We start from the raw sequence: 519097 nt of genomic DNA, 5'->3' as shown, positions 1-519097 counted from the left end.
ATTTGGCATTTTGTCTACCTATCGAGTCCTTACCCAGGACCTGGGATAGGCAGATGTGGTTGTTTGATGGTATTACAGACATTGTCGCAGGATGGAAGCAGTTCCTAGTAAGGCCGCCTTTTGCAATTGACTAATAGCGAATTTGTCAATGCCAATGGTGTTCAAGGGGTGCTCCAGTTGTTTTGGGATTGCACCCAAGGCGCCTATGACTATTGGTACTACCCTTGCTTGCTTTTGCCACAGTCTTTCTATTTCTATTTGTAGGTCTTTGTATTTTGTTATCTTCTCCAGCTCTTTCTCGTCTATTCTGCTCTCTTCAGGCACTGCTACGTCCACTATCCAGACTTTTTTGTTGTTAAGTCTGGGGTGTTTTGTTGCAGGCGCTTGTCTGTTTGAATTCTGAAGTCCCAGAGCAGTTTAATTTTATCATTTTCTATGACTTTCTCTATTTTATGATCCCACCAGTTTTTGCTTACAGGCAAATGATATTTTTTGCAGATCTTCCAATGCACCATTGTTGCTACTTTGTCATGCCGCTGCTTGTAGTCATTCTGTGCAATCTTCTTGCAACAGCTTACCAGGTGGTCCACTGTTTCTTCAGCTTCTTTGCATAGGCGGCACTTACTGTCTGTTGCTGTCTTCTCAATTTTGACTTTATATGCATTTGTCCTTAAGGCTTGGTCTTGTGCAGCCAGAATTAGTCCCTCGGTCTCTTTCTTCAATTTTCCTGCTCTTAGCCATTGCCAGGTCTTGTTATTATCTGCTTTCCCAGCTATTTTTTTAATGTATTGGCCATGCAATGCTTTGTCTTCCCATGCCTCTATTCTGTTCTTCATTTGGTCTTTCTTGTAGGCCAGTTTGGTCTCTCCAGTAGTCAGTAAGCCTTCCTGATATACAAATTTCAGTGCATCTTCATCATTGTTCTTCAGATATTCTTCCAAAGCCATTTTTTTCTTCTTCAACCATCTGATGTACTTGTAGCATTCCACGCCCACCTATTTGCCTTGGTAAATAAAGTCTGTCAATTATTATTATTATTATTATTATTATTATTATTATTATTATTATTATTATGTGTAGTGATGATTTTCTATGTCATGGTGCAAAATTTACTCTTATATATTTGCATCTTGCTATGTGATCCTTAAATGTAAATTGTACGGCTGCATCCTTTTGTTGGTTGCCCTTCCCTTGTTCCCCCGGGAATCAGATGGGACAACTCACCATTCTATTTCTTTCCTTCTATAAAAATATTACACATGTGCAATGCATTGACATATATGTCATTCAGATTTCTGCAGAATAATTTAATAAGAATTATGGGCAATTCTGAATTAGAACAAAATGAGGATTTTAAGTGAATGAGTCAAAAGAAAGACATTTCTATATTGTACTGTGAAGTTCCTTCACATAGTTGACTAACTACTGTCTAGTTCATAATATTTTTAGAAGTCTGTCAGAATTCAGGCCATGCTTTTTCTTCATCTTATATATATGACTATTTGTGTGTAATTTCATTCTTAAATATTAAGAAATGCACATTCCCAAAATAAAGATTTTGTTATTTATTCTTGAATGTAAGTGCTACACAAATATTATGTTAGCACTGACTTTATTCTTCATCAGAAATCTGTGTGATATTTTAATATGCATTTCCCCCTTATATCTTAGCCAGCATTCCACATCTGTGGGTTGTATAATATGTAATTATGTTAGATAAAATTATCTGAAAGATTCAGATCTAATAACTGGTTGACATTACGTTTTATGTATTAATTCATTTACATGACTGCCCAGCTCAAACTATGTAACTCTGGATGGCATCAAAAAAGAGAAAAATCCCAAAATACTTAGTTACAAAATAGTACAGCCCATTATAACCAAGAAGCAATAAAATGGCAAACAAAACTGAAAACTTCTACAATTCACATATTGGAGACTCCATTCAATACAATTCCAAAGTTCCAGGGGAGCTTTAACAGAATTAAAACATAATATAGTATACCTACTGATATACAGTTACCAGACCATGGCTTGTTTATTGGTGATCTTATCTTTTTTTAGAGTATTTCAGAGACATGCCTCCCAGGCAAGACTGATGTATTTCAAAGTTTTAGCATTGTTTGAAATTGATTGTCTTTATCCATGGCTCTCAGGCAAAAGATACTATTTCCACATTCCTAAAAAAGTTTATTCACATTTATTCCTTCCTGCAGGGAAGGAACTCTAAATGTCTGAAAATTATTGCACATAGCTCTCAGTAAATTGTTACTGCTTGAACATGCTGTGTGGCTTGTATTCTTAACACATTACTCAAGCTTCACAACAAGTAATATTGATGTCTGATGTCTAGTGAGAAATCAAGAACAATCCAATGTGGAGTACTATTTAATGTTAAGGGGCGACATTGTGCATAGGTGGATGTAGGTATCCAAATCAATATATAATGGTGTGCATAATTTGCATAATTTTATATGATTTGTTGCATGATATAATTGCAAGAATTAAGTTTCTCTGCCTGTGGAATTGTTCTATATTTAGCAGTATATGATGCCACTGGATACTTGCAAACTTTTGTGGATTCAGAGATTTCCATTTATGTTGAATCTCTCCTTCCATCCACATCCTCTTTTGGTATGTAAAACATCAAGATCCTTGAGTGAAGCTCAACTCTTAGTGAGTGAATTGGTGCACGTTTTGGGGTCTGCTTCCATGACTGGTTTGCCGCTACCTTCTTTCAGTATTTTCATTTTCCTAATGTAGCCAGGAACCTTGGAATTCCCAGGTAGCCCACCATTCCAGAACTTATTTAGCTTCTGAATTCAATCAAGACAGCTAGGCCACCTGTGGAGGTTTAGCCTGTAACTGTCCAATGGGCAGAGCCATCTTTACATTTTTAACCAATTATTGTACAGCATTATTTTACTCCATTTTGCATATGTCACTTCACTTTGAGACTTAAGATTTATTATGTTGTTGAGTCCTAAAGGGCTGTCATCATGTGAACTCTTACCTCAGATTCAACTTCCACCAAAGAAAGTATGGCTTCCCATACTTACGTTGCAAAAAACTGGATGACTATTAGATAGCAACGGAGCTTTGTATCTCTTTGTTGCAACCCAGGTAAGACAGTCTTAGGAACAGCATCTGAATTAAGACAAGCCAAGATGGCAGGCATTTAGGGTTTGAATTACACCACAAGCCGGAATCTTTAGTTAAATAAATACATATGGTAGGAAAGTTAGTGTTGTGCACATGCTCCCTAGGTAAACCTTATTCTATAGCAGGCATACTAGACATAGTCTAAGATTCTTTCATCCACTGGCTATGTAGTACCATTCCATGACCTTGCACAAAAGAATTAATATGATCCTCTGATTTTAGGTTTTCATGACTTGTGGACTGACCCCATTTGTTTTTTGTACTATAGAATCAATACTGCCAGCTTTATTAATCAGCTGATTTGTAGCAACAACAACTTGTTTCCTACATTTTTTAACCAACATGTTTATAATCCTAGACAAACTTCAAACCTGAAAGCAAAGATTTGTTTTTCACCTTTGAAAAGCATTGATGAATGAACACCTAGATAGTTTGACATTTGTGACTCAAACCAAATTGGTCAATTTCTTAAAAATAAAAGATATGACTAGCTACATCATATGCTTGGGCTATGGAAAGGCTCTTTTCTGACTACCAAAATGTAGCTAATATTTTTTAAAAGAAATTTTAAAAAATCCAAATGTTTTCATATGTATAATATTATGATAGTAAGTGTATTTAAAACTATAAAAATATTATAGTACAACATTATATTATGATAAGATTCTTATACTTTCAGTGACAGATATGGCTGTTAGTTTTGTTATAGATTGGTGAATATTAAAAATAGCTTTCATTTTCCATTCTGGGTACATTTTTAAAAGAAAATAATGGCACAGCATATTAGGAAAGAGTTTAAGATTATTTTATTGTTGTTTTCAGCCTGAAGAATCAAACAGAATTTATTAAAATGTAAGAAAACCTTTCTTACACTAATTATTCTGGGCTGCCTGATAAAAAATAGAAATAAGAAACTGGCATATATTTATCTATTTCCAAATATAGTTTTGTATATTTTACATAACTTCTAATACATGCAACTGTGCACATCAAGATCATTTTCATTTTTGGAAATAAATATCCCTAGTTCTTTACCAGTCCAGAACCTGACGGAGAATAAATTACTACTATAGTTTTGCAAGTCAGTGCCTCAACAGGATAAGGTATAAAAATATGATCCATGCTTTGCTTGTTCACTATTGTTACACTTGACAAGCGGAGGGGGGGGTAATGAAAAGCTTCTGGAATGATTTATTGATTTTAGATATAAATTTTTAAAATATTAAACTTCTGAAAGCAGTAAACATTTTTACATACTGAATAATTGTTTCAAATGCTAAGCAAATCCTACATTGGCCTTTACTGTATTTTTTCAAAGATGCAAAATTGGAATTGGGTACAGGAGACTCTCTCTCATTATCTATAGTCAGGTTATCCATATTTTTGTGTATTTGTGGTTGGTGAATAAGGACCAGACTTCCATTTATATATAAAGATCTTAAAGAGATCATCTGTATAACATCCCTGTATTTGTATCTCCTTCTCCTCATGTGACTATGGATCTCACTGGGCTAGCATGATGGCATAGATCCTAATGGTTTTCTCACAGAAACTAATCTTTGCTGTAATTTTAATAATTTATGCTGGCTTTTCTTCTTTCCCTGGCTCTATCACAATCTCATTTGGAGGCCTTTTAATCCGACTTCAGGATGCCAATTCTGCCCACAAATCATTTGTGACTAGCAGTTGCATGATGGCTATAAACACTCTTTGAGGAAAAACTAGCATCCAGTCACCCCTCTGGATTTTAACTGCTCAGATTACCCTAATTTCTGGGAACAGTCTATGGCAATGTTAGCATCCAGAGGAAAAATAGAAAGGACCTTCCAGAGATACTACAAAAGAGCCATGAGAGCAAAGTATCTAGCAAGAGCCATGTCTCACTGGCAGATCACTTTTAAAAAGGCCAGCCATAGAGACTTACAACTGGGCTGACCCAGTGGCATCTGTGACCCATGACCAAGTGAGCAAAAGGAGGAGCAAATACAATGCTCCTATCCAAGGAAGAGAAAAGAGATGTTCATAGGAAGAATACATGATAACGGGTTCTTGAACCAACCCTCCAATTCCCCTGATTTAGTTCCTATAGTTTTACACTGGAATGGAACCTCAATCAGAGCTATCTGTACATACTTCTTGAAGCAATGAAGCAATATATTATATAAATTCTGCTGCGTATCTATAACATAGATATATAAGTATTGTATCACATATGAAAGATATGCATATGCTAATATATTTTAGGAATTCCCCTGAAACTTGTTTCAGTCAGGGTTCTGGGAGGCTACAAATGTGGTTACAAGCAAATGTGGCTACCCACCCATCCTATTAAAATGGACCTTCAGTGAATTGTGTGGAGATTTAAACTCTATTCCCCTAATCTTAATCTATATACAAAAGACTTTTAAGTTTAGATGAATGCCCTGTGGAACACATCTGCATACATCCAAACTTAATAGGCTTTGGTATTTGCATCTGTGAAAATAAGGGTCAGTAGGCCTGACTCTAATCAGCAGAAGTGTCTGCAGTTAGTTGCAATGATGTCAAAATGGCAAAATGTACGTTGTGATGACGTGATGTAAGCTCTTCCATTTTATACGTGTGCCATTTTCTGTTGAGGACCACCAAGATGATCTTGGAGAAAGCAGGTGATGATCATTAGTAAAATATGAGTTCATTTCATAAAAATAAGAAAGCATGAGAAATTCAAATTATCCCACTTTCACTCTCTTTAATATAAGATGGGAAAAAGAATAAGTACTGTCAGGCATTTATGATTCAGTTATTATACCCTAAAAAGCTGAATTTTAGTATTTCTTGTGGTGTTTTTTCCTGATATGGCCTACCTCAAAGGGCTGACACTTTGTCACATGGATGTATATATGGTAAAAGAAAGTGTTAGCATGATCACAATGCACGTTATCATATGTCCTCCATCCCATAAATAACTATGTCAGTTAGTGCTCTACATTAATGACGAAGAAAATCTATTTCTTTTAAAGGTATTTGCATGGAAAATAAATCTTATAGGTGAGAGTAGGAAAAGTTTTGCCTTTTACTTTTTTGTAAAACTTGCCAAGATTATTGAAGTTTAAGGCATGATTTTTTATTTATGTCACTGTGTAAGTCACGGAAAATTGCCCATTTTTCTACAAACAGTAAATTATGGCTAGGAAGGGGAAGAATTTAAACTGAAATGGTGCTAAATCTGTCACTTGTATTTTATTATGCATGTAGATCTCCTTTAGTGTTTATGGTCCAATACATAAATATTATTAATGACAGTTCCACAATTAGTTAGAAATGAATAGTTTTTAAAATTTTGTGGACTTTCTAAAGCCCCCTCAAAGATTCAAGACTTATCTCTCATCCTTGGTTAAAAAAATAAAATGACCCAGCTTTCAACAGTAACTTCTATCTTTCTTCCTGTTATAGGCAACACTTTGCTGTAATTGAACTATTATGTCAAAATAAATATCTTTAGTTTGTGGCATAATAGCTCATTATCATTTTATTCAATCTGCCATTAGGTTCTTAGTGGCTGCATAACAACCGCTATGTGATTCAATTAATTGGAGGAACATTTTTTCAATCATTTTATGCAGTCATGAACATTACCCTTAATAAGTATACCTACATCTGAAGAACATTCTGAAGGATGTATTGCAATTGAGAATGTATATGTTTTATTTTATGTTTTCTATGTGGTTAAAAGTAATAATAGCAGCATATAGAATCATAGAGAAGAAATTAACAGCGAGATTCTGCCTTTAGATTGATCATTAATGGAGAATATCTAGTTGCTCATTCATAAAACAGTTTTGACAGCTAGTACTTTTTGTGGGAGGAGTAATGCCGGTGAGTACACCATCATAAAAGACTTGCATTTAAAAGATAAGAAGTGTAGTAGTAGGTATAAAAGATGTAAATGTAAGTGAACTATGTGTTTATTTTATTTTTTTTTGTACTTATTGTGCTTTTATGGGGTAGTGGTTAAGGTGTCAGGCACAGAAGACTGTGGGTTTTAGTCCTGCCTTAGGCACAAAGCCGGCTGCGTAACCTTGGGCCAGTCACTTTCTCTCAGGAGGCAATGGCAAACCACCTTGTTGAGAAAACTACAGGGACTAGAGAAAACTAAAAAAACAGAAATTTTGAAAGCCAATAGAATAGACCTTCTTGAATAGAGTCTAATTCTATTGGCTTTCAAAAGCCAAATAGGAATTGTTCCAGGCTGTCTCTGCCCCGCTGAGCCCACCAAAAGTCCCATTCTGCAAACGATGCTGCAAGTTGTCTGCAGCGAAGGTGAGCTGTCTGGAAGTTTCCACCCCTCCCTGCTGAGCAACTACTAAAAATGTAAATAAAAGAGGGCCAGGGGTGGGAGGTGGGAGGCCGGCCGGCGCAGGGAGGATTGCTGGCGTGCGTGGGGCCCGGTGGGTACCTTACCTCCCTTGGGCTGGGCCAGCTGGTGGCCCAGCCGGTGGTTGCCCTGCACCGTCACTGCCCCTTGCCAGCTATGCCTCAGCCGGCGCAGGGGGCGGCACCACGCATGTGCGGCGCTCCCGGGCAGGGAAAGTCCTTGACTTACAACTGGTTGGGTAGTCCTCGACTTATGACCGGTTGGGTAGTCCTCGACGTACGACCGGTTGGGTAGTCCTTGACTTACGACCGGTTGGGGGTCAGGGCATTAAAAAGGTTGAGAATCACTGTTCTATAACCTACTCTTTCTGATCATCTAAACCACAATTCACAAAATCATTTTCTATTTTATGAAAAAATCCATAAAGGTTTCCCGTCACTGATGAATGTCAACACTGTAATGACTTTTCTCTAATCAAAAAAGTCAGTTCGACACTCTCAACAAGATCTGTCAATTTCACCAACCATTCCTCCATGGGGGATCATGCTGAATCTTTCCACATGACCCACCATGGAGATCATTTCTTCTGGCTGCAGTAATCATATATTGAAATAATCTCCCATGACTTTTCTAACTGTGTATCTATTAGTTCTAAAAGGAGAAGTTCTGGGTTCTGGATTCAATTGAATATTAATCTTTAAAATTCTCTGTATCAATGTATGTATTTTAATTGTTTTTAGCTCTTGTACATGTCTACCAAGCTTGATAAAATGTCCTTTCATATTGCTTACATTTCCAACATATATTTGAAATGCCTTTATATATAATTTCTCTGTTTCATGTTCCAATGACACATCATTTTATAAAGATTTTCTTTAATATCATAACACAGTATAAATTTCAATCCTTTTAACTACGTTTCCTATTGTTCCATTTGCATATTTTAACTAAAAATCTTATCCAACTTTATCATACATCCTTTAACCCGTTCCTTGACTTTTCCAAATTTAAATGAAAGTCTATACATTTTAGCAATTACATGTTCATCATCTGTATACAATTTCACTTCAAATTTTGATTTTCTTTTCTCCATATCGTAAGCATTTTGATTTATTTTAAATCTTTCTGATAGATGCAAATAAAAAAGCTATTGACAACAGTATTGCTCTGTCTTCAGTTGCTCTTTAGGATTTATTTCACCACATTTGATAAAATGGTTTTTGAAATTTACATTAACTCTATCATATCATAAATCTCCATGCCATCCAAATCTTGTCATGCTCTTTTAATTCAAAACGTATTTTGCTTTTCATCAACACCCATTCATCCATCCAAAAAAAAACAATCAACAGCAAAATAAAATTTCAAATCTTCTCCTCTTTATTTATTAATTAAATTTATACAGCTGCCCATATAATAATAATAATAATAATAATAATAATAATAATAATAATAATAATAATAATAATAATAAGAAGAAGAAGAAGAAGAAGAAGAAGAAGAAGAAGAAGAAGAAGAAATTGGAAGGGACCTTGGAGGTCATCTAGTCCAACCCCCTGCTCAGGCAGGAACCCTACACCATTTCAGACAAATGGCTGTCCAGTCTCTTCTTAAAAACCTCCAGTGTTGGAGCATTCACTGCTTCTGGAGGCAGGTTGTTCCACTGGTTAATTGTTCTAAGTTTCTCCTTAGTTCTAAGTTGCTTCTCTCAGTTTCCATCAGTTCCTTCTCGTCCTGCCTTTAGGTGCCTTGGAGAATAGCTTGACTCCCTCTTCTTTGTGGCAGCCCCTGAGATATTGGAACACAGCTATCAGGTCCCCCCTCATCCTTCTCTTCATTAAACTAGACATACCCAATTCCAGCAACCGTTCCTTATATGTTTTAGCCTCCAGTCCCCTAATCATCTTTGTTGCTCTTCTCTGTATTCTTTCTAGAGTCTCAGCATCTTTTTTACATCATGGTGACCAAAACTGGATGCAGTATTCCAAGTGTGACCTTACCAAGTCATGGTAAAGTGATATTAATACTTCATGTGATCTTGATTCTATTCCTCTAATAATGCAGCCCATCACTGTGTTGGCTTTTTTGGCAGCTGCAGCACACTGCTGGCTCATAATTAAGTGATTGTCTACTAGGACTCTGAGATGCCTCTCACAGTTACTAATATTGAGCAAGGTACCCTCTATACTATACCTGTATATTTGGTTTTTCTTGCCTGAATGTAGAACCTTACTTTTTTCACCATTGAATTTCATTTTGTTAGATAGCGCCCAGTGTTCAAGTCTGTCCAGGTCCTCCTGTATCTTAAGCCTGTCTTCTGGAGTGTTGGCTATTTCTGCCAGCTTGGTGTCATCCACAAATTTGATGAGTTCCCATCTATCCCCTCATCCAAATCATTGATGAAGATGTTGAAGAGCACTGGGCCTAGAACAGAGACCTGGGGCACCCCACTACACACTTCCCTCCATGTAGATGCAGTTCCATTGAGGACCACACGCTGAGTATGGCCAGTCAGCCAGCTACGAATCCATCTGGTAGTGATGCTGTCTAACCCACATTTTTCTATCTTATTGAGTAGTAGGTTTTGATCTACGTTATTAAATGCTTTACTGAAGTCCAAGTAAATTATATCCACAGCATTCCTCTGATCCACTAATTTTGTCACTTGGTCAAAGAATGCAATAGGGTGGTGCACATCAAATAGACTCTGGGTGGTGCATATCAAATAGAAAAAAGCACATATAAAAACCATAGATATATAAAAGAAACATCACGTTAACATATTTTAAAATATTATGAAACCAGATGTACAAACCCTAGGCAAAGAAGGAATAAAAATAGCCAGTTCAGCAATGAACTGAGCATATCTCCAGTTCCCTGAGAGCCCCAGGTTTGATATCTAACCAGTTCTTGAGAGCATTCTGAAAAATCAAAAATCAAGCTAATACTTCATAAGATGAGTACCATGTCAGAGAAGGCACATCTTCTGGAACCCACCAAATGTAGGTCCCTAGGTAGTGGTATCCACAGCATGTCTTCTCTGGCAGATCTAATGGAGCAGGCTAATGTAATTGGGAGAGCCAGACCCTCAGATAGCCTAGTCCCATTTCATGATAGGCTTTATAGGCCCAAATCAGCACCTTGAATTGTACCCAGAAGCAAATTGGCAACCAGTTCAGTCCACAGAGCAGAGGTGTAATGTGCTTTTCTAGGAGAACATGGAACTGCCCAAGCTGCTGCATTCTGTACCAAGTGAAGCTTCTGTGTACTATTCAAGACAAACCTATGTAGAGTATATTGCAATAGTCCAATCTATAGGTGACTAGAGAATGGGTGAATGTGAACAGGAGGACCCCCCTGAGTTGTGCAATGGGTATGTCTGGGGTAGCGTAACCCCACCCAGCATCAAAGATGGCATGGTCCTGCAATAAAGGTGCCATGGTTCACAGTTTTGCCAAGGTTCAGCTGAAGTCTGTTATTCCACATCTAGAGCCTCATGGCTCCAGACTTTGGGATAAGACATTCACAGCATTGTTTAATTCACGAGGGGTGGAAATATATAATTGGGCATCAGCCACATCTTTCCCATGTGCCTTGTAAAAGTTTACATTTAATTTCTGATTTTTTTTCCTTTGCCATACACATTTAGATATATCTTTTTGCTTTTGTTTGAATAGAATACCAATTGTCAAAAGAGTTTTTGTCTGAAACAAAAACCTCATTCTAGATAAAATATTCATTTTTATCCCAGAAATTCTCCTTAACAATGACAGTTTTATTTTTTCTTGTCTTAACATGTCCATCTTAATTATGTTCCATGTCTTAATATAATTAGTTTGAAATAATATGCAGTTCATATTTATCATGGTAATATCCAAGTATTTTCCTTTTATCTCAGTCATAAAACTATTTTTCTCCATCAGTACTATTTGATCTTCTATTTTCATATTTTTGTTATCATCTTTGTCTTCTGATTATTAATCTTAAAACCTGCTAGAATATTAAAATCCTTTGATTTTCCCACTAAAAGGAAGTAGAAAACTATCACCAGGTCAACACCAAATGTCCTTAACCTATAGATTTCTTTTTAAACCTCCCACAATTCTCTCATCTTGACTTATGCCTCTATTCAGCTCCTCAAGAACTATAATGAACAAGAGTGGTGATTGAGGGCTTCCTTGTGTTGTCCCTTTTTCAACCTCACAAGAAATTCTTCATGAGTTGTGAGATCTGTACTTTCTGTGAAGCCTAACTCAATCTTTCCCATTTAATAATATCAAAGTTTGTATTTTCCAGAACTCTAAACAAGAAAGTCCAGTTCAAATTATCAAAGACCTTCTCTAAGATCAATGCAGCTTGCTTTTCAGCTTGTTTGCTACTCCAAATACTTCAGAATATCCAACACATTTCTAATATTATCCTGTAATGGTCTTTTAGATGAAAACCCACATTGATTTTCATGACTGAAGTCCTATTAAGTCCTCTCAACCTTTCAGCCAAAATCATTGTAAACAATTTATAGTTATTTCTCAATAAAGATATTGGTCAATAATTTCTTGTTAAAGTCAAGTCCTGATCTTTTTAGATATTAATGCTATATTGGTCTTTTTCCAGCTGTCAAGAATCTTTCCATTCTGTAAAATAATATTCATTGTTTGTTTAAAAGGTGTAAAACTTCATCCTCAAAACATTTATAATAAGAGGTTGACAGAACATCTGGACCAGGTGCCTTTCCTGTTTTAGTCTTTGTAATAGCTTCACAAACTTCTCTTATTGTTATAGGTCTGTAGAAGCTTAATTTGATGGTTAATTGTCCTCTCTGGTGACTTTTTTAACATCTCACCCTTTTTTAAAAAAAAATCTCATCCAAAATAACTTGTATTTTCTCTTGCTTCTTTTTTCTCCACTTGTAACATTATATGAAATTTCTTCAATAAAAGAGCATCTCAGTCAATCTTAATCTGAAAGAGCTTTTTTCCTCTTAAAAGTTAAACCCACTGTGTTATGGTATGAGAAAGTCTTTGGTAATATCTTCACATGACCATTAGTAGCCAAAGACAGTATTTATTTTATTATCTTAATTCCAAAGAGATGATGATTCAACAGTTTGTATTTATTCTTTCCTGCGAGTTGGAAAATCTAGTATAAATAAATTAGATTAAGCTTATTTTGTCATGCTACCTATCTGATCTTCCTCTTAAGATTGACAGATATATACCATCTGGTGAATATTGATATATCAGTATGGAGATTGCAAAAGTATTGTTCCATATGTTTATGTTGATTTCCCAGATCATCCCCTCGCATGATTAGTATTAAATTGGATTAAAGAACAGATTGTTCTTATAGACTTGACTGGGGATTATGGGAGGTGCAGACAGAAACAACTGGAAGTCGAGGAAGGTCCTTTAACATTGTACCACCCTTACAATAAAATCAACTAGTAGTGTCTATAGGCTTTTGGTACTTTCATCAGAATTATGAAAGCAGTGTCAAGTTCCAAAGTCCATCCCTTTTGAATATGTGCATATTGTCATGATCATGCAGAAAAGAATCAAGATTTGTATTTACTTTTCCAATCACTGTGATTTCCCTGCAGATGCTCATGGAGTTGAGATAAATACTTGAACACTAAGAACTGTATATTATGGGATCCCAGCAAAATGAAGGGAAGCTGAAAGGCAGAACTGAAATCATATTGTGATTTGTGGTTTAAAAAGAACAAAAGAAAAGGTCAACTTATTGTTCACTCCTGGATTAAATGATTGATTATTATTGATTGATTATGTGGCATCAATTTGATGTTGACACATAGCAAACATATAGATTATCTCCATGACTACCTGTCCCTAACCTGGTTTTTCAGGCCTTCAACAGTGCACCAACTGCCACTCTGAATCCATCCATCCATGCTGTTTCAGGCCATTCTTTCCCCCCTTCCCTTCCCTTCCCTCCCCCCAGCACTATAATCTTATCCAGAGAACTAGGTTTTCACATAATGCAGACATGTCAAACTCGCAATGTCATGTGACATCACTGCAACGTATTGGGACAGTTTTGCCATTGCTGGTAATGGAGTGCGCGTGGCTTCCGGATGACACATCCAGTCTGCGGGCCAGCAGTTTGACACCCCTGACATAATGCATCCAAAATAGGGTAATTTGAGCTTGGTCATTTAGCTCCAATTGAGAACTCTGGATTGATCATCCATTGTGCTAAGCCCTAGTTTGGTTTAGTGAAGGAAACGATTGGTCCATTAGTGAGTGAAAGTGGCAAGAAGGTGACAAACAACAAGGAGAAAGCAGAACTATTTAACTCCTTTTTTGCATCTGTCTTTACACAAAGGGAAAAAAACAGATCAACCTATCAAAAATAGTGCCATAAAAAACAAAATAGAAATACAAGTTAAGATAGGCAAGAAAATGGTAAGTGAACACCTGTCCAGCCTAGACGAGTTCAAATCACCAGGACCAGATGGATTACATCTCAAGATTCTCAAGGAACTGGCAGATATGATCTCAGAACCACTGAACTATATTTTTCAAAGATCCTGGAGCACTGGGGAACTACCAGAGGACTGGAAAAGAGCTGATGTAGTTCCCATCTTCAAAAAAGGAAAAAAAAAGGACCCAGGAAATTACAGACCTATCAGCCTGACCTCAATACCTGGGAAGATTCTGGAAAAGATAATCAAACAACGAATCACCGAACACCTACAGGCAAACAAAGTCATTATAAAAGCCAACACGGGTTTGTCAAAAACAGATCATGCCAGACAAATCTTATTGCATTCTTTGACCAAGTGACAAAATTAGTGGACCAGAGGAATGCTGTGGATATAATTTACTTAGATTTCAGTAGGGCATTTGACAAAGTAGACCACAACCTACTACTTATAAGATAGAAAAATGTGGGTTAGACAGCATCACCACCAGTTGGATTCGTAGCTGGCTGACCCGCTGTACTCAGCATGTGGTCCTCAGTGGAACTGCATCTACATGGAGGGAAGTGTGTAGTGGGGTGCCCCAGGGCTCTTCAACAACCTACCTCCAGAAGTGGAGAATGCTCCAACACTGGAAGTTTTTAAGAAGAAACTGGACAGCCATTTGTCCAAAATGGTATAGGGTTTCCTGCCTGAGAAGGGGGTTGGACTAGATGACCTCCAAGGTCCCTTCCAATTTTATCATTATTATTATATCAGTTTTGGTTTATAATGCTAAAAAAAATCAGATCCTATGAACTATAAGTCATGTTTATAGCTTAGATGATGTTTGAATGCAGTCAGCATGAGATACTAACTGAGTTTCAATCTTGTTGGCTCCTTCGATGAATGCACTCTTGTGATTTTTCAAGTTATTTTCTCTCTCTTCATGAAAAATTGCTTCCTTACATGGGAGGAAGAAAAGGGGCAAATGATGATCAGTGACATCAACATGCAAATACTACAGCTGACATACATATATCCAACATTGTGACATAAGTATTTGGTTATGGTGGTTGCACAATGATATCCTGCATCATTGTTATTTTGTTATCACAGCTTATTATAATTGCTTATTTCTTTTAAAGGGAATGGGATAACTGTCACCATTCTCTAAAAGTAAGTCCAAATATATTTTGAGTGGTAAATGCTGCTATAATGTTATATCACACATATAATTCACATGGGGTTGGGAGGCCATATAAATTTATTTATTTATTTATTTATTAAATAAATAAATAATCATAAAATCACACAACATTAAAAAAGAGCAAAAGATAATTCAGGATTTAAAACAGTGGAAATAAAGCCATTCTAGATGCTACCGGAGAAAATGGGAATGTCTCACAATTAAATGGCTTGCTAGATGTGGATGGATATATGCTTAAGGAACGAATCTTTAATGGGAATTAACAGCATAAATCTAAACCAGGGGTAGGCAACCCAAAACTCTCAAAGAGCCACTTGGACCCGTTTCCCACCAAAAACAAAACACTGGGAGCCGCAAAACCCTTTTGATATCTAAAATGAAGATAACACTGCATATATCCTTTTTTACCTTTATTATAGGTGTGTGTATGTGTGTGTATGTGTATATGTGTGTGTGTGTATATATATATATACACACACACACACACACACACACACACACACACACACACATTAAAAATAAAAGTAAAAATATGACTCTTGGGAATATCCATACTATTAAAACAATGATCACCAAGAGAATGCTTTAAGAGAATAAAATTACATACACACAAAGGTAAAAAAAAGGATATATGCAGTGTTATCTTCATTTTAGATGTCAAAAGGGTCTCTCTCTCCCTCCCTCTCTATCTGCCCTTGGTCTGCCACTCCTCTTCCCCCACTCTCTCTCTCTCCCTCTCTCTCTCTTTCTCTCTCTCTCTTTCTCCCCCCCCTCCTATCTGCTGCTCACCTGGCAAGCTTCAAGCTGTTGTCCAACAACCTCGGGGGTAGGCAACCTCGTCTCTTTTATGACTCATGGACTTCAACTCCCAGAATTCCTGAGTCAGCCTAGCTGGGCTAGCTAGCTCTCTCCTGCCCTTCCTGCTTCCTGCTTCCTTCAGAGACGCAGCAAAGGGAGGAGCTCTGCTCAGAAAGCTTTTCAGCTCCTCGGAGAACACTGTGAGTGCACTCTCTTTTACACATACACACACACACACACACACACACACACACACACACAAAACACACACACACACCCAGACACACACAGAGAGAGAGAAAGAGAGAAGCAGGGAAGTGCAATTGCCTCTCTCTGTCTCTGTCTCTCTCTGCAAAGGCAGAGGAGGCTGGGAGCCACAGGGGAAGGCTCAAAGAGCCGCATGCGGCTCCGGAGCCGCAGGTTGCCGACCTGTGGTCTAGACCATGTCTACTGAGTGGTAAAATAAGGGGCAATTATCACAAAAGAACTAAAATTATTTACTGAGTAGTAAAAAATTAAATTAATGGCAAAAATAAGATTTTAGGATTCACTGTCTTAATAACTTTTCATTTAGTAAATATTTATATCACTCATATTATTTATGAACTCTATAAGCCGAGAAAAAAATGTTAATTGTCCATAAACTAATCCAAAAACCAGACTAGTGCAAGCAGGACTATTACTATGAAAGTGATAGTTGGACTTTGAAAAAGCAGTATAGAAAAAATATTAATGCTTTTGAACTTCATGTTGGAGAAGATTCCAGAGAATACCATGGACAGCCAAGAAAATAAACAAAAGGATCATTTCACCAAAGAATCCAGAGTTCTCAGTCAAGGCACAAACGCCTTTTAAACAAATAATGCAGACAGCCAATCTGAAAAGGTGGCATTTTTATTGTAGATACTTAACAAGGAAAATAAGCTAAGTTTGTCAAATTATTCATTGTCAAGTTATTTTTTTCTGGGATAGTTTCAAAGTTAATGTAGCAATAATTTAAGCTATATAGAAATAGATTCCAGATAAAACAATTGTAATTAGACATTCACTCTCATAATCCCATCATGTTCTTTGCCAATTATTGGCTTCTTAATTTATGCTACTGATTTATTGCCAGAAAGGTAGACACTATTCAATGTTGTTTCTTTGGTTTTCATTTCCACTCCAATCAGGGGTTAAAATAACAAGGTGTGTTTTTATTTCTGCTAAAAATGAATCTGTGCAAGGCTTTGCTGACTGCCTGACTGAATTACAGTCCACTGAAATTCCAGGTGGCTCAGCACAGATTGTTGTGGATTTTACTTGCTTTAGGTAAGAGTTTAAGCTTCAAAGCACTAATACTTAAGTGGTAAGAAGATTTTATAATAGTGAACAGAGACCTCTTCTCTGTTCTGAAGAGAGAGCTCTTGAGGCATGTGAGCATCCCTGAGAATGGGAATCTGATTTGAGTAGTGATTGGCAGGTTTTATAATTGTAACAGAAAGGAAGCATCCAAAGGAAATAAATGACAGAGATAGAACAAGTTTACCAAATAGCTAGGTACATTCTAACAGTCAGAAAGTCAAAAGAGTATTCATGCCAGTGAATAAAGATGGGTGGTGCCTAGATTAATGAGTGAGATGGGTGGTGCCTAGATTAATTAATTAAACAAGCAAGCAAGCAATCTCATAGGTAAGATCAGGTGAAATGATGGGCAAAAAAATAACCCCATGAAGTCAACTGGCTCAATTTGCAAATACTTCTAATAGCCTTTCCACTAGAAGGTCTATGTCTGTTTAAATTGTATCCATTATCATGATTTGGCTTTTAATTTGACTTGTACTGGTTTTTAAACCCAAATTACATATTGAGGGGTTATACTCTGCTCTGAGTTACCTGTCTGAAGTGGCCTTTAAGCCCTACAAATACTGTCATTATTTAAACTGCAAATATTTGTATTTAAAGCTATAAATGATCATATGCCGAATTATTTCCAACGTGCAGTCGGGTTTTGTGAAGTCCTTGGTGCTCTCTAAGTTTGTTTCTTTGCTTGCAGATGTTTTATTATCCAAATAGGCAACATCACCAGTCATAGTGAGTGTGTGGGGTTTGCTTCCTGTTGTATACAGTAGTGTCCCCAACCCTCGGTTCGTGGACCAGCACAGGGCCATAGCTTGTCAGCAACTGGGCCGCACAAACAAGAAAAGCCCCATCCGCGGGATGCAGACAGCACACAAAACCACGCCCTCTCTGATCCGTGGAAAAATCTTTCTCCACAGAACTGGTCCCTGATGCCTAAAAGGTTGGGGGCCTCTGGTACAGTATCTTGTCTTGCCAGTGATAATGGTGGCGATGATGGTTTTCTCTGTGGTAGTTCCTTCTGCAAGGAAAAAGTTCCATTTACAAGCAAACAACAAAGCCCAGAAAACACCAAACATGCACAGTTCAGCCCTAAGCTACCTATAGTATCTTCTATTCAAGTAATATGGCTTAGGTTGATTTGAAAGCTGCAATTAAATCTGAGAAAGTTCAGAAGTAATTTTGTTTTCCCTGGTTGGATTGGTTTTACTAGTAAACAGAAAATAGGCGATAGATGATATATGACAGGGATGTTAAACTGCCGGCCCAAAGGCCGGATGTGTCAACTGGAAGCCGCACCCACCCCATTGCCGGTAATGGCAAAAACGTCCTGATATATTGCGCGATGTCACATGACATTGCAAATTTGACATTTCTGATATATGAAATGCCCATTGCAAATGAAATCCTTACATTTCCTAGATGGTGAAAGCAGCAATTTGATTTTGACTACATCTGAATGGAAGGCTGGATGCTAGATGGTTTCAATTAGTGCTTGTTCAAATAAAGCTAATTTTTGGAAGCTAGTTTTTCAACTAATTATTACTCTTTCTCCAAGTATTATTATTATTGAAGCAAAGATTAAAGAAGAGTAATTATGTCCTTTTCTCCCTCTCTAGCCAAATGTTCTAAAAGAGCCGAGGTGGCACAGCAGTTAGAGTGCAGTACTGCAGGCCACTTTAGCTGACTGTGTTCAGCAGGTCAGCGGTTCAAATCTCACCGGCTCAAGGTTGACTCAGCCTTCCATCCTTCCGGGGTAGGTAAAATGAGGACCCAGATTGTTGGGGGCAATGTAAATATATATATACATTGCTTACTGGTGTACACCGCTTAGAGAGTGCTTGCACTTAAAGCGGTATATAAGTCTCATAAATAAATAAATAAATAAAAACTTTTTTAAAATGTTCTTTTGGGATCCTAAGTGACAAAATTTTGACCTTTCTCTCTCTCTCTCTCTCTCTCTCTCTCTCTCTCTCTCTCTCTCTCTCTCTCTCTCTCTCTCTCTCTCCCTCTCTCCCTCCCTCCCTCCCTCCCTCCCTCTCTCCCTCTCTCCCTCTCTCTATCCCTCTCTCTCTCTCTGTGTGTGTGTGTCTGTGTGTGTGCATGTGTGTGTGTGCGTGCTTCTCTCTCCCACTACAGCCTCTTGCACCCTCTGTTACTCACAGTGTTTGGGGATTTTCTTTTCCAAACTGGATGTGACCGGATTAGAAAGGCCGCAGCTGGGAATGAATAAATAAAATGTGTATGTATGTATGTATGTATGTATATGTATAGACACACATAGCGATATACATACAGATATACACACAAACACAGGTAGCTTTTTGGAAAATGTACAGTATATATTGGCCATTTGTTTGGCAAAACACATGAATCATAATAATTGAGTATCTAATTTTTATGGGCATGACTGAGATAAAATCAGAACATAAGATTTTCTAGTTATAGGTGCTTTTGAAGATTGCGACTGTGTGAGTGGGATTCTGGTGGCTGATCTCAGCATTAAGAGATTATTTGTCAGCTATCTAGCAAACTGAGCTGGCAGCGTTGAACTCAAATTGCTGGGAGGCAGAATTACGTTTGGACTATAAATGACCCTGAAGGTGCTATTTATAAGCCTAATTTGGTTCCAGACCGATCCTATCATTCTGTCCCTCTCCTTTTAACAAGAATGGTGGAAAGCAATAATTGGTGACAGCTTTCATTGTTGGCAAGGGGGATGAATCCCAATGTGTTCAAGAGATTAGCATTTAATTATGTGTATTGATACTATTGTTGCAGAATAATCCAACTCACCCTTATGACAAAAAATATTTTCCTATGATACAGAATCAGTGAATTTTGACAAATAGCTCTTGATTGAAATAGCTCAGATCTTTTCATTTATTATACAATGCATGTGATTCTTCCTTCCTTAATAGGCTGGTATGCATGTCAAAAAATAAAGATAACTGTGGAGTCCTTGGTGTTCTCTGAGCTTGGTTATTTGCCTTGCAGACATTTCATTATCTGACTAGGTAACTGTTGAGTCCGTCGCGAAATGGTAAGACATGAGAAGCAGTTGTAGTTCTCAGGAAACCTTTATTCTTCAGTTCAGCTTACATTGGAATATGGCGGCAAAAGCCCACACCTCGCAACCTCCTTTTATAGGACTTTACCGGGTCGATGTGTTACTTTTCGCGCGCCAGCACTTGCGCATGCGCACAAGCACTGGCGACAGCCTGTCTGGTCCCGGGCAGCTTGCACCTGCCCGGGACCGCCTGCAACGCCCCGAGCCCTCTTCTGTGAAGAGGCTCAGCTACACTAGCCTTGTGTGGAAGAAAGGAATTGTAGGAATTCAGAAGGCCCAGAAAAGCCTGTAGTTCGGCCTTAGACTTTGGCCTAGGGGCTTGCATAATGGCTTTTAGTTTGGATTCAGCAGGATGAATCCCAGCAGCATCAATTTTGAACCCCAGAAACTCAGTAGAAGGCACCCCAATTTTACATTTGTCCTTCTTGAGTTTGAGTCCCGTTTCCCTGAACCTTAATAGGACAGCCCTTAGCTTTTCAGCTAGAATGTGTGTGGAGTCTCCTACAATTAAGACATCATCAAAATAGGGGCAAACCCCTGGTATACCCCGTAGTGTGTTTTCCATTACGCTTTGGAAAATCCCAGGAGCGACATTTACTCCAAATTGAAGTCTCTTTACCTTGAAAGCCCCTCTGTGGGTCACAATAGTCTGAGCTATAGCAGCGTCACCGTCAACAGGCAGCTGTTGATATGCTTGAGCTAGGTCAAGCTTTGCAAAAACGCGCCCCCCCTTGAGGGAGGCCAGGATGTGACTGACCACAGGAACAGGATAGGCATGTTGCTGCAATGCCTTATTTAGAGTGCATTTGTAATCAGCACAGATGCGAATGTCCCCATTTGCCTTAAGAGGCGTGACAATGGGGGTCTCCCATGGACTGGAGTCAACTGGTTCTAGAATTCCCTGTAGGATCAGTTTATCCAATTCAGTGTCAATTTTACTCTTTAAAGCAAAAGGGACCCTTCTTGCTTTAATTCTAATGGGAGTGACGTTGGGGTCTAGCTTTAAGGACACAGGAGGTCCTTTGAACGTGCCCAGCTGGGGGCTGAAAACATCTGCAAATTCTTTGCAGACTTCCTGTAGGTCGAGTGTTTGTAGGCTGTTGAGCCCTGTGACATGTATTCCCAAGGCCTCAAACCAATCGAGTCCTATGAGACTCGTTCGTTCACCCCCTACTACTAATATATCTAGTGGACCTTCAAAATCCTTATGCTGTACGTTAAGGGTGGCCTCCCCCTTAACACACACTCTGGAGTTTTGAAAGTCTGTTAACACAATATCAGAAGGCCTCAGCTTGGCCTGAGTTCCACTACCGAAACAGATCTTCCTAAAAGTGTGCATAGAAATGATCGAAAGTGCAGACCCTGTGTCCAGTTCCATAGTTAATGGAACCCCTTGTAGCTTCACTTTAAGTGATAGCTTTTTCTTAATGGGCTTGTGTGTGCCTGTTCTGTAGATGCTTCTTCGCGAAGCGCAAAACCCCACCCTATTCTGGCTGGGGACCCTGGTACCTTTCAGGCGCAATTATTCCTGAGGTTGTACCTTCTGACGGCCCAGGCACACAGCTGCAATGTGTCCTTGTTTTCCGCACGCCTGGCAGATAGCGGAGCGGAACTTGCAGTCGGCTCTCTTGTGGCGACCTCCACAACCAATGCACTTGGGGAGCGCTGAAGAGCTTCCTCTTGGTTTTCCTTCCTTTGTAGGGTGGAGACGGTCCACTTCCTTGTCCGGATCCTCCTCGAAGTTTCTTTGGACTTCTTCTTGGTGCACAGATGCAGCATCTGGACTGTTTCTGATCGGCCGCATGTTCTTGATGGCGCCGCCCGCTGCTTCTTCTGCGGTGACCTCTCTCAAGGCATCTTGGGAAGACAAGTCCTCCTTGGCGAAAAGTCTCTGTTGCAACTCTCGATGCCTTAGCCCGCATACAAACCGGTCTTTCAATCGTTCTTTGAGGTCCTTGAACTCGCAATGTTTGGCGGCTTTCCTCAGTGCGGCGATGTACTCTTTGGCCGATTCTCCGGGTCGTTGATCCCTCTGCTCGAAGGTGTGGCGCCACGCGATGACGGACATCTTAGGTTGGAACTGCTCCTTCAGTAACTTTTTTAGATCTGCGTAGCTGACAGACTCTAAAGGAACAGGTGCTGCGAGGTTCTCCGCGATTTCGAATGCGTCTTGACCACAAACGCACAGCAGGGTGGCAGCCTTCAAGCTCTCTTCCCTCACCTGGTTCACCTTGAGGTAGTTTTCCACCCTGGCTGCGTAGGACTCCCACCTCTCTGGATGTGAGACGTCGAATTCTGAAAGCCTTCCAATCTTCGCCATTTCGTATCAGGAAGGGTCTATCAGCCAGCCTACCCTCGAATGCACACTGGATTGGCGGGTAGCTGCCGAGTCAACGCCGTTCCTGCCGCTCCAGACTCACTCGGGTAAGCTTACACCTTCTCTTTTCCGATGTAAGGCATCCCACCTTTGTCGCCAGTGTTGAGTCTGTCGCGAAATGGTAAGACACGAGAAGCAGTTGTAGTTCTCAGGAAACCTTTATTCTTCAGTTCAGCTTACATTGGAATATGGCGGCAAAAGCCCACACCTCGCAGCCTCCTTTTATAGGACTTTCCCGGGTCAATGTGTTACTTTTCGCGCGCCAGCCCTTGTGCATGCGCACAAGCACTGGTGACAGCCTGTCTGGTCCCGGGCAGCTTGCACCTGCCCGGGACCGCCTGCAACGCCCCGAGCCCGCTTGCAAGGCTCAGGACATAACAGTAACATCATCCATGCAACTGAATGCTCTTTTTTCCTGTTTCTGATGTTCTGGATTGCTGCAGTGTATTTTGTCTTAATATTCAGATGAGTACCAACAGATCACTGTACAACATCTTCCAACAAAATGGATACCCACAAACTTTATCAAAAGGTGCCTGATCCTTCAACCTGATATAGCGCAACCAACACAAGCTATGGAAAGGATAACACTGCCATATATCAGAAACATCTCAGATACGACTAAGAGATTATTATAATAGTCAACATGCATCACTGTAGCACACAAACCAAGTAAGCCCTTCAGAACATTGTAAGTAAACCAAAATATCCATTATCTCAAGGAGAAAAAACAGGAGTCACCTACAATACATGGTGAAAGGACTGTAACAGTGAAGGACTCTGCAGTTCATTCCTGAGCTATATATATTATCTTCTATTGGATAGATATAACTGTATTATGTTTTCAAATCCCCAAACTGAATGTTGTAAATCCTAATGTGAAGAGTGATTTATTTTAAATTAAAAAAAAAACATAAATAGGCCGTACTTTAATCAAGGCAGGAGCACTGCATTTATTTCTCTTTCCAAATGCTTTCAATTCAAACCTGCTTTAGGAAATACCATCCAAGCAACAATATTATATCCGTGTCTTTTCTCTAGTGGATCTAATAACAGCTTTGGAGAATGACTTGAGGGTTAAAGGTCCCATTACCACCATTGCTCATTTAAATTGCTCTTTAAGGTTTTAAGCAAAGGATCTGATTATAAATCCCATCGCATCTCTTTTTTCCCACAGTAGATGCAACAAGTTTTTCACTCCTACGGTGCTGCCAGGTGGCAGCATAACACAAACTATGGGCATTCATCTTTTAAAAGCTAGGAAATGAGAGCTGGAGAAGCCACTTTGGAGAACTGTTTAATTCTGCATGCTATCTCTAGTATTATTTGCAAAGTTTCAATCTATATCATTACAAAAATGCTCTTCTTGTTGATGGAGGCCAGAAATATTCACAAGGAAGAAATAGAATTTTTATCTGTTCCTCCCGTCTATCTCCAGCTAGGAGGGGCAAAAAGCAAACTCCTTTGAACACCAAAGCCCTGTTTTACTGCTTGTGCAGTTGCCAATAAAATATCCATTATGTAAGTTTGGAGTTAGGGACCTATAGGATTCACATTCCGGCCTGCCCCCATGCTGTCTCTGAGGGAGGATAGCCTAATAGGTCAGAGGTTGTCATTGTCCCTGTCCACAGTCTGGAACATCTTCTGAGTCTCCTAAGATAAAGAATACTTTATCATTTCTGAACATAGTGAAAATCCAACTCTTCCATAGGATTAATCGGCTGAATTATTACGTTGCATTTTTATTGTTTTTCTTATCTAATTTCAAACTGCCTTGACTCTCCAGGAGTAGGCCATCTATAAAATCACATTTATTGGATCATGCCAATAAATAACTGTGTAGGGAGAGTTTTATAAACTACTGAACCCAGCTGAGAATTCCATTCCTACTAACATGATGGGCAAGATGTAGAGCTCTTGATCAAACGGTTCATATGAAAATAATAATGAATGCTTGATGATAATTTCATGCAAAGTCTGTGCTTGTGTACTTGCATCTCAAACATCTGACACAAATATATGTTAGTCCTTCAACCAGGTGCATCAGTACTGTCTTCATCATAAGGTTACATTAAACAGAGTCTTGCAAGACTGAAAGTATTTCTCTGCTTCTTTCTTTTCAGTCTCTAGAAAAGAAGGGAGGATTCCTTTTGAATCACTTTCTATGTTCCCCCCCACACACAATACATACCCCTGTGAAATGGGTTGTCTCTTAACAGATTATTGCCTAGACCAGGGGTGTCAAACTGCAGGCCGGTTTCATCATACTGAAGCCGCGCCCACCCCATTGCCGGCAATGGCAAAACCGGCCCGATACATTGCGTGATATCTCGTGATGGCGTGAGTTTGGCATGTGTGGCCTAAGCTGTGGGTCTTTCTCCTGTCTCCCAAACTCATTCCCAGAGACTCTTACAGTAAGTCATGGCTTTTAAGTAATGACATCATGTTTCACATTTCTTCACTTACTTCCCTGGGATCCCTCCTGCAAATACCAATGGGGCAAAGATCAAACAAGCAGGTGGTTAGCCAAACTCACTTATGGACCTTGTCTGCATCATCAGGCCTTAAAAATCTGAAATTCATCCAAAGAAAGCTGACAATATTTCTATTGTAAATGCGTTACTGAAACTATTGAATTGAAGTCATGACATGTTTGACTTATTTTGCTCTCTAAGCCTCTATCCAACATATCATACTTGTACATTTATAGTTGGGCTAGATCCCCAAAGGATCTCAGCTAGATGGAAAAGGGCTGCTAGGTGATACTGAGAGTATCCAATGGTAGAGAGGGAAAATTGCTTTTCTGCCTCCATGGCCAACATAAATTAGGCACAAAAGAGGTTTCTAGTATTGGATCAATCTGAGATGTGTTTTCTTCTACTTAATTTTCATTGTCTTTCAGTTTGCATTGTAGCCATAAACTGAGATATGTACCAAGAACATTAACTGCTGTGACCCACAGAAGAGGTTGTCAACTACTTTGATCATCTTCTCTATTCCCACAGCATAGGCAAGTGATCGACAGGAATGACCCTCAAAATAGTTGGAAAATCCATTGGAATCCATCAGAATTCACTCTCACAAAGAGGAATAGTTGCAAACCCAATACTTCATAGAAATGGACTGACCACAATAGGAGTACAAATGACATTTAATAGGGAATTAATTCCACTGGTTGTTACAGATTCTAATCAGTGTTTCTCAATCTTGACAATTTTAAGGCGTGTGGACTGGCTGTGGAATTCTGGGAGTTGAAGTCCACATGCCTTAAAATTGTCAAGGTTGAGAAACTCTGTTCTAGTTGGTGGTGCTCATCTCTGTTTCAAGACCTTTCCATGGTCATGTGACCAGCATAAAGTCATGGTTTGCTGTTCCCTTCCCACCAAAGTAGTACCTATTAATCTAGCCACCTTTGTATGCTTTCGAACTGCTAGGTTAGCAGGAGCTAGGCGAAGACAGGAGATTACCCCATTGCGAGATACTCGGATCTCAAACCTGGACTGTTGGCTAACCACTGAGCCATTGCACCACCCTAAACATTTATAGCAACACTATAAAATCTCCTTTTTTATACTACCATCCTTCTTCCTGGTAATAACCAAAACATAAAGAAATCCAAGGATGTGGGATGCAATAGTCAGTAACAAGTTAACACAGACTATCAGTTGCCATGGTGACTAAAGTCCTAAACAGCCCATGCAAGCAATCCCAGTTAAAATACTAGGAGTCCCCAACCCCAGTGCAACAGAATTCCCAGGCTGTTCCCAAGCACCCAATAAAAAGTATAATCATTCTAATTTGGCACTAGAGTAGACAAAAAGCATAGAGAAAGAAAAAAAAATCTTTTTTTTTTTGCTTTATAAGGAATCACACTCCAATATATCAGAGGAAGGTTGACAGCAAAAAGAAAAGGATGATGAATTGATGCGGGATCAACTCTGAGCGAGTGTAATAAGCTGGAACATTGCAAACTGTACAGATATGTATATGTCTTTTGAGCAAATCCTCTGCCTCAATAAAGATAAATGCAATAGAATAAATAATGAAGTATTACATAATAATGAATAATTACGTAATTTCAGCTAATTAATACTCTAATAACTTATTAATAATTAAATATATAATTAAACAATGCATTAAATAATAAAAATGGACACAATAACAGTGTAAAAATAGTGGAATAAATAAAAAATAGAACCTTGTAGCAAATATAATAATTAAAGCAGCCTTAGAAATTAATGTGGAAATAACCAAACGTTTGGAGAAGATAAAAACAATTTAAGCTGCCTGTGTCCTTGAAGAGTGCAAGATCCGTAGCATACGAGGTGCTCTCTCGCCTAAGAAATGATCAGAACAAAAACAAAGGTCAGCCGAGGCCTTAGCAGTATCTTTATATTGCTGGCAGCTGAGCAGGAGGGAAAGCCCAAAGGCCATAATATTGGTAGAAAAGGAAAAGATTTCAAATTAGGCTGCCCATGTGTTCTACATCATAAAATATTGCCTATTGGAAGGGATGTCAAAAGTCTGGTTCAAAGATGAAAGAACAATGAGAAGACAGGATGAACTGGAGATTCAGCACTGCATATTAACAAATAGTCTTTCATTATGCAAAGGATGTATTGTGTCTACATAAATGAAGACAATCATCTCTAAATGTGTGCATATACCACACACATACACAAATCGCAAATGTATGCAAATCTATATGTATATCTTCGTCTAAGCACTTCTTAGCATTACCTCTTGTGGGCATTGAATGAGCAGAAACTCTGGCATCCTCTCACAGTTCTGAGATGTTTCTGCAGGGATGTTTATTCTATGGAATAAATTCTGGTGTGAGATGCATTGATGTTGATAGTAATGCTATTGTGCTGCAAGCAATAAGGTTAAAGAAGGATCTGCACATTTAGGATTTACACCATTCATTTTTGGACATGTCAGCTGCTTCAGGTGGAATGTAGTACTCACTGGTCCATTAAGATGTGACACAATGCAATAAAGGTGCCCCTAATAATCAAAATGGATACTAACAGTTTATCAGAGACATTTTCATGTGTTTAAAACAAGGAATAGATTATTAGACAAAAAGGTTACTTCCGGTGCAGTTGTATAAAAATAAATTACTATTGGATATCCATGATTTGGTCTAACCATATATTTTAAATGTCTTGATGTAAGTTTTTCTGCCCCTTTACTTAAAAAAAACACAGGGTTAATATGTGAGTGACAGATAGGAATATTTTTTTCAATAGCATGTTATATTAACTTCCAGTAACAACTTTCAGGAAATTCTACCAGTGATCATAAGATGTGCTGTTATACAAAATAAGATTTCCATTTAGAATTTCAGCTCCCTAATCTACGGGATTAATGATATTATTCCACAAAAGTATCTTTGGATATGAATATGACATTCTCTTATAAGGATGAAAATCAAACCATTAAAACCCACTCAAGCATGTGACTTAATTCTTTCTCAGTAACTATGGTGTAAGTTTGATTTCCTGTTGACAGATCCATCATGCTTCTGCTGCTACTTCCTGCCATATTCTTACAACAGCAAAACTCTTACAGCCTGGCAAGAATTATTGTAAAGCTGCCAAAGGAAAGCTTAAAACAGGATCTCAGGCGAAGCACCATCCAAATTCCTGAACTGGAGAGTAGAGCATCTGTGCAATTGGACTCTAAAGAAAGAAATGTTTGCCCATGATAAAAGCAAAAGAAAAGCTTTTTCTATGTGAATGTGTATGTATGTGTGTAATCTGTGCAGTGGTGGGATTCAAATATGCAAACAACTGGTTCTCTGTGTGGATGCCGCTTCCAGAAGTCCATTCTGGGCCTGGGCAACAAAAAAATCAGGTTCTGCTGAAGTGGTGCGAACTGGCTGAATCCCACCACTGAATGTGTGTATTGATGCCAATCAGGATGATCAAATGTTCTCTGGATCCTTCTTTTTCCATTTTGTGAAAAGAAGTCTGGCACTTCATCCATTCATCAGTATATTCCTTTAAACATCCTAGGATGCAGCTCATTTGGCCCTGGAGATTTAAACCCATTCAAAGTAAATGGAGTATTCCTTGGCTATGTTTCTATCAGTCTCAAGCTTCAAGATTTCCATTTGATCTTTCTCTTTATAATTGCCTTATGGGGAAAAAAAGTCTGTTGGAGTAGACTAAGCCAAACTGGAGATGAATGGTTCTGCTTGTTCTTCCTGATCCATTGCATTTGCTGTTTCACTCAACAGTTGATATAAAGATTCTTCTTTTGTTTTGAATGTATCTAAAGAAATGTTTTTCTTTTTAGTATTCTTTGCCAGCCTTAACTTGTTCTGTTTTTCTGACACTTTGACAATATTTCCATGTTGTCTTTGTGTGCTCTTACTTGGTAACCTGAAAATGTTGCTGTTTTTGTTTTTAAATTTCTACCAAAACACTGACACAGGTGTTGACAGCAAATTTTGTCAAAATGACAAATCACGTTTTAAGACCTCCAGATGCAAACTCTCCTGTTTCCTGTGTTATTGTGAGACATCACAACACAAGTACAGAAGAAGTGGAGCTGATGTCACAACATCTTGAGGAATTTTCTCATTACTTACCTCTTGCTCCCATCTCAGATCTGCCTTTCATTTTTTTATCATTGATACTGTTTTTCAATTCTGTTTTTCCTAACAACTTTATTAAAATACACTTATGACTATAATCAGATTTACTTCTTAAAAGTAAAGGAAAATATGGACTTGTACTATAGCACTATAATGTAAATGGAATATAATAGAATTTAGTACATTGGTCTACAGCAGTGATGGTAAACTTTTTAGAGACTGAGTGCCCAAAACCTATCCCTGCCCCGGCCTCCGCTCCACCTCCCGCCCTGCCTGCTCCGCCCCTGCCCGCCCACAGGGCCACACACCGCTTCCATGGCCTGACGCAGATTGCCCAGGCAGCCCTGCAGCGCCATGGCAGCCACGCCCTCCACCCACACCTCACAGCATCATCTGCACGCTACGGTGCGTGAGGGCAGAGTCCTGTCCTGCTTCCCGGCTATGTGCTTGGCTGTGCTGCTCCTCCACTCTCCTCCATGGGGGCTGCTGGTGAGGAGGGGGCCGCAGGAGGAGGCAGGACTGGGGTGACTGTGCGCATGTCCACAGAGAGGGTTCCGAGTGCCGCCTCTGGCATGCATGCCATAGATTCATCACCACTGGTCTACACAGTCTTTAATATTACTTCTAGATTTCAGTATGGAGAGATATACTGTAGCCTAACAATTTTACTTGTATTTATTTTTTTATTTTACATACTTTTCCTTTTTTGTTATTATTACCTGATGACTAGAATACATCTCATAGAAAAACCTGAGCTGGTGATTGAAAAATTCCCACTGAATGTGCCAAGTTTCCTAATTAGTGTAAAACTACAGATGGATGCATGAAATAACAGCCACCCCACCTGCTGCTATTTTTTCCTGAGGAGAATGTATGATGTTGTATTCCAGTCTTTCCTTTGGGAAATTTCTCATTTTTTCCCCAGGCTTTCATCCACTTCTCTTTAATCTAGTAGGATTCTGGATTACTGAGCTACCTTACTAACATGTTATACAGTATTTGTCTTTACAATAAAAGCAGTTTGAGCAGTGGCTAAGAAAAGAAAAAGAGAGAGGAAAAATTAAAATGTGTTTCATTTCTGAATATGTTATCAGTTGACATTGAGAAACAATGTGAAAATTTTGATCAAATGGCTGTTTTTTCATCCTGATTTATGATTGGTCAACAATATCAAAAAATGAATTTTTCTAAACAGTTTTGTTTTACATTGTGAAGTAGCTGCATAGGCTTTAGATTTTGTACCAAAACACAACACTGAGAAAAACTGAGGTATTTGTACGAAAGATGATAAAACATCTCACCCATTTCCCACAAAGCTCAAATTGGAGGTGGCCTTCAGTAGCATGGACTCTTTAGCACCAAATAACTTACTGACCACAAGGAAGCAATAAGGTTTAGAGAATTAAGGAGTTAGTTGTGTCTTCTTTGTCTAAAATTCTGCCTGCTTGTTATCTGTAAAATTGCTAATCTGAAGTCATTTTATTTTGCTCTTCTGCCCAAACACATTTGTATGGATCACTTGTTCTTTTGACTCTTTGGTAGGATGCAGTGAGTGATAAGATAGATTTGCCTGTTGCTATAATGCAATGGGGCCAAAATCATTTCTCTTAATGATATCTACCCATCCTGTGAGATTCCAACAGGAAAGACATGTTCCAGATTCCATCTACAGTATGTATTAGGAAGTATCATCTGGTGCATCTCCAGAGGAAAGCCTTTTTTGTCATAGTAGTGACTGTCTGTAACATTATTCCCTGAGAGATTAGACTTGACCCACCACTTCTGGCTTTCCATAAGGTCTTAAAAACCTGGTTCTGTTGCTGAATCAGGAGCCCAAGATGGTTAACCCAGTGTTGTGGTTATGTTGATTGTATGGTTTGGCTTACGGTTGCTGGAATTGAGTATGTCTTGTTTAACAAAGAGAAAGGTGAGGGGGGACATGATAGCAGTGTTCCAATATCTCAGGGGCTGCCACAAAGAAGAGGAAGTGAAGCTATTCTCCAAAGCGCCTGAAGGCAGGACAAGAAGCAACAGATAGAAACTAATCAAGGAAATATACTAATCAAGGAGAGAAGCAACCTAGAACTAAGGAGAAATTTCCTGACAGTTAGAACAATTAACCAGTGGAGCAACCTGCCTCCAGAAGTGGTGAATGCTTCAACATTGGAAGTTTTTAAGAAGAGACTGGACAGCCATTTGTCCGAAATGGTATAGGGTTTCCTGCCTGAGCAGGGGGTTGGACTAGATGACCTCCAAGATCCCTTCCAACTTTACTATTATTATTATTATGATAATGATGATGATGATGATGCTTTTATTCCTAGTTAGCAACCCAGAGTTCTATCTTTGAAATAGGCAACCATATAAATTGAATGAATAGAAAGATAGATAGATAGATAGATAGATAGATAGATAGATAGATAGATAGATGTCCTGTAAATAAACTTTCTGCATTTATTCATTAAACCTGCTTCACAAATTCTTATGATCAGGAATGCTTACATGCATAACCTTTAACAGCCAAAAATATTATATTTTCCAATATGAGTTTACCGGTAGTTTTAAATTATTGAGAGGGGGCTTTCTTGTGTAATATAATTTGGAAGGAATATAGAATTGATTAATTATGTGCCATCAAATCAGTGTGGACTTTAGCAACCACAAAGATAGATTTTCTTCATGACAAGGGGAGTAGGAGGGAGGTATTTTGGTGTAACATCCCAATTGGCCACTTTATTTGGTAGCTACCTTCAAACATACAATTACAATCATTTGCAGAAAATATCTCTACAGGAAAAGAGCTGGCAGCTGTGCTTGGTAAGCAGCAATTCATGACATGGAAGGAATTAACTGAGAGCACAGACTTGACTAACAACATCAAGAAATCTTGGGGCACAATTAGAAAGCTTAAGAAAGACCCAGAGAAACCGAATAGCAGCACAAGGTAGCAGCCAACCCAAAAGCACACCAACTGCTCCTAATGGGAAACCTCTGAACAAATTACAGAAAAAGAAAATGAAATGGCAGGAACATTAAGAGAATTAGTGTCACAGGGGGGGGGGAAGGGGTGCCGAGGAGCTCAAGACTGAATAGATAAAACCTCAGCATGCAGGAGCCTTCAAGTAAAACAGCTCACAGTAGCTCTTTATTTGAAAAATTGCAAGATATAACAACTTAAATTTCTAGAGAGGTTGACCTTTACAGCTAAATAGCATGCATCTAAAACAGATTAAATAAACCCATTTTCCATTTCCTCCCCTCTTTTTGGGGTACTGGTAACCCAAAATGTTAGAACGGGGTAAAACCAGTTATCACTTTATGACCCTAATGGATTGCCATTTGGTGATTCAAATAAAGCTTTAATGCAAATATACCTTATCTCAATATATCTCAACTGTTGTTATATATGTAGCTATATTAAATATTCCTTAGAGTTAATCAAGGTTTCAGCTAAAACATATTTTAGCTGTAAAGATCTCACAGCTAGCAGCATCTACATCTTTCAATATTTTTTTCTCCCTCTATATCATGTACATATGACCTCTTGAAGCATCTTCTTCCTCCTCCATCCTTGGTGAATTTCCCTTTACTCTGGAACCTGCAGCCCAAGCTTCCAACATCTAATTTGATCTACCAGCCATCATCCTCTTTTCTGTTGTTCAACTCCACCCAGAGCTCCTTTCCTGATATCTCCTTATCTTATTTCAGTCCCCCGTTCCTTTCATGTGGAAGAATCTAAATGTATTTTTGTGAAAACCTCAATAGTTTCACTCTTACCTATTTTCCCAGATGGAACTTATCAGCTCCATGCTCAGTCTGTCTGTTCATAAGATCAGATTGGATGGCAGCCACTATTTATTTGCTCAGTTCTGACATAATTACTATTTTAAAGAGTCTTTTACAATGGAAGAAGTATAAAAATGCATATGAATGCTGATATTCAAACTGAACAAATATAATACTTTGGACTAGATGTCATGGAATTACTTAAGAACTGTTCAACTGATGTTTAAAGACAGACGATATATTCATTTAGTCATGTTTGACTCTGGGCGATTCTGTGGGCCAGGTCTCTCTACATCTTCTGATCTTGCACTGCTTCTTTGAGTTTTTCTATGCTCTGGCTGATGTCATTTTTGAATGTGCTAAAGACAGAAAAATGGAGATAGTATTGTATTGTAGCATTGTTGAATCAAAGAAAAAATCCTTTGGATCCAAGCAATTGCTACCCAATTTATATTTTGTGCTACCCATATAAGCTACTGTATCTGAACATGTAATTCTGAAAGTTCATCTATAGTGGTTGAAAAATTCATTCTGCAGCAACCTGGATTTCAACTAAGAAAATAAAATATGAGGCTGAAGATGATAGAGGAGATTGACTGATCTGGAGGAGATTCTGTACAGGAATGATATGGAAGCAGCAGGTCCCACCTGGGATCAAAAAGATCAAGTAAAAATTGTGACAGTGAAATAAAAGTTCCTTCCTTGTACCTCTGTATTTTCATTACACAATGGTAAAAGGGGTGGGGCTGCAATTAAACAGCTGAAAATGTTTTTTTTTAAAATCGCACAATGAACCCTGCTGGATGGGGAAATGGACTGTGATTATAGGAAGTAATCTAGTCTCCTTATGCAGGTCTTTCCATTCTTAATTTGTTTTATTCCAGGGGTGGGGGAACTATGGCCCTTTTATGGCTGGTGGACTTCGACTCCCAGAATTCCTGAGCCCCACCTCTGTTCTATTCCCTCATCTCTTCCATCCCCTAAAGTTTTTCTGTCATCTGGATCAATATTATGCAGCAAGTCAAGTATACTTCAACACCACTCAATTAATGGCTTTATTGCAGTCATTCTAATTCACTTCACAACACATGAAAAGATAGAAAATAAACCCCTGCAACAGCTGCATGGCAGAAGGAACTTAAGAACCCAAAACAGGGGAATATATCTGTGGCTGGCTTAGCAACAGCCAACTACTTTTTAATATGAGCGCATAAAGACTCCAGCACTTAACCATTTGGCTAGGATTGTGTGCATTCAACACCCAGTACAGGTAGTCCTCAGCTTATGTCTGTAATTGAGCCCTCGATTTTGGTTGTAACGCCTGATGATCATAAAGTGATTACCATGTGATTGTGCCCGATTTTACAATCTTTTTTCAAGCTGTCATTAAATAGATGCGGTGATCATAAAGCACACATGGTGGTCATAAAGTAATGCCAGGATTATAAAGCAAACCTTGTGGTTATTAAGTTAACCCATTGTTTGATATTGGGGCAGGGTTTGCCAAAAACTGGAAGTCAATGCCAGTATCTGGCAAAGACATCACAAGTTGCAGTCACTTGACCATAGGACTCTGCAAATGGCTGTAAATGTGGACTGGTTGTCAAGTGTCCAAAATGCATTTATGTGGTTAATGGTCTCTTAAAGCAGGGGTCCACAACCTCTGGTCTGTGGACCAGTACCAGACCACCGCATGCCAGCAACTGGGCCGCGTAAACAAGCAAAGCCCCATCCACAGGATGCAGGCAGCACACAAAACCACACCCCCTCCGGTCTGCGGAAAAACCTCTCTCCACGGAACCAGTCCCTGGTGCCCAAATGGTTGGGGACCTCTGTCTTAAAGTAGCATAGAATACAATGTCTTTCAGTTCATAACTGCTTGCAGCAGCAGCAAGGGGCATGGATTGGGACAAGACATTTGCCAATATTTTTTAATACAGCAGAGGAATCCCATTATCTGAACCCATTGCTGAGCTTCAGGAAAAGAAAAATGAAAGAAAGTTCTTAAGTAGAGTGCCTCTTTCTGGACAGCTGTGTGATTAGAACATATTCCTTCTTATATAGGGAGAGACATATGCATTGTGATGGGGAGTGGCTCATGACTGATATTCAGAGTGCTGCATCACCAGAGCACCTGGGAGAATGGCTGCCCTTGACTCATGAAGCCTTTCCATTGATCAGCTCCATGGCCATGCTGTCAATACAAGAATGAAGGTTGGGCAGAAGACGGAGAGATCACATATAGTGGTCAGGTAGAACAGCACACAGAGCACCACAGGAAGCACCCCTACAATGAGGCCATATCTCTTATATGCATTTATGCATGTTGCATTGCCGTCAGTAGGGCATCTTGTGTGGGCTTAAGGGGAAAAACTCTATTTCCAGAGCACGGGTGTCAAACTTGATCACGTCACATGATGTATTGTGACATATTGTGACTTTTTTGCCTTTGCGGAGCTTGATGCATCTGGCGTGTGGGCTGCCAGTTTGACACCCCTGTTTGAGAGCAACAAAACTACTTGATGTGGTCTGGCTCTGGCCTGATTGTGGTACACCGCTGAATGGACAAGCAGGTGGACACAAGCCTTCTGATGGGGCAAGGAGGATATGCAAGAGAATTTAAGCACATACAAGCTTTTGGGAATGCTTAAACTAACCTGTGAAACTCCTCAAGGATGAGTATGTGGCAAGGTGTTCATTGATGCTGAAAAGGATAAACTATAACCTGTTTTTAAGTATTGTTCATTTCCCTTTTCAAGGTAACATTTTGGATTTCTGTTTTGATAACTTTGGGGAATGGCTATCTTGTAGGTTTTAAGAATATCTTTGGTTTACTCCTGCTAGAAAACTTCAGAAGCTGAAGACTGGAGGTGCAGGGGAAAAAATAATCACACTCCAAATTAATCAGTTGCACTGAGACATAAATTCCACTGACTTCAGCAGAACTTGCATCATCCTACACATCCATAGGATGGGGACTCAAGTACCCATGTTGTTAATTATAGAGTAGCATAGATCCCAAATAGATCAGGCTTCATAGCAAATTGCTTTGTGGAAACTGTAGCTTATTTAACAATTACACACAGTTCCTTTTAGACGGTGAAATTGTATCATCAGACAGAATTGCTGTTGCTTCGGTTTTAGATAAATAGATAATGTTGCACATGCCTGAAACCTGCTGCTAAAATAATCACTCTCCCAGGCTGATGACAGTCCGCGTTTCAGTCCACTGAAATATTCATCAATAAGGGAAGAGTTGCTGATTGCGATACTTTTTTTTTTTCCCTTTCCTTTTCTCTTTTCTAACACCGGGAGGAGGGCAGACATTTGAAGCCACTAAGCAAAGCGAGAGGGAGAGAGCTCGGCTTTTCACTGCCGTTTCCCCCCCCCCCCCCTTGATTGCGCTATTGAGTAGACCTTTCAAAGGGGAGGGCGACCCTTGGAAATGCAGGGAGGGCTTCCTGTAATGCCTTCCCGATCGGTTTCTTCCCTAGAGAAGGGGGCAAGGCGGAAGCGGGGGTTGGCTTGCTGTGAAATTGGGGAAGCATCTCCGTTGGTTCTGGCGCTGAGGGGGTTGACTGACAGTCTGCAGTGCAGTGGAGTTGGCGGGGCTCCCTATATGGCTAAGGATTAGCTAGATGCTAATGCCAATCGGGAAAAGGAGCTGAGGTGAGTCTGCGAGCTGCCGCTGAAGAGGCGATCCGAGGCTGAGCAGAGCGCCCCCCGCCCCCCCCACTTCCAGAGCCATGGCTGAAGGGGGCGAAGGAGGGGAAGACGAGATACAGTTCCTACGAACTGTAAGTATCCGTGTGTGCATCGATGTCGGGGTTTCTAGACCAGCAACCCGGTTCGTTTCCCTCCAGGTCTTCCGAGCGGGTTGCATTACTAAACAAGGTTTCTTCCCCAGTCCCTTAAGCTTTTGCTTAGAGTGAGTCTTTGGGGAAGTGGAAAATCTTATTACAAGCCTTTCGGAATCAGATCAGCCCCCGGGCATTCTCCCGTGCCGGTCTGTCTCGCCTGAGATCCTCGGATGGAGTTGGCTACCTCCCCCCCCCCCAAGCGAGAGTTCGCTTGGCCATTCCAAGGCTCTTTCCCAAGCATCCTTGTCAACTTTGTACTTGGGCTTTGGAAATGTGGCACGCCAGATAACCTGCCCTCTGAAACTTCTCTCCAGGCTCTGCTTTTTTCTTCTCTGCGAAATCCGAGAAGGTTGGCAGGGGCAAAGGGGAAGCTGATTTGCAAAAGAAACACGGGCAAACCTTCTGCAACTTCCCACCCATTTTAGGGCAAGTAGAAAGGATGAGCTTGCATGAACACTTGGGCTTCTGAAAGTAAATCAGGAATACAGCACTTATTTTGAGAGGAGGAATGCTGGGCACTGAAATAACCGAATGTGCTTCTCGAAATGCTCCCCCCCCCCCAAAAAAAAAGCTTTAGTGTCCTACTATAAGCTCTGAAAACAAGCGGGAACGAAGATCTGATCCACACGTTAACTTTTCTGGGCTGTAGTGGAAAAGACTCCCGTCCTGCTCTCCAGGTGAAATCCTCTGTGTTAACATATTTTGGTATTGATTGGGGGGGGGGGGAGAAGAGTCTTGGTACTTCTCCATTTTTCACCTTCAGAAAGAACAACTCCAATCGGGGTCAAGTAGCCCTGTTGAACTGGTAGCCCAACTTTTTAAAGGGAGATTTCCAGAATAGAACTTTTCAATAACCAAAATCAGCATCACATCATTGTTGGCTGATTATTAAAGGAAGGAATAAGAAAGATGTGACAAAGGTCCCAGGGCTCTTCAAAAAAAAAAGAAAAAAGAAAAAGAAAGAAAGAAAGAAAAGAAAGAAAGAAAGAAAGAAAGAAAGAAAGAAAGAAAGAAAGAAAGAAAGAAAGAAAAAGATGCCAGCTGTGATAAAATATCAGGCTGGCTTGCTTCCTGAAATCTCCTGATGGAAGAGCTAATTTCGGTGAAGAACACTTTTGTTCTATAACATTTTCAGTTGCTTTATGAGATGGAACAGCCACCTGTTTATACAGGGAAGAAGCTAAATATATATTCTGGGCATCAGCTGGTTTATTGTATTTTATATTGTATTTTATATATATTGCTATCCCTCTAGCTTTGCACTTTCCAAAGTATACCTTTGATGTAAAATTCTTCCAAACAGCTAAGATGCTTCATTTAATATCCCCACTGAATAATAAAGCCAAAAGCTTTCCCCTCTTCCAGACAAATGATGTATATCTTCTGCTTCCTGAAGTGACTTCTGAGGAAATGGTTATCTGTATTCTTTACCCAGCATGTAGAAACTCTTTCCATCTTTCAGTAAATTTGGAATATTTTTTTCCTGTTCACCATATGATGTAAAGATATACTTGCTTTTAGGAAGCTTCTTCTTGGCACTAGTATATAGTGCAGAGACTGGGCTGCTGTTTCTCCATTAACAGTATTCTCTTCCCCTGTCCCTGCTCCTTCAAATCTTAATTTCCATCATAAAATGTAAATTGAAGCATCCTTTCCCTCCCCCCCCATATCAGAAAACTTATTCAGTGATTCGCAAGACTTTTTTTGAAAAAAGATTCTTTATACCATACCAAAGGGGCTGGTATGATTGATTAACCTCTGGCAAATTACTTTGATTGCTGCAATCATATCAATATTAATTATTCCCTGGGCACAGCAACCATGTATTAAGGCATGTCCATAACATTAAAACACGTTTGCATCTGTGTTTCTAGCTTCTTTATTGGAATAGCTAATAGAAATCCTTAAATTTTGATGTTCTAATTTATAGGGGTTGATTTTGGATTAAATGTTAAGGAATAGCTTCTTATGTGCAACATGCAACATACTCCTATTCTTCTTAGACTGGCAATGTAACTGTGGACGTGACAAGTCTGATTAGAGACAGGATTCATAGTAATAACCTTGAGAAGTGCTCTTTTCAACAGATAATTGTTAAATATAGACAACAGGATTTCCACAATTTTTTTTCACTCGTTGACAGCATCAGCTTTTTGTTTGCAGTCTTTATTCTGATTTATTATCCAAATTGAGTAAAAATAACCCATATGATTTCATTACTTAGACACCTAATTTTTCAGATCTCATTTGGAAGCAGTTGTCTTCTGCCTTAGAAGTAGTTAAATGTTAAGAATCAATTCAATAGTACTAAACATTTCTGTTTAGCTTTATATTGGTTGTGTGTTCAGAAACTATTTTATTGTCAAAAACAGTTTCTGCAGTTAAGGATTTTAAATGGAGCTCCTAAGGAATAATACAGCACCAACTAAACCTATTGGAACATGTCTGCATCTACATTGGAAGGGAATTTTACTACTTTTGACCATTTGATTTCATCACTTTATTTTAAATATTTTTAAAAGGACTTATTTCCCACTTTGTTGAACTGTTGCACATAATTTGCTGTGTGCCTGATATGTTTTTTTTTTTAAAAAAATCATATTCAGTGTGAAAAAAGAGCATATCAAGCACACAGCAATTTATATACTACAGTTCAACAAAGTGGGAAATAAATCCTATGAACTGGGGAATAGTGAACAATTAACCATTTGAATTGATATTACAGATTTTGTGAACAGACACCCACAAAGTCACATTTTTGAAAAGCAAAAAGGAAATTGGTTAGCATATTTATTGCCTCATATAAGGATAGCACAGTAAACAGGCTGATGGAAGATTAGAAAAGTTAGTATCTAAAAATTAGGCATAAATACAGGCACCACAGACATGGTAGAATAGGATTGTTGTGTGCCAGTGCTGGTAACAATGGCAATAGCAATAGCACTTAGATTTATATACTGCCCCATAGTGCTTTATACTACAGCACTCTCTGGGCAGTTGACGATGTCAGCATATTGCCCCTAACAATTTGGGTGCTCATTTTAAGGACTTCATAAGGATGGAAGGCTGAGTCAATCTTGAGCCTGTCAGGATCAAATTCCAGGCTGTGGGCAGAGTTAGCCTGCAATACTTGTAAATGTACAATGTAAAAAAGATGCTGAGACTCTAGAAAGAGTACAGAGAAGAGCAACAAAGATGATTAGGGGACTGGAGGCTAAAACATATGAGGAACGGTTGCTGGAATTGGGTATGTCTAGTTTAATGAAGAGAAGGACAAGGGGGGACATGATAGCAGTGTTCCAATATCTCAGGGGCTGCCACAAAGAAGAGGGAGTCAAGCTATTCTCCAAAGCGCCTGAGGGCAGGACAAGAAGCAACTGATGGAAACTAATCAAGGAGAGAAGCAACTTAGAATTAAGGAGAAACTTCCTGACATTTAGAACAATTAACCAATGGAACAACCTGCCTCCAGAAGCAGTGAATGTCCAACACTGGAAGTTTTTAAGAAGAGACTGGAAAGCCATCTGTCCGAAATGGTGTAGGGTTTCCTGCCTGAGCAGGGGGTTGGACTAGATGACCTCCAAGGTCCCGTCCAACTTTATTATTATTATCATTCATTGCACAGTCAGCCAGATGTTCAGACTGGATTTGGCATTTTGTCTACATATCGAGTCCTTACCCAGGACCTGGGATAGGCAGATGTGGATGTTTGATGGTATTACAGGTATCGTCGCAGGATGGAAGCAGTTCCTAATAAGGCCGCCTTTTGCAATTGACTAATAGCAAATTTGTCAATGCCAATGGTGTTCAAGTGGTGCTCCAGTTGTTTTGGGATTGCGCCCAAGGAGCCTATGACTATTGGTACTACCCTTGCTTGCTTTTGCCACAGTCTTTCTATTTCTATTTGTAGGTCTTTGTATTTTGTTATCTTCTCCAGTTCTTTCTCTTCTATTCTGCTCTCTCCAGGCACTGCCACGTCCACTATCCAGACTTTTTTGTCTTTCTTATCAACAATTGTTAAGTCTGGGGTGTTATGTTGCAGGTGCTTGTCTGTTTGAATTCTGAAGTCCCATAGCAGTTAAATTTTATCATTTTCTATGACTTTCTCTATTTTATGACCCCACCAGTTTTTGCTTACAGGCAAATGATATTTTTTGCAGATCTTCCAATGCACCATTGTTGCTACTTTGTCATGCCGCTGCTTGTAGTCAGTCTGTGCAATCTTCTTGCAACAGCTTACTAGGTGGTCCACCGTTTCTTCAGCTTCTTTGCATAGGCGGCACTTACAGTCTATTGCTGTCTTCTCAATTTTGACTTTATATGCGTTTGTCCTTAAGGTTTGGTCTTGTGCAGCCAGAATTAGTCCCTCGGTCTCTTTCTTCAATTTTCCTGCTCTTAGCCATTGCCAGGTCTTGTTATTATCTGCTTTCCCAGCTATTTTTTTAATGTATTGGCCATGTAGTGCTTTGTCTTCCCATGCCTCTATTCTGTTCTTCATTTGGTCTTTCTTGTAGGCCAGTTTGGTCTCTCCAGTAGTTAGTAAGCCTTCCTGATATACTAATTTCAGTGCATCTTCATCATTGTTCTTCAGATATTCTTCCAAAGCCATTTTTTCTTCTTCAACCATCTGATGTACTTGTAGCATTCCACGCCCACCTATTTGCCTTGGTAGATAAAGTCTGTCAATGTCACTGCGTGGATGAAGGGCATGATTCATTGTCATTATTTTTCTATTATTATTATTATTATTATTATTATTATTATTATTATTATTATTAATAATAATAATAATATCTACTGCATTTTAAGCACTGCACCATCAGGCCTCAATGGTGATCAGTGTTGCCCATGTGGGAATCAAATTGGTAAATCTTTTTTGGTGGTACATATGCTTCAGAATTGGATCATTTCTTCCATTGAATCTCTTATTGGATAATTTATAGGTTTAGATGGCTGGGTAGTTATTTCATAGATATTTATCCATAGAGCCCATCAAGGGGCAAGGAAGACAAGTAAGGAAATCTACATCAGAACATAAAACTCACAACTTACATACTTGCATCAGAAATTGGGCACAAATATGTTGTGTTCTTGTGTCACTGCATATATGTTATTTTGATGTTACTTTGGTTCACTGTGAATGTTTCTGTGTATAAGAGCAGTTTAACCATTGGAAGAAGCAAATAATTCTTTTTAGTTTAATTGAGGGGAAAAACACAAACAATTAGGCTTTGACTATTTTGTTCTGGCTGAATTCCTAATAACTTTTTAGGCTTCTGTTTCTGCAGTTTTTGAGAATTGTAAACATTGGGGGGGGGGACAGAATGTAAGGATGCCAATGGCAGATGCAAAGTACAATTATGTGTGAACTAAAACTCAGCATATTTCAACACCTTTATAATGCTGTGTCCTGGAAACTTTATTTCATATATATATACACATGAAGTCATGACTGAGATTATAGTCTCTTCATTCTTACTTTAAAAAATTGGGGAGTAAAATAATATTACTGCAAAGAAAACATGATTCTCAGATAATGGCTTGCAAAGGCCACATAATGGACTTTGGAAAAAACAAATTATAGAGACATTTTGGTATACATTACATAAGTTAACGCATGTCTAGTTCTGAGTAAGTCTTATAGGCTTGGTTTATGCAATATTTTAAGGCATGTTATGACTTTGGTTTTATGTGTTATGTGTACCCAGCATTGTGATTTACTGATTATGCTTATGGTTTAGCACAATGTGTGAACCCTGCTTAGTCACAAATCATGAAGAAAACCATGGCTTAGAATATTGGATAAACCCAGAGTGTCCGGTGGAATTTATCTCTAATTAAGTATGTATAAAATAAGAATCTTGCTGTCTAGCTGCTATAATACAGATGTCTTCAGAACAACTTTTGGAGCTATGTCATGAACTGACTTGAATTAGACTATGTAAATGTTCAACTATTGCTTACATGTCCCTTCTTAAATAGATGTTTGATGGCAGCAAAATAGATTTTGATGTAGGGTCTCTGATGCTTCCATTGTTTCAGATGAAACAATCTGAACATACTCCGTGCATTGTTAATGTAACTTATATGCTTGGCTGACTTTCTGGATTATCATTAGCACATTTAAGGTCAAGCTGGCAATCAGTCTTGTATTTTTTTCTATACTGAGACTTTGGGAAATTATTGGGAAACTAGAAACTGCAAGAAAGGCTGAGGAAATAAGGAATAAACTTAAACTTAATTCTATATTGTAATTAAGATATTGCATCATGCTGAAAATGAATTATACATATCCCATATAGACAATTAGAATAGTGGGGAAAAGATATACACATGCAGGGTTTTCATTTTTCCTTGCTTACCTTCTATTCTTTGAACAACAAGCAAAAATGCAAAAAGTGAAGCTTTTTGTCTTCTCTTTTTAAACTTCCTTTTTGTTAATAGGCAAAGCTTTGGGAAAAGAAAAACAGAACTTTTCTGCTCATTCCCTGCCTGCAATCCTAAACTTTAAAGTCATATTCATGATCTATACAGATATTTGAATATTGTTGTGTCTACTGTGGACAAATAAATATGCATGCCCCAGAATGCAACTTAGAATTATGGGTTGGGGAACTGTTTTCAGACAAACATTTAAAAAGATGGTCATGAAATTAAATTGCCATCATTTGCCAATGAACTAGTGATGTTAATACTTTCTGAATGATTACATGGAAGTGAATTTGTCATAATTGCTGGAAGCTCAACATCCAAAGAGAGAGACTGGGAAAGAGAAAGAGAGAGAGAAAGAATTTTGATTTTGCTGGGGATAAATCAGATATGACGGATATTGTCATTTTGTTCTATTTGTGAGTTTTCCTGGGGCATCTTATTGGCCACAGCTGGAAAAAGAATGTACCTTCAGAATCTTCACAACAGTTTTAGAAAACAAGACATCATTTCTGATTTGCAAATCATGAATTCACATAGCACTTAAAGTCAAAGCAAATCATGGTTGCTACGCAAATATTTTCAGGATAAAACCCACACTTGGCCTTCAAGTGGCATCTTGGGGCAACACTTCAACAAGCAAGTGAGCCATAACAAAGATATAGGTACTATCAAGCTCCCAATGAGACAAGAATGAAAATGGCTATAAATTATATCTGCATTTGTGTTCCAAAAATGATAACGCTATCAGATCTTTGACAGTTTATGAATGAGTAACAGTGATAGAACCAAATTTCTACCCTATCAGATTTAAATGTTTCATGCTGTTTTACAGTATAAACATTTCAGAAGAGGAGACAGATTGACTCTTATCATTAACTCTATAACATCCATTAACAACATTGGATTGTTTCTATTCTCTGTGTTCCTTCTGCCCATTGAAAGATGGCACAGATTTAAGTAAAAATCTTCCATCCATTGACAGCCCTGACAGGCACATCCAGGACAAAAAAAAAAAAAAAAGAAAACCAAATGTATTTTAAAAGTAAAATAGAATAAAATATATACAGTTAATGTGATTACTTCCTATATATATCATACTTTCCCCCTTCTGGTTGATAAATTTTGCAAGAGCTCTGGGAGTGAAGCCCAACACATTGGCGGCATTGCGTGTGACACTGGGAGGGTCAGATTGTGAACCCCTTTTGATTTATGACCCTATCCCCAGTACTTTACTCTTTCAGTGTAAGCAGTGATTATCTTCCTGATTCATGCTTATTTCTCTCTTGTAGCAGAGAAGCACAATAAACATGTTTTCTGTGAATAAAAGTTCAAAATCTTGAACAGCTTAAATGGAAAAGATGAGGTAGAAGAAAACATGAAATATTTTTAAAAATATTGGGAAGAACATTTCAATAAAAATGGTTAACACTGTTATAGCTGGTAAGCGTTTGACTAGGTGTGTGAATTTAATGTTTGGAATGCTATGTTCAACTTGAAGATATTATACATCATTTGAAAATGGCCATTTGACTATTGTATTAATAAAGCATTTAGAGCAGTGTTTCTCAACTGTGGCAACTTGAAGATGTGTGGAGTTTTCCAGCCAGCCTTGTTGTTCCTGTCAAGTTTGAGAAGCACTAATTTAGAGTTTAATGTATGTGTAATTTCTTAAAATTGAAAGAAAGGAAAAGTAAGTAGTTCATTTTCATGAAGTTCAACAGATTCATCACGTATTCGGGTAATATTGGATCAGAATAACAATAGAGCCAATAAAAGTTAGTAGCAGTGAAAAGAATATGACATTATACTATATATCCTTTCAAGTCAGAGTTGTTATGTACCATGTAGAAGAAGAAAAATGAGGCTTGATAAAAGCATAATCCAATTAGTAGGGTAGTAAAGCCATGCCACCAAGAAATGTCAGATCACAAAGTTTGCAGAGTAAGAAAGGAGAAAACTAAGAAGGCAGGGGTTTGGGTTGCAGAAAACCTTAGAATCATGAGAAAGAAAAGTTCCAGAAGCAAACTTATAGCATCTTTTAAAAAATAGAAAAATAGAATTTTAGCTGCCAGAGAATCTGAGTAGCTAATTCCAATAAAATATTTATGCAGCTAAGAGTCAGACCCAAAGAACAATAAGTATCAGTAAAATTCAGAAGGCAAGGCTTGAAGAACCAGCCAGATTTTTTTAAAAAAGATCTTTGATATCAGAAGTGAATAAACACAAAGGTAGAAGATTCTTGACTGAAAGGCTGTATTGTGCCATTTAACTAATGAATATCACAGGTACTGCTCAGCAAAACCCCAAAAGCATTTTGTGATGAAATCTGATCTAATAACTTCTAAGAGGAAATACATACAATATATATTTAAGAAATATTTTCATGTCCTCTTTTTTTGATTTTTAGAGGTCAGAGACTTGGAGAAAGTTCACTTGCGCTGAGAGTAGTGTTGCTAAAACCTCCCCCCAAATCAGATGTCTCAGAGTACATCAGTATAGAAACAAATCTGACATTCTAGCTTTGACACTGGCAGAACTTCACAGTCATGGGACTTTAGGGAATGGAGGTGGAATAATAATGGTAAATAGGTGCAATGGTGTGAAAAAGATCTTTAATTTTCTTTCTTTAGTGATTTTAGCTGCAGCAAAATTGCTGAGACATTTTTTGTATCCGTTGAATATCTATCAGTAAACATACACATAAGTCTGCAGTCTTAGTCCCACAGTCAGATATGGCTAGTTGCACTGATCACTGAAATGGTGGGTATAGATGACATACTAAATAGTACTTTATTTAAAATATATGTGACAGTTTCTTCTCTGGGTAACCAAACCATAGGAAATAGGGGAGGAGAAAAGCATGAACAGAGGAGTTGGCTGAATTCATTTTTACAAAATCTGCTAAACTACAGATTAGTATTGCCTCTGAACACAGCCACTCTGTTACAATAACAGCAAAGGGCAAACAGCTAGCCAGCCAGAGTTTTTAGGCTATCTCAAATTAATTGCCATGTGTTTGATGAGCAACTGTTTAGCTGCAAGGCCGGTGCTGAAACATTAAGAAATCCATCAGGATCAGGACTGTTTTGGCATTTATCTTGCCCTAGGAAATATGGACTGAGACAGCTTGTTTTATAACCATGAACTGACAAAGTAATTACAACATAACATCTCAGAAAAGTCTGTTGTGTGGCAGCTATTGGACTGATTGTGTTTAATTTTAAGTATCTTCCTATGTTATGTTTCCAATTTTCAGTTTCCAAGATATGTAGCTTAAAATTCTCCTGAGAAAGCCCTCAAGCCCTGATTCTCCCTTGAGGATGATGCGGACATCTTGATGTCTGAAAATAGTGTAGGATCATGACATGGATGGTCACAGACTTTTCTTTCTCATAGATCACACAGCTTTCCTTCACAGGCTGTGTGTTTATCCTCACAGTTTCCTATTTTGCTCTTCATGTCCTCATTTTCTTTCAACAGAAACACGCAAAACTGGTACTGAGACAAAGCTTCTTCTATCTTTCATTAGAACCCATCATAACCTGGGTTGCAAAATTGAAAAGTTTGGGCATACATTTAACCAATGCCTTTCACATGCTGGGCTGAATTTTGATATTTTTATGGAAAAGAAACATTAAGGCTGTTATAAATTAGAGAGTGCGTAATCATGAGCTTTTGGTAACATTTTCACTATTATTCTTCAGAAATTCTGTCTCCTATCATCATATGACCTACTGCACAAAGTTGAAGGATGCAGAGTCTGGATGTTTTGTGCCTTTCTGCTTTAAGCTTGTTGGCAAAATAATGATCTGCAAAGAACCATCAGATGATATGCTCTTATATTTTAGGGTGTCATGCCAATTGTTATTGTCAGGCACTTTGTTTGCTATGTAGTCATGCTCTATATCAGTGTTTTTCAACCTTGACAGGTTTAAGATGTGTGGACCACTTCCCAGAATTCCTCATCTAGGAGGAAGCAAGATGGAAACCAGTTGAAATCCATACATCTTAAACTGCTCTATATGAAAATAAGAATTGTTTTCCTTAACTTTCCTTAACTCAAATCTTAACTTTGATTCAGGTTCACTGAATAACTAAAAAGCTAATTTGCCATTTATGATGTATATCTCTAAAATTGCATTCTATCCCTGCAAGCTTTGTTTAACTGAACTTCATTGTAAACCTCACATTTGGAATATCCCTATTTTGCAGCTATTGGTCAGAAGTCCATACCTTTTATTAATGAACAGATACTGTTTGCTAGTTGCTTCTTAAATCTGCAAATGGCCTTGGTTCTCTTTCTGTAATCTCTTTCTCAATTACAATATGACCCAAGAATGCTTAAGAGTCTTGTATCACCTCCATTTTAAAATTGAGTTGGGGGTGGGGTAGCGAAAAATCTTGACAATTGCTATCTTTTCAAATACAAGATAGTCTCTGGTAGTCTCTGAGCTTGGTTGTTTGCTTGCAGACTTTTCATTACCTGACTACGTAATGTAGGTCACCCTAGTAGGTGATAGGTCTGTAACTGATGGTGAACAATCAACTGAAATTGAAACAATGTACTACTTTTGCAACAGTTTTACCTAGTTGGTTAATGAAATGTAAGCAAATCATCAAGCTCAGAGAAGACCGAGGACTTCACAGTTCAACTCTAAGTGACATATAATCTCTTCTGCAAGGATTTCTTTTTATTTTGTGGAGAGTTGGGAGGCTATAGTATCAGATGTGTCTTGCAAGACAACATGATCAGTTTGGAAACAATTTATGAGTTGAATGTCTCATAGGTATCAATCTCATAGGTATTAAAATAATGACCTGCAAAGAACTGTCAGATGATATGCCCTTATATTTTAAGGTGTCGTGCCTATTGTTATTGGTAGGCACTTTGTTTGCTATGCTGTCATGCTCTATATCAGTGTTTTTCAACCTTGGCAAATTTAAGATGTTAAATTTGTCAAGTTAGTATTAGTTTTCTTATGCAAAAGAAACATCCAGTGAATTTGCATAAGAACAGGTTTTCAGTACTTAAGGTAACAAGTTATTTGAATCGAGCTCCTGGTGATCACATAGAGACATTTACCTCTGCTATAGCTTCCACTTGCTGTTGACAGCCTTCTTTGTTGTAGATATCCTACCCTTAAGTAGCAATGGGTTTTTTTCAGTTTCCTCCTTGTTATTCATGTCATTCAGTTTCAGCTTTTGAGTACTATTACAAGGACTATGCAACACACTCTCTATATTGATATTTAGAGTAATCTTAATCTAATTTCTTGGGATATTATAAGTAGCCACTTGTCCAATCATGATGTATTATTCCTTTGGGGTCAGTAAACAATATAGATCTTCCTGGATATGGCTCAATTGAGCAATGCTTAAATTAACCAGAATGAGTTATTTAAGAATCTCAGCACTTAGGTTCCCCACTTTCCCCAATTGGCTGAGCACTTTTGAATGGTAGAGTATTAGAATGTGTATTATGCTGAGAAATAGCTCCAACTAGCTAGACAATAAGAGCAGTAACTTACCTTGAATACATAGCATTAATTGTAAAAGATGCCCACAGCCAAATAACTTCAACTATCTAAAAAGGAGCAACAATTTCAAAATTTATTATCTGCAGTGCAATGAAATTTAAACAAAAGAAAAAAAGAGGAAATAAGTGAATGCATTCTTCATACATCATAACAGTCTAATTTCAGCACAGGGCATTAAAATTTTTAATAAGACTTGATACCTGTTTCCTTATTTGGAAAATAAATTTACCAGCCAACTTTACTGTTTGGGAATCTAGGAATCTACTTTATAAGGGATCAGATTGGTGGATCCTTCAACCTTATTATAACAATAAATCCCAAGGGTTTCAGACAAGTTTGTTTTCTTTCTTTTTTCAGCCACAAGAGGTGATAGCAATGGTTGAATCTTAAAGGTTTAGTCTGAAAAATGTTTATTCTGCCTACAAGGAGCTTGTTAATTCTGCAGCTCTCCGTCCCAAATTATTAATCAGAGTTGTACAATGCTTTGAATTGGATTTCAAAAAAGTGCTTCAAGGTACATGGGGGTGCCCCACATAGGAATAATACCTCATGATTGGATATGTGACTACTTGTAATATCCAAAGAAACTAGAGTAAGATTACCTAGGTTGATTTTTCCCTTTTCTTTCCATTTTTCCTGCAGATTTTATTCTTTCTTTCTATGCTCTATCTCTATGCTTAGTTTGTATAATTTTTACTATTGTAATAAAAATTCTTATTCAAATGTTATTCAAATGTAAGATTTGGCTCTTTTTCAGTATAAAAATCACCTTGGAACTTCTAGTGTCCCAAGAACCACCTTAGTAATAGCTGGGAAAGGTGACAGAGCTATGCTAAAAATTGGGTTTGATACAATTTTTCGAATAATGAAGATAGATCTCTTAAGTCTAAAAGGATATTCCTATAAGACTGTTGGATGTTTTCTGCTTAACCAATCAATCAATCTTTATTCAATTATAGAAGAGCAGATAAAACACAAAAGTCACAATTAATTTGGATTAAAAAGAAAAAATATACTTTTTCTAGAATATCTAAAAAGTATTAGAGTAAATACTACGGCACACTGTACAAACTGTAAAACGGTACCTGATTATGGTCAAGAAGATAAAATCAGATTGATTTGATAGCAACAACTTAAGGTAAAAGGAATCAGAATGACCAGGATATTTAGTGAAGAATGAAAATAATAATTTGGAGGGGAGGGAAAAGCCTGTGTAGAGAGGGCAATACAAAATAAGTTGTTACATTTTTTCTATTATTCCTCCATCAGATGGACACAGTCTTTGTTCAGAGGAGATCTATTGCTATATTCCTTCAGTAATGAATGTTGGGAGGTTTCTTTTCAATTAATGGCATCCATAATAGGGATTTGGGGAGAGCCGAAAACAAATTGTTCAACATTATTTAGTAATCCTTATTGAATGCTTCTAATTATTTGCCTTCTTATTTTTGCAGTGTCTTATTAGTCTTACAGCAGCATCTGGCATCTTTTATACCATTCATTGTGTGTAATTCATATGCATCTGATGCCAGGAGTCATTAATTCTTGTTTCACATCTAACATAACATTCACTGTATTCTGTTAGCTTGCTTTGTTTGTTTGTTTGTGGTGTTCAGTTTCGAAAGGTGTTTTGAGTCATCCCATTTCTGTTAGGACTTCAGACCTGGGGTTGGCAAGGTTGAAATAGCAATCTGGAAACAGATAAGTTTTATCTAAAGATGGTACCTAAATACTGTTTTACTCTCAACAGTCCAGGCAAATCAGCAAGAAGCAGTCTCTTACGACAAAAGGACAGAAAAAATAACACAGAATTAAAAACCCAAGACACAAATATATATATATTTTCTAGATTCTTAAGTCTAGAGTAGCTGATTTTCATTTTTACTAGGTAACAGTATCGACTGTTATCTATCCTAAATGCATCCTTACCTAGTCTTTGTTATTGCTTTGAGGCTTCTGAATGCAATTTAAAGATAAAGAATTATAGTTGAGGCCTATATGTAACATGTTCCTGTTCATCTGCCTCAGCTAAGGTGCTGATCAATGAGCTTAAAAATCTGTATAGTATAAATTTCCTTTTAAATCTATGTCAGTAAGAATTTAGTATAAAATTAACTGTATTATATTAACCATATTATTCTAAATTATGTTGGAGATCTAGAACCAGGTTGTTACAAGCTGCCAGCTGTTGTGACAAAGACCATTTAGTTACTCAAAGACTTTAAAAAAGCATTCTTAATAGTTATTGCTTGTAGAGCTTTATTATCTCATTTCTCCAGGATATACAAAATCAGCAACAATAAAAAGGTTAGTGAAATATTAGAAATGTAAAGTGTATCTTTCTTAAAAATAAAAGAATCTTGAACAATCCTTCATATAAAGATTATTTCATTTATATTTGCTTTCCATTTTGTTTGTTCCAGCAACAGACTGTCTCCCTTAAAGTACATGTCTTTTGGGATATAAATAATGAAGATAGATAATTTAAATGTTTGCTATAAATGTTTGTGTCTGATTTCTTCCAAAAGACATCAGTGTGCAGTTAAGCAAAATGTAAATATAATGTTGTGTTCATACTAGTGGGTCTCAACAAATGGGAGCCCATTTTTTAACAGGTACTTGCTGTTATGAGGAAGTTAAGCTAGATTAGATACATCTAGTTTAGATACAATGGTGATTTTCCAAATCATATATGACTTGCAGGTAACTAGAGGACAAATTCAGACTGACATTTCCTTATATAACATGACATTTGGAAATCAGTCTTCAGCTATTTTTTTAAAATGTAGGGTCAAACAAATAATCATGCATTGGCTTATATGTTCTTTCTTATATTTGATCTTGCAGAAACAAAACTCTGAAAATCATAACAAATCACACATAGATGTCTTCTGGAATAAATCAGTCACCTTGATCATTGTGATGCTTGAAGTTTGTCCACTCTCTCTATTTTAACCTATTGTAAAGGAAGTTTAGAATAGCATTTAAAATGTAAACAAAATGAAAGGAAGTTGGCATGCTGTCAAGTAAAGCACTAGTCTCCCGAATACTTTTTATTTCCCAAGGTGCCCTTAGTTCCACCTAAGCCACATCTGCATTCTTAGAAAACAAAGATAAAGGATGGTTGCACCTCACTGCTTTGTTTGTGAATGCCAATAAATAGACACAATCAAGTTCGGGGTCAATTATGAGGGTTATGGTTAGGGCTTGTTTTTCTTGCTAAGGCCTGCTCCCAAAATATCAGATGTTCTAGTTGGCCCCAAAAGAATGGCTTTCATTAATCTTGGTTATTTGTATTTTTGTATTTTTTGTTCTAATGAGAAATATATTTAAAGAATTCGACTGTAACTTAGCTGAAAGTATCAACGATGATGTACTTGAATTTTACTTGTGTATAAAAGTTTAGAATAGCATTGTTCATTTACAACGCCATAATGAATTACCCTTTATCTATGTAAGAAATCCTTGATGGCTTTTAAGATGGAATAATGTTCCAAATAGTTTATATGGACCTCTTATATTATTTCCCCTTAAAAGCTTTAAAAGACCCACATGATTTAGTTTTTTGTCCAATTTTATATAGGACAGTTTTGGAGTACCCTGATTTTATCCAATTTTAAGAAAATCTTAGGGCTGTAAAACAGTATTAAGTGATATTCTACTCTCTAAAAGGAAGAACTGGACATATTTCCTTTCCTTTCAAACTAACTGTGATTTATGAATCCAAACAAATTATTAATTTTAATGATGATACAGGGAAAGAAGCCAAAATCCAGTTGTGGTTTATAAACTTGTTTGTTTTCACCACCAGTTAATAGATTTAAATTTGTTTGGAGGTCCTAGCAGGAAGCAAAGCCATACTCTTGACCAAAGAGTGGAACACTCCAGCCATACTGCTTTCATCAGCCTTGCTATCAACCCTGGTCATAACCACAATAGTTTAGTGTAGTGTTGAGATGCTGGCCTAGTAATCAGGAGATTGTGAGTGCTATTCCTGCCTTACGCAGGAAAGCTGACTGTGTGACTTTGGGCCAGTCATATTCTCTCACCCCGTTACAGTTGTTATTGTGGGAAAAATAAGAGAAAGAAATAAGTACGATTTTAAACATTAATACTGGAAAAATTAAATTTGTGATAGGTTTTCAGTAGTTTATATGATAAGATTCCAAAGAATACATATACTGTCACATTCAGATAAAGATGACCAGAGAAATGTCAGTATCATCTTTGTAAAATTACACACACTACACACATAGAGAGACAGAGAGAGAAAGAGAGAGAGAATCTCTCTCTCTCTCTCTCTCTCTCTCTCTCTCTCTCTCTCTCTCTCTCTCTCTCTCTCTCACACACACACACACACACACACACACACACACAAAACCAGTTATATATACACACAGAGAGACAAAATAAATCTTCATGGTGATTCCCTAAGAAGATCAATAATTGAACTAATTGAATGTTCAGTCTTACACTGGAAGAATAAATTGGCTTTTGCATGAATTACATGCTCAGTTCCCTTTCTTATCATCAATCACCATCCCAAATGAAGCAAGTAAATTGAAGCTTGCCTCAGTGTACAATTACTAATACTGTAGTTTTGAGTCAATGAGTTTAGGAATACTTGAAAATGTGTATAGCTACAACATAATGAAAAACTTTATTATTCATTTACAAGAATATATTCTCAATGTGTGTGTATATGTGTGTGTGTGTGTGTGTGTGTGTGTGTGTGTGTGTGTGTGAGAGAGAGAGAGAGAGAGAGAGAGAGAGAGAGAGGGAGGGAGGGGGGTTGGTTTATGTTTGTATGTGTTTAAAAAATAAAAAATTAACCCATAGAACTACAGGTAGTCCTTGACTTATGACCACAACTGAGCCCAAAATTTCTCTTGCTAAGTGATACAGTTGTTAAATGAATTTTGCCCCATTTTATGACCTTTCTTGCCACAGTTGCTAAGTGAATCACTGCAGTTGTTAAGTTAGTAATACAATTGTTGAGGGAATTTGGTTTCCCCATTGACTTTGCTGGTCAGAAGGTTGCAAAAGGTGATCACATAACCCTGAGACACTGCAACGGTCATAAATATGAGTCAGTTGCCAAGTGTCAAAATTTTGATCATGGCTATGAAGAGTTATATTTTGGGCAGCAATAGGCCAGAAATATAATTGTCTGTTCATTGTTGTTTTTTTTATGAGGTAGGCCCATAAAGGAGGCAATGCAGAATTTCACCAAAGTATGAACCGAAGGGAACAAGCAGGAACTTGTATAAAGGAAGAATGCTAAAAGAAATTTGTCCTATAATTATAAGAAAGTCTATTACTCCAAGTTTATTGCTCATAGAATCCTTATGGTTACTTGTACATATGCCATTTTTAAACTGTAGGGTTCTGTAACTGGAACCAGAAAAAGAGACAAATTGTGTAGCCTTGCCTAACTATTGCTATCTCGCTTTTGTAATCAGCATTTGCCTCAGAGACAAATTTCCTGCAAGGGTGGGAAACATGTACAAGGATGCGATGTACTGAAGGAGGGAATAAGGGCGTGTATAGGAATGATTGATGTCTTCCTTATATTGTAATAACTCTGTTGTCTGATTTTCATTGGCTAACAAAGTTTATAAAGCAATGCTACTAAATTTCTAAGGTGTGGCACTTCTGAACGTACCTGCTGTGTGTTCAGATTGTGTTCCCACCCAGGATTTATTTTGATCAAAAATAAAGTGCTGTACCTTTAAGAAGCCTCTCCTTGAGTTTTCATGATTGGATTTTTATGATTTCTCAAGTTTTGCCAAGGGCCAGTAACCTTACAAAACTATAATCACTAACCAAACTGGGAAAAAATATGTTGGTGTAAATTCTGTATCATTCCTTCTTACTTCTTCCTGAATAATAATAATAATAATAATAATAATAATAATAATAATAATAATAATAACAACAACAACAACAACAACAACAACAACAAACAACAAACAACAACAACAAAAAATAATTGGAAGGGACCTGGGAGGTCATCTAGTCCAACCCCCTATTCAGGCAGGAAACCCTATACCACTGGTTAATTGTTCTAACTGTCAGGAAGTTTCTCCTTAGTTCTAGGTTGCTTCTCTCCTTGATTAGTTTCCATCCATTCTTTCTTGTCCTGCCTTCAGGCACTTTGGAAAATAGCTTGACTCCCTCTTCTTTGTGGCAGCCCCTGAGATATTGGAACACTGCTATCATGTCCCCCCTCGTCCTTCTTTTCATTAAACTAGACATACCCAATTCCATCAATTCCTTATATGTTTTAACCTCCAGTCCCCTAATCATCTTTGTTGTTCTTCTTTCACTTATATTGATAATATCGTCATTACTCATCTTCCAAGGCTGTCCGTAGCTGTTCTGCATCCCTTATCTTGTATTTGGACTTTGACAGATGTTGAATACATCCTTGGCAGCAGCATAACCCCACAGTGGTGCTAGTCAAAACCACATACAATAGCTGGACAGAATCAAGATATTTTATTTGTGTTACTTTAAGGTTTTGTAAAATGTGAAAAAATCTCAGAGAGGTGATAAATAATCTCAATTCTCTAAGCCTGTATACATTTTTTATGAGCAAAAGGAAGTAGTTCCATAATATTAGTTTTTAGTAAAGAAGATCATTCTGGAATGAGTCTTAGTGCAATTCAGAAAAATAAAAAGGTGCCGAGACTTATGGAAATTACATATTAAGCAAAATTAGAAAGCTTTTCCCCAAGTTTGATGACCTCATTTTGTCTATTTATGTCTGTTAAAAGCAGACATTATCTTAGAAACGCTAGCAGAATTTATGCATAAATACACAAGTAAAGGTTACCTTATATTACCTTACAAAAGAAAGGTAGCGTGCTAAATGATTCAAAAGCAATAATTAAATTACTGTATCAGCTTTTAATGCTAATACCCACACCAAAATTCTCTTTTCATCCCTTTGTTTAGTTGACATTTTATTTTTAAAAATGTTGGTTGTAATAATTTCAGCCAGATAACTTATTTTGATGAAAACTGTCAGAAAGATACAGTTCTTCTAAACCTTCCTTTTCATGCCCATATAATTTATTACAAAAACTGATACTTCTGAATACTTTGCAGAGCTAGAATTTAGAGATAGTCCTTGAATTATGACCATAACTGAGCCCTCAATTGATGTGATGAGGGTTAAGTAGGTCATCACGTGACCATACTGGATTTTACAATCTTTTTTGTGGCAGTTGTTAAGTGAGTTGGCAGTCATAAAGAGAACCAGTGTTCGCTATGGGACAAATTTTGCTGAAAACCAGAAGTAAAAGTTGGTTGCTGGCAAGAACATTGTAAATCACAGTCACATGACTGCTGTAAATGTGGATTGGTTGCTGAGCATCCAAAATGTATTCATCTGACTGGGGTACTCCAGTTTTCATCACTTTGAACTCAGATTGTAAGTACCCTTTGGGGGATCTGTCATAACTTTGAATAGTCACTGAGTGACTGGTCATAAGTCGAGGACTACATGTATTGTATTATAATCTCACACATACTTATTTTCATACCAGTGAGGAGTTTCCTCAACAAATTTAATTTAAATCAGAACTTCAACAATTGTTACATACATGGATAGAAATGCCACTGATAAGAGGCCTGTAAACCAGTTTGGTTAATTATCCTCTCAGAGTGTAATGTGCGGTTACTTGGCAATAAAGATCTCTGACAGAAACATATGAAATCCTAGGACCTTACCAAGGTAACTCATATGGAACAGTCTGAATCAATTACACAAAAGTCAACCTTCATTACCTTGTGTCTTGGCTTGTTAGTCAGTTCTTCAGTTCTTAGTTGCAGCTGCAAAAGTAACAAATCCCTGCTATAGGGAATCAACAACTAGCATTATAGAAGCCATATTCCTCCTGAGCCACGGCTGTATTTCACCTTCAAACACATTAGTTACTTCCTTTGAGAAGGGTCTAACTTTGGATACTTGAATGGATAAATCCTACCATCTTGATCTGTTCTAGTGACAGTCAGTAGCTCTTCTCAGGTCATGCCAATGATCCTCCCAATCCTGACTATCTACTTCATTTCATGTTTGCTTCTTTGTTTAATTGATTTATATAGCTAGCTATCTTCTGAATGCAACTCTGGGCAGCTTGAACACATTAAAACAATAACAAAAATAGTGGTAAAATAAAAATCCAACAATGGGATGAACCCAGCATGACAGAAACTTTTCATTTGGACATCTAACCTCCAGGCCCTGGAGTCATCCAGGGTTGGGGCCAATCTGATCTTGGGTTATATAATATTCAAAAGGACAGGTGCTATGACTGAAAAGGCACACTGCCAATGTCCCATAATATTACATTCTTTAATTGAAGAGAGCCAGAACATTGCCCTACTGTTGGAGTTGGTGGGATGAGGTGATACAGTTGGGCAGAGACAATCTCAGAATTAACCCAGCCTCATGCCATGGAAAGCTTTATAGATGACACCAGCATCTTAAAGTTAGGCTAGGAATAGCAGAAGTAAAACATAAGCATACTGAAGTGTGGTTTTGTAGCTGCATTCTTGACCACAGGTGCATCTTCTGGATGGTCTTCAATGGTAGCGCCGTGTACAGCATATTGAATAATCAGTGCAAAGTTTCCTCAACTTTGTCAAACATAGTAGCACTTATCCAGGAGCTGTATCACATGCTAAAAATATGTGAGGTTTTGACTTGCTGATCATTGCTCCAAGGAAGCAGTCTCTTTTTGCTTAAGGGCTGATTCATTGGTTTTTTTCTGCAGTCTGTAGTACTCTTAGTAACTGTCTCCACATCCATAATTTGAAAAGTTCTATCTTCTCTCTCATTCCTTCTCAATGTCTAGCTTTCATGGTCATACATTACTATTGGAAAGAAACACTGTTTTAACTATTCTGATCCTTGTTGTCATAGAACTTGCCTCATCTTGCATGATCTTCTTAAAGCTTGTCATCATCCTTCTCCCTAGAATTAATATATTTTCTAGCACATTCCACGTTAAGACACTTTTGAGCCATAGAAAATAAAACTATGTCTCTCTTTGGCATCTTTGCCATGAAACACTAGATTATTGTCTGTTGGAACTGGATTTTTGTATTTTTCATTTTCATTTTTATAACGAGTCATTCTAAGTGTTTATTATTTCTGTTCCAATATTTCTGAAAGTGGATAGTGTTTTGTCCTTCTGTTTTGATTTCAGATATAATCACTTCCAATTCTTCTAATACATCAATATAATTGACATACAGATGGAATAGATTTGAGTATAACATGCACTCTTCTTTGTCTTTCTATTCTGAATCACTCTATTCTGAAAAGAATTGATTACATAATCAGGCCCTGGGTTCCATGAACCAGAGATCTGTTCAGATGGCTCTACGTGTTGTTGAAAGGGTAATTTTTATTTCTTTCATCTCTGGGTTCTATTTCCAGTTTTTAAGATATTATTATTATGGTCTTGTTTGTTTTTGATGTTTTCATATTCTTGCTTTTTATTTTTGTATGCTGCCAGTGTCACCTTGGGTAAGATGGGCAGCTATATAAACTTGATTAATGAATAAACTGATTAATAAATTCCTCCAAACGTACTGTAGCTTCTTGTTCATTATAAGGTTTTGCAGAAAAATAATCAGATGTTCTGTCACCCAGTGCCTTTAGCCTTAATACAGTCTGTACTCTGGCATGATTTACATAAATTAAAGCCTTGCATTATCAAGAAAGCAAAAATATTACTATTTACATTCTCTTGTTCTTTCTTATTTGTTATATGTACGTTATTGACTTTCTGTTGCTCTCTTTATTTTTATATCTGCCTATTTATTTGGCACTTCGCTCATTATCTATAACTATAAAGAAATCTGAAGCAAAACTCCATTTGTTTTTGTAATTAATGCATAGATTTTTGTAATTTTCACATTTGCTTGCATCATCTTTTTTTGGCATAGGGACACTTTTCCAATTACTAGGCCACACAGTCTTGTTACATATTTGCTAGCACATAGCAGTGAGTACTTCCTTCTGCAGCTTTGACTAGTAATGTGTGTTGTACATGTAATCCTCAACTTACAATAGTTCATTTAGTGACCAGTTAAAGTTATAACAGCACTAAAAAAAGTGACCGATGACCATTTTTCACACTTAACAACTATTACAGCTTCTCCATGGTCACGATCAAAATTCAAATGCTTGACAACTGGTTCATATTTATGACAGTTCCAGTGTCCTGGGGTCATGTGATCAGCTTTTGCGACCTTCTGACAAGCAAAGTCAATGGGGAAGTTAGATTCACTTAACAACCATATTACTAATTTAATAACTGTAGTAGTTCACTTAACAGCTGTGGCAAGAAAGGTCATAAAATGGGGCAAAATTCATTTAACAAATGTTTTACTTAGCAACATAACTTTGGGGCTTAATTGTCATCATAAGTCGAAGACCACCTGTATTCATGTCTAGTGCATTCCTTTTTAGAGCTACTCTGTTGTCTAAATTTTTAACTTTCTCATTCAGCCTATTCCTGATTATATTCTTTCTCAATAATTGCTTCGGTCATTCTATAGCTCCATTTCTAAAGGGTTTCTCTACAATCTTTCTCTTTTTGATCTTCTCCGTATGAGATCTCTTTCGGTATTATTCTTGATTAGGCCTACTTACCTGTAAACATTTTGGTGATTTGTCTCGTTTTTTAAAGAAACTCTTATTTTCCTTTCCTTGTGTTATTCTATTTGTCAGTGTTCTTCAACTTTTCTCGCTTTCAGTTATGTCAATGTTTAGTTATTTTTCTTCACCAAGACTTTAATCTCTCTTTCTCTCTCTCTCTCTGACATCAGGTATATGTTTTGATACCATGATAGCTTGTTCTGAAAACCATTTTGATCTTTTCCTCTGAAATTTGGGGACTTTGTTTTTCATCTTTGTTTTCACAGCCTATTTTATTTTGTTTCAGAGAGGTTACACGTACTTAAATTTTTTATATTTTGTTCTTGTATTCTGACTGCATAATTTCCAGGTGATATGTTGGTTGTTCATCAACTCTGTTTAATTTTTAAGATTAACACATACATATCAGATACAAATAATCATAGGAATGGAAGTATCATGCCGGACATTTTGGTAACATTTCTCCAATTTATGTTTTATAGCTGATTTGATTCTGAAATTGCCCATCCAATTACTTCCTGCTCTGGAAGTTGCATTTATAGTGCTTAAAGTGTTGGAAGATAATAAACAATTCTCTCTGCAAAATTAGCCTGTTTCCTGCATTATTGTTTTAACCAGTTCAAGTTTTCCTATAATTCTAGGCTCATACATATCTTCAACTTTTCCATTTCAGTCACCTATTAATAATCAAAATTCTTTTTAGCTGCTATTATGTAGTAATTTCTTCTCAAGTAGGAGCATATGTTTATAAAAGATTTATATTCACTGACTAGTCGAATACATATTTAATTATGCCCACATTTAAAATAAACTAAGTGATATGCAGGCAAAAAAACATAAAATCTCTCATAAACATGTTGTCCCATAAAGGTAAAAATAAAGGTTTCCCTTTTCCAGTCGTATCCAACTCTAGGGGGGGGGGGGCGATGCTCATTTCTGTTTCTTTGGCAAGGGAGCCAGCATTGTCTGAAGATATTTCAATGGTCACGTGGCCAGCATGACTATATGCTGAGGCACACTGAACACTATTACCTTCCCACCAAAGTGGTACCTATTTAGCTATTTGCATTTGCATGTCTTTGAACTGCTAGGTTAGCAGGCAGGAGCTGGGGTAAGTAATGGGAGCTTATCCCATCATGCAACGTTCAGGTCTCAAACACAGGCTGTCAACGCTGACAAGCTCAGCGTTTTTAACTGCTGAGCCATCGTGTCCATTGCACAGGGATAAAATCACAGACACATCCAGAGAAGTGACAAGAGAGGCAGAGATAGTGTTGGCATTGGAGTTTCTAATGGGAAAAAGAACCTGGGGGATGTAAACCTGGATCATGTCTGGCTGAGGAATTCTGGGAGTTGAAGTCCACAGGTCATAAAAGGGCCAAGTTTGAAGACCCCTGACCTATACAGTACACCATTTTCTTGAATTTATGGCTTAGTTAAATTAAAGGCAGGAATGATCTTCGTTTCAATGAACATTCACTAGCTAGTACGTGAAGCAGAAATTTCTTCTAAGCAAATGACTTTATTCTTAAAAACTCATGAGCTTCAGCATCATTTTGAGCACCTGGCCAATTGGAGCATTTCAGTAGAAGAAGGATCTAACTTTTATTGGGTGAATCCTGCCTCTTCAACAATCATTGCTAAATGATGTGTGATACACATGAGATAAATTGTCCAGTGGTGAGATTATTTATCCTGTATCTGTTGCAAGAGGCTGGTATAATGGAGACCTGAATTCTCTCTATATATATTTGAAAAGCATTATATATATTTTGGTGAACTTATTTTTCCAGTCAAATAAGTTGAGTAGCAATAAATAAATAAACTATCAAAAGAAGAGGAGCTAGGAAGGAGAGAAAAAAGAGAAGCTTTTACTGGAAAGACAACATTGCAGGTAAAATTTAAGTGACCTAACTGCCTGCAACTGTTCCCATATCATTTATTAGGCTGCCAAAACTCTCCAATAAGTGCTTTAAAATGCTATAATTTTTCCTGTGGGAGTTCTTGCCTCCATGGAAACATAATCCAGCTTGACTTCAGTAGCACTTTTCCAGTCAAAGAACATACCCACTTGCTTACTTTATAATATGTGGCAGCAATTGCCTTGAAACAAAGAGTGCTGTATTTGATGCAGAGATTTGGCCTGTTTTGACTTTGCATCTCTGTCTTGGAGAGGAATTGTCATCATTTTTGATTGAGCTGGGGGAAATTTAATGAGAGTCAATGTTATCATTAGCTGTTGGACTGCATCTATCATTCTTTGATTAGTGTGTTATGGAGAGAATGAATTATAATAGCAGCATATAATATATCAAAGATGAAGAAAAATAATATTTCAGAAGATCGGCATATACAATACAAAGTGAGAGTTCAAACTCTGAATAGGAAAGACTTCAAGTTGTGGGAGTCTTTCCAATTATGGGTGTAGAATTGTATTTTTTTATAAAACAGAAATTTAAAACAATAAACCATAATGAGGCCCTAATAAAACTTGCATCTATTAACCCCAGTATGTCAGCTCTATCAACATATCTTTACCACTTTCCTGAAGGATTTAATTATCAATGGGATCTAAAACATGCCCACCCCATCAAATCCTTAGGATATGTAGAAACTATCTGGGTTAGGCAAGTAGGGCTTTAAATATGACAATTATCACCTTGAATTGCTCCCAGAAGCCTCCTGAGAACCTGTGCAGCTCACAAAATAGTAGTATTACATGGGTTAGTGAATTGTAAACCTCTACTTCCCAAGTTGTTGCATTCTTGATCAACTGCAGCTTCCTCATTGATTATTATTCAAGGGCAATCTTGAATAATAGCAATAATCTAATTAGGAACTATCAGTAGGCGTGAGCTTAAATGGACTCCAGAAGATGGTAGAAGACAGGAAGCCTTGGAGGAATGTTGTCCATGTGGTCGCAATGGGTCGACACGATTTCACAACTAACAACAACAAAGGCAGAAATGCTTTTGAGCAATGCTCCTCCCCCTCCCCACCTCAATCTATGAAAGGATGCAACTGGCAAACAAGATGTATTTGTGCAAAGGCCTTTCTGGCCATGACTTTCATTTACTCTTCAAGCAGAAATTGAGTCTACTCAACTCAGATTGTGCACCAGCTTTGGCTGGTGAAGGGTTATCTCAGCCAGAGTAAAGATGACAAATCACTAGATATGGGGGACTCTAGCCCACAGTCGTTTAGTCTTGTCAGGATTGAGCCAAAGCCAATTCTTCTCTATCCAGGCCTGTGTAGCCTGTGAGACAGGGATGTACAGCTGACATCATCAACATTAGGATGGTTCTTAATCCAGTGGTGATGGATGATCTCACCCAGCACTTTCACATATTGTAGATGTTAAATAGGAGTGAAAAGATGGTCAAACCCTTCCATGTACATCCCCAACTGGAACCAAACTTGGAGGAAGGAGTAGAACCATTGGTGAATGATGCCTCCCACTCCCAATGGCCTCAGCTAGCTTAAATATATATATTGAAAGCTGCTAAGAGACATGTATGTAATGCTGTGTGGGGATGACCTTGGGTGATAGGAAGAAGAGCTGCAGAATTGACAATAGATAAGAGACAGCTGAGCCCAAATAAAAAATGGGGAGAATGACAAATATCTCAGAAGGGACCCTCCCTAATTTCTTAGACTGTAGTTCTGAAATCACACATTGTAGACATTTTTAAATGTATAAAACATTGGAAATGTACAATACTGAAAGTGATCTAGAACAGACCATTTGGCAGTTACTTATAAGAGAATCATCTGCACCGTTTAGCCCTTTAATCTTGTATCCTATTTATTCTGAGCAGGATTCTTACAATATAAAATATTCATCATAATAAAGTCATACAGCCTTTACTTATGACTGAATAGCAGATGTCTGTGTGGTAGTTGACATCTCATTACTTAGTTGAATAAGGAAACTATCAATTTTGTAAAGTATTATTTATTTGAAATTGTACGAACATTTTCTGAATCTGTCCTTGTGAAGTGATGGATTCAATCTTACATGCACTTCCATTGGAAAAAGAGATAGCAGTAATAGTTAATTGTATAATAATTTGGATTCAATCTCCCAAAAATGCTTTGGAGCATACATGAAGCTGATGATAAGCAGTTATCTGCAAAATTATAGAACCCACACATCTTGGTCACAGACATATGCTATATTCATGAACTGAAACATCTTTTGAAGATCAAATCTGAAACATAGTACCACCCAGTGTATATACATCTATCATCATCATCATCATCATCATCATCATCATCATCATCATCATCATCATCATCATCACCATCCTCATTTTAGCCATTGTCTATCCACTGAAGGATGAAGGCCTCTTCTGCATGTTTCCAACCAATACAATCCTGAGTTTTCTTTTGCCAACTGGGCCCACAATACTTACTGATGTCATCAATCCATCTTGTTTTAGGTCTCTTTCGTGGACAATTTTTATCAAGTAAGATCCATTCTATCACTGCCTTGGTCCACCTACCATCAGTGCTTCTTGCTATGTGACCAAACCATTTTCATTTCAGTTCTTTTACTCTCTTGATACATCTATATAAATAATAAATCCCCACCTAAATACTAAGATTATAGCTTAACGCCAATTAAAATTAAAAAACCTAAAAGAATAGAAAGAATATTATTTTTAACTTGGTTGGAGAAGATTCCTGAGAATACTATGGATAGCCATGAAAACAAGCAAATAATCAATTCAGAATTCTCATTTGAATACCAGGCTCAGATGATCACATTATAGAAAGACCTAGATCTCTGAAGAAGTCTATAACCCTGGGAAAGGTAGAAAAAAAGAGAAGAGTTTTATTTTAGCAAGATAGATTGACTCAATTATTGATGTAATGGGTACACTGCAGGAAGACCTGATTGTCCTGGGGAGAATATATGTTGGTCATTAAGAATTGACACTGACTTGATGGCATATAATCAAACCAACACCCCAAAATATTCCTCATAAGTAAGCATTGAAAGAGAAATCAATTGCCATGTAAATTAACAGATTTAGGATTGAGTTGCTAGTTGTTTATGTATTGAGGATAATCACTCATCTAAAGCAAAAAGTGTTAGGTGGTTTGTAGCATTCAGTTGGTGGAATGACATCCACTAACAGCACAGATTTTTCCAATTCTTCTATTTTCACCCTCTATGTATTTTACCCAAATTTTCTGTGGATGTTTGGGTACCCTCTAGACCAGGTGAACAAGAGAAAGAAAGTGGAAGCAACTGTCTTATATCAGAAGATGTCTGACGTATGAGACATAATATGGAGTGTAGTCCCTTTGGCAGTGGTATCTGCAGGTGGGAGGTAAGAAAATCAAGATTTTAGCTATGACCGCATGATTGAACTCTTGCTTCTTAGGGATGGAACTTTAATTGGATAGCCATAGCTACCTTCTTAATAGATTTGATCTCATCTGCAGATGTATATCTCGATTAAAATCTCAATATCTACCTTATACTTACAAATTGTGAAATATAAATTACTTTTACCTTTTATTTCCCCATTTTTTTCTTCAGCCTTTGGCAGCTAATAAATTATAATTTCTTGTCATTTTTCCAGTTTGAATGACCTGAAATTGAATTGCTCTTGAAATCTTCACTATATCTATGCTTTATTATGTATAATCATAATGAAACTATTTTAATAATTTCTCACTCTCATATTAAGCTTTTTATATTGAAATGAACTTATATTCACAGCAAAGAGACCTATTGCATCAATCTAATTATATCTGTCTAGGGGCAAATTCTGTTGGGTTTTAAAAAGGAAAAGGCTTTGCAGTAAGGTCATTTTGGATAGTTTGTTAAAATTAATAAGTGAGTTTTATAAGTTTTTGTAAATTTACTTTTTTTTTTTAGATGCAGGACTTCACATTTCTGCCTGTTAAATTCCATCTTGTGCAGCACATTGCTTAAGTCTGTCTAGATCTTTTGAAAATTCCCTTCCTCTTGTAAAATTTTAGCCATTCTTAGTTTCTCGTCACTGGAAAATATAATACTCAACCTCTTTTTACAGGTAATTAATACAAATGCTGGCCTGAGACAGAGGTTTTTTTCTCTCCAAATATTTTTTATTAAGGATTATGAATGGAAAGAATAAAAGCCAATACAAAATACACATAATACAAACAGAAAAATTCAAAATACAGAAAAATGCAAGAGAAAAATATTTAAATGTAGAAAGCTTAAAGCATAAAACTAGATACAGGTATTCCTGGACTGACGATTGATCAATTAACAGCCATTCAAAGGTATGGTGAATCCCCCAAAAGGTACTTATAACCTAATCCTGAAGTTATAGCTTTTGCAGCACCGCCATATTCATTCACTCTTACAACTAACCACACATAGGGGTGTCAAACTGCCAGCCCATGGGCCGGTTGCATCATGCAGAGGCATCATTCACCCCAGCTCCGACACATCACGTGACACGGCGAGTTTGACACCCATGAATCACAGGGATGCTGCAGCAGCTCGCCTCCTATCTTCTCCTCCCACCAGCTCCCTGCAAGCATTAATTCAAATTGAGCTAAGGTCTCAAAATGGAGCAGTTTGTCTCTTGCCTGCATGGTGTGATTCCAGAATTGTTCCATGCTGCCAAGCAACAAAGCATCCTGTTCCAGTACTATGGAAGGCTTTGGAGCTCTTCAAAAGGAAAGTGAGGAGGGGGGTATTTGGCTGTTAGGGCGGAAATCAGGCTTAAGTCTTGGGAGAAACTCATTGGGAATGGGGAAAAGCATGTGATGGCCTAAGGGGCAGGAAGCAAAGCAGAGGGTGTCATAGGGGATGGGGAGGCCTTGGGAGGGCCAAGGCAAGTGGCTTGCTAGGCTGCCAAGGATCTCCCCCACTCTTGAAGCCCTACTTAATGACCTGCATGTTTGTTTAACGATTCATTGGGGAAAGCAGGGATGGGGAGATAATTGAGATATATCACTTAATGGCCATCAAGACATACAACTACAATGGGCAGGCTTCTTTACAGTTGTAACTCAAGAACTACCAGCACCAAGTCCAGACATATATGAATAATTAAATGATGTGCTCTGTGGAGTTCTTGATGCTCTCTGAGCTTGGTTGCATGCTTGCAGACTTTTTATTACCTGATTAGGTAATACCTTAAATGATAGATGGGGATGGGTTTTTCTCTCTGTCTATAATCAGTAGATTGCCCACTTCAGCATTGGTGGGGGAGTGGTTGTCCCCTTTGTAGTTGCTTGATTAGGCTGCTTATTGCTTGATTGTTTCTTTGGTGTTAATCCTTGCTTATCTGGCTATTGATTGCTGATGAGAAGATAGTTCTTTTTGTTTCTTTTTTAGCTTTTTATTGTCTCTTTTGAATGCTGTGTAAATGTTGTTTATCTCTATGTGCCTGTTAATTGCTGATTTGTCTGACTGCCAACCTTCCAGGAGTTTCCTACATTCTTGGATTTGGTTTGATCTAAGATGCTCATAGTTTGCCAGTTAAAACTATGGTTAAGTCTCTCCATATGTTGTGAAATTAAGGAATTTACAAAATGTCTTCTGAGCGTTAGCTGGTATTTATGGATATGATCTTCTAGTCTTCTGCCTGTCTGTTATACACTGTGGCTGTTACTGTCTTTACACTCTGTTACTGTCTTTACACTTCTGTTTTTTTCTTCTTGGGTTACTTGGTCTTTTGTTTTACTTAAGACATTTTGGAGGACTTTACTGATTTGTATGCTATGGTGATGCCATATAGTTGTAATAGTTGTTTCTGAATTTTTTTTTTGATGTATGGCAGTGTTATCTTTTTCATAGATTGTGCTTGTTGTGCTATAATGGGTCAGACACTTTTTGGTAAAGTTACGTGGGCATCCATTTTGTTAGAAAATTTATAGTGGTCTGTTTCCTTTATCTAGTGTTCTGGGTTGCTGCAGTGTTTTTGTGTTTGTCTGAATAATGTTCTTACACAGCTCCTTTTGTGGAAGGTTGGGTTGTTATATTGATAATGGAGCACTTGGCTAGTATGGGTGGTTTTTTGATAGATTTCTAAGGTTTTTAAATTAAAGACGTGTGAAACAATCAGTTATGGTCACCCTGACAAATCTCTTGTAAAAAGAGATAGAGGGAAAGAAATTCTGCTGATCTTACTTTATCAGAATGCTCCTGGTTCCTCCTTTTGAGTTGCAGGTTGTGGAAGGGAACTATACTACCAAGATTTTGCTCTTATTGGTAGAAAGGAATTCTCAGGGAGTTGTATTTTGATTTACTGTTGCCTTTTATATTTTAATTTTTGAGCTGAATGTACTAATTTGTGGGAAATACTTTCAGGATCATGATGAGAATTAACTTATAAATGTAATAAAATGCAAGAAAACAATAAAGTCCAGTTATTATTTCAAATAATATATGTAAAGATATAAAGAAATTTGGAGTAGATTTGGAAACAAATTTTAACGTGCTTTGTATTTCTTAACACTGTGCTATTTAGTGAATAAAATGGCCTTTATTATAGATATTTTTTCAATATCTTATTATCTTTTAATTTTCCACTTAATGGCAGTTGTTGAGTGTATTATTCCTTGATGGAGTTTGAGAGGGGAGCAAGAGGACACTGAACCCTCTGCTTAACCTTCATAGTTGTCTAGTTGCAAAGGTAAATTCTGTTTTTCAAAATGAGAGGCAATATCCTCTCCAGACAGTTTCTCTGTCACCACCATTTATCCATTACCATTTATATCCTCTGTTCCTCTATTCCCTGTTCTTCTTTTCTTTCTTTCTTTTTAATTGATGATTTTGAAGGAGATAGAAGGAGAAAACGTCTGAAAAGAGAAAATGAAGGGGAATCTATGAATCTAGGACCACTTATAAGATAGGAAATAATTTAGTAGATTACTGAAGCCACCGAGAAGCAATGTTACTTTAATAATGCGAAGTTCTGTTCATGAGGAAAAATGCTCTCTAAAACAGTGTTTCTCAACATCAACTGGGGAATTCTGGAAGATGGAGTCCCTACTTCTTAAAAATATTCAAGTGTTAAGCTTGTGATATACATCATGTACAGATCATCTGCCATGCCCTCTGCTAATTATCTATGAAAGATTTTAATGGTATGAGCAATAAATTGCCAAATGAAATAGCTAAATGTCAGCAGGCCTTTTAGTAACAAATTGCTTATTGGTAATTGGTGACTGGAAGATTTCTGTTCAAGATATATTATGGTTGTTTCTGTGAAAATATTTGCTTAGATCAGTGATGGCAAACCTTTTAGAGACCAAAAACTGGCCCTACCCCCGCTCCACCCCCTGCCCGCAGGGCCACTCACCGCCTCCAGGGCCTGCCACAGATTGCCCAGGCAGCCGAGCAGCGCCATGGCAGCCACACCCTCTGCCTGCACCTCGCAGCCTCAACTGTGCACGATGGAGCGTGAGGGCAGACTTGTCTACACTGCCTGGCTGCTATGTCCTTGGCTGCACTGCTCCACGTGGGCCACGCTCAGGGATGACTCCTCCAGGGGGACTGCTGGTGAAAGGGTCATGGAGGAGGTGAGGCTGGGGCAATGGCACGTGTGCCCACAGAAAGAGCTCCGAGTGCCACCTCTAGCATGCGTGCCATAGGTTCACCACCACTGGCTTAGATAATTCAAATAATCACTAAAATTTAATCAATGTGTTTGACTGATTCTTAATGTTTTTGCTTCATTGCTCATAGTCCTTTGGTACATTTCCATTCAAAAATGCCCAGGCTTGTTCATTGCTTTCCTGCAAGAATAGAAATTCCACAAACATGTATTTTGTGTGAAGGTTTACCCAAAACTATTTTTTTCCCTTGCCTCCTTCCTATATCTGTTCTCTAGTGTTGGACTTTCTAATCCAGGTCTATGCTTGTTAGTACATTATTTGTTCTGTTCCCCTTTTTGTTTCTCGTTCTGCTTAGGTATGAAATCACCTGTTTTTTCCTCTGTTTTTTGATATGCCCTTACCATCAGCTGCTCCCTGAGCTAGAAATGGCAATACAAAAGTGTCACTGAATTGAGGTGACAGTGTTGTAAGGCTTGTGTTTTTTACTTCCGCTTGGCTGTGGTGGCAGACATTATCCTAACTCTAGTGAGAAAATGATATTTATCTCCCTGGCTTCAGTATGAGGAATGAAAAGAGAATTATCTTATTTTGATAAGGTCATGACACAAGTACCACCCTTTTGAATTTTCATAAGGCATAAGATGTCCTATGCTTCCTTTAATCATGAGGTGGAGCTCTTATTTCTAGTTACAATAATAATCTATAACAAAATGTTAAAATCTCTCAAAATATTTATTAATTCTAAAGCACACATGGTAAAGAATTATCTATGCTAAATAGAAGAATACCACTACTTCACAATTTTAATTCTACCTGAAATGAATTATGAGAAAATCTGCAAGTTTTATCTCCGGAAGTTAAATTATAGTAAGGAGACTGATTTGCTTTTTTTTTTTCCAGAGAAAAACCTAGATGCTGAGATTTCTGAAGCCATTTTATTTTATATTAAAGAAAAGGTTCCCTTAAATCTTGATAAATATAAGTAAATCCCTGATTTTAAAATCAATTGAATTTCCAGTGGTTGAAATCAAATCAAATAAATTTATAATATCTACATAAAAGTATTTCAATTAACACTACAATTTTCCATAAATAGTCACTCAATAGTGAGATGGGCAGCATATAAATTTAATAAATAAAATAACATTAGTATATATCATATATATATATATATATATATATATATATATATATATATATATATATATATATATATATGATATATTGTTCAATGATGCAATCTTCGATCTCCGGGAAGAGTATACTCCAATTATTTATTGTTAAAACAACATTTAAAACAATAAAAACAGTTATATACAAAAATTAAAACAACTTAGCTTTCGCTGGTCCTCTGCCAACATCCTCAGAGTGGGGCTTAGGGGGTGGGAAGTTCTTTTTATCCCCTTGCTGATCCAATTGCCTACTCATTGCCCTCGTGACAGGGCCACTCTTCCTGATTGCCTGTGACTGCCTTGACTGTTCCGCCCTCTCTTTTTTGCACTCTAACATTGTATTTGTTATGTCCTGAGCCTGTGCAAGCAGGCTCGGGGCATTGCAAATGGTCCTGGGCAGGTGCAAGCTGCCCGGGACCAGACAGGCTTTCGCCAGTACTTGTGCGCATGCGCAAGTGCTGGCACGCCAAAAGTTGCAGATTGACCCGGGAAAGGCCTATAAAAGAGGCCGAGAGTTTTGGGCGTTGCTGGCGTCTTCCAACTGTAACCTGAATTAAAGAATAAAGAGTTACTGAGAACTACAACTGCTTCTCGTGTCTTGCCATTTCGCGAAGGACTCAACACTGGCAACGAGGATGGGATCGCCTTACATCAACGAAAAGGTGTAAGCTTACCCGAGTGAGTCCTGAGCAGAAGGAATGGCGTTGACTCGGCAGCTACCCGCCAATCCAGCGTGCATTCGGGGGTAGGCTGGCTGATAGACCCTTCCTTCTACAAAAATGGCAAAAATTGGAAGGCTTTCGGAATTCGACGTCTCACATCCAGAGAGGTGGGAGTCCTACGTAGCCAGGGTGGAAAACTACCTCAAGGTGAACCAAGTAAGGGAAGATAGTTTAAAGGCTGCCACCCTGCTGTGCGTTTGCGGTCAAAACGCATTCGAAATCGCTGAGAACCTTGCAGCACCTGTTCCTCTAGAGTCTGTCAGCTACGCAGATCTAAAAAAGCTATTGAAGGAGCACTTCCAACCTAAGATGTCCGTCATCGCGTGGCGCCACACCTTCGAGCAGAGGGATCAACGACCCGGAGAATCGGCCAAGGAGTACATCGCCGCATTGAGGAAAGCCGCCAAACATTGCGAGTTCAAGGACCTCGAAGAACGACTGAGGGACAGATTCGTATGCGGACTAAGGCATAGAGAGTTACAACAGAGACTTTTTGCCAAGGAGGACGTGTCTTTCCAAGATGCCTTGAGAGAGGTCTCCACAGAAGAAGCAGCGGGCAGCGCCATCAAGAACATGCGGCCGATCAGAAGCAGTCCAGATGCTGCGTCCGTGCACCAGGAAGAAGTCCAAAGGAACTCTGAGGAGGATCCTGACGAGGAAGTGGACCGTCTCCACCCCACAAAGGAAGGGAAACAAAAAGGAAGCTTTTCAGTGCTCCCCAAGTGCATCGGTTGTGGAGGTCGCCACAAGAGAACCGACTGCAAGTTCCGCTCCGCTATCTGCAGGGCGTGCGGAAAACAAGGACACATTGCAGCTGTGTGCCTGGGCTGTCAAAAGGTACAACCTCAGAAAGAATTGCGCCTGAAAGGTACCAGGGTTCCCAGCCAGAACAGGGTAGGTTTTTGCGTTTCGTGAAGAAGCATCTATAGGACAGGCACACACAAGCCCATTAAGAAAAAGCTGTCACTTAAGGTGAAGCTACAAGGGGTTCCATTGACTATGGAACTGGACACGGGGTCTGCACTTTCGATCATTTCTATGCATACATTTAGGAAGATTTGTTCCGGCAGTGGAATTCAGGCCAAGCTGAGGCCTTCCTGACATTGTGTTAACAGACTTTCAAAACTCCAGAGTGTGTGTTAAGGGGGAGGCCACCCTTAACGTACAGTATAAGGATTTTGAGGGTCCACTAGACCTATTAGTAGTAGAGGGTGAACGAACGAGTCTCATAGGACTCGATTGGTTTGAGGCCTTGGGATACACGTCACAGGGCTCAACAGCCTACAAACACTCGACCTACAGGAAGTCTGCAAAGAATTTGCAGATGTTTTCAGCCCCCAGCTGGGCACATTCAAAGGACCCCCTGTGTTCTTAAAGCTAGACCCCACTGTCACTCCCATTAGAATTAAAGCAAGAAGGGTCCCTTTTGCTTTAAAGAGTAAAATTGACACTGAGTTGGACAAACTGATCCAACAAGGAATTCTAGAACCTGTTGACTCCAGTCCCTGGGAGACCCCCATTGTCACGCCTCTTAAGGCAAATGGGACATTCGCATCTGTGCTGATTATAAATGCACCCTGAATAAGGCATTGCAGCAACATGCCTATCCTGTTCCTGTGGTCAGTCATATCCTGGCCTCCCTCAAGGGGGGGGCGTGTTTTTGCAAAGCTTGACCTAGCTCAGGCATATCAACAGCTGCCTGTTGATGATGCTGCTGCTATAGCTCAGACCATTGTGACCCACAGAGGGGCTTTCAAGGTAAAGAGGCTACAATTTGGAGTAAATGTCGCTCCTGGGATCTTCCAAAGCGTAATGGAAAACACACTACGGGGTATACCAGGGATTTGCCCCTATTTTGATGATGTCTTAATTGCAGGAGACTCTACACACAATTTAGCTGAAAGGCTAAGGGCTGTCCTGTTAAGGTTCAGGAAAACGGGCCTCAAACTTAAGAAGAACAAATGTAAAATTGGGGTGCCTTCTACTGATTTCCTGGGGTTCAATATTGATGCTGCTGGGATTCACCCTGCTGAATCCAAACTGAAAGCTATTATGCATGCCCCTAGGCCAAAGTCTAAGGCCGAACTACAGGCCTTTCTGGGCCTTCTGAACTTCTACAATTCCTTTCTCCCACATAAGGCTAGTGTAGCTGAGCCTCTTCACAGGCTATTAGACAAACAGGCAGTGTGGCAGTGGTCACAAAAACATGAGGCAAGTTTCAATGAGGTCAAGGCCTTGCTCACTTCTAACAGTGTACTTGCACATTTCAATGAATTCCTTCCTGTGTGCATCGCTTGTGATGCTTCCCCTTATGGGGTAGGAGCTGTACTGAGCCACCTCAGGTCTGATGGAACTCAGGTTCCTATTGCATATTACTCCAGAACATTGTCTTCTGCTGAGCGTAATTATGCTCAAATAGACAGGGAGGCCTTAGCTGTTGTTGCTAGAATTAAAAAATTCCATGATTTTTTATATGGTAGGCATTTCACGGTCTTCACTGACCATAAGCCTTTGCTGGGACTGTTTACCACATATAAGCAAACCCCCCAAATCATTTCCCCCAGGATGCTCAGGTGGTCTATCTTTTTATCTGCATATGATTTTTCCTTACTTCACAAGCCTGGGAAGGAAATGGGCCATGCTGATGGCCTCAGTAGATTACCCCTGCCGGTAATAGAAGCTGGCGCCGCGCCAGCTATCAATCTTCTTTCTATTCAAGCCTTGCCCGAGTCCCCTCTGAATGCCAGGGATGTAGCCGCTGAATCAGGCACAGATCACACACTTTCACGTGTCCTTTCTTGGGTTTTGTCTGGATGGCCTGAGCACTGTCCTGGTCCTGAGTTTCAGAGTTTCTGGTCTAAAAGGAACGAGTTGTCCACCTCTCAGGGTTGTCTGCTTTGGGGAAGCAGAGTTGTCATTCCCACTCAATGAGGACTAGGGTCTTAGGTTCCCTCCACGAGGGTCATCCTGGCATTGTACGTATGAAGGTGCTTGTGCGCAGCCATTTGTGGTGGCCTGGCCTAGACAAGGACATTGAAGCTAAGGTGCATGCATGCCACCTTTGCCAACGCCCGCGCCCTGAAATGCCCCAAGCTCCTGTACATAGATGGGAGGAAACACAGTCTCCATGATCTAGGGTGCACAGGGTCAATTCTTCTTGGTCCTCGTTGACAGCCATTCAAAATGGCTTGAGGTTGTACCTGTCTCATCAACCACCACTGCAAAGACTATTCAGGTACTGAGGGGGATTTTTGCTGCACACGGGCTACCAGACGTCATTGTGTCTGACAACGGCCCGCAATTCATTTCCTCCGAATTCCAAGCTTTCTTACAGGCTAACATGATTCGTCATGCCACCTCTGCACCATTCCACCTGTCCACCAACGGTATGGCTGAACGCATGGTTCGCATCACCAAGGACGCCTTGAGGAAACTGACCTTCGGAGACTGGCATCACAGGTTGGCTGACTTCCTCCTTTCTTATCGCACCACACCGTCCACTTCTACAGGGAGAAGCCCAGCTGAACTTCGTTGGGGGCGCAAACTGATTACCAAGCTTGACCGGTTGCATCCGGACAGACTGCCTCCTTCTGTTTCACACCCCAGGGCACCTAGGCAACTACTTGTGGGTGCTCCGGTTTGGACTCGTAATTACGGGCCTGGTCATACATGGGTCCCCGCTTCTATATCCAGAGTCACAGGTCCTCTGTCTTACGAGGTATCCCTGGACAACGGTCGTGTCCTGCATCGACACATCGACCAACTTCGCCCTAGACAGGACCTTCCCGCTGAGAAAACTTGGTCTTTTCCAGGGGGGGAGGGGGACCCCTTTGGGCAAGGGGAAAGGCATGGGCTGATGCCCATTATCAATGAGGAAGCTACAAACAGCTCATCTCAAGATTCCGCAAGTGCTCCCAACAGGAAGTCATGGAGCCCAAATAGATACCAGGCATCAACGCCTACGCCAGCCAGGGAGTCACCCCGGGGGCATAATCATTACTCACCCACATCACACAGTACTCCAGTCAGGGAGGATACCCAGGAGCATCCCAATAAACCATTCCCCGCAAGAGAGCTGGCACACACTCCTTCTAGTTGGCCTGACACTACCCCTGTCCCTAGAAGGAGGCAAACATACAGGGAGGTGGTCGAGGAACCAAATCCCGACTACAACACCTCTGACCTCACTCAGGGGACAACTGAGTTTTGGGACAGTACTGAAAACCCCATAAGCCTGGGGACAGAACGGGAACCAGGGGACAGACAACCTCCTGACAGGTCTTGGACGGACCTTGGAGGTTCTACAGAATCGCCCAACAGTGACAGTCACTTAGAGGTGCCAGAGAGCCTGCAGCAAGGCAGGACAACCAGGTTAAACAAAGAAAGAAGTCCTGGCCTGACGAGCCCAGTGGGCAAGCAAGCAGGCCAGGCATTGGAGCACAGTCCTTGGGAACCACCAAGGCAAAACAAGGGGGACAGGCACGCATCACCCCTCAGTCAAGGGGTACTTGGCAGGTACCCAGAAGTTAGGAGGTCACAGAGAGCAAGGAAATCTCCTAAGTATTTAGAGGATTTTGTAACTCTATTGGCAAAACAGAGTTAGTAGAAGAAGTAGGGCACTGAGGCTGATGGTAAACGAGGAATACCTGGTATTGGGGAGCATGGCACTACACTCACGATGGGTTATGTGTTATTATGGCATGGTGAATAAGTTTTAGCCCGGGGGGAAGGGGTGTTATGTCCTGAGCCTGTGCAAGCAGGCTCGGGGCATTGCAAATGGTCCCGGGCAGGTGCAAGCTGCCCGGGACCAGACAGGCTGTCGCCAGTATTTGTGCGCATGCGCAAGTGCTGGCGCGCCAAAAGTTGCAGATTGACCCGGGAAAGGCCTATAAAAGAGGCTGAGAGTTTTGGGCGTTGCTGGCGTCTTCCAACTGTAACCTGAACTAAAGAATAAAGAGTTACTGAGAACTACAACTGCTTCTCGTGTCTTGCCATTTCGCGAAGGACTCAACAGTATTTTTTTTCTGCTTTGTCATCCTTGTGCTGTCTCCCCCTCCCTGCGCTGTTATCATTAACACACTCCCCAATCCCTCCTCCTTACCCAATGCAAGGTGTCTCCTCCGATTCGGCACTAAATAAATCCTGTTGGGCTGCTGATCTGCCTGCCGTGTTTGCATACCATTGCCAATTCCTATTTCAACTCCCCCCTCCAACCCCCCTCCTCTCCCAGCCTGCCGATTCATACACCCTTTGTTATCCATTCCTGTCATCCTTCCCCCCCTTCCTTCAACCCTCCCACCTGTTGATTAACATATTGCTCCTGCCTTTCATCAACCATTCTTATTGATGTTCTCTTCCTCAATATCTTTTCCTTCCTGATCCGCTGCTCTACCTGCTGTTCCTGTTGATGATGATGGACATTTAAAGTCAATCAGCGCAAAACAGAGACACTTCAAAGAAAAACTGAAAGCTTAATCAACCTTAAGGATGCCAACCTTAAGGATGCCAAACACCCTGATTTCGCAGTTTGATTTGAACCTGTCATTCACCACATCGAAAGCAGTGAAGACATTAAAAACACCATCAGACAACGAATATCAGGATTACTTATCAACCACAGAACATACCACATGTTACCAAAATCTGAAAGCAGAGCTTTAGAGGATCTAAGAAAAGACAAATCCATCATCATCCTCCCAACTGATAAAGGTAGATCTACAGTAATTTTAAATAAACATGATTATGACCATAAAATCCTTGATCTACTTAATGACAAAACTGCATACTGCATCACCAACAAAGATCCTATGACATCACTCACCAACCGATTTAACAACACTTTAAACAGACTCAAGAGGGAAAACAGAATAAAAGACGAAGACCACAGATCCATCTGACCCAGAGACATAGCCATGGCACGTATATATGGACTCCCCAAAATCCACAAGGTAGGAGTTCCTTTAAGACCTATCGTATCTTTCAGAGGTACACCCACCTATGGCCTAGCAAAGTGGTTAAGCTTAAAACTCAAACATCTGATCAGCGACTCCCTAACCATGGTAAAATCCTTTGAGGATTTGTTGATGAAATTACGTACATTAAAGGTTAGAGACGATTAAATCATGATCTCATTCGATGTAGTATCCCTCTTCACATCCATTCCCCAAAATCTAGCCATCTCTATTTTTAGAAACCTTCTGCAAAAAGGAGAAATACAACACCCCAATTCTTCTAGCACAGAGGACTACATACCTTTACTGGGTTTCTGCCTTCAAACTTATTTTATTTACAAAGACACAACTTATGAGCAAGTGAAAGGCACACCCATGGGGTCACCCATTTCAAGCATAATTGCTGAAGCAGTACTACAGGATCTAGAACGTGTTGTCATGGCTGATTATCAACCTAGTTTTTGGGTTAGGTACGTGGACAATACCTTTGCAGTCATTAAGCGATGTGATACCACCAAATTCTTACAGAAACTGAATTCATTCCATCCAGACATCCAATTTACAGCAGAAGAGGAGGACAACAACACCTTACCCTTCCTGGATGTTTTGGTCCATCACCTTCCAGATGGCAATCTATCAACCACCGTCTATCGCAAAACCACTCACGCTGATAGAATTCTCCACTACCAAAGCAATCACCCTATATCGCATAAAATCAGCTGTTTAAGAACTTTATTCAAAAGAATCAAGACCCACTGCAGCACAGAAACAGCAAAATCTAAAGAGAAAGCATATCTTCTCAGAATATGCAAACAAAATAATTAGCCACCAAGCTTCATCAAACGTTGCTGCAAAGATAAAACACCACACTCAAACTACAATGCTCCAACTAATACAACTTGGGCAACACTCCCATACATCAATGGAGTCTCAGAAGCAACCACCAGGATCCTTGCCCCATACAATACCAACATAGCACATAAACCCAACCAAACGTTACGTTCCCAGTTGATGCGACCCAAAGAACCATTACCAATCAGTGATTTGTCCTCCATCGTATACAAGATTAACTGCAACACATGCCGATGTAACTACATTGGAGAAACATCAAAAAGACTTAAAACCAGAATACATGAGCATGTTTTGGCAGTAAGAAGACAAGAACAACGCTCCCACGTCTGGACCCATATAGCTGAGCATGGCCACACTTTCAACTTTAAAGGAGCAGAAGTCATTGCTCATGATTCCACCAAAGGAGGCCGTCTTTTAAAAGAAGCTTGGTTTTCAGACTGTCATTCTATTAATAGACACATAGACCTACTACCTCCTTACCAAACCCTAAAAAGACATTTACAAAAACATAAAATACCTAAACACTTCAACCCAACCAATAATAACACAAAAACACCACCCCACCCACTTATCAAACCCCAAACCAACATAATAGATATCCTTTCTACAACACAATCCTTTTCATCAAACCTAATTAAAGAATATAATTCTAACACAACCATGACAACTCACACAACCAACACACCATGTTTTGATATTCTCACACACAGAAACAACAACCCCCTGACCACAACATCCAGGACACAAACACCCAAAACATAAATCCTGCAACCTCACAAGACACTCACACACAACAAAACATACACACACAACACCTAAGTAACAACAGAATATTAAGACCAAGACCAAAACTCCCCCCTGCAATGAAATATGACTTATCACATTCAACGGAACAAAATATTACAGCCCAATTCCCAAACACCACAAAACCACCCACAACTAATAAGCATAAAAAACGAACACACACAAACATTCCAAATAACCGTACCCAACAAAACACACACACAACAACAACCCTACACCAAACAAACTATACAATCCAAGAGGCTGGCTAAAAGGCATGCTGGATCTACGCGCCAAACAGCTGACAAGCGCGACTTTTAAAATAGTCTTGAGACTGACTGCTCTATGCCTTTAAGAGCTTCTTAAGCACATTATGTGCACATGCCTCACTGCAACCGTTTTTTTAACTGTCATATAAATTTATGCACATACTCCCCCTTCTCATTTAGCCCTTTGCTCTGATGATGTTAACAGGTTGTTAACGAAAGCTCAGCAATTAATAAAAAAAGCCTTTTATCTTACATCCCAGAGCTCTTTATTTTTATCTGATTGACTTTAAATGTCCATACCTGGGATTCTAATATTCCAAATTATATATATAATAATAATATCCTATAGCAGTAATGTTGTTCATGAATGCTCCTTCCTGCTGTTATTTGGAACTATGTTTCATATGGGAAAACATGTAAGGTATGTTATTTGTGTCATAATGTAAGTCCTGCCATATATATTATGTCAAGATACTTATGCCTGCATTGGTTATACCTTTTTTCTTTAGTGGATGTCTATGAACACCTCTACTCAAGATCCTGGTAAGCTGCTAAACAATATCGATTGGTTAGAAAATAGTCAGTTGTGGCAAAGACAAATGGATCAGTAGATGAATTAATATGCTGAATCCACAAAAGAGATTATCTACACTGCAACGAAGAGCTAACAGAGCTGAAGGGACTGCATAAAATACCTCATTGTAGTCAAAAAAAAAAAAAGTCTGTTATGAAACCAGGTCAACTATATAAAGCCCCTCTCTCATAGCATTCAAGCACTTTATAAGAATTAAAAGGTGCCAAAGTTATTTGTGCATATTTTAAGAGGTGAAGAACTGAGATAAATATCAAAAACCATTTTATTCTCTCGCTTTTCTTTAAACAATTGGTACTGTCATTATTGTCACCCAAGTGACACCATCACTGAAATATTATTACTTATTACACTTTGGGAAAATTATAAAAATCTCACTTTTTCATTAGAGAATGTTGTCCTCTGAGGATAGGATAAACTGATCAAATCCTGTTTTTCTAATATATATATATATATATATGTTTTCTGAGGTCTTCGCAGGTGTTTGTATGTAGGTCTTTGGTTGTTTGGACAAACCAACAGAAGAATAAGTGCACGCATTGAAGAACATAAGAACTCAGTCAAAAAAGAGGAACCAACATCTTCCCTGGTCCAACACCTTAAAGCCACAGGACATGAAATTGACTTTAAAAATACCAGAACCATTGCCAAAAGTGAACATTTTAATAACAGAATAATCAGAGAAGCCATCGAGATAGAAAAACGCCCACACAGCATGAACAAGCGAGATGATACCTCCCGCCTACCAGCCATTTGGAAACCCGCCCTTATTGACAAACGACTCCCTAACACAAAAAATGATACCAGACCCACACTCACAAAAACCACACAGGAGGTCACCACCACACATCCACGCAAAGCCCACCGATGATGAGGCACGACCACAAACCAGAAGCCAGACCACAGCTGCATCATTAGCCACTTTAAACCCCTCCAATCCATACATGAAGCAAACTGACACCCTCCATGAAGATGAGGCACGACCACGAACGCGAAGCCAAAAAATAGCAAGGCAGCCCAAAATCTTAACCCCCCCTGCAACTCAGACTAACCTGAGCACAACCAAACAGAACACTCCCCCAGCCAATCAGCCAAGCACAGAGCACAGCCACGCCCCTAACCAATCAGAACACACCTCCACCCAATCAGAACACAGCCAAGCTCCCACCCAATCAGTTCATACCCCCACTGGCAGTTAAAAGGAAGAAACAGCTAAGACCACACATTGCTGCTCGAAGCACGAAGCTGAAAACACCAGCCTGAAGATGACGAATGGGACTTCGTCGAAACGTCGCCAAGACACTTCCAATTTTACGCGGGAGAAAACCCAAACAACCAAAGACCTACATATATATATATATATATATATATATATATATATATATATATATATATATATATATATATATATATATATATATATAAAACCAAGCAAATAAACGTGAGCACCAGGGAATGTTTAAAAATTTTAGTAAAATTTAGTAAAATTTAATACAATACCAATAAAATCACCATAAAAATTAATAGCTATAAAACGCCTAGCTTTCGTCTGCAACTGCTGACATCATCAGGGCTCAAAATGCAGGTCAGTGGGAGAGTCCTCTTTATAGATTGGTCAGAGTCTGCACTCGGCTCCTAGATCTTGTCATTGGGCCTGATGCAATAGGCTGTTTCTCAGTTGCCGGTTTCTTATTGGCAATGATTGCTTTCTTGCATTTTTTACTTGTGTAGCTGTCATTGGGTGTTTTCTCTCTGTCAAATTCGGGGTTTGATGGAGCATCCCCCCTCTCCTTTTTTGCTTTATTGCCACCCCTACTTCGTTTAGCTGCACTCCTCCCTCCTCCCCTTTCCCCACTCCATTCTGATTGCCCAGTCGCAACACGCTGTCTCTTATTTTCTTTGTATTTCCCCCAATCATGATCTCCACAGATGTTGTTCGAGTTAATTACTGCCACACCCCTTGTTTCCTCCTTGCTCCTTGCCTGCACGGTGTCGCTTTGAGAGTTCTTCTGTGCTGTCTGTTGATACGGGCAGATCGGCATTGCAAGGTGGGGTGGGCGGGTCTTACCCTCCAAACATGCTAAGGAGGTTGTTTCTCCCCTTTTAGAGTACGATCTGGTAGTTGTTGCCCCCAGGCATCTCCTTTCTTTATCTCCGACCTTGGTGTGTTCCATCCTAGTTTTAATCAACTCGTCCTGGGTGTTCTCTATACGGTAATCAGGAGTATCAGCCTTCATTGCTCTCTCCCCTCCACTCCCGGAGTTCCTCCCATGCGCATCTTCATCGGGTTCACTCCACACACCCCGTTGGCACATTTGAGTTGGTGTTACTGAACGGAGCGATCGAGTTATTACAGGTGGTAGAGCTGGAGAAGCTACCCTTTCCTCTCCCAAATGTGGCAGATAATTCAATGCTCCCGCCAAGGGTGTTTTAGATGCGGATCTCTTATCGGACGACACTCTCCCCTCCGGGTATCCTGGGGGGTGCATGCAGTCTCCCAATCCACACGTTAGTGCTCCTGTGTCTCCCGGCGCTCCTTCAGATGCTCGGAGATGTCTAACCATTCTGGGGGTGGGGGGAAGTCCCGATCGTTGTCTACATTCCGTTTGAGTACTCCCAGGCTGTGGATGGTGAAAGGGGGAATTCTTCTCCACAATCCTCTCCATCGGTATATTCCGTGTTTCTTTAGGATGTCTCCAATGGGGTGGGGAATCGCCCATGCTCCAAGCTCTCAGCGTTAAGTGGGCTGGGCAAAGATTGATATGCCGATTAATTGAGTCCTTATTGGATAGCCATGCCTCCTTAAGCAAGCGGCCCCCTTTCGTATTGTCACTAGCCAAGACACGTACGTTTTCAAAATCAAATCGGTGGCCTGATTCAGTCATATGTGCCGCAATCTGTGAGTATTGTTTGCCCCTCTTTACCGCTAGTTTGTGTTCATGGACCCTATTTCTTACTCTCTTGGCGGTCTCCCCAACATAGTTCTTAGAGCAGTCCTCACAGTCAATTCTGTAAATGACTGCTGACTTATCCATGGTGGGGAGTGGGTCCTTGGGGCGCATGATTGCGGCACATAGCGTCTGATTGGGTCTATGGGCTACCTTAACATTGTATGGTGCTAGTAATCTAGCAGTAGCTTCAGAGACGTTGCAGATATAGGGGAGGGTAACCAATGTCGTCTGTGGCGCAGGTTCATTTGTACACAGATCTCTTCGAGGTTCAGGTGGCACACTAAAGCGCCTAATGAACCTTGTTGGATATCCATTACGTTTGCATATATGAAAAAGATGATTTCTTTCCTCTGTTTTTGCCCTGGCAGTACTACAGTGGGATTCCACCCATTTAAACAGGGCTCTAATGCAACTAACTTTATGGGCCACTGGGTGATTACTCTTGTGATGGAGGATTCTGTCCGTACACGTTGGTTTTCAGTATACCCTAGTGTCAAGAGTTCCATCTGGCTGCCGATGAACTAGTACATCTAAGAATGCCAGTGAACTTTGACTTTCTTCCTCCATCGTGAATTGGATGTCCAGGTATACTGAATTCAGTATGCCCATAAAGTTAGTTTTTTGATGCCTCTTGATGACAGTAAAGGTATCATCCACATAGCAGGCCCAGAATTTAGGCCGATATTGGGCCATCGCTATGCACTCCAACTGTTGGAGTACTACCTCAGCAATTACACTGGAGATCGGAGACCCCATAGGTGTACCTTTAGTTTGCTCATATATGGTACCCTGAAAAGTAAAATACGTCTTCAGGCATACCTTCACTAGCTTTATGAGGTCTTCGGTTTGGAAAGAGTCCTGCTGCTGATCCGAACCCCTTTGGTTCAGGCGGTTCCTTAATACCGTAACCGCAAGGTCCTGTGGGATGGAGGTGAAGAGTGAAATGATGTCAAAAGATACCATTACCTCATCTTCCTCCACCCTCAGGGATTTTATCCTATCCAGGAACTCCTCCGCCGATCTCACAGTGTTGGTATTATCATCGGTCAGGTGGCCGATGCGATTGCTCAGCCACTTGGCCAGTTCTGAAGGAGCGCCGGGAGACACAGGAGCACTAACGTGTGGATTGGGAGACTGCATGCACCCCCCAGGATACCCGGAGGGGAGAGTGTCGTCCGATAAGAGATCCACATCTAAAACACCCTTGGCGGGAGCATTGAATTATCTGCCACATTTGGGAGAGGAAAGGGTAGCTTCTCCAGCTCTACCACCTGTAATAACTCGATCGCTCCGTTCAGTAACACCAACTCACATGTGCCAACGGGGTGTGTGGAGTGAACCCGATGAAGATGCGCATGGGAGGAACTCCGGGAGTGGAGGGGAGAGAGCAATGAAGGCTGATACTCCTGATTACCGTATAGAGAACACCCAGGACGAGTTGATTAAAACTAGGATGGAACACATCAAGGTCGGAGATAAAGAAAGGAGACGCCTGGGGGCAACAACTACCAGATCGTACTCTAAAAGAGGAGAAACAACCTCCTTAGTATGTTTGGAGGGTAAGACCCGCCCACCCCACCTTGCAATGCCGATCTGCCCGTATCAACAGACAGCACGGAAGAACTCTCAAAGCGACACTGTGCAGGCAAGGAGCAAGGAGGAAACAAGGGGTGTGGCAGTAATTAACTCGAACAACATCTGTGGAGATCATGATTGGGGGAAATACAAAGAAAATAAGAGACAGTGTGTTGCGACTGGGCAATCAGAATGGAGTGGGGAAAGGGGAGGAGGGAGGAGTGCAGCTAAACGAAGTAGGGGTGGCAATAAAGCAAAAAAGGAGAGGGGGGATGCTCCATCAAACCCCGAATTTGACAGAGAGAAAACACCCAATGACAGCTACACAAGTAAAAAATGCAAGAAAGCAATCATTGCCAATAAGAAACCGGCAACTGAGAAACAGCCTATTGCATCAGGCCCAATGACAAGATCTAGGAGCCGAGTGCAGACTCTGACCAATCTATAAAGAGGACTCTCCCACTGACCTGCATTTTGAGCCCTGATGATGTCAGCAGTTGCAGACGAAAGCTAGGCGTTTTATAGCTATTAATTTTTATGGTGATTTTATTGGTATTGTATTAAATTTTACTAAATTTTACTAAAATTTTTAAACATTCCCTGGTGCTCACGTTTATTTGCTTGGTTTTAAATATGGATATACCCAGGGATCATATTTTTAGTGTAATTGTTTATATTTATATATATATATATATATGTTTTTGGTTATTAGGGTTTTCTCCTGCGTAAAATTGGAAGTGTCTTGGCGATGTTTCGATGAAGTCCCATTCGTCATCTTCAGGCTGGTGTTTTCAGCTTTGTGCTTCGAGGAGCAATGTGTGGTCTTAGCTGTTTCTTCCTTTTAACTGCCAGTGGGGGTGCCTCATCTTCATGGTGGGTGTCAGTGATGAGGCATGACCACAAACGCGAAGCCAAACAATAGCAAGGCAGCCCACCATTTGAAATCCCCCGGCAACTCAGACTAACCTGAGCACAACAAAGCCCCAACCCAAACAGAACACTCCCCCATCCAATCAGAGCACAGCCAACCCCCCCATCCAATCAGAGCACAGCCAAGCCCCTAAACAATCAGAACACACCTCCACCCATTCAGAACACAGCCAATCAGTTCATACCTCACTGGCAGTTAAAAGGAAGAAACAGCTAAGACCACACATTGCTCCTCGAAGCACGAAGCTGAAAACACCAGCCTGAAGATGACGAATGGGACTTCGTCGAAATGTGGCCAAGACACTTCCAATTTGACGCGGGAGAAAACCCAAATAGCCAAAGACCTACATACAAACACCCGTGAAAACCTCAGAAAACATATACATATATACATATACATACACAAACACACACATACATATATACATATATAACTCACTGTCAAGAAATTTCTCCTTAATTATAGGTTGGTTCTCTCCTTGATTAGTTTCCATCTTATCCTGTCTTATTTATTTATTTATTTATTTATGAGCCTTATATACCGCTTTTAAGTGCAAGCACTCTCTAAGCAGTGTACACCAGTAAGCAATGTATGTATGTATGTGTATATATATATATATATATATATATATATATATATATATATATATATATATATATATATATATTTACATTGCCCCCAACAATCTGGGTCCTCATTTTACCTACCCCGGAAGGATGGAAGGCTGAGTCAACCTTGAGCCGGTGAGATTTGATCTGCTGACCTGCTGAACACAGTCAGCTAAAGTGGCCTGCAGTACTGCACTCTAACTGCTGCGCCACCTCGGCTCAGTCTTCAGCTGCTTTGGAGAATAGGTTGACCCCCTCTTTTGGCAGCCCCTTAGATATTGGAATACTGCTATCATATCACCCCTAATCCTTCTTTTCATTAAACTAGACATATTCAATTCTTCGTATGTTTATCCTCCATGTTTTATTATTTAATAGAGTTCAGATTGCTTCCCCCCAAAGTTGTGCCTTAAAATAACTCTCTCTCCCTCTTTCTAATATTTGGATGATTAGACACAAAACATGGACAGAGTATATTTAAAAGACCATAATTGGAAGTTAGAGGAATTTTAGTCAACATTTGTCAAAATTAGTGAAGGGCACCAGTTTTAAAAAGTTTGCTACAATATATCACTTCTGGTGGTTGTTTGTTTTTTACATTATTCATGTGACTGTTAATATATAAGTACACCGATGACTTATAATGACAATCACCATTTTTCATCAACTGATTATTTCAGTTACTGCAGTGCAGTGTTAGTTATATAAAGATGAATGATTTTGCTTCCAGTGTGGATGAGCTAGTGGATTTGTAATCCAATTAAATAGCATCATGCTTATATTTTCATTAATTCTTATGTTTCCCAATATTTTTTTAAATTGATCCACAGAAACTGTCTAATTAAATGAGAAGCGAGAGACAACTTATCTATAAATCTGTACACACTTACTAAGGCATGTATGAACACATACCAAGGTATTTACAAATCAGGTCCACATTATCAAGATGATTTTACATAGTTGGGTAATGAAATGCCTGAAAGGAAACAACCAAACTCAGCACCAAAGACTCCACTATGTACACATCTTTCTTAACTATTTACAAACATTAGCCAGATTCTAAATAGTAATTCTTCACTTGTAATATTTAATTCACATTTTGACAATGAAATTTAACAGTGTATATCTTCTGAGGGAATGGTACAAACATGGCATTCTTTTATTAATTAATGTTGGTGTAAAAGTATATGAAACAAAAGACTTTTCAGGTGTTTCATTGTTAAGGCTATGGGTTTTGATTTTTGTCTTGATAGTTGTCTTTTGATATTGTTAGATTACAACATTACTTCTCCTTTATTGAATAGGTTGAAATAAGTTATACCTCCAGAAGAAAATAGGACTTCCTCAATCAACATTATTCTCTATATAGAAAACATCTGTTGTTTAATTTTGAGCTCAGTAATATTTGAAGATGGCAAATATTTTTTAAAGGAAAAATATTCATATGGTCACTTTATTAATCTCGTATATCATTCAGCAACTGAAATAAGATTACTACATATATGGTAAAGGATAGACAGCCACTATGATCTATTGGTTAAAGTAATGAACTAGGAGCTGGAAGACCCAAATTCTAGTTCTTCTTTAGGCATAGAAGACAATAACTTTGAACCACTGTCTCTCAATCTGAGCTCAGGAAGTTGCAGAAAATTTTAGAAGAAAATAAACGCAAACTATATTCACAATATTGCCAAGAAATTGTTTAGGCTAGTTATAAGGAGTCAAATTTGATTTGATGGGGGGGGAGAGATATGCCCTGTAGAAAAAGTTAGTTAGTTTCCCAGATAATTTTAAACCAAGAAATGTTATAACAAAATAAACAGTGGCTATAAAGCTGCTGTTCTTGTGACATAAAAGGATAGCTCTAAAAGTAATTAGAACAGTTTTAATAAAAAATGCATTTGATTTCTTGACTCTTGAAAATATTCCTCGATACTCAGGGTTAGAAATACTTGTAGGGATTGAACAATCCAAAAATAGTAGTAAAATTATTCATTTTGTGATTTTAAGGAACCCAAAAGAGGTATTATCCCAATACTTATTATATTGTTTCTGATTATTAGTATAGAAATGAAATTGATACGTAATCTTACCTATCCTAATTTAGCTAATGCTATTCAGTATATCTACATGAATCTGTAGTCATCTTCATAATTGATCATATCACATTTTTATCAGGCATATGCAGAAATTTATAATACACTAAAAATAAATAATTTATTCTGTTTCTGCTATATTTCCTTCTAGTCACATTTAGTAAATATCTGATATTATAACCATCACAGGATATGCAAAGAGCCGAGGTGGCGCAGCAGTTAGAGTGCAGTACTGCAGGCCACTTTAGCTGACTGTGTTCAGCAGGTCAGCGGTTCAAATCTCACCGGCTCAAGGTTGACTCAGCCTTCCATCCTTCCGGGGTAGGTAAAATGAGGACCCAGATTGTTGGGGGCAATGTATATATATATATATACATTGCTTACTGGTGTACACCGCTTAGAGAGTGCTTGCACTTAAAGCGGTATATAAGTCTCATAAATAAATAAATAAATAATTAAATAAAGTGTATAAATCTACATGTAAAAAAATCTGTTTTAGTATCAAATGCATTTAGATTTGTTTATTTTGAAAGAAAATAACTTTAAATAATATTATTTCACCAAACAAGCATTTAATTAAATTTAATATTTAATTACAATTTTTTATGGGGAGTCTTTTAATGCAGTTTAATGTAGATTAACAATATACTTATAAATAAATTCATAAGGAACTAATATGGATCATAAATTCAAATCACATTTCCAATTCTGCTAATATAAGGAAAATTCCACCCTGTGCCAAGCATTCTTCCTAAAGAGCTCTCTATATACACTTTTTGTAAGCTTAATACAATTAAGGAACCCCTTCCAGAAAAGAAACCACAATGTGCACAAAGAATTCAACCATATATTAGGGATTCTGTCTTTTTCATCAATAGGAGGAGCAAACTTGCTTGTGTAGACCTCATTCATAAAGTCTCCTTAAGTTGTGAACAAACAAAATGATTAGTGAAGTTAGCATGACCTTGATTATTACAAAGTTTATTGTAGGCAACTTAACTTTTCTTAGTAGTTGATGACAGGAATATAATATCAGCGGTTTTAATCACATAAATAGCACAGTATGTGCCTTACCATTCCAATATAAAATAACAAATCCAATAAAGTATGTTTATCAGATTAAATACATATATACCTGCATAATAAATGGATATCAACTGGCTTCCAGATGGTAGATGCTGAATTTCTAAAGATGTTATATAATTTACAGGACATATTTTAAAGTAGCTAAAATTTATTTTCTGGGAAAAAAGAGGAATTCTGAAAAATGTAATATTATTTCTAATATATTCACTTCTTTTATTCATTTATACTTTCCATCATCAATCAAACACATATACTTATGTTACTGCAGGGTTTTCAAGGAGTGTAACATTTCAGAAAGTGTAAGGCTATTAATCATGTCAAAGAAAACATCAGATATGCTATCTGTCTTCCTATCATACAATACTTGCATTTGTAAGTACTGTATGCTCTGAACAAAGATGCATTGCACAACCTAGATAATGGCATAGCTGTATTATTTGGAAAAGATGCTTAAGGAGTTTTTAGTCCTGATATCCACTGAGGTTATTGTCAAGCCTGCAAGCAATATTTTATAGCTGTAAAATCTATTTGTGTGACTTATATAAAAATAACACTTGAATAACAGATGCAGTAGAATGAATTTTAGCATTTGAAACACAGGAAAAATTGGATTGTAAGTGATGGTTTTTATCTTCCCCATATAAATGTTAATAGCAAATAAAAATATGGTAAGACTAACCAAGTCAAATAGGAAAACCAGGTCTGTTGTTATTTCTTAAACTAGAAGTATAAAAAACATAAGGTTTAGAAACATAAGGTTTTTTGAGGCCTGAGCAAAAGAAATTAATTGTCCTTGGGCTGTATTAGGGCATAAGCATTCTGCCTATGACATCTTTAATATCCATCATTTTGAATTGCTCACTCATCTGGCATGCCTTACCCATTTTTTTTTTTGCCTTCAAGTTAGCCACAGAAGTAGATATAGAAAGAAATTCAAGAATTGTCAAGCAACCATCAGCTCCCTTTTATTCTGCCTCCAGTTTTACTGAATCTGAGAAATATCCTGAGATAATTTGGGGAAGGGAGAGTTATTTTGTTCACTCAATCCACTGGCTGTTTGGTTTCACCAACAATTATTGTCTGATTCGATAGGAATTACTTCTGCTCAGCTGCAAAGAATTAGAATTATATTCAAACTATTTTTTTGTTGTTAGAGAAGGCATGAAGTGATGAAATAGGGAACTTCAGTGCATGGTGTAGACTGAATTCAGATTTAAATTGGGGTGAGGTCAGGAAAAAGAAGGGAATGCCTGATTTTTTTTTTGAAGACATAGACTAATACAACTTTTCTCATATCAATGTGATGACAGGACTATGTAACTGAAATTTCATATAGTTTTATGTCAAAAATGTATATGTAGTACATTGCCAGTTTTAAACAAATGTTTTTTGTTGGTTTGGAGATTTGTCAAAATGAACCAATTCATCACTGATCTAAATCTTGCTTCTCATATCCCATGACAGGATGATGAAGTTGTACTTCAGTGTGTAGCCAACATTCATAAAGAACAACGCAAGTTCTGCCTGGCTGCTGAGGGGCTTGGAAATCGGCTCTGCTTTTTGGAACCAACCTCAGAAGCTAAAGTAAGACTCCTTTCTTACTATAATTTAATATTAATGTAGTTTAATTCCTTTTAGCTGCCCAGAATCACGCTGGGGAGGTGGACAACTGTATAAAAATAAATAAATAAATAAATAAATAAATAAATAAATAAATAAATAAATAAATATTCATTAGTCTATAAACTGTTATTAAAAGTTTTACTGCACTTCCTCTAGGAGGTATATATTGTGCAAAATCCTGAGTTGTTTTGCTGTGTTGTCTTCTCACAAAAATGGCTTTGTTTGACAGCTGACTTTGCAATTCAAGAATGGAAGTTCCATTAATTTTCTGTAAGGAAAACTATTCTTTGAGCTACATGGAAAGTGTCCTTGGAAATCTACAAGGAAAACTATTTTTAGAATTGAGGTGGGGGTAGGAATCAAATCACAACCTGTGATGTCCATAGAAATATTATACAACAATCATTACTGTAAATGCATGTCTTCTTGCTGAATTAGTACCATGTTCTTTAGCCTGAAATGGATGTAAATAAATAATTGTAGCATTCATAATATTATATTTCTTTACTATTCCATATTAAAAAAAAGATACCAATGAGAAGAGTTGTTTTTTCTAGGTTAGCTTCATGGCATATATATAAAAAAACAAACAGATTTCTAGTACCAAAGTCAATGATTTATATCAAATATCCTTTCATTTCTGAAATAATAAAGTTTAATCACACATTAATAATTAATGTGATATCAAATAAATTTTGTAAAAAATGTTCTATTCTTTTGGCATTTGCCATTTTAGCCCACTGAATTGTTTCTGCCAAAGATAAAATCTTTTTAAAAATCACTGACTTAAAGCCTAGTTTCAATAACAGCTGACTCAGTATACAAGAAGTGCTGCAATCTAATTGAAGTCTATGATACAGCATAAGAAACAGAGGCAATAAGAAAGGATTTAGAATGATGGAAAAGCTCTGGTGTTGAATTAATCTATTAATTGCTCATTTTCCGAGTGATATGAAAGTTCTGGGTTGATCTTCTCCAATCTGATCCCCTCCAGATATATTGGATATCAATCTTCGTCTATTGCTAGCCAAAATGGCCAAATGCCATATCTGGAAGGCACCAGTAGGAAAGGCTGTTTAAGAAAGTTATCTCTGAAAACTGTAATAAGCTGGCTTTGGCTTTCAGAAGCATTGGCAGTGCAGAAATAGCAGCTTGCAGAGTCTGAGAACAATTCCTAGGGACAGAAGCTATCAATGCAACAAGAACAAAAGGGGGTTTGGTCATATTATAAAGAATGACTGGGGAGCAAATTGCACAAACACTATGTAAGGGAAGAATGAATAGGTCGAAAAGAAGGGGAAGAGAGAACACTGATGGTTAGATTGAATTAATGGCATTCTCAAAAAGAATAAAGTGAGTCAAACAAAAAGCAATATATTGAGTAGTGTACAGAGGAGGTAGAAACAAGCATGGTTTGCAAGGACAGAGAGGTATAGTGAACAATATTAATATAAATCAAATTTAGCTATATATTTTTCTTTTTTCAACCTTATGCTTTAATTTATTTGACCTACCTTTTTGTATTCCCTTTCTCTGTTTTACATGATGTTATTTACCAGCAAAAGTTAATAGTCTGATTGCTTTGTCTATGTACATGTATTTCTTATTTTCAGTTATAAATACTGAAGTAGAGGTTCCTTGGACCTCAGTTAGGAATCCAACTTTCCTCCAGTTATTTCATGAACAAATTCAGGGAACCTGGAAATTAGAGTCTTCTCAAAACCACTGATGAAAGGTTGTTTGCATTAGCAAGAAAATTTATCCTGCCTTCATGTGAAATCTCTCTAGCAGCTCAGCTTGTTTTCCGTATAATGAAAATAAAACTAATACTTATAATTGGTAACTGTGACATTGTTATTAAAAATGGAAGACAATCTTCACATGAATAAAAGGTAAAGTTTTATATTTCATAGAAACCTGCAATTCATAAAATAATGGTCTATGTCTTAATGACAGTGTTATTCTTGAATTTGGCTTGTTTGAAATGAAATTCAGCAGTGAATTTATATTAGTCTATCAAAATTACAGAAATATGAAGTCTCTGGCTGCTTATGGTTGCGGATGTATGAGTGATGTATTTATTATTGTTTAAGGGCAGATAATATCTATGTTATTTCTTCACTTCTAAATTGCTTTGTTGTTGGTTCCATACTGTATATCCCATGATTCAAATTGCACAAAAAGTGGAACTTATATCTGAAAAGTTTCTTTTCTACATATAATCTGCTTTTTATTACAACTATCTCCTTTTTCCTATAAATGAAAATGAAGCCATTTAATTTAAATTTACCCAGTTCATTCAAAAATACTGTTTAAATAATCAAGATAAATTCCTTCTAAAAGAGAACCATATTCACTGTTTATCACTAAATGGCTTCTGTTTATTAATTTATAAATCTATTTAAATAAATTAAGTTAAAGTACTTGAGGCAAAATAAGTTAGGATTATTCTGTTGCTGCTTTGTATCAGTGTTATGATACCACTGTTTGTAATGTGAAAAGATGGTTTGGGCATGGCTAACAAATACATGGCTAACAACTATGCATGAATTCTACTTGTCAAAAAGTTAGACATCTGTTTTCTGCAATCACTTGGACAGCATTAAAAATATATTCCAGGTATACTAATTAATTGCTGGAGCCTTGCCAAATTGCGTAATATTGCATGAAATACAATATTTTTTGCAGTGCAGTCAAATAGGGCTATCTAGTTCCATGATACTATGCCCTACCTCTAATATTTATTTTCACCATATCTGTTAAGAGGCAATAAAACATGATGCCCTTGTTTAGTTTTGTACAACATTCAGGTACCAACAGCTGAACTGGAAATTGGTTTAAATATGTCTTTAAAGCCCTCATTTTTAAAATCACGTTACTTAATAGCATAAAATTAGGTAAAATCACTGGAATCTAAATGGGGATTGCTCCTGGCCAAATTGTATGCCTTTGTGTGTCTGTCTCTGTGTGAGTGTTTTTATGTCTGCCTTATGTTCAGCATATGACTTGGATATCTATCTTCCTCCTATCTATATTATTCCACAGATAACAGATTAATTAATCTGTCAAATGTATTTTATCAAATATTTGTTCACAACTTGAAGAAATTTCCCTGGTGATTTTGAGAATAATCACTATGCATTGATGGTACCTAATATGTTCAACATTCCATTTTATGGACTGACAAGGTTCTAGTTTTAGAGATCATTACACCGGAAGGAGATGTAAATACATTTTTATTGTGTTTATATTACATGCCAGTGCATATTTGATTTCGTGAAACAGTTCTTATACAATTTTTTTCTATCTGTAGTATTCCGTTTCTTAAGAACTATGAAAGAAATGGAGTTAGAATATGTTCTTTATTTCACAAATTGATGAATGTGGAACAGCAGTTTAGTAGTATCTATCGAATTACAGTTTTGGCTAATCAGTTATATATCCCCCCCAAAATGCACACACATACAAAAGACAAAAAATACATTATTGTTGTTAAGTGCAAGTACAATATTAAAAACTACATTTTTTAAAAAACTATATCCCACCATAGTGATTGCCTAGTTAATGAGCTGTCCAGGGTTTGTCTTTGTGTAAGGAATTTCAAAGCCTTCATTCTTCCTGCTTATGTTTTCTGTAATTTTAAATGTTATTAACCTTGCAAACTATTTCTGAAGATTTATTTTTCATGACAACTGAAAGATGCATTACTATTCAAGTTTTGGTGAAAACAACAGGAGCTGAATGATCAAAACAATGAAATGCAAATTAGAAAGCAAATATGACACAGTTTTAATAGACAGTGTAAACGTGACATATATCTAAAATATCCCTAAAATTAGTCAGTATGAACAATTTTGTGAAACTCTCTAGAACAGTGTTTCTCAACCTTGGTAACTCTGGATTTTAACTCCCAGAATTCTCATGGCTGACTGGGGAATTCTGGGAGTTGAAGTCCACACATCTTAAAATTGCCAAGGATAAGAAACACTGTTCTAGAAGAATGATTTCACATTTTCTGTTGAAAGATTGTTCTATTATCACATTTTTCTTTGAAGAAAGAATATTCCTTTCATCTAAATGTACACTACTAAAACTGAAATAGAATCCCAATGTATATCTCACCTTCAGTAAATGTGGTGGCTTTTTGAGATTGGTCAGTGAAGACTGGAAAGTGGATAGAAACTTAGGGTGAACCCCACATACCATCTGTTCTCCTTGTCTTTTGTTTCCCTGTTACCTCCATTCACATCTATTCCAGAAAATATTTCAGATAACCAACATAGATTTTTTTTTTAAAGGTGGGGATGGCAAGGAGAGAAAAAGAGAGTCTTATCTCACAGAAAACAATTTTCATTTTTTCTTAATTTAATTTTAAGAATTTAAAGCTTAATTTCAATGTTAAATTGCCTGCTTATCTATGTATTATTTGGTAGTCTTGAAACAGCTTTTTTAAATAAATAAATAAAAGTACTGCTGCTTTTTGAAGTGATAATAATTGAGCTATAGTTTAATTGCTCTCTAATCATCTTTCAAGTACACTTTGCATCTAAGATCAAGTTTACCTGATCAGATATCCTTTGTCATGTACCTTTAGTCTGTCCTTAAGAAAACTTCTTGGTATAAAAAAAAATGCTCAACTTCTTCGAATATTGAGTGTTTCATTAAAAGTAATAGGGATATTTTGATTAATTTACCAAAAATCTTGAAAAAATATCCTAAGCATATATAAATAGGAAAATGCTTGCTGTTTTAATCATTTTCCTCTGGTCTCTTTTGCAATTGAGGAAATGATGAAAATTCTGGACAGCATCAGTCAATGTTTTTTTCCCCCCCAGCAGGCCAGCTGTTTGATAGTTCTAATTAAAGTAGTTATAATTAAAATACAGGTAATCTTGAACTTACAACCATTCATTTAGTGACTGTTCAGTTACCACAGCACTGAAAAAAGTGACTTATGACTATATTTCAAACTTATGATTGTTGCAGCATCCTTATCATCATTGGATCAGAATTCAGACGCTTGGCAACCAGCATGTATTTATGACGATTGCTGTATCACGGCATCATGTGGTCATTTTTTGTGATCTTCTGACAAACAAAATCAATGGAGAATCCAGATTTACTTAACAACCATGTTGTTAACTGAACAACTGCAGCGATTCCCTTAACAACTGTGGCAAGATAGGTTATAAAATTGGGCAAAACTCACTTAACAATTGTCTGTCTTAGCAGTGGAAATTTTGGGATTGATTGTGGTAATTAGTTGAGGACTATCTGTGTTCCCTAGTATTTTTTTTTTTCAAATGGGCATCAATACTGGTTTAAAAGATTCAATCTGTGTTTTAATTTTTATATGTTTGATCTCTGAACACTTCTTTTAGAGTTCATCTAAACTCTACCATCCCTGGTAAGTTTTTGGTGGGGTGATTTAGTTTCAACAGAGTTAGAAGGATATAAAAGCATATCTTTGCTGCTTTACAAAACTGAAAGGTCTGCAGACTATGTTCCCTTAATCTATCATTACCATTCCTCGGTATTGGAAATGTTTTTTGAGAGTATTTGAGCCATTTGGGGAGGATGATATGTAACCTGATCTCACCTTGTTATTGTTGCTGTTTTAATAACTAACTAGTGTGTAGGGAGGGTAGGGGTAAACCACACTAAATCTGTATGAGTTGTGATCAGGGCTTTTTTTCTCATAGAACGTCCAGAACAAAGTTCCGGCACCTTTTTTGGATGAAACCTTGTAGGGTAGGCAAGGCAGGTTGTATGACACGTGTGAGTTCCGGCACCTTGTTTTTTAGAAAAAAAGCACTGGTTGTTATAGGTTCCCAGGTCTGCTGTTCAGAATGTGAAGAAAATAGTGAAGTGAGAGCTTTTCTTTTCATTGCAGTTGTGAAAATGTTCTGCTATAGATTGATGTCTATGGAGATTCTCAATAATCCAGGTCATGGTTGTCCTGAAGGTGTTTTTTCAAAAGGCAACTTGACTTTGTTTTCCTTGAAGATGTTTTGCTCCTCATCCAAGAAGCAGAACTGAAGAAGCTTCTTGGATGAGAAGTGAAATGTCTTTGGGACATAGATCTGTCAAGTATAAATGTTTAAACCATCATAAATGTTTCTCAGACCACTATACAAGGCTTCACAGTGCAAATGATATTATGGTCTAATTTGTTCTTTAGTGTAAGCATGCAATCAGTCTATCATGAACTGGATTCCGCCATTGTAGCTGTTGTCATGATTGAAATTTAGAGGGTTTTTTTTTTGAAGGACGGATGATGGAATGGGCATAGTCCCAAGTTCTGAAGACAAATTGGAAGCTGATGTTTGTTATCTCATCTTCTTTATAGCTTACTTGCAGAGCAAGCTATCAGTAGATATCTCGGTTCTGTTTGGGAATGCTGCCAAAAGTTGCAAGGAGATGCAAGTATAAGCCCAAGTAAAAAGGACACACAAACATAATGGAACCAGCATCACTTTCTAAATAGTAGAAAGAGTAGGAAGGAAGAAAACAGAATATTTCTGTGGGTGTTTGTATGTGACAGTGACAGAAACAGGAGAAGCTTGAGAGCCATGAGTGTAAAAAAAAAAAAACCGAGAAACAAAATCGGTTAAGTAAAAATGCCCACTTTTAAAAAAAGTACAGTGATTGCCTGGCATTAAGATGTAATGTGGTTGGTGTAGTTGAGTGTTATGATATGTAGATTCAGTTGAACTGTTGGATAAAATGGATTTTGGAGATTTTATTAAATGAGTAAAATCAATATATATTCACATACAGCACAAATTAAAGTTAATGGTATATTCACTGTACCTTGTAAGATACATAAGGGGACAAGATAAGGTTTTCTCCTTTCTCCATTGCTGTTTATTTTGGTTATGAAAGTTCTTAATGGATATATAAGACAAGATGAGAGAATAACTGTGATGAAGGTGAAAAGTAGATAAACTAAGGACATTTGCAGATGGCTTGTTTTTAATAGTGAAAAAAATTGAAGGAATTTGGTATAGTACTAGCTGGGTTTAAAATTAATAGAGAGAAAATTAAAATGTTAAAAATATGAACATGGCAGCTTAAAAAGACCTGATTGGAAAACTGGTTTTCAGATTGAGAAAAAAGTAAAATATCTGGGTAGTACTGTGTCTAACATGAATTGTATGTTATTTCAGAATAATTATATTAAAGTATGGAGTGAAATTAAGAAGTATTAAGATGGGAAAAGTCGCACTTATTGTTGAAAGAATTTCTATGGTAAAAATGAATGTATTACTTAGAATGGTGCTTCTGTTTCGAACAATATCAGTTTTGAAAAATCATGCACTTTTTAAACAGTGGCAAAAAGATTTATCTAAATTTGTATAATTGGGTAAGAAACTAAGGATTAAATATAAACTCCTGTATGGTGCAAAAAACGGGTGGGCAAGGAGGTAAGACTACCAGACTTATAATTTTATGTGCATTTAAAAATTTATTATGTGAAAGTGCCATATTGAGAATATGGAATAAATACAAGAATGGGTTATGCCTGAACATATCTTTATTGACCTCAGCACAGGAAACATTTTACAGAAGAGAAACAGCATATAGAGGTCATATCAATAAGTCATACCAATTAATAAGTCATATCAAGACTTATTAATACAAGAGAAAAATAAGATAAAGTCAAGAGAACAATTAACTGCAGAAGTACATAAAAAATGGCTGGAAGAAATATTAATGATAGAGGTAGAGCTAAAACCAGAACTCTTCCTACTAGACATAACTACGCAGAAATACGACAAAGGAATACTTTACTTGATGCTACATATTCTCACGGCTGCTAGATTGGCATATGCACAAAACTGGAGGAATAAAGAAATTCCAAAAGAAGAAGGGATTTTATATAAAAGTCTATCGTGTGCTGATTTGGATAGGCTCACAATGGAAATGAAGGACAAGACAGAGTCAGATTACTTTGAAATCTGGGACAAATTCTATTGTTGGTGTGAATCAAGGAGAACTGTTTGGGTTTTAAGTTAGTGTTAAGATAGAGATATATAAAACTGTATGTTAGTATATAGAGAAACAAATTAGGGTCTGTATTATATAGAAAAATATGTATATAGAGAGATTAAGAATTATATGTATGATGAGGAACAAATTGTTAGGAATATATACACTGGAATGTTACGTTATGTCCATCTTTGTTTTAACTGTTTTATAAATAAAAAACTTTAAAAATTTTAAAAAAATAATTTCAATAGTTTATAAGAAACAGTTAAAATAAAGTTATAATATGGATAAAAATAATGGAATTGAAACCCTATGAAACTTAAAATTGAATTGTATACAAATAATGAATGTGTAAATATAAAGTATAAACTTTTGTGAAGATTTGAAACAGAAGAGCAGGTTAAAGACTACAGGACAAAATGGGCTATTAACATACAGATAGACTTAGGAGAGAATGTAGGTAATTGCTATTAAATTTATCTTGTGTCATAATTTAGAGAATATTTTTCAAAATCATGCATCAACGGTATCATGACATCAGAGAAAATATCAAAAATTTACAAAGATATTTCAAACCAGAGTTGAAATTGTGAAAAGTATTTACAATGCATCATGGACTTGTGAGAAAATTAAGAAATCTTTGGCTACGAATTCACACAGTGATGTAAAGCACCTTAAAGGTTAATACTGCAAAGAAACCAGAATTCTTTTTATTGGGACTTATTGACAATGAATTAGAAAAAACTCACAGTAGATTTATTTTCTTACTAGTTGAAGAATAATGAAATTCCCACAGTAGAAAAATGGATTGTGAAAATGTCAAAATTTGCAGAAATAGCAAAACAATGTGGAAGCTGGCAGTAAAATCTCAGGTTGTACTTACATATTTTCTTGCTTAACAACTATGTTGCTTAGTGACAGAATTGCTAGTCCCATTTGTGATCATTAAGCGAAGACTAATGGCTCCCACAAAGAGGATTATAGCCTTGAAATTGATTAGGCCAGATTACTTGTTCTAAGTTTCTGTTTCACTTTCATCTTGTGAGAGGTCAGCCCCCTCCCGAGAAGGAAATATTAAAGAGGCAGAAAAGCATGCCCAGTTTTCTTAATAGGCCCAAGTCTCCCTCCCCCAAGCAGAAACCAGCTCTGTAGAAATGCGGATATAAATAATCCAGGAAGGTTGGAGGCCCCCAGCTAGAAGCTTAGGAAGACAAAGACACCTAAAATCTACATACCCCACCCAAACTCTAAAACAGAACATAATAGGATTAACCCACAGATGCCAAAGGGCACACTCAGACTCAGGTCAAAGTTCACACCACAGGAACAACTCCAAACAAAAGGCTCCAGAGGGTATAAAAACCCACTCCCTACATGTGCGCTCTCTCTTTCCTTCCAGAGCCATATTTCTGTCTGGCTCTCCTCTTCAATAAACTACAACCTTCTTTCTAAAGCAGTCACCATGTTGTTTATTCCCAGCTTGGACTGAACCATGTTGAAGACTTTCCCTTCAACAATCTGAAAAATTAAACTGAAGCATTGTGACTGCTTAAACCTGTTTATTCATTGTACAGTCACTTATATTATTTACAATAGTGCATTTTAGTAGTGACAGATATTTCCAGGATATTCTTAAAAATTAAATATGTGTTCGATGACTAATTGAAGTAGAAAATGATATTAACAGTAGACCATATAACAAGATCAACATAAATCTTATGCTTGCCTGTTGTTTTCTGGGTTTTCCCACTAATTATTTTGTACCCCCCAAAAAATCACAATTAAATTAAAACAAAGAACATGATCATATAAATATAGCTGGGAAATGAAAGACCATAGCGGCCCAAATTACTTAGAAGTTATTTCACAATAACATGTAATCATGACTAATTAATAGTATCCACTCCCTTCTCATTACCCAGGCTTATTAAAATACTTTTAATTAATCTGGTTGTCATATGATTCATACATTGTACAGAACAGCATTACAAAACAGGAAATAGATAAATAGCATAATATTAATGCCTGTTAAAAAAATTAATCTTGCACAAGAAAATTTGTTCCTATTATTCCCCAGAGTTATGGTGCCTGATACCTGATAAAGGAAGGCAGATTTGCATTGGCTGGATAACTGAGACCCGGATGGATAGATTAACCTGTTTTGTAACTTCCAGTATTATTTTATTATCAAATTATTTTGTGTGTGGAAAACTAATTTTCCTGATTGGTTACTTCTTTATTATTTGTCTTTGCAAATATTGATGTGTTTCCTAAAATATGAACTTTAAGGTTCCTTCTGCAATATTTTCCATAAGTTTAATGTTGAACATTAATTTTTAGGATTTTTGTTGCTACCAAACATAACAGAAATAAATAAAAATTAAGAAATAATCCCATTTTTATTGTTTTAGAAATATTTATCTTTTAGGATTTCAATATTTTAACGCTTCAGTATAAGATGGGTGGCAAAAAAATTAATAAACAAACAAAAAATAAATAGACTACATCTGTCACATTCTGAATTTTAACTAGCACCCCTTGGTTTCCTTTGTGGCTTTTTTCTAGTTCATGAACAAATTAGGAGAATAGTAGTGCTGTTTTATTTTGTATTGACTAGACTCTAGCTTGAATATTGTATTCACTTCTGGGCACTGCATTTCATGAACAAACAGAATACATTTAGGGAAGATAATGAGGATGATCAATGAACTGGAATCTTAGTTCTAAACAAGTCTAAAGGTAATATGTAGCCTTCTTTTCCTGGTTTCATAGTATAGGATTTAAGTTAGAGACTTAAACTTCAACAGAATATTAAAATACATTTCCTGCCACTAAAAACAGTTTGCTAGTGGAGCCAATTATGCAGAGTAGTGGCAGGTTTTTCTCTGGATGCGGGCTCAAGTGGAAACTGTCCAGCTGGGTTAAAACAATATATACTCTTCATGAATGAATAAACAATCAATGCATGATACAGTATGTTCTTTCATTCAAGATCACATTATGATATCTGGATCTTATTTCTCTTCCCTATGCCATAATAACATGTAAAAATATTAAATCAAAATGAGAGAATCCTAGGTTAACCTCAAGACATATATGTCAGTGCCACCTGAATATTAATCTGAAATCATATCAACAATGTGAAATAGTTTGAAACAATTGCCTCCATAGACAAACAGACAAAGTAAAGAAAAATGCCTTGGGATGAGTCTTTAGAAGAATTCAAACAACAGAGAAAAACCGCCAATCTTTCAGATTTCTTCAAAAATCTTAGAGCATATAGGAACTCTATTAATTTTGATACTATATCAGAAGAATAATTTGGGGTTCCAACTCAAACCAGGGTTTCACAAGAATAAATGAAAAAGAGATCCATACAGCTGTCAGGAAAGAAGAAATATTTATCCCTAAAAGCAAACAGTTTGCCTTTAGTGGCAGCTGCAGAGAAATGAGTTACAACAGCAGATGTTTATAGGGGAGCTTGTCCTGCTGTAGAAGCGTCTACGTGCTGATTCTAGGGTGACACTTGAGGTGTTTGTGTGTGTGTGTGTATGTGTGTATGTGGTGTGTGTGTGTGTCTCTGTGTGTATAGGTATGCTTATTCTTGTGAATAGGCAGTTCTGCTGGGAGACCTAATTTAATTAACGCTGTGTTTACAAACCTTATCCTTGATATGTGGATTAGGTCTAGGTAACCTATTTGGGGATTTGAGGAAGTTTGAATAAAAGATCCCTCCCCCTCCTCCATTTGCTATTTGTACTTGGTTAATTTAATTTCAGCTTGACTGTCAGTTATCTAGTGGAGATGCAGATTCACAGACCATTGTGGATTCTGTTAATTTTTAAAGGAAGATGAAAACAGTATAAAGAATAAAATATATTTTGATATAAAACTTCTCACAACTATATCTAAAAATTTGGCAAACAACATTGATAGTTGTCAATAGCACATAAAATTTCAGCTTAGATTGTCTATTTTATGTTCCGTTGCAGCCATTTTGAAATGTCCTTCAATTGCTTAATAAAACAGATCAGTGACTCCAAAATTGAATTAATAAGATAATAGAGTTCTTGATGAGTTCCACAAGGCATCTGGATGTGTGAAGAAATAATTCCATTTATAGTAACCCTGGGAGATAGATTAAAATACACATTTTAATCCAATTAAAGAAAAGAAGAATCATATCTTATGCAAGACATGCTCTAGAAATTCAGCCTGCACCACATCAATGTATCTTCATCCCCATTGAGATAAACACTGTTAAATCTAATTTATCTGATAAAGTGGTTAAAATCCAGTTAACATTCTAATAACTTATTTGTGACACATTTTTATAAATTAAAATTGCATAAGATGAATTGTCAAAGATATCATAGTTTCAGGTCTTTATGCCACAGTTGCTGTCTACATTTTAGCATCTGTATTTAACAAAGAAATTGGGTGATGATTTGCATAGGGAAATCTTTCCAGAAAAATCACAATTATAAAATGTTCATTAAAAGGAGAAAAAATGTTATTCAAAAAGGCATCGTTATATAATTCCAAGAGTCTGGGAGTGAAAAAAAAATAGATATCTAAATCTATGGAAAACCCTTCAGTGTGCAATGCTTTACTCTGGAGGTTCTTCTGGATTCATGACTTCAGTCATGCTTAGGAGGGCCTTTGCACAATTTTGCATTGGGTGGAAGCTGTAGCCATTCCTACATCAGGAAGCCCTTTGTTCAGGTCACTCCTGCCTTGGTCAGCTCCATATGGATTTCTGTAATGAGCTCTACATGGGATTGCATTTGAAGAACACCCACAAGCTTCAGCTGTGCAAAATATGATGGCAGTTATGTAGTTATGTCCAGTGGTGGGATTCAGTCAGTTCGCACCACTTTGACAGTAGCTAATTTTTTGTTGCCCAAACCCAGAATGGACTTCCAGAAGCGGCATCTACACAGAGAACCGGTTGTTCCCATATTTGAATCCCACCACTAGTTATGTCTCTATTTAGATCAAAACCAGTTACACCTCTGCTCCATGAGCTGCATTTGTCTCCCAGTTTGCTTCCAGGTTCAGTTCGAGTTGTGGTAATCACCTCAAAACTCCTACATGGCATGGGGCTTAGGATATTTGAGGGACCACTCTTCCCAATCACATCTACGTTTATTACTGTCTTTTGCATAATCTAATTACATTTGAAATGTTTCTTATTGCTATTTTTACATTGCTTGGAATGGGACTTAACCTTAAAATGAAAAAAAAAAGTATAATGGATTTTTTTTCTTTTGCAATTGATTTATACACCCATTGTCTACCTTTATTTTATATGCAGTGGTTTTGGCAGGTCTTTGAAACATAGAATATAGTGCTCTTAGTATGGATTGGGAATAAAAACATACATAGCCCAGTATATATGCACTGTGTATGCCATATTGAGAAAGGCAGCTTGGATATGTAAGGTTGATTCATTATTTATTTTATGGTGCACAAAAAGAATGTGGATCACTGATGTATAATGGATTAATCTATATACTGATTTAAATGATCTAATTTAACAGCCTCACACACTGACCTTGTCAGTGAGTAAACCTTCTGCAGCAAAAATGAAGAAAGCTGTGATCTTTGTTGCTATTTTATTTTTTTCAGTATGTCCCTCCTGATCTTTGCATCTGTAATTTTGTACTGGAACAGTCTTTATCTGTCAGAGCCCTCCAGGAAATGCTTGCCCATACAAGAGACAATTCCAGGGAAGGGGTAAGTACAATTGTTTTCCTTTGGTAATGTGAGATTTCATTCTTACAAAACCCAATTTTTTACTTTCCTCCATGGACCCAGAAGCCTTTCAGAAAAAAGACTATTAACAACAAGTTTTATAATCTTTTCAATATTTCCCTTTGTTTAGAAATCTTCCAATCTCTCAAGTTTTCTAAATTTCAACTTGGCTTAAATTTCAGTACAAGTGCATTTAATTTGCTATGCAGTTATAAAACATACAGTACAATAAAAGCTCTGTTCATTTCTTCAGATCTCAATCATTACCAGAATGCAAATGGCTATTGCAAGGTAAAGCATATTCTTGGAGTTATAGCTATCCTTTGACAACCCAAGATGTTTTGAGGTCTAGTAACTTTGAATGTAGGTCATTTGCAGAGTAGCATTACTTTTCTGTCAAAGTCATTGGAGCAGAATAAGGTGATAAATTTATTTTTGTAATACTTTGCACTCAAATAAGAAGTTTTGAATTATATTTTGTGTCATTCCCCACCTGCTTTAAAATATAATTGCATAAACTGCAACTAAGTATTTGAAGAGATACTCAATCTCAAGCCAATACATTTATTTATTTGTATCCCACCTTTTTATTTTTACAAATAACTCAAGGTGGCAAACACATTCAACACACTTTCCTCTTCCTATTTTCCCCACAACAACAATAGCAACAGGTGATCTGGGTTGGGCTGAGAGAGTGACTGGCCCAAAGTCACCCAGATGGTTTGCATGTTTAAGGTGGGACTTGAACTCATGGTCTCCTGCCTGTCTCCTGTCTCCTCTCTTTCTAGTTTAGTGCCTTAATCACTAGATCAAACTGGTTCTCTAAAATACATGAACTTAATGGGAGCTAAAGGCTTATTTCATATATGAAGGTAATGATATGGATGATAAACATTGCAACAGAGATTTCATGTAATTGCTTAAATGATTGGTACCTTTCAATGACTGTGAGTTTCAGATAGAAAAATCCTCCAATCTCAAATCTGATTATCCATGCAGGAACTCCTTGAGTGTGAAATTAGCCAGTGTAAAAGCAGAATAAGACGTCTATGTGAAGAAAGACTAGTAATTATGATCTTAGGGAAATGAACGGTATGTGCTTCCATCCAGGGCAAATGGTTTGAAAGAAAAGCCAATTTTTAATTTTTTTTCTGAGAAATTCAGCACCAGTTCAAAACAACTCAACAGAAACAGAACTATGACTAAGCTGCTCTGGTTACTTTTAGAGTAATTATAGAATCAAAATAAAGAAAAGCCAATGCATTTCCCACTGAGATTGTCAACCCCTGAATCATGGTAACATTGTTCAGTCTTGTTGAGACTTCAGAATTTTGAGGTAGAAGGGGTGATGTGGAAAAAAAGAAATTATGTTTGATCACTAGTTGATCCTGTTGCTGGTCTTCGTTTAGCTTACCTTAGGAATAAACCTTTCATAGCTTTTTACTTCCAATCCATCATTTGAACCCTGAATAGGTTAAAATCTCTTCCAAGTCTTGTTTCTCCTGCTGTAGTTCCATATATTTACAAACATTTTCCACGCTGCACAACTTTTGCTAGCCAGCCAGCCAACTACTTTCATTACTCATCCTCCAGCCTCCTCTCTTGTTTCTCTACCTTCCCTCAGTGCCTACTTTCATTTTACTCCCTCTATTTCTCTTTCTTCTGGTTTTCTTTCCCTAATTTTATTTTCCCTCCAAGTCTCCTAAATCTCATTTCAATCTGCCTCCCATGCTTACTGTCTAATTCTGTTTTTCTGAAGCAGGCCTTGCCTCTAAAACAAGCACTCACCTCAAGCCCTTTCATCATGTTAAAATAAAGCTTTACTGAAAGCTCAATGGGACAACTCTTGCGGTTGATATATTGCTCCACAGTCACACTTAACTTTCTATAATCTGATGTCTGTTTTATTCATTTTTTAAAAATCAATTTATTACCTGTGAAAAAATATTTTGTGTATTTACACAGCAAACAAATCTTGATCAAAACTGGAATCTGAGGGTCAGAATACATTGAAACTTAAATAACTCTCCTCATTTCTGTGTAAATAGCCAAATTCTCTAATCTCTGTGTTTGAACAGTTAGTCTATGGGATCTTTGGTGCTCTCTGGCTCTCTCTGCAGTTTTCTTGCATACTTTTCTTTACCAAACTTGGTAATGGCTTCTAGCTCAGAGAGCATCAAGAACCCCTTAGTTCAGGACTTCCAGTTTGCCATTGTGGCTGCTGCAGCCATTGAAAGGCAAGGTCCGTCTTCCGCGTTCAGTTTCATTCCACTGGGGGACCCTGGGAGGGTCGAAAGTCACCCTGTAGGGGCGATGAGCAAGGAGGGGACCCCCAATTGATTGCGAGAGGGTGGCAGCCCTTCCTCTTAATCCAGGGCATTTAAGTGGCATCGGCGACATCTTGTGGCGAAGCTTGTATTACAACTTGCTATTGCCTAAAGGAGACTTGGCTTGAAGCCCAGACTACAGATAAGACTCTTTTAACTTTGATAAACGCTGCCTGTGAGAAATTCAGCTGTAAAGAGAACTTCTACATGGCATGGCTGGCCTCCTTGAACTATGAATGTAAACCTTTATTGATTTTTAGAGATGTATATGGGGAATTGCCTTCCTACTTTTTTATCTGAGGAATATTGGTCATTATTTGAGATGATGAAATACCTTGGATTATAAAATCTTACTTGATAAATGACTTTTATTATAAAGACTACCTACAAACACATGAAATAGAGGTCCCATACCCAGCTATAAAATTATTTTCATCATCTGATTTCAAAGTCCTCAACTTAACACACAATTAAGAGAAGATGGATAAAGACCAGGAAAAGATTCCATGTTGAAAGCAATACATGAAACCATCCTTTCAGCTTGTGACGAAATAAGATGATACATAAAAGAACAAGATGTCAGCTCAGATATACAAACCCAAATTCTGACAACTAAAGAACCAACAACGCAGAAGGTAACAGAAGAAGTAGAACAATCAAATACTAAGACAGAGCACTCAACTGACCAACAAATACAGTCAATGGAATATCCTGACACTGAACATGGAAAAGACTTTCTGTATAAATCAGAAGAAATTTGAGGAGCAAGAAGAAGAACAGACTGAATGGAAGATAAACATACCAGGATAATTATGGGGATTTGGAATAATAGGGAGATGATTTAAGGAATACAAATGGGCTAGCCCTTCCAAAAAAATGGCAACTAAATGATCTCACTTATTCCAAACAATATATATATAATAATAAAGGGAGATCTATTTGATGATTTAAAAGCATTTACATGAAAGGCTAGTTGGCAAAGAAAGAAAGGCAGAATAAGGCTGAAGAAAATTGGGATTTTGATTTATCAGAGAGGATTTCATATTACTAATTAGAGGGTCAAAGGGAGAAGTTGAAATAAGGGAAATTTTGGTCATTAAATTTAAAACATTTAGAAATTAGTTGAAAATAAGGATGCTATTTGTTTAATACTTAAACACTGGACCCAAAAGGAAAAAAATATTATGAATATGATTGATTTATTAATTAACTCAGACAATATATATAAAATGGGCTTTGATTTATTAAAGGGGAAACTGTATTATTAATTAGATAATATAAGATGGGGGGAAATAGATAACTTTTAGGAAATAGAACAAGATTATACCCAAATAGATAAGATGTGTATTTTGAATATTAGATTTTGTTATGAATTGAGATAAAGAAAACCTTGGTTACCTAAAACCTGGAAATTATAAATATCAAATGTTAAATTTGAATATTGATGGGAAACTAAAAATTAGGAAAAACCAATAACAGGACATTGATTGAATGTAAAGATTGAATGTAAAAGTAATTAAGATATGAATAAGCTAAAATTTATTGATAAATGTAATAATGATGTTTTTATTTAGTTGATATAATAAGAACTGTATTAGCTTAAATATGAGATAGTAGATATTAAAGGAAAAAGAGAGAAAATATTTGAGGTTTTAGTTTGAGATTTGCACTAAAGATTTTTGTATGTTACTGAACCATTGATTAACCCAGCCACCATGTTGCTTTTTAAATACTTAAATGTAAAATTAGAAAATTAATAAAAATATTATTAAAAAAGAACTCCATAGTTCAACACTGAGCTATAAATATTCTCTTTTATAAGATAATTATTATTATCAATGGAAGCTGTTCTTTTTTTTCTCTCTGCAAAATTAGTTTGGTATTTCCATATTTGTATTTCCATACTTAATTGCAAAATAAATGTCAATGCATGTTCCTATAAACACAGCCTTAGGAAGTTAATTATTGCAGAAACACGGAAAGAAGGTATAATTGTACACATGATCTTTCCTGCAATGACATATCACAAAAGTTTTGTTGTTATAAGGCACCTAAAAGGCACCTGTCAAAATCAGTGTTAGAGAAAAGGGGAATTGTGATGGACAAAGCATGCATTGGAACATGAGAGTTCTGAAAAGCAAAAAAAAAAAAAATAGAGCACACAAATATAAATGCTGGCAGAATTATTCTTTATGAATAAATGATAAATTATTGCACACTTACTACATGATTACCCAAAAAAAGCAAAACAACAAAACAATAAAATACTCGAATGGGAATGTTCATGCTTTCCTGAGCTTTTTATTTTTTTTTAAAAAAAATCTGGTTTTTATCCATATCCCTAACCCTTTTTCTTTAAACATAATCTTAAGGTAGCTCTATTTTCAGTAAAGCCAACTTCTAATTTCCTTTTCTGAAAATTAATCCCAGGTTAAAAAGTTTATATACATTATATACATTACAGCATATAGAAATAAGATTGCTTACATGTATCCCATCATCTTGTGAAATGAATCATGTTTAAATAAATACAACTTTCCTTTCTCACTCTTCAATAGAACATGTCACAGAGGGCTGGCAGTTGTGGGCAATTTCCCTGGGTCAGTGATTTCGTACTTCTGAATGGGGCTTTGCTGTTTTTAGCTAGTAAATTCTGTTTCTGAAACAGCAGATGCATACTCACATATTTAGGAAAAGGAGGTCAAATGCAGAAGTTCTCATGCCAACACTAGGAGTTGAGAAAGAGGTTTTATGGCAAGCAGAAAAATTCTGAAAATTTATAATGCATGGGAGGTTATTTGGTTTTAACAACCTGCCTTCTCACACTGTCACTGGAATCTTGTGAAACAGGAATAAACACTGAATGGACACATGCACACAAACACATGGTTAAAAGAGAAATGCTAGTAATTTGTTTTCTAATTTGTAAGGGGAACTTTTTTTAGGAGTGGAATGAATGAAAAAGGAGGGAGAGGACAACACAGTTGTTCACCTTGAAAGGATAAGAAGCAAACACTGATTGACTGGCAGTGCTCTGGGTTTAGTTATTGATCAGAAGGAGCAAGCAATGATTGCCTGATAGTTCTCTTCAAGCTCAAGCTCCAAAAAGAGATAAAGAATGAATTAAAAGTGTTTTGACATCAGAATATATCTGGAAATAGTAAAACACCTCAGATTAATCTCTCATAAAATCTCATATAAAATTGAATTTAGAATGGATGAAACATTAGTTGTCTTCAAGAGTCTAGGGAAAAACCCCTGTGATTTTTAATAGGCAAGTGTTAGACAAAGGATTAATGGATGGGCCCTTTCCAATTGTAATTATGTAGTGAGAGGAGGAACTGCAATATCTATTATAGTTTATTTAATACCCATGCAGCTGTTGAGAGAATAACAGCTGCAGTTATTCAAATAATCAGGGGTGCAAAAAGGATTATAAATTAAATTTCATTTCTAATTGTAGGCAAGATCTGTGAAAAGTAGTAACTAAAGTTGCGGAAAGACTTTACAGTTTTATCCCATGTGAATCTACTTTGATATAAGCTCTGCTGAATTTAATAGAACTTATTCTGAGGATAGAACATAGAGGACTGCCCCTGAATATAATTTCTAGCAGTTAGTGAGATTATTTTTCTAACTCTTGTAGAAACAGAGAGAGCTTCTTATTTATTTTAGTTTTCAGATATCTTTTCAATAGTGAAAGGATAAATGCATTGTACTATTTTTTACCTTCAATAAGTAGAATAATGGGAAGTGTGATCTGAGCATTGTATCTCTTGCTGTTAGAACCTATGTTGCAATCAGCACTTTGAAATTGTTTTTACAGGTGTTATGTTATTACATATTGATTGATTCTATGATGTGTAGAAAGAAGGAATAAATACTCTTAAAATCAATAAAATGGTTTTTATGTTGAGAAGATTGGGACAATCCACCTCCAACAGAAACTGCCAGCTCCTGAACTGGGATGATAAACCATGAGATGAAAGCTGGCAACTAATCATCTCTTTGGCGTGAAAGTGAAAAGCTGTTGTATGTAGCAAACCATGCAATTGTTGCTTTGCCTAAAGAGCTTTGAACTTGATCCAATGCTCGAAGGAGGAATAAGCATGCATATGAATATCTCACTTACTGCAGTAAATATTAAGTCCTCATTAGCAAGCTGGACTTGTAACATCAGTTGTCAAATAAGAGTTTTGAGATTAACCAAAAGTATTTGATTAATGCTTTTCTTTTGTATTATATGGAGGGGGGGAACACCAAAGAACTCTCTGTGTATTGGAATGAAACAAGAAGCATGCCAGCTAAATTAATTATCTCAGTGGATGTTCTTGATGAAAGCACAACCAGCTAACTAATATGCTGACCATTTTCTTTGGTCTCCAAATATGATTATATAAAGTTACTGCAGTACTTTGGCAAGAATTTCTCTGCAGCTCAATTTTATGTTTAGCTTGCTATATGCTAGTTTATTTCTTAGAAACATGACCACACAAAGAGAATTCACATTTACTATCTTAGACAAAATCTCATTTTGCACATTTGTTTACACTTTACACAGCACTTTTTCATGATTTACCTATTTTAAGGTGACCAACCGTCCTCCTTTAGGGTGGACAGTCCTCCTTTTGTGAGTTCTGTCCTTCTTCGAAAAGTGTCCTCCTACATGTCCTCCTTTTCGATATTTGAAGACTAATCTGCAGGGCTTTTTTTTTCTCATAGAATGCTCAGAATGGCATTCCGGCACCTTTTTTTGATGGTTTTTTTTTTCAACTTTTGCATGAGCTGTGCTACTCCCCCTATTGGCTTTCGAAAGCCAATAGGAATTGTTGCTGAGCGCGCCAAAACACCCAGTCGGCAAACTTTGCACATGTAAGTTGTCTGCAGCAAAGGCGAATTGGTAGGAACTTTGCACCCCTCCCTGCTACCCAACTACACCATCTCCTAGTTAGTCCTGAGATACCTGGAGGAGGCTGGAGTGGCGATGCCACAGTGACTTTCTCTTGATCTTTGGCCCTGCTAGGGCAATAATGGCTGTGGGTGCAAGAGACAGGGGTGGCGGGGCTGTTGCAGGCGGGGGTGTGAGGGGCAGCGGTGGCCAGCTGCCCCCCGGGCTGTGGGAGCCGTGGGGCTTACTCTACATGGGGCTGCGCAGGGTGGGCAGTGGTGTTGGCATGGCAGCTGCAGGCGGGGTGTGTCGACAGCGGGCTGCCCCCCGGGGCCAGAGCCGGCACAGCTGGTGCTTTGGGAGCCGCGGGGCCCACTCTACACGGTGAGAGAGCAGTGCTGGCGGGGCGGCTGCAGGTGGGAGTGCGGCATGTAAGCAGAATTACAATATAAAATGTCATTACAAATGTTTTTTATTATGCATTTATCATATTATAGTGTATTCTGTATTATTGTTGCAATGAATAAAATGTTTCTTTTATTTACGATATTTTTTTCTTCAATTTATTTCTGTCCTCCTTTTCATTGTAAAAAAGTTGGTCACCTTATCTATTTTGCTAAAGCTCATTTTGCACATTTATTTACACTTTACACAGCTCTTTTTCATGATTTATCTATTTTGCTAAAGCAATGGGTTCTGATGGAGAATTATTTTATGGATGGTGCTTATTTCAGTTCAAAATTAACAAAATGTTCAGTTCAGCTGACTTTCTTCCAGAAAACTGAGTAGACGTTTGTATTTCACTATTGCTTATGGTAATACTTTCCTAAATACTTTCAAAAATGTTTTTATTTATTTATATTGATTTAAAGAATGCCCAACTGGGCACTTTACATAATTAAAAAGGCAGAAAAATAAAATAGAAATAGATGATATGCATCCCGAAAAATCAAATAACAATAAAACAAATCTTACCTACCATCCTGTCCCAAGGCTTAGAAAATGGCCAGATTGTTAATTTTTTTTTAATTTATTAAATTTATATGCTATCCCTCTCACCATCCAACCAAGTCTTTGGATTTTCCATGCCTTGTTATGAAACGTCATCAAGGTAGGCATGGATCTCTGAAGAAGGAGGGGAAATTATTCTAGAGGGCAGGAGTTGCAGCAACAGAGAAGGGATATCTCAATTGTTTAACCAATTTGAAGCACATCCACTTTACTGAATCTTACTAATATAACGATATGTGTTAGACTAAATTTTCATTTGTCATTTTGTTTTCACTTTTGCTAGCCTAGAGATGTCTTTGAATGGGTATGTTAATTATTTGTTTCCATATAATCTTCAACCACTGCATGAAATTCGTTCCATTTATTTTCATCCTAAATACCTCCAGTCTGTCAATGTTCTTAATACTGATTGTTTCTCATGTTTTTCTTGCTGTAGCCTTATAATTTTTCACATTATAAAACTTTTACAACTAATAGAATGTTCACCATGGAATGCTGAACTTTTCGTTTTAAGTTAACTGTTCTTTAAAGCTACACTTTTTAGACCTATAAGATCACTGTCATAGTTTTTAGCTAATCCTCTACTCCTAAGCATGTTTATGAAAAAGTAAAGCCTACTTAGGTCCATGGGATTTATTCCTCTTTAAATATGCATTAAACAAAAAATTAAAGTTGATCTAGAACATTGGAAAAATGTACACCTCTCATTACTTGGGAGAATCACTGCTGTAAAAATGAATATCCTACCCAAATTGATATTTTTGTTTCAGAATATTCCAATTTACTTGGATAAGAAATTCTTTAAGGAGTTAAATAAAATAACTTTAGAATTTGTATGGTCTGGTAAGAAGGCTAGAATTAAATTAAAGGCTTTACAAGATGTCAAGGAAAGGGGTGGTTTAGGCTTCCCTGATTGGGAATTATATTACTTGGCCGCGGCCCTGTCTTGGATTAGTGATTGGATAACCTTAGAGAATCAAAGATGTATTCAGTTAGAGGGTTATGATCTTCAGCAGGGATGGCATGCTCATATGTGGAAGGGGCAAAGTAGAAATTACCAATATTTTTTAAAACACAAGGTCTGGCAAGGGTTAATTAAAAGTTGGAATACTGTCAAATCTCAATATTATACAAAGATACCAACTTGGTTATCGCCATTGGAGGCAGTTATATACCCCAATTTGTTCAGGAAAGATAAGGTTATCAGGTATAAAGATATTTTGACAGAAGAGGGTCTTTTAAAATCTAAACAAGAGTTAAGACAACAAGGAATAGAGATAGAGTGGTGATCTTACCTCCAGATCCAGGCAAGATATTTGAAAGATAAACATGAATGGGGTATTTATAGACAAGATACGGGGCTAGATAAAATTCTGCTTGGCCCCCAAAAAAATAAATAAAGAATATTTATAAACACCTATTGGAGTACAGGCTATTTGAAGAACAGGTTAAAGAAACAATGGTGACGTGGGCGATAGATCTAGGACACAACATTAATTTGGATCAATGGCAGCAGGTATGGATGCGAAATAATAAAATTACATTGGCATCATCATATAAAGAAAATTCGTATAAGATGATCTACAGATGGCATCTTCCTCCAGCAAGATTAGCCAAAATGTACAAAGGACACTCATCTTTATGTTGGAAATGTAAAAAAGAAAGGGGCACTTTTTTTCACGTTTGGTGGTCATGTAAGGAAGCACAGGGATATTGGCGTATGGTTTGGGAATGGGTAACTGAAATGAGTATGCAAAACATTCAGTATAAGCCTGAGACATTGTTGTTAGGAATTCTTAAAGAAAATGTTAGTAAAGAAGATATGTATTTATTCACTCATGTGGTTAAGCAGCAAGAATTGTATTCGCTCAAAGCTGGAAAGCTACAGCTATACCTAGTGAGGAAATCTTAATTCATAAAATTATGCACTGCGCAGAATTAGATAGGTTAACTAAAAGACTTAAAAATCAGGATGAAACGGATTTTTACCAAATTTGGAACAAATTCTATAGATGGTGGGGGATAAAATATGGAAGTCATTGTAATGAGATAAGTTAGGATTGAGATTAGAGTGATGTTATTGTATAGAGTTTTTATTACTAATTAATTGTGAATATGAACTGAGATGTTTGTCAAATCTGATTTACCATGTTCAATGTTTTTAATTTTTTTTCTTTTTCCGTTATTCAATAAAAATTTAAAAAAATAAAAAAATAAATATGCATTAAAAAGGGTAGCTAAAATTTCAAAAGAATGGCTTGAAAATCTGCCGTTAGTTTTCTGGAAAAATGCATTTTCTTTTATGGTGGTACAAATGAAGCTTGTAGTTAAATATTGCAGTAGGTTCTGTCATTAAGAATGCTTTTGTTTAGAATTCTTACCAGCTAGCCATGCCTGTCTCTAAAGAATTCAGACAGGGCTCCCAATTTTCCATTTTTATTTTTCTACTGATTCAGCATTTCATAGTTATCAAGAATAAACATGTTCTTTTCCTTATGTTTCCATTATAAGGACCATCATGCTCATCACCACCACAGCCTTGTCAATCATGCAATTCTTCCAAGCTTGGCAATATTTTTCCCCCTACTAGTATCAATTACTTGTATCCATTATTAGAGGAAGTGACATTAATTCTCATTAACTGAATTCTCTTAATAATAATATAATAATAATAAAGTTGGAAGGGACCTTGGAAGTCATCTAGTCCAACCCCCTGCTCAGGCAGGAAACCCTATACCATTTCGGACAAATGGCTGTGCAGTCTCTTCTTAAAAGCTTCCAGTGTTGGTATTGGAAGAAGGAATCTTTGCCTACTTTGCAAGAGTGGTTTTCTAAAGTATCCTATCTTGCGGAAATGGCAAAGATTTCGGCTTTTTTAAAGGATTAATCGCAAGAGAAGTTCTTTGTGGTATGGGAAAAATGGATAGGTTTTATACAACATAAGTTGGATATAAAAATATTATTTAGCTTTTCAATAACTTATATATAAATTTTAATATTGTATAGATTGTAATATTTTTTCTTTCTTTTTATATTTTTTATTATTATTTTACTTTCTTATATTTCCTTTCTTCTTTCCTTCTCTTTATTTTTTTTCTTTTTAAGTATTTTTTTTCCTTTCTTTAATATTTATGTTTATATATATATATATATATATATATATATATATATATATATAATTCTTAATTATTTTATTAGTTGTTTAAGTAATGTATTTAGATTTATCTATGGTTTATACTTTTTTTTTAAGAATTCAAGAAACTTTAATTAAGCCTATATTCAGCTCTGGGAAGGCTGAGGGAGGGAATGGGAGGGTTGGGGAGGGTTGTTTTTCTTCTTGTAAAAATTTTAAAAATTTTCAATAAAAAAAAAAACTTCCAGTGTTGGAGCATTCACTGCTTCTGGAGGCAGGTTGTTCCACTGGTTAATTGTTCTAACTGTCAGGAAGTTTCTCCTTAGTTCTAAGTTGCTTCTCTCTTTGATTAGTTTCCATCTGTTGCTTCTTGTCCTGCCTTCAGGCGCTTTGGAAAATAGCTTGACTCCCTTTTCTCAGCCCCTGAGATATTGGAACACTGCTATCATGTTCCCCCTCGTCCTTCTCTTCATTAAACTAGACATACCCAATTCCAGCAACCGTTCCTTATATGTTTTAGCCTCCGGTCCCCTAATCATCTTTGTTGCTCTTCTCTGTACTCTTTCTAGAGTCTCAACATGTTTTTTACATCGTGGTGACCAAAACTGGATGCAGTATTCCAAGTGTGGCCTTACCAAGGCATTGTAAAGTGGTATTAATACTTCACGTGATCTTGATTCTATCCCTCTGTTAATACAGCCTAGCACTGTGTTGACCTTATCTGCATACTTCTGCTTTCCTCTTTTGCATCTTATTCTGTCCAGAGATGAAGATAAATTGTTTCAGCACTATCAGTACTAGGTATCATGTTGTGCTCCTCTTCAAAATTTACAGAAGAAAAATTGAGAATCATAAGGTTGAAGGGGGCTTCTAGTCTTAGGACATTCATATCAACCTAGACAGAAATGGCTATCCAACCTTTGCTTGACCCCACAAAGCAGGCTATTCTACTAGATTATACTGTTTGTGGCAAGCTATTTTCTTTTGTAACAAAGGACTAGAGATTAAAGAGAATTGAAAGACTATGATAGCAAAATGTGAACTTTTATAAACAGTTAAAGTTCTTTTGAAGAATATGGTTCTGTCATTAAATTGGAACTTGTAGCTTGAGAGTTAAATATGTGATTTTCTATATGACATGCTTCAGAATTTGTTCTGCATGAGGAAAGATGAACTGCTGCTGGAAGGGACAAAGTAAAATGATAATCAGGTGCTCTGATTACAGAGATAATGGGAAAAAGTCTTTCTCTGAACCAAGCAATGTATTAGAGCAGGGGTCTTCAAACTTGGCCCTTTTATGATTTGTGGACTTCAATTCCCAAAATTCCTCAGCCAGCATGCCTGGCTGAGGAATTCTGGGAGTTGAAGTCCACAAGTCATAAAAGGGCCAAGTTTGAAGACCCCTGTATTAGAGTAAAAAATTGCTAAATTTTGTAAGAGTATTTTCCAAAGAAGATTTTGTGTACAGGTTCTTTATCATTTGCCCCTAACTACAGTATGTTTACTTCTTTTCTGCCATGTTTTCATGATGATGCTCCCATCAAATCTCTAGTACATAGTTGAAGCAGTTTATAGTCACTCTTAGATATTCTAGTTTGGATGTATGATTTCCCACTCTCATCCTTTTTGTTGATTATGGACATTGGTTGGCATATTTCACTGACCAGTTGCTTCTATATACTGTCAGGAATTAGGATTTGCCCATCTTCTAGTAGCCATTCTGGTCTGCTATGGTCCTTATCCCTCTATTTCATCTTTAATCACTCCCTGGCAAAATCATTTTGGTTTGGACTGTAAGAGAAATTGCACATCTGCTTTTTACAAAAGTGCCTGCCTCCATAATGCATGACCTTCTATAGAGCTAACTAATCCTTTTGTGTTATTCTTATAGATGTGATTTTAGCCATTTTTGAGAGATTGTTACTAAGCTCAGGTTTAGTGTTCTTTTTCTTTAAAAAAAAGCCTTGTTCTTACGTGGCACAGAAAATTAATTTAAAGCAAGAATTTGAGTTAGTTTCTTCAAGAAGGAGCTATCAATAGAAAAGGGATTCACATCCCTCTATAATTTGCTTTCACGTATGTGTCCAATTCACCATTTTACCTTAATGGTCATCTGTGCCTTCATTGTAACTTACTATCATTAGCAAATGCAGACATACTGACACATCACTTGGTTAGCAACTTCTGGCGACAATGGTATCCGTGCATTTGCAGAAGTCATTAGGACCTCAGTGGGTTGGTTGACCCAATTTGCAGAAAAAAAATAGTCTTCAAGAATGAATCGTTACAGTTAAAACTGTTTCATTACACCCTAAAAGATTTGGGATCAGCAATCTTATCACTATATAAAGTAATCCAGTGTTATGCAAAGTATTAAAATAGTTTAGCACCTTGGAGGGAAGTTAAATTAACATTTTTAATTACTTATGATAGAAATGTTTTTTAAAAACTCGACATAGAGATAGCTTTTGCATCTACTGAGAGTCAGAACTTGTAATGAAATGTGTGGAACAAGGGGAAAGAGATACTGCCTAGGAACCAATCAGACAAGAGAGCCAGGAACCCCCAGTGGCTTAACAATCAGAGAAAGAAACTTAGGAAGGAAACACCTTAATGGATCGCACAGTTAAAAATGTGGTGGGGAATTTGTACGGTCAGACTTGCAAGCTTCTAGTTAATGTAGCTTTACAATAAGGAAGAATTAGCTCATCTTGTTTCCTATCTGTTTTACTGCAAGGGGTGACAGAACTAGGTGCTATAAAATATAGATCCAACTTCTTTACTCTGTTTCATAAGACATTACTGCATTTATTGTCTTTCCTATTTGTTATTTCTTTTAAAGCAAATCTCTTTCTCATTATCCATCAGCTCCACATAACATACAGTGATAGTCAAGCCATAATGGGTTATCACTGCCTTGTTAAAAAAAAAAAAATCAGTGCCTTTGCTCCAGTTAATTGCCAGTGCCACTTAAAAGAATGCTGTCAGCCCAATAATATTCTATCACCTCTTTAATATTTTCAGCAGCTCCGTGCTTGCTGAAATACATAATTCCATCTTGGCCTAACCTGAGTTTGCTCAAGTGCCATGGAAGGAACATGCATCTCCATTTAGGATTGCTGAAAATGTTAGGTAAAAATAATTTATAGAGCTACTCTTCTCTATTTCCTGTTAAGGCAAAATTGCCCTGACTATAACTTTGTTTTTGAATGCTAAGTACCTCTTCTGCCTTGTCCATTTCAGGCCTGATCAGATAATCATTTGTAATTTCTGGAGTGGACAATGGGGGAAAGCTGTGTTAGTTGCCTAGCAATTGCAAGCTTTGTCTCTCAACCATTTTGGGTAATTCAGTCTGAGTCACAGGCAGAATACAAAGGAACAGTTAATGTAATCAGTGTAAGATGTAGTTTGGAGAGATACATACTTAGTGCATACAAGGTGGATCCCATATGATGGCTCTTCCTTCTTCAAGGCCTGTATATTTTAAAATGAATACATGCAACATCCCAATGGTGCTTTTCCAAAATGCAGCAAACCCATTCCCCACTGTTCAGTCAGAACTAAAGAAGCTTCTTAGATGAAAAGTGAAATGTTTTCAAGAAAAAAAAAAACAGGACAGTCCAGTTGCCTTTTGGAAAGGCACGTTTGGGACAACCATGACTTGGATGATTGAGAATCTTCATACACCATACATGCAACAATTGTCAGTCCTCTCATTCATGCAATATCATGATTGCATTCCAAAATTATGAGAAGAAACAAAATAAGATTGAAAACATTTCAATGATAACAACTCTCATGTTCTTAAAATAATTAGGCAATAATTCATGTTATGGAATTTGGGCTTTTACCTTTTCATGCAAGTAATTCTAAACTTGCATTTAGTACTTTCAGCACAGGTAATGATTGAGAGACATTTCATTTAATATTGGAAATGTGATGTTATAATTCATTTATATTACTTTCTCCATTTCCTGGTCAAAGAAATGTTCATTGTAAAAGAATAAAAATATAACATTCCACAGGATAAAAAATATTTCTTTCAGATCTAAATCCAGTGGTAAGTTTTGCCTCTGAACTAAAACATAGGAAACCTATTGTTCCACAAAAGGACTGAAAGTATTAAGTTTTTCTGTTCACACTGCCAACCTTTCCTGCAATTTTTCAAGCACACAATAACAACCTAAACTCATAGATCTAAATCTGTTTCTGGCTGGCTCTAAACTTTGCAAACTAGGTTATCTATTCCTGCTTTTTTTATCATCGGGAGTGAGAAGATAGAGGTTGCCACAAAGAAGAGAGAGTCAAGCTATTCTCCAAAGCACCTATGGGCAGGACAAGAAGCAATGGGTGGAAACTAATCAAGGAGAGAAGCAACCTAGAATAAAGAAAAATTTCTTGACAGTTACAACAATTAATCAGTAGAACAACTTACCTCCAGAAGTTGTGGGTCTCCAACACTGGACGTTTTTAAGAAGAGATTAGACAACCATTTGTCTGAAATGGTATAGGGCAGGGGTGTTAAACTTGCAACATCACGTGACGTGTCGCGACTTTTTTTTCCATTGCTGGCAGTGGGATGGGCGCGGTTTCAGCATCTGGCCTGCGGGCCAGCAGTTTGACACCCCTGGTATAGGGTTTCCTGGCTAAGCAAGGGGTTGGATTAGAAGACCTCCAAGGTCCCTTCCAACTCTGTTGTTCTGTTATATATTGGAATAATGGAATAATGGAAAAATATTCTCTCCCCAAATCACACATTTTTTGTTGCAGCTCCTGAGAACTGTGAAAAGAAACTGTTAGTTCGATCCTAAGTTGCTACAGCAATAACTTCACTTCACTTGGCTGGTAAAGACGTAAAGAAAAATCACAAGACATTCTTATTATAGCATCTATATTTTTCTAGTTATGTAACATGAGTGTTTTCATTGAAGTCAGTTGAATACTGAGGAAAGCTATGGACTATTGTTTCAACCCTACATCTTGCCATTCAGCTGACAACCTGGATCAGTTTGACTTCCAATGCTGCCTGCTGAGTAAATGTACTCTGAGTGACAAATCATAACACTTTCCCATGACTTAATTCAAAATGTAGCTGTGTGGCTTGACACAGATTACAGAACACTGTAGTTCACACCTCCACACTGAAGGTGAATTGGGAAGAATAAATTGGCATTGTGTGGTTTTTTTATATACAATAAGTCCTTATGGGGGAAAAATCATGCCAGTGAACTACAGCAATTAGTTTACTCTTAAATACCCCAAGGGATTTGTAATCTTTTTAGGGAAATATAATAATATATTTTTTAAATGTTAATATTTGTGAATTTGCCTAAGTTTGTTTGTTTGGGCCAAGATTTCTCATTAGTCCTTTGTACAAAAAAGACCAACTATTTTTCAATCATATGGAAAGTGTTCTGTAACGTAGGCTCTATCTTTTTATAACTAGTTCTCATGACCACTGATCAGATGCTTTTTGTGTCATGAAATGTTACTATTAGAAAGCTGGCTGAAGGACTTGCCCTAATGCTGACAAAACAGGACCTCAGATTAATGCCTCCTAGCCAGTGGTGGGATTCAGATATGTGAACAACTGGTTCTGTGTGTGGATGCCGCTTCCGGAAGTCCATTCTGGGCCTGGGCAGAATGGACTTCCAATTCTGCCAAAGTGGTGCGAACCGGCTGAATCCCACCACTGCTCCTAGCCATTTCTTAAGATTCTCCCGAGCCATGTATTTCTTGCAGAGGATTGAAATGTGTGGAACTGCTGCTCTTAGGCTAGAAAAGAAACTTGTAATTAAATCACCATGGATAAAAAAGAGTGGTTTTGTCTCAGGCAGCGAAGAGTCTGACCCCCGCATCTAAGTGTGATTACAACAGTCATTTGCATCACTGGATCTTTTTTTTGGGGGGGGGGCTAATAAACTCCATGCTACTTTTGGGGTAAACTTAATTTGGAAACCATGTGGGAAGAATTAAGAATGTCTGGTTTTTTTCTGAGAATGATACATACAAAGGATATAATACTGTTGTCATTTTCATTGAACTCTTGAATGCTGGAGGAACATGAGTGATCAGCCACTAGTGATGACAATATTGAAAGGAAGAGGTTGGCTTTTGGTCATTTTGAATTGAACATGCAAGCTATTGGAAGTTATTATTCAGTATTATTCTATTTGGTATATGTTCGTGTTTAAGGACATTACAAATTACAAAAAAAATATTATCATACTCTTCTTGGTATTTTAGAAACCATATAGAAACTATATTAGCTGAGGCTTGTTCTTCTGAAGCCATCATTATATTCTAATTGTAATTCTTCTTCTTCTTCTTCTTCTTCTTCTTCTTCTTCTTCTTCTTCTTCTTCTTCTTCTTCTTCTTCTTCTTCTTCTTCTTCTTCTTCTTCCTCTTTTTCTTCTTCTCCTCCTCCTCCTCCTTCTCCTTCTCCTCCTCCTCTTCCATGTTGATTCCTGGCAACTGCCTGAACTACTAGTGTCCTGCAGTTTTCTTAGCAAGATTTTCAGATATGGCTTGCCATTGCCTATTTCCTAGGGCTGAGAGAGAATGATTCATCCAAGATCACTCATTGGGTGTCATTCCTAAAGTCTCTAAAAATCAGTATTCCAATCTTTAGCCTAATTCCTTAATCACTTAATCTTTTAAGGTTATAGATCACAATCAATGATGTTTCAGTTTCTTTTTGATGAAGGGTTCTCCCTTTCAATCCTTTTATATTCCTATCTGTTTAATTCAAATGAACTGACCACATGCATTGTGTTATAGTGATGGAGGTGATTTCAGACCCAGATTTGGACTTGAAACAGTTGTAGCTACATCTAGATAAGAAAAGAACTAAAGTATACAACTAGAAAAGCTAGGAGCAGAATCTGATATTGAGAGGCCAAGCAGAATGTCATGCTTTTATTTGATCTTTTTTTTTTTATTGGCTTCGGTTTTATACTACCTGACAATTGCAAAGGCTGACAAGGCACTTTCCTATTCTTTCTGTGCCTGAGGGTGATATTATTCTGAAGTCTTTTGTCATATTGTTTTTGTATCCCTTTGGATGTTTTGCCAAGAACATGGTTCAGAGCATGCACAAAGGAAAAAGCCATGTAGGAAGTGTATGACTTTGATACTTGTGTTCTCTTGCGGACATGAAGCTAAGTCACAATTTAATGCTACATCTTGATCCATCATACACCTTGATATTTCATATTTTAAGCAGTATGTGCAGATATTTTTTGTTATTTTCTTGCATACTACAGTCTTAGTGGGCTAAGTAAAAAATCCTTGCCACCTCTATAGCATAAGGGAATAGTTATTCATACAGAGGCCAACTCATTTCTAAAACACTGTCAGCTTGGCATTCTGTTGTGAATTGGATATGTATAGATTCTAATGCTTTGAGATTCTGGGTACTACACTGTAACTCTCTTCGTTGGTCAGCTTGTTCTGTCCTTAAATGCTCTGCAGCTGAATGCATATAAAATAACAGAGATGATCCTATAAGGGATTAATTTATCACATGTTTCAAATATTTGTGTCCTGCTATTATACATCAAAGGACAAAATAGTCAATTGCTTTCTAAGTACAAAGTGAAAGTGACAGTGTAAGATCTCATTCATTTTGGCCTGAAAGTGTTTAAAGCAATACCCTTGAAAGTGATATCACTAACTGAATTTTATTGGCCCTGTAATTCCATCAGGTTTTCACAATAATATTGCTCAATAACTGGTTAAAGGAATCTATAAAATATTGCAACATCTCAATCGTTGTTTATTTCCCAGTTCTTTCTGGGTAAGCTTCTGGTTTCACAAAAACAGCATTCATTGACCATAACATTATTATGATTGGTTGCATGGTCAGTCAGATAATAATAATAATATTTATTATTACTATTATGTAGTAGCAAATTGTTATTAAATATTTTAAAATAAGAAAATAGTAATGAAAAGATTCCACAATGATTTCAGCAGCATGTCAGGCCATGATTGTTTATAAACCCATTCTTATGAAGTTTTTCTTTTTTTTTTTAATGCTTCTGGAAAGTTTATAAGAAAGGTAAGAGATTTCTTTAGACATTTTATATTCTGAAGATATAGTAGCAGAAAACATTCTAAACTCACAGGTAAATATAAATAATATATACTACAACTGATACAGATCGGGCAAAGGCAGGGAATTCAGGAAAAGCAGCAAACAATTTCATATTGTATTTATTGTCTGTGAGTTTGGAACTGGATTTTTTTATCAGTATGCAAAATAATTTTAATGAAAATAAACTGCTGATTTACTGTCTGCTGCATTATGTACTGCAGTCACTAGTTCTGCAGTAATTAAGAAAACACTAGTGATCTTATTCATTTGTTTAGTTCATATTCTGATTTTATTTCCCTCTCATAGAAATCAGGATGGAACACATTGTATTTCGTATATATTGTATATGTGTGTGTGTGTGTGTGTGTGTATGTATATGTATATGTATATAGGTATATGTGTATATGTGTATATATATAATAGAAATAAAATAGTCCGAGCACCAAGATAATGTTAAAACAAAAACTGTTTAATGGAAGTTTTTAAGAAGAGACTGGACAGCCATTTGTCTGAAATGGTGTAGGGTTTCCTGCCCGAGCAGGGGGTTGGACTAGATGACCTCCAAGGTCCCTTCCAACTTTACTACTATTATTATTATTATAATATAAAAGCTAAAGCTAAGCTTTTGTCAGCCAACACTGCCGACATCATCAGAGCATAATACAAGATTATTGGGAATCCTTTTTAGATTGCCGGACGGCTCTGCGCCCGGCTTCTCGATCTAGTCAATGGTCCATCCGTTTTCTCTACTTGGTTTGTTCTTAAAGGGCACGTGTCTCTTGCTGTGGTGATATCTTCCGAGGTTACTATTTTCTTTTTCCTGGGCTCAATCACTTTCTTTCTGTTAGCAAATGCTGGTTGCTTTCTCTCGCTTACACTTATCCCCTTTTTTGGTTCTATTCCGAGATCCATCTGATCTTCCTTGATGGGGTTGTGTGCATGTGTGCTCGGGGGAGGGGGTATATTGAGTGGATCCGGGTGTCTATCAGGGTAGTCTCTGATGGATATGCTCCTGGGTGTCTTCTCCCACTCAGGAGCGCTGCCTTCTTCCGTGGACCTATGTGGGTATATTGATCCACTTCTGGTTGTCCCCCCCATCTTAAGGTCCTTTACTGTTCGATTGTTCATTGAGTTTTTCAGTCCCCCTTCATCGTTTGCTAGTTCTTTTGCCCTTTTTGCGCGCGTGCAGGGTCCCATGGCATGACTTTCCATCGTTTGCTCATGGATCTCTTTTTTGAGGTCATCGGTGGAGTGTCTTGTCCCCCCTTCTTGTTAGCAGGGTCATGGTGCGGGTGCTCCATGGGTTGTCATCCAGCCATCCGTGTCATTCGCACCCGTCATTATTTCTCCTTGTGGGGTGGATAGAGGTGTGCATATTTGGGGTGTCTATGGGGATGCTTTTTGTCTCTTCTCTGTTCCCCTTGTAGGATATGTTGTGAGTTTGTTATTGCACAAATGGGCTACCTCCTCCATCCCCCCTTTCCTCTGATCTTGTGGGATGTGTGCAAATTGCCTTCGTTGTGAGCTATGTTTTTCCCATATCTTAAGTGTTTGGTATACCGGGCAAAGTTCTATATGGCAATTGATAGAATCGCCATCAGAAAGCCAGGCTTCCTTGAATAGGCGGCCTCCCTTAGTGGTATCCCTGGATATAGGTTGCGAACTGGTAAGATCAAATGCATGCCCATAGTTGGTTATATGGCTCCAAATCTGTGAATCTGCACGTGCGCAAGAAGGGCAAAAAAACCCTAGCAAACGATGAAGGGGGACTGAAAAACCCAATGAACGATTTGAGCAGTAAAGGACCTTAATATTGGGGGGGGACAACCAGAAGTGGATCAATATACCCACATAGGTCCACGGAAGAAGGCAGCACTCCTGAGTGGGAGAACACACACAGGAGCATATCCATTAGAGACTACCCTGATAGACACCCGGATCCACTCAATATACCCCCTCCCCTGAGCACACATGCACACAACCCCATCAAGGAAGATCAGATGGATTCCGAAATAGAACCAAAAAAGGGGATAAGTGTAAGCAAGCGAAAGCAACCGGTGTATGCTAGCAGAAGGAAAGTGATTGAACCCAGGAAAAAGAAAATAGTAACCTCGGAAGATACCAACACAGCAAGAGACACGTGCCCTTTAAGAACAATGTAGAGACAACGGACGGACTGATGACTAGATCGAGAAGCTGGGCATAGAGCCGTCCGGCAATATAAAAAGGACTCCCAGTAATCTGGTATTATACTCTGATGATGTCAGCAATGTTGGCCGACAAAAGCTTAGCTTTAGCTTTTATATTAAACAGTTTTTGTTTTAATATTATCTTGGTGCTCGGACTATTTTATTTCTATTATATGGATTTACCCAGGATTCGCATTTTTGGTATAATTAGGGATATGTATATATGTATATGTCTTGAGTGTTTTTTTTTTTTTAATGCACCCTGTCGGCCCAAATATGGGAGAAAGAAATTAGCTCAAAATAGCTATCCCAATCTCCCTTTAACTCTTTGTTAGCAACCCAAATTTTTTTTAGCACATATGTGTGTGTGTGTGTGTGTGTGTATACAGTGCTTTTTTTCTAAAAAAAAAAAAAAAGGTGCCAGAATTCACACACGTCATACAACCCATCTTGCCTACCCTACAAGGTTCCATCCCAAAAAGGTGCTGGAACTCCTTTCTGGGCGTTCTATGAGAAAAAAAGCCGTGTGTGTGTGTGTGTGTGTGTGTGTGTGTGTGTGTGTGTAATACTTTGGAATAGCTGTACACATTTGTCTCTTTGGATTGCTGCCTCAATCTGAATACTAGAGATACTGTCCTTTTTTGCCATAGTGTAAACAGGAATGGGGAGAGATGATCCATGGATCATGACATTATCATGCATATGATATTGCAGTTTGAGATATTGGCTTGCTATCGATGCTTTATTTTTTACCTGTTTCCCATATGAAGATTGATTTATATATATATTATATATATATATATATATAAAAGTCAGAAAGTAATAAAATATCATTCCCATCTAGGAGTCAGTCAATATATTATGAAGCATGCTTTTGTTTTCTTGCAATATTTCATTTAGAATGAATTCTATTACTTCATTCTTGTGTGTCTCTGTGTATGGGTATGTCATTGAGGGGGAAAAAAACCTCACATAATAAAACTGGAAAGGTCAGTCATTTGGGATCAATACTTTTCCAAAACTTTGATGTCTATGTTCCACCTAGTACTGGGATAAATAATGTGCAGAATCTTGTTCAATTTAAATGATAATTAATGGATCTATAACCAATTTTCACTGTGTGTTCTTTCATTTGTACTAATACAATTTTGCGAAGCGGAATGAGATACACACCTCCAATTTCTCTGCTGATTAGCTAAGAAAATTTTGATAGCTACTTTCCAATGTCTGTTCAAATCTTCTGGCTTATTTTGTAATATAATTACTATAGCTCCATGCATATTTGACACTTGGCCTTGAGCCATATATACAGTTTCAAAATTGGTAATTGATCTAATTGGACATCCTTTTCCCCACAAAATGATATGTCTGTTGCTATTACCATTTAACTCTAAGCCTAAACTAAGTTCTCATCAGACTTCCAGGTGACCTGTTTTTTTTCCTTCTTAAATAAATCCTTATATTAAGCCTCCCGTACTCAACCTTTCAAACCTACAGTCTTTAAAAGAATTTGATGCAAAGGGCAATATATTTGGGGGAACTGTTAGAGTTAGAACATGATGTTCTCTCTATCTTAAAATACTTCTCGGATAGAATGAGATAGGATTTCTGGATGCAGGTACTTTCTAATTTTGTATGGATAGAATTTTATTTTATACGATATCATGTTTAGTTTCCCAACATACCTGCCTTTTAAATTTATATTCTGTAGATATGCATTTTATAAAATGCAACTGTGTTTTTCTAAATTCACACTTTATTGAATCAGAATTAATATGCTGCAGATTAATTGGTTTATAGTGCAAAGACAATTACCCAATTTTGAGAGCAGTTTCTAAGCGTTTTTTTTTTACAATAGAATTATGCACATATGAGTCAAGAAATGTCACTGTGAATATACACATGTTCTATTTCAAGAATTGGAAGTACTGTTAAAAAAGAGTGTACTGTTTTTTTTTAACCCGTGAAGAAAACAGGTAATACTGTTTTGGTTTCAATCAACTTCTGCATCAATTATTCGACAGGCAACTCAAGGAGGTGGTCACAGAACTCTGCTGTACGGCCATGCGGTTCTGCTTCGGCATTCTTTCAGTGGAATGGTAAGAGAGATGGAGCGACGGAGAAAAGAAAGCGCAACAGAATAAAACTAATAAAATATTTGGTGGAGCTCATTGCCCTTTCAATGCCATCTTGGGTGCTCCCCAAACTGGGATGAAAGTTCCAACTCTGCATCACAGCACATCCTTCTCCCGAGACAGAATAAATAAATCATTCATCTCAACCAGGCACTCTAGAGGACATGGGGACTAGCTTTGGAAGACAGTGGGAGAGTCCATTACTAAGGGAACAATCAGACAAGCATGAGTTGACCCAATCCAAGAGATAAATTTAAGAAGCCACCTCAGTCAGGACCCTCACTCATACAGTACATATGAAGATAACATGAGGGAGGAGAGATGCACAATCAGATTTTCAAGACTGTTGTTGTACTATGGCTATTCTAATAAGGGGTAGTTTGAGACTTTTATTGGTACAACTTGCAGACTTTTCAATTGATATGGCCAATTTTGAGAAGTCCAGAACAGTTTTAAAGACCTCAAATTCAAAAAGGCTAGTGCAACCTCATTGTAATAGTGCTCGGTGTATGATTAATTAATTAATTAATTAAACTTGTATGCCACCCATCTCACCACTGAGTGACATTGCATAGCTAATTTTATATGGCACAAACTATTGTAAATTTGTAGCTTTGATACCATTTCTCTATTGAATTCCACTGTATTTTTTTTTAAATTAAACAGTTTTTAAAATAAAAATGTTTTATATCTTAAATTCTTTTTAAAGTCAGTCATGGCAATTAAATTGAAGCACATAAGCATTCAAATTGATATCTATTCATTTCAATGCAAAAGAATTTGAAATATTGTCACTTATTCATGAGAACAGTGGGCTCATATATCTCAATTCAGATCCAAGGCTTCATTGAGATACATCTACACAAAATTATTTGAAGGATCTTACTAACTTTAAAATGTTTTTCAGTATTTGACATGTTTAACAACATCAAGATCTCAGACAGATAAACTTGCATTTGATGTGGGCCTACAGGAAAATGCAATAGGTACGTATGCAATCTTATATCAAAATATCACCTTAGGTTAGAGGGCCTAAAACATCTGTAATTTGTTTGTAAAATCTAGTTTATCAGTCATGTAAGGTTGACATAATTTTAACGGTTGATGTAGCTTTTAGTTTTGGCTGCCTGCCTAGAACTAACAAAAGCAGAATAATTATTCAGTCCTTGGCAAATTACAATATATGATTAGTATGCATTCATGCGGTATTCACATACCTATGCAGAGACACTATGCTTTCTTATTGTATTATACAAAATTATTCTGAAACAAATATATGAATTGCAGTTAGGGAAACAAACTACAGTTAGGTGAGCATTAGTACTGATAATTCTTGTTCTTATCTACAGAGAAGATGAAAAAAAAAATCATTACTCTTTGCTACATGCAGGGAAAGCCTTAAATGAAAACAAAAGCCTACTGAGCTTAAAAGTGTAATTATCTATGTTTAAATATGTGCCACATTCAGTCATATATACTGGGTTCGGACCCAAAGGCAATTGTGGCAAGCTATATATTGACTTTGGCAGTATGCATACATGTATTTTAGTAGGCTCTTTGAGGAACCCTAAGCAGAACATCCATACAACAGGAATCCTGTAGAGAATTTACTTCAAACCATCTGTGGAGAACTTTCACCTTCTGAGTACAGTTACTCAGTCACTGTCTCACTGTCTGATTTACTCATTGCAGTTTTCAAGTGGAAGAGTCTAAGAATTTAATGGATATGTTTTTATATTTTTAAATATCCTAAACTTGCTTGAAATGGTCTGAGACCTTTTTCACTCACATGCAACGTGGGTCCTTCTGCTAACTATAGGTGAAACATGTTGGTGGACCATACACCCTGCTTCTAAACAAAGGTCGGAAGGAGAAAAGGTACGGATTGGAGATGATCTTATTCTAGTTAGCGTGTCCTCAGAAAGATACCTGGTAAGCATCTAAAACCATTCATAATAACTTTAATGTGACTGATTGATGCCTTTGTTGAGTTTTAGCCTTATTTTTTTCCAGTTAGAAACATACCTACAGGTAGTCCTTATAGCAGTTCGTTTAGTGACTGTTCAAAGTTACAACAGCACTGAAAAATGTGACTTATGACCATTTTTCACAATTACAGTCTCTGCAGCATCCCCATGATTATGTGATCAACATTCAGATGGTTGGCAACTGGTTCATATTTATGACCGTTGCTCTGTCCCAAGGTCACGTGATCATCTTTTGCGACCTTCTGACAAGCAAAGTCAATAGGGAAGTCAGAGTCACTTAACAACTGAGTTACTAACTTATCAGCTGCAGGGATTCACTTAACAACTGTGGCAAGAAAAGTCATAAAATGGGGCAAAATTCACTTAAAAATGTCTCACTTAACAATAGAGTTTTTGGGCTTAATTGTCATAAGTAGAGGACTACCTGTATTTCCTCTGCATGCCTTTTCATAGAATTATGATCAGTACATCTTTCAATAAATCTGAGTTTGAAAAAAAAAACCCTTCCTTTTTGATGCTGTACTATGGTTCAAGAAGTGTCAGGGAGGAAAAGATAGGTCTGAGAGGCTCAAAGTGGGATTGTGGAATAGAAACTTTTGTTTCTGTTGAAATAAATTGATGAAATACATTATTAATTTGCTTCTAATGAAATACTCCCATAATGAAACAGGACGGATAAAAAATAATGATGAAGAAAATCAAATAAAAGATTTCTGAGAATGGTAAACTGTAATCGTTTTAAATATAGCGTAAGCTTTAACTTTTAAAAAAAGAAGGAAATAGAATGCTAATTTACCAAATATTGGGATTATTTTTTTTTCCTAAATCTTATAAACCCCAAGACATAAAAGTTAAGGGCTGTGTTTTTATACTTCCTTTTCAATAACAATAATAGTTTTTGGGATTTTCACTTTTTCTCTTTGCAGCATCTTTCTGTGGCATATGGAAACATACAGGTAGATGCTTCCTTTATGCAAACACTCTGGAATGTGCACCCTACTTGTTCAGGAAGCAACATTGAAGAAGGTTTGTTCAGTATTATGGTTATGCTACTAGTTGAAATTACTAATTATTTGCAAGTGTGCATTGTAATTTCTACAGCTAAAAATATACTATAGTTGCTCTTCAAATTTTAATGCCTTTGGGGATTGTACAGTTTCCAATAGCAAACCTCTTCTAGCATAATCCTTGCAGCCTAAGATTATATTTAGAATCTTGAATCCTGAATTAAAGCAAAGAAGTCTGTGCATAGGTTATTCTGCTTTTACTTACAGTGTGAAGATATAACGTAGAACTTCCTGACTGGCTTGAATAGGAAAACAGTAGAATCATGAGTTGAAAAAGAATTTATAGTTTGCTGCAAATGAGCTGAAGGAAAGTATCACATTCCTCCCGGCTTTATTTTGATATGGAGATTACTACATACAGTGTGTGCTATTGAAGTATTTATTTTTCACTGAAAACAGGTGTCATTTACCCTTACTGACTTCAGCAAACAATCTATGTGATTATCTGTGTAGATTCCTGATGAATCTAATGAATTTAGAGATCCTTTGATTATATCTTAATTTTCAGTTTTTATTCCTTCTAACGAGAACTATTTTATAAGAGAAAGACAGATATAGCAATAGCACTTAGACTTATATATCGCTTCACAGTGCTTTAGAGCTCTCTCTAAGCAGTTTACAGATATAGAAAACAGATTTTTTTTTTATTTCCTACCACAGGACAATATGTGCAATAACTTCTGGTAATGCTATTACATTTTGGATCAAACTGGTATATAAAATTTCCTTCCTTCCTTCCTTCCTTCCTTCCTTCCTTCCTTCCTTCCTTCCTTCCTTCCTTCCTTCCTTCCTTCCTTCCTTCCTTCCTTCCTAACTTCCTTCCTTCCTTCCTTCCTTCCTTGCTTATCTTGGAAGATAAAATTCTAGGGTATTCCTTTGAAAAGTCAATAGACCAACATACATACCTGAGATGTGTATTTTACACCATTTAGTAAGTGATTGGTAGAAAGGTGAATGGATGAGATATAATATTTTGCATTTTGCATGTCAACATTCAACATTTAAATAACATATTTGAAATCAATGAATGGAAACTTGGGGCTGACTAAAAAGGGGAAGGAGATGCTGGCAAGTCTTATAGATCATTGCCAGCAATAGAACTTTAATAATATCATAATTATGAACAATGGAAAAAATTAACAAGTTGCTATATACCCAGTTAGACTGGCTGTATATAGAATAATGCACCAATATGTTTTTAGCATACAGTTTTGCCAGAAGTAATGCCCGACATATTTATAAAAATGCTTAAAGACAGTTTGTATTTGGAATACTTATATGATGGCTTGGAGAAAAAAAAATGAGCATTTTATCAAGCCTTGGAACACTTCACTGCAATTGGGGATTTCCAGAAAGAGCCAGAAAGAAAAAGGGAAATCAGGAGACGTTGTGAAAACTACTGTAGACTGGAAAAAGTGTTCTCTTTAAGACCTGTTAAATCTTCCATTCATTTAAAAGATAACAAGCTTATTAGTGCCAAAAACCTTATTGTTTGGCCATCAATTGCATTTTGTATTGCAATTGTATTTTTTCATGATGTAATTTTTCTGTATATAGAAAGCTAAAAACTTTTAGCAAAAAAAGATGAGGGATGGAGGGAGAGAGGAAAGAAGAAAAAAAGAAAAGAAAAAAAAGGAGATAGGGAGATGTGACAACCACTGTATGCATTCTTTTTGTAAATGGCTAAAAATAGTGCCAAAGAAATTAGATCCTTTAAAAATTGTTTTCAAATGGAAAGCACCTGCTCCCTTTTTTTTTTTTTTTTGGGTCTCAGTATGAATGAAATGTGAAAGCTTTTGCTTCAGAAAGGTTTGCAAAATGTCACCTTTCAACTTGATTCTGATGCTTTCATCATACCCAGCAACCCATTTCTTCTGCTGCTGCTTCTTCTTTTGACTTCTTTTGTGTTGATGTCAAACCCTATTCTGATAAATTCATACGTGCTTTGAGATTTATTTTTTATTTTTTGCTAATCCTTATATGGCTTTTGTTCTGCACAGGCTTTCCCAATGTAGAATTCTGTTGGATCCAACATGATTCCATGAACATTTTATCTGTTCAGGGGAACTTGCCTGAAACAGTCTTAAAATCTCTGGGAAGCCACACAGTCTAAAAGTTCTTAATCCATTGGTGTATAATTTTAATGTTGGGCTTGGATTTCTAATTATTTTAGCATTTTGTGTTGACAGCATTATATTCAGATCTGTATCTTATGTAACATTTGTTTCCAATACATATTAATGGGATTGTTGTTCAGCAAGTGAGTTTAGGACAATTCACACTAAGATATTGATGAATCATTTTCCTCTTGTTTGCAATAAGACAATGCCTTCATTTATCCTGGCCTCTCAGTGTTTAATGGGTTGGAAATTTATGTTCCATTAAAATGTAAATTTATAGAAAAGCCAAGCTTTTTACCTTTGCCTGTTCACCTGTTACCATATGCAATATTGATTTTATATAAAGGATTAATTTGATGGAATAGAAACAGTGTCACTTATCAGTCAACAACAATTTGTGCTTCTTTTTTAGAGGTTTATCATGGCCTGTTGCCATACACTTAATTTTTCTACTGCATTTATATTACAAAGTAACATTTCCAGATTGCTTTAGTTCTTACCAGCCAATTCTCTACCAGAAGAACACAAAACTATAGCGTTCCCTGAAAATTTCTTGAATCCAACGTCTTATTGCCCAGGATTTTAGAAATCTCTTATCACCATTAATATAGCTATCTTCTCTGCATTTATCTAGTCTTCTTTTTAAAGCATCTAGGAAATTGGCTGTTATAATAGTACCATATTCTGTAAATGATACCTGTTATCAAGCAATCTTTACTTTTTATGCATTTTAGAACTGTTGCTCAAAGTTAACACACATACAGTATGTACGAACATATATCATGCAGAGACCATAAACTGGGTGATTAACCACTTATATGGTCATCTTTCCTCCTTAGCAAAAAGCCATATTCATCTTACTCTGTAACAAAAAGATTTTTTAAAGTCTCCTTCCCCTTCCTCCTTCCAAGATGACCTTGTTTGTCTGATGAGACTTGGAATATGCCCACTCTGCCAGATCTTATTGAGCAGCATGGACCATGGGGAATAAGCAAGTCCCTTAGATAGCCAGGCCCTATGTCACGCAGGTCTTTGTAGATAACAACTTTGAATCATACCCAGGAGCTTATGGGTAACCAGTGCAGTTTGCATAGCAGAAATGTTATATGAGCATACCAAAGTATACTTATAATCGTCTGCAACATGCATTCTGAATCAGCTGCAGTTTTTGAGTGGTCTTCTAGGGCAGTCGCAGGCAGACTATATTACAGAGATGACTAAGGCATAAGTGAATGTGAAGAAAAAAACCCCTCTCCACCCAGGAAGGAGCACAATGGGAATATTAAATGAATTTGAGTAAAAGCCCTCCTGGCTATAGCTAGGACTGCATTTTGAGCAGGAGTTATGTGTCCAGGAGGATTTCCAGATTGCACACCAGTTCTGTCTGGAGAATATGTACCCATTCAGAACTATAGATGATGTAAGGTCCCAGTCCTTTACTTGAACTTGAGATACCATGTCAATCTAATCAGATAACCCAAGCGTAGACTTCTTGATCAAGCAGCACTTTATTTGATCAAAACAAGCAGCTGGGTGGCCAACAATCTGGAACGCTGGCAGAGTTACGTCCAGAAATATCCCTTAGAAAGTTGGTAGCATTGCTTTATAAACTTTATTAGCCAATGAAAATCAGAAAACAGAGCCATTACATCACAAGAAAGACATCAATCATTCCTGTACACTCCCTTATTCCCTCCTTCAGTATATCTCATCCATGGACATGATTCTCAAGCCTGGTGCAAAAGCTGATTACAAAAAGCAAGTTAGACCAAACAATTTTCCTTTGTTCCAGTACCTTTCAATGGAAAAATCCAAGATTCCAAAGGAACTATTTTGTCATTGTTGATTTCAAGCTTGTTCTCCCTCCCCTTCTCCATTCCATAACCCAACAGCCCTCAGGTACTGATAGAAGCTGCAACAATATCACTTAGTAGACCTGAGGTCAAGACATACAGCTGGGTATCCTCAACATACCTAATGGTAACTGATTCTGCAATCTCATGTACATGTTAAACAAGAGAGGCTGAGAGTCTTAGGCTCAACATCTTTGTCCTGTTGTATTAAATGGAAGTATCTCTTGAGGCAGGAGAATTACTGCAATAACACTGCCTCCTACTGGGAATAAGACAATCCAGCTGGATACCATGATCAATGGTATGAAAGATCTGTTCTATGAAAGTCATACATTCAAGTAATACTGTAGCATAGTGCTGTGTTCAAAATTTTTCATATACATTTGGGGCACTTCCACATGGGTTGTTAGCACTAAATCTATATTATTGTGATTCATCCTGTCTTGTTTAGCAGCTGAACAGATTTGCAAGGAAATCCAGATTTTTGAAGTGGGCAGGCTAATGAGTGGGCATTGACAGAAAGCCATAATAGGCCAACAGAGACATGGTGACTCCATCTTGAATATGTTGTAATTACATACTTGCATCTTGATCTCTGACACAATTATGTATGTTATCATTTACATGATAGTATCAATACACATAGTTCATCATTTGTGTTGAAGATGCCCATGGCAAGTAAAACATTATATGATTCTGGACCACCATAAACATTTGTGCTTTTAATTGGTCTATTTTCCATTTGGTGGGGACTCTTACTTCACTTTCTGCAGATTATCTTCAGTTGATACTGCATTTTGGTATATATTGCATCAAATAATCTGTTTTCATAACCAATACTTTGAAACCATCTTATTACAATTAAAGCACACAGTAGATCAGGGGTGTCAAATTGCCGGCCTGCGAGCTGGTTTCATCACACCAAAGCTGCGCCCACCCCATTGCCGGCAATACAAAAAGAGTCGCGATAAGTCGCAACATATCACGTGACATGGCGAGTTTGACACCCGTGCAGTAGATCAAGTAGATTTGTTGAGATCAGGTGAAAATAAGTGTGGTTAATCAAAAGGAGGAATGAAAACATCTGAGCTATTCCTGTGCCATGTGGGGAAATTATTACAGGAGTTAAACATCAATAAGTTTTATTCCTGTTATTTTATAGTTGGTGATTTGCTTAAGGCATGTTGATAGACCCACAACTGAGCGGGCATTGGAAAGAGGAAATAGCCTAGACCTTTAGATATTAATACAATATGTAGATATACTTCCATTTCCAGATACTTATTGTTAAAATGCTGTCCAAGTTAATTATTTTCTCTTCCTCTAGGATACCTACTTGGTGGTCATGTATTACGTTTATTTCATGGCCATGATGAATGCTTGACCATCGCATCTACAGAACAGAATGATTCACCACATAAGTGAGTTGCACTATAGGTTATGCATATTTTCCATCTTTAATTTCAGCTGTAAACCCAAATAGTCTTCATTCAAAAACAATGACCAAGCGTTTGTGGCACATGGCACATATCAGATTGACTTTTGTTGCCATTCTTCTGTTTTGTAAACAAGACTTTCCTACAATTGTATGTAGACAGTATAATTCAAGTTAGATGCATTAGAACAACTGGCATCTCTTTCTCTTATCTATCTATCTATCTATCTATCTATCTATCTATCTATCTATCTATCTATTTCCTACAAGAAACATGAATTAATATCACATGGTCCACTTAAATATATGAAAAATGACTCCCATTCTGAACTTATTTACTCAGCAGTACATTCAATAGGAGTGTTTTTCCTAAGTAAGAACCTTCAAGTATCCTTGAAATAACATCACTGTTTACTGTCAAAAGATGAGAATACTTGGCATTGGAGATTAGCCCTGTTGGTCCTGTATCAATAGTCACATCACATGCCAAGTGCCCTCTGGCTACACTGCATCTTGTCCTTGTTGCTTGTTCAACTGACTGTAAAGATATGAACATAATAGCAGTGAGGCAAAACAGCTGCATCTTGCCCTTTTTCCTGGGAGAAATAAAGCAAATACTATAAAGCACTGGATGGAAACAAAGGGAAAGTTAGTAAAGGGCATTGTCTGACAGACGTAAAAAATGTATTTCTCATTGCAAACTAAGATTGTCTAATCTGAGATAAGTGGTATTTGCCAGCTTGTAGTTATTGCATTTCAAAATGTACTTAGCAGAATTATATATAATATGGTGGTTCCACAAAGTTTGTAAAGGACATTCAGCCGAAAGTTCAGATTTTGAAGCTAAAAGACAATTTAGCCACTGCATGCTGATAAATAAATGAAGATGTATTTAATCTTGATAGAATGGATGAAATACGGTTAAGTAGGATCAAAGGTTCTCACGGACTCTTGCTAGCTTTGCCATGAAAACTCCTCAGAAGATGGTTTGTTTCCCTGTTGGGATACCCATCTGGTTCATTTGACCATGGCAAGGTTTCTGTTGTTAAGCATAACCCAAAAAAATAACTGGACCAGTTCTGTCTTTAGTGAAATACAGTGCTTTTTTTCTAAAAAAAAAAAAAAAGGTGCCGGAACTCACATATGTCATACAACCCGCCTTGCCTACTCTACAAGGTTCCATCCAAAAAAGGTGCCAGAACTCCATTCTGGGTGTTCTATGACAAAAAAAGCCCTGGTGATATAGCTCAACTTTGATCTCAAACAAAGCTTGTTGTGTTTGGTAAAGAGTTTTATACTATATGCTCTGTGTGGCTTCTGGACAGGATTGGCCTGGGGTTATTTCTCAGGATCCATGGGGATAAAATGGAAATATGATTATTGACTTCTGAGGTGCAAGAGGTGGTAGGATGAGTTCATTGTCATTAGGGATGATCGTTGTGCAGAATGTACAGGATTTTATTTACCAATTATGTTATTATTGTTGTCAGTGTTATTATTTGTTGTTTTAATCATAGTTACTACCATAGAAGAAAGAACTATAGGCTTCTCAGAGTCTGGTAACTAGAGTGGCATAGAGTCTAAATAAACAAATAAAACCCTTAATAAAATGGAAATCTTTTTGCAAATGTGCATTGTTTCAGTTTTTTCACCCATTTTTGCCAGTGTTGCATTAAAAACTCATTACGAAGGAAATTTCAGGGGGAAAAAGGGGCAACATAGTGGGATAATATGATTAGCCTTAATTCTGAAACCACCATGTTACTCCTAAATATCTGATCATTAAAATCTGGAAACTCCTAATGAAAATATCAGTAAATTCAAATGCTTTATTTATAGAAGAACTTGAGGTTTATGTGATTCAGGTCCTATTGCACTCCTAATTTCTTGAATAGGAATATACAAGATCCAGTTTATTATTTAATAGATTTATTAATGATTGGATTATTTTACAGTTTCCTCAGTTTACATTGTAAAATCTAATCCAACCTTTACTGAAAGAAATTGTCAGTTATTACAGAAAAGGCTGAAATCTCCAAATGCTGCATATATTTCAGTCACAGATTATAATTCTGCATACATTTTATAATCTCAGCGTGCCTAATCTATTTCTAGGCGGGTTTTTTATGAAACTGGGGGAGCTGGAGTCCGTGCAAGATCACTATGGAGAGTGGAACCTCTTCGAATAAGGTACTGTGATTTTATGTCATATTCATTGTTTTATATTATGATTTTTATATAGTAGAATTTACAGTATTTTAGTCTGGGAAATCCAGCACATTTTCTTGATAGGCAGAACTCAGAAAGAGGAATTTATTACATCCTGTTTTTGTTGTAAAGTATTTCTTTTTAGACTTAAATTTTCTCCTTTTCAGTCCCCTACCTTTTCTCACCAAGCTTCCTTGCTGATATTTCTTTCCAACACTGGGGTATCCAATGTTAGGAAAATCATCCTGAGTGGCCAGAATGGCAGACAGAAATGGGTTTATTTGTTTGTTGCAACTGTATCCTTCCTTAAAATTTGACCTGTGTTGGTTGTGTGCGTGTATTATATCTTATGAGATGCTATCTCAAGGTCTTAGGATTAAAGCCTTAGAGATAATTACTGAATTTAGTATGATAATGATGAGCCTGAAAGTGACTAGCAGTTTGCATCTCAATTTCTGAAGGAAGAGAAAATGGAGGGCACTAAACATGGTAAGAAAGAAGCTTAGAAAATCCCAAACACCTAAGAAAATAATGAATATGATTCTGAGTTAATTTGTAATACTGTTATGAGACTTTGTTGAATCTATTAAAAGGCAGCCTTAAGAAAGATTTTGGGTTGAAATAAATTGAGATCTAGCCAAATGAAACATAAAATAAACAAATGAACTTTTTTTTCACTTAATGGGAGAATTAAGCCTGTGCTTGGTGCATAATGATGAATACCTCCTAAAAATACTTAGAATGGCCCATGTAAATCATAAACTAAATATTCTTTAAACAATTTTTAAGCTGGAGTGGAAGTCATATCCGCTGGGGACAACCATTTCGCCTTCGACATATTACAACAGGACAGTTTTTAGCGTTAACAGAAGACCTAGGTCTTGTCTTATTAGACAGAGAAAAAGCTGACACAAAATCAACTTCCTTTTGTTTTAGAGCATCCAAGGTAAGTAATATTTTTACATTAAATGAATATGGAAAGAATATGAATGTTCTACCTAAACCAAGGGTCTTCAAACCTGGTCTTTTTATGACTTGTGGACTTCAATTCCCAGAATTCCTCAGGAATCAAGACATATTCTATGATTAAATGAAAATAAATGATATTGACTTACATTCAGAAGAATATACTATACTAAAGCTTACTTCTCTACATAATCTTTTTTCTGGAATAAAAGAATAATATCTATGAGAAATAATTGTCAGGGTATTTTTCTTGCTTACTATTCAACATAGACGCAGCAGCCAGTAGCATTAAAGATGTAACAGAATTTTTCATTTCTCTGTTTTTTAATTTAATATATTGATATCTTTCCTCAGCTTTCTAACCTCTTTTTAAATGAATTTTTTGTACTTTCAAATATGCTTAATAAAACTCATCAGTGAAGAACTGATTGTACTATATATTAAGTGACAGAAACATACACCATGTACCAAGAACATGAAAAAATATTAATTTTGTGTTTATAAGATTGAAAAAGTTGATTACAATGTGTACATTCAATTTGCAAAATATTATTTTTTTACAAAGGAACCTATTTTTCCTTATTGTTCATATTCTCCAAAGCTGAATACCTAGGATTCATTAGTTGAACAGTGTCTGCTTCTGGATAGAATGGATAGACTTGCACTCTTTATTTCATATAGCAATGAGAACTGAGAACTGAGAATTGACACAATTTCTCTCTGCTATTGACAGGATAACGGCTTTTCTAAAATTCCATTTTATCTTATGACAGAATTATCTGTATATATTTAAATTGACACTGAAACTTGACAGCAATAATTCACAAGTGTAAAATACGAAAATAGGACATACAATTGGGAGAAAGGAATTCTGTTTGTAGGCCTGGAACACACAAAAGAGGAGGCCTTTTATTTTCTTTTAAATGGGAGATGGAGGATGCTGAGCCTATATTTAAGATCTGGAGAAGGATGGGAAAGTGATAATTCCTTTCAGCTTTCCTTGCTGGCTCCAGGGATAGATTTGAATGCAACTGAGAAATTGATGTTCCAAAGGGACAGATACAGGTAGTTGTTGACTTACAATAATTCATTTAGTGACCGATCAAAGTTACAATGGTACTGAAATAAATGACTTACAATTATTTTTCACACTTATGACCATTGCAGCATCCCAAAGTCACATAATCAAAATTCAGATGTTTGGCAACTGAGTCATATTTATGACTGTTGCAATGTCCCAGGGTCATGTGATCACATTTTATGACCTTCAGACAAGGAAAGTCAATGGGGAAGCCAGATTCACTTAACAACCATGTTATAACTTAACAATTGCAGTGATTCACTTGTTAACTATGACAAGAAAAGTCATAAAATAGGGAAAGATTCACTTAACAACTGTCTCACTTAACAACATAAATTTTGTGCTTGATTGTGGTCGTAAGTCAAGGACTACCTGTACTCTCTTCCATGATCTCCATAGAGAGGAAGGGTTGTTGCTGTTGAATTCTAGAATGGTTTATCACAAAGTCCCAACCATCTAGGTACACACACAAAAAAATAATCAACCACTGATATAAAAGTTGTTCATGGAGAAAAAATTATATATCCTCCTTTCTTCACTTACGTGTATAACTCAGGACAACTAATGATTGAAGTTAATAAAAGCATAATCATATTCCAAATGTTAAGAAACACAACCTAGACAATATGATAGAAAATTTCTCTGACCAATAAAACACATGTCTTAATGTGCAAAAATTATATATCAACTTAAATGAGATCTTACCATATGATAAAACATTGATCTAGGTATTTGGGGGGGGGCTATACAGAACTATACAGTTTTGGTGCTGCCACAGAAAAGGTCCTTTTTCTGATATGCACCATTGTTATCAATTACAAATAATTTGCTATTTTTTTTCTTTTACATCCCTCTTGCCTAAAGGAAAAATTGGATTCTGCTCACAAACGTGATATAGAGGGCATGGGATTTCCTGAAATAAAATACGGAGATTCTGTTTGTTTTGTGCAGCATGTAGCTAGCACTTTGTGGCTGACTTACAAAGCACAGGATGCTAAAACATCACGTTTAGGACCACTGAAAAGAAAGGTAAACAGAAAATGTATATTTTATTCTGTAGCTTACAATTGTGAATAACTTGCACATGTAGATGTGCAGAAGCTCATACAGCCAGAAGACAGTGTTTAATTGTCTGAACTGTTGCCTAGAAAGATGCAGAGTGAATAGTTTTTGGGCATGAGACTTTTGAGAGCTGCTCATTTGGGCTCAATTTGTGTGTGTATGTACAAATAGGCAAGCAGCACCATCTGTTCTAGCTATTATGGATATTAATTAGTTTGCCCCATTGGTCCTTTTTATTGAGACATATAAGCTCAAGGAATTACATCAGTCTCCTTAAAACCTATTAACAGTAGGTGCTTCTGCTTTTTTCAGTACTGGAGTTTACTTTCCAAATTATGCATTCAGGTCTCCTGTATTCTTTTTAATAGTCTGAGGCATATTATATTTTGATATTAGATACAAGAAAGCATTCTGATTTCTATAAAGCAAGGGATTAATTCTATAATTTCATCTCTAACATATTTGGGCTGGACTGAGATACAATATCTCATTCTCTTTATCAAGAATAAAAATATAGGGAACAAGCTGCATGCCTTTACATGACGTGCCTGACTTAGCAGAACACTTCATGGTTAGTTAAACCAATATGCTTTCTTTCTTATTTATATATTTATTTATCATGTTTATACGTATGGCCATCCATCTCACAGAAGTGACTTCCCTCGATTTAAATCAGGGAAATATAATTTCAGTGATGTCTTCTAAGTAGAATAGGACACACCAGAGGCATCCTGGTTTGCAATCCTGATTTGTAAAGATTGCTCAAACCACAATTTGTTCATCTGGATATTTCAACAAACTGTGGCCTGACAAATTAGAATACATAAAGGGTGGAGGATGGCAGATTACATACATTCGCTTTATTCCTACATGGCTACCATGACCATATGCCTTTTATTTCAGAAAGCTGTTTTTTAAATTCAGTTTTTCAAAAACTCATTTTTGCCCTTCATTTTGGTTATTTCACTTAATCATACAAATAGTTCCACTTAATGGACAGTCCATATGCATGTAAAAAAAAATATGGAAATTTAAAACAAATTTACACACAGTGTTTGATTTTAACTATTTTTATTATTTCTGTAAAGTTTTTCTTGGTTTTGTTCATGAATTTTCTTTTGTAAAGTTATAAACATAAACCTTTTTTGTTCCTAATCACTTTCAGATTTGGTCCTTTTTTAGGCTTGTCCTTTGTTTTTTCCAAGATAACGTGTCAACCGTATACATACACTATTCTAAACTTAGCTCTTGCCATTTTTCTCAGCTACATCTTATGGCATATTATGTAAAATCCAACTGGGACATATTATCTGAAATTTAAAAAGAGCATCAAGAAATTAAAACTGCAATTTCCTCCTAACCTCACATACTATCGTTAGTAAGCTGCATAGCGACATTTGAGAACATAATTGAAAACATACAAATAGCCCTGGACTTATGGTCACAAATGAGCCTCAAATTTCTGTTGCTAAGCAAGACACTTATTAAGTGAATTGTGACCCATTTTATGATCCATTTTATGATCACATGAATCGGCAACCATCATAAATACATGTCAGTTGCCAAGTGCCTGAATTCTGAACACTTGATCATGCTGTGCTGTTCCTAAGTGGGAAAGCTAGTCATAATTCACATTTTTCAGTGCCATTTTAACTTCAAACAGTCACTAAACAAATGGTTGTATTTTAAAATATTATTCTGACCATTTATTTTAGGTTATATTACACCAAGAAGGGCACACAGATGATGGACTGTCTGTGCAAAGGTGTCAACATGAAGAATCCCAGGCTGCTAGAATTATTCTCAATACCACAAAGTTATTCAGTCAATTTATAAGGTATAATTTCTTAAAGTATCATTCTGACAATAATTAGCATTTGTAACATCTATAGTTGAATTGTACCAAAATCCAACTGTTAGTACCAGAATTTGGAAATACATTCTGCTTATATTGGATTATAATTGATTATTGTTGAAGATTTATTTTCTAATCAGTTAAAACAAAATTTGCCAAAATTTTGCAGCCCAGTTCTTTACCAATAAGCCATTTTGATACATGAATATGCCTCCATTGATAGAAGATAATGATACATTGACATCCAAAACCTAATCTTGATATTAACAGCTTTTTCAAATGTCTTTCAAATATTCACTACATTAGCGGTTCCCAACCATTTTGGCTCCATAGACCAGTGGCGGCGGGAGGATGGTTTCGTGCATGCAACGTAACCCTGCACATGCGCAAATAAAGCTTCGTGAGCTTGCCCACCACTTGTGTGGCCCAGGGGTTGGGGACTCCTGAACTACATCTTAGAAAATCACATTTACTAGTCATCAAGACTCTTCAGCAGTTCAGTCTACGGAAAACCTACAAAGATATTTTAGCAGGATGATTTCACTGACCATTGTTTGTTCCAACATTTACCATAGGTGTCCTCCAGCTGTATGGGGACCCATCATCCCCGAATTGCGATCAACATGGCTATATATTACCCCAAGGAAGCAGGTTGGGAAATGCTGCTCTAGCCTAGCCTCTCTAACCTCTTCCTTCTCCATTCTTACAATACTCTCAGACTTTAGAATGTAATTACTAGTGACAGAAAATTCTTTCTCCCCCTCCCTTCAAAATATGCACTGGTTGTGTTATACTGATTGTGCCACACAGACTGGAGCCTTTTGACATTTCTTCTTGCATAAGCTGTAATAATAAGTTTGTGTGAACGAAAGTTGCTTTTAAAAATCTGTTCAAGTGATATTCCTTCTCTCTATCATACTGAACAAATACTGGTATTTCACAACACTCTATATTGTGAAGTTAGCAATTCCTTCTCAATGACTTTTATCATACAGACATGCAGATGATACTTTCAGTTTGCCCTTCTATATGTAATTCGATTCACTTTTTAAATTCTGCATCTACGGATCACATGATACAAAATATTCTGTATTAAGACAAGCTATATAATAGTAATAATTGTATACCGATTATTCTTTTGATTCTAGTAATGTATTCTTTTTATAACTATTTGCTTTGTCTTTTGATTTACAGTGGAAACAACAGTGTTACAACTCCCATCACTCTTCCCATTGAAGAAGTAGTTCAGACTCTCCAAGATTTAATTACATATTTTCTACCTCCAGAAGAAGAGCTAGAACATGAGGATAAACAAAACAAACTTCGTTCCCTTAAAAACAGACAGAATCTATTCAAAGAGGAGGTAGAAAAGGCTATGTTTAGAGTGTTTTATTTTAATTAGGTGTTGGGATTGATAGTCATGTATATGTATGATTCACCTTTCAAAGATGCTTTAAATAACCATTATTATTATTATTTTTATTATTATTATTCTCTGAAAAACTCAAAGTCTTAGAATCTTCCTTATTTTAACCCTTTTAAAGGTGCGATCCAAACTGGACCTTGGGAAGATGTTACAATTGTGGAATTGGAAGGGGGTCACAAGAATCATCTAGGTTAAGAAACACTGGTCTAGTCCATAACAGAATACAATTATGCTTCAGGATTTCCTGAAAACATCATATTGTTTGCTCTACAGAATGCTAGTTTCTTTTTTTTCTGAGCTGTCATAGACATTTGACAGCTTAGATCAGAGGTCCCCAACCTTTGATCCATGGAGAGAGTTTTTTCTTAGGACCGGAGGATTCATGGTTTTATGTGTTGCCCGCATTCCATGGATGAGGCTTTGCTTGTTTGTGCGGCCTGGTTGCTGGCATGCCACAGCCTGGTACTGGTCCAGGACCAGGGGTTGGGACCCCTTGCTTAGATGAATATGTTTACTAAAGGCTGCCAGATGAAATAGAATTTGGGATTTTCTATTTAAAAGCCACTGTAAAGTTTCCTGACTGAGGATTAAATCTTCCCCTTTGTAATTCACAGAAATAACTAGCAATTTTAAAATTGATTTTAACAATTTAAAAAAAAAGATAATTCTCTGGGTGGATATATTTCTTAGTTCCCATCTGGTTTTGTCATTTTTGCTGGGAGTTGGGTGACATATTAAATTTAATAAATTATTATAATAATTATATCATTAACTATCTTTTCACACAACCCACATTTTATTGCTGTTGCTATTTTATTATTATTAATAGTAATAGTAATATACATCAGAGCATATTTCTACTTTCTACTGTTTGTAGTATTCAATAAGCAAAATTATTATATAAAATGTAATGTTTAAAAGACATTAATAATAAAGCATGATAATATGAGAAAGAAGAAAACAATAAACACATAAATTTAGAGCAACAAAAGTAGCAAGAGTAATAAGATCATTCCAAAGAATACAGGTAAAGATATTTTAAATGAAGTATTCCAAAGTCAACTAGAAGAAAACAGTCTATCATCTATGTAAGAATCAACAAGAAAATATTTCCGAAGGAGAAGATTTTGGAGGTGTGGAGCCATGAAAGAAAATACTTGTCCCTGGTGGAGTAATTTCTTATAAAACAAAGAGCAGAGCTTCAGATGTGATCATAATCCTTGAGCAGGAACATTTAATATGGATAAATGGATTGCAAAGCATTTGCAAAGGGTTTGGAAGTCAATACCAGCCCCCTAATTGGACTTGCAGTTGAAAAGGCAACCAGTGTAATCAGTGCAAAATAGAAGTAATGTGATTAGACAGTATAGTTGTTACAGATGTTCTCATTACTGCATACATTCTACCAATAGTTGCTTCCAAACTAAGTTTCAGAGTAGGTGTGTGCAGCAATCCAATTTGCTAATGGAGGCTGCAGGATGATTTTCTATTGGGGAAATGGCTCTGGGGAAGAATAAAGGCTTTCGTCTCTCTAATGTTATGACCCTAGTCCAGATAAGACCTTTATGACTGTTTTAAGCAAAATGATATTTACAATGGTTTCCTTTGTATCATTGAAATCCTTCTCCCACATTTACAGCTAATTATTTTCCTTCTGGGAAGAAAATGTATTATGCCCAGTATTTTATAGTTCAATATTGTATTTGAACTGCTTGTTTAAACATTTAAAATGTAAATGAATATATACTTGAAGATATAAACAGTGTTTATAATTATATTTTTACAGGGGATGCTGGCATTGGTTCTGAACTGCATTGATCGATTAAATGTATACTATAGTACTGCTCATTTTACAGGGGTTGGTAGAGAAGAAAATGGTGCAGCGTGGAAAGAAATTCTAAATCTTCTTTACAAATTATTAGGTGGGTTATACAGTATAAATATTTTGTATATGTTGAAGCAAGTCATGCAGAGTTCAATGAGATTTTGGAGGAAATTTTGAATTAAATCTAAATCAGAGGAACTGATAATTTTCCCCATTAATGAATAGCACATTAAAACCAACACTAAAACTAAATCAACATGTTATTGGATGACACATGGCAATTTACATCATGGTTACATGTATAAAGTAATTTTAATGATGTACTTTAAAATTTAAAAATGTGATTTTCAATAGAAGAGAATATTTGTAGTTCAGATTGAACTGGAATGTGGGATCCTTGGTGCTCTCTGAGCTTGGTTGCTTTCTTGCAGATATTTCATTACCAAATTAGGTAATGTCATCAGTGCTAAACGTGGTTTCCTTTTATGATTTAGAAATGTATGTGTGTAAAAAAAAAAACAAACCCAGAGGAGAAACAGAATTTGAAGGCAAATTAGAAAGATACAAGGCCCCATTCTTTTATGCCCTGCTTTCATATTCTTATTTTTCTTCACTGTTATTGTCATTCTCTTTCTGAAGTTTACAAATAATTAACAGATTATTGTTTTTATTTCTCCCTGTTGAAGATTGCTGATTTTTTCATTGTCATCTATTTTAGCAATGCAGAAGCTGCTGAATAATATTTTTTCTTCTACAGTGCCTTCCGGTTAGTAGGTGGACCTTAGAACTGTGACCCTTTTCTGCAGCTATATGAAATCTTCATCTGTGGAAATTTATGAATGTTAGAGACAGTTTTGAAAACAAACTCTTTTATTTGTAGATTTGATCGTGCTTGTTTTAAAAAAATCAATTGACTAATAAACTCTTACAGAAATAAGCAATGGCTCTGATGTACCTACAAATGTATAGAAAAATAAGTTCTTGATTAGATCAAAATATTTCAAATAATGTACAAGTATTGAAATTCCTTCTTTATTCGTTGATTACAGAATTAAACGTTTTAGTGTGTTTTACATTTATAGTTAGCAGTAATTGGAAGTCATTGAACTTTTAATGATTTTTACGAATAATTTTATATGATTAAATCCAGAACAATGTAACAATGAATTTAGAGCTGGAGATAGCTGGTTAATGGTATCAAATGTTTCTCCAATGTCAGAAATATTTAATGCCTGTTGGAAGGGTAATCAATTATGCCCTGTGAAGGTGACAATAAACTATATTCCTTTTATATCTAGAATATACAAAAAGGCATACAATGATATATCCTAAATATCAACATGTAGCTGATGGAGGCACATTTTACATTTTGGCTTTATTCTAAAATATCTGTATCTATACTTAACTAATCATCCCAACTTGTATCTTTCAGCTGCTCTCATTTGTGGTAACAGAAATAATTGTGCCCAGTTTTCCAATAATCTTGATTGGTTGATTAGTAAATTGGACAGACTAGAATCTTCTTCAGGTGAGATATACCAGTCTACTCTTCCATAACCTAAGAAAAAAAGCTATTAACTTTAATTATGGATTTTCATACAAGAATCCCCCATACTATCCATCCAATTTTCAAGCAACAGTTATCCAACACATTAGTTCCTATAATAATATATTGCATTGAGGTATTTACAGTGCAATGCTATTTAGATTTTATCACAACTTTTCAAATAAAAGCTGTTACTGCTTGGTATAAGAGATTTACACATTTCTTGAATTAATGAGAAATATGTTATTGATCAATTGAGAAAAATATTGCTGCAATTTAGATCCAGACACAAGCTGGACAGAAACTCTTAAGAATGAATGAAATTCTACTGCTAGAGTTAGCTTTAGGGCTAAGGGATTTATGTTTCTAAAGATAGCATCCCTTTCGGTTCAGTTGTTCCTTAATTTGTTATCTGTCCTCAGATAAAAATACCGTAAAAGAAAAATCCACATCTAAGCCATTTTGTTTTCTTGAAGCTGGCTGCCTAATTCAGGCATCTTCAATCTTTAAAATTTAAAGCATTTTTAAAGGCCTTAAAGAAGGATTTTTTTTCTTCTTTCTTTACATTTTTTCCAATGTTTAAATTATATGTTATAGATTCTACCCCTGAAACTCAAAATAATCTGTTTGTCCCTGGCATTCAAACAGGTATTTTAGAAGTATTGCACTGTATATTGATTGAAAGCCCAGAAGCTTTAAATTTGATAGATGAAGGTCATATAAAATCCATCATCTCCCTGCTGGATAAGCACGGGCGCAACCATAAGGTATGCTTTAGAAGTGTAAGATGCATCTTTAATATGCAACATATTCTATAAATAAAACAAAAATTGTTATAACACCTGTAAATTATATTAAAGTAGAAATAAACACATCGTTATAAAAACCTGCTCTTTTGCCATAAAACAAGTGTGAAAATTTAAATTCTCTCAGGAGAATTTCTTTCTGACTGTGGATATATAAGTAACAAATTGGTGTATACAGTCCAGACAAAGTTATATAGATGTTATATTATGTTGTGCTCTTATTTTATGAGGTTTTACATGACTTGCACCTCATTCCATACCATGAGGAGAATTTGTCTATTTTTACAGCCTGTGTGATGTTTTTATATGTTGACTGCTAGATATGTACCTGAGAAAACCCTTTTGGTCCTCTGGAATGTGTAAAGTTCCTATAGAAAAAAATCCACTTGCTAGGAAGTAGCCAAGTATATTAAAAACATTTCACATCTCTTTCAAATTTTAGATAACTACGGCATTGATTATCTTGGATACCATTAGCATCTATGCCAATAAGCTATTTAACAAGCTTAAAAAGCAGAAGGATTTGTGGATTTCAAACATCTCCTATATAAATAATTTTTAAAAAGGTTTTGTGTCTCTACTGGCCATATACTGTATACAGAATTTCATATTATTGGACATGGACAGCATAATCCTATGTATTCTACTCAGTCCCAATGAAGTCAATAGGACTTGGTCCCTAAGTAAGGGAATATGGAATATGGTAACTGCCTGAGAGATGGAACAGAATCTGTTGAAATGCAGTGGAGACATATGCTTATATTTTAAAATAAGAAAAATGTTGTACAGAGTTATTTGTTTAGGGAATAAATTGAAGCAACAGCTTTAAGGCTCAACTCTGCTACTTCTTTTGGCATTTAAAAGGATCTCTTCTATTGTGCTGTTTCAGATAAGCGGTACTCAAACATTTGGGTAAACAAGTGAGAGCCAAAACTTTCCTTAGTATTTCTTAAGCAGAAACTGCTCATCAAGCATTTAAGTGAATGCTTGTGAAAGGGCTTGTGGGCAGGGCATATTCTTATCCTTTCACCAGTTTAAGCCCTGCATATTCAAACCATATTCATTGGGCAAGTTGCCTATTGGATGCCTTTCCATCCTTCCTTTGTCCATTTTTCTTTCCATTCATTTTACATTTTTGACTGAACTGTTTATTTACTGATCACTTAAATATTTTGTGGGGGAGGGGGGGGGATCCTTCAACTTTCACCTCTATTCCAGCTCTCACTCTATGTCTCCTTACTTTAAAAATCCTGAAGTTGTTCTCTCTTAACTACAGACTTGTCTTAGTTGTCATAATCTGTGTGATTCCATTCAATCAGGATGTTGATCTGGTCCTGTCACTGAGACAGTTTTTTGTGAATTGTTGAATAATTTACAGTATCCATTGACTGTGCCGCTACTCTTAGGTTATCAGTTATGTTCAATATTCTTAACCATAACTGAAAATAAACAGAGAAAGACTAAAGTGATAATCAAAAACCTTAGATAAACAAAAAAACCGACTGTCAGAAAAAAACAGACCTCCAGGTAGTCAAGAAAGTTAAATACATGAGGATATATTTAACAGCAAGAGTGCAACAATGAAAGAAGATAATTATGTAAAACTATTAAAACAAATAAAACTAACCTGGAAAAATGGAAAAATCTACAACTATCAATATTAGGAAAAATAGTGACGGTGAAAATGAACATTTTACCAAAACTACTTTTTTTATTCCAAACAATACCTATAAACATAGAGATTTTTTTTTTTTTGATGAGTTAAATGCATCAATTTTGAAATTTATCTGGCAAGGGAAAAAAGCTGGAATCAGACTGAAAATATTACACCTATGCAACTCGGATGGCACGCCTTTCTATGGTATAGGAAGAACAAAATCCAGAAATACTTTCAAAATCATTATGTAAAAAATGCTTTGCTTCTAATATGGGAAAAGATAAAAATGAAAATTTATATGAAAATACCAGGATGGATCTTGACAATGGAAACGTTTGTGCACCCAAATTTAATTAACTATGAAAAACTTGTGACTTATAGAGACATTTTGAATACTGAAAGGAAACTACAAACTAAACAAGAATTGGAAGAACAAGGCATTGAGCTATCACAGTGGCAGCACCTGCAAATGCAGATGAGATATGAGAAAGATGCCAAAACATATGGTTTTTATAAAGACAAGACAGTGTTTGACCAGATACTATTGTCATCAGATGAAAAACTGATTAAGAAACTGTATAACTTTTTGTTAAAATTAAAGATGGAAGATAAACAAGTCAAAGAAACAATAATAATATGGGCAAAAAACTTTGGGCACAATGTACAGTTAGAAAAATGGCAAACTTTGTGGGAAAGAAACCTTAAAATAACAGGGGCAGCTACCTATAAAGAAAATGTATATAAAATGTTTTATAGATGGCATTTACCACCTGCAAGGTTAGCAAAAATGTTTAAAAACATGTCTAGCAATTGTTGGAAATGTAGGCAAAAGCCAGGCACGTACTACCACCTTTGGTGGACATACCCTAAAGTAGTGGTGGCAAACCTATGGCACGGGTGCCAGAGGCGGCACTCAGAGCCCTCTCTGTGGGCACTCACGCCGTCGCCCCAGTCCTAGGCCTTCAGCTGGGTTTTATAAAAACTTTTTGCCTTAGGCCTCCGCCACCGTGTGAAAAAAAAAGGTTCAATCAATCAATTTCAACTTCTCGTGGGAAAAAAGATCTTGCAAAGTTGGGATTGATTGAACTTTTTAGTCCCACCCAGTCTGCCGTTACCACCACGGCCACGCCCACCCAATGGGCCATGCCCACCAAATGGGCTACACCCAGCCAATGGGCCACACCCACCTGGCACCCGAAGATGCATAAGTGGGTTTGGGGTTGCAGTTTGGGCACTTGGTCTCTAAAAAGTTTGCCATCACTGCCCTAAAACAAAAAAAAAATTGATCAAAAATACATATGTGATTAGAGAAAATGTTAAGAAAACATGTAGATTTTAAGCCGGAACTATTTCTTTTAGGTATAACTACAGAAAATTATGATAAAGTATATTTAATACTACATTACTAACAGCAGTGAGAATTACATTTGCACAACACTGGAAAAATGAAGAAACACCAGCTGAAGAAGATATAATTAAGAAAATTCTGGACTGTGTGGAAATGGACAGGCTTACATTGAAAATGAAAGAGAAAGACAATACAGAATACTTTCAAACATGGGACACCTTTTACAAATGGCTAGAAAAATGGAGTAGGAATGGAAGATGTATTATTATTAAGTTAAATATGTGGACCCAGACAACACGTTTATTAAGCACTAAAGATTTGTAATTATAAAAAAATAATAAAATATTCTTTTTAAATATTCTTAACCATCAAATACTTTTGTCATGATTATGGTATTTTGGGGGTTTACTGATGCATTTTCTCCTAGTTTTTGTCTTTTTTATCCCCTTCTTTTCCTATTTCCTTTAATAACTCTTGTTATTGTAAGTTTCCCTTTACAATTGGTATTGCCCAAGGTTCACTCCTGGGTCATATTCCCCTTACTCTTTATGCCAGGGGTGTCAAACTTGATCATGTCACGTGATGCATCATGACTTTTCACAATGTTTTTGCCTTTGTGGAGCTGGGGTGGGCATGGCCTGCATGTGATGCATCTGGCCCACGGGCTGCCAGTTTGACACTCCTGCTTTATACCTTATTACTGATTTATTACTATAGTTGGTTTTCAGTATCACATCTACACTTATCATATCCAAATGTACTGATATTCTTCCAAGTTTGATTCAGTGACATAGAATTCCAACAGAGTTTTTTTTAATAGCAAATTTCATCTTGGATAATTGCCCATTATCTTGAGCTCAGACAAAACAGAGCTTTTAGTGTTTTGCAAAAAAACAAATTCCATCTGTCTCCAGGGCTATGAAATTTGCCTCCATTTCAGTTGCCAGGAATTTGTGCATGTAGTGGATAATAAATTGTCCTGCAGTCATTCATTGCGGCTATTGCAAAAATCTGTCATTTTCATCTGTATAACATTTGATGTATTTTCCAATTCTTGACACCTGATGCAGCAAAGCTTCTCATTCATGCTCTGATTGTGTCATGTCTAGATTACTGCAACATCTTGGTGGAAAGCTTCCCCACCTTCTCTTGCTTCATTGACCTGGGTTCAAAATATTGTAGTCTGGATTTTTGTAATCTCTTTTTCCTCTCATGTGTATATGCACCACAGAATGTGTATAGGGCCTACTTAACTTTGGCCTTTGGGGCACTGATCCCTACTTCATTGTTGAGAAGGTACATCCCCACAAAATGTATTATTTAGCAGGCTTGGAGTTTTGGCTATGTCCATTACTCTGACAATAAATTTAAGGTTGAGAGCCTTTCAAGATCTCGGCCTCACAGCTTTAGAATTACCTCCTTACTCTGTGATTTATGGATGATTTTCTAGTTTTAATGTTGCCTTAAAACCTTTTTGTTTGGTGTGGAGGAAAAGACATGTTTCTCTGATAACAAGCTTCTCTGAATTTCATGATCAGGTAAATTAGGTTAAGTTTATACTTAATAAATTATACTTGTTTGGAATTCTGTTCTTTAGAGATGAACTACTAAAGTCTGTAGTATGTAAGTTTTCAATTTTTTTATTTTCATTAATTAATATTTATTTTTATTCCATTCTAGAATAAGAATGAGATTAAGAATAAAAGTATAGATATGCCTATCCCAGGTCCTTGGAAAGCACTCGATAGGTAGACAAAAATGCCAATCCCAGTCTGAATATCTGGCTGATTATGCAATCAACCATAATAATGGTATTAAATTTCTAGCTAGATATCTTCAGAAGTGAAATTAAGACTCCTGGATGAAGACCAGGAAAAGATCCTTTTCATGTTGAAAGCAATACATGAAACTATTCTTTCAGCTTGTAACAAAATAAGACTCAACATAAAAGAACAAGTTGCCAGCTTAGATATACAAACCCAAATTTTGACTACAACCAAAGAACTAACAACACAGAAGATAACAGAGGAAGTGGAACAATCAAATACTAAGACAGAGGATTCAATTGACCAACAAAAACAGTTAATGGAAAATCCAGAAAAGGGAGTGACAACACTGAAAATGGAAAAGATTTTCTATATAAATCAGAAGAAATTTGAGGAGAAAAAAAAAGAATGGATTGAGTAGAAGATAAACTTATCAGGACAATCATGGGGAACTGGTATAATAGGGAGATGATCTAATGAATATAAATGGGCTAGCCCTTCCAAAAAAATGGCAACTAAATAATGTCTCGTACTTGAAATAATATATATAATAATAGAGGAGATCTGTTTGATGATTTGAAAGCATTGACATGGAAGGCTAGTTGGCAAACGAAGAAAGCCAGAATAAGGCTGAAGCAAATTGAGGTTTTGGTTTATTAGAGGGGATTTCCTATTACTAATTAGAGGGTTAAAGGGAGAAGTTGAGAAAAGGGGAATTTTGGTCATTAAATTTAAAATATTTCGAAATTAGTTGAAAATAAGGATTCTATTTGTTTAATATTTAAAAATTAGACCCAAAAGGAAAAAAAAATATGAATATGTTTGATTTATTGATTAACCCAGACAATATATATAATGGTTTTGATTTATTAAAGGGGATACTGTATTATTAATTAGATGATTTAATATGGTGGGAAATAGATAACTTTTAGGAAATAGAACAAGACTATACTCAAATAGATGTGTATTTTGAATATTAGATTCTTTTATGAATTGAGATAAGGGAAACTTTGGTTACCTAAAGCCTGGAAATTATAAATATCAAATGTTAAATTTGAATATTGATAGGAAACTAAAAATTAGGAAAAAATCAATAACAGGACATTGATTATCTATAAAGATTAAATGTAAAAATAATTAATATATGTATAAGCTAAAAATTTATTGATAAATGTAATAATGATGTTTTTACTTAGTTGATACAATAAGAACTGTATTAACTTAAATACGAGATAGTAGATATTAAGGGAAAAAGAGAGGAAATATTTGATGTTGTAACTTGAGATTTGTACTAAAGATTTTTGTATGTTATTGAACTATTGATTAACCCAGCCACCACATTGCTTTTTAAATACCTAAATGTAAAATTGGAAAATTAATAAAATATTATTTAAAAAAAGACTCCTTGAAACTAGCATTTTATTATGCTCTATATAGTTCTAAGACCCACTTCTATGAATATTTTCTAGGTTCTTGATGTCCTGTGCTCTCTTTGTCTCTGTAATGGAGTAGCAGTGCGTGCTAACCAGAATTTAATATGTGACAATATTCTTCCTCGAAGAGATCTGCTCTTGCAAACACGGCTGGTGAACGATGTGACAAGGTATCATTATATATCAATCATGCTTATTAAAATATTTGATCTCTGTAACAGGGAATGAGAAGAAAAATCAGTCAAAACTGATATTCTGTGAGGATACACAGTAGTTCTCTGTCTGTTATAGGTTTTGTTGGATCTATGATTTTGTCAATGATTTTACATGCCTTTATTTTTATGAATTGCATCACATTCCCTCTTTGACTTCTCAGTAAATTTGAGTTATAGGAGAAAATCTTGAACACAGAACAGTTGAATATCCTAGAAGGAAAGTGTTTTACTCACTTTAGAAGGATAACTTGACTTTACCCTTATATATTAGATGGTTTGAAAACAGTTTTGATGACTAGTTTACTATTGACACATTAACTATGGTTAGCATGCTATCGAGATATACAGGCATATTTATTTATCAAATTTAGGTACTGCCTATCTCACTTTCAGAATTACTCTGGGCAGTTTATAACTAAAGCATACAGTGAAAACAATATAGCAATACAATATATAAATAAATGGCAGCTAACTAAAAAAAAGAACAACCAAAGATAGAATAAGTTAAAAGGCAGAGGAAACACCTTCCAGACACTAATCATTTCCAGGGTGGAATGTCACTCTTCAAGCTCCAAGTGAGTTGACAGAACCAAATTTTGAAAGGCAAGGAAAGTGGGGCTTCACTCTGGGGGAGAATATTCCATAGGGTGGGGGCAAGGGTAGAGAAAGCTCTCTTCCTGAACCCTGAAATTATAGTGTAGTATATATTTTACTGCAGTGTGTTTTAAATGCTCTTCGTTCTCTTCTTTTTTAGCATAAGGCCAAACATATTTCTTGGAATTGCTGAGGGCTCAGCACAGTATAAGAAATGGTACTTTGAACTAATCATTGATCAAGTGGAACCATTTTTGACAGCAAAACCGACACATTTGCGGGTTGGATGGGCCTCAACATCAGGCTACGCTCCTTATCCTGGAGGTGGGGAAGGATGGGGAGGAAATGGTGTTGGTGATGACCTGTACTCCTATGGTTTTGATGGACTTCATCTCTGGTCTGGTAAGAACTGATTTAAAATGTGAATGGCCGCAAATATTATGAAGGTTTGCAAAATAGAATTGTTTTCATTTTCTTTTTAAGGATTTTTTTTTTGCCTCCTTGAAAGAATATTTTTTTCTCTCTTAATAACACTTGACAAGAAAGAAAGAGGGTGCAAAAATAATACTTCATCTAAATTTTTTTTGTGTTCCTTACTCTTTTGTTTGGCTTTATGTGGAAGCCAAAATGTCTATTTTGCTTGATTTTGTTTAGGAGCTATGCTTAGAATCCAATGAATAACAATCCTGCACAATCCCAGTTTCAATTCTTGAGGATTGTACACTGAAAATTCTTGTTTTGTTAAATCAAAGAAAAAAATAAAAATTCATACTATTGACAATTAAATAATGTAAAGATGAAAAAGGGTTTTTTTTTGCAGGTTGCATTCAATGCTGCCTGCCTAATTCAAAAATAATTCTATCTATGACTAAAAAGAATGGCATGCAAATTTGCATTTAACTATAACAGACGTCATCCTCCCACAACCATATGATTTCTATGTTTTTTTAAAAAATATTCATTTATGTGTGCCAAGAATGGCACTATAAAATTTAAAAGATAATAGCATCATGATCTGTTAAAAAAATTACTTTGTTGTCTGTAAATTGGAATAATATTCTCAAGCATTTCTAAATATTTTTTACTTTTTACTCTTTGAAAAACGATTTATTTAGTGTGCAAAACAATGGTTTTAAATGTGATGGAAATTTCCCAGTTCTTCCCCAGCATTTCTTAAATCATTTTTTCCCTACGATTCTCTGCTTATTAGGTCGAATACCCAGGGCTGTTGCATCTGTGAATCAGCATTTATTAGCATCTGATGATGTGGTCAGCTGTTGCTTGGATTTAGGGGTCCCCAGCATTTCTTTCCGTATTAATGGACAACCTGTGCAAGGAATGTTTGAAAACTTTAATACTGATGGCCTTTTTTTTCCTGTGGTGAGCTTCTCAGCTGGTGTCAAGTAAGGAAGATTCTACTTTCATATCAACAGTCACAAACAGTTGCAATGAATGTTGTTTAGTACGGTTAATGTACCCTATTCAGAGGTAGTTTGCAGTTGTCAATCATTCTCAGAAAATCCAGATTTAAAAAAAAACCCAGAATCATGGAGAATGAAAGCTAACGAGAATTTTGACACCTCCTATTTTTGGTTTGGATTCTCCCAAATCTTATACTAAATGAATTCATTATGAAATGTTGGGCTTTTTCATGATCTATGTGAAATCAATCACTCTCTTTTATATATATCCCTGGAGAACAGTTTGAACATAATGCTATTTTTCTTTGGCAGTGGTGTCAAGAGGTCAAGTTCTCTTCTGACATACAAAGATTAAACAAACAATGATACATTGGTATGGTGTATGATTTATTGGTCTTACCTTTCTATATTTCTCCCTTAAACAACATTCCCTTTAAGAGGTTATTCAGCAATACTGTATGGCTATAATATCAATAATTGAAAACTATATAGATTATTTGTTCCTATTTTATTTTCTATTTCATGATATATACCGTTTGTAGCCATTCTTTATGATGGTACAAGACAACCTATAGTTTTCCAGATATTGCTGAACTGCAGCTCCACTAATTTATCTAACAGTGAGGGAAGCTGAGAGTTGTACTTTGATAAGAGGTGGAGAGCTAAAGTTCCCCAGCCCAATTTCTTCCTGAAAGTTGCCAGTCTGGAGTTTAGAGCATCAAATGGTGAGGTTCCATTTTAAAATATTTAAAAATATTTTTCATATTTTACACTTCCTAATGTAGCTTCCTCTGATCTTTACACTAGGACACATTGCCAATTTTACAGAATGGATTTTCAAGGAGTTTTGGTAGTTTTAGGGACAGTTTGCTCTAACAAAAGTAAACTTTGGTAACCTGTTCAGCTCAGAAAATGCATCTGAGACATCATTCTTTTTGAACTTATGTTGCTTCTTAAAGAGTTGCATGTAGCCTAAGAAAACAAATTTTCTTCATTTCATGGTTTTCTCTCCAGACATGTTTATTATATCTTGGATAGAAAATGTAAATAGCAGACTTTTTGCTCCTTAGAAAAACTGAGGGAAATGCTTGGAAAGGGAATAAGGCAGGGGTCTTCAAACCTGGCCCTTTATGACTTGTGGACTTCAACTCCCAGAATTCTTCAGCCAGGCATGCTGAGTTGAGGTCTACAAGTCATAAAAGGGCCAAGTTTGAAGACCCCTGGAATAAGGTTTAAGATAAACTGAATTCAAAGGAGAAAAGTTGATTTGGTGAGTGCATGGGTGTGCATGTCAAGGAAAAACAAAGTCCAGTTGCCTTTGAAAAAGCAACTTTGGGATGATGTGCATGTCACACATGTTTCCGGGGGTTGGATGGAAGCAGTCACATAATCCCCCAAAAATGACTTCTTCAGTTTGGTAACAGGTGTAATGTGTGTATCCTGAAAGCAAATCACCTTTTTCTCTTTAAATCTAGATCATTGCCCAGTCCTAAAACCTAAAATATTTAGATAGCATATATCCCATTTGCTTGAAGGGTAGTTAAATGTTTATATAGACTGTCAGTGACTTTCTGTGATAAAAGTATTCTTCAGGAAAATTTAAACATTTATTTCTGTTTTAGTACAGTTAGTGAATCACTACCTTATTTTTCAACAAAATGTCATTTGTATGAAATAACCTCCATGCAGTAATTTCTAGTATTGTTTTTGAAATCAGATTTACTCTGGTAAGAATATTCACTAAGGAGTTATTTTAAGCAATTGACTTCCAACATGAAGAATGCATTCGTAAAACCTTTACTGGAAGAATATTATTATGATCTCCAGAGAAATAGTTGTGGCTTTTTCCAAGTTGCAGCAAAATGAAACTTTAAAAATTAATATCTTTATTAGAGTATAAGCTTCTGTAGCTTATATGTTCATGCATCTGATATTATATTATAATATATACCTTAATAAATGCTTTTTTTCTCATCTACGTGCCATATAATCTTTTATTATTGTTTTCATTAATAATAAACTTAGTAAAATAAACCCAATCATTGCTTAAACTAAGAAGCAGGACTTTGATGTATGATTTCACGCTTTCAGCAGAAATTGCAAATAGGTTTACAATTATAGGAAATTATATGTTAATTAAATTAGAACATAAACCTATAAATATCTGCTTAACTATGGCAGATAAAATGTGACTCCATATTTGGAGAGTACTAAAAGAAATTTGGAAAATCTCTCCAGGGAATTTCAAGGTTGCCCGTTTGCTATTCAGCCATTAGTTGGGTTTTTCAGTGGTATTTTGCTTTCTATTGATCTATACATTTTGTTTACCATACATAAAAATTACAGTAATTGTTGGGCAGGTATAGGTTTTGTGTTTCTGGAAAAGCATTTAAGTTTAGGTAGATAAATGCACTGTGTGCTGAAAAATAACGTGAAAGAAACTAGCAGATACATCAATCTTACTTGCTCAAAGAAAATATAACAGTCTAGATGTGTTGACATGAAAAGTCAACATCTTGAGATAAATGCCTTCTGTCTTTCATAATTGAACAGGTGGTGTGTTAAATAGTGATGCTGGAGGGCTCCTCTATCTAAGACTCAATGTAGTGTTGCAGGGGGAAAAAAGCATATATTTGACATGAAATATCCTCTAGAAATGTCATCACATCTGCTCAGACAGTTAGTAAACAAGCCTAATAAGATATGTTGAAGTGATTGTTCTGATCATTTGTGTTGTTTCTAGTAGTAAACAGATACTTTTCATTAAATATTATTCTAAATATTTGCATAATTGTGCTTTGTAGTCTTATGCTTCTCTAATGAACTCACAGTTTTCAAGAGAATATCACTTTCAATATATATTTATTTTAATAATAATAAAGTTGGAAGGGACTTTGGAGGTCACCAAGTCTAGCCCCCTGCTCAGGCAGGTAACCCTATACCATTTTGAACAAATGGCTGTCCAGTTTCTTCTTAAAAACTTCTAGTGTTGGAGCATTCACTGCTTCTGGAGGCAGGTTGTTCCACTGGTTAATTGTTCTAACTGTCAGGAAGTTTCTCCTTAGTTCTAGGTTGCTTCACTCCTTGATTAGTTTCCATCCATTGCTTCTTGACCTGCCTTCAGGCACTTTGGAAAATAGCTTGACTCCCTCTTTTCTGTGGCAGCCCCTGAGATATTGGAACACTGATATCATGTCCCCCCTCATCCTTCTCTTCATTAAACTAGACATACCCAATTCCATCAACCTTTCCTTATATGTTTTAACCTCCAGTCCCCTAATCATCTTTGTTGTTCTTCTCTTACTCTTTCTAGAGTCTCAACATCTTTTTTACATCGTGGTGACCAAAACAGGATGCAGTATTCCAAGTGTGGCCTTACCAAGGCATTGTAGAGTGGTATTAATACTTCGCATGATCTTGATTCTATCCCTCTGTTAATGCAGCCTAGCACTGTGTTACCTTTTTTGGCAGCTGCAGCACATTGCTGGCTCATATTTAAATGATTGTCCACTAGGATTCCGAGATCCCTCTCACAGTTACTACTGTTGAGCAAGGTACCCCCTATACCTATACATTTGGTTTTTCTTGCTTAAATGTAGAACCTTACTTTTTTCACCATTGAATTTCATTTTGTTAGATAGCGCCCAGTGTTCAAGTCTGTCCAGAACCTCCTGTATCCGAAGCCTGTCTTCTGGAATGTTGGCTATTCCTGCCAGCTTGGTGTTGTCCGCAAATTTGATGAGTTTTCCATCTATCCCCTCATCCAAATCATTGATGAAGATATTGAAGAGCACTGGGCCCAGAACAGAGCCCTGGGGCACCCCACTACATACTTCCCTCCATGTAGATGTGGTTCCATTGAGGACCACACACTGAGTACGGCCAGTCAGCCAGCTATGGATCCACCTGGTGGTGATACACATTTTTCTATCTTATCAAGTAGTAGGTTGTGATCTACTTTGTCAAATGCCTTACTGAAGTCCAAGTAAATTATATCCATAGCATTCCTCTGGTCCACTAATTTTGTCACTTGGTCAAAGAATGCAATAAGGTTTGTCTGGCATGATCTTGTTTTTGACAAATCCATGTTGGCTTTTAGTAATGACTTTGTTTGCCTGTAGGTATTCGCTGATTCGTTGTTTGATTATCTTTTCCAAAATCTTCCCAGGTATTGAAGTCAGGTCTGTAATTTCCTGGATCCATTTTTTCCCCTTTTTTGAAGATCTACATCAGCTCTTTTCCAGTCCTCTGGTAGTTCCCCAGTGCTCCAGGATCTTTGAAAAATATAGTTCAGTGGTTCTGAGATCACATCTGCCAGTTCCTATAGAATCTTGGTATGTAATCCATCTGATCCTGGTGATTTGAACTCATCTAGGCTGGACAGGTGCTCACTTACCATTTTCTTGCCTATCTTAACTTGTGTTTCTATTCTGTTTTTTATGGCACTATTTTTGATAGGTTGGTCTGCTTTTTCTTTTTGTGTAAAGACAGATGCGAAAAATGAGTTAAATAGTCCTGCTTTCTCCCTATTGTTTGTCACCTTCCTGCCACTTTCACCCACTAATGGACCAATCGTTTCCTTCACTTTTTTCTTGTTTTTTACATGTTGAAAGAAGCTTTTTTTTGGTTATTTTTGACTTTGATCACAAGCCTTAGTTAATTTTGAGCCTTAGCTTTCCTCACTTCATTTTTGCAGGCTCGGGCTATTTGCTGATATTCTGATTTAATTATATGTCCCTCTTTCCACTTTCTATACTTGTCCTTTTTATCTTTCAATTTTATGTCTTTTACTTTGTGTATGAATAATAGAATTAAGACATGTATTATGGAAATCATAGTATATTTTAATTTTCTGGAAATCACATTATAAATAATATTCTTTTAAAAGATTACATATTAGAAACAATAACAGAATAACTACGTATCTAATTCTCATGTATATTTTAGTATTACTAAAGTCTTTCCTTTCTTTACTCAAAGAGAGTACCCCACATATTTTAACTATTGTTCAACATACACTATTACTTTTACAAAGAATGTGAGGCACATTAGATAGTAATTAATTCCATTTTATTATATACGCTTTTTCTGGAGCTGAGTATACTTTAGCAGACCTATGAAATGAAATTCTGAGAAGGAGGTTCTTCTGTTAATAAAATTCTTCGTGGGCTTGGATACAAAGGATGATTCTTGAGATCATATTTTAGGTTAAATTCATGATGGGTGAAACATATTAAATATTTAAATACAAAGAGAAAAATCATAATCCTGAATACACATCTACCTTATCTCTCTATTCTGGTTATCAGCCTTGACAGACAATGATAATGTCTGAAAATGTAGTGAAGGTTAGTCAAGAAAACTACCGTATTGGCCAGTCAAAATCGCATTCTTGATGGGATGAAGGCTTCATGATGAATCTCCATTTGACAACAATATCTATAAGCCAGAGAGGAAGATTTTTTAAGTTTCTGATATCTGATAATGTCAGCAGCTTTGCTTTGGTAGGACACACATTTCTATTCTTCCAGGAATCTATGCAAATAAATAGGAGTCTTCTGAATACTTTCTTTTGACTCCTATCTGAGCATTCCTAAAACTTCTGGTCCTCTTCTTCAAACCTGCCTGGTCTGGTAGGCTCTAAATGCTGCCGTGACCTATGTCAACTCTCACTTATCATAAACTGATGAGATTCCATGGAAATATCCATGCCTTTAACATTGCAGTCTCCAGCTTTTATTTTTCCTAATTGTCTGCTTGTCTTAGCAACATCTTCTTATTTTACCTTCACACTTCATATTGGTTGTGGCTGCAATAGTTATGCTATGAAGGCAAACACAAAAAGTAATGTACACAAATTATTTTAGCCACATGCTGAGTTTTGGGTTACAGTAAGGCAAATTATTCTCCCAAGTGTTGGATAGGATGAGGTCAGAGTAGTATGATACGATTGAGAGTTTCATCAGGCAAGTGTGGCTGTAGTGCCAGAAGAGAAACAACTGGAGAAAATCATGAAACATAAGGAACTGCAAATAGAAGTAGAATAACTGTGGCAAAAGAAGCAAAGATAGTATCAACACTAATAAGTGCATTGGGTGCACTCCCAAAACATCTGGAGCATCATTTGAACACCATTATGACTGACAAAATTATCATCAATCAATTGCAAAAGGCAGCTTTACTTCAAACAGCTTACATTCTGCAACAATACCTTTAACAAAGACATATCAAACACAAGGCCCAGGGGCCAGATGCGCCCCACGAAGTGGTTTCATGTGGCCCGCAAAGCCATCCTGGAAACGTGAGGGAATGGCCCCCACTGCTTTGGCCCTGGCCCAGGCCTGTCGGCCGGGAGCCAATGTATAATTTTGTGGTGGCCATCTATGCTGAAACACATTCAATCTCCCTCTGGCTTTGCCCTGGTACCCATCATGAACAACCTGGCTAAGGAGAGCAAGCACAGCAGCAGCAGCCTTGAGGAGGAGGTAAGTGCAGTTGGGCATCTCTTTGGGGAAGTGGGGCTGGGCTTGGTGCCATGGGTGCTCGATGGCCAGGCTGGGCATTTGACCTCTGCTGCCCAGGGCTCTGGGCAGCCTGCACCACCATCCAGCCCTCCCACATGGCCTGAGAGGAACAGTGAAGCTCCTCCAATGGACCATGCCTTGGCACTTGCCCTGGTCCCACCCCCTTCTGCCAGAGACCCCCAGATCTGTCCCACTCCTGCCCAGGCCCCCATAGGCACCATTGATGTGAACAATGTAGAGCTGGCCAAGCCCATCCAGTAGGCTACACCCACTCCCTCCACACCCACCCAGTAGGCTGCACCCACCCTGGCCACACCCACCCTGCCCCCCAAGGGCAACTGCAGTACTGATGTGGCCCTCAATGAAATTGAGTTTGACCCCCCTGCTTTAACACCATCAAACAACAACATCTGTCTATCCCAGGTCATTGGGAAAGACTCAAAGATGGATAAAAATGCCAAATCCAGTGTAAATATCTGGTTGACTATGCAGCCAACTGCAATAATAACAACTTAGAAAATTATTTAGAATAACTTAGAAAAAAAACTTAGAAAATCTATCCATTGACAACATTTCCAGATGTAAGCTGTTCCAAATAAAGGAAATTAAAAAGAAATTTAAAATAATAAAGTGTACCTTTTCACTTATTTTCTATAATTAATTGGCTTGAAAATGAGTTTTTGAGATAAAAAGGAAATTTTTATATTGAATTACTTGAGTGTGGTGACCTACGATGACCTTTTTTTTAAAAAAAACTTCCTTAAATATTATTACCATTTTTTTTTTGTATTTCCATTTCTTTAGAGTGCGTTTCTTAATGGGTGGCCGTCACGGAGAATTCAAGTTTTTACCTCCTACTAGCTATGCACCTTGCTATGAAGCTTTGCTTCCAAAAGAAAAGATGAAATTGGAACCAGTAAAAGAATATAAGAGGGATTCTGAAGGAATTAGAGATTTGCTTGGTACTACTCAGTTTCTTTCCAAGGCTAATTTTATTCCTTGTCCAATTGATACCAATCAGGTAAGTTTAATTAAAATATCATAACACATATAATGACTGAACATTTAATTTATCAGGATATCTTTATTACTAGTAAACCATTTTTAGATTTTATTATGTTTTGTGATCATTAGTTGGAAAACATGGAGGATATGGCTGCAAAATTTTATCTTGATAAAAGTTTACATATTTTCTTCATAGATTGTTTTGCCTTTCCATCTTGAAAAGATTAGAGACAAGCTTGCTGAAAATATTCATGAACTCTGGGGAATGAATAAAATAGAACTTGGTTGGACCTATGGCAAGGTATACTTATGAAGAATTCTTTGTGAGAAAATCACTCATTGCATGACTTTATTTAATTACAGGAAACAGATATATTCTTGACACGATAATAGTGAAGGTTGCTTTCTCATTACAAAGTTGAAATCAGAAGAATTGTGTCATGGGAGAGAAAATGTTATCATTCTTCCTTTCCCAAATACAAAACTAAGGTGTTATATAAAAAGGAATTCAGCTTAGAGAAAATTAAAATAGTAATAGATTTTTTCTGAAAGAAGACAATTCTGATTTCTGATTTCATGCCCACAATGACAGGGTAATAAATAAGTCCACTTTATGGCTTATGGATTGTTCCAGCCATAAATAGAGGTTACATGGCAACCTAAATGCCTGATAACAAACTTCAAATCCAAAACTTTTGCCAAAGTCACTCTTACAAGTTCTTCTCCTTCCATGAATTGGCCCATAGTTTGGTCTTCTTCTTGTTGTTATGGCCTTCTTTTCCTGATTTGATTAAGTACCATCAAGTCATTTTCAACTCCTAGTGACCACATAGAAAAATGTTTTCCATGATGTATTTTTTAATATTAGTAATAGTAATAATAGTAAAATTGGAAGGGACCTTGGAGGTCATCTAGTCCAACCCCCTGCTCAGGCAGGAAACCCTACACCATTTCGGACAAATATTAGTTTTCAACTTTCAACCCTCCCTCATTTTCTTCATTCCAAATAGGGTTCACCATATCCATCTCTAATAAATCACCATTTCTCACAGCCAGTTCTGTCTTAGTTATTGCTGAGCCCATGTCATCTGCCCAAAGTCGCTTTGAATCATGAGATGGGCAGCATATAAATTTAATAAATAAATGAAAGAATGAATAAATAAATAATCTTCTCCTTTGAAGCATGCCATTTTATTGATGTTCCTTCCTATGATTTCAAAAGGTTCACACTTAGCCAATTGCCTTAAAGTTGCTTTATATGACTAAGTATAAGTCAAAAGAAATGCCAAATATTATGAGTCATCAAAGTTTAGTTCTACAAAGCATCAATTATATCTAGACTATACAGTAAGTTATAAAATTTCTGTGTTAAGAACATTGTAGTATAATTTCCTGCTGCAATTAGAATTGCTCCTGGTATATCAAGCTACACACCACTTTTTGAACAGCAGCTGAGCAATGCAGGTCACATTTGCTGTAACACATAGGACATTTATACATAGCTTATAGCATAAATATCTAGATGAGTTTTCCAGTGGCCATGCTGACATAATGGAATAATAACCTTGTCTTGGAGAACATCTGATTGAGGAAAGCTATTCTGCTTTAAAACTCTGATGGATGACTGATTTATTTGCAGAAAAAAGGGTTTATTTTTGTTGAGCAGAAGTTGCTCTAAAGTTACTTACAGTCTCTTTCATACATTGTAGATACGAGACGATAATAAAAGGCAGCATCCTTGTCTGGTGGAATTTTCAAAATTGCCTGAAACAGAGAAGAACTATAATCTGCAAATGTCAACCGAAACTCTAAAGTGAGTCACAAAACAGAAGGAAAACTATTCTGTAAAGATTAATTCCCTAAGAAAGCATTCTGTTTAGTTACTTTCTATGGGCTATCTCCAGACTTAATCATGTTCAGGACTAAGCCATTGATACGAATGGTACTAGTTAATCCTGACAAATTCATCATTCTGATTTCAACTGATCTGGATTTATGAGAAAGGATCTGGAAATTGCATCTAAGAAATAGACCAGAGGGGTACCTGCATACAAGATAATAGTGGAGGGAGATTAATTTCTAATGGCAGGCTCTCAACTCTTTATTTTTTATACAAGAGACTACCAGGAAGTACCAGGGCTGTAGGCTAGGCAAGAAACTTGAAAGTTTCCTGGAAAAGGACTATGGCAAACTACTGTCGCCAGAACACAGCACAGACTTGCCCATGAAATCACTATGAAACATCCATTAATTTGACCACAACCTGAAGGAACCTTAACAAATAACCAATATGTTTACTCCCCATTAGCATTATTCAGGAGAATAATTGATTTTGAAGTTTTTTTCCTCTTTGAAATGGTAAATTGCATTTCTGATCTTAAGTTTTCTTCTACGTGAGGTAACATATATCTGATAAATATTTCCATTTCATTCACAATTAAATCTGCACATTCACTTTCCTACAAGTATTCATCAACTCCAAAATCATATCATCTTCATTCAGATATATTGCATTCTTCTCCTTTCTGCTAGTTTGCCAGAGAGACAGCATATTTATCTCTTCTTTTATTCCCATTATAATTTCATGATGTTGAACATGTACTTCTTATATTCAAAATTACAATCTTCCATATTCTGTGGTCATCACCGAGATCCATTAATATTGACCTCTACTATCCATTATAACTTGGTCAAAAAGAGTTTGACATAATACTTTTTAATAAGATAAAGAAGGCACAGGGTAAATGACTAGCCTTAGCTGTATTCATACCACGTGCAGCATACTTTGCTAATAGTATGAAAATGTTTTTGGCACATTTTAGATCAATTCAAGTTTATCCCAAACACTCTAATACTATTGCATGCAAACTAAAATGTCTAATCTAAAGGCTCATTTGCAACTATCCCAATAGCTAGGATGCAATATCCTGATGCACATTTAGAACACATGCTATTCTTACATTTTACAATTGATTCTATTTTTATAGAACTCTTTTGGCCCTTGGATGCCATGTTGTTCATGTGAATCCAGGGGCAGAAGAAGATCTTAAGAAAATCAAGCTTCCTAAAAAGTAAGATCATTTATAACAATGATTGCAACAACTTGTTTTACGTGAAGTTTTTCAGGTGAAGTGTTAAACACAGAGCAATCAGTAATTAACTTCATGTTTCTGGGCACAAGCAAACATTTTGTGGTATTGCCTCTTGTGGATAAGGATAGACCAGGGGTAGGCAACCCAAAACACTCAAAGAGCCACTTGAACCCGTTTCTCCCCAAAAACAAAACACCGGGAGCCGCAAAACCCTTTTGATACCTAAAATGAAGATAACACTGCATAGATCCTTTTTTATCTTTATTATAGGTGTGTGTGTGTGTGTGAGAGAGAGAGAGAGAGAGAGAGTGTTTGTGTATGTGTGTGTGTGTATACACACACACACACACACACATTAAAAATAAAAGTAAAAATATGACTCTTGGGAATATCCATACTATTAAAACAATGATCACCGAGAGAATGCTTTAAGAGAATAAAATTACAAACACACATAGGTAAAAAAAGGGTATATGCAGTGTTATCTTCATTTTAGATGTCAAAAGGGTCTCTCTCTCTCTGTCTCTCTCCCTCCCTCCCTCTCTGCCCTTGGTCTGCCACTCTTGGTCTGCCACTCTTCCCCCACTCTCTTTCTTTCTCTCTCTTTCCTCTCTCTCTCCCCCTCCCTCTCTCTCTCTCTTTCTCTCTCTCTCTTTCTCCCCCCCATCTGCTGCTCACCTGGCAAGCTTCAAGTTGTTCTCCAACAATCTCAGGGGTAGGCAACCTCATCTCTTTTATGACTCATGGACTTCAACTCCCAGAATTCCTGAGTCAGCCTAGCTGGGCTAGCTAGCTCTCTCCTGCCCTTCCTGCTTCCTGCAGAGACGCAGCAAAGGGAGGAGCTCCCCCCAGAAAGCTTTTCAGCTCCTCGGAGAACAATGTGAGTGCACTCTCTTTTACACATACACACACACACACACACACACACACACACACACACACAACACACACATACAAAACACACACAGAGAGAGAGAGAAGCAGGGAAGCGCAATTGCCTCTCTCTGTCTCTGTCTCTCTCTGCAAAGGCAGAGGAGGCTGGGAGCCACAGGGGAAGGCTCAAAGAGCCGCATGCGGCTCCGGAGCCGCAGGTTGCCGACCTGTGGGATAGACAGTAGAACATATTTTTAATACCAAGTCATTCTGTTTAATAGTTATTCTGTTTAATAGTTCAAGTCTGCCTCTGATGCATGGCAGTTCGAATGGCCAAGCTATAGGGTTTATTTAACCATAAAAGGAATTCAGAATGTAAATATTAGTAATTGGACTCACAACCCCACCATATAAATTGGACATGTTTATTTACTTGCAATAGGGACTCATAATCTCATTTCTGAAGTGTTGTTTGTCCTTATTTGGAAGAATATGAGGGATGCATCATTATTGATCTATGGTAGCTATACACCAATAATCTCTCCTTCTCTTGGGAATTATTTGGTTTGTATGAATTTAAAATGAAAGAAGATAGAATAGATTGATTTGGATTTAAAATTCTTATTAATAATGCAAGTAGACTAAATGTTTACTAAATTATAGATGTACACAGAATATTCTCAACAGCTCTTTGGTTAATTAAATTGTAGGTCCATCTTTTTTCTGGTTTACAGTTACATGATGACAAATGGGTACAAGCCAGCTCCTCTTGATCTTTCTGAAGTTAAATTGTTACCTTCACAAGAAATATTAGTTGATAAACTTGCAGAGAATGCACATAATGTCTGGGCAAAAGAAAGAATAAAACAAGGCTGGACCTATGGTATTCAGCAGGTAAAAATAACTTTAAGAAAGATTTCAAAAAATGTTTGGGTGATTATATTTAGCTGACTCAATATTATTAGGTAATATGCTTATTTCTTAATTAATACTTGATTCTTGATAACTATTGTACTTATCTGAAAAACCTAGAGTTGGGTAAGCAATTGTGTATAGTAGGATGGCCTGTATTAAATAAAAACATTTAGTTTCTGTGTGTTTTGGAGCATAAATTATATTTATTTATATAGCGCAGTTTGAAAACAACCCAATTCCTAAATGACTCTGGATGGCTTACTATTGAAATAAAAACAACAGATACAGTATAGAGAGGAAAAACTCCACACTGATGCATAGAATGGATTCCAATGTAGTGGAGCAATCTGTTGTGGAGATTAAGAGATTTTTTGGTGCATGTCTGAGCAATCATTTGGGGGAGAAAAGCGAAAGAAAGTCCTGTTCAAAAACTGAATATATCTAACTATACTCCTAGAAAATAGAAATTTAAGTATTACAACGTACTGTTCTAAATATCTCTGTATAACTTGAACGCTATATTTGTTGCAACTGTTCTTTTTAGGATCTTAAAAACAAACGGAATCCTCGGCTGGTTCCTTATGTGTTATTGGATGAACGCACTAAAAAGTCAAATAGAGATAGTCTTCGTGAGGCTGTTCGGACCTTTGCTGGATATGGATATAATATTGAGGCCCCAGATCTGGAACTAGGTATGTTAATAAATATTTTGTTATTAGCATTTTTGGAAGCACAAAAGTATTTGTAACATGTTTTTCTGTTCTTTTAACCTTCAAGAATACTCTGTAGGATTTTGATATTTGAGTATGTTGATATTTGAGTCTAAGAGGAGAAGAATTTATTTACCCAATGTGACCAATTCAGTGACTGAGGGGCACCCAAAATCTCTTTGGTTGCTATTGTCTTCTTTCCTCAAGCCAAAATATGAAAAGAGTTTTCACATGAAATGGATGCAGCATCTTTCCCTACTTAATGAAGTTTGCAATTTCTCAGCCTTCTTTACTTATTCACTGTGTGTTATCCTACCATCCTTTCCAAATGTAGGTTGCTTTGTTTGTTTGTTTTACTTTGAGAAGGAAAGACAATGAGAGGAAAAAAGAAAGTGCAGAGGCTATGTGTCATGATTCAAGAAAGGATAGCTAAAGGGAAAAAGCTTTACTTTTCTGAAAAATGTTGCTTCTTTAAGAGGAGCAGGTGTACTTGAATATTAAAACAGCCTCACTCTGAATTTTAATTTCTACAAGTGACACATTCTTGCTTCTGTATAATATATGTTTATATAATTACCTTACCAAATATAATTACTTACAATATAAGTAAGTAATTATTCTATGGCTGCTTCAACATTTTTTTTCCTGATTACAAATACCTGGTGTGTTAAAGCATCTGGACTGGGGTTCAGACATGTCAAGATGGGAGTTTAACCACAATGTTGCAGTCCCCATCTTTTTTTTTGACACTCCCCCACATGTGCCCTTGCTGATTTGTTCAATTACAATAACTTCTTGTATTGTATTTTTCACAGCTGACCAAACAGTGGAAAAAGTGAGCATTGATAAGATACGTTTCTTCAGAGTGGAGAAATCTTATGCAGTTAAGACTGGAAAGTGGTATTTTGAATTTGAAGCTGTAACTGGAGGGGATATGCGTGTTGGATGGGCAAGACCAGGCTGCCAACCTGACATAGAACTAGGAGCTGACGACCAAGCATTTGTATTCGAAGGCTCCAAAGTTAGTGCGTTTAATTATAATGGGTTTATATAGCATAGGACAGTTCATAGAATTTTAGGTTCTGAGCACAATTACGCATTCGTAGTAAATTCAGTCAATTGTGGGATGAAGCATATAAAGCTTTAACTTCTGGTAGGCAAAATTTATTTTGAGTTAAGTGCCCTCTCATAGCTAGACATAATTTACTTGGACTTCAGTAAGGCATTTGATAAAGTACATCACAACCTACTACTTGATAAGATAGAAAAATGTGGGGTAGACAGAATCGCCACCAGATGGATCTGTAGCTGGCTGACCTGCCATACTCAGCGAGTGGTCCTCAATGGAACTGCATCTATATGGAGGGAAGTATGTAGTGGGGTGTCCCAGGGCTCTGTTCTGGGCCCAGTACTCTTCAACATCTTCATCAACGATTTGGATGAAGGGATAGATGGGGAACTCATCAAATTTGCAGATGACACCAAGCTGGCAGGAATAGCCAACACTCCAGAAGACAGGCTTAAGATACAGAAGGATCTGGACAGACTTGAACATTGGGCACTAACTAACAAAATGAAATTCAATGGTGAAAAAAAGCAAGGTTCTACATTTAGGCAAGAAAAACCAAATGCACAAGAACAGCATAGGTGGCACCATGCTCAATAGTAGTAACTGTGAGAGGGACCTCGGAGTTCTAGTAGACAATCACCTAAATATGAGCCAGCAGTGTGCTGCAGCTGCCAAAAAGGCCAACACAGTGCTAGGCTGCATTAACAGAGGGATAGAATCAAGATCACGTGAAGTATTAATACCACTCTTCAATGCCTTGGTAAGGCCACACTTGGAATACTGCATCCAGTTTTGGTCACCACGATGTAAAAAAGATGTTGAGACTCTAGGAAAAGTACAGAGAAGAGCAACAAAGATGATTAGGGGACTGGAAGCTGAAACATATAAGGAACGGTTGCTAGAATTGGGTATGTCTAGTTTAATGAAGAGAAAGACAAGGGGGGACATGATAGCAGTATTCCAATATCTCAGGGGCTGCCATAAGGAAGAGGGAATTAAGCTATTTTCCAAAGCACCTGAAGGCAGGACAAGAAGCAACGGGTGGAAACTAATCAAGGAGAGAAGCAACCTAGAACTAAGGAGAAACTTCCTGACAGTGAGAACAATTACTCAGTGGAACAGCTTGCCTCCAGAAGCAGTAAAGGCTCCAACACTGGAAGTTTTTAAGAAGAGACTGGACAGCCATTTGTCCGAAATGGTGTAGGGTTTCCTGCCTGAGCAGGGGGTTGGACTAGATGACCTCCAAGGTCCCTTCCAACTTTACTACTATTACTAAGTCATGCAAATATCATAATTCAGTACAAAATAAGATTTACCTCCCCTCCCCTCTCAACTCAGTGTTGCAAGAAAAAGAATTTAGGTTGCCTTTCCATTATGAATATAATTGCCAAAATCTTTACAGTTGCTCTCCTTTTCTTGTTTGATTTCCATTATTCTCGCGTCATTGGTGGGGTATGAGTTGATGTTGTCATGAAGTCTTGCCAATATTCTTTATGCACAAATATTTATTGGATTACAGGTTTGTCCTGGCAAAAGTATGTTTGGGTCAGAATTTCTAAATATAATATAGTTACTTTTAATCTGGTAACTGTACCTAAATTTTGCCAGAATCAACCAATAAGAAAGCATGATGGGTTAATTTCTGTAGTAGACATAGAAAATGGCTTGAAGGAGAAAGAGCCACTATCAAGGAAACAATCAGGCAACCATAGGTTGAGCTTATTCCAAGAAACTATTTCGAGAAAATGCCTCAGAGAGGCCTCTTCTGAGTTTACACTAATATAAAGTTAGGGAGGACGAAGGCACATTCAGACATGCAAGATTCTGTTATAGTAAAAGAAGATGTAGATCTGTATAACATTGTTTTTTTAGCTTGGTCTACCTTATAGGCCGACAATTGCTAATGTAAATCAAGTACTTAACCATAATTTAATTTATGATATAATTTATTACAATGAAAAAGTAGTTAAATACAAATAGGTTTGTATTCTGTTTGATATATGGAGGTGTAATTAAGCATTTTTTTTAAAAAAAAAAAAACAACCTTACTGACATAATACAAATAGTCATCAGATAATGACAGCAATTGGGACTGGAATTTTCATCACTATATTGCAAATACTGACTTATTTTCCAAAATGTTTCATTAGAGATTGATTTGAAAAAGGTTTAGGGTAATTGCAGCTAGACTGATTTCCAGGAAAAATGTTTGATTATGATAAATATGTAAATATTTTGCTGATTAATAGGGCTGAAGACTTATAAGGGTCATATCAGTGCAGCAGAAAATAGATCCAATATTTCTTCCTGTAAAAAGTTAGTTGAAGTTAATTCTACTAAAATCTTGGAACCTTGTTCACTTTTTATATATTTATTCATCATGCTGTGATGAACAAATTTAAATCATAAATATATAGCCCAGCTACTCAGTAATCTGCAAAGTTGATGCATTAGCAATTTATGCATGATCTGACTATGGAATATGTTTCTCATTCACTGAAACCTTTCTACAGAATATGAATGCATATATGTGAATATATGTCCCATATATTTTTGTTGATTTTTAGTTTTTTCCCTTCCTTCCTTCCTTCCTTCCTTCCTTCCTTCCTTCCTTCCTTCCTTCCTTCCTTCCTTCCTTCCTTCGATGTTGAATATTGTTCATTTTTCTTTAAGGTTTTGTTTTCAGTAAATAAAAGCAGAAAGGCCACAATAATTTTGATGGGAAAGTACGGTAATACTATTTTGTTGCACAAAAACCAATGAAGAATCTTATATGATACCTGAAAACATAACTTATTTGGTATAGCACAAGTTTTTATGGAATAATATTCATTATCTAAACCATTTTACTTTTCAGGGGCAACGTTGGCATCAGGGGAGTGGATTCTTTGGACGAAACTGGCAAGTAGGAGATGTAGTGGGCTGTATGATCAATCTGGAGGACAAGTCTATTATATTTACACTCAATGGAGAATTACTTATAACCAATAAAGGTTCAGAACTTGCTTTTGCTGACTTTGAAATAGATAATGGTAAGCTGATTGCTGATCTTTAGAATATATCATGGCCTTATCTTTCAGTTGTTTAATAGGAGTTAATATAGGAATGTATAGTATACTATAGCCCAATGTAGTAAAGCATATCTACAATTAGTAATTAAGAATAATAAATGCTCCAACAATGAAAGCTTTTTACTTAGCTGTTGTAGAGTTTTCTTCTGTCGTTGAACTGTGACTTTCTAATATATTGGTTACTATTTGGCAATTTTTTAATTTTTGTGGTAGGTCTGATACTTTTATTGGCTTATTCTGACAGTTGTATATAATCATGGAAATACAGCACTAATTAAAATGTGAAAAACACATTTATTCTGAAGAAAAGTGTCTTAATCTACTGAAGACTCCTATTCAAGAAGAGAAGCTACTGAATACAATTAATACCTTCTGCAATAGGACATGGTTCTAAGTAGCATAGACTTCAATATATTCAGTATCTTTAATCTTGCAACCTCAAACAGAGTTTCTTGGATATAAAGCCTCCTGGCCTCAGTAGAATTCATGTTTGAATAGATACATTTAGTCAAGTATGTTAACGAATTGTAACAAATTCCATTTAAATTATGTTATCTAATTTACTGTATGTCCTAATGAGCTGTTCGTTAGGTTTTGTCATCAGAATGTAAAAAAAATTGAGTCATTTTTATTGTAAAAAAATCAGACTTGATCTATTTGCTGTTAATGATATATATATATGTATTAATTCTAAGAGGATTAATCAGTATGCGTGTTATGTGTATAATTAAACACATGCAAATACATATGCAGACATAAAATCCTATTAGGAGAAAGTGATATCTCCTAATAGCTTGTTTCTCCTAATAGCTTGTTTATCTCTTATGGTGCGTCACATGATCCATTCAGAGCATGCTAGGGACGATTGTAATTTTCTTATTTCTTTTCTTCCAAGATTAGACAGAGAAGCTGTAAGACATTAGTTCATAAGTTCTGATATATATATCCATTTCAGTCACCTTCACTTAACTGCAATCCAAGCTATAATGTCCCATATTATATACCTTGTTCGCTACCAGATGTACCCATAGATATTGTCCTACTCTATCCATGTAACTTTGATCAACTGAGAATTTTATATGACTTTTTAGAGATTCTGTGAAAGGTGCACGCATTGCTGTGGCTCAGTGTGGTGAAATGGAAAAGAAAGAAAAGAGAAAGCACACATTTGTAATATGTTTAATTTCACAGTGCTTGTGGGTATACAATATTTTTTGTTGTTCCATTGTGTGTGCAGATATAGAGATTACGTCCAACAGACGTAAAAGAAGCATGTTTTTACCTGTCACAGGTGTGACATCTCTATAATCTATATAATTATATTATATAAATTATATAATCTATATAATTTCAAAGCAATCGGTGAAGAACTTTCAGAGATTTAAGATTTTGAACAAACGAACATTTACATTTTTATTGATATAGATAGGTGATGTTATTTGCCTGGATATAAATATTAGATTTAATATTAGATATTAGATGTTTCAAGACTTTCCCTTAAGAGGATTTTATAACATTGGATTATACTATCATGTTTATTAGTCACCATTAGAAGCTATTATGTGACTAGTTTTAGTTTCATTAGAATTTATCTGGGATGAATAAACTAGGTATCCCAAATCTAGAAAATATCTTTCAAGCCAACATACTGTTGCCCACATCTGAACAATACAATGTAAATGAAATGCAGTGATTTGTTGTTCTAACCATTTAGTTTTGTCTGATTCTTGGCAACTTTGTAGGCAAGTACCTTTCCATGCTTTCCTGTAAAACACAGCTTTTTCATCTTTGTTTCAATTTTGATGTTATGAAGCCAGCATGTTCTATGTTTGCCTCTTCTTGTTTCACTAACCATCATTGACTTCTCCAATGCATGCATGACATGGCCAAAGTAAATGAGATATAGTCTTGTGATTTTGGCTTCTAATGATGTGTCTGGTTTTATATAATTCAGCAACTCTCTGTTGGTTGCTCTGTCTGTCCACGTATACGCAATAATTTACACCAACACCACAGTTGAAAGGCATCAATTCTTCTTCAGTCAGCCTTTCTTAGTGTACAACTCTCACACCATACACCATTCAATGTAGTGATATTTAGAATTCTCCATTCATAGAAAAAGTACATAAATATATCCACATAAGGGTAGGTTTTATATCAGCCTTTCCTTTCTAACTGAAGGTATGTTCATCAGTAGGGCTTTCAGAGTAGTCATACAATCCTATAAAGTGGTACAATTAATTTAATGAGTTTTGACAGATTCATGTCTCTGCACAATCTAATGGACCATTCATTTTTGAATCTATTGCACTGCCCAGCTGTGTAAATCAAGCCATTGAACTGTTTAACTGCTCTTTCTTATATACCATCTATTTTTAGTAGTCATTATATTTTAACTATTTCAAAAAAAATATGAAAGAATAACAGAAGTCAAATAATATAATTCTTGAATGTTCTCTTCTACTGTATCACTGTTTGCCTAAAATCCCCACTGGACATGTTTAGATTCTTATTATTTTATATTAATTGCTGCAGATCTAACACAATCAGGTTCCCATTAGCTCTCTGCTTTACAGATAACCAATTTATGCCTATCTAATATTCTTGTTAGTGATTTTAACATCATCCTATTGCTTGTTATGGAAGCCTTCAGGCAGAGCTTTGTTATTAGACTTAAAATGTTTTTATAAGACAATTTATATGTAGTTCAGGAACAGCCACTTATTTATGTTTTAAATTTGGGATACATGGCTGCTGATTGTTAGGAAGGAAGGAAGGAAGGAAGGAAGGAAGGAAGGAAGGAAGGAAGGAAGGAAGGAAGGAAGGAAGGAAAGATCTGTTTATATGACACTTAATTATAATATTTCAATATAGTAAAGTTCTCACTGTTTGGACAAAATACTTTTAGTGGGTATACTTTAGTCATTTTTTAATTATTTTTTATAACTTTAAAAAACCCTTAAAATATAAATAGTTTAATCAAACCTAAATGTGATCTAAATCTAGATCTAACTCCACTATCATCTCTTCTTGATACAGGTTTTGTTCCTATATGCTCACTGGGTTTGTCTCAGATTGGTCGAATGAATTTTGGAAGGGATGCCAGCACTTTCAAATACTACACAATGTGTGGGCTTCAAGAAGGTTTTGAGCCTTTTGCTGTCAACATGAACAGAGAAGTTGCTATGTGGTTTAGCAAACGCTTACCGACCTTTGTCAATGTGCCAAAAGGGCATCCTCATATTGAGGTAATACTAAATAGTAAGAAGAGCCATAACACCATTAAGTATAATCTATAATTAAGTACTCTAATAGGTCTGAGGCAATGGTGGATTCAGCCGGTTCACACCAGTTCGGCAGAACCGGTAGCTAACTTTTTGTTGTCCAGGACCAGAACAGACTTCCGGAAGCAGCATCCACACAGAGAACCAGTTGTTCACATATTTGAATCCCACCACTGTACATTTTGAATGTTGAGAACATCTCACGCAAATATTCAAAAAATGACAATCATGGGGGTTTGTAACCAGTCATAAAATGTAACAAGAAAGTAAGTCAGTGAAGCTGTTACTTGTACCCTTCTAATCATACCCTTTTATCTTTGTCTTTTTTCCTTGGGAAGAGGCCACTGTCACCACCATGCTTAATTTCCAAGATTCCTGATGTAATCAGAAGGGCCTAAAATGGAGATTATACTGAAATTTGTACTTTATTCACTACAATGGAAATTTTTAATTTCCTTATGTGAATATGAAAACATATTTTTAAATATTAAACAAATTAAAATTAAATGGAATAGAGAGCCTATGAGGCATAAAAAAGTTATTATCAGGCATGTTGATGAGCTCACCTCAATATTGCTTATCTCTCCTTTGTGTCATTAAGAATTTATATTGACCATGTAATATAGGAGATAATTTAATAAGTCTTATCATGGGTTGGTAGTGCTTTTTAAAAAAAAATGCTTGAAAAAACAAATTTCTGATAATTTCAGGTTACAAGAATTGATGGAAACATTGACAATCCACCACGTTTAAAAGTTACTCATAAGACATTTGGAACACAGAATAGTAATGCAGACATGATATATTGTCGCTTGAGCATGCCAATTGAATTTCATTCATCTTTTACCTACAGCCACGGTTTCGAATTTGAGGGTTTCTACAAAAGGTTAGATATATTTTCAGTCCTTTAACTGAAACCTATGTTTTAAATTCCATCTCCCTTTTTACTTATGGAATTATTAGTTATTTCCACTTAGCTTGTATCCTTCTATGCAAAGTTCAAATCTTTATGCCAAAACAGAAGACTTATTGATTCTGCAGCTAGTGATTTTCAGTGAACAGAAATACAAAGAGTCAGGAAACTGATCTATTCCAGGCATGGTTTGTCACCGAAGATCTTGTTTCAAGTGTTATATTCTTCTCCCTATGCTAGAGGCAGTGGTGGGATTCAGCCAGTTCGCACCACTTCAGCAGAATCGGTAGCTAATTTTTTGTTGCCCAGGCCCAGAATGGACTTCTGGAAGCGGCATCCACACAGAGAATCGGTTGTTCGCATATTTGAATCCCACCACTGGCTATAGGTAATCCTTGTCCTTAGCATATATGATTTTTAATTAAAATAGTTACAGAAGTATATTCTGAGACTACCTGAATTTGTTTTTGAAGTGACAGAATTCATGCATTACTTTTCTGTTTTAATTCCATCTAGAATATATTTTATTCCATTCAGTATTCAGGTTAAAAGAGCTTTTTAGATCTATTTTAGTGTTTTATATGTTTATTTAACACTCTGTTATGTTGATAATCTTATTACAGAAAACAGAACCAGGAAATACCTATTCATACCACAACAGTAAGTATTTAGACTTTTTTTAAAAAAACAGGGCTTACTGTATTGGCTTAGATGTTGCCCAAAATTAGAACATATTTTAACTTAATTGAAATCAGTTCTGAGCAGTTAATCCAGTTATGTTCAGCCATATATTGGACTTTGATCCCTCTCCTAGTTCCAAACCATTTACTCCCATCTATTAGCTTCAATGCATAGCACCCCATTTTTCTAAGCAGGTTGCTAGCATGCTAGTATGTATGTATGTATGTATGTATGTATGTATGTATGTATGTGTGTGGGTATGGGTGTTTGCATATGTATGTATATGTATAACATTTAGCAAAAATTCTTCATTTATATAGTTAGTGGGTTTTATAATGAATAATTAGCAATTTCCGTAAAATTGAAAATCATATGTTAGTAGAATTCTGCACTGCTTTGAGTAACTGTCCTTTGATAAGCAAAATATTTTTTCTATACAAGCAACTCATGCTGATTCTATCAATGAAGTCTTTGATTTTCTCTATTTGGTGTGAAATAAATTTTCTCTAAGAAAGTATTGTATTAATATTTATATTTGTCATTCCAGTATTACTACTTAGTGAAGATCTTTGCTGGTCAAGACCCGTCTTCAGTCTGGATTGGTTGGGTAACTCCTGACTACCACTTTTACAGTGAACATTTTGACCTAAATAAGAATTGCACAGTAACAGTTACTTTGGGAGATGAAAGAGGGAGAGTCCATGAAAGGTTTGGGCTTAGAAATTACCTAATGAATAAATTCCTTCTTTCCTCCCTTCCTCCCTTCCTCCCTTCCTCCCTCCCTCCCTCCCTCCCTCCCTCCCTCCCTTCCTTCCTCAAGAAAATTATCATTAAATCAATATTTGAACCATAATGTATGCTCTGTATCAATAACAATACTTAGCAATTACTTTATCAAAGACAACAATTCACTCTTTTTCTTGAATATATTATCTAAACACTCATTACTTTGTGGTATAAACTATAGCAATCCATGATTTGGATAACCAACTCTTTAAAGTCACTCTGACTTTAAATTCAATTAAAATTTAATTATGGAATAGTATTTTCATAAATTAACCAACAGCTGGTATAAAAAAATGCTTTGTACTAGTTATTTGAAAAATAAGCATTTAAATGGAGCTTTTGGCTGATCCTTGAAATACAAAATAAATTGGATTTTAATTAATCCTTAATTATTATAGATGTCCAATGCCTTATGTTCATTGAATTTACTTTCTAAGCATTGGTAATAATTACCAGATGGTTTATGAAAACTATAAAACCTTCTTGTGGAATATCTTTAACTTCCGGCCCAGCAAATCCAAACACTTTTTATTTTATTTTATTTTATTTTATTTATCAAATTTCTATAACTTATTTCTGCTTTTTCTCTTTCCATGGAATACAATATGCTATTCCACATAAAATATATATTTAAATAAATTTTGGGACAATACTTAAGATTCACTTTCTGGTTGCTTTCTTTCAGTGTGAAACGTAGTAATTGCTATCTGGTTTGGGGAGGAGAATCATTTGTTAATTCTCAAAGATCAAATCGTGGTAATGTTGACCTAGAAATTGGATGTCTTGTCGAATTAGCTACTGGGATGTTGTCATTCACAGCCAATGGAAAAGAACTGGGAACTTTCTATCAGGTATCAGTATTTTTTTCCAGAAAATTCTACTTTTCATGTTTTGATAATGTGAATTAATGTTTTATGAAAATATAAACATCTATGTTTATATTGAGTAGGTTGTACATGCTCAATTATGTGATGAATTTTGACTGCACCATTTTAATTTTATGAATTTATGAATTCATAATTTTAATCATGAAATATCAGAAGAAAATAATCCAGACTCCCTCAAATCTGCTGGTTAATCATTTGAAATTATATTGGAGTTTCTGCATATATTCTATACAGCAAATTCTAGCTCACATTGCTGTATTCATGAACTGATACTGGTTGTGGAGAATGCAATTGTTTATAACCAGAGTTATGATGTAAGGGTATTATCTATTATGTGTGTTTAATGTGGGGACAAAATATTATAGATTGGATGTTGAAAATGCATTATCGCTGTATCCTGCTATGGAATCAGTCTGATAGTTACTATTTGAAGAATAGTATTTTTTAAATACTTTAAAAAATACTTTATTTTTTTTAAAAATTAAACTAAATCTATAGATAGGTCTACCTGAGGATTAAAATTTATCACTATGCTAGTCAAAACAGGCTGCTGTTTATATCAACCCTATACTTAAAGTCTAACCAATTTTTGTTGCAATTTCCTCTGAGAAAAAGGCTGTCATTTCTTGTGAAAAAATAATGATTCTGCCTGTGACATTCTCTTCTACTTCAGTAAGGTGGAAGATTAAAACTGAGGATGAAGTTAGTAATGCAATATATGGGGAGATATGTGTTGAACAGAAAATAAACCTGATAATGAAATATAAATTATAAAGCAAATATTATATGATTTCTATGAAGACATTATGACACAAATGTTATACAATTCCTATGAAGACAAAACAATTTGAATATTTTGAGTGGTGGAAGATATGGTGTTTAGATAAAACATTAAATATTACAATACGAGCACAGAACAAAACTATTAAAGGATAATTGTTAACAGTTTGAATTCTTACTCAGAGTCTTTTTCCTATATTGCTCTTAGGTGTATAGCAAATAATAATAATAATAATAATAATAATAATAATAATAATAATAATAATAATAATAAGGCAATCAACACCTGGGCAATTCCAGTCATTAGATACACAGCTGGAATAGTGGACTGGACTCAAGCAGAACTAAAAGCAATGGATAGGAAGACCAGAAAAATAATGACAATGAATCATGCCCTTCATCCATGCAGTGACATTGACAGACTTTATCTACCAAGGCAAATAGGTGGGCGTGGAATGCTACAAGTACATCAGATGGTTGAAGAAGAAGAAATGGCTTTGGAAGAATATCTGAAGAACAATGATGAAGATGCACTGAAATTAGTATATCAGGAAGGCTTACTGACTACTGGAGAGACCAAACTGGCCTACAAGAAAGACCAAATGAAGAACAGAATAGAGGCATGGGAAGACAAAGCACTACATGGCCAATACATGAAAAAAATAGCTGGGAAAGCAGATAATAATAAAACCTGGCAATGGCTAGAGCAGGAAAATTGAAGAAAGAGACCGAGGGACTAATTCTGGCTGCACAAGACCAAGCCTTAAGGACAAATGCATACAAAGTCAAAATTGAGAAGACAGCAACAGACAGTAAGTGCCGCCTATGCAAAGAAGCTGAAGAAACAGTGGACCACTTGGTAAGCTGTTGCAAGAAGATTGCACAGACTGATTACAAGCAGCGGCATGACAAAGTAGCAACAATGGTGCATTGGAAGATCTGCAAAAAATATCATTTGCCTGTAAGCAAAAACTGGTGGGATCATAAAATAGAGAAAGTCATAGAAAATGATAAAATTAAACTGCTCTGGGACTTCAGAATTTAAACAGACAAGCACCTGCAACATAACACCCCAGACTTAACAATTGTCGATAAGAAAGACAAAAAAGTCTGGATAGTGGACGTGGCAGCGCCTGGAGACAGCAGAATAGACAAGAAAGAACTGGAGAAGATAACAATATACAAAGACCTACAAATAGAAATAGAAAGACTGTGGCAAAAGCAAGCAAGGGTAGTACCAATAGTAATAGGCTCCTTGGGTGCAATCCCAAAACAACTGGAGCACCACTTGAACACCATTGGCATTGACAAATTCGCTATTAGTCAATTGCAAAAGGCAGCCTTATTAGGAACTGCTTCCATCCTGCGACGATATCTGTAATACCATCAAACATCCACATTTACCTATCCCAGGTCCTGGGTAAGGACTCGATAGGTAGACAAAATGCCAAATCCAGTCTGAACATCTGGCTGACTGTGCGATGATCCATCATCATCATCATCATCATCATCATCACCATCATAATATATTTCAGACAAATGGCTGTCCAGTCTCTTCTTAAAAACTTCCAGTGTTGGAGCATTCACCATTTCTGGAAGCAGCTTGTTCCACTGATTAATTGTTCTAACTGTCAGGAAATTTCTCCTTAGTTCTGGTTGCTTCTAGAACAGAACAGAACAGAACAGAACAGAGCTGGAAGGGACCTTGGAGGTCTTCTAGTCCAGCCCCCTGCTGAAGCAGGAGAACCTATACCATTTCAGACAAGTGAATGTCTAGTCTCTTCTTAAAAACCTCCAGTGATAGAGTACCCACAATTTCTGAAGGCAAGCTGTTTCATTGGTTAATTGTCCTCACTGTTAGGAAGTTTCTCCTTAATTCTAGGTTGCTTCTCTCTTTGGTCAGTTTCCAACCATTGTTTCTTGTCTTGCCCTCTGGTGCTTTGAATAATAGCTTAACTCCCTCTTCTTTGTGGTAACCCCTGAGATATTGGAACATTGCTATCATGTCACCCCTAGTCCTTTTCTTCATTAAACTAGACATATCCAATTCCAGCAACATACCCAATTCGTAGTAGTAGTATTTGTGGTCTCTGCCATTATACATATGATTTTATTTCTGCTTATAGTACTGTTCTTTTATTCATTATATTTCTATACTGCCAGATGTCTGGAATATCCCAAAGGTTTTTGATTGGACTGTAATCCTCATTCAACTGCACTTGTCTAGAGGCAAACAACTATTGCTTTAGCAGCACAGAAGCAATATTTTGAGCATTTTGCATCTATATTTCCTCAGATAGTTTAGATGTAAAGATCTCAAACTCAGCTCTATCCTTAGACTTCAGACAAAACCGTCATATAAACATCTTCCTTTTCTCTCTCCCTCCCCACAGCGTTCTCCAAGGAATCAGTAATATCTTTTGTTTGTTTGTTTGGCACAAGCCTGCTGATGTGGTTCCTCTGACATAAATTGTGTCTTGTCTACTGTAGTTGCACCTTGTTGCAGTGCTTGGTTAATACTTTTTCTCAGATTCTTGCAATGTATCATCTGCGATTGAATCAATTATTTTAGTGTGTTCAGTGAGCAATAGCAAAGTAATGAGCATTTTGGAAAAAGAGTACTCATCATATAGAGTGGAGCCTGTGGCATAATATCCCACCCTTTGGCATTCTTGATATTTTACAGTTCTGTAAAATGTGGCAGAATCCATTTAATTCTCAGTTTCTGCCCTTTGAGAATACACTTGACCAATGAAGTTTTAGACAGTCACCGTAACAACATTCCTACCCTCTTCACTTCGATGATTATTTTGTAATCTTAAATTTCAGAAATGCTTATTTCTACATCACCATGCTGTTTGGCGTTTTTATTTGGAGGCTAGTATTAACTAATCCCAATACTAACTTTTCATTTTGATTCTTCCATAAGATAGAAGTAAATAGTGACTGTCTTTTTCTGGTTCCAGACAATAAAGCTTTAAATATTGATTCTAAGGTTCATTCCAGTATCTTCTATACCTATTCTTTTCTTTACAAATTAGGTTTGTATGTCAACCAGGTTAATCCTCCCAGAGCTCATTGCCATATATCAAATTTATAGGTGTGGTAATTGATTTTATCTAGGACAAGATTTTCTTCCATGTTCAAGTGGTTTATTATGTCACCTCTCTGTATTTGGCTCTTCAGAACATCAGGTACACTTAATTTTGGAGATTTTCAGCCTAAAGGCAGCAAATATTTGTCATCATTCGCCTTTCCCTTTGACCTTGTAATAATGGTTTATCAAAGTGGTATTTCAATAAGACATAAATTTAAGGGCATACTTTTTTCCTAAATGGATTATAGTATTCTTCCATTTTTGCCCAATTTTTTTTAACACTAAGACTTTAATCAAGATGTGTGATAGTAAAATCAGATTTATTACATTCATTATCTGTAAGCTTTGTATCTAATGACATGGAACATCATCAGTTTATTTATGGCTTTGCATGCATTTCTGCCTAGAATTGATGTGTATTTTCTAAAGCTTTGGTCTAGAGTGTGGAATTTGTATTCCTCAGTTCTTTCCATTTCAGGATTTATACTCAGATGATGCTGAGGTTTTTGATTCCATGACTGTTCATTTTGAAAATTGCCTTTCTGGCTGAGCCAGTCAACTACAATATTTGTTCTACTGACAATTTTATCTTGTTTGCCATATATAGGTAAAAGGGAAAATATAAGCCACCACCACCACCATTAGCAGCCTTGAGCAGTAGACAGGCAGAATGTAGATAAAATAAAATAGTTTCCATCTTATCCAGAAGATGGTGATACCCATTTTCTTCTATGATTGACATACTTTGAATGTTTTACTGTTTATTGTTTCATCTGTGCAGTTCTCCTACAATTTTCCCTTCAGCCCCATGCTCCTTTCCTTCCCTTTGCATAGAGAATTATTTTTTATAATTTAAAATTGCTATAACTCAAAATTAAAAATAAGTGTTTGCTTTTTTTAAGAAAAGGTGAATTGAACAAATTTGGCTTCATAAATATTCATGTTTGCTCATTTGGGAATGATGCTTCAGTCCCCCCAAAACCTGATCCTACTTCTTAATTTATTTTGTAATGTAATATCTATTTTCATTTTGCAATTAGATAAAGTACAGTAGATGGGACAGTTGTATTTATATACAGGATCTGCATTCAGAAATGTCTAAGAACCAAATTGTGAAAGAAAGGATTTGCTCAACCTATTTGTGTTATGTACACATATCAGACACCATGTGCACCCAGGTGATTTTTTTTTCTTATCTAGGGACATGGTTTTAATAGAAATATGTATAACTATTATATCATAAGCTTAAGCACACAGAAACAAATAGAATCTGTCCATGATTTATGAATATTAGTGTATACTCTAGAGAAGCAGAGCAAATTGGCCATCATCCCAAAGTAGGATTTGAAAAGTGATTATTATAATGCAGGCATTATTTTAAAATCATTAGCAGAATGAAGGCCATTTGCACTGATATATTTTCAATTCCTTTTAAAATGTGATTTTTCTCATTTTAGGGGCAATGTTTTTTCTTTATTTATTATATTCCCGTCATAAATAATTCACTGTTTTATTGCAGAGGGATTATACTTAAAGTGCAAAGTAAAAGGTGTGTATATGGATATATTTTTACAACAGATTTTATTCTAATCCATTCCTGCATTATACTCATTTTCTGGAGTCATTTAAATCCATCTTCCAGTAACAAAATCACTCTGGTCTCTGGATACAACTTGTAGCAAAACTTTTCTTGATCTCCTATACTCATTTAATTTTCTAACTACTGGAATCTGTATTTTTTAATATTCTGAACAGCTGGCACCATGCTTATTTTACTTATTTCCGTGATGGCATCACATGTCAGGATTTCATTGGCAGTGCAGTATGCTGGGAACACTGCTGCTATCAATATAATCCTAGGCCAAAATCTATCATATTTTGTACTATTTCAGGATTTCATCCTTTTATGTGAATATTTATTTATTGACTTAAGTATTCTGTTGTTGAAATGATTTTAGAAATATATCTTTATATAGTTTTTTTTACATGTGTTGCTAATAGGCTTATATTGCATTTTAACTCTATTTTTCAGGTTGAGCCAAACACAAAACTATTTCCAGCTGTTTTTTTACAGCCCACGAGCACACACCTGGTACAGTTTGAACTGGGTAAATTAAAGGTATTTTTAATCAAATTACCATCAATAGATGTTGTGACTTTTAAGTAAATTCAAACTTGCAAACTGCGTTAACTAGTCAACATATCTGCAGAGTCTTACCTAAAAATAATATTCAATTATTGTTAAGCAAAGTGATTCATGAATAATCACAGGCAAATATTTAGCCTTGGGGCTAATCTCTGCTTCTATTATATCCTTCCCCAAACAATATAGAGTTGCAGGATAGCATTTGGAAGATAATAATTTGGAAAACTGTAGTACCTTTAAATTACCTGTTTATTTAGAATACATTTCAGCTGTTATTACATGAATGCAGTAATGGCTCTCTCATATTTAGGGAATGTGAACCAAATTGTTTTATATTTAGTTAGGAAAATAAACATAGGACCCTATAGCAACAGCACTTACACTTATATACTAATTGACAGTGCTTTACAATCCTCTCTAAGTGGTTTACACAGTCAGCCTATTGCCCCCAACAATCTGGGTCCTCGTTTTACTGACCTTGGAAGAATGGAAAGCTGAGTCAACCTTAAGTCGGTGAGAATTGTACTGCTGGCAATCGGCAGAATTAGCCTGCAATACTGCTTTCTAACCACTGGGCCACCATGGCAGTATGGTGCTATTTGATAAGATATCCTTCCATAGACGGGGCAAACTCCATCTACATTATATGACATCTCATATTAAATTTGCTACATTACCCCAAGATGGCTTTGCTAACCTTTGTACCATTATGGTGCCTATTAAATGTGTGTAAACCATTGTTCCATTCCTTTCATATCTGCTTAAAAGTATTGGCAAATAAGGATCAAGAAAAAGGAACAAATACATTATGCATGCAGAGTATTATTATTATTATTATTAAGGTTCAATTCAGAAAGTTTAAATTTCCATGTATAATTTTCTAGAACACCATGCCTTTATCAGCTGCAATTTTTAAAAGTGAAGAGAGAAATCCCATTCCTCAGTGCCCTCCTAGGCTGGATGTTCAAACACTCACACCAGTTGTCTGGAGCAGAATGCCAAACAGTTTCCTGAAAGTAGAGATTGATCGTGTCAGTGACCGCCATGGATGGCTAGTACAATGCCAGGAACCATTGCAAATGATGGCCCTTCATATTCCAGAAGAAAACAGGTATATATATATTTAAAAAAATCATAGAATGTATGAGTTGGAAGTTATAAGTCAACTAGTCCTACTGTTTAGCTCAGGTATTCTCTAAAAATTTCCAGAGATTGGCATTTGCTCTTTACTTGAAAACTTCCACTGAGAAGGAATTCTAGGCAGATCTTATCATCAGGAATTTATTCTAATTTTCATCCTGAATCTCCTTTTAATTTCAATCTGCTAATCCTAATCCTTCTCTCAATTTTAACAGAGAAGAGGCCCATCTCATTATATGTAACCTTTTAAGTTTTTGTAATTCTCTTATTTTTCTTCGTCTTCTGCATTCTCAACACACCTATGTCTTCAGATATTACTCTCAGACTTGGTTTCTAGAGCCCTTTCCATTCATTTTGAATAGAATAGAGCTGGAAGGGACCTTGGAGGTCTTCTAGTCCAGCCCCCTGCTCAAGCAGGAGAACCTATGCCATCTCAGACAAGTGACTGTCTAGCCTCTTCTTAAAAATCTCCAGTGATGGAATGCCCATGATTTCTGGAGGCAAGCTGTTCCATTGGTTAATTGTCCTCACTGTCAGGAAGTTTCTCCTTAATTCTTGTAGTTCTCCAATGATCCTGCTCCTGGTTCTTTCAAAAAGGTAATATAATACTGTATATAATACTCCAAGTGTGATGTAACCATAACATGACAATGATTATTTCTCATGATTAGACACAGTTTTCTGGTGGTGCATCCAAAATAACATTGGCTGTCTTACTGTTATACTGTTGCATAATGACATTTGCACATATTGAGCTGATGGTCTACTATTGCTACTGCTACTACTATTTCTAAATCTTTCTCACACGTAGGTTTTAACAATCAATCCTCAAATTGATATCGTCTGTCAGATTTATTTATTTATTTAGCCGTTTACTTTTATTTATTTTTTTGTTATTTATCTAGAAAATTTATATGAACACCTAATTTATTATATTCATAGTTATATCAAATCACAATTCTTGCAGTATTTTGTGACTTTCTGTTTAGATTATAACAAATCCAACCCCCCCAAAAAATCTCTAAAAATACACACACACTTGTTTGAAAATTTCATTGAACCCTTGATCCAGAAATTAGTTTAGTTTTAGAAAATAACATTGGCCAATTAAAGCTGGAGTGAAAGACATAGAATTTCTAGTCCTGTAAAGCTCTATGGGGTGGTATACAAGCTTAAATGCTATTGCTATGATATTGCTATCATTATGAAGTAGATGTCTTAATTACTGTTTGAGATGCTAAGTCACTGTTGCTTTTAACTACATAAACAATCATGACATCATGTATACACTGAAAACAAAACAAAAAACATCTAAATGTCAGATATGCAGTACTTACCAACTTATTTTAAAATTTAGAGTTGAAAGCTCTGCTTGATTAGAAATACAAATGATATTATATGTTTTGAAAATATAAGTTTTTGTTACTTATAATTTAAAAGAATTATATTATTATCAGTTGCTACATTTTTTTTAATTTTCATTGATTACATCAAGGATGTATATTAATAATAGCAATAACACTTAAACTTATATACAGCTTCATAGTGCTTTATAGCACTCTCTAAGCAGTTTACAGAGTCAGCATATTGCCTGCAACAATCTGGGCCATCATTTTACTGACCTCAGAAGGATGGAAGGCTGAGTCAACAATGAGCCCCATCAGGATCGAACTCCAGGCTGTGGGCAGAGTTTGCCTGCATTACTACAGTTTAACTACTGCATAGGGCTTGTACAGTACAGGCTTACATTTTTCTCTCCAAGAATCTAACAATGTATACTTAATAAAAGGAAACAAGCTTTAGAATTTATTTTGTTTGTTTTGTTTTTGTATCATTACAGGTGTATTGACATATTGGAATTGTGTGAACAAGAAGATTTGATGAGGTTCCACTATCATACTTTAAAGCTATATAGTTCTGTTTGTGCTCTGGGTAATAATAGAGTAGCTCATGCTCTTTGCAGCCATGTGGATGTTTCCCAATTATTTTACACAATAGATAATCGGTATTTGCCTGGACTTTTAAGGTCTGGATTCTATGACTTATTGATTAGCATTCATTTAGAATATTCCAAGGAAGCAAAACTCATGATGAACAATGAATTTATCACTCCTGTTACAGATGAAACCAGGAAAATCCGATTATTTCCAGATGGATCAAAGAAACATGGCTTGCCTGGAGTTGGACTTAGCACATGCTTGAAACCAAAGTTTAAATTCTCTACTCCTTGTTTCATTTTGTCCAATGATGATCATCAAAAGCCTAGTCCAGAGATACCACTAGAGATCCTGAAGACAAAGACTATAAGCATGTTGACAGAAGCAGTCTACTGCAGTGGAGCACATATACGAGACCCTGTTGGAGGGAAAGTTGAATTCCAATTTGTTCCTGTCCTGAAACTTATAGGAACTTTGCTTAGGATGGGAGTTTTTGATGATCATGATGTTAAACAGATTTTGCTTCTGATTGAACCATGTGTATTTGGTGAGAGCAAAGAAGACATAATGGAGCAAGCAGAGAAAGAGGATCTTAGCCAAATAGAAGAAAAAGCAGTAGAGGCTGGTGAAAAGGCCATTAAGGAAACTAAGACCCCAATAAAGGGCTTACTGCAAACAAGATTGCCAGAGTCAGTTAAACTTCAGGTATATTATGTTACTGAAACACCACATACAGTATTCCATTGTGTTCTCAGTTTTTCATTAGTCCTAATATATAACTTGGAATAAATCAATTCTATCTATTTATCCTTGATAAATGAAACAAATACATATTTATAATATTTATTAGTACAAGAACTGGAAAACAAGGTGAAGTAGATATATTTACAATAATTCTCCTCCACTTGTATGTAATTCATACATGCATATTAATAGGCAAATGAGAGATTGGGTTGAATAGAAATAGCTATCACTAGACTTTGCAAATATGGTATGTGTGCAAAGACATACAAGCATTTGCGTAGTTACAATAAGTAGGCTGAAGTGGCAGTTAAACTATTATAATTGCTACAGATATTGGCATCTGGAGTGTTATCCAGATCTTAAAACCTTTACTCATGAATGTGCCATTTTATTGCAGAAAAAGGTATTTTTAAAACTAAAAAGAAAGAAAGCTAGGAAATTTGGATCAGAGTAGTATTGGTCTAGATGCGGCTATCAAGCTGTCATTCACTGTCCTCGTCACTTGTTTGTTCAGTGGATTATATATGGGAGGAGAGGACCACCCCCAGATTTTCAGATTACTACATCCTAGGAAATGTAGATTTATAGATTCAATAATGCTGTTGAATGACATGTAACAATGTTTATTTCAACTGGAAAATTCCTTACACTAGTGAAAGGACAGTTTGGATTCAACTAAGTCTCCTTTTTCATTGACCACAAAATTGAATTTTCACATATAATGATGTGTATTGCCCTCAGATTTAGAACTGTATGAGACCAATATATATAATTCACCTGTATATTCCATTTATTCTTTCATATTAGATGTGTGAGCTGCTCAATTACTTCTGCGACTGTGAGCTGAAACACAGAGTGGAAGCTATTGTGTCATTTGCAGATACCTTTGTCTTAAAGTTACAGTATAATCAGAAATACAGGTATAATGAACTGATGCAAGCCTTGAATATGTCTGCCGCGCTGACTGCCAGGAAGACAAAGGAATTTCGCTCTCCTCCTCAAGAGCAGGTAGATGAAGATCGTTCATCTGTTCTAGCAGGAAGTATAGAAACAGAGAAAAGAGCAAAACCTTCAATAACCTTAAAATGCAGCATCTATTACAAAGCTCTCTCCCCTATACAAAAACCTGAGCAATATTTCTTTACTATCCAGTAATAGTGTAGAATTAGAATAAAGAAAGCTGTCGCTTTAAACTTTCAAACTTTTTTTTTTTAGTTTTCAACAGAATTTCTGAGAGTTATAAAAAGGGATTTAATTTAGGAATTTAGAAAACTGTATTGCTATATCTTATTGGCAGCATTATAGATTGTTGGACAACATTATATCCAAAATTATTGGAATGCTATTTAAAATATCTAGCATTTCTAATTCTGGCCATACAAATAGAAGGAAAGAGAATAAAAACATAATCCTATGTTAAAAAAGAAATGGAAGGAAAAAGAAAATTATTAGTGGCCTATCTCTCACAGCTGTTGATGAGTTTTCAAAAAAAAAATATGTTCTAATGGATTGAAACAAAAGGTGAAAATCTGAATATAGTACAACCCTAGTTCTAATTTTAATGTTATAATTTCAGATTAATATGCTACTGAATTTTCAATTGGGGGAAGATTATCCTTGTCCAGTGGAGATTCGGGAAGAGCTATATGAGTTTCATGATAAGCTCCTAATTCATTGTGGTAGGTAGAAGGCATTTATTTTGGTGAGTGGTCATATTGTTCCTGTGAATTTTTTGGCTGTGAAACATTACTACTTACAGATCTTCCGTTGTTATTATATTTTTATGGGAAACCTAATATAGGCAAATAAAAAATATTTCCAATATAAAAAATAATTTGAATGATTACATATTTTTGTAGCAATAGATCACACTGAGTTGGTTCTCAACATTTCTCATTTTCCTCAGAAAAAATGAAGTATCTCTTAGATAGAGTTTAACTCCTATTATTATTATATGGATATGTCCATGTAGTTTTCTTGATAGCAGAATAAGACATGGTTTGTTATTGCTGTTCAATAGGAAACTTTTTTTCAGCAATTGATATTTCAATTGGTGATCTTCCATCAAAGTGTTGATCAGATCCAATCTATTTAATATTTTCAAGATTAATTAAGGTCAGTTGGGTGCTACCACCTGCTGCCACTCATTAACTTCCTTTACATAATTTAATGTCCACTGTCCTATTCTGGGCCTGGAACTTCCAGAATCCACACAGTACAGTATGGTTATCGTCAATTTCCAATTACATTTCCTATTCCTGATGCTTCTTCTGTCTTCAATAAGTCCATAACAAAACTGAGCTACATTTCAGTCTAGTTGGTTCATTGAGCAATCACTATATAGTCAAATGAAAATTATTAAAATCCTTATTCAACCATTTACCTCATCTGGCCCACTCATTAGGGTTTATTATGTTTTTTGCAATGAAGTTTCCTGATCCTTTTTTATTTTCACTGGCAGCCCTTCCTTGAAAGATTGTGCTTGTTTAATTACTGCATAAGATGCATAAAGATGGTTCTTTAATTATTAGAATATTGCTAGTATATTATTTTGGGTTCTTATTACCCTCTAGGTATTCCATTAGAAGAAGAAAAAGAAGAAGAAGAAAATATTTCATGGGCTGGAAAACTATGTTCTTTGATATATAAAATAAAAGGAATACCAAAAACAGAAAAGAGAGAGGCAACAGAAGAAGAAGAAAAATATCCTAGTAAGAATTTAAATGTATAGCAGTATTCCTTAAACTAAATCATAGCTTTGGATGAACTATAACTTTGCAACGTCTCATGCACAAGAAGTGCTATCTATTTCACAGGGAAGAAGAAATTCCAGTTCATCTGGAATTTAAATTAAGGAATGAATCAGCTATCTAGTCTAGAACTATGCCATATGTCAGGGGTGTCAAACTGCCAGCCCGTGGGCCGGACGCGTCATCCGGAAGCCATACCCACCCCATTGCCAGCAATGGCAAAACCGTCCCGATACGTTGCGCAACGTCACGTGAGTTTGACATGTCTGCCATATGTCATGGTTCCATTTTAGGTATGGACTTACAAACCCCAAACAGATGAGAATTCTAAATTAGTATTGGATTCAAATAATGGGCTGAAGGAATACAGACCTGTTCTATCAATTTATTTATGAAAGGAAGTTTTTTACTGGAGAAGGAATGTAATTGGTATGGTTTTACTGCTGTTATCTATGATGTTTTTGTTTAATTTTAGATTTTACCAGGGATGTTTGAATCACTTTGAGAGTTAGTTTGCAAAGGAGATAATAAAGTTTCTTGATCCCCATTTCTGATAATAGGAAGACAAAAGATAACCCTATGTATAACTTTTTTTGTAACAATGAAATGCTTTTTTTCTTTGTCTGGGGACAGTATTATAATCTCACATAGATTTCTTCTAAGAATATAACCACTTTTTTGTGAACAGACCATTCAACAGAGTTGTGGTGAAACACCTCTTATGTGTATGGTACATTTTCTTCTGTGATCACAGTCCAGAGATAGATACTCTTCAGCTTAATTAAAATTGTCCCATTTTAGACAGAGAAAATTTTGATAAAGAAAAGGAACAGCATATTCAAAAGATATTTTTCTTATCCTTTTGAACAATGTCTACACCAGCAACTTTAAGATGGGTAGACTTCAACTGCCAGAATTCCCTAGCCAGCATGGGAATTGAAGCCCACTCATCTTAAAGTTGCTGAGAAACGCTGTCCTAGCTTTCTCTCTCAGGACTAAAAGAATAAAATAGTCTAATAAAAATAGCTTACCCCCTGAAGATATAATAAATTAGTTCAAAGAATCTGCCTTTCCTCCTCACTGACTACCTCAGACTGTAATTGCCCATGTTTGTCTGCAAAGACTGGTGTTCTAACCAGATCTAATGAATCATTAAATTCGGGATAAGATGATAGGCATTGCATCTTTCCTTTGAGCTGCTACCCTAATGCTTTTACAATAAGCTTTCCAAACTTCCTGCTGAAAAAGCAATTAATGCTAGGTCTAAAATGCTATTTTTTTATAGGAGTTCTTTTGTGTATGTTTTTTTAAAGATATGATCTTCTATGACATGAAAGCTTTTTCCCTTAAATTTATCTCTCTTTTAATATTTTGTTTTGAAACCAAGCTGAGCGTTATTTGGTTGGAATGAAAAGGTGTATCTGAACATTTGAAGTATATGTCCCAAATGTTGGTCTTGTCTAGTAAACCAAGATAAAATATTGTCCTTTACCAATTTATTAATTTATCAATTTATAATTTATTTATGTACAAGGGCTTTATGCTGCTTAAGTAAAAATGAATTAAGTGGCTTGCAGCAGCATACTGTATGGACAGGAAAAATTATGGGAATTTTCTTTATGCAACAGTCTGAAAATAATCAATGTCACTTTCAGGCATTTAAAAAAACCTCCCACTTTTGCTGTACGTATGGAACTCCATCTTAAAATTCTTCCTAGTAATTTAGGAATTTGAATTCCAGTGTTTCATTTTTCCTCGTGCATAGAATTTAGAGAGATTTTTTGGGTTTTATCTATGAGGATTTTGCATGCTCCACCTTTCTTTTAATTCCTAGTAGAACTGTAGAGTTTTAATAAACCTTGGGACTATATCTTTGGCCTAAAGTAGGTGAAAGTGCCATTTTTTCTTTTTTTTAATGTTAGCTTTTCATTCTCCAATAAATCTGTTCTATAAATCTGTGTTCGAAAGTATAGCTCTGTATAAATCTACAGTTCTACAGTTCCTTGAATTCAGTAGCACATATTTGAGGAAAAAAAGAATAAAATGATCCTGAAGTGATGGACAGTGTAAATGATGGCAAGCTGGAGTTTTGTTTACTGCCATCAAAAGATATTAGGAAACACAGAAGAGTATGAGTATGTGGCTTGAATGTCTGTTCGAGTTGGGTGATGTGCATTTGTATTTCATGAATAGAAGTATCTCCTGTATCAGTAATACTGTCACTTGTTCTCCTTTTATTACAAAAGGGGTAATCATTGACTTCTTCCATCATTCAAGGGTATCCACAAGAGATTAAGAGAAGGCAGGTAACAAGCATACACATTGTTAGCCTGAAAGTGATGCAACTTAGCTACATAAGGTCATGCATAATTGGCAGGGCTGTGACTACCAGCTGTTCCCAGCCAAGATGAAATTCTAAATCCTAAACTCTTTAAGTAAACCTTGCTAATTAAAATTTCAGATTCCTTAATTACAGCAAGCTTTTAACAAGCTTTTTCTGTCAAGAATAGTTTGTATTTTTTGTTTTTAATCTTTCCCCTTTTATCGCAGCTTCTCTGAAAGAGCTGATATCTCAAACTATGGTTCGCTGGGCACAGGAAGATCAGATCCAAGATCCAGAATTAGTTCGCATTATGTTTAACTTACTTCGAAGGCAGTATGATAGCATTGGTGAGCTGCTGCAAGCTCTGAGAAAATCTTATACTATAAGCGCTGCCTCTGTGCAAGACACAATCAACTTATTAGCAGCACTGGGACAAATTCGTTCACTTCTCAGTGTCAGAATGGGAAAAGAAGAAGAATTACTGATGATTAATGGCCTAGGGTAAGAAATAAATATTTTAATGTCTTAAAATACAGTTAGAACATTAAGCTTTATTGATTCTTAGTTAAGATGTACTCTGTGCCCATTTTTCAACCTGACTGGTTTTGTTACAAGACTTTCAGATAGTCATTGGTGCGGGGTTTTCTGTGGCAAAGGTCCTTTAAGGCCTAAGGTGCAAGATTTTTTTCAAACCACCTTTATTGATCAAATAACATCCTATTAATGTTCTAACAGGCAAGTAACCTCCTTGTTTTCGTACTAAAGTTAGTGCATGCCGTCCCATGAAGACCTGAAGGATTAAAATGGGAACAGATTGTCCCTGCTATGTGGTTGTTAAAAATCAACACTGACTTGAGGCACTTTATCAGTACTATTTCACAATAGGTCAGAACTACTTACCTGTTTCATTTCTGAATTTTTTTTAAGTCAATGCACTTATATCCTTTTTTTATTGAAAATTTTTAGATTTTACAAAACAATACAAATCCCTTCCCCAACCCCCCCCACCCTCCCCTACCCTCCCCCAACCTTCCCAGAGCTGAATACAGGCTTAGTTAAAATTTTTTCAAAAAGTCTTAAAACAAATATAAACTATAAACAAATCTAAATGCATTAATTAAACAAGTTGTAAAATAGTTAACAATAATATATGTATAAAAAGACAAAAATCCTCTCCTCTTTTTCATCAGCCAATTCCATCCAAACTGGACTGTGATCCGTCATTGTCCTGGGAAAAATTTTAACATTCTTTACCCTGAAATATAAATCCGTCGTAATAAAAAAAAAGTCAATTCTTGAAAAAGATTGATGCCTATCCGAAAAAAGTGAAGTCTCTCTCCTCCAAATTATGTTCACGCCAATAGTCTCGCAGCTCCCAGTCCTCTTTCAAATCAAAAAAAGCTTTAGGTAATTTAGCCTGTTTAAAAGAAATAGAGGATCCTTTTTTATCTCTTTGTGTATCTAACACACCATTCCAGTCTCCCATTAATATAACAGATCTGTAATCCAACAAAATTAATTTTTGATGTAACAGTCTGTAAAATTGTTCCTGTTGTTGATTTGGTGCATACAGTCCCACTATAAGTACTTTCTTACCATACAAGCTCACTTCAATCAAAACATATCTCCCTTGAGGATCAGATTCTACCAAACAGGCTGATAAGTTTTGCTTAACATAAATAACTACTCCCCCTTTTTTCCCAGGAGCAAAAGATACAAAATGAGATCCCAAACGAGCATTAACTAAATATTTTTGATCTTTAGATATAATATGTGTTTCCTGCAAGCAAATAATATCATTATTATGTTGCTTTAAATAATGAAAGATTTTCTTTCTCTTTTGAGGGGAATTAAGTCCATTAGCATTCCATGTCAGGAGCTTTACCATCTCCCTTAACCAGAAGCCTGGAGAAGACTGCTTGGAGATCTGCCAATGAAGAATGTGCTGCAGAGCTCTTGGGTCTTGCTCCTCCCACAGGCACCGAAGCAACTTCTTGAAGAACTTCTTTGACTTCTTTCTTCTGTTGTTCCTTTTCTTTACGTCTATGTGCTGCGCGAGTCATTCTTTTCTCTTTAATCTGTGCTTGTTGCAGCCACTCCGCCTGTGACTTTCCAATATCCATCAATACTACTTCTTCAGACTGCTGTTCCATCTCTTTACCATCCAAGGCTTTCTGTATCATAGGTGGTGGTGAGCCTGCTCCCAGGACCGACTTGTAAAACTCCTTTGCTTTAGAAACTATATTAAGTCTATATCGCATCCCCGCATGGCTCACAACAATACCCATCGGAATCTCCCATCTAAATGGCATCAATCTTTTTTTAAGTTCATTAGCTAAGAAAGCAAACTCTTTTCTCCTTCTTAAAATTTTAGATGGGATCTCCTTTAAAATAATAACATCTTAAGCAGCAATCTGAAATCTCTTATTATAAAAAGCTTGTATAATTTCATTGCGCAGAGATCTCTTTCCAAAATAAATCACCACATCTCTTGGTAAATTTCTCTGTTTTGCAATCCAGGAATTAACTCTAAATATTTTTTCAACTTCTCTGCGTATTTCCTCTTTCTCTCTATTCAAAATAACAGCAAAGTCATTTACCACAATCTCTCTCAGATCTTGCTGCATATCTTCTTTCAGACCCCTGATTCTTAAAGCATATTCCATCTCTCTGTACTGAGACATAACAATGTCATCTTGTGAAATTTCCATCTTTTTTTCCATACCTTCAAATTTGTCTTCCAGAATGTCCACCTTGTCTGCCACCTCTTCCATTCTAGAATCCAACTTCTCAACCACAGAAGCAAGTCCTGTTAAGGCCATAACTATATCTTGCCTCAAGATAGTATTATTCTGCTCTAAAAGCTCCTTCATTTTCCCTCTAGTTTGAGTATTATTTTGCTCTAAAAGCTCCTTCATTTCCCCTCTGATTTGGGCTACAGTATTTCCCATTATATCTTTCATGTCTTGTACCATTATTGCTGGCAAAGGAGGAGAGGGTGGTGGTGTAGCTTTAGGTTGTTGTGCCGGTAGAATCGCAGGAGAAGAAGCCACCTTAGGTACTGTAGAAGTTGCTTGCCTCTTTGAAGCCATTATCAAAAAAAATCTTATTTCTTCTTTTCTCCTTCTTTAAAGAAGATAAAAAAATAAAAAGTCCCTTAAAAGGGAAAAGAAAATAACAAAGGAGAGTTTAACAAAAAAAAGTCTTCCCAAAGCACAAATCCACCATAAGAAAAAATTTAAAAAGAGAAGAAAAACCATCTAATCCATAACGTTCCGTTTCACTCACTTTTTTTTCAAAAAAAGCCCTTTCCAATCGCCATTTTACTTTCACTCTCCACACAAGAAAAAGCGAAAAAGAAAGAGAAAAAGAAAAGAAATAAAAGTCAATCTTTCAAACTAAAGTCCATACGAAATCCAATAAAAAAAATCCTTTATCCAACTCTGTCCGCTTTTTTTAAAAATAACTCACCCGGTCCCTTTAAGCGCGGAGGTGGTAGCAGCGTTTTGCTTTGTTCCCAAAGGAACAAAGACAGCTGGGAAGTGGAGGCAACCCGAACTCCGAGGGAGCTCTCTTTTCACCCCCCCAGGGAAAAATTCCTGGGGGGTTCAAGAGGCTCTACCTCTATTCAGGTGATACTCCCCTCCCCCCCTTCGCCCGGGAGGGAGGTTTTGAGCTGCGGAACAGCTGGTGCCTGCTGTTCTCAGCGGTTCTCACGCTTTCCCAGGAGGACGGCTACAAAGTAGCCGCCATCACCATCACTAAGCCCCCGGAAGTGGCACTTATATCCTTTTAAAACTCGCATACACATGTGCAATTTTAAGGAATGAAATTATAAGAGAGTAGCTTAATCCCTCCATTTCTAAGAGCCCTGATTCTGATTAAAAATGGGAACAAAACAAGCAATGTTTTTGAAGCTCCTCCACATAATGAATGTAATTGAAGATTTAATCCTGAATTCTTTTTCTTTTTTAATAATCTGAATTAGATTTAAAAGAACTTATCTTTGCAAACTTTGTCTCTTATTATTGAGCAAGGTTGTCTTTTTTATGACACTAAACTTGTAATCACTGTTACCGCTTTAGAATTAGAATGTATTCTAATATTCTTTTCTAATATGTTTTGAATTTTGGAACTAAAATGGTGCTGCTTTAAAATAAATAAAATTACTACCTTTCTTTTTTTTCTCATTTAGAGATATAATGAACAACAAAGTATTTTATCAGCATCCTAATCTCATGAGAGTCCTGGGTATGCATGAGACAGTTATGGAAGTAATGGTAAATGTGCTTGGAGGAGACAAATCTCAGGTAATTTCGTTAATATTTGTGGTGTTCCATGCTTACTATAAGTAAGAGGTATAGTATAAGTATGCTATGCACATGTAATAAAGTGCAACCTATTGACTGAATCCAAAGTGCCATGAATTGAATGGATATCAATCTATAGAGGTAAGCCAACAACCACACAAGGGATCACAGCACAATAGACCATTGTTGACTCATTTCTGACACAAAAAGGAGAAAACTACTTAAAATAGGGAGATGATAAAGAGATACAATATTCATTGTACAGTAGAGTGGCAATTCAGTCTTTTCAATTCAAATAAAAACTTATGAAACAAAGTTTTACTAAAAAAAGAAAATTTATTCCATTTTAGACCAAGAGCTGCTGCTGTTATTAATCTCTGTTTTAGTTTGCTCTGTCTTATGAATGGCTGTTTGCTTATCTGTATACACTGTAATCTGTATTTATTATAAATTCATTATAAAATGAAATTTAGTTCATCATTAGATTGTATCTATAACCTGTCAAAAATTAGTTTATATCATGTACTTGCCTCTTTATGCTTTTGTGATTATTAGAGGAAGTTTGATAGTAATGGATTACATATTTTGTTCTTCAAATATTTAGTGACTTTCTCATAACCAAATCTGAAAGTAGAAATAAAATCACAAGATTTCTGCTATATTTTTCTAAAATGTGACACTATGTTCCACTGTGAAGCTAATTACTTACTTTTAAGACCGTTGGCTGAATGTCACAAATCCTGCAATGTAGTTATACAAATGTGATATACATATTGTTAAAAAATAAAATGCTTTTAATTTAATGCAGATAACAAAAATGGGAGGAAATGATACTTTCTCACTGAGAAGAAAATAAGATATGTTCCCATTTTAATTCTTTTCTCAGACGCAATCAGACAATACAGTGTAAAGTTAGTAAGAAAAAAATCCTCATAAAATAATTGCCTGCTGTCAACAAGATTTGGTGCAATAGAGTACCATTTATTTTTATTCAAGCTGCTGAATTCTAAAGTAATTTTAATGCAGATACTTTAGGAGGTTTAATGATTACTGTGGTGCTCTGCAATTTGACACTTGAATGATTGTGGCATTTTTCTCAAAAATATAAATGACTAATGTTTTAAGATGTCAGGGAAAAAAATTGTTAATGGCTTTGAGTATTGACCCAGACATGTCCTCCATAATGGAAATGCTTTTAATATTAGATAGAAATTGCTGGGTTTTCACATCTGTTACTACATACATAATAATGTAGAAATATTTTGAATTTCTCATAAATATTTGGATGATTGAGAGATAACTTTTCCAAAGTCAGCTAATGATTTTGTTGACTTGAACCTGGCTTTTCACAGTCCAAATCCAGCACTTTAATCATGTCATTACGCTATTTATAGGGCAAAGAATGAAAAGCATGTTGTATCTCCAGAGTATATAATAAGGTCATAGGATAGATATTTCTTTGAGAGTTCCAGTAATTGTTTATACCAATGATACAAATATTTTAGCATATGAAAATAAAGGCATCTGGACCAAATTGGAATACATGTTCTTAAATTTTGACTTTTGACAATCACTTTAAGAATGATAAATTTAACGCATCTTTCTAATTTTCCTTTAGGGGGAAAAAACCAAGCCAGTAATTAGCACAGGTTCCAAAATTTCTCTTACATGCAAATATGTATACTGCCATGTTTTCCCGAAAATACAACCTACCCAGAAAATAAGACCTAGCTTGATTTTGGGGGTTAGGCCTAATATAAGCCCTATCCCCCAAAATAAGCCCTACGTAAGACCTGTCCCACTCCATCCTGCTGTAGGTTTTTTGGCAGGCCAGATTGCATGCCTCCCCCCTGCTTTGCCTGCTGCTGGTGCCACCGCTGTGAGGTGGCCTAAGCGTTAAGAGAGCCAGGGCCTGAGGCAAGCAGAGGCTGCCTCCTTTCTATCCCTGCCCTGGATTGGGAAATCCAGCAGGCAGGCGGGAGTGGGGACTGGCAACCTGTCCTTGGGTGAGCCTGATTGTTTCAGCTGTGAGGAGCCTGGCCAAAGGTTTCCATCGCCTAGGCTTCCTGAAGCTGATGGGAACTGCGGCCCTGGCAGTTGAAGAGTTTAGCTGATCCACAAAGTTGAACACTCACACAAAGCAGTGGTGTACCCCAAGCGAGGAAGCAGCGTGAGCTTTGAGGGTGCGAGTGTCTGTATTTCCATGACTTATGCACAGAATTCACACCGTGCCTTCCCATTGGTGATCAAGGAGGCTAATCATGGTAAATACAAATCATTTTTTTGAAAAAATAAAGAGACAGATTACAATATTGATGATGAATGTAAATGAAAAGGCAGTTTCCAAAGCCTTCCACCTCCACTTATGGAAACCTGAGTCACCTGGTGGGGCGGGACGCCGGCCAGGCTAGGCGTTGCAGTGGAAAAAATAAGATACCCTCCAAAAATAATCTCTAAGGGTCTTTTGGATCAAAAATAAATATAAGACCCAGGCTTATATAACATGGTATACATAACTTTCATCTGTTTTTGGTGAGCTAAATAGTATGATAAGATTACAACCAAAGAATAAGTAACCCAAAGAAATTAAAACATGAGATAAGAAAAATAAAATAAAGCATAGCCATAGCTAGTTAACACCAACACAACTCATTATACTTTCTGCATCTTCCTATAATTGCAAAGCATTCTTACTTCAGCCATATTCATATGTTGCCTCTTTCTTCTTTACATTTTTACTTCCTGTTTAATTTAGCTTTATGTTTGTTATATTATGTTGTGCTTTCCCTTCCAAAGTAGGTATAAACACAAATATTTTCATTACTTTTGACAAATGGGTAGAAGACAGACTACCCAATATCTTTCCATCATGTGTACATCTTAAAAATTCTCCACCCATTCTCTCATTGATAGTAAATACTCTTCCATTATACATACTATATATTCTGCAAATTCGTATACTTGCCATAGTTTTCTTTCTTTTATCTATACATTGAAATTGTCCATTCAATTTTCCCTGTAAAACACAACCTTGTTCTTTCATTAATTTTCAGATTCATACTGCTCATGACTTTGCATAAATATTCCCTGCAAATCATTCAGCCAGCAACATAACATCTGCAATAAACATACTTACATTCAAACTGTAATATTACCAAAAGTGTTCCACAAGCATTCTTGACGTTTATGGCCTCTATGGCTACCATGAGCTTGTTCCAAGTAATTTCCAACCTAATATGTATAGATAACCATGTAAAATAGTTTTGAAGACCTTGTTTCCCTTTTGAGCAGTTATGTGATTTGGATATGGAGAATAATACAGCCATAGCAATAGCAGTTAGACTTATATACCACTTCACAGTGCTTTATAGCCCTCTCTAAGCAGTTTACAGAGTCAGCATATTGCCCCTAACAATCTGGGTCCTCATTTTACTGACCTCAGAAGGATGGAAGGCTGAGTCAACCTTGAACCGTTCAGAATCAAACTCCAGGAGTGAGCAGTGAGTTAGCTTGCAGTACTGCATTCTAACCACTGCACCACCATGCCAATATCTTTGTCATAGATAATTTTCTAGTCAAGCTGTATTGTTGGCTGCCCACGATCTCTGCAAGGTTGGATCTGTTTGGATGGTCCATCCTGGCACCTTATGGATCCAGAGATTTTCCATAAGGCCCTTGCAGACTTTTTTGACCATTTGATGAACAATTCTATTGAGTGCCCCAGTTTGCCACTCAAAAGAGGAAGCAATTGTGGCTCTTGACAGAATCATTCCCGAGAATGTTCACTTTGTTGGAATGATCACTTTGTGGTCCCCTTATTTAATAATAATAGTATTATTGGTGCAAAACAGCAGAGAAGAACATTTTATATGTATATTTGAATAGAAAAATGTACAGATTATTTAACAGTGTTTCTGTTCCACAGATTGCTTTTCCTAAAATGGTAGCAAGTTGTTGTCGGTTTCTTTGCTATTTTTGCCGGATCAGTCGTCAAAACCAAAAAGCCATGTTTGAGCATTTAAGCTACTTACTTGAAAATAGCAGTGTTGGACTTGGTATGCTATTTAATTTTAATAGTCATTTGATTTATTTTGACATATCACCAGTTTAGTTTGTAACCTGCTACTTTAAATCCTAATTTAACTTATTTTGCATATTGATACACTTTTTTATTTATGTAATTGGTTTTTAAGTTGTGCTGAAGATTAAAAAACTGAATTATAAACCTCAAGAGCTTTTTACAAATCACATTGTGAAAGACATGGAGCATAACATTTGTAAGATGGTTGTTAAGTGACTTTTCAAAATTAAAACCTGACATATAAAAGATAAGGTATCTCAGGTGTATTGAGATCTGGTCAATGTTGGGGATACTATATTGGTACTCTAATTTTACTAAAATATTACTCCATCCAGCTCAGTAATTTCCTAATACATATATGTACATATCTGAAAAAAAGACTCATAGAATTCTTTGAAGTTTATATTTATTTATTTCATATTTTCAAACCACCCATCTTCCTCATTTTATGTTTGAACTGACCTGTTTGGACATTATTATAGTGATGATTTGTGAACTATAATAGCCCTGGCCTCTATAAATTATCAAATTTTTTGAAGTTCCGTGTTTAGTTTGTCCTGGAAAAAATTCATGTGTGTTTCAGAAAGTGAAGATTATTTCATAACATTGCATAACCAAGTGTTTGCTGTTTACTGTTAGTTTCCAGCAAACATCTTTATGCGACATGTACTGTTTAGTGACACAATCTATTTATACAATGCACATCAATTATTGTATGGGTTGGGAAAATACCAGGTGGTGCTTCTGCTTGATCAGAGAATTATCATGTTATTTTGATGAGCACACAACATTCACAGTGTTTTGCCACTGATATTTTATACTGAAGTATGCAAAGTACGTTTTAAATTTGCTTTAATATTTTATTATAATTTTATTACAATAAAATAAATAGGAATAAATCAGAAAAGTGAAAGTTGATTAATTATCTCCACTAATTAAGCAACAAAATGATAAACTGAAAGCAAACCAACAACAGTAACAACAACAATAATTAGCAATCAACAGATTCTCTCCATAAAACATGAAGAAAAAGCCATGAATGTTTGAACTTCAGCTAACTGCAAAGTAACTGCTGCCCTCTGCTGCATAAGGCATGTAGCTACATTCCTGATATTTTAATTCTATACAATAATCATGTATTTTTCCTCCAGCTTCTCCTTCTATGAGAGGGTCCACTCCATTAGATGTAGCAGCTGCTTCAGTAATGGACAATAATGAGCTTGCACTTGCATTGGAGGAGCCTGACCTAGAAAAAGTAATTATTCAATATCTTGTACAACTTTTAATTTTATCATAAATTACTACAGTCTTGATGTTCTATGAACTTTGTTGTCTTTCTTACAGAATAGGTAACTCATCAGTGTTGAGACATGAGGAAGTGAGTTTTGTTGGCTGTTTATTCATAGCAGCTTTTCCTCTTACATAATGGGGCTTAGTTTTTACTAGGTATATTATTTATTGCTATTGTCACACAAATACGATCTCATTGCAGATATGTTTAGTTTCCTAATTTATCTTGTATTATGAAGAATCAGCATGCACTCTGAAACAGTGGTGGGATTCAAATACCTAACAACTGGTTCTATTATGTGATGCAGGCCTGGGCCTCCGATGCCTAGAATGGACTTCCGGAAGTGGCATCATGCACTTCCAGTGGGCCGTTCTAGGTCTGGGAAGTTTCCTCCAGGCCTCCGATGCCTAGAACAGACTTCCAGAAGTGGTATCCATGCACTTCCGGTGGGCTGTTCTAGGCCTGGGAGGCCTCCGAGGCCTAGACTGGACTTCCAGAAGCCAGCCGGTTCTCCGAATTCAGGTAAATTTAGCTACCGGTTCTCCTGAACCAATGCGAACCGGCTGAATCCCACCACTGCCCTGAGAGGAACTGGTAGGCCGGCTCACAGGATTTGTTGAGCCCAGGCAACAAAGGAAGCTAAGTTTGTCCTGGAGATGCTCTCAAGCATTTGATCAGGGATTCCTGTGTTTGTGACTGTCCTTGACTGATCTCTTGGTTCATCTATAGAACTGTCGGTGCCGGTCACTTTTTGGGGAAGAAAAAAAACTTTATTTGAATTCAGTCCTTTCCTCTCTGCTCATATTTTTTTCGGTTCTTGTTATGAACTCCTTTTTCGTCTTCATGGCTGCAACTTTTTATGTCGGTTAGCAAATTTGTACAAATCAGTTTTTTCTAAGAGCAATCTCCTTTTTTATAAGTGAAAATGATTAGCTTCAGTGAAATTGGTTCCTTATGTTCTTTACATTTTTGCAAGCTTAAAATACATGTGTGTTCCTGCATCTCCCCGCACACACATGTATCACATATGTTGTTTCATCTTCACTCTGATTTTGATTGCTTAGAACAAAGACTAAGATGATATTCGTGTTTGTATTGAACAGGTTGTAACCTACTTGGCAGGATGTGGTCTTCAGAGCTGCCAAATGCTTTTAGCAGCTGGATACCCTGATATTGGTTGGAATCCCATAGAGGGTGAACGGTATCTCTCATTCTTAAGATTTGCTGTCTTTGTTAATGGTAATTTATTTATTTATTTGATTTATATTACAGCTTTCTGTTTAAATATAATTTAAACACCCAAGGCACTTAAAAATAAGTATTGAATTGACATCAGTTAGGATTACTCTGCTGAGACTTGATTTTCTTACTTGCTACACAGCAGAATAATAGCTGAAACTGTTTAATAGTGTATACCAAGCATGTCAAACTGCCGGCCTGTGGGCCAGTTGCATCACGTCAAAATCACACCCACCATATTTCCGGCAATGGGAGCAAAGTCCCAATATGTGATATCGCGAGTTTGACATGCCAGGTGTATACCATCAGGCTGCATAGAAATATTTGCAAATGTATACTAAAATTTTTGCTACTCTAGAGAATAATCTACTTTATATGGCATATACCTCATTGCGTCATGCATATAAATATATACATGGCACAGAAAAATAATGTTTGGCCAATTCGGTGAGAGAGGATTTAAATGCAGATAGTAATTACCTAAAGGTTAGATGAGTGTAAAATTATTACAGTGGCCTCTCGACTGTAATAGCGCAATCTGTTTGCAAACACACAGGGGCCTAGCGGTCGGGCAATCTAGGCCTCTGACTCCTGTGGGGAGATTCCTAGATCAGGGCTCACCCAGATCTTTTGTATTTGGATTTATATTTTGTTCAGATAACTGTGTTCTGTGTTTTGTGGGTTTCCAGGTGAAAGTGTTGAAGAAAATGCCTGTGTCCTTGTAAAGCTTCTTATTCGACGGCCGGAATGTTTTGGCCCTGCTCTCAGAGGAGAAGGAGGGAACGGTCTGTTAGCTGCTATGCAGGAAGCAATTAAAATTTCTGAGAACCCAGCTCTAGATCTGACTTCTCAGGGTTCTAAGAGAAAATTGTAAGTGAATGTTATCAGAAGGCTAACGAAGTAGGATAAAAATAATCTTAAATAGAAATGCCAAAAGTGCCTTATCAATGCCAGCTAGCTGCTCCATAGGATTTCAAACAGGAAAGTTTCCCAGCCATGGCAAGAGTTTGATTTGGCAGCTTTCATGCTCAACATTTCATGTTCAACATTCTTTCCACTAATTATTTTTTGTAATTCAGAATCTAAAAACCTAGCATAGCAGTAATTCTGGCAATACTGAAATGAAGTCAGAATACATTTCTTCCGTGTTTTCATCCACTCCTTTACCATATATAGCAGAATATATTGTTGAGATAAATTTTGACCCAATACAACTGCAGTAATAATTGTGCAAGATTACTTTAGTTATAGTTTGTTAATCTTTATTTATAGCATATCTCAAATTATCCATAAAATTTCAGGTTTCTTCAAAAGCCAGGAAGTAATGAAAACCATTATATAGTACTGTATAAAATAGTACTTATACATTTTCAGTTATGGTTGATCACATAGTCCACCAGATTAGACTGAATTTGGCATTTTTAATTCATCTATTGAGTCCTTCTCAAGGACCTGAGATAAGCAGACATTGTTTGATGATTTTGGAGATATTGTTGCAGGATGTAAACTGTTCCGAGTTAGGCTGCCTTTTGCAATTGACTGATGGTAATTTTGTCAATGCCAATAGTTTTCATGGGGTGCTCCAGGTGCTATCTTTGCTATTACTCGGTACCTGGTGCTATCTTTGCTCTCTTTTTGCCACAGTCATCTTTGCAATGGGTAAGCATCTTTCTCTTATCATTACAGTGCTTTAATTACTTGCCTGCTTTGTGAGAATTGGAAAATAGTACAGAAGTAATTCCTGCACTGATATCAATGCCAAACTACAGTTCAACAACATTCCAGACATTTTATGTAGAATTTTTTATTTCCTATATGAAACAAGTAATGCAATGAAATATCTATAAGACTTAATGGGACTGAAAGCACTCTGTTTCTGTTGCACTACAGTCTCTCTCTCATTTTGGTTAATCAGAGAAGGAGAAAGCTGACATTTTCCTTTTTTCTATTATTGAAAAAGATTTTCTTTGTAATTTAACTAAACTTGATTAAACTAGTTTGACACAAAACTAAAAGCAGGCAGCTTTTTTTAAAAAAGAAAAGTTGCTTAGAGAAAGGATATATTAGTATGAAAATCAATTAGAATACATTCTCTTCTTTTATACTTGCTACTTCCCCACACAAATTATCTTCCCCAGGTACTGTTATAATAACTGAAACATGTATTATGATTATGTAAATTAGATGGAAGAAGCAGCCGGGAGAGCAAAGGTGATTTGGAGTAAACATATAATGGAAAGAGAAAAATTAAAACAGCATGGACTGTATACCAATTCTTTCCAGAGTATTTTCCTTCTTTCTTTCCCTCTTCTTTTTAAAGGCTATTCAGAATTCAGTACACATATGTATGTAAGGTTTAATTACATTTAGAAGAATGTATTTATACCAGACTAAGAATTTGTCAGTATGTGAACTACTATAGGGAAGCATAGCAGGAATTCCAGTTGGAATGTGTTTTATTTATTTTATGAAAGCTTAAAGAAGAAAAGGAATACATTTAAAAGTAACATTTTGTATTTGTTACAATTTGCTGTAGAGTTAACATTACAAAAAAGTATGAAAAGTATATAATATAAGGTAGCAAATTGACTTGCTTACACTAAAGAAGACAAATTGCTTAAAAACATAATAGTAGTTTGAATTTTCTAAATAACCTCAATATTTATTTATGGCTACATGGTTTCTTTTCACTAGTTTAGAAGAAGATGAGGAAGAGGAAGAGATAGTCCACATGGGCAATGCAATAATGTCTTTCTATTCAGCTCTTATAGATTTGCTTGGCCGTTGTGCACCAGAACTCCATGTAAGTAGCTTTGTTATTTTTGTAGGAACAGGAATTTTAACACATGAATTTTCTAAATTATCAATACATAAATTATTTCAGTTCATGCCTATCTTCAGTGGTTGATCATTCATACTCCATAAATATTATAAATTTATAATTTCAGTAAAAGGAGAAGAAATTAATTCTATCAAATTAATATGCAATAATGGAAATAATTAGGGATCAGAAGGAATAAGGTATAAGGAAAATAACTCCAATGCATTCCCAGAAAATGCACTAGTCTCTCCGGACTGGTAAAGGAACGGATATACTGTAATACAGTACATGGAAAAAGTTCCAGTTTCTTAATCAGAACAGAAACATTTAAATCTTGTTGATGTGACCACTAAGCTATCTTCATTTACTGAATAAAAAAACAAGGTGGTTAGGTTTAGAGATGAATGGAAACTATTCTAGCAAAGATCCCTTACATTAGGGGACTTGATGCTCAAGGACCTTTTATATATTTATTTATTTGTTAGAAAGCTTTCCAACAGGAGTTAATATTACTCCATACTCTTTCCTTCTTCATTTATTTATTTATTTATTTATGAGACTTATATACCGCTTTAAGTGCAAGCACTCTCTAAGCGGTGTACACCAGTAAGCAATGTATATATATATTTACATTGCCCTCAACAATCTGGGTCCTCATTTTACCTACCTCGGAAGGATGGAAGGCTGAGTCAACCTTGAGCCGGTGGCATCTTCATTTAGTATATTAACTCAGTAAAAAATAGGGAACATGTGGCCTTGTTCATATGTTGATGAACTAAATTCTTACTAACCCCAAATAGCAAGGCTGATAGTGAGAAATACTCTGAATTATAATAAAGTACTCCTGAAGGGTCACCACTATTCTTTTTCCTCTCTCCTTTAATCCAGTCAACCACCGCCGCCCATGATCAAAACATTCCAGTTGTTTCTATTTTTCTTTGTTGTATATATCAGTATATAGCACTAATTTAAGCCATAGAAATATTATTTGAATATCAGTATTGAAATAAGTCCCTATATTTGGAAATATAGGAGGAAATGTGAGAAAGAAGACACATTCTACTTTATGTATACAAAAGAAAAATGAACTTAAATTTAAGTGGATCTTCCTAAAAGGATGTTAAGATAGAAAAATCTGCCTCCATTGCCATATTCTCAGTAAATCTAAAACATTTTAATATGAGGAAAATCACTGAAGGGGGAAAATTGCTTTTATGTAAATAAAATAAATACTTTTATCTCTTAGTATTCTTGAATATTTGTAAAAATTAAGAAAATATTTCTGTGAAGATAAGAAAAATAAAAAAAAATGATATAACATTCTTTTACAGCTTATCCAAACTGGGAAAGGTGAAGCCATTAGAATACGGTCGATTTTGCGTTCCCTTGTGCCAACAGAAGATTTAGTTGGAATTATAAGTATTCCATTAAAACTACCAACAATAAACAAAGGTAATTGAAAATGATTCTAACTTGAGTTGGGATGGAAAATCCAAGTGGCAGATTGCTTTGTTTCATCTTGTTCAAATATTCTCCTTTAAAAGCTTACAAGATAAGATAAGATAACCTTTATTGTCATTTTTTACTGTGGGCACACTGGCACATATTAAAAATGAAATTCTGTTGCCTGCTCTCAAAGGTGTACACATACCATATTTTCTGGCGTATACAGTAGGACAACTCGGCGTATAAGACGACCCCTGATTTCGGCCCAAGTTGTATGCCTAGAAAGTCGTCTTATATGCCGGAAACTACCGTAATTTCCGGCCTATAAGACAACCCCTGACTTCGGCACCGATTTGCATGCTTTAGAAAGTTGTCTTATACACCAGAAAATATGGTACATGACACACATATAAACATGCTATATACAACATATGTATATACTTACACACCCTTAAATATAAATACATATAAATATTAATCACTGTTCCTGTATGAATAGATTGTAAAGTATTTTAAGTTTCTCTTGCAATTGTATTAATTTTATCATATTATAATTATATGCCAATAATTATTTGAAATGAATATAAAACATTACAAAATGAATTTAAATTATATTTAACCAGCTTGTTATGTAAATTATATGATAATAAAGCAAACATTTATTTTACATAAACTCCTTAATTATGTAATTGTCCTATACCCCAAACCATGGTCTATGTAGAACTATATTTGGAACATTCTAGACTTTGCCTCTTAATCTCTTCATTTTCAGCTATCAGTTATGTAGAAATCTTTTTGAGAGGAGGGAGATTATTATTATTTTTTTAAAAAAACCAGCTCACTATAGATGGTGGTAGATGACAGAGTACATTTTATAGGTCTGTGGGTATCAGTCATAGGAGTGTTGCACTTTAACAATAATTCCAATGTCTTCTGAATATTGAGCTTCTAGAAGGGACTATGCCAAGTCTTCAAGACAGTGTGACATCTTGACACTTGGAACAGCAGGTTTGGAGAGGCATTGTGGTGTCCTGAGGAAGCAACTGACAGAATAATTGATATAGATCCCTATAAAATGCATTTCTCTTTGATTTTCTGGTAAAAATGATTCCCAGGGCCATTGTGTCCACGTAAAGATGTACAACAAATAAACTCCATTGAACTTGTAGAGGCTATAGTGCAATGAAGCAAAATCCTATTTTGGTGAATGTATTGGTGGCTCCCCCAACCAATATCTATAGGTAAACCACAGTTTTGTGTGTTGGAATCTGGCATTATGATATTTATTTATTTGTTTGTTTGTTTTTTTGTTTATATTTCACCTTTCTTAACTGCCCATCTCCCTCAGTATAATATTCCATAGGAACTAACAGGTCACTATCTGAAAATTCCTTGACTTGTCTTCCTGTTTTTCAAACAAGATCATAAACAACAACAAAGAGATTGCTGTTTTTTATATCATAAAATAATAATAGCTTTTCAAGGTGAAAGAGCTATTATTTATGTACTTGAAAATAACACTTCATACAGACAAAAAAAAATCAGAAGAATAGAGGAAATTGCAAGGCCTGCCAAATGTATATAAAAATAGGGCCTGTAAAGAAGGGAAAACAAGCAAAACAGCACACAACAAATAAATATGAAAAATGATGATAAAAGTGTAGAATACTAGATTTGAATTCTGAATTTGATAACACAATGGTGAAACATTTGTTACATTTATATCCCAAAGCAAATTCAAACTATTGTTTGGTCATCTGTTCAGTTTCCTCATTCTTGGTATAGGATTGTGTTTGTCTACTGGTGTACAAAAACTGCTTTTTATTAACCATTTATTAACACTTTAAAACTTCAGAAACCTTAGCTTATTTCTCTATATATCAAAGTTTGAGTTATTTTCATATAACTTAAATTTCAAAGATTTTACAATATGACCATGAAGTGGATCTGTGCATTTGAATTTAGACTGCTGTATTTTGGCCTTTCTGGTTTCTCTAAACTCAAAGTAAGTGAATGTTGAAATAATGACAGCCTTGAATAAGTGACTATCAGACCAGCCTTGCATTTTCATTTGTCTGCGGACAGAAACTGTATAAAGCTAAACTGAATAATGTGGAGCAATATTTGTACTGAAGTAAAGGGCTCTTTTTTTGTCAGATGGAACCGTCACTGAGCCAAATATGTCTGCAACTTTCTGTCCTGACCACAAAGCACCCATGGTGCTTTTTCTAGATCGTGTCTATGGTATAAAGGACCAAACCTTCCTCCTTCACCTTTTGGAAGTTGGATTTTTACCAGATTTAAGGGCATGTGCTTCATTGGATACAGCTGAGTATTGTTTGCTATTATTCTCTAACTGTATTCAGGAGATTTGCTTCATGATAATACTGGAATTTAGCTAAGTACTATAATTTTATTTTCTGCAATTAGAGTGTTGTAATATTTATTTTAAACTACTCAAGGCTTACCAAAAACATTAATGAAACAAAGCATTAGTAAACAATGATACAGAAGATAGTTAACATTGAAACTCCACTCATTAAAGATCTTACTCAGGCTAAGGTAAATATGTAAGTGATCATAGGACAACTGATAGGCTGGATATCTATCCATCTGCCTCTCTTTTGTCATACCATTAGTTGTAATAAATGATTAGTGGTTTAAGAATGAAATAAAATAAAAATCTCATAACAACCATAAAATCTGTAACTACAAAAACTGTGCCCTAGCTAAAAAAATGTACTGAAATTATCAGGCTTCAAAACTCATTGTACTTGATGTACACTTAAACCTACCCTGAGGCCTTTCTAATGTTCTTTCCCTGCATAATCATGCTGGAAAAGTCCATTGCTGAGATAGTGTAGTGTTTATGCATATTGATCTTTCCTGAAATGGTTGGTATCAGGGTTTATTTACTGATTTGATTTAATTCAATCAGACTACAGCTGGAAGGGACCTTGGAAGTATTCTAGTCCACCCCCTGCTCAAGCAGGAGACCCTACCATTTCAGACAAGTGACTGTCCAGTTTCTTCTTTAAAAAACTCCAGTGATGAAGTATACACAACTTTTGATGGCAAGTTGGTTAATTGTCCTCACTGTTTGGAAGTTTCTTCTTAATTCCAGGTTGCTTCTTTCCTTGATTAGTTTCCATCCATTGCTTCTTGTCCTGCCCTCTAGTGCGTTGGAAAATAAGTTGACCCCCTCCTCTTTGTGGCAGCTTCTCAAATATTGGAATACTGCTATCGTGTATCCCCCTAACCCTTCTTTTCTCTAGACTATCCAAACCCAAATTCTGCAACTGTTCATATATTTTAGTCTCCGGGCCTTTAATCATCTTAGTTGCTCTTCTCTGCACTTTTTCCAAAGTTTCAATTTTAATTTTAATTTCTCACATAGTGCCTCACATGAAAACAACTAAAAACTTGGTTCGTGCACTTGGCTTGGGCCTCCTGAGAGGGGTCTAGGGTATCTGAGGAGTTATCTTGCCCCAGTAGGACTAGCCCATCCCACTCGCTCCAGCAGAAGAGGCCTCCCGCGGACCCCATCAGTTAAGGAATTATGGCTGGCAGGATCAAGGAGAAGAGCCTTTTCTGCTGTGGCCCCCATCTTAGGGAACATTCAGCCACCAGAGGTGAGAACTGTTCCCACCCTTTTGGCCTTCTGAAAGGGCATTAAAATCTAGTATTGCCAGTTGGCTTGGGACCCTGAAGGGGATTCTCTCTGCTGGAGGTGATTAACAGGGTAAAAGGACGATCTCACCTCTATGCTGTCTGATCGCTTGTCTTTAGTGTTTTATATAACTCTTCTTAATTTCAATTGTTTTTATATTTATCTTTTACTCCTTGTAAGCTGCCCAGTCATCTGATCAATGAGATGGGCAGCATATAAATTTAATCATTCAATCAATCAACAAAAGTAAACAACAGTATATCAACCCTCAACCCATATAATATGCACATTTAAATGGATGCTGTAGGTAATACCCAAAGCAAAAATTATAAAAAAAAACAACCCAACTTCTTATGGGCCCAAACTAACCTCCCAGGCCCTAATTCAGGAACATAATGGGTGTTTATAACCTGCAGGACGTAACCTATTATGTTACAATTTTATTATGGTATTACATTTATACTGTTATACTTTCATCATGTCTATGTGCTGCTCAGAATCAGACATGATTGGAATGACGTATCGCACACATGATGACAGATAGATAGATAGATAGATAGATAGATAGATAGATAGATAGATAGATAGAGTTGATTCACTAGATACAATAAAGATTAAATGCAGGATGGAAATAAAAGAATGAAGGAAGAAATTGAGTGGTTTTTTTGTTTTGAGCTACAGTAGACTGCTCTCTGGGTAGAATATCTGCATGTTGTAATATATAAAAAAGTAAAAACCACAAGAGAAAATACAGATTGTAAAAAAAAAGTAAGTAATGAAAAAAAGAAAATAGAAAAAGAATGTTAAAAAAGAAATAAGAAAGATGTTAAAGAAGCAGTTTCCAATATTCTTGAAAGTGTTATGGATACCTAAAACATTTCAGGCTGTACGAACATCTTTTTCACGAGAAAATGAAAGACTGATAAAAAATACACATTTTAGCTTTGATGATGTAGGGCTGTCTCCTACATCAAGCCAACAACCCTTTAGCTCTGTAGTTTATTCTGGAAGTTCATTGACATCTGTATTTTTTCCAAACTATAAAAATAAGAAAGGCAAGAACTTTTGTCAACATGCATTCATGTACTATATCTGGCCTGAAGGTCTTAAGTTATTGTGTGGCCCTCTGAGAAGAATTATGTTTGAAGTATTCAATAATGAAACAGAACATATATTAATCAGGCAGTAACTGTATTAATGTGTATCTTTTATGCAGATTTCTCTAAGTACCACCGAGACAGCTCTTGCTCTAAATAGATATATTTGCACAGCTGTGTTCCCATTACTCACACGGTGTGCTTCTCTCTTTTTGGGATCTGAGCATTACATGTCTCTGATTGATTCTGCTCTTCATACAATATATCGTCTGTCCAAAGGGCGCTCTCTTACCAAAGCACAAAGAGACACAATTGAAGAATGCTTGCTTGCTATCTGCCAGTAAGTATTTACATACAATCTTCTTCTATTTCTTGCGGAAATAATGTCTCTAATATAATTTACAGTAGTGGCCAAAATTGTGGAAAGCTTTTGGGAAAAGTGTACAGTAGAAATGCCACCTTTGGGTAAGTTTCCACCCATTTTTCTTCTAATTTCTTTATAACTGTAGCCTTGTTCACTTAATGATACTATTTTATAACGCTTTCTGAGCAACCAGTCAACTCTTTGCACCATTACTTTAATTTTATTATGTTTTACAAGCTCACTAAATGAAAGAAAAAAAACCTGACCAACTTGATAGGGATCACATAACACACTGACAAATATCTTCCTCTCAGCTTCAATACATGACATTAATAATGGAATCCTACTGTGATCTGATTGGCTCATTGCCAAAACAAGATGACACCTGATTGGCTCTCTAAACACTCATGCTCATTGGCTACAATCAGATGAAAGAAAGCTACCTGATATCAACCTAAGCAAGTTGTGCTTCCTTTTTCTGGTTATTTGGCTATAACTTTTCATAGAATACAGTACAAATAATTGAACAAACTATGTTGCATTACATTCTTGATTCAATTATCTTTCCATTGATATATAATTTTATGGTACTACTCCCCCCAAAAAGGTGGTGTTATTAGCCATCACACCTCAAAAATACACTTTTCCCAAAAGGTTTCCACAGTTTTGGCCACTACTGTATGTGACATTCATTGGGCGAGGGAAGAATTAACCTACAAAGAAATTTAGAACAAAATTTGTGTCAGCAAAGAGAGTACAAGAGGAGGCTATGCATCTATAAGGGGAAAAGGCAGGTTTAATTCACTTTGTCTATCTGCACTATAGAGTATGAACCAAGTTAGCTTTAAATAACACATGTTCATCCTTAAATAAAGTAGCATATTCCATTAACTTAAAGAAATCTTTTAAGTGCAGAAGGTACACTTTGGGAGTGAAAAAAACAATAGTTTTTCTCCAATTTGCACATCTATTCTTTCTATGTGTTTGATTTAAAAGCAATATCAGCTAACTGAGCATCAATTAATTGAGCTTTTTTTAATAAAACAATGATTTTGAAAAATAGATGGGATTTCCAATCTAGATTCCTGATATTTCACACTTTGCTATAATATCATTATCCAATAATATTGCAGCCTATAAATGTTAAATTATCCTAGTCATCCTAGAATATAAAATATTGGTATTATTTTTCATAATTAGGAGCCATATTTTTCTTTCAAGAAAATTCTCAGCTTTAGGGCCACAGGAGGTGTGGGTAAGGATGTGGTGAAATCACTGATATAAAATCAGTCATCACTTTTTGCTTGCTTAATAATAAAGATCTAAAAAGAGACATTTTCATTATATATGGTCTAACAAAGTTCTCTATGAGTTCTGCCTTTTTGATGAAGTGATTTTTTTAAACAGCCTTTTTTTTACCAAGCACTTGTATTAGATGTCTTGCATTTCAGCTGACCCTGTAAATGCCTTGCATATTCATTAAAAAGATTGAAATTACTATGAACTTTTTTTAATTATAGCCACTTACGGCCTTCGATGCTACAACAACTTCTACGACGATTAGTTTTTGATGTACCCTTACTTAATGAGTACTGTAAAATGCCATTAAAGGTCAGTATTTTTATTTCTGCTGTGGCATCAAATATTTGTGTGTTGTGAGTGCCTTTTTCCTGTTCTTCCCCATTCCCCATCTCCTGAAGTAAAGTTGGCTCTGCCAATTCACTACAGTTCAATTCATTCGCTGTCAAGGAATGGCTATTAATCTCTTTTCTCCATAAATTAAATCTTATATTCAGAAAGTGGAGGACAACAGAGTCATCACACATTCAATACTACTAGAAAAGTTCTTTTTATTTAGACAAAGAAATCAAACATGCAGAAGCTCTATTTCAGAACATAACAATCCATTTTTTTTCTTTCTCTCTTTCCCTTACACAAACATTCCAAGGTTTTAATTCTAAGCATTTTCGTCCCACCTTCTTGAATCAGTGGGCTTTTGGTCATTCTTTTCTCAGCCTTGAGCACCAGAAATCTAGTTGGCAATAGCAATAGCACTTAGACTTATATACTGGTTTACAGCCTTCTCTAAGTGGTTTACAGTCAGCATATTGTCCTCAATAATCTGGGCCATTGGCCTCAGAAGGATGGAAGGCTGAGTCAACCTTGAGCTGCTGAGACTTGAACTGCCGAATTGCTGGCAGCTAGCAGTCAGCAGAAGTAGCCTGTAATACTGCATTTTAACCACTGCGCCACCACGGTTCTTATATAATCATTTGGTCCAGGCTAAGAATCATTACTTACTGCCTCATCAGCCCTTTTATTAGTTAGGAAAGTAACTATACGCTGTAAACAATGCAGCTCTCAGTAAAACCAAAGTAAGGATTAGAAATCATCTGTAACAAGATTTTCTCCTTCATTAACTCTGTAAGGGATCACACTCTGAAGAAGCAAGTCTGTAACTAGGAGGTGTCTTGGGCTCACAGCTATTGCTTGTCCAGCAGGTGAAGACTGTGGCCAAAACTTTTGCCCGGCTTTGGCTGGTGCTTTGCTTGCATCCATTTTTGAAGCAGGATGCCATGACAATAGTGACAGAAATCTTGATCACCTCAAACTACTGAACTGTACTTTATAGGGGTTAAATTTGAAAGCTACTTGGAAGCTGCAGTTGGTGCAAAAGCGTTGGGTCATTGTCTAACAGCTGAGAGTTAGCTCAGGCATGTGACACTAGTTTTGTTAGTCCTGCATTGCAGAGTTTCAGATAGCGTTCAAAGTGCTGGTTTTAAATCTCTACAACTTGGCTTCCAGTTACTTTCAAACTATCTCCTTCAGTTCGAATCTCCCCTTCTGTGTATTTAATCCAGGGTAAAATGCCTTAATCACGCCCCAAAATTATTTGAGTTGGAACCCAGAAAAGATCAGTGGTTTTCCTACTGTTATGAAATAACCTGGCCCTGGAGGTCTGGACTATTTCACATAACTTTCAATCAGAAGACTGTTAACAGTTCAGCAGTGCTTTGTAGGCTAATTGCTTGCTTGATTTTTTTTGTAATTGGAATTATGGGAATGGGTGTGCATATATGGTTATGAAAGGTTTATTTTAATGTAAATCACTTTGAATTTTTTTATGTAGCTGGTTTTGTTGAATATTATATCTGTGAAACATATAAGCCAATCTGGATCATATGGCTGTATATGACCAATGTTGACTGATTTCCATAGAGCAGGGGGGTCAAACTCTCAACATCACGTGATGTGTCGTGACTTTTTTTCCATTGCCAACAATTGGGTGGGCATGGCTTCACCATGATGTATCCAGCCCACGGGCCGGCAGTTTAACACCCCTGCCATAGAGGGAACCAAACATTAAAGAGTTATTCTGTCAGATATAGGAACAATTCAACTGACTTCCACACCATTACTATGTATTTTATTCGGGTTTTTCCCTTTCAAAATTCATATATTTTGCTATCTTCAACGAGGCTTTGCCTTATTGGACAGTTCTTCCATTCACTGAATGTCTTGACATATAGCATGTTCAGAGCCCTCAATGAAAAAGATTGGGAGGTTCTTCTGAACTGTAGAGCATAGACCATGAAATAGATTGCTGTAGTAGGGATGATGTTGATTAAAAATTGGTGTCTTGTCTCAGATGAGCATATGTATTATCTGCAAGAGCATTTTACTGAGACAAATTTTGAATGTACAAACTTCAATTGAAAAAGCTTAATTTATTTCTTCGCAACTAAACTTCCATTGCTTTCCTTCTCTATGTGGATCAAATGTTACCTGCATATAAAGAAAAAGGAGATATCTGATTTGACAACAAAATCTCTTTTCCTGACTGATAGCAACAGTTGGGTTATATTATTTTCCAGAAAGTGTTGATATCTATAGTGTAATATAAATCCAAGTATTACCCTCCTTTATGTTTTAGAAAATACATTGAAAGGCAATATTCCCAATGTTTTTCAATGTATATTCAGTAATAGGTACATTATTTGTATAAATGAATACTAGATTTGTTACATAAAGAATAAAAGATCATAATCTGCATCATATCATATGAATACATATTGATATTCAGTTTAATATGTTTTATATGTATTTTTCTGACATATACAGCTTCTAACAAATCACTATGAACAATGCTGGAAATATTATTGCTTGTCTTCAGGATGGGGCAATTATGGAACAGCAGCAGAAGAAGAATTACATTTGACTGAAAAACTATTCTGGGGAATATTTGATTCCCTCTCTCATAAGGTAAACATAAAACTTCAAATTAAAAGGCATTGCTTGAATACACATACACCAATATAAGCTGAAAACAAATATACCTAGCAAAAAATTGTCCTGTTTATATCACATACACAATCTATGAGAACATAGTGATTTAATAAGAAGTTAGATAATAGCACTTTTCCTTTATTATGTCAAATACACGCAGGGCATTGTTAGATCAGATGCTTCTCCTACACAAGCATACAATTTTCTACTGTCTTTATTTTGGCCTTTCATTAGAGGTTGAAAACAATATTGTGTAACTACACATGTAGTCAGCGTAGTACCTTAGATTGATAGGAAAAGCTAACACACCCATGTTTCACTCACCTGCAGAAGATTGTAACAGAAGAGGTTTTGTCTGATTCAACCTATTGTAACAGACAGAGAGACATGCACAGGCATTCTTATTTTTCTTTCTTTTCTAAAAAGTGCTTCTCCATTTACTGTCAGCATCTACCAATGCTGCTTCTTCAGGACTTTTTTGCCTTAACTAACACTTTGCATGTTTTTTTATTGGACTTTCCAACCAGTTCCTATCTCTCCTGCAGAAGTATGATCCAGAGCTCTTCCGAATGGCCTTGCCTTGTTTAAGTGCAATAGCTGGTGCTTTGCCACCAGATTATTTAGACACTCGAATTACCTCATTTTTAGAAAAGCAGATGTCAGTGGATGCTGAAGGAAATTTTGATCCCAAACCTATCAGCACGCTGAAGTGAGTCATAACATCTTTACTTTTAAAAGGAATTCTTATTTTGTTATTTAGTACTGCTAAGAAATACACTGATTTATTAAAAGAATGTAACATCCACTGAGTTGTGTTCATTCTGTTTTTCCTCTGATGTATGTGTACTAACTGATCAACTGATGGGTGATGATTATGGTAGAAATATAAATCTAGAGTAAGACAAGACTATTATTTGGAGTCCAACTCCTATCAGTCCCTACTAGAATGCCCAAAGGCAAGGGTTTGTAGACGGTAATTCAAAAAATTTGGAGGACTCTAGATCACCACCATTTGGTCAACCTTTAATCTGGAATAGAATAGTAATTGCAAAATGCAGATTAAAAACATTTATCTTCCAGCTTCTTAATGTAAGTCACACTAAATAACTAGGAATTAATATTAATACTTAGTCACATATTTATTAATCAAATTTATACTACTACAAAGTTTTTAATGCTGCAAGATGCCTGGAGTCACTTTATTTGTTAGATTTATTATTATTTGTTAAATTTATTTGGCCCCTGTCTCACCATGGGGCTACTCTAGACAGCCTATAATAATAAAAAGGAAGAAAATGAAAAGAGTGTAAACAGAAATAAAATAAAATAAACAATGAAAAAGAACACAATAAAAATACATCGATTTGATAAACAAAAATACGGCTGGGTGGATAGCAGAGTGCAAGGGAGGATGGAGGGGAAGTGTGCCATCAATCCACTAGTCACTCCAGTGTGAAACTGCCCCATTTGGTCCCCAGGCCAAACAGCAGAGCCAGGTCTTTAGGCTCTTGCGGAAGGAAAGGAGGGTGGGGGGAAGATATTACCTTAAACCAGGGGTGTCAAACTCGCAATGTCACGTGACATGTTGCAACGTATCGCAACTTTTTTCCATTGCTGGCAATGGGGTCGGTGTGGTTTCAGCATGATGCATCCGGCCCGTGGACCGGCAGTTTGACACCCCTGCCTTAGACTGCAAGGGTGGGGAACTATGGCCCTTTTATGACTTGGGGACTTCAACTCCCAGAATTTTTGAGCCACCCATGCTGGCTTAAGAATTCTGGGAGTTAAAGTCCACAAGTCATAAAGGGGCCATTGTTCCCCACCTCTGCTTTAGAGGGTAAGATGTTCCAAAAGGTGGGTATTGCACTTTGTCCACTTTGTTAGACAGCCATATAAATCTATTAGATAGATAGATAGATAGATAGATAGATAGATAGATAGATAGATAGATAGATAGATAGATAGATAGATAGATAGATAGATAGGTAGTTAGGTAGGTAGGTAGGTAGGTAGGTAGGTAGGTAGGTAGGTAGGTAGATAGATAGATAGATAGATAGATAGATAGATAGATAGATAGATAGATAGATAGATAGATAGATAGATAGATAGATAATAAATTGTAAACAGAATTGTAATGACAAAACATAGTTTCAAATATTTAGTGAAGGCAACATGATTTAAGCTTTCCTTCTCATATATTCATTTGTATAGTTTGTTATGTTTGTTTTGGAAAAGAATGGTATGAACTGAAATAAGTTAAATATAATTTATTCTTCTTTTTTGATTATTAGTTTTATACTCCCTGAAAAGTTGGAGTTTATTGTCAACAAATATGCTGAACATACTCATGAAAAATGGGCTTGTGACAAGGTATGAATTATTATAGTTCTAACAATTGCCAGAAAAGAACAGCCACCACTCAAAATGAATTTTAGAAATGTATTCAATTTGTATCCATGGCTCTGAGACTATAGCACAGCATATGTTTCTAGCAATGTCTTTCCACAGTCTTTTTTTTCCTTCCTCATACCTGTGGGTTTCCTGACAACTTTGAACCTTATTATAAATTGTCATTATCTTAGAATAGGGGTCTTCAAACTTGGCCCTTCTATGACGTGTGGACTTCAACTCCCAGAATTCCTCAGCCAGCGTGCCAAGTTTGAAGACCCCTGCATTAGAACATATGCATTTCAATTATAGCAGTTGGAAGCAATTTTGACTTACATGCAATTTTTAAATAATTAGATGACTTAAGAGCAGGGATGGGAAATAGAAGTCAAATTTGCACCACATTTGGAAGAAGGAAGGACTAAGGACTATAGCAGTGATGGCAAACCTTTTAGAGACCGAGTGCCCAAACTGCAATCCAAAACTCACTTATTTATCGCCGGATGCTGGGTGGGCATGGCCCATTGGGTGGGTGTGGCAGGGTGGGTGTGGCTTCAGTGGGCATGGCAAACGGGCATGGCTGGGGTGGGCGTAGCCACCTCGATGTTCCTCATGGGGAGGGATGCTTGATGGGCAGGGTTGGGGGAGATCCAGGGAGTTTCTGGAGATGGGGCAGTGGGCAGGAGGCTCATCCTGTGAGATAAGGTGAGGTGGGGGCAGGGCAGGGGTACTATTGCCTCGGGGCAAGGGAAAGTGAGGCAGGGGGGCCAATGGTGTTTTCAGCAGCCACAGCCTGCTGGCCCCTTGACCAGTGCACTCTGGGGCTCTGTAGCCCGCTGCAAATACCAGGCCAGCCCTCCAACAGCAGGCAGAATAGGGGAGGGGGGAGCTGAATGATGCAGAATAGGGGAGGGGGGAGCTGCATGAATAGGATACGCCTACTCCATCCCATCTGTTTTTGCTTGCGGTTGGAGAGCAGGTCGCTGCTGGTCCTCTCCTTGGCCCCCTCGGAGATCTTGCCCTTGACCTGCATGTTGAGCCTGTTCCCCTGGCACACCCAATGCCTCAGGCCGCCACCAGCAGCAGCTCATGCAGGTCCATTAGGTTGCCCCCACCTCTTGCCCAGCCCCGCACGTTGCCCAGGTGCCACTGCCCATGAGGCAGTGTACCCGGCCCATATATTGGGGAGGGAAATTGGTGTGCAGAAAGAGGCTGACCCTCAGACGACCGTGATGACACTGGCTTCGGCCTTGGTCGGGTGGTGCGCCAGCTGCACTTGGGATGCCCGGAGCGAAGAATGACTGTGGCGGCAACCTGCCTTCCCCCTTCACAGCTGCGGAAATTTGATCGGTCCAATGCACCCGAAGGGGAGAGGGGTGGGAGCTTCCAGACAAAGGCTGAGAAAGGAGAGGATCCCAGAGTGGGCAACATGGGGGCACATGGTGGCATGATCCACTGATTCCCTGCCCAGCAGGTGGGATCATGGACCAGCTGGGGCAGGGAAGCTGTCGTTGCAGCACTGGTGGTCACATGTCACTGCCAAGGAGGATGGAGGGCTGGCCAGGGGGGAATCTGCCCATGGGGGAATCTGAGCCTGGAGGGGGGGAGAGGCCGAGGGAGCCCAAAGGGAGGCTGGCAGGTGCTCAGGGTTAGCCACTCTCCTACTCATGCTCCCACAGAAGGGCTGGCTGGCTTCGGCATCACCTGGGCAAGTCTGGCCGCAGATCTGCCCAGCAGCATTGGTGGGCCTGGCCTTCCTTCCTTCCTTCCTTCCTTCCTTCCTTCCTTCCTTCCTTCCTTCCTTCCTTCCTTCCTTCCTTCCTTCCTTCTCCCTCCCCTCCTTCCTTCCTCTCTCTCTCTCCCTTTCTCCAAAATCGAAACTCACATGTCCTCCTTCTCCCGCTAGCCTTCTACAAAGCGTGTAAATGGACGCCACGTCCTACTTGTCTTCTCTAAACTCATGCCTACCATCGCTTTCAAAATCCATCTGCTCACTCACTCGCTCTCTAGCTGCACTCCCACTAAAACCTGTTTTTATACTGGTTCCCCTCTCCCCACCCAGCTCTTGCAGCTGTTCCTGCGAGAGCACTGCTGAATTCGGTTTCCCTGCCCTCTCCAGTTCCCACTAGTCAGGCACACGTGGAGAGGAGGAGGGAAGCATCCCTCTGGCATGTGGGCTGACAGAAAGGGCTCTGCGTGCCCAGTCTGGCACACATGCCGTAGGTTCGCCACCATGGGACTATAGGGAGGATGAGCCATTGTACATGTATGAGTAGGGTTGGGCATTTTGGCTTTCAAAAATATGCTGGTCTATTCAAAAACTTGCATTATTCATCTATTTAACACCTCAACATGACAGAGAACTGGATTTTAATTTTCAGCATTCCAATGGCCACAGAAAGGACCTTCAGGGACAATAGATTGGTTTTGACTTCTTTTTGACTTAAAAACTTGTTTGTTGTTTGGTGCATTGTTCTTTAAAATGAAAGACAAAAATAGATTAACACAGTGGTCTTGAAACTTGACAAATTTAAGACTTATGGACTTCAACTCACAGAATTCCACAAGTCCACAAGTCTTAAAGTTGCCAAGTTTGAAGACCCCTGGATTAACAGATTGAATATTTTAAACATGACCAGATAGATACAGAACCTTCTAAATTCTGAAACTTTTTTGTTTTTTAACCCGTGTTATTGGTTAACAGAGCATTGACATAACTCAAGATCCCTTTTGTCATTAATCCAACCACATTAATATGCATTTGCCCAAGGAGGAGGGGAAACAATTGTATTGTGGTTGCTATAGAATCAGTTTGGTCTAGTGCAGACATGTCAAACTTGCGACGTCACATGACATCACGCAACGTGTCAGGACAGTTTTGCCATTGCCAGCAATTGGGGTGGACACGGCTTCTGCATGACGCAGCCAGCCCGTGGGCCACCAATTTGACACCCCTGGTCTAGTGTTTAAGGCATCAGGCTAGAAACCAGGAAACATGAGTTCTATCCCACTTTAGGCATGACAGCCAGTCAGGTGACCTTGTGCCAGTCATTCTCTCTCTCAGCCTAACCCACCTCACAAGGTTGTTGTTGTGGAGGAAGTAGGAGGAAGAAGAAATATTAGGTATGTTTGGCACCCTGCTCCAACACTGGAAGTTTTAAAGAAGAAACTGGACAGCCATTTGTCTGAAATGGTATAGAGTTTCCTGCCTGAGCAGGGAGTTGGACTAGATGATCTCCAAGGTCCCTTCCAACTATTATTATTATTATTATTATTATTATTATTATTATTATTATTATTATTATTATTATTATTATTATTATTATTTATTATAAATTTTTACAATTTTACAATAAAAACCCCTCCCAGTCCCTCCCAACCCACCCCCATTCTTCCCAGAGCTGAATATTAGTATATAGTATTATTATTATTATTATTACCATCATCACCATTATTATTATTGGTAGTAGTAGTAGTAGTAGTAGTAGTAGTAGTAGTAGTAGTAAAGGTGGGAAATTAAATAAATAAATGAACAAATAAATAAATGTCCTGACTATATAAAGTTTTTGACCCACACTGACTGCTCTAATTGTCTACAGTTTGTAAAAATCTCTGTGTGCGTTCTAATGAATATGGGCTGAGGAAGAAGTCAACTTTCCATTACTATTCTCACCACATCAATATAGATATTCTTCAAATAAAAATCTAGTTTGTGGTTTTATTTTTCTCAATTTCGTATTGTTGCCTTAATTGCCCTTTCAGTAAAGTTATACAGTGCTTTGAAATATTCTTTTCGTCAAAGAGTGATCTCTGAATTTTCATGTACATAAAGGATTTATATTTTTCAAGTACAGCAGAGTTGAATTGTCCTTAAATGGCTGATTAATTCTTGTCCTTTCTGCCTGGCCCACCTGTGTTGCTATGTCATAAGTGCAATCATGTGCTGTTTCTCTTCTCTTGCCTCCAGTACAGAAATGACAAATTCCATGTTGCATACCTGTTTTTCAGCCTATCTCCTTAATTGTCACTCTTGCAAGTCCCTTTTCCATCCTATTTGCTTGCTTTGATTAGTCATTTTTCATTATTGTAAGCCATGTAGAAAACACAGAACAAACTCCAGAAAGTACAATTAAGCCAGTAAAAATAATGTTTGCTTATAACTGGACAGGTTCTTCTAATTCAGAAATTAGAAGGAATTAGAAGGAATTCATAGGAATCTCCCCACCTATTAATGTATAAATCAAAGGATAATGTTGGGATGGAATTTTCTAGCAATCCACCTGTGTGATGATTTTGCTTTCCAGTTTTATGTATAATGAGATTATCTACCTGCCCATCTGATCTGTATAATACCGATGAGAGCTTCTTTTTCTATGAAGCCATTATCGTCAGAAGTTTATGGGGTTTTTTTCCAGTCATGCACAGGCCAGCAAACACTTGTCTTTTCCTACTTATTAAAAAGGCATTGTATGTTAATGACCATTATGACTATTCCAGACAATTAATTCCTGGAATTAATTATGCAGTGTGAATATTTATTTCCAGAGTAATTGTGGATGGAAATATGCTCCTTTACTTGATGAAAATACAAAGATACATCCTTTAATAAGACCTTTCAAAACCTTGACTGAAAAGGTAATGAAGATAAATTTAAATGTGTTTCCCAGGCAAATGTTAGATACAGTTTGCATTAATGTCCATCAATGTTCCATTTATTTTTCAATGGAAATAAAAATCTGAAAATGTAAAATGACTAATTGACTAAACTATAACTATAAACTAAACTATATTTTTGTATTCTTTTTAAATTTAGTAAGTCTTGTTTTCTAAACAGTCATATATATATATATATATATATATATATATATATATATATATATATATATATATATATATATATATATCAGTAAAAAAGGAAAGCGATCACCAGGAAGTAAAACACCAAGGTTTTAATAAATAAAATCAAGCTTTCGATGGCTAACATCTGCCATCATCGTCAGGATACAAGCCAGTCAGTGAGGAAACCTGCTTATAAGCATAGCCTCACTGACTGGCTTGTATCCTGACGATGATGGCAGATGTTAGCCATCGAAAGCTTGATTTTATTTATTAAAACCTTGGTGTTTTACTTCCTGGTGATCGCTTTCCTTTTTCCTGAAATGTATGTACCCAGGAATCGCTATTCTTCAATTTTTAATGTAATTTTTAATATATATATATATATATATATATATATATATATATATATATATATATGTAGGTCTTTGGTTGTTCGGGTTTTCTCCCGCGTAAAATTGGAAGTGTCTTGGCGACATTTCGACAAAGTCCCATTCGTCATCTTCTGGCTGGTGTTTTCGGCTTCGTGCTTCGAGGAGCAATGTGTGGTCTTAGCTGTTTCTTCCTTTTAACTGGCAGTGGGGGTATGAACTGATTGGGTGGGAGCTTGGCTGTGTTTTTCCAATATAAAGTTAGGAAGTTTCGGTTTTGGAGCACCGGGCAGAAAGCGAGACAGAGAAGAAGCAGCAGAAAGCGAGAGAGAACAAGCAGCAGAAAGCAAGAGAGAGAACAAACAAAAGCGAGCACAGCCAACCCCCCAGCCAATCAGAGCACAGCCAACCCCCCCAGCCAATCACAGCACAGCCAAGCCCCTAACCAATCAGAACACACCTCCACCCAATCAGAACACAGCCAAGCTCCCACCCAATCAGTTCTTACCCCCACTGGCAGTTAAAAGAAAGAAACAGCTAAGACCACACATTGCTCCTCGAAGCACGAAGCTGAAAACACCAGCCTGAAGATGACGAATGGGACTTCGTCGAAACGTCACCAAGACACTTCCAATTTTACGCGGGAGAAAACCCGAACAACCAAAGACCTACATACAAACACCCGCGAAAACCTCAGAAAACAAATATATATATATATAGATATGCAGTTCTTGGTGTATTCGGGTCTTTTCCCGTGTAAGATTGAGAGTATCTTGGTGACGTTTTGACGAGGTCCCACTCGTCATCTTCAGGCTGGGACCTTGTCAAAACTCGCCAAGATACTCTCAATCTTACACAGGAAGAGACCCCAATACACCAAGACCTGCATACCTATACCCGTGAAAATCTACGAAAACAAATATATATAGTAGACATGACTATTGCCAATGATATTAATTTGGTTCATACTTTAACGTGAAGTGACATAATTCATATTCCTGGAATTAGAATACAATTATCTTCCAGTTTTCATTTTTCTTGATATTGCAGTCTATTTTTCAAATCCGTAATACATACAAAAATGCTTACATTATAGTACATAACATTTTTAAAAGTATCTTGTGAACATCCATATGCCAAAGGGAAATGCATAAAAAACATGTTTGTATTTCTGTGCTTATAAAAATATGCATAAAAGCTTTTGTGCAGAATTTTAAAGAAAAAGAATTTGAACTTGAGAGAATGTTATACATATTCATTTCCCAAGATTGTCAGTAGCCAGTATGGGAACTGATATCTCCAAATCAACTTTGAGATCATGTGGAATTGATCAAATGTTCCACTGGGTCTTTAGTAAACTCTGGCTCATGGAACACAAAATGTGTGTATGTGTGTCTGAGAGAGAAAGAGAGAAACAGACAGACAGACAGAGACTAAAAGACAGACAGAATCCGATGACTGCAAACTTGCATGTTTATTCCTGGGGAAAAATATTTTAGATTTGTTTTCTACATGAAATATAACATTCTTTTTAAAGGAAAAGGAAATCTATCGATGGCCTGCCAGAGAATCTCTAAAAACCATGTTAGCAATGGGATGGAGTCTTGAAAGAAACAAGGAAGGAGAAAATATGACTCAGCAACGTGAAAATGAAAAGCTCCGTAGCATATCACAATCTAGTCAGGTAAGGTAAAAGTGAAATGTAAACTTTTATGTTTCTTCAGAACTAATGCTACTTTTATTTTTTACTTTTTATTTTTTACTTTTTTGGGGGGGAAGGAGTTTTATTATCCAGTCTTTTAAACTGCCAAAATGTGTTAAATTCATAGTGCTTCATACTTAGAAAAAAAATATATAATTTCAATTGATCTAAAGTATATAATTCAGTGAAAGTTTATCACATTTTGCAGCATTTTAGAACAACAAGAATCCATTTGCGATAGTTTTATGAATTCATATGAATCAGTATTTGCTTGTTCAACTCAATAACAATGATTAAAAGAATATCAATGACTTAGAATTATATTATTTTCCCTCTGTATGCTGTATGCTGATGTTTTCTAATGTCATGTTATATTTTTTCCGAGAAGTGTATAAATAGAAGTTGTTTTACCTTCAGCTTTTTCCTTCATGGATTTGTCTTTGTATAGTCAGGGTAATATACCACAAGCAACTCTAGGAAGGAATCTCTGGTAAATAGAGATGGAGACTCTGTGTCCTACTAGATGTCTACCAGATGTTCCTAAATAATCACTGTCACCATCATTTTCTACTGAAAGAGAAATGCATTGGCTCAGCCAGGTTTATGCCTTTGATATATTTAGTGACTAGTTGGAACTCTGCAAAGTTGCAGAAGAAAATAACATCTACTACTGCAACTATATGCTAAACTTCTGTAAGACTCTTGTGATAAGTTCTCTGGGCATGTTAGGAGAGCACCAAAAACATTAAGGTGAAATCCCTGCAATTAACATTTCAACAGTTCTTTATCTCATTAGACCCGTGGTGGCGCAGCAGTTAGAATGCAGTATTGCAGGCTAATTCTGTCGACTGCCAGGAGTTCAGTCTTGACTGGCTCAAGGTTAACTCAGCCTTCCATCCTTCTGAGGTTGGTAAAATGAGGACAATATGCTGGGGGGGGGGAACAATATGCTGATTCTGTAAACCTTTTAGAGAGAACTGTAAAGCACTGTGAAGCAGTATATAAGTCTAAGGGCTATTGCTATTGCTAGTGTTCATTTCTAAAATAACTTCTTAAATCTAATCAACACTCCTTTACCTGTAGTTATGAAGTTAGACATTGAATTAGCATAAATCAAATAATAAAGCCTACCACTAGTAAATCTTGCTTTATTATATAAATATTTAGCATGGGAATATTATATAAATATTTATATAAATATTATATAAATATTTAGCCAAATATAGAAACAAACTTTTTCTCTTAGTGCCCCAGAAATCAACCTATTGACTTCTGGAGGGTTATTGGTTCTTATTGTTTTTATATTGAATTTTTACCTTTATAAATCACCCAGAGTCACTTAAAATCCATTTGTTCAATCAATATCCTGTTTTTCCTGCTTTTATTAAAATTTTAATTTCCCATTAATGTTCAAAGTATCTCTATCACATAATTTTCTCATAATAAATTATATTTGGGTAACCGAAAGCTTCCCTTATTCAAATCCTTTTAGGATTTTCATATTTCCCATCTCATAACAAAATGTAATATTCTAGTTACAAATCCTGTCCTTCTAATTGTAATAATACTTTTATTTCTAACTGTTAACTATTTTCTTAACCATATTCAAACATCTGTTTAAAAGTATAATATCCCATCTAATAGGTCAAAACTTCTATTTTCTTCAGTCTTACTCTAGCTTTTTTCCTTTGCAAAATAACTTTCGAAGTCAGTACATTTGAATCATCAAGTAACTCTTCCTCTGTTTTTGTATATATTGTTTGGAGTGAGGAAGAAAATTTGATTGAAGTATTTTTGGGAGAATGCTCAACCCATTTATATTCATTAAACAGACTCCATTTTTCTCCTTCAGATTTTTTTTTCATTTCTTGTTCGTCAATATTCAGCATTTCTCCTAATAGCTTTATCATTCATTTGATCAGCTCTTCTTCCTTATTCTCAAATGTGTTCTGAGATCTTGACAAGTAAGATATCTTTTCCATTCCCAGTGTTATCACTGGATCTTCTAATTTTTCATTTGTCTGTATCTGTCTGTTAATTCCTTCCTTTAGGTCCTCCATGTTTGGATCCGTTTCTTCTAATTTTCCTTCTGTTTTCCGGGTTACTAGTTCCTTCCTTGTAGTCATACTCTGGATTTGTAAGTTTAGATTAGAAAATTGTTCTTTTATCTCATTTGTGTTATTTTTAGTCTCATCATGAAATAAAAATTATTTTTTGCCTTATCATGAAATAAAACAATTCATAGAAAGAATTTATTTCTAAGATTCATTAACATTTTCTTGTTGGTATATTGAGCTGGGAGCTTCAAAGACAGGTGTTAAAGATGATTTATTACCATTTAAGGCTAAGTATAGAACACTCATTTTGTTTTTGTATGTAGTCTTTATAGTCCAATAGGGTCCCCAACACAGATAAGCAGTCCAAGAGTTTTTTCCCCCTTTTCCCAGCTGCAGTCTGCAAAAATGAAAGTTTCCAAGGACAACCAAAGTCTTATCTGTGCCTGGGCTTCAAGCCAAGTTCATTTAATAAATTGTGGTGCCATAGTTCTCCACTAGATGTCATTAGCACCGTCTTCCAGCTTTTTAAATCCAAACTTATATTACAAACTTTTCAAGTCTCTTTTCTAAAATAATCTCAAAAATACTTTTAGTCCTCAAATTTCAAAGCTATATATCTGTATTGGTTCCAAAATAATCACATAATTTTCTTGTTTTCCCCCAAGTAATTAGTTCACCGCTTTTCTTTTCCTGAGGGAATGGGGTGGAAATTCCCCTTTCCTCTCTCATTGGGGGGGGGATTCTTTGCTTTGGGCAGTTTTTCCAGGAAAAAGTCTTAAAATCATAAAGAGAGGATATAGCCTCACCCAGTTCCAACCACGTTGCTCAAGAGTTGCTCGTTAGTGCTTATTTTCTTCAGTTGTCAGCAGCTCCTGATTGGCTATAGAAGTGTAGCCAGTCTCTCCCCCACTGGCTTGGAGGGCTTCCTTGGATCACATGGAGGGGCTGCCACTCTTTTGTGATCAATGAGCATCCCCTTCTTCTTCGTCGCTTCTCCAGGGTGACTTTTGACCCTTTTTTGGGTCCCCAGTGGGGCAAAATCAAACCCGGAAGACCGAGCACGTCTTCCTGCACCCATTACACCTAACCAGACTCTCAGAGCTTTAGTTTCTTATATTCTGTTTGTTGCAACGTCTATATTCATACATTGACATGAAATTGCAAATGTCTACATATCCACATGCAGAATTTTCACAGCTAAATAGCACAAATGTAGTACAGCAAACTATTCTGTGTTTCAGCAAAAAGGAAATAGTTTGTTTAAATGGAGATAATTAATTCAGGAACATTTGTTCACAGTAAATATTGCATGATTTATTTATGAAAAATACTGAAACAGAGAGAAAACAGTTAATTTAATATACCAGGCCTTAACATATGGACTGGTGTATCATTGCTTCTAAAACTCCTACCACATGCAGAGAAAGACTGAAAATATTAACCTTGGGAGTAATTTTATAATAATTGCTATTAGGTGTACAGAACCATTTTAATAAATTTAATTGTTTAATATTTCTTTTAGCATTATATTCTGCTGGAATTTGGTGACCATCAGTATTTATTGCTCTTCTAATATGATTGTCAAAACAAGGACATTATATTTTTGCCAGACATTTAATATAGATTATCCAGTGAAGGTATGCATTACCTTCCATTGCTATTTTTCTTTAATTTTTCATTGTAATTGATCTTTTTTTGCATATCGTATGTCATAAATATTTCTTTTTTAAAAAATGGTATTCAGTTTCCATATCATTGTCCATTCAGAGAAAATTGTCTCATTTCATGCATATTCAACATACTTTCCATAAATCTACAATTTGGATTCTGTTCTCTTGATTATCATTTGAGTCATTGGCCGTGCTTCTACACAATATTAAAAAAAAAAAGATTTCCAGGGGAGACAACTGAAGATATCTCTGCAAAAGCAGAGCCAACAACTGAAGTGAAAACTGAAGAACCAATGAGTAGTCTGATTTTTGAAACCTCTCTGCATAAGAAGAGGATACGAAATTACCCACATGTCTTCTGAACAGCTGCTACATGCAAGGAGACTGTAGGACAATTGTCTTCTGAAGGTTTGCACATCAGGAGATGACAGGATTAGCCATCTTGCTAGCAACTATGGTAGAATGGTTTTTTTTAATTTTTTATTTTTTAAACCAACAAAACAAAACAAAGCAAATCATAATACACATACACACACAGTAATATACTCCTCCCCTTTTTTAACAGTGATTTTGTAACGGTAATCTTCTATTATTTACATTTCCCCCCCTTATTCTTCTTTAGAATATTTGTCCTTGTTGCCCCGTTGTTTCTTATTTGCATTTTTCTTCCTTCATACTATTCTTCATACTAAGAATAATACATATTATTATTACTATACATTATTATACACACATTTTCCACTTTTGACCTTTCCACATTTATTCTCCTCTATTATTTCTAGTCTCCAACCAGTCATACCACTTGTCCATATTAGATAGTACTCTGTGTCTTCCTTTTCTTTTATCTCTTTTGTTAATTTGTCCATCTAGCACAGTCCAGGATTTTTCTTATCACTTCTTCCTCTGATGGTATATTCTCATTTTTCCAGAACTGTGCATATGTTATTCTTGCTGCCGTTGTTATATGTAAAATTAAGTACTGTATTTCTTTACTATATTTTCTGTTTAAAATACCCAGCAAAAAGATCTCTGGTTTCCAGTCTACAGTTTGGTCTATTATTTCTTCGATCCATCTTCTTATTGTAGTCCAGTATTTTTTCGCAACTGGGCATGTCCACCATAAATGATAATATGTTCCATGTACTTTTTAACATTTCCAACATGTTGGCAAATTGTTCTGGAACATCTTGGCAAGCTTTGCTGATGGAAGATGCCATCTGTAAAACATCTTCAACTGGTTTTCCTTGAATGCCACTGACATAGTCAATTTTATGTTTATTTCCCATATTTTTTCCCATTTCTCCAATTCTATATTATATCCAAATTTTTTTGCCCATCTAATCATTGTGCTTTCAACAACCTCATCTTCCATTTTATATCTCAATAGATATTTGTATAAATTGCTAATTAATTTTATTTCTGTTCCATGTATAATTTTATCCAATTCTTGTGGCTCTTTTTGTATTTCATATAATTTTTTGTCCTCTGTATATTTAGATTGAATTTGTGTAAATGTCCACCAGTCAATCTCTCTGCCTATATCTTGTTTCAATTCTTGTTTTGTTTTCAGATTTCCCTGTTCATTTACTAATTCCTTGTATCTAATTATCTTATTTATATCCAGTAGGTTTAGGTATTTCAGAGCTTCTGTTGGGGATAACCACATTGGAATTGTTATATAATGTTTTTGTTTTATTTTTTCCCAAGTCTATAGCTATGCATTCCTAACTATGTGTCTTTGAAAGTATCTGTGTATTTTATAGTATGTTTCAAAGGGTACAAACCTCACTTCGTAATCACTTTATAATTACTTTTGGAAATTACCTGTATTAGAGACTTCAGAATGCAAGTTTGAAAAGTTGCTGGACAAGTGTAACTTCAACAGCTTTAAGTTTAAGAACTTAAATAACTTGAAATAAACAGCAAAAAGTTAAATAGGATTTTGATCTAGGAAAGTTATCCACAGGTGAAGAGTGTTATTAAATTTAGAATATTGAATTTTACTATAATATTTTGAAATTAACTATAAAGAGTAACTTCTCATGGGAATGAGAATTATTTTGTTTATTCTGGTTCATAACAATGTTGTGATTTTAGAAACTGGATATTACAGGGGACTAAGGATTCTAAATAGAAGTAAAAAATGCAAATCTGCTTTTGATATTCTTAACTGGGACATATAAAATGACAGAAAAGAAGATAGTTTTGGAAACATTAAAGGTGATTTTTTAGAATGGAGCCAGAAATCAGAAAGCTAAAGTATCGACAGTGTCAGTATTTATATCTGATTCTATGGATAGATTGTGTCCAGAAGATATTAATGAGGGAATGATAGATGTGGAACAAATTTTGTCTGATAAGACAGAGAAACCAAAACTGAAATACGAATGATAGTCCAAGAGAATCATTTAGAAAATGATACCTTATTGGATATAGAAAAGAAACTGGATAAAGTTTTTAAAAATAAAAATACAAATGACAAATCAAGACAATACTATGGAAAATATTTTCTTATTGGCTCTTCAAAGGAGACTTGTTAAAACCTTGAAGAAGTCCATGTGATAGTATAAATAAGAATTGAAGATAAATCAAATCTTATAACAATATTGAAATGAAATAAAGATTAAGGCTGAGAGGTAAAATGAAGGGATATAAAGCTGATTTATTTGATCAAAGTTAAAATAAGACTCTTTTTTTGCAATGTACTGGCAACACTTATGGACTTTTTGCTGACATCAGGATTGAAAAGTTGATATTTTCTGGATTTGATTATACATAAGGGATGGGATATGGGATGGAAAGATATCTGTTTAAACTTATAGAGGATTAAGAGTTACTACATTTGTTTATATTTGTTGTGATGATGGTTGGGAGTTATTTATTTATATATTTTTCATTTTCTTTATTATATTTCTTCCTTTTCTTTATTTCTTTTTGTCTTTTCTTGTGACTTTATACTTTCCTACTATTTTTTTATTTCTTTAAGAGTTTGTATTAATTATTACTACTGCAATCAAAATCCTTAATAAAATTATATGTAGAAAAACTGGAAAGACATTACAGTAAGTAATCTGCCAATGAAGTTCCACTCTTAAGTCCTGACAGCTGCCCAGTTTATTTATTTTTTTAAAAGCTAGTGGCAACTGCTCAGACCTGCTCCTTATTTCAATATGTATCTTTGTCATTCAAATCATTATCACGTTCTGCCAAAGAACCCAGAAGGATTGTGAACTATATAGTTTTTAATACATGGCAATTGCTAAAGCGATGAAGTCCAAAACTCTTCACATTATCTGAAACATAATAAAAAGTAAGAACATTCTGCTTATAACTTTGTTTAAAATTAAATACAAAATCGTGCATTTCTAAATTTCCTCTAGTTGCTATAATTCAACATGAAAGTCATCTCAAGAATGAACAATAATGGCCAATTTGTCTTTTTTTGACAACAGGGGAATAGCTACAGCCCAGCACCTCTTGATCTTTCAAATGTTGTACTTTCCAGAGAACTCCAGGTTTGTCTTGAATTGTTCAATACTTTGTAGAAATTGAAATGTAGAGAAAAATTTGAAACACTTATAGTCTGGTTGAATCTATGAGATGAGTTTTGAAATTGAGAAAGCTCTTGACAAAGTAGAAATAGAAGAATTGTGACTCTTCCAGCTGCCTTGAGTGAAGAAAGGAAATTTCTGAACTGCTGAGAGAAGAAGTGGAGATTTTTAAAATGTGAGGAGTTCCTAATCAAGTAGAAGATAAGATAGAACTATGTGCTATCCTAGTGTTCTATGTAGAGAAAAAAGAAAGACAGTGACTCAAAAGAATGAAATTCTCGTTTTGGTTGAAGATGTGATAGAAGGGTTCTTGATGCTCTCTGAGCTTACTTGTTTTCTTTTAGACATTTCATTACCCAAACTAGGTAACATCATCAGTGCTAGTAAGGAGTGCAGTTTGCTATCAGTTTATATTCTAGTGGCTTGTCTATCAATGTTTGTGGGGATGGTCTTAGAAATTCTTTGGTTGGGCTGTTTGCTGATGGCTTCTTTTGGCAGTTTCTTGATTGGTTTAGGATGGTCACATTTTCCCAATTGAAACTATGGTTAAATCTGTCAATAAGTTGTGAAATTAAAGAATTTTCATCATGTCTTCTGATTGCTAGTTGGTGTTCGTGGATACTTTCTTCCAGTCTTCCGCCTGTTTGTCCTACATAGTGGTTGTTGCAGTCCTTACATTGTATGTTGTAGATGGCTCCTGTTTTTTTCTTCAGGGGTTGTTGGGTCTTTTGGTCTGCTTGGGTTGTTTTGAAGGGCTTTAGTTGGCTTCTGTGCTTTGCTGATTCCATGTGGTTGTAGTAGTCTATCGGTGGTTTCTGAGATACTCTTGATATTTAACAGTGTAATTCTTTTTAGGGTTTGTGTTAGTTGTGCTGTATTGGGTTGAGTGGTCAGGGACTTTTTGATAAAGTTGCATGGATAGTGATAGAAGAAGGGAAATCCACCCTCCCAGGTGCAGGAACCAGAAGGAAAAAAGGGACAAGCTCCGAATATTTCCAGACTCACAAAAGGTAAATGGAGCATAGAAATAGGGATGGGCTGAGATAGATAGAAGTGGCTACCAGGCACTGATAGAGACAGATGGCTTCTTCTGTAGATGAGCTCTGCTTAGAGAATTTTTCTAAGTCTAGTCTTGGGGTAACAGTATAATGTCAGATTTTTTTAAATTTGTTACTTAGAGCTGACTGGAAAGCCTAACAGATAACTCCATTGACACATATCCACTATGAACCTAAATATTTTTGCTGGCAAAAATTTACAGACAACCCAGATTCCTTTCAGTGTACATGTGAAATTGGGGAAAATGCATCACGTATATTTATTTAAATTGAACTGCCACTTTGTTCCTTTTGGAGTTATTCACTGCTTGGCTCTAAACCAAGATAAAATATGAACACGTTTAAAAACATTAATCGTAGCATAGAACTTTGAGAGAGTACGCTTCTTATTTCCTTCCATTGGAAATATTGCTTATTTGCTTTGCTTTCTGTCTTTAACCAAATAATAATATTGCTAAACTGCGTAGGAGTTTGGAGACATCTGACCTACATTCTATATTGTGGGTGAAAAAAAGGAAATCCTCACTGTGATAATAGATAAAAGTTTGTTAGCTCTCTTCAAGCACATGGAAAAGCAATATGGAAAAGAATTCTCCCTAAGCAAATATTTTCATTGATGTACCTCCTTTCTCTACATAATACATATAGTCAGTTATGTTAATGACATATATCATTACAGCAAGTAATGCAATATATATTTCTATGCAATGATATTATCTATGGCTTAGCACACCCTTATTTAGATTTTAAATTATTGTTTCTCGATGTCTTGGTGATATAGGGAATGGTAGAAGTAATAGCAGAAAACTATCATAACATTTGGGCAAAAAAGAAGAAAATTGAATTGGAAAATAAAGGTAAGAATGAAATATTTTAATCAGCATTTGATATAGAAATATATGAAAATACCCAAAACATGACAGTAATTGTCTATGACTGTTTTCAAAATTTTGCTATTGCAGTAAGTATTACTAAGTTACGGTTTTCCTACAGGAGGAGGTGGTCATCCATTGTTGGTCCCTTATGACACATTGACAGCCAAAGAAAAAGCTCGAGATAGGGAGAAAGCCCAAGAACTATTCAAATTTCTTCTTGTAAATGGCATTGTCATATCTAGGTAAGTTACACATGACATACACATAAGATTCTCTGTTCAAGTGTTTTCTTCTGTGTAATTTTAGCAAAAGTGATGGAATCAGAGACCAGTCATTGTAGGGTGCAAAGATGTCTGACTGCCTTTCGCAGTGTTTATTGCTCTTATACAGCTATTCCAAGCAGCAAAAGATAACATAGCAACAGCATAGCAACAGCACTTTTATTGGTGGATACTCCTTGTCAATCCTTAAGAATTTACCAGCCAGGGGCACCAGCCAGGAACAGTTTTCTGCAACATCCTGTTGGTGTGAACTAGGTGAGATCATGTGAACTAGGTGAGATCATGTAGGTGAGATCATGTATTTGAGCCAAGGCAGTGTGCTGCACACGAACTCTACATGACCTCTATCTCTACACAAAACCTCAAGCAATAATTTAGGATCTTCAATGAAATAAGGGGCAGTTTTATATGCCCAACATAAACACATGGTACACTGTTAACAATCACATGCTCAGGGACCATTCAACGTTAAGAAGGTGCTGAGCACAATGGTAGTTGTGATCCTAGTTACATCAGTCATAATCTTCCCTGCATCCACACCATCACAATCCAGGTGCTTGGTGCCCGGATTGCAATTTTGACATTGCATTGTCCCGTGGTCACCTGATTGCCATTTGCGACCTTCTTTGCCAGCTTCCTGCAAGCAAAGTTAATGGAGAAACTGCCAGGCAGACACAAATGGTGACCCCGTGATGTCCTTGCTTCATAACTTGCAGTGTTTTGCCAGCCATGTTGGAATTTCCATCACTAAGTGGTGCAATCATGTGATGTCGCACTTTATGACTGTGTGTTGCTTAGCCAGGGAAATTCTGTGGTGATATAAGTCCCAGATTTGGAAGAAAGGCAGGGTCTTTTCACTTATGGATGCATCAGTTGGTTTGTACCACTACCTAGGAACTCTTACCTTCATAAGAAAATGATGTCTCACCCTGTCCTAAGGGACTCCACTGAAAATGGATAAAAGAGATTATGATTATTGGTAACATTTAAATAAGAATGAATGGAATGGCAAGATGATAGCCACACAAACATTAGTCTGGTATCATGTTTCCTATTATGGATTGAGAGAAGGTGGTCCCTTTATTTATTTATTTCTTTTTTCCCCTATCAATACTACTACTACTACTACTACTACTACTACTACTACTACTACTAATAATAATAATAATAATAATAATAATAATAATAAAAGTTGGAAGGGACCTTGGAGGTCATCTAGTCCCTATACCATTTCAGACAAATGGCTATCCAGTCTCTTCTTAAAAATTTCTCCTTAGTTCTAGGTTGCTTCTCTCCTTGATCAGTTTCCATCCATTGCTTCTTGTCCTGCTTTCAGGTGCTTTGGAAAATAGTTTGACTCCCTCTTCTTTGTGGCAGCCCCTGAGATATTGGAACACTGCTATCATGTCCCCCCTCGTCCTTCTCTTCATTAAACTAGACATACCCAATTCCAGCAACTGTTCCTTATGTTTTAGCCTCCAGTCCCCTAATCATCCTTGTTGCTCTTCTCTGTACTCTTTCTACAGTCTCAACATATTTTTTATATCGTGGTGACCTATTTTGGCATAAAAATCCAGTTTTTCCATTGAAACATGTCCCATTTGCTGTGTCAGTCAAAGATCAAAATATTCTTAATTGCTTTTTGCTTCTTGGAGGGAAACATCTTTTGACATTAGGCACCAATGCAGTAGAGGTCATTTTCAAAGGTTTTGAGAAACTCGTCCTGCCCTCTTTTCAACATTACTCCACAGCTGAACACAGTCTTGCTGTTCATGCCTGTCTTTCAATTCACATGGGCATTTCCTTTGTCTTAGAAAGGGACACAATCCCAGGACTGAAGAGTGTTTAAATGACAGATGGAAGGGGCATCAAAAACAGTCATTGTTTGACTAGGTTGGAGGTCACCAAGGACAATCAGTATGGTTGGTGAAATTAGGAAATAGTCTTCATTACTTCTAGCATCTGATGGAACTGCAGGGTAAAATCACTGGTTCAGCGCAGTATTTCAGAAATAATTTCGAAAAAAGGATTCAGAATTCAGGGGAGTATAAGCATAGCACTCTCGACAACTCTTTAGAGCAAATGCATGGTCTGTGTAACCATGCAAGATATGGGCAGACTTGATGTTATTTTGATCATGATATAAAGAGAATAGAAATAAAAAAATACAAATTGGAATATTATTTTCACATTACCCTCAGCCTGTTAATGACAGTATTGAAAACCTTAATTTATCATTATAAAGTTCATGTATTCACACATTGGCTACAAAAACAATAGTTCCATTACAGTTATTTTGCGTCTTTAAGAATTAGAACCAAATTATAAGAAAATAAATAGATATTAATACCAATCTTATCCTGATTGGCCAGTAAATACATGTTCCAAACAATCTTGTAACATCTGATTTAAGGAGGTAAATGCTAAATCAATGCGATGTTTGATCATCTGAATTTTTTTAACATTATTTTTAATAAACTAGTTTAAAGTGATAAAAGCTTAAGTTGCAATAAGCATAGTGTTTCAATTTTTTGGTGTTGCTTGCTAGATTTTTTTAAAACTATATGTTAAACTTTTGTTTCACTAGAGGCTTAAACGACCTGGAATTGGATGCTTCATCAATGGAAAAGAGGTTTGCTTATAAATTTCTCAAAAGGATCCTTAAATATATTGACTCAGCTCAAGAATTCATTGCACATTTAGGTAAGTTTTGTTAACGTTTCAGTAATTGAGAGTGTTTGTTTGTTTGTTATGTTTTCCTCCAGGAACTCAAGACAATGTCTTCTTTCTTCTTTTTTCCTCCCACAATAAATCCGTGTAGAGAAACTTGAGCTGAGGGATATTGACCAGCCCAAAGTCATCTAGTGAGCCTCCATAGCCTAGGACAGTGATGGTGAACCTTTTAGAGACCGAGTGCCCCAAAACTGGTCCCGCCCCTACTCCACCCCCCTGTCCCACCCCTGCTCTGCCCCCTCTCCCCAGCTCTGCCTGCCCACAGGACCACTCACCGCTCCAGCGCTATGGCAGCCACGCCCTCTGCCCACGCCCCAACTGTGCATGTTGGGGCATGAGGACAAAGTCTTGTCTACACTGCCTGGCTGCTATGTCCTTGGTTGCGCTACTCCGTGTGGGCCACACTTGAGGGTGACTTTTCTTCAGGGGGGCTGCTGGAGAGGAGGGGGTCGCAGGGGGATGCAAGGCTGGGGCAACGGCATGTGTGCCCACAGAGAGGGCTCCGAGTGCCGCCTCTGGCACCCGTGCCATAGGTTTGCCACCACAGGCCTAGGATGAGTTTGAATTAGGTCTCTGTGGTCTTTATCCAAAACATTGGATTCAACACAACCTGGATGTCTTAAATATTTTTATCTATAGATAAAAGAAAGTTTTAATGGGCAAAAGCAGCAGTTAAAAAAAACTTACTCCACATATTATTTTCTTAGCTTGATTTGTACTTGTTTTCAACTTTTGAAAAATCCAAAGCAGCTCTACAATTTTCAACTATTTTTTCTCCCTTTTCTCACTTAAGCTGAAAATAAATTTAACAGAATGCAGAAGAAAGGTATGTTGAAAAGATACAGTCATATTCTCTACAATGGCATTTTTTTTTCCAGAAAACTCTTTCAGAACTGAACAATATGAATGGAACTTTCTTATATTGATTCAAATTTGTAAGCTGCAAGTAGTTTTAGTATTGACTATACTAGATGGCGAGCACAGATAAATAAAACAATATGTTTAACCTTCCTGCAGAATAAATTGTTGCTGCTTCTGGAATTCCACAAGCTTGAATAGTGTGATAACAACCCTGCCCAACGTTATTTGTCTTTACATTGTTTCTTCACAGAAGCCATTGTTACTAGTGGAAAAACTGAGAAATCTCCACATGACCAAGAAATCAAATTCTTTGCCAAAGTGAGTAATGTGTTATTTTAAAAATCTTTAATTCCAATGTTCTGATAATTGTGAGAGCTGTGTGTAGAATAAAACATCTGACACCACTGTAGATCATTGAAGAAATCAAGAAAAATAAATAGGAAAAATATATAATGTTCCAAAATTATTGTACGGAGATACAAGTTCAAAAATTTTTCTTCTACACAGAAATTGTAGTGATTCAAATTCAAAGTATTTAATTTAATCCGTAAAGTCAATAGTAGTAATCCACTGAAACCATAATTTCATCAGTATTATTTGTTTGCACTATTTTGTTGTCAATATTTCTATATTGAGCTATAACTTACAATTGCAAGTGGTTCTATGTCAATGATTCCCTTGGTAACTAAGATGTTATAAGCACACATGAAAATGATGCTGCGATAGTTCTATAGACGGCTGTTGAGCACAAATGGTGTTGAGATACATTATTCTAATGATTGATGACAGTGAGATGTCATACACTTGAGTTTGGTATGCATAGATAATTGGCTTAATATACCAACATATAGGGAGTGTAGAGGGCTCTATAATGAGGAGCTCTCATTCTTTATAATTTTGTGATTTACACACATGAATTCTACATCAGCACAGTTACTTTTCAGAATGTTTCAGAGCTCTAGTCTTTCATTGGGTCTATGCTATATTAGAAGATGAAGCCCCTTCCAACTCCCTCAGTTCACTTCTAACTACTAATAAAGGTCAGAGCAGCAATAATGGATGGAGCTGTTCTTTGTCTATTGTGGCCCCATTTCTGCTCTTGTTTGTTGAAGCCAGGAAGTGCATCTGCTACGGATCGTAAGCTCCCATATTGTTGACTTTGTAATGCTGTGACAATGGATGTCGTCACTCTGACAACTGAGAACCAGCAGCCATTTTTACTTTTGCTTTTAATGTGTCTTTCTATTCTTTTAGAGTTCAGGTGTAGAAGGGGTGGATGGGGTAAATGCCCGAGGATTTAGCTAGCCATAACAATGTAGAAGTGTGGAAACTCAAGGATAAGGTTTTGGTGGGCTGAGGGGCCGGAGAGGAAAGCCGTTTTGTGCTAATTGGGGAATGTGATTTATCTCTTGTGGGGTGGGAATTGCAATTTGTTACTTTGTATCTGGGAGGAGGGAATCTCATTCTTGGGTTCAACTATGTAAGTGCCGATAGTATGTTTCTTAAATAAAATGTTCTTTAAGGGAGAATTCTTGCCTTGAAGTTCTTTTACTAGTTTCCTCTATTGGAACCATCACAGACTTCTCTGTTTCACATTGTGGATTCTGGTCTTTTCTGTACTAAGCCTGCTAAAGGCCTACCTTTACCAGGCTTACTACAATTACTGTTTTTTTTTCCGAACATTAAAGGATGCACCTGTAGTAGCCTCAATAACCATCAAGGCCTTATTTCATTTATTAGTCATCCCATTGTCTCCCTTCAGAACCCATTTATTATTTACTTATTCCAAGCTACTCATTTATTTATTTATGAGACTTATATATCGCTTTAAGTGCAAGCACTCTCTAAGCGGTGTACACCAGTAAGCAATGTATATATATATTTACATTGCCCCCAACAATCTGGGTCCTCATTTTACCTACCTCGGAAGGATGGAAGGCTGAGTCAACCTTGAGCCGGTGAGATTTGAACCGCTGACCTACTGAACACAGTCAGCTAAAGTGGCCTGCAGTACTGCACTCTAACTGCTGCGCCACCTTGGCTCATGCCAAAACAATTCTGATTACACCTCTTCATACAGTATTAGGATTAAAAATCTACTAAATATAACAAAATATAAGTCAAATCAACCTAAACATAAGCCATTCATCCAAACCCATCACTTGGCACTACAACCTTGGAAAGAAAGAATCAACAGTCCACTTTTTCTTCATGAGCCTTCTGGAAAAACTAGGATTTTACAAGTTCCCACAATGCTAGAAAGAGCACATTGTCCTGATTTCTGGGAACAGGCTGTTCCAAGAGGGGAAATTTCATTGATAAGGATTGCCCTTTCGGACAATGACAGTCCCTCTGGATATGAACCCAAGGTGAGCTATCTTAATTGTGACTGGATGAGGAGTTTGTACAGAATAGATAATCTAGAGAGCATTCACATCCAGGCTAAAAACAGTTACAGAAATAAGTTGCTGGGAGTTTCATTATAAGCATCCATAGGAGAACTATAGAAGAGCAAATAACAACTGTGCAATGACATACTCATGACAGAATCTCCCAACACGAATACATAACCATTGCATTGTAATAATTATATCACTACTATATGTGTGTTGCCATTTTGACATCATCATAGTTTACAGTGGACAGCATTGGGCTCTGCCTTTGTATAGTATGTTGTAGGACAGCTGGAGCACCTACAAAATATCATTTAAAAAGCCCAACCTGAGTTTTTGTGCATTTGTGTGCATTTATCACTTAAAAAGCCACAATTACAAGTAAATAAAACTGTTCTTTATTCTTTTATTAGCATCAACTCCTTGATATCTGACCTACCCTTGTGGCTTCTGGTGACTTTTTCAGATCCAACAATGATTCTAGAGTTCCAAAGGTGCTTTTTCAAGAGGCAACTGAACTTTCTTTGTTTTTCTTTGAAGACATTTCACTTTTCATCCAAGAAGCTTCTTCAGTTTGTCAGGAATCGAAGAAGCTTCTTGGATGAGAAATGAAACATCTTCAATGAAAAACAAAGAAAGTTCAGTTGTTTCTTGAAAAAGCACCTTTGGGACAACCATGACCTGGATGAGTGAAAATCTCCGTAGACAATGACTCTAGAGAAATAGCTACCACTCTCTGTAGGTATCTTATAGTAATAATAATCTACAGTACAATAATCTTTACTTCTTTAGGTTCTGCTACCATTAGTTGACCAGTATTTCACCAATCATTGCTTGTACTTCCTCTCTTCCCCAACAAAGCCGCTTGGTAGTAGTGGATATGCTTCCAATAAAGAAAAAGAAATGGTAGCAAGGTATGTAGAAAGAAAACATGTATGCAGCAATGTATATTAAATGAATCAGTAATGAAAATAGTTGCATTCTAGTCAATGTGCTTGTATAACAGAAATGTGTCCATAGAGGTATTTCTTGATGTATGACCACAATTGGAACACAGACTAAACTATGCAGGCTATAAATAGATTTAATGCAGTGATAGTATAACCAAGGGCATAAAGTCACCTTCTTTTAATTATTAATTACAGGTATGGCATTTACTAAATACCATTTACTAAAATTGGGGGGAGGGATTCTTTTGTTTCTCTTGTTTGTAACTCAGTTATGGTAGTCCTGCTTATAGGGCCCAAAATACCATTAAATGCCATATTGATTTTACTTCACTGTATAGTATTAAATAACGTGAATGGACTGACAATGTATTCATGTAATATCATTTTTGTTGATGCTGGTAAATCTAATAAAAGACAAAATCCTTAGTATAAAAATTTTAAATTCCTGGGAGCAAGTTTTTCACAGGGGATGCAATCTGAAACTTCAAAAATATGACCAAAACCAAACTCATCTGCCTTAATCTTCACTTTCCCAAGTTCAAACCCTCTATCCAGACATGTATGCTTTAAATGGTCTTTGAAAAATGTTGCTTCCTTACTTTTCTACAGCGTATATAGCATATATTTTTTTCTTATAGAACATCTAGTTCTTTTTCCAAAACCATTTTTCAGCCAATTTGTAAGATTTCATTCAAAAGCCTGGCACTAAAGATTAAATTCCTAATATTTGACAATAAAGGGTTTTAACTTTGAGGAAGGTAGATAGTATGAAATTTATTTATAGATTATATATCCTTACTCTGATTACTACTAACACTATGAGGAAAGCTAACAGAAGAATCTAATATATTCCTAAAGAAATTCTACATTCTGCCATGTTTAGGAATTGATTCTCCTATATTTTTTGCCATAATTCATTCAGCCTTTAAGCAGTCTGGGATAAGACTTCCTTCTAATGCATAGAGAGCACTCAGTACATTTTTAAAAAGATCAGTGGATATTCATTTCACTGAGCTTCAAATCTCTTAACATTTTAAAAATCTTTATTTTAAAACAGCATTTTTCAATAAATTAAATTATTAGTGAAAATATTGGCACACAAATGGGGAATAAAATACTTTAGGCATTCAAATTACTAATACATCACAAAGTCAGGTAAGACTTTACTGGGCAGATACCTTTATCTTCTTTGAAGCAAATAGAAGATAAAGTTCCATTGGCCTCTGGAAAGTTAAAATAGATGACAAGTGTCAGCTATCAAAGTGTGTTTTCTTCTTCATGCCAGCCTCCAAACCTTTTAATGAATAATCACCATGGGGTTTGGTGAACATATACCAGCATTTTCATAATTAACGTTGTCTGATTGTCGAAAAATAAAATTAATAAAATAGAATTTATCATTTTCCCCTAGTTTAAGTTGTAATTGTATCTAGCAATTCAGAAACTGTTTAACTTCAGAAAAAGTTAACAAAGTAAATGGTGCAGGAAACAGAGGGTTTTATAAAATAATATTTACTTTTTTCTAGGTGTTAAAATATGTATGTTTATTGTATTAAAAACAGTTACAGTAACTTTTTCAAATTAAAAGGACACATAGTTTTTGCTTAGTTTGTTATTCATGGAAATACTTAGTTTCTCTGTATACTTCATCCTCTTTTACATTTATGTTTGTTTTTTTGTTTTAGCCTTTTCTGCAAACTTGCGGCTCTTGTTAGACATAGGATTTCCCTGTTTGGTAAGTTAAAAAAGATTTTGCAGGAGTTTCAAACTGTATGAAATTTGGTTTGGTTGCTTCTCAATTTGTGACAAAATGCAATGTCATTTTTGTCTGTGTTGAAGCACTATGTAATTCAGTTCCCATTGGAGGAACAATGCTGTATTGTCTTCTAATGTTTATAGTTGCTGTTTTTAAAACATGGTTAATTTCCTGATTATTCGGTTATCACCAGTAATATGTTTCTTGCTGAATACAAGATGTTGCTTGGACAAAGTATATCATTGTACAGGGAAGCCATATGACTGAATTGTAAAATAGAAATTTGATTATTAATGCATTATTTCACTTGTGTTTCTATTGACATTTTTAATCACAGTTGAGTAGCCTGTAAATGATTTGTGGCCTCCGTAGCTTCAGTGTAGGTTCTCCACTAGACCCCTAAATTGCACTGCAAAAATGCTGAGTTTAACGCTGCGAATTTTAAAAATGATTTTAACTAACATAATAGGTAGAAAGGCTGCTACAAAGAAGTTGCTTATCCATACTTCAAACATAGAAACACTAATGGCAAAAGGCAAACATTAATGTCTGAGTAGTGTTTGCATGCTTAGATGAAATAGCAAGAAAAAAGAACAGTTTCAACTTTCATTATTAAAATAAGACAGCAGATTTCCCTAGTATAAATACATTTGGTACACATTTTATTTAAAAAATAATTTCTTGTTATAGAGAATTTTTAAAGAACAACAGCTGTTATTTCCTTCAATTTTGATTAGGTAGCGATGCTGCAACAATGGTTAGTTGCCTACATATCTTAGCTCAGACACTAGATACAAGGTAAGTTTGATTATTTAATCCTGTTTTCCATTCCTACCTGTCAGTAGTAACAGGAGGAGAAGCTGTGTTGGGCTGCTGCAACAAGATAAAAGTTTTCGTTCTACAATTTGTCAGAAATGGTATAGGGTTTCCTGCCTGAGCAGGGGGTTGGACTAGATGACCTCCAAGGTCCCTTCCAACTTTTTTATTATTATTATTATTGTTGTTGTTGTTATTATTATTATTATTTCTACCCACTGAAGTGGAGAAAATCTGGACTCTTTTTCCTTTCCACTATATAATTTTATGAGGAAACTTTATATTCTATACAGGTAGTCCTTGACTTATGACGTCAATTGAGCCTAAAATTTCTGTTGTTAAGTGAAACACTTGTTGTTAAGTGAAACACTTGTTGTTTTACTCCATTTTCCGACCTTTCTTGCCTCAGTTGTTAAGTGAATCACTGCAGTTGTTAAGTTAGTAATATAGTTGCTAAGTGAATATGGTTTTCCCATTGACTTTGCTTGTCAGAAGGGCGCAAAAGGTGATCAAATGACCTCAGGGCACTGCAAACCATCATAAATATGAGTCAGTTGCCAAGTGTCTGAATTCTGATCACGTGACCTTGAGGATGCTGTAATGGTCATAAGTATGAAAAACAGTCACGAGTCACTTTTTTCAGTACTGTTGTAACTTCGAACAGTCACTAAATGAACTGTTGTAAGTCAAGGATTACCTGTAGTAATGTCAGAGTCTATATTTGATTTTGTGTGTTTGTAAGTCTGTGTCTGTGCGTGTGCATGTGCACACATATCTATGTATCAGTGCCACATGGGGCTAGAACAAGGAGAAATGTTGATGTGGAAAAAGAAAAAGTTGAATATGTCTAAAGTGAAGAATCATTTTTCTTTTTTGAAAAAGGATCCATTTTATAAATTGATTTCCATCGCTTTGCCTCTCCTAATTTTTATTGTCTCAGGCCTGGTAACTATACCTTTTGCAATTACATTTATTTATTTGAATATATTTATATAGCTACTTGTGTCACAAAATGACTATGGATTATATCACTAGCTGCTGAGAATGCAGATTAGAATTGTACACAAAGTTTGGAAGATACAAATTGTGCTTAAGTCATATAAGTCATATAAGTTTTCTTTTGCAGCTTGAAACAGCGTAATTTAAATGTGGGGTTGCCAAGAATTTTATAATAATATATAAAAGGTGAAATCACTTTTCAGCTTTTTAACGTACACAATATAAAACCCCCATCTGGAATTAACACAAATTGTATGAATAAATGCAAAATAACTAATAAACATTAATTAATAAAATGTTTATCCATACAGATACTTGCTTTCTAAATTTTCAAAATTATTTTGTAGAACGGTCATGAAATCTGGTTCAGAGATGGTTAAAGCAGGATTGCATGCCTTCTTTGAAAACGCTGCAGAAGATCTAGAGAAGACATCAGAAAACCTTAAACTTGGAAAATTTACCCACTCCCGAACTCAGATTAAAGGAGTCTCACAAAATATCAATTATACAACAGTGGCACTGCTGCCTATCTTAACATCCATTTTTGAACATGTTGCTCAGCATAATTTTGGTACTGATTTGCTTTGTAAGTCTTCTAATATTTTAGCTTTTTTACTTTAGTCTAGAATATTGTTCTGTTGTAATAAAGGAGGCATGCATATTGTGTTACTTATCTGAAAATCTAAAATTTGTATAAAAATCAAATACTGGCTAAGGCTCAAATGTTCAGATAATTCCAAAATGATTGGATGGCGCTGGTAAAATATGTTTCTCCTTCCCTCTCTTCCATGTTAGATTTTGGTTGTTTACCCAGAACTAGGCAGATTGGAGGCTAACATGATTCAAGATTCTCTACAAGCATAAAGGATTATCTCTTGTAAAATTTCATGTCAATGTTTTTATATCTTTGTTTAAAAATTGGAAAAACATTCAATTGTTTCTGTTGCCTTCTGTAGTCATGTTTTATTATTGTATCTAGCTACATGCTATGAACCAGCAAATTGCATTATGGTCCATGACCCTCAAGGAACAGGCTTTCATCCTGCAAAGGATTGATTTTAGTTAATAATTATTATTATTCATGCAATCTGAAAGGTATCCAGAGTGATTTTATATCAACACAAAACTGATAAATTCTTCCTTGAGGCTTATGGTCTAAAAAGACAGCAAGAAAAAGAATTGGAAGGAGAAATGACAAACATTTGTATTAAGATGAATACAATAACATTTTTTCTTTCTTTCAGTAAATGATGTCCAAATTTCATGTTACAGAATTCTTTGTAGTCTGTACTCTCTTGGAACTGGAAAGAACATTTATGTTGAAAGGTACTTAATAAAAAGTACAGTGCTCCAAATATAATTTTCAACAACTCAAATATTGCACAATATTTTGAATTCAGGATATAGAAATTAATACTTAACTCTATTTTAATTCATTTTATTAAACTAAGACAGTAGATGGGCTTTTAAACTTTTCCCTTTGGTTCTAAACTCATTGCAATGATGTTAGATTCAGTATAATCCCCTACCTCCCAATGATCCTTAGGATGCTGAGAATGGCAAATTTTGCTGGCAGGGTTACATTATTACATAGCCCTAAAACCTTAAGAGGTTTTTTTGTCTGTTACTTAAAGCTTAGATATTTGGGGGTGCGGAAAGAATCAGACTTTTCTTCTGAAGTCTTTTTTTTTTTAATTTCTTGAAGCCAACTGTCACCCATCTGGCTAGCAGCTGTCCCTCAGAATTGTTAATAATAATAGTAGTAAAGTTGGAAGGGACCTTGGAGGTCATCTAGTCCAACCCCCTGCTCGGGCAGGAAACCCTACACCATTTCGGACAAATGGCTGTCCAGTCTCTTCTTAAAAACTTCCAGTGTTGGAGCATTTACTGCTTCTGGAGGCAAGCTGTTCCACTGATTAATTGTTCTCACTGTCAGGAAGTTTCTCCTTAGTTCTAGGTTGCTTCTCTCCTTGATTAGTTTCCACCCGTTGCTTCTTGTCCTGCCTTCAGGTGCTTTGGAAAATAGCTTAATTCCCTCTTCTTTATGGCAGCCCCTGAGGTATTGGAATACTGCTATCATGTCCCCCCTTGTCCTTCTCTTCGTTAAACTAGACATACCCAATTCTAGCAACCGTTCCTTATATGTTTTAGCCTCCAGTCCCCTAATCATCTTTGTTGCTCTTCTCTGTACTCTTTCTAGAGTCTCAACATCTTTTTTACATCGTGGTGACCAAAACTGGATGCAGTATTCCAAGTGTGGCCTTACCAAGGCATTGAAGAGTGGTATTAATACTTCACGTGATCTTGATTCTATCCCTCTGTTAATGCAGCCTAGCACTGTGTTGGCCTTTTTGGCAGCTGCAGCACACTGCTGGCTCATATTTAAGTGATTGTCTACTAGGACTCCGAGGTCCCTCTCACAGTTACTACTATTGAGCATGGTGCCACCTATGCTGTACTTGTGCATTTGGTTTTTCTTGCCTAAATGTAGAACCTTGCTTTTGTCACCATTGAATTTCATTTTGTTAGTTAGTGCCCAGTGTTCAAGTCTGTCCAGATCCTTCTGTATCTTAAGCCTGTCTTCTGGAGTGTTGGCTATTCCTGCCAGCTTGGTGTCGTCTGCAAATTTGGTGAGTTCCCCATCTATCCCTTCATCCAAATCGTTGATGAAGATGTTGAAGAGTACTGGGCCCAGAACAGAGCCCTGGGGCACCCCACTACACACTTCCCTCCATATAGATGCAGTTCCATTGAGGACCACTCGCTGAGTACGGCCGGTCAGCCAGCTACGGATCCATCTGGTGGTGGTTCTGTCTACCCCACATTTTTCTATCGTGTCAAGTAGTAGGTTGTGATCTACTTTATCAAATGCCTTACTGAAGTCCAAGTAAATTATGTCCACAGCATTCCTCTGATCCACTAATTTTGTCACTTGGTCAAAGAATGCAATAAGATTTGTCTGGCATGATCTATTTTTGACAAACCCATGTTGGCTTTTAGTAATGACTTTGTTTGCCTCTAGGTGTTCGTTGATTCGTTGTTTGATTATCTTTTCCAGGATCTTCCCAGGTATTGAGGTCAGGCTGATAGGTCTGTAATTTCCTGGATCCATTTTTTTTCCTTTTTTGAGGATGGGAACTACATCAGCTCTTTTCCAGTCCTCTGGTAGTTCCCCTGTGTTCCAGGATCTTTGAAAAATATAGTTCAGTGGCTCCGATATCACATCTGCCAGTTCCTTGAGAACTCTGGGGTGTAATCCATCTGGTCCTGGCGATTTGAACTCATCTAGGCTGGACAGGTGCTCCCTAACCATTTTCTTGCCTATCTTAACTTGTGTTTCTGTTTTGTTTTTTATGGCACTATTTTTGATAGGTTGGTCTGTTTTTTCCCTTTGTGTAAAGACAGATGCAAAAAATGAGTTAAATAGTTCTGCTTTCTCCCTGTTGCTTTTCACCTTCTTGCCACTTCCACCCACTAATGGACCAATCATTTCCTTCACTTTTTTCTTGTTTTTTACATGTTGAAAGAAGCTTTTTTTGTTATTTTTGACTTTGGTCGCAAGCCTTAGTTCATTTTGAGCCTTGGCTTTCTTCACTTCATCTTTGCAGGCTCGGGCTATTTGCTGATATTCTGACTTAGTTATGTTCCCCTCTTTCCACTTTCTATACTTGTCCTTTTTATCTTTCAATTTGTCAGAGAGTTCTTTATGCAGCCATGCTGGTTTCTTTTGAGAGCTGTTGTTTTTCCTCTTTGTTGGTATTGTGCTAGACTGTGCTTTTATTATCTCATTTTTCAAAATTTCCCAAGCTTCTTGAGTTGTTTTCCCCTTGAGGATTCTCATCCATGGAATCCTTCCCAAGCCCTCTCTAAGTTTATTGAAATTAGCTCTCTTGAAGTCCAAGACTCTAGTTTGACTGAGTTCTATTGGTTGTGCTTCTATAATGTTGAATTCTAATATTGCATGATCACTTCCTCCCAGGGTTCCTATGGCTTCAACACCGTCTATCATTTCATCTCTGTTAGTGAGAATTAGATCCAAAAAGGCTAATCCCCTAGTTCCCTTCTCTACTTTTTGTTAGTAAGGGTGTTCCTTTCTTGGCTAGCTAACACATCTTCTGCTTTCAGTGATCCTAACTAGACTTCTATGTCTTCATACTCCTCTTGGTTTCACTAGTTTTCTGCTGCACAAAGACACTGCTCCAACTCACCCAGGACACTTAGGAATGACTGTTTTTTTAATAACTTCAGTCAGATCCATCTGACCATGTACTCCCAGCAATATATGGCTTTATTAAAATTAGTTTTAAGTAGACATTAAATTTACCAATAGTATTTACCAGTTTATCTCTTATAAATAAGGACCTCCCTACATTATGTTATTTCCAGATTATGAAATGCCCTTTGCAAACCCCTGTCCTAAAATATACACATTTTATTACACATAGCTATACTGAATAACTTTTATGGTTTGCCGCACAGTCAGCCAGATGTTCAGACTGGATTTGGCATTTTTATCCTTCTATTGAGTCCTTCCCAAGGACCTGTTGATACTTTATGATGTTAGAGCAGTGGTTCTCAACCTTTTTAATGCTGCGACCCCAACCGGTCGTAAGTCGAGGACTTTCCCTGCCCGGGAGCGCTGTGCATGCATGGTGCCGCCCCCTGCACCAGCCAAGGCATAGCTGGCAAGCAGCAGAGATGGCGCAGGCCGATCACCGGCTGGGCCACCAGCTGGCCCAGCCCAAGGGAGGTAAAGCACCCGCCGGGTCCCACGCGCACCAGCAACCCTCCCTGCACTCACCGGCCTCCCACCTCCCACCCCTGGCCCTCTTTTACTTACATTTTTAGTAGTTGCTCAGCAGGGAGGGGTGGAAACTTCCAGACAGCTCGCCTTCACTGCAGACAACTTGCAGCACCGTTTGCAGAATGGGACTTTTGGTGGGCTCAGCAGGGCAGAGACAGCCTGGACAATTCCTATTGGCTTTTGAAAGTCAATAGAATTAGACTCTATTCAAGAAAGTCTATTCTATTGGCTTTCAAAAGCCAATAGAATAAAAGGGAGTAGCACAGCTAGGGAAAAGGGAAAAAATGGCGGAATGCATTGTTTGGCAACCCCCGTGAAATGGTTGTTCGACCCCAAATGGGGTCCCGACCCACAGGTTGAGAACCACTGTGTTAGAGGTAATCATCGCAGGATGCAAGCTGTTCCAAGTTGCCTTTTGCAATTGACTGATGGTGAATTTGTCAATGCTGATTGTATTCAAGTGGTGCTCCAGGTGTTTTGGGATTGCACCCAAGGTGCCTATTACTATTTACTATTACATTTTGGTTGTTGGACCCCAAATTTCCACCAATAGCTGGGTAGCCTGACAGTTAGAAGAATTAACCAGTGGAACAACCTGCCTCCAGAAGCGGTGAATGCTCCAACACTGGAGGTTTTTAAGAAGAGACTAGACAGGTATAGGGTTTCCTGCCTGAGCAGGGGGTTGGACTAGATGATCTCCAAGGTCCCTTCCAACTTTACTATTATTATTATTATTATTATTATTAACAACCTATGGCTCTACTACTGGGGTATCAAACTGCTGGTCCAGATGCATCATGCCGAAACCGCACTCACCCCATTGCTGGCAATGGAAAAAAAGTTGCAATACGTCGCGACACGTCATGTGACTTGCGAGTTTGACACTCCTGCTCTACTGCTATGTGGGATATTTAACCCAACTTGATCTACCCTACTGTATGGAAAATAGGATGAAAGAAGAGGTGTTGTCAGAAAGAGAAAGGCTGAAAAAGAGATCTTCCAGAAAGTGAAAAGAGAAAAAAAGGTCTAAACATCAATATGCCTCTCTCTCAACAGAAAAATTAAGTCTATATGGGATACAGAATTTAGCAAGTATTTAAAGACACTATTTTTACACTATGGCCTGATCTCTGTTTAGAATTATCTGAAAAAAAATATGTAAGCAATTGCTTGAGTTACTTAAGTTAAAGAGCAATCCATTTTTTCTTCTTCAGGGAAAAAGCTAGGAAGACCCAGCTAGCTATTGAATGCACAACTACAAACACTGAAGCCTTATATTAAGCTGCAGTAACTTATCATCACTAATGCCATGCATCAGAGGGAGCCTTAATGCTTTATCTATTTTCCACCCCCAAATCATCCCCCAGTGGATTTTTAATCTCATAGAATATAACATGCAAACTTACAAGACAAAAGTTATATTATAAATCCTACAAGTGGGATGAAAATTGAAAGTGGATTTACAGACTATGGTAAAATGGAACCTTGGTCTGAATCATAGCAATACAAAGCTATTCTTAATACTAGGAACAGAAGGTGGGGGGAATGTTCCAGAGATGACAGGAAATGTTATTTGTGAAATACTGAAAAGAATCATACAAATTTATTTTAGAATGTTTATGAGATGGGAAGAACAGCTTGCTCAAATGGTGTCAGCACTAAATTTCAAGTGGAAATTCACACACACATACAAAATGAAGGTCAATTTTTTTTCTCCCTTTGAATCCATGAAAAGCAAATAGGTGAAATAGGAAAATAATGGTAAATCAACCCTGACTGAACTCCATTTTCTGCAGAAATATTTAACAATAAAAATAAACAATCAGCAGCTTTAAAATAATTTAGAGCTTATTCATTCTTTTCATAAGGCTATTATTTTAATCAAATCAGTTATACATCCCACAAGGGTGCTTTAATATTTTAAAGTACAAAAAGAAGTATACCAAGCCACCAATAATAATGTTTGGCCCATTAGAAAAGGATTTCACCAATACCTTATTTAAAACAACAGAAACAACCTACAGGAGTTCCTCGGTTCTTTTAAGGATATTTTAAAATACATACTGTTCTGAATTGCATTCTGAAGGACTATTTCATTTTGAAACATTTCTTATGCAAAAACTGAGGAAACATCAGAGCTCAGCTCCAATGTGATTTGGAGAATCATTTTTATAAGATTTAAAATACTGAGGATACTTTCCTACATTAATAATATTTTCTCTCATTTGTAGGCAAAGACCAGCTCTTGGCGAGTGCTTAGCTTCTCTTGTAGCAGCAATTCCAGTAGCCTTCCTTGAACCTTCTCTCAATCTTTACAATCCCCTCTCTGTCTTCAACACAAAGTCAGCCAGAGAGAAAGCTAGTGAGTATTTCAGAAAGCATAAAATTTTTTGTAATCAAGACACTGCATCTTTTTTTTTTTTAAAAAAAAGAAGGCCTAAAATTCTTACAAAATTTTATTGAATATGCCCTTTAGTTGTGTATGATAAAAAGGTCTATAATAAGACTTTCAGAATGAATAATACGCATTATATTTAACTGAATTCCCATTCTTATGATCTATTTAAATCTCACAGACACAAATTAATGATAGGCAGTTTTCTGTGTTTTTTTATAGGTACCTCATTTAAGTGTTTTCGTTTCATGGTATAGTTATATTAATTTCATATTTATGTAATCAGTTTCTTCATAAGTAATTTAAAAGCCAGAGTAGAAATCTGTGATCCTGATCTTCTTTGATGTCTCAGAGGTGGGGGTGAATAAAGTCCACAACTATAGCCCTGAGGTAAAGAGCATAACACTTTCTACTTCTATCACATTCTTGATTAGCATTATGTTCCCTGAAGATGCTATTTGCCTCTTGGGAATGAACATTCAAGTATCAGCACACTTCCTTCTATAAGGAAAATATCATCTTCAGGTGTAATTTCAAGAGAAGAAATTATACTTCTTCTCTTGAAGGATTAAGTATCCCACTGAGATATAGAGCCAGTCTTCTACTGTTACTAGATTTAATTTAATAAGAGTCAGGTTTGAATGAAGGTAGCACTTTGAAATAAATCCAAATCTGGAATGTAAAACTATGAGGCAAATCAAAACCAGAATCAACAGCAAACCAGGAACAATGTTTAAATCAGGAGGCAGGACTGAGGCACGAGACAGAGGTAAGCATTAAAAACAAACAAAATGTATAGAAGACAGGAAGACCCTATAGCAGTGGTTCTCAACCTCTTTGATGCCGCGACCCCTAACCGGTCATAAGTCGAGGACTACTCAACTGGTGCAGCACCGTTTGCAGAATGGGACTTTTGGTGGGCTCAGCAGGGCAGAGATAGCCTGGACAATTCCTATTGGCTTTTGAAGCCAATAGAATTAGACTCTATTCAAGAAAGTCTATTCTATTGGCTTTCAAAAGCCAATAGAATAAAAGGGAGTAGCACAGCTAAGGAAAAGGGGGAAAAAATGACGGACTGCGTTGTTTGGCGACTCCCGTGAAATGGTCGTTCAACCCCAAATGGGGTCCTGACCCACAGGTTGAGAACCACTGCCCTATAGCTTTATTGATAGATATTGGAAGAGTAAGCCATTGAGTTTCCTTCTGCGCCTCTAATTGCAGCATAGAGTCAGTCCATGGTTAAAATGTCCTTAATGGAGACCTTGCTACCTGGAGTTCAGTGTTTCAGCACATTGGGAGTGGCATACGTATTCAGCCTTAATTTTGAATTTTCACCCCCCCCCAAAAGACTGTGTGAAGAAACTGCTATTTATTAAAAATACTGACATGTGATGGTTCAGACATCTTAATTTTCTTCCCTTTGGATTGCTTATGACAGTCACAGCTGTGAAATAAATGATTCTTATGACTTCAGTGACTGAACATTTGTCTCAATATTTTTTTTAAACTATCACGTTTGATTCTCTAAGCAAATTGCCCAGATTATCCTTCATTTTAATAAGCAGGATATAACAAACATTTTGAATATTTAAAGTAGTTGAATATATTACCATTCTTTTTAACAGCACTAGGATTTAGACTCACTGTATATACCACTCCATAGTGCTTTACAGCACTTCTGAGCATTATACAATGTCAGTATATTGCCCCCAACAATCTGAGTCCTCATTTTATGGATCTTGGAAGGATGGAAGGCTGAGACAACCTTGAGCCCATCAGGATCAAACTGCAGACTCTGGGCAGAGTTAGCCTGCAATACTGCATTCTAACCATTGCGCCATCAGGGCTCTTGGTTAAAAACAACTCCTGAAAATGCCATATGCTAAATAATACTAATAACTCCTGAAAAGAAAATAGGTGACAGTTGGCAAGTCATAACACCACAGTTTACAGTTCATGTACTGAAAATTCAACATTGGGGAGAGGATTATCAAAACAGTAGAGGACGTCTCTTTAGTCTTTTAAAGAGATAATCCTCTGAATTAGTTTAATTCACTTTTATAAGCAGTGGTATATTTAGATTACTTTCCTGAGAATGTTTGTCTGCCTAGTCTTATTTTCGTCTTAACAACATGACACCTATTGTTGTTGTACTTATTAGCATTGTGCTGATTTCTCAGCATATCTCTGGCAGGAACAAAAATATAATATATATCATAATATGCCTCTCTACGTGGGAATTTTTTGTGTGGGTTAGGAAGCAACAATCAGTTCCTATTTGTAGACTGAAGTGTTATTTTGTAAGCAGGAACTATTTTACTTAATTCCTGATGAGAACAAGGCTGCTGAGATGAAATGAATGAAAAACCCTTTACGTAGCATTCAAGCAAAGTATCTAATGCGGTTAGACAGAAGTTAGATCTATTGAATCATGTTTTCTATTATGGAAAGGCAGCCCAGAAACTCTTTCCAACTAGGAAAGCAGGGGATAAAATAAAGCTTTTTGTTTTACATTATGATAGAAATGATATTAATTAAAATGTGCTATAGCTTTTTTTTTTTTTTAAAAAGTACTAATTAAACATATTCTTATATAATACAAAGTTTTAGGCATGCCTGAGACAGTAGAAGAAATGTGTCCAGAAATCCCTCATTTGGATGGCTTAATGAAAGAAATAAATAGTTTGGCTGAATCTGGAGCCAGGTATACTGAAATGCCACATGTAATTGAAGTGATCTTGCCCATGCTGTGCAACTATCTGTCATACTGGTGGGAAAAAGGACCTGAAAATAATGCAGAGAGTGATGGATCTTGCTGCACAATGGTAACCTCTGAGCATCTTAGTATAATACTGGGGAACATTTTGAAAATCATCAACAATAACTTGGGAATAGATGAAGCAACCTGGATGAAAAGAATTGCAGGTACTTACTATAAAGCTCTTTCTACATTTGTTGGTTATACTAGTAATTCTCCTAAATTTTGATGAAATTGATTCCACAATGCCCAATTTACATTTAACAAGTAATATACTATGCTATGAGTTCATCATCTGATTAAAAATCAATATTAAATATAGGCTTTCTTTCGAGTGGAAACTTTTAAGTGAAGGCAATAAAAACATATGAGTTTCCTGTGTAACAAAAACAGAAATATGTTACCTCTTTTCTTTCCAGGAAGTGTAGTTAGAACTTAAACATTAATCAAGGCAATTGAAAGCAATACTAGAAATAAGTAGAAACATATTCATCCATTATTATGTGTTCTGTAAGGAAATATGCACATGAAAAGTATAGTTAAATTCACTAAACCTGGATCACCGAGTAGGTACTGAGTATGTCATTTATGTAGGACTGACACAACATCTATAGAAAAAAAATATTTTATTAGCAATTTTAAAATGCTTTTTAAAACCTTATGGCACGCTTGGCTTCTATTTCATTTAAATACATTGTTATAGAATGAATATTATATATGGCTCTCAGATATGATACATTATGTTCAAAAATGTTCTTTTTTGTTGAAATTACAGCTTACTGTAGATATCACATCCAACCATACCTTAAAAAAATAACCCAGGGTAAATTTTGGGCTACTTTGTTCTGTATTTTATATTTAAGAACTTAATTTTTCTATCATTTTAATTAAATAGCAGATTCCCATTACATCCAAACATAGAAGGTTCATTTTTAGTTAACAAACCAAAATCTGTAGTCACAGACTGACTGTTGATCAGACCACAAATAGCATAAAACACATCTTTCAGTTTGGGGATAATGGCAAATTGGCGTGAAATTACAGGCCATGCACAGAATGACAGGGGGCTATTGTTATAACTGAGTTGAGACTTAGACTCAAAGTTCAGTGCCGCAATAAACCAGTACTTGAACAAATTTGTATATATAATTCTTTTCAATGTAACATTTTATATTGAACGTTATTTTTATATATATTTTGCATATAGTGTATGCTCAGCCAATCATAAGTAAAGCCAGACCAGATCTGTTGAAAAGTCATTTTATTCCAACTCTGGAAAAGCTAAAGAAGAAAGCCATTAAAATAGTGATTGAAGAAGAACAATTGAAAGCAGACAATAAAACTGATACCCAAGAAGCAGAGCTTCTCATTCTAGATGAATTTGCAGTTCTTTGTCGAGATCTGTATGCATTTTATCCTATGTTGATCCGCTATGTAGACAACAACAGGTGGGAGAATTTAAAATATCATATTTATTTGCAGAATTTATAATTTGTAATTTCAGCATAACGTAAATGTTCCCAGAATGGTTAATAAAATGAATATGCATCTGTACAAATAGATTAAAAAACAGAAGTACTTAAAATAATTACCTTTTGTTTGACCAAATAATAAGTTTTGTTCTATCTATCAATGTCAGTACTGACATTTAAAAGCGGACTTTCCTAAATTTTAAATACCATCTCATACTTTTTGTGATGAAAACATAAAATTGAAATCTAATAATGTTTTGATTCTTGCATGACACTTTGCTATATTTTAAGTAATTTTTGAATTTTTAAAGGGGGGGGGACTGGGATAACTTCTGGAGGAGCCAGTGGATGCCAGGATACCCTAAAGGGAAGGTTCCAAACAGAAGTCATTAATGAAAATGCTATCTCTCTTGCTTGACAATAATAGCACTCTAGAAATCTACAAGTGAAAATAAATAGGGAGGATACAGAAGGGCCATATTGACACTTGGTCCAGACAATGCTTGACTGAAAACCAAAATTTGGAATCTCTCTCAGAAAATTATGAGAGTCAATGAGGTTTTACACTGTAGATTGACATAGATCTCAAGTTCTTGCTAATAATCTAGTATGATGTATCATACTATCTTCAGTGAAAGCTCCACATAAAACACAACAATATTACAAAACCTGAAGGCTGCAAGCACTGTGTCCTGTTCAATAAAGATACAAAAAAATACATACAAACCAAAGTCATAGTAGATGGTAAATAGCAAGGATAGTTGAAGTCCTCTCTGAAAGTAATACTGTACAATCAGAGGAATAAGTCTAGATTAGTCAAGAAGGAAATTCTCCCGGTGGACATATGGATGCTATTGGGGTACTCTTATGCAAATAATGGAGATATTCTGCTGACCTGCCATTATTCCTCTGCCACTCCTGTTTCAAGGCATATTCTTGTCAACCTGCAATAAGTCTCAGGACATCCTTGATACCTATGTTCACCATGAATTGATGTATTTTTAACAATATCCAAATCAATAGCTATCAGACATCTTTATTTATTTATTTAATAATCAATAAATAGCCATCCATCTCAATGAAGGTAAAGATAGATGTATAGAATTCATTCAGTTTGTCTCTAATATTCATGTCCTTCAAGAGCATCATTTGATTCCTTTGTCATCTAATGGTTGGGCCACTTTCCTGGCTGTATTATTTGCTTCAAATATGTTTACACAATTTCTCACTTTCCCTTAACGGTTTGTTGTTGTTTATTTATACATTTAGATGGTTGCCCAACTCAAGCACTATGACACTGATTGGCTTACAGCATTAAAAAAATCACAAAATAAAATCCATAAAACCCTCTCCCACCCTCATCCCCTTAATGATTTGTTGCTATTGGCAATATATTCCTTGAATTGTTTTTCTGTTCAGTATTAACCTTCAAGGAATTAAAATATATTCCAGAAAACATCCCTTTAAAATATGCAATTTATCAAACATTTGCCTTACATACAAATTGTGTGCTTGCTTGCTTGCTTGCTTCAATAATGTTGAAAATTCATGTGACGTGTAAATAGTAGATTCTCCTTATCTTGGACCAATCAGCAAGAAAAAAAGTCAAGATCATTCACAAGCAACGAGTCAAGGTCACTTCATGGATCAACAACCAGAGTTAACTAATCCTGATAAGTGGAAAGTTTGATAGTGTTGACACCTGACACAACAAAGAATAGAGTGCTTTCTTGAGAAAAATCAATAATGAATAGGACAAAGGAAGCATTATTGTCCTCAAGCTTCACTATTTTGATAATATTGTGTTTTATTAAAATATAAAATTGTTTGTCTAATCCATGTGGCTCAAGGCAGTTTTGACTATTTCTTTGCTAACATGAATGTTCTTGTATTTAAACATAAGCTTTTTCTAATATTGCTGTGTTAGAGAAGATATATAATTCCTGAAAGGAATAAAAAAAGAAAAAGACTATGGATTCTAAATTGTGGAAATGTATTAAGGTTTTAAGTTGCTAAAAAAGGAATATTGATTGAATTTGGTGCCATGATTGACAGATATCCTTCTACACTTACTTAGAATTAAGTTCCATTCTTAAACTCAGTGGAATTTACTTTTGTGGAGGTGTGGATTGAATTGCACTATTAATGCATCCTGCCAGTAAAAGGAATAACACAGTAAACAATTCTCTTATACACACTGATAATTTGATACATAGTACCAGAAACAAAGTGCTAAGATGAAAATTAAAAAGTGAAGATCACATGGACTTCAGTCTAATAATCTTATGTTATTTCTCTTTTAAGATCAAACTGGCTTAAAAAACCAGATGCTGATTCTGATGAACTTTTCCGAATGGTAGCAGAGGTTTTCATCTTGTGGTGCAAATCACATGTAAGATAATATTTCACGTTATTTTAACAATACTGTGTACACATTGATCTATATATGTAAAATAAGGGCTCAAAGGCCATATTTATCATTTTTTTCAGAATTTTAAGAGAGAAGAACAAAATTTTGTGGTTCAGAATGAAATTAACAATTTGGCATTTTTGACAGGTGACAATAAGAGCAAGATATCAAAAGTAAGTGAAACATATTTAATATTCAAATGTATTTTGTTGTAACAACTATGTTAAAGGTAACTCCTCTTTGCTGAAGTTGAGTAGTTAGTTCTTAAAGTGGAAATCAATTATAATCATTACACAGTATTATGTAAAAAGGCAATATAATCATATTTTTACATTTTAAAATATACTTTCCTTGATAGAAACATACTTCTGTATAAAAATATAGCAGTAGAAATTTGCATTAAGGGGGTTTGATTTTGTTCTTTTTGCTATAATGAGACAAGATGAACCTCATAGTTCTGTATAATCAGATTTCTATCTGTGTATGCGTGCATAAGTGTGTGTGTATGAAAAACTTGCATGAAAAACTTTGCGTGGATGTGTGGTGGTGACATCCACACAAAAAGCAAACCCAAACCCACACCGATGATGAAGTATGACCACAAACCAGAAGCCAGACCACAGCTGCATCATTAGCCACTTTAAACCACTCCAATCCATACATGAAGCAAACTGACACCCACCATGAAAATGAGGCACGACCACGAACGCAAAGCCAAATAACAGCAATGCAGCTCACCATCTCAAAACCCCTTGCAACTCAGACTAACCTGAGCACAACAAAGCGCCCACCCAAACAGAATACTCCCCCATCTAATCAGAGCACAGCCAACCCCCCATCCAATCAGAGCACAGCCAAGCTCCTAACCAATCAGAACACACCTCCACCCAACCAGAACACAGCCAAGCTCTCACCCAATCAGTTCATACCCCCACTGCCAGTTAAAAGGAAGAAACAGCTATGATCACACATTGCTCCTAGAAGCATGAAGCCGAAGACACCAGCCTGAAGATGATGAATGAGACTTTGTTGAAACGTCGCCAAGACACTTCCAATTTGACGCGGGAGAAAACCTGAATAACCAAAGACCTACATACAAACACCCGCAAAAACCTCAGAATATATATATATATATACATATATACATATATACATATATATACATTATTACCTTGAATGAACACCCTGTCAGCCCAAATATGGGAGAAAGAAATCTTCTTTCTTTTTCTTTGTTAGCAAAAACCTAAAAATATATATACATATATATACATATATACATATATACACATATATACACATATATACACATATATACATATACATATACATATACATATACATATACATATACATATATATATATATATATATATATATATATATATATATATATATATATTAACAATTACACTAAAAATATGATCCCTGGGTATATCCATATTTAAAACCAAGCAAATAAACGTGAGCACCAGGGAGTATTTAAAAATTTTAGTAAAATTTAGTAAAATTTAATACAATATCAATATTTTATGGTGATTTTATTGATATTGTATTAAATTTTACTAAATTTTACTAAAATTTTTAAATACTCCCTTGTGCTCACGTTTATTTGCTTGGTTTTAAATATATATGTATGTATGTACGTACATATGTACATACATATGTATGTATGTAGTATATACAGAAGATGAGCAGAGCACATCCATGAACACCAACTAGCAGTCAGAAGACACAATGAATACTCCTTAATCTCACATCACTTCAGACACATTATGCAAAAACCCAACGCTATGGAGAAGGCCCACAATGCTGGGAAAATAAAGGAAAGGAAAGGAATCAAGAGGATGACCAGCAACCCAGTAGATGGACTTAGTTACAGAGATGATGATGCCTGGTTGGGAACAGATCTCCCTAGGAAAAAATCTGTATGATCACTAAGGATTGACAGTGACTTCATGGCCCATAATCAAAATCAATTTGATAAACTGTCTCATTCTGAGCCCAGCAGGTACACATGAACTGAGGTAAAATATTTCAATAAATAAAACAATGCAACAACAAAATCATAATAACTGTATAAATAACAAAAACATTATATGGTTACTTCTAATCATCTTAAGGCCTAGAGAACTGCTAAAACAAATTGTTTTATTTGCTATTTCACAGTTTGTTTTCTTTTTTTCCTTGTGTTTTGGGAGCTGGTGAATGATGGTAATAAAGCACTACACCATGTCAAACACAAGGTCTGGGGGCCGGATGCGGCCCGCAAAGTGGTTTCATGTGGCCCACAAAGTAATCCTAGAAACTGTGAGGCTGGTCAGGAGCCAATGTACAATTTTGTGGTGGCCATTTATGCTGAAACACATTCAGTCTTAACTCTGCAAGGCCTTCCAGAAACAGCGAAGAACCAGCCCCTGCCGTGTTGGCCCCACCCCCTGGGTGCATGCTGGGGAGGTGTCACCCTTTGTGAGGAATGAAGAAATGCACCATGCCTTGGCGCTTGCCCTGGTCCCACACCCTTCTGCCAGAGACCCTCAGATCTGCCCCACTCCTGCCCAGGCCCCCACAGGCACCCTTGACGTGAACGATATAGACCTGGCCATGCCCACCCAGTAGGCCACGTCCACTCCATCCATGCCCACCCAGTAGACCATGCCCACCCTGGCCACAACCAACTGGCCCCCCAAAGGCAACCGCAATGCTGATGTGGCCCTCAATGAAATTGAGTTTGACACCCCTGAACTACACTTTGTGTAACAAACTGATATATTACAAAGCGCTTTGTAATGCATAACTACAAGTAATTATTAAAGTATCCCCAGATGAAATATATATCTACACATATAAGAGACATTTTAAAATATGCTGGACTTGTTGATCACAAATTTATAAATGTAAAACATATCATTGGCCTGACAAGTAAATTGGGCTTCAGACAATAAAATATTAACTCACTAAAAATTATTATTCACAGCTTTTAAAGCAATTACAGAGCTATAAAATAAATAAATAAACTTTATTGTCATTGTATGTGTATACACAGTGTACACATACAACGAAATTTATTTGACACACAAAGACCAGGTCCCACACACATAATTCCCAAACACACTCCCACCCACCACAATTCCCCACCCCTAAGACCACCCAAACATCCACACAACAGACCAAGTAATACTGTCCAACATCTTAAAGATAATCGTATGCATTTTAAAATGCTTGTGAATTAATATTTTAAAATCTTGTTAAAATCCTCTTTTCAGTTCCCTATTGTTACAATTTTCATAATTTGGCACAGGGTGTGTTTAATTCTATATTAGGTGACACACCTAGGCTATATTATCCACTAGGAGCATGTTTTAATTTATATACCTATTTAATAGTCTTTTATTCAGATTTTTTTAAATAATTTAGCTACGTTAGAAATGTTAACAGTATTATTATTATAGTACAAGTTTCATCAACACCGAATCTGGAAGTATCAGATTGTACATGGTCCTTTCTGTTCTGAAAATTAAAAATCTTGATAGGTTTCCTTAAGAAGAGACAGAATGTAGCCTTTATTTTTAAGTTATTTTGCTGGAATGATTCTTTAACTTGAATAAGAGAAGAGGAAAAATGCAATCCTTGATCAATCATAAAACTAAACATCACCTTAATCTTTAATATTTTCTGACACAGAAAAAGTACCCAAAATATTTCCTGTGTCACCAAAATAACGGAGTATTTACAAGTTAAACTTCCTAAAGTTTGTTAACCTGAGCAAGGCATCACATTTCAAAGCATCCAAACTGTCATGATTTCTGCAAAGCTGCAGTGACTGCTTGGAAGACAGAACCTGAGTATCTGTATGTGTGAATAAAGAACATCTGCTTTACTCTGCTGGAAGTCCCAGCAGAAGTATTGTTTACTTGCACATGCAGACTATCGGGGGCTTTGAAGCAGCTTTGTTGAGTTTTCTGAAAAACCCTGCTGCTTTAATGATCCAAGCAGATGTGCTTTGCTTAAGGCTAACATGCTTTGTAAAACATGCCTGGGAAACCCTAGTTGTTTATTAATTAGGCAAATAAAAATACAATAAAATTGTATATAGGCCTGTGTGTCTGTGTGTGTGTGTGTGTATGTATGTATAATAGCTACAGTATGTGACATGGTATAATATACTTTGTTACTATACACAAAAGATAAGTTTACTTTATATTAGAATCCATACTGATAGATTATAATGATTTTTTTAAAAAAATTAGTAACAGTTTATTGATCTTTGTTAAATACTAAATTTACTTACAACTGAGCAAGATTTTTTAACTTTTCTTTTCTGATAATATGGCAGCAGATTGCTCCGAGGGGAATGGTAAGTTAGAGAACATTTAGTTTGAGAAAGACAGTTTACTTGGTGGTACTAAAATAACAGATATTTTTTGTTAAAGAGATTAATAAAATACAATATTCACTCTTTTAATTTGTTTTTTTAAAACTTTGTGTGGGCATTTTCATAAAGGATACATGAAGCTATTTTTAAAATTATAGTTTATATCAAATCCTTTTTAAATATAATGCAGCATCTGTTTATAAATGTATTGCATTCAAGTCAGATTTTTAAAATTAAATTAGTATTTGCCTTATAGGTATTTGAAATGATTCATATGCTCCTGACTTAATCAAAGGAACTCAGGGTGAAATATTACACTGAAAGAAGAAAGTAGAAAGGTTCAGAATCAAGCCTTATTTATATGGAAATGACTGATACAGAACATTTCCTTAATGCTAGCATGCAAAAGCAGAGTGAATATACATCACATTTGAATCCTGCAGAAAAGATCAAACCTTGGGTTTTTTCCCTCATGTAATTGAGTTTATTAGGTTTTATTTTTAGAGAGAAAAAGCCCAAGATTCCTATCTAGAAAATAGTTATATCTAAAAATTGAAGGCTTAAAACTAGATTTTTCTTGAAAAGACAAAAACTTGCCAATGCTTCAGATGTTTGTGTAAACAGTACATACGGAAGACACAACTGAATAGCTGCTTGTCTTTGAAAATATTTTCTTGGCAATGCTGGGTGAAATCTGACACAAATGGTAGCTGGGATAGAAAATCACTCTTAAGGAAAGTGTGGCATTAGGCTTGGCTCTTCTGCTGACAGAAGCAAGGAAATCTGTTGTGGGGTGGCAGGGAAGGCCAGAGAGCAGACACAATTTCATGATCAAAATCCTGCCCCTTTGTACTTGCCTGGATGTCATACAAGGAGGCAAGGCTTCAGTTGCAAGTTCTGTTCACCCTCAAGCAGGCATCCCTGAACAGAAGCAAAATTTTTATTACAATCAGTGTTTTCCTTTTTTCACTTACAAAACTGATAATGGGAAGTTGGAGTTTTACTTATGTTACTTAAATTACAAAATGGGCACTTTCAGCTATTCTTATCACAAAATTTTGGTTTAATTCAGTCCCTGACATTCCTGCCTAGATTCCATCGAGGCTTCAATGTAAAACATTATTCATTCAGTGACAAAAATCTAAATGTAAAGCGATTGCCAGTTAAAATATTTATGAAATATATATTGAAGATAAATTATTTCTATTTTGCTTTTTAAAGATATGGGTTCACTATTTAAAATGGGTAACTTTTACCTGTTGGATTTGAATTCCATCTTTCCTCCAGAACCTAAAGCAGGGTTATAGGACTCCTTCCATTTCCCCCCACAACTGTCCTGTGAGCCACTGGCCCAGAGTAAGCTAGTGAACTTTCCATGATTGTGGGTGGCACAATAAAGATATTAATGGTTGAAAAGATTAATAATCTCTAATATATTCTTTACTATGAGAATTACCCTTTAGTAAGATTAATAGAAGTACATTTATTTACTTATATACTTTCTTATACCATGGTTTAAGAAAATATGTAACTGTGTTTTGGTTTCATGAATGAATGATTATTTATTAATTTACTTATTATTATTTTATAATTATACCTGACTATGTCCTTGTAGAATGCTCTGGGGTTATATATGTGCCATATTTTACAGTGTATATATATGGCTGCATTGAATTAAATTTATTTTAACTGGTTATACTCTCAAACAAAACCATTACATTTTCTGGGCTTATTTCTAAGAAGTTGAGTGCATTGTTAGTTGTTTTGCTGAGATAGAAAATCTTCTTTCTGAGTAAATGGCAAAATGTCCACTTTTTCATTATCATTTACTTTCTTTGTTGTTTTTTTCTTTCTTTCATACAGGCCATGCAAGTAAAGGTACATGTCTAAATGTATATAATATGTATATAAGTTTTACTTTTAGAAATGGCCAAGGTCTCAACATTCATTGATCGTAGCAGTGGCGTCACAAAGGGAAAGTGCATGTCCTGCCCAATATAAATCCTATTGAAAATTTAGGCAGATTTTGTCTGCTTTTATTCTTTGACATAAAAGCCAAGTGCTGACTTCACAAGTGGAAAAATAGTCCAACAATATATCTTTTCTGCCTCTGTCACCTTCTTCATGTTATGCAACTGATTTTACTTAAGCATCTTATTTCCTCAACAGAGCAATGGATGAACACGAATTTTTACTACTGAAAACAAAATAACACTAAAGTAATATGGTGGTCACTAAGGCTATTGCCTATTATTATGAGAGTTTTTTTAAAAAAAAATTGTGACCTTCATATCTGCCTTAGCTTTTCTCACCCAAGACATACTGAAATATAACTTTTTCAGTTATATGTAACCATTTGTATAGGTATGTACTAAGGCTGTTTAAAATCCCTATCTAGAGGGCTTTCGCTGGATCCCGGGAGAGCAGCAACTCTTCCGTCAGACCAGGCGATCCCTCCAAACTGGAGAACGAAAGGACTGGCCATAGAAATATGGCTCATCCCTAGGCTGCAAACAGCGGAGGTCACACTACCATCTGGCAACTTCAAAGCAGCGTGGACAGGACTGGGTGAGGTTTGCCTCTCTTACATCCTAACTACTTAATTACCTGCATAAGCTGCTAAAGTACTTTCCCCCCTTGGCGAGGGAAGGGGGATTCTAGCCCTCCCTCCAGAAACAGCAGCTATCAACCACTTGGGAGTTTAAAACGTTGGAAAAATACTGAGATCTTAATTGGAATCCTATTTCCTAAAATTGGTGGATTTGCAACTTTCTGCTCTCTCTATATATATATTTCTTCCTTGATTTTTATTCTAATTACTATTGAAGATTTGGGGTTTTTTTCCCCTTAAAATAGAGTAAAAAAAAATCTAAAAAGATCCAACTAACTCTAAGACGTAACCTGTTATTCTTTAAGAGACTTGTTGACAGCTTTGAAAATAGACAAGATAAAAAAATAACCTTGAAACACCATCTGCAAAATTCAGCTCAGCTCCCTATTTGGTGGACTTTCTGACTATCAGTTTCTTTCTCTTGAGTTTAATATATTACAATGGAAGGAGAACAGGAAAGAATTTCTTCTACAGAGGAAGTACAGGAACAAATTCTTTGTATGTTAAAAGCAATGATCCAAACTCTACGTATGCAAGCTCTGGATATATAAACTCAAACTATGACTTCAATCAAAGAATTATCTATACAGAATTCTGTAGAGAAAGTGAAACAACCAAATGTTATGACAGAAGACTTAGATACTCAACAAATACAGACAATAGAAAACACAAAAAAGAAATTGATAATAGAGAACAAGGAAAGGGTGTTTCTTATAAACCAGAAGTTATTTGAAGATAAACAAGAAAAACAGATGAAAGAGAAGATAAATACTTCGGGACAACTGCATCGAACTGGAAAAATAAAGAGACTACTGACTAAATCAAGTCCTCTTAAGAAAACATCAACTGGACATTCTTATCAACATCAAGCAATAGCCACAATAATACAAGGAGATTTTTTTGATGATTTAAAGGCAAAAATACAAAAAATGACCTGGCAGAGGAAAAAAGCTAGAATAAGATTGAAAAAGAGTGGGGTTCTGATCTATATATGAGATCTAAAATAGAATATATCTAAATAGATAGAATACATTGTAACGATTTGAGATAAAGAAAATTTTGGTCATATAAAATCTAGAAATATGTTGAAATAAGAATATTATATTGTCATTAGATGGGTAAGATAGAGGGTAGAAGTTATATATAAGATGTGTATTTTAAATATTAGAATGTAGGAGCAATTGAGATAAAGGAATTGTGTTTAATTTAAATTTGGAAAAAATAAATATTAAATGTAATCTGAACATCTACAAATGATTAAGATTTGAATTTAAGATATTTTTATGAGCTGAGACAAAGGTTAAACTTAAAAGTATAAGTAATAATAATTAAATTTGTATACGGATTTGTGGTATAAATGTTGGTGGTTTATTTTCAATTTTTTTTCTCTTTCTGGAAAGGAAGAAAGGAAGGAAGTAAAAAGGAAGAAAAGAAAAAAAATTATTAACTCCAAATGTGAGATAGGAGACTTAGAAATTGGGATCATTTAAAACCTGAAAATGATAAAGATTAAACATTAAACTTAAATATCAATGCAAATTAAAGTTAAGAAAAACTTACTAGGTTATTGTCTAAAAGGTGGAACGTTAAATTAATTAAGATATGTATAGACTGAAGATTATTGATGAATATTAGAAAGGTATTTTTTGTTTGATTAATAGAATAAGAACTGTATTGGTTTGAACATGACAGTAGATACCATGGGAGAAAGAGAGGGAATTAGTTTGTTGTAATAATTTGAGATTTGTATAGATGATATTCAAAAGTAGCCATGCTACTTTTCAAATATGTAAATGTAATATTGTAAAATTAATAAAAAACTTGAAACTAAAAAAAATAAAATAAAATCCCTGTCTTGAAATATAGGCATCATGCAAAAATATGCAATTCACTTGTTGTAAGGCAATTATGAGATAATTCAATTGGGATAAAAATAGTTAAGGATTTAGAAGGTAATCTTTATAAGATTGCTTGCTTTATAAGTCAGTGTCTCCATGGTTACAAAAGGCAGGATTTTAAAAAAATATAAATTCATTTGAGATGTGTTGGAATAATAGTAGCTTGGGTTGGTAGCTGGGCTGTTGATTTAATCTCTGGGCTCCGTTCAAGGAGACATCTTCAGTGCAGTTTGAATTGTGTTTGGTTTGTTTGGACTGTTGCTTCTGGTATTTCAATTGAAGTAGCTCTCTCCTCTCAGTGGTTGGTAGGCAGGGTCAATGTCAATATGTCTGTTCAATGATTGGTCAGTGAAGAACCAGGCCTCAAGTAATTCTTTTTCTCTCCTCGACTTTGCTTGGGTTATAATTGTGGTCCAGTTAGATCGAACCTGTGTTTTTCAAAGTCCTCATGGATGGACATGAGGGGCAATGTGTCTTTTGATAGCCAGGGAGTGCTCGTGCAATCTGGTAGATAGCTTTCTTCCTGTTTGGCCCACAGAGTTCTTTTCACAGTTGATGTACTTGACTTGGTATATGAGGCCTGATTTTTGATTTGTTTCTGTTGGCTGTTTAGGTTTTGATAGGATCCGTGTGAGAGTTGCAGCTGGTTTGTGGGCTACTGTGAGGTCGTGTTGGCGTAGTAGTCTTGCTGTCATGTCTGAAATGTTCTGTATGTAAGGCAGTGCTTTTTTTCTAAAAAAAAAAAAAAGGTGCCGGAACTCACACAGGTCATACAACCCACCTTGCCTACCCTACAAGGTTCCATCCAAAAAAGGTACTGGAACTCCATTCTGGGCAGAAAAAAAGCCCTGATGTAAGGAATTGTGATTCTTTGGCTCTTGCTGTTCCTGTTTTAGTCGTTGTGTTGTTTTGGGCGTTTGTGTTGTTTGTGTATAGGGATCTCTGGATAAAGTTACGTGGATATCCGTTTCTCTCAAAGACTCTGTATAAGTGTCTCTGTTCTACTGATCTGGCTTCTGTAGTGTTGCAATGGGATTCTGCTCTTCTGACACAGCTTTGTTTGTGGCATTTGGGGTGGTTGCTGTGGAAGTTGAGGATTTGGTCTCTGTGTGTTTTCTTTCTGTATACGGATGTTAGAAGTTGGCCATTGGTCGTTCTGGTTGCAAGGACATCCAGGAATGGCAGTTTATTGTTGTTCTTGGTTTCTATTGTGAATCAGATGTCTGTGAAAATGTTGTTGATATTTTGGTAGGTTTGGTTGATTTCGTTGTGCTTGCTTATCATGAAGGTATCATCCATGTAACATACCCATAGTTTTGGGTTTATTTGTGGAAGGATGATTTCTTCAATTTTTTGCGTGGTTTATTTTTGCATGATGACTTCTGTGATCAGGCCAGATATGGGGGATCCCATAGGTGATCCTTTCAGTTGTTTATAGATCCCACAATCAAGTAGGTTAGGCATAGTTGGAGGAGTTCACATGTATTTTATGTTGTGAGTGGTCCTTTTGGTGGATGTGTCTTGTCTAGAAGTTCTCTGATTAGGTCAACTGCTAGGTTCAGGACTATTGATGTGAATAATGCAATAACATCAAATGATATCATAGTTTTGTCCTTGAAGATGTGAAGGAGTTTGAGTTTGTTCAGGAATTGTGTGGCATTGTTTATGGAGTATTGGGAATTGCTGATGAGGTGTTTTAGTCTAGAAAGAAAATTTCTTGAGGCCTGGTTCTCCACCAACCAATAAGTAAACAAACACATTGACATCAACCCCACCTACCAACCACTGAGAGCGAGAGAACTACTTCAACTGAAATACCGGAAGCAACATTCCAAACAAACCAAATGTCACATGTTCCGACTAATGAAGCACTTCAAAGAACTTTCAGGCATGTTTCCTAAAGTCTTTATTTGCAGAGCTACAATTTTTGCCGGTCACCATGTTGGACTGGTTAATGCCAGAATCTGAACTTCCTGTCGCTGGCATCAAGCTTTCCTTGCTCAACCCCTCCCTTCTCATGCAGTCACAGGTCACATTATCCAATTAGTGAGAAGGTCAAACGTTTACTTCCTCTTTCTTTCCCGGGCTTTTTCCCCGCTCAGTCTAAGCTAAGTATTAACCCAATAAATGCCAGACAGTTTTGCATATTGTCAAAGCAAGAATATACAGTATTTGCAGCATTGACATCAAACACAATTCAAACCACAGTGAAGATGTCCCCCCAAACGGAGACAAAACGTTTGCAACCTAATTACCAAGCCCGAAGATCAAACCAACAGCCCATAAATTCATTTAAATACACATGAAGAAACAGCACCTGTGCAGAAATAGACATTTGTTTTTGAAATAATCTCTATTTCATTATCTACATAGTTTCAAGAGCAGTATTAATGCTGGATCATTCCATACTTTAGAACTAGAAGCTGCATTTAATTGTCTAACCATTAGTGGAGTGGACATCACTGGCAGAAAAGAATATCTCTTCCATTCAGTTCAGATCTCCATTTTTTACTTCCATGGGAGAATTAATTATGTGTTAATGACTTAAAAATGAGTTCTATTAGAGCTCTAACCTATGGCTTCCATGCACACAATAAATTACCAGCCTTCCAGAAATTCCTGAAGTTCAGGAATTTTTGAAATTCAGCAAACTTCAGGACAGGGAGAAAAAATATTGATGAATCACCTTCTGTGCCTTTAGCTGACAGAAACACATGCATTTCTTTTGGTACACCCATGTTATCCCTATCAGTATTTATTTGTTTCTTCTAACATTTGCAAACCTATTGCGGAACACCTAATATTTTAACAATATATAACTGCATAAATTATATATATGGATGAATTACATGTCTGAGGCATGTAACTGAAACTTCCTTTGAACATACTGATTTCTGTGGGAACAAACATATTAGCAGGTAATGTGCCAATAGGAGGATGTAGGAACCTCCAATATTTGGCTATTGGGTAGCATATTTGTAATTCTTACAGTGTGTAAAGTTGCTCTTATAAAATAGGTGACCAAAAGACAAATGGCTTCAGCTATTCCTCAACCTCTAACTCTGCTTTCCTTTTTCTGAGCAAGTAAAAACACTTCCAAACAAAATTATGAGATGGAACCATACATTCTATAGCAAGGGTTCCCAACCAGGGGTGCAAGATGATATTCCAGGGGGTACGAAAACTTGGGTCTAGAAGTTTCAAAATTATAATGTATATGCATAATTCATTGCCGTTATTTAAAACTTTTGTAAGGGGTACAAGAATATATCAGAAGCGTTCTAAGGGTGCAGGGTATAGAAAAGGTTGGGAACCATTGCTCTATAGGATCTAGGAATGCCCTTGACGTTTTTCTGGCTAGACCAGGTGAATATATCTCTCACTAAAACAAGCATGGAGCTTTCTCACTGCTCCTCAATTTTACCCTCCAGCTTCAAGATTGTCTGGATATAGTTATTCACCCAGGTGAGGAGTTCAGCCAAGGAGAAGTTATGCCCTCCCAACCAAATCTTAAATTGGGTAATGGAGCTCCTACCAGAAAATCTGAGTAGGGCTAAATAGGAGATTCACCTATTTAGTTTCTCCAAAACTTAGCTTTTAAATAAATGTCTCCTCTTTTTTCTTTTTAACCAGAATTACCAGGCCAAAGTGATTTTGGAGCATGTGGTGCTATTTCAAAACCCAACACTGAAATCGTAAAGATTAAAGGATTTTTAATTCAATAAAAGGAACAAAGTAAGGAATTGAGGAAATGAGTTGGCTGCATTAATTTCCATGAGGCTGAGATTTTTATGCTAAGTATATTAATCATTAATATGTAAACAAACTGAGGAAACAAAGGGAAAGAAGGACATAAAATGGGAGCAAAAATAAAGCAATATAATTGAGTGAAAGATCCTTGATGTATTTTCATATACTTTCTCTGAAAACTTTACTGTTTCCAATTCTCTAAAAGTTTTCAGGACAGAGGGCATGAGTTCAAGCTCAATTAGAGAAATGTTGTCCTTCTCTTAGGAGGATCTCTGGCCAATGCATGCCTGGGCACAGAAACTTCCAATTTTCTGACTTGTGGAATAGGTAATAATCTTAATCTATGTGTAGAGTTGCCAGCTAGCCTGTGGAGTGATACACCTTTTATAATGGACCTGTCAGCCTTGTGAAAATATAGATCGTACATAGGACTGTTGCTTTGTATCATGTCATATTCCTATCTGTTTTTTAAAAAGACATACAGTAAAATAAATTAGGTGGGCCAGGGAATCTGATAGGCATCAAAGAAGGCACAGATAAGCACATTGGTATCCCTGAGATGATCCAGGTTTAATGAACCAGATCAATGCCTATAAGCCCATTTGTGACTTGGGGCCTTTTGAACATGCCATAAAGAACTGGTAACTGAGAGACATCAGCAGCAACAATAGCAATAGCAACCCATTTGAGAAATCTTCACCCAATTTGGAAAAAAGCACAAACACTTGACTGCTCCAGAGGTCGTTTCCAAGTTGGTGTTTATTATTTCAAAACCTGTTACTGAATTGAAGAGAAGAGATAGTATTTGAATTTTTAAAAATGTGTCTTCCCAGTATTCTTTATGTATTTTAGAATTCCTTAAATATAATATAACATAGCTTTGTAAATGGATGAGTAGGTGTAGATAGATTCAGTACTTCTTCACACCCACATTTATCTCAACTCAATATTCCTATTTATGGTGATCCACATTATAGAAAATGCAGAAAAAAAATCAGAAATCGTAAGAAAAAGAAATCGAAGGAAAGAAATGAAAGAAAACAAAATGTACCTATATAGTTAGATTAGCACCATTCATTATGTTTTTTAGTTTTCTTCCAACTTTATAACGCATTCATAACATCTTTCTCTTCCTAGGAATTTAATCACTTCCATCTACAATTTTCTAGGTCATATCACCACAATGTACTAGTCACTCACTTTTATATTTCATCTACATTAATTTCATAACAATTTTCTTCTTTTCCCTTTCTGTTTTTGTTTTAACACTGACACAAACACCTAGACACAGAATCCCCTTATTTTTATGTTTTTCCTGATATATTCAACTCTCCCTTTCATCTAACAAAGTTTGCAAAACATAGCCATATTTTTTCATTCCTTGCAACAGAATACCCATTTTCTTTCAATAATTTATAGATTTAAATTTTCCCCATTTTCGTGTGTTTAGTCAATATTTTATCAATTTCATTTATTTGATCTAGGTAAATAGGTTTCTGCTATTTATGCTTTATGTGTAATTCTTCACACCATTTTTCCAGACAAATCTACTTCGGTTTACAATGAAACTAATCATTCAGGTTCTTGGTGAATAGTATGGCGTCATCTGCATTCCTAGTCAATAGACTTCTCATGTCACCACAAATTTATCCATATTACTTAAATAAACTACAAAGACATCACATGTGTCTTATTTACTCTTCAATACTGAACCATTTGTTAAACATTCCATTAATTTCCATGCATTTATTTCCATTGTATAGCACTCTTACTTACTTCAACTCCAGACTTTCACAGAATATTTTATCATTCAAGCCAATTCCCTTTATCATACATTCTCTAAATGAGTAATCATACCAAACATTTTATTATTTAGTTGATGCTGCTATTTTGTAACTTTCGAGAACCTAAGTGCAAAAAAAATCAGTGCAATTGTCAATTTCACAGCATTTGACAGTAGAATCAGACTGATGCTATGAGTCCAGCTTTGCAGGAAGCAATGAGCTACTTGCACAAGACACAATTATTCTTCATTTTCTTCTCAAAACCTGAAGAAATCATTTCAGATGAACAGAGTCCTGTCTCAATGATGGATGGGAAGATTTGGGATGTAGAAGATTTGTTTTCCCATTCCCATTTTTTTCTCCTGCATTTATAAAAAGCAAAGTACATACATGCCTAATTCATCTATGATATGATAATGAATAGAAGAAAGTTAAGAACTAAGCCCATTGATAGCTGTCAATCAGCATATAACAAAAATGAATGGATACTCTTAAGAAAGGTTTCATTATTCATTATGACTGTTTTGATAATTGTCAGTAAAGGTTTCCTTTTAGAAGAACTGGAACTTGGTGGCAGAGACAGAATGGATAGGTGGATAGACAAAGAGACCGAGATTTATGGTCACACAAACTGAAAAGATTCCTTTATTGGGGGGGAATGGGGGGGGGAGTTGTGTCAGATTTTCTCCTGCCTAAGAGAATAGTGACGCCATTGAGTCCTGTGATAAATCGTGACATTTGTTTGTCTGCTCTGAAAGTCTAGTAACAATGTCATTAAATTCACTGCTACTATAAAAAAAAACTTTTTGAAGGCATTCCACAAACAAAGCTTTAAGGCAAAGTGTTGCAATGGTGTGTCCCTGAAGAAAGCCATTGCATAATATTTTGGTTCCCACTGAAGTGCTAAAAATAAAGGAATTTATATTTATATACATAAATTTAATAGAATATTACAGTATTCTATTAAAAGGAGAGCTTAGCAACAATTTACAAAATATGTGACTGCCCTGAGCATTCTTTTCTGTTTTAACAGGAATTATGTGGAAATTAATCATTATTAATACATTTCATTGTATCAATGTAGGAGCCTTCAAATCTCCTTTGCAGAAGGAGAAGACATGGTGAATTAATAGAAAAGAGTTGCTGATTGTGGTAGATACATTATGTGAGCCCAGTCTTGAATTCATGCATATGGCTCAATTCTCATCAGAATCCTTGTTCATCTTCTTTATGCATGGGATGCAAAAAAGATAACATTTGTAGATTTTAATCTATCCCTAGTATCATTTTGTTAGTGATAAACTGTAATGCTGTTGCCCAGAGCTTTGATTTACTGCCTTAGTTTAAAAAGTTTTTTTCCCCAGTGAAACTGTAGTCTGCATCATGAAGAACAAGTTAAATGAAATGCTAACCCTAACCTTAACCCTATTTAATATCTTTTTCCAAAGACTCATTCTCTATATGCATCAGGTAATTAAAGCTGTTGACAATGTAGTCAGATAATTTGACAATTATTCTACCGCAAAATAGTTTTCTAGTGCGCTTGCTTACAACTGTCCAATTTTGTAGAACTTACACTTTGCATGTTAGATGTTGTACGGGCACATACTGTATCTCAAACACTGAATCCCTCAGAATTATGAATGGTATCATTCTTTATCCATTTCAAATGTTGTTTTTGTGTGTGATATCAATATATACATACGCAAAAATTACAGAGGTATTTATTTCTTTGGAAATTGCAAAGGTACTTGAATTCTTGAAAATTACCATTTCTAAATTACTTTTGTTATAAAATGCCACTAAGATCATGTATTTTCATAATAGTGTCTTGGTTCACTTTGGTTTTCCCATTCAAAAGGATAAATGTTCAAATGCTTTAAGATCTAATATAAATATCTAAATTTAGTTGCATAATTAGGAACAATAATTATTTTAGAATGAAAGAAATAATGACCCTTTGCATTTTATATGTCTCTTTTTTGCAGTCTGGAGGTCATGATCAAGAACGAAAAAAAGCAAAACATAGAGGGGATTTATATTCAATACAGACTTCTCTGATTGTAGCTGCACTTAAAAAAATGCTCCCCATTGGGTTGAACATGTGTACCCCTGGAGATCAAGAGCTAATTTCTCTTGCTAAGTCCAGGTACAGCTGTGTAAGTCAAAAATTTACTATTATTTATTATAATCTACAAGGTTTCAAATAAAGACATGAAGTATTTGAATCTGAAGTGGACAAAGGTAATTCAGATCTGATGTTGGTACACTCAGTATGCACAACTTTTCCTTCTCAGGGAAATACTTGTTCAGGTGTTGCCAAACTCTAATAATTCCTTAACACTTTAAGTGTTTCCTTGAGCTTGAATTCAAGAAATGCTCCTTTTAGGAGCTGCCAGTATGTATAACAAGGATTCTCATGATGGGTTTGAAGCATTTTTGCAATCTTCAGATATGAATACCATATACCTCTAGAAAGATACAAAGCATAGAAATTATCAAACAAATAAATTTAAGAAAGTCTTATTAGAGGGATGGAGGGAGGATTTGATTTGATGCCAGTGTCCATTTAGTATATCCAAAATCTGAAACATTTTTTATCTGTCTGTCTGTCTGTCTGTCTATCTATCTATCCATGTATCTACTTATAATCTTTTCTCCTTGTGTTATGAAAAGTATCCTCCTATTCAGATACTCAGATTATCTCACAATTATTTTTAAAACATTTCAAAACCTAGCAAACACACTGAATATTTGTGTATTATTGAACTTTAAACTACACAAGGACACATAGGTACAGGAGGTTTCTTACCACAAAACTTTGCTCTCTTTATTTTTATTTTATATAGAGCATGCAGCTATATCCCAATAGGTTGTGTTCTGTCTTATTATTGGTCAAAATACATTTGAGAGGACCCAGATCAATATGTCTTTATTTATCTGCAGAAAGACACTGAAGAAGAAGTTAAAGAACATTTACGCAATAACTTGCATTTGCAGGAAAAGGTAACATTCAGAGTGTCAAAAAAGTCAGTTAAATATATTTCTGAGGTCAAAAAACATGTTAATATATTTCATCATTTAATAGAGTAAATCCTATAGCTGAGTTATATTTTTTATGAAGAAATACATGAATGAGCAATGTGTTGATTTCCAGATGGTGAGATTCAACTTTTACCAGCTCTGGCAGTCATGCCAGGGAATAAGTATGTCACTTATAGATAGCAAAACTTAAAGCTAGCTAAAGAGCATATTGGAAGTTTACTGAGACCAAATAGTGTGGCCATAAAGTATACCAATATAGTATCCCCAACATGCTGATTACAAATTTCCCCAATTTTCCACTGGCAGGCAATATTAATGTTGAGACACAGAAAGGATAAGTACTGCACAAAAAAGAAATATATTTATATTACAGCTAATTTTGTCCAGAATTCACTAGTGGTGCAACCACAGTTTTTAGACTAGCACAAAAAAAAATTTCTTTCCTTTAATTTTACCACAAGGGGAAAAACTAAAAACAAGCTGGTAAATAGGGTAAGAGAATTCCTCCCTAGTACCACAGATGGGAAGAGACCTTTAATAAGAATCCCATTGGACCAAGGTAGGCAGTGTCCAGGAAAAAAGATATTTTATTTCTTTATATTTATTTATATTTTGTGTTTCTAGATCTCCCATCTCCCTCAAGGAGGGACTGGAGATTGTCTGAGTACAGTCTACAAAACAATAAAATTGTATACTCATAATACAATAGAGCTCTGCAGCGTCTTCCTGCCTTTGATTTTGTAATGTATCATTGCATTATCATTTAGAAATATCACATTTTCTTACTCATTCCTCCTAGCCATAAGCATCTAGCTTTCCCCCCTTGCTTTAGTACAGTGGTGCAAAAAATGTGATAAATTTTATTTAAAGACGTGTCCTATGTATTTTTAATATTAAATATTCCTAAGAGTGGGTCATATTTTTGGATATGTATAGTCAGATGACCCTGCCGTGAAATGGCAGTTGAATCTCTACAAAGATGTCTTGAAAACCGATGAACCTACTGATCCTGAGAAAACTATTGAACGTGTGCAAAGGATCTCAGCAGCTGTCTATCATCTGGAGCAGGTAAAAATATTACTTTGTGTTTAAAAGTGAGACATATGGGCCATATATCCATGGTTAAATAGAGTAAATAGGAACTCTGCAGACAGATCTTGAACAATGAAAATAGCTGGGCTGGACTGGGGTGAGCATTTTATATCCAGGCAAATTCTGTAGCCCTTAGGGATGTTTCTGGAGGATTAAGAAGGATGTTAAGACAGAGCAGGGAGAATGGATGTTTGCATACTAATACCAGTCCTTGATAGTGTGCAAGGCATATTTGTAAAGTGATTATAAGGTGATCGAAAGATAAAACATAAAACATTATTATTTTTATGCAACAGTTACGGTCTAATGCAGGGATTGACAATCAAGCTACAAGCTTCCATATACTGCCCAGATACCATAATATTAAAATGATTTAAATATTTTCTTGAGGAATAGTTAAAATTTTAGGAAACCACCAAACCTAATGAGATTTCAATTTTCTGACTGTCATAGGTTTTAGAACAAAAAATAATTTTTTGAAATTTCCAATGAAAATTCTACTTTTAAATGGGGAGGCAAGAAATGTTGTTAACATACCATATAATATAAATATTATTTTTTGTGTCTTTGGACCAGGTGAGAATCAGTTAAAATATCTTTATTCATAATGTCTATAGGTTGAGCAACCATTAAGATCAAAGAAAGCAGTTTGGCACAAACTCTTGTCTAAACAACGTAAAAGAGCTGTTGTAGCTTGTTTCAGGATGGCACCACTGTATAATCTGCCAAGGTACATATTTTTTTAAAAAAATATTTATATAGGCTATTTCTGAGTGCTGCTTGCATTGTTGAAAAGCATAATGCTTATCTGATTCTGCAGTGGGAAGGTATGAACCAGAGACAATGTCTTGAAGAGTCAGCATACCTTTTTCAAGTCCCTCTTACAGTCTTCTGGGCATGAGTTTATTTATTTATTTATTTATTTATTTATTTATTTATTTATTTATTTATTTACATTTCTATGCCACCCATCTCATTTATATAGTGACTGCGGGCAACTTTGAGCCTGTCATTCTCTCTCAGCCCTAGGAAGGAGGAAATGGCAAACCACTTCTGAAATCTTGCCAGATAAACTGCAAGGATAGTTCAGTCAGTTACCAGGAGTCAAATGACTTGAAGTCACCCACACTATTCATTACTTCCATAATTATCAAATGTTTTCAGGGTCTTGCAAATTAGCTTCAATGGCCTTTGGTGAAGTTCCATCATTTTTAACCAATGTGTTTTAGAGAAACTTCTGATTACTGTACTTTAAAACAACTGAGTTAAGCTTTATTATGTGAATTACCTAGTTATTCAATGCTTTGGGAGATCTTCTCCCAGATACATAAATCTAACTCACTCTAATCTAGATTGGGAACATGGAAAAAAGAACTGTATATTTAAATACTGTATAGTATTTTTTCTATGCAATTAACATCACTCATTTAAGGATTTGGTACAACATTAAAAAACAACAACATGACTTTCTAATGTATATTGTATGTTCGAAGTTCATAGATACATAGCTTCACCAACACTTGGCAGGCACTTTCATCTCTTTCATTCAGCACTCACTTAGGTATGTGGAACAGCAGTGCCTTTGCTTGCAATGGAAACTATATCCACAAATCAAACAAAATAATTTTACAGATGCTACAGAACATGCACAAAACTACCTATGTATGTTTTTGGCATCAGGAGAATAGGAGAGGCGGTGGAAGAAGAGCGGAAGAAGGCTTAACATTGTTGTGGGGAGATTTTCTCTCTCCCACATATGCAGCTTTGTAAAGATGTATTGTTCCCGAGGTTCTTTGAAGAGATTACTGGATATTTTATTTTGAATAACCATGGTTGTTTGCATATGCTATGCAATTAGCATTCTTTGAACACAATTGCCAACATGCTTCTTATATGCAAATCTAAGTTTCGGGCATTTTCCTTTTTTTAACTTGTAACTTATTTGAAACAAATGGGAATTCAAAATGTGATAATTAATTTTTAAAAAAATGAAGATTTGTTTTATACTCCACTCCTATACACTAGGAGTTTTGGAGGAGGGCAGTCCTTTCAGATATAATTGCATGATCTTCTTGACTGAAAATTTAATGTTCTTCACAATTTGGAATTTCTCCTGCCATTTAGGTCCTTTTAGTTTTCCTTTCCAACAGCTACATTTGTAAGAAACTTGTGAGACATATGCATAGTAATTATCTTAAGTTACTAAGTAATGTAATTCTTCATATCAAATTATACCTAGTTGGGTTGGGAAATAAGAGAAGATAAGCATATCTGCAGAAGCAAGCTTTCTATGTTGTGGTCATTTGTCCTCTCCCTCTGGCTATATTCTTTTTAAAATGTATTTATCAAATTGATATGTTGACCATCTCACATAAGGTGGCTTTCACCAGTGCATAATAAAACAATGAATAATTGAGGTTGGTATATGAGGGAGATTTAGTCACTCCAAGTCAGGTATGGATCAAAAGAGCCCTTAGCATAACAGAAATTCATGAAAGGAATGCCTTCCCCTACTCAGCTGTCTTTTGTTAATTGGAGACATCTCCACTGTAAGGGGAAGACTTCTGTGAAATCCAATACTTGACAATCCAAGGAGCTTTTTGTCTGCTCTTTAAAAGGCTGTTTACATGAACAGAGGGAAACAGTCATTCTCAACAACTTTATTTTTGTCTTTTGTTAAAAAAATCCCTCCCTCCCTCCTCCTTCCTTCCTTCCTTCCTTCCTTCCTTCCTTCCTTCCTTCCTTCCTTCCTTCCTTCCTTCCTTCCTTCCTTCCTTCCTTCCTCCCTCCCTCCCTCCCTCCCTCCCTCCCTCCCTCCTAATAGACCATAGGTGAGCCAGTAGTGTGCTGTAGCTGCCAAAAGAATCAATGTAGTTTTAGGCTGCATCAACAGGGGTGTAATGGTAGGATCCCAAGAAGCTCTATACTACACTGATCAGATCTATCCAGAATACATGTCCAGTTATAGTCTCCACAACTGTTGGCACCGGAGTATCCGTTGCTAAAAAAGGCAGTTGATGAGTGAATTGCACTTGATTTTACAACCTTTTTCACCATGGTTGTCAAGCAAATCACTGCAGTTGTTAAGTGAAGCATGCGTTCATTAATCGAATCTGGTTTCCTCCACTGATTTTGCTTGTTGAAAGCCAGCTGGGAAGTTTGCAAATGCAACCACAGAGATGCTGCAACCCTTGTAAATACATGCCAGTTGCTAAGTGCCTACATTTTGATCATATGACTTTGGAGATGCTGCAAAGATTGTAAGCATGAGGACTGGTTATAAATCACTTTTATTTTTAGTGCTTAAATTACAACACTTGTAACTTTGTATGGTGGTTAAATGAATGGTTGTAAGTTGAGGACTACCTATAGTTAAAGGAACTCGGTTTAAATAAAATGAACTCTAAAGGGGGCATGATAGTGGCCTTCCAATATTTTAAGGATATGACAGAGCAGATTGTATGGCTATATTCTCCATAGTACCTGAGGGTAATGAAACAAACCAATGAGTGGAAGCTTTATAGGGGAGGATTTATATAAACTTGAAATAAGGAGAAATTTTCTGACTATGGGAGCTTGTAAACAGTAGACAATATGTGCCAAGATAGTATGAAGATTCCTACATTGGGCACTGTACTAAAGACTTAAATAGAAAGAATTCCATGCTGTGCAGACTTATTAATTATGGAATAACATAAGGTACGAATCAAACCATTATTGCATTTTAGAGAAACCACAGTTTAAAAATCTTGGCTTAAACTTATAAGAGAAGCGGATGGTAAACCAATTGATAAGAACATCATGATCAGACAAAGTATAAAGAAATGGCATAATTAGGCTCACGTTTTACACAGGTTATATTAAAAACAAAGTAAAATAATCAATAAAGGTGTGAAATTGATACTTCATGTTTTCAGTTCACTTGCATTCAATGGACAGCATAGTGGTAAGGAGTCAATTTAGAATTGCATCAGAGTAAAGTATGTTTTTCCCCCAACCGTCTTGATTGAAAAGAATAGAAAATCAAGGGCTTTCATCTATAGGAAATTGAATTCTAAAGTGTTCAGTAAAATATGAGCATATCACTAACCTTCTTTTCATGTTTTTGATATCTATCTGGTACAGCTTATTAAAACAATATTTGTCATCGATGTTATTTAAATTTTGCTTAACATTCTTTAATTTTAATACTTTTTGAATTGAATTGTACAGAATCTAAAGGCTTTACTAATTGGTAACTTTCTAAGCTTTTTATTTTATTCTGCTTTCCTTCTGGATTTCATTTTCACCCCTACTCCTAGGCACCGTTCTATTAACCTGTTCCTTCATGGTTATCAGAAATACTGGATAGAAACAGAGGAATATTCCTTTGAGGAGAGACTAGTTCAGGATTTGGCTGTAAGTACAGATATAATTGGGCTGAGTCCACAATGCCTTCTTGCTTACACCTATAAACACTTTCATATACACCATCCTGAGCGGTCCAACGGTATTTTATACCATGGTATGAACAGTATGTCAAATCTTTATTTTGTTACAGTATATATTTGGACTGAAACTAATTTTAACTGTTTTCTTTTTAAACTGATTAATTAAGCAGTAATTTATAGAACTATTACTTTCTGTATGTGAAATAAGTTCACCCTACTTGCCAATTATAATATTTACTTTGCAAGACAGCAACATCCAACAGTGTAGAAGAGACTAATAGATTTATGAGTTAATGTCTTTACGTTCCTTAAAATGCATTTGCATCACTGATGCAGTATTTCAACTAACCTGACATAGGCTAATTCTACATCGGTATTCAGTGGAGAATTACCATGTCTCTTTCAATTACATTTCACAGAAGGTGGCAGATCACCCATTTATACTTCTGGATTTCTCAGTGTTCTCTCAATGTTTTTAAGAAGATGATTCCCTGCACAAGTAGACCTCTTTGATAATCTTTGATAATATTTTTAAAGGACAAAGGTTTCTTTCTTTTCTTTTTACTTAAAAGTATTGAACAGATGGACAGATTATTCACTTAAATATAGCTATTACTTTTTTAATATAAAATTGTGGAAATCTCTGAGAAAGACAAAGAGAGAATTTTCTAAGCTGCTTCTGTGCTAGTCCATTGCAGCATAAGGAACAATGAATCATATGGTAACTTAGCAACGAAAACATCTATTACCCCATCTATGCAATAATCCGATTATTATTCTCATTCATCAGATAGTAATATTTAGTTGAGAATATTATTGCAGGAAGGTGTATAGCTGGTAAATGGTACGTATATAACTACACCTAGCTCTCTTTAGAGAGTTTGCTTTGATATTGTAAATTTGTTGTAAAACATATTGAATTTTCTATGATGGAGATTATACAGTTGTGTTCTGCTGTGATTAAGCAGATATATATAAAATTTTGGTCAAGGGCATACAAAGGAAGGAGGAAGGAAAGAAGGAAGGAAGGAGGGAGGGAGAGAAGGAAGGAAGGAAGGAAGGAAGGAAAGAAGGAAGGAAGGAAGGAAGGAAGGAAGGAAGGAAGGAAGGAAGGAAGGAAGGAAGGAAGGAAGGAAGGAAGGAAGGAAGGAAAAAAGTGGGCTTTATTTATCTGATATACCGGTATACTGTGTCTTGAACATAGTCATTCAAACTGAAAGAACTCTAATTCCCAGGGTAAGGGAGAAGAATGCCAATCACAGATATGAATTGCTTCCTTTGTTGCCAATTCCAGATGGTTCGAAGGTTTAATACATCAGTTTCCAATCCTTGTTGCAGAGGCAAGAATGAAGACTCTAAAGCAGGGGTAGTCAACCTTGGCTCTTTTATGACTCGTGGACTTCAACTCCCAGAATTCCTGAGCCAGCTAAGCTAAGCTGGTTCAGGAATTCTGGGAATTGAAGTCCACGAGTCATAAAAGAGCCAAGGTTGACTACCCTTGCTCTAAAGTGCAGTGAGCATAGGGAATGTTCATGAAGGACAGGAGAATGAGCTGCCACCAACACAGTGATGAAGCAATCGTAGCTTAGGTCTATTCCAAGAAACAAATTTCTTAAACATTTCAGACCTGCCCCTTCCTAGTTTACATAAAAAGAAGTGAGGGAGGGGGAAAGCACATTCAGATTTGCAAAATTCTATTACTTTAGCTGTACAATAAAAGTAGCAACGGTCTATATGGCATTGGTTTCTTACTCTGATCTATCTTATGGGGCTAAACTCACAAAAGACACACGACGTGCTGACCTATAGTGGGCAGGTCTAGAAGAATCTAGATAATCAGACAAACCAAATCTGACTTCAGGTAATAAACTAGATCTGTTTCTAGAAAAAAAAAATCTGATTTTTAATTAGGCTCAAGATTTGTCCATTACAGATTCTGGTTGTGCAATCCTATACAATTTTATTTATAAGTAAACACAAATTAGTCCAAAGGGAATTAAATGTGTGAACATTTTACTATTAAAACACTGATTTTTATATAAGAAAAAATGTTGCATAGTTGAATCTTCCAGCTAAAATATCAATATGAAAATATTAAAATATAAAATATTAAAATATGGAAATGATAGTTACCCCACTTATTTTTTCTCTGCTGTTATATACTTTTTATGTATACAATTCCAATGTGATGTTTGCACAGATACCACCCAAAACAACTGAAGAAGAGGAAGAAGAGGATGAAAAACATCCAGATCCTCTACATCAGATTATTCTTCATTTCAGTCGGAGTGCTCTCACTGAAAGAAGGTAACTAACTTCCCAGTTCCCTCCTTTCCTTCCTGCCTTTTTATGCTACCCAACTCTATAAAGAACAACATTAAAAATAACGACATACAATGAATTTGACAATAGAAATGGCAAGAACGAGAAAGTAATTATGAGATGGTGATGCATATAACATATCAAAACATCTTTATTTTTAAAGATGCTGAGAAATACTAAGTTGGACATGGCATCTGTTCATATGGTCATTTTAAAATATTTCCTGGATTTATTTTTTTAAGGCAAAGGGGATACTGTGCTATTTAATGCAGCTTTAATCTTAAAGATTAAGGAGCAGAAAGAAAGATAATGTTAAAAGTTGAATACATATATCTATTTTGGATTGCACTTGCAAGTTTCCCAAAATCCTTTTAACACAACAATAAAACATTTAGAATTAATGAAAGTGTTCTGTTATTGTAGGAACTGATTTTGTATTTGATATGATCAGAGATAATTATCAGCTGGGTAGCAAAGCTATGGCTGGAATCTTTGTAACCATTTCCAAGGCATAATAGAAAAAAACGTTCTCATGTGAGGTAGATAGATATATTTTTCAGTTGTAAAAGCACTTGGTAAATATGTGTTTTAATAAAGAATCTGATAGGGAATCTACACCTATAAGCTTATAAGATCGTATCATGTGTCATTGAGTTGTAACAAGATGAAAACTTTCCTTGCTTTAATAAATCCTGGAACTTCAATTCAGTAACTTGTAAAGCCTTTCCAGGAACAAATTTATTTATTTATTTCATACTTTTCTACAGCAAACTAGAAAATGATCCTTTGTACACGGCATATTCAGCAATGATGGCAAAGGTGAGTAATTTAAATATATACCTAAAAACAATTTATATTTAGAATGCCATCTCTGCTTTTCCAGGCACATCTGAAATCTTAAATAATATTCATCATTTTCTATTTGTTACTGCCATTTTATTGTTACTAATAGATTTTATTAATGATCTTACTAATCTATCTTTTTAAATGATTGTATCAGCAAACCATCAAATATAAACAGCCACAGAAAAAACAAGATAAAGAAAGAGGTAAAACTACCCTACAGCAAATTTTGGAGGAAGAAATATTCCTAGTAATAAAAGATAAAATTACATTTGAGTTGAGCTGGATTTCATAGTGTTTTCATGGAGATATTTGTAGCTGTCACAGCAGCGAATTATATAGAAGGTGTCTGTCACTGCCTTGTTCAGGGACATATTTTATTTCCCAGTCTTATCTGCAGCTTGAGATTTTTCTGGTCCATTAGTATTTACTGCTGAAAAATAAAGACCAAACTAAAATTCGATAAAATCATTTCTTCATTAAAGAATTCTTCAACAATTGCCCTCATGTTGATGAATCTGGCTCTTGATCTTGTCAATTTAGATCAAAGTTTCTCCTAAATATAGAGATTTAGAATTATTATGGGATCCCAAAGATGCTTTTTCATAAGGCAACTGGATTTTCTTGTTTCTCTTTGAATACGTTTTGCTTCTCATCCAAAAAGCTTCTTCAGCTCTGACTGGATGTTGGAGAATGAAAGGATTTATAGTCTATGCAGACAGCTGTTCATTTGTATTCTTTTAGTGAGTCGTTTAAAGCTACCTGAAGGCTTATTTGTGTCTTCAGAGTCACCTGAGCAGTGCAAATGGGTGTGGAGCCTTTTTGGAATTGCTGAAAGGATTCTGTTGTAGACTGGAGATAGATGATGTTGGATCCCTTCCCCTCTGTTGAGAGAGGGCTGTTCAGTGTTGACATAGATAGCCTCTTTGACCTCTCTTTCAAACCAACAGTCCTCTCTGTCCAAAATATGGACTTTACTCTCTTAGAAAGAGTGGCCTTTGTCTTTTAAAGGCAGATGGACTGCTGATTCTTGTCCTGATGGGTTTATTCTCCTGTGTTGTGCCATACATTTATGAAGTTGTTTTGTTTCCCCAGATCTGCACATGGCTCACTGCATTGTACTGCATATACCACATTGCTCAGTTTGTGTCTGGGTGTTTTATCCTTGGGGTGAACAAGCTTCTGCTTTAGTGTATTCTTAGGTTTGATGTGTGCATGTATGTTGTGTTGGTTGAAGATCCTCCTGAGCTTTTCCGATATTCCTGCAACATATAGAATGACTACGTTGTTTCATTTATTGTTTTCTTTATCTGTTATGGAGATGCTCCTGCTAGGTATTTTTTGAGATTTGATGAAGGTGCACTTAGAATAGCCACATGTTCTGAGGGCTTCCTTGATGTGTTTTATTTCTTTTTCTTTTCCTTCTTTGCTAGTAGGCAGGCCTTCAACTCTGTGGTGTAGAATTCCGATAACTCCCATTTTGTGCTCCAGTGGGTGGTGTGAATCAAAATGTAAATATTGATCCGTGTGAGTGGGTTTTCTGTAAATTTCAGTGTTAAGGCTTTTGTCTTCCTTAATGTGTACAGCACAGAACAGGAAGGCTAGACTATTTTCCTTAACATCTTCATGTGTGAATTTGATGTATTTGTCCATCGAGCTGATATGTTTGGTGAATGCTTCCAATTCCTGTGTTTTGATCTTGACCCAAGTATCATCCACATACTTATACCAATGAACGGGTGGAATATTATAGGACAGGGGTAGTCAACCTTGGCTCTTTTATGACTCATGGACTTCAATTCCCAGAATTCCTGAGCCAGCTGTGCTGGCTCAGGAATTCTGGGAGTTGAAGTCCATGAGTCATAAAAGAGCCAAGGTTGACTACCCCTGTTATAGGATCTTAATTTCCCTTCTTACTGTACATCTTTGGCACACATAGATATCCCTACCCTTTCTTCTTTGTTTATTCAAAAAACACTCAACTCTGAACAAAATCATGACCAGATGTAAACATGTGAAAACATACAAAAAGATGATGTGCTGTTTGCTTCTTTCAACATTCAAATCTTTCAACCTTATTCATTATTTTCCCCTATTTAGTAAACATTCCACTAAAGTATGTACATTTATCTACTTGCTCTATTAATTTTTTTACATCATTTTCTCTTTGAAACACAATTATCTTGGTCTTTGAGACATTAATTTGCAAATACATCCATGAAATGATCAATCCTCTGCTTATAAACTGTGGTTTAAAATGTATTTGACTTGTTTCTGCTTATTCATTATCTGAGCCTGTTTTTGTTTCTAATGAGAAAAGAGCTGTCAGAGTGGACAAGATAATAATGAGGAAGAGGAAGAAGAAGAAAAGGAGAAGACATTTGAAGTTAGTTATTTTTTTTAAAATTAGATGTTTTGTAATTTATATAGCTATTAGAAATGATGTAATCATTTGAGATAGGGTGCCCATTTTATTCAAACTTCATAAGTTAACATAATATTATACATATTCATGGTTATTTTTTAAGTTTTTGTCAATCATGTCTATATTTCTTTCTACTTACTTTTTTCTTTCTTCTTTTCACCTTAATTTCTGTCTTTTGTTCCATATTAAAAAAAATGTTGCTTACTGTTCTTTTCCAATTTAAATTTTTCTTTTTGCAGCATTTATCCCATGCCTATTACTGTATCAATTGTGGGTAAAACTTTTTATAAAAATCTGTTATGGAAATTATTTTAAAAATAAGCCCTTAACAAATGTTTCTGCATTAGAGTGATTATCACGGCTAATTTATTCTTATAATATGTGTTTTAATAGGTTTGTGAAATATTCTTTTAAAAAGTTTATTGTTTTCAAAGTCTTACAGTTTTTTGTTCTTATGGAGATACCATAATATGCTAACATGTATCTGTATTCTGGCATTCAGGAAAAAGAAATGGAGAAGCAGAAAACCCTCTATCAACAATCCCGACTCCATGAACGTGGAGCTGCTGAAATGGTATTGCAGATGATCAGTGCCAGCAAAGGTAATACAGTGCAATGGAATGATTATTTGATATTTATTTATTGATTTGCATGTATATATTTCATTCTATCTTGGGAAGAAAGTCAGTCAGTCATTAAACAGGTTATAATAAATTCCCTTCTCACCTCTATGGGGGATATATGCCTTCCTCAATTTCAGGTCCTCTGCAGCGGTCTGTGAGTTTGAGGATTCTGCATAGTATCTTAGCTATTCCTAGCACTGCACACTTTCTGGCCAGAGAGCTTTCATCTTGTTTCCGGATCTGTTGGAGATCCTCTCCCAGTTTAGGAGTCTCAACCCTGAGTGGTCCTGCCACCACTGGAACCATTTTGGCCTTTACTTTCCACATCTGCTCTAATTCCTACTTCATGCCCTGGTACTTTGCCAGCTTCTATACTCCTTCTTGATGTTGCTGTTACTCGGCAACAATTGGTTATTACCTGCTTATCCCTCTGATTTTAAACTTGATTTTAAGCTTAGAATCTTTTAAAACAATCATTTTTTTACCATAATGTAAGCACTGTATTCCTGATTGACAGGTGAAATGGGACCCATGGTAGTTGAAACTCTGAAACTTGGTATTGCTATTCTAAATGGAGGTAACTCCGTCATTCAACAGGTAACCACATTCATAGTTATGCAATTGTCTCTGTAGGTGCATATGCTTTTAAGAATTTTAAAGGTGACAACACCAGTTTGTATGCAACTTTACATAAGTTTACCTTTATTTATTTGTACTTGCATATATTTTTAGATGAAAAATTTCTGAGCAAATAATGGCCAAATCAAACTATTGTTGCTCTCTGTATAGCACCTGAACCCACTGAGTAATGTCCTTCACTTTCAGGTAACTTTTCAATTACCCTAAGATAAAATCCATATTTAATGTTTGATCTTCAGCATGGGGTGGTGCTGTGGGCTCAGCAGTTAAGATGCTGGGCTTGTTGGCTGGAAAGCCAGCAGCCCAGGTTCGAGAGACCTGAAAGCCACGTGATAGGGTGAGCTCCTGTCCTCACCTCAGCTCCTGCCAACCTAGCATTTCAAAAGCATGCAAATGCAAGCAGATAATAGATGCCACTTTGGTGGGAAGGTATCAGCGCTCCATGATGTCACGCTGGCTACATGACTGTGAAAATGTCTTCCGACAGCACTGGCTCAATAGCTTTGAAACGGAGATGTGCACCTATAATTGGAAACGACTAGTCAAGTAAATCCACAGGGACTCTTTTACCTTTACTTTAGTTCAACATGACTTGGGCCTTCAATAATTTGGAGGCCATGAATTCATGAACCCCAAACACAGTACTGCTGGGAGATAGGTTAAATTCCCAAGAACACGTTACCTTGGGCTTCAGCTTCTAATGGATTGGTGTAATCTAGCAGCTCAGGCAGGAATAAAGCGGGGAAGATGATGCACAGCTGTAACAAACTTAGCTAATTTTTGATGCCCAACTTTACCCATAAAGTCTCACTTCTAGTTATTTATTATGTAGACCTTTAAAAGCCATGAAGGGCTCTATAACTGCTACCACACTTATCTCTCTACCATGGTTTGGTGCTAGTGCAAATTCAAAACCTGGATGGGCAGATTTCCAAGATAGGTACTCCTACTTTGGGTCCCCACAGGCTTGGCTACACAAGTCAAGTTAGTAGACTTTTGCATGATCAAATTGTGGATGAGGATGGATTATACACGAACCTAGCATTTAATAGTAGAAAGAGTCACAACTATCAACGACCTGATCACTTATCCCACAAGAACTCTTATTAAAGACTGGAAGCCTATTATGGACTTTTTGCTGAAAATGAAAAAAAAACCTTGTTGATTTATGGATTTGCTGATTAAAATGGTTGAATATAGGCAGAAGAGAATTATGATGTAATTTTAACAAGGAAGGAATAAAAATAAGTTTGTTTCTAACTGGTGTAAAGAAGATTGGAAGTCATTTCTTTGGATGTCTTTTGGTCTTTTTTCCATTTGTATTTCTTCTCACTTTTTTCTTACCTTTATTTTTCTAATCTCACACTATATTATTTAATGTTTATCTTCTACTTCTGTGAAAATCCTTAATAAAAAATATATAATAAAAAAAATAAAAGGATCCAGTCACCGATCCTCAAGGGTGAATATTGAGGACTGGTGGGTAGAATTTATCACTGTTATCCAAGAAATCAGCCTATGAGTTGTCTCTCTCAGTTTCCTGTGATATCCTCTCTGCCTGTCATAATACTGGTGGCCCTTACCTGACTCTATCTCAGCTGCCCCCATCCCCTCCCTTGTTCCAGGCCTTGTTCTAGGACCCGCCATCCCCAAATCCATGCTCATTTCCAGATACCCTCTTAGCACTCAACAGCAAGGGGTACAGCCAAAACAGCCTTCAAGTATATGATTATCCAAGTTCATTCCATTACATTATCCAAGTTCCCAGCCAGGTCCAAAAGTGCCAATATGTTAAGATTGTAACTTACTCTTGTCATCTAACAAAAATATATTCTTGTCATTAAAAAAAAACCTCAGACTGTTTTTAATACATTTTTTTCCAATCTCTGATTCAGAAAATGTTGGATTATTTGAAAGAGAAAAAGGATGCTGGTTTTTTTCAATCTATCTCTGGCTTAATGCAATCTTGCAGGTAAAGACTTTCTGTGCTCAGCTTCATGTATGAATGGAATTTTGACTATTATGTGCTATCAAGTTGTTGTCAGTGACCATATAGACAGATTTTCTCTATGAAGATCTGTTCCTAATTTGACCTTTCATATCTTCAGTGGGATATATTTTTCCAAATTCATGTTTTTTGAAAACTTTGGGGAAATGTGATAATGTGAATGAGATGTAATGGATGGATTTTGTTCTGGGACATGCATTATTTTCCCCTTTAAATATCTTTACGTTTTCATGCCAGCATTCTTAACAGGTTGTTATTGTTAATAATAACAGTTTAAAGAGTAAATCTGTTTATCTAGGAACACCAGATTCTTACTGCCCTTATCATTAATGAAAAAAGGAGAAAGCATTTAGTTGAATAGGTTATTTTTTTGTCTTAATTGATATACTGCAGTGATATCAACAGAAAGAATATTGAAAAAACTAGTTTGGGTTTAGCAGGTAATATTGATAGAGAAACATTTAATACTGATTTCAGTGGAGCTAACTGTTCATCTTTCAAATGTATCATTTTTAAATCTTTATAATTCACTTTCTACTGTTTGAATGAATTTTTAAATTATTATTCAATCATATTATTGGATTAAGCAATATTTTCTTTATTGTCTTTTTTTATAAGTGTTCTTGATTTGAATGCCTTTGAGAGACAAAATAAAGCAGAAGGCCTTGGAATGGTTACCGAAGAAGGAACACGTATGTATAATGAACGAATTCAGATAGATTTACATTTATTTCTTTTTCAACCCAAATGTTCAGTTCACTTAAAGTCTTTTTACTTAACCTCCTTAAAATGATGTGCTATTAAACTATGCTGTTTCATTTAGTTTCCAAGAAAATATTTAATATAATATATAATGTAATTATAACTTGCTTATTTTGTATTATTATTATTTTTCTTTGATCCACAGTCATCATACGTGAGCGTGGTATGTTTGGGTTTACAGCTTTTGATGCTATTGTGTGTGGCAAATACAGAAAGAAATCTTCTTTAATTGCATCTTTATAGATATCTTTTAGGTTAACTTTCATGGTCTGCAGATGATTGTGTATGGTGCTTGAAGAAACAATTTGATGCTTAATTAAAGAAGCGTCTTTCATACCTAAGGCATGGTTTGATAATAACTAACCATTTCCTATTAGATTTTTAGTCCTGTAGTTTAATCATGAATGCTTTGGAGTGCTAAATATTTTAGCTTTGCTTTTTCTGTTTTATAGTTTGCTTTTATCATTTCCCCAAAGTATTTCTTTTTTTTAAGAACGAACTACTGTAAATTAGCTTACAGTATTTGCTTTTTATTAGAATCACTTAGTTTGAAGGATGCTGTTGAAAGATTATTTGTTCTGCATGTTTAGAAACAATTGATTATTGCATAATTCATTGTACTGTATATTTTCAAGGTGAGAAAGTACTACAGAATGATGAGTTTACTAAAGATCTATTTAGATTTTTACAACTGCTGTGTGAAGGTCATAACAATGGTAAGTGATGTACAATATATTTTCAGTAATTTATTGTTTGATTTAAATCTTTGGGGAAATAAGTTATTTCAATATCTTTCATACTTGAATTGATTTTCAATTCTTCAACAGTTAATCAGTTTCTTAGATGAGGTGATCTCAGAAATAATTTTTCACATGTATGAGTTCTTTCAAGATACAAATCAAATTGTCATTTTATTAAATTCAAATCTAGTAAGTGAGAAATTTTGCTATGTAATATGATATGCAATTACTATATAACTTTATTTAAAAAGACTGCATTTCTTTCATAATATAAGACATAATTACTGTGGTATCCATCAGAGATAGTTATGAAAGCAATTTCCTTTCAAAATATAAAATTTTTCATTTTCTAAATGAACAACAACAAAAAGATAAGGAAGACTGTATTGAATGTTTTATTTATATAGCACAAATTATTTTACCTTTTAGATTTTCAGAATTACCTGCGAACACAAATGGGCAATACCACAACAGTGAATATTATCATTAGCACAGTTGATTATCTTTTGCGGCTTCAGGTAAGCTGAGAAAATATTCTATATTATATCACTCTGTTTTTAAAATCTTTCTGCCATTACAGGTTTTTGGCTTTCATCATATTTGGTGTCTATTCTTTTTTCTTCTTACAGTTTCATGATGTAGTAATTGTGTCCTCTTTTTCAATTATATTGTATTAATTGTAAGAGAAGCAGCATGCCAACCAATTTGAATAGAAACTGTAAAATCTAAGCTTGGAAAATAAAAACTGGAAGTATATTGATGACTCTTCCTAAATTTAAATTGGGACAAAACATATTGGGATTTAAATGTTTGATTTGAATCACACTCAGGTTTTCCTTTTCCTACTTGTACCTGTGAAGATGAAATATTTGATGTCTGAGGAAAAAATGATTTTAAAAATACTGCTTTACTTTATGCTTGCAGACACTGTGAGGGGATTAAAAATGAATGCTGTTTTTCTGAGAAAACAAATAGGCTGCTGCTTGATTTTCTTTACTGCTGTGACAAAGACACTGATGTCTAGGCATTTAGGCAAACTTCATGGAGGTACTTAAAGATCAATCCTGTGGCCGGATTCAGCCAGTTCGCACCAGTTCAGCAGAACCGGTAGCTAATTTTTTGTTGCCCAGGCCCAGAATGGACTTCTGTAAGCGGCATCCACATAGAGAACCGGTTGTTCACATATTTGATCCACTGGATCACTCCAAAAAAGCTTGCAAAAATAAAAAGAAGGGATTTGTTTGGACAGATTCATTGGGAATTTGTCAACTGGTTCCATCCAATTTCCATGTGAACATGAATGTGAAACCAAAATTAACCATCCGGGAATATTAGATACAAGATCCTGTCTCGAGAGACAGAATATTTAAGTAAAGCAGCCTTTTCTAACCAGGCACAAAAGACTTGAACTTTCATAATTTCACAGCCAGCTTTGAATTGCTATGAATTCTGGGAATTAAAGTCAGTTTATGAATTCACTGCTATGAATTCTGGGAATTAAAGTCAGTTTATTTACTGCGCCCAGGGTTGGAAAAGCTGAAGTTAAGTTGGCTTCATGCAATCATGCATTAACCATAATTATCATAGTCCCAAAGGAGCTGAAGAAGCTTCTTAAATGAGAAGCAAAATGTCTTCAAAGGAAACAAGAAAGTCCAGTTGCTTTTTGAAAAAGCACCTTTGGGACAACCATGACCTGAATGACTGAGAATCCCCATAGACACAATTATTGTAGATTTTTTTAATCTACATTTTAAAAGTTAGTTTGTGAGTTAGTAATTCTTCTAATTAGATGATCAGAAGTTAAGCTCTTTTTAGATTGGAATCCTGGTTTTGGAGCATTTTTTCCACTGGTTTTACTTGATACTGACCTCAATATCTTTTTAGTTCCAGGAGAAAATTCTGTTCTACAAGAATTTATAACGAACAGTATAGATCTGCTTATTATGTCTTACTTTGTATAGGGTGTGTGTGTGTATTTGGGGTTAAGAGTGTTTTGTTTCAAGCTATTTTAAATGCATATTGTGGTATACCACAATTTGTTACATTGTTTAACATAATTGAAAACTAAACCTAATTGAAAGGCAGGATAGGAGATGTTTTTAAGGTAGTGTATAATGAGTGAAATAAAATATTGTACTTCATGCTCTTTTGGAGTTTTTTAAAAAAATAAGTAATTTTCTATTTGCTAGTGTTTGGATTCAGAATTTATTGAAGCAGATACAGATTTTATCACAATGAATAGAAAAAAGTGATAAATATAAAAACAGATATATATATTACAATTTCCTTTTGGAACACTATTTGATTATTACTTCATTAATATATACAGGAAAACCTACAATTTTTTTTTATTCTTAGGAATCAATCAGTGACTTTTATTGGTACTATTCTGGCAAAGATATAATTGATGAATCTGGACAACATAACTTCTCTAAGGCATTGGCTGTAATCAAACAGATTTTTAATTCACTAACTGAATATATACAAGTAGGTAAAACCTTTCTCTTTGTTATATAATTTGCTAACATGAATGAATGAATGAATGAATGAATGAATGAATGAATGAATGAATGGCATGAACTGATGTATGGATGGCACAAATTGATGCCAGAGGTTTACTTTACTGGAATTAGTGGAATTTCATGATTATTGTCATTTGTAAAATCATTTTTTTAAAAAATAAAGAATGAAGATAATATCTACAGGTGTATTATTCTTCTAGATATTTTTATACAGTTGGTCAGGGGGAAAGGAGAAAAGAAAACTGAGACTTTATGTCTCTTAAAACTATATATTTCCTTCTAAGCTAAAGAAATGGACAGGGATATAAAAAGAATTAATTCTTTGACACAGTTTTAATGAAAATTTCAGTTCAAGCAAATCCTCATTCATAGTATTTCACCTGCAGAAAGTTATCTTAAAATACCTGCTTACCTTCTAATACTTGTACTAAATTTTATTTTGTTTCATGTTCTGTTTTTCCATTTACTTTGCTTATTGGGTACCTTTGTTTAAGGTTTTTGTGCTATGCTCTAGTTTTATGGAAAAGCATCTCTTAGAAACTAGGTTTGGCCTTAAAACCAGATTTCTAGAGGTTCTTACAGAGTAGTTTTAATGATATTCATAATATATTATCAAATTATTTTATGTGATGATTTTGTTACAATTCTTATTTATTATTACTATGTTTTGTGTTTTAGAGTGTTTGCATTTTACTGTGATTACATTAAGCTTTATATTGTTCATTGTTACTAAATTGTCAGAGTCCCGAATAAATTGTGAGTATACAGTCAATAAATAATACCATTCCTTACTGGGATAGATGCTTAAAAAGAGAGCTGAAAGCATTATTCTTTAATTTTAGGGGCCTTGCATTGGAAATCAGCAGAGTTTGGCTCACAGTAGACTGTGGGATGCAGTTGTTGGTTTTCTTCATGTTTTCGCGAACATGCAAATGAAGCTTTCACAGGTAAATCATCTTTCCTGAAAATGTAAATCAGTGAATCAAGTATAAATATTTCATTTCATATTTCATAAGCTAAAGTTTGTGAAGGGAGAAATAAGCATCACACTTATGCCCACTTATTTTTCCCACTCTTCTCCCACCACACAAACAGATTTTGTATTTAGTGCTGTTATCCTGATTTGAATTTAAATCAGAGATGCTCGTTCCCCACCTGAAATGGGGAAGGTCAAGTTTGACCTGTTAGAGAGTCAGGATTTCTGATTTAAGTGAACACAGGATTGAAACACAACAAAGAGCACACTAGAACTGAAAAACGTAAGATTTCTGTTAGAAGGTTGATCAAAGACTGTTGTGATCCAGTATTATAGGTCACAGGTTGGCTAGCTAGATGCACTGAGAAAGCTCAGAAGTATGTGTAGAAGACAAATCAGTCTCTACTACAGTTGCTCCCTAACAACTGGTATTTAAAGTTGTTGCTTCTGACTCAAGAGGTAGTATATAGTTAATAAGATTAGCAGCAATTGATGATCTGATTCTTCATCTATATTCTTTCTTTCAACACACTGATGCTTCTTAATCCCATAGCTTAATGTACTTTGTATAGAAAAAGAAAAATCTACTAGCACAAGATATTTCTTACAACATGTGTAATTTACCTGGCAATGTCCACTACATTACCCTATGTATTTATTCTAACATCAAGAGTACTTCCACATGTCTTAGAAAATGTCCCTTTGATGTTTTTTGAGAAGTCATAAGTTTTAAAAAATGGCATAGATCCATTTCCTTCCAGAAATTCACAGAATAATTTCCTCTCAATAAATAGCAATTGTTCCTATTCCTATTTCTCTTTCTACCCTTCTTAATAGGTCCTATAGTGTTCTGGATGATTGTCTAATCCTCTGGGGCAGATTTCACGGACACACAGACATTATGGGAAAGAACAAACTAGATAATGAGATAATGCCTTAATCTTGAAAGTGACATCTTGTTCATGGGGTATCTTAATATAATTCAGTCACTGTAATCTTTTAGTGTTATTGTCTAGTGTTATTCCAATTATCCCTTTACCTGGCATAATAGCTCAGTAATCTGCTGCACATATTTATAAAATTTCTACCATCACTTTTGGTTCCAAAGTGCCTTCTTTGCAGTTGATCTCAGATTTCGTCCCTAGGGTCTTTAGTTAAAAGGAAGCAGCTGCTATGAAAGATTGTTGCTTGACACTCTGGAGTTGGTAGATTACCATGTATTATCAATGGAATAGATAAGGTAGCTTGGATAGCATTTTCTGCACTTAAGCATTCTGCCAGACACACATAGTTCATTGGTTCCAATCATATAAAACACAATCATGGTAAATTGAGATTATGTTTAGATGATTTTAAAAGTAAATGTTGACTTTATTTGTATCCTAGGATTCCAGCCAAATTAAACTGCTAAAGGAGTTACTGGATCTTCTAAAGGATATGGTGGTGATGATGTTGTCACTACTTGAAGGTTGAATCTTTTTTAAAGTGCTATTTCTTCCGTTGTTATAGGTTACAATAAAATTAATTTGAAAAAAAGTTCTCAATTTAAGCTGTATTATATCTACAACAGTAATTCTGCCTTGTAATTTCAAAAAGAAATTGGACTAGATTTAAACACATAATGTAGTTGAACAGTGGTTGCAAAACTGATTTAAAGCAACATTATAAAACTGAAAATAATTATAATCTTTTCTAAAGATGATTATAGAATAAACATTATAGATGCATTTCAACTAAATAATGTTTACATTTGTGATTTAGGTAACATTGTAAATGGCACAATTGGAAAACAGATGGTAGATACACTTGTCGAGTCATCTAGCAATGTAGAAATGATTTTGAAGTTCTTTGACATGTTTCTCAAGCTGAAAGATTTAACAAGCTCAGAAGCCTTCAAAGAGTATGATTCGGAAGGAAAAGGAATAATCTCAAAGAAGGAATTTCAAAAAGCCATGGAAGGTCAGAAGCAATATACACAATCAGAAATTGACTTTCTGCTGTCCTGTGCAGAAACTGATGAAAATGACATGTTCAACTATGTTGATTTTGTTGAAAGATTTCACAAGCCAGCCAAAGATATTGGGTTTAATGTGGCAGTGCTCCTAACAAATCTCTCAGAACACATGCCAAATGATTCACGCCTTCAAACTTTATTACATCCAGCAGAAAGTGTCCTTAATTATTTTGAACCATATTTGGGACGCATTGAGATCATGGGTAGTGCCAAGAAGATAGAACGAGTTTATTTTGAAATTAGTGAATCCAGTAGGACACAGTGGGAAAAGCCCCAAGTGAAAGAATCAAAGAGGCAGTTTATTTTTGATGTTGTAAATGAAGGTGGAGAGCAAGAAAAAATGGAGCTTTTTGTAAATTTCTGTGAGGACACCATTTTTGAAATGCAGTTGGCATCTCAGATCTCTGAAACTGATACAGTTGACAGAGTTGAGGAGGAGGAAGAGAATGAAGTTTGCTATTTGAGGGAGGTTGGAGAAGACGAGAAAGAAGAACAATCTTTTGAATCAGCTTCAGCATTTGCCATGGCATGTGATGCAGTAAAGAAATATGCTGCCACAATACTCAAGATAATTAGACTGAAAAATTTAAGGAAACAGTATAGAAAAGTGAAAAAAATGACCTTTAAAGAACTGGTGAAAGTGTCCTTTTCTTCTCTTTGGATGCTATTTATAGGAGTCTTCCAAATGTTTTTCGCTATAATATGGAGCGTTTTTCAGATTCTTTGGAGTACTGTGTTTGGCGATGGTCTAGTTGAAGGAGCCAAAAATATAAGAGTTACCAAAATTCTAGGAGACATGCCTCATCCAACACAGTTTGGAATTCATGAGGATGTGCTCGAAGCAGAAAAAGTGGAAGTTTTGGAACATGGCATTGCAGCTGAAATTGTGCAGTTTGTAAAAAAAGAAAAAGGAGAAACTGACATCTTATCAGATATTTTTGATATTTATTCAAAAAAAGAAAGTGGATCAAAACATGGTCATGATATTGGCCTTGGGGACATTGCTAGTATTATTGGATCAGAAACACCTCCTTCTTTGGAAAGTGCAGTTCGTAAGAAGAAGAAAATTCAGGTAGGTAAAACAATGCATATGCTGTATATATATATATATATATATATATATATATATATATATATATATATATGTATGTATGTATGTATGTATGAAAGATTTTTAATCTAATTGGTGGATTAAAATGAGAATTCTAGAAAGTCTAATAAAGTATTTATGACAGACAGTTTAATATATTATGATGCATTAAAAGACCGTAGAAGCTATCCTGAGATATATTTTAAAGGTCTTAAATCTTTTAAAGTTTTAAACATTCATTCAGTAAAATCCATGTTTCTATATGATGGTACAAATAATGGTGCTATTTTCCTCTTTGGGTAGCTTCTTGGTGTATTACTATCATTAGTGATAGTCACTTCAAAATATTCAATCCCTTCTCTCTGGTGTTGCCTTTACTGCTACTACTATTACTGCTGCTATATTCCACTCTTCTGGAAAGAAAGATTTATCTCAAATGGCTTCTATATATTTCTTGCATGGGCAGCCCATGGCCTTAATGTGGTCATGCAGCATCCCAGTATGACATCATTTACATTCAGAAACCAAACTGACAACTTTTCAGCAGCACAATATTTTTTGCTTAAGAGTACGATAGAGAGCAGGATGCCATTAGTTCTCACGCTGATAAGAAATCTAGTAGTCATATTCAAACAATCTACAGATATAGACTGTCCTGCCTTCAAAAAGAGATAATTGTCCTCCACTGTACATCAGGAAAATCACAAGAAAAAGAGCCAGAATTTTACTAATTTATCTCTATATTGCTTTCTTGTCTGAACTTAAAATACTCATGTTAGAATTTTCAGCTTATTTCTAATAACGATTATTAATCAGAGCTCGATAGATACATATTCTTTAGTTTAAAGCAATCATTTCTGGTCCTGGTTGCTACAAAAGAAGTCTAAGGAGGAACTAAGTAGCTTCCATTGTCTTTTTTGGGCTCTAATCTTTGGAAGAGGACATTAGCAGGATCTACTATCTGGCTTATGGTGGCAATTTATAACTGGAAATAATCAGCCTACAAATCATACTGCACCCCAAATTAACAGTTTCCAGGTGGTTCATGTTAATGTTAAAAATTCATCATAGAATAACAAAGCCTACTGCATTCCATAAGAGAACGCCCACCTGGCTGACCTCTCCACCCCACCCAAATGCCTGAAACCATCCAATAAAGAAGAGTGCAAGGTTACAAGATATTGTTGGAATCAGGGATTAGACCATAACAGTGAAGGTGAATACATACCATCAGAGAGAGGTAAATATACTGGGTAAAGCTGTAGAAAATATTCTGAAATTAATTAATTAATTTCTGGGCAGCTCACAATTCAAAAACATATATAACATTAAAATCTTTAAAACATTTTAAAAACAATAAAAACAGTACAATCAGTTTAAACAATAAAAACATTAAAATGTCTAATTTGAATACAGACAAAGCAAATCATCTGGCCTGTTAACAACATAGCCAGGAGGCAGGGCCTTTAGCGCATGTTGCGCCCCAGACGTGGGAGCATAGACAGGTTTTAAAACTTTATGGAAGGCTAACAGAGTGGGGCCATTCTAATCTTTGAAGGGAGAAGGTTCCCTAGAGCAGGGACTGCTGCAGAAAAAGCTCGTTTTATACTCCCTGTCTTCCTCATGCCAAGCGACTTTCATAAAAATAGAAAGATTAAATTCCTGGGCGATTTAATTGCCTTGGCTTGGAAAGCGACTTGGCAAAGAAAGAAAGTGAGAGTTAGATTTAAAAAGTAGAAGATTTGACCGATTAGAGGAGGCATTGTATGTTTAAATACTTGTTTGAATATGATTAAAGGAATGGATGACACTTAGATATAATTAGACTTTTGGGCATGACCTGCAGGCTGGCTGTCATGCCTTTTTATGGGGAAAACACAAGAAAACACACACATATTTTTAATCAACATCAGATAAGAGATGCGTTGATTCGGACATGGGAAAAGTTAAAAAAAGACACTATAGGAAAATCCCAAATTGGATTTCACTGATGGAGGCAATGATTCACCCTAACACCTTGGATAAAAAAAAAGATGATTAGATACAAAGAATTACTAGATAACCAAGGAAACCTCAGATCAAGAGAATAATTAGAAGAACAGGGAATAATTATAGATTGATGGCCATACTTACAGATCCAATTTAAACATAGTAACGATATGGAAGAGCACGGAATAAACCAGATCCCACACCAATTGGATAAAATTTTAACAGGTAAGGAAGGAAAATTTGTAACAAAAACTTATAAATATTTATTAGAGATAGATTTGGAGGAAGAAACAGTGAAAGGGCCAATGATAGCATGGGCACGAAATGTGGGCCAAAATATAAAACTGGAAGAATGGGAAAGGTCATGAAACAGAAATTGCAAACTGACATTGTCAACTGCACATAGGGAAAATCAATATAAAATGTTCTATAGATGGCATTTAACACTGGCGAGATTGGCTAAAATGTACAAAAATATGAATCCGGAATGCTGGAAATGTAAAAATAAAGAGGGAACATTCTATCATATGTGGTGGCGGTGCCCTAAAGCAAAGATTTATTGGGAACAGATAAGGAACTGGATACAGGAGATAACAAAGGTGCAAATTGAACTCAAACCTGAACTATTTCTTTTGGGTATAATAAATTTAAAGATGGAAAAACAACTCCAATACATCATTGTACATATATTAACAGCAGCCCGCATAGTATATGCCCAATGTTGGAAGGGTGAAAACATACCTACAAATGATATGATTATAAATACAATACTAGAATGCGCAGAAATGAACAAACTTACGCTAGAACTAAAAGACAAGGAGACAACAGAATTCTATGAAATATGGAACAAATGTTATGATTGGCTAGAACAGAGAAACAAAAAGACATGATTACTAATGTAAATAAATTGTAAATAATATATATGAGATGTATAACACAGTACTGTTAAGGGAAAAAATGTATTTTTATTTTTATTTTTGTTGTATGGTGAAAAAGGAATAAATAAAAATTAAAAAAAAGATATAATTAGATTTTTATAATGAAATATATGATTTAGAATTAAAATAGCATTTTTTCTTCTTTTGATATGGGAAATATGAAAATAAGAGGAGGATTTGAGCTATATAAATGTAATTAATATTGAGAAAATCATAACTGACAAAAATATTTTGAATATTGATGGGAAATTAAACTTTAACAAGAGCACGAAAAACAGGATATTGATTTATGAATTGATATTATTGTTATTTGTATAATATTAGTGAAATACGATGAAGTTGTTTATAGGTATCTAACTTTGTATACATCAGTAATACCAAGAATTGTAATTACGTAATGAGGGGGAAATGGAAAAAATATGGGGAAGAAAGGAAGAACAAGGAAAAAATACTGTATTGTGCAGTACTGAATAGATTTATATTGAAGAAGTTAATGTTAAATATGTGAACTCAGACAATGTGTTGTTTACTAAGCTCTAAAGATTGTAATTCTTAAAAATTAATAACACTTTTAATAAATAATAATAATAAAAACTTTATGGAAGGCTAACAGGGTGGGAGCCATTCTAGGTTCCCTAGAGCAGGGGCTGCTGCAGAAAAAGCCCATCTTCTACCCCCCCCCCCCCAGCCAACGTTCTTTGGCTGATGGGATCTGCAGCAAGCCCATCCCCATTGGATCTGTTTGGACAGATAGAAACTCTGGAAAAAAAGTGATTCCCCCGTGTACCGTTCTTTGCACACAAATAATTTCAGTCAAACATTCATCAGCATGATTTTAATTAATTGAAACATTCATAATTAATTGGATAATTTTGAAAGGAAATTTCATAACATTAAAATTCTGTATATTTTCAAAAAATTTCAGCTACCTGAACTTACAAGGGATGATGATTCAGAAACAAGAACAGAATCTGAGAAGGCTGAGTAAGCTATATGTAGTTAAATACTGTTGCCGTTTATTTTATGTTAGAAAATGTGGTTGAAGAAACTTCATGAATATTTTGAATATTGTAACAATCTTACAATGCAACAGTCAACTTTTTCCTCCATATTTTAAGTCCAGTTAATTCTAATGGAGCTAATGCACAGAAACTTTATTTTGGTCATTTATCAATAAAAATACATTGAATAAAACAAACAAAGCAAAATTAACCCCTAACATCAATGCAACAGTTGTGAGGGAAGCTTACCATAATATAGCTTTTAGAGCAGGGGTCTTCAGACTTGGCCCTTTTATGACTTGTGGATTTCAATTCCCAGAATTCCTCAGCCAGCATGCCTGGCTGAGGAATTCTGGGAGTTGAAGTCCACAAGTCATAAAAGGGCCAAGTTTGAAGACCCCTGTTTTAGAGAGAAAGCTTTATTGTGGCTATTTAATAAATAATACAAATAACAATTTTTGAAATGTCTCAAAAATTGGATTAAAAAGGGGTAATCAGCTTACGGCAAATGCCTTGTAGAACTAGCAGTACAAAAGAACCTGTAATTTGGTTTCAGTGACACCTTTGTCGCAGTGTAGCTTTCTAACAAAATTCTTGAAAACCAAAACAAATCTTTTTGTTAATAATAGAGATAGTTTATGGAATTGCCTGAAAATTTAATCTGAAGAGCAAAAAAACCCCAGCCCTTATTTACAGATAGTCTTTGATCTACAACCACAATTGGGACTGGAAAATATAATGTGATTGTTAAGTGAAGCATTGTGTGACTGCACCCAATTTTGCAACCTTTTTTGCTGAGGTCATTAAGTGAGACAGACGTGATCGTGATTTGTAATTTTTACTGCCCCTGTTCACTTTTCATGTCAGAAGCTCTTTGCAAAGGTCACAAATGGCAATTGTGTGACCCCAGGATGCAGCAGCAGACATAAATGGGAGCCATTTATGCTAAGCATCTGTACTGCAGTCACATGACCGCAGAAATGCTACAGTGGTTTTAAATATGTTGTGAATCACTTTTTTCAGAACAATTGTAACTTCTAATGATTGCTAAACAAATGGCCGTAAGTCAATGACTACCTGTATGGTTTTGTTCACATTTGCACTCCTTTTTTAGTTATATCAACATAATAATTTGTCTTTTTGAATAGAAAAATATCTATCTATATATTATACTTAAACTTATCTATCTTCCTTCCATTATAAATGCATTTATACTTACTCTCAAACAATATAATATTTAAACTGTTATGCAACTGCTGTTTCACCATATATGTGTGTACACAATTCCCTTGACTGTCATTGGCAAGATTGCAAGTATATTAAGAGGCAAAATTTCAAAGTCAAGGAAGTAATAAAATATGATCTGTTTCCACTGTAGTTTGAAAACTGATTACACATTTGATCATTATTTTTCCACATTTTCAATTGTTATCATCTGTTATCATCTATTGTTTATTGAAGTATTAGCCCAGAGAAATTCTTATGCCTTGCAATATCTGCAACTGCAGAATGCAGACCAGGGGAATATATTAAAAGGCACCTTCATGCACCACAAACATCTGATTGGAAATTTTAATGCAATAAGTGTCCTAATATAGAGAAAATTGGCAATTAAAAACTGATCCTGGTCAATCTTATCCTACTAATTTGTATTTTCCATGTAATATGCAATTAAAATGTTATTATTATGCAGTTTTTGTACTTCTCTAAATTTTATTTGCCTTGCCAATTGAAAAGATTAAACAGAGAAAATTGCTAAAATACATGCATTCATTAACATTTGTATATAAAGTGCTTTTGGGGGGAATTACAGAAATTCATATATTTATATTGAAAGATGCACGTCTTCAAATTCATCTGTCCTAAATGTGTACCTTTTAATTAACTTTATATAATGTCTGATTTTCCATGGTTTACACCTGGTCTTTGTAAAATCTAATTTATAATATGTCATTTCCTATAGCATGGAGGATGGTGAAAAACATGATAAAATAAAGGATGAGGTATATTCTGAATACTTGGAAGCTGAAGAACCTAAGAAAAGAAAACGACATGGACAGAAGTTAGAGAAGCCAGAAGCAGTTATGGCTAATTTTTTTAAAGTACTGGAGATTTATCAGACAAAAGTTTTGGTATGTTAAATCTCTTTTAAATAATAGCATTTTAAAATTAAAAGAGGGTTTGAGGGCTCAGTCTTTAAAGATGCTGAGCTTGTCAGCTGGAAAGCTGACAGGCCAGGTTCAAGACACAAGTGCCATATGACAGGGTGAGCTCCTGCTACTTGCCTCAGCTCCTGGAAACTAGCAGCTCAACCATGCAAATGCAAGTAGATAAATAGGTACCAGTTTGGTGGAAAAGTAATAGTGTTGCACATTCAGACAATGCTGGCTAAGAAATGGAGAGGAACACCATCCCCTAGAGCCAGATATGACTGAACAGGGGGAACCTTTATCTTTACCTTTATTTTAAACTTAAAATAACAACTGCAATCTGTGTGGCCTTTTGTAACAGAGATTGAAAAACGGGAAGCAAAATTTGATATGAAATATAATTTATTTTTTATATAATCAATTTAACTGAAACAAATAAAGTTATTCTGATTTGCAGTTTGAAAGATTATATAGATTTCCTTATAAGATTTTTGGTCTGAACCTTCTTTATGAACTAATTACATTCTTTATCTTGTTTTTTATACAGCACTATTTGGCAAGAAATTTTTACAATTTAAGATTTCTTGCACTTTTTGTTGCCTTTGCTATCAATTTTATTCTCCTCTTTTACAAGGTAATGTCAATATATCTATTTCCAGAGTGATATTTACAACATTGAAAATCTTAGCTAATGATTACTATAAATTAGATAATGGAAGTGAACACTTGTATTATAGCTCAAATAGTGTTATATTCCAAACACATTGATACATAAACAGTTCCATCTATTTGCAGAGAATTAGGCTCCAGGAGAAGCAGAAGAACAATTGGTAATACTTTCTTAAATTCTTTCTTCTCTCTGCAAACTCCAGCATCAATTTATAAGCTGTTCTGAAATGTCCTTCAAGAACTTGGAAAGTCATTTTGGGGGTTTCAAGGGCCAGGGAAGATAGAAAACATTTTTTCCCTTCTTTCCACCACCTATATAGAATCTATTTCCATATCCTTCAATAAATTATTAATTCAATTAAATCTCCAAAAGATGAAAAATCTTAGTTGTGTATTTTTATTTTATTATTGGTTTCTATTCTAGTATTTTATACCCCAGTAATAATGTTTTACAATTTAGAGTATTCAATGTGCTTCATACATACTATCTTTGTTATAGGACTTACTGTCTGGTAGAACAGGACAATTCTATTGTCACCTTGGTTGTTTTCTTTAAGACAATTATAATATTTTAAATTTTCATCCACTAATTAATACAACAATATAGTCCGCTTGCAATAAGAAGCCTCATAGCAAGCCATTTGATTTGCGATCACACTAATCCACTGATTTTATAAATTGTATCATGTTTTCTTGATCTAGCTAGGCTAAATCAATATAGCTTATGCAACAGCTTGCTTGTACATATTTGAATAATTTATGCTGTGTTTAAAGTAGTATCTTACATATTTTTATGACTTTGTGAAGCATTGTCTAGGATTTTTTTGTTTTGTTTTATAACCATAAGAAGAATGTGTGTATGTGTGAATGACAGGTGACAGAAGAACCATTTGAAGAAATGGAAGAAGATTCTGATTTATGGCAATCTTTAGATGAAGATGAGGATGAAGAAGGAATGGTGTTCTTTGTCTTACAAGAGAGCACAGGCTACATGGCACCTACACTTAGGGCACTAGCTGTTATTCATACTATTATTTCTTTCCTATGTGTAATTGGATACTATTGTTTAAAGGTTAGTCATTTCCTTTATCTTGATGTAGCCATTAATCCAAGTTGTTTTCTTGTCATATTATTATTTTATAAAGAGACACTTATTTCCTCATTTTTCCATCAAGTCACTTTGCTACCATTTATCTATTGATTGGACAGTATTAGATAATTTGCCAGCCTTCCAGATGATTTCAGGATGGTCTGGTACAGTGAGAAGAGCTGATTTTTTTCTTTAACCTTTTCTTTTTGGAACTCTGAGAATAAGAATGGGAAAGATTCTGAGAGATAATCTTTACTCTTAAAATCATCCCATAGACCCCCAATCTCAGAAATTATAGAATGAAATCCAGGATTGAGGATCATAAAGAAAATGAAAAAACAGAACTAAGGACCAAGTCAGCAAAATTACAAATACAAGATAGATTGAAGCATGGATAGATTCTATACCTTAAATAACGCTAGTGTGTCAGGCAGTCATGGGCAACAGCTTAAACCTAAGTAGCAAGAACAAAGTTCAAACAGCTATTGGAACCCAAATATAAATTAGAAGATAGGAATCAAAAAACAAACCAAAACTCAATACAATAAACAAATCCAGAAATGCCACTCAAATTAGACTTAAGTTATATCCTGTTAGCAAGAGTCATCTGGAACAGGATGGTTTTTATATTACTTCCTGCCCAGATGCAGCTAATAGTAAAAAAAAAAAAGTATACTGAAGAAGGGAAGTGAAAGTCAATGTGCAAATCCCTGGGCAAAGCACTAATTTATACATGCAAGCAAATTTTTGCTTAAGATTTTACAAGGAAGGTTAATGCCATATGTGTGGGGAAAAATTCCAAACGAACAGGTAGAAAATACAGATGGGCATGAGATCAGACAACTATTATAAGGTCCTTCAGAAATTATGTGCTCCATCACTGGAGGTTTTTAAGAAGAAATTAGAAATTTGTCTGAAATGGTATAGGTCTTCTGCTTGAGCAGGGGGATGGACTAGAAGACTTCTAAGATCCCTTCCAACTTCGTTATTCTGTACTTCTAGAACAGACATGTCAAACTCGCAATGTCACGTGACGTCATGCAACGTATCGGGACAGTTTTGCCATTGCCAGCAATGGGGTGAGTGCAGCTTCCGCTTGATGCATCCGGCCCATGGGCTGGCAGTTTGACACCCCTGTTGTAGAACAAGAGAATCTGAGAAAGGGATTTATCAGAGGTTACAGGCTTTCCCTGGTAGTATGCAGCTATTTACTTATATTCATTTATTCCTGGAGGAAATCTGTGTGGTCACTAAGAGATGACACCTGCTTGATGACACATAATCAATCAATATTGATTTATATAGCCAGTATTTATTTATTTATTTTATTTAATTTATTTATATGCCGCCCAATCCCAAAGGACTCAGGGCGGCGTACAAAATTAAAACAATCATCGAGAATAAGACAATAAAATAATTCAATCATACCGCAACTTTGGGCAATGAGTAAATAAAAAAATAGCAAAAAGTACAAAATAATACAATACAACCATAATGGCATCTGAAGGCAATCTAACCAAATCAATATAATAATAGTCATAATAACAATAAGAAAATCACATTGACGGACTCACCCAACCTATGATAGGTGAACATTGAGAAAGAGGGAATGAAAAAAGAGCCCCTCAAATTATGGATTGGAGATGGTTATTAAAAGTAACATGGATTGCAAATACTACTGATAAATCTAAAGGCTGAAGTAAATAAAATGGACTGTTTCCTTTGAGTGATTATTAGCAAGCAGAAACTCGCATATCTGGGTACGTGATTCAAATGGGAAGTAAAAGTAAACAAAGACAATAGAACAGGTAAATGAATAAGATCAAAGAAATTACTGGAGTGTTCTTAAAAGAGCTGCAGATCCTGGGAACAATGTGAAGTTTTTTTTATATAATCAGAAGGACAGGCCTGATTTGATGATATCTTAATAACGTACATGGATTTTATATGCATAGATTTCAGTTAACATTAAAGATTGTATAGAAAAAAGTACTGGATACTGAAAAAAGTATCCAAGTCTTAACTCATATTTCATCTTTTATATACCTTATGTATTCTTATTTCATTGTACAATTCATGTTAAATGAAAGATCCTTCTGTTATTTTATTATGTTATAAACAGGGTTAGATCCAAATGTACTTATTAATAATTTTAAACCTATTGATCAATAGATACATTTCAGTAATCCTGAATCCAATTCAATTTATAGATCAAATAGCATCTATTATTTATATTATTATCATATGATTGTACATATAATCAGTTAAAAGTATAACAGCGCTTTGTAAATAACAATACATTTGTTATAATAATTCACTTTATCTATGTTTTGAAAAGCAGATTATTTAAAGTAAAATTCAGTAATTCTATAACTGTTCAGTCAGCTCCAAGACATTATAAACTATTTACCTTTATTTCAAAATTTGACATCATTAAAATACTTCAAAATATCTTTCCCTAAAGGTTCCCTTGGTTGTATTCAAACGTGAAAAAGACATTGCTAGGAAGCTAGAATTTGATGGTCTATATATTACTGAACAACCATCTGAAGATGATATTAAAGGACAGTGGGATCGTTTAGTCATAAACACTCCGTAAGTGCCATATTGTATATTGAATTCCAATAGGATTTTACTAAGGCTTATTTTGACAGTGTACCCAACATTCTGTACAGCAGAGTTCCCCAACCTTTTGGGTACCGGGGATCAGTTCCATGGAGAAAGGCTTTTCCATGGACCAGAAAGTGCATGATTTTGTGTGCTGCCTGCATCCCAAGGATGGGGCTTTGCTTGTTTGTGCGGACCGGTTGCTGGCATGCCACAGCCCAGTACCAGTCCACGGACCGGGGTTTGGGGACTCTGGCTGTACAGGTAAAATTATATTTTATATACAGTATGATACAAATCCCAATTTCTGTTGATATAGGCACTGACCATCTTTCTATATAATTTGTGTAAACCAGGGGTTTTCAAACTTGGCCCTTTTATGACTTGTGGACTTCAACTCCCAGAATTCCTCAGTCAGCGTGCCTGGCTGAAGAATTCTGGGAGTTGAAGTCCACAAGTCATAAAAGGGCCAAGTTTGAAGACCCCTTGTATAAACAAAATGTGTGTGTAGCAGCAAGTTACTTGAGAGAATTCTCCTTCCCAAAGACCAGAGGATACTACTCATCTGATATAATACAAGATAACCTTATATGTTCATTAGTTGCAACAATGATATTTCTTCTATATTTTGGTAGTAATTATTATTGCTGTCCTTAATTGTCAGTCAGGAAGCAAGAATGTGGAATATGCTCTTTTATTTTTGCCCACATGGAAAATGTTTAAAGATACTCTTTATTATCTCTTCACTTCAATGACTGACTAGAGAAGCAACCCAGAATCAGCATGATGAGATGAAGGGGCCATAAAAATTGAAATAAATAAATATTAGTGTTATTCCAATGTAATCTTTTCTTAAGCAGACAAATTACTCCACTCTTTGGGACGGTTTGGTCTGACAAGTTCTGAACCAAATGCTGGTTTGTTAGTAATAATGCATAGATATAAGCCTTTTCTGCTGCTCAAAAGTTTGAGGGGCCCCAACCCCTTATGGCACATAGGCAGGAGAAAAAGGAGAAATAATTGAATATTGCTTGTATAGTATTTCCATATCATACTTGAGCATTGTTGGATTTCTTTTTAATGGCCTTTATAGCTATTGTGATCAATATATACTTAACAGAAAGTTGTAATTTTGAATTGCTGCCTCTGAGTCTCTAGTGTTTTCAGAGAGAAGTTTGACATGCTTCTTGTTTTGTAAAGCTTGAGATAAGTAGGAGTTTTTTGGTCTAATTTTTATTTAACTGCTGGCTGTATACTGAATAATAATGCCTGTTGAATGTTATTTAGAGTTTAGGAAAGAATGCAAATCTGACTGTGGGATTAGTATTAGTATTTATTAGCATTAATATTAGTATTTTTCCTCCAAGTTCAGAAAAAATCTCAGAAAAGAACCAAGGTTTGCAAGCATAATAAAGTAGAATTATTATTATTAGTCAGCAGTCCTTTGTTTTTATCTCTTTTTCTGCTGCTCGCTTCATTGTGGATGAATTTTACTACTTCTACAAATAGTGCTGGAAGCAGGGCTTGCCCCTCACAGCTGTAGTCATATATTTATCATATACCTCAAGATAATTTACATTTCCTTAGCACTGTGTTGTACAAAAAACTTATTCAGAACTGAAGTGTAAACAAATAGTGTTTTATACAGTACACAGTCCTCACTGCGAAAACACCTGGTTTCTGTGTGAACAGAAATTTGTGAATGAAGTTAAATGAATACAATGAAAGTAATGCATTAAATGATGAATTATATTTCAGGGAAGAACTTAAGTTTTCATCATACTTATCAATGGCTGTAGATATTCATAAATGTTTTACTTTTAATACTAAGATGCTTATTATCTTTAAGGATATTTTTTAAAAAAAATTAAAGCCAGTAACACTGTCTCAATAAAACCTGATGAATAAAGAGAAAACCACTGAAGAAGAAAAAACAGTTTATTGTAAATTTTATTTCTTTAGAAACATATAAGTATATAATCAACTATCAATCTAATGTATAAGAATGTTTAGACATATATACTTTTATAGACTAGTGTCTATTTCTTTAGATACATAGATAAATAATTTGAGAGAGAGAGAGACAAAATGTTTGTGACCACAGAGAGGGGAAATGATAAAAATAAATGGGGGAGATTTAGAGGTACAGAAAGGAAATTGTTCCTATGATACCATCGTTCTCTTGAGCTTTTTGCCCTGCCTGAAAGAAACTTTATTCTAGAGTTTGTGTGAACATAACATCTGAATAATGTAAACTAAAATAATAAAGCACCAAGTACTGATGATGGAGTTGTGGATTTTCTTGTGGGTTTTTGTGTGTGCCTGCATAGGAGGAGTGTTATTATTGGGTTTTCTTGTATTGGTTTTTTTGTTTGTTTTATTAAATTTGAATACTTGTTTTGTGTTTGTACAGATCTTTTCCAAATAATTATTGGGACAAGTTTGTGAAACGAAAGGTAGGTTCCTTAAGTATCTCTTTTTTTTTCAAAATAAAAATATTAAATAAAGTACAGTAATCCATGTTTGATAATAATAGGTGTATATTAGATTGGCCTAAGATGTTACAGCAGAGCATTAGGAACGTATATACTCCAAAAACTATGTCTGCATACTCCTCTCAATGGTGATTGTTTTTATTTTTAGGATTTCATTATGTTTGATTGCTGTCACTGGGAAGAATTTTTTCCACTTTCAGTCTTCCCCTCCTTTGTGTGAGAAAGCAGCTTTTGAAAGAGCATCAACTTTGAAATGCAAAAGTTTTTTTAAAACTTAGTGAGAACTGCTTGAATTAAAACATGATATTTTATATATATATTTTCTTGAAGGTAATCAATAAGTACGGTGATTTATATGGAGCAGAGCGCATTGCAGAACTCTTAGGTTTGGACAAAAATGCTCTGGATTTTAGTCCAGTGGAACATACTGAACCAGATGAAGCATCTTTTGTTTCATGGTATTGTTGGCCTTTACATTTAATAAACTGAAATGTATTAAAATAATACAAATGATTTTTTTTATTTTATTTGTTTTATTTTTATGTGCATGGACAGCCCTGTGATGGAAATCTGAAGTCTTAGCAATCCGATCCTATGCATAGACAGTTTGTGTTTGTGCATTATAATGATGATCCAAAGAGTTTTGTGCTGTCATTAGTTATGTTATTATTCAGTTCATGGAAAATATAGGATCTTAGCATCCTAATAAGAACAGAATATAAACAGCAATACTGTTATGGCAGTTATAGCTTTGAGGTTCATTAATTATTTGGATAAAAATATCTATTTTTAATATGGTCTGTTTTGAGGGAGGGAATATTTTGACATTATGCTTTTGTGAATTTCATAAAATGCTATGAGACAATTGGTGTTCTACAACTATACTTAATCAATTAATCAACCAATCAATTCCTTACCTCACAGTCTAATATGTTTAACTTTAATTATTTTTTTAAAATGCTAGATTATTGGGCATCTTTGTTTTGAGTTTGTAGTATAACACAATAAGTTATAATCACTCACAGATTGCACAATATAATGGAGTTTAAACATGGATTGTCACTTGCGAGCATATCACTATACATGAATGACTAATTATTTTTATCCAATTTCTTTTGACCAAAATTGCTTTGAGAAAGATTAGGGAGATACAGTATAGTCTAGATGGGAGTGTAATATTACCTTGAAAGCAGAGAGCTGGCCTGATTCATTACAATGTTATTACAAAATCATCACATGTGAATGGGAACACAGATTTTGTTGTAGTTGTAGAATAGAATAGAATAGAATAGAATAGAGTAGAATAGAATAGAATAGAATAGAATAGAATAGAATAGAATAGAATAGAATAGAATAGAATAGAATAGAAGTCCCTATATCATTTTAGACAATTGGCTGTCCAATCACTTCTTAAAAACCTTGAGTGATGAAGTACCCACAACCTCTTCTGAAGGCAAGCTGTTCCACTGGTTAATTGTCCTTACTGTTAGGAAGTTTCTCCTTAACTCCAAGTTGCTTCTCTCATTGATTAGTTTCCATCCATTGTTTCTTGTCTTGCCTTCTGGTCCTTTGGAAAATAAATTGACCCCCTTTTCCTTGTGGCAGCCTCTCAGATACTGGAATACTGCTATCATGTGCCCCCTAGTCCTTTTTCTCTAGACTGGCCATTCCCAAATCCTGCAACAGTTTTTCATATGTTTTAGTCTCCAGGCCTTTAATAATCTTAGTTTCTCTTCTTTGCACTTTTTCCAAAGTCTCAACATCTTTTTTGTAATATGGTGACCAAAACTGGATGCATTATTCCAGATGTGGCCTTACTAAGGCTTTATAAATATACACTGGAGCTGAAGTACTTATGCCTACTATTTATAATATTGTAAGTAAGCTAAAGAGATCAATTAACTTAAATAATAGCATGTAACTGGCACATAAGATACCTGATTTCTTCTTTTAGCTTCTTTACTTTGACATACAGTTTTAATTTGGAGGAGGTATAAGGGAATAGATCATTAGGCCCAAGTTGCACTGCAGGCAATAGCTTCTCTGTGTTCCTGTCAGGAAAACACATGCCATTTTCCCTCCTCCCTCAGTTTTCTGTTTTTCTCCTTTCCATAAGCATTCCAATTCTCCTCAGAATAAAAACATCATTGACTTGTTTTAGAAATTTCTCCTCTGAGATTGCTTATTGAAGATTTTGTATTACTCAAATTCTGATAATTCTCTTAAGTCCGCTGATATTTTCCTATTATATTGAATGATGTCTCCTTGACTACATAAAGGACCAGATCTTGGAGAGCTAAAACTTCTGTTAGTATATATGTTACATTGTTCAAACATAATGTTATCATTCATCTAAAAGTCATTTTTATTGCTGAAATGTTTGTTTCAAAAATATATCTACTAAACCTCCACAAAATTCTGAAACATTTCAGTGGACGTACTATCAAGAAGAAAGCCTAACAAATGGAAAAAAGCTTATATTTTAATTTGTTAATGAATAAATACCTTAATTAATTTCAAGTTATTTTGTATATTACTAGGTTAAGTTCTATTGATGCAAAATATCAAATCTGGAAACTTGGTGTAGTTTTCACTGATAATGTAAGTTAACAGTACTTTAATTTTTTTTAAAAAAAATCCTTTGCTTCATTATTCTTCTTAAAGGAAACAAGCCTCGTACTCATGCATTCTCTCTTATAATATACACAGCTTTAATATGAATTTAAGCCTACAAGCATAAATATCCAAATGATAGATATCATCCTTATAGATTCTATGCAATTTTTGAGGGAAATGAAGAAAATATATGAAATCAATTAAATAAGAGGAGAAATACAATTAATTAAATATATCAGTTATGGAAATGGGTTTTTTTTAGATGAGGATAGAAGTTCTATTTTCACTATGGCAACAAAGCCAGAATTAAAAGGATGATTGTGTATTGATAATAATAGCAATAATTAATCATAAATAATCTAATATGAGCAAGCTACTGATTTGTTCCAATACCCAACCTATTTCAGTTTTGAAAAATTGTTTATTATTGTGTATGTGATAAATTGGTTGTATTTCATATTCTGTGACATTATATAATGATTTAACTAAGATGTGCTTCTGCATAGTTTTGTTGCCTGAAATACCCTGTAGTCTTAACAAGCAGCCTTGTATACTTTTTAAAATATCACGTCAAACTTAGGAATAGCAGTTATATGAATTTTTACATTCTTCTTTCCATTTACCTTGATGTATTAATGAAGACTGCAGAAACAAAAGCCATGAGAGGTGAAGGAGTATGACAAGGATATAGACAGAAGACATGTCCATAAGCATCAAGGCTCCTCCATATTGTTTGGCTTATGGCTAGATCCTATCCTGAGAAAAGAGGACTAGCTCATGTAGTTATTTCTATTTGCACAAAGCACTCTATATCATGTGCATAACTTAAGAAGAATGTAATGCACACTTGTCTCTTCCACAATAGTCTTGTGTCATTGGTTAATCATTTATGTAACAGTTCCAGGCCTAATATTAGTATTTATATAATCTAGGAGGATTCAATTTTTTTTGTTATTGAGGTATATAAGCCCCTTTGTAGGCATTTTAATACTTAGTACAATCATATTTTCTAAATGAAATGTAATAATAAGAAAGAGTATAATGCAATGAGAAAAATAGCAGTGGTTCTCTGACATTTAACATTTTCTTTAGTCTTTCTTGTACTTAGCTTGGTATACAACCATGTCCATTCTTGGCCACTACAACAACTTCTTCTTCGCTGCTCATTTGCTCGATATAGCTATGGGTTTTAAGACTTTACGTACCATTCTGTCATCTGTAACTCACAATGGCAAACAGGTTAGTTACTGATAATATAATTTCATGTCTTATTGTACAATTGTTACTAAAATTGAAATATCATTTAATTGGCTATGACTAAGACCAGAAAGAATGCTTTTTCAAAATGGTTACACCGTGATGAAAAATTATGCTATAATTTAAACGTACAGAGTCATCAAATGAATGAGGAATATTAATAAATCACTAGCTACTTATGAATCTATATCCCTAGGTTATATTATAAAAAAAGCAAATGGGAAAAATCAAAATTCTGAATTCTACTTTTTTAAAAATGAATTACAAAAAAGTAGCATAATGAAGACTAGCTTGCTCATACTATGTTTCAATGTGCAGAATGTTATTTTTACACAAGGAAACATTCAGATATTACCAGTTCAAAATAATGGTAATAGATTTTTCACAAAGTTTCATGTGCTATATATCTTAACTTTGGAAAAGAGGCATTTTTCATTATAATAATAATATTAGTAACAACAAAAATATTTACCATAAGTAAATATAAAATAGACACACTTTTTGATTACATAATTAGCTGAATTTAAAAATTTCTATGCATTATATAAAAACTATTCTCAAAATTTCACATATTTATATGGTTTAGAAATGGCTACATTGTAATTTCTTCTGAAGTTTTTAGAGTTCTCCTCTAGATGGAGAATCATGTTGTCATAAATCTTGCTAAAATCAAGACAGAGCAGACACTACAGTAATTTGAACTTTCAAAAATAACTTCCACAACTGAGATCACACTCTTTTTGTTACTTCGATCATATTTCTATGACTGTGTATCAAAAAGGAAACTTTCATATCAAATGAAATGTGGTTTGGCAGGCTGTACCTTTAATTATTTAACCCAACAATCCTAATCTTTTTTAAAAAAATCAAAAAAAAAATTTTTCTGTCTCCTTGAAGGAGTACAAATTATTAATTTTATATACTTTTCTGCCCATTCCATACAGTATGCTTTGTTGAAGCAACAGCACTTAAATCTATTTCTACTGCAATTTATTATCTCTCAATAGTTCTTAAGTACTGAACCATTTCAATACAGGTTGTCCTCGACTTAAAATAGTTCATTTAGTGACTGTTTAAGTTACAACAACACTGAAAAAAGTGATTCATGACTGTTTTCATACTTAGGATCACAGCAGCATCCTTGTGGTCACGTGCTCAAAATTCAACCCTTGGCAACTGACGCCTATTTATGATGGTTGCAGTGTCCCAGGGTCATGTGATCTCCTTTTGTGATCTTCTGACAAGCAAAGTCAATGGGGAAGCCAAGTATACTTAACAATTCTGCTACTCATTTAATACCTGCAGTGATTCACTTAACAACTGTGGGAAGAGAGGTCATAAAATGGGGCAAAAGTCATTTAACAACTGTCTTGCTTAGCAACAGAAATTTGGGGCTCAATTGTGGTTGTATTTCTTTAGCCAATTGGTATGTAATGGCTGTTTTTGATTATATCAACTCCACGGAGCCAGAAAAAGCCTCTACTTTCAGTTCTTTTGTGCCTGGACTAAGGTTTGAACATCCCAAGTTTGAGGGTGCTCATTTCTTCTTTTTCAGTGGGCAGTTAATAAAATGAAAATATGCAAAATATTTCCAAACTGTTTTGAAATATCAGTTTTAGATAGGTTAAAACTTGAAGTTACCGAGTAAAAAGGTTCAGGCAGGATAAAAAGAAAAGAAAGCACGAAGCTTAAGTAAGGGCTATTGGTAGCACATTAGGAAAAAGTGAATGTTGGAATTTATCTACTATATCAGTGGTTCTCAACCTTTTTAATGCCGCGACCCTCAACCGGTTGTACGTCGAGGACTACCCAACCGGTCATAAGTTGAGGACTATCCAACTGGTCGTAAGTCGAGGACTTTCCCTGCCCGGGCGCACCCCTCATGTGTGGTGCCGCCCCCTGTGCCAGCCGAGGCATAGCTGGCAAGCGGCAGAGATGGCGCAGGCCAACCACCGGCTGGGCCACCAGCTGGCCCAGCCCAAGGGAGGTAAGGTACTTGACGGGCTCCACACGCGCTAGCAACCCTCCCTGCACCCGCCGGCCTCCCACCTCCCACTCCTGGCCCTCTTTTACTTACATTTTTAGTAGTTGCTCAGCAGGGAGGGGTGGAAGCTTCCAGACAGCTCTCCTTTGCTGCAGACAACTTGCAGCACCGTTTGCAGAATGGGACTTTTGGCAGACTCAGCAGGGCAGAGACAGCCTGGATAATTTCTATTGGCTTTTGAAAGCCAATAGAATTAGACTCTATTCAAGAGAGTCTATTCTATTGGCTTTCAAAAGCCAATAGAATAAAAGGGAGTAGCACAGCTAAGGAAAAGGGGGAAAAAATGGCGGACTGCGTTGTTTGGCGACCCCCATAAAATGGTCATTCAACCCCAAATGGGGTCCTGACCCACAGATGGAGAACCGCTGTACTATATCATTTGTGGTATATACTTGTTTTAGTTATTATACTCAATTATCATTCTTTTTTAAAAAAAAACACAGAACTTATATTAGTGGGTTTTTAAATTCTGCACTTTATTTTATTCTGTATTGAATTGTAGTTGCCCCACCCCAAATCCTACTGTGCTGCCTCATTATAAAGGGGGGAGATATTCTGGGAGGTGTGAATGAAGAATGTTGGAGAGTATGACAAGAGTATTGATTTTCAGCAGGGTCACCAAAAGTAGGTCGGTCATCCCAGCTGCCACCTACATTGGGCCACAGAAAGATGCTGCAGAAAGATGATCATTTTAATGACAATAGCAAAGGTGTCAGTTCATACAGTATGGGAGAAAACAATGGTAATCCTTTCCAGTATTTTTACCAGTAAAACCAATGGATAGAAATATAAAATGGTTAACAATATAATGCTGGATGATGGGTTCTTTAGGTCAGATTACACTCAATGTGCTAAGGATCTTTTGGAGACATCTTGAAGACATCCAAGATACCTTAGAAGATATTCCTTACTTATGAAAACCTGTAGTCCTAGAAAATTAATTTCAGGCAGCACTCCAATCATTACCTACAGAAAGTGATAGAATACCTACTGAAATGTGGCAAGCAATAGAAGATAAATCAGCCAAGTTTCCAAGTCACTATACCAACAAATTTGTAGAAATACATACTGGCCAGCTGATTGAAAGAGGTCTATCTAATATTTCAATACCAAAAAAGGAGACTTAATAGAGTGTGCAATATCCTTAATTTCACAGGCTAGCAAAATAATTCTTAGGATTATCCAATGCAGATTAGAGCCTTAGGTGAAAAAAAGAGATGTCAGAAAACACAAGGAACACAAGGAATGTTGAAAACAGCTAACAAATGCCAAGAGGAATTTAGTAAGTGCTTCATCTACAGAAAAGCCTTTGTATCAATCATATCAAGCTGTGGAATGTGCTCAGAAATGTGGGAATCCCAGAATATCTCATTGTTCTCATGGGAAATTTATCTACAGAATATTTATATATTTATATTTATTTATATGCTGAATATTTATAACAGAGGTGGAAGGGATCTTGAAGGTCTTCTAGTCCAACCTCCTGTTTAGGGAGGAAACCCTATACCATTTCAGACAAATAAGGGGAAGTTGGATTGGAAGAAGATTAGTGTAGTTTTAAATTGGAGGAAGAAGCATCAATAACCTGCGCTATCTAATGACACTACCTTGACAGCCAAAAATGTAAAAGTCAAAGAGCATAGTGAAAACTTTGTGACTAAATTTAAAGAAGACCAAATTAATGAGGGCAGATAGAATAACCAGCCTTAAATTGACAATGAAAATATCAAAGTAGTGGACAGGTTCTGCCTTTTAGTACCAACTTTCAACAGTAAATGAATCAGCAATTAAGAAATATACCATAGACTAGTACTCAGTAGAGCAGCCATGAAGTCCTTGAAAAAGATATTCAAATGCCATGATGGAACTGCACCTTCAAAGATCAGAATTGTGCAATCTAAGGCATTCCCTGTGACACTCTGTGGAAGCAAAGGATGGGGTTTAAAGAATTTTGATGCTTTTGAATTCCTGAAAATATTGTGGACGCCAAGAAAACAAATGATGGAACATTGAATAGATCAACTCGGAATTCCTACTCAAGGAACAAATGACCAGGTTCAAATTTATCTATTTCATACACATTATGCAAAAACCAGTTATCTGGAAAAGGCTCTAATACTGGAAAAGGAAAAAGAAGAGGACGACAAAGGGGAGGGACACAGCTGCAGAGGCAGTGAGTGCAGTATAGGAAGATATGATAGAAAAGGTTAGGAATAGATCATCTTGGAGTAAATCTGTGTGATTTCTACGAGTCAAAAACAATTTCATGACAGATAATCAGTCAATCAATTGTGCCTGGCCCCCGCCCCTATAAGTTATTTTAACCTGTTGGCTTTTGGCTGCAATAAAGCATACTTATTTAATATCAATTATTTATTAGCTCTTAATTACAATTTATACCAAATGAAAGAAGCAATAAAAAGGGAATGAGATGACACTGCACTTATTTCTGCTCAAATAGTATCTCCTATTAAGCCAAGAAGATGTAAGTGAGGTTTTCCAGAATTAAACTGCAGCTTTTTCAAAGCAGCATGGCGTAGTAGTGATGGGGAATATGTATTGCCCTGACATCTGCTTGGTGATTAATTCCGCTAAGCATGATCCTCCAGGAAAGGTTTACAAGAGCTTTCTTAATTGCCAAGAAGCTAGCATAGTTACCATGACAAAGTCTTGTTAAGGATCCTTATCCTACTTTCTTGATTGAATAACTTGTTTAGTATATTGTGGGAATGTTGTAAGTATAATGTGTCTTGATTTCGGCAAAGCATTTGAAAAAACGACTTTAAGACTTTCTGATTAGCAAGATTTGTGTAGGCTGCATGGCATGACAATTAACAGGATAAATAGCTTGAAGTTCAAATTGAAAGTTCATCAGACTGACACTCATCAACCTAGAGTGAGTTATTGAGTGGAGTATTCAGTTCTGGATCTTCAGCATTTAATGACTTGGATGAAATCAGAGTGAACAGAAAGAGCTGTTATCTCTGAAGAGTTCAAAAACAAGGAAGAAAGAAGAGTGAATAAAGAAGCAGTGTCTTCTGAAGGATTACGTGCTGAGTTGTGGGTCTGCAAATATCATGTTTTGAAGAGCAACTGATGGCAAGGAGTGACGGACCTGAAAATTGATTGACAGTGAGTGGGTGTCTCATTCCTTTTTGAATTTAATGTAAAGCTGCCTGGCTCAAGGAAGCAAGCCTCTCAGCAAGCCAATATGGAAAGCTAATAAGTGTCTTGGGAGTTAAACAGAGATGTTTGAGGAGTTGTCCCTAAAAATATTTTATTGAGTGAAGAGTTAATAACTTGGTTCATTAAAGAGCTCAAGAAAAGAACAAAAAGCCTTCCTACTTGAAGTGCCCCAAGAAGGAAAAAAAAAAATGAACACAAGCACGTTGGTTGCCCTCCTTCCTTAAAACAACTTCAAATGTATTTTCAGTAAATGCAAACTGGTTGAAGAAAAAGGTAAAGAACTTGTGCCATGAGTGGACATACTTCAGTTGATGAGAAAGCCAGACAGTCAGAGGAGCAGGTGCAGTGGATAAGGGTACACAGAGATACATAGAAGAAATTCTGCCTGGCTGTTAGCAATTTTTTAGTTATCTTTTTCAGGTATAAAACAAATTCTGAGTGTTCAGAGAAGGGAAAAAAGACACTGCAGAACAAGAGGATGAATGGTGTATTCCTAAATTCTTAAATTCCTAGTTTGGTCTAGTTGTTAAGGCACCAGGCTGGAAACTGGGAGGCTGTGAGTTCTGGTCCCACCTTAAGAATGAAAGCCAACAGAATGACTTGGGACCAGTCACTCACTCAATCCAGCTCACCTCTCAGGGTTATTGTGGGGAAAATAAGAGGAGGAACGTGTGTTGGATATGTTCATACAAATGCGAGTTATTTGTAAAAATAATAAGGCAATAAAAATAAACAGCAGACTTTGAACGTATTGAAAAGAAGCTCAAGATGGCTTGGTGGATGAGAGGGTCTGAAGTAGCATTCTCATCAATTCTTCTGGTCCAGTTAAGAATAACCCATTTTCCCTTCAAATATGTTCAGCTGTTATGCTCAATATTTCAAATACACAAAGTAAGCAAAATGTTAACAAGTAACAGCTCTTGGCAATGAATGAGTGTAAGCCAATTGGATGTTTCAAGCAAAACTCTGCAATTATTTTTATCTGGTGCTGACTTGATAGGTGAATAAAAACGCCATATCCGAGTCTAAATATTTGACTGTGCAACCAACCATAATAATAGTAATGATAATATTGCACGACATCCTGAATGCAAGGATATTAACTGGATATATACCTGGGTCAAGAATTGCACTCACAGTGTTCATCATGGTTCATCCTTACATTGTCCTGTGTGAGATTGTATGTATACCAAAAGGGACCAGAATCAGTCCTGTTTCCTGTATTCAAAATGTAATGACTCATTGAATGATGAGATGGAGGGAATTCTTATTCAATTTGAAGATGATAAAAAATTGGGTGGGATATCCAGTACCATAGTAGATAGCCACAAATTTGAAAACATTCTAGATGGGGTGGAGAAATGGTCTGCAAGTAATAGAATGAAAATTAATAGAGATAGCTGAAATACTTTACATAGTAAACAAAAATGAAATATATGTTACTTAACTTGGTAAAAGTATTTTCAAAGAAGACCTTGGAATAGTAGTTGATTGTAAACTGAATATGACAGCAGTGTGATGCTGCTTCAAAAAGGAGGTGAATGCAAATAAAGATTACAATTGAACATTGGAAAAGAAAATTGACATAGAAAAAGCAGTTTGGCAGTGGAACTACATGGCAAAATGGGCTTCTTTTTACTGGAAATGTTCAGCGGCGTCATTTGCTTGGATTGCTTCACTTTTAATTCTTACCTGTACTAAGAAAAGAATTGGACTCTATGGTTTAAACAGTGATCCCCAGCCTTTTTGGGACCAAGGACCGTTTTGACCAAGAGTTTTTCCATGGACAGTTTCAATTTTGCTTATTCGTCCGCCAACACCTCCAGCTGTGAGGCCCGGTTCCTAACAGGTCCTGATCTGTGGCCTGGGAGTTAGGGACCCTGGTCTAAATGGCCCTTTTCAACTCTGTGAATGCAGGATGCAGAGAGAAAGTTGAAAAAAATGTGAGTGACAAATTATTGGTGGGATAATTAAAAAGACTAAAAATAGAAATAAAATGTAATAAATATAAAGTTGAAATCAAATTCCCTGGTGTAGAATGAGGGCTATCTGGCTTGATAATAGCATTTATTCTAATTTCATTTAAACCCCACCTCCTCCCCTTAAGTATTTTGTTCATAAAGGAGAATTCAGAGAAACTGGAACAGGGTGACAAAGATGATCAGGATGCATGCATTATGGAGAGAAACTGAAAAAATTAGGGATGTTTAACCTTTGAAAGAGAATACCTATTGTGCAGAAAATGGAACTAATAATTTCAAGTTGCAGGAAGACATTCAGATTGAAATAATTACCCAAGAAGATGATAAGCTCTCCTTCATTGTATGTGTTTAGACATCTGCTGGGGATGCTTTAATTTGGATTTTGCACAGAGCAAGGAATAGAATTGTCTAAATCCCCGCCTCCCATTTTATGATTTTGTATTCCATATTGGAGAAAGAAGAAAGCCCCATAAAGATACTTTCATTTGACAGCTCTAGTTAGAAGTGCAGTGGTGCTTTGATCCTTTAATGAAATTAGCCTATCATTCCATTTTGTGGTTAAAATATGCAAAGCTTGGCAACTGAATAATGCTGTAGTAGAGGTCAGTGCTGAATTATCTGCTTTTCCACTAAATAACCAGAGTTATACTCCTGAAACATCCGATATGTGGAAATTCCTATATGCAAAATCAACTAGTTAACCCAGGAGAGTACATACAAGTTGATCAAAACAATGACACGATCGTCACAACAGATAATCAGACAGGTAGAGCCCTCACAAATAACTGTATTTTTATATTAATCCATTTTATATCATTTTGCATTATTCACGAATCAACTTTAATTCAGGTAAGAATCTACCTAGTCTTGTTTGTTCAGAAAAATCTATTTGCCCTTTCTACTTAGAAAACATCTCTTCATAATGTGACCACTGAGGCAAAGGCCAGGGTAGCACCCTAAAGCTGTGTGTTCCTTCTTTTCCTTCTTAAAATCTCACAAATCCAATTGACAAAGCGTACAAATGTGTTCAGTCAAGCATGGCTATAGCTTCTCTCTATGCTGTTCAGTATTTGAAGGTTGAAGAGGAAGGCCAATTGTTCCATGCATCGCTACGTGGATAGATTATTAAACCTGGTGAACCAAAGCTCTACATAAGAGCCATTCTTTTCCACAGGAGAGCTACTGAGATACTTCTTTGCTATTTAAGCTAGGTTTCTGGGTTGGCACAGTAATAAGCATTCCTGACATTGTGAAACAACAGAACTCTCTGTTCTGTTTAATATAAGTACCAAAATATCATTTATTTAGATTATTTGTACAAAGCATTCAAAAGAGTTGCTGCACAATCACAGGGCAACAGCTTGGAGCAACTTTGGAAACAGCTGTAGAACCATTGCTAGACGCAGTTGCTTGAATGATTCAGACAGGTGATTTGCTCATGCTCCTGGGCGTTACAAATCAAGCTTTTCAAGTGCTTTGCAAATGTATGCTTCAAGCAAGCTGTGATTTAGCAGGAGTAACCTGAAATTGACAATCAGCTCTATGGATTCCCCCCCCCCCAATGTATTTAATGAAGAATATTTTGCAATGTTTTACATGTCCTTTGCATATGTGTTCCTAGTTTTCTGGAAGTATTTATTCCCTTAGCCCTGGAGCACGTAAATGCTAAAGTTTTATGGACAGCTTGTGATCTTTTGAATCAATAGTTTAGTTGCCTCTGGTTTTCCCTTTTCGGGTAGATATTATGAAAGCGTAAATATGGTTGTTGCATAGAGAAATACAATGGACTGGTGGTCCACGGTATATGAAGACTTGAAAGACAAACAAGCAGTTGAAAAAGCTTAAAAGTACCTAGATTGGGCTAAGCAGATCAATGCAGTAGTATAAACTCAAATCTCGGTTGGATTAATATCATTTGAGTGACCTAATAGTCAAAATACTTCGCCCTCGTAGTTAAAGGAATTCAAGTATCTTTTACATTGTGGGGAAGGAGTTAACTTTTTAATTGTTGTTCCTTCTCTACATATCCATTCATTATTTATTTTGCATTGCATATATTGTAGCTCGTGTTGACGGTTGGACTCTTGGCTGTGGTGGTATATCTTTACACGGTTGTTGCATTTAATTTCTTCCGGAAATTTTATAACAAGAGTGAAGATGAGGATGAGCCAGACATGAAATGTGATGATATGATGACTGTAAGTACCGGAGCAACTATGTGTGGATATGAGTGTGAAGATCAGTGTCGCTAGCAAGAGAGCAACAGGAAACCCTCCAATACAAGCTACAGATTAGAATTATAACCCTTGGTGCTACAATATTCCAATTAATCAGAGTCTAATATATGTTTGTTAACTGAAGTCATCTACAGTACTAGGCTATACTATACAAGTAACTTTTTGAATTATCTAAACTTAATGCTTTCTTGAAGCTCATTCGCTGAAAACCTGTTTGTTCCTGATTTTTCCTATGGCCCTTAGCATGCACTGTGCTTCCTGGGGACATCCTTTGGGATATTTCAGCTCTCCTAGGTAAACCAAACAATAAACACAACCATATGGACTAATTCTACTTTATTGTAAGGCAGTGGTTCTCAAACTTTTTAATGCCACGACCCCCAACCGGTCGTAAGTCAAGGACTACTCAACCGGTCGTAAGTCGAGGACTACTCAACTGGTGCAGCACCATTTGCAGAATGGGACTTTTGGCGAGCTCAGCAGGGCAGAGACAGCCTGGACAATTCCTATTGGCTTTTGAAAGCCAAGAGAATTAGACTCTATTCAAGAGAGTCTATTCTATTGGCTTTCAAAAGCTAATAGAATAAAAGGGAGTAGCATAGCTAAGAAAAAGGGGGAAAAAATGGCGGACTGCGTTGTTTGGCGACCCCTGTGAAATGGTCGTTCAACCCCAAATGGGGTCCCGACCCACAGGTTGAGAACCACTGTTGTAAGGCTATATTAACAGAATCTTGCAAGTCTGAAAAAACAGATCTCCCGCTGACATTATTAACAGTCATTCGGGCAGATCCTTTTTAAGTTTCTTTCTTGGTCCATTAAGCAGATGTGGACTCCTCCCTCTTTTATCTGGTCGTTCCCTAGGCAGCAGCATCTCTTTCCCTCATCCCTCAGGGTCACTTCCACATACCATTAGAGCCAGTGCTTTCCTTCGAACAACCCAGTGGCAACCAAGCAAGGGTCAAAGAGTTAAATATAATATACCTTGATATCAGAATACCTTAAATCTCCTTTGAGTGGTGCATAGTTCACCAACAGTTTACATTTTTAGGTTTCATTTTATTATTTCTTCAGTACATTTTTAGTTATCTTACAAAGTATATTTTTTTCAGATATGTATAAAAGATGTATACATAGCTATGTGAGTGGGATAGGGTGGGAAGTTACCCCTGTGCTGAGGAAAACAAAGTATAGTGAGGCCGTAGAAGACTGGGAACTGCACATATATGTTTGGTACACAAAAGTTTGTGTGGGCATACATGCACAGGAATGTCCCCTCAGACTCAGCTGGTAACTGATAATATTCTCAAGACCAGAAATATGTAAGAAAACCAAAACTACCCTCATCTGTTTTTCCAGGAAAAAAAATTAATTAAAAACAAATGTAAATACAATATACTTTCTCAATTAAAAGCAGGCTATTAAAATATCACATAGCAAAAGGTAGCAAGAAAGCAGTTTGGATTTACTATAGAAAATAGACAATAGAATGTTCTCTGTTGCAGTATTTCAAAATTTAGCAGAACCGCTTGAATTTTTCCTATGCAAGCTGCACTGAAATAAATGCATGTGGTGTAAGGTAATGATGCTGAATTTTAATCTTAGCATTTCTGCAATATATTTTAAATGTTGTGAGATTTGTTCCAACTTCTAATATATGATATAAAAATAATGGCCTTTAAAATGTCTTTTAATTCAGGGTGGCTTGATTATGTTTCATAAACTGTAGTAAATTCTACTTTTTAGTGTTACCTGTTCCATATGTATGTCGGGGTACGAGCAGGTGGAGGTATTGGAGATGAAATTGAAGACCCTGCAGGAGACCCTTATGAAATATATCGAATTGTTTTTGATATCACGTTTTTCTTCTTTGTCATTGTTATCCTACTGGCCATCATTCAAGGTTTGTTATTGTTAAGATTCCTGGGGTTTACTCATGCTTGTACTGCAAGCCATATATATTTATCCCTCTTTAAAAAATTCATACACATTTCTTATCACAGCATCTCCTGGCAACAATTTCTAGAGTTTTAACTATACACTGTGTAAAGTACTTCTTTTTATCAGACTTTAATCTTCCTGCATATAGGCTGAATTGGCAAACTTAAACTCTAACATAGGGAGAGGGAAATAATGATTTTCCTTATGCACCCTGTCATGCCAAAAATAGATTTATGTACCTCTACTGGATTGTCTTTGGGGGGGGGGAAATTGATCAAAATCCTGCTAATAATTTTACCTTATACAATATTCAACGAGTGCTTGCAATTCATTTTGAGTAAGGGCATTACTACAATAATGTAAGAGAGATTTATCTTCAATCTTCAGTTATGGTTTTAAATATGATTTCATTTCATTTGTTTTTTTTTTCAACTGATCAATACAATATTTGTTCGGCGAGATACTCATTTTCAGGAATACATCATGCTGCTGACCACTGAGAAAAAAATCGCTGAAACTTATAGATGATGAATAGCAAACAGGATGTTTTTTTTTTTTTTTTTACTATAGCTAATGATACAAGTAATACCTTCTATAAGTTGAATTTGATTTCCAATGGCTACACAGATAACATCCATGAGATTTTCTTGACAATAGTTCAGTTCACTATAGCCTTCTTTGGGAGGTTTGACTTCCTGATCTTTCCTGTAGCGCTAGAGTTTTTATAATCATTTTTATCCAAGTTTCAACCAGGTTTGACCATACGAGGTCTGCAAGATTGTGCCAGCTGTTGTGGTGAAGTTTAGTGCCTTTTTCTCCAAAGTGGTCAATATCAAACCCCAAGGTCGATAGGATTCTGTGTTGTTGTTATTCATAGTACCATTAGTTAAAATAATACAGGTAATCCTCAACTTACAACATTTCATTTAGTGACCATTCAAAGGTACAGCATCATTGAAAAAGTGACATGACCATTTTTCGCACATATGACCATTTTAGCGTCCTCATGGTCACGTGAGCAAGATTTGGATGCTTGGCAACTGGTTCATATTTATGACAGTTGCAGTGGCCCCATATCATGTGAACCCTTTTTGCAACCTTCTGACAAGCAAAGTCAATGGAGAAGCCAGGTTCACTTAACAACTGGGTTATTACTTTAACAACTGCAATGATTCACTTAACAACTGTGGCAAGAAAATTCATAAAATGGAGCAAAATTCACTTAACAAATGTCTCACTTAGCAACAAGAGATGTGGGCTCAATTATGGTTGTGAGTCAAGGACTACCTGTATTAAATTATTTTCATATAATAAATGTTGGAAGGTTAATGAACAATTTGAGATGTCATGAAGGGGTTGATGAGCTGAAGAATTTGGGGATCTCTGGTTTAGTGGAAAAAAAAAATAAAGTTCTTGTGTTTTCCATTCCTCTTCACCAAAATTTACTGATTTTGTATGAATCTTTTTCCCTTAGATCAATTCCCTTATAATCAATTTATCAGCAATGTTTTTGAAGGCTACCCTTGTTGGAATGCTCCCCCGATTTGCATTTTCTGCATCAATATTTATATGATTAAAACTAGTTTAGTATATCAAAATTTCCACTTTAATGAAGTCAATATTTTATACTCATATTGCAATGTTTCTTTCTTCAAACTCCTTCAAGAAATACATTAACTGAGCGGGAAGAAAATCAATGTATTCTACATGATACTGCAGGGTATACCTAATGCAAAAATGTACCAGAGTTAAGATTTTTAGCAAGTATTTTCTTTCTAATAATAGGTCTTATTATTGATGCCTTTGGTGAACTAAGAGATCAGCAAGAGCAGGTCAAAGAAGACATGGAGGTAAGATCCTGATTGTATTGAGTTAGTTTGTTTTCAGTAAATGAAAGAGAAAAACTTTGTGCTAAATTGTCAAGAAGACTAGATTCTTATTTTGCTAATATTTTTATTTGATTTCTAGACCAAATGCTTTATTTGTGGAATTGGTAATGATTATTTTGATTCAACGCCACATGGTTTTGAAATGCATACTCTACAAGAGCACAATCTGGCCAACTACTTGTAAGTAAATGCCTGCACTGCTTTATTAATGCATATTTCTTTAGAAATGATTGTTAGCAATGTTAATAGGGTTGTCCAGGCTTATCACACAATGCTAGAAATATCTATCCAGAAGTGAGTTCTATGAAACTTACTCCAAAATCAGTGTGTTGCATTCCTGTACTCCCAGACTCAGGGCTCTGTAGGCTATGCATGCTATAGTGATCCCATATGGTAGCTAATGTTGTAAGTTTCTCAAAATTCCACTGTGGGGGATGAGGTAGGGTGAGGGGTACACAATAGAGCCTATCATAGGGGAACCAATTCTAAACCTTGAAACTATAACCAGGATCACTAAAGGAAAACAAACAAGCAAACCCAAACATAATACTTTTACCGTGTTTACCCAAAAGTTAGACCCAGCTCAATAGTAAGCCCTACCTTGATTTTGGGGTGTGGGCCTAATATAAGCCCTACTCCAAAACTAAGCCCTAGTTTGGGGGCAAGGCAAGATGGGGGGGTGTGAAACTGCCCCACATGCCCTGCACCCTCTTACCTTACCGGTAGGACCACAGCCAGGCCTTCCACATCCCAACTGTTGCACTGCTACTGGACTTCTTCTGTGCCCACTTGCTGCAACTTATGGCTGGCCGCCATGTGGCACATTGCGCCATTGCCGCTCCTCTCCTTAGGACGCTGCATGGTGCTTAGGGCTGCTTCTGCTCGTGTGCTTCAGGATGCTGCACAGCACTTCGGGCCGCTTTTTTGCTTGTGTGCTTCAGGCCACTTCTGTTGCTTGTGGCAGAAGGCCACGTGGCACCTCAGGCCGTTTCTGCTGCAGAAATGGCCCAAAGAGCCACACAGCATCCTGCTGCGAGCTGCAGAAACGGCACAAAGCACATGCAACATCCTGCTGGGAGGAGCGGCAATGCGCCACATGGCATCCGGCTGTAAGTGGCAGCAAGCAGCCACAGAAGTCAAGCAGTGGCATGACAGGTGTTGGGGTTTGGGAAGCCTGGCTGTGGTGGTCCTAAGGTAAGACATTTTCCAAAATTAAGACCTAGTGCCTCTTTTGGAGGCAAAAAATATATAAGTCCGGATCTTAATTTCGGGAAAATGTGGTACATCATGCCTGATATATCAAACTCTGGATGTGGAGGGGCTCCAGAACAGGAGTGCTCTATCAGTCTCTAAACAGCATCTCTCAAATTTGGCAGCTTTAAGATGCATGGAGTTCAACTCCCGTAATTCCCCAGACACTAATCAACATATGCAGTAACGCTCATTAACTTGATCGAAAAGGAGAGACATTATCTTTGCAAAGATGAACCACAGTATGAGCCATCAGAGGCTTTGGCAGAAGGAAAATTAATATTGCTCCAAGGCAAATTTTGCTTCAGAATTATTTGGTGTAGGGGGCCTATCATTTTACTTCCTTGAAATGTAAATGTAAAATACAAGGTATAGCTTTTTTATTGTTCATGAAAGAAAAAAAGAACAATACAGAACCGGTCACCACTAAAATAAAATATTGTGAGTAACTAAACAGATACTAGCATCCACAGCTTTGTATCAGTTATTTTCATTAATAGTTTTTGTACATTTGTTTTTCTTCTAATGCTTTTTTGAGGAGGATATCTACTTTTTTGGATTGGGAACTCAGAAGCAGAGACTTGTACAATTTTACATACACAAAACTCTTTTACAAATGTGAAATATTTCACCACTTTAATACAACTTTTGACTATAAAATGAATCATAAAACATATCTTTTTAGCCTATAGTTTCACAATTGTTTAGATGGAAATAATTACTGTTTTCTTAAGAAGCAAGAACAGCATACCACCAAAACCAATCATGTATAGTTTCATATTCTTTTTTCAGGTTCTTTTTGATGTATCTTATTAATAAGGATGAAACTGAACACACTGGGCAGGTAAAGCATTAATTGATTATGTAAATGAAAAGAAAGAAACATTTCAGAAAACATTCATAAAATAAAATCAACATTCTTTTAGAGATATACTAATATCATGTTATATAATTAAATGATTACCATTCATTTTTTCCCTCCAAAATCAAATTATTGACCATTTTAATCTATAAACACACAACATCTAAATGTTTTAATGTTCTTCCATGGAAACGCATGTACTAAATATTGCAGTTCTTCATGCCTTCTTCTGAATATTTACTTTAGTGTATTATACCAATTGTTCAAGACCTGCTATTATAAGATTATTATTTTGTAAAAAAAAATGTTCTGTCATTTCATACTAAAGCAAAGTTGGCTGCCAGCCTGTATTTAGATGTGAAATGCATTTATCTGAATTTATCACTACTTAATTACTTGTTTAGCATATGATAATAATGTTGTAATATCTTACATAACAAAAATATATTCCCTGAGATTAATAAGTGAACTATAAACTGACCAAACAGATTCACCAACAGAAAGGCTGCCTTGTTATTTTCAGGAATATATTTCCACTTGATGTTTCTAATAAGGAAAATTTCCAATCATTAATCTGAGATAAAAATATGCCTTAAGTATAAAAATTCTTTCTTTTCTCAAATAAATATTTTGAAAAACATGTATTATATATTTTTAGGAGTCATATGTATGGAAAATGTACCAAGAAAGATGCTGGGATTTCTTCCCAGCTGGAGACTGCTTCCGTAAACAGTATGAAGATCAGCTTGGATAAAAATACCAACAAAGAAACTACTATATTCAATGTAAACAAAAATAGAATTCTTACAAAATAGTGGCGTAACATACATATTGCTTATGTTTGACCTCTAAGTAAATAAACTAGCCCAGTTTTAAATTGATATAGATTAGCTTTTTGTATATGGCAGAAACAGGCTCTGAATTATTTGAGCAAAAAATAACGTTTAAATATTTCAGTTCAGTACTTTAATTCAGGAATCATTACTTGTTTTTAAACAGTCCTTTGTAGAAAATAATGTAGTTGAAAGGGCTATATCATTGTTTTGCAACTCTGAATGTCAGGTGACAATAACTTAATCATAGACTCATATGGTGAACTTAATATTTCAAATCAGCCTTGTTTTTCTTAGTGTAACAATACAGACTGAAAGATTTTAAGTATTCAGTGCTTAAAATTTTCAAGTATTTTATTGTCTCTAAAATCTAAGTGCCTTAACTCTTTCCAGATTCAGCTATGCAAAATACTTTTTTTTAAATGTTAGTCTTTTAGATTGACATTTTTGTTATATGACTGTGTTGCTTTCTGGTCTTATTGTATGACATGAAATTTAGTCATATACTTATTACAAAACTGCTTCCTACATGCAGCTGGTTTAAAAACTTGTCTTACAACTGAACAGAATGAAACTAGTGATTAGTTGCAATGTTAATGTAATTTTTTTCTTCCAATAAAAATATGCACTACAATAAAGAATTTGCAAAACAAAACTCAACGTCATATTTCATTGTGTTATTTGTGTCACACCAAGACATATTCTATGATTGCACTTGCAAATGTAATTTATTTTATTTCACAGACTCTAAATAGGCTTTTATACATTTACAACTTCAAATTAATATTGTTACATCTCTGAAGGCAATGAAATCCAGAACACTGCAAATACACAAATAATGTTTTTAAGCCGCAGATTCAGCCAGTCACCAGATTAAATATTTGTAAACATTTTTTACAATTAGGAATTGTCATCTTAAATTATTTTTCACACACTTGTATGATAAACAAAATGTAGCTTTTAGGAGATCATGCTATCTAACCAATCTTCAAGTTGCTCTTCAGTAATATTTTTGGAAGTAGCTTCTGGCGGTTGAGATGTTGAGCAAATTTCTTCAGCTCTACCTGGTTCTAAGTGATCTGACAAAAGAAAAGAAAGTTAAATAATAATATTTTTGTAAAGAAAAGGCAAGGAAAATGATAAATATTCTGATTGTTAGCTACAAAACAGTGCCGTTATGATTTCATCTTAGTTCTCAAATCATTTAGGAATATACAAAAATACAACCTGGAAACCAAACATTTGTTATTTACCAAGTTCTAGCATGTGGAAGCTTCACTTGCACAGCACAAACTTTGTAACTCCACCTTTTCCTGTAATCAAAGGTGCCTTTTAGTGTTCCTGTTCCAGCGCCTGCCTTCCTTTTCGCTAGATCCTTCCTACCATTAGCCCCAGTGACTTCTAGACTTTTCCTGCATAGGAATAATTGATAAAACTGGAAACTTATCAGGAACCTGATTGGCTTACAGTGTTGCTAATCAATCTAGCCGACTGTGCGACGAACTGTAATAATAATGCTGCTTGAAAATCCAGACAAAAGGAGAGAATGCAAATAAATCTCAAATGAAAAAGGTGCAGAATTTCAAGGATACTACTGATAATGTTTCGTTGATCCTAGAAATGATTGTTGGCGGATTTTATTCCTTTCTTATTTAAATTTTCAAAATGGTTTATAGTTTACAATAAAACATGAACACAGCAAAAATATGTATGCATATTCAGAAAGCTGGAATGAACATATAGCTTTGAATTTTTCAACATTAGCAACAGCCTGGTAAACAATACTATGTGTGAAATAGCCTTAGCAATATTTCATACTGTAGCTATTAGTGAAAGTGCAGATACAGCTATCATATAATTATATGATATTCAACTTTCAATTTAGACACTTATAGTCTGCAGATTATCAAAACTTGGTGGAATATTACATCTGCAAAGCTGTGATGTTATTGCAACAGTTTTTGCAATCAGAGTTCTCGTCTAACTGAATGATGCTGAGCAAATTATGTAGCAGCACAACTAAATCCAGAAACATTATACTTGTATCCTCAAGATTTAAGGATGTATGAAAAGAGGGAAAACTGATAAAAGTCATCATGCTCTAAGAACTACCTGCACAGTCTTCTATTGATTATGTGTATGCACATGTGCGCACGCGTACACACATACACAGATTTCATGAAGTGAATGCTTCTGAATCTGAATGTGAATCAATGATTTTCAGACCTAAATCTTACTTTGTAAAATAAGGTAACAATCCAACAATCCATAAGAATTCAATTTCTAACAACTGCTACAAAAACTTAAAAAGTTACAAGTCCTGATGTTTGCTAGGGCTGCTTCATTATTCAAGTTGCTTCATAAATGCAGCCTGATACTTCCTGAAACATATCCTCTGGCACACAGTAAATTAAATAATAGGATATTATTTTGATGATTCATTTTCACTGAGTGAAAAAAGTTAAGATTCTTTTATATATGAACTTGCAAAAAAATAATCAAGTGGATATTAATTTCATAATTACTTTTATAAATATTCAGTGTGCTCAACTATCAGACAGGTTTCCAGAGAATGAACTTCAAAATTGGTCTACTTTTCACTATACAGCAACAAAACAGTGTAATTTCAGGTGTGGCATTAAGCAGATCAAATTTTCTTATGTTCCAAATACAAAGATTTTCTTACTGAAAATACTGTTACAGTCAATCAGTACCATGACTTAAAATATTAGAGTAGGTAAAAATCATTAGAAACAAATTAGTCTCAAGTTATCTGGATTTGGTTTTGCATATCAGAACCAACTGTCTCATAATTGGTGGGATATTCCTAGAATCCAGAGCAGATTATAAGAGTGATTTCAATTTAATGCGTGCTTTAGAAAACAAATTATGGAATAGTTTACAATTAATTTATTTGGTTATACTTAACTCTCTCTGTAAGAGTTATCAAACTGATGGAGGATTGAATAATCAGGGTTGAGCTTATTCTGCCTGGGTAAATGCTAAAAATTGCAGGAAAAATAATGAAGTATGTTAAACTTTTTTCTCTGAAGTCTTTCAGACACCAGTTTTCTTAACCTTGGTAACATTAAGATGTATTCCTCAGCCAGCTGTGATTGGTTGGGGAATTCTGGAAATTGAAGTCTGCATATCTAACATTGCTAAGGTTGAGAAACAGTGCACTAGCCTCAGGCCCAATAAATAGGCAGGCAAGAATGCATGTAGTATACCTTATTTTAGCTTCATGTGCATTTATTAATATTGTAAAATTATCTTCATCACAAATATTTTAGCAATCTATATTATTTGAATTATGCTTGGTTGCAGTCACGCAACAGTGCATTCAAAAGATTTTTAATAGAAAGAAAGTTTACATCACAATTGTTTTTGTTAGGTATTATTGAAGGTTGTGATGTTAAAGAAACTATTTTAATGTTGAATCTTATTATGGCGGCAAGGCTATTGGTTGGGCAATATTGGAAGAAAGATTCTTTGCCTACTATAGAAGAATGGTCGTTTAAAGTTTCTAATTTAGCAGAAATGGCCAAAATTTCTGCTTACTTGAAAGATCATTCACAAGAAAGATACATCTCGGTGTGGAGAAGATGGATAAATTTTGTACAAAATAAATATGGGATTAGAAAGTAATATTTAGTTTTTGATTAACTTATAGTTTAAACAGGGAGTTGTTTGTATTTGAGTTAAAGTATTTTAGGGATTTGGTTATTGGTATAGTTGGATAAGCTTAGTTAGAATTTGTTTATTTATTTTTTTTAACCCTGTAATCAGCTCTGGGAAGTGAGGGGGGGAGGATTGGGGTGGGGGGGAGGGAGGGAGGGTTATTGTATTGTAATAATGTATTTGTATAAAACTTTTCAATAAAAAAGAGTGATTTCAATTTAATGCATGCTTTAGAAAACAAATTATGGAATAGTTTACAATTAATTTATTTGGTTATACTTAACTCTCTCTGTAAGAGTTATCAAACTGATGGAGGATTGAATAATCAGGGTTGAGCTTATTCTGTCTGGGCAAATGCTAAAAATTGCAGGAAAAATAATGAAGTATGTTAAACTTTTTTCTCTGAAGTCTTTCAGACACCAGTTTTCTTAACCTTGGTAACATTAAGATGTATTCCTCAGCCAGCTGTGATTGGCTGGGGAATTCTGGAAATTGAAGTCTGCATATCTAACATTGCTAAGGTTGAGAAACAGTGCACTAGCCTCAGGCCCAATAAATAGGCAGGCAAGAATGCATGTAGTATACCTTATTTTAGCTTCATGTGCATTTATTAATATTGTAAAATTATCTTCATCACAAATATTTTAGCAATCTCTATTATTTGAATTATGCTTGGTTGCAGTCACGCAACAGCGCCCATCTTTGAACCCTAGTTCACAAAATGACACTAAAGAAATGTTTGCATCACAGCCTATCCAATACGAAAGACAACACTGCTGTAATTTATTAAATGCTGGACTTAATTTAGGTTTTTGCCCTAACCTATAATGTTTTTAGGTTAAAAGAGTAGCGATCAGAAAAACATTCCATGAACTGCAATTACCAGACTTTTCTTTCACACAGCATTATCATCAAGAAATTTTGAAGATCACGAGGTAAACCAGAATCAGCATCATGACCTATTGGTTGATACCGTCAAATAGATAGATCTTCTCCAGATCTATATATGTATAATTGAGAAATGTTGCCAAATCCTTTTCCCGATTAATATAAAGTGTGGCATGCCTCAATCTCTCTAAAAAAATTAGTTTTCCTGTAATTTTATTCCATTCTATTGAAAAACAAGTTTCTATTTGTACTTTTCCTATAAAACATTATGGGAGATTGAAATGAGATTGAATGTATGTATGTATGCATGTTTTTGCATTCCCAAATGCAGATGTAAAACATTTACCAATAATTTAGAATGTGTGAATAGACTAGAATATTTAACTTAAAAATACAATGTGAAATTGGAAAATAATTTAGCATATCATCCTAAATTTACTTTTTAAGAAAAAAAATCAGTAACTATTTCCCACAAACTTTATTTTTTTCTTTTTGCTATGTGTTTTTTCTTTTTTATGAAACTTAAAAATAGTTTCAGAATTTATTCTGGACCGTTTTGCCAGAATAGGGCTAAATAAAAGGTATAAAATTAGTGAGTCACATAAGGGCTTGACTCTCTCAACTATAAAGTGTAACCTGTTCTTTTTTTTTTTTTTAACCATAGCTAGAATATCTATTTTGCATTCCTTCCCACTTGCATTTGTATTCTCACAATTCCCACTCTATATCCTATTGTTTTCCAATAATATACAGGCAGTCCTCTACTTACAACAGTTCATTCAGTGACCGTTCAAAGTTACAATGGCACTGAAAAATGTGACCTATTTATGTTCTTCACAGTTACGACCTTTGCAGCATCCCCATGATCATGTGATCAGAATTCAGATGCTTGGCAACTGGTTCATATTTATGACCGCTGCTGTGTCCCAAGGTCATGTGATCATCTTTTGCAACCTTCTGATAAGCAAAGTCAATGGGGAAGCCGGATTCACTTAACAACCAGGTTACTAACTTATCAACTGCAGTGATTCACTTAACAACTGTGGCAAGAAAGGTTGTAAAATAGGGCAAAACTCACTTAACAAATGTGTCACTTAACCACAGAAATTTTGGGCTCAATTGTGGTTGTAAGTCAAGGATTACCTGTAATTCGATAATCTTCGTTGTACTGATTTTAAAATATGGAAGGCTTCAAAAATATGTTTCAATGAAGAAGTATGTTTAACTGTTCAGCTTAAGCAGACACAGAAACCAGCTCATAATGGAACTTAAATCATGTTGGCATCAAAACCTTTCTGCTTTAAATGTATCCAGTTTTACACTCCTCTTATTTTCCAAATTAATGTAATCTATGTAATTTATACAATACAACAATGACAACAGCAATGAACACCCCATTGTGAAACCTAAAAGGCCATATTGAAGACAAATCATCCTAGAGAAAATCTAGTTATGTGGTTGCAAAGAATTGAATCCAACCTGACAGCATCTAACAATATTAATAGGTACACAAGGGAACAACAGATTCTCATGTAACTGCATAGAGGGGGTAAATAGAGGAGGATTCAGAAAACAGACACAAACAGAGGATGCTTAGATGGAGTATAGCAAAATGATTTGTGACAAGAATGCTGGGGGAAATATAACTTCAGCCAAGGAATACACTGTAACACCTGGTGCTCTCTCATCACTAGAAAAGGCAGGTTCATCCACATGATACACTAACGTGGTTCTAGTTAATAACCATCTGCAGAGTCCTAACCTGAATATTTTATTGCTTTGTTCTAAAGTACTATCTACTATTGAAGTCTAGCATGTGCTCTGAAATGGGACTACGAAAGGTGAACTGAGAACTTATTTCTGTCAGATCACTATGGTCCATTTTCAGTAAAGGAAGATCTCCATCTACTTTTCCAGATAGGAAGACAGCCAGTTTGGTCTAGTGATTAAGGTGCCAGCCTAGAAAGTGAGAGATTATGAGTTCTAATCCCACCTGACCTCCCTTATACTACTTGGAGGACCCTGAAGAGGTTAGCAATTGGAGTGCCTAAATGTAAAACCAATGTGCTCAAGTGAAAGCTCTTAGAAGATAACACACACACAATGTGAATGTGGAGAGACACAGAGCCCAGCCCATCAGCTGGTAAATCGGCTACTACCAGAAACATGTACCGATAATGATTTATTTTTGACCAATGACAGAGCAGAGAAAGTGGCTTCATTCTGGCATTTAAAGTTTGATCTAGACACAGAAGAACCTTAGACATGAAAACTGACTAGGTGACTTTGGACCAGTTACTCTCTCTCAGTCCAACCCACCTCACAGAGTTGTTGTTGTGTGGCAACTAGGAGGAAGAAGTTGTCTTAGATAGGTTTGATAGCTTGAGTCATTCAGAATAATAATATAGGCAGGATAAAATAAAAAATAATAACTAAAAAGCCAAGTTCATACTCTAGGCTTCTTTTATATAATCTCAATCACTGTATGGAAAAGAAGAGGCATGGTTTTTTTTCAACAGATTAAGCAAGATGATCCATGACATAAGATACACTATACATCAGGGGTCCCCAGTTTGTGGGTCACAGCCCACAACTGAACCGTGGCCTACTGGCCACTGGGCCGCGTGACAGGCTGGCCAGTGCATGCATGTGTATGTGTGCACTCATCCCCACTTATGCTAGTGCCATGGCTGCACGGTGAAAATGGGATACCGTGTGGCCTAAACGGGGTGTGTACGGTAAAAATGGGGCAGGGCTGAATGTCACGTGGACACTAGCACTGCCCTATTTGAGACACATGCATGCTCGCAGCCCAGTTTGCATGCGTGTGCGTAAAATGTTTCTCTATCCCTTTCCTTTTGATCTGCCAACCAAGAAAGATTGGGGACATCTGGTATACATAATTGAGATAACAATATATTATCTAGTTAGGTATAATGGCATAAAATGTTTGTGAAAGGAAAAATATTTTACTGATTGCATTGAAAATAATAACAATAATAATTAGAAAAAGACAGGTGAGGAAAAATGCCTAATACTTACCAGTTTCTTCAAAAGTCCTTATCGAATCATCCCCAGATGGCAGGCTATCTGCTACCACTTCCAAAGCAATATTGTTTTCAGGATTAATAGGGGCATCTAATTTCAGGAGCAGATCAAGGTCTTCATCCAAATCATCTATTACTTGATGTAAACTTGAAGGATTTCTCTGAAGAGCCTCTGAAGAAATTCCAGATCCATCTTTATTTGACAAAGTCAAGGGAACAGCAGAATCTTCCTTGGGATAACAGTGTGACCCGACTCTCTTTTGCTGTTGCAATAGATCACTACTTTTCTTGGCCATGTCATGACTTTGCAGCTTAATCTGGGGAAGCGTGACTGGGGTTGCATCCTACAGTGATAAGAAAACAGCCCTAAACAATGGCTGATGCAATGCAACAACTTGGTAACCCAAATTGAAATTTAGCTTCCACCAGGAAAAAAATCCCAGTAATACTCATCTATACATACGCACAAACTATGGAAAATAAACTCATACTGTATAGAAATAAAGGAAAATTGCTCTAAAAAGTATGATTAATATTTAAATATTTTAAGAAGCTCCAGTTTTAGCCTTTTATTTACCAAGATACATGTGCCAAACTATAATAACCTGCATAATCTTCTTTCTTACTTTTGCAAGGATTTGCCTACAATCTTTTTATACTTGTGCTTTCTCCTGAAATAAGCCTGAGGTCAGGCAAAAAGAACCAGTGGAACCAACAGGCTGCCAGGTCCTTTTCCAACGAAGAGCTTAGAGCAGTGGTGGTGAACTTATGGCACGGGTACCAGAGGCGGCACTCAAAGCTCTCTCTGTGGGCACACGTGCTGTTGTCCCAGCCTCACCTCCCCCCGCGACCCCCTCCTCTCCAGCAGCCCCCCTGAAGGAAAGTCGCCCTTGAGCGTGGCTCATACAGAGCAGTGCAGCCAAGGACATGGCAGCCAGGCAGCGTAGACAAGACTCTGTCCTTACACCCCATTGTGCACAGTTGATGCTGCAGGGTGCGGGCAGATGGCGTGACTGCCATAGTGCTGCTGGGCTGTCTGGGGGATCTGCGGTGGGCCCTGGAGGTGGTGAGTGGCCTTGCGGGCAGGTGGGGTGGGGGATGGGGGGTGGAGTGGGGGCAGGGCCAGTTTTTGGGCACCCGGTCTCTAAAACGCTCGCCATCACTGGCTTAGAGAAAACCAAATAGTAAGGACAGCTTCCTTTCCCCACTTAGTTTGCAATTTCATCTGATTCCTCAGGAAGCTGAAAAATAATGCCAACAAAATGGGAAGCATTCATTACTCTGAACAGCACAGACTTTTATGTTGCCTTGACACTGACACTGACCTCCACTAAACACTGCTGAAGATGTTACCTCGCCTGGTAGCGAAACATTCGGAAACCAACCCACAAGCTCGGAGAACGAACCTTCACCCACAGATTTTTATTTTACCATTGAAAGATCTGATCAACTTACAATAATCAAGGACACCAAATTGGTCCATTCAGTAGCAAGGAAAAAAAAGACAGAAGGAAATGTAACTTCCTACAGCCTGCAGTTCACTGACTTGCTGGTTCTCATCAGGCGCAGTAGGAGAATCTGTTACTTCATTACAGCACAGAATGTGCCCTAACGATAGATAAAAAAGCCAGCCGCTGCTTTTTAAACAATTAACAGCAGGAAAAGCAATGACATCCAGCCTCGCCATTGTGTGGAAAAGAAGGAATTTGACTTGCAAAACAAATGCAAATTTCTCTGCTACAATCACAGAAGTGACTTTGAGTTGGAACAAGAAAAAAATGAGCAACATCAATACCGGAGTTGCTTTAGGCAATCCTTCAGGAGAACAAAACAGGTTTCGGTTCTTATATAGCTGGCTTTTATCTAACCTGGAATGATTTTTCTAGCACTAGACATACCGTAAACTTACCCAACAACTACGTTAATTCACATAACTTCTTCTCAGTCTACCTGAATATTTTGCTTTTTCCCCCCCTCTCTCTTCCCACATTCAGAAGATATTTTATATTTATGATGCTATCAGGAATTATAAAATCTGGGCAAAAGTAATTGTTTTTTTTATATAGGTCTGTGTAGCAGCTGCACTGCTGAACTAGATCCACTACATAATGGACAAGATCAAAGCAAGGATTACTGTAAAGATCAGTAAGAACAGGAAAGCAATGTTCTCTGCGATGCTGATAACAAGAGTAAGAGTGTGTGTGTGTGTGTGTGGCAAAGGGAGGGGTGTCAAAATCTGAAGTAACAAAACTAGAACGAGCAAGTCTTTGGGGATGCTAGTCTTGACCGAAATGCACTTGGCATGAGGAAAACATTTTGTTTTAGAGGAGCAATGAAGCGGAAGAAGTGCTGATAGGAAATTCTGCTATTTAATAGCATCCTTCCCTTGTGGAGCTGAAGTACTAACATTAAAATAATATGAAGCTCTTAAATATGAAGTAGTAACATTGAGAAGGATGGGTATTACCTGTACCAGTTCAGCAGCCATGTTGAGTTTGAGGTGCAGAGGCAGTTCTTCAAGCGCTTGAACCAAGGACTGGCAGTCAACGTACAAGCCTGCCAACTATAAACAGAGTGCATGCACACCAGATTAAAACTGTGTTCATTTGGATCACCAAGTTAGTGCAACAAAGCCTTTTCTCCTAGGTTAGGGAAGACTAACAGCCATGGGAGTACCTTATTCTTTCAGCGCAAGCAAAGCTATAAGAGATTTTCATTATACTGGACTGGATAACTCATGCACGCCTGGTTTCATATACAAACTGAAGCATTAACAAGCAACCATCTCTTACCTTGAGCTTAGTAATTTTGACAACATTGATTTCCTTTACATTAGTACAGGTACTGCAATTTTTGGTATTTTCTGAAAGAATAGGGCAACAAGCCACTACACAAGACAGGCAGAGGCATAGAACTATTATTTCACTTATAAAGAGGATAAAAATCAATGAAATATGCTTCCATTTAATTTTTTTAAAAATAGAGGACCATACTTTTTACAAATACTTTTTAAAAACTACTTTTATTGTACTTATTGTTATTTCAATGGTTCAGATTTCTGCTATTGGTTTTTAATGTGCTACAAATTTCTTGTTTATATTTTGCCTGATACTTCATAGCGCAAAAATGATCGAAATATATTGTTGATGAAATGACTAAATAACTAATCAGAACCTGGACCAATTCAGGAAGCTTGCAGATCTTTAAGATTTGTTATTGCTGTTAGCACTGTTTTGAAATTTGCCATAATTTTAAGATCAAAGATACTTGTAGAAAACATTCTAACACTTTATCACTATTTGAAATGACCAAATTATTTTCATTCAAATAATCTGAAAAAAATCTGAGTTAATGATACTGTACTGATATCCACTTATGTTGAGCCTAAAATAGTAATAATCTGACTCCTTTGAAGTTCACGTTACTTTTCTGAGACAATAGAACATAGAATAATAGAGTTAGAAGGGACCTTGGAGGTCTTCTAGTCCAACCTCCTGCTTGAGCAGGAGACCCTATATCATTTCAGGTAGTGGTTGTCCAGTCTCTTGTTGAAAGCCTCCAGTGATGGGGCACCAACAAGGCATTCCACTGGCTGATTGTTCTCACATTAGGAAATATCTCCTTAGCTCTAGGTTGCTTCTTTCTTTGATTAGTTTTCATCCATTGCTTCTTGTTTTGCCTTCTGGTACTTTGGAAAATAGATTAACTCCCTCTTCTTTGTGGCAACCCCTCAAATACTGGAACACTGCTATCATATCTCCCCTAGTCCGTCTTTTCATTATACTAGACATACAATTCCTGCAACTGTTCTTCATATATCTTAGTCTCCAGCCCCCTAATCATTATTGTTGCTCTTTCTGCACTCTTTCCAGAATTTCAACATCTTTTTTATATTGTGGTGACCAAATAAACAATAAACAAGTCGAGAAAAAGATTTCATGGAACTAAATACAAGAAATTCTTCAAAAGATTCCTCAAAAAATACTGTTCTATAAAATATCCTCCTTTGTGCCATTGGATGTTATATTCTGGATGGAAACAAGGTCACAGTGTAATGCCATTTCATCATCTGTCTTCTGTAATGGGCATGACAAATGAGAAAAGGAAAGCCAAACATGAGACCCAATTGTAAGAAGCAGCCTAGAATCTTCTCTGATTTTGGCACACACATTAGCCTAGTAAAAAACAAGGGGATAGAAATAATAGAATGCTTTCCTGAGCAGTTGCTTATGTTATTCCCAACAGCTGATAAATGTGCAGATGGCACGATAAAGGAAGAAAAATAGATTTCTTTTTCTCCATCGTCAGTGGATTCATTTCACTTCATTAGAGACTTTCAAAGTAAAGCTGTAATCTAGCAATTTCCTAACTTTAACAGTAAGGCTAGGTTAAAATCAGTAGATAAATCTTTTGTCTGCTCACCTCTTTTTAGTAAATTAGACCTGAAGTTGGAAGACGTTATTTATCTGTCCATCTTTCAAAGTCCCTTTCTGTACCTTCCTCTGAATTGTGTTTGACAAATCATTTCTGCCTTTCACCCGTCCCTTTTCAACTCTGGTTTTCAGTCATAGAATTTTAGAACACAGATGAGGAATTGGGAAGGTAATCCTTTTTTCTTGTGGTGTGTAAATTATGACCAAATTGATCTTGCCTTATTTTAAAAGCCATCTTAAGATTGAACAATGGTGGGAAAGCTTGTTTTAAGCATGCCTTTTACATATAGATCTCACGAAAAATATATTTCAGAATGCTGATCAACACTAAGGCAATGTGGCCCAATGACCTGATCTGGTTTGGATCCTGGGATAAATAGCTGTAATTATCAATGCATTTCAGGAGGATGTGGCAAAATCTACTATTGTGTTCAGATGTTTAGTATCTCTTTTTACTACTTCAATGTAAAAGACCTCTTCTATCAAGACTTAACAGCTAATAGCCATACCTTTGAACTCTACAATGGATTTTCTGTAGCTTTTCTTCTCATTGTATCAAACTATGACAGAATTTTATAGCAGACAACTTTCTGCTTACTAAAACCATACAGTATGTGTGGCTGATACAGTCATGTATACAACTTGTACTGTTCCACTCAGATGCAGATTCAACTGTAGTCCACGTCCATTTTTTTTAGATACACACTGTATTGATTTGTTTGGGCTGATACTAAGATTTAACATGGATGTGGGAGGACTGATTTTAATAGTTTTTATGTAATAGCTGGGTTATTTTACTCTCTTTAGATTTAATAACACTCACTTAGCATTTATAAAGAGCACTTTAAGTGTTCAAAGCACTTTGCATATATTACTTTAATAATCCTTACAAGGTAAGGAAGTAATATAATTCTTATTTTCCTGGGTTGTGTGTGTGAATATGTGTGTGTGTGTTGCATGAAGACTGAGAACAGTAACAATTGCCTACTGTTTTAAGATGATGCCTGAAACAATATTATGCTTTTATCAGTTTTATGGGTATTAAGCAACCCATGCTCCATTGGGTCATGATTTCAGAAAAAAAAAAATCCTTACCTAAACAGAGAAACAGAATGACCACAGGTGAGTAAAAAAGCAGAGGGAGCAGGAATTACTTCCAATCACCTTCCCCATTAAATTTTCTTGTGATAAACTGGTAAGGGACCAGTAGAAATCTTCCAATCTTCCTTCCTTCCTGCTTCCCTCTTCCCTTCCCTTCCCAGCAGAAAGGTAACTTTGAAAATGTGGATCATGTGACTGCAGCAGCATCCAACAGCACTTAAGCAGTCACAACGTTCCCAAATTTCATTTCCTTGGGAGTCGTAGGTCACAGATTTTGCATACATCCTATAAGGTAGTCCATATGCGGTGTTCTTAATTCAAAAATTGTTGTCCTGTCATGATGCACTGATTCAAAAATTGTTGCCCTATGATTTCACTCAATTTTAAAGGTTACAAACACGAGCATTTCAGAAGTATATAGATAAGCCTACTATATCTGAAAGACAAGGGCCACTCTTTTGAAGACAGAAAAGTTCATATTTTTAAGGTGACCAACTTTTTTACAATGAAAAGGAGGACACAAATCAATTGAAGAAAAAAATATCATAAATAAAAGAAACATTGTATTCATTGCAACAATAATACAGACAACTTGCATGTGCAAAGTTTGCCAGCCGGGTGTTTTGGCCCGCTCAGCAGCAATTCCTATTGGCTTTCGAAAGCCAGTAGTGGGAGTACCACACCTCATGCAAAAGTTGAAAAAAAAAAACATCAAAAAAAGGTGCCGGAACGCCGTTCTGAGCATTCTATAAGAAAAAAAAAGCCCTGCAGATTAGTCTTCAAATATCAAAAAGGAGAACATGTAGGAGGACACTTTTCGAGGGAGAACAGAACTTACAAAAGGATGACTGTCCTCCCTAAAGGAGGACGTTTTGTCACCTTAGCATTCTGGACATAGAGAACCACAGGGCTGAAAGAGGGGTCAAAGAGACCATCTATATTAAAAGTGAATAGCCCTCTCTTAACAAATAGGGAGGGATACAATGTCACCTCTCTCCTATCTACAACACAGTCCTTTGTGTTGATTCACTCTCATTCAGGTGACACTGAGGGTACAGGTGAACCCCCAAGTGGCCTCAATGACTCTCAGAGAGCTAACAGCTGATCTTCAGAAAGCCAATGACCAAATGACTGCAAAGAACAGAAACCCTTCCATTCCCCTTCAGTCAGAACTGAAGAAGATTATTGGAGAAGAAGAAAAACATTTTCAAGAAAAGAAAAAAAAAACTCAAGAAAGTCCAGTTGCCTTTTGAAAAGTACTTTTGGGGCATAACCTGGATGACTGAGAATCTCCACAGACATAAACCTATTACACTTAGATGATATACAAAAACAACTTTTACTTGCTCCATTATCTGATGAAGAATTTAAACAAATAATTTTAAAATGCCAAGCAGAAAAACACCAGGATCGAATAGATTTCCTATAGAGAGGTAAAATATTTATAGATCTTTTGGTGTCAAAACTTTGTCAATTGCACCATGAGGTATTTAATAAGGGAATATTACCAGAGATATTATATTGCAATTAAGCAAGAGTTTTAGCAGTATATAGTGTAGATATTTATTAACTGCCATGGAAATAATGAAATTTTAAAAAGATACACAGCAATTTTTGAAAGAAGACTTGTTCTCCATTACCTGCTTTGGGCCAAGGTTTTCTGAAATCCACTCTTTTTCTTCAGTGAATCTGAATTGGGTAAAGGAATCTCCTGAAAACAAAATGACATTTAAGTTGAAAGACGCCCCATTTATCAGAAATGACTGAGGTTATATTAATGAAAAAAATCAAGCATGAGATACAAATAATATCTCATTCCCCGTTTCACACTATTCAAGTAGTAACCACAATTACAAAAATGGTGAGAACATAAGGTGTTGCTAGAAATAAGGACCAGTCAGCAGAATAAGCCTCTTATATTAAGGACCAGTCAGCAGAATAAGCCTCTTATTATGCTTCCAGATTCCCTGTTTATTGTCTTTCAGACTGTAAGAAAGCACATGTGGGACAGTCCGTGTTACAAACAAACTGGAAACTCCTTCTCTTAGACTTAGAGCCTCTAAGGTAAAATAGATTTTGCAAAATGTAGGCACACTGCACACTTTATGCAGCATCCAGTAAGAATCAAAACTGGCATTCACCTAATTCAGAGAAATAGTTTTTATTCTGTTTGAAGAAATCTTCATCAGTTAGAGGTGTGCACTAAAGGCAAGTTTGTATTCAGGTTTTCGTACTTCTAAAACTAGCATTGTTTAATCTGAACACTTCCAGCATGCCAGGTATTGGTTCAGGCCTAAAGCAAAAGTTGCTTCAGAAAACCTGCTGAATCATTCTCCCTGTTAACGATCAGAGGGAACTGGACTGCTATCATATATTTAACTATTGAGAGAACTGAATAATCATTGCATTTTTTGAGGGATGAAACATTCCCAGATAGAGGCAGATGCAGAATTTGTCTGCAAGAGACAAAGCAATTCCTGCCCCGTCTTCTGGGGGAAGGAGAAATTGATAAATATTATATTGCTTCATGTGTGATTGACTAAACCACAACTAAAACAGGGTTTGGATCACCTATCTTCCTTTTTTCAATTATTTTAAAAAGTGCAGCTGCAGTTACATTGGCTGTATTGTTCTGTCTATAGTGGTTTAGCATATCTTGGTTTTTAAAGAGCTCAAACATGCATTGTATATCTTTACTAGAAATGGCATTGATCCATTGATCCTTTTACGATATAAGCAAGTTTTCAATTATCATCATAAAGGATAAAAGCATTTTGCACCATATTACAGACTATGAGTTTCTGTTCACAAAAGAATTTTATGCAGCTTGTAAAAAAATAAGAAGTGAAAGCCCCAATAGCACTAGTAAGGATTTTAATTAATTTTTAGGCAAGTGCCAGATTACAGAACACCAACAAACAAGAGAAATTATAATGTCTCTAATTATAAAATCTATTAGGATCTTAGTAGGTTACTGCACTATTTATTGTCTACAGATCATTAGCTTTTCATATGTAACATCCTAGAGCAGGTGGGTTGTAACAATTGTGAACACTTCCTGCCAACTTAAAATAAATGCCTCTATCTATGTGATGGAAGAAAACTAATAGTTTGATTTTCTGCCAGCTGAAAAATATAGAATACAACAGAAATCAATAATGACTAGTGTCACAGTAGATATTTCAGAAAATATTTCAAAGTGAGATGATGATGGCAAATTTTATTATATATATGTCTGCTAGATCAATATGTCTCTATGTCTATGTAAAAATGCTGCATTTAGCTACATCTTATGACGTAGTTTCATTTTGCCTCTACCCTCCAAAATGTATGCGTCTAATTCTTAGTCGTTCCAGAGCATTAAACTGACTTATTTAGTGGCATCTGGTGTGGCCTCAAATGTTCTCAATTAATGAGCATTTCAAGGTAGTTACTTCTTAACCTACTGTGTTAAACCTCAGGGAATTACGAGGGCAATTTGGAAATAAACCTCCATTTGGTTATCAATGACAGACACTCAGAGATATGGAACTTTTATTATACACGTTAGAAAACTACATTAAATTACTTTTCGACATAATCACCATTCAAATTGAGGCACTTGTCATAATGTCTTACAAGATTTAAAATTCCTTAGTAGTTGTTGCTTGGTGCCAAACCTGGGCTATGGGGTTAGTGATCAAAAACATCCCAATGGAACTGCTTCAGAAGTTCTTGGGTGCGTCTAGCGGTGTGCAGGAGAGCATTATTGTGAACCAACACCACACTGAAAGTCAGCATACCCTGATGCTTGTTATGGATGGCTCAGCTGAGTTTTCATAATGTTTCACAGTAGACTTCTGAATTGATGGTCGAACCACGCTCCATGAACTTCACTAGCAGGGCTCCTTTGGCATCTTCACATTTGGCGGGATTTTCTATGGCACCACTTTCGGTGTGCCTCAATTTGAATGGCAATTATGTTGAAAAGTAATGTAATGTTGTAGTTTTCTAATGTATATAATAAAAGTTCTATATCTCTGAGTGTCTGTCATTGATAAACAAATGGAGATTTATTTCCGAGTTGCCCTTGTATTACAAAATAAAGAGAAAAGATGGTTGGATAAAAGTTATGTTGAATCTCTGAAATACTGTGAAGATTAGAAATAGGCCCATTCAAATATAATGGAGGTTTTGAGTTGAGAAGAACAAGATTACATTGGCAATGAAATATTTCAGTTTATGACCAGATAATTGCTTCTCTAGTCTCAGCGAAGGGACAGTTGATGCAGCATTCTCTCCTGAAAATATGTTTGAGATTTACAGTGGATGTGCTTTGACGATCACAGAAAAAATGCTCACAAATAATTAGATTTCTACTAACTCACAACTGACTTATCAAGTAGACCTCTAAAAGGTCACTGCAGTACAAATGTAAGGTTATGAAATAGGCTATTCAGCTCTAATCACTGGCTAAATACATATAGATGTAGCAGTTCTGAGTTACTTAAGTTGTTCTTGTTGACTAAATATTTTTAAAAGCCAACCTGCCTTGCATTTTTATGTTATGTTCTTGATTTTCAAAGACAATGATATGTATCAATTAGAATTGCTTTGTATACTTTTTTGTACAAATGACAATTCCTGTCCTTTAGGGGAAAAAAACTAATTATGCTATTTTGTTTCTTCATCGCTGGGTTTGAGAAATGAAACCACATTGTCTGCTTATTTGTGAATTGATTACAGAAGGATAACAGTCCCCACTCTCTTCACTCATAGTGATATCACAGTAGACATTTTCATGAACAAGCACTTTAAGGATGGCATATAATATCACAGAGGAGGTTTATCAAATAAAAAAAGCAATAAGTGCAATTCATCAGAAGCACATTCAGGATAAATTAGTTTAATGGAAATGTGGTTTAACCAATTATCTTAAAAAAATTATTAGCACAAAAATAATTTCATGTTTCTATAAATATTAATAAACTATTGGACAATAAGCTGTGAATGGTTTCAAATTTAAAAATAATCAATTTTTAATTCCAGGTAAAAGTAATTGGAAATGAAAGCAACATGAAAATTGTTTTGGAAAAAAACAGGCCCATATTTCAGCTTCCTCTTTTCAATTTCTCACATTCAGAAGTGGGAAATCTATAACAGACACTTATATCCCATTGCAACTCTTTATATGAACTGGAACCCAAATAAAGTAAGTTCCTGGGTCCTGATATTAGCTAAAATCACTTTTAACCCAACTGAAACCAGAGTTCTAGAGCTCATGGTTAGACATACAAGAAATAAAATAATTAATACTAATGTGTACCTCAATTCCAATAAGTAAATCATGTTGAGAATGAAACATTCTAATCTCAACAGCCATTTCCAACTACTCTGAGCTTGGACCTAAACAGATGTTTTCATGTTTTATTCTGAGGCTGGTAGAAAATAAGTTGCTTTAAAGTCTTCTGCCTGTTTCAGATCCTATAATTTGGCTTTGGGTTTTTGGCTGTTTGTGGTAATATTGACAAACTTTTTCCATCCTGGCAGTCATGTCCTTGCTTCCATTGATTCATCTTGATGAGAGAGTGGCATTTGTTAAAAAAAAAAGGGGGGGGGGAAATGGGGTTAATCACATGGTAGGGATGACTTTTCACAGCTGCACACCTACTAGCCTGCCTGATAAGTTACTTCATGTGGATGGATGAATTGCATTTAGCTTTTATGCACTATTGTGTATGCTTCACACCAATGTAGCCAACGCAGTTAAGGTTCTTCAAATGTAAAGACCACTAATACAATATTCACTTCATGAGCTTTTGGGTTCATGCTACCTATGCTCCTGGGAGCTAATGCCTAGCTTCAGAATGCATCTAAAATTGCAAAAATAAACCCTTGTTGCTGGCTCAGGATGGTTTATCTGTGTCTGTACTCTCTGCGTGCTCTAAGCTTTTGTTCATTTAATGTGAACGCGATTCATGCAGTTAAGAAGCACTATAGGCCATTAGTTTACTTCATTATGCAGCCAACAGCCACCCTTATGTTCAAGCAAAAATCAGTAAAGATCACATAATTGTTTTTATTGGCAGGAAGGATGCTTTATCTGTCTTATGCTACATTCCTTAAGCAAAAAAACAACAACCCTTTTTAACTTTTTGAGATATACTTATGCTAAGTACTTGCTTTTTAACTTGTGAATACATACATACACAAAGAGAGAGAGAGAGAGAGAGAGAGAGAGAGAGAGAGGGAGGGAGGGAGGGAGGGAGGGAGGGAGGGAGGGACAGAGAGATATTCATACACACAAATGATTGTTTCCAGTTATATCTGAAACAGATGCTCTTTTAAATTTGGCACATAATTGTCTGAATATTATGTTCTCTACAAAATACGTCAAATTCTATATTTCCTGATTATCTTTGATTGAAAGGGAAGAAAGGTACAGCAAAGAGAAAATGAAAGGGTAGCCCAATCTACTTAGATGTTCCATAGAACCCATCAGTCAAAATGAAAATCAGTTAAAACAAGCTGACATTCAGCTAAGCTCCTGTAAGTTGCAGGAAAAGCAAAAGCAGGCATCTGCCTTTACCCTTTCTATGCTACTCAACAGCATAGCATAAAAAGCACAGCTTTTTAATCAAAATTAAATATGTAAATGTTGTTTCTTATAGTGATACTTAATAGTATCACTATAAAAGACAATATTTACATATTTAATTTTGATTAAAAAGCCCTGTTATGTAGTCCTTATTTGTGTTATGAATCGTTTTTAATCCATAAAGTACAGAGTAAAAACATCTTTTCAAATAATTTTCTCAAAACAACTGGCATGCACTATTCATAAGTTTTAGCTGATTCTCCAGATGGTGAAAATTTTCAATCTAACTTTTGTCAGTATGATTTTTTTTTCTGCACAATTACCCAGAAATTTCAATATGCAGATATAGATTTCCTTATACTTTAAATATTTGTTCAGTATTGCTTACAATGTCCCAAGCCCTTATTAACTATTGAATTGTTTATTTCCCAAGCATCATTTGTAATATGTTTGAACCTTCTCTATTTTTAACACACATGCACAGCAGTGCATCAAGGAACAGAGTGTACAAAGATCCATGGGTTAGAGAGACTTGACCTGTTTATGGATATATTGTAAGATCAAGAATGGCTCTCAAATAAAGAAGGGCATTTAATCATTCTCTTTATCACTTACGTAAAAGGTCTTTGCTGAGAGATTCTACCATATGCAGGTGAATGCCTGTTTCAAAAATCCCCAACGGAACAAAAGGTGACACAATCTCTACACGGTACAAATTTAAACACAACCTCCTCTTTCTGCAAAGTTGAATCCATCTTATTTATATACAGATGCTTCCAGATTTAAAGTAAGAAAACGTGAACATGGCGGGGGCAGATTTGGGATATCCTTATTCAACATCGCCTTTGGCAGAAACAACAGCTTTGAAATATAACCAGACAAGTCTTTCTATTCTTGCTGTTCATTTTTCCCTGCTTTTCTAGTTGAGAAATATTCTTAGATCTCTTTTCACACACTATACGTTTGCAGTCTCCCCACTGATTTTCAATAATGTTCAACAGAAGGCCATCCCAAAATCTTTACAATTTTTTTTTTCTGTAAACATTTCATGATTGATTTGCAGACATGTTCTGGGTCATTGCTTTGCTGAAATATCTACTCTCTTTTCAAGTTCAGCATCTTCAGTAACAGTGGGGCATCAGCTTCTACAATATAGTGGTATTTGATTAATTCTTCTTTCTACTTTTGCAATATTTCCTATGCCACTTGTTGCCCCACAGAGCCAGAGCATAAAAGAGATAGCTCTGGCCTTAATGGCTGGCAGGTGTTCTTTTCTTCAAATGCTTCATCCTTTTATCCTCAAACGTATCCTGTGCAGTTATGGTCAAGCCAACCCATTCAATGTTTCCTTCATCAATCCAAAACACTTCGTTTCAAAACTTTTCAGGTTTATAAAGTTTTTTTTCATACTTGAAACAATTATTTGGTTACCACGATGTAAAAATGATGTTGAGACTGTAGAATGAGTACAGAGAAGAGCAACAAAGATGATTAGGGGACTGGAGGCTGAAACATATAAGGAACGGTTGCTGGAATTGGGTATGTCTAGTTTAATGAAGAGAAGGACGAGGGTGACATGATAGCAGTGTTCCAATATCTCAGGGGCTGCCACAGAGAAGAGGGAGTCAAGCTATTCTCCAAAGCGCCTGAAGGCAGGACACGAAGCAATGAATGGAAACTAATCAAAGAGAGAAGCAACCTAGAACTAAGGAGAAATTTCCTGACAGTTAGAACAATTAATCAGGAGAACAACCTGCCTCTAGAAGTTGTGAATGCTCAAACACTGGAAGTTTTTAAGAAGAGACTGGACAGCTATTTGTTTGAAATGGTATAGAGTTTCCTGTCTGAGCAGGGGGTTGGACTAGATGATCTACAAGGTCCCTTCCAACTATTACCACCACCATCACTACTACTACTACTACTATTATTATTGTTATTATTATTATTGTTATTATTATTATGGATCAGCGCACAGTCAGCCAGATGTTCAAACTGGATTTGACATTTTTTCTACCTATCGAGTCCTTACCAAGGACCTGGGATAGGCAGATGTGGATGTTTGATAGTATTATAGATATCGTTGCAGGATGGAAACAATTCCTAGTAAGGCCACCTTTTCAAATTGACTAATGGCGAATTTGTCAATTCCAATGGTGCTCAAGTGGTGCTCCAGTTGTTTTGGGATTGCACCCAAGGCGCTTATTACTATTGGTACTACACTTGCTTGCTTTTGCCAAAGTATTTCTATTTCTATTTGTAGGTCTTTGTATTTGGTTACCTTCTCCAGTTCTTTCTCATCTATTCTGCTGTCTCCAGGCACTGCCATGTCCATTATCCAGACTTTTTTGTCTTATTGACAATTGTTAAGTCCGGAGTGTTATGTTGCACGTGCTTGTCTGTTTGAATTCTGAAGTCCCAGAGCAGTTTAATTTTATCATTTTCTATTTCTTTCTCTATTTTATGATCCCACCAGTTCTTGCTTACAAGCAAATGATATTTCTTGCAATCTTCCAATGCACCATTGTTGCTACTTTGTCATGCCGCTGCTTGTAGTCAGTCTGTGCAATCTTCTTGCAGCAGCTTATCAGGTGGCCCACTGTTTCTTCAGCTTCTTTGCATAGATGGCACTTACTGTCTGTTGCTGTCTTCTCAATTTTGACTTTATATGCATTTGTCCTTAAGGCTTGGTCTTGTGCAGCCAGAAGTAGTCCCTCAGTCTCTTTCTTCAATTTTCCTGCTCTTAGCCATTGCCAGGTCTTGTTATTATCTGCTTTCCCAGCTATTTTTTTTAATGTACTGGCCATGTAGTGCTTTTTCTTCCCATGCCTCTATTCTGTTCTTCATTTGGTCTTTCTTGTAGGCCATTTTTGTCTCTCCAGTAGTCAGTAAGCCTTCCTGATATACTCATTTCAGTGCATCTTCACCACTGTCTTCAGATATTCTTCCAGAGCCATTTTTTCTTCTTCAACCATCTGATGTACTTGCAACATTCCACGCCCACCTATTTGCCTTGTAGATAAAGTCTGTCAATGTAACTGCGTGGATGAAGGGCGTGATTCATTACTATTATTATTATTGTTGTTGTTGTTGTTATTATTTTGCCATGAGTTCTAAAAAAAGGTCTCCTCCTGGCAAATCTCCCATGCAGATTAGCACTACATAAGCACTACTATGCTGTGGATCTTCAGAACACTATTTTAAAGGGACTATGGGGATCTGTGATGGCACAATGCAGTAATTGCAGGCTGACACTGCCCACTGACAGAAATTTGATCCTGACCAGCTCAAGGTTGAGTCAGCCCTCCATTCATCCAAGGTCATTAAAATGAGGATCCAGATTATTGGTAAACTGCCCATAGAGTGCTGTAAAGCACTATGAAGCAGTATATAAGTCTAAGTGCAATTGCTATTGCTCCCTGTGGGTTCTGTTTTACAGATCTGAATACTTATCAGGCAGTTCTACCAGAGATTTTTCTTGCTCTTGAGATCTAGCCTTGATTTTAATATTTCCATGTAACTACTACTTCTTAACAATAGTTCTCACAGCCGAAATTGCTAGCCAGTGGATTAAAGAATTCTTACAGCCTTTCCCTTCTACAGTATATAACAGTGAATTATCTGCATTTTCAAATATTCAAATATCTGCTTAGAGACGCCCATGATTGCTGAAAATAGACTCAACAATTCTGAGAGATTAGAATATTTGCACTTTGAAATTATCTTCCATGACTCTTTGTAAGTACAATGAGTCAGACACCTTTTTTGGCATTATTAACAACTTTGCTGCTATGATCCATCAAGTCATAGCCAATTTTTGGTGACCTTTTGCATAAAAGCTCTTCAAGCTATCCTGTCTCTCTCGCCTCATCACACAATTCTGCAAGCTGCATTTCTGTAGCTTCAGTACTTCTTCTATTTACTTCAAGTGCTGCTGAACACTTCTTCTTCCATAGAATAAAAGAAAATTGCAGCAACATTCAATGGTATATTCAGCATTATATATATATTTCCAAGTTCTTCTACAAAACAAAAAAAAAACTAAGTTGGCATTGTCACCCTAACAGATTATATCAATCTGCTTATAACTCATCAATACTGTTTAGAAATTTTAGAATTTATATAGTGTAATCTCTGAGCTTCATTGTTTGCTTGCAGATGTTTCATCACTCAACTAGATAACATCATCCCTGTTAAGAAGTGTTGAGTTTATATAAGGTAGCTTGCCGTGCCAATGTTGGTGGTGGGTGATTTTTCTCCGTGATAGATTCTTGATTAAGGCATTGTTTTCTGCTTGATTGTTTGGTGTTAATCCCAATGTTGGTTTGATTGAGAGGATATATTCTGGTCTTTTTGTTTCCTTTTATTGTCTCTTGAATGGTGTGCACATATATTTTATTTCTATGTGTCTATTGATAGCTGATTTCTCTGAATGCCAAACTCCCCAGAATACACTAGTGTTCTTGGTAATTTTAGTCTGAATAAGGCTGAATAAGGCTGAATAAGAACTCATTGGAAAACATCCTGATGTTGGGAAAGTTTGAAGGAGGAGGAGGAGGAGGACGAGGAGCTGAATTGGGCAAACTCCAGGAGACAGTAGAGGACAGGGGGGCCTAGTGTGTTATGGTCTATGGAATTGCAAAGAATCAGACACAACTTAGTGACTGAACAATAAACAGGGCTTTGTGCTGTTTTCTTAATCAGTTCTTGGTCCTTAAATTAAAAGTTTTCACGCAATTACTTTTCTTTTAAATAAGGTAGAGGTGCAGCATTCTTCAAATGTTGATAATGTTTCACTTGATGAGATGTTGTAAAGTTACAAAAGAATCCTTACATTTCATTCACATGAAAACAATTGCAACTTATAGTGAAACCTTTACAAAATATATTCAGAATATTAAGGTGACCAACTTTTTTACAATGAAAAGGAATAAATTGAAGAAAAAATATCGTAAATAAAAGAAACATTTTATTCATTGCAACAATAATACAGAATACACTATAATATGATAAATGCATAATAAAAACATTTGTAACGGGGCGTTGTCTTACCTGAACGCCTTTTCTCAGCAGGATGATGTAGAGTCCAAATGGATGGGTTCTATGACGGCCTTCCTGCCTGGCAGACTGGGTAAAAACTTCGGCCACACCCCTTCCTTTGGGCGTGACCCCAGTTTTGACTTAGGCGAGAAACTTTGTTGGAATTAACCTTGCAGCTCTTTATTATATCTTTATTATATCCCTGCCTAGACCTATCCTCTGGGTGGGCTTGGACTCTACATCATCCTGCTGAGAAAAGGCGTTCAGGTAAGACAACGCCCCTTCTCCAGCAGGATGACTGTAGAGTCCAAATGGATGGGACATACCAAAGCCCTCATGTCCCCCTGGGAGGGAATGTCTAGGCTACCGAACTCTGAGCAGATACGACCTGTTGAAGAACTCTTCTGCCAAAAGCCGCGTCTGCTGCTGCTAGGGAGTCTAAACGGTAATGTCGAATGAAAACCGAAGGTGAGGACCAGGTTGCGGCCCTGCAAATCTCCTCCACCGGAGCTTGCGTTAGCCACGCCGCAGATGTGGCTGCGCTCCGAGTTGAGTGGGCAGTCACCTGATTGGGTGCTGGCAAATCCTGTGAGACGTAGGCCTGCGCTATGCAGGCTCTGATCCACCTGCCTATGGTGGAAGAAGATACCTTCTTTCCCATAGTTGATGGTTGAAAGGACACAAATAATGCTTCAGTCTTTCGGAAAGCCGAGGTGCGTTTCACGTAGAAACACAGTGCTCTCCGTACGTCTAGCTTGTGCCATCTGTGTTCTAGCTTATGTTTGGGTCTTGGACAGAAATCAGGAAGCGTAAGTTCCTGAGATCTGTGAAAGGTGCTATTTACCTTCGGGATGAAGGTCGGGTCTGGTCTAAGAACGACCCTGTCTTTGAAAAAGGTACACAGATCCTTCCTTACTGACAGTGCTGCTAGTTCTGAAATTCTCCTTGCCGAAGTAATTGCCACAAGGAAAGCTACCTTCAGTGATAGGTGATGGAGTGAGCATGTTTCAAGAGGTTCGAAGGGTGCAGATGTCAAGGCTAGAAGGACCCTAGGCAGGTTCCAGGACGGGTACCTGTGTATGACTGGGGGCTTTGTGTTAGACGCCCCTTTTAAAAAGGCATTAATCGCTGGATGTTGTGCTAGGGAAGTTAAGTTGTCGCAGGAGAGTACGGTTGAGAGGGCCGATATCTGTCTGCGGATGGTATTGACTGATAGGCCCCTATTAAGACCCTCCAATAGGTAGTCTAGGATATTGGGGATAGATACTGCGGTCGGGTCTAGGTGAAGCGAAGCGCACCACCTACAGAATCCCTTCCATGTAGCGTCGTAAATCCTATTGGTGGACGCCCTTCGTGATGCCTGTATGATCGATATCACCCCTGCAGAATAAGATTGTTTAGTTAAGCTTTGCCGCTCAAATGCCAAGCGGCTAGTTGTAGCCACTGGGGATCTGGGTGTACAAGCTTGCCCTGACTGAGTTTTACCCTGTCCGGGGGAATCCTCCACGGAGGTGATATCGAAAGGTCCACGAGGTCGGCAAACCACGGGCGCCGTGGCCAGTGAGGGGCAATGCAGACCATTTCTGCGCCCTCCAGGATCATCTTGCGTATGGTTGCCGGTATTAGTGGCAGCGGTGGGAAGGCGTACAGGAGTTGCGCCGGCCACCGGCACCTGAGAGCATCCGTTCCCTCCGATCCCGGGGACGGGAATCTGGAGAAGAACCTGGGGAGTTGTGTATTCTTGTGGTTGGCAAATAGATCTAGGTGCGGTTGTCCGAACCTCCGGGAGATCTCCTCGAAGAGAGCCGGGTCCAGACGCCATTCCGACTGGTCCACCTTGGCTCTGCTCAGGGAGTCTGCCTGGGTGTTTGTTTCCCCTGAGATGTGTTCCGCTCTGATGGAACTCACATTGGCTTCTGCCCACCGAGCCAGAGCCAATGCTTCTTTCATTAGTTCCACTGATCTCGTTCCTCCCTCCTTGTTTACATGTGCCTTGGCTGCTACATTGTCTGTAAGCACGAGGACGTGCCTCCTCGTTACTAGGTGTGAGAAATGACGGAGGGCCAGGTGTATGGCCCGGAGCTCTAGCCAGTTGATGCTGTGTGACAGGTCCTTCTGACCCCACTGGCCCTGTGCTATCTGGGTCCCCAGATGGGCTCCCCATCCGAACAGGCTCGCATCTGTCGTGAGCGTGACCCTGTTCGGTTCCCTGAATATGCTCCCCTTGAGTGTCATGGGGGATAGCCACCATTTTAGTGATTTCATCACCTGTGCTGGTACCAGCACACTCCTGTTGGAGGTGCTGAGGTTCCTCCTCTGGTAGGGTAGGAGGAACCACTGCAACTCCCTCGAGTGGAGCCTTGCCCATGGGATGATGCCCATGCAAGATATCATCTTTCCCAGGAGCTTCGAGAGTTGTAGCAAGGGCACTCTCCTGATCTCTTGAATTTGGTGGATTAGCTTGGATATGTTGATCAGTCGCTCCTGGGAAAGGAATACCCTGCACTGTGACGTGTCTATCACCGCGCCCAGGTGTTGCAGTCTCCTTGAGGGAATGAGGTGGCTCTTGTTTAGATTGACCGAGAATCCGTGCCCCTGTAGGGTTCGGATTGTGGTCTTGAGGTCTGTCCTTGCTTGTTCCCGAGATCTGGACTGAATCAAGATGTCGTCCAGATAAAACTGGACGCGAACCGGAATCAACCTGAGATGGGCCGCTAGTACAGCTAAGATCTTTGTGAATACCCTTGGTGCTGACGACAGTCCGAAGGGTAATGCCCTGTATTGGTAATGTCGCCCCGCGTAGGTAAATCTGAGGAATTTCCGGTAGCTGGAGTGGATGGGGATGTGTAGGTACGCCTCTGTGAGATCTATTGAGGATAGTAGATCGTCTTCCCTGACGCTGGCTAGTATGGACTTTAAGGAGTGCATCTTGAACCTCCTGTACTTTATGAAATAGTTCAGGCCCTTCAGGTCCAAGATTGCTCTCCACCCTCCTGATGTCTTTGGGATAACGAAGAGGATAGAATAAAATCCTCTTCCTTCCTCTTCCTTTGGTACCTTCTCTATTGCTTGAATTGACAGGAGGTGATCTATGGCCGAAGTTATCAGCCTTGTCTTGTGTGCTCTTCTGGAGATGGGACATCTGATGAACCGGTTTGGAGGGGGAGAACAGAAGTCTAAGGTCAGGCCATGCCTGATCGTTTCCAGGACCCAGGCGTCGGTAGTGGTCTGTTCCCAGACCTCGGTGAAATTTCCTAACCGACCCCCGATGGGTGTATCCTGTTTGGCGTCACTTGGTACGCTTAAAGGATCTGCCTCCCGCTCCTCTATATGGGCGTCTGGACTGGAACTGGCCCCTGGCTCCCGGGCTTTGGCGATCCTGGGTTCGATCCTGTCTCGGGTAGAAGGATCGTGAGCCTCTGGGCCAGTCCCAGGATTGCCCTGATCGAAAGGGCTGCCTCCATTCCCAGGGGCTTCCTGGGCGGGAGCCCTGCCTCCGGAAGTCCTGACTGCCTCTCCTGTCTAACTTCTTTGATGGATGTACTAGGATTTTTTTCTTGTCTCTGCCTTCGCTGACATGTGGATCCAGAATGGAACCAAATAGGGCCTCTCCACTGTATTTGGACGTCGAGAGACGCCATTTGGACCTCAGGTCTGTCTTCCAGTTTTTGAGCCACAGTAGCCTACGCGAGGCCACTGTGGCCGCAATGGATCTTGCCGCATACTTTGTTGCGTACAGTGAAGCGTCAGACATGAACTGAGAGGCCGCGAGGAGTTTGGCCAATGTCTGGTGTACTCTGACCTGGTCTGGAGGCACCGTGCCCTGCAGTTCCCTCAGCCACATGATGCAGGCCCTCGCGAAGAATGATGATGAGGTGGCTGCTCTGGCCGCCCAGGCTGCAGCCATGTGGGAACGCCGGAAGGAGTGTTCAAATTTCTTCTCCTCAGGTTTCAAGACCTCCGCCATGTCTCCTGGAATCGCGGAGGTAGAGAATAATGAGATCAAGGGGTTATCTACAGTGGGAACCTCTAACATGTTAGAGAAGGAGGGAGATAGGTTGAAAAGCTTTCTTTCCGCGCTGTTAGGTGCCGGTGGGCTTGCAAGTGAGGACCATTGTTCCTCCAGCGTGGTCATGAAGACCTCCGCACATGGAATGTACTTGTCCTGTGGGACCTTTTTGGCAAACAGAGGGTTGGCCTCCTTGCTAGTCGATGGCCTCTCATCCTGTACTGATGTTAGGCTGACTGTGGAAACTGCCTTAATCAGGAGTGATTTTAGGAGCGCTGGGTTAAAGAGGCCAGAGCTCGTCTCCTGCTCAGGTGCGGTTTCCTCGTCCTCCGATAGGGGCATGTCTGACATGTCAAGATCTACTGAGTCACCCTCTCCTAGTTGAGAGGAAGATTCAGAGATGTTGGTAGGGGGTGGCCTAGCTCGTCCCTTACGGGGTGTGTGAAAGGCCACTTGCCCTTTGGAGGCCATGAATTGGGAGAATGCATCCTGCATGAATGCCTGAAATCGTGCCGACCATATGTTCTCCTGCGCTTTGTCGCTGGGGTGAGGCGCTGGAGTGTGGTCGGGTGAGGGAGAAGAAGCTGGTGAGGAGGGATTGGAGGAATCTAACTGTTCAGTTTCCCCAGGAGGAGACCAAGTCTTGAGCACTTCCTCGGCAGTAGGTTCTGTGCTGGTCGCCACTGGGACAGGGGAAACCAAATTTGTCCCATTGGCATTGGATCTCTGTGCCCTGCTAATTTGTCTTTCTAAAGCCAAATGTCTCCTCAGAGCCTCTCGCTCAGCCGTTTTAGACTGTCCCTTCTGAGTAAGGTGCTTTGTTTTAGCTTTCTTCTTCCCCCCCACCTCTGATTCAGAGGATCTGCGTTTTCGCTGCTGTTGTGGGGGGGACAATTGAGGGACCTGTGTGACTGAATACGAGACATTGTCTGCCATTGTGCCAGACACCCCGAGTAGGAAATGCCTGGGATGGGGGAATGAGGTACGCAGATCAGAGGCAGATGCTTGGGACTGTGCCCTCCTCTGCCTATACAAACAATGGCCGGACAGACAGGATTCTTTGGACCGAAGATCCTGCAAGGCAGTGACTAAAGGCCACTATGGGAACAGTTAGGGAAGAATGTTCCTCCTCACCTCCTCACCTAGTCCAGACAAGGTGCAGTTCATATGTCTCTCTCTCTCCCCCAGTCTGTGGCTGTGGCAACAGACCACGATAGGAAACGGTTATTTTACTTTCCCTCTTCCTTCCTCTGTCTCAGTTTCCTTGGGTAACCTCAGATCCTTGCAAGGGAAAAAGCCCTTTGTTTGCCGGAAAATGGAGTCCGGGTGAAGGCCCCGCCCCCAAGGGGAAACGGCGGGAAGATCAAGTTCCAAAATGGTGAATGGGGAAGAAGCCACGCCTCCCAATGGAAGCCCGGGAATCCACGAGGTTCAAGAGTAATGGCGGATCCTGATTTTTGCAATCAGGAAGACTCCTCTAGTCATGAGGGGCTGCGCCTTTCCTCTGGGTATAGGGGAATTCAGCGCCGGCTTTGCTCTTGCCGCGCTGTTTATCGCGCCGCTCAGCTGATCGCAGCCGAGCGGCGACCTGGTTTGCCGCTTCCCGCGCGGCTCAGCTGTTTCGCGCCGTGGCGCTCAGCTCCCTCGGCCAGGCTGCTCAGCTGTTGGGAGGGCCCGGAGGGCTACGCGCAACCCGGTGAAAAACCCCCCCCCCGCGCCGAACAGCTGCTCGGCGGGCCGGAAGAAAGCGAGCGATCCGGCCCGTTCCGAGCCTCCCCGGCTAGCCCCACTCACGAGTCCGCCGATCCTGTTCTAATCGCTGCCGGGAAGTTTCTCTTGTCAAGGGAAGAAGAGGGGATTCCTTTTTTTTTTTTTTTTTTGAGTTTAAATTCGTTTGTTTCTGAGAGCTGCCTCTCGCACTTGTACCAGGCTTCGAGACTGAGTCAAAACTGGGGTCACGCCCAAAGGAAGGGGTGTGGCCGAAGTTTTTACCCAGTCTGCCAGGCAGGAAGGCCGTCATAGAACCCATCCATTTGGACTCTACAGTCATCCTGCTGGAGAAAATAACATTTTATATTGTAATTATACTTACATGCCACGCCCCCACCCGTAGCCGCCCTGCCAGCACTACTGCCCCGCCGTGTAGAGCGGGCCCCACGGCTCCCAAAGCATCAGCTGTGCCGGCTCTGGCCCTGGGGGGGCCCCGCCATCGACACATCCCGCCTGCAGCCACCCCGCCCGCACAACCACCCACCCTGCGCAGCCCCGTGTAGAGCAGACCCCGCAGTTCCCACAGCATGGGGGCAGCCGGCCACTGCCGCCCCTCACACCCCCGCCTGCAGCAGTCCTGCCACCCCTGCCTCTTGCGCCCGCAGCCATTATTGCCCTAGTAGGGCCGAAGATCAAGAGAAAGTTACCGTGGCGTCGCCGCTCCAGGTATCCTCCAGGTATCTTCAGGACTAACTAGGAGATGGTGTAGTTGGGTAGCAGGGAGGGGTGCAAAGTTCCTGCCAATTCGCCTTCGCTGCAGACAACTTACATGTGCAAAGTTTGCCGGCCGGGTGTTTTGGCATGCTCAGCAGCAATTCCTATTGGCTTTCAAAAGCCAATAGGGGGAGTAGCACAGCTCATGCAAAGGTTGAAAAAAAAAACATCAAAAAAAGGTGCCAGAACGCCATTCTGAGCGTTCTATGAGAAAAAAAGCCTGCAGATTAGTCTTCAAATATCGAAAAGGAGGACATGTGGGAGGACACTTTTTGAGGGAGGACAGAACTCACAAAAGGAGGACCGTCCTCCCTAAAGGAGGACGGTTGGTCACTTTAAGAATATTAATTAATTTTAAATATTAACCTTAAGTGCCATTAATTAAAGGCCTAACTCTATAAGATTTTTTATCTTTTCAGTTCTTGTATTAAATATATTATCCTTTTGCTTAGAATGATCAAAAAATAGAAAAAGAGGTAAAAGTTTCCGGTGTCAAAACATGCTTCTTTCATGCTAATTTCTTTTAAATTAGGTTTTAAGAGTACATTGGCATTGGTGGATAATAACTTTTTGAGATCATGGAAGAATGACATTCCCTTAACAGTTTTGCCCAGTGCTAACTCATTTGACAGCCACTGATGATTACTTGTTTTTCTATTGACACAAATTGTCTTTACTGAAAAATCATCAAAGTACTATTTCCAATTTGTATCTTAAACACGAATTCACTGTTTATATTGCATATACTGAATTGATCCTAGCCTTTTTGCACAAATACAGAGAAAATTTTTTGCTGTATGCCAAATCAAATACTAGACTGGAATCTAGTATTTTGAAATGGCTAGTTTCATAACAATTATCAGCAACTGCAGTCTCATCTAAGGTTTTTTTTAACCGATGGCACTAGTAGTGTCGGCAGGCTTATATATAGATGCTTTATGAATAATTGATTGGGTATAGGCCTAAAATATTTAAGTAGTTTGATGTCATGCAGCTAATGTTTCACATTTCTTCTGTGTTGCCCAGCATTTACAAAGCATGCCACTGTACTACAGATTTCCACACCACTATATAGTTATATTAAACAATAAATATCTACATACATATATACAAACACACACACACACACTTTAATTACTATAACTCAGGATTAAAATCAGTTTGGAATATTTCTTCACACAGTCAGATCGCCTAGTTATTTTTTCATTAATTTAAAAATGGTTATGTGAATACTTTTGGTAACCAAAGTCATACAGTTTCCTCTGGCAGTATTCGTGACCTGAATGCTTGGAAAAAAATATTCCCAAGATGATATGAATGTATGGGTGGATATGAAACAATTTGGGGGCTTAAAATGAATGAGGATGTGTCAGGTGAGTATCTACTTATAAAAAACTCTATTTCAAATAGAGACTGTAGTTTATGATTATAGATTGTGAGAATCAATGAAGGATACAAGAATGAATTCTGGGTATTTCTTTCCTTTATAGTGCCAAGAGTGGATCTTTGGAAAATTGAACACAGAAGAAAAAGATGAAAGAAACAAGACTGAACGCATGAACTGAACGTACTAGCCACGGATGAAAATATCTTGACAGTCTTAATCTTTTAACAGGACATGGAAGCTGCTTAGAATAGAGTAAAAAGGATATGCTAATGAAATGCATGAGGAAAAGTAAAGAAAAGGTAAAATAAAGAAGTGAAAGAAGCTGTAAAAGAGGAGGGAAATGTATATAAGAATGACTGCTGCAAAAAATGAGGAAGAGACAAACATTATGATATGCTTGTGTAATAAATCTCATATAATGTGTTTATAGAAAAGTAGTACATAATCAAAAAAAAAGTCAGGAATAGTTAATGCTAAAAGAGGAAGGGGAATATAGAGAGTTTTATAGATATTTTTTGTAAAAAAAATCTAGAAGTGAATGAAGAGAGCTAAGCATTGACCCTTCCAGCAGAGCAAATGGGTTTTTAACAAGGTGATGAAATGATCTGGGATGAAATGGGTGTGAGGAACGCCACAGATAATATTTTAGAGGGCTGTATAGAACTGTTAATGATATGTTGATGAATAGAACTGAAACAAGTGCAATAAATACAGTATTAATGTCCAAGCAAAAAAGGTGAAAAGCATATCACAAATGCTGTAGAAATTTTGGAAAATGTTAATAATGCAGGAAGAGTATCTATGGAGATTCTCAGTCATCCAGGTCATAGTTGTTTCAAATATGCGTTTCCAAAATGCAACTGGACTGTTTTTTCCTTGAGAAGAACAAAACATTTCACTTCTCATCCAAGAAGCTTCATCAGTTTGTTGGCAGGGGGAGATGGAAGGATAGGTACTGACAGTTGAGACTGGATGTGGGGGTGTATTTTCCATCCATCCTGCCATCACAAGCTTCTTGGATGAGAAGTGAAATTTTTTTAAAACAATCTTTTATTATTTTTTTATAATCACAAATCCTTAATATTTTATAAGCAACATGTTGTCTGGGTTCCAATATTGTCGAAAATTTTCTTGATTATCTCTTCTTCCACTGGTAACTTCATCTTTCCAATGTTGAGCAAATACAATTCTTGCTGCAGTTAGTACATGTAACATTAAATATATACATTCTTTCTCATAATTTCCTACAATTATACCTAACAAAAAATAATTCTGGCTTAAAATCTACATGTATTTTTTATCATTTTCTATAACCATATATGTATTCTTGACCAAAATCTTTTGGCTTTAGGGCATGTCCACCAAAGATGATAATATGTGCCTGGTTTTTGTCTACATTTCCAACAATTGCTAGGCATATTCTTAAACATTTTTCCCTACCTCACTGGTGGTACGTGCCATCTATAAAACATTTTATACAGGTTTTCTTTGTAAGCCACCACCTTTGTTATTTTAGAGTTTCTTTCCCAAAGACTTTGCCAGTTTTTTAACTCTATGTTATGCCCATGTTATCATTGTTTCTTTGACTTGTTCCTCTTCCATCTTTAAACTTAACATATACAGTTTTTTAATCATTTTTTTATCTGATGTCAATAGTATCTGGTCAAATTCTGTCCGTTCTTTATAAAATCCAGATGTTTTAGCATCTTTTTCATGTCTCGTTTGAATTTGCAGGTGTGGCCACCATGATAGATCAATGCCATGTTCTTCCAGTTCTTGTCTAGATTTTAGTTTCCCTTCAATATTCAAAATGTCTTTATAAGTCATAATTTTCTCATAGTTAATTAGGTTTGGGTAAACAAACGCTGCCATTATTGAAAGCCAGGTATTTTCATATAAATTTTCGCTTTTATCTTTTAAATGGCAGAAGAAATCTGTATACAGAATATATGGAGAGAAAAGAACTCCAAAAAATTTCAATATACATTCTACTCAAACAGGCAAAAATCATGGTCTGGAACTGATATGATATGGATATCCCCTGAATTAAGCATGATTATACAAGAGATCGAGATAGGAACCAATATATGGGCAGACCATAATCTGATAAAGATGACTTGGAGAGAAGCTAAGAAAAAACTATGATGGTTTCTGAATCAATCTTTACTGAAATTTATACAAATAGCAACAAAGGAAATGGAATTTTTCTTTAAAATAAACAAAAAAGAAGAGACATCGCTTCAAAATGTGTGGGATACAGCTAAAACATATTTTAGAGGTCTGGCTATAACTTACATGGAGAAAAAGAATAAAGAAAAAAAGAAACAACAAAGTTAAAGGAAGAATTTATAAAATTGAAATCAGAACTACAAAGAGATCCACAAAAGAAAACTCTTAAAAAGCAAATTGAAATAATAAAACATAAATTAAACTTAGCAGAGGCTGAAAAAATGGCCCAACAAATTAAAAGAGCAAAACAAAACTTTTTTGAAAATGCTAATAAACTGGGTAGGTGTTTAGCATACAAATTGAAAAAAGAAAGAGAAAAAATTGATAAACAAATTACAAGATTCAAAAGGCCATTTACAACTCCAAAATGACATAATTTAAAAAATAATCAAAGACTTTTATGAGACACTTTATGACACAGAAGAAACTTAAGAAAAAATAAAGCAATACATAAAAAAAGCTGACTTATACCAAAAATTTCAGAGAACTTCCAAAACATGCTAAATGAAAAAACATCAATGATGGAGGTAAAGGAAGCCATAAAAAGGCAAAAAATTGATAAGACCTCGGGTCCAGATGGGCTAGAGTTTTATAAATGCCTATAAGATACATTAAGCCCATTAATGAAAGAACTGTGGAATGAGGTACTCTTACAGGCTAAAACACAAATACTTGGACGGAAGCCAACATTACTTTAATACCCAAAGAATATTCAGACTTGACACAGATAAAGAATTATAGACCAATATCCCTATTAAAAGTGGACTATAAAATTTTTGCTTCAATAATAGCAGAAAGATTGAAGATATTTTTAATGAATTTATATATATAGACCAAAATGGATTTTTAAACTAAGAGACAAAGAAAAAATAATTTAAGAATGATTTTAGATACTTTGGAATACTAAGAAATGTACCCAGGGAAGCAGATGGCGCTAATATTCCTAGATGCACAGAAGGCTTTTGATAACGTAAATTGGCAATTTATGATTCAGCAAGTAAACGAAATGGACTTTGGAGAGAACTTTATAAATATGAATAAAACAATTTATCACAGACAAATAGTTAAAGTAATCATAAATGGAGATTTTACAAAAGTGAAATGTTTTGTTCTTCTTCCTCAAGGAAAAAAACAGCTCAATTGCCTTTTAAAGAAGAAGGGTTGAACCAGAGAAAAATTAAAATGTGATGTTTGTTATCATACCGGATGACCAAAAGAAAGTATTATTCTTCCTCTGTACAAAGAGAACGGTAGCAAGAGTGAATGCAGAAACCAAGAGGAATTAGTTTATGTAGCCTGGGAAGATCTTTGGCAGAATCCTGATTGAAGGAGTGCAAGACTCCACAATGAGCAAACCTCTGGGAAATTCAGTGTGGCTTTCTTCTGGGCCGGGCATTTGCAGGAGAGATCACTACTGGAAAGGTGTCTTTACTGATTTATAGATATGTATTACAAAATCAATAGGCATGAATTATGAAATCATTTGTGTAAATATGGTCTTGAAGATTGGTTGCTGAATGTAGTAAGAATACTATATGTTGGAAGTAAATTGTAGATGAGAATAAAAGAAATGTGTAAGGAGGGTGCAACACTGAACAAGGAGTAAGACAAAAGTGGATCGTATCCCATACATTATTGAATGTATTTATGGGTAAATGCACAAGAAATGCTTCCAGCAACATACAGTAGTTGGGAAAACAAATCTGCATGAACTTTTGTAAGCAGATGATAATGTGCTGTTGGCCAAGAACCCAAACTGTATGCCGTTAATGTTAAATGTATCAAAGGCCAAGACAATTGCATCTGACAGGGAAAACGGAGGGAACAATTAATATTATAATGTATTTTGTAGGGAGCTTGGACAGTACAAAAGAACAATGAATGACTATGTATAAATGGAAAAACCTATACTCAAGAGTTTTTATTCCTTCCTAGAATGTTTAGCAAAGATGGGGAGGGAGATGGACAAAGATGGTTGGAGAAAAAGATGCAAATGCCCTTTAGGTAATAAATAAAGGTAAGGCATGAGTGTTTCTTTAAAAAACAAAGTAAAAATTATAGTTTATGAAAGCATGCTTCTACCTTCTTTGTTGCATGAAAGTAACAATAGGGCATACTAAGAGTAAAGTAAAAATTAGTTGAAAGGAAATAGTTGAAAATGAATAGGGATTTTACTCTGCTAGTTGTTGACAACTATAGGGGCAGAGCTTATCTCCATTTCAAGGCCATGAGCTAGCAACTGTCCAAAGACATTTCCACGGCCATGTGGTCAGCATGACGTCACAGAGCCCTGTTTCCTTCCACCAAAGTGGTACCTATTTATCTACTTGCACTTGCATGCTTTCAAACTGTTAGGTGTTAGGCAAAAATAGATGCTCATTCTGCCACGCAATGCTCAGCTCTTCAATCTGAGCTGTCAGCTTTCCAGCCAACAAGCCCAGCGACTTAATTAAAATTAGTTCAACATACTGGAAATTAGGTACTTAGGAAGTATGCATGGATATGATGGAAGCAAGGATTGTTTACAAGGATAAAAATGGAAGGGGAAGTATAATAAAAGAAGTATGTGTAGATTAATGTTAGCATTATCTCTTTGTTACTCTGCATGTTTTATTTAGCCAAATGGGAATACTGTGTTCAGGCTGTACATGTCTATCCAATTAAAGAAGGTATTTTTTTTACAGAAGACATAAGTAACATTATTGCATTTATTGCTGCCAGATGCGGTGGCGGCTACCAATTTCAAAATGATTTTGCAAAAGAGGAGGGGGGTTATGAACTTCCTGTCCATGCTTCTGAGTTTCCTGATTGCAAAAGGTTGGTTGCTGGATGTGCCACTGAACTGATAAAGCAGGGTGCAACTTATTTTCCAGTGATTGGATTAATAACGCAAACACTTCACATTAATAAAGCAAATAGCTTCACTTTGCTAAAGTGCTTTTTGTGACTGAGATGAAGTGATTCCCCTTAGAGAGACATATTTTGTCATCTCTGCTGCTTTCTGGAGCTGCAAGTAGGTTTCAATAATAGGCTACTGGAGCTACTGGATAAAGCAAAGCAACACAACTGTTTTTCTTTGATTTTAAAATATGTTAGAAAACTTTGCTTTTGTTTTTGCATGACAGATTGAAGGAGCAAGGAAATCTCCCCTTCAAAGTTTTGCACAGCCCTACTATTTATAGAAATTAAGAAAGCAGTTCTGAAAATGACCAAAACAAAACTAATATATTTTGACTATTCAGCTCACCCAGACTTCATTACAACACAGTTTTCTAAGCCAAACCTGTCAGAAGTATTTTCCATACCTGTCTTGGCTTCCTTATGACTCATAGAAAAGCTAAATCTAGTGCAAATCTAGTGACTCAGAACTTTATCCAAAACATCTAACAAGAGAAAGGGGAAAACAATTGGTAGAGTAAATTAATAACACAAGGCTCAGAACCATTTCTATAGTCTCTAAATTACAAAGGAAACTTGAAAACTAGTAATCATAAAACAAGCAAAACTGAAGATTGTTGTATTTTTTGAAGTCCAATAAACTTTTGGGAGACAGAATAATGAACATGTTTCATAATGTTCATGGGTAAGCATTTCAAACTTTTCTATAAAGAGAAATTATCCTTTGAGTTTCTATTTCCAGATTATCCTGTTCTGGATTATACTCCAAAGAGTTGAAATTATGGCCCAATTCTCAGTGGAGAGTAAGATACATATCAACAACATAAGTGACATAACTTCATTTTCATGTTGGCAAAAGGCTAAATGTCCTTTCTATGGTCTTCCTGCCAAATTATGTTTGACTTTTCTCAAGTTAGTGGAATGCTGGAAATAAATTGTGTCAAATTGTACAGAATTCCATCCATCTCTTTCCTCCAGCAGATTAATTCTCAGGAACCAGAACAGGATAGGATCCAATTTGGTGTGATGAGAAAAGTCAGTGAAAGATCAGATTAAAAATGGCTTGGAGCTGCAGAGATAAATTTGCAGAATTAAAAAAAAACAACCCAAACCAATGTATCCCTATGGAAAAAGTTGGTCAGTGATTCAAAAAGTATCCAAATATTCTAAACCCTGTTCCTTTCTCCTTCATGATCATATCACCCAGAATGGAGCATGAGAAATCAGTTCTGTGCTTCTCAGTATATCCATACACGTATCTTTCAGGAAAAAAATGTAAAGATTTCCCCTATTCACTCATGTCCGACTCTAGGGGACAGTGCTCATCTTCGTTTCTTAGCCGAGAGAGCCAGTGTTTCCTGAAGACATTTCCATGGTCACGTGACTGGCATGTCTATATGTCAAAGGCGCATGGAACGCTGTTACCTGTCCACCAAAGTGGTACCTATTTATCTACTTGTATTTGCATGCTTTCAAATTGCTAGATTGACAGGAGCTGGGACAGGAACGAGAGCTCTCATGGTACTTAGGTCTCGAACTGCCAACCTTTAAGCTGACAAGCTCAGCATCTTAACCACTAGGCTACCATGCACAAAGGGAGAACAAAACATACGTACAATACACAGGCACACATTGATCAGTCAGTGGGGTGAAAATGTCCACATACAAACCCATGGTTTCGTGGCAGCTACTAAAAGAACTACAGAAACAAGAAAGTTGATCTGACCACAAGCTATAGGATTGTACAGCTAAGGATTATTTACTCACTGTTTGAATGGTAACAGATAACTTTAATAAAACTCAATATAACCTTCAGCAAAATAAATTATCTCCCCACACTGTGCACTGTTTATCCTAAGCTATCAGTAAAAGAAAATGGGAATGGTGCTGAGAGGTGCAACTAAAGAAAGATATTTCTATTTTTGCATTTTCTATTAATTATAAAAAAAGCAAATGAAAGTGCCCCAGGCTTCATCAAGTAACATCCATGATCAGCACCATGAATGCCCTTCCTAGGCAAAGTAACTTGACAGCCCTGAATGAGGTCAAGAGAGAGAAACAAAATGAAAAATTCTCCAGTGTCAAGTGTATCAATTTGATTTTTTAAAAAAATAGCTCCCTTCTGTTTAAAAAATGTAATTTTATCAGATGGCCCACAATTTCTTTCTGTTAATTAAAATGTAAATATTTCTTTTAAATTGTAAATAATGTCATCATAAGTTTTTTAGGATAATGAATCTCTCGCTCTTTCTGTAAAATATAAAAAATGCAGGTTTTGGCAGAAATGGTAACAGAGATAACATTTATAGAAAAGGAACAGAATCAAACTTTTTTCCCAGTGTCCTCAAAGGCTCACATTGGCAAACAAACCTTTTGTATGAGTATTTTAGAAGTGAAATGAAAGGAACATATCTGATAAATTTTTTGGGAGTCTTGTTTCAGAAGAGGAAATTATCTCTAAACTGAAACAATGGAGCCACCACAATAATCTTACAAACTGATGATGGCATCTTTAGCTAAGTAAGTAAGCCAGTTTCCATTTGAGGATATACTAACACAGACTGAAACTTCTGATAAGAACAAGAAAATTATTACTGTCAATCAATATTATGCTAATGAATACAAAGAGTATAGTGGTCAAGCCCCAATAAACATTAAGGAACAGATTCAAATTAATAATAAAAAAAACCTTTAAAAGTTTTCAATTATATTCCCAACAGCATTTTGTTGGAACACCTCAATGGAGGCAGTTGATTAACAACAGATCCCACCTGTCCCCATTCCACCCCACTCTCCCCATCTTTAATTGGATCATAACATTTGTCTTGTTTTATGTTTTTAGTGTATTTATATTTATCTTTTGTGATTGTAAGCCGCACATAGTTACCTTATGGTAAGATGGGCAGCGAAAATGAATGAATGAATGAATTTTGTAATTCAAGAGTCAGATTTTGGAGATAGAGGCATCTGGATCCCCATCTGTAACTACTGGCCAACACTGAATTTATATCTCCACTTTATCAACCTTTGGGTTTGGCTTCCCTTATATCAGTCTTCCTGGAATCCACTTTTTGAGGTAATGTTCCAATTTCATGGGTTTTCTCCTTGGAGTGTACCAGACCAGATTATCTATTCAAGCCAGGGGGCTCCTATTTCAGAAATATACTAATTTGCTTTACAATTATCCAATATTGCATACTATGCCTACAAACAAAATTAACTTACCAGGCTCTGAATCTGTGGATTCGTTGCAAGACTATTCTAGCAGATTTTAATACAAAGTATTACCATAAAGAACCTATCTGATCTTTTGGGGCAAGTTTCACACTTACATATCAGGAATATCAGTTCCAACTAGTCCTTTTTCTGTTTTAAGACTCATAAACTGCAAGACATTGTTCTAAAGTCCTCACACCTGATTCATGTACTGCCAATTGATAGCTGGTGGATCACCATGAGAAACAAGTTTCTTTGTTATTTTGACATTATAATATCCTTTATATAATCAGGAAAATGGGATATAAATTTAGATAATATTTAAAAAAGAAAAGGTGCATTTTGTATTATTTATTACAAGGAAATATAATTTAAAACTCAATTTTCTCAGAGATATGGCAGTTCTTGAATCTTAAATCAGTAACAGTATTTGGCATGGAAAGTTATGACAAATTAAAGTACAACTAATATCAGTGAGCTGTGGTCCAGACTGCACTTAAGGAACATATTTCAATTAATATAGGAAAAGACAACTTACTGCTCTTATCTTTTAAAATATTCATAAAATCAAATACTTAGATTTATTTATATAATTTATTTATTTAGATTTAAGATAATAATCATTAAATTCTGAACTTTCTGCACTTAGTCATTTACTTCCTTTTTCCTGAGCTCTTCTTATATTTTGTTTTATTTTTTAAAACATTTAGAGCAAAAAGGATCTTTCACTTTTTAACTACATTTCTTTCTACAGGTAGTCTTCGATTTGCAACCATCCATTTAATGACAGTTTGAAGTTATGATGGCCTCCGAAAAAGTGTCTTATGACCCATCCTCAAAGTTACAACTGTTACACTACTGTCACATTATCGCAATTCAGGAGCTTGGCAACTAGTTGTTGTACCATCTTACAATCATGTGATCAAAATCTGTGATCTTCCCAGCTATCTTTCAGTGAGCAAAGTCAATTAAGGAAGCCAGATTCACTCAACAACTTCTTGATTCACTTAATAACCAGATAATTTGCTTAATGTAGTAAATATTGTAAAATTGGGATCCAGTTACATGATGACTTGCTTTACAACAAATCAACCTACAATAGAAATTCCAGTCCCACTTGTGGTTGTAAATCAAGGTCTACCTCTATTACTAAAGATCTTGTTTATTTCATTCTTCGTGAACTAGACTGAATTATTAATTTACTGAATTTATGTTTTTTACTCTTCACTGTATCAAGCAAATGTTTAGCTCATATGTTTCAGTAGGGTCTGTCAGCATTTCTGTTTTCATCTCAAAGGTGAAAGCAGCAGTACAAGGTGTGTGTGGGGGGGGAGGGGGTGTATGACATCATCTAATCACAACACACACACACACACACACCTCCTTTATATGATCAGAAAAATGGGATATAAATTTAGATAATATTTAAAAATAAAATGCATTTTGTATCATTTATTATAAGGAATTTAAAACTCAATTTTCAAGAAAGGCTGAAAGTTAAGAAAACAAATTGGGGCTACCTGTAACAATCAGATTTTTTTTACAATCCAGTAAATATTAATGCATTAATAGTTGAGAACATATGCTAGCTAATCTGATTTTTCCCCTGTCATTTTCAGGATCAACGATTTCTATCAATGTTCTCTTTTATATCAGCTAATCCACAAATGCATAATTTCATAATTGTGCTCTTTGTGTTTTTCATAAACAGGTTGACTGAAATCATAGACTTGGTCCTGCATCTCCAGCAGCAGCAGAATAGCCCCAAGTTCTCTTTCCATGAACGGAATACGAAATATTTAAAAGATACAATTTCCACCTTCTCTCTGAGTAGAATGAAATGTCAGAATAAAGACACTGAAAGATTTTAATGTTAAAATTATCTTGATCAGAGTCCTATTTTCCAGCAGAACTTTAATGTGGAAACTAAAGTTAGTGTTTAATGCCCTGTTTTACCACTACCATCACAATTTCTATATTAGGCAGTATTAATGAAGGCACAGTTCAAAATAGTTTATTGGTGCAATACATATCTGCTAATCAGCAGCACTCAGGAATTATTCCTTTCCCTCATTTAATATGTCCATTTCACTTTATTCTGAAAGCAGTCTTGCCACTATTTTAAGCGTTGTTCTTATTTAAGTGGGAAGGTAGTTGATTCTTATCTGCCTTAGTTTTCGTTGCTGTGATATGCTGGAAGATATTCCTGCAACATGCGCTTTTGTACACAGAATTCCACACAGAACTCTAAACATTATGAGTATTTTCAGAAGGAAAAAAACAAACCATAAAAACTAGAAATGAAAGGATTTCTTCCATCATTTTCTTTTTCTATGGCTGTACTCTGTTCTTTGTTCCTCACAACATATCTTCGGCTTTAAAGAATTGACACATGTGAAGTTCACCAGTTTTCAATAGACTTCTTCTTGGGTGGGAGAGCTGTCAACACCTCTAAAAGCTAAAAGGATTGCCCAATCTTTTGTGATCAGAAAACATGTAAGGCATTAAGCAAGCAACACAAGATAAAAGCCAGGCAGATTAACCATAGGAGGTTCTTCAGACAAGGCCTTTAAGTTATAGGGAGTCAGATTCTGACTGAATGTTAGAAAAAAGAGCCAGATAATGGAATCAATTGCCAAAGGTAAGGTTGGGCTCTTTCTTTATGGAATGAATTTGGTGAACAATATACTTGTCTGAGGTGTTTTAATTTGGATTAATACAATGAATAAGGGTTAGACTCAATGGCCTAACTGGCCCCTTGGAATTTTTTGATTCTATAATTTTAAGCGTGTTATTTTCTATTATGCTAGATGTACAGTACTATGGTTTCAAGATCTATATGCAAAGTAGTAAATAAAAAAGAATCAATAAAATAATTGCATACTAATATTAAGAAAAAATGTTGATATTATGATTTGAGGGTAGGAGGTAAAAAAAAAACAGTGGATTTTAAGGATTTTAAAGGTGCCCTCCCTCAAAAACATCAGGAAATAAATTGACAACCTATGCAACTTCTGCAGTATTTGTATTGAGATTGTCCCAGTCAAAGGCAGGCTGCTGAGTTTTCCATGTTATCAGCCTATGGGTCCTGTGGACTGGAGACATGAATAGATGGCTCCATTGTTGACTAATGGCTACTCTTTGCCTAAGGTTTGTATAAATATATTATATCTGTCCTTTTTATATTTGTTGTTTTATTTGACAGCTGTATGCTGCCCAAAGTCACTTTTTGTAAATTGAGTGGCTATGCAAATTTGTTTAAGACATAAGTAAATAAATAATACTTTAAATGGAACCTAGTGTATCTTGATCTTTTGAATGAATCTTCATTCAAAACACCTTTTCAATAAGCTATCTTCTTCTATTAACAGCCTCACCACTGCATGAAAAAGCAGTTTTGAACAGCAGGATAGTTGTAATATGGCACAAGGATCTACAATTCAAGGAAAAGCAGTGCAGTTTCTCCAGGGACATATTTGTCTCAACCATGAGATCAGTTTGAATTAACATCCCAGTGTGAGACAATATATCTGGACCTGCGCTACAGTCTATTTTTATTATTATTATTAGATTTCACTGTATACAACTCAAAAGGGATTTTAAAAAGCAATAGCCTTTTACACCTGAACATGATGACTCTTTCCTTTCATTTAATTTATTAATGCTGCTTTCAAAAATTGATGGTAGGGCACCTCCCCATTGAGGAGACTTCTGCCTGGTAGGTGTACAATCTCATTCAGCTCACCCCAAACGTATCTACTTAAATTATACAGCATACTCATATAATAATACAGCTATTAGCAAAGATAAGAAAAGCTTTCTCCATTGACTAGCAAATCAAGTAAAGAAAAGAAAGAATTGAAAACCATGCTGTAATTAAAATGTCAGCTGCCACTTTTTAAATCTACACTGAATAAAATGTGGAAACTTGAATATGATCTCAAGTGTCAATAATGAATTTAAACAGCATGTCAGGAAAATAATCTTCATGTTCACATATTCCTCACTGCATTTAGGCTGCTCTTCTGTATGTTTACTGTGCACTGCCAAATTCAGCAATCTCTATCAATCACAGGTGGAAACCACTGAAGGCAGCTTTTTGAGACCTCTTCAAGTAGAAAAGAGCAGATTTGGAATGAAGGTTTAATTATTATTTCTAGCACACAACACAGCATAATTCCAATTTTCGCCTCTCCTCAGTGTTTTACCAAATCCCATTTAATTTAATTCACATGCCATCATTATACAGTTCTCTCCAGTACAACCCACTCGTAAGAAAGAGAAAACACTTCAGATTGACAAGTGGCAAGGTCAATGCTACATATTCAGGACAACTTTTACTTTTAGCCTGTATAGAGAAGAATATGTAGGTGCACTGCTCTAATCCACATATACAGCTACCAGATATGAAACCTATGTGTATAAAAAATCAAAAGGATGGATGAGAATATAAAAGAGACAGAAGAAGGAAACATCCCATTACCACATATTTTTACTTTTATTATATTTTATTTGCTTAATGCATTAAATAATTTGACTGAGTTATACACATCGATCATTCCTCCTCTCCCAATATGCTGTTACACATGCCATTTTCTTCCCTGAACTTCATTTGAATTCACACAATGAAGAAGGTACATATTTCTACCTCATTTGAAAAAGTATCAGTTACTAGAAGCAGCACATTTTTAAAAAAACTTCTTTTTTTTAACCTTATCTTCACTTTTCATGCAGATATAGACCTACGCATATTGTTCCTCCAGGTCCCAGAGCAAGAGAAAATAAATGGCTTGCAGCATCTTCAGTGATAATGTCCATATTTTTAAAAAAACAATTTTAAGTTTAAAATAAATACATAATTATTAAATACTCAAACATGGGGGAATTTAAACAGAAAATATTTTTGACAAGATCCAAATTGCCTTGTATAGAACTAGAGAAGCTATCTATCTAAAAATTGTTCATTACATTCCTTATAAAGCTAAAACACATCATTTTGGACGACCTTCAAGGCAATCGCTCAAATTGCTTAATTTGAGAAGAGGAATGAAGAAAACATGTACATCCTTTTGATCCTGAATAGTGCTTTTAATGACTTTCCAAATAGAAATTAAGATTAGAAGCTCAAAGTCAAATTAGTAACATATAAATTAGTTCAGTATAATTCCATAATTGAATCATACTCCTATTTCATTTAGCAGTGCTCTATTCTTCTTTTCAAGCAAATAATTTATATATATTTATTTGTGAAGATATTGATAAGCATAGATATATTCAGTCTTCTGATTTTCTATTAGTTTTCATGCTTAAAAACACAAAGCAAAGAAGGAATATAAAGTAATGTCTTGCATGTATGCAAGACATGGTTGCTAGGCAACTAATAGATAACAAGCCTCAGAGAGAAGAAAAGTATGTTTCCAGTTCTGGTTAACTTTCATTTACACATGGAAAATCTTAGTGAAAAGCTCAAATAGAGTTCAGAGGGATGCCTTTTGCTGCTTATTTTATTGGAGTCACTCTAAGATTATTCAATGTACATTTGTGTCCTATTCCTATTGGTTTTTACTAAATTTATATATTCATCACAGGGAAATATTCTTAAATGTTTTGCTCTTGTTCTATTTGTGATGCTAGGACTAAATTGATTTTTGCACCTCCATCTTCTGAGTAAAAAATATGATTATGTAATTCTACTCTTGCCTTCTAAAAGCCATTATGGAGCCCCAGCCCAAAACTTTAATTGCCACCTATAGACTACTTCCTTCTTCTTAGTTCCTATCTTCTTCTGAATTAAATATAAAATAGTTCTAGAAGTCCTAAGAAATTATTCCACAGAATTCGTCTAATTAGTTCCTACTGTCTTCTAAATTAGATAGTTAAAGAGGAAGGAAGTTGGACAGTCTGGAGAAACCATCTCCCTCAGAGCTCTCTTCCTCATTTTTTCTCTTCTGTTGTTGTTAGTTGCAAAGCCGTGTCCGACCCATCGTGACCCCATGGACAACATTCCTCCAGGCCTTCCTGTCCTCTACCACCTTCTGGAGTCCATTTAAGCTCATGACTACTGCTTCAGTGACTCCATCCAGCCACCTCATTCTCTGTTGTCCCATTCTTCTATTGTCCTCAATCTTTTCAAGCATTAGGCTCTTCTCCAGGGAGTCCTTCCTTCTCATTAGGTGGCCAAAGTACTTGAGTTTCAACTTCAGGATCTGGCCTTCTAAAGAGCAGTCAGGGTTGATCTCCTCTAGGACTGACCAGTTTGATGTCAAAGTCATGAGGAGACCATTTCAGATAATGCCCACCTCAGGAAGGACTAGAGAACTTGAAAGTCACTAACAGTTCTCAAGAAGGCAAGGAGCCATTTATCATTAACCTGGTTGATAGGGAAACCTCATTTGATAACTGCCAAAACTGATCAGGAAAAGATAACATAGCAGAAAGCAGGCTGGGGGTTATGGAAACTGGAGTCTAAACTGCAGTTATGGAGCTCCAAGTTCCCTTTTCTTGTATTAAAATGAAGAGGTGATTTTGCACTGAAATAATAGAAGACGAAAATACTGTCTCTCTGCCATGGTTTCAGCTTAAATTGCATTAACAGCTCGGCTCTCCCCCTTACCTCACCCTAAAAAAAATTATAGCATTTTCTTCTAAAAGAAAGATGTTAATTGCTTGTACTATTCAAGAATGCCTCTCCTCATCATAATTATTGAACATCACAAATATAAGAAACAGATATGAAAGTATTTTCACCCTAAAATATATCTCCCCAAACAAAAATATTTCTTTCCCTTCCTTACTATTGTACATGCTATATATGATCCTCTTTGAAGTTATTTCATATTGCAGTCTATGGGCGAATTTATTTTAATTGGTAGGGGCAATTTTTAAAAGCTTCATAAAGTCTACACTCAATTACCAAAGCCAACACAGTGCTAGGCTGCATTAACAGAGGGATAGAATCAAGATCACGTGGAGTATTAATACCACTTTACAATGCCTTGGTAAGGCCACACTTGGAATACTGCATCCAGTTTTGGTCACCACAATATAAAAAAGATGTTGAGACTCTAGAAAGAGTATAGAGAAGAGCAACAAAGATGATTAGGGGACTGGAGGCTAAAACATATAAGGAACGGTTGCTGGAATTGGGTATGTATAGTCTAATGAAGAGAAGGATGAGGGGGGACATGATAGCAGCCTTCCAATATCTCAGGGGCTGACACAAAGAAGAGGGAGTCAAGCTATTCTCCAAAGCACCTGAAGGCTGGACAAGAAGCAATGGATGGAAATTAAACAAGGAGAGAAGCAACCTAGAACTAAGGAGAAACTTCCTGACAATTAGAACAATTAACCAGTGGAACAACCTACCTCCAGAAGTGGTGAATGCTCCAACACTGGAAGTTTTTAAGAAGAGATTGGACAGCCATTTGTCCGAAATGGTATAGGGTTTCCTGCCTGAGCAGGGGTTTGGACTAGATGACCTCCAAGGTCCATTCCAACTTTATCATCATCATCATCATCATCATTCCAATGTCAAATGGAACTTCCTACATAAAAACAATTTGTTTTGTTTTTTGTATACCCCCTTTATTATTTTTACAAATAATTCAAGGGGGCAAACATATCCAACACACCTTCCTCCTCCTATTTTTCTCTCAACAGCCACCTTGTGAAGTGAGTTGGGCTGAGAGAGAGTGCATGGTCGAAGGTCATCCAGCTGGCTTTCATGGACAGATCACAGACAGATCAACCATTTTTTTTTCTTTTAATGGGGTTAGTGCTGAATCCTGGCAACTGCCTGAACAAGTCCCTGCAGTTTTCTTGGCAAGATTACAGTAATGGTTTACCAGTGCCTCCTTCCGAAGACTGAAAAAGAGTGACTGGCCCAAGGCCACCCAATTGGTTTTGTGGAACTACAACTCAGTTTCCCAATTTCTAGCCTGATGCCTTTATATTGAACTGGCTTACTTATCCTAAACTAGAATGTTCTATGCTCAACTTGAAAGTATTCAATAAACAAGTGATGGGAAATCAAGTCATGCATATCTGTCTGCTAATCACAACTTATTTTTCTATAATAATAGCATAAACTCAAAAAATAATAAACAGCATATACGAAAAATGCAGATTAATTAAGATGGTGAAATTACAACATACTGAAAATATTAGGAAGCATATAATCATTAATCACTTTAAAAGATCCAGAACAAGTTCTCTTTAGGTACAGTAAAAATCTTTAGTGCCCTATAATTGAAACAGAAAGTGTGCTATAATTAAATGATCATCTTTAAGTCTGGTAACTAATTCAATTTTATTTCATTATTATCATATATGACCTCTTTCCCTTAGATCAGTGGTTCTCAACCTATGGGTCGGGACCCCATTTGGGGTCGAACGACCATTTCACGGGGGTCGCCAAACAACGCAGTCCGCCATTTTTTTCCCCTTTTCCTTAGCTGTGCTACTCCCTTTTATTTCAAAAGCCAATAGGAATTGTCCAGGCTGTCTCTGTCCTGCTGAGCCCGCCAAAAGTTCCATTCTGCAAACGGTGCTGCACCAGTTGAGTAGTCCTCGACTTACGACTGGTTGAGTAGTCCTCGACTTATAATCGGTTGGGGGTCGCGGCATTAAAAAGGTTGAGAACCACTGCCTTAGATCCTGATGATTACTTAAATTATGTCCGCTATAATAGTTTACTAACAGGAATATACACTTAAGAAAAGTATGGCAACAGAAAATATGTTCTAAAAATACTGAAGAATGGATTTACAACAAGCCAAGTTTATTTTCTAACAAAAATCACAAAAGTTTTTAATTAAAATTAAAAATAATATTTTTAAAAGAATACACATTCCAATATGTCATGTAGCTCTCTTAATACAAATATGGGAATAGTTAAATACATTTGATATAATAAATCATTTAATATGTCCAAAATTTTATATTTAATTCTGTTCATCTATTAGCTATGAAACAGATCTCTAAAGACTAAACGCTTTGAAAAAAATAATGTTGATTAAAATTTAAGACTTTCCATGGCAGAAGGTTATCATAAGAAGGAACATGATAGCATTTTTATCTGACTGATTGAGGATATATTATTATATCCTCATTACTCCTCAAGTCAAGATCAGGAATAGGTTTATAACTATTTATTATCTTGGATGACAGACGCATATAAGCATATAAGACTTCATATGCTGAACATAGACCCTGAAGTTGTTTAATATGACAAGAATAACTCAAAATCTTTGCCTCCTTTTTCTTTTTCTGGCACAACTTTTACTTAACCACTTACAAACTCATTCTAACCAAAAAACTGTATTTAAGCTTAAGCTTCCTTTTCTCTTTACATTCCTTCTATTGTCCTTATCATTTTTAAACAATTTGCCTTTTTAAAGGGACCATTTATGGTAACTGTTGTGCATAATTATAAGTTATGAAATTGCACAATGGGAAAAAACCCTGCTGCCTGCCGGTATGAAAATCAATATATTATTTGAAAGTCCCATTAAATAAATCAAATTAGTAAGTCTGTGATTGCATTCAAAATAGTGTACTATTGTTACATTGCAAATTCTTCCAAAAATTTAGGAAAGCTCGTTTCAATGTCCCTCCAATTCTATATTTAGATATTATTCCTTAAATATTTAAAATGTCAATACAAGGCAAAGTTCTTTCTGTCATTTTGGTCTATTGCAATCAAGCAAGAAAACAAGTCTACATTATTTGACAAATCCTTAGAATGCTCAAGCCTACATTCTAAGCCAACATAAGGAGTCTGTGCAGAAAAAAAGTATATTTTTAAGATTTTAGATCAGTTACGTTTACCTAAAAATGGAGAAGATTCAAATAAACTGTTTCATTCTTCTGGAGATTTATGTAAGTTAAACTTACCGTAGCTTTTCAAAATATAGCTGACATTATGTCTTTCACATAAAAATATGATTAAATATCTCCAATTAGCAATCTTGATAATCAATTAAAAAAAACAATCCTCGCATCTAATCCACATGCCAGTATAAAAGTTCAAACCATAAACACTGTCTGCTTTAACACAGGATCTGAACTGTAAATTCAGAAATTATGTATTCTTGATATGCATACAGCCTGCTCACCTCCATGTTTAATGAAAAGAAGAATTAGGGGTGACATGATAGCAGTGTTCCAATATTTCAGGGGTTGCCATAAAGAAGAGGGAGTCAATCTATTCTCTAAAGCACCTGAAGACAGGACAATGGATGGAAACTAATCAAGGAGAGAAGCAACCTAGAACTAAGGAGAAATTTCCTGACAGTTAGAATAATTAACCAGTGGAACAACCTGCCTCCAGAAGCGGTGAATCCTCCAACACTGGAAGTTTTTAAGAAGAGACTGGACAGCCATTTATCCGAAATGGTATAGGGTTTCCTGCCTGAGCAGAGGGTTGGACTAGATGACCTCCAAAGTCCCTTCGAACTCTGTTATTCTGTATTCTGTATGTATTCAGGGTAATATTTAAGTAGTATTTTCTTCATTATAGAGTGAATACTGACACAAATTTCATTTTGCAAGGGTGAGAACTGTTAAATGCAGTGAATTATTTTCCAAAACATCAAGTAGATGCCCAACTATTTTTAAAATTTATACACATCTTATTTATACTCAACATTTGCGTTAGACTAGAGAAAAAGGTAAAAGTTGAAAATGTAAAAGCTACAATTCTTGAAAAAAATCATAATGTCCAGATTCACACATAAACCAAACCCAAAGCAATTATATTATGAATTAATATTGAATGTGAATGACTGCTTACTCCTATTTACACAATTTTCTTATTAAAATGTTTTGGCATTATCACACTGAAAGTTGTTTGAGGAAATGAAATATTCATGAAATGCAGGGAAACATAATAAATTTATAAATTGCCAAACTTTTTGACATTTTAAAACTCTATTGGAATTCAGATCTGATTGGATGGTCTATGGTTTATTAATTAATTAAGGAGGGAGGGAGAGAGGGAGGGAGGGAGGGAGGAAGGAAGGAAAGAAGGAAAGAAGGAAAGAAGGAAGGAAGGAAGATTTCTAACACTTGCTGTCAGCTTTCAACAAGAAAATTAAATGGGGAAACTACAGGAAGTCAGAAGTCACTCCTGCTCCCACTTCATTTTTGGCTACCCAAAGTCATTTAGTTTCTCTGTTTAGGTAAATAAATATCTCTAAATGAACCAATGGTTACAGGTTGCCTAGTGCCACATAAAAGTCAACTAGTAATAGAAGCTAAAAAAATAATGATATGAGAGCATAATTTGTAGCACTCTTTGGAAACATGGTTTTGTAATATACACGAACAAAGAACAAACACAGACCACCTTGATGATAAATATCTTTATAAATTAGTATTTTGCACCATTCTGTTATAATCTAGTCATTCTAAAGACAAGAAACACATTAACCATGAATGAGATTCTTCTGTTAATTAAAATTCTAATTTATATTTTAAATAACAATATAAAATTAAAAACACTTTTTGACACATAAATCTTTAAATAAAAGTTTTTTGTTTTCTGACGTTCATATTTTAGAATTTCCAGATTTAATTATTCAGTTCTATGAGTTTTATGTGAAATACCACTGAATTAAATTGCCACTTTTATGTGCATTTCCCCATCATGCTCACAAAATTTTTTCTGAGGATTAGTAGAGCCTCTGGCATGGGGACCAAGAGGGAGAAATGGGGAACCCATGGGGCTCTCTGCACGATAGTGAATTAAAATTTGTGCAATATTCACCAGAGGAGGAACCCTGATTGTAATTATACATTATTTTTTGACAGGTCAAATCAGAAAATTGCAAAATAAATAAATGTATGAAGCAACTATATTAAAGACTGTAGACAGGATGAGACTTTCTGGTTTTTTTTATTTTTTTTTCATATTATCACTTGGGAAAAGAATGATCAACTTGTAGATCCCCCCATCTCCAGCTTTAAAAAAGATGAGCAAATAATAATAATAATAATATCATAAAATAGAGAAAGTCATAGAAAATGATAAAATTAAACTGCTCTGGGACTTCAGAATTCAAACAGACAAGCACCTGCAACATAACACCCCAGACTTAACAATTGTCGATAAGAAAGACAAAAAAGTCTGGATAGTGGACGTGGCAGTGCCTGGAGATAGCAGAATAGAAGAGAAAGAACTGGAGAAGATAACAAAATACAAAGACCTACAAATAGAAATAGAAAGACTGTGGCAAAAGCAAGCAAGGGTAGTACCAATAGTCATAGGCTCCTTGGGTGCAATCCCAAAACAACTGGAGCACCACTTGAACACCATTGGCATTGACAAATTCGCTATTAGTCAATTGCAAAAGGCGGCCTTATTAGGAACTGCTTCCATCCTGCGACGATACCTGTAATACCATCAAACATCCACATCTGCCTATCCCAGGTCCTGGATAAGGACTCGATAGGTAGACAAAATGCCAAATCCAGTCTGAACATCTGGCTGACTGTGCGATGATCGATAATAATAATAATACAAGAAGCGGCATGACAAAGTAGCAACAATGGTGCATTGGAAGATCTGCAAAAAATGTCATTTGCCTGTAAGCAAAAACTGGTGGGATCATAAAATAGAGAAAGTCATAGAAAATGATAAAATTAAACTGCTCTGGGACTTCAGAATTCAAACAGACAAGCACGTGCAACATAACACCCCAGACTTAACAATTGTCGATAAGAAAGACAAAAAAGTCTGGATAGTGGACGTGGCAGTGCCTGAAGACAGCAGAATAGACGAGAAAGAACTGGAGAAGTTAACAAAATACAAAGATGTTGGAGTATTCATGAACAGGAAGAGTCATGTGGTAACTCATTCAGCCAATGGGAAGAAAGTGCTACTGAGTCTGTGCAAAAAGAGTATTGAGTTAGGAGTTGGATTTCCAGTCTCAAGTTTTGTCTCAGTTTTGTCTCTGTAAGAAGTCTTCAATTAAGCTATGTTGCTGTAAAGAAGAATGTATGGTAATGTAAATATTTTGATATAAAGAAGTTATTTTGAATCAGCTAAATGCAGTCAACTGTGAGAGCTTCTGATTTATTTTTCACCAATAGAGAAATTAAAATTCTCTAACAAAAGACCTACAAATAGAAATAGAAAGACTGTGGCAAAAGCAAGCAAGGGTAGTACCAATAGTCATAGGCGCCTTGGGTGCAATCCCAAAACAACTGGAGCACCACTTGAATACCATTGGCATTGACAAATTCGCTATTAGTCAACTGCAAAAGGCGGCCTTACTAAGAACTGCTTCCATCCTGTGACGATATCTGTAATACCATCAAATATCCACATCTGCCTATCCCAGGTCCTGGGTAAGGACTCGATAGGTAGAAAAAATGCCAAAACCAGTCTGAACATCTGGCTGACTTAACCAAGGAGTACTTGACATAAAGATAATTTATGAGCTTCATTCACATGAATCAGAATTATGTAATGAATTTTACACTTGCATAGTAATAAGGTTCTAAAACTAGCAGAAACTTTGCAATGGGATGACATCAGTTGATACAATCTAAATAAAACAATCTGGAAGCTGCTGAGAGATACACAGTGGAGAAGATTTCCTTTTGCCAGCTTTATAGTATAATACAATATTTTGGGTTCAGGTCTGAAGCAGCCATACTTGAGAAACTCCAATGTAATAAATAAAAGATGATGGAGGCAAAGAAGAACAGGGTTGACTTGGCAAAAATTGCAGATCCCCAGCTCTTATTTCAACTGCTCCAGATTTTTTAGCCTATTGACCTGTTTGTTTTGCAGCTTAAACAGTCTTGGAGGAGAACTTAATTTGGATCTATGTAGATATCATTATTTTAGCTAATAAATTTATTTCAATTTTGGGAAGCTATTTTGAGGTGTTCATTTTTAATAGAAAATCAGACGATCATCTAATTATATATCTCAAAGAGTGTTTAAATATGAGAGCAGAACTCTTCTATACCACCCCAAAATTAAAATATCCTGGAGAGATATGGGATCAGAAATATATGTAAGCAGTTTTTCATTTGAACTTAGACTGAAAGAAAACAAGAAATGCCGCACGCTCCCTTTCAATAAGTACAATATACTGATAATTTCTTTGATTTAAAAAGACTAACTAATGCTTACTTTCTTTTCCTGTATACTGAAGTCACTATTGCTACTCAGAGATGATCACATGCTCTCTGGGTGGTCCAATTTTTTTGTCAACTTAATCATTACAAAGGGATCTATTTCTTTATTTAAAAAAGGTACACTTTGCATTGGGGCTATAGATATAAATGATAAATTCCTAAAAATATGCATTTCATAACAGCTGTGTTGAAAGGACTTTAACTATAAGTAGGAAATGCTTTGGTACAATCAAGTTGTTATGGCAACTAGAAGAGTCAGATAGAGAAAAAGACAAAGAACACGCACTGCTGTAATCCTGCCAACACCATAATCCTGTTATTAAAATTTATTAAAGAGTTGACATTCCTACAGCTGATCTTTTAAAAAAAATGCTTAATGATGGCACTATTACTAGAATTCGGGCTGGCAATAACTGCCTGCCCTGCATTTAATTCAGAAAAGGGTGAAAATGCATTGTTTTCCAAACATTAAAGTAAATCTACATTGTTCTAATACCATTGAAAGGTTGCAACTTGCCATTCATCAAAAGATTTACCAAGAATATGAAACTGAGTGATCAACCTCCCAAGAACCCCTGAGTCTTTTTCCCAACTTAAAACCTTTTGCAGTCCTTGCAGCAAACCTATTCCTGAAGTTCAGGAGATCATGAAATAAGAAGCAGCTACCGTATATGCCGGCGTATTAGGCGACCTGGCGTATAAGACGACCCCCGAGTTCGACGCCGGGTCGCAAGACGATCGACGCCGAGTCGCATATAAGACGACTTTCTAGGCATGCGACTCGGCGTCGATCATCTTATACACCGGAAATGACGTCATTTCCGGCGTATAAGATGACTTTCTAGGCATGCGACTCGGTGTCGATCATCTTATACGCCGGAAATAACGTCATTTCCGGCGTATAAGATGATCGACACCGAGTCGCATGCCTAGAAAGTCATCTTATACGCTGGAAATAAACGTAGTTTATAACGTTATTTCCGGCGTATAAGATGACTTTCTAGGCATGCGACTCGGTGTCGATCATCTTATACACCGGAAATGACGTCATTTCCGGCGTATAAGATGATCGACACCGAGTCGTATGCCTAGAACGTCATCTTATACGCCGGAAATAATAAATAAATAAATAAACGTTATGACTCGGCGTATAAGACGACCCCCGAGTTCGGAGGCTGTTTCATCGCTCTCAAAAGTCATCTTATACGCCGGAATATACGGTATATATTTATAACATGCCACTCAGAATGGTTAACCAAGCTTTGATGATTCTCTAGAGGACTGAGGAAAAAATGTCATCAGTATATTGATGACACCTACTATTTATTTCTCTGTGATGTATCTGAATCAGGAGAGATTTTACATAGCCTATACCCCTGCTTCAAAGAAGTGGTGGAGTGGACAACGGTCAATAAGAATCAATCAATAAGTCAATCCAGATGCCAACAAGAGTGAGGCATTGTGAATGAGTAATTTCCAGTCTAGCATTAGAAGAAGTACCTGTTTAAAATAGAATTTTATCCACTCTGTTGTTCACAATTTGCAAATGCTCCTGCATTCATTATTATTGCTGGAAGCCTACACAATTTCTATGAGCACCTATTAACAGCTATTCTTTTCTCAGCTACTATGATTCAAACAATGATAATCTCAAGACTGAATCACTATAATGTATATAGAACTGTTCTTGGAACCGATCATGAAGCTATAGCTACTGAAGAAGCTATTTCATTATTTGCTTATTTGGAGTATTTGTAAACTGCTTCAGTTATGAAACTCTTAATCACTATGTTGCTGTTTAGGGTTCTTAATTACATTTGCAAAAGATAAGCAGTAGCTGCTGGTCCTCTGTTGAGCAAGATTCAAAATTCAAGTGTTAATTCAGAAAAATATCTTGAGGCTTAACTACAGGGAAGGTTTTGCTCTCCATAGTGCACATTGCAGATGGCTGATCGTTGGCAAATTTGAAGTGGGCTTTCTCTGTTGCTCCATGGAATATCAATATACCCATGACAGCAGCATGTTTTAAGCATCTAATGCATGTTTTATATTAACTCCCTCTATTCTTTATAATAATAGTTTTATTAACTTATTAACACAATTTTATGAAGTTTGCCATAAAACGCAGTTAGATATTTCACATAATTATATTTAAAAAGAAGGACTCTATCACTATGAGTGCCTATTAAGCTACTCTACGTTCTTCTCAGCTACTGTGATGCAAACATTGATAATCTAAAGACTGGATTATTGTAATGCATATAGAACTGCCTTTGGAACAGATTATGAAGCTACAACTGTGAAGAAGGTTTTCGACTCAACTTGTACTTTTATCAGTTAAAAAAGGAAAAAAAGATCAATAACTCTAGCTTGAGAAATAAGAGATATACATAAATGTAGAGACAATTCAAGGGGAAAAATGGAGACCAAATGAATCTTTGGTTAATTTTAGGGCAAAAATGTCTTTGGGGCCCAATAGAAAAAGAATATCTGCCCAAAGAACAAACAAATGTCCATACCAGTTACAGGTTTTAAAATAAGAACAAAGACCTGATGGTATTGAGTATACTTACGTAGGAAGAGGACAAAAAGATCAATAGTATAATCTTAAGGAAAAAAGGAAAATATCAGGCAGACTTTTGATCTCTTGGCTCTGTTGAAACTGACTGACAGCCAATCGAATGGTATTCAATTAGTAAATTTTCTTGAGGGTGCCATTTTCCTTTTTTTTTTAATCTGGAAGGAACAACTTGAAGATTGGACAATGACTTGGTAATCAGATAGGGGTAGGAACAAATCAGCAATTCTTTAGAAATAACTCCTTTTCATATAATTGGTGTAAGGACCACATAATTCTTATTAATGCAAGAATTGCAATGGATGAAATTAGATTCTGACCCCTGCAATCCTCCATATATTACTATATTGGAACCAAATGTATTATATCACAAGTAACTTCAGCAAAATCAAAAAAGAAAGCACCATTCCACATGAATTGAGAACCAACATATCTGAGCTTGCAGATCTACAATCAATGGCAATGATGCCAAATGGATGACATGTGTGGGAAGATGGAATCATAGAAATATTATCATGTACTTGTATCAGGATACTTCCAAAACTAAATAAGGACAAAGCATAGAAACATGAGGATCTGACAAGAGCAGTAGCAGGTTCTTTTATCTCCCAAAAAGCAGCAACCATCAATATAATCTAATTTATGCAAACCCAGAGTACCCATATCTATAGACAAGGTAGTATCAAATTCCAGCCCATTACCTGCAATGTTGGGGAGTCATCAATAGCTCCTCCTATGAAACAGCTGTTCCCCAGGAATGAGAATATGTCAGCCTCACTAGACCAGGAAATCAACTTAACAAGGAAGAAAAAACTACTTTTATTGAGATTAGCTTGAATAAAAGAATCTTGCAAGTCTGATTATTCCATACCTTTTCCTCCTTCTTGTAGTTCAGTGAATTAGCAAGGCTTCTGTCTGAACCACTTCCAAATGTCATTTTCTTCTCAATTTAAAAGACATTTCAACCCCTTTTGCCTAAGTAATGTGGTTCCTGTACATCTCTATCAAGGCCATCTTTTATACTCTCTACAGAATGGGCATTTGCTATAATGTATTTATTTATCTACAACTGCTTTAATGTTGTTGGTATTCAACAAACTGAATAATGAAATTGCTAAAATGTTATAATTATGGAAGGACTCTGGAGACTGGCATTGCATAAGTGAAAATTTTATCACAATGTTGTTTTATTTATCTGTTTTGCCGACTGTTACACTACGAAGAAATGACATAAATAAATACAAATAAATATCTTTAACTCACAAAGAAAGAGTTTTCCAGTCTTCTACTATATAATCATAAACTTTCATCATCATCTGGTTTCTCTGTAGATCACGTACATTTTTCTCATATTATTATCACATGCAACCTCTTCACATAGGCCAGCAAGATTTAAAAAGGTAGGGCAGATTAACCAAGCAATGTAGCCATATTGTGCTTCTAGAGTCATTTGCAATCCCTGAGGAATGACTAGCTTTTCATATCATAAATAAGAAATCATTCAGATTTCCTTGCCTGAAATAGGGTTCCAAGGAGCTATATTTTTCAAGTTGTAATGAAAACTATATAGGTAAGGAAGGCTGAGAAATGTCTCTTAATATTTTTTTATCTGTCTAGAGAAAGATTCCACAGCTTTATGTTAAGCTCTTCTATTCTAAGGATTTTATTGCTTTTTAGGAGTTAATATCTATAGCTACATCAAACTCTCAATTTTTCTTGTAGCTTCATGAGATAGACATTTTATTAAGTCATATTATTCCTACTTTTCCTTGTGGGTTATTTTTTTTAAAAAAAATATTTATTTACTACAAATGCTTTTATGCTGTATCTATCATTATGAGTCTAAGGGACTTTACAACAAAGAATGCAATGTATAAAATGTAATTCACAAAATATCAAACAATCAAGCCTACCAAATTTATATTGCAATACCATTAACATAAATCATTACACCTTAAAACAAAAACAAATTTCCTTGCAATGCAAAAGCAGCCGGATTCATTCCAAACATCTATCTTGCCTAAATCTCAAAGACACATTGAAAGATCCACATACTGCATTTAAAAACTCCCTGAATATTAGATAGGAGTTTGCAATTCTTATATTTGGTGGGAAATTATTCCCAAGAGAGGACTTGCTGTTCTGAATCCTCACCTCTGAGTCTCTTGGACTTACCTCCTACAGGAACTGGGGACTTGGATGTGAGCATGTTAGGCAAACAGCCAGTGCTAGGGCATTCATTTCAATGTGTATTTCTCATTGTGTGCCCACTTACTCTCTTGCAGTCCCTTCCTCTCCAAAAATGTAATTATCTTAGCAGAAGGGTGAGCATTCAAAAACATGGAAGAATGCGAAAAAAAAGGAAGGCTGAAGTAAAATTATAAGCACAGTCACAGACCACTTCATTTAGTGGTCATTAAGTTACTGGTCTTAATGGTGGTTGTTAAATGAGGATTCCTGAATTATAAGCAGGTAAAATCCCAAATCTGCTTTTCAAAAAGCAGTTGGACTCTCTTAGGTTTTTCTTGAAAATGTTTTGCCTGTCATCCAAGAAGCTTCTTTAGTTCTGAATTCCCCACCATTCAGCCAGAACTGAAGAAGTTTCTTGGATGAGAAGTGAAACATTTTCAGTCCGGTTGCCTCTTGAAAAGCACCTTTGGTACAACCATGAACTTGATGATAGAGAATCTCCATAGATATTAAGCAGGTAAAATCTATTTAGAGTACACAATCTTAAAGACAGGGAGGCACCAAAGTATGTAGGCCTTTAAGTGTAATCACCAACATCCTGAATCTCACCAGAAACAAACTGACAACCAGTACAGCACCTGCAACTGGTATCTAGTTAGCATGTAGACCACTGCACTTTGTCACAGGTATAGTTTCATATACTTATTGCAAGTATATGAACTCCTTTGAAATATCTTCAAAGGAAGCCCCATTAAGAGTACACTATAGTAGAGTACATTATAGTCCACTTCTAAAGTGTGCAGTTAACAATAACAATATATACAACGGATAAAATCACAGCAATCACTTGTGAGATGGAGGCCAGCATGATTATACTCAGCCCACTCCACTCCATTTTAACATATTTTCCTATTAAGATTTGTATACTAAATTAATATAAATGCTAGGAACATTTAGTTACATCACAAAATAATTAAATTAAAGTCACTTGCCTTATTGTTGTCTATAATATGAAAAGGATGATTAGAGAAGAGAATCACATATGATTCCATCACTATATTCTCAGATAAGCCAAGACAATTTTTCCATTTTAAATGTAAGTTTAATTATAACAGACTGGGGAAATGCTTTGAACAATATACTCTGACCTTAGCAAAGCATTTGAGAGTCCTTCAAGATATCCTCAATAACCAAATGATTAAATACAGGCTAGAAGATCCACCTGTTATTGGATTCATAATTGTATGAATGATTGCAGCCAGAGGATACTCATAAATGGTTCCATAAAAGCTCAGAGAATATTGCCGAGTGGAATGCCAGCAGGCTGTTCTGGGCCCTCTGTTATTCAACACTTTTATTAATGATCTGGATAAAAAGATAGAAGGCATCATTATTAAAGTTGCAGATGACAGAAAATTATAAGGAAGAGTTGACATTTTCACAGAAAAATATTCAAAAATATCTACACAGGGTTGAGTAATGGATTAAACAAGCAGAATGAATTTTAATACATTTACTGAGAAATGTAAAGTCTTGCATTTGAAAAAAATGAAAAGCACAGGTATAGTTAGGGAACTTAGTTCAGTAATAATACCTGCAAAAATGATCTGGATGTTCTAGGATCAGCTCTACTTCAGTATCACCCAACAGGATGATGCAGCTGATTAAAAAGGCAAATGCTGTTTTGGGATGTATTAATCAGAGTAAAGAATGCAGCTATGGGAAGTAACTGTTCCACTTTATTCTGCCTTGGCCAGGACTCACTTGGAACATTGTTCCAGTTCTGAACTCCATGGTCTAAAAATGTTTTCAACAGTCTAGAGAGAGTTTAGATGAGGGCTACCAAAATAATGAAAAAACTGGAAAGGTCTTTCTCATGTCTTGTGAGAAATGGTTAAGGAACCGGGAATGAGGTATGTATAAAGAAGAAATGATTGAGATAAAATACCCTTCAAATATCCAAAGGTTCTTTATATTTACCCTCTTTTGTTACCGAGAGTAACAATGGGTTGAAACTGCAGGAAAATAAGTTCTGGGTATATATTAAGAGCAATTTCCAGATAGTAAGGGTTGCTAATCAGTGAAAAGTCTGCCTCGTGAAGTGGTACATTCTCTTCACTGGAGGTCTTTAGAGACAGACCGAACAGCCATCTGTCCAAAATGCTTTAGCAGAACCTGGATCAAGCAAGAATTTGGACTAGATATTTTAACTTATTTGAAGAAAACTTACATTTCCTCTTAGGAAACAGAATAATAGTAGCAGCAACATCATGAATAATATATAGTCATATATGTCAAACCAACCTTTATTGTCAAAGTACAACATGTGTACAATGAGGTTGGCTAAGCCTCCCTTCATGCACCCCCCCGACACAACTCACAGTGATAACAAACACACAATCTTATTACACCATGTGAACTTATTGCACAACGCGCTGGCCCCGCAAGTCTATCATACATGGAGTTATTTCCCATTCAGGAGTCTGACAGCCCATGGGTAGAAACTGTTCTTCAGCCTGTTGGTGCAGCTGGCTATGCTTCTATATCTCCTGCCCAATGGTAGGAGAGTAAAGAAGTGCTGACCAGGGTACATACAAAATTCCAAACTTCTGATAGCTTATGACATTTTATCTAGTTCCCTTAGACAAAAATAATAGAACATACAAAAAATTAAACCAAATGTTAAAATTACAGCTTTAGGAAAGATTTAATTCAGTTAGACAGTAATCACATATTCAGTTCACAAAATAGAATGATTTAAACGGAAATACTAAATAATCACTTTATCTGCCCTAAGTCCTCACAAAGCAAGAATTTCAAAAAAATATAATATGTATATATAATTAGCAAAAAAAATACAAAGAAAAAGAACTAAATATCTGTTATTTGAACAGCAGATCTCCTTCAAATGTATACACCTTCACCTTTTTTGCTTCCATTTAGATCATGCAATACACACACACACACACACACAATCTGTTAAAATCCAGTAACATATAAAATTTTTATTCAATTATGTTTCCAAGGGTATAAATGTTTGTATGCCTGAATGGACATTTTTATGTAGGTTCAAGGATCTGACTGAAGCAGGTAGGGCTACCCAGGTTCCTTGGATTTTGCAGCCCCCTTTTAAACTACAGTTTGCAAAGTTTGGAAGAAAGAGTTTGGGTATCAGCCAAATTTCAGTGGCAAGCACTTTCACTTTTTCAGCTTCGCTCCTAGAAAGTGAGTTTATATTCTTTTGTGGGGGCAGTTTGCGCCTCTTCTTTTGCATAGCAAAGCAGCTTGTGTTTCACCCGTTCTGATGTGTGCCTAACAATGTGAATTCCAGATACATAAGCACATCTTCATGTTACTAATTAATAGGCCTTCTGTTTATCTCTCTAGGTTAAGAAAAAAAGCTTATGAAATGAACTGGCAATTTACCATCACTTACAATTCAGAAATCTGACAGGCAACCTTGGATCGGCTTGTGATCCCCAGACAAATAAAAGCTTTTGTTTTTCTTCCTTCTATTTCTGGCCCATGGAACTTTTCCTTTTCAGAACTCATCTGATCTTTTCTTTCTGCTCTCAAAGACTTTGGGGAGTCTTTTCTCAATCTCACCAGAATCCCATAAATCCTTATGTTGGGCGCACTGCTGGTTAAACAGTCCACATTATTCTTAGATAGAAACCAAAAAGACCAGCAGTCTATTCAAAGCAGGTTATCCAAAAAAACAAAATAAAATTAGAACAAAATTTATTTGGACTTCTTTTCCTCTTCCAAGTCCCTCTTCTGAACTCTCTCTGGAATTTGAATGGATGCAGATGTAAAATGAAGGTAAGGTGGGAGATATACTTGACCAGGCAACACCAAAGTCATGGCAACTGCAAGCGTGCCACAATATAGCACTTCTCTTGGCTTCTTCTTTGAAAAGTACTCTCTACTAACATAGCTCTCACAAATTAATCTGTTAAGATTTACTGTAAGATCCAATCATTGTAAATGTTTGCCATACACTCGCTAGCCCTTTGGTCAAGTTAAATTTGCTAAACATACATCCCTCGGAGGTAGGGATGAGAAAAACAGGCAGGTTTTTCTCAGCTTAGACTATGTATCAAGGTATATCCTCTAGAAAGCTAAGACTATGGTATATATATAAAATGACCCATTACAATTAAATGAAGGAAGGAAGGAAGGAGAAAAGTGCTTACATTAATTGTTCTTGTCAGTAATTTTGCTCAGTTGTGTTTGGCAAATGTAGTAGATATAATTTTGACAGCTTATTTATCAGAAATGGTATTGTTTTAGGTGGGACCAAAAATTGTTTCTAATACCTATATAGCATTATTTTTTAAATTCTGCTCTTAACACTGTAAAGGACATTTCATTTGCATTTATTCAGAACTTTATTAGTTTTGAACTGCTAAATGTCCAGATCTTAACTAACATTGGTACATAATTTTTTCAACATTTTCATGTGGGCCTGCATACCCATACAAATGTATGGCTTTTATACTGAATCAGAAATTTTCTGCAAGCATGTGACCTGAACATTCTTTAGCATTTCAAATCCATTCCCATTTTAAAACATCGTAGCTGTGATCCTGGCCTTTGTAAGAAAGATGAAGGTTATTATATGTAACTATTTGTCTTCATAACCACAGGTCAATTTCACAGAGGCAAAAGCATACTTTAGGACCAAGCTATCTAATTTTGAGCATGTGTAAAGTGAAAAGATATATGGATGGCATAATTAGAACAAACTTTATTAATTAAATGGAGGAATCAGTCAAGGAATTGGATATGGGACCAAAAATATGATATATATTAAAACGGTGGTCACAAGCCTATTACATTTTTTTTTATTTCTGTTAGCAATTAGCTATCAGTGACTTTGATGTTCCACAAATGGAAGAGCTATTTCTAACTTAGCCTTTTGCTGGAACAAAAAAGGATGTGGCTGAGGCTTTCCAAAATCTCTGGAATAAACTTTCATGGGTACAAGAAACTGCATGCAAAAAAAAATTACATCCCTTCTGTTAGAGGAGCATTCTGTTGTTAGAATTCCTCTGTGAAGACAGTCAGATGGAACATTAGTTAAGTTCTGTTATTTTTTTCTGATTCCTATTATATGAAAGAAAATCATACCCAGGAAGCATTCAAAAGCCACATTTTAAATGGAAAAGGCAAGAGACTAGAAATTATATTGCAATCCTAAACATATATTATTAAAAAAGAAAAAAAGAAAGACTGGAGCATTCATCTACAGAGACATGGTTAAGAGCGTTTTTTAAAGAAAACAAGATTTGGATTTGAAATATACAGTGTGAAATAAGTCAATAAACTCAGTAATTTTTCAAAAAAAAACTTTAAATATAATAGCGATTTTTGCTATTACTATTTAGAGATATTAAGTACAAAAAGAGAGTTTAACTTAGGGGTAAAATGCCTCCTTATAAAAAAATATGTTTAATTTCTTAGTAATTGGTTTTCTGAGCTGAGAAGCTATTCAACAAGGAATAGACATACAATAGCCTGTACAATTATTTGCATTCTCTGTTTACTGATACTGTTGACCATCAGAAGAAATAATTAGTAGATTATGTCTGGAAAATATTCTATCAGTTCAGTGGCTGACTTGAAATAGCTCATATAAAGCAACCCATTGATGCCATGCATACTCACTGTCTTGAGATACGACACAACACATACTACACCCCTGGGGAGTTTCTCCTCTGTTCGTAAGCAGCATTTCACATCTGTGTTTGACAGAAGCACAGAAGAGCATACTGTTCAACATTCCTACCAAATGCAGGCTGTGCAGGTGAAAAGTTAAAGCAGAATCTGAAGTCCATTTTTGTTGACCCTACCTTTTGAGATAACATACTTCTTCGATATACTGGATTTTTTTGAAACAGAAACAAGTTTTCACTATTGGAATTTATATGCAAAAGCAGATGCGATTTACTGGGTGTTCTAGCTTTCATTTAATATTTGATAAATGCTGAACACTTGAGTTAACTAAAATTGATGTGTCTGCCTCTATTGTCTGAAAGATGCAAAGTCCAGTTCTTGTTCTGTTAGCATCTTAAGAGAAGAGTAATTTAAGTATCACATGCAGAGTCAACCCAAAGGATATGGAATAACTGGGAGTAAACTGGAAGCAAGCAGCCACAAGATGAAACAGCACCAGCAAATGAGGCAGCCACACAGACAGTAGAGAAAAAGAAATTGGAAAGCTAGTGTGCAGAATGCATTTCTAATAGAAAAAGCTTCCTACCTGGGGAGCCAGTCTCAGTATTTGGAGAGACTGCATCCACAAATTATCGATCATCTGCTAGGTAAGTTTGACTTTTGAATAAGATAATTTAGCTTTTCTAAAAAGAAGAATACTGCTTTGGTTTGTCATACTAGTGATTTCAAACCTGTAAGGTGATCTGTTTGGTTTTTGCTCCATTTGTTAGACTATTCAAATAACTGATTTTATATGCTGTTTTTAAAATCCATTACATTCCTTTAACTGGGTTTGCCTAGAATTGTTTGTCAAGATTCCAGTTCTCTATTACTGTTTATTTATAGCTAGGAAATGAAGAAATAATATCCACATATGTAAAGCTAAAGCATTATTATGATTTACCAAATAATACTTATTGTACTTCAATAATTAATATAAACTATTAAAGCAGAAACTAGAGTAACCGTATTACATTTTAAAGAGGTATTTTATTAAAACAAGAGCCATGCTTAAAATATACTCAGAAAGCAATCCAAAGCATCAGTTATGGTTAGCTGTAATACTATAGTAACTGATGTGAAAGCATAGTGTTAAACAATGCAAGCTTAACATACAGTTTAAATGTAAGTTGAAGATAACAGTTCAGCAGCTTTAACTGTCTTACAAATGAAGCTCAAGAATGTACATTTATATTTAAATTAGTCAATTAGATAAACAGACTAGAAACATACAAGAGAGCCAAAGATCTCTGTTAAAATGTCTAAAATGGGATGTGCAAGATGTATATATCACTTCATAGATCAAATTTAAAATATGCAAGGTCTTCATTTTTTAAAAAAAATATATTAATCTAAAGACTGACAGCCTAGTGAGTTTCTTGTTAAAAGCATTTGGACTGGCAAAACACTTAAGTATTTATCTTCCCAGTAACAGTTAAGAATGCATCTTATCCAAATTATATCACAGGAAAACATTACATATTTTGCTGATTTTAATTATATGATTTTCTCTCCTATACTCTCTATGTTTATTTATAATATTGTGATTTACCCTCTCTTTCCTCATGCTTCTCAACTGCTTTGCCTTCTTCCTTATCAAGTACAAACACACATATGCTCAAAGCATTATGAAGTGCTTAATAATGATGAAGTGAACATGATGGCCAGAGGGGACAAAAAATTGCCCACTGCCTGACCAGATGCTCAGGATCCTACCAGACTGTCAGGCTACAGTCACATTAAAAGATTTGTAGCTGTTTATAATCCAATTAACACTTTCACTATGTGTATGTAATCCTCCCACCAACGTCTTTTCCCATAATAAAAAGAAAAGTCCGATTTTCTGAGTTTGCTTGCCCAGCTGTTCACTGCAACATGTGCAAGGAAGTTTATTGGTATGTGTTTCTTTGGATGTCTGAACTCCAAAAGGGTCAGAAGTGTTTAAGTTTGTCTCTACTTTCATGAGAAGGTTCTCTTCAAATTACAAATAATATTCTTTGTTGCTCAGAGCTCCCTCGAAGCAGGAAAATTGTAACTCATGTGCACACGAGACTATAATTTACCAATCTTGAACTTAAAGCTTAACAGCCAAAGTGGCAAAGCTTTTTGTGGCTTAGTTATAAGCATTAAGCTGCAGAAATTTTTAGGAGACTGAATCACTGCAACTTAGTAAGAGGTCAAAAACTAAATCTCTAAATCAATCTTCAAAAGGTTGCTTATTGCCTGAAGGGAAAAGGACAATATCTTTTAATAGATAATTTCAGTGAAAACAATTTACCCAAGACTCAGGTTATTTTTCCAAATTATTAAAACACACATAATCTGTGCATAAAATAAAATATCCAATGAAAAGTACTAAAATAGCCCTATTCATTTCAGAAATCCCATATAATGTATACTCCCATTTTATCAAAGGCACCATTTAAACAAAAGCAACTTTAAAACAATGAAACAAAACAACATTAATAATGTGGCTGGTATTTTAGTGGTTATCTCTTAAATTTGAAGTATAATATTAAACTACTGAAAGTTATCAGTTAAGGAACTCAAAATAAAATCCTGTTTTTCCCTTAAGGGTTTGTTCACACAAAAATACATCACTAATCTGATACACTCACCACCTTTCCAAGTTTCTCATAAGGTGGAATGAACAAATTACAATCCACGTCACCTTACCCAAAGGCACGATCAACATTTTAAACACACCTGACTATCTTCAGTTAACAGCAAACACATTTTTAATTAGAAATATTGGTCTCAGATGGTCCTTACACAACTTCCAAGAGCAATGATGACTAAAGTACTGTACTGTAACTAACCCTTAATGCAGTATTTAATCAAGACATAGAATATAGCAATTCAGCTAAAACAGCCAATAATGAGAGACAGATTAATTCACTTATCACTAGTAGAGCCTTAGATGTCCATAAATTCAAGTTCATTATTTCAATACAAAAATCATAAATTCCCCTTGTTTTTCAGTCTAATAATGCAACAGTTACAGTTGTAATTACATATTGTCCCCAATTATAAAGATTTTTCTGGACTCCACTTACTCCATTTTTTAAAAAATTATTCTTTGATATACATTTTAACATTTTGCAACTTTACATAATGTTTACATAATAATGATGTTTGCTAATGTATTATTGTGTCATTATATTAACGGTCACCTTAAAATGTAGTTAAATGATGTTCATATATTCAAAAATACTGTTCAGTGTTCTAATACCTATAACACTTCATCTAGAAACAGTTAACATATTTTAAAAATAAAAGAAATTGCCAAAGATATATGATACAGAAGAATCCAAGTAATGGTAGTGAAAAGGAGAAAACGTATTCAGAATGCAGAACCCGAAGCATATTTAATAATATGTAAACATTTCAGGAAAAGTAAAATAGAATTTAACAATAAATCACATATGAAAATTAATCCAGCTATTTAAAATTTCAGCTTTTCTTAGTTTCATCTTGATGAAAAATGTCTGTTTTTGCAATTCACACTGCTAGGGAGGAAAAAGATTAACATAACATAGGAAACGTGAAATTTTTTCTTCAAAATTGAATGAGAAAAAGACAGCTGTAAGAGCCTTCCACTATTACTACCATTGTCAGCATGGATGGGCATTACAAGTGTAAACATAGTTTCACAGTACAGAACATATCTACTATTGATAAAATAAATTATAGTAGAGGCTAAATTTTAATATAAGACTATTGGCATTTTTTATTAATACCCCTGAACAGCTTTTCATTATGGAGAATGTATCAGTGGGACTGTAGTACAAAAAACTAAACCAAACAATTTGAATACTCATTACCTGGTGAGTTCATACACAAAGTTAAATCCCAGTGCTAGTATTTTTAAACTCTGCTTGAAGATAATGTTAAGCTAAAGGTAAGCAAAGCATACTTGCATGTTCAAATCGGGCTACTGATCATTGTAAATAATCTGCACCTAAAAGTATATTAAAAAAAAAGAAAATACCATGCAATAAAATATTACTAAGCTTGCATAAAACTATGCTATATTTTTCATATGAACTCCTTTAGCAGGCCCAGAGCAAATATATCACATTTTGCTTCTTCAAATTCAGCAAAACAAAATAACAAGAATAAAGAAATAGAGATACACAATTTCTCATCATAAGAGGAAGCTATATTTTCAAGAAAAATAAGTAAACTTTCTCTAGGGAAAAAAAAGGCTTTCATTTATCATATCAGCATTTTGGTGGATAAAATAGACAACTCTTTCCCACATGCAAAGCACCAAGTAGGATAAGGTGAAAGTAAGTGGATATTTTAGGGAAGCATCATTATTTTATGAATAAAAAAGCAGATTAATAGCATAACACATCTTCTGTTACTATTTTGTATCAGAGTTTGACTGATGAAATAGAATCTTGCAAGATGGTATGTAAACATAAAACTGAATTCTAAATTTTACATAATTTCTGTTTCGAATTTGGAATAGTTTCTTCTTTTTACTAAATAGGAAGCATAACTATTTAATGTGTAACTGCACACTATATACTGTAGCTACTCTTTGGAAAGCACAGTCAAATGTTTATTATGCTTTTTCAATTCTCACCCAAAATATCCAAGTGAAGAGCCATAAATCAGTATATTCGCCCCTCATGGTATCAGAACCATAAGGGTGAAAATTTAAGAGTTTTCATTCTAAATTATTCTTCATCTATAATTTATATTAATTTTAAGTTAGTGTGTGTCTGTGTGTTTGAAATAGATTCCTGGTGATTCATGGATTAGTCCTGCAGTTTTCTTTACATTTTTATAAGTGGTTTGCCACTGCTTCCTTCTTTGGCCTCAGACTGAGTGACTGGCCCAAGATCACCCAGTTGGCTTCTTGCCTAAGGTGGGGCTAGACCTCAACAGTCTTCCAATTCATGGCCTTGTACTCTAAGCACTATATAAAACTGCCCCCCATCAACTAGAGTATCATGGGGGGGTGGGAAATCTAAAAAATACACTGAAAACTACCACTGTGTCAGTTCAATTCAAAAGAACTGAAATTGTTTATAATGAAAGTAGACTAAAAATTGAGTCACTTGCTAAGCCTTCTGTCTACTTCTGTTGATGAGTTTATCAACCTTCCTTCACTTTTCAAATTTAAATGAAGTATGCTATTAAAAGAGTAGTTTTAAATGAAAGTTGTCATTAAAAACTTTACGCAGAACTTATGTTTCCATTAGAATCAGGAAATGCATCTGATGATTAACACTAAACAGTGTTACAAATTATATTTGTATCAAAATATTTCAAGAAAAAATTATTACCAAGACTATAATGAAAATCTGTCAACAACTGTAAGAGATCACTTTTTTAAATAAAAGAGAATATATTTTAACAAGAAATACGTATGAGAAATCATTGGGTTAAATTCACTGAAAGCAAAATCTGCTTATCAAAGATGGAGCCAATTTTTTATCAGAAAACAAAGAAAAAATGATCAGAAAAGATTATTTTCTGATTGTACTATTTATTATTAGATTTATATCCCACCATTATTTAACAAGTTAAAGCAATGTATTTAATTCTCCTGCCTCCTATTTTCCCCACAAAAAACAACCCTGTGATGGTGATTGGTTTGCAAATGAGTAACTGATTGAAAATCACCCAGCCAGCTTTTATATCTTAAGGCAGTGGTTCTCAACCTTCCTAATGTTGCAACCCTTTAATACAGTTCCTCATGTTGTGATGACCCCCAACCCCCTATCCAGCTGGCCGGGGGGGGGGGGAATCAAGAACTTGACCAAAAAAAAAAAAGGAAAAAATGGGGAAGTATAGGTAGTCACAACAATTTGCTTAGTGACTGTTTGAAGTTACAACAGCACTGAAAAAGCGAATTATGATCATTTTTCACACTGATGATTGTTGCAGCATCCCCAGGGTCATGTGATTTACATTTGGATGCTTGACAACTGATTCATACTTATGATTTTCACAGTGTCCCAGGGTCACATGATCAATGGCCAGGGGGCGTGGCTAGCTGATCACTCAGGTTGCAGAGTGCCTGTGGGGGGGAATCTGTGGGTCTCTGGGATGGGACTGGGATGGGTGCCTGCCTTCCTTCCCTCCCTTCTCTCCCCTTGTCCCTTCCTTCCTTCTTTTCTTCCTTTCCTTCACCTCCCTCTTAGTCTCTTCCTCCTTCCCTCCCTCTCCCATTGTCCCTTCCTTCCTTCTTTCCTCCCTTTCCTTCCTCTCCCTTAGTCTCTTCCTCCTTCCCTCCCTCTCCCATTGTCCTTTCTTTCCTTTCCTTCCCCTCCCTTAGTCTCTTCCTCCTTCCTTCCCTCCCTCTCTCCCATTCCCTTCCTTCTTTCTTTCCTTCCTTTCCTTCATCTCCTTCTTAGTCTCTTCCTCCTTCCCTCCCTCTTTCCCATTGTCCCTTCCTTCCTTCTTTCCTTCCTTTCCCTTAGTCTCTTCCTCCTTCCCTCTCTCTCTCCCCTTGTCCCTCCCTCCCTTCCTTCCTTCCTTCCTTCCTTCCTTCCTTCCTTCCTTTCCTCTTTGTCCCTTCCTCCCTTCCCTCCCTTCCATTGTTCCTCCCTTCCTTCCCTCTCTCATTGTTCCTTACTTCCCTCCCTCTTCGTCCCTTCCTTCCTCCCCCCCTCCGTGCCCAGGAAGGGACAAGCGTGGCTGGGGACTTTACTGCCGGCAAACCTGCCTGTGCACAGGCAGAGACAGAAGAGCTCCGCCCAGCTCACTTGCCCAGCTTCGCCGAAAGGTATGCCGCTTGCTAAGTTAGCAGAAGCTCCAGGATCAGCGCCGGGCTACAGCTGATTTGCGCTTCTGCTAAATTAGCAAGCGCATATTTCTAGCGAGCAAGTTTGCTGGGCAGGAGCCAAGGAGAGCAGCTACAGCTGCAGAAGCGCGGATCAGCTGTAGAGGCTCGCCCCGATCCTGGGCAAGAGGGAAGGAAGGAAGGAACAAGGGGGAGAGGGAGGGAAGGAAGGACAAAGAGGGAGGTGAAGGAAAGGAAGGAAGGAAGGAAGGAAGGAAGGAAGGAAGGAAGGAAGGAAGGAAGGAAGGAAGGAACAAGGGGAGAGAGGGAGGGAAGGAGGGACAAAGAGGGAGGCGAAGGAAAGGAAGGAAGGAAGGAAGGAAGGGACAAGGGGAGAGAGTGAGGGAAGGAGGAAGAGACCAAGAGGGAGGGAAGGAAAGGAAGTTCCAGCCAGGAGAGGCTTGCCAGCCTGGCTGCCGAGGAACAGAAGAGCGCAAAGCCAAGGAGAAGAAGGTGGCGGTTTCCTCCCAAAGGGGGCTCCTTTTCTCCACCCCTTCCCTGGGTTTGTGGGGAATTTCTCGTGACCAACGTTGGCAGGTGCTGCTTCGAGCCCGCCGCGAGCTTTCTCGCCCCCTTTGCTTCTCCCCCCTCCCCCGCTTTCATGAGGATTGTGGCGCCCTTGGGAAGCCGATTGTGCTTTGAAGCTTAGGAGAGGAGGAAGAGTCCCTTCCTCCTTCCCTCTCTCTTGCGTCAGCTGGCGCAAGTTCGGGGGTCACCAGCTGACAGGTGCAGGATTGGGTGCTGCAGCAGCCTCCCCTTCGCTGACTGCGTGCACAAGAAGTCAATCCAGTTGCTGCACAATGAGTCTCTGGGGAGGGCAGGGCCTTGCTCTGTGCCTGCGCTCTTCATGCGCCCCCTGCAGGGCACATTTGGTAGAGTTCGTGCAGACTGCCGCCAAGCAGCATATTTTCCACAATCAAGTGAGGTGGAGCGGAGGGGGGGGAGGGAGAGAAGGCGGTTGACAAGCCCTGCCTAAGACCATCGGAAATATGTGTTTTCCGATGGTCTTAGGTGACCCCTGTGAAAGGCTTGTGCGAACCCCAAAAGGGTCACGACCCACAGGTTGAGAACCGCTGTCTTAAGGAATGACAAATACTCAAAATTTCCTACTTTCAAGTGCCTTAACCACTTAAGGCTGGACTGGTACTCATAAGATTGAAACATTTTGGCTGTCTCCCTAGAGGTGAAGATAGATAGACGTGTGTGTGTATGTGTGTGTGTGTGTGTGTGTGTGTGAGAGAGAGAGAGAGAGAGAGAGAGAGAGAGAGAGAGAGAGAGAGAGAGAGAGAGAGAGATTTATTCCCAGAGGTTTGTTTCTTTTATTGCTTCAAAAAGCATAGGCTACACTCATGTAACTTTTCACATATCCTGACTTCTTCCAAACCAGTAAAAATCTTGAATGCACCATTTACAAATTCAAAGATTTGATTTAAGCCCACTAGAATTTACTGATATGAAAAATGTAACTTACCCCTATACATGATCACCATACTGTCATAATGTATACTTTTCTCTTTGTGTAATTGTCACTGTATTTATTACCAGTAATCCAGGCCACTATGACGTCTTCAGAAAATCATGGTTAAAAAAATCTAGTATGAGGTTTGAGATTGGCCCGCGAATGAATGTACTCAGGTTATTCTGTATTTTAATAGAATAGCACTGAGGGGATTTCCACACGAAACAAAAAACCCCTATGTATTTCAAATATATGAATTTTATTTCAACATTGGAACTTGTACTGTAATTTCTTCTATCAGCAGGAGATACATCATATTGGTGGAATCAATATTCACCCTGCCACATACATTTTCTCTAGAATCATTGCATTGCAGCATCTTCACACAGGATGTTTTTACAGATTTAAACAGATATTTGGTTTTCTGAGAATACATGATGTGCACAGCTTAGGCATTGCATACACATTTATGTTTACAATTGAATTTCAGTTAAAATGTCCATTATTGTTTATTATCCAAAGGAACAAGCTGTGAAAATTGAATATTTTTTACAAGAAAAAAAAAACTGAGCTGTTCAAAACTTTTAGAATCATTATAGCAAAAGATATAACAAAAGGCAATGATATATTAAATGGCTTTAGATGCACATGTTTATGCACAAACAGAACAACATCTAGTCATTGTGCACAATAATATTAATATTTTTATTTATTTATCAAATTTCTAAACTACTTATGTTATTAAAGTGATTCTGGGCAGTTTATAAGCAATATCATAAAATATAAAAATGTAACTAAAAAGCCCAGTTAAAAACAATTAAAAACAAGGTTGAAATTTACAAACTAAAAATAAAAAATAAAAATAAAAATAAAAAATAGACTCCAGTCATCCCTGGGATTGCATAATACTTTTTGACACCCACCCCCCCATGCTATTTAGCAGAACCAAGTCTTAACATTCTTCTGGAAGGCCAAAAAAGTGTGGGGCTTGCCTCACCTCTGGAATAAGATGTTCCAAAAGGCAGAATTAATGGCAGAGAAGGCCTCTTCCTAGATCCCACCAATCCAAATTCTTTAACCAACGGGATCTGCAGCATGCACTCCCTGCCCGACCAGATGGGATGGGTCAATGTAATTGGGACAAGACAGTTCCTCAGGTAACTTGATCATGCCATAAAGCAGATATATTAAACTCGCGACATCACATGACATCACGTGACATATCGGAGCTTTTTTCCCATTGCCGGCAATGGGGTGGGCATGGTTTCCTGGTGCTGCGTCCGACCCACGGGCCGGCAGTTTGACACCCCTGCCATAAAGGGTTTTAAAGCTGATAACCAACACCTTGATTTGAACCCAGATGCAAACTGAAACCCAGTGCAGTTCACATAGCAGAACTCTAGCATGCACAACTTTAGGGTACCCAGAACTGCTCGCGCCACTCTATTCTGCACTAGTTACAGCTTCTGGAGACTGTTCAAGGTTAGCCTCATATAGTGCCTTCAAGCAACGCAAGAGGACAAACACATCACTCTAAATGGATATATACGCCTGTGTATCATCTACTTACTGATGACATCTCATCCTGCGGTGATGGATGCTGCCATTCAGTGGCTTCATGTAGATGTTAAAGTAGGGGCCATAGGCTGGACCTCTCATTTCCTATCAATGCCAATTGAAGGAAGGAGGTAAACCAATGCAAGATTGTGCCACCAACTCCTAGCTCCCTAGAGTTGACTCAAAAGGATATCATAGGAAATCAGGAAAAATTAGTAATTTCATTGTGAGACGTATGTACTCTCCTTCTTTGAGTGGTGTGACGTTCTAGGGCAATACTTTAATGTATTACTTATAGAGACTAAATGAAAATGTATTATTCTTTTGCAACCTTATGTAGATTACCATCCAGATGAGCTAGTTCTATTTTATGCAGGGCTACCTTAACAGAATCTTGCAAGTCTGAAAAGACAATTCTTCAACTGTCACTTTAAAGCCTGAGATGGAGGGTCCCTTCTGAGCTCCTTCTTCTGCCCCTTATACAGCTATAAATTATTCCTTCTTCTCTGATTGTTCCCTAGGCAGCATGTCTTCACTCCATCCCTCAGTCTGTTTTCCACATTTTTCAGATTCATACCTTCAACTGTGGCAATTTCCAAATCTGTTGAATTGACTGAGTATCTCACTTATAATGCTGTTAGCTGGACAGCATTAGTTCCAAGAACAGATAAAAGGAATCTGATACCTAATGTGGGAAATCTGCTGCTTTAATCTCTCCTCTCAAATACAAATGACCGAGTGCCCAAAAACTGGCCCCACCCTGCCCCACCCCCCTGCCTCGCTCCACCCCCTGCCCTGCCCCACTCCCTGCCCCGCCGCCACTCTGCCCCACCCTGCCCACCCGCAAGGCCACTCACCGCCTCCAGGGCCCACCGCAGATCGCCCAGGCAGTCCAGCAGCGCCATGGCAGCCACGCCCTCTGCCCACGCCCTGCAGCATCAACTGTGCATGTTGGGGCTTGAGGGCAGAGTCTTGTCTACACTGCCTGGCTGCCATGTCCTTGGCTGCACTGCTCTGCGTGGGCCATGCTCAGGGGCAACTTTCCTCCAGGGGGGCTGCTGGTGAGGAGGGGGTCGTGGGCAGAGGCAAGGCTGGGGCAACGGCACGTGTGCCCATAGAGAGTGCTTTGAGTGCCGCCTCTGGCACCCGTGCCATAGGTTCGCCACCGCTGCCTTAAAGGGAAGCATAACTGATCTGATGTACACTAAAGAACTATGTTGTTTCCTTTACTCAGCTATCTAAGCCTTAGTTTGAGTGATTCTCTGAACAAGGTATCAGGATAATACACAGCCAAATTAGGCAGCTGTTTTGCTGTTTTGCTTCCAGAGTAAGACCAATGTACAGTTCCAGAAGTCATGCTGACTGATTCCCATTAGGCTCAGTAACTTGCCACTCCTGGAGAAGAAGGAAAATAGTGAGGCCTTGGCCCTAATCTAGAACTCTGCAGGTGGTTCATTGCACCTAATAATGTTAGCCCTGATTAGCTCTAACAACAAAACATCAAATAATCAACCTGGGCCATTAACCTATGAAATGATCAGCTAGTAGCAAACTGTCAACACATCATTATCTAGTGATCATGTTAAATAAACAACTCTGCCTAAATATCTAAAAATTTACCTGCTTTTTGCTGAGAATATCTTATGGTACCTCAGGTGTGAAATCCAATGTTTATGAGCATCTTCTATTGAGAACAATTGCACTGTGAAGCCTGGGAAAACTTGTCATTAATGTGGATTTGTTGACAGACCTGCAATGGGTATTTTGCTTGAGATGAGGAAAAAATGGAAAGTCAAATAGCACAAGGTATCTATCCATAATTTTATTGCAATCACAGCGCTGAGTTACATTTGACAACCCAGAGAGACACAGCTCAGTAAGAGATACATTAATGATAATCATTTAGGTTAGATGACAAAAGGCAGTAAATCCAACTGCTACTATATTTACCAGTTTAAAAAAAAAAAGCACTGTCCTTCTGTAAGTGCATGTTCTCCCACTATTATTCTTCATTCTTTTCTCAGTTTCACACCATAAGTATATCTGGGGGAGGAGGCAGAGTACCAGTTGCCATAGCACAGCACTGAATTTTTCAGTTAAGAAAATTAGCTGTTCTAAACAAGGCACAGAAGAAGCTAAGATGGGCTCCCATTATGAATACTTATTAGCAATATCATCCCGTATCAAAATACAGAATTTGTTCAGTACAAGAAGCTAAAAGTTTAGTTCTCCTGCTAGTGCAGGGGTGTCAAACTCGCAATGTCACGTAATGTGTCACAACGTATTGTGACATTTTTGCCATTGCCAGCAATGGGGTGGGCACAGTTTCACTATGATGCATCCAGCCCACAGGCCAGCACTTTGACACCCCTGTGCTACCGCATCACTGATCTAATGGTGCAATCCAAAAGAATGTAACTCAAAAATTAAATCTGAAACATGTATTAAATGACAAATAATTAAAACATTCAGGATTGGGATATATAAAATAGAAAAACTGATACATATAGTGATAAAGAAAAACAACAGTAGATTTATATGAGAGACAAGATACTACAATTCAGACATAAATACAATTATTCAAGAATTGTAAATTACAAAAAGTTAAGATTCATATTGATTAATGTGTATTAGGAATAAGGTCCAGTGACCTTAACAAGCCCAGTAAAATGAATAGAATATATATAATTGTGAAGTAGTTTTGCTTTTTTTTAATTTTCCCAAACTGCCAAACCTTTCTGTTTTGTAATGTTTTTCCTTCATTCTGCCTGCCACACCAAAATGCAGTTAATATTTCTGAAATGACAGTACAATGGGAACTGAAACTTGTAAAAATCCCATTCATTGTTTGAGAATTGGCACAATCTTAAGAATTTCCAGGGAATACTCCAGACTTGTAGAACTTTTACATAGAAATAATAGTCAACTCTGTAACTTATTATTTAACAGCAGTTGTTGAGGGACATGAATGAGATGATAATGTTGTGCTTGTATTTTACTTGTGAGTATTCCATTGGTATCAAGCTAGTTACTGTGGCAACAGAGTGCTAGTAGGAGTATGTCAAATGTTTGAAGCTTGAAATAACTAACCTTAGACATTGCAACCTCAGGATAAAACACCTGTATACTGAGAATTAGATCATTACTTCAGGAAAAAAAAAACACAAAACATATTTGTATTCTACTGACCCAAGGACAAAAAATAAAGCTGCATTATTGGTAGGATTTCATTCGTTCATCAAATATTAGCCAATAGAAGAGCAGACACGAGTTTCCATACTTGCAGTGCACAAGTGTTCCTGGTGTTGCTGATTAGCAACACTTTAGATTGATAGTGCTAAATGTAAAAAATAAACAATTGTGCTTTCTTTTGTATGCTGAGCTTTGGTTGGTTGACATTTTGAAATGCAAAAGTGTGAATGCTACTGCTACTCATGCTTTATTTTGGAAACACTTAATTCAGTGCCAAACATGGGCTGTTTTCTGGCAGCTATTGCGGGGCAAGTTGATCATGCAAATAATGTGCCATCCACTCAGGCATAGGAAGGCATTAGAAAAAAAAGCCTCCTATAGCCATGATGAGTAGCTTTGGTTATTTTTATTTTTCACTCTTTTGTGACGTTCAGTGATTACTTATTGCCATTGCTTCTCCTTGAGCTTTTAACATGGAGGTTGCACTACAGAAAATGTTCTTCTAAAACGGGCATTTTAAATAGAGTATATTAATGGATTTAATGGACTTTGATTTAGTGGACTTCAGATTTAATAGACAATTTGCTCGATTCAGAGGGTCACCACAGTTGGTACCATCTAGGCTGCTACTATGGTTCTTTGTTGCCTCTGGAAACTATTATGGCTTCTGGATTAGCCTGATTTAGAATCCTGGACATTTTTTTTTGTTTTAAGTCTTTTCAGACTCTGATCCACACCACCTACTTCTTTCTTTATCCTTTACTTGTCCTTGATCCATCTATTTGTAGTTGTCCAATAGGTTTTGATGGCAGAAGCAGCACTTGAATCTTTATAGCTTGGGCAACTTCTTAATCCTTAAGTGAGGTTTACATTCCCTTTTGAAGGTGGGGAGAAGTTGTCAGACCATTTGTTATTTAATGGCCAATTGTCTTTTGCAGAACCCCTTCTTTATCTAATCCAGGGGTGTCAAACTGCCGGCCCGTGGGCCGGATGCATCATAGCGAAACCGCGCCCAGCCATTGCCAGCAATGGCAAAAAAGTTGCGATATGTTGTGACATGCCACGTGACGTTGCGAGTTTGACACCCCTGATCTAATCCATTAAACTGAAGGTTAACATGACACAAAAATATTTTTCTTATGTTCTTAGGCAGGTCAAACTTTGCCAGCACAATTACTCTTTACTGTACTATATCTCAGAGTCAGAACAGTGGGAACTTTCTGCCTTCAAAAAAAAAGAGGCATGATTTTTAATATTCATTTGTTTTCTATGGGGTCCTTGGTGCTCCCTGAGCTTGGTTATTTTCTTGCAGACTGATGATGTTACCTAGTTTGGTAATGAAACATCTGCAAGAAAACAACCAAGCTCAGAGAGCACCAAGGTCCCCACAGTTCAACTCTGAGACAGAAATATTCTCTTCTATTGGTACTTATTTTCTATTCTTTGTCCCTTATTGACCTGGCACCATCCACACCTGTATTCAGCAATAAATCCTGAATGTACAAAGCAAAAAATTCATACAATATCTTAAATGGAAATGCAATCAACTTGAATAGTGCTACATAGCTGAAAATCATAATTACTAGATCTGTGATGAGTAGCTTTACATGAAGTGCCCCTTTAAGATTTTACTGTAAATTTGAACACAGACTACAAGGTCTATGGTCCTGTCTCTGTCCTATTTAAATTAAAAACTTTTTACAGAGTTTTCTCTTTTCTTAGTTTCAAAAGTTATCCCATTTTAGGTATATCTTATACAAATTTAACAATTTAAAACATTCAGATTAAGTTTTTGTAGATGTTATTACATTTTTTCTAGCAATTTTTTTAATCATAAATGATGTATACATTCTATATTAATTGCTAGTTCTGTCATCTAAAGTATTTGGTCTTTATTTTATTATCTCATCTCTTTCAAAACTAAACAATGAAAAAGCAAGGTGATGTTCAAAGGTTACAAAGATGAAGAGGAGGTTGACAAAATGAAATACCATTAAAGTAGAATGGATAATTAATGTGATGTCTAGTATGAATGAGAGGACAGGTGGGTAGTAAAAGAAACAAGCAACACGACACTAGAGCAGTATTACTGAAAACTATGCTTATTTCTGAATCATAGTTGCTTAGGAGGCACGGGTCACAACAAAGTATTCAGCACAACTTCAGAATTCATACTGAGTAATTTATCATGTTTGCTCTTTCAACAGTAATAAGAACATGTTGTGCTTCACATAATCTATTATACTCATTAAGGAAAAGTAAAATTCCCTTGTTCCAGACTGAAGCATTCAGATTCAATTTTAGCAGATGTGACAGCAAAGGGGAACTGCAACATTTGCATATATCAATACAAATAGATAGGAAATGTGCCTTCAAAATGTATAATAACACAGGACCATATTGTAGAACAATGTGAAAATGCTTGATTAATAATGTCTAATTTGCATATTAATTCATCATTTTAAATTTAATTATGCTCACTGCTCATTTTATTTATTTAAAAACAAAATGAAATGCATTGTAAACAGCCTCCCATATACATGAATTGAGTATATTAAAACATCTAGTCCAGATTGTCTGTCATTATTACACTAACAGCACTACCCTATCATGTCTGTTCAAAAGATGCTCCCAGGAATTCATCTGGGCTTACTCCTAGTACCGAATTATAAACATTTAAGAGAAAAAAAATGCCCTAACACCCACTATTACCAGTCACTCTTACTTTCTATATTATTGCCTATTAGAGGATACTATGGATGGTGTATATCAGGGGTAGGCAACCTTGGCTCTTTTATGACTCGTGGACTTAAATTCCCAGACTTCCTGGCTCAGGAAGTCTGGGAATTGAAGTCCACGAGTCATAAAAGAGCCAAGGTTGCCTACTCCTGGTGTATATCTTAATTTCAACAGACATTTAGGAAAGGTATTTAAGATGTTCTTAGTGTGTGTGTGTGTGTGTGAGAGAGAGGGGGGGGGGGGGAGAGAGAGAGAAAAAAACTCCTGGCAAATGCCCAGATAAGCCCTTGAAGTTTTCTTAGCATTTTAGGAGTGATTTGCCAGTCTCCTTCTTCCTACGGCTAAGAAAAAGTAACTGGCCCAAGGACACCCAGCTGGCATTATGCCTAAGACAGAACTAGAACTCAAAGTCACCCAGTTTATAGCCTGATGGCTTAACCACTACACAGAACTAGCTCTCTTCTTGTGCTTAAATGTGGGACAATGCTATAGATGATTGAAAAAGTTCTTGAACATAACCTGAAAACTAGCCTTTATCAACCAAAGGGTCTTCATAAATTTAGCAAGACCCTCCCCCAACCCACAAGACATTCCCATTTTGCCTGGTAACTGAGTAGAAAGAAAATCTATGGCTTTCATTTGAGAGTTAAGTGCTTGAGTGCTGGACTGTGGGTTTTCCACTGTGTATTGAAGATTGACTCCTTCCGCTGGGTGAGAACCAAAGAGGAATTGGTGGAGAGTGACTGGAGAAAGAGCCCTTTACCAGCTGATGAGAGAAGCAGGGGAAGAGTTGCTGTGAATACTATTGTAGCTGCTTTGTGCTGCGATAGTGCTGAGAGTTAGTGAAGCTGAATTGCCTTAAGTATCCAGATTCTCCTCCCAGGCATAGTTGGAGAAAACAGTAGAAGGTTCTCAGTTTGGGAAATTGAGGGGTCGGAATGTGAGGGTGAGGCTGCTACTGGGGTGATGGGGCAGCCAATGGGGCAACCAAAGTATTATGATGGAACAGGCACGGGGACTTTATGATGGAGATAGGGAGCGGACTATTCTTGGGCATCATGGGGCTATTGTCTTATACTGGTTTTGTATTCCAGTTCCTTGGTCTCAACTCTGGTATCCCATCAGCACACCTTCAGAGGTCCTGGCTTTCAGCTGCTACTTCTAAATGCCAAGTCAGTTTTAATACGGCCTCTCAGTGATTTAATTATTGATGGGGGGAGGGCGACCTGACACTTATTAACAAGTCCTGGCTGAGTCCAGAAAAGGGACAGCCCTTTCATAGGTATGCCCAGCCAGGTTTCAGATGAGGCATCAGCTGAGGCTGATGGGCAAGGATGAAAATGTAGTGATTGTCATCCAAGAAAATATCATGGTTCTCAGGGATGCTACTCCACATTCACCAGATATGAGATCCTGTTCATAAAGTTGTGCTGAAGAGGTCAATTGGGATTGTTGCTGTTATACCAGCCTCCCTGCTGCATAGCAATCTTTCTGCCTGAACTTCTTGACTTTATTTCTGGATTGGCAGTGGACTTTCCCAGACTTACGATTTTAGGGAACTTCAAATTGCCTTCTCTAGGAGTGGAATCTGCAGCCAAAATGACAGCCATGAGCCCACCCCAAATCATCCAAAGCCTGACATAGTGCAGTGGTCATGCACCAGATCTCCCTTGTCATGGTCAGATCATGATTACCGTGAGATTCTCTAGTGTCCCTACCTACTGTGAGGACTAAACCCATTAGATTGATCCACTGGTGACAGATGGACCCAGATGGGTTTCAGAAGGAGCTGGGGATAGTTTCTGTGGTCTGTTGTGTGGCCCATCTGAAAACTTGATTGCCACTTGGAATAAGGGGGTAGGTAAGGCTTTGGGTCTGACTGCACCCATATAACCTGTCTCCTCTGAAGGATCCTGGCATTGCCCGTGGTTTACAGAGGAGTTGAGAGACAAAATGAGATGATTGGTTATGTATTGAGCAAACATGAGTTAGAGCCACTATTAAGACTTAACTTGAGGATAAGGACAGTGAAGAGTCAATACCTCTTCACCCATATTGCATCCACAATCATCCTACAGCCTGCTTTCAGGTCACACAAACATCTTGGGGTGAGGCTTGGAGAGCTTCTTGCAGGACATGCAGAGGAATTTGTTCAGCATCTGTTGGACTGTCACTTGGATTCATTCACACCATCCTTGTTGCAGATTCAAGGAGCCCTGTTATCTGAGAACAGTTTGAACTCATTGGGCTGAGGAAGTGAACAGGGTCCTTAGATTATAAGCTCACTGATCTGCTCTTTAGATCTATGCCCCTCCTGGCTTGTTAAAACAGCCTGGGGTTGTTGTGTGACTGGCATCTAGTGGAGTTTAATTCTTTAAGTTATTTTTTTATGTCTTAAGGAGTCCTAGGTTTGCCCCCACTTAAGAAACTCATCATTTCTTCAATTTTTTTCCAGTAAATTCACATTTTGTTCAAGTATCTAACCTTGCCTTTTAGAGAAAGATGGTTAAGGAGGTGGTTTTACAATAGCTTCAGAGCCTCTTGGAAGAAGTGGATTATCTGGATCACTTTCAGCTGAGATTCAGACCATGGAATAAGATGGAAAATGGCATTGGTCCTGCTTTTGGATGATGTCTGGCAAGAGTGGGATGGGAATTGTGTATCTATCCTTGCCCTGTGTGACTTTTCTGATGCTTTTTGCCTTGCACTTCTTTTCACATTTTTAATAAAGACTGTTTTATATATTTATTGTTCTAATTAATTGTTCTACTGTACATTACCCAGAGACACTTCTTTGTGAGATGGGTAGCCAACTAAATTTAATAGATAAATAAATAAAATAACCCTAAGGCTCCTCATCAACCAAAGTGATATAAAGTGCTGCTGATTCTACTTAACATGTTCCTGTATCAGTGAAGTTTAGGTTATAAACTAGACTTGTAAATTTTGATCTTAAGAAATCATTAGGATAACAATACTAAGCATCCTTATACACTTTACTCTCCTATCAGGAAAATGAAATTTCCTCTGTATGGAAGAGATGCTTCCCTTGTTTTTTGTTTTTTTTTACTTCACTAGTTTCTTCTTTGTATAACATATTCCAAATCCCAGGTCTAACTTTTCATTAAAATTGTTTATAACTGGGAACATTTTTTATTTTGTTTCTGGGCAGAATCTACAGAAACATTTAGGAAAGAGGATCCTAAAAAATATTCCACCTTTACACCTTGGCTAACAGAAAGCAGTTAGACATATCGTATAGGTTTATTTGGTACTATAGTTATTGCCATGAATTAGATGTATAATTGGGAACCAAAGCGGCATGTAGGTATGTACATGTATTAATCATGAGTAATGAAACAAAACATGCTTATACAACACTGACATGCAAGAAACTTAATATTTGATGCCAATAAATCATTAATGGTAGATGGCACCAAGCTGGCAGGAATAGCCAACACTCCAGAAGACAGGCTTAAAATACAGAAGGATCTGGACAGACTTGAACACTGGGCACTATCTAACAAAATGAAATTCAATGGGGAAAAAAGCAAGGTTGTACATTTAGGCAAGAAAAACCAAATGCAAAAGTACAGCATAAGTGGCACCATGCTCAATAGTAGTAACTGTGAGAGGGGCCTCGGAGTTCTAGTGGACAATCACTTAAATATGAGCCAGCAGTGTGCTGCAGCTGCCAAAAAGGCCAACACAGTGCTAGGCTGCATTAACAGAGGGATAGAATCAAGATCACGTGAAGTGTTAACACCACTTTACAATGCCTTGGTAAGGCCACACTTGGAATACTGTATCCAGTTTGGGTCACCGCGATGTAAAAAAGATGTTGAGACTCTAGAAAGAGTACAGAGAAGAGCAACAAAGATGATTAGGGGACTGGAGGCTAAAGCATATAAGGAACGGCTGCTGGAACTGGGTATGTCTAGTTTAATGAAGAGAAGGACGAGGGGGGACATAAAAGCAGTGTTCCAATATCTCAGAGGCTGCCACAAAGAAGAGGGAGTCAAGCTATTTTCAAAGGCTCCTGAAGGCAGGACAAGAAGCAACAGGTGGAAACTAAGCAAGGAGAGAAGCAACCTAGAACTAAGGAGAAACTTCCTGACAATTAGAACAATTAACCAGTGGAACAAACTGCCTCTAGAAGCAGTGAATGCTCCAACACTGGAAGTTTTTAAGAGACTGGATAGCCATTTGTCCAAAATGGTATAGGGTTTCCTGTCTGAGCAGGAGGTTGGACTAGATGACCTCCAAGGTCCCTTCCAACTTTACTATTATTACTATTACTATTACATATCTAAGATTAGGTTAGAAATGGGAACATAAACAGTAACATCTCCCAGAGAGTCAGAAAAATCAAGATAGTAATCATGATTGGACAAGGCCCACTATTTTGCAAGTATGCTCAATGTAGACACACATGAAAAAGGGTGTAACTTTGAAAAAAATGGTTCTGGCTGCCATTTCATTTTTTCTGATACCCACAAATGGATGTCCCTGAACATAATATATTTTGTTTTTTAGCTGAAAATTAGTGATAAGCCAAATGCACTATCAGAAGAAATATAAATAAGACAAAATATAAGGAGTATAGGAAAAAAAACATACAAAGAATAGTTTCCTTAGTAAAAATTATGCAGTATTCAGTACTTTCTAGATATACACTGCAGAAGAATAAGTTTCTGATCTGAATGATGATTTGTGCTGTTATTTAAAAGAAATAAGAATTTCTAAAGGCTCTCAGAAAAAAAGGAGGATACATTTGACTGACTCATTTTCAACCTTTACAAAGAGGTGAATCAGATGACCTTCCTTTGGCACATGCTTTCAACATTTTAGTTCATGAAAAATCTGATTATTTGTAGCACTTTCAGATTAGGGATTTGATAAGTGTCTACTATATGTGGATGCAATTCTTCACTAAGAGGATGCCATGTAGTTGACAGAAACAGCATGGATAAAGCTTACTGTGTGTATTTTTCTTGAATTTAGAAGGCATCTGTTTTTTTGGGGGGGGGGGTCTAAAAGTATTATAATAGGGTTTTAAGGCTTCCTGAAACTAAAAGCTTTTCTCCACTTGTAACTTCTAGAACCTTCACAAAATCATTCTGCCAGGTGACATGATATAAAATCCGACCACTGTAATTGTCACTTTGACAGTACCAATGGCTGGATGGCTCTAGGACGTTATAAGTCTCTACTGGGAAAATTAACTAAAGTAGGCATATGATCTAAAGAATAAATATTTAAAATAAAAGCAAATGGCAACAAAAAAATATGAATGATTTATCATAAATACTGCTGCAATTAAATATTTTATGCTTTATTCTGACATGCTGATAACAGTAAATTGGCAGAAAGCTAAGTACAAATAGAACATTAACAACCAGGCTTAAGAAAAAAAACCCATCAGGCTAGTTATAGTAATAAATTCATTCTGAAGGGAAAAGTCAGAATGACACCTAAATAGATATCCTTTAAGCTCCAGAAAGGGCTATGCTTATCTTTCAGACTATTAAACTGAGCCTATTATAGTACATGCTTAAAATTATGAGACACCTCTTTAACAAAACAATGAATCAGTTGGCACTTTTTGGTCTATTCTTATCACCTAAAATGCAGTAACTATGAATAATAGGCATTTTTTTTTCAAAACAATACTTCACATCCATCTAATATATCATGACATTGATCATTCCAGCTATATATCTCCTCTCCTCATGTTCAGACAGTAAAACAAATTCTGGAAGACAAATGATCAAATTAAGAAAGAACAGATTTCTAAGATATAATTTACATTATATCTTACACACACACACACACACTTATACATACACACACACACACATATACACACATATACATACACACACACACACAAAGTATAATGTTAATTATTAAAATTAGTTCCTAGCATTTTCAGCCAATAACGAATGTCATTTAATGCAAGATAGCAGTCTAATCTGCTAAAATAAATAGTAAAGATATACATTCTTTGAAATCACAGGACTTCCAAACTCACAGTTTTAAGTGCCAAAAAAGATAATAATTTTTGACATTTCATGCGTTTAGCACAACAAAATGTATAAAAAAGGAACAGCTTGCTTGATAAAAAAGAAGTATGTAATGTTGGGAACTTTTAGAAAGCAAATGTTGAACAGATGGTTATCCAGCCTACAAATGCCAATTTCTGATTTTTTTTTCTTATAAATTGCTAATATCTTGGTATATATTAAAGGGGCCTGACTGATTTTGTAAAAAAAATAAGTCGTATTTTCTGTTCTCTAGCATTGCAGTGATTTTTTTTCTATCTCTATGCACTCCCAAATTTTTCTCAAGTCAAATGAATTCTGGTTTACCAGGGTTAATACAGTTTAGTCAAGACAATTTGAAACCTAAATTTAGATCAGGTTTTTTTTCAGTTTAAATCTCAGAGAAATATAATAATGAATTTCTCTCAACAACTATAACCGCAATTTAAGCATAACTGAAAAGTTTTGCCAATGAGTCAAATGTCCAAAAGATGCTTGCTTCTTACACAACAGATCTTTCTGCCTCACTTTTATGTATATGTGCATACACACATACTCACTGAGGAATGCTAATTAAAATATTTCACTTGGTTACATGAGGATTCCAATGTATGTTTATTTGGAAACTATCCTGTTGACCCAAGTGAAACATAAACAGAAGATGAAGCATTCAAAGCGGCACACTGAAGAAGGTTTTGGTTGAAGTGAAGCACCCTCCAAAATCATAATCTTAAAGGCTTATTATTTTGATGCAGTGGAATGCTAAATATAATGTAAAATAACTTTTTCCAAAATAGCAATAGCACTTAGACTTATATACCACTTCACAGTACTTTACAGCCCTCTCTAAGTGGTTCACAGAGTCAGCACGTAGCCCCCAACAATCTGGGTCCTCATTTTACCGACCTTGGAAGGATGGAACCTTGAGCTGGTGAGACTTGAACTGCCAAACTGCTGACAGCTGGCAGTCAGCAGAAGTAATCTGCAATACTGCATTCTAACCACTGCGCCACCATATTTTTTTATGTTTTGTGTTTGCTTTTCAAAGGAGAGACAGTTTGGTCCAGTGGTTATTGTTGTGGAGAAAACAGTTCAACAATCTCTCTCAGTCCAACTTATATCAGAGGGTAGTTATTGTTGTGGAGAAAACAGGAAGATGAAAGAATATTAGGTATGTGTTACCACGGAGTTATTTATAAAAATAATGAAAGTGGGATTTTAAAAAATAACTGGAAAAAACCCAAGTTATCATGCTTGCGGGCACATAGCAACTTTACAAAACTGGCCATCTGAACTGAACTTGCTTTGCAGAGGAAGTTACTGTTTCTTTTATTGTAAATTAAATTATTTAAAGAGCTAGTATGATGTAGTGATTAAAGCATCAGGCTAGAAACAAGGACAGCCTGAGTTCTAATCCCACTTTAGGCATAAAACCAGCTGGGTGACCTTGGACTAATCACTTTCCCTCAACCCTAGGAAGGAGGCAATGGAAAACCCCTTCTGAAAAACTTTACCAGGAAAACTGCAGGGATTGTTCTAAGAAGTCTTTGAAAATCAGACACAAGTGAACAGAAAGAAAATTATTTTAAATTATTACCCATTTGGGAGTTCCTGAATTTTTACAATATACCACGCCCAAAGATTTTAACTATCTAGCAATTTACACAATTTCACTAACTAAAAACACTCTCAAAAATATATAAAACTATGTATAATATCAATAAAATTAACAAGAAAATTATCAAAAAGATAAACAAAATCCTACATATACCAATTTTAAACCTTCATTATACAATGTTCCCTTTCTGTGAAACATCTAGGCCTTAACTGTTCTCCTGAAATCCAGGAGGGAAAAAACGGACTATATTCTAAACCAATTATAGTGTGTTGACAAAAATGTCTGTTTCAGGGATCCTGTCTGTTAGCAGGAAGAGTAGATCAAATAAAATGGTTCCTGCCTGAGAATCAGATGAAGTCATTGGCCAGGAAGGCCTTCAGCTCGCTTTTGCCAATGCACAAAGTGCAGTTATTGAGAATAAGAGGCACCAAATATTACTCAAACCATATCACACCTGGATGATGTAATCTGGTCTACTAAATAAATCTATCCTTGAAGATCACCTGGAAAATTCCACCAGTGCAAAATGCAATTGACCATATGAAAACTGGACAGTCTTATTTCTGTCACGTAATGCTTTTGCTATAGGAGCTGCACTGATAATCAGTATGTTCTTGAACATAATTCAGGACTGTGTCTATTAGTTATAAAGTTATGGCTAAAGACCTGGCTATCTGTAAGTCCACCTGTCCCAGACTATTCTGCCTATGCAAGCCAAGCAAATAGAGAATACCTGCTGAAAGTCTGTATCTACCAAGGTACAATATGAGGGAGTTTGTAAATGAGTATTCCCTCTGACAATCTACTGTTTTCTGGCACAACTTGCTGCTGAAGGAAGAGTTCTAGTCCTACAAAAAGATAGAACTATACTTTATTGAGACAGTCTGTAACAGGGGTAGGCAACCTTGGCTTTTTTATGACTTGTGGACTTCAACTCCCAGAATTCCTGAGCCAGGAATTCTGGGAGTTGAAGTCCACAAGTCATAAAAGAGCCAAGGTTGCCTACCCCTGGTCTATAGTAACAAAATATTGCAGGATTGATTGTACTTTTCCTCCCCTCTCTCTTTACACCAACAAAATAGGGAAAAGCCAGCTTGGATCTCTCCATAAAACTATCCCAAGATTTAAGAAATGCTTCTGTCCTTTAGTTTACTTAAATATTTGTGAATATTTGCTTCCTGGCCATTTTCTACAGTCCCTTAGCTTTTACAACAGTGACTTTTCTAGACGGCTTTAGGATTGTTGCTCGTCTCATATATCACCTAGACTAGAGTCTTTGAGATTGGGGGAAGAGGGGTGTCTTCTATATTTTACAAAAAAATCATAGTAACTTGTAATTGTATTTATTTATCATTTTTATATCTCACAGAATATCACTCCAAGACCAGCCATATAAATCTTCATTTGTCCGAAGTCATCTTATCTTTCCTCAAAGATCATCTTGTAGGATAAGAATTTATAAATGCAGAATGTGTAAGAATTTGTAAAAAAAAAAAATCTGAAGCAAAGCTGTCCATCAAAAGTATCAAGAAATTCCCTCAGTGTCTCAGAGAACCATGACATTTTCTGTGGCCAACCTCCTTAACAGACTTTAAACAAAAGACCTCATGGAAATCTAGCTTTTATTTTGTTACACTCTTGATAAAAGATTTGTTCAGAACATACAGCATTGGGCTTACAGAAATTGAAATTCCTTTTGGCACATGAGATATTCTTTCCTTTCCATCCCCACTTTCTTTAATTTGCAGAGTCTGTGATCTTTTTCCTTCTAAAGCAAGAAAAACCATAACACATATTTGCTTCAATTTCTAGAATGGAAATAGACCTGACAAGTAATCACTTAATAAGTATTAACATATCTATTAATCTGGAGAAAAAATTAATATCAGATCTTCATTAAAATAAATAGTAAATGTTGACATTTCATATTCCTGTTAAATTAAAACTTCAGATGTAGATGGGAAAATCACAAGGGGAAACTGTTGTTACATGAAAGGTGCAGCTTGTGATTTCTTAGCAAGTGCTGATCAGGCTTTATTGATGTAGAACTGCTTACTCTTTCATCAACCTGATAAAACCAATGAGTTGGATTATCTATGTGGGAAAGGTCACATAAAAATGAGATAGGCAGGCTATATAAACTGCATGAATAAATCAGTGACCTGAAATATTTAAAGAGGACAGCTCTAAATTTAGGGCACTCTCCTATTCCAAAACTAGATTATACATTGAAGGAAAAGGATATAAGCACCCACAAAACAGATTATAGACATTTGGGCACAGCAAGCATCTTTCCTCTGTAGTAAGAACCACTGAATTGAGTTTTTTTTTAACTTCCTAAATAAATACGCATAGGTTTTTGCCCTGCTGGGGATGAATCGATTTAGCAATTTAGTAAGCTGCAGTGGAAACAGTAGAAGAAGAGCATGAAGCATTTTTTTTTTCTCTTTGTAAAAAAAGAAACAAGTCGATAGAGGCTATTGTGATGGGCTGCAAACACAAGGAAACCTATCCATGCTTACTCTGTAGCACATCCAATTAAGTTCAGAGGCTCGTGCTTCCAGACAATATGTTTAGATTTCTAGTTCAGTTCAGTCAGTATGCTAGTCTTATTGTGTGCTTACTTACTTCCATTCACAGAGGATGAACATCTGCAATAGAGAGTTTCTCCATTTATGGGAAATTTCCCACAAAGTGAAAATCTTGATTTTTCTCTCTTATATATGGGTAATCTACAGTTATATTCACAGTCTAAGACTGGTGGAAACTTAATAATTCAAATCTTAAATAAGAACCTTAAGAATTATTAAGTCAGCATCGAAGAATATAGGCAGTTCCAAGAAGGATGCTTCTTTAAAAAAAAAATAGGGTTTTCAGGTCTGATAACTTCAGCATTTCTGGATATCAAGGAAATCATTTAGGTATCTCTCCAAAAGCTCTAATCACAACTGGTATAACAATGAATTTCTTTTTCATAAGCATTTAACTTTGATCTGCAAGTCCCAGTATTTCATAATTTTTTTCAATTGTTTTTCCTCAATCTTAGTGTCACCCAGAATAGCAACATCACTGAACCAGACTTCTTCTTTTCAATAGCTGGCATGTTCTATCAATATCAGGCATGTTTTAAATAAGATGTCTCTCTGTCTGAATCTTAAAGTCCTGTAAGACCTTAACCTGCTCATTTTCCAAAACTTCTCGGTAGTTTTATTCTAATGAATAATTCTGGCAACTTGGTCATGAAACTCCTTGTAATCAGTCTGTGAAATTTTGCTCTAGCAAAAAAGGGTGAATTGTGTCATTCTTTTTGTTACAAACAGGGCTTTTTTTTGTCATAGAATGCCCAGAACGGAGTTCCGGCACCTTTTTTGGATGGAACATTGTAGGGTAGGCAAGGTGGGTTGTATGATGTGTGTGAGTTCTGGCAACTTTTTTTTTTTTTTTTTACAAAAAAAGCACTGGTTACAAAAGTAACATTTGCTGTTGTTTGTTACATGTTGAATTTTGCACCTTCATGCAATTAGTTTGCAAAGCTTATTCCTCAGCCGCTAAAATCAAGCCTTTTGTTTCTTTATTTAAATCTCCCGATTTTAAACCAACTCCGTACGGGTTTTTTAAATCAGTTTTTTCTTCTATATCCTTCAAGTATTGACACTATCCTTCGTTCACAAAAAATGTGAAGTCACAGTTGCCAGTTCCTTAGCTGGTGTTGACCTTCAGATGCATTGAGTTCTTCCCAGGAATCTAGAATGTTGTAATATATCAGTGTAGTGCATGTGCAGAACCAAATTGTGTGACCTTTTGTAATTGACAGAAATAAATTTTGTCAATGTGCAGATTTTCTAAGTGTCATCCAAGGCTTATTAGTATGGCACACAGTGTGCCAATAACCCTTGGGATCACCACTGCCGGTTTAAGCCATAATCATTCTATTCTTTATTTTTCATTCTATTATTCCCTGGTATTGTCACATCAATTATCAATTATTTTCTTCTTTTCAACCAGCTAAATCTGGTGTGTTATGTGCCAAGATTTTGATTAGTTTGTATTCAGAAATCCCACAATATTTTAATTTGCTCATTTTCAATTATTTTTTCAACTATATCTTTCCACCAATTTTTCATTACTGGATTATGATATTTTTCCAGATATTCCAGTGAATCATTCTGGCAATTGTGCTATATTATTGTTTAAAATCAGTTTGTGTGATCTTTTGGCATGTGATAAGTATATAATCTACTGTTTCTTCAGCTTCCTTGTACAATCTGCACTTTGAATCAGTTGATGATTTTTTAAATTCTGGCCTTGATTGCATTAGTTTGAATAGCTAACTAGTTCTTGAGCAGCCAAAATCAAGCCCTCTGTTTCTTTTTTTTAATGTTTCATTTGTAACAATTGCCATGTTTTATCTACTTTCCCTTGATCTTTTGTAGGAAATGATGTAATGCTTTTCCTTGTCGGCATTCTGTTCACATTCTAATTATATTATTTCAATATTCATATTGTGTTTCCTGCATGTTGCATTTTAAGTTACATTTTTAGTTTGCATCAGTGCTTGTTCCTGGCTCTTTCATATTATCAGCCAATGCATGTTTTCTTTGATAGCTTGCTCAACTTGAAATAAACTTTGCCTCCATTTCTCCAGGGCAGGTGTAATCTATCAATATCTCCAAGGGAGTGCAATACATAGTGAATTTTATTATCCTATCCTTTTTATATACAACTCAAAGTGCTGAGTATACCTAATATCCTGCTTTCTACTTTCCCCACAGCAACTTTGTTAGGTGGGTTGGGCTAAGAGTTATTGACCCAAAATCAACAGCTAGTTTTCATGGCTAAGGGAGGCCTAGAACTCAGTATCCTGGGTTCTTGACCAGCATCTTTACCGCTATACCAAATTGCTCTGTACAGAGAACCTCCATGGATACCTCCATGAAGCTCTCCCACTGCAGACATTCACCTACCTATCAAATGTGGAAAAAAATCAAAGAGGTCAGTTCTATCATGCTCATCCCCCTCCTCCTTGAAATAATGGAGCAGAAGTCCATTTCAACCTCATTTTTCCTTTATTACTATATTTTGAACTAACATATGATAACTGAACCCTACGTAGAAGGGGTGTAGGTTACTAAAGCAAGGTATATAGATTTCCATCACTTCTTTAAATATTCTTTATATTTTATTATCATAGCAGAAAACCATGAAAGAAAAAGCAAGATTATAATCCTCCTAATTATTTCACTTCTGATCTCTTACTATAACTATCCCCTTGCTTTCACCCATAACACACAATAAATGTGCATTGTTTTCTTTTGAATTAATCTATCATCTTCCTTAACTCCCCTTGTCCACATCTTCCTTGACTCCCCTAGCAAAATTTCAGTTTCACTATTATTCTGGCCCAAAGCAAAAGGATATGTGAGGAGAATTTATTTTGCAAATCCAAAATGTATAAGCCAAATCCATATGATATCATTAAAAATTATTAGAGAAGAATTTGTAGAAACATAACGGGACCTAGAGAAGCAGAGTAAAGACGTCAAAGAAAACACATCAGGGAATTTACTTAATACCTATTTTCTTTAGTGGCAGGAAACCACAATTACAGAAATATGCCATACCAAAACAATGGGATCAGTTTTTTAAAGTACTATACTACCACAACACCGGGAGGAAAGATCAAAAATTACTTCCATCAAGGAGTCTCTCTGTGAACCAAGCATTCATGAAGAGCTTTAAAATATATATATATAAAAGCAGAGACATTCTCATAACCTAGAAACATACTTTCTATCCAGATAGAAGGCTGAAACGGCTTAATCTTACAGCAAGTATCTGATTAAAAACTACTATAAAAAGTCACTGTCTCTCTCTTATAGTTAAGAGCATACTCAGAAGTGTTATATTGCTGGTTCAATCCACTTTGCACTGCACTGAAATATTGTTCCAAGTTCCTTAAACAGTCATGATCAATACAACTAAAAGAGGGGCAGAGAACTCATATTTTCTTCTCTTGTTTCAACTAAGCTTCTAGATCACTTGAAAACGAACCTCTTCACTGAACTCTCTATTGCAGCACTTATGCATTTTTGCCCAAGCTACTCTATCTATCTAGTACAGAATACTCTCTGTGGAATTAGTGGCAAGGTTAAGGCCACACTGTTGATGATAATAGGAATAAAGAATGGTGCCAATACAAATAGCATACCAAATATCTCAAATAAATCTCCCTTCCCAAATCTAAAGTAAAAATGGGAGTTGCCTGCTTTGTCTGTTTCTCTTGAATAGTCAATGAAATTGGTTGCTGTCTAATTTAGACCATACTCTGCACAAACATCCTGAGTATTTATATGGCTTTTAAAAAAATAAATAAATAGTGGTCTTGTCCCTAAGTGCTACAGGTCATCCTCACTTAGTGATTGTCTCAGACAGTAATCATTCACAGTTACAATGATGATGAAAAAGTAACTTTGCAATCGATGCCCACATTTACGACTCTCACAGCATGTCGTTCGGTCATATATTCACCATTACAGTTAGTGAATATATGTGCTGTCCTGTGTAAAACTGTAAGCACCATCACAATCATGTGATTTTTTTCACTTGGCAACCACTTCATTTAACTAGCATGTTGCTGGTCACAACTGCAGTTACAAAACAAGTATATTTGCTTACTGTTATGTGTGATTTTGCTTTAACAATTAAGAGAAGAATAAGCAGTGTTTAATAACAGATCAGAAGCAGTAATTATAGGACCTGTATTTCCTCTTCTAAAAATGCTGTTTATATTATGCCAACATAAATGAGCCAAAGGACCATCAGCCTTTCAAGGAAAAAAAAACAGGGAAAAAAAGCAAAAAACATGAACACTAACATTACCTTTATTGCTGGATCACAGTAACAAAACCTTGCAAGTCTGAGAGCATTTCTCCCCTCCCTTGACTTTACTTTCTGGGAGAGTACCTTTTGAGATCCTTTCTCCACCCCTATCCTTCTATGGTCTGTCTCTTGACTGATCACTGCCTGGCTGCGGCTCTTCCACTTGTCTCCTAAGATTACTCTTACAGACTAGATCTAAAGCCATTTCTTGGGTTCTTAACCTTTTTCCAAAAAAGATCAGCACTAAACTTCTAAATTTGTAATGGGCTTTTAACTAACAAGTTAACAAACACCAAGAGAGGAATATTCCAAATGTCATTGTTGTAAGACAGACCTGTCAAACACAAGGCCCGGGGGCCGAATGTGGCCCACAAAGTGGTTTCATGTGGCCCATGAAGCCATCCTGGAAAGAGTGAGGGAATGGCCCCCACTGCCTTGGCCCTGGCCCAGGTTGGGAGGGAGCCAATGTACAATTTTGTGGTGGCCATCTATGCTGAAACGCATTCAGTCTTAGCTCCACAAGGCCGTCTGGAAACAGCGAGGAACCAGTCCCTGCCGTGTCGGCCCTACCCCCTGGGTGCATGGTGGGGAGGTGTCACCCTTTGTGAGGAATGAAAAAATGCACCATCGCCTGGAGGTGGTCAGCAAATGGCCCTCGCCTACTTCACATATCCGGCTTGATAGGCTCCAGGGGAGGGGTTTCAGCAGGCAGTGAGGCTCCTTCAGTGGACCATGCCTTGCCACTTGCCCCAGTCCCACCCCCTTCTGCCAGAGACCCTCAGATCTGTCCCATTCCTGCCCAGGCCTCCACAGGCACCCTTGATGTGAACGATGTAGAGCTGGCCATGCCCACCCAATAGGCCACACCCACTCCATCCACAGCCACCCAGTAGGCCACACCCACCCAGCCCCTCCCAAGGGCAACCGCAATGCTGATGCGGCCTTCAATGAAATTGAGTTTGACACCCGTTATAAGACAAATATGCATTATTATAAAACAAGTATTATAAGATAAATTGCAGACAAGTAGTCAATAGAAATTGACTACTGCTTGTGATTCTCCTTTCTTACCTGCTGAGCTAAGCAGTACACTAAAGTCTGTCCCACGCTGAGATTCACCACTGCCATTTTGTGTTTCTTTCTCACGTTCTTCATAACGGTGCCAGTTGGAAATTAGCTTTCTTCTTGAATAACTTCCCCTATCTTCTTTGCCCATTTCTGGTAAGTCAAGTTCAGCAGTAGCCTTCAAGATATATCAGCAAAAATGATTAAATAACTGTGATTAGCTTTTGTTTTTATTCCAGTTTCCAAGAAAAATTAAATAGTAGTCTTGTCAATTTTCCAACAATATTTTATGTAGTAAACATATCTTGATTATCAACTCTGCTGCATCAAACTTGGCACTTGGACGAATATTTTGGCTAGGATGCAACGCACGATGGCAAAAACATTTAGTTTCTGTTTCTATTTTGTTCTGTTTTTATTTTTATTTTTCAGAATTGGATGGTTATTATTGTTAATACTTTAATTTAAAATTAATAATTTTAATATTTTAGCATATTAATATTTCTATTATAGAAAGAGTATTCTGAAGATAGAATTTATCTTACCTTCCTAAAATTTAATATTTACATTATCAGATTTCTATTCCACTACAAAGGATTACAATCAGAACAAACAAGAATAATATTGCAGTTTTTCCTGAAACTCCTTTCTGGTTCTTCCACCTACTGGAAAATAATATGCAACCATCACCACACTGTGGATTCCTACTTTGCTACATACATATTAACAACCTAAATAGCCCAAATGTATTTTCTGACATATTGTATATCTATGCTCCTTTATCCATAATTAAAACCAACATCTTTATCACTCCACAAAGTGAGAAGTTCATTCAGATGTATTATATCCTTACCTTTTCTCCTAATATAACAAATACAGAAACACTTATTTTTCTGTTTCTTTCACATAATTCATTAGTTCAAGTTCATTATCATGTACTCCTCTTCCATATGCCATGGTTGTAATCAGCTATTATCCTATGTCACCTATAATGACTTGGTTTATCAAGGCTTTCATGTAACTTTTTTTTTTTTAGAACAGCACAGACTGGGTTCATGAAGCATTTCCTGCTATTATTAGACTGTTTTGCCTAGTATGATACAACCACAACCAAGACCTATTTAATGCCAAACACAGTCAAGCTATTCTATGCAAGCTGGGATAACTAAAAATTATCTTGAAGCCAACATACTATTGCCTATACCGTATATTGCCAAGTATGAGAGACATGCATTATACTGATATACATTCAGCATGCTAGAGGTCTTCCTGATGGGATATATATACACTACAGAGTTTTTAAATGCATGAAAAGGTTTTCCAACTCTATTAGTAGTCCAAGTAACTACAGAAAGTGTACCAGCTTTATCCTGTATTAAGTCATTTAATTACAAATATTTATTCATACTTTACTGAACAGAATCCTTTATTTGACATAGTGTAAAATTATTTTAAAACTAATGAGGAAAAGAAGACAGAATTAAACACTGGCAGAACTGAGCTTTTTAGATGAGCGGACATAAAATTGAAATATGCTACATATGCAACTATCACAGACTTTTGAAATTTGCCACCTAGATGGGTACAATAGTCATGTGCTCCAAGTGAGTAGGAGGAAAACAAATTACAAGGCTGGCTGAGGAGAGACAAGTTGTATGCAAGGATGCCTGGGGAATACTTGCTCTAGATTAAAAACCATTTATTTACAAATACATGCACAGGAAGAGAGATGGGAGAATAAGGTCAAAAAAATTGCCAATTACTGGAGAAAGGATACATCTTTTTTATACAAATGTTGCCACAGCCACAATTCAGATATTCGCTCTTATGTCTCTTTATGTTCTCTGAACAGTCAGTCCTCTACATAGTTGCTGAAGGAAAAGCTTTGCCCCAAATGAATGGAATGCGCATTCCACTGAAATATTTTGCTTTCAAAATAATTTTTTCTCAATAATAAACAAAGCAAAATAATTCAAAAACATATACAATAAGTAGCTAGCCATCGAGTCCTGTTTAAAGCAAATTAGCTCCTATACCATAAATCGGTATTTCTCAACTTTAGCTACTTTAAGAAGTGTGGACTGCAACTCCCAGAATTCCCCAGCCAGCATTCTGGTTGAGGAATTCTGTGAGTCCACATCTCTTAAGGTTTCCAAGGTTGAGAAACATTGCTATAAAAAAATAACTTCAACGGCATGTTTTTTTTTCAGTAATAAATAACTTCTAACTAATTTGTGGCATTTTCTATGTGTTTTATTATCTTGTACCTCTTTCCAAAGAAGCAGTTTCATTGAATTAAATAAACATGTGAAGGATAGCAAGATTAATGATAATAATTGGAAAGAAATCCAAGGATTATGTTTCAATCATTTTTTAAATTATTTATTGGAATTTCAAAATCCATTGTAACAAACCATTTACCATGCAATTTGTTCTTAAATTACATCAGAGAAGATTGCCACTTCCAGCACTCTTTTGAATGAACATTCCAGGGTTGTCCTAGCAACCAGATGGTTCTACCCACAATTCCATCTTCACAAGAAGATTAAATCAAAACAAGGCTTTCTACATTAAAGAATAGCAGAAAGCATCTTTATTAATAAAAAGCAAGTATTCTCCCAATCCATTTTTCTTCATTTCCAAATGAAACAAACAATTATAAGCTCATGTAATTGTTAACATAATGGTGAAAATTAATTCCACAGATTCATTATTAAACTCTTCTGTGACTAACTATACCAAATAACAAGTGCTTACAATCTTAATATTCAGTACGTATTTCAGAAACAGATTGGAAAATATTGTGTTCATACTTCAATAAATTAAAATTTCAATTTTATTTTCAATATATTAATGCTCAGAATAAAATCTTCTGTCACTAGTGTAGCAGTTATCAAAGGCAAAAAAACTAAAGTATCATGTGTTCCAACTGTTCTTGCTTGCCTGCTGTTTTCATTGTTAGCTCTTTCCACTTTAAATAAACATGCTTTAAAAAATCATGACAACTGAACCCACCTACTAATTACAGATTGGGTACTTTCTCATTTTCACAAAATATTTATATAAGGTCAACTATAAACATGTAACAAAACACTTTTCTTAGCAGCCTGAGGATAACATCCAAATGAATTCCAAGTGTAGCTTTGCATACATCACACAAATATTTAGTTTCTTTTGGATGAGAGAACACTGGAGATTTATGATATCTATGCAATGTTTGTAGTATTTCTGTCTAAGCAGAATTTATCCAAAACTTATTCAAGTAAGAAAAGAGATCTGCAGCAGGCAGCAAGTATAAAGGACTACATTCTGTTTTTCCTAACTCTAGCTAAACCCCTAAATTCTTGTCAAAATTCAAATTACTAAATTCCTTTTCTCACACATCTGTCATGCAGAGCACTAATTTCATGCTACTTTACAAAAATCACCTAATATGTTCCTGTAATATGTTCCTGTAAATAAACACAATGCACATTCACTAAATGTCATTATCAGTATTTGTCATGTTTCCAACAACATGCCAAGTAATGCTTCAGTAAAAATCAATGTGATACATACATTCCAAAACCAAGACAACCAAATTTAGAGCCTAATCCCTATTTTTAAATTTGCTTAAACTGCCATACTGAGGACTGGTTTTAAAGATAATGTAATAGATTAAGGTATAGTGCCCTGGCTTGTCTAATATATATTAATATCTTATGTAATATCTTACGCTAAACCAGAAACAAAGTTTATTTCAAACCAATACTTTAAGTCTCAGACATTCATTTCCTTGCAAGATGAGAGCTATTATTGGGGGGGGAGGGAGAAAAGGATGCTAAAATCTTCCATACTTTTTTTGGGAGGGAATACCTTTGGATTAGTCATCACTTTTGGTTTTTGTGGCAAGTTTTTTTTAGAAGTGGTTTGACATTGCCTTCTTCCTAAGGTTGATAAAGAGTAGCTGGCACAGTTGGCTTTATGCCTAAAGCAGAGATTAGAACTCACAATCTATCAGTTTCTAGTCTGGGGCCTTAAACCACCACCTCAGAATGGGTCTCTAAAATTCCCTTTCTTATAACTAATTCTCTAAGAATACCTTTCCTATGGTAACCCCAATTCTGCCCCAATCCTTTCCAAGCCTTTTGACCAATGTTTGTTGCAAAACCAAACTTCCCTTCACTGCTCCAGCAATAAGGAGTATGGGTACTTTACCATAGGACATAAGTGCAAAGTGTAAAAGAAATAGTGGAAGATTTGCCCTATGAAACTTGCAAGACTGATGCCAGCCTTCTCAGGAAGAGACTTTCTCTTTTTCTCTTTTACAGCTTCAGAAGCTAAGGAGATTCCTTTCTGAGGCTCTTTTTCTGCCCATTATGCAGCTGAGGGCTATGTCCTCTCTTTCCCCATCTTTCCCCATCTATCCACCCAGTCTCAAGGTCATTCCTACATACTATTAAACATATAGTATATTCCCTTTCGGTTTGCTAGTATGAAGGTTGCAGGAGCAGGAGATGCTGCTCTGCAAGTGTATTGTTACATCAACAGCTACACACTGTGACAAGAACAAGTTACCCTTTTACAGCTTTCATGTTAGTCATCCCTGGAGTCTGGAGGCAAGCTAAGTATTTTCACCATGAACCTGAATATTTCCACTACAGTCTTAACCCCTATTACAAATGTTAATCAGCACTTACTTCTTCTAAATTATTAATTTAATTTTGCATCAGGATTGTGCAGCCAATCTGACTAATTAACTGGAGGTCAACTGTTTTAAAATCAGCAGTAATATGATTTTGCATAAGGAAATTTTAGTTTTCAGTATTATTTTACAGCCAAAGATCTGTATTTCTTCATCTTTTTCACACTCCATAGACTATCAGACAAAAACTTCAAATCTTTCCACTGGCACTGCAGATATTAAATTCTGGCATTATTTATTTTTCCCCTTTGAAATTACAGTACTTTTTGCAAATATGAGAAACAGCTGTTCCTTTCCTACAGCAATAGGAAGAATTGAAACCCAAACTGTCATATTTGAATCACTAAAGATAAGCATTTTAACATGCTAAAATGAGACTGTGGGGTTCATGATTCAGCAAAACTACTGTTTTAGCGTGTATATGACACCAAGACATGTTAAGTTTTTTCAAGCAGAGCAAGTTATGAGAAGATAGCAACTACAAGTAGTCCTCGGCTTACAACCATTCATTTAGTGACTATTCAATGTTACAACGGCATTGAAATAAGTGATTTATGACTGTTTTCACACTGATGGTCAACCATGATCATCTGATCAAAATTTGAATGCTTGGCAACTGATTCATATTTATGATGGTTGTCATATCCTGGCATTAGGTGATCCCCTTTTGCGACCTTCTGACTAGCAAAGTCAATAGGGAAGCCAGATTCACTTAACAACCATGTTACTAATGTAACAACTTCAATGATTCACTTAAGAACAGGAGCAAGAAAGGACATAAAATGGGGCAAAACTCACTTAGGAACTGTCTTGCTTAGCAACTGAAATTTTGGGCTCAGTTGTGATTGTAAGTCAACCGCTACCAATATGTTTTGTTAAATTGTTAATTAGCAAGTTGTATATAACCAGCCTCTGAGACTCACAGTTAGAAATCTAAAGAATACGGCAAGTCACAAAGGCATCTTTTTCCTTCCTTTTCCTGTAATCCTTATAGAAATGATATATGGATGGTTTTCATTTATTGGCTTTTGTGATCATCTTTATAATTATGTCCAGTTTAATGAATCTGCTGTAGAGGGCTGAATGATAACCAGGTGTGCTAATTAAGAAACCACAGTCAAATCTAAAGATGCTGGTATCAAAATCATTTGGAGAGAAACATGGAGCAAAAACTATTAGAACCTTTCTCACAGCATGCATACAGTTTCAATGATCAGTAAGTCTGCTTACTGAACTTTGGACAGAGATAGCAAGAATTTGATGTTCCATTAGCAGAACAAAAAAGGTGATAGAAAAATCTCCACAAAAAAAACTACTTAAAAGACAACATTATCTTACAATGCTTTAATTACCAAGGTCTGGTAATATGAACAAACAAACAAAAAAACTCCTATGAGAGAACATTTTCCCAAAATTTAAGTAATCACAGATTATAAAGGAGAAGGAAAGAAAACAAAAACAACCAAAGCCATTCTATTTTTTTAATAAAAAACTACCAGAAGGGGAAAAAAAGTTTGAGATAGGAACTTGCTTTAAATGTACACAAGTATGGCTGCTAAAAACAAAACAAAACAGGAAGGTGTGCATCCTACCTATTGTTCCCTACATATATTTAAAGAGGGAGAGCACTAGATACTTAGATGAAGTTTTAGAATTTTAGAATTTCAACGAGAAATAATTAAATTAGAATGTGTACCCAATCTATGAAAACTGACTCTTTTCCTGCATCACCCTTATTGTTTACATTGGCAAAATCCCCACGAAGGCAGATGTTTCTGAGCAGCTGCTATTGACAGCAACTGACATCCATGTGATTAAAGTCTCCATGAGATTATCAGATTATAAGCATGACTGCTCACCCATGCTTGTGGGCTTCCACTGGTGCCTTTTGAGTGATTCGGTTACACTTTCTCTTGTTTTAGCCTTTATTCCTCCCACCAAAAAAGTGAATTGTATGCTGATATATTTGACACTTAAAGCAGTTTATAGTAATAGAACCATTTACAAATCTGCACAACTATACATTCAGGAGAAAAACCGTATTAGTATAGCTAAGGAAACTTTGTTTTGAAAAATGTATCTTGATTGAAGTCAAAATGCCAGTTGCATACAGAATACACAGAAACTGAGGAAAGTGCATAATTTCTTAACTTCAAGGGAATTGACACAATAAATTACATTACTTGCTCTTTTAGCAAGTGACCTCATGGCTGAGAGAAAAAAATAGTATGATGAGAAATCAAACAGTTTAGTTTCTTATCTCACATAAATTAATTCAATCATGCTCCATTATGTTCCTGCTTTCCTTGTTTCTCATTCTAAAGATAAGCTCATTTCCCTTTAAATTCATCATTAACTATTCACTGGAAGTAATCATTTGTTTGGGGAAAAAACAGTCACAATTTTATCAGCTATAGCAGAATAGTTGAAGTAGATCTTAGTGCTCCTCATCCATTTGTATTTGCTCTTTTCAGAATTCACATGACTGCTAAAATCTAATGGCAAAACAGTGTGATTTTTCTGCAGCTTTAAAACATTCGTTTTTGCCTTTCAGCTGCTAACTAACATATTTTTACTGTGAAATAAGTTCATGGAGATTATCAAAATTGCAAAATTGGATAGTGAAAAAAAAAGAAAAATGAGAAAGCTGTAACATGTTTACATGAAGTACAAAAAAAATGAGATGTTAGACATCTGGAGATACAGCTTGCTACAGCACTCTCCAGGTATGCCTTTGGTATCAGAAATAACATATTATTGTATCTCATCTCCATATATACTGTAAGTTGAACATTTTAACTTTCAGATCTTTAAGCATTATGAACAATTTGGTCCAGGCAGTCCCAGCATTAAGAATATACACATATACAATTGTCGTTGCACAAGCTGTATTTGTTACCAGTTTGCTTCTGATTCCAATTTAAGGTATATAAGTCATTACCTTTAAAGCCCTATATGACATAGATCCAGGGTATCTGAGGAGCCATCACATCCCAATGGGACTAGGTCATTTCATTTGCTTCAGTGGAAAGGAGCCCGCTATGGACCCCATCTGCTAAGGAATCCCATGGGCTGGGTCAAGGAGAAGAACCCTTTCCACTGTGGCCCCAGCTTTGTGGAATTCTCTACCACCAGAGATTTGAACTGCTCCCACCTTGTTGGCATGCCAGAAGGGTATTAAAACTTGGTTTGGATGGTTGGCTTGGAGCCCCAAGAGGTGCTCACCACTGGAGATGGTTGACGGGATAAGATCTCATCCCCATGCCACCCATCTCCTCGCTTATAGTTTTTGAAATACTTTTAAAATTTCAATCCTTTTTCTATTTATCTTTTTATGGTTTTTAGGTTGCCCAGAGTCTCCTTATCAAGGAGATGGGTGATATATAAATTAAATAAATTGATTAAATAAATAATGAATTTATCAACTAATTGTACTTATGAATAGACTACACATTACTAAAAATAGCAGGTAGCTAAATGCAAAGTGATCTGACTAGAAATGACAGCCGGTGAACCGCTGAAACTACACAATGTTTTTTTCATGACTATCACAAAATAGTGTGTGCATTTTTAATATACTGTGCAGCTTATTTTCAGAGGTTTTTAGCAGTTTGCAAAGACATTATGCAGCTTCAGTGGTTTGGTGGCTCAAGAAACGAAGAAAGAATGCTGTCCACCATTTTTAGTGTAGATCACATGACATTTTAGTTGGATGTTATTGTTTTTCTCTATTTACCATGCATCCAAAGCATAAATCCGATGCAAGTGTTGGTGACACATCAAAGAAAAAAAACAATCACAAATATAATAGAATTAATAAAGCAGTCAGAAGGAGGTGAAACATCATCAGATGTGGGAAGCATCTGGCTACAGTTGGTTAATGAACATTTTTAAAGAAATAAGTAAAGTAAGAATAATGGAGCATGTGAAAGCCCATGCTCTGACAAAAGCTACAATTATTATTAAACAACACAATAATTTAATCATTGAAATGGAAATGCAATTGATAATTTTGTTGGACGATCAAAATCAGCATAATTTCCCTATTAGACTTACTTTATTGAAGAAAGGGCTTGAAACCTACTCAATAATTTAAAAGCTATAAGTGCAGCAACTGCAATGGAGATTTTTTTTGTGAGTGGGGGCTGGTTCAGCCATTTCAAAGTGAGGGTAAATTTACATAATATTAAAGATGAAGCCATGCTTCATCTTGAAGTGCTGAGTGTGACTTTCCTGACATGTTTAAAACAATTATTGAAAAGGGATGTTATTTGCCAGACCAAGTATTTAATGTAGACAAAACTGGCTGATTTGGGGGGGAAATGTCTGAAAGGAGCTACAATTTTGTAAAAGGAAAAAAAGTGCAGTGCAGCAGGCATAAGGCACTGAAGGATATACTAATATTATTGCTTGGGGGGGGGGAGGATTCCAAACTCAAGCCTTTGTTTAAAAAGGCAAACTCAAGACTAAATCCAAGGGCACTTCACCCTACCATTAAGGTATTTCTTTCTATTATTATATAACATATAATTATTATATAATAATCTATTATTATTTATTCTATTATTATCATTTTATTTTACAAAGGCTTTGGTTAAAATTACCATTTTTCAAGATTGGTTCTTAAATCATTTTGTCCCTGTTGCTGAATATCATTGCGTGATCAAGAAAATTCTTTTCGGGCTTCTTCTTGTGCTTCACAACACACGTGGACATCCAACCACTTTAGATCACCTTCACCCCAATGCAGAGGTCATATTTTTACACACACACACACACACACACATACACACTATCATTACATCATTACTTAAGCCAATGGATCAGGGAATCATAGCCTCCTTTAAGGCCTATTACTTTCTATATTATAGAAAGTTAGACTATACTTTTCTCAAAGTTATATTATATCTATCACAATCAGTCAGGGCTACCCAAGATAATGTGGTGAGCTTAAAGGAATTCTTAAGGGAAAAATTATAACATCTTTTATAACATCAAAAATACTGCTGTTTCGTGAGATGAAGTGAAGTAGTCAAATACAAAAGGAATGAAACAAATTGTGCCCCCAATTTGGGAATGCTTTTCAGGAGTTTACAACTTACATTATTGAAGCCAGGCAAACTGTGATTGATATTGGCAATCAACTACAGTTGCTCATCAGTGAAAATAAAGTTGATTGACTATCTTGGCAAAAAACTGACCAATGCAGAACTTACAGTGATTTTATCTTTCTTATCAACAATTAAGTCCAGGATATTCTGTGACAGATGCTTGTCTTTTTGAATTCTAAAGAAGCATTTTGGCTTCTTCATTCTCTTTGTCTATTTTGTGGTCCTATATTATTGTTATTATGGTTTGTCACAGTCAGCCAAATGTTCAGATTTGGTTTGGCATTTTTCTCCACCTATCTAGCCCTTTCCAAAGACCTGGGATAGACAGATGTGGATGTTCAATGATATTACAGATATCATCGCAGGATGTAAGCTGTTCCAAGTAAACTGCTTTTTGTAATATTTACTATACTAAGATGTTGTGGTACATTTGGAAGTATTTCTCAAGTGTTTTATATGCATAGAAAGATAAAATAAATACTATATATAAAGACAAACATTTGACTGACACTAAATAACCTGTTCCAACTTGTGATTGTACAACACAGAAATGTAGGGCTGGCTGAGGTATTCTGGGAGTTGAAGTCCACAAGTCTTAAAGTTTGAAGACCCCTGAGTGAGAGATTCAATCCTGAAATAAGGAGGAATTTCCTGATTGTGAGAGTAATTTAGCAGTGGAATAGCCTGCTTCTTCAAGTAATGGGAGCTTCATCACTGGAAGTTTTCAAGGAAAAAAATGGATTTGTCCAGAATAGTCTGAGAATTCCTATAAAGTGCAGAAAAGAAGACCTCCAAGGTCCCTTCCAACTCTACAATTCCATTATATATTTTACTGAATTTTAAATATGCATAAATCTCTTTAGAAATTTGAACTAGGAGGCAAGCTATAAGTATTTCAAGTAGACTTATAACAAAGACACTTCAACAAGCTTATCTAGAACTGATTAGTTGAACAGCTGCCAATTCATGTTTAAGGGCACTTAACTACAAATAAGTTTAGAGAAGTTTGCAGACTTAAAAAAGTAAAGCAAGACTTCTATGACTTGCCTTGAAATCTATTAATTGCTGTTGCGTTAATCATTTTCCTTTTAAACAGAACAAAGATGGCTCTGAACAAGCTCTGATGCGTATTTGGATGTTGCTAAGCAACCACAACGCTCTTTTACTCTTTCAATCCAGAGAATTCATAACGTATTTATCCAATCTGACCATATGTTAGCTTTGTTTTACGGTATGCTGTAATGCAGGAAAAGTGTTAGAAAATAGGGGGTGGAGATCAGGCAGCTTTAATTCCCCCCCACACACACACACACACTCTTCCATCCTGGTTAACTACATACTGCATCCGATTATCATTTTAAAGCCATATTAGAAAAAAGAAAAATGTTAAAAGCAGTTCTGAACACGCATACTCTTATGTTTTACGTCTTCATCATTAATAATGAAGTGTATAAGTGACGTGCTAAGAAAAAAAGCAAATAACAATTCAGGCTACATCATTAAAATTGTAGATTGTTCTGTGTTGGCCAAAACTCACCTCGATATTGGGTCTGCCACCACTTTAAAATAAACATTTAACAAAATAAAAAAAACAAGTTCTGAGAAGGGCAATGAAGCACTCTTCAACTGTCTGAAAAGAAGTTCTGCTCTTTATCATTCTAGAGGGCAGAACATGGAACAATGTATAATTATAGTCCATATCATTTGGCAGAATGTTCAGTCTCCCAGAAATGGATATTTCATATATTAATTATATAATAATTTATTATATTAATATATATTTTCCCTATACATAGATCAGTTCAAAGAGAGGCTCGGCAGCCATCTGTTGAACAGGTGTTAATTTGCATAGCCCATATTAAGCAGGGAACTGGATCCAATGGCTAAAATGGATTCTTCTAACTCTGATTTTCTGATGCGGGATCAGAAGCCAGTAATTAGTAGCAACAAATTGTATATGTTACAAAATTAAAAAACTAAAACTAGAGCCAATAATGGATCATAAACCACTAATTAGCAGCAGCAAACCGCATGTTACAAAATAAAAAAAAAAACTAAAATTAAGGGCAACGTCTAAAACAGTTAAGATCTATAGAATATAACACAAATTTCACAATAAAAGGTTGCTTTTCTTCTGTGAAAAGTAACATCACACTCTACGGATTACATTACTACAATATCATTAGATGTTTTAATATAGATAATGAGAAAGATCCCTTGATTACATATTCGGGTATAATTACCAGGATGGAAGGAGTTTATTATACTGACCAAAGCATGCCAAATGATATGGACTATAATTACAATATGTTGGCCATATCTAATGGCTGTGGAAATCCTGAACTCGTACTATACTACCTTTAAAAGACCTTGACTTTCAAGTCCAAAAAAATGCTTAATATTTTATCATTTTATCACTCTAACATTATTACCATGAAAAAACATAGCCATAGGGAATTTCTAGTAAAGATACAGGTAGTCCTCAATTCTTAGGCCCAAAATTACAATGGCTAAGGGTAACTCATGGCTGTTACAAAATGTTGCATCCCGTCTCTCCCCCTGCAGCCATGTGATCATGATCTGGGTACTTGGCAATTGGCTGCCAAGCACCCCACAATCATATCATTGCCATTTGTAATCTTCTCTGCCAGCGACTCCAAAAAGTCACTGGGGAAACAGGCAGGGAAGACTGCAATTTGCTGATTCCTGCTGAGAAGACACCCTCTTATCTTTGGTGGCTCTTGTGAAAGAGACTATACAAATGACAAAACTTAAAAATTTAAAGAATTTGAAATAAATAGCAAAAAGATAAATAAGACAATGAACTAAGAAAATTATAAACAGATAAAAGGACCAGATAAATTTGGAATATTGACTTGTACTATAAGATTTTGGAATTAACTATAAGAAAATAAACAATTTCTCATGGGAAGCAAACTTTGTTTATTCTGAAAATTGCAAATCATAGCAAAAGATAAGTGAAAATTAGAAACTGGATGTTACAGGGAATTAAAGATTTTAAGCAAGGGAAAAAAATTAAAAAGCCAGTTAATACTGGGACATTGAATGATGCAAAACAACGCAACATCAGAAATAATACAGTAGATCTTTGAAGAATGGAATCAGATAACTACATTGTCAGTAATGTCTGTTTCTATGGATAGACTAAGTTAAGGCCTGGAGGAATGTTGTCCATGTGATCGCGATGGGTCGGACACAACTTTGCAACTAACAACAACAAAAAAGACGTTAATAAAGGAATTATAGATGTGGAATAAATTTTATCTGATAAGAAAAAAATAACAACTACGGAACTGCAAATGACAGGCCAAAAGAATGATTTGGAAAATTATGCTTTACTGGATAATACTAAAGAAACTGGCTGACCTGTTAAAAATTAAAAGGAGAATACAAATGATAAACCAAGAAAATTACCTGAAAAAGTATTTTTATGGAAATAAAATAAATCACCCCTGAAATGGAGGGAACTATTATTTTTCTTCACTTATACCAACAGCTAAACACCACTATTTTTAGATGTTAGAAAATGCACTCCCAATAGCATTTATTTTCATTCTCGATCCTAGCTTTGTAACAGTGTACTCATTCTCAAACTTGAACTTTAGTAAATTATTTGACAGTCGTAACGTTGAGACAAACTAGTATTTATTCTTAACAAAGATGCCTTTAAGGCAAAGCTGGCTGAGGAATTTTTGGAGTTGAAGTCCACAAGTCTTAAAGTTGCCAAGGTTGAGGATCCCTACTTTAAGGAGCTCAAAGGCAAAAAGCTAGACAAAAATATCCAGCCGAGTGCCAAACCCACAGCATATGATGCACAATTGAATTTAGAGAGCAGGTCCTAAACTGAGCACTGCCAAGAGAGACATCAACAATATCAATTACAACATCATTCTTCTTTTCAAAGGCTTATCCATCAGTAACATTAATAGGCCATCAGCAGCACTACAAACCTATCATCCTTGTGCAGCTTGAAGGTTTGACAGCAGCAGACAATTGGCTTGCAGGCTAGAATCTTTTACCTTTAAATCTATCGCACAATGAGGTAACTTACAAGTTATGGCTTTTATTATCCTTTCTTCCCTTCTTTTTGTTTCTTCATACCCTGTTACGGTAAGCTAGGGTTCAAATCTATCATATGCCAAGCAAATGAATTATTTTCTATACGACAGGTCACCCTCTTTGCTCATTTCTTTCCAACATATGTACTTCCTATGGCCCATCTCAAATCTTGTTCTCTATATCAGGGGTAGCTAAATGGATCAGGGGGTGAAAAACATGTGGGAATTATAGTAGCCTCATCTCTCAATGCTCTGAAAAAAAAATGAAAGCAGGCAATTGTGCCAAACACAGCAACAAATTTTTATGCAGAATTTCATATATCATTGGAAATATATCTTGATTTTTAAGGAACTCTTAAGTCATTCTAAGCAATTCTTTTTACATTAAATATTTCAGCTATGCCTGCCTAGTTTACATGGCTCTTACATGAGCAAATCTGGACTGGCCAAGAAGAGTCAAATTTAATTACTTTTTTTTTTTCCTTCATCATTCTGGAAGATTCTGTTGCTGATATAATCTTTGACAGATATAGACTTCATTTCTAGAGAGCATAGTTAACATACCACACTTCATATTTTTCAGATTAATGTTCATTCAAATGTTTATTTTAAAACTAAGTTATAAGAATGATTTCAGCCAAGTGATATGTTTACCATGATAAGACAACCAAATTTTCAGTACAGTTTTCTCTATTGTAAGAAAACTCAAGCACATGAATTTTAGGATTTCTTTTTAACAGTTAATTTAATACTATTGAATTATGGTGGCACATTTAAGATTCTTAATTTGTGTTTTCCTTTTTGTATAGATTTTGGGAAAGAATCACACGTATACTTGCATTGAATTCCCATACTGTTTTTTAATAGACCTATTTATTGTTTTAAAATTATACATTTATCTTTCCTGACTCAAAATGATTAAAATTGCTTTTTTTAAAATTCCTAATAATGTATTGTAACACTCAGCTTGCTTTCCCTTAAAACCATTCATTCATTCAACCAATGCTCCTGGTTCTTTCTCAACTAAATCTTCCCTGTTAGTCGCTATCAAGTCAGGTAACTGATCCTCTTGTACATTCCTTAACCCTTGAAGGAAAATTTCCTGGAAGCATCATGTTTGGGAGAGCTTGCCTCCCAAACAGATGTTGGGATAATTAAATTATCTATTGCTATTTTTAAGTCTCTTGGAAAGATCTGCAGTTTGCTTTTGGAAAACATCATTTACTTCTCCTTGATTGAGCAAGAAACAACAGACACTAACAACAGTATTAATTTTATAGATATTAGCTTGTAATGACCTTCTTGAATTAAGAATTCAGACTCATTTTGTTTATTTTTCATAGTTTAAGCATTTGTATATAGAAACTGAAAGCCATGAAATTTATGAACCCAACATATTGTCATGATTCCGACAAATAAAGAACTCTCTGACAAATTGAAAGATAAAAAGGACAAGTATAGAAAGTGGAAAGAGGGGCACATAACTAAATCAGAATATCAACAAATAACCCGAGCCTGCAAAGATGAAGTGAGGAAAGCCAAGGCTCAAAATGAACTAAGGCTTGCGACCAAAATCAAAAATAACAAAAAAAGCTTCATTCAACAGGTAAAAAACAAGAAAAAAGTGAAGGAAACAATTGGTCCATTAGTGGGTGAAAGTGGTAAGAAGGAGACTAGCAATAGGGAGAAAGCAGAACTATTTAACTTGTTTTTTGCATCTGTCTTTACATGAGGAAAAACAAACCAACCTATCAAAAATAGTGCCATAAAAAACAGTATAGAAACACAAGTTAAGGTAGGCAAGAAAATGATGTGAGCACCTGTCCAGCCGAGACAAGTTCAAATCACCAGGACCAGATGGATTATATCCCAAGGTTCTCAAGGAACTGGCAGATGTGATCTCAGAACCACTGAACTATATTTTTCAAAGATCTTGGAGCACTGGGGAACTACCAGAGGACTGGAAAAGAGCTGATATAGTTCCCATCTTCACAAAAGGAAAAAAAACGGATCCAGGAAATTACAGACCTATCAGCCTGACCTCAATACCTGGGAAGATTCTGGAAAAGATAATCAAACAATGAATCAGCGAACACCTAGAGGCAAACAAAGTCATTACTAAAAGCCAACATGGGTTTGTCAAAAACAGATCATGCCAGACAAACCTTATTGCATTCTTTGACGAAGTGACAAAATTAGTGGATCAGAGGAATGCTGTGGATATAATTTACTTGGACTTCAGTAAGGCATTTGATAAAATAGATCACAACCTACTACTCGATAAGATAGAAAAATGTGGGTTAGACAGCATCACCACCAGATGGATTCGTAGCTGGCTGACCGGCCGTACTCAGCGTATGATCCTCAATGGAACTGCATCTACATGGAGAGAAGTGTGTAGTGGGGTGCCCCAGGGCTCTGTTCTGGACCCAGTGCTCTTCAACATATTCATCAATGATTTGGACAAAGGGATAGATGGGGAACTCATCAAATTTGCCGATGACACCAAGCTGGCAGGAATAGCCAACACTCCAGAAGACAGGCTTAAGATACAGGAGGACCTGGACAGACTTGAACACTGGGCGCTATCTAACAAAATTAAATTCAATGGTGAAAAAAGTAAGGTTCTACATTTAGGCAAGAAAAACCAAATGTACAGGTATAGTATGGGGGTACCTTGCTCAATAGTAGTAACTGTGAGAGGGATCTCAGAGTCCTAGTAGACAATCACTTAAATATGAACCAGCAGTGTGCTGCAGCTGCCAAAAAAGTCAACACAGTGCTGGGCTGCATTAACAGAGGGATAGAATCAAGATCACGGGAAGTATTAATACCATTTTACAATGCCTTGGTAAGGCTACACTTGGAATACTGCATCCAGTTTTGGTCACCATGATGTAAAAAAGATGCTGAGACTCCAGAAAGAGTACAGAGAAGAGCAACAAAGATGATTAGGGGACTGGAGGCTAAAACATATAAGGAATGGTTGCTGGAATTGGGTATGTCTAGTTTAATGAAGAGAAGGACGCGGGGGGACATGATAGCAGTGTTCCAATATCTCAGAGGCTGCCACAAAGAAGAGGGAGTCAAGCTATTCTCCAAGGTGCCTGAAGGCAAGAAGAGAAGCAACGGATGGAAACTAATCAAGGAGAGAACCAACTTAGAACTAAGGAGAAACTTCCTGACAGAACAATTAACCAATGGAACAACCTGCCTCCAGAATCAGTGAATGCTCCAACACTGGAAGTTTTTAAGAGACTGGACAGCCATTTGTCTGAAATGGTGTAGGATTCCTGCCTGAGCAGGGGGTTGGACTCAATGACCTCCAAGGTCCCTTCCAACTTTATTATCATCATCATCATCATCATCATCATCATCATCATCATTATATGAAACTCTTCAAAAGAAATTTGAGGTATTGTTTACCTTAAAGAATCTTTTATTCGAGAAAGAAAGTATCAGCACTACATAGTTGAAACCAGAAACTAAATTCCCCTCCCCTGGATACAAAGTAACAAAGTACAATTCTCTCCTCCAATAAACAGTCATAAATCACATTCCCGAATTAGTTTGAAGCATGGCTTTCTCCCCAGCCCTCCAAAACACTATCAGCTATGGGCCCAATGTCCTTGGGTTCCCACATCTAAGTTATTATTGTTATGACTAGCCGGACTCTCATCCCTATTCCCCCTCCCAGCATCAACTAATTCTAAAAGCAATAGAGAAAATGGCTGCATTTCCATCTGTTGTCAAAGCAAGAACATCTGATGTTAGCAACATTGACACATATTTTTGATTTTCCATTGAACTGTTTAATAATCTCTATTATAACAACATTGTTAACTTCCTTCCACGGTGTGTAGTCTTTTCTTATTTCAGTATTTTCATCTCCAATTCACAAAGAACTCAATTCTCCATGCTCTAGCCAAGCACAATTTTACCAATTCTTGTGAAGTAGAATTCATGTCATGTCATCTTTGACTACCAATTAACATAGGATACAGTTCCAGAAACAAAATATTTCCTGTCAACATCACTTGTACAGCCACTCGTTCGCTCATTCGTGTATTCCTGTTGCTGATTCTCTTCCATAGTGTAGAAGGGTAGAAAAAAATGTTACCTAAACTGAGGTTCTTGAACTTCCTCCAAGTCCATGCTAATATGATTACTCCTGCTGTTAGAAGTATCATTTGGTCAAACTCAGATAAACGGGGGAGGGGGAGTGGATGTATTAACCTGGAAAATATTTTTGGGAACTTGCTGATCTTTACTCTTGACAAATAGCATACCCTGTGAATTTAGAAGTCTCCTCAAGATATATTTCTATTTCTTTACAACATCAAACTTTCAACTTATTTTGTATTATTGTATGGTGCAGCTGTATTGCCTCTGCCCATCATCCTGCCTTCTACCATGTGGTACTATTCATTTCCTGCTTTGTTTTTTGTTCTGAAGGGGCTTAAATTCCAGCAATGTAGAATATATTCTGCTTCTGACAGTCAGGCTAATCCATTGTACTCCTGTGTTTGTTTTCCTTATGTGGAATTGCTTCTTCTTTTAGTTTCTGTTGCATCACTTCCTTTCTTTGATCTAATAAATCTTCATCTTCTTTCTTCATTAAAATACTGACCTTTTCTTGAAGGAAGCATGTACTTGTTGCAAATACTGCAAATACATGCCAGGTAATAGTAATAGTAATAGTAGTAAAGTTGGAAGGGACCTTGGAGGTCATCTAGTCCAACCCCCTGCTCAGGCAGGAAACCCTACACCATTTCCGACAAATGGCTGTCCAGTCTCTTCTTAAAAACTTCTAGTGTTGGAGCATTTACTGCTTTTGGAGGCAGGCTGTTCCACTGATTAATTGTTCTCAGTGTCAAGAAGTTTCTCCTTAGTTCTAGGTTGCTTCTCTCCTTGATTAGTTTCCACCCGTTGCTTCTTGTCCTGCCTTCAGGTGCTTTGGAAAATAGCTTAATTCCCTCTTCTCTGTGGCAGCCCCTGAGATACTAGAACACTGATATCATGTCCTCTCTCGTCCTTCTCTTCACTAAACTAGACATACCCAATTCTAGCAACCGTTCCTTATATGTTTTAGCCTCCAGTCCCCTAATCATCTTTGTTGGTCTTCTCTGTACTCTTTCTAGAGTCTCAACATCTTTTTTACATCGTGGTGACCAAAACTGGATGCAGTATTCCAAGCGTGGCCTTACCAAGCCATTGAAGAGTGGTATTAATACTTCACATGATCTTGATTCTATCCCTCTGTTAATGCAGCCTAGCACTGTGTTGGCCTTTTTGGCAGCTGCAGCACACTGCTGGCTCATATTTAGGTGATTGTCTACTAGGACTCCGAGGTCACTCTCACAGTTACTACTATTGAGCATGGTGCCACCTATGCTGTACTTAATAATAAATTTCTTTCTTGAGCTCACACGTTAACCAAATATTCATTGCTAACTAGGGACTTCCTCTTCAATTTCCTGAGAAAATTCCCTTAAGCTGTCTTAATATAATCACTCTCTGGAAAATTGTATTGCTCTTCCAGACTCCAATTATTACCTACAATGGACAATCAGCATCTCTTAAAACATAACTTCTGCAATCAGCAGCTATTCTGGAGATATACCCAGAATAGTAAGTTACTATTAACCATCATCATCACTAAAAATATACTTTTTAGAAAATATAGTCCTTTAGAAAATATAAGGTCTTGGTTCCTCTTCTCTTTTTTTCCTTTTCCCTATTGTCAAACTCATTAGCTTTCCATATTCACTTCTCATGCTTTGTGTTTATATACCGTATATAGCAGAATAAGTGAATAGCATAATGTTTACATCAAAAAATCTGTTATTCAGAACCAAATAATCTTACTCTAAGGCTCTTTGCCCTTAAGAATACAGAACTCAATGATAACCACTAAACTGTATTCAGATAGAGGTTAAATGGGAAGAAACTCCCTATTTTGTTCTGAAAAAGATGTGTTTTATTATACATAAGAAATATCAAAATATACTTTTTAAAGACAAAAAAAAGCTATTCAACCTTTAAGCCCTTGCTGCAGCCTATTCCAATAATTGGATCAATGAATGAAAACTTGGCATTTATTGTAACAGCAAGACCTGCTTCAAAGCCTGCAGGAGATACTATACTACAAAACTAATATTTTAGAATGGGAGACATTCCTAGGATTAGAACTTTAGGAGGAAGGGCACTTTGGAATTCCCCCATTATCTATGGACCAATTGTACTAACCTGTTTGAGTAATATAGGATTGAAAAAAATACTAGCACTGTTAACTGAGTCCACTGTAACTAATACTGTTAGACGTTATCCAGTTTTTCTTCTATGCCATTAATTAGGCTAAAATGCAAGGAAAATGGCTAGCCTTGATGAAATTAATAAAAGCATCTCATTCTGTAATACTAGTCACTGAAACAAATAATGCCATTCCATTTTACAATCAACAGTATACTTAAATGTCGTTTTCCTTAAAAAGAAAATAAAATGTAAAATTATTGAAGCCTTTTACTTTCAACAGTTTACCCACTTAAAAAAAGTTTAAAAACTGATCTCATACTGCTTTAAATTTGTATAACACTTCATATTTCATTTCAAAATAAATTTTTACATGTCATTTAATTTTTCCTAAAAACCACTAAACTACATTTTGAGAAAAAAATATTGTATGTTTTTATATCCAAAAGTATGCTTTCCAGGTGCCTAAATAATCTGTAGATCTTTGGAAATTAAAATTAGGTATCTACTTATTCTTTGGCCCTTGCTCATTGACTAAGCACCAAATTATTGAACTCAGCACACCCTTCCACTTAGTGCATTGGGCAAACATCTAGCACTAGTGCTGTACAAAACATTCAAAGGAGTGCTTCACAAAGTGTGTTGGCTTAAGGAAAGTGTTGCTTCTTCAACCAGTGAAGCACTTATACACACTGTAAGACACACAACTGTTTGAAGAAGTTTTTGTTTTTTTTCCAAACTATGTGCAACTAGGTACCTGGAGAGAAAACACTTCTTCCCAGGCTGTTTCTTATGTTTTTTATATACATTCTATTTCCCTTTGGTTGTATTAATTTTCTATTGCAGTTGTAATTTTTAATGAAATTGTTATTTTAAAAAAATTAATGTTGATGTATTATGAAAAAAAAAGAAAGGTAATGTTATGGCTTTTTCAAACTTTCCCCTAAATATTTTAATATTATATTTTAATGACAAGTTTGGGCAGGTACATGAATGCAGGCAATTGTATCAAATCATCTAAAGTAGGCATGTCAAACTCGCGACGTCACGTGACGTCGCACAACCTATCGGGCCGGTTTTGCCATTGCCGGCAATGGGGTGGGCGCGGCTTCCATGGGCTGGCAGTTTGACACCCCTGATCTAAAAGAATGCAGCTGCCTCAATATCTATGAAGATTCTCAGTCATCCAGGTCATAGTTGTTCCAAAGATGCTTTTCCAAAAGGCAACTAGATTTTGTTTTTCCTTGAAGACATTTCGTTTTTCATCCAAGAATCTTCTTCAGTTTTGACTGAATGGTGGAGGATGGAAGGATTTATATTCCTTGCAGTCATGCAGTTAATAGCACTCTTTCTGAGAGTTGTTGAGGCCACTATCTATGCCCGCCCTGGGTCACCTGAATAGTGCAAATGGGTGTGGAACCTTCTTGGAACTGCTGAAAGGACTGTGCTTTAGACAGAAGATAGGTGGTGTTGTATCCCTCCTCCTTAGTTGAGAGAGGGCCGTTCAATCTTAATGTAGATGGCCTCTTTGACCACTCTTTCAAACTAGCAGTCCTCTCTGTCCAGAATGTGGACTTTGCTGTCTTCAAAAGAGTGACCTTTCTCTTTGTCACACTAATTCATTAGTTTATATGGGATGGATATAGTTATACCTTCTCACACTGCAACAGGATATACAATATTTATAAAATAGGGTTTTTTCCTATTATAGAAATAACAAAAACATTTAATTATGGGATTACTTACCTATTCATATGTATTAGCAAACCAGCATAATTGCCTATTGCCAAAACAAATTACTAATATGTGCATTCTAATTGTTTAAGATACAAGGATATTTCTATCTGACAAACAGATTCGTTTATAAAAGTGTCTGACAATGATAGGTTTGCTGAAATAGATAGCTTTGAATGTGAATATAATTTCTGACAATCTGCTGTCCGCTCAATAATTGTTTTATGTTTAATCTTTTATTTGCATGACAATGTAGTCAACCACTAACATGACAAATATGGTATTAATTTAATTTGACATAATATTTACAGATCTAGCTAGGCTTCCTCGTGATTATACACATATAATATGAGACATGCCAACATGCATACAAGAATGAAATGTCAAGCATAATTATTCTCTCCACAATAGCGGTTCAATTTCTGCAACATAAATGTATTATTACAGAGTATTACAGACTGGTTTCCCAAGTTTTTTAAAATACTAAAAAGCAGAACAACATACAAGACATTCCTTGTTACTGAAATGCTACCCAGTTGTTCTTGCATTCTATATCCCATAAATTTCAGCCATTATAGCTGATTGTGACTGCAGTTAAAATCCAGTAATGGCTACAAGGAAGTGACTGCCCAGCTCACTGTTGTTCAGTTCTAGGTAGTTTTTACATTTCAATGTATAAATTAAAATAAATGGATAATTCAAATATGTTTGTTTGTTTAATTTATTTGATGAATATTCCTCTTTAGCGTTTTCAAGTCATTTAGCATAAAAAACTTTTATTCTGAAGGTCAGCTACTTTTACAATGTTCATTTATGTCCCTTAAAAGCTTTTGTGTGGATAAAATCACGAAAACCAGTTGTACCATGCAGGGAGATCAGTATTAGAAAAACACATTATTCTATCTCTGGAGAGTCAAGCAAGGGGCTGAAGAAAGGAATAGATTGAGAATAAGCTTAATCTGAGTTGTCTGAAATACGGAGAAAGCTGGTTTAAAGGTAGGAGGGGTGATTTAGAAGGTGTGTTCACAGGATTCACCTTGCCTTATTAGGCACTTCTACCTTTGGGAAATTAACTAATGTGAAGTTATATGAACAGAGAAACCAGGTGCAGCCTTAATTAAATCAAGAGCAACTACTTTATTTGCTGTTTCTCTAATACATGAATTACAAAACATAAATACAATGGTCTGAGGTGAAAGTTTCTGCAGAGAGAATGCAGGTAAAGATTTGGATTTCCCCATTTTCTCTTTGTTTGTGTTTCATACCTCCCCATTCACCCAAAAAAAAAAAAAAATGGACAAGAGGTAGATCCAGCCCAATTTTTTTTGCAGAAAGCTGAGTTCAAGACAGCTGACTTCAGTTTTACCCTTACTTCCAAGTCTAGACTATACACAATGTTTAAGCAAAAGTAAAGATATAAAAAGGTAAAATGGCCTCCCACTACTTTACATTGACCATTTTACACCCGACTCTAACCTTAGAAATGCCAGGATTTCCAGTATGTGCAATATATTAATGGATTTAATAAAAAATATTAGGAAAAGATGGTAAGATCATGATTAAAAGCACTCTTACAGAATGGAGGAAAATTATGGCATGGAGATCTGTTTGTACAAATACCTCATAATGAAACAGAAGAAACACGGAGAGTATGCAGGATCCAAGCTGGATCGGTCACCGGGACCAGAGGTTTAGCCTTCCAGGCTTTTGGACTCATGCTGGAGCCCTTCCTCAGGGAACTTTTATCAGCACTCCAGACATTCTGACAATGTGAGACACATTCTGGTCAGAGAGAAGTTCCCCAAGGAGGGGCTCCCAGCATGAGTCCTAAAGCTCAGAAGACTAAACATCTGGTCCCAGTGACTGACCCAAATTGGATCCTGCAACATTATCCTGGGGCATGTATATTTGCTGTCATTCATGAGAGTATGTCTGATTATAAACAAAATTGATAAACCTTAATCTATTAATTTTGGAACTCTGTAAGAATACAGATAATCTATAGAAATACATTACTGTGTGGTTTATTGAACTCGATGAATTTAAACATCACTTTTCTGTGAATTGCAGTAGTTAGGTTCATAAGATATATATATCCAAACCAAACAAAGAATTTTATAACAAAACACTATGAGTGAATCAGGTCTAGGGCTGTAAGGTACAATCCTAAATTACTGAGCTTAGTTGGGCTTGTTTCTGAACAGACACAAGCAGACTCCATTTCAATGTTGTAATTCCTTGCACAATTATCTGAGTGATCATGCATAAAATGGAAAATAATTGGAAATTCAGCTTACTGAGAATTACATTTTCTCATACAATTGAAGAATAGTGTTCTTTTATAAACAACACTGTTATTGGACTAAGTTGTAAAGTATGCATTATAGCCCATTCAAATTATTTTTCTGGGGTTTTCCTATTGAAAAGCAACATTAAACAAAACAAATTATTTATCTTGTAAGTGCAAATGCAAGGTTATCTCCTTGCTGGAGAAGGAAGTGGGAGGAATGAAGGCCAGCCTTTCTTTTTTAAGGCTTAACAAGAAAAGGAAAGCAAAGCAAAGCAAGCATAGGTACTACACAAAGAGATCTTATCAAGGTCTGTAAAAAGAGAACAAGCACAAAAATTGTCCAGAGGTAGGAGGTGGGGGATGACAAGAAGATTTCCAATGAGAGTGGTGATTATTTGCAGATATGTGGTATAAATCAGTGGCCCCTAACTTTTTGGGCACCAGAAATTGGTTCTGTGGAGAGAGATTTTTTCCGCAGACCAGAAGGGGGTATGGTTTCGCATACTGCCTGCATCCCGCAGATGGGGCGTCACTTTTTTATGCAGCCTGGTTTCTGGCATGCCACAGACTGGGCCAGTCCATGGACTGCAGATTGAGGACCCCTGGTATAAACAAACAAAAGAGATGGCCCATGCGACAGAAACTGATCAACCAACTTGAAGCTCTGAACATGGAAGTCATGTACCATACTACTTGAAATAATTCTATCACTCCAATCTTATAGAACAATGGAAAGAACTATCAACTCTGCAGGGATGAAGAGTGAATACACTGACAAGCTGAGAAGAAAAAAGGAGATGTATAGAAACAATGGAAAATAGTTAATAAATAAGGACAAATACAAGAGGAGGTGGAGTTGCTCTCTATATAAGAAATAACTACATCTCCACAGAAATAGAGTACAACAATGATAAAAACTGTCTTGAATGCATTTGGGTCAATATAAAAGGGGGGGGAAATGACACTGCCATAGGTGTATACTACAGACCACCCAACCAAACAGAGGAAATAGATGAACTTTTTGCTAGTCAGCTAACTAAGGTATGTAGGAAGCACACCACAATAGTAATGGGGGACTTTAACTACCCTGACATCAACTGGGAGACAAACTCCGCACCAAGTGGAAGATCAAACAGGTTCCTGGCAAACCTAGCAGACAACTTTGTCTCCCAAAAAGTAGAGAAGGGAACTAGGGGATTAGCCATTTTGGATCTAATTCTCACTAACAGAGATGAAATGATAGACGGTGTTGAAGCCATAGGAACCCTGGGAGGAAGTGATCATGCAATATTAGAATTCAACATTATAGAAGCACAACCAATAGAACACAGTCAAACTAGAGTCTTGGACTTCAAGAGAGCTAATTTCAATAAACTTAGAGAGGGCTTGGGATGGATTCCATGGATGAGAATCCTCAAGGGAAAACAACTCAAGAAGCTTGGGAAATTTTGAAAAATGAGATAATAAAAGCACAGTCTAGCACAATACCAACAAAGAGGAAAAATAACAGCTCTCAAAAGAAACCAGCATGGCTGCATAAAGAACTCTCTGACAAATTGAAAGATAAAAAGGACAAGTACAGAAAGTGGAAAGAGGGGAACATAACTAAGTCAGACTATCAGCAAATAGCCCGAGCCTGCAAAGATGAAGTGAAGAAAGCCAAGGCTCAAAATGAACTAAGGCTTGCGACCAAAGTCAAAAATAACAAAAAAAGCTTCTTTCAACATGTAAAAAACAAGAAAAAAGTGAAGGAAATGATTGGTCCATTAGTGGGTGGAAGTGGCAAGAAGGTGACAAGCAACAGGGAGAAAGCAGAACTATTTAACTCATTTTTTGCATCTGTCTTTACACAAAGGGAAAAAACAGACCAACCTATCAAAAATAGTGCCATAAAAAACAAAACAGAAACACAAGTTAAGATAGGCAAGAAAATGGTTAGGGAGCACCTGTCCAGCCTAGATGAGTTCAAATCGCCAGGACCAGATGGATTACACCCCAGAGTTCTCAAGGAACTGGCAGATGTGATATCGGAGCCACTGAACTATATTTTTCAAAGATCCTGGAACACAGGGGAACTACCAGAGGACTGGAAAAGAGCTGATGTAGTTCCCATCCTCAAAAAAGGAAAAAAAATGGATCCAGGAAATTACAGACCTATCAGCCTGACCTCAATACCTGGGAAGATCCTGGAAAAGATAATCAAACAACGAATCAACGAACACCTAGAGGCAAACAAAGTCATTACTAAAAGCCAACATGGGTTTGTCAAAAATAGATCATGCCAGACAAATCTTATTGCATTCTTTGACCAAGTGACAAAATTAGTGGATCAGAGGAATGCTGTGGACATAATTTACTTGGACTTCAGTAAGGCATTTGATAAAGTAGATCACAACCTACTACTTGACAAGATAGAAAAATGTGGGGTAGACAGAACCACCACCAGATGGATCCGTAGCTGGCTGACCGGCCGTACTCAGCGAGTGGTCCTCAATGGAACTGCATCTATATGGAGGGAAGTGTGTAGTGGGGTGCCCCAGGGCTCTGTTCTGGGCCCAGTACTCTTCAACATCTTCATCAACGATTTGGATGAAGGGATAGATGGGGAACTCATCAAATTTGCAGATGACACCAAGCTGGCAGGAATAGCCAACACTCCAGAAGACAGGCTTCAGATACAGAAGGATCTGGACAGACTTGAACACTGGGCACTAACTAACAAAATGAAATTCAATGGTGAAAAAAGCAAGGTTCTACATTTAGGCAAGAAAAACCAAATGCACAAGTACAGCATAGGTGGCACCATGCTCAATAGTAGTAACTGTGAGAGGGACCTCGGAGTCCTAGTAGACAATCACTTAAATATGAGCCAGCAGTGTGCTGCAGCTGCCAAAAAGGCCAACACAGTGCTAGGCTGCATTAACAGAGGGATAGAATCAAGATCACGTGAAGTATTAATACCACTCTTACAATGCCTTGGTAAGGCCACACTTGGAATACTGCATCCAGTTTTGGTCACCACGATGTAAAAAAGATGTTGAGACTCTAGAAAGAGTACAGAGAAGAGCAACAAAGATGATTAGGGGACTGGAGGCTAAAACATATAAGGAACGGTTGCTAGAATTGGGTATGTCTAGTTTAACGAAGAGAAGGACAAGGGGGGACATGATAGCAGTATTCCAATATCTCAGGGGCTGCCATAAAGAAGAGGGAATTAAGCTATTTTCCAAAGCACCTGAAGGCAGGACAAGAAGCAACGGGTGGAAACTAATCAAGGAGAGAAGCAACCTAGAACTAAGGAGAAACTTCCTGACAGTGAGAACAATTAATCAGTGGAACAGCTGGCCTCCAGAAGCAGTAAATGCTCCAACACGGGAAGTTTTTAAGAAGAGACTGGACAGCCATTTGTCCGAAATGGTGTAGGGTTTCCTGCCCGAGCAGGGGGTTGGACTAGATGACCTCCAAGGTCCCTTCCAACTTTACTATTATTATTAACTGGTAATTCAACTCTATAGAGGAGTCAGGAATGGCAAAACTTAGAAAGAGATCGTGAGGCATGCAAACTGTAATAGAGGGGTTTGGGGAATGAAGTAAGAGTGAAAGAGGCAGTTGGTTTGTTATGTTGTTAGTCTATCTTATAGTGTTGTTAGTCTGTTTTATGACTAAAGAGCATCCAATGAATCTCTGCCAAGCCTGACCCTAATCTAGTTCAGTATTGTTAAAAATACAGCAAGAATCCATATTACTACTTTAAAGTAACTGAAGTCTCCAATGACAGATGAATTATATCTTAAACTATTAAAAGTGCTGGCAGAAAAGATCTGAAAACTAGTAATGTAATTTTTGAAAACCACTGGAGAACAAATGAGATGCCAGAAGAGAGGAGAAAAGCAAACATAGTCCCAAAATATGCTTTTATAAAAAAGGACCCAATAACCTACCAATTTAATGTAGGGCAAAGTATTGAAATATATTATGGAGGAACATTATCTGTAAACAGTTAGGAAAAAAATGCTTCCATTATCTGGAGCCAGCATAGGTTTATCAAAATCAACATCAAGTAGTATCAGGTCAGACTCACATTATTTTGCTAAAGGACATATTGTGGATGTGATGTACTTCGATTTCACTAAAATTTTCCACAAAGTCCAGGCTACATTCATAAAAGCACTGTGTTCACTCCATGAAAGGTAATAATTTTTCTACGCACTGTATTTCATATGGGACATGGAGAAACTAGAGCTACTCAGAGGATAAGGCTTGGGAAAACCAACAGTGAGGAATAGCTAAGGGAGATAAGGATGATTAGCTAGAAAAAGAAAAGCAAAAGAAATAGGATACTTATTTACCTATTGTTGTTGTTGTTGTTAATTGCGAAGTCGTGTCCGACCCATCGCGACCCCATGGACAACGTTCCTCCAGGTCTTCCTGTCCTCTACCATCTTCTGGAGTCCATTTAAATTCACACCTACTGCTTCAGTGACTCCATCCAGCCATCTCATTCTCTGTCGTCCCCTTCTTCTATTGCCCTCAATCTTTCCCAGCATTAAGCTCTTCTCCAGTGAGTCCTTTCTTCTCATTAGGTGGCCAAAGTACTTGAGTTTCAACTTCAGGATGTGGCCTTCTAAAGAGCAGTCGGGGTTGATCTCTTCTAGGACTGACCGGTTTGAACGCCTTGCAGTCCAAGGGACTCGCAGGAGTCTTCTCCAGCACCATAGTTCAAAGGCCTCAATTCTTTTGCGCTCAGCCTTTCTTATGATCCAACTTTCGCAGCCATACATTGCAACTGGGAAAACCATGGCCTGGACTATACGCACTTTTGTTGGCAGGGTGATGTCTCTGCTTTTTAGAATGCTGTCTAGATTTGCCATAGCTTTCCTCCCCAGGAAAGGTGATCTTGGAGCCCAGAAAAATAAAATCTGTCACTACCTCCATTTCTTCCCCATCTATTTGCCAGGAATTGAGAGGGCCCGATGCCATGATTTTGGTTTTCTGAGGGATTCTTGCCCACAGTAGTATACCTGATGGTCATCTGAGTTAAATTCACCCATTCCTGTCCATTTTAGTTCGCTGATTCCTAAGATGTCGATGTTCAGTCTTGTCATCTCTTTTTTGACTACTTCTAGCTTGCCTTGATTCATGGATCTTACATTCCAGGTTCCTATGGAGAAAAAATCTTTACAGCATCGGACTTTCCTTTCACCACCAGATATATCCACAGCTGAGCATCCTTTCGGCTTTGGCCCAGTCGCTTCATTCGTTCTGGCGCTACTAGTACTAGCCCTCTGCTCTTCCCCAGTAGCATATTGGACACCTTCCGACCTGAAGGGCTCATCTTCCAGCGTCATATCTTTTTTCCTTTTAGTACTGTCCATGGGGTTTTCATGGCAAAGATACTGGAGTGGTTTGCCATTTCCTTCTCCAGTGGATCACATTTTGTCAGAACTCTCTGCTATAACCTGTCCGTCTTGGGTGGCCCTGCACGGCATAGCTTATAGCTTCATTGAGTTACGCAAGCCCCTTCGCCACGACAAGGCAGTAATCCATAAAGGGGTATTTACCTATACAGTATTTAAAAGGCTGACACATGCAAAAGGAAGTGGGCCTGTTTTCTGTTGAAAATAAAGCCTAATGGGCTCAATTAAAACGAAGGACAGTCAAACTGAATATTAGAAGGAATCTGACAAGCAGTAGAACAGCTAGCTATTATAGTGATAGTTTCTCTCCCTGAAGTTTTCAAATGGAATCTAGATGGTCACCTGTTGGGGATAATGGACTCCTAACCTGAGAAATGGGTTGGAACAGAAGACTTATAAGGTCCTTTACGTTCTAGGGCTCTATGAAATAATAATGAGAGGAAAGTGGTTTTGCTTTTCCTTCTTCAGCTTAGTCATTTCATTGTGATGTGAAGAAAGGTCATTCTGTCAATTTGGTTCTTAGAGTTCTATATCAAACTTGGTGTGACAGGAGAAAACTTGATTCTGCTATTTTAAATCAGTGCAGTTGGCTAATGTTCCAGAGCTTTACTGGAGATTAAACTTAAATATGAAATCTGTTTCCAAGAGCACAGAGCCCTAGGAAGGGCACTGTATGTTCCCTCACTTAGATATTTAAGCTTATTCCTACATACCAGCAGTAAAGAGTGGGATTGTCAACACAGATGGTCAAAGAACTCTGAATCCCTACATTTCTCTTTTTAAAAAAGCTTTCAAAGAGTGTGTCTTCTGGTGATTGCCTGGACAAAACTCTGCAATTTCTTGGCAAGATTTCAGAAGTAGTTTGCTATTGCTTTCTTCCTAGGGGGTTGAGAGAGAGTGACTGACTCAAGTTCACCCAGCTGGCTTCATACTTAAGACAGGATTAGAACTTGTGGTCTCCTGGTTTCTAGCTTGGTGTTTTAACAATTACCAAACTGACTATCTTATATAGTGAAATTGGTTCTCTTCTATACATTAAAGATATACACAGATCGACCTTAGCTGTGACAGTAATTGGAACTGGAATCATGGGACTCTCCCCGGTCATTAGGCAAGGGAGGAATCAAGCCATTCCCATCTTGATTCCTTCCAGTCCCAAGTCTTAGTAAGATAAGGGACCATATTTTCTTCAATTCCCACCACCACCAAGTCCCATCTCTGCCCTTTTGGTCACCCTGCACTCTGCTGCTTCTGCCAGCCCTGAGCTCTGTTCACCCTTCCATTCTGCACTCTGTTCACCCTGTGCTCTACTCACTCTGCCCTCCACTCACCCTGCGTTCTACTCACCCTGCCCTCCACTCTCCCTGCCTCTCTGTCATCCCCAGGTGACTTTTGCCATCTTCCTCCTGGTGTTTACACGGCGTACTCAGCCTGGCCCTTCATAAGGGCCTTTCTCCTGAGGCTGTATGCAGCCTGGTCCAAATCATGTACAGCTCTCTTGCAAGGTGTAAGTACCATACCTTCAACATCATCATAACTTCAACGCTTGTTGAACAAATGGTCGGTAAGCAAGGACTAAATGTAAATTGAATGTATATTAAAACATATATTGAACATATACATTCTATGGCACAGGTGTCAAACTCGCTGCATCAAGTAACATGTCACAACATATCGCGACTTTTTCACATTGCTGGAGCTGGGGTGGGTGCAACCAGCCCACAGGCCAGCAGTTTGACACCCCTGTTCTATGGCCTCCCAAGCAGTTGTGTCTCCTTTCTTTGTCAATGTTTTGCTTACTGGAAAAAGAAGCTCCTTTTTGTATCTGTTACTTTATCCAATGTAAATAAGGGATCATCAGAAAATCTTTGTATTTAGTGAGCAAATAACCTGAAATCAAAATGTCTTTATTCACTATCAAAATTAATGGAAAATGTCTTAGTTATAAATTCAAAGATGATGATTATTTCAAACTCATTATGATAGTGTTGATGGTAATAATTAAGTTATTTTAGATAATTTGAAATTTATAAAGATTTATTGCTCATCCAAAGTCAAAAGGTTCTGGGCAGGTAAAACCAAAAACTCACAAAACGTATCATAAAAATTAAGAGTAGTAATCAATTCACTAGTAGTATATTAAATAATAAATAAATCTTCCCCCAACATGTTGTTGTTGTTAATTGCGAAGTCGTGTCCGACCCATCGTGACCCCATGGACAACGTTCCTCCAGGTCTTCCTGTCCTCTAACATAGATGCTTCCTGTCCTCTAACATAGATGTCCCCAACATAGATGCTAATAAATCTAACTCAGTGGTTCTCAACCTTTCTAATGCCATGACCCCATAATACAGTTCCCCATGTTGTGGTGACCCCCAAGTGGGTGTGGCCACCAATAAGAGGGAGTAGGACAGCTAGGGAAAAGGGAAAAAAATGGCGGACAGCGTGGTTTGGCGACCCCCGTGAAATGGTCATTCGACCCCAAATGGGGTCCCGACCCACAGGTTGAGAACCACTGATCTAACTGAAATCTTAGTAAAATCCAACTAACTTTAAAGATCTGAAAACCATAAGAAGGAAGCTTATGTGGAAACAAAGAGTCCCAAAGTGTGAGGGCTGCTACAGGTGCTTGAATTTTAATCACCTGACTATGGGAATCCTATGATGGTTGTAAGAGTGAGGACTGGTCAAAAGTCACTTTTTTCAATGCCACTGTAATTTTGAATGGTTGCTAAACAAATGGTTGTAAATAGGACAATTGGTACTTATAGTCAAATGTCACCACAGTTCAAAAGAAAAAATTCAAAATATGTGATTTATAAATGAGATCAGTTTCCTACAGATTAAAGGAAGTAATATATATCCATCCAATTTTACAAGAACTAGGCCCTCTGCAGTTGCTCATCTGTGATGAAATCCAATGACATTTAACATTTATATATTTACATATCGTACCTCTTTTAAATGAATAGAGCCACAGTGTTCCTTTGTAAGACTCCTGCTGTTTTGAATGCTGTTTGCCAGTTCAAATCTACTGAAATGTCCTGTTGCTGTTTTAGATTAGTTACTTCAATTAAAAAAAATCTATTAACCGTTATCCTTGACAGCTGCATGGAACCCAAATTTTCAGAGGCAATATGGAAACAAGTATCGGGGAGAAAAGAACAAACCAGGGGTGGCATTTGCAGTTATCTCACAAAAACATGCAGTAAGCCATTGTTTAAGATACTTGCCATAAATGGCTTTGATGTGTGTAGCAAGACAACTGTTTGTTTCTTTCTTGATAGCTAACCTTTAAAACCCCCTAGTAATTTTACAGAGGTGAGCAAAGGCATGCCATTTACAAAGCTGAAGCCATATGAAGCATAACTTGCTTAAAATATTTAACTAGCTAATGAATCAGAAGTTAAGGAAAAAAATAAGCTTTCATTTGTTACCCAGTCTGAAATGACTGCTCAAACATTCACATTATTATTTTGCTACTATAGTGCTGTACTGATTGTGAGCATGCTGCTGTTACAGATGTTTATTAAGCATTAAACCATATACATTTTTAGAAAATGAACTGTGCCTTTTTATTAAGATGTCATGCCATGCAGTTAAACTGGGGTTATTTTACTGGGCAATACCATGTCTTTGTTAACAAAAGTGTATCTTCATTGTGATTTCACTTATTTTATATGACATGCTTGAAAAAACTTGTATCTTTCAATTCCTGGGCCAACCTAAAGTACCAGCCAAACATCTCTGCCTTGTTGTAACCATCATGCATAAGGCAGCAAAGTACTTGTGGGACCACCATCCTATTAGGTTAAAGTTTGTGATTATAGATAATACCTGTTAATAGTTTGATTCCATGAAAAAAATCCTTTAATCCCCACCACCACACAAAAAAAGATGATTTGATTTGAAATTATTGGGAGACTTCTCTGGTTTTACTTTGATTTGAACATGATGGCACTAGAACTGTAAATAAAACCTAGTTACCTAAAAGTGAATGCAGCGGGCATCACATTGTCACTGGGGGGGGGGGAATACTTCAGGTGGGAAAACAGTGGACTGAGATCCCATGGAGACCTGGAGACGTTACGGGAATGAAATCTGATTTGCCAAAAGAAAGAACTTAAGATCATCCCGTATGGACTTCAAAAAACTGTTTGTTTTCTTCAGTAGACTGTAGGAATCTAGGTTTTCACAAGTGGCTTGCAAACAGTTGAGGGTTATGAGATTTCACCAAGCTCAAGACCCACAATGTAGTCTTTACAGATTCAAGGTTCACTCAAATTTTACTTCTTAATCACTTGAATATATCAAAAGGGTAATTAAAGTGTTAATTACACAAAGTTTTAAATAGATTAAGGGTACAGATGGACTAGAATTATTTAAAATTTGTTATAAGAATCCTTTCTGCGGGAAACTGTTTACATCTCAAAAAAGAAAAATTTGAAGTTTGGTCACTAGAGAACACCAGAAGGAAATTAATACATCACTGGATCTGTTGAACAAGATCTATAACTATTGGGTTTAGAAAATAATTTTAAAGATATCTGCTATTAGAGATAAACCAGATGGTATCAGGGAAAAAGAACAAGTTGCACTGAATAAAACTGAAACTGATTTTAAATGTGAATTTAAAAACAATCATCTACAAGAAAGAGATGAAAAAACATGAAATAGTTTATCCAGAAAAAGATGGATTTACAAATGGGCTTCTGAAAATTGCCAATGATTTTGTGAGAAAAGACAAAAAGCATAAAAAGAATAGAGATGCTTGGACATTTATCTGAGAGCACTAAAGATTCTTGTGAGAAAGGGGAAAGAATACAAAATTGGTTTATTTGATCAAGGTTAAAATAGGTGGATTGTTATTTGGGTAATATTTAGTAGATTTATAATGACTAGAACTGGATGACGATGTTTTAAAGGTTTTATTTATCTTAAGAGATGAAACAGGGTGATTTGTTTAAATAGAAAATGAGATATAAATGTAAAAGGAAAAATTCAAAGTAAGTTTATTACATATAGCTTGTAATAGTTGTCATTATTTATGATAACCCTTAATGGACTTTTGCTGATTTAAAATGGAGTGATGAGGCTTTAAAGATTTGTTTATACAGAGATGGTTGGTTCTACTGTAAGGGATGGTAATAAGTTAATGTAAAGCATGGTGATGTTGTATATTTTTGCTTCTTTTGGTGTTGTTTCTTCTTTTTCTGCACCTTTTTATTTTTCTAATGTTTTTGTTTTCATTTTTTCATTTTTTAGAGTTTATATTAGTTTTCCCTGTGTAATCTGTAATAAAAATACTATAAAAACATATTGTAATTGGATAATTTGACTATATGTCAATACATCAGAAATTCATGTCAGATGCATACCACATTAATACGCTAATGTTGTACACACAGGAATTACAACCTGATATAAACACAGACTGCTATTCAGTAGTAAGAAATTAGTTTGATGCCCCCTCCCCCATTGCATCTCATTCATTTGGGGGCAAATCTCAGACTCTGTATTCGTAAAGTGGAACAAATCTACTTATAGTTTTCACAGTGGTAAAATGTAGCGTACTTCCAATACGGTTCTGTTTATCTGAATGGTAGCAGGGACATAAATTTCTCCAGCCTCATGCCCATCCCACCCATCCACCCTCCTCCGTGCCTAACCTATTTCTTCCTATTACTCTTCCAATTAACGTATTAAGGAATCAAAATCTAGAGAATTTTAGGAAGCTGCAATATAGTAACCCTCCTAATATAACCAAAGAAAAATATTTTGACACAAGCTGCAGTTCTACTGGACAGCCATTTGACAGGAATGGGAGAGGGTTTCTTGCTTGAGCAAGAGGTTAGACTAGGGACTTGAAGTCCATGAGTCATAAAAGAGCCGAGGTTGCCTACCCCTGGACTAGAAGCCCTCCAAGGTCCCTTCCAACCCAATCAATCTCCATTCTATGTTCCTTCCAGAAGACTCGCATTAACGTAGCTCTAGATAAACTACTGCATCAGGACCTCCCTCTTTCTCGGGAGAAACAGTAATAAAAATTGCAGCCCAGAGCCCGCGGGAGTTGCAGCAATAAGAAGTGGGCCTTCCCGGAACGGAGCCGTTTGCCCCGCTGCCTTCCTTTCCGAGGAACACCGGAATAGCCGGCGACCATCTCGGGCCTGTCATGGGAAGAAAGAGGGCGGTGCGGATTCCTCTTACCGACTCACAGCCGCGAGGCGCGGAGTGACCCGAAGCGGCTACTCTGCCGCGAACTCCCCGCCTGCCGCGTCCCCCGCCTCCTCGGCTGTGGCTGTCTTCGCTACTGCTCTCCGCCGGCTTCTCCCTGCCGCCCGGCCGTCTTCGGTTGGGCCGGCTGCCTCCCCTTCGGGGCCGGCCGCCACGGTCGGGCTGCATTACAATGCTTCGGGCGACCGTGCTCGACGCGGCCGGACTTCAGCGGATTCGCGTGGATCTCCGCCTCCGCCGGAAAACAGGCCGCTGCAGGAACTGGAGGCCGCGTCAGCCGGGCCCGAAGGATGGGGTCGCTGAACCCGCGCCAGGCACTTACTCTCCGGCGCTCTCTGCCTTGAGAAGCGGATCCGAAAGAGGAATCCGCTGCGGGGCTGTTGCAAATGGAGCTCTCGGCTACTTTTCTTCGAGAAGAAATACAGAAAAGCGGATAAAATGGATCCAAGCCTAAATTTCTAATAGTTAAGGGCATTATCCCATTTTCTTAAAGCATAATAGGACGTTATTATTAACTCTGGTGGTGATGTGGGTGCATCATAAACATGCATGTTAAATCATTTCCCCTTTAAATACCTAACATTATAGCAAAGTAACTAACTTGTACCAGAAGAGGTCACAAGTCTATTAATTCAAACAATGTAATTCATAACAACAATGCAGAACTGTATCTTAATCAAGTTCTGGAGAAACACCCATAAAACCAATTTTGAAGCAATACAAAGTTAAAACATATAGCTCTGTCTCTTCCTCAGCAACTACATCTCACTTTTAAATAAGATGCCTTGTCCTATGGACAGTTCGGTAGCATCCCAGGAAGGGGCTTGTCAATACACAAACATAATATTTAATAGAGAAGTGTGCACAGAAGTGAAAGAAACTCCAAAGTTGCCATTGCAAAATCAAAGCCCCACCTCTTTTAGATTTGCACTGATGTGTGCAGGTACAAAGGGATGAGGCTGTGATGGTATAACTCAAACAGCCTTCTTGGCTGTTCCCTATGAAAACTTGTGATTTCATACATCTGTAGGGATCCTTCATACATTTTTCTCACATGCATTTAACCACAACATAAAACATACCTTGGCGATGTCTATGGAAATTCTCAATCACCCAGGCTATGGTTGTCCCAAGGGTGCTTTTCAAAAGGCAACTGGACTTTCTTGGGATTTTTTTTTTAATACATTTCGCTTCTCATCCAAGGTTCTTGGAAATGTGTTCAAAGAAAAAACAAAGTCCTCTTGAAAAGCACCTTTGGGATAGCCTGGCAACCTTTTTGTTGAGCACTTCCAGGATGTTGACTTCACCTAATACTCCCAAATCATACATGATACAAGAGAAAATGCCTACGTGGTCAATGTTAAATATTTTCCCTCTGGTTGCAACACATTTTTGCTTCACCAACCAGTCTATTGGGATGACCTCAGAAGTTAACTTCAATCCAGCTCCAATTGGCCAGTATGGGCTATTGGATATAAGCTCCCTTCTCTCTTAACTGTTCAGAGAGCCAAATTCTCTAATCTACCGGGGTTTTTGAACCGAATCAACCTCAGTGATTTAGTCTTTGTTGTATTGTAACAGTTTATTGTATTATCTTTTTTGTTGTTGTTCATGTTTAATTTTTGGAGACTGCTTGGACAAGTCCTTACAGTTTTCTTGGCAGAAGGGATTTGCCATTTCCTCCATCTTAAAGCCGAGAGAAAGTGACAGGCCAAGGACATCCACCTCAACTTTGTGCCTAAGGCAGGACTAAAACTCAGTCTCCCTGTTTCTAGTCCAATGCTTTAACCACTACACCAAACTGGCTCTCACTGCATTATCTGTTACATTTCACATTGTTCTTTTTTGACAATAACATAATTCAATTTTTTCTGGACCAGCACCCTTTTTGGCCTTATTCTCTCTTTGTAGTATTTTCTCCGCTAAATGTCATCTTTAGTTTCTTTTATTAACTTGTCAGATCCAATTTCTATTTCTGTTTTTAAAGGCTCCTTGAAGACTTATTTCAGTTCCAAAAATATATTTGCAATATAATAGGACTGTAGTATCTCTGATGTGCAGTGCAGTGAAGTGCAGAAAGAATGCTATCTGAATCATCGCATATCAGATCTGGAGATTCACATCTGAATATGTCTCAAGTTGTTAATTTTCTTTCTAGGTTGTGGAGCATGCCTTTCATTCTGTTGGCTGGGGATAATGGGTGTTTTAGTCCAAAGTGGTTGGGCAGCATCAGCCTGGAGGCCATCTGTGCATCTCTCAATATATTATTTTAGTTAATACTTACAGATGCATAGCTGGCATCTAAAACCATCATCTGTGATCAGAAGTTGCAACTCTAGTATTGTGGTAGGGCTAATTGCTAGAACATTCTGACCTTTTTTGCCTTTAAACATTTTTTTCCAGGGAGAAGATGTTAGCAGTAGAATGGAACTGAATTTGGTTTCCATTTCAATTTTCCATAGTACAATTAATCTAATTTTGAGTTGGCAAATTGTGGGAAATTATCATGGAACTTGATAAGATTCAGTTACTTAGTTCTACTAAAGTTGCTTTTGCTACTTTTCAGTAAAGCTAGCACCCATACCCCATATAATGGTGTGCTGCCAAGCAGCTCTAACATAGAGACCTTGCAAAATGGAAATCAAATCTGTATAAATACTCCTAAATATTTGTTCTTTAGACAAACTCTGAAATTGAACATGGTCTGCACTTCATAGCCTGCATATGAAATGACTAAATAGCAAAACAGTGCAGTAAAGTTATGTTATAAAACAGTTTTGTTTAATAAACTGAAGAATAAGATATAATTGGCTTACTTGTATGCATAACACCAAGCTAGATCCGAATATGCCATCAGAAACCATGTTGCTTTTTCATTATTCAGTAGGCACTAAGGATCAATTTTATTGGGAGCCAGTGAATATACATGGAGATTAAGTTAAAGCTACCTTTTCCAGCTGTGACAATACAAGCTGTGTGTATCACTTTTAACACTGACAGATGCTTTGTTTGTAAAGGTTATAGATGTACAGTAATAGGGAGGGTTTTGATCAATTTTTCATCAGGAAAGAAGGGATACAACTTACTAACATTTAACAGTGGTTAAAACTTTAACATCATCACTCTAGACTAATGTTTGTAAAACACAGCAATCTGATAGCAGAGGAGACATGTTGCTCAGATTCAGTTCAAGCCAGGTTTGCTGCATATGTCCCCAATGTCTTTGTTTGTTTGTTTGTTTGAAGCATATATTTGCATGGTTGAATTTAAACATGAATTTTGTGTTTTGAAATCTTAATCTTGATTTCATATCTTCCCTTATAAATTACCTCTTTATTTCTTGTGGCAAGAAAGCATTATAAAAATGGTTTTTCAAGCCTTTCTTGTCAAGTAAGTCATTATAATACAATGTTGACTGGATATTAATAAAGACTATGGCTTTCATTATTAATTCCTGTTTAGCGGGGCTTTTTCTCACTGTTAGTGAATGTACTATACAAATTATAGAATTTTGATTTCTGTTACATACAATGTTCTGTAAAAATCAGCAATCTACATATTCCGAGGTAATGTGACTTGATTGAATGAAAGCTACCACTGAGCATAAATTGCATCTGTTGATTGATACTTAATTTGATGCTTACAAAGATACTTAATTTGAGATTCTGCAAACCATTCAGAGAAACATTTTCTGAAGCAGCTTTCCTATATCATATGAGCATGAAAATGAAACCCCCAATAATATTTCCACCTGGATTGCTGCTGAAGAATAGATGGAAAGCAGAGCCATTCAAAGTGGGTGTGTTAAGCAAAATGTGATAGTTTGAAAAGCAGATTTGGAAGAGTACTTGAGTTGCATTGTTGAACTGTCCTTCAAAAAATTCATGTATACTTCATCTAAAATATCTTTGAAATTTGATGAAATCCTCAGTTAAAATTGGACAACAGATTAATAGTTTTCTAATGCTAAATTCATTTGGCAGGTGCCCTTCATTTTATGAATTTTTTTCTCTGTTTGTCATTTAAAGGCTATCTTCAAATTACAGATGAAGAACCTAGAGCAAATTAAAAGACACTGATGTTAATTCACCAAAAAAAAAAAGAATGGAAGACAAGTTACACAGCAACTTGACCATCACCAATGGTTCAACTTCTAGCCAAAAACAACATGAAGGCCATAGTCTTTGGGAAGTAATCACCATTGCTACTGTAACGGCCATTTTAAGTTTGATAACCATTGTAGGAAATGTTCTGGTAATGATATCATTCAAAGTCAACAGCCAGCTCAAAACAGTGAACAATTACTATTTACTCAGTCTTGCCTGTGCAGACCTTATTATTGGAATATTTTCTATGAATCTTTATACATCATACATATTAATAGGGCACTGGTCTCTTGGAATTTTGGCATGTGATTTATGGTTAGCACTCGATTATGTAGCTAGTAATGCTTCAGTAATGAATTTGTTAGTTATCAGTTTTGACAGATACTTTTCTATTACACGTCCTTTAACCTATAGGGCTAAACGCACACCCAAAAGAGCTGGGATTATGATTGGTTTGGCTTGGCTAATTTCTTTTATTCTGTGGGCACCTGTAATCTTATGCTGGCAGTATCTTGTAGGGGAGCGAACTGTCCCACCTGGAGAATGTCAAATACAATTTTTGTATGAGCCTATTGTTACCTTTGGTACCGCAATTGCTGCTTTCTATATCCCAGTTTCAGTGATGACTATTTTATATTGCCGCATTTACAAAGAGACTGAAAAACGAACCAAGGACTTAGCTGAGCTTCAGGGCTCCAGCTCTGTGACTGAGTTTGAAACGATAAAGCCTCAGAAAACACTGCTGAAATCTTGCTTTAGCTGCAGACAACAAAATTTGACCAAAAGAGACCAATCTCAGGCTTCGTGGTCTTCATCCAGTCGAAGTACTTCTGCCACAGCAAAAGCATCTCAGATTCAAAACACCTGCCAAGATTGGTCTAGGGCAGAGCAGCTGACCACTTGCAGCAGCTATGCCTCATCTGAAGAAGAGGAAAAATGTCCTCCTGATCCAGTCTTTCAAGTAGCTTATAAGACCCCTGTAAAAGGGATGGTTGATGAGCAAAAAGTAGAGAAAAAGGAAGCTTTTATCAAAGACCAACATAAGGAGAATGACTATGACACCCAGAAATATTTTTTAACCCCAACCAAAAGTCAGGTGCAAAAAAGTAATAAATGTGTAGCTTATAAATTCCGGTTGGTGGTTAAAGCTGGTGGTGCACCAGAAACTAACAATGGCTGCCGAAAAGTCAAAATCACTCCTTGTTCTGCCAGTTTATCCAAAGACGCTTCCATCAAAAATATGGATCCTAATCTAAGTAATCAAATTACTAAAAGGAAAAGAATGGTTCTTATAAAAGAACGTAAAGCAGCCCAGACTCTAAGTGCCATTCTTCTAGCTTTTATAATTACCTGGACCCCCTACAACATAATGGTATTGGTTTCCACATTCTGTTCAGATTGCATTCCTCCAACACTGTGGCATCTTGGCTATTGGTTGTGCTATGTAAATAGTACTGTGAACCCAATTTGTTATGCCTTGTGTAACAAAACATTCAGAAAAACCTTTAAGTTGTTGCTCTTCTGTCAATGGAAGAAGAAAAAAATGGAAGAAAAATTATATTGGCAGGGTAATACAAAGCTGCCTTAAGTTAAAATGAAGTAGCTGAAACACAATAATCTTGGCCAGAGAGTGTATATTAGTTGCAGGTCTTTATTTGTAAAGTTGTTGTTTTGTGTGTTTGGAAGCAAAAGAAGCAACATTTCTACGATTTATGATATGAAGGAAGCGGTCACAATGTTGAACATTTCTGTAATTGGAATAATTCAAAGGAGCATTTTGAGTGTTATTAGGACATTTGGTCCTGCACTTCTGCTCAATAATGGCAGGACATAGGACCTTAATAATTGGTGATTGAACAGATCCATAAATGTATTTGGTTCACATTCTTGCAGAGTAACATTATGCCTTCTTAAATATTTTTCCAGTACTTTTTCAAGTTAAATTGTAGATCTGCAATATACTGAAGTTAGCACTGTTCACTTTGCAAAATTATCTACTAACTGAATGAATACAAAGGGAATGCATATATCTGTAGCCCATGATAAATGATTGAAATTGTTTTTGGGAAGGCAAAAATGTTCCTGATGTCAGCTTGACTTATGAACAATGACTGAATTTGAATTCATCTTTTTTTTTTAATTGGGGCTAGATGTGACTTGTAAGGGGAAAGGTCATTTATAAAGAGCATATTGGAATAGAATGATTATTTAAATATTTAAAATTGCTGTAGTGAGAGCTACATATAAAGCTTATATCAAACACTAGCATTTCATATTTTATATCCACAGTTTTACAAACATTTGCATGAAATAGTTTTGGGTCATATTCCTCTTTGAATGTTATAAATTGTACAATGAGACATGAATAGTATTATAGCATTTTAAAGAGAGAGAAGAATATGTAAAACATCTACCTCTCTTTGTTTAGATGTTTAGTGGCAATATTCAAATCCCTAATCCCCACAGTAAAAGTAATTAAATCCATTGGGCAACTGTTACAACTTGTCAAAGATTCTATCCCTTCAGCCTGAATAGGAATTATAATTTATATAAGAATGTATATTTAATACATAATTGTTTCAGCAAAAAATGTGAATCTTTTAAAACAAAGACAGGTAATTAGAATAATTTTTGAATAGCAGAGTCTGTATTAAAATCAGCTACCATAATTAACAGGTCTTGACAAAAACAAACAATTACAATGAGAAAGTGAAAATATAAGTCCCATGTCTTTTGGATCCAGATTTCTATAGTTATCTACCTGGATCCAGGTCTAAATCTATGAAAATAAAATAATTTAATTAACTCTTGAATCTTATAAATTTATAAATCTTATAAAAGATTTATTCTTCCCATATTTGAGCTGACAGGGTGCATCGTAAAAAAAACACTCAAGGCAAATCTTATAAATACATATATGGTTTCTCATTTGAAAAGGTTTCTCTCTCCAATTCAGTGAAACAGTCAAGCTCTTCATATAAAGTGGTATACAGTAGATGGGGAAATGCATTCTACTCGTGAACAAGAATATGAAGCATTTGGAACTCCATATATGGATGTGAATGCACAGGAATTCTGGCTTGGAAAGTAATGCTAAGTCAATTCAACACTATAGAAAAATTGAGCTATAGGATTAGAAGAACCCAAAGTTCACGGACAGGTGAACTAATCCTATAGCTCAATTTTTGTAATTCTAAGTTGACTGTCAAGCTTTGCACATTCATTATTTGCTGAACTGCAATTTAAATGCAGACTCAGTTCACATCCACATCTATAGCTTGGTATGGTTACTTGTGTAGTAATAATATGATTGTAAAGTGTAATTTTGCATAGTTCTGAGATAACACAGCAAAGTTTATGAGCTGCACAACAATTACTATGGATTCCAATGAGGTCAAAAGCTCTTTCTTATAGAGTTTGTCCAGTGGTTTTTAAAAAGCTTCTCCATAACTACTGATTGAAACAATATTTCAGATAACTTGACTACATGGTGAGTTATTTACAAAAAAGTCTCCCAATTATTTTTATAGTGGGACTAATCATAATTTAAACAAAATGTATAATAATATGAACATGTGACTGATTCTAAATGTTTCTGTATTGTGCCAATTGTTTTTGGAGCTATGCTGTTTGTTAAAGGAAAATGTGGATTCCCATAAAGACCTTTTGATTATTATCTTCAGTCAACATGGAAGCATATCCATTGTGCTTTGGGGTTTTCTGGCTTTAAAAAATACATGTATGTATGATATGTGTGTGTCCGATTCAAATGACAACGCATTTCTATGACTCAAGCTATGTAATATTGGCAAAATGTGTTAAGATTGTAAAAGTTATTTGCTTGTTGCAATTTTATTGCTAAAAACCTGCCTTCTACTATTGAGGTTAAATGGAAAATTATTGTCACCTTTATAAGAATGTTTTATATATGTTTATGGTATGTGTTGAATAGATATATAAGACTACACAGTGATGGATGCCAAAGTATCAGTTTTCTGTTAAATATACGCTAAACCTATGCTGCTAAAAACTGAAACATTACATTGCCAAACTCTGGGATACATACATGGTAAATATCTGGTACCATATTAAAATAGTGTGTGCTTATTTCCTTTCCCACACAGTATATTTGCATATAATTTAGAAGGTGCAAATTGAGAGTTATCTAACAACAGTGTCAAAATTGTAACTTTTCATTTTGAAGAAATAGAAAGACAGAAATATATAAGATTTCATGGCAGGAAAATCTGAATAGGAAAAGAAATTCAACATAGGTGCTGGTGTCTAAAAAAGAAGATACTTAGAGCTCAGTCACAAACAATTACAACATTAAAAAGATAATTTGAGAAGCCAGGACAAAGTTACACAAGCTTTTTCATGGCAATATAAATTCAAAACAAATATACAAGATAAGGAAAGGCAAGTGACTCGGGAGCAATATAGACAAATAGGCTGAAATTGAAGAGATGATGTCAGGAACTCCAAATAATAAGCTGAATTTGATGAAAGATGTTAAGAAAAGCAGAAATTAAAGTATTATGTGGATGATTTAAAGCTAACTATTGTGCAACTACAGAGTGCAAAAAGACAGTTGATGAAAACAATTAGAGATTTTAGTGAATTTTCAGGATAGAAAATTGACATAAAAAAAATCCCCTAAAAGGAAAAAACTTGGTGCAGAAAGGGTTGGGATGCCAGACAAAGTCCAGTAAAATATTTGGGATTGTTCCTGATTGGTGGTAACAAAGATATATTTAAAAATTACCTCAGATTGTGGAGAAAAATTTAAAAATATTTTCAAAGATAGAAAAAAACCAATTTTTACTTGTTAGGATTAATTGTGATTGTTAATATCAATATATTACCTAAGGGTTTTTTTTATTTATTTGAAATGATGCCAATTTCAATTCCAGAAAAAATCTTGCAAGATGGGCAGATAGTCAGTAAATTTATTTGGAGTGAAAAAATGTAGAATAAATTTTATGAGATTCAAAAACTAGTGTTGAACTAGGTCTTCTGAATTTTATATCATATTACCAATGTAAGTTGTTCATCATGGATAACAATAGATAAAATCCCTAAATATCAAAATGTCAGTAGGAGAAGGAGCTGACCCAGCTAATGGGCTTCCCAGAAACTTCTAGTATGATTGCAAAGAATATAAAAATTTGAAAGAACATATTATTAGACAAAGCTTGATAAAAGCATGGAATTCTATAAAAAGAATAAGTTCAGCAACCTCACCTCTAGCTTCACTTCCAAATGATTTGTATTATGGAGAACATTATTGCAAGAAAAGTATAATTATGTATGCAGATATGGTACACTCAGACTCCAGAAACAGATTAAAGGCAAAGCGAGAATTATTAGGTGAAAGCCAAAACTTACTATGGTTGATGTATTTTCAAATTTTTGGAAAAACAAAAAGTGATCTTAAAAAAGAAGGAAGGTGTGTAAGAGAAAATGTATCACAGAGACTGTACAAATCAAAAATTGCATGGGAAAGTGGATGCTGACTGGTAAGAACAACTACTACCTTGGTTCAAACTTCTCAAAAAGAGAATATATGATTTACAGTGGCAATGCAAATAGCTCCTTGAAGCTCAGGATTGAAATTTAAGATTAGTATACAAATAGTCAAGAGAGATTTGAATGAACCTTGAATGAATGAATCTTGAATGAATTCAAATCCTTGGAACAAGATGAATTACATCTTAGAATGTTGAATAAACTTGTTGATTATCTGTCCGCATTTGTATTACTTTTGAAATATCCTAAAGTAAAGAATGTATATGTATTACAAGATAAACTATTTCAATTTAAAATTGTTTAGATAATGTTCCGATCAGCAGTTAAATTAAATAGGAGTTTCAAGTCATGTCTATTAGATTGATGGCTCAAGAATTATATTCAAAGTTGCCAATGGATCCATTTCAAAATTGGGGGACGTATTATATGAAGAATTGGTTTTGCATCAATGTTGTTAGCCAAAAGAGTAAATAATCTCTTCTCAGTTGAATATTAAGAAAATCTGAATAGAGAAATTCAAAACAGAAACCAAATATTAATGGTATACTCATTCTTTAGAAATTTTCAAGCACAAGCTGAGTATTATCTATGAGAAGTGCTTTATTTTGATTCCTACAATGGTGGGATTTTAAAAGCCCAATTCTGTACACTCCCAGCAAAACTTTCTGTTGAGAAAGTTGATAGCCCAGGAATAAATTTATAGAAATACTTACATTAGCAGCTGAAACAGAAGTGTGCTATGGAGGCCACAATACTATAGTTTTTCTTCCCAAACAGAACTCTGATAGTGAACACATATGTTACCAAATAAAGTCTGTTCCTCAATACTGAGTTGTTGTAACATTTATTCTTGAAAACCTCATGGTAACTAGGAAGGAGAAATTGAAAATCAGATCTATCTGCATCCATCTAGGCTATCTAATTTTATTGATTCTCTTACTGGGTATTGTCCTAAACTAATATGCATTTAGGTTGTCCTTAGATTCCATCCCTCAGACTTTACTAATAACTCCTGACATCATTTTTTAAAATTAGTGTTTATGAAGAGATTTTTTTTACGGAGTAAAAGCAATGCAAACTTAAAAAAACAAAAGAAAAGTAATGTGAATAAGTAAGAAAGGAAAGAAAAAAAGAAGAAAAAGAAAAGGAGTTAAAAAAAGGCGGCTTCCAATCTTCTTTACAGTAGTTATAAAGGTGTTTATATTTTATATCCTCTATTTCTATAGTTACAATACATTGTGGCTCCTTCTTCAGTATTCTACCCTTTCTAATCATCAAACCCATAAATCACAAGTTCATTTTTTCCCATTTCAGCTAACATTTCATTAAGGATTTCCAGTCACTGACAAATATAGTGGCCTTTTCCTTATCAAGCAAGCCAACTTTGGCATCTATTCAAATTCTATCACTTCACCAACTATTCCTCTTTTGTGGGTATTTCAGGACCTTTCCATTTTCTGTACCTCCTGACATTCTGGGAGTAGCAGGAAAAGAGTTAAGTGGACATAAATCTTTGATAACCTGATCATTTGTCAGGTGAGAAGTATATGAGAAAAGCAATCTGGATGTATGTTTCTTACCAAATTTTCATAATAAAAGATTAAGTCCAAATGATGATGAACAAAATAAATGAAATAATAGATAATGAATTTAAAGGGTATTAGCCAGCTACAACATCATGTCCAAAGCAGAAAAGATCAGCTGTTGGATCCAAAGTTCATATCTTAAAAAAGATCCTAGCAAGCATTTGAATTCTACAAATGAGAATTGCACAGGCTTGAATAACTTATTTTGTCGATCCTGCAACATTATCCAGAGACATTTACATTCACTTTCATTCATAACTTATTTTGTCTCTTACAATCGTCAGAAAAATTTCTGATTTATATTCAACTAGTATCAGATGCCCAAATGATGGAAATATTAGAGGACAAGCCTTTTCATCATAGCACCTAAGCTGTGGATTTTTATGCTCTGGAAAATGGTTTGTATAACTCTCTCATAATGTTTAAAATGTGTATTAACAATGTATGTGTTGAATTATTATTGACGTAAAATTTTAAATAATGCTTTGCTTTTTGTTTTGTTGCATAAATATTAAATTACTATTTATATGAGTGCCTTAGCTTCCTTCAGCATCATAAAGATACATGAGAAAACAAGAGATATAAAAGTTAGGCAAATAAATCATAAACCAATACATGCAGAAAAGTGACTTTTTTGATACTGAGCCTCAAGAGAGCTGTTCCCCATACTTGATTGAAAAACATTCCACTGTGTGAGTCTCCTGAATAGAGATCATTTAAAAATACTAGTTTGGCTACAGTTTTGAACAGAGGGCAATAATCTTTGACAGAGTTGAATGAGATGAAATTCCAGATCTGAACATTTACATTTTATTGGAAAAAGAAAATGTTACATTTTCATTCTTTATATTGCAAAAGATAACCCATTTTTTTTCCATGTACTGCAATTGTTTTTACTTGACAATAATAATTTCCAATAATCTTTGAAATTTCAGTTAATCTTCCATTTAAAAATGAACAAAGTTGCAGCAGAAAAATATCTTTGGAATAAAAAGCACAATGATAGTGAAGATGTTTGATTAATTAAATACACAATGACAGAGTCCACCTCCATATATCCATCAGCACACAAGTCTCTGATACGAATGAGATTTGTCCCTTCATGATCAGTTATGATGAACTCCATTGTAATTAGTCACATTTTTACCTAGCAACAGTTACTCTATTTTGAGTCAATAAGCAACTGATTAAATGCTACAAATATTGAAAAGTGGTAGAATTTGTTTTTGACAAGTGTGACTCAAATAACTGAAACCATTTCATTTTATATTCCAGCTCCAATCTACACTACATGTTAAAACCTCACTAGATATTTTTTTAATGAGGGAATTTTTCTTTTCTCTCTGTTCTTTTGCAAGCTTCACATTACCCTAAAATTATTAATTTTATTTATTTAGGAAATGTCAACTTCAGTTCATTCTCAATGGCTCTAAGCAAGCGGTGGGATTCAAATATGTGAACAACCAGTTCTCTGTGTGGATGCTGCTTCCGGAAGTCCATTCTGGGCCTGGGCAACAAAAAATTAGCTACCAGTTCTGCCAAAGTGGTGCGAACTGGCTGAATCCCACCACTGCTCTAAGCCCATCAGAACCGGGAACAACCAAAATGTTTCAATTTTCTAATTGCAGCTAACTGGAACGGTTCAGTAGATTTCCCCAATATGTTTGTGGGAGTTTGAAACAATGTTTTGCATATCATGCATTGTTGGAAACTGGTAGGTTGTTTTGGCAATCATTAAGAAATATTTTTTAAAAAGTTCCTCTAGAGACTTATATAAGATCTCTTATGATACTACCAAAGGTGCTTTTTCAGGAGGCAACTGGACTTTCTTGTTTTTCTTTGAAGATGTTTCACTTCTCATCCAAGAAGCTTCTTCAGCTCTGACTGGATGGTAGGGAATGGAAAGATTTATACTTCTGCAGACAGCTGTTCATTTGCATTCTTTTAGCAAGTCGTTAAAGCTACCTGGAGGCTTATCTGTGTCTTCAGAGTCACCTGAGCAGTGCAAAGGGGTGTGGAGCTTTCTTGGAACTGTTGAATGGACTGTGTTGTAGACTGTAGATAGATGATGTCAGATCCCTGCCCTCTGTTGAAACAGGGTTGCTCAGTTTTGACATAGATGGCCTCATAGACCTCTCTCTCAACAGAGGGGAGGGTCCTTTCAACAGTTCCAAGAAGGTTCCACATCCCTTTGCATTACTCAGGTGACCCTGAAGACACAAATAAGCCTCCAGATAACTTTAATGACTCACTAAAAGAATGCAAATGAACAGCTGTCTGCAGGAGTATAAATCTTTCCATTCCCCACCATCCAGTCAGAGCTGAAGAAACTTCTTGGATGAGAAGCGAAATGTCTTCAAAGAAAAACAAGGAAGTCCAGTTGTCTCGTGAAAAATCATCCTTGGGATAGCTATGACCTGGATGACTGAAAATCTCCATAGACTCTTGTGATCCTACTTTCACGACTAAATTGTTTCTCAGTTTGGATCATTTCTATTTATTTTAATGATATGAATTACTGGGCTGTCCAAAATCAGGAATCTGGTAGCACTTTTTCAGATTAATGTATTTTATTAAGACATAAGATTTGAGTCCTTCTAATTTTTGGCTACCATAAATTAACACAATCCTCTTCCTACAAAGTCTTAGTGGGATGTGGAGGCAACATAGATTGGGTCTATCTATGGTGTAATGTTTAGAAACAAGAATAAAATAATGTTTAGTATTCAGCTTGAAAAGGTCAGCTGGATCTAGTGTTAGTCTATTTTTATACTGAATAAAGGAATAAGCTTTCAGTTGATAAAACAATGTTTCAAGTAGGATTTTTACTTTTCATAAATATCTTGTAGAAGATACTCAGGCTTTGCTTTGTGAGTATTTGTTAAGATAAGATGTCTTTAGAATTTACACATAAATTATTTTTAAGAGAAACTTGATTTTAGTTAATTTATTTCTATATAGCTTATTTTTTATGTTATAGTTCTACCTTTTTTAATGGAAGTAACTATACTGTTATTTAAATCAGGCACTTTGACTGCTAAAAGATACTGCATATAGTGCTTGGGTAAAGAAATAGCTTCTCTTGGATACTCCTTTTCATGAAATTTCCTTCTCTTCTAGTTGACAGTAGAGAATGGTTGGAACCACACCTTTTTACATTCTGTACCCCATCTCTTAAGGATCCAAATAAAGGAGATGCTCTGATTTGAAAGCCTTTGAGTACCAGGTTCCATCCACCTAGTCACCACCCTAAATTTTGGGTGCTACAATATATAAAAAAAGATGTTAAGACTCTGGAAAGAGTGCAGAGAAGACCAACAAAGATGATTAGGAGACTGGAGACTAAAACATATGAAGAACAGTTGCTGGAATTGGGTATGTCTAGTTTAATGAAAAGAAGGACAAGGGGGGACATGATAGCAGTGTTCCAATATCTCAGGGGCTGCCACAAAGAAGAGGGAGTCAAGCTACTCTCCAAAGCACCCAAAGGCAGGACAAGATGCAGTGGATGGAAACTAATCAAAGAGAGAAGCAACCTAAAACCAAGGAAAAGTTTCCTGACAGTTAGAACAATTAATCAGTGGAATGACTTGCCTCCAGAAGTTGTGGGTGCTCCAACACTGGAGGTTTTTAAGAAGAAATTGGACAACCATTTGTCTGAAATGGTATAATGTCTCCTGATTGAGCAGAGGTTTGGACTAAAAGACTTCCAAGATTTCTTCCAATTCTGTTATTCGGTTATTTTATCAATGAAACCATAAGAGCTACAGCATCAGTATGAACATTTTAAAAGTTCAGAGGAATCCTCTCTTATTACAGTTTTGATTATATAGCACATGCACTCCCAGCTGAAGACTGTTACTAATCTACAGGTAGCCTTTGACTTACAAGCACAATTGGGATCAGTATTTCAATTGCTAAGCAAGGCAGTTGTTAAGGGAGTCATGACCACTTTTATGATCTTTTTTGCCATGGGCATTAAGCAAATCATTGCAGTTGCTAAGTGAATCATCTGGTCTTTAAGTGAATTTGGCTTCCCCATTTGACTTTGCTTGTTGAAAGCTGGCTGGGAGGATCACAAACAGTGATCCCGTGATCCCAGGATGCAGCAGACATTGTAAACACATGCCGGTTGCTAAACACTTGAATTTTCTTTACAGTCATAAGTGTGGGGACCAGTGGTAAGTGACTTTTTTCAGTGCTGTTTTAACTTTGAACAGTCACTAAATGAATGGTTGTAAGTTAAGGACTACCTATATATTATTGTTTTATTTTAGGTACTGCTTTTATCCTAAATGTTAACAAACTGGAAAGAGAAGTGACAGGGAGGACATCTGAAATAATGAACATTTGAAATAAGGAAGAAAATGCTAGAGAGGGCACAAATGTAAGGAAAAGCATTTTAAAATGTGCCTATTTTGGGGGGTTAAATAGATCAAAATGTGAATTTCGGAAGGCTGCATTTGGATTGTCTGCATTACCTTGGATATGCTTCACTGTCGCTGTTGGACGAAGCAACTCAGATAAGCACAGTAGCTCCGCAGTCTTGCTTCACACTTAGATTTAGAATTGCTATTGAAAAACTTCTCTATCAATGGTTCTTCTCATGATGTTCTAGTTATATATTATATTATTTGTCTTCCTGAAAAGAAGTATCTTGGTTTTCTTCAGAGGATTAGTTATGCTACTTTCTAGAGAAAAAAAAATGATTGTGGCTTATAAAATTCAAAACCGACTGAATTGTGAAAGTTTCACCTCATTTTGTGCATCACAGGAAACATATATTAAACAAAAACGTTTTTTAAGGGACCATAGAGCTTTGTAGCTTTCAATTAATTGTGTTTCATTTCTTTTCCTTAGAAGATTGTAACTGCTCAGAATTTACTATTGGGGTGAGTTGCTGAGGCTGAAAGAAAACCGGGGAAAGATTACAGTATATGACTTCATAATGTGAAAGGCGTTGATGGTTCCCTTCACTGTAGATTTATGTAGGCATTTCTTTAAAGAAAAGTTTGTTTTCCCTCATTACAAAGTCATTACTCATTACTTTGTTATTTCTACATGTTCACATCCTTCTGGGTAATCTTTTGAGCATTATATATGTGTAATTTAACATTCTCTTGCACTTAATCTAGTTTGATTCATCTATTTAAATGTAAACAACAAATAAAGTAACATCCTCCCCCTCCCCATGTTTCTGCAGTCAGCTTAATGAAACACCAATTCCTTTAACCATGTAACAATCTGAACAATAAACAGCAGGCTTGACCTTATAGGTATATTTTCATATATTTCCTCCATCTATGCTTTGTTATGAGACCTTGTTTGTACCCTGCTATACCTATTATTCCCTGTTGTCAAAGGACAACGTTCTACAATTTAAATTTGCTTCTGCACAAGCATCATCAGCTTCCACCCAAGAATACATCATACTTTGTAACAGTTCTAAAAAAATTATCAGTATTTCTGACTTTTGTAGTAAAATTCTGCTCTATTAGGATACAGTGTTACCTGAACAGAAACCAAGCAATGTTCTGCATTGAAACACTTCATTTTCAATTTTCATCGCTCTTCAATATCTTCAAGTTTGTGTTGACACCTGGCAATTGCTGGGACTTGCTCATGAAGTTTTCCTGATAAAATTTTCACAACTGGTTTGCCATTGCCTGAAAGAGAGTCACTACCCCAAGGTCTCCAGCTGGCTTCATGTCTAAAGTGGAACTAGAAGTCACAGTGTCCCAGTCAATGTAGAATGTATCATATTCTCCATATATTTAAGGTCTGCTTTGAAATACTTCATCTTCAGTGTAGAACGTCTTGTATTCTCCATTCTACAAGTTCAATCCTAAATACATTTTTGATCATGGGGAGCTGTTTAATCAGTGTATGTACTCAAACCTAGAGCTTCTCAAATTGGGAGTTATAACCAAATTCACCCTGCCTGGACATGAGCAGCCTTCACTGAGCTTTTAGTACTGACCATCTGTTATGCTGACCTTGTGCATTGGTTCTAGGCAACCCAGCCTCCCGTCGCTGGATGTTGTACTTCTCCAAGAAGTAAGATGAGTTGCAGTGCTTGGGCTGCTCAAAGATGTGACACAGGCCCAGCACCAGAACCCAATGAGACAGGAAGCAACCCAGGAAGAGTTTCCCTTTGAATCTGGGAAGGTGAGACTAGTCACTAGTACGTTGATCTTGTACCTTAGGAGATGCTCAGGAATGTTTTGGAGTTTTTTTTCAGGAACATCTGCTATGATTACAGAGGCGGTCAAAGGAAAGCCTTGGTTTCAGAAATGAATTCTGTCAATGATCCAGCAGTCTTCCTTTGGGTGTGAAAGATTAGCATGCACACACACAGCCAAACTGTATGGATAGATAGCAGGAATGTCCCCTCCCCTTTTATTTGGAGGGGATATCACACAAATCCATATATTATTTTAGAGAGTCATGATACCACAAAGTTTGAGAACCCCTGACCTGATCAACAATTATTATTAATTGAACCAAATCCATGTTTGTAGTCCTGCCATTTTCCGTCAAAACGTTCTTCTTGAATTTCTGCCAAGTTCCTCTCTTACCAATAGCAATAGCCATAATTAAGTCCTTTCTTGGCTGAATAACATATAGTCAATCTTTAGAATTTGTTCAAGTTGCTGAAAAAAAAATCTCACTGCAGTTCCTGGGGTACTGTGCACAGAGATGATAAAGAAAGCTAATACTGTGTATTTAGTTTGTTGACAAGTCTACTAGAATATCTTTACACTCTGAAATATAGCAAATGGATTATTTGTTCAGGATTTGAAATGGACATATAACATAATTCAGTCTACATAATGCTTCTAAAATGGATGCAAAAACAAAATTAATGAAAGCGCTTACTGTAATTCCTCAAGTGGACCTTGAGTGACTAGTCTTGAAGAGGAATGTCATATTTAATGTGTAGAAGGGAGAGAATCCCTGAGCTTTCTCAAACACCAGAACTGCTTCCCTCCATTTCCTTTAAACCTTTTCCAAGCATAAGGATGATATAGTGGCTGTCTGTAAAAAAGCAGTATTTCTAAATAGAGCTTGTAGAGAAAGTTGGAGAGAATGCATGTTGGTAGGACTAATTTTTTTTATTGTATGAAGAGCAGCTATAATAGATCCCAAGAGACTCTAAGCAGATGGAAGGAGGGATGGTAAGAATTTGCTTCCTAATTCAAATCCTTCATGATCCTTTCTTGTGTTACTCCCTATGCAGAGAAATCTTAGCTTCCCGTATCTTCAACTATTGAAGTCAATTTCATGTTTCATTCTCTGCATTTTTGCTTTCTTCCCCAGACAACTCTCTCTTGATATGGTAGCTCCCACACATTAGTTATAGTAGAATAGAATAGAATAGAATAGAATAGAATAGAGTAGAGTAGAGTAGAGTAGAGTAGAGTAGAGTAGAGTAGAGTAGAGTAGAGTAGAGTAGAGTAGAATAGAATAGAATAGAATAGAATAGAATAGAATAGAATAGAATAGAATAGAATAGAATAGAATAGAATAGAACCTTGGAGATCTTCTAGTCCAGGCCTCTGCTCAAGCAGGAGAACCTATACCATCTCAGACAAGTGACTGTCTAGTCTCTTCTTTAAAATCTCCAGTGATGGAGCACCCACGATTTCTGGAGGCAAGAGGTTAATTGTCCTCACTGTCAGGAAGTTTCTCCTTAATTCCAGATTGCTTCTATCTTTGGTCAGTTTCTAACATTGTTTCTTGTCCTGCCCTCTGTTGCTTTGGAGAATAATTTGGCCCCCTCTTCTTTGTGGCAGCCATCAAATACTGGAATACTGCTATCATGTCTCCCCTATTTCTTCTTTCCTTTAGACTAGCCAAACCCAAGTCCTGCAGCCGTTCTTCATATGTTTTAAATTTCCAGGCCTTTGATCATTTTAGTTGCTCTTCTCTGGAACTTTTTTCAAGGTCTCAACATCTTTTTTGTAGTATGGTGACCAAAATTGTTTGCAGTATTCCAGGTGTGGTCTTATTAGGGTTTTATAAAGTGGTACTAATACTTCATGTGATCTTGATTCTGTCAGGTTGGCTGTCATGGCATAGATAGGGGGCTCACTAACATCAAAGTATTCCTCTTTCTCTGCATCCAAAATGGAGGCTGGAAATATTCTGGATGAATTCGGGCAGCATCCCCTAGAACAGTGATGGCGAGCCTTTTAGAGACTGAGTGCCCAAACTGCAACCCAATACCCACATGCATCGTCCAGTGTTGGGTGGGTGTGGCCCATTGGGTAGGCGTGGCTGCGGTGGTAACGGCAGACTGAGTGGGACTAAAAAGTTCAATCAATCAATTCCAACTTTGCAAGATCTTTTTTCCCCCGCAAATTGAAATTGACTGATTGAACCTTTTTTTTTTTTTTTTTTTTTTTTGCACACGGCTGCGGAGGCCTAAAGCGAAAAGGTTTTATAAAAGGCAGCTGAAGGCCTAGGACTGGGGCGACGGCGCACGTGCCCACAGAGAGGGCTCTGAGTGCCGCCTCTGGCATCCGTGCCATAGGGTCGCCACCACTGCCCTAGAGCTCCAGGTAAACTTTAAGACGTTTTGCATACAGCTGAAGTGTGGGATCTGGTACAGGCAGTGCAAGGTAAGCTTCTGATATGCAGCTACAGTCCAGGACAGCTCTTCCCTTAAATTCATTTTTATTTGTGCATAGATAGATGAAAATACTGACCTCATGATCAGACATGACTACAAGGTCACAGACGGGAGAGGGATCCTGCAGTGGGAGCATTGGAGCCCAATAGATGACTTCTCCAGGCAATATAGATGTATGTAAAGGAAATAGCGTTCCACTTTCTGGTGGAAAATACTGTCCTCTGCAACACCTTGACCCAGCATCAGCCCACCTCAGCAGCAAGTTGACTTCAAGATGAAGGCTCCATTTTGAGAACATACATGTTGGGTTACAGTAGGGCAATGAAACTGTGTGGATGAACCCAAAGTAATATTTGCCTAAAGTGTTTACATGTCAATCTACGTGATGAAAGGAAGATGTTGCACTGCAGATCTGGGAAGTAAGAATATTTTTTTAGCCCTTTACATTTTTTATAGATGTACTCTGCTGTCAGTTTTCTGAGGTCAGCAGCAGTGAAAAAGTGTTCAGCAAGTAAAAGCTCCTGAACTTAGTCAAACTCCCAGAGGAAGGTGAAAGAATCCTGCTCTCCTTATCTGATTAAAAGAAGAATTATTTCTGTCAGAAAAACTGAGATTTCCAGAGGAAATGATGAACTCTCTCTTATTATGCCTGATGTGGGCAAAGCTTATGTTCTCTATCACAAATGTCTGGACAAGAGACAAAAAGCAAATGTTAATGATTACAAGGTCTCTTTTGTAGATTCATTTGTTACAGACCTTAGAAACAATATTTTTACACTTGCCCTTAGCTAAGATTTTGTTGCAGAGCTCTGGCAATTTATCTATTTGTGTAGAAACTTGGCCACAGTGATCTGGTAGAAAACTTGCTCTGTTTCACAGTTAAGGGTGTTTATTTGTTTAATTCCAGCAAGTGATGTTTAATAGCACATCGTGATATACTTTATTTTCTTATTTTATTTTTAACTCTAGTTTTGTATCAGTGTATCAAGAGATTACAGTGTTCGTTTTATATCAGTGTATCACTGTAAGATTTTGTATCAGTGTATCACTGTAAGATTACAGTGTAAGATTACAGTGTATTACAGTGTAAGATTACAGTGTTCGTTTCAGGCTATGGAACTTAGTCATCATCTGGCACTTAATTTGATTTTTGAGATTCTTGCACTAGTCAGGGTTCTCAACCTTGGCAACTTTAAGACTTGTGGATTTCAACTCCCAGAATTCCTCAGCCAGCAAGCTGGCTGAGGAATTCTGGGAATTGAAGTCCACGTCTTAAAGTTGCCAAGGTTGAGAACCCCTGCTTGACTAGAGGGAAACAAAGAGGTACAGAAAAATGTAGCTTTTTACAGCCATCTAGTGGCCAATTATTTTGTAATCCAAATTTAGTGGCTTCAACTTAATGCAGACAACTTTTTACAATTGTTTGGCAATCTCTGAAAACATATCTACAAGTTCAATTGGGGCTAAGGTGTTGAGGTAATAGCTTTTTTAAAATTTGTAAAAAAAACTATATGATCTAGGCCAACACTCAGCCTTTTTTGTTTCTCCAGTTGCCTTGTTTTTGTCCTTCAGTCCCTATTTCCCCTCACCATCACTTGGCCCTCAAGTGCAGAACTGTTTGCAAATAGAAAACATGGCTGTCCTAAGGGACCCTGGAAAACCAAAGCTAATGTTACAGAGTTCTTCTTATAACTGAAATGATCACATATAATTCATACTGATCATGTTGGTGGTACATGGCAGAAATCATAGGTACATGCAAGTGGAGAATGCTAAATTGGGGAAGGCATGTTTTGTTACCCTGATTTCACATTTTTTTACATGCAAAATTTCCATCTTTCAATAAGATGTAAATACAGTTAAGTATAACTAGAGATCTGGATTTTCTATTTACTTCCAAGCTTCAGGAAGCCTTAAAAAGCAGTATCCTCTGAGAATACCCAATCTCACTTGTCTAACCTGACTTGGCTAACTCCAATTAACCTTGTTGCCCAGAGCAGCCTTTAGAAGGATGCCACTGCACCTACAGCTGGCTGTTTGGGTTACACCCTGGATCTTTTACCAGTAGGGCTGCATCCCTAGTCAGCCAGGTTAACACTCCTTCACCCAATTCAAGCCCAAAGGGTTAAAGGAAGGACTAACTAAGGATATGGGCTAGCAAGTGCAGAAGACAGACAATGGCAGTAATGATGACAAAGTAAAGCAAATGACAGAACTGTAGCAGTGACAAAGGGGTATTGAGATCTATCAAGAAAAGAATAGCATTAGTCTGACCCAGGGGAAGAAAAGGAGTTGTAGGTTTGTTCCAGCAGCTGTGCTCAAGTTTGGCTTGGTGCACAGTTTAAGGATTCAGCCATTATTCTGCCTCCCAGCCTGACTGTACCAAATGACCACTAGAAACGGAAGGAGCAAAGACTCTCCATTTCTGCAGAAGGGTTAAGGAAGGGATACAGGTAACCAATTAAGTTGAGAGGCTGAGGTTAATCCTATCCAAACCAAAATGTACCTGCAAGACAATGAGAGGAAGGGACCAGGGCCCATACAGGGGTGTCAAAAACATCAAGATGGTGGCTTCAACTTTGCATTAAAAGCCTTGCAACTTTTTTCATGTGTTTACATGTCTGACCCAGCCTGGACCAGTTTAAAAAGCTTTCTCCTAAGAAAACCAGCCATGTATCCTATTTCGGTCCGTCTCCAGTTTTTCTCCACAAGGGACAAGTGTAAACACAAGCACATCCCTGCAACAGTGTATCTCTGCCCAGCTAGACAACAGTCAGACACTGCAAAATATGTTATTTCAGTTATAGAACTTTTATTTCCTGATTTTATGGCAGCTCAGGAACACCCAGAGAAATGGATTTTTTAAAATAATTTTACTTTGTTCTCATAGCAATAAAAGAGGAAATAGGCTATGAATTGTATATATGGCAGCTGCAGCAAAAGCAAGAGATATTATTTTCTTCTTTGACACAGGTTCTTCTACTTTAATATTGGAAGTAAAATGCCAAATAATTGCAAAAATATAACCATTATATGAGGCTCAGGCATTTTTTGTTTGGAATGTAGTAAATAAATAAGTGAAAAGCTATAACCTGGAAGAAAATTATTAACTGTAAAATAGATTGTAAGCAACCCATTAAAAGAAATCCAGCAACTATCTAGAAAGCAATCAGGAAAGATTTTTTTTTTAAATTAAAATGGCAACACATTCTGCAAATTGTCTTATTTTATTGCATAAACAGTCATGCAGCTACTAAGTGAGTTCTCAAATATATGTGATCATCCTATCAAAAAAATTTTCTGAGAATTTCATATTACTTGTGAAATGCCCCTTTTAGCAACAGGTACCTAAATCTAAAGTTTCTTTGTTCCTTTTTTATTTTTACTGAGGGTGGTGAGATGAGGAAAAAGTAGTTTTGCTCAGGAAAATGTCGAATTGCCTTATTTCAGTAAGCCAGGATTTTCTGCCTAGTATGCTTTTAACAAATTGCAAGCCATTCTATAATCGTCAATGGATCGCCCAAAGCATGAAACTACATGAGTAACTAAGATCACACTAACACTGAGCCTTCAATTCGCCATTCCAGACACCAGGCTAGGGTTAAGTGTAAATCCATGAATAACTCAATGGCTAAAGCAGCTTAGATTAATTTAGATGGACCAGTTCCACTAAAGTACCTATAAAACATTCATTAGAATCCTTAAAGGAGACTTTTGGTTGGCCTGGCTACTAATGGTTCTCTGTTGATGTTATACTATTGATAATGCTGTAAAGTGGAGGTAAGGTAAAGGTTTCCTTTGTCCAGTTGTATCTGACTCTAGGAAGTGGTATTCATCTCCATTTCCTAGCCAAGGGAGCCAACATTGTCCAACATGGTCATGTAGCAACATGCTGAGGCATGTTACCTTCCCTCCGAAGTGGTACCTATTTATTTACCTGCATTTGCATGCTTTCATACTGCTAGGTTAGCAGAAGCTGGGGGAAAATGGGAGCTCATCACATCACACAATACTTGGGGCTCAAACTACCAACCTTCCGGTCGACAAGCATAGTGTCTTAACTGCTAGGCCACCGTGCCCCCGCCTACAGTAGGGTACCTCCATATAATAAAAAGTCAACAGATTTCCCTGCCTCTTTCTGTCCATGGTGAAGTTCTCATTAGGTCACTGCTCAAGTGAACTGGCTACACAGGACCATAGGGATGCTTTCTTCTCCTATAACTCCAAGATTACATCCAGATAATGTACTTGCTTTGTTTAATGCATCTTTTCAGCCAGGGCCCAGTAATGATAGAAAACAGGGGCAGAAAATGCTTCATGATGATCAGTGAGGTACATTGCAGCTGCATTATCCAAAATTTATATGTGTAGTATTCTGTATAGACACATTTTGCAGTTTTTAAAGAACATTGGATCATCTTTGATGAAGCTTTATACTACAAATGGTATGAGTGAAACTGTAGAAAAAATGGACTTTTTAAATGCCATTAAACTGCATTAGTACTTTCTTTTCCTTCCTTCTTTCCTTCCTTCCTTCTTTCCTTCCTTCCTTTCTTTTTATTTCTTTCTTTCTTCTTTCTCCTTCCTTCCTTCCTTCAACTAGGAAGGGATGAATAGAACGCTTACATGCTCTGTCTTGGAATATATACGATGTACTATGTATGGGAAAGGTTGCATTTTTTTTCATCTCAGCTAAGTTTTGCATCAGTTGTGCATCCCCATTGACGAGATATATGGACTCCCGTAATGTCATTCCAATTCAAAATGGATTGCCATTATGCTGAGAAAGATTTACAACCATGTAAGAGCATCTGCTCACATGAATGGTACTTCCACACCATCTAACTCAGCTAGCAAAGCAAATTGCTAATTTACTCTCAAGGTCACTGAATGAGGCCATTTCCTTTGTCTAGTGAGAGTCAGGAATAGAATAGAGTAGAGTAGAGTAGAGTAGAGTAGAGTAGAGTAGAGTAGAGTAGAGTAGAGTAGAGCAGAGCAGAGCAGAGCAGAGTAGAATAATAGACTAGAGCAGGAGGTCCTATACCATCTCAGTCAGATGATTGTCCAGTCTCTTTTTAAAAACTTCCAGTGATGGAGTGCCCACGATTTTTGGGGGTAAGCTGTTCCATTGGTTGATTGTCCTCACTGTCAGGAAGTTTCTCCTTAATTCCAGGTTGCTTCTCTCCTTGATCGGCTTCCAACCATTAGATCCTATGGGTCATTCATTTGGCTTGAAATCTGAAAGATAGTTGCTTCAGCATCTTTAGAGTAATAGCTACTTTGTGCCATCCCTTCAAACTGCAAAGAAAGTAATATTTGTGTCACTGCTAGTTTCCTAAGCATATACTTGCCTGGAATTCCTGTAAGAGAAGACAAATTAATTGCTGCAAATACAGAGTTCCAATGAGCAACTGTTTCACAAATTGCATGGGAAAGTGGGGTTCTTTATCTGAGTTTTAAAATTTTAATAAATTGGCCTCCTAGAAAACAACCGTATGCATTAAGGATACTGCCAAGAAAGATTAGGGAGAGCCGAGTTTTATCATCAATGCATGAGGAATTCTGAATTTTAGTCTCTCCTATTAAATTTTCTTGTGAAAAGCTTGTTTTCATTGGCTAGATTAAACAGCAACAAATATACCACTGATAGATCTAAAGGGCCAAGTTGAAGACTGATCGTTCTGGAGATAAACCATATGGCCTCTTGCAACATTGAGTATTCCCAATTCTTTTCAGATGATTTTGGATCGTTCTTTGGGGAAGGGGAGGAGGAATTCCACTTCCAGTTTTCTTCCTGAACATTTTACATCTGCTAACTTGGAGGTTGCTGACCCAGCTGATTCCCTATTCCCCATGGTTAGTCATGAGCTCTGCAAAGAAGGGGCATGAAGTAAAGCATATGCTAAAGTAACCCTGAAATCCTATATCCTCTTGCTCAGTATTCCCCAAACATTGGGAAAGTGAAGTTCTCTTCCTCAATTAAAAGTGAAGACACAATATATTCTTATCTCAAAGCACTCTACTTTTACAGTGTGCTATGAGTCACAATGATCAGTTCTTAGTGAAGTCCTCCCACACAGTGCATCTTTTGCGTGAGTCATCAAGCAGGGCAAGTGGTTCACTTAGAAATTGGCAAGAACAAAGAGCAATTCATGCTCTGAAATGGGACAGTGCCTCCTCTGGGAATGGATAATTCTGTTACGTCTTTACTTTGGGAACAAGTGAATGTGCCAGTCATGTAGATACATGGCAGTATTACCCTTGGTGGATATTAGCTTGAATGAGTCAATTGAGCAGTGTATGCTGCAGAAATTCAATGTGCAGCCACCTTCGTGTTAGGGATACATAATCCTTGCATGATTTATTTCGTACGGTTTCCTAGCAGTTCTCTCAGGAGATACTATGTGGAAAACACTATTTCCAATGCTGCCAGTGTTTATTCAGGTCACTGATGGAGTTTCTAGTGTTGAGATGCCTTGGATAACCCCAGAAATGAATCTATGAATCACTTTTTGTAACACTGTTTTGCAGAAAGAATAGGGTGGTATCAGCTATACCCTAAGCCAGTGGTGGCGAACCTATGGCATGAGTGCCAGAGGTGGCACTCAGAGACCTCTCTGTGGGCATGTGCACCATCGCTGGGTTTTATAAAACCTTTTCCCTTTAGGCCTCCGCCGCTGTGTAAAAAAAAAAAGGTTCAGTCAATTTCAACTTCTTGCAGGAAAAAAAAAAGATCTTGCAAAGTTGGAATTGATTGAACTTTTTAGTCCCACCCAGTCTGCTGTTACTACCACAGACACGCCCACCCAATGGGCCATGCCCACCCAACGGGCCACACCCACCCAGCACCCGACCATGCATAAGTGGGTTTTGGGTTGCAGTTTGGGCATTCGGTCTCTAAAAGGTTTGCCATCACTGCCCTAAGCATAGTAAACAAAGGGTTGCTACATTTGAGCTGCCAAAATGGGGTGACCAGCAAAAAAGAACAGCAGGCCTGAAAGCCTAAATAATATTTATTAAATTGTGAAAGTATGTATTTAAGTTAAATTGAGATACATTTTATGTATTAACAGCAACAAAAATCCACAGTTTACCTGTTATGATGCTAACAAATATTAATTTCACCAGAAGTGGTACAAAGTAGTGTTGGTTATTCTTAGCCAGTATTTGGCATAATAAAAATTAGCTTTAAAATTGTATGTACTTAAGTGAAAACATTTTATGCTGTGAATTATATGAAAAGTCTTAACTAGAGAATATTTAATATGTATTTTCTCCAAATAATATTAAAATCTACCCACATACAATAAACTCATGGATGATAAACACCAACAACAGCTCGGGTTTTTTTCCCCTTTCACGGACATTATTTAGAAAAGGCTTTATTGAAAACATGTGAAATTCAGCAGTTTTTGTAACTATTTCTACTGCACAGATGTCAAACTCGCCACGTCAAGTGATGTATCGTGACTTTTATCGCATTGCCGAACTGGGGTGGGTGCAGCCTCCGCATAACTAACGGCAGTTTGATACCCCTGATCTATTGGTGCCTCTGTGGAGATAACTGAAAGACCTATTAAGCTGGATATAGGAAAACATTATAGACCTATAAGTGCTTATAAACTGATAACATTTGCTCTCATAGCATCCTGTATGAATCATAATTCGTCAATACTTTCTCCTCATTGGGATCATGTCTCCTGAGTGGACAGTTGTATCAACCTGTCAATAGTCAAACATTGATGAAGGAAAACTTTGATTTGTTCCTCCCAGATCACAAATCATCTAAATGCTTCACCATTTCAGCCTTCGTTCAGCGTGCAATGCGCTGCTTGCTAAGCAGAGCAGTTAAAACTAGAGAGGGAAATGAAGAGTTTCTGCAAGTTAGTAGTGCTCCTTAGTGTATTTTAATATTTGTATTTGGAAAGCAACCACTTAATTTATAATTTAAGAGTAGGCCAAATGCCTAGCTTATTTACTATTGGCATGAGACCCTGAGTGTAACTTAGTTACAGTTGCTATGGAAGAAAGGCTTCTAGCTGTTCTTTTGAAATGATGATGTTTGAATTGTCAATGGGTCAACAAAGTTGAATTGATGGCTCAAAGCTCCCTAGGAATAGGATTAATCATAAGGTATGATCAGGATTTTAAAACAAGGAGAGTTTGAAGTTAACCTGCCAATATAGAAACAATTAAGAATGGAGTCACATTACCTATGCTTGTTTAATATGTAAAATAGCTTACCTTCAAATACCTGACCACTTCCTCCCTATTATCTCTGGGAGACAAGAGTAGCAGTTTTGGTCTGAGAATAATCATACTGCCTCCAAATGGTTATCATTATTAATTTTAGTCCAATTTGTCAGTGTGCTGTAAGCTGTTTGGTCTCTTCAGAACTGGAGTGGCATATAGGCTGAATAAAATTGTTACTTGGAATTTTAGGCTCAATTATTACTTAATAAAGGTTATATTAGCATTATAGCATGGCATCTATGCCTCCTTTGAAGTTCTGGAAACTGTGTTTTCCTTTTTAACAATTTTTTACAAACAGAAATTAGCCTAGTCATAAACTAAACAACAGGTACATATTGTTAAAGAAGCCTCAATGGGAAAGGAAAAGATGCAACACATTTTAAGAATGTATCTTTTCTTATTTCAATGTCTTTCACTGTTGCTTTCTGATGTAGCATGTATATCAAATAAAGGCAACAAAATGAAATATATAAACAAGGCATTAATTACTTCTTGGGAAAATTAAAATAGGAGAACAGCAACTGGAGCGAGGAATCGGATTACTGAGAGAAGAACTAAAGCATCAGAAAATTTGGAATAATAAGCAAGACCAACACAAAAAGGCTTGAAATCATTTATTTATTATCAGTTAGAAACAGCATGCTTTGAATGCAGGTATGTTCCACAAGTTAGAAGTGTCCTGAGATGAGCTTCTAGTGTGCTCCTAGTGACAAGCAACCCATTTTTTGCATTTCTGTGAATAAATTAATCTACTTTATAAGGATACAACTTGGGAGAAGACTTCCATGGAAATACAATAATCCATAATTGCATGTTTGACTTGGGCTTAATGTGTTCCATGAACTGAGTTAACTGTAATTTATTAAATAATTTATGGTAAAACAATCTATGGCTTGGCTTAATTTGTGACACAGATCTTTCTCAATTGTGCACTTGTGCTGTTCAAGCAAACTAAGCTATGGTTTCTTTTAATTATAATTTGAACAAACCATGGTAGTCTAGTCCACACTGGTAGTCTAGTCCACACTTTATATCAGATGGTTTATCATTATAAAATATAATTTTCTTTTCCCACTAAGGGAGGTAAGAAAGGATTCTTGGGAATACATGCTTCCAATTATACCCAAAATAGCATTTTCAAGTGCTTTAATCACCTCATTTGTTTTTGCCAACTTTTAAGCTAAAAAGCAATGAGCCATTTTCACTTCTTTGTATAAGCCTACTTTTTATACTCTGTATTTCATGGAATATTTTTTTCAGTGCCTCACCTGTAATACCACTCCAGTATCAGGATATGAATAAAACAGGAAACACATTTTGGTGTGAACCCAGAGCAAACCATTCTGTTTTGAAATTTTGCCAGACTGCAGCTTAGCAGAAAACAAACTGTGAGGGATCCTATAATTTTTGTATATGGTGAGTAGGGCAAAATGTATCACTTTCTTTCTCCATTCACGATCCCCCAGGACAGCATAAGTCATCAGCCTGTTGGTCTCGATTTTCACAGACCTCTTGTCCTTCACCATTGACCTGCTCATCTGTTTCCAATTGCAATGGACTTAGCAGCAAAGGAAAGACATTCCTCAGCAGTTTGCCCACCTCGGATCCTCCTTCTAATTTTTCCTCTCCTCGGTGCCTTGGCTTTTTCATGCCATTACCTGCCAAACTGCTCAGAACAACTGTGTTTCAGTCCATAACCTCTCTTTCAGTTTGAGGCTGGATCATCCCAAACCAAATTCTTTCATATATGGAATCATTAGAATACCTACTACACCTCTACTTAAACTGAAAGAACTGTTTGGCTAACTCATAAACAGCTTCTGAAATGGACAACAGATGTCAAGATGGATAAATGTGAGCTAGATAGAACTGTGTTTCAGTGGATTTATAACACCTCAAACAACTTCACCTAAGAGATATTGAAAAATGGCCGTGCATCATTCTGAAGGGCTTTCACATTGAAGATGGGAAAAAAAATGGAACCAAATTTGCAGGCAACACCAAATTCGCAATATTAACTAACAAGTTTAAAGAACAAGCCTATAGTTTGAAATGAACTCCACAAGCTTGAACACCAGGTCAAATCCAACAAGTTAAAAGTCTTGCAAAATCATACATATATGCACAGTATTGAGATGAGGTAGCCTGGCAACAGTGCATGTGAAAAAAAGATTTTAGTACTAACTATCAGATGAAGATGTTAGAAGATGAAGACCAATGCACTTTTTGGGTGACATAAATAAAAGCATTGTGTTTGGATCACCGGAGGTAATAGGTTCCAGTGCACTATTTGTTGTTACGTGCTTGAGTGCTGTGTTTAGTTCTGGGCCCTGCACTTTTAAAAAGGGAATATGGAGAAGCTGGATCAAATTCAGTGGACAGGTATTAGGAGGACTGAAAGCCTGGAACCAAGCACTTGGAAAAGAGAAAATTAAGGTGAAGTCTACATTTAAACGGCTGCTAGATACAGAAAGAAACAGACCTATTCTTTGTTATTAGATAGTAGAACAGCCTGGCAGGCACAATGAAAGGTCTTTCCCTCACACCTTAAGGTTTTCAAAGATGGCCACTCAGTGGGGATGATTTAGTGACTTCGTATGTTGAACATAGCCTTGAACTAGGTAACCAATAAAGTCCCTTCTCACTCATTTTATCAGTCTACTTTGAGAGAGTATTCCATTAGAACTGTTTTCTAGCTACATGCCATTGGAATATTAATATTTTCCCCCATGTATCTAATATGTGTGAAAGAAACCTTCCTTGGACTAACTGCTTCATTTAAAGCAGCCCACCATAAGTGAAATGATTCATTACTGAAAACAGAAAAAAGCTAAATATTTTGAGGTGAATAAGCAAATTTAAACCATGATGATTAACAAATTAATTTCCCTTCATCCTATTTTGTTAAGTTGCTTGTTTGATGTGAATTATTGCAACTACAAAATGGGAGATTGTGTTCTAGTTCCACTCTGGGCACAAAGGCCAGCTGGGTGAATCTTGGGACAGTCACATTTTCTCAACCCTAGGAGGAGGCAATGGCAAACCACTTCTGAAAAACCTTACCAAGAAAACCGCAGGGACATGTTCAGGCAATCTCTGAGAATTTGACACAACTGAATGGAAAAAAAAAAACAGCACACAATTGTATTTGACTCTGACAAAAAATTTGTACTTGACTGTCAAAAAATTCAGAATGAATGGCTCCTCTGACTTTAACCCTTCAATCTATAATCATGGATAGCAGAATCAAATCTGACACTTCATAATGTTTTTGTTGTCATATAACTGTTTGGACAACTTTTCAGTGCTGAGAGAAATACAAGTGTTTGATTATGTGAAATCTCAATTTAACAAACTACAACTTTGCATGCAAAAGACCAAATCTCCATCTAATTATTCTCCCATGAAACAAGCCTGCCATATATATAATATTTTGGAAGAGGCAGTTATATATTAATTTTGCAATGACCAAATTATGTAAGCTGCCATGATGTACTTTTGCATTAACATTTGGAATATGACTTTATTCCAAATTTTTCTGCGAAATGAGGAAATTGGATTCAAGACTAAGCTGGGTTCCCCTCTGTCTTTGTTTCTGCACTGTCCCCTTGACATACATTCATTAATTTCTATTCTTAGCAAAATACTACCTGCCAATTCCCCCCCCCCCCCCCGGTGGCTGTAAAACACTTAAGTTTAGAGATACTGGAATTGAAACTGAGATAAAAGGACTATGACTATTATTTTGCTGATGTCTACTTAGCTCTATGGGCAAAGGTATTTCTGTGGCAAACTAGTGGCTTTTGACTTTGAATAAATGTCTAATTATCATGCATTACACCTACCAAAAAACAAAAAAAAGCAGAATAAATTATTTCTCTCAGATACTAAATAGGGATTACTGCTTTTCCTGAAACTTTCTCTAGTCTTGACTATAAAAATCATAGAATAGATATAAGCTTCTAGGTCAGCTATTTTGCTTATTTTATCAAGAACAGGGAAGGAGTTGAAACCTAATAATTACATAAATCACCTCTGTATTAATATTGTACTCAATCAATCCATAATTGCTCCGTTCTTCAGATGTTAGCATCACGAAAAGCTATTCCATTAGCCTTGTATTACAAGTTTGTAGTGACAAACTATGTCAAATAATTGGCTCTCTTTAGTTATACCAGCACAGAATTGTATTACCTTTTATAAACTTACAATACAAGGTACTCAGGGAATCCTTTTTAAAAGTAAGATTAATAGAGGAACATGTGTTTATCACTGGGGATTTGCCTAAACAAGGCTTAAATAATGAGAAATATCAAAGCATCCCATAGAAAAAAATATCAAAGAAATTTGGGAATGAATCAAATAGGAAGTTAAACTAAGATTCTGGAAGAAAACATCTGAAACTTTTTCCAGAAAAAAATGTAGCAATTGTGTTGAATATTAAGAAATGCACAATTATACCATTGCCATTATTAAAGAATGTTTTCTATTTCTTAAAATTAAATTATTTACAGTGATGTATTGTTTAAGAATCATTAATATATTGCACATAATTTAAATTCTTTAATGTCATTCTCTACAAAGGAGTTAAATTATCATCAGTACTGACCTTACATATTTTAGACAGAAGTGATGCGCCCGGGTATTTCAAGAACAAGATATTTAAATAGATTAAAAAGCTACAGTTGTATCCTCTCAAAATTCAAACTGAATCAAGGTTACAGTAGTGGCTTTCTGTTCTTTCACAGAGCATCCAGATGATAACACATCACAGAGCTGTGCAAATTGTGGTTCCAGGAAAAGAAACAACTACCTCCTTTTTCCCGCACCACTTTTTCCTATTTTACTGCTACTGCCAGTAGACTTGCTGGAAGATTTTGAAGAGAAAAGTCTTGTCATAAACTCTGACACATCAGGCAGCTCATGGTTAGAATTCAACATATTCATGGATTGCTCCATTTCCTAAATACATACAAACAGAGGAAAGTATAAGAAAAAACCATTTCTAAATCATATACTAAAGAATAGACAGTGAATTTTTACACTTTGCATTTGCTCTCTATCACACAACCCCACTACAGACTCCTCTATACAGCCAGTGTGAAGAACTTAAAAGATAATTATTACATATATAGGAAAGAAACTACTAAAAACAAAAAAGCTTAAAAACATGTCTAAAGTAGTCTTACAGGACAATGTTGATTCTTACACATTTTGAAAAACTGGAAAATCTCAGTTCTAAGTGTTATTTTTTTTATAGCTTTTCTTCAAACAAATGAGCAGAGATATCATCCAAGCACAATAATTGACTATTTTGACATTTCAGGATCTAGACTAGAGTGAAATGGGAATAACCTGAAAATAACATGATACCTGTAAAGAACTACTGAAGACAAAGATAATTCAGAGGAAATAAAAATTAATACCAACTGAACCCCAGAAGCAGCAGCCAAAGGCACACAGTAAGCACCACTAAATATAGAAGATTTAGTAAACACCTTGAGTCTCCATTTTGTTCTAGCCCTCCGCTATTCGGCATAATGCATGGTGAAAGGACAATGAATTAAAATAATGTAAGAAATATTATACTATAACTTCCTACTATTGTGAATTAAATATTATACTACAACTTCCTACTATTGTGAATTTATCAAAAGTGTGGAAATTCTTGCAGAAATCATAATGACAAAGAGAAGGAGAGGACATCATAAGGTGGCAGAAAATTTAAAAGACTTATACTCAGCACAGAAACTGAATTCTTTTTAACCAAGGTTAGTTAAAACATTTTTATTAGAAATCAGTACTAAACAATTTGCTACAGTGAATGCAAAAAGGCTCTTGATCTAACATCAGAGCAGTTCAAAAAATCAAATCATAGTAGAGCACCCATGCTCAGGTAGCCATAGAGGTTCTGTCCAGGACTTTGCTTTAATTAACAATGTTTACTAGAGCTCTCATATCCAAAAAGAAAAAGGAAAAAAGAGTATGCTAATTCCAAATAGGAGTAAAAGAAAGTTTACGCAGCAAGTGCCTTTACTGGTGACTAAAGAGTAAAAGCTAACATCCTCCAAAATAAACTTTGATGAAATATGGGATAAACCCACATGGAAAACAAATCTGCTCTTCAAGATTTCCCATTCAATCATCAAATGAGAGGACATTAATTCTCTCGTGGGAATGCTTTCTTGATTTGACTTTGAGATTCAGAGCACACCACAGTATTTTGTGTAGGTGGGGAGCACAAAACTGCTGAAATTAAGATTATCCAGCAAATGTTTATCACATTTGGTTTTCCATGTAGGGGTTTAACTAGGCTGATGCCTGGGAGAAGGGTATTTTTGTTTCAGGTAAGCTTCATAGGATGTGGTGAGCAGGCTACTATCATTTTATGAGAAAGGCAGCCATACAGGTCCTATAAATAAATGTCATTTTACCACATGAGGCTATCTCCATTTTCTTTAAGCCCATCCTATATTTCATAAGCTTTTGGGGGAATGCAAATAAAACATGGAAAAACTGATCTCCTTTTATGTCATAAACCCTACTTTCCAGTAATAATTTCCATATTCTTTTCATTGTTGGAAGTTTTTAGCTCAGAATTATATTTCAGTTATAGAAATAAACCAAAATCTCACTATTATATCTGACACTTTCTGATTCTGTATATTATATATCTATATCTATACCTATACTTACATCTATATCTAGATTCAATATTTGCAGTTTTCACTTTTGCAAAGCTTACTCACCCGCCTCATGTCAGGATCACTTGTATTGACAACTTTAGGTAATAATACAAAGATTAGTAATGGAAGGATCATCATCAAAACCTTAAACAGAAAAAAATTCAAAAGGTATTATTAATTCATTAACCATTTGATGCTTGATGTTACTGTTAACCATTTAATGCTTAAAATAAATCACTCCTCTTGAAAACTACTGTAGTTTTGTGAACGATCAAAAACAAAGTCATGAAAATAAATTGAATATATTATGACTAATCTGAATTCACCTAATTCACATGATCATTATTTGTTTGATATTAGCTAAAACTATTGAATCTTTCATAACAAAGTATGATGATCAGAAATATTCAAGACACAGCTTCATACAATTTCTTAAGACTGAGAAAAGGTTACCTTAAGGTTACTTAAGTTACATTTATCAAATGTGTTCTAAATAGCCAGAGATTACAAATCTCTTGGGATTATAAAGCATATTTGTTCTTTACTATATTGAAAGGAAGGATCAATACCAAATAGTAGATACTATAACAGATTTTTTTCTAAAAAAAATTAAAATAATGAATTTGAATGGTAGCAGCAGTATAAAATATTAAAAGCTGTTCAATAGTGTAACTGTATTTTTCAAGACTTTGTGGGCACTAACTGAAGGAATTTAAGAAGAATTTGGATGGCCATTATCAAATAACCTATAATTGAATTTCACAATGGCGTTCTTCTCTTAGTACTAAATTATACAACTTTTAAGATTCTTTCAAGCCTATGATTAACAGATTGATTTTATTATGAGCTCGTTATCTGCAATCATTTTCCCTATAATTCTGAAGTCATTTTTAATATGTAAAAAACAAGTAGAGCCACTCATCCAAAAAGTTATTTACCATAAATGCCGACGTATAAGACGACTTCCGTGAGTGCTGAAATCGGTGCCAAAGACGGGGGTCGTCTTATACGCCGAGTCGTCTTATACGCCGGAAATACTGGTAGTTTCCGGCGTATAAGACAACGTTCTAGGAATGCGGCTCGGCTATAAAGACGGGGGTCGTCTTATACGCCGGGTCGCCTAATACAGCGGCATATACGGTAGACGCTCTGATTTTATATCTACAAAAATCAAAATAGTGCAAGCAATGGTATTCCCTGTGATACTCTATGGGAACAAAACCTGGACTGTGACAAAGTAGGATTGAAAGAGTATTGATACTTTTGAACTTTAGTGTTGGAGAAGACTCCTCACAATATTGTGGACAGCCAGGAAACAAATGGAACAAATCAACCCTTCAAGGCATAAATGACAATATTCTACTTTGGACATATTATGTGAAGGCCTAGCTCTCTGGAGAAGGCTCAGAAAAGTGCAAGGAAAGAGAAGAGGGTGATCAGCAGCAGCATGAATGGGCTCAGTTACTATAATGATATGTGCAACACTGAAAGACCCATTTAGCAATATATCATCATGACGAAAACATTTATGTGATCACCAAGAGTTGACATCCAATTGATAGCACATAATCAACCAAACAAGAACTACTCAGATTATCTTATGGAAACCAACCTAGTCCAAATGCCTAATTTTAATCAGTATTCCAGGTTTCTAAGACATGATTAAATCTATCTGTAAAGTTTTGCTTTGTTTTTATACTTCACAACTGAGTTCAATATTAAATAAATTAAATTATTAAATAAAATAAATTATTTCAACTTTTATTTATATAATATATAGTATTAAGATACATTATTTTTTGCAAAAAGAACCTACTTGTGAGACAGAAATGACAGAACTGCAATCTTAAACATATTCTTAAGAAAGACTTAGGAAATGAAATTCCTGTTTAGTTAATTCCTCTCAATATATTTTGTGTCAGTCTCCAACACACTTATCCAAAAGTGAATATATCTACTCCACATATTTCCTTACAGAAACTATATAATTTTGTTTATGTCAGACATAGCACTGTTGACATTTCTTAGAACTTACAACATACTAAAATCACCAAATAAAATTCTGAATAATTAAAACGCACAATTAAAACCCACAATAAAATAAAAAAGTTAAAAACTTGTTTAATATGTAATTTTTACAAATGGAAAAATAATCTGATAAACCTGTTTATGTTTACACGATTCCATACATACCATGGGGTTCATTAAAAAATCTGTCCATCCCCAAGACTCTCTCTTTATAAAATATGAAGGAGGCCCAGAAGATTTCATTTGAAGAGGATATGGCAATCGAACAACTTCTGATGTTTTGATATAATTCACATATCTTGCTCTGAAATAAAAAATAAAAGTGTGTTCTATAGATTTTTAAATTAAATGAAAGACATTTTCTTTATCAATACCTCTACACTGTATCCGGTGATAATGTAAGCAGTGCACATCAATGCATTTCCACTGAAGAGCCTACAATTAGATTAAATGCTGCTTATTTGCAGAGAAATGTTCTTAGGACAGCAGTCTAAATTATTATTATTTATTTCAGTGGGAGTCTGCACTGTATGTAGTTGCTACCAGGTTGCTATACAGATAGCCTTCGAATTATGATGGCAGTTGGGACTAGAATTTCTATCACTTAGATTGATAGTCATAAAGCACAATGTTACATCACTGCATTGCTTAGTGACAGCAATCCCAGTCTTCTTTGCTGTTGTTTACCAATTCTTATCAGTTGTTACCCAAAAACCCACCCTGATCCCACTCTCAGCTTGGTCCCTACCAGCCCTGAGATTTGATAAAATATGGGACTTTTTCCTCTTCAATTCCCACCATCTATTTTCCCATCTCTAACCTTTCAACCATGTTGTATTCTGCCACCACACTTGTGATAAAGCGAGGCTGTTAGTAGTAGGTAGGTGGCCATCCCAAGGCAGTCATAAATGCAGTGGGGCCCAAATTATGTTCATGTAACCATGGATACATTGCAACAGCTAAAATCCCCATGTTCAGCATCATTGTAATTTTGAATTGTTGCTGAACCTTAAAAAAAGACTATCCTACCTGAATGGATTTATATTTTCCAAACTCTGGGGCTTTTCCTACAATTTATTAAGGCAAGAGAAGCTTGAGAATGATTTAACTAACATGCCATTTCATCTATGGAGATATTATACCAGGTATCACAACAAGTCAACTACAAGTAAACTACTTCATACAAAATTTATATGAAATATTAAAACTGTAATTTTAAGAAAATCACGTATTAAAGCTAGGTTTTATTTCTTTTTAAATAATTAACAATCATATATGCAAGATAAGTTCAAATTGTTTATGTAATTACAATATGAATATCAACACAGTCTTAGCAATAAAATTATGGCTGCATTAATATACAGCAGTAAATCACCATTTGTTTTAATTGTTATTTATTAAATAGGTCAATGACCTAGTTTACACAATATTCAATCACATTCAATCAAACCAAATTTCATAAGCCAAATGATTTGATTTATATATTGTGATAAGCCAAAGAAACAAGTCTATATATTACATATTACAATGTTCATTAACAAATATTTTATCCCAATAAAAATGAACACAAAATGGCTATTTGGATTTTTGACTCACTAGATCTTAACTTCTCAAAAGCTTTTCCAAATGTAGTATGTTGTATGTAGATATTAAAATTAAGCTTTTCATCTCATAACTTACAAAATATATTAACTTATTGCAATATGAAATTTTAAACAGTTCACCTCATTTTTCCTCTTGAAGTAATATCTACTCGTACTGGTTCAAATTTGTAAGCTGGAGATATAACTTCAACAACGTATGATCCAGAAGGAATATCATGAACTACGAAGCTTCCATCTGTCCTGGTAAAATAGAAAAGAGCCAAACATATAACTCTATCACAGAATATTTTCAGAGATAACACAATAATTTTAGATTACATAACACAAAAAAAGTTTTGCTTAATCAGTTTAGAGCTATATTTCAGACTATTAGACTCTGTGTTAAGAAAATAAGATTATAATTCCTGCCAACATATATGTAGTACAATGGTCTTCGTTACTAACAAGTGACAGTGAACTGGTATAGCAGGGCAGTTATGAATACAAGATAAAACGTTCTAGTTTCTATCTCAGCAGAAACACTAGGCCTGAGACAAGCTGCAAAAATCACTGATACAAAGAATATTTATCTTAGAGACCTGTTGGATTTTCACATAAAAACAAATGAAGTATATTGTTTCCAATACACACACACACACACACACACACACACTATAAATTGGAGTCACACAATGAATATGATTGGTAGATTGTGCTTAAATATATTTAAGTATACAGTTCAGAAAATGTAGTTATCCCTTATATTTCTAAGCTACTCTACATTTTTAATCAAAGTGAATAGACTTTTAAAAAAATACTACCAGTCATAGTGGCTGTAAAAAGACATAAAAACAGTCTCACTGCATCAGGACAAATTTGACATCACACCCCCAAAATTAGGTTTAGATTATTTGCAGATGAGAGGTCAAATTTTTAAAGCTCATCACAGCCTTAAAATTATACTAATTTATAAATAACAGTTTGCAGGTTCTTGCAGTTAAAAATTTGAAGTTTGGTTTATTTTGAGGATTGGCTTATCTGCAATTATATACAGCATTTAAATTCCTTCCAATTAGCTTGATTGGATGACCACTGGTCCCACTATTTTAAGAGAGAAAAAATATTAATATTTAATAAATAAAATAGCAAAATTCTCTGGGAAGTTTACAATAAATCTGCCCACTTTCTTTTTCTAAGCTAAAATTCCAAATGTACTATCCTTTTGTTGTATGGAATGTATTTGAGTCCCCAAATCATATTGGCATCTTCTACATTTTTCCAGCTCTACTATTTTTCCAATATGACCACCAGAACAGTACATAGTTTTATAGATGTAGAAGCATTAGACTTGTAGAAGAACATTGCAATGTTGACAGATATTGTACATTTGAGTCAACATCTTCACTGAACTAACCACTACGATTCTAATCACCTGGCTAGACATCAGGCTTTACCAGAACTCATGTGAAGTTAGGTTTTGCTCTGATGTACATCACTTTACACTTAATGAAATCTTAATCAACCATACAGTGGAATATATTCATTTCTCAATATCAGAAGCAACCTGATTCTGTGTGCATGTACTTCTACTCTGCAGGAATTCATTATGTAATATGAAAAGCTGTGTTAGCATTTCAACACAGAATATAAAAAAGAGGTTAATGCACCCCTTAAAAGCAACTGCGCTTCTGCATAGGGAGAAAGCTTCCCCATCAATATAATGTTTAAAGATACCACAATAATATAACTAATTCAATTTTTGACACTTATAGTTCTAGGTCCAATTCTGATTTACCATTAAGAACAAAAACATAATTAATGGTTGGATGCATGACATTGTATGTCCAAGTTTTAATAAAGATGTACTTTAAAACATGTTGGTATTCATGTTTTCAAATAGCCGAGTATGTGTGTGGAAACTTATCTGCGGATCAGAAATACAAGGATATCTGAAACTGAGCAGTTTATTCTGCCTCAGAGCCGAAAACCAACTGTAAAGATTGAGAGGTATGCTTTGTGAGGCCAAATACGTTTAGAACAAGCTGCTTGTGATCTTCCCAAGGAACAACCCAACCCACACACACTGTGACACAATAAATATGCTCTAAAATTTGTCTTGGCCACTCTGCCTTGACCTAATCCAGGCCAGCTTTCCCTCAGCCTGCTCTCTGGTATAAGATTTTAAGACAGAAAAAATAGTAATAATGGGTAATCATCTCTAGTATTGTTGTCTTTGTCTAAGGAGACAGGAAGCTTTAAATGTTGATATAATTTATATCAAGTCTTCCTTTTAGAAACTTCCTACTCCAACTTTTGCTGTCAATTAGGATCGGCTGGGAAAGTGACTGAACTTCCAAGGCTAAGGATGAATTTGAAGCAGTCTCTCCCCAGGGCCAATTCAGAATCCAAACTCTCATCTACAATCTGCTGGCTCTCCAGGCAAAAACCTCCCTCGACACAAGCTTGACTCCACGGACACAACTATATTGTTTACTTGACAACACCAGAGAAGTATCTTGTCAGTGTCTTCAATTCCTCCTTTAACATTGCGGGGCTTTCTGGTAGTTTTTCACCCAGGTTCTAAGTGCAAAACTTGCTTAATATCTATATTAAGTTCTGCCCCAGGGTTAAACATCGTTGTCATTCCGCTTCTGACATTACTTTGCCCCTTCCTGGTTGCCTAATTTAGCCCTGCGGACGGCTTAACTACAAACCGCGGCCAGCCTCCCGGGGGCTCGCCGAAGAGATGCGAGGATTCAGAGCAAATCAGAAACCAGCTCTCGACGTGCTCCGAAACGCAGCGGGATCCCCCTCGCCTCCACCCAACAAGGACCCCCAGACTGGGTCCGCACGGCCAGACCGGGGCTGGGAGAGAGACGACGGTTGACGACGGTTACCGCCATCGCGGCTGCTACTCACTTGAGGAAGCCGACGTGCTCCTCCCCATCCACCAGCACTCGGCCGCCCGCAATCCAGTCTTGGGGCTTCACCCCCGGCACCACCGCGCGGCCCTCGATCTTAAACCTCTCACCGGCGCCAAGAGCATCCCCGCCAGCACCACCACCACCACTACCGGGCGTTTCTGAAGCCCACGAACGTGAGGGGAACTGTAACAGAACCGCCAGCACTAAAACCGTCCCGAGAAGACCAAAGGGCCTGACCGCCATGATAGCTCTTGCGCCAGATACCGGGATAACGAACAAGCGGAAGGAAGCTTTTTTTTTTTTTTCCCCTACCGGCGCATGCGCCAAGCGACCGGAATGAGCCTTTCGACGTGCCCGGCGCAGCGTGTGGTCACGTGGCAAAGATGGTATGCGCCCGATTCTGGTCCTCGACTCTCAAACTCCGGATTTCCGGTTCCTTCTATAGCGTTCTTTCCGAGGGGATCGTGGAAATGAACCTTGCTTGATAGCCCGTCTTGTTGCCAGACGGGCTATAATATTATTGTGATTCGACAAAAGTATATCCTCCCCTACTCGAACAATCAGGATAAAAATCTTCGTGACCCACCCGAGTGGAAACACTAATTAGATTAATTTTTGCAGCAATTTAATTTTGCAGACACATGGATTTTTTTTTAAGTTTGAAACACCTCCAGTCCCTTACAATATCACTACTGGGTTGCGGCAAATTTATACTTGTGAAGGGTTGCAGAGTATCAAAAGTTTTTCACGGGAAATTAAATTCTCAAAATGTATGTGAACTTTCCTGTTGTTGGGGAAGCAACTGCTTCCTCTGTATATTAACTATGTATAGTGTATGGAATACAGATAGATCGGAGGCATTGCAGAGGTGATATTTAATAGTTTCATTTGTAGATTCATATATTTAGGTTATTAATCAGGTACTGCATTTTATTGAATGTTGCTCTGATTCACTATCTGATAAATATATAAAAATGTTGCACTATAAAGTTTTATTTATTTCAGCAAGAGGGATTAGGATGCAGAAGCTTGACTAGTGATGACTAGTTTGGGCGTGGCTAAGCCATGTTTCTCATCTCAATCATTGCTAAAAGAATCTGAAATGGATCCAAAAGTTAATTTTAAGTGTGTCTGCCTTTCTATATAGTGTCTATTTTAAAGATGCTATGGAAGAAAAACAAAGTTTTACTGGACATTTTTAATTGCAATTTCTAATAAAATTAGTATAAAAAAAGAGCAGCATGCCATTGTGCAAGCTCTTGCCCTTTCAAATATGCACACATCATAATGTACATACATAATTAAGGTGACCAACTTTTTTACAATGAAAAGGACACAAATAAATTAAAGAAAATATCGTAAATAAAAGAAACATTTTATTCATTGCAATAATAATACAGAATACACTACAATATGATAAATGCATAATAAAAACATTTGTAACAATAACATTTTATATTGTAATTATGCTTAAATGCCGCATCCGCCTGCAGCTGCCCCGCCAGCATTGCTGCCCCACCAGGTAGAGCGGGCCCCGCGGCTTCCAAAGCATCAGCTGTGCCAGCTCCAGCCCGGGGGGGGGCAGCCCACCATCAACACACCCCTCTTGCAGCCGCCCCGCCAGCACCACAGCCCACCCTGCACAGCCCGGTGTAGAGCAGGCCCCACAGCTCCCACAGCATGGGGGGCAGCCGGCCACCGCCGCTCCTCATACCCCTACCCGCAGCAGCCCCGCCACCCCTGCCTCTTGCACCTGCAGCCATTATTGCCCTAGCAGGGCTGAAGATCAAGAGAAAGTTACCATGACATCGCGGCTCCAGTCTCCTCAGGTATCTTCGGGACTAACTAGGAGATGGTGTAGATGGGTAGCAGGGAGGGGTGCAAAGTTCCTGCCAATTCGCCTTCGCTGCAGACAACTTACATGTGCAAAGTTTGCCAGCCGGGTGTTTTGGCATGGTCAGCAGCAATTCCTGTTGGTTTTCGAAAGCCAATAGGAGGAGTAGCACAGCTCATGCAAAAGTTGAAAAAAAAACCATCAAAAAAGGTGCCGGAATGCAGTTCTGAGCATTCTATGAGAAAAAAAAAAGCTCTGCAGATTAGTCTTCAAATATTGAAAAGGAGGACATGTAGGAGGACACTTTTCAAGGGAGGACAGAACTCACAAAAGGAGGACTGTCCTCCCTAAAGGAGGACGGTTGGTCACCTTACTGATAATGTATGAAAGCACCAGAGCATATATTACGATGGCACCATGTTGCTTTTGTCATTTGAATCCTGTTTTGAATATTTTTATCTTTATTGCAATTGTGAAAATCGGCCTTAACAGTTAAATAGATGGTTAGGTTGCCCTATCTGCACCAAAACTTACTGAGGAAAACAAAAATCTCAATTAACCCGGAAATTATCCAGTTGCATACAGAATAGCTAAGGGCAAAAAGCTCCATAGTCTTTTTTTCTAGCTGATGTGGTTAAAATTAATAGGACAGGCTTATCAGTAAAAGAAATAGGTACATAAAATGGTGGAATTTTCATGTAGACTTGTCTAATGATATTATTTACATCATATGGTAGATGTATAGGATGTTGACTCTATCCTGGCTTCATGTATTATATATTTATATAGTTACAGAAACTTTGTATTATATATTTATATAGTTACAGAAACTTTGCCAGTGCTGGACCCAAACATTTCAAAGCAAAAACTTAGGTGTGTATCGCAAAGTGTTACCAATCAGCACAAGAACTGCAGCATATTAAACAGTACTCTGATACGTAGCATGCTTCATCTATGTTTCATCACATAATTTGACTGTTTGTATGCAGGTCTTCATCAAACAGTTCATTTCACGACTTTTTTAAAGACATCCTTTAAGCAAAGATGAGTTTTGAAGAGATTGGTGCTGAATATATTTCTTTACTGCTTACTGTGAATCAAGATAGTTCAGAGAAAAAAATTGGCAACAGGTTTTCAGATGGAGAAATTAAACTTTAGTATTTAATTAAAAAAAGACCAGTAATGTATTTTATTGATTACAACATGTAATTATAGTAGTATATTTAAATGACATTTGATAAACTGAATACTTTCTCACTGCATATGGATTGTGGTCTGTAAATGTTTTATGACACACTATGTCATACAAACCTAAAAAAAAATCATGGTTTAGTATAATTTGTGAGTTCATTTTTTTCATTTTCAATTCTCCACAAGGAAAGCATTTATTATTATTGCTCCTAACTTTATATAACATCCTGCTAATGGGACTCTAATGATTGCATAGTGTCACTGTTAAATAGATGTAATTTTTATGAGTTAGTTTAATATTTTAAAAGAATATCCTGGGTCAAGCAGAAAGAAATATTACCAATGTTGATATTAAAATAGAAAAATAATCACTCAAAATATATATATGGAATTTATTGCCAAAGTCTACTGTTTTACAAAGTTCAGATGATACCTGGCAGACATTATAGATCTGCCCAATAAAAATAATAATTATTCAAGTACTTGATGTTGAGCACTATGGAATTATTTTATTGGGTTCTTGTGTTTTCTGTGCTTCCTTTTCTTTTTGCAGTTATTTCATTATTAGCCTAAGAAACGTAAGTGCATAAATGAGGAAAAAAGTTTGCAAGAAGAAAGCTCAAAGAACAAGAACTCCAACAATTCAACCATAAGGTATATTGATTCTCCACTATTTAAACTCTTATTTTGCTTAGCTTATGAGTTTTGCTGAAGTATCCTTGTCAAAATAGACCTAGCTATGCACTACTATATTAGTAATTGCAGCAACAGGGCTGTGCAAAATGAAAGAAGTAAAAACTGTGCATGCACCTTTATTCAGACACCATTGAAGCTAAATTATTGCAGATACATTTATGCTGACTGCAAGATAGTTTTTGAAGCAGCTTGCAAATTCTCCAAAGGACATGGCTTTTTAAATTTTTTATGCTTCAGTTGCAGTAGAATGTTTCGTACAATCACTTTGCAATTGATCTCCAAAAAGTGTTTTAGAGTTGCCTTTCTCCAGGACTGATCTTTTTGATGACTGAATATGTACAAGCAAGTCTTGCTTACCAATCACCTTGTGCAGCAATCATTTTGAAATGTTGATAGAGCTGAAAAGATAACTGACCAAACTGAGCTTTTACAATCTTTGCAGCATCCCTCAGTCATATGTCACCATTACAGTTCTACATTGTCCTGTACATGATGTTTTTTTTTCTCTCCCCCCCAGCAGAGAATGGAGAAATAGAGATTACAAGAGAGTAGACAAACAATGAGGAATATACATTGAAAGGAATGTACTAGTATTGTCTATCGTTGTATTCTTTTCAGTGTGTATTCCCCATTGTGTGCCTGCTTACCTTCTTGTAGCTCCTTTCTCTTCAATGAATATGAATAGAAACATTAAATCCCTACTTAGTAATTTTCCTAGTGCTGAGTGAGCATTTCAAAAGGCAGTGGGAGGAAAAGAAAGCTTAACTAAAATAATAAAGCAGTCACAGCCATGTGATTTTCCACTTAGCAACTGCATCACTTAGTGACTGAGTTTCCAGTCCCAACTCTGGTCACTAAATGAGGACTGTCTGAACTGCTGTACTGTCCTATGGCAGTGATGGCAAACCTTTTAGAGACCGAATACCCAAACTGCAATCCAAAACCCACTTATGCATCGTCGGGTGCCGGGTGGGTGTGGCCCATTGGCTAGGTGTGGCCCATTGGGTGGGCGTGGCTGTGATGGTAACGGCAGATTGGGTGGGACTAAAAAGTTAATAAATTCCAACTTTGCAAGATCTTTTTTTTTCCCACGAGAAGTTGAAATTGACTGAATCTTTTTTTTTTTTTTGCACATGGTGGCGGAGGCCTAAAGTGAAAAGGTTTTATAAAACCCAGCTGAAGGCCTAGGACTGGGGCGATGACGCATGTGCCCACAGAGAGGGCTCTGAGTGCCACCTCTGGCACCTGTGTCATAGGTTCGCCACCACTGTCCTATGGCTTTGCAAAACACATTCTTCAGATGCTTTACCTTGTCCATCCTTTGTTCAGTACACACTGGTGCAGCACATACTGAAGCTAGGTATATGTAATATGTGAATCATCATTACTGATTGGTGGCCCATTCCCTGTTGCATTTTCTAGGAACTGAAGTTGCAAAATGTATGGATGTATGATTTAATACCAGTTTTAATGGAAAAAAAAACTAAACCATATCTGTCTTAACATTTTAAAAAATATTCTAATCTCCATACACAAAATATTCCAAAATCTCCCATCTAATTCATTCATAATCATTTTAAGTCTTTAATTTATACAATGCCACTTTATGTTACCTATCCATCTGCAGAATGGAATAAAAGAAAAAGCAATTACCAAGGCAAAATAGCCTACGAAATAGGAGGTCAATGTGAAAGAGCATAAAATTGCTACTTGGCTTAAGTTAGTTGATCAGATGAATAGTAGTGTTATAGAATTATACAGTCTGTTATTGATGCTACCGATTTCATATAGTAAGCCCTTAAAACATTATGGAAATAATTACTGATTTTACATATTTAGTCCTTAAATTATTTTTAGCTCTGTTGGCTCAAGAGCAAGACAGCTTTTCTCTTATATAAAGACATAAGATCCAAGGAAAATTTGCATGACTCTGTACAGCTGGAAGAGTCTGTAAACTAAGTTGACAAAACTAGACTTTTAATTTTAACAATTCAGAATTGTTTTTATAAGGAAATGTACATAAGGCCTCCTTCTTACAGCCTGCAGTGCAGTTGATTATATACATAAAGCTAATATTTAATCTTAGTTTGGGATTTAGCATAAAAAAAATGAGTAACTTTGCTAGCATGCTACAAATATTTCAGTTTACATTTTGGTGCACTGCTTGCACTTTCTAAATTTTTATTTGGAAATATCTGTTTTCCAGTTATATAAAACACAGGTGCCATCTTAAAAACACATCAAGTTGTTTTTCAGTTCAAATGATCAAGTATGCCATAGCAGATTGTCCTAAAATGTCACAAATAACCAAAACAAAGTACAGCTGTAAAACTTGTACATGAGATGTACTGCATTTATTGTTTTTTAAAAAAAGCAGTGTTAAGTTAGGAATTTGACCATGTGGCATCTACGCCTGAAAGCTTTGCAGCAACATTTGTTAGAAGAGGTAGCAGCTGTGCTGTTAAATCTGAAACACACAAGTCTAGTCAGGCTGTAAACATTTCTAGGAGTTTTAAATATTTGAAGAACAGAAGAAAAGGTTCTGAAGTGGGAAAATCTGAACTTAAAACAGTAACATTAGTACATTTACTAAGCTGCATGTAATTCGAACTATAAAGAGTAGAATATATTAGAAAAAGTATTAAAATGCAAGATATACAGAATCACTATTCTGTTCACATCTACAGTTAGCTTTCTCAATGTTCTATATTTTAATACTCTTACAATTAAGTCATACAGGTATTTAAGTAGTCAATTTAGTGGAAAACCCCACTTCAATATATTTCAGTGTGCAAAACGTTTCAAAATGATTTGTACACAATTTGTGTAAACACTTTGATTTTTTTTTCAAAGGAATTTCCATCCCTCTTTATAGTTATTTAATATATTGGCTATATATATGATACCCTAATATATTGGCTATTTGCAATTCTAGTAGTTAAGGCCTCTTAGCTAGATGCAGTTTTTCAGTAGTGCAACAAAAATAGTCTTTAATATTTTGATTAATATAGCAGACACATTTCAGAAATTCAGTACATCAAAACTCAAAATTTGTAACATATCTGAAAATACATTTTTACAGTTATAAGAAAAACATGATTTAAAAAAACTTTATGGCAAATGGTCTTTTGTGGTTCCTAGTAATGGTTTTCAATTCTGTCTTCACAATTAGGTATTGTTCTATCATACAGTTATGTAGAAGAAACACTTTCATGATTTCACCAGGTAACTGAAAATATCCCCCAAGTGCGGCAAAGGCATACATAGAGTTTTCATAGTGCACTTTCACCTCACTGAAGTAAAAGTTGCTCCTGTTAGAATTTTTTCCACTTCAATGTGAAGCAGATGGATATTTAGTGTTTGCATTAAATAGTCCAATGGTCCAGCCTTCTTCTGTCAAAGACAGTTCTCAGAAGAGGAATTATTTGGAAAGAGTATCTTGCTTAGTGTTGCTGTTGACTGACCCTGTTTAAGCACACAGCTTTGTCCTTCAGGTATATCAATGCAACTGTAACAAATAAGATTCCACACCCTAAAAAAAAAAAAAAATAGAAACAGTAAAACACATTAATTCCAAAAGTAATTCATAACACCAAGCCTCTCTTTGAATGCCAGCCATAATATTTCAACTCCCAGAATGCTGGCTGAGGAATTCTGGGAGTTGAAGTCCAGACATCTTCAAGCTGCCAAAGTTGAGAAACACTGCTTTAGCAAACACTGGCATGTTTATCTTTATTCTTACTCAGAAATTTCTTTGTAGAAATATAATACAAACACTGACATTTGAGTACAGGATTAAAAAAAAAAATCAGAACATTTGAAGTATTACATAGGAACTGTAGTACATCATGGTTGGTTTACTTATACACGGCCAATCAGTATATTTCATTAATAAATTATAGTTAAACAAACTTGTAGTTTTGCATAATGTATTAACATTAGTAAAATATTTTGGTAACTCACATATCCTTTAGTTCCTGTTCAGGTTTTAATTAACACCTATACAACAGCAAGTAAACTGACCTAGAAACATAACCTTTGACATACAAAAAATATCCCCCTGTATCTCCCATTTGATGCATTAAACAACGAAGTATAAACTGGAGTTCTTTTCTTTAATTTGCTCAGATAATCATTTCTCCAATTATATTGAAAGTTCTATTTTTGTATTTATGTGAATGTATATAGATCCTCATT

At 36.3% G+C, this 519097-nt stretch overlaps 5 protein-coding genes across 30 annotated transcripts in view; 2 read left to right on the top strand and 3 right to left on the bottom strand.

Annotated features, from left to right (window-relative positions):
- The first annotated feature begins 36643 nt into the window (after positions 1-36643).
- RYR3 (ryanodine receptor 3) lies at positions 36644-337723 on the top strand. Of its 24 annotated transcripts, none has more exons than XM_039341582.1 (107): positions 36644-36920; positions 90259-90378; positions 104041-104148; positions 123576-123587; positions 127837-127911; positions 128855-128933; positions 129767-129879; positions 130862-130961; positions 136303-136396; positions 138526-138600; positions 139408-139564; positions 141530-141694; positions 143443-143564; positions 144777-144945; positions 146795-146930; positions 148266-148361; positions 149028-149146; positions 155426-155559; positions 156359-156600; positions 157409-157601; positions 164948-165164; positions 165345-165449; positions 166858-166961; positions 168136-168219; positions 169848-170007; positions 170573-170720; positions 171554-171759; positions 174665-174839; positions 177918-178126; positions 178873-179048; positions 179699-179735; positions 180304-180464; positions 181228-181393; positions 187339-187425; positions 188337-188563; positions 190433-191234; positions 192081-192281; positions 192850-192952; positions 193847-193984; positions 196574-196847; positions 200542-200656; positions 204582-204711; positions 205889-205992; positions 207132-207267; positions 207957-208137; positions 209962-210070; positions 211420-211540; positions 213692-213861; positions 216421-216641; positions 218186-218276; positions 220788-220928; positions 221480-221661; positions 223244-223322; positions 227886-227975; positions 230085-230231; positions 237429-237491; positions 239367-239442; positions 239579-239702; positions 242329-242444; positions 243268-243300; positions 243586-243653; positions 246521-246642; positions 248364-248413; positions 249172-249232; positions 250597-250835; positions 251494-251575; positions 257285-257415; positions 260053-260373; positions 261414-261654; positions 263983-264070; positions 264169-264261; positions 268422-268442; positions 270324-270338; positions 280492-280662; positions 281450-281509; positions 282485-282616; positions 283258-283370; positions 286942-287038; positions 289271-289377; positions 290160-290211; positions 292556-292621; positions 293163-293262; positions 293801-293880; positions 295818-295894; positions 296549-296622; positions 296838-296855; positions 297328-297408; positions 297862-297950; positions 299791-299919; positions 300797-300901; positions 302317-302398; positions 302692-304016; positions 307887-307945; positions 309926-310094; positions 310660-310746; positions 311656-311853; positions 314336-314466; positions 316892-316934; positions 317304-317431; positions 319514-319574; positions 320682-320828; positions 330122-330256; positions 332039-332195; positions 334019-334083; positions 334202-334302; positions 336166-336217; positions 336894-337723. In XM_039341582.1, the coding sequence occupies exons 1-107, from the start codon at positions 36870-36872 to the stop codon at positions 336987-336989; spliced, it is 14688 nt and encodes a 4895-aa protein (XP_039197516.1). In that variant the 5' UTR covers positions 36644-36869; the 3' UTR covers positions 336990-337723. The 24 variants fall into 24 exon arrangements, 23 of the variants coding, with proteins under 23 accessions (XP_039197516.1, XP_039197519.1, XP_039197521.1 ...); XM_039341585.1 differs by having other exon boundaries at positions 221498-221661; positions 336894-336989; XM_039341587.1 differs by lacking the exon at positions 296838-296855.
- Positions 335737-470390, bottom strand: AVEN (apoptosis and caspase activation inhibitor). 2 transcript variants are annotated; one of them, XM_039341608.1, is made up of 6 exons: positions 469823-470390; positions 434054-434225; positions 351859-351929; positions 347152-347247; positions 344680-345028; positions 335737-338147 (listed from the first exon to the last, which is right to left on the bottom strand). In XM_039341608.1, the coding sequence occupies exons 1-6, from the start codon at positions 470015-470017 to the stop codon at positions 338029-338031; spliced, it is 1002 nt and encodes a 333-aa protein (XP_039197542.1). In that variant the 5' UTR covers positions 470018-470390; the 3' UTR covers positions 335737-338028. The 2 variants fall into 2 exon arrangements, with proteins under 2 accessions (XP_039197542.1, XP_039197544.1); XM_039341610.1 differs by lacking the exon at positions 469823-470390 and adding an exon at positions 462547-462596.
- On the top strand, positions 402760-476625 carry CHRM5 (cholinergic receptor muscarinic 5). The gene is made up of 2 exons (XM_039341607.1): positions 402760-403300; positions 473878-476625. Exon 2 carries the CDS (start codon positions 473954-473956, stop codon positions 475541-475543), a length of 1590 nt encoding a protein of 529 aa, XP_039197541.1. The 5' UTR covers positions 402760-403300; positions 473878-473953; the 3' UTR covers positions 475544-476625.
- A 21937-nt stretch (positions 476626-498562) lies between these two features.
- Positions 498563-511468, bottom strand: EMC7 (ER membrane protein complex subunit 7). The gene is made up of 5 exons (XM_039341581.1): positions 511175-511468; positions 508397-508516; positions 506838-506976; positions 504708-504788; positions 498563-502920 (listed from the first exon to the last, which is right to left on the bottom strand). The coding sequence occupies exons 1-5, from the start codon at positions 511420-511422 to the stop codon at positions 502768-502770; spliced, it is 741 nt and encodes a 246-aa protein (XP_039197515.1). The 5' UTR covers positions 511423-511468; the 3' UTR covers positions 498563-502767.
- A 5758-nt stretch (positions 511469-517226) lies between these two features.
- Positions 517227-519097, bottom strand: part of KATNBL1 (katanin regulatory subunit B1 like 1) — a 25705-nt gene continuing 23834 nt past the window's right edge. For both annotated transcript variants that reach the window (XM_039341580.1, XM_039341578.1), the window contains exon 10: positions 517227-518432. In XM_039341580.1, the coding sequence (XP_039197514.1) occupies positions 518400-518432 (33 nt within the window). In that variant the 3' untranslated portion in view covers positions 517227-518399. The remainder of the gene's footprint in view (positions 518433-519097) is intronic.

Source organism: Crotalus tigris, unplaced genomic scaffold (genome assembly GCF_016545835.1).
Source record: "Crotalus tigris isolate CLP2741 ecotype Arizona unplaced genomic scaffold, ASM1654583v1 scf7180000017771.5222438, whole genome shotgun sequence".
Classification (NCBI taxonomy): Eukaryota; Metazoa; Chordata; class Lepidosauria; order Squamata; family Viperidae; genus Crotalus; species Crotalus tigris.
This window is presented reverse-complemented; position numbering and strand designations above follow the sequence as displayed.

Bases quoted from the DNA above. Each gene is read 5' to 3' on its own strand.
- RYR3 (XM_039341582.1), top strand. From the start codon at position 36,870: ATGGCTGAAGGGGGCGAAGGAGGGGAAGACGAGATACAGTTCCTACGA. The intron at 208,138-209,961 runs GTAAGTGAATGT...TCTTTTCACTAG, and splicing joins CAGGGTTCTAAGAGAAAATT to TTTAGAAGAAGATGAGGAAG. The intron at 246,643-248,363 runs GTATGTAGAAAG...TTTTTGTTTTAG, and splicing joins GAAAAAGAAATGGTAGCAAG to CCTTTTCTGCAAACTTGCGG.
- AVEN (XM_039341608.1), bottom strand. From the start codon at position 470,017: ATGCAGCCCGACCGTGGCGGCCGGCCCCGAAGGGGAGGCAGCCGGCCC. The intron at 434,226-469,822 runs GTAAGAGGAATC...TATATCTTGAAG, and splicing joins CGCCTCGCGGCTGTGAGTCG to GCTACTGCTGAACTTGACTT. The intron at 351,930-434,053 runs GTAAGAAAGGAG...TTTTGTTTTCAG, and splicing joins TGTACTGCTTAGCTCAGCAG to GAGATTCCTTTACCCAATTC.
- CHRM5 (XM_039341607.1), top strand. From the start codon at position 473,954: ATGGAAGACAAGTTACACAGCAACTTGACCATCACCAATGGTTCAACT.
- EMC7 (XM_039341581.1), bottom strand. From the start codon at position 511,422: ATGGCGGTCAGGCCCTTTGGTCTTCTCGGGACGGTTTTAGTGCTGGCG. The intron at 508,517-511,174 runs GTGAGTAGCAGC...CTATTTTACCAG, and splicing joins GAGCACGTCGGCTTCCTCAA to GACAGATGGAAGCTTCGTAG. The intron at 504,789-506,837 runs GTATGTATGGAA...TTTCTGTTTAAG, and splicing joins ATTTTTTAATGAACCCCATG to GTTTTGATGATGATCCTTCC.